Source organism: Pelmatolapia mariae, linkage group LG5, assembly GCF_036321145.2.
Source record: "Pelmatolapia mariae isolate MD_Pm_ZW linkage group LG5, Pm_UMD_F_2, whole genome shotgun sequence".
Taxonomy (NCBI): Eukaryota; Metazoa; Chordata; class Actinopteri; order Cichliformes; family Cichlidae; genus Pelmatolapia; species Pelmatolapia mariae.
In genome coordinates, this window is record NC_086231.1 from 37,717,092 (window position 1) to 38,293,807 (window position 576,716).

Below are 576,716 nucleotides of genomic sequence, written 5' to 3' on the forward strand. Positions count from 1 at the left end.
GATAGTAATTTGGGGGTTTTAAGAGTAAGAAATTGAACCACACTTGGTGGTGTTTGTAGTTCAACTTGACCCGGTTTAAATTTCTTTTTTACTATGGATTTAATTTGTTGATATTCTAAAAATCTTTTCTTGTTGATCCCATATTGTGTAACTAGTCTGTCAAATGAAATAAATTCTGTTCCTTCTAGTATATGTTCTAAATATTTGATTCCTTTACCACTCCAATCTGAAAAGTTTATCATATTATTGTTTTGTAATATGTCAGGGTTGTTCCAGATAGGTGTACGTTTGCATGGGATTAATGAAGACTCTGTCAACTTCAGAAACTCCCACCATGCTGTCAGAGAAGAGCTGATGTTGATGCTTTTGAAGCATTCATGTCGTTGAATGTTTGAGCTGATAAATGGTAGATCTGAAATCTCTAGATTATTGCAAAGTGCTTGTTCTACATCTAGCCAAGGTTCATCTAAGAGGGTATGTTTTAGCCATCCTGAGATAAATTGGAGCCTGTTGGCTAAGAAGTAGTGCTGAAAGTTAGGTAGTTCTAATCCTCCTTTATCCTTGGTCTTTTGTAGTGTTTTTAAGCTTATACGTGGGGGCTTATTTTTCCAAAGGAATTTGGACATATATGAATCTAGAGATCTGAACCAATCTTGCGGCGGTTTAGTTGGGATCATTGAGAATAAATAATTTATTTTTGGTAAGACCATCATTTTTATAGCGGCAACCCTTCCCATGAGTGATATGGGTAGACATTTCCACCTAGCCAGATCGCCTTCTACTTTCTTTAAAAGTGGGATATAGTTTAATTTAGTTAGATCTGCAAGCTTGGGAGAAACATTAATACCTAAATATTTTATATTTCCCGATTGCAGTGGAGTAGAAGAGGAATTATGGAAGGAGCAATTAATCGGAAGGACTGTAGATTTTGACCAGTTAATTGAGTAATCTGATATTCTTGCAAAAGAGTTTATCAATTCAATCACCCCAGAGATATTGGTTTGTGAATTTTGGAGAAAGAGTAGCACATCATCCGCATAAAGGCTGATTTTATGTTCCACGTTCTTGCATTTTATGCCCTTAATTACTGAATTCTGTCTAATTGCTGCTGCTAGTGGTTCAATAAAAATTGCAAACAGTGAAGGGGAGAGTGGGCATCCCTGCCTGGTGCCCCTCAGGAGACAGAAGCTGGAGGATGTCTGGTCATTTGTTCTGACACAAGCTGTTGGGGAATTATATAATATTTTTAACCAGCTGATGAAAGAAGATCCAAAACCAAATTTGTGTAAAGTTGCAAATAGAAATTTCCAGTTAACTCTGTCAAACGCTTTTTCTGCATCTAAAGAAAATATTGTAGTTTCAAGGTTTTTCTCTGATTTTCCTAAATAGTCGATACAAGTGACATAATTTTCGAGTCATCATTAGAGTATAATTTGAATGCTACTGAACAACCTACCTTTTGCCCCCCCCCCCCCCCCCAACCGTCCCACCCGCCCCACCCTGCGCGTTCATGTGAGTGCATGTGCGTGTCCCCCTTTTTGTTTTGTTTTTATTGAGCATCAACAATGTAGTACAAAGACATACATATAGCAAGGCCACAATGCTCCTTTTTATATATTTACCCCACCCCAAGAATATATTGGACACTGATCCAGAGGGGGAAAAAATTAAAATAAATAAATGAATAAAGTGAATTTAAATGAGGTGCAAGGAAATTCACCATATTTGAAGATGTGCACTTAAAGAGGAATAGTTTGCACAAAATTAATCCCAATCACACAAAAAAAAGGATTTACGGCAGCTGTCAAGCATCTTTCAGGTGGGTATGGTTTTAATTTTCTCTAAATGTTTTAGCAATGTATCCCAAACAGCAAAGAATCTCTCCTTCGACCCCTTGAGTGCGTACTTTATCTTTTCCAACTGTATAAATTGTGTCAGGTCACTGAACCACAAAGCTGCTTTGGGTGACTTTTTTGACTTCCAATGCAACAATATCCTTCTGCGTGCAAGCAGTGTAGTGAAAGCGATTATGTTTTTATGACTCTTCCTTAATGTTCTATGTCCTCTATCTGTGACACCAAATATACCCATAGGTGCATTGGGTTGAAGCTCAACATTCAATGCTTCGGACAATGTTTTGAAAATTGTTGACCAGTAGGCTTTTAAAGTTGGACATGACCAAAACATATGTGTTAAATCTGCAGAGGGATTTCTACATCTCTCACAGCTTGCATCTATGTTTGGAAATATTTTGGCCAGTCTTGCCTTGGAGTAATGAATGCGGTGAAGAATCTTGAACTGTATGATGTTTAATTTGGCACAAAAAGTGCTGTTGTTTACTCTTAAAAGAGCGCTCTCCCAGGTCTCCTCCTCTAAGCCCACCCCCAGCTCATTCTCCCAGTCTGCTTTGATCTTTGGCATTGTTATTCTTAAAGGAGGCTTGAGATAAGGCCTTTAGGCTTAAATGTCAGGTTCAACAGATCATCTACAGCAGTAAATGGAGTTATATTTGGAAAGTCAGGGTTATGATGCTGAAGGAAGTGGCGAACTTGAAAGTATCTAAATAAGCTGGACCGAGGGAGGTCAAATTTGTGTGACAAATCCTGAAAACTTGCCAAGACACCGTCTATGTACGTGTCAGAAAAGTTATGGAGGCCTCGCCAAAGAGCAAATTCAGAGTCTAATCTGGCAGGAAGGAAAAGGTGATTATTGTGTATAGGGGTTAAATAGAGAAGATTTTCAAACCCAAAGTTCTTTCGAACCCATATTGAGCCCATATTTTGAGGGTGTTAATAACTATAAGACTGTTGGTGTGCTGCCGTGAGGAAATTGGAAGGCTGGAGGTGACCACGGCTCTAAGAGAGGTAGAGATGCAAGACGCCGCTTCAATTTGGCACCAGTCTTCATCAGGCGTATGGAGCCAGTATATGATTGTTTGAACATTTGAGGTCCAATAATAATGGCGAAAATTTGGAAGGGCTAAGCCGCCTAGGTTTTTAGGCTTCTGTAACAGATCCAGGCGTATTCTAGGTTTTTTCCCATCCCATATAAATGAGATCAGAGCTTTATCAATAGATTTAAAAAATAATTTTGGAAGGTAAAGTGGGATACACTGAAAAAGATAAAGAAACTTGGGGAGTATATTCATTTTTATACAATTTACCTTCCCTGCCAACGATAAATGAAGTGGCTTCCATTTCTTTAAGTCTGATTTGACCTTTTCAAGTAACGGACAGAAGTTGTCTTCATAGAGATTGTGCAAATCTCTTGTTATATTTATGCCTAGATATTTAAAGCCGTTTTTGGCTGTTTTGAGAGGTGTAGCACTGTTCTGTATTTGAAGAGCCAGATCATTAACAGGATAGCATTCGCTTTTACTGAAGTTCAGTTTGTACCCAGAGAAGGAGCCAAAGCTGCTTAAGGTGTGAATAATATTGGGGACACATGAAACAGGGTCAGATACGTAACAGATCATCTGCATAGAGGGACACTCTATGCTCTTTATCCGTCCGATGGATACCTGCAATTGATGGCAAGGTTTTGAGTGTAATAGAGAGGGGCTCTATGGCCAGGGCAAATAACAATGGGCTGATTGGACAGCCCTGACGGGTACCCCTTGTCAACTTAAAATAACGTGAACATTTACCACTTATGATTATAGAGGCTTTGGGTGATGTATATAAAAGTCTTATCCATGAAATAAAATTTGGGCCGTAACCAAATTTTTTTTAAACAAGCGAATAAATAACCCTATTCCACCCTATCAAATGCTTTCTCTGCATCCAGGATCCATGGACGACATTTAGGAGCCGACGGACATTCATAAATGAGTGACGCCTGGGATAAAGCCAGTTTGGTCAGCAGATATTATGTCGTGGATTGTGGTTTCTAGGTGTAGGGCAAGAGCCTTAGCCAAGATTTTTACATCACAGTTTATGAGTGAACCAGGCTCTGTGCTGTCTTTACCTGATTTCAGCAAGAGGAAAATAGATGCTTCAGTCATTGTCTGTGGAAGTGACCCACGAGACAAAGAATCATTAAAGACGTCAAGTAAAATTGTTGTTAGCTTGTCAGAATTTTTTTTTTTATAAAACTCAATGGGATACCCATCAGGGCCCGGTGCCTTGCCATTCTGCATCGCCTTTAATGCAGTACCTATTTCTACATGATTCAGTGGAAGTTCAGCTTCAGTCCTATGGGCTATTGTTACAAGAGGAACCTGAAGATTGTTAAAGAAATGCTGCATATCAGAGCAGTCACTTATAATCTCAGATGTATGAAGATTTGAATAAAACGTAGTGAAAGTTTCTTTAATTTCTTCAGGGTCAATTGTTAGCTCACCATCATCTTTTCGTATTTGTGTGATTTGTTGTGCGGCTGAGCAGCATTTAAGTTGATGTGCTAATAAACGTCCGGCTGCTCATATACATAACCTCGTGATTTTAACAGAAGACGTTCAGTTTTTTCGGTTGACATCAAATTGTATTGTGTTTGGAGATCTAGCTTCCTTTTATAAAGCTTAGGAGAAGGAGAAGCAGAGTACTGAGCATCTAACATAGAGATGGTTTTAATTAGTTCCTCTTGCCTAATTCGATTCATTTTGTTTTTTCTAGACGAGTATGAGATGATTTCTCCCCTGATTACGGCCTTTAATGTTTCACCTTCCCTCTTGTGGGAAACATTAATCTTTCTGGTTGAAAATTAGAAAGTCATCTATCTTTTTTTTTTTTATATATATCGTTTCACAGAAACCCTCATCTGCCAGGAGAATCCTGTCTAATTTCCAGGGTGGGTGTTCTGATTGGTAAAGAGGAAACCCAAGATCTAAAAGTACAGGGGCATGATCTGACTCTACAATGGTTAAATATTCAGTTTTCTTGACTAAGGGGAGAAGATTCTGGTCAATGAAGAAATAGTCTATTCTACTATATGAATGATGTACATTAGAGAAAAAAGAAAATGATTTACACTGTGGAAATAAAAACCGCCAGGGGCCATAAAAACGTATAATAACTTGGCTTTTTTGGACAGATTTGTAGGTTCACAGCTGGAATGGTCAAGTGCTACGTTCATCACACAGTTCAAGTCTCCACCAAAAATCAGCTGTTTTGAGTTCATATCTGGAATTAATGATATTATTTTGCTAATAAACTTATCATCATCCCAGTTCGGGGCATAAATATTTATCAGAACCACAGGCTTATGATATAGGAGTCCTGAAACCATCACATATCGCCCCTGCGGGTCTGAGATAACAGTGGATGTATTAAATTGAGTTCTTTTATGGATTAGTATGGCTGTTCCACATGTTTTTGAGTTGAGGCTCGAATGGAACGTTTTTCCTACCCATCCTTTTTTTAAGTCTGATGTGATCTTTTATCAACAGGTGGGTTTCCTGGAGAAATGCAATGTCACATTTTAGATACTTAAGATGATTAAATATCCTAGCTCTTTTGACAGGTCCATTCAAACCCTTCACATTCCAGCTAATGAATCGCACAGCAGCACCATGTTTAACTAAGGCAATTACAACATAAGAGTAACCAGCAAAAAAGATAAGCAATGAGCATATTTAAGTGCACGATTTGGAAAATTTCAACTCTTGTGTACATAAAGGTGAACAAACATTGCAAAGATCTGGTGGTGTCCCTTCCCTTACTCTTGTCCATAAACAAGGATGAAAACAAAACTAGAACTAAACCTATACTTGTTGCTCTCTTTTGAGGCAAGCTGCAGGTTAAACACTATTACTAAAAACTTCCAGGAACACATTTTTTTAACACTTCTATACAGGAAGGCTCCCAGTTCCTATGATAGAATATAATTACAGAAAGAAAGAAAAAAAAAAAAACACCATTATGATTAAGCAGTACAATTGCTCTTAAACAGCTGCATACACATATGAATAGAGTTCTCATACTCACAGTTGAAAGGCACCAACTTTAGTATAAATAAATTAATGAGATAACTCAGAATAATATTATTTAGGCCAACAGGAACGTCACTGAGTGTCTATACTTCAAGTCCGCGGACCGCAAGTTGACTTACTCATGTGCTTGGCAACATGTATTTTCATCGCTGGGTCACCAAGTTCAAACCGCGGGTTTGAACTTTCCAAACCCTTCGCACGCTGGCAAGGAATGCACGCCGCCGCCCATTCCTTCACCGATTTGCGAAGGCCCGGTCAAATAAACTTAGAGTTGACCAGTTTAACAGAGGCCCGGACCCCCGGATGAGAGAGAGCATGTACCGAGTCAAAAACTTGACGACGCCATGAAACGGTGGCCCTCTCCCACCAGGAGAGGGCCGCCGTCCTAGACGGGTCTGTCCTCCAGTATGAGGCCCGTCTGCTTGGATTTAACGGCGAGGATGTCTGGGTCACCGCTCTGATCGGCAGCCATGGCGGAGTAGTCTATGCCGAGAAAGACGGGAGAAACCAGCGCATGGGACAAACAGTCAGCCACATGATTGGACTTACCAGCCACGTGCTGAATGTCTGTGGTAAACTCAGAAATGGCTGCCAACTGGCGCTGCTTGCGTGCACTCCATGGATCAGAAACCTTGGACATCGCAAATGTCAAGGGTTTATGGTCCACGTATGCGGTAAAGTGACGACCCTCAAGAAAAAAACGGAAATGACGAGTCGCCAGGTGGAGAGCCAGTAGCTCCCTGTCAAAAATGCTGTAATTGCGCTCGCTGTCATGTACGGCTGAAACAGGCGAGCGGTTGCCAGACACCCGAGATTCGCTGTTCCAGCACCGCACCCACGCTATGTCCGATGCATCGGTGGTCAATGCGCTGACGGGGATGGGTGGGCCAGAAGGGCAGCATTAGCTAACGCCGACTTAGCATCAGAAAACGCTTGGATGCTTTCCAGAAACCAGTCAACGGCTTCTTACCTTTTAACGCCCCATAAAGGGGCTTCAGCACATGCGCCGCTCTGGGGAGAAAACAGTTGTAAAAATTCACCATCCCCAAAAATTCCTGCAGTGCCTTAACATTCGTGGGACCAATGTTCCCTCTAAGCTGCGCGCGTGCAATTGCGCACTGTTGGCACGGTCTCTGCGCAGAAAAAAACTGTGTTGGGCACACAAAAAAAATTCTAACCTGAATTGAAATTAAAGTAAATACGTTAACAATTCTGTTTTGCAGTGTGACTGGCTGCTCCCGTATGGGATTAGAACGATGCCACCTTACCCCATAGTCCAGCCAATCATGCGATTCACATTCGCATATACGCAGCTAATCAACGTGGTTGACAGGCTATGACAGCGTCCTTATGTGCCGACACCGGTGTTTTAGCTAGCAAAGCGGCGTGGCTGATATGGAGTGAAGCCAATGTGTACAACCATTGGAGACGTGAGCAGGACAGACGGAACAATTGAATGAAAAAGTCTTTTTAAATTGTGTTGATAGGCCAAGTAAAACCAGGGTTATGATAAAAATATCTGCAATGTTTGGTTTTCTTCCTGAATACTATCGTTGTTTATATTTACTGTGGGAAGAAACGGTAAAAACGGTGTTTTATAAGGAAAACGCTTGAAAGCGCTCTCCACCTGTGAACAAAGACGAAACCAAAACACCCCCCACCCTTTCCCATTGGTCGAAAAATGTACCATGTCGACCAATCAAAACATGGCATTTAGTTGTTAAGAAACGGGGAGAAAGTTTTAGGAGTGACGGCGGTTTTGAGATGTGAGAGATTTGCAACGTTTAGCACAAATCTTGTGTAGATAGTGTTTAATTTAGTCAGTTTTTTTGTTGTGTGTGTCTTGCTCATTTTGACAATATTTGTTGTTTGTGTAACATGGTACTAAAAATATAAAAACCATACACTACTTGGTTGAGACGTAATACTTTAACAACAAAAGTATAGATATAGGTTTGTTCCAGCTCGCCTCTCCCCTGCTCTGGCTCTAGCACCCTTTCTGCCAGAGCGATCGCGGCTGAGTCTGTCAGGATTCGTGTCGTGTGGAGGCGAGGAGTGACCCAAACGCAGGACCCGTGGATAGTGAAGAACTGAAGGTTTATTATGAAGCGTGGATGAACAGGGCAGGAACGAAAGGACTGACTGGCTGAAAGACTGAATGGCTGGCTGAACTGAACGCAGGAGGAAACGACAACGTAACATCAATGACACGACAGTGAACGAGTAGAAACAGAGGACTTATATACACGATGAGGATGATAATGAGAGACCGGTGAGTACACAGCTGAACATAAATAAATCAGCGACATTTGACCGTCCTGTTGCTCCCATTGAAATTTATATAGCCTATTTAAAATCTAAAACTTCACAACTGTTCAGGGATTCTAGGTCACTCAGACCCAGATCCCTGACGATTTTGACTTATTATATTATATCTGTATGTTCTGCACTGCTGCTGTTCCTGTGTTCCATGTTTGTGTATTGGCAGGTGTGTGTGGGTGCGGTAGAGCACCGCTTTCCCTTTCTACCTCTTTGAGGCAGAAAGTCTTTTTCCATGGCCTTTCCAAACTCCTCGCACACCCGAGTTTTCGCTTCAGCCACTGCCCGAGCCGCATTCCACTTGGCCTGTCAATACCTGTCAGCTGCCTCCGGAGTCCCACAGGCTAACCAAGCCTGATAGGACTCCTTCTTCAGCCTGGTGGCTCCCTTCACCTCTGGTGTCCACCATTTGGTTTGGGGATTGCCACCACGGCAGGCATCATAATCATGCCCCTCCAGGTCTTGCTGTCGTTACCCACGTGACCATTGAAGTCTCCCAGCAGGACAACAGAGTCTCCAGGTGGAGCACCTTCCAGCACCCCACCCAGGGACTCTAAGAAGGCTGGGTACTCTGAACTGCCACTCGGCGCATAAGCGCAGATGACAGTCAGGACCCTGCCCTAAGGCGCAGGGAACAAACCCTCTCATCCACCGGGAAGAACCCCAACAGTTCGAGGGGATATTAGCATACACACCCCAGCCCGCCGCCTCTCACCAGGGGCAACTCCAGACTGAGACAGAGTCCAGCCCCTCTCCAGGAGACTGGTTCCAGAGCCCAAGCCATGCGTAGACTATATCTAGCCGGTACCTCTCAACTCAGGCTCCTTCCCCACCAGAGAGGTGACATTCCATGTCCCAATTGCCAGTCTTGGCAGCCGGGGATCAGTCCGCCAGGGCCTCCACTCCTGGCCACCGCCCAGCACACAAGGTGTTGCACCTATGACAGTGAGACAGTTTTTCAAATTAAGATGCAACCTAAAACATTTGATTCAATTAGTAAATTCAATATATATCAGTTATCAAACTCACTTTTCAACCTGAATGATTTCTCATTGTTAACCTTTTAAGTGGCTTCATTTAAATACTCATTGTGGCAATTTGGGGAGGAGATTCAGATTAATCAGACTCACAGACCAGCAGAATTGGAAGTTTGACTTTTTTTTTCTTTTAAAAAAAAAAAATTAATGTTGATCAACACTGATCCGTACTAGTTTACCTGGCCTGTACTAATTTTAACTGGTAACATAAACTGATGGAGGCGGTGGTTCTCTGTGGTTCTCTGACGGGTGGTGGCAATACGACACAGACGCCTGTGTCAACTTGCCTGTGGGGGGTCACGTGACCTCGGGATGGGACTGTGGGCGGAGCTGACTGACACTGTCTCTATGTGCAGATCTACCGGGTGGAGAACCCCTTCGACTTTTACTCTAGAGCAGGGGTCTCAAACTCAAATGAGCCGTGGGCCACTGGCACTGTCATCTCATTGGACTTTAGTGTCCAAGTAGTACAAAAAGAACAAACACAAAAACACCAACTAATATTTCCTATTTTATTTGATTCCAAATATTGTGTACAAAGACAAAATTGCAAACATGAACGTTAAGAGAATTCATTATTCTCTTAACTTTTTAAAAAGCATTGTGTTTTATATGCTAAAGTTATTATTTATTTAGATTACTAAAAGCATTTTTTTTTTTCAGCTGGAATCAAAAGACCTGTCAGCCAGGAGGACAAGGAATGGGCAGTGGCATCCCTATCGAAATTTCAGCGTTTCACTGGGATGGGGTGGATTTTGAGTCCAGAATGCCCCCAGGTAATTTGATATATACTTTAACATGTGGTATAAATTGTACATGTATGTAAACTCTTGTAAACTACATACATCAGACTGTTTGCCTCCACTGTCCCCACTTTATTTTTTATATGTACCTCTTATTAAATTCCGTTCTTTTGAATTCTTTTGGCGACAGAGAAAGTTCAAAAAATAATCTTTATTTTACATTTCCGGAAACGGAGGCCTGAACACACAAGCTCAGGTCTGAATTCTTTGCCAGCTAAATCCGTATATATATTTCTGCACTACGTCACACCAACACACAGTTTCGATCAAAACAACTCCTTCAGTGTTACTAGTTCTGCTTTTCTGTCTGGTTTCCTGTGTTTTATTAATATGCCTCTGCACTAAACTTCCCCTTTCTTTACTTCCCCTTACTGAAGCCTCTGTTGCTAGGCGACCTGTAACCCTCTGACCTAGTTTTCCTCACAGACCTTACTACAAAAAACAATATAATCAGAAAATAAGCACTAAGAATATACATTTATTTCTTAACAGTCACCCCCTTTTTAACTCATTTTATGAGTCAATCTAATTAACTGACTCCCTCAATAACTACTGTACACTCAAAGCAGATATAATTAACTTTGTCCTAGTAAAAGGTCCTACATTACTTTTGTCAATCTGTGGAAACAGTCTCTATTGGTTAATCCGTTTCCTCTTCAAAATTTACTCCTGGTTAGGGAGCACTCAACTTTCAGCTCACTTAATTGTCCCTTCGCCTAGCTAGCATATCCGGCCTGAACACTGTTTGGGCAATGTACATAACATAGAAATCCTACAAGCTATTACTAAAGTCCCTCTCATTACTCACCCTATAACCTCTGTCTAACGAGCTTTTAATCTTCTTTACAATCTAAACAACAAATTTTTCTGGAACTGGGCGATTCTCTGCGCTCTACGCTTCTTTTGGGTTCCCCTTTCTGGTGGTCGGTTCCTGGATTCTCGCCAACCTCTCCGTGGTTTCGCTCTGGTTCTGGAATCTTCTCCTGTAAAGGATAGAAAACAAAACACCTCTCTCTGCTACGCCTCAATAATCTAATATGTTCATCAATTGTTCTCTTAACTTTTCAAAGTTAGTTTAATCTATCATGTTCTGGGCTCTATCATTTATATATAATCTTCAATATTATTTCTGTGTGTAAGCGACACTGTTGATTTTATTAAACACACCCAGGGTAAGATATACACCATCACCATATCAGCATAAATCTCCACTAGAAAGCACACTTCAAAATAGTTTGTCTATCAGGGTTTACGCCCCTTTTTGCATATAACATGCAAAAGTTACAGTTAGTGACAGTCACCACAGTTCTTTTTTGACAACCTTTAACACACTTAACGAGACATTTTCACCGTCTCTGCTCCAGGTGTTTCCTGTCATTACTCTCTTCACCCTTATCTCTGGAACATCTCAAGCACGTCTTTTACAAAACTGTTACTTTTGCAGGCACAAATGCAGTTACAAGCAAAATATGTCTCACCTCTGCCCTAGAAATAAGTCTACGTCACGTCTGTGTGTGTGTGTGTGTAAGGCATTGACCTTATTGCACTCTAAGTCACCTCTCACTATGTATCATCTGGACAGTCCCGCCAGATGAAGCTTATGACCCTCGAAAGACTGAATGCTTAACTCTTTTATGAGCACATTTTGCAATATGTATAAGAAAATGATTATAACCACTTATTCTAATAAAAGAGATCAAAGAGAAAACAAATATTTCCAATCAGTTAAGCAATTACTTATACGTAAATTTTACCGTACCAAACACTCAAAAAGTCATAAAATGATCATAAAACCCCTTATTTCCAATTAAACCTAAAATACCCCCTTTCGACACATCTTATGTGTCGAAGAATGAAAGACAATTGATTAGAGAGAGCAAACTGAAAATGCTTCACCACATCTTAGGAAATTGAAAGAAAAAGGTTAATCATATTATTTCTCAGAAGACCTCAGCAATTCTCCTCTCGAGTATATTTGCTCCGGGCCTGCAAGGAATAAAATCAGTTTAAGTATCATGTTAAATCTTTTGAACTCCTGGCTCCACCCAGAGCCTGCATCCTCGGAACTGCCTATAAACAAAACCTGTGTGCTAACATGAACTTCACATTTGAAACTCAGTTTTCTCCACTGTGATCCAATCTGTATTATAAGAAACAAAACTTAAAACAGAACAGTTATCAGTCACATAGAGACAGTGTTCAGTCAGCTACGCCCACAGTCGCATCCCGAGGTCACCTGACCCCCACAGGCGTCTGTGTCGTGCTGCCAGAGAACCACAGTGAACACAAGTTCAGGGAAGACACAAAGGATAACTGTTTGCCTTTCCTGGACTGCGCTGTGCGCATTGAAGACCATGGCAAACTCAACATTGAAGTTTACCGGAAGCCCACACACACAGACCAGTACCTCCTCTTTGACTCCCATCACCCTCTGGAACACAAACTTGGAGTAATTAGGACCCTACACCACCGAGCAGAACATGTTCCCTCTAAGCCTGAAGGGAAAAAGAAGGAACACACACACGTAAAGGAAGCACTCAAAACATGCGGTTATCCTAACTGGGCGTTTATAAAGTCAGCAAAGAGGCACAGAAAAGAAGATCAGACACCAGCGAGGGAGGATCAGAAAGACAGACGCAACAACGTTGTCATCCCCTATGTAGCCGGTGTATCAGAGAAACTCAGTTTTCTCCAAGCACGACATCCCAGTGTACTTCAGACCCAGCAACACACTCAGACAGAAACTGGTTCACCCCAAAGACAAAACTCCTAAACACAAACTGAACAACGTGGTGTATGCTGTACAGTGCAGCGAGGAATGCCCAGACCTCTACATCGGAGAGACCAAACAGCCACTTCACAAGCGCATGGCACAACATAGAAGAGCCACCTCCACGGGACAAGACTCAGCAGTTCATCTGCTTCTAAAGGACAAAGGTCACTCTTTCGAGAACGCCAATGTTCACTTTTTGGACAAAGAAGACAGATTGTTTAAAGGGGAGTGAAAGAAGCCATTTATGTCCACTGTGAGCGACCATCTTTGAACAGAGGCGGTGGCTTATAACACCAACTGTCTGCCATCTATAATCCAGTTTTGAGATCCCTTCCCAGACACCTTGACGCCCACTCACATCCTGGGCCATCTGACCTCAGGAAATCACATGATACACATGCTAGGTTTCACAATGAGCTCACCCGAAACCCTGGCTGATTGTGACCTACATCCATTTTCACACCTTGGCTCATGTGAGGATCATCAGGGGGTCCTTTGTCCCTCCCACTGGGTTTAAATCTGGGACTCTCCACCACTGACCCTTACAACTGAAGAAGCTTCTCGGATGAGAAGTCCATACGTTATTCTTTCCATGCTCCTCAGACTACGATGATATGGATGACTGGGAACCTTCACAAACAATAGATTACATATAGCTTATCTACAAATATACACACACACACACACACACACACTAAACATTAAAATATTCTGTACCTGGTACTTTCACACGAGGGGCCTAGAGAAACCTTTTCTTGGAGGCTGTTCATCGTCAGAGTTCATCTGAACTACGATGAACAACGAGCCAAGAATCAGACATCGCTGCCAGATTGCTTCCAACCATTTCCTTGACTGCACGGAAGTTTCTGTTTCCAACACAGAGAGACTTGGCACACAAAGTCATTTATACAGCCAGTACAAAGGACAGACCACACTAAAGGCTCTAATTGGTGTGGCTCCTAATGGTGTAGGAGCCACACCTACACCATGGTGGGGAGTACTGCAACATCTACAACCAGGTGACATGGTCATTGCAGATAAGGGCTTCACAATTCGGGACATCCTACCAGAAGGGGTCTCACTGAACATTCCGTCTTTCCTCACCAATGGACAGTTCACACAGGAGGAAGTGAACAACAACAGGAAGACTTGTGCAAGAGTACAACCCTAACCCCTTAAACTTTTCTCAACTTTGCATCACATCCCACATAAGTTAAAAAAAAATTAATAAGATCTTGAAAGCATGTGTGTGTCTTACAAATTTACAAACACCTATTCTCCGTGAAATTGAATGAATTATACCTGTGAGAGTTCAGAGGTAAAAGTACATGGTGTCATTTTCTAACTACTTGTGGACCAGAAAATACACATAAACATTGTTTAATGTGTATACATAAAACAATGTTTATGTTACATCATAAAAGCAACTTAGTTGCATAGTTTCAAAATGAGAATGGTCTCATTTGTGGTTCGTAAAATGTTTTATTTTACTTGTTTTCATTCCATTCCAGATTCCTGATTACTGCCTAGTTTTCTTGCTAAACATTTTCAATTAAAATGTAAGATAGAGGTTGCCCTGGATCTGATGCCTGTATTTGTGATTCTTTTTTAATACCAGGGAACCACTTGCCTCATTCAGCTGTAGGAAAAAGTCCTTACTTTCTGCAGCCTCCAATACAGTTTTGGTTCTGGCTGACCATGGGGATTTTACCTCAATGATGCACTCATTAGAGACAGTCCCATCTGGAGAACCACCAAGCAGGCCACTGTTAGATAAACAGTCCCTTCTCCTTGATAGTACAGTCAGTGTACAGCTGCTTGGCCTTTGGCTCATGAAGGATCCCCCAATCACATGCCTTTGGGGATGAAAATACAACTTAGTCATAAATGAATTCTTAGATGCACAGACCCTTTTTACTAACAACTTACTTTAGATCTTTCTGTCAGGTTGTACTGTCCAAGCAGAGTCTTAAATAAGGAAGGAGGGTATGAGCGCCGCTGGACTGCACTCAGGACCAAACCGAAGTTGCTGCCTGTGATTCTCTTCTTGCGATATGCTGACCTTTTATAAAGAAACACAAATTAAGAGACACAGTTGACTAAAATTTCTTACTGAACAATTAATTTTGGGGGTTCTGGTGACGTCACCCCACCAAATGGCAGCTTAACTGGTAGCTCTCTCTCATAATTAATTTTTTCACCCCGTAAAGAGTCAAATTTATTAAAAATCTTTCGACATACAGTAACGGTATACGCAGGGTGAACATGGGGAAAAGAGACAAGCAGAAAGGTTCGGCAGAGGAAAGTGCAAATGAATGGACTCCTGCAGCGGCGTCGCCACCTCGACACGAAGCTAATGCTATGACTAGTGCAGAGGAAGATTCAGCTCTAATCACGATACTGGAAGAAATACGGGACTTTCAAAGAGAGTTCCAAGATTTCAAGTCTGACCTGGTCAAAGTCAACAATGAGATAACCGAAGCAGAGACCCGTATCGTGAAATTTCAAAGACCGTGTGCAAAACACAGAACAGGTGATGCTAAAGATGCTAAAAATCATCAGCGAACAAGAAAATAAACTTGTAGACCAGGAAAGCCGGGCCCGGCGAAAGAATCTAAGGCTGTACAATGTACCCGAAGGAGCGGAGGGCTCCTCGATGCAAGCTTTTGTGGAAAAAATATTGAAGGAATGTCTCAATCTCCCCCAGGGCATGGCGCTTGGCATCGAGAGAGATCACATCGGGCCCTGGGAGCAGAATATTCTTTGACCAGGACTATGCCCCAGCCATCTTGCGGAAACGTAAGGACTATGCTGAATCTAAAAGGGCTTTGAAACAACAGAACATAAGATTTCAGACTCCCTATCCTGCTAAATTAAGGGTCTTCTACTATGATGGAACTGTGCTCTACTCGACTGCGGAGGAGGCGACAGCGGACATGCGAACCAGAGGATTTCAGATCGCTAAAGTCACACCGAAGGAAACCCTAACGGAGCAGCTGTCAAGTTCAGCGTGGGAGATGATGGGGATGTCGCAGCTGCGTGATTCGGAGGGGCACAGAGAAAGAACCATTCGTGAGCAGCTTCAGATTTTTAGGAGGTGCTCCCCCTCCACTACAGCAGACCAATGAGGATATACTACTCTGTCAAAGTGGGTGAGACTACAGATACCCTCCCCTTACTAGATGAATAGATTATCAGAGAGACAATGGAGAAAGGCACCAAAAAGGCGAAATCAGGGGCCCTTATCCTTTAGCAAGGAGAGGCTTCCCCCTGCTGGTGGGACTTACACAACATACATGCCAGGGTCTGATAGGAATGACCCCAACCTTGGAATCACGTTTTTTATCTTTCTGTTTTGTTTTGGGCAGTTATTTTTGTTCATTGTTCGGGCTCAGAGGGAGTTCACCAGTCAATAAGTTATTCAAGTTCTGATACTTTATTTTATGAAAAATGAGTGCCAAAGGGATAAATGTAAACAGACTTACAAATCCTATTAAGCAAAGCAGGATTCTAACTAAAATGAAGAAAGATCGAGCACAAATCGTATATTTACAAGAAACCCACTTGAATAATAATGAACATGAAAAACTCAAGAGAACATGTTCTCCTCATCATACAAATCTGGCCGCAGGCGAGGTGTGGTGATCCTAATTTCTAAAAAGGCATATAGTGGCGACGTCAACAAAAAACACATTTCCCTTTTGTATACATTTCTTACAAATAAGCTTTCTCACTCAACGGAATATGTGAAGCAGGGAGGAGTGTGTATAACAAAGGATAAATGGACTCAAATATGGGAACGACAATGGAAATGCACTTCCTCACGAAGATGGAAGGAATTTGGATGGAAAACTGTGATAAGGTTCTTTATCACCCCTTGCCAAAAGACTCATTATGACAGGATGTATGTTGGAGAAAATGTGGACACCAACGAGCACACCACGCTCACATAATGTGGGACTGCGCTTTGATCAGGACCTACTGGAAAAACATTCACGAAACACTACAAGAAATTTTCAACTGTACATTCCCTTTTTTCCGATGTATGGCACAGGAATGGTCTAAAAAAGATAAATGTTTACCAAGTGCCTTGCTAGTTGCAAGTAAAAAATGTATAACAAAGAAATGGCTACTACAAGATGTACCAACTTTATCATTGTGGTGGGAAATAACACTTGAGATTTATAGGATGGATGAGTTAACACCATATGTGAATAACAGAGAAAGTTGTTTTTTGTCGTGCTGGGGGAAGTGGATCACCAGTTGCTTTTTTGTTTGGTTTTCTGCAAATTGTGTTAACCAATTGCATTGTAGCATTGTAAACTGTAAAACTCAAAAATTAAAAAAAACAACAACAACAACAAAAAACAATTAATTTCAAAAAACAATTAATTTCAAAGCACTTTCTTACCACAATGTATTCTTCGTTTGCCCAACTTCCTCGTTCTGTTTCTTCTCTTCCTCAGACACAGCCAGTGATGCCAAGAGATAACTAGCCTTGTCTTCTGCTTGGGGAAATCCCAGGTTCCTCAGCACTCCATCAAATGTCTTGGCTGGTTCAGTCTAGATTTAAAGCAAAAGGATTTTAAAGGTTTTAATGGGACCAAGCAATTTTGACCACAGAGTAGACAAAGTCAGGTACAGAGTATATAAAATTCATATAAAAAATAAAGTGGGGACAGTGGAGGCAACCAGTCTGATGTATGTAGTTTACAAGAGTTTACATACATGTACAATTTATACCACATGTTAACGTAAATATCAAATTACCTGGTCTCAAAATCCACCCCATCACAGTAAAACGCTGAAATTTTGATAGGGATGCCACTGCCCATTCCTTGTCCTCCTGGGTGACAGGTCTTTTGATTCCAGCTGAAAAATAAAATAAAATAAAAAATGCTTTTAGTAATCTAAATAAATAATAATTTTAGCATAAAAAACACAATTGGATTCACGTCAGTCAGATTAGATGGGCAGCGTTTGTGAACAGCAGTTTTCAGATCTTGCCACAGATTCTGGATTGGATTTAGATCTGGACTTTGACTGGGCCATTCTAACACATGGATATGTTTTGTTTTAAACCATTCCATTGTTGCCCTGGCTTTATGTTTAGGGTCGTTGTCCTGCTGGAAGGTGAACCTCCGCCCCAGTCTCAAGTCTTTTGCAGACTCCAAGAGGTTTTCTTCCAAGATTGCCCTGTATTTGGCTCCATCCATCTTCCCATCAACTCTGACCAGCTTCCCTGTCCCTGCTGAAGAGAAGCACCTCCAGAGCATGATGCTGCCACCACCATATGTGACAGTGGGGATGGTGTGTTCAGAGTGATGTGCAGTGTTAGTTTTCTGCCACACATAGCGTTTTGCATTTTGGCCAAAAAGTTCCATTTTGGTCTCATCTGACCAGAGCACCTTCTTCCACATGTTTGCTGTGTCCCCCACATGGCTTGTGGCAAACTGCAAACGGGACTTCTTATGGTTTTCTGTTAACAATGGCTTTCTTCTTGCCACTCTTCCATAAAGGCCAACTTTGTGCAGTGCACAACGTTCTCCTGCTTATGATATCCTTCCATCTCGTATAGTTAAGGATTGCTTCAGCGTAATTGGACCCAGCATCCTATCACTAATGAATATATCCCTACTTGCAGGCTCTGTTCCTTTAGCCTTCAAACATGCTGTTGTCCAGCCCGTTCTTAAAAAAAGGAACCTTGATCATAACGATCTTGGGAACTATAGGCTGATCTCTAAGCTTCCATTCCTGTCCAAAATACTGGAGAGGATCGTTCTTTCACAACTCCAGCCGTATTTGGATGCGAATGCCATTTATGATCAATTTCAGTCTGCTTACAAACTCTATTATAGTACTGAAACGGCCTTGCTTCGAGTCCTCAACGATCTCCTTCTGATTGCTGACTCTGGACGCTCTTCAGTCTTGGTCCTTCTAGATCTATCCTCAGCCTTTGATATGGTAGATCATAACATCCTATTAGCGAGGCTTGAACACACAGTTGGCATTGGAGGTGCCGCCCTAGATTGGTTTAAGTCATACCTTTCTAATAGGTCCTTCTCGATCAATTTTGGCCCTTATTTCTCCTCTGCTGCACCTGTCTACTGCGGCGTGCCTCAAGGATCTGTCCTTGGCCCCCTGCTCTTCTCACTGTATATGCTCCCCTCAGGCGCAATCTTTGAGAAGTATAACATTGCACATCATTGTTATGCCGACGACATACAGATGTATTTCAAACTAACTGATGATCCCGCTATGTCTTTGTACGGCTTTCGCGAGTGCATGCGTGAGGTCAAAAATTGGCTCGCAGGTAACTCTCTTATTCTAAACGATAGGAAAACTGAAATTATCGTGTTTGACAGTAGAGTCCCCCGTGGCCAACTCCGTGATGCCCTCGGTTCCTTTAACAGTTTCCTCACCGACACTGTTAGTGACCTCTGATCCGCCCCCTTTTGTGAGTGTGGACGCTTCCTCTCTTTGCTCTTCAAATGCTTTGCTTCTTTTATTGATTTTTATTGATTTTTATGCTGATTTTTTCCCTTTTTTCTGTATGAGCCTACCTGCGAGAGCTTCTGGACACTTATAGATCATTAGGACTAAAGTGTTCTTAACAGAAACAGCAACATTTTTAGTTACCTTATCCTCAGCGCTCCGTGTGTCTGTGGCCTAGACACAGCTGAAGCCTGATTACAGCGTCTGGACTCCGAACAGCCTCAATAGCCTGGAAAGGTGCTAACTGCTAGGCTAACTAGGCTAACTAGCTAGGCTAACTAGCAACAAGATGCCTTCCCTCTCCACAGATGACTACCACAAACTCCTACAGAAGATTGCAGTACTGGAGACAAAAATTCATCGCTTAGAAGTAAATGTGGAGGTAAATGGACTGTGTGGAAATGAAACAACCTTGCCTTTGATTCAAAGCAATGGCGATGAGCAAGCTAGTACACAGCTAAGGAGCACAGATAACATGACCAAGAAAGTAGACTCTGTGCATTACTATAAATCATCAAGCGATAATCCCCCCTTGGACTGTCCTGGTGCAAAACCAAGACACAAATCATGTCTCCTAGAAGGGGGAGGACGTATCGCAGGCAGAACACAGCGAGCTGAAATCTCTGAAACCGACTGGCCTTCACTTCCTACGAGACAGAAGCTCTTCTACCCCTGTATACGGGAGGAAACAGGACTGGACAACCGTGAATAGAAAGGTTAACAACAAACCTCCAAAACAACTGAATGTGAAACTGCAGAACAGATTTGCTCCACTATCAAAGGACCCTGGATCTATATCGGACAACCATCCATCTAAAAGTAGCGAAGTAAGGTCTGAAAATCTGTTGAAAAGTAAAAGGCCACAGGGAAAGCTAAAGGCTAGGCCTGAAACCCTGATTGTGGGTGACTCTGCCGTAAAGGATGTACAAAGGCTGTGCGGTAAGAACACTAAAGTCCTCTGCTTTCCTAAGGATATGGTCAACAACCTGAAGGAGAGAATTCTTCAGATTGCAGAGGAGTATCCAACTGTGACAAATATTGTTCTGCATACAGGGTCAAACGATGTGTCCAAACAACAGTCGGAGGTTCTGAAACTGGATTATTAAATACTGTAAACTCTCTGAATGCAGCTGTATTCATCAGTGGACCTGTACCGCCCGTCAGAGGAGGAGACGAGAGATTCAGCAGATTGTTTGCACTGAATAAATGGCTCATATCAGCATGTACTGACCACTCAGTGCATTTTATCAACAACTTTAATATTTTCTGGGAACGCAGGCATCTGTTTAAAGCAAATGGATTTAATTTTAACAAGTCAGGGGTGAAACTGTTCACCTCCAACTTGTTTTATTCCATACGTCATCCATCTGTGCTTGGTGCCAAGGCTGAGATAAACGAGGAGTTATCTAATAAAGAGGAACAAACAGTACTCCAAGAACAAACAAAGCCCAGCAGAAACCTTGAGGAGGAGCTCCATCTGCCCCCACCCGGGAAGAGCCTCAGAAAGGAGAGACATCTGAGGCAAGAAGAGGGGTCCCTATTTGCCTCCAACTCTCTCAACAACACCAACGACCAGGACCAGGGACCACGACCTTCCCCAGTCCCCCAAACCCCTGACAGGCCATCACCCTCCTCCCCCTCCCTTTCTCCCTCCTCCCCACACCTGAAATTCACTGAGGAGATGATGGAGCGGGTCAATGCTGGGCTCAGATCTACCCCCCGGCCCAATCCCTTTTTGTCCCCCATTAACCCCCCACCAGAGCAGCCAAAGGTTCGCCATCGAGCCCCGCCCTCAACAGAGCAATCAAAGTTACACTGCCCAGCCTCGCCGCCCTTAGTTCCTCCTTACCACCTTCATGCTCTGTCTCCGCAGTCTGATGTGTGATGTGTGGAGGGTCCGGGCTGCGAGGATTATGACAGTGGTGACTTTTCCCAGGAGAAGCTGGGACCCTGTTTATTAGAAGGTTTCAAAATTTCTGTACTTTTAGGTGACAGAAGGAGACATGTGGCCTGGTCAAAACACAAAGAGCTGCACTCTAAAAGATCTTTAAATGTAGTAAACATACCTTGTGTGCCACAGACTGCTCCCAAACACGAGGGGGCAAATAATACCTCTAAAACACTTAAGTTGGCTTTATTAAACGTTAGATCTTTAGCTGGGAAAACATTTTTAATTAATGATTTAATCACTGAGCACAGCCTTGATTTTATGTTTTTAACTGAAACTTGGTTGGACCAAAGTAACAGTGGAGCTGTTCTCATCGAGACGACCCCTCCTAACTACAGTTTTATCAGTGAGGCCAGGGTGAGCAGGAGAGGAGGAGGGGTTGCTGTCTTATTTAATGAATCATTTTAATGTAAGCAGCTATCTCCTGGAAGTTTTCAGTCTTTTGAATATGTGGCGTTACAGCTGAAGGCCCCATCCAAAGTTGTGTTTCTTAATGTTTACAGGCCTCCCAAATACTGCACAGACTTTTTTAATGACCTCAGTGAACTGCTGTCTGTGATCTGTGTTGATTTCGACTGTGTAATTATTGTTGGGGATTTTAACATCCATGTGGACAACCCTCAGGACAAAGGGACTAAAGACCTGAGTAACACTCTGGGCAACTTTGGGCTGACTCAGAATGTAACAGAGGCCACACATAATAGAGGACACACTCTTGACCTACTGATCTCCAAGGGCCTGAGCATTTCAAAGGTTACTGTGTCTGATGTGGGCCTGTCTGATCATTACTGTGTTTTCTTTGAAAGTAAAATCTCAGCCCACACAAATATATCAACAGCAGTGATCACAAAACGGTGTATAACTGAACACAGTAGTGAGATCTTTAACCAGGTCTTCCCATTAACACCTGACCTGTCCAGAGGTTCAGTCAATGAGCTCGTCACTAGCTTCAATGCTAAAATGTTAAATGTAATGGACACTATTGTTCCCATTAAGGTGAAGGTTATCTCTGGAAGGAAAAAGTCTCCATGGAGAAACTCCACACTGGTGAAAAATGAAAAAAGAGAGTGTAGGAAAGCTGAGCGCAGATGGAGAAAAACAAACCTCCAGGTTCATTATGACATCTATAAAGAGAAACTTCACAATTATAATTTACAACTGAGGAGTGCAAGGAGGTCCTACTTCTCTGACATCATCACCAAAAACAGTCATAACGCTCGGGTCTTATTTTCTACAGTTGACAGGCTAACAAACCCTCCTGTGTCAGTGGCAGCTGAACTTCATTCGACCATGGCCTGCAATGACTTTGCCAAATTCTTCACAGAAAAAATCCAAAAGATTAGACAAGCAATTGGTACATCAACAGCAGATCCAGGATATGTACTGTGTCCACCGAAAAACTGTTTAAACACCATCAAACAGTTTCACCCTATTAACAACAAAGACCTGGAGGACATCTTAGGTCAACTGAACTCCTCCTCTTGCTGTTTAGATGTCCTGCCAACAAGTTTTTTCAAAAAGGTCTCAAAGACTTTGGAGTCAGACCTGTTACAGATCGTCAACTTTTCTTTAATATCAGGTGTGTTTCCAGAATCACTAAAAACTGCTGTAATTAAACCTATACTGAAAAAGGACAATCTTGACAAGACACAAATGAATAACTACAGGCCGATCTCAAACCTCCCATTTTTAAGTAAGATCATTGAAAAAGCAGTTTCTCAACAGCTCAATTACTTCTTAACACAGAATAACTGCTATGATGCCTTCCAGTCAGGTTTTAGACAGAACCACAGCACTGAAACCGCTCTGACCAAAGTGTTTAATGACATATGTCTGAATACAGACAGTGGAAAAATGTCAGTCTTAGTTTTACTGGATCTCAGTGCAGCATTTGATACAGTTGACCACAACATATTACTCAAACGACTGGAGAACTGGGCAGGTCTTTCAGGAACTGTACTAAACTGGTTCAAAACATACTTAGAAAACAGGAAATACTTTGTATCAATAGGTAACTTCACATCTGAGCAGACAAGTATCACATGTGGAGTTCCCCAGGTTCCATCTTGGGACCCCTTCTGTTTAACATCTACATGCTCCCACTGGCACAGATTATAAAGAACAACAAAATAAACTATCATAGCTACGCAGATGACACACAAATATATATCACAATGTCACCAGGAGACCGAGGCCCTGTACAGGCTCTTGGTAAATGCATTGAGGAAATTAATGACTGGTTGTGCCACAATTTTCTGCAGCTAAACAAAAACAAAACTGAAGTAATAGTCTTTGGTGCCAAAGAAAAACGATTACAGGTCACCAGAGAACTTCAATCTATACACCTAAAAACCACAAACCAGGCGAGAAATTTGGGTGTAGTGATGGATGCAGACCTAAACTTAGAAAAACACATTAAGACAATAACAAAATCGGCTTACTATCACCTCAAGAATATTTCAAGGATAAAAGATCTGATGTCTCAACAGGACCTGGAAAAACTAGTCCATGCATTCATCTTTAGCAGGCTTGATTACTGTAACAGCATCTTTACAGGTCTACCTAAAAAATCAGTCAGACAACTACAGCTCATTCAGAACTCTGCTGCTAGAGTCCTCACTAAGACCAAAAAAGTGGACCACATCAGTCCAGCTCTGAGGTCTTTACACTGGCTGCCTGTCCGTCAGAGGATAGACTTTAAAGTTCTGATGCTGGTTTATAAAGCTCTGAATGGTTTAGGACCAAAATACGTCAGTGACCTCCTGACCCAGTATGAACCTTCCAGATCCCTCAGGTCATCTGGATCCGGTTTTTTATCAGTTCCCAGAGTCAGAACCAAACACGGAGAAGCTGCATTCAGCTTTTATGCTCCATATATCTGGAACAAACTCCCAGAAAGCCTCAGATCAGCTGAAACACTCAGTTTATTTAAATCCAGGTTGAAGACTCACCTGTTCTCAGCTGCTTTTGAATAAAGCACCAAATCCACACTTTTAAGCTTAAATTTCAAAACTTACATTTTAACTACTGACTTTATCTACTGTTCTGATTTTATCTACTGTTCTGATTTTATCTACTGTTTTGATTTTTGATTTTAAATACTGTTTTGTTTGTTTGTTTGTTTGTTTGTTTGTTTGCTTGTCTTAATCAATTTTAAATCGTGCTTTTTATTTGTTTTTGTTTTTAATGTCTCTGTAAAGCACTTTGAATCACCTTGTTGTTGAATTGTGCTATATAAATAAACTTGCCTTGCCTTGCCTTGCCTATTTTTGGATAGCTCTTTTAAGTTCGACAAACAAGTGTCTTCTGTTGTTAAATCTTGCTTTCATCAATGGCGTCTTATTAGCAAGGCCAGACACTGTTCCGCATAGGGACCTTGGAAAGCTTATCCACGCCTTTGTGACATCTAGGTTGGGTTATTGCAACTCACTTTACTTCGGTCTTAACTCTACTCTCCTCCATAGACTCCAAATTGTTCAGAACGCAGCTGCTCGTCTCCTTACTGGTAGTGGGCGGCGTGTCTCTATTACCCCTGTCCTTGCTGATCTGCATTGGCTTCCCGTTAAGTACCGCATTCAATTCAAAATCCTGCTGCTTACCTTCCAAATTATTAACAATAGCGCCAAGCTACCTCATTGAGCTACTTAGATCATACACCCCTACTAGAGCATTAAGATCATCTTCCCAGTCACTCTTGGTACTGCCGAGATCTCGGCTGAAGACTAGAGGTGACCGCGCGTTTGCCTTGGCTGCACCCGATTTATGGAATAACCTCCCCATCGCTATACGCGAGTCTGATTCCATCCATTCCTTCAAATCTTATTTAGCCTCGCCTTTTCTACCAGTTAACGCTTGCTTGTTAGTTAGCTTAATGCTTATTCTTATCTTCGGCTTATTCTTAATTACTTTTAATCATTTTTAATTTTTTGATTGTTTTATCCTTTACACTTAGTTTTCTTTTACGCTTTTATATGCAATTCTTTTGCCTTTGTGTTTTAATGCCATTCAACCTGCTAGCACGTTTTGGTACCTTGCCATAGCCCTCATCCTTCCCTGTTACTTCATCCTACTCTCTAGCATGTTAAGCACTTTGGTACACCACTGGTTTTTAAATGTGCTATATAAATAAAGTTTGTTGTTGTTGTTGTTGTGCACGACTAATAGTTGTCCTATGGACAGATTCCCCCACCTGAGCTGTAGATCTCTGCAGCTCGTCCAGAGTCACCATGGGCCTCTTGGCTGCATTTCTGATCAGCGCTCTCCTTGTTCGGCCTGTGAGTTTAGGTGGACGGCCTTGTCTTGGTAGGTTTACAGTTGTGCCATACTCCTTCCATTTCTGAATGATGGCTTGAACAGTGCTCCGTGGGATGTTCAAGGCTTGGGAAATCTTTTTGTAGCCTAAGCCTGCTTTAAATTTCTCAATACCTTAATCTTCATGGTGTTGTTGCTCCCAATATTCTCTTATACAACCTCTGAGGCCGTCGCAGGGCAGTTGTGGAGCTGTTTTGCAAAGAAGAATGGGCAAGGATTTCAGTCTGTAGATGTGCAAAGCTGGTAGAGACATACCCTAAAAGACTGGCAGCTGTAATTGCAGCAAAAGGTGGTTCTACAAAGTATTGACTCAGGAGGCTGAATAATTACGCACACCCCACTTTGCAGTTATTTATTTGTAACAAATGTTTGGAATCATGTATGATTTTCGTTCCACTTCTCACGTGTACACCACTTTGTGTTGGTCTTTCACGTGGAATTCCAATAACATTGATTCATGTTTGTGGCTGTAATGTGACAAAATGTGGGAAAGTTCAAGGAGGCCGAATACTTTTGCAAGCCACTGTAGGTATCATGGTTGTATGTGAATGACAAAAGTAGTGAAAAAACAAGGAGGAAAAAATTGTCACCAGCCTTCACTCATAAACTGTTCCTGTTTGGGGGTTCCTCCTTCTAGTGATGTCAACACCAAAGCAGCTGCAACCGACTAACACCTCTACTGCTTAAATGACCAAACCAGTACCCCAGAAGATTGACTGACTTGATGCTATACGCTAATTAAAAGTGTTCCTTTAATCTTTTTGAGCAGTGCATAAACAATAAACCAATTATATACGCTTGTATTATAAAAACTATTGTTTATTAATGCATTTATTGACTACAGATGACCAAGAAACAGTTCTGTCTCTTTATATTCACCCATTCAAACTGACACTAAGCCCTTGTGGGACCTATATGAACTATCCAAAAGGTGCAGGAGTCATGTGTTGAACCATTTTGAATGCCTGCTAACTAGGTCTGGCTGTGACTCAGTGTAGGTCAGTGGTTGCCAAACTTTTTTTGCTAGGCCCCCCTTTGTTTTACAAGAAAAATGCCCCCCCCCCCGCCCCCAAACAAACTCATCCTCCAACCACACACACCCATATTTTGCTCAATTGCGGTTTATTTCACACCTCAAACATTTAGTAAACAATTAAGCAAATACAAGTAATCTGCAATAAATTACAGGTAGTAAGAAAATAAACTACTCTCTTTTACGCTGCGTCCACACCTACACGGGTATTTTTGAAAACGCAGCTGTTTCGTCCACACGTAAACGGTGTTTCGAATCACCGAAAACGGAGATTTTTTAAAACTCCTTTTTTGCGTTTACGTGTGGACGCGGAATACAGAGTTCGTCACGCAACATCAATGGTATGTGCCTTTTTTCACGTAACGCTGTGCGCCACGTTATTGTTTACATGAGATGAATTGCAGAATGACAGACAGAGACAAAATCTCTTCAGGTATTACACGCTTACAAACACACACGCAGTTACTGTCCCTCCATTTACAAAGGCAAAGGCATCACGGTGTGATTATTTTACATGTAGTTGTTTTTTTCCTGTGTAATAATATTCAACATTGCTATCAATACATTTTCAAAAAATTGCTCTCTGTGCAAAAATGGGTTCAAAAACATAAACAACTGTGGGATACTGTTTGTCCGTGATTTGAACAGGGGGAACAAAGTGTGGCAGGATCAGCCTGATATTATTTGTATCCCGCTGTAACTTTACTGTATAAAGAGCTAACATCTCCAAAATGTCAGGAGTAGTTAGTCATTACAAGAAGTGTTTGTGAACTAAAAAGCAAGAATGTGGGATACTGTTTGTCCGTGATTTGAACAGCCCAGCGCTGCTCCCGACAAAAGGAAAACCAATTCTGTAGGGAGACCTACCTTGGCACTTGTGCAGGTGAAACCAAAGGGAAGATATGCTTCACCATATTTTCTAGTCTTTGGCTTAGAATGAAGTTGGTTTGGAAACATATTCAGCTATGCTACATCTCCTGCTTTGCGTTTGTGTGGGCGCCCCGTGCTAGCAGTGTCCAAGCGTTTTTTTTTTTGGGGGGGGGGTTCCCCTTTTCATACCGTGCCACCCCTGCAATGGCTCTGCGCCCCCCGTAGGGTGCGGGCCCCACACTTTGGGAAGCTCTGGTGTAGGTCATCTACTAACTGGAAAGTTGGTAATTTAATCCCTGGCTGCTCCTACATGCGAAAGTATACTTGGCCAAGATACTGAACCACAATTTTCACTCTAGTATGGTCACTGGAGTGAAAATAGGGAAAAAAAGTGCTTGTGTGGATGAATGAATGAATGAATGAATGAATGAGCCATGTTGCATAAAGTTCTTTGAGTGCTCGAGTAGAGTAAAGAGTGCTACATAAGGACCAGCCCATTTACAACTGGATATCAACTAATTACTGTTCCAGTGTGTTTTCTCGTGAAACACATGATTTGTGATTAAATGTTTCTACAGCAGTGTATCCAACATGTATCTAATGATGTAAGATTTGGTTAAGCACAGAACTTTACTAACTTAGCCTTAAACCAGAGAAACAGCTAAAAGCACCCAAGGAAGAAGGAGAGTTCAGCTAACTAAATGAAGTTTACATCAAGTGAGTGGACCTTTATTTTGAACAAAGACTGTGTGTGTGTGTGTGTGTGTGTGTGTGTGTGTGTGTGTGTGTGTGTGTGTGTGTGTGTGTGTGTGTGTGTGTGTGTGTGCGCCCCTTCCCTAACTTGAAGGCTGATTGGCTGTTGTCAAGGAGATGACTGGACACGAGAGGAGAAGGTTCAACTCGAATAACAAAGTAACAGAAGAGAGGAGCACACCGCTAAACAGACAATCACACTCTTGCATGCTGCACTTTCTATTTTGGACAAATGTGACAAATTTATGTTAAAGTGACTCTGTTAACCTGTGAACTGACTGAACCCTACTCTGCTTTTCACGTTCGTATCCCAGTTTGGATAATGGAGAGCTGCAATCAGCGGGTGTTCACGCTGCTGCTCCTGCTGCGCTGCTTCATGAGTCTCTCCACCTCGTCCATCGACACCAGTAAGTTTTTAACACCCAGATACAACTGTGTGAAATACTCCACAAACTCAGCTAAAAGAGGCTGATTGCGTTAAGTGTGTGAGAGTCAAGGTAACAAAACAAAGGCATGTTATGACATGCAATCATTTTAAAATCTCTGTGTGTGTTTTTTTTCTTTAATTGCGTTAACAAGGTTTTTCCAAAAACACCAGCAACACATTTCAAATAAACCAGGCCAAGTTCATTTGTTAGTATTTCTACTAATTACTTCAAAAACATGAGAGGCTGAGACGTTCTAGTGCTTCAGTGTGTGCTCAGGCTGTACTGCTGTCCCTAAAGTAGAAATCACTGACTAGGCTCAGGAACACTGGCCCTGTATATCACACACGTTTTGCTTTCCACATAACTTCTTTTGAACTAAAGGTCTATGAAGACAGTGCCCAACAAAATTCGGCTTGTAATCACAAACAAGTGTCACAGTCCACCGTGTCCATTTCACAGTTTACCTCTCCAAAGCCTGAAACGTCCCGCATGCAGAAGTTGCATTACTAGAAGGGGGAGATAATATATTTATAATATATATAAGTCGGTAGTGAGTTAAACATGTATGGTGTACACTCCAGGGTCCTTCATCACTAGAAACGATTAAGCTAGGCTGCTAACATGTATTTGCTTGTAAATGTGTTCTGTGTCTTAATAAATTAATTATTGTACATGAAATATACCGATGGGAGCCAAATTCAAGAGCAAACCTAGACCAGACCTCTAAAGTAAGGAGATGTGGTGGCTGATGTTGTTATACCTAAGGGTTTGTCTTACTTATGCTCCCACCATATGAGACCAAATAATTTAATTGTGGGAGAAATTTAAGAGGTCAAAATGGGACATGACCAGTAGCGTGATGGAGAATGACCGAGCTAAGATCCTGTGGGACTTCCAGATACAGAAGAACTGGTTCTTATATAGCACTTTTCTACTCTATCTGAGCACTCTATACAACTCGTTCATTCATCCAATCACACAAGCTAAGCTGTTAAGTGCTCCCTATCTAACATTCACACTCGGAGAGCAACATGGGAACCACTAACCTTACAGTTAGTAGCTGACCTGCTCTACCACCTGAGCTACAGCCACCCCGGACAAAATGGTGGTGGCTAACCAACCAGATATAGTGGTGGTGGACCAACTGAAGAAGACGGCCGTAGTGATAGATGTAGCGATACTGAATGACGGCAACATCAGGAAGTAGTAACATGAGAAGCTGGAGAAATACCAAGGGCTCTAGAAGACGTGGAGGGTGAAGGTAACAGTGGTGGCAATCGGAGCGCTTGGTGCAGTGACTCCCAAGCAAGGCGAATGGCTCCAGCAGATCACAGGAACAACATCAACAACACTGTCGAAGACCCAAGCTTGCAGGATGAAAAACAAAAGCTTGATGCTGATGCTTTGGTGCCTGCTTCCTGAACTGACACTGGGAGCTGGTTCCACCACAGGTGATGGTCCTGGTTGAAGGTTCACTGAACTCGGAGTGCCTCCACACTCACCAGAACTCAGTCCAATAGAAAACTTTCAGATTTGGTGGAACGGGAGATTTTCATCATGGATGTGCAGCAAATCCATGATGTCATGTCATGGAACAGAATTCTGAGACATGTTTCCAGCATGTTGAACTAGCATATAGCATACACCCCCCTTAGCTGGCAAACAAAGCCCATAAAGAGGACCATCACCACCTGGCCCGAGGTCGCCCTCCCCCGATTGCAGGACTGCTTTGAACACACACAGTGGGATGCCTTCTACATCCGGGTGTTCCCAAACCAGAAACCCTGGATGACGAGCCAGGTCCATATGGTCCTCCAGGCTCGCGATACAGCCTTCAGGTCGGGTGACAGAGCATGGTACAGCACCACTCGAGCCAACCTAAGGAGGGGCATCAGGACCACCAAGGCAGAATACAAGAGGAGAATAGAGGAACATCTCGACGACCCCAGACAGGTGTGGCAGACCATTACCAACTACAAAGGATATTCTGTGACACCTGGGGACTCAGACGCAGGGCTAGCAGAGGAGCTGAACACATTTTTTGCCCGTTTTGAGTCTCAAACACAGCACCCAGCCACACCACCCCAACGACCACCACAACCCACACCAGCCTCTAGCAACCCCCCACTCACTCTCGAGGCACAGGATGTGAGGCGTGAACTCCAGGAAGTCTGCAGGTCCCGATGGAGTACCTGGGAAGGTCCTCAAAGCATGTGCCAAACAGCTAGCACAGGTCTTCACTGACATCTTCAGCCTGTCTATGGAACAAGCCGTCATCCCACCCTGCCTGAAATCTACCATAATCGTTCCCATCCCCAAAAAGTCACCCATAACCAGTCTCAATGACTCAATTCCGTCCAATTGCACTAACCCCTGTCATCACCAAGTGCTTTGAGAAACTGGTTCTGGGGCACATCAGAACCTGTCTCCCCCCACTCTGGACCCACACCAATTCACATACCGGACTAACAGATCCACTGAAGACGCCATAGCCATCGCACTCCACACAGCACTGAGCCACCTGGAACAACACGGGAGCGATGTCAGAATGCTCTTCATTGACTTCAGCTCTGCCTTTAACACAATAATACCGGACATTTTGATCACCAAGTCAGCCAACCTGGGGCTCCCACCACCCACCTACTCTTGGATAAAGGACTGCTTGGCCAACAGACCCCAGCGGGTGAAGCTGGGTTCTCACCTCTCTTCCCCTCACACTCTCAGCACCGTCTCTCCCCAGGGCTGTGTACTAAGCCCACTACTCTACTCCTTCTACACATCCGACTGCAGTCCCGCCCACCCAGAGAACATCATTGTCAAATTTGCTGATGACACAACAGTGATGGGGCTGATCACAGGGGGAAATGAGGCGGCTTACAGAGATGAGGTCCTGAAACTAGGAAAATGGTGTGCATCAAACAACCTGACACTTAATATCACCAAGACCAAGGAACTCATCCTGGACTTAAGGCGGAACAGAACTGCCTCTGCCCCCCTGCACATCAACGGAGAAAGTGTAGAGCGAGTGGAGTCCTTCAAATTCCTTGGCGTCCACATCTCTGCAGACCTCTCCTGGTCAACTAACACCACGGCGCTAGTCAAGATGGCCCAGCAGCGGCTACTCATCCTAAGGGTGCTTGCACAAAAAGTAATCTGCACTGAAATACCATCAGTTCTCTGCCTGTCCGTCTCTGTCATCCAGTACTGTACTGTGTATTTATATTTATATTAAGTGTATAGTTAAATTATTGTATAGTCTTTATAATGTGCTAATGTACGCGTGCACTTTTCTAGAGCTGTTTCTAATCTCGTTATACTATGTATAATGACAATAAAGGCTTTCAATTTAATTCAATGGTGTCGCTAACAAAGTGGCCAGTGAGTGTATTTCTGTTGTTTGTATGTGTTTTTGAGTGCTTGTACAGCTTAGGCACTGGACAAGCACTGTTGACTGGTTGTTGGTTGCTCCAGTCTGCAGGCCAAATATCCTCGAGCAAGTTACTAACCAGAAGTTGCTCTCCAAAGCATCCATCAGTGTATGAGTGTGTGTGAATATTACGTAGAGAGAAAAAGTGAATGTTGTCTAAAACACTGAGTGCTCTGGGAGAGTAGAAAGGGACTATATAAGAATGGGTCAAATTACCATTTTTAACCTCCAGGAACTCAGGAAAGCTGCCCAAGAAAAGAAACAATTACTAAACTACAAAAGTTATCAAATCAAATCTAAATATAACCTGTGAGCATTGTGAATAACCCCTCGTCTGTCAGCTCAACAACATAGACTTAATTTACAATACATTTTTGAGAGATGAATTGAATTTTCAACCTGCAAAATTCTTTAGTGAGGCCTCTGTACCTTCTGGTCACCCATGCTTTGGATGTTATCCTCTCCAGGTCTTGTATTTACTTAGGCCATGTGGAGGGGATGAGCTGTTTCCCACCAACAGGGGCTCATGTGCCTTAGGACATTCCCAGGAGTCAGTGCAGAATTATCAAGTTGCCACGGAAACAAAGCTAATAAACTTCAGGGGTGGTCATAAATTTCCTCATTATTTGGCCTGTGGCCCAGAGGGAAGGGGCCATGGGTGACAGTGTGGAGGCTGCCGGAGCCCATCTGTTACACTCCTGCTTTTAGATGAGTTGCTTCTTAGACGTTGGTCCCACGGTAGATTTAGCAGACCAGGTCTACACTGTTATGATATGTGTGTCCTCCGAGGATCTGCTCTTCAGATGTGGTTTAACTAACTCTGACCTATCAGGCTAAAATGGTCCTGTTCCTTGTCAGCCAGCTATTTTTCTGCCAAGGGTGTCGTTTTGACCTCCTTGGCATTTTAATAATTCTGTAACTCTGTTAAATTAAAACCACATTATGTTATTTTTCATGACTTTTGTTTAAATGGGCTTATTTAGCAAATATTGAATTTTTGGGTGTATGGGATCAAAAGGAAAAAAGTTATGACAACTTCTACCTAGAACCACCATTTAAACCTGTCCTGCATGAATTACGACACCCTCAATCAGGATTTTTTTTCTTAAATATTTTTATTCATCTTTAGGCATGAAAAAAGATTTTTGAGCTTAATTTTTTTTAATGTACTTTTCAAAGAGTTTTTTACATGTACACTTAGTCAGTCCACTGGCTGACCAGTGGGTGGCAGGGTATGGAGTGACACATCAGTGTGTAGTGATTTATGTGCAAGTATACCATCAACACTGACACAAATACAAGAAAACCACCTATAAATACCTGTCTACTGTAGTGAGCACTGTGTGTGAAAGGGTTAATGTAACACCAGACTGGTTAGCACACATTTTGTGCGCACATTTTGAGTTGAAGGTTGATAAAACATCCCGGAGCTAGCCAGAGATGACTGAAAAAATGGTAGCACCAGAGTTACTCTGCATAGACCCCATAAGGAAGAAAAAAACCAGAAAAGAAGAAGGAATTCAAATTTTAGTCAAGTGTAAACCAAAAAGCTGGTATGTTGGGTTGGTAATTGTGAACAAAATGGTATTCAGGTGGAAGCCTTCATCTCGTTTGCAAATCCATATCTGTGCTGATGTGCAAACGTTACTTTAATTTAAAAAAAAAAAAAAAAAGACACTACTGAATTCTTTTGGTTTGTAAGAACATTAAACCTAATTTAAAACTTAGACAATGAAGTCAGAGTTGCACAGTTTACAGAGAATGGGAAAGACAAAATATTCAGCAAGCTGAAATTTGTTGGCTGACGTTGCACGACAATAGCTTTAAGATGAAAGGAAGGCAACATAAACTCAAACAACCATAATGGTTCAAAATACTTTAAAATACTGTAAAAAACAAAAGCAACACAACCCAAAAACACAGAGTGTTCAGGTTTGCCCATTTTTAATAAAGAGAAATTGATCAAAAACGTAGTAACCTTTTAAAAAATCTGTAACAACCTTGCTTTGACTGTGTAATATGTGGGAAGTTAGTCTCATGTTTTTTTCTTCCCTGTCAGTGAATGTGGTAGATTTCTGTGGCCAGACAATCCAAGGTGACGGTATGATCATCAACTCACACCAGGAATCCAAGAAGTACTACTTTGTGATCATGGGGACTGATTGCCACCTGACAATGCAGGCCAGCTCTCCCAAAGACAAGGTCCAGTTCCATTTCCGCTTCTTCCTGGTTTACAGCTTGCTTAGAGTGGCCCCCCTGAGTCCTGCGCCTGTCTTGCCAGAGTCTCCGTCCCCCCACGGTTCTGCCCCTCTCAGCCCCAGATCGCAGTCTACCTCTGGTGAAAACTCAGAAGATCCGTGTCATGCCGGCTCTTACGTTCAGTTCTATGATGGTCGGGACAGAACCTCGCCTCCCTTGGGGCCTCCTCTTTGTGGGAAGAGCCCACCCCGACCAGTGCTGTCCACAGGAAACTACCTGACCCTGAGGCTGGTGACCAGGGGGACTCAGCCTCGAGTTGACTTTGTGGGGGACTTCACCTCCTTCAGACTGGGTAAGAAAAACACCGTAAAGGTTATAAAAGTGTGTTTGAAAGTCAGTCTTTAGCTAAGAAACAGGAGACCTTTAATCAAACACATACTTTAGGAAGGTTCTGCTTTGTTTTACTTGAAGGTCAGCTGAAGTTAAAAGCAAAAACCCACAGCGATGACAGAAGAAGCTTATAAGAAACTGGAATAACACGTCTTGTATTTTAATGTAACATTTTATTTTGCAGATACAAAATGTCACTGGAGATTTAACAGGATAGACAGATGCTGCATTATTTAAAGTCAGTGTTAATTTAATTTGAGAAGTAGCGCTGGGGGCTTTTGGCCTACTACTCCTTGCAGAAACTCTCTAAATCCTTTAGGTGTCTTTGCTGCAACTTGGCAACTCAAAACATGAGCTCTGTCCACAGATTTTCTATAGGACTGAGGTCTGGAGACTGGCTAGGTCACTCCTGCAACTTGTGCAGGGCTGCAGGGTTGTCGCTGACAGCTCTTTGATTTTGCCCAGAGTGGTGCTGAGGTTGGAATGGAAGAAATCGGTTCTGTGAGCAGGTGTGATTTCTTCTTTTTTTTTTTGCCTGTCCAGTTTGGTTCTTTAGCCATCAGAATTGATGTCTGAAAGCCAACAAAGACACCCAATGGATTTACTTTTCCAAGTGGATCATCACAGCCTTGCCGTTTTAGTCCATTTGATCAACCTTTGTTGTTGTTATTTATTTTATTTTATTTTCAGTTGTTACAGACGGGACAGACATGGCTGGGGGATAGGAAAGGAAGAAAGAAAGACGAAGGAACAGAAAAACAGAAGGGAAGAGGGACAGTGAGAAAGGAAACTTAAAAAGAAAAAAAATCTCCCAGATCACCTGTTGAGAGAAAAGAAAAAGAAAAAAAGAGAAAACAAGCAAAAAAAAAAGAGAGCAACATAATAAGTGTGAATAACAGTAAAAACTAAATATTAAATCTTATTGTGCAGCACGCAGGACCGACAGCACACAGTGTGCTTTGAGGTAGCAGCCAAGAAAGGTGTAGCTTGTCTGTGAACACCCGTGTGGATCAGTGCGCTTGTTTTCAAAAGGTTTCTCCATGTAACGGTCTGCTAGAGGGTGCAGGGAGCCATAGCCCCGTCCCCCAGGGCATGAAGCATGCATGGAGGAGATCCAGAGGTGCGAGAGCCCAAGGAGGACCATCTGAGGGGCAACCGTGCCACCCTCCTGGGAAGATCTGAGGAGAGCCCCAGACGAGGGGACTCCCAGCAGCCACAGAGCAGAAGCCAGAGGGGGCTGCAGTGGCATGCCCGCGGGCTCTGCCGGCAGCCAGCTGTGCCAGAGTGAACCGAGCCGCAGGCCCAGAGGCCGGAGGGCTCTCTAACCCCCAGAAGAGGCCCGACCAAGCCATGGGCGCCAGGACCCACCAAGCAGCCACCGGGAGTGAGCTGGTACATACATGAGCGCCCAGCCCCGGACACCACCTAGACCCAGGAGATGTAACCCTTTCCCCGGAGGTGGAGACAAGCATACCGCCCCAGGCTCTGCAGCAGCCGGGAGGCCCTGCATCACAGACCCCAATGGGACGGCCAACTCCTCCTCCCAGCCTCTGCGTCCCAATGGCTAACAGAGAACGGGGGTGTGTGAAGACCCCATACCTCCCTCCTCCCACTCATGTGTAGTGTTTCTGCGTGCTGTTCCCAAGTGCATTTAAAACACGGGAGAGCATGGTGCTGCTGCCAGAGAACAGCAGGTGTCAGCACGGCCCCTCTCGAGAACCCTCAATGTCTACATGCATTTAAAATCAAGAGGCGGCCACTGGAACCAGAGGTGAGGTTCAATACACAGACCGTCCCCCACCCCCAAGCCCCTTTATGTACGTGTTATGAGAGTGTGAGTAATGTGGATGTCTAGGTTGTGGAATAAAGTTGAGGCACAGGCGGCCAGAAGGGGACAGAGGGGACACAGCAGGTGTGATTTCTAGACATCAAGAGCTGAGATCAGGAGTAGCTGTAATTGATTTACTGATTTGTTCCTATGTATGTGCCATTGTAATGTATGGGCACAGCCAGTCTGTGGGCTGATATTTGGTGAAAAAAAAGAGAGAGACTGGTCAGTTCTGTTTAAAACATACAAATTCAACAGGGCATCAAAAAATATTCCCCCCAGTGCACACTGCTGAATAGTGCAAAAGTTCATATTTAAATTCTTAAACAGCAATGTAGATCGTATTCAGAGTAGTTGTAAAAGCAATGAGAAGTCTTTTGTTTTAATATTAGTTGTTGGCAGATCACTGGAAATAGACCAACGTTTACAGTACATGGCATTTTTTAGGATTTGCCAAGTTTTCCACTCAGGCCTTTTATATAAGTGCTGTTTTGTTTCTTTGGTGATATTTAATTTGACTGTATCTGCAGCTAGACTTAGTGAGTCTTTGTCAGCAATACGTGGAGGCTTTACATTTGCAGATTTCTGTTAGTCATATCTCAGGAAGGCCTGAAAGTAATTTCTTCAAATTTGGTAGATATATTCATTCTTGTCCCTACCACATCTTCCATTATAAAATGGACCAGAACCAGAACACAGGGCATCTTTCTTCAGGAGACAACACTTTGTTTTCTTGTCAAGCTGAGTTTGTTGTCGCTTGTTCAGGTGTTTATTGTGTCTTTCAGTTTCCACATAACACTGAGTAGAGATGTGAAAACAGATTATTTTGTTCAGTGTAAATTGGTGCTGTTTGTGGTAAAAGAACTTATTCAGTATGGTTTGAAGTTTGAAAAGGTTTTGTGTCTCACATTAGTTTTGTGTCATGCAGCAGACACGTAGATTTATATTTAAAAATAAATCATCTGTATACTTTTGTGCACTTGGCTTAATAATTTCATCTGCACGTTTTCAGTGGGAGAAACGTTTTGTCATCATCCAAGTGACTTCCTAAACGTAAAGAGCAGTGTGTGAGTGATACACTGTGGCTGTGGTTTCATGGTCAGAGTAAGGTTACACCAGGTGTAGCAGAGATACATGTGAATTTAGATGATGATGCTGAGATTCATTGACTGAATTCCACCATCATATCAACTTTATACCACCTAGAAAAACAGACAGCATAAACAGCGTGCTGTCAGTGTGGAGGATGGAAATCAGCCAGGACACCTCAGGAAACATCTGCTCACATCTGGTTGATTTAAGTTGTGTACATCCACAAAGCGCAGCAGGTCAGCTGATCACAGCTTGTACACTAAGAAAATCTACTGCAGCTCTTAGTAGAAATTATTGAGAGTTATGATTATTTTCCCCACACTGAGCCACTAAGACCAATTATAGGGTTCCACACCCGCTGAATCCACTTTAACCTCTGACTGTACCCATTTTCTGTTTTGTTTGGGGGGGGGGGGTTTCAGTTTCACAAAAATAGAAACATCCTAAAGAGGGTTCAAATGTCTTGATGTCTTAATCATCCAGGTGAGTAAATCCCAAAAAGTTGATTCTGTTCATCTGGACGTAGCATTTTCAGTGGGAGAAATGTTTGCTCATCATCAGGTGACTTCTTCAGTCTCAGCTGACTGCAGGTTTCAACCTTATAAACAGGACATTTGCATAATGACTGAAACCAGCCCACTGAAGGAACAATGGGCTCAGAGGTCAGTTCACTGATCATTAATATGCAAATTCTCATGACTATATATCAACAACCACTGATCAATGATCATTGAGTCATGATCAGTGACCATGGGAAACCTGGTCATTGATCCACTCTTTGGGGATGTACACGACTTAAATCAATGTGGAAATCAATTTATTGACTGGTGGAATTCAGTCAGTGAATCTTAGCATCATCAGCTCAATTCACATGAATCGCTGCTACACTTGATGTAACCTTACTCTGACCATGAAACTACAGCCACAGTGTGTCAGTCACACACTGTTCTTTATTTTAAACCCATCACACTACAACTAACTAACCTGCTTATCCTGCACTAGTCTGCAGAGGATTTTAATGCAGCCTTTGAATAACACACTTAGTTTGACTCAGTTTGTTTTGCAGCATGTTTCTCAATGTGATAAAACATAATGTCACATAGACACACCTAATATCTGATTAAAAACATGAGGACTTACATGGAAGCTTTAAATTCCCAGTCTATCAACCACCACTGAGCATCCTTCCCTTTAACCTCCTAGGACCTGGCGCCCACATATGTGGACGTCACATTTTGGGTTATTTAGACCAAAATACTCAATTTTGCTCTACAAGGGCATGATATCCACTTACGAGGACATTATACTACTACTGTTCAATCGAAATATTAAATGAATATCCTCATATGTGGCTCTCATTTTTTTAGGAACAAAAATTAGATAAAAAAAATCTGGTAATTCTTTGTTTTTACATTCATCGGGCCCCAATATGCCCAAATATCAAAGATAAATTAAAAATGCATGCTGTGGAAGAGTTCGGGTCTTAGGAGGTTAAATCTAAGCTCTCTTCTTCCTCTCCTGTCCTTCTGTCTTATCTTTCTCCATGACCAAAGACTATTACCATATGGCCAGAGGGTGCCTCTCAGCAGCTGCGGGACTGTTTTGACAGGACTAACTGGGATATCTTTGAACATCAGGAATTCAATTCAATTTTATTTATACAGCGCCAAATCACAACAACAGTCGCCTCAAGGCACTTTATACTGTAAGTTAGACCCTACAATAATACATACAAAGAATAACACAACAATCATATGACCGCCTATGAGCAAGCACTTTGGCGACAGTGGGAAGGAAAAACTCCCTTTTAACAGGAAGAAACCTCCAGCAGAACCAGGCTCAGGGAGGGGCGGGGCCATCTGCTGTGATTGGTTGGGGTGAGAGAAGGAAGACAGGATAAAGACATGCTGTGGAAGAGAGACAGAGATTAATAACAGGTATGATTCAATGCAGAGAGGTCTATTAACACATAGTGAGTGAAGAAGAAACACCCAGTGCATCATGGGAATCCCCCAGCAGCCTACACCTATTGCAGCATAACTAAGGGAGGATTCAGGGTCACCTGGTCCAGCCCTAACTATATGCTTTAGCAAAAAGGAAAGTTTGAAGCCTAATCTTGAAAGTAGAGATAGTGTCTGTCTCCTGAATCCAAACTGGAAGCTGGTTCCACAGAAGAGGGGCCTGAAAACTGAAGGCTCTGCTTCCCATTCTACTTTTAAATACTCTAGGAACAACAAGTAAGCCTGCAGTGTGAGAGCGAAGTGCTCTAATAGGGTGATATGGTACTACAAGGTCATTAAGATAAGATGGGGCCTGATTATTTAAGACCTTGTATGTGAGGAGCAGGATTCAGGATGTCAGGACTCTTGCTGCAGCATTTTGGATTAACTGAAGGATTTTCAGGGAGTTTTTAGGACTTCCTGATAATAACGAATTACAGTAGTCCAGCCTGGAAGTAATAAAGGCATGAACTAGTTTTTCAGCGTCACTCTGAGACAGGATATTTCTAACTTTAGAGATGTTGCGCAAATGGAAGAAAGCAGTCTTACATATTTGTTTAATATGTGCATTGAAGGACATGTCCTGGTCAAAAATGACTCCAAGGTTCCTCACAGTGTTACTGGAGGCCAAGGTAATGCCATCCAGAGTAAGAATCTGGTTAGATACCATATTTCTAAGATTTTCAGGGCCGAGTACAATAACCTCAGTTTGATCTGAATTAAGAAGCAGAAAGTTAGCGGCCATCCAGGTCTTTATGTCTTTAAGACATTCCTGCAGTTTAACTAATTGGTGTGTGTTATCTGGCTTCATGGACAGATAGAGCTGCGTATCATCTGCATAGCAGTGTAAATGTATGCTATGTCTTCTAATGATGCTGCCTAAGGGAAGCATGTATAATGTAAACAGAATTGGTCCTAGCACTGAACCCTGTGGAACTCCATAATTAACCTCAGTGTGTGAAGAGGACTCTCCATTTACATGCACAAATTGGAGTCTATTAGATAGATATGATACAAACCACTGCAGTGCAGTACCTGTAATACCTAAAGCGTGCTCTAATCGCTCTAATAGGATATTATGATCAACAGTATCGAACGCTGCACTGAGGTCTAGCAGGACAAGCACAGAGATGAGTCCACTGTCAGAGGCCATAAGAAGATCATTTGTAACCTTCACTAAAGCTGTTTCTGTGCTGTGATGAGCTCTGAAACCTGACTGAAACTCTTCAAATAAGCCATTCCTCTGCAGATGATCTGTTAGCTGTTTGACAACTACTCTTTCAAGGATGTTTGATATGAAAGGAAGGTTGGAGATTGGCCTATAATTAGCTAAGACTGCTGGGTCTAGAGATGGCTTTTTAAGTAAAGGTTTAACTACAGCCAGCTTGAAGGCCTGTGGTACATAGCTGATTATTAGAGATAGGTTGATCATATTTAAAGACCTGGAAATGTTCACAGACAGTTTTCTCTGCTACATAAAACACTGCACAGACACTGTTTCAGAAGACAAATGTATCCGGGCACATCCCAACCAAAAGCCCTGGATGACCCGGGAGGTCAGGGAGCTGCTGAAGGAGAGGAACATCGCGTTCAGGTCTGGCAACAGGGACCACTACACTGCAGCCCGATCCAAAATGAAGAGATGCATCAGAGAGGTGAAGGGGAACTATAGTAGGAGGATTGAGAACCATCTGGAGAGTAACAACAGTCAGCAGGTGTGGCAGGGTATCCATCATCTAACTAACTATAAGATCAACTTCGGAGCTGCTGAAGGTGACCTGGTGCTGGCGGAGGAGAAGAATATCTTCGTCGCCCGCTTTGAGGCCATGGTACCGGAGGTATTGGAGCCACAGCAGCAACACGCGGCCCACAGCAGCACCTGAGTGTTGGCCATCACACATCCTCAGCCCTGAGCCTCAGCACTGGCTCACCCCCATAACATCACACAGAGACTGCTGGTGTCCTTCTACAGAGCCACCAACAGACACAGACCTATTGCATATGCATCTGGTACACTAGCTGCACGGTGGATCACAGAAAAGCACTCCAAGGGATCATTAACACCACCCAAAGGATCACTAGCTGCCCTCTCCCCATGCTGGAAGATCTACACAATACCCACTGTCTTAAAAAAGCTGCTGGTACTAAAAAATGTCCATCACGCCACTCTTGAATCGATCTATGCGCTGACTGAAGCATGTATGTGGAAATGTATGTGAATGTGTGCTCATACTATTTTTATTAGCACTTTAAGTTTTTTATTTATTGATTTTATTGAATTTTATTGTTTTATTTATATTTTCATATTTTTATTTTTTATGCACTGATGGGGGACCATAATGTGGTTGTACCTGTGACAATGACAATAAAGACATTCTGATTCTGATCTTTGAGTGAAGTTAGCTCTCTTTCATTTCTCTCCCTGTCAAATACGGCAGCTGGACCTTTAGCTGCAACACATTGAGGCTACGTCCACACATCATTTTCTCTCCGTTTTGGCCTCCCGTCCACACTGAGACGGCGTTTTCCTCAAGGGAAAAACGCAACGTTTTGAAAACGCTCTCGAAAACGCACACATTTCAAAACGGAGCTGCCCCGGCGCAGTGTGGACACTCGAAAGCGCAGACTTTCTAAAACGATGACACATATTAGTCATGTGATGCAGTCATGTGACCACTTAAACAAAGATAGTGGAGTGCATTATACAGCAGTTGTTTTGAGCGCTCTCAATTTTGACAGCCCTAAAAAAGATTATTATCAGTTTGTACATGCTCCAGATAGCTTTTCTTCAAATTCTTTAATTCCCACTCGCTTTTGCGCATGCGCAGGACTGGACCGTAAGCGTTTTGGGCCGTTTCAATGTGGACGCACGACTCTGTGAAAATGACTGAAAACGCTAGTGTGGATGCGGAGCGTTTTCAGACGAAAACGCCGTTTTCAAATCTATCCAGGCTAGTGTGAACGTAGCCTGAGAGACAAACTGCACACACACAGTTTGTGTTTGTTGAGCTGATAGAAACACTGTGTTTGAAATTACCTCACACTTAAAAAATATTACTCTCTTTATGTTCGCTCCTCTTCTGTAGGGCTAGCTAGATGCTGAAGTACCACAGCTTACAGACAGTTGCAGTCATTCTAGTGCTGTGGCATAAACCAAACAAAGAATTTTAAAAACGTCACACTTTTAACCCCTGAATTTGGCAAAATTCTAATCGGTTTGATGTTTGATGCATTCAACTCAAATCCATCAAACCAAAAGTAACAAGCCTGTCAGGGAGTAAAAGTAAAAAGTAGTCAGGAAATAAACTACTCAAGTAAAGTACAGATACCTGTTCTTAGGTACAGTAAGGAAGTATTTGTACTTCGTACTTCCCACCTCTGACCATACCTACCATACCATGTGCTATTTTCTGTACAAGGTAGAAATCCATTGCATGCACTGAATGTGTGTGTCAGTATTCAGTGGCAGTAGTCTACACACTACCAAAGTAATCCCTCTTTTTCACTGTCTTTGTTGTCTTCTTCTTCCTTCAGGTTTTAATCAATCAGATTGCAGCAATGAGCCTTACTTCACTTGCAGGAATGGAAAGTGCATCCCTCTGAGTTTGGTGTGTGATGAAAAAGGCATTGATAACTGTGGGGATGGAAGTGACCTGGAGGAAAACCTCACCACAGGCTGCAAAGGTCAGTTAGGCTGATACTTACTTAATTAGGAAATTTGAGGATTTTGGAATACTGTAAACAGTTTAAGAAATGTATTGTAAAGTCTACCAGTGAAGCACCATTTGTAATATTTAATAGCTGACCCAAATCTGTCCTTCTTCAGGAGGTCAAATTTTACCTCCTGAACCTTCACCAGCAATAGCAACCCCTCCTCATCCCTTTCTGAGTCCACCCACTGTGCCCTTCCTGACACGTATGAACTGTGGTGCGCCGATTGGTCCTCCCAGTCCTGAGTCGGTAGCAGGTACGTAAACTTGCACAAAGACAGTGCTTACACCCTGCAGTCAGTTGGCTGCTAAATAACAAAATTCAGTTGCACTCAAGAGTAGTCCGATAAAATTTCTTCAGTCATTGTTTCACAGAAGATCATTATCAGATGTGATGTTGCCAGTAGGGGTGACTGTGGAGGTGTCAGACTGTTTCAAAGCCTCGTTACAATTCTGGCACAATTGCTTTAAATGTTGCAGTGTTTTACAAAGCCTCGCTTTGCCCATCACTGCAGATCTCTATCTAGAGGAGCAGACTACTTGCTTTCAGTGGTCAGAATTTCATTTATGTGCTTAATTTATTGTGGAGAAGTAAGTTATAGCAAATATCTACAGAGCAACATAATCATAGTCAAAGTGACCATTCAGTTGAAATAGTGGAGGGTTTTTTTTTAATATATTTTGGCCCTTTGTTCATATTCAGATATACTTTTAAGGAACTCTCTGCAGCAGGAACATAAAGAGAGGCTCTGAAGTGCTGATGGATGGTCAGGCAATCTGTGGTTTATGACTTTTTGTCACCGTTTGTTTGGTAGAGGACTCAATCGCAGGACTCAGAAGCATAGGGAGAAGATGAAGGGTTTATTTGTGATATTGCACCAGGTGAAGATATATACATATATACAGTGGGATAAGAAAACACGGGGCTCCAGGGAGTCCAAGGGTGAGGGAAAGGTCTGAGGCAGGCACCCACATTAGTTCTTCTTTACTCCGTCCGTGACTCACTCCAAAACGCTCACCGTCACTCACACACATCCACAGAGTTCAAAGCGACAGGGGAGACAGGCAGGGGATCCAGGAAGCCTGTACACAGGGGAAAATACGTCAGGGAGAAACTCTGAGAAATCTCAAGGAAAAGATGCTCAAGTGGCTGGGCTACACTGACGCTATTTAGTACAACGATCCAGCGAGGAAGTAGTCTCCTGTCATCTTAAGTAGTCTGCCAGGGTAATCACTCACAATGAGAAGTAGGATTAGCATGAATGAGCAACAGGTGTGCGTTGAAGGTGGGTGCAGAGGTGGGGGAGCAAGGTCCAGCTCTGCCCTGGTGGGAGAGGCGAAGGCAAAAAAACACACCACACATTCTCCGGATCCTGAGAATCATGACACTTTTTTTATGAATGGATGCTCAGTGGTCAGGACATTTCCAAGTCCATGGACCCTGTTGGGTATTACTGTATTGTTGACTATTGTTTTTTTGTGAGATGAATGAATGTACTTTTTCACTGTTGGTGTTTATTTTATTATGACTGTCATTTCCGATACAAATAACTATACTTTGTTTTAACTCTAGACTCTCCTGCCTCTTTGTCCCTGTTGGTTCTCTACATCATCATGGGCATGGTGACAGGTGGCATAGTGCTCTGCTGGTGCTTCTGGTCACCTGGCTGCTTCATGTGGCGAGTTAGCGCCTGTCGCTTCTTACCCTGCTGCAACTCAGCCTGTGCTTCATGCCAGTTATGCACTCACAGCTGTATCCGCAATAAGGAGCACCGACCGGGAAAAGTCACTCCACACACACATGCCAGTGGCACACCGATGGGGAGCGCGGTGGTTACTACAGCAGGTGTGTAAAGCAGCAGGACTGTCCAGCAGGTCATGTTTGGTACACAGAGATATGGCATGGACATGACTCATGAAGGCTGTGTGGCGATGTGTGAGACTCTGGCATGGACAGATCTGATGGAGTCGATTAAATGCAAAAACTGTGGTTTGTGTTTTAAATGTAATTACACAGGTGGTGTCGTTTATGTTACTATGAGAAGATAAAGCAGGATAGAATTTATATCTGCAATTTAGTATGAAAGTATGTGATCAGTGTTTAGTCATATACATGCTATTTTCACTCTGTCTTTGAAGTAACTGTTTAGTCATGCTGTGAAAATATACCACGTGTCCACAAAGTGTGCTGAGGTCATATACTGAAGAAACAGCAGTGGAGTGGCCCACCTGGTGACAACAGCTGTTTGTCCCTTTGAAAAATTCACTTTTCACTCTCCATGCTGACATACTGTGGGGGGACAATAACTAATCCATCCCCTGATAAATGTGTAATGTTTCTCAGTTCCAAAGAAATGAACAGTCTCTAATAAAATCCAGAAAACCACATAACAAACGTTATAAATTGATTTGGATTTCATTAAGTGAAATTCGTGGTGAACCTGTCCAATGCAGCCAGAATACTGGTTCCCACAGATTGGCTGTGTGCCCATGTACCACACAGATCCTAATCAGTCAATGAACTAATCAATCAGAGACTGCTAATCTCTACTCATTATTTGTATAAAGCACTTCTGTCTGCAGAACCAGTTCCTTCATTCCAACCTATCGACTACAAAGGATAAGACCAAATAGCTGATAAAGGATGTCAGGGACACGATTGTAGACCTGCACAAGGCTGGAATGGCCTATAAAACCATCAGCAAGTACTAAGTCCTGTTTTTCTTGGGAATCAAATAAGGAAAATTGTGTTTGTTAAGTTAGTTCTTTGATGTAACAATGCTTCTTGGCAATTAATCTAATAACTCTAAAAGGCTATATGTATGATGCCACATTTTTAAGGAAACAGCATTTGTATTTGTGTTGTCTCTTTATTTTGAACATGTTAAAATAGTATAACAACAACAACAGAGAAAAAAAGACAAACAAACAAACAAAGCAAAACAATAATAATTATAAATAACTGACATGTTTAAAAAGCAGCTGGAAGAAGTGTAAGCTTATTTAATCCCACCCCCTCTCCCTCCTTTAGTAACTAATAGGCTACACCTTTTCTCCCTGTCCATTGTAAATTCTTCCTTACAATTTGTTACATGTATTTGCTTTTATAACTGCAGTAACACGTCAAAAGGCTGTTACATTTATCATTGCAGTGCGGACCGATCTGTCCACCCACGGTTTCTGGTTCGGGAATGTGGTGACTCTCGCAGTGGGGATAATCTCCTCCGCTAGCATATTGACGAAGCATAAACTCGTCGATGTCGACTGCGCATGCTCTGAACATGTCCCAGTCTATGTCGTTGAGTGCGTCCTGTAGCGTAGCTTCTGATTGGGCAGACCAACGTTTCACCTCCCTCGTGGTTACTTCTTCCCTCCGTATGTTTTGTTTATACTGGGGAATGAGGAAGATGGCATTCCTCATTCCCCAGTATAAACAAAACGTTCCAGTGCAAATGCCCCTGACAGTGAAGGGCAGTCACGGCAGGCCTCCAGCAGCTCTATGACACTGGAGAATCCCCCATTATATGGAAGTTGAACTTCATTTTGGAGATGGTTCTAGGGATCATTCCAAATAATGCTGCAACTTGGTTTTGTGGAACACCAGCTTGAACTTGTCCAATGGCAGGGCCCTATCCAGTCAAAGATGGGACAGACGGACAGACACCAGCGGACCACTTTAGCAGGGTTCATGTTCGAATGCTGCAGGCATCAATCAGGCACCTGACTGTCAGCACCTGTGATACCAGCAGCTCAAAACAAGGCTCAATAGCAGAATAGGTTGTTTGGGATTGACAGGGAAGATTTGTAAGTTTTGCATGAGTGTGACCCACATACTCAACTCTGCTGCTACTCAAACCATGAATGCAATTTCATTACAAATGTGGCACCTTTTAAAGGAAAAGGGGCTTTTCCCAGGTTTATTGTAAATAAGCATTGTTCAAACAAAAAATCTGTGTTCCATAGTAGTCTTAGACTAGGATGGCTAATTTGCTGGTCAGTCCATTGGTCCATACTTTGGTCCTAAATGCATTATCTCAAGAATTATTTATGGTTTCCCAAAGAAGATTGGTGTAGATGAAAGTGACTGACTGGTTGATCTATCAGCACACATCAGCTTCACAGATGTCTCCCTGGATGGATATACTGGATTATATTTGTGCATTCATCAATAATTTGGTGATCATCTCAATATCACAAGATAAAAACTATAGTGTGATTGTCATGCCACTTAGCATATACTAGCGTGGTAATATCTGCAGAGGCTCTCTTAAACAGATGAATTTAACAAACTCAATTGAAGCAGAACACTAAAAGTAAAACTAGGAATGTGGGCTCTGGTATCAGGGCAGTCTTCATTCAGTGACAAAGGTGCACTCTATGGCTGTTCAGTTTTATTCTGTGTTCTGCTGTGTTTTCTGCATTATGTAATAGACACAGCTAGCGGCACAGCTAGTATAACAAGGTAAGCAGTTTGTAAATATTTAACTTGTACTTGTTCTGCTTTTTCTGTACGTTTGCAAATGTTTTTACTTAATCACAAACTATGATTAAGTGACCCTGACCAGATGATGTTTTGGCCTTTCTCTCTCTGACTTGCTTGTTTACCTTCGTCTGTATGTTTAAAACATTATATAAAGTAGAGGTTAGAAGGACTTTGTTTGGTCTAAAACTTAAAGGCAAGAATTTATTATTCTTTTGCTAATAAAAGATGTTGTTCATTTACCTGTTACTACCACACACCAAATCCAGTCGTTGGTACTTCCTGGCTTGTGTAGCCACTAGGTAACAAAAGCTCAACACTGCCCCCTGGTGCTTTGTCTCTAGGGGCCACCGTAAATATACTTTTATTTATTCACTCCACATAAAATGTAATAAATAAATCATATAATACAAAAACCAACTATTCACATTTCAACTTTTAACTATTTAAATTTTCAGCTTTTTCCTTTTAAACAAATTTAAAGTGAAACAACACAAAACACTGCAAACCACAACACAATTAAATATAAATTAAAATATGAAAAAGAAGATGCACATTCTCTGTCATATGGGCCTGCATGAATAAACTTTCTGAATCCTTTATCATCTGCAACTGAAAATAGTTGTGGATGATTACTATACCTTTCTAATGTGACGTTGTTGTCCCTGCCTCTCTTTCTCTCTCTCTCCCTCCCGCTCTGTTCCTGTGCTACTGCGAGTGTAACTACCGCCCCTCCCCCCTCTGCCCAGTGCAAAGCACAAGGCTCGCGTGCGGAGTGAAGCGGAAAAAAAGTGCGAGAGAGAGAGAGAGAGAGAGAGAAAAAAAAAATAACACGGCTCCCAATAAGGAGCCGGCTCGCGTCGTTCACTTCAAAGATCCGGCTCTAAGAGCCGTTTCGTTCGCGACCGACACATCACTAGCTCTCAGTGATGCCGCAGTGATCGTTTGACTTTGGGACCTGAAGCAGAGTTTGGGCCCAGTACATGGCTAATGGCGTCAGACTTAAAGACCGGATTGCAGCATAACTAAGGGAGGATCTAAAACATTTTCTAGAATGATTCCTAGATTTTACCCCCCCACCACCACCACCACCAAGACCATTACCCCTCTGAGTCACGGGACAGGAAATCAGCAATGACGTTCTTATGTCCGGGTCCATACTGGACCTAGAAACAAAAAGGCTGGAGAGATAAATACCATCTTGTTATCCTGGCATTAGTGTCTTTCATATTGTGAATCCATTGCAAAGCACAATGATCAGTCTCAAGAACAAACTCATTTCCAATACCTCAAGAATAATATCTTGAGGTATCTAGAGCCCATTTAATCGCCAATGCCTCCTTTTCAATGGTCGAATACCTAATTTCTCTTGGAAAAAGTTTCCGACTGGTGTACTGGACAGGCAACTGCCGCCCTTCCTCTCCTTGCAGTAAAACAGCTCCCAGACCCACCTCAGAGGCATCTGTTTGTACTGTAAAGGGAAGGTTAAAATCTAGACACTCCAAAACAGGTTTCTGACACAAACAGTCTTTCAAATCATTAAATGCATTCTCAGCATCTTTCGTCCACCTGATCTTTGTAGGACTAGATTTTCATGTCATGTCAGTCAATAAAGCTGCTCTTGATGAAAAATTCATGATTGGAATTTGAATTGGAATTAGTCAATGTTACCAACCCACTAACCCCAAAAATGATCTCAACCTTTTCTTTGTGTTTGGTAAGGGTGCTGCAGCAACTGCATCCACTTTTCCCACCTGAAGGCGAATGCCTCCACCCCCTATTACATAACCCAGGTACTGCACCTCGGGCTTAGAGATGTGACATTTCTTGGCATTTATGACAAGTCCAGCATTTGTGATGCGTCGAAACACATCAGCAAGATGTTTATCTTCCCATGTACCACTGAAAACAACAATGTCATCAATGTATGCAGCTGCATATTGTTCTGCACCCCTCAATACTCGATCCACCAACCTTTGGAATGTAGCTGGTGCTCCATGCAAACCAAAGGGCATCACTGTGAACCTAAACAGTCCACTTGGCACTCTGAATGTTGTTAACTTTTGATGAGTCTGTCAAGGGAACCTGCCAATAACAGAGGTCAAGGTTTGCAGAAATTTAGCATTTCCCAAACCATCAATTAGTTCATCAACCCTCGGCATTGGATAAGGATCAAAAGCAGACACAGAATTTAACTTAGAAAAGTTTACACAAAATCTAAGCTTAGGATCATCTTTCTTTGGTACAAGCACAACAGGGCTACACCACTCACTGTGCGAAGGCTCAATGATTCCTGCAGCCAGCATCTCCTCCAGCTCACTTTTCAACTCAGACAATAGCTTAGCTGGGATACAGCAAGTGGTATCTCTACTTGGCTGTTGGTCTGGAGAATGCAAAGTGATTTTGTGTTCAATGAGGTGTGTGCGACCTTTGGTCATAAGTGATTGCACCTCCTGACATCTTGCCAGAGACAAATGGGAAGTCTGGAAACACAGTTTTGACAGCTGAAGAAGGGAAGTACTGCTCCTGAGGTTCTTCCTCATCCACAACTGTACATGCCCACATAGATGTTGAGTCCTGTGGCTGGTCAGTCCACTCTTTCAAAAGATTGACATGGAACACTTGATGATTCTTTCGACGGTCTGGCAAATGAAGCTCATATGTGACTGGGCCTGTCGTTGTGATTTCATATGGTCCCTGCCACTTTGCAAGACGACTGCTCTCAGAAGTTGGCAACAGTAGAAGAACTTTCTGTCCCTCACAGAAAACTCTTCTTCTTGACACTTTATCATATCTTTGTTTCTGCTGTTGTTGTGCATGGGCCAGGTTGTTATTAGCAAGTTGTTCAAAATGTTCCAGCTTGTCTCTCATTTTGAGGACATGAGAGTTCACTAAACCTCTGCTCTGACATCAAACCCTCCCAAGCTTCTTTCAGAACATCCATTGGGCCTCTGACAGGATGCCCATAAAGTAGCTGGAATGGTGAAAATCCAGTAGAACTCTGTGGAACCTCTCGGTAGGCAAATAACAAAAATGGGAGCCATTGGTCATTCACAAACCTCCTGAGCATTGATTTCAAGGTCTTGTTAAATCGCTCCACAAGGCCATTGGTCTGTGGGTGATAGGGACTGGTCTTAACACCCTGCATCCCTAACAAACTGTATACTTCTTTGAGCATCTTAGAAGTGAAACTGGTACCCTGATCTGTGATAATTTATTTTGGGATACCTACTCTGGAAAACAACTGAATCAGGCAGTTAATAATCTGACGGGCCTTTATTTTCTTCAGGGGGAAGGCTTCAGGATATTTTGTGGCATAGTCACAAACTACAAGCATGTACTTATGACCTGCTGTACTCTGTTCTAGTGGGCCAACAATGTTCATGGCAATGCGTGAAAAGAGTATATCAGTGATAGGCATACTGTTTAGCAGTGCCCTATCTGCTTTCCTGCCTGGAGCTGTTAACTGGCACTGTGGGCAAGCTTTACAGTATTGTACCGTATCACTGAACTGTTGGGGCCAGTAAAATCTAGGAATCATTCTAGAAAATGTTTTAGATTGTCCCAAGTGTCCTGCCCAGGGAATGGAATGACTCATTTTCAAAATGGTAGATCTCAAACTCTGGGGGATCACCAACTGGTCACCAATCTTGCTACAGTGATACAACAAATCTCCCTTAACCACAAACACTTCCTGCCTTCCCTCAACTTTAGTTGGCTCTGGAACACATTTAGAGAACAATGGCTCAAGTGTTAGACCCTCTTTATGTAGCCTAGCGACCTCACTAGTACTAGGGAGAGCCTCGGACTTTAAAGGATCTAAAATGTGTTCAGCTACTCTTGTTCCCTTCACCTTTTCATGTCTTCTCTGTCTCTTGCTCTTTTTTGGTTTAGAACGAGTACTAGACTAGTCCAACGGCGCATCCTCATTTGCAAAAGATAATTTATCCCAACCCGAAGCATTAACCTGTTGCTCCTTAGCTTTTGACCTTGTGACCGTGAACAAACTTTCAACGGCTTCAGCCTGACAGGAATGCTTGGCTATTAGCTCTGTGAGTATTGGGAGATCACGGCCCAACACCACTTGATAAGGCAAAGTTTGCAGCACTCCCACTGTAAGAGTGTAACGCTGGCCTTCAGCTTCAACTGCAACCTCAGTAATTGGGTACGATACATTATCGCCATGAATACAGCACACATCCACTGTTGCTCCTGAAAAAAATCACATCCCTAGGAAGACTGTCTTGTCTAACCAGAGAACGATTACTTCCTGAATCTAACAGAGCTACACAGAGTTTATCTTCAACGAGTACCCCGATTGATGGCTCATATTGCTGACATTCAAATTCCTTTTTATGACTCTCACTGACTTCAGTTTGTCTAGCAGAGCACATGTAATTTTTCCTAACAGACATCTTTGTACACTGATGGCCTATTTGACCAAACAAATGACATGCTTTATTGGTTTTATTTTTTTCTCTCAGATCTGGCAGGATCTGAGTTATACCAGTTCTGTCTTGTGTGCTTAACTTTCAAATCAGTGCCACCACCCAACTTGTTCAATGGCTTGTTTGAAATTAACTTAGCTTGTGTGAAGTCTTTGATGGTCAACGAGCTGCTAAGAAAGCTTCAGCCAGTTCTGCTGCTTCTTTGGGTTACGTTCCTTAACCCATGTCCGAAGATCAGGATTCAGAACCTTGAGAAACTGTTCCATGATGATGGCGCCTCCAATTTGATCCTTCGTCCTTGTTTCAGGATTCATCCACTTGATGTACAACTCCTTTAGACAGACCTGCAGCTCTCCTGGGGTTTCCTCTTCTCCAAAAGTACAAAAATGAAACCTCATTCGATAGGTGACAACACTTATTTCATACTTCTGCAAGACAGCACACTTTTGCATAGTCCATAGTGTCATCAATATCCATAGCTACATAGCCGGAACGAGCTTTACCAGTTAGCAGTGGTGCTAGGTGAAGAGTCCACTCATCTCGCGGCCACTGGCAAGCATAAGCAATTCTTTCTAAGGTGATTAAATAATGTTCAATGTCCTCACCTTCATTGTAAGGTTGCATTTTTGGCCCCTTCCACCCTGAATGTCTCACCAGTGTTGAAAACTGTGCCTCACTGGGTTGATGTACTGGCTCCAAGTCAAGCCTATTTGGTTCTTGTGTGCTGGGAGAAGGTTCTGGAGTAGGTCCTCTCGAAGAAGCCGATGTAGATGCTTGAACTTCCAGCAACTGACGCTCTTGGTTGCCCTGCTGCACCTGCTGTTGAAGCTGGGCAAACTGATGCTGGATTTGCCTCCATCTATCCTCCTGGCGCTCGTTTTGTTGCTCCAGTTTAGCATCGCGTTCAGCCTTCATCTGCTTAAATAGTCCACTCACCCCTGGACTATTCCATTAGGCAGGTGAGACAAACATTTCAATACTGTTACGGCCCTAGCAGGGCCTCGTCCTGAAGTTGCCTCTGTGGGCGTGTCCTACCAGCTCTCCTGCCTTAGGTGCCACCTTTTTCTTTTGTACAGCTGCCTTCCATCAGCAATTAAAGGTATTTAAGGCCAGAGAAAGATGAGATCTGGTGCCAGAGAGCCATGTTGGTGCTAGTGAGCTGTATTTTGTGATTGCTTGCGCCTGCTCGGTGGATAGGAGTGTGTTTGGTTACTAATCTCTTTTTGACTTACTTTTCAGTTTACTGACCGACGCTTGAGTTTTGTTTTGTTTCTTTAAATGGTGATAGCGGCTTGTCCGTTTCTTTTAGCTGAGTTATTAATATAAACTTTAATGAAACTCTTTAATTTAACCATTTTGCCTCTCTGTCTCCTTTTTCCGACCCGGACACTTTTTGTTACTTCCCTCTCACTGCCTGGACCCTTTTAGGGGAACGTAACAAGTGGGAGCTCGTCCGGGATCTGAAAAGGGGGTTTGAAATGAGTGGTGTTTGGGTTTTTTTGCTTTTATGTAACAGTAGTGTTGAAAAGTAAAAATACAACTTCCCAGATAAGTTAGGTGAGTGTCCAGCTGAGCTTTTTAAGTTCTTCCTTCGGGCACTCTTTTGTTATTTTTGCCTTTCTTGTTTTCAGAGTAATCCTGTGCGAGGATAAGTTCCCTGTTGGGGGTAGGCAATTCAGGTCTCCGGTCGCTGAAGTTTGGTGTGCTTAGGAACTGGGTAAGTCGTGTTTGTTTAAGGTCAGTTGGTCAAGAAGAGTAAGTGGTTCAGTGACCATTATTTGTTGGCTAGCCTGTGAGAGAGTTGGCACAGGTGTGTGGTGGTTTTCTTGAGGCTGAAATGGCATTCAAGTTGAATCAGCTGGAGCTGGCGAGCGCTGGACCTACAGCTGTTGGTGAACAGGTGTCCAGAGGCTCGTTTGTAAGTAATGACATCCACCTAGTTCCATTTTTCTGTGAATCCAGTGTTCAAAGCTTTTTCAGTGTGTTTGAAAGCATAGCAATTGCATTTTCAGGGTCACCTGGTCCAGCCCTAACTATATGCTTTAGCAAAAAGGAAAGTTTGAAGCCTAATCTTAAAAGTAGAGATAGTGTCTGTCTCCTGAATCCAAACTGGAAGCTGGTTCCACAGAAGAGGGGCCTGAAAACTGAAGGCTCTGCCTCCCATTCTACTTTTAAATACTCTAGGAACAACAAGTAAGCCTGCAGTGTGAGAGCGAAGTGCTCTAATAGGGTGATATGGTACTACAAGGTCATTAAGATAAGATGGGGCCTGATTATTTAAGACCTTGTATGTGAGGAGCAGGATTTTGAATTCAATTCTGGATTTAACAGGAAGCCAATGAAGGGAAGCCAATACAGGAGAAATCTGCTCTCTCTTTCTAGTCCCTGTCAGGACTCTTGCTGCAGCATTTTGGATCAACTGAAGGATTTTCAGGGAGTTTTTAGGACTTCCTGATAATAATGAATTACAGTAGTCCAGCCTGGAAGTAACAAATGCATGAACTAGTTTTTCAGCGTCACTCTGAGACAGGATATTTCTAATTTTAGAGATGTTGCACAAATGGAAGAAAGCAGTCTTACATATTTGTTTAATATGTGCATTGAAGGACATGTCCTGGTCAAAAATGACTCCAAGGTTCCTCACAGTGTTACTGGAGGCCAAGGTAATGCCATCCAGAGTAAGAATCTGGTTAGATACCATATTTCTAAGATTTTCAGGGCCGAGTACAATAACCTCAGTTTGATCTGAATTAAGAAGCAGAAAGTTAGCGGCCATCCAGGTCTTTATGTCTTTAAGACATTCCTGCAGTTTAACTCATTGGTGTGTGTTATCTGGCTTAATGCTGTGAAGATGTATGCTTCTAATGATGCTGCCTAAGGGAAGCATGTATAATGTAAATAGAATTGGTCCTAGCACTGAACCCTGTGGAACTCCATAATGGACCTCAGTGTGTGAAGAGGACTCTCCATTTACATGTACAAATTGGAGTCTATTAGATAGATATGATACAAACCACTGCAGTGCAGTACCTGTAATACCTACAGCATGTTCTAATCGCTCTAATAGGATATTATGGTCGACAGTATCAAACGCTGCACTGAGGTCTAGCAGGACAAGCACAGAGATGAGTCCAATGTCACAGGCCATAAGAAGATCATTTGTAACCTTCACTAAAGCTGTTTCTGTGCTGTGATGAGCTCTGAAACCTGACTGAAACTCTTCAAATAAGCCATTCCTCTGCAGATGATCTGTTAGCTGTTTGACAACTACTCTTTCAAGGATGTTTGATATGAAAGGAAGGTTGGAGATTGGCCTATAATTAGCTAAGACAGCTGGGTCTAGAGATGCTTTTTAAGTAAAGGTTTAACTACAGCCAGCTTGAAGGCCTGTGGTACATAGCCGATTGTTAGAGATAGGTTGATCATATTTAAGATTGAAGCATTAATTAATGGCAGGACTTCTTTGAGCAGTTTTGTAGGAATGGGGTCTAAAAGACACGTTGATGGTTTGGAGGAAGTAATTACTGAAGTTGACTCAGAAAAATCAATTGGAGAAAAAGAGTCTAAATGAATATCAATGGTACTGAAAGTAGCTGTAGATAATATTACATCTGGCAGGGCTCTAGACTAACTTTTTGCCATTGCAACCAGCACAAAAGTTAGGCGCACCCAAATTTTTCAACCGCATCGCTTAACACCGCAGTTTTACATGTGCACTTTTAAGGGGGGAAAATTGCTGTCTATACAGACAATATTGATTTGTAAATGATTAACTAACAATCTTGTCAACACAAAGTTCTTTATTGGAGCACATTTCTACAAGAAAGATAAGTTACTGAAAAAGTGCTTGTGCTTAAAGTGCTTTGGCACTCTTTGGCAATATTGTAGACAATGTTAAACTTAACCATCACATCGGCTCCTCTGACGACCTGTTTGCTGCTGAAAGGCAGTGAGGAGAGGGGACACTTGGGCAGTGCATTTATTGCAGCATATAATGTGTTTTCTGGATATACTGTGCTTTTTCAGCGTTCAGAGGTTGATGGCTCCGTGTCAGAGCTGGCTATGAATTTCAGACGGATCAGGCCTTAACTTAACAAAAAAGTTATCAATCGTTCTTTTCATCTTTTCTTATTACCCACAGCTACATCCACTTTGTCGGGCCTAGGCTGCTCACTAGGGCTGGGTATCATCACTGATTTCTATAATCCATTCGATTCCGATTCACGAAGTCCCGATTTGATTCAATTTTGCCTCAGGCAGTCAGAAATATTATAATTCTGATCATTTATCAGTACTGATACATGTGAGACTTTATCAGAGGTGTGAGCATCACAGCAGATGCCTTTGTGTCAAAGTAACTGAGATAAAACACAGAACATGAAGGACTTTTTCCTGGCCTGGATTTTTATAGCAGATAACCTTAAAATTATTCTGCAATTTTGCATAATTTTAAAAAAGTTTACATTTCTTCAGCATATTCTTGTCCAAGGTCATTTAAGTAAAAAAAAAAAAAAAGACAGCGGCTGACAGCGCTGTAAACAACGGCAGATGAATAATGCAAAAATTGAGATCTGAGATGGGAAACTGTTCTTGAAGTACACACACACAGAAAGAGAGAGAGAGCTCTGCATGAAGTGTGATTTTATCGTGGTGGAAGCAAAACAGCAAAAGTAAGAGAAGATTAATGATGACATTTATCAAATGTGAAGTGTAGTTTGGATCTTCTTTTGCTGCTGGTTCAGTGAATTTTGGTTGGAGAGAGATGAAACCTGCAGCTCAGAATCAAGCGCAAAAAAGATGTAAAGACAGCACGGACCCACCGATGCATCAGAATCAGTGAGCTATCGGCTTTCAGCCCCAACGGCGTGTCCGTGTACGGGCCGTCGGGTGAGAAAGCAGAGACAGAGAAAGCTGATTCTGATGCGTCGGGTCTGTGTTTACGTCTTTGTGTGGAATCCGTTTACCTGCTCTCATTTACTGTTTGGTGGTTGTTGAAATAGTTTTTGAGCTTTATCGCTTTATTCAAGCTACTCAACTCTCTCTATCCACCTGCACTTTCAACTGGTCCACGGCCAATCAGAGAGGTCCCGCCCCTGACTATCTCTGATTGGTTTAGACCACGATAGGGGCATAATGTGTGTCTGTTGTTGACCACACGGAGACTTTCAGAGATGCGGAGACTTTTTTTTTTTTTTACTCAAACAGTTGGTCGCACCTAGGATTTTTTTTAGTCGCACCATTGAAAAATTTGGTTGCGTTTGCGACCAAATCAGTTGCACTCTAGAGCCCTGATCTGTGAGATGATGATGATGATTATTATTATTATCATTATTATTATTATTATTATTATTTCTTCCTGTTAAAAGGGAGTTTTTCCTTCCCACTGTCGCCAAAGTGCTTGCTCATAGGGGGTCATATGATTGTTGGGTGTTTTCTCTGCCTTACAATATAAAGCGCCTTGAGGTGACTGTTGTTGTGATTTGGTGCTGTATAAATAAAACTGAACAGTTTTATATTAAGTCATACATTTTTCAAGTCAGATATTCTCTGAGAATAGTGGCTCCAGTGTGACACTTTCACCCCCATCCTGCACCACACAAACATACACATGCACCCACACACTCCAAGGTCAGACTCTGTACAGGCTTTCAGTGTTTATAAGACTAAAAGTGCTTCATTATTAGGAATCAGAGAAAGCTCTGTTTTAGCCCACTGATCATTTTAATCACATAAGGCTGGATATTAAGACCTTTTACCTAGGGGTGGGTTTTGATTATCGATTTATCAATCGATTCTAGCTTGGATAACGTAAAATCGATTCATTAAAATCCTGAATCGATTTTTAAATATACATTTATTTTGCCCGAAACGCCAGAATCTCAGGTTAAACCTCACAAATTTTCAACAACCACCAAACAGCTAAAACAGTAAATGAGAGCAGGTACACGGATTCTGCACAGAGGTGTAAACACAAAGCGCGGACCCGCCGACGGATCAGAATCAGTGAGATGTCGCCTTTCTCACCCGACGGCACGGACACGGTCAGGGCTGAAAGCCGACAGCTCGCTGATCCTGATCCGTCGGCGCGTCCGTGCTTTGTGTTTCCGTCGTTTTTGCGCTGATTCTGAAGCTTCAGGTTTTATCTCTCTCCAAACAATATTGACTGAACCAGCAGCGAAAGAAGATCCGAACTACGCTTCACATAAACATCGTCATGAATTCACTCTTAGTTTTGCTGTTTTGCTTCCACCAAGATAAAAATCACACTTCATGCACAGCTCTCTCTCCCTTTCTCTCTCTCTCTGTACTTCAAGAACAGTTTCCCGTCTAAAAATCTGTGTTCTGCATTATTCGCTTGCTTGTTACGCACAAGTCTACAGTTGTTTACAGCGCTGTCGGCCGCTGTTTTTTTTCCTTTTACTTACTTCCGAAAAGAAAGCCTCATTTCTGCCGTTCAATAGGTTACTGAACAAATTTAAACTTTTCAAAATTATGCAAAATTGAAAAACTCTTAGCTGTGGCTCTAATAAAACCTCTGTAACTTTGCTCTGCTTCGCTTCAGCAGCATCAGGTAATGTTCATATGTTGATTAATGACTTTCTTTCATTTTTGATCTACTGCAGAATATTTTTAAGGTTATCTGCTATAAAATCCCAGGCAAGGAAAGTCGCCTTCATGCTTTTCTGTGTTTTATCCTCAGTTACTTTGACACAAAAGCGCCTGCTCACACTTTTGATAAAGTCTTGCAAGTGTCAGCTTTCTTTTTGTAGATGTAAAAATATGGAAATGTACTGATGTGCAGTGTTGGGCAAGTTACTTTGAAAAAGTAATTAATTATAGTTACTAGTTACTTCTTCAAAAAAGTAACTGAGTTAGTAATTGAGTTACAGGATTCTAAAAGTAATTAATTACTTGAAAAGTAACTTTTTGCTTTACTTTAAAAAAAATGTTTAATCCTCTGGGGTCCAGAGTATAATTGGCCATTTTTAACTACTTTTGAATTGCACCTCTATATTTCACCTTTAAAACTATTTACTTTGCCGTGTTTGGTATCATTCTTTTCAGCACAACCTCACATGTCTTCCTCAGTCAAACAGCAGCAGTCATGCGATTGTTTTGCCCCCTTAGCTCCAGGTGTTGTGGGAAAAAGTGATCGTCGGGCAGAAAGTGATTGCCGTCCGCGGGAGCGTGCGCAGCTGCTTAGAGCTGTAGCGCCCAGATTACTTACAGCTACTTCCGTGCAACTGATATAAAATGCGGTAAACTGAAGACAGCTTCAACTGTCTGTTTGTTGAAAAATAGTAACGGACCGCATTTTCTTGTTAGTAACGGTAACGGCGTTGTAACGATAGGAATAGTAATTAGTTAGATTACTCGTTACTGAAAAAAGTAACGCCGTTATTCCCATCACTGCTGATATGTGATCAGAATTACAATACTTCTTTTTTTTTTTTTTTTTTTTTCGCCTGTCCCGTTTGGCTCTTTTGCCATCAGAATTATTGTCTAAAGACAAAGAAAGATGCCCAACGGATTTACTTTACCAAATGGACCATCCCAGCCTTGCCATATTGGTCTATTTGATTCACCTTTTATTGTTTATTTTATTTTATTTTCACTTGTTAAATACGGGACAGACATGACTGGGGAAAAGAAAAGGGAGAAAGAAAGAGGGAAAGAAAAACAGCGGGGAAGAGGGACGGTGAAAAAGGGCAAAAAACAAAAACCAACAAAACAAACAGACAAAAAATACATATATCGATCACCTGGATCACCTGTTGAGAAAGAACAAAGAGAAAACAAGCAAAAGAAAAAGAGCAACATAATAAACAACATCATCGTGATGATCTATGGGAATATAACAGTAAATACTAAATATTGAATATTATTGTGCAGCACGTAAGATCGACAGCGCACAGTGTGCTTTGAGGTAGGAGCCAAAAAGGGTGTAGTTTGTGTGTGTGATCACCTGTGTGTACACCTGTGAGCATGAGCGCGCTTGTATTTAAAAGGTTCCTTCATGTAATGATCTGCTAGAGGGTGTGGGGGGCCACAGCCCCGTCCTCCAGGGCATGAAGCAGGTATGGAGGAGATCCAGGCTCCAGACATCCAGAGGCCCCCAGAACACAAGAGACCAAGGAAGACCAACAGAGGGGCAGCCGCGCCACTATCCCAGAAAGAGCTGAGGAGAGTCCCAGATGAGGGGTCACTCAGCAGCCGCGGAGCAGAAGCCAGGGGGGGTTGCAGTGACGTGCCCGTGAGCTCCGCCAGCAGCCAGCTGTGCCTGAGTGACCAAGCCCCAGGCCGAGAGGCCGAGGGCACCCCACCCCCGAAGGAGCCCGAGCGAGCCCCAGGCTCCAGGCCCCGATAAGCAGCCACCAAGGAGTGAGCCGGTGGGTACCTGGACGCCCATCCCCGGACACCAAGAACCACCAGGTCTGCCACTGGCATGGGGAGTGGTGGGGGGAGATAGGCCTCCAAACCTTGGAGGGCCTGAGATGTCCCCAGAGAGGTGGCGTCTGATACCCAACCTGACATATAGACACAGACATACAGGCACACACAGATACAAACATCCATTCCCACCCTCATGCTCTCATATGCAATTACTCAACACTCACCCAACGTGGAGACAGACATAAAGAGACACTGTACACACAATCACACTCCCCAAGCATACCCTTGCCCCTGGAGGGGGAAACTGCACCCAGACCCAGGTGGTGTTACCCTTTTCCCTGCGGTGGGGAGAAGCAGACCGCCCCGACTCGGCAGCAGCAGGGAGGCCCCACATTCCAGACATCAGTCGGACGGCCAACTCCTCCTCCCAGCAGGCCGCAGAGAACGGGGGTGTGAGAAGACTCCAAACCTCCCTCCACCCGCTCATATGTAGTGTTGATGCATGTGTGTTCTAAGGTGCATTTAAAACCCAGGATGGCATGGAGCTACCTGCCAGAGAGCAGCAGGTAAGCGCATAGCCCCTCCTGCTAGCCCTCAATGTCTACATGTATTTAAAATTGAGAGGTGGGCAACGACGCCAGGGGTGAGGTTGTACACCCTGATGGTCATCTGGATGACGTGTAGTGTGCCCACCCCCAAGGTCCTATATGTATGTGTTATGAGAGTGTGAGTAATGTGAATGTCTAAGTTGTGAGATAAAATTGAGGCAGAGGCAGCCAGAAGGGAACAGAGGGGGGGGGGGGATGCCTCCCCTGCACCCTGGTGACACACCTTTACCCCAAGGCCCTGCATGTGTGGGTGATTGTGGTGGAGCGGGAAGAGGGAGGCAGCTGGAGATGGGGAGGGAAGGAAGGGAGGGGCAAGTGGCCCATCCCTGGGGCCAGCTCCCCCACTGACTCCAGTAGGCACCCCCATACTCTGCAACTCACCAGGGCAAGGGGGCCCAGGCCCATCCGGACCGGGGCCCAGTTCAGCAGCGCCGCCCGGCCCCACAGAGCCCGGGACAGCCCACCCGAATTACAATATTTCTGACTGTTTTGATCAGGGTCAGCGTAGGGGTCTCGCCCCTGAGATCACAGTCAGGCCAAGTGGCTCTTCAGCTCCAGCTGGTGAAATTGGCTCATAACTTACCTGCTGGAACTGCTCAGCCTCTGTCTTTGGCTTTGTTTTCTGCATCTGCAGTGCTGGGCCAGTCTGGCTGGTTTCCCCTGGTTCAGCTTGGTTTTGTGTCAATCCAGATTTGATCAGGCGACAAAAATTATTTCTTCATAATATTATTAAATCCACAGTTTTCCAACATCTTTCTTCTACCTTGAAAAAAACCCCACAGCTTCACACATTTTTCTCACAGTTTTTCTCTGGATTGGGTCTCTGGAGGTCCTCCTGTATGAAAGAATAACAGCCACTCCTGTCCTTTTTCTCCGCAGTCATCCTGTGTGATGACTTGTAGGTCCAGCTCGTTCCCTCTGGCTCCGAGAAGGCGAGTTGAGCTGCCCCCCCGAGAAGGCCCCCCTCCCTCTAGAAGCCATCCCTACACATGACACTTCTGGTTGCAGTATTTTGTCATCTTGAGTCGCTGATCTCCTAAAGCTTCTTGTCGGCACCTTAACAGTCAGGATGAGTGATCAGCTAATCAGACCACTTAAACGTGGTCAGTTCTCCTTTTCTGTGTACATTTTGTTAGGAATAAAGTGATTAAATGAAGCCGTTTTCTGTTATTTTTATATACACTTTGCAGTTGTCCTCATTAAGAGTTGGCACTCTGTGTAATAAAGGTCAAAAGCATAAATTCAGCGCTACGATTGAATCGAATTATTGAGACTGACATGTTGCAGCTGCAAACATGCTTACACATCATAACTAGTTAAAGTCAGGGAGTCTGAACAGAATGTCCTAGACTTGGATAATAAGTAGAAACAACAGGCTGTGACTTGCTAGCTGATATTAACAGAGCAAGGTTAGGGAGCGAGGAGTTTTTCTTTCCCTGTCTGTTTCAGAGCAGAAGTGAGACGAGGTGAAGCGCAGGAGAAGATCCAGTCAGGGATGGCAGGACCGCTGCGTCGTTTCCCAGGAGAAGATGGTCGTAATAATACCTGTTTTTGTTGTGGTATAACACTGTATTGCCCGCTTACAGGGTCATCCTTTTTATGAAGCAGACTGTTGGTTCACATGGAGGTCCAGCACTGTAACTTGTAATTTCAGCTGCTGAAGCAAATCTTTTAAAAGGTAGTCGTTCTCCTGTATTTCTTTAAAGAAAGAAAATGAACACAAACAATTTCCCTTCATCTGCCTCCAGCAGTTGGTGGTGTGAGAGGCAACATCACCTCCTGGGCTCGTTACCTCAAACTGCTGCTCAAACTGAGGCTCTCTTGTCTTCTCAGCCACACGTTATTCCACAGCAGTGGTTTTATCTCAGTTTGACACCTTTTTCTTGGATGTAGTTGATTTCCACTGCTTTTTTTATGTCTTTCTTCTCAAAGGGTCTCTGGGACTGAGCTTCATGGGTGTTAAAAGTTAATTAGCAAAGGCCTACACATACCCAGGAAGACTAAGATCTTCAAACTCCAAGCACAGTCCTTCTCCAAACACATCTGGTACCCAATGTTGATCCTCAGGATTACAGACTCCTGGGTCACAGTCCAAACACGCTGGTGGCCAAATGCTGATCTGCAGGGCCACAAAAGGAAAGGTTATTTTATTATGTTAGGGAAACATATAAAAGCTATTTGCACTAAAAAAAAAAAGAATAATAGTTAGACTTTTAACTTTACTGTTCCACAAAAGCTTTAAAAGTGAATATATCTCTGTGGTGGGATGGTGGATGCTGCCCTAGACTCAGTGGTGCTCTGGGCGTTGTCATTGCGGACCCTACACACCCCTGTGGCAGGGTGGGGGAAATGAGCCCTACTGTTCGGCAGTGGGGTGCTTGCATTGTTTTTGTGTATGCATGTGTGTCTCTGTGCGTCATTAGTGGGTGGGTATGTGTGAGTGAGCAAGCCTTTCATCTTTCCTGGGCTCATCTGGGGCCTCCCTTCTTCTCCTGCTGGGATGGGCACACAGATGCATGGCCTTAGGTCTGCAGATGGCCCGATTCTTCTGGATCCTTCTCTCTCTGCCTCTGGCTCCTGGGGAGCATTATTGCAGCTTCCCACCCTCATTTTTTCCACTGTCTCTCTTACACACACACACAAACACCACAAGGAGATTGTTGATTTATACACCTGTGCAGCACAGGTACTTAAGCCGGCTGAGACGTGCTTCTAGCAGGGACCTGGCAACAACGACTCAGTTGGCTCTTCTTAACACAACGTCGCTGGTGAATAAAACCTTCATCCTAAACGATCTTTTTCTCACCTTGTGGTTGGATTCTTTGTTCCTGATGGAAACCTGGATTCGCCCTGGTGAGTCCTTTTCCTTCTCTGAATTTCTTCCCCCGGATTGTATTTTCTTCATCTCATCGAGATCCTCAGGGAGGGGTGGTGGCCTAGCCTCGGTTTTTAAAAATAATTTTAAAGTCCGACATCTCCCACCTTTTCTAGCTTCGAAGTACAATTATTGGAGCTGGCTGGCCCCCCTATGACTCTTTGTGCTGTAATCTACCGACCACCAAAATATAATAAGTCTTTTATCTGTGAATTTGCCGACCATTTAGGTTCTTTTTTCTGAAATTATGATCGGGTTCTTATTTCTGGCGAACATACATATTTGTTGTAAAGATGACTTATTGGCCAAGGATTTCCTTGCCCTAACCGATTCTTTTAACCTTACACAGTGGGTGAGTGAACCGACACATTTAAAGGGCCACTCGTTGGACTTGGTCTTTTCATATAGTCTGGATATATGTATCAAGAGCATTGATAATGTTGGCATCTCTGTCCATTTTTTGGTTATGTTCGATGCTGAGTTAAATGCAAAGGTGGGAGATCAGAATCAGAATCAGAATCAGAATCGTGTTTATTGGCCAAGTATATGTGCAGACAAATACAAGGAATTTGGTTCCGGTAGATGGTGGCTCTCAAGCACAGCAATGTAAAAACACACACACACACACACACACACACACACACACACACACACACACACACACACACACACACACACACACACACCTATATGTACATTACGCATGCATACACATACATACACAAAGCTGTGTGAACCAACTATAAATAACTAAACTTATGTACATAAAATACAGAAATGAAATGAGGTGGAATGAATACTACAGAATGTACATAAGGTGCAGTTGCAGTCTGGCAGTGGGAAGCAGTGTGACAGGTCAACTGTTTAGGAGGGAGATGGCGAGGGGAAAGAAAGTGTTCCTGTGTCGGGTGGTCTTGGTTTGCAGGCTTCTGTACCGTCTGCCAGAGGGCAGCAGGTCAAAAAGTCTGTGTCCAGGGTGTGAGGGGTCTGTGACGATTTTCCCTGCCCGTTTCCTGGTTCTTGAGAGGTACAGATCCTGGATGGAGGGCAGGGGGGCACCGATGATCCTTTCTGCTGCCCGTACAGTCCGCTGCAGTCTGCTCCTGTCCTGTTTAGTGGCTGCACCATACCAGACTGTGATGGAGGAGCACAGGACAGACTCAATGACTGCAGTGTAGAACTGGATCAGCAGCTCCTGTGGAAGACTGTACTTCCCCAGTTGTCTCAGGAAGTACATCCTCTGCTGGGTCTTTTTGAGGATGGAGTTGATGTTGGTCTCCCACTTCAGGTCCTGGGAGATGGTGGTACCCAGGAACTTGAAGATCTCCACAGTCGACACAGGGCTGTCTGATATGATGAGGGGGGGCAGAGTTGGGGGGTGTCTCCTGAAGTCCACTGTCATCTCTACAGTTTTAAGAGTGTTCAGCTCCAGATTGTGCTGACTGCACCAGAGTACCAGCCGCTCAACTTCCTGCCGGTATGCAGACTCATCACCATCCTGAATGAGGCCAATGACGGTGGTGTCATCTGCAAACTTTAGGAGTTTAACAGCCGAGTTCTTGGAGGTGCAGTCATTAGTGTAGAGGGAGAACAGTAGTGGTGAGAGGACACATCCTTGAGGGGCACCAGTACTGAGGGACCGAGTTTCAGAGGTGATCTCCCCCAGCCTCACTTGTTGCTTTCTGTCTGTCAGGAAGCTGGTGATCCACTGACAGGTAGCTGGAGACACGCTGAGCTGGGAGAGTTTGGAAGAGAGAAGTTCAGGCACGATGGTGTTAAAAGCCGAACTAAAGTCCACAAACAGGATCCTGGCATAAGTTCCCGGGCGGTCGAGGTGTTGCAGGATGTAATGCAGCCCCATATTCACTGCATCATCCACCGACCTGTTTGCCCGGTAGGCAAACTGCAGAGGGTCCAGCTGGTGGCCTGTAATGTCCTTCAGATGGGCTAACACCAGTCGTTCGAAGGATTTCATGACCACAGACGTCAAGGCGACAGGTCTGTAGTCATTCAGTCCTGTGATGGTAGGTTTCTTGGGAACAGGGATGATGGTGGAGCGTTTGAAGCAGGATGGAACTTCACACAGCTCCAGGGATCTGTTGAAGATGTGAGTGAAGATGGGAGCCAGCTGTTCAGCACAGGTCTTGAGGCAGGAGGGTGAAACACCGTCTGGTCCGGGGGCTTTCCTGGGCTTCTGTTTCTGAAATAGTCGGCTCACATCCTCAGTGTGTATTCTGAGTTCCAGGGAGGAGGAAAGGGGGGTGGGAGGTGTGATGGAGGTCGTTGAGTCTGGATTGGAGAGGGTGGTGGCGGTCGTTGAGTCTGAAATGGGAAGGGTGGTGGTGGTCGTTGGGTCTGGATTGGGGAGGGTGGGGGTTGTCGTTGAGACTGGATTGGGGAGGGGGAGGGTGAAGGGGGGAGAAGTGGAAGGTGTGTTGGGGGTCATTGTCTGAAGCAGTGTCTCTGGGGAGGGGAGGATGAGGCGTGGGAGTCTGTCCGTCTCAAACCTGCAGTAGAATGTATTTAGCTCGTTGGCCAGGTCTTTGTTTGCTTCAACAGTGGGTGGGGGGCGTCTGTAGCTGGTGATTTCCTGCAGGCCCCTCCACACTGACGCAGGGTCGTTGGCTGAGAGCCGTTCTTCCAGCTTCTGAGAGTAGACCCTTTTAGCTGCTTTGATCTCCTTGGTCAGTGTGTTCCTGGCTTGCTTGTACAGGGCCCTGTCACCACTTCTGTAGGCGTCCTCCTTGGCCTTACGAAGATTTTGGAGTTTAGGAGTGAACCATGGTTTATTGTTGTTGTATGTGCAAAAGGTCTTTGTTGGCACACACACGTCTTCACAAAAACTGATGTATGATGTCACAGTGTCCGTGAGCTCATCCAGGTTATCAGATGCAGCTTCAAAAACAGTCCAATCAGTGCAGTCAAAACAGTCCTGTAGTTCCTGCTTTGCTGCGTTAGTCCACTTCTTCACAGTTTTGACTACAGGTTTGGCACGTTTGAGTTTTTGCCTATAAACTGGAATAAGATGGACCATGCAGTGATCAGAATGTCCCAAAGCTGCCCGGGGCACAGAGCGATAGGCATCTTTTAGAGTGGTGTAGCAGTGATCCAGTATGATGTTGTCCCTGGTGGGGCAGTCTATATGCTGTCTGTATTTAGGGAGTTCGTGGTTGAGGTTTGCTCTGTTAAAATCCCCAAGGATAATTGTAAAGGAGTCCGGGAATTTCCTCTCCAGGGTGGTGATCTGGTCAGCCAGCTCGCACAGTGCGTTGTTCGCGTTGGCCTGAGGAGGGATGTAAACTCCGACCAGCATGAAGGAAGAAAACTCCCGCGGTGAATAAAACGGTTTACAATTGATGAAAAGACTTTCCAAGTGTGGGCTGCAGTGTTTCTGTAACACTGTGACATCAGTACACCAACCTTCATTAATGTAGAAGCAGACTCCACCACCCTTTGTTTTCCCTGAGAGCTCCGTTTCGCGGTCCGCCCGGTGAAGTTGGAAGCCCGGCAGATTTAAGACAGCGTCTGGGACACGCTCACTGAGCCAGGTTTCAGTGAAGCAGAGGGCAGCAGAGCGTGCAAAGTCCTTGTTAGTCCGGTTTAAGAGCAGTAATTCGTCGACTTTGTTTGGAAGAGAGCGGAGATTCGCGAGATGTCGGACTTTAAAATTATTTTTAAAAACCGAGGCTAGGCCACCACCCCTCCCTGAGGATCTCGATGAGATGAAGAAAATACAATCCGGGGGAAGAAATTCAGAGAAGGAAAAGGACTCACCAGGGCGAATCCAGGTTTCCATCAGGAACAAAGAATCCAACCACAAGGTGAGAAAAAGATCATTTAGGATGAAGGTTTTATTCACCAGCGACGTTGTGTTAAGAAGAGCCAACCGAGTCGTTGTTGCCAGGTCCCTGCTAGAAGCACGTCTCAGCCGGCTTAAGTACCTGTGCTGCACAGACTTCTGCGGGCCCTCGTGGCCCTGTACGTATAATTAATTCTGAGACTGTGGCTTTTTAAACTCTGCCTTATTTGAGCCTGATAGCACAGACACTAAATGTTATACACCCCCCTTGGTTAATGATGTTGTTAATTCTATGTTATCCACATGGTCCTCTATTCTGGACACAGTGGCCCCTGTAAAGATGAAACTTCCCAGATCTTCTTCTCAACCTTGGTTCAATGACTCTGTGCGGGCCTTACGACGTGCCTGACGTCAGTCTGAGAGGAAGTGGAAAAAAAGACAAGCTTCAGGTATCCCTTGACACTCTACGTAGGAGCCGCTCAATTTACCAGGACTCTGTTAAGACTAAGCTAAGTCGGCTTTCCTGTTGGATAATATTGTGACTAATAGCTACAACCCTCAAATCCTGTTCAAAATCTTTAACTCTGTGATCAATCCTTGTCCTGGAATGTCGGATTTGGCCTCCCCAGCTCTCTGTGAGCAATTTTTCAATCATTTTACAAGAAAAAATTTCTCTTAAGGCTTCACTTTTACACCCCTCTGTGGAGAATCCTCTTCCTACTTTAGGATGTCTGTCGACTTTTTATCAGTTTGAGCCAATTTCTCTCTCCACCCTCAAGAGATTAATTGAACAGCTGAGAAGTTTGAATTCTGTACATGACATTCTCCCTTCCCGCATTATTAAGGATGGTTTTGATGTAATTGGGCCTTATATTCTATCTTTGACGAACCTATCATTACTAGTGGGCTGTGTCCCAACTGCCTTTAAACGCGCGACTGTGCAACCTGTTCTAAAAAAAAGCAGCCTTGACCAGAATGATCCTGCAAACTATAGACCCATCTCCAAATTCACATTCTTATCTGAAGTACTAGAGAAAATTGTCTTTTTGCAAATACAGGCCTACTTAAATACAAATAATATTAGTGACAAATTTCAGTCTGGCTTTAAACCACGCCACAGTACTGAAACGGCTCTGCTGAGGGTCTTCAACGATCTTCTTTTAATTGCTGACTCAGGTCGCCCCGCTGTTTTCATTTTATTGGACTTGTCCTCAGCTTTCGATATGGTAGACCATGATATTCTTTTAAGGAGGCTAGAACATGCTGTAGGCATTAAGGGTTTTGCCATTAACTGGTTTAAATCCTACCTCTTGGATAGATCTTTTTCTGTGATGATGGGATGTTACTCGTCCACCGTGGCCCCTCTTTGTTGTGGTGTGCCCCAGGGGTCTGTTCTGGGCCCTTTGTTATTTTCTTTGTACATGGGCTCTGGGCTCTATTTTTGATAATTATAAAATCTCTTACCACTGTTATGCTGATGACATTCAAATTTACTTTCAATTGAGTGATGATCTGTCATCTTCACTGACTAGGAAGGAGAATTGGCCGACAGTAAGTCGACAGTAAGACCCTATTTTGAATGAAAACAAAGCTGAGATTGTGGTGTTTGATAGGCATATCCCTCGGGACCAGTTAGCCATTCTATTTGGCCCCCTTACCAGCTTCCTCTCTGACACTGTAAGCAATCTCGGTGTTTTCCTGGACAGTTCATTTAAGCTTGATAAACAAGTGTCCTCAGTAGTCAAATCTGGCTTTTACCAATTGCGCCAAATCTCTAAAGCCAAACATTTTATACAAATCAATGACCTGGAAAAACTTATCCATGTTTTTGTGTCTATCTTCTTTATTGATTAGCAATCAAATATCTCAGTGAATACAGTAATCTGGAAGAACTGTGACTTCCAGATTACTAAAATTCCCTTTACTTTGGCCTTCAATCCGTCCACCTTCATAGACTTCAGCTTGTTCACAATGCTGCGTCTCGTCTCCTAACTGGAACTGGAAAATTTGCTTCCATTACTCCAGTTCTTGTTGACTTACATTGGCTACCCACCAAATATCGTATTGTTTTTAAAATCTTGTAGCTTACTTTTAAAATTATTGTGGTGTGAATGAGACACGGCGGGTCCAGGGATCATCGTTTTGAGCCATCTTTATTTTTACATTCGTCCCACCACCACAACAACCCTCTCAACCCTGCTTCCCCGTGATTTAACACCGCGGGCGTGATCTGCAGGTGCATCCGCACGGCACTACAGACCACGCCCCACCACAATTATAAATAACACTGAGCCTAGCTATCTTGCTGACTTTCTTAGCTTGTATACTCCTAGTCGAGCCTTAAGGTCATCTGGTCAATTACTCTTGGTCCACCCCAGGTCCCGCCTGAAGACCAGGGGCAATCGTGCTTTTGTCTCAGCTGCACCGAACCTCTGGAAAAGTCTTCCTGTTACTATTCGTGCCTCATACTCTATTCCATCTTTCAAAACAGGGCTGGAAACATACTTATTTCATTTGGCATTCCCCACTAGCTAGTGCCCTTATTTCATCTATTTTACCTTTTTATTTTAAACATGCTGAGGTAACTCCTCTGTTAAAAAAACAGAATCTTGATCCTAGCTCTGCTAGTAATTACCGACCTATTTCAAAATTGCCATTTTTAAGTAAATTACTTGAAAAAATTGCTGAAAATCAGTTCAGGTCTCTGTTATGTAAATTACACATTCTTGACCCTTTTCAGTCTGGCTTTCAAAAGCAGCACTCTACAGAGACCGCTCTCTTAAAAGTCTATAATGATCTGTTAATGGCATCTGATGCAGGGAGTTGTTCTGTGATCATTTTGCTTGATCTTAGCGCTGCCTTTCAATTCAATTCAATTCAATTTTATTTATATAGCGCCAAATCACAACAAAAGTCGCCTCAAGGCGCTTTATATTGTACAGTAGATAGCACAATATTAAATACAGAGAAAAACCCAACAATCATATCATATGACCCCCTATGAGCAAGCACTTTGGCGACAGTGGGAAGGAAAAACTCCCTTTTAACAGGAAGAAACCTCCGGCAGAACCAGGATCAGGGAGGGGCGGCCATCTGCTGCGACCGGTTGGGGTGAAAGAAGGAAAACAGGATAAAGACATGCTGTGGAAGAGAGACAGAGATTAATAACAGATATGATTCAATGCAGAGAGGTCTATTAACACATAGTGAGTGAGAAGGTGACTGGAAAGGAAAAAATCGATGCATCATGGGAATCCCCGGCAGCCTACGTCTATTGCAGCATAACTAAGGGAGGATTCAGGGTCACCTGGTCCAGCCCTAACTATATGCTTTAGCAAAAAGGAAAGTTTGAAGCCTAATCTTAAAAGTAGAGATAGTGTCTGTCTCCTGAATCCAAACTGGAAGCTGGTTCCACAGAAGAGGGGCCTGAAAACTGAAGGCTCTGCCTCCCATTCTACTTTTAAATACTCTAGGAACAACAAGTAAGCCTGCAGTGTGAGAGCGAAGTGCTCTAATAGGGTGATATGGTACTACAAGGTCATTAAGATAAGATGGGGCCTGATTATTTAAGACCTTGTATGTGAGGAGCAGGATTTTGAATTCAATTCTGGATTTAACAGGAAGCCAATGAAGGGAAGCCAAAACAGGAGAAATATGCTCTCTCTTCCTAGTCCCTGTCAGGACTCTTGCTGCAGCATTTTGGATTAGCTGAAGACTTTTCAGCGAGTTTTTAGGACATCCTGATAATAATGAATTACAGTAGTCCAGCCTGGAAGTAATGAAGGCATGAACTAGTTTTTCAGCGTCACTCTGAGACAGGATATTTCTAATTTTAGAGATGTTGCGCAAATGGAAGAAAGCAGTCTTACATATTTGTTTAATATGTGCCTTGAAGGACATGTCCTGGTCAAAAATGACTCCAAGGTTCCTCACAGTGTTACTGGAGGCCAAGGTAATGCCATCCAGAGTAAGAATCTGGTTAGATACCATATTTCTAAGATTTTCAGGGCCGAGTACAATAACCTCAGTTTGATCTGAATTAAGAAGCAGAAAGTTAGCGGCCATCCAGGTCTTTATGTCTTTAAGACATTCCTGCAGTTTAACTAATTGGTGTGTGTTACCTGGCTTCATGGATAGATAGAGCTGCGTATCATCTGCATAGCAGTGAAAATTTATGCTATGTCTTCTAATGATGCTGCCTAGGGGAAGCATGTATAATGTAAACAGAATTGGTCCTAGCACTGAACCGTGAGGAATACTATAATGGACCTTAGTGTGTGAAGAGGACTCTTCATTTACTACAACAAATTGGAGTCTATTAGATAGATATGATAGAAACCACTGCAGTGCAGTACCTGTAATACCTACAGCATGTTCCAATCGCTCTAATAGGATATTATGATCAACAGTATCGAACGCTGCACTGAGGTCTAGCAGGACAAGCACAGAGATGAGTCCACTGTCAGAGGCCATAAGAAGATCATTTGTAACCTTCACTAAAGCTGTTTCTGTGCTGTGATGAGCTCTGAAACCTGACTGAAACTCTTCAAATAAGCCATTCCTCTGCAGATGATCTGTTAGCTGTTTGACTCTTTCAAGGATGTTTGATATGAAAGGAAGGTTGGAGATTGGCCTATAATTAGCTAAGACTGCTGGGTCTAGAGATTGCTTTTTAAGTAAGGGTTTAACTACAGCCACCTTGAAGGCCTGTGGTACATAGCCAATTATTAGAGATAGGTTGATTATATTTAAGATTGAAGAATTAATTAATGGCAGGACTTCTTTAAGCAGTGTTGTAGGAATGGGGTCTAAAAGACACGTTGATGGTTTGGAGGAATTAATTATTGAAGTTAACTCAGAAAGATCGATTGGAGAAAAAGAGTCTAACTTAACATCAATGGTACTGAAAGTAGCTGTAGATAATATTACATCTGTGGGATGATTATTGGTAATTTTTTCTCTAATGATAAAAATTTTATTTGTGAAGAAGTTCATGAAGTCATTACTAGTTAACGTTAAAGGGATTGTTGGCTCAACAGAGCTCTGACTTTTTGTCAGCCTGGCTACAGTGCTGAAGAGAAACCTGGGGTTGTTCTTATTTTCTTCAATCAGTGACGAATAGTAAGATGTTCTGGCTTTGCGGAGGGCTTTCTTATAAAGCAGCAAACTATTTTTCCAGGCTAAATGATGATCCTCTAAATTTGTGACACGCCATTTCCTCTCCAGCTTACGAGTTATCTGCTTTAGGCTACGTGTTTGAGAATTATACCACGGAGTCAGGTACTTCGGATTTGAGGCCTTAGTTTTCACCGGAGCTACAGTATCCAGAGTCGTATGTAGTGAGGAGGTAAAATTATTAACAAGATAATCGACCTCTGTTGGAGTAGCGTTCAGATAGCTGCTCTGCTCTGTGTTGGTACAGGGCATTGAAGATGATAACAGTGGGTGGATTATATTCTTAAACTTAGTTACAGCACTTTCAGAAAGACATCTACTTTGATAAAGTCTACTCTCCACTGCTGTGTAATCAATCATTGTAAATGTAAATGTTATCAGGAAATGATCAGACAGCAGAGGGTTTTCAGGAAACACTGTTAAATGTTCAGTTTCTATGCCATATGTTAAAACAAGATCTAGAGTGTGGTTAAAGTGGTGGGTGGGTTCTTTTACATTTTGAGAGAAGCCAATTGAGTCTAATAACAGATTAAATGCAATGTTGAGGCTGTCATTTTTAGCATCTACATGGATGTTAAAATCACCCACAATAATTATTTTATCAGAGCTGAGCACTAAATCAGATAAAAAGTCTGAGAAATCAGAGAGAAACTCTGTGTAAGGCCCAGGTGGACGATAGATGATAACAAGTAAGACTGGTTTCTGAGTTTTACAGCTGGGTTGGACAAGGCTAAGCATCAGGCTTTCAAATGAATTAAAAGTCTGTCTTGGTCTTTCGTTAATTAATAGACTGGTGTGAAAAATTGCTGCCACACCGCCCCCTCGGCCTGTGCTTCGAGGTTTCTGGTAGTTAGAATGACTCGGGGGTGTTGATTCATTTAAACTAACATAATCATCCTGCTGCAACCAGGTTTCTGTAAGGCAGAGTAAATCGATTTGTTGATCAATTATTAAGTCATGTACTAACAGAGACTTGGAGGAGAGAGACCTAATATTTAATAATCCACATTTCACTGTTTTACTCTTTGGTTCAGATGTGGATACTGTATTGTTCTTTCTTTATGATTTTTTATGTTTAAGTTTTTTATTGCTGGTTTTTGGTTTGTTTTTTGTCTTTTTGGGAGCTGACACAGTCTCAATGGAGATGGGTTTTTGGGGGGGTAGCAGGAGGAGAGAAGCTGCAGAGAGGCGTGTAAGACTGCAACTCTGCTTCCTGGTCCCAACTCTGGATAGTCATATTTTGGGGGGTTTAATAAATTGGTCCATATTTCTAGAAATGAGAGCTGCTCCATCCAAAGTGGGATGGATGCCGTCTCTCCTAACAAGACCAGGTTTCCTCCAGAAGGTTTGCCAATTATCTATGAAGCCCACATCGTTTCTGGGACACCACTCAGACAGCCAGCAATTTAAGGAGAACATGCGGCTAAACATGTCACTCCTGGTCTGATTGGTGAGGGGACCAGAGAAAACTACAGAGTCCGACATTGTTTTGGCAAAGTTACACACCGATTTAATATTGATTTTAGTGACCTCCGATTGGCGTAACCGGGTGTCATTACTGCCGACGTGAATTATGATCTTACTGTATTTACGTTTACCCTTAGCCAGCAGTTTTAAATTTCCTTCAATGTCGCCTGCTCTGGCCCCTGGAAGACAATTGACTATGGTTGCCGGTGTCTCTAGCTTCACATGTCTGAGAACAGAATCACCAATTACCAGAGTTTGACCCCCGGTGGGTGTGTCGCCGAGTGGGGAAAAACGGTTAGACACATGAACAGGTTGGTGGTGTACCTGGGGCTTCTGTTTAAGACTATGCTTCCTCCTCACCGTCACCCAACCGCCCTCGTTCCCCAGCTGCTTGGGGTCTGCCGGGGAACAGCTAGCGGGGCCTACGCTATCGTCGGCTGCACCAGCTACAGGGGCCTGGCTAGCTACGGGTGAATGAAGGGTGCGAAGCCGAGTCTCCAATTCAGTAATCCTGGCCTCCAGAGCTGCAAATATGCTACATTTGTTACAGGTATCATTACTGCTAAAGGAGGCCGAGGAGTAACTAAACATCTGACACAATGAGCAGGAAAGTGCAACAGGGACAGGTGAAGTAGCCATGGTGCTAACGAGTCGGCTACGAGCTAGGCTAAGCTAGCGAAACAGTAAAGAGACAGTGAGTGAATACTTTGGCTATAAATTAGGTAGTGAGCACACAGAAAGGGTGATTCAGATGAAGCAGGTTAAGATTATACTATGAAAAAGGGATGTATCAAAAGATTTCAATTAAATTGCTAAGCAGAAAAGCTACTCAGAAACACCACTGTGTTTGAGCAGGAACAGGAAGTGATACTCTACCACAAAGCGAGCGAAACACCAAGTGACAGCGCCACCCACAGACGCATGACACCATCAACCACAAAATCCTACTTAACAGGCTCAAGGTTTTAGCTGGTGTATCTGGCTCTGCCCTAGACTGGTTTTCTTCCTATTTATCAGACAGGACCTTTTCTGTTAGGACTGACAGGTTCACCTCTAACACTGCTGCCCTGACCTGTGGGGTCCCACAGGGTTCAGTTTTAGGTCCATTACTATTTTCTTTTTATATGCTTCCTTTAGCTGGTATCATTCAATCTTTTAGCGACCTGTCTTATCATTTTTATGCTGATGACATTCAGCTCCATATGTCCTGTAAGCCTGATCAGCTGGATAGGCTGTCCACCTTAGTCCAGTGCTTAACCCAGGTTTCTGATTGGCTTTCAAGCAACTACCTCGTTCTAAATACTAACAAGACTGAGACCATGATCATAGCTCCTCCTGAGCTACATTCTAAAATCAGTCAGGTTCTTGCCTCTTTCTGTCCATCTGTCAAGTCAACTATTCGAAATCTCGGAGTAATATTTGACTCTTCTCTGGGCCTCGACTCTCATGTAAAATCTTTGTCTCGTTCCTGTTTCTATCATTTAAGAAACTGCGACATATGGTTTCCTCAGCTGAACTGGAAAAACTCATTCATGCATTTGTGTCATCACGCTTAGATTACTGTAATTCCCTGTTTACTAGCTTAGATAAATCATCTCTCTCTCGCCTCCAGGCGATACAAAACGCAGCAGCCAGACTACTAACTCGTTCTACCAAACGTGTTCACATCACTCCCATCTTATATTCTTTACATTGGCTCCCAATAGAGTTTAGAATTCGCTTTAAAATTCTTGTTTTAACATACAGAGCACTAAATGGCCCCAGATTATTTATCCAAGCTTCTTATAAAATACACTGCTGCTCGTCATCTCCGCTCACAGACTCAGAGTCTCTTAGTTGTTCCCCGTACACGACTGAAGACAAAAGGGGGCGGAGCCTTTCAGTCTGTTGCACCAAGGCTGTGGAATAGTTTACCACTACAATTACGTTTGCTTGACTCTGTGGATTCTTTTAAAAAACAGTTAAAAACTTTTCTGTTCAAACAAGCCTTTTGTTGATCTACATATTTTATATTTTTTACATTATTTAATTTGATCTTTTACATTGTGTATAATGTCTATTGATTTCATTGTTTATTTTAATATTTGTGTAGAGCGCTTTGTGACTGCCTGTCTGTGAAAAGCGCTTAATAAATAAAGTTTACTTACTTACTTACTTTATATTTTAACCTTCATACTACATTTTAACTTTTTACTGCATTATTGCTGATTCCTCTAGATATTATTTTATATTTATGAATCGACTCTCTCTTACCCGTGGCCCAACATCTATTTTATTTAGCCCATACTCCTGGTTTAATTAGTGCTTCCCATCTGTTAGTATTAGTACTAGTGTTTGTTTTTTGTACTTTGTTAAAATTTTATAACAACGTCTTATTGGATTATTGTGAAGCACTTTGGTATACCTTTGGTTTTAAACGTGCTATATAAATAAAATGATATTGTATTGTATTGTAAATCTATTAGTCGCAACCAGCCAACCCACCACATTACGTCATGTTCCAGTTCATCATATGTACAGAAGATGGCGCCTAAACATGTTTTTAAAACTCTAAGCACCGTTTTTTTCTTAAATCCAGCTTGACAGACAGAGTTACATCTGTGTCTGTTTTTGAGAGCAGGGCTCAATGGTGTAAACTTCATGCTTGCCTCTCCCGGCCGGTCACGTTAAGGAGCTCAAATTCCCAGTCCAGTCTCTCTCAGCCAGTTTATTTCAGCAGCCCAGTCATGCATGTTAATCGTCTCCTGTGCTATTTAATCCCATATGACCAAATCAACTGCAGGATTCTAGCAAAAAAGGTCACATTTAACCCTTGTAAGCTCGCAGCGTTGCAGCAACACATCCAAAGTTAGGAAATTCAAAGTTTGTTTTCTCATACTTTGCTCTGTAATCAGAAGGTGATGCTCATAGTTTCAGCGCAGTCACGTTCTGAGTAACCAGCCTAAAATGGTGAAACAGGCTCAAGCCTTTTGTATTCAGACCTCACAGATATTCACTAATAATGAAATCTAGCTACAGTTATAAAAGTCATCCTCTCGTCTGCAGAGTGATCTTCCACACCAAAGCATTAACTGCATGCCCTTATCTCACTTCTTCCCTTAAACTCAGGTTTTTCACTCATCTTAACCTGTAACTTTGTCCTCTCAGATGAGAAATCAATTTGTGCACATGCTGTGAAGTTTCTGAGCACTTTAGGCATCCTAGATAATCAAATGCTGCTTCTGGCTCCCAATCCATTAAACATTAACTGCCTCCCCCGCTTGGCCATCTCAGTCTCTTGTCGTAGTAGTTTTACCTTCTTCAGTCATGTGCATTACTTTAGACTTTTCATCCTGTGCAACTTCTACTACCTTCTGTCATTTAAGGTCACTGTCACTTAGGAAGCTTTATCACACCTGCTCAATATTTTAAATGGTATATCCTGTTCCATGTTTTCATTATTCTTCTGTTGTAGTCCATCGTCAGGGGTTGGGTGTTACTATTCCTATTGTTAAAAGTTAGCAGGTTTAGCCCCGTTTCTGCCGTTTCCTGTTCTCCCTATATTTCATGCCTGTTGGCAGCGTGGGTCACAGGCCCAGTACCATGACAGAATCAGGAGTGCTGTTAGTGGAAAGACAAACAGGTTCTTCTTTGACTAACAGTGGGTGTAAAGACACGAGTGTGTTTATGAAACCACAGCACTGTTTTTAGGAGGCACAGTGAATGCACACACTTACATATAACAGTGTTAGCTCATATAAATAAACTGTAACATAGAACTGCCTTAGGATGAATAAAAATAGAAAGCCGAGGTTTCTCTTCTTTAATCCGGTCTGGCAGCGTTTACCATCAGATTTATGATCTGAATGAACTGTTGTGCCAAACAACAGTTCATTCTCTAAGATCAGCGTTACAAATTCTCTATTGGCTCCTCTTGTTCAGGGTTTATCTGTTTGTGTCATTTCTGTTATTAAGTTTTAGGTGCTATAAGAGAGTACAAATAGAAATGCACACATCCCCTGGTGCGATTAATGCACAATCACCAACTGCACCTGTAAGAAGGACAAACATACAGCACCTGGAACACAAAAGTTCAAAAATGCACAGGTACATAAATCAACAGTCTTCTTGTGGGTTATGTGAGTGTGAGAGAGAGTGTCTGTGTGTTTTTGTCACAAAATGTACTTGAAAATGAGTGGGGGAAGCTCCAATAATGCCCCCCAGAAGCCAGAAGAACAAAGAGAAGGATGCGGGAGAACCAGGCGATCCGCAACCCCCAACAGTGCTGAAGAGCTAAGGCCACATATCTCTGCAATATCTGCATGCCAGTGCAACAGGAGAAGGAGGGAGGCCCTCGACGGAGCGACCGCTGCCAAGGGCTGAGAGGACCACAGGCGACAGGCAGCTGGACCCGCTAAAGGGATGTCTGTCTCAAGTCACTCCATTCAAGAAAACTGTGTGCAAAAATACCCTCACCTTTTTGATAAACATATCTGGGGAAAAAGAGGAGTTTAACTGCAGTTCCCAAAGACACTGTCATGAACCAGCTATGAAGCAGGCATGCCTGCAACACAAAACATGCTTTACTGTTGGAAGGAAAAATAGTACACAACTAAACTTGAACAAACTCAACCCTAAACACAGCGACAATGGACAGAGGGCTTAAATACACAAGGAGAAGAAGAGAAAAAAAAAAAAAAAAGGGAGGCACAGCTGAGGCTAATCAGACACAACGAGACAAAGGAAGCAAAGACGAGGTACCTTCAAAGTAAGACAGGAAGCGACACGCACTGTGACAATAGAACACAGAACACGCAGACATGAATTCAGTTAATCCAAAATGCTGCAGCAAGAGTCCTGACAGGGACTAGAAAGAGAGAGCAGATTTCTCCTGTATTGGCTTCCCTTCATTGGCTTCCTGTTAAATCCAGAATTCAAAATCCTGCTCCTCACATACTTTTGATGTTAGTTAGCTTCAGTCCCATGATAGATTTATTCCATTTTTACCTGCAGGAGCTGCCTTGCAAATAAAGATCTTATGTTCGCTAGGTTATTTCTTAGTTTCTTGGCAGCCTGTAATGCTTTTATCATCTATGACAGACAGACTCTCCTGGACATTCGTCAAAACTTGCAATCCGGACCTTCAGGAACCGACTTTTGTAAATGATGGTTACACACCTTAGCTACCCGGGCAGAAGAAATGCTGGAGAAAAAGGGGGGAAAGAGCCGGGATTCTGGCTGAGAAACAGACAACGTTGCACCCCGCTTCCCAGCATTCTTCAAACAAAAGTCCAGTCTCTGGAAAACAAGCTGGATGAACTAAGGGCCAGGATAACTTTCCAAAGGAACATTAAGAACTGCAACATCTGTGTTTTCACAGAGACATGGCTGGACCCTTCCGTCCCTGACGCAGCCATTGTCCCTGAGGAGCTCTCCATTCACCGCCAGGACAGAACAAAGGACTCGGGTAAATGTAGGGGAGGTGGCGTGTGCGTAATGACCAACAAACTGTGTGTACTGATGTACACACAGTTTTGTGGGGGTGCTCTCCTGATCTTGAACACCTTATGATCAGATGCAGACCCTTTTATCTGCCCAGGGAGTTTACAGCGGTATTCTGGGTGCCCCCCAGGGATGTGTGCTCAGCCCCCTGCTGTACACCCTGTTCACCCACGACTGTACAGCAACACACAGCTCCAACACCATCATCAAACTTGCAGATGACACCACCATCATCGGCTGCATTTGTGGTGGAGATGAGACGGCATGCAGGGCAGAGGTGAGAGCCCTGACATCATGGTGCCGCGACAACAACCTGCTGCTCAAAGTCAGCAAAACCAAGGAGCTCATCGTGGACTACAAGAGACTGCAGAGAGGAGCCCACACCCCCATCCACATCGAAGGAGCAGAGGTGGAGAGAGTCAGCTGCTTCAGATTCCTGGGCATCAACATCAGCGAGGATCTGAGCTGGTCACACCATGTTGGTGTCATCACAAAAGCAGCAAGACAGCAGCCTTCTCTTTCTGCGGTGCCTGAGAAGATTCGGCATGAACCCCAGAATATTCAAACTTCTATCGATGCACCATTCAAAGTATTGTGACTGAGGTTTACCCGCTCTGGGGTTTTTTATACTTAAGTCTGTTATATTTACGGTGCACAATAAATAAATAGGTTTTCTCATAAACGCTCTCTACAGTGAGGCCTTAGCCTCACCTTCGGGGGTCTGAAGGTGAGGGAAGGTCCGGGGCAGCACACACACGCTCCTCTTCTACTCAGTCCATGACTCACTCAGATAGTCCAATCCAGAATGCTCATGCTCACTCACACACAGCCACAGGAATCCAGACAGACGGGCAGAATCCATAAGGCCTGTACACAGAGGTAAAACAACGTTAGGAGGAAGCTCTAGGAAATCACAACAGATACTTCAAAGGCTAGGCTACACTGACGCTAGGTAGTGTGACGATCCAGTGAGGAAGCAGCACCTCCTGCCATCTTAAGTAGTCTGCCAAGAATAATACATGTGATGAGAAGCCAGAGCAACATCAGTGTGAATGAGCCACAGGTGTGCAGTGAGGGCGGGCTCAGAGGTGGGGAAGCAAAGTCCAGTTCCGCCCTGGTGGGAGAGGCGAAGACAAGAACACACCACAACCTCTCCAGATCCTGAGAACCATGACAATTCCCCCTGGCAGTGACTGGTCCTTATATAGGCAGATTTTGAAATTAGCAACAACAAGGTGTCAGGGAACTTTTATCTGTGGTGGTGACTTCAATGTCACATTAAATGCTAAACTAGACTCTTTAAACGGAAAAGGTGAAGCAAGAAACATTGGAAGAAGGATGGTACATTTTATGGACGATTAAGGACTAGTTGATGTGTGGAGAGATTTCCATCCAGTTGATAGAAAGTACACCCTAGACTAGACTATATTTTTATGTTTACGAATGCTCTTTTTAAAATTAAAAGCTGTGAAATAGGTCCCTGTACCATTTCAGATCATAATCCGGTTAATGGTGATATCTGCCTGAACAGCAAAAACAGATCTACCTTATGAACACAAATATTCTAAATTATCGAGATACTAAAGAAATAGAGATTTATTTAGACCATAATGAAAATGAGGACGTATCTCCTGGAATATAATGGGACGCAGTGAAGGCAGCGATCAGAGGGCAAATAATTAGTACACCTTACCTAAAAAAATCAAGTTGGGAAAACTTTTTATATAAGGTGCTTAAGGATTTTGGTTTGGATAAATCTATGATTGACACTATTTCAGGTTTATACAATAAACCAAGAGCTAAAATCAAACTCAATGGAGACCTCACCCAACCATTTATATTGGAGTGTAGGACGCGACAGGGCTGCTGCATTTCACCACTGCTCTTTGAATTGTTTACAGAACCATTAAGCCAATGATCAGGCAGAGACAGGATATAACTGGAGAAAGAACGGCAGGAGGGGAACAGAAGTTAGCACTGTTCTCGGACGACCTACTATTAACTATATCCTATCCCACACAGGCACTCCCTAAAATCATGGAAATGCTATCAGTGTTTGGCTCTGTTTCAGGATACAAGGTTAATGTAAACAAAACGCAGGTACTATCTCTAAACTATGATCCACCAGTCGAAATTAAGAATCGCTATAACTGGAAATGGGATGCAAATAGTAATATATCATGACTTGACCAAAATGTCCGATGCCAAATATGATCCTCTGAACGAATCCATAAAATCTGATATACAAAGATGGAACAGCATTCCTTTTCTGGACCTACACTCTAGGATTGAATGTATTAGATGCTGAATCGGTAAGGACTTTGTTTCAGTCCGATTCCCACACCACAAAAACAATTTGTGGAGTGGGATAAAATGCTGTCAAAATACATTTGGAAAGGGGAAAAGCCACAGTTAAATATAAAACTGTACAACTAAATAAGGGAGGTCGTGGACTTGCTTGTCTACGAGAGTATTACTGTGCAGCTCAGTGAAGACCAGTGATATGTCTCTGTTGTCTAGATTACACTGTGGGATGGAAAGATGTTGAAGGAACAACTGTTAAAGGAATATCAGTCACAGCTTTAATATCGGACAAAGAACAAAATACACATGGCAGATGAACCCATATTACAAGTAATGATATCTGCTAGGAATGAAGCAATAAAAATTTGTGTTTTGGGAAATGCCTCTAAAGTCTTAACATGATGCGCATATAATTCAGACTTTACCCTGAATCAGTGCGATAGTAGATTCAAGAACTGGATTTCAAAAGGCCTAACTTATTCATTTGTCCACAAGGGGGCATTTTAAAGCTTTGAACCATAAGGAGAAAACATGATTTAGGCTCAGACAATTGTTTCAGATATCTACACAGGTCAGAGATTATTTTAATCAAAACTTAAAAGTCAATCTAAATGATTTACAATTCGTGGAAACATTTTTATCATTAACTAAATCTGGAGCACAAAGTAAAATAATTTCTAGATTGTACAACAGCACCCTGGGGTGTAAAAACAACAGGACTGTCTATATTAAAGTGAAGTGGGATAAAGAAGGTAATCTGACAATTACACAGGAGTGTTGGGGCCACATATGAGAGATACAGTGAGCCACAACTGGGTCAAATGTCTGGCATGAATTTTGCTGGAAAAGCATCATGAGATTCTTCATCCCCCCTGCTTAGAAAAGGTGTCGGGGAACTGCTGATACCTGTTGGAGATGTCGGGGAGATGGTGCTAACCATTTCCGTATCTTTTGGGCTGGCTGTAGCTCAGGAGGTAGAGCAGGTCAGCTGCTAACTGGAAGGTTGGGGGTTCGATCCCTCGCTCCCCCAGTTTGCATGTCAGATATCCTTGGGCAAGATACTAACCCCAACTTGCTCGCTGATGCATCCATCAGTGAATGTGTATGAATGACAGTGAGAAAGTACAGATAACAGTGCTTGTGTGATTGGGTGAACGCAGCACGTTGTATCGAGCGCTTTGAGTACTGCAGGAGAATAGAAAAGCGCTATATGAGAAGCAGGCCTTTTACTTTTGGGACTGCCAAGTTAGTCGCCAATATTGGTCTCTAGTTCATGAACAACTACAAAATGTTTTTTCATTTGTTTTGTCTTTAACGTTTGAGACCATATTTCTGTGTAAATTGAACTCTAATGATAAAAGACTTTTGTATATCGTTTTGGCCACGAGTAAAAACGCCCTCACAAGGATATGGCTCAAGCCTGAACCACCAACGACTGAACACTGGACATATTCTGTACAGGAGATCTATACAATGGAAAAATTGTCATTCTTTCTTAAAGTGCAGAAAGAATGACAGAATATGGTATAAATGGACAGAATATGTTAAGGCTGTGAGGTGTGATTTTCTATGAACCATACCACTTTTTATGTTGATGCACTGATACCCATGTCAGTAATGTGACGCTAACTTGGCTGCCCTGCTACCCCCTACCCAAGTTTCTACGGGGTTTTCCTTGTTTGTTTGATTTCTTTCTTTTTTTATTATTATTATTAATACACTATCACTTCAACTAATGCTACTTAAATGCTCCTTGGACAGGTTTTTGCACAAACTGTAAATACCAACAATTGTCTTAAATTATCTAAATATTTAATACTTTAGTATATTGTTTTTTCTTTATTAATTATTATTATTACTATTATTTTCCTGTTATTTTCCTCTTAATATAACTGCACACTCTCTATATGCTCATGTAAAGCTGAGGAGCACGAGCCAAAGAATTTCATCATGGGTAAATGTGGCTACACTGTTTATCTGTACATGACAAGAAAACATGAAAACCTGCGATGCACCATCAGTGCTAACAACAACAACAACACTAATAATAATATGCAGTACGATTAAAATAACTGCTGCATGTGTACTTTTAATGCACCAGTTGATGTATGCTGATTAACCCGAGGAAGATATTGGCATGGTGCTGGGTCGCTGACCCAGCGTTTTGTGTTTGGCATTATAGTTATTATTATTATCTGATTTGATGTTTCATTTCCTCATGGTTATCTTTATTAGTATGTAGGTTTCATTCTCAGGGTTTCCAGTTCTAAGGTTTGTTTCCTGTGTCGTCCCCCCGGTGCTTTGTTCGTGTCCCTGAGTTTGTGTTTGTGAATTTCCTGTTTTACTTTGAAGGTCTGTGTCTGTTATCATTGTGTTATGCTTGTATCTTCCTGTCGTCTTGTGAGTCAGCTGTGCTTCCCTCCTGTGTGTCATTACCTGATTACCTTGTGTGTGTGTATATAGTGGGTGTCGGTCTGTGTTCTTTGTCGGCTCGTCTGAGTTTGATGGTGTTTTGTTCTTGGTTCTGCGGTGCTCTGCTCTTCATCCCGTTTCATTATAAGTTCAGGTTTGCTCATTAGTTTCCCAGTATAGGATCTGATAGCTTCTCGTTCCTCATTCCCTGTTTTGCCACTTTGGTCACTTGTAAATAAACACTCACTCGCACCACATCTGGGGCACATAATTCAGTTGGCACTTTATGGTTCTTACACTTGTTTGTGAATCTCTGTGAAATATTCATTCATATTCATATTTTATTTTGAAGGAGCTTCAGTATATTTAAGTTAAACTATCCTGTGGCTCCAGCTGCTCAGTGTGTCTTTCCTCCATAATTTCCTGTGACAAACTTAGACTCTGCTCCTAAATACATTTCAGACGTTAAATAAGAACACTGTGTTTCTCTGTGGTTTGTCTGTTGTGACGATCACTGACACTTTGAGTCATTTTTCTGCTTTGAAGCTTCGACTTGTTGAAGGCGTGAGGTATTTTCATTTTTATTTAAACATGCCTTATAAGGCAAAAATAGTCACTTTATACGAGGTCACACAAAATACTTAGCTAATGAGTATTTGCTTGAAATACTCATTAGTTAAATGAGTATTTCAAGCATATAAAAGCTTATAAAATAAGTATTTATAAAACTTATTTTATAAGTATTTATAAAATAAGTTTTATAACATATTAAGGAAGCACTTATATTACTGGTGTTTAGGAGTGTGCCAATATTTTGATCATTCTGAGCCTCTGAACACCTGTGGTGTCAGTGTTGCCTGTTTAATGTAAATACGTTTTATTACAGTATTGTTAATCAAAGGTCGGCACGCCATCTCGTTACACTGAAGTGTACGGGCACTAAATGTGTTAGATGCCACCACAAGAACAGCTCAAACATCAAAAAAAGTGTCGTGCAGTTTACATCACAGTGTCAGTTACACTGCTTCTTGCCACATGTAGCTCATTTTGGAAATGCCCTTATGGGCCTTGTGGGTAGTCCTCCGCTCCAGACTGACATTGTTGTCTGGATTGGAGGACTTGTTGAAACGTCTTGCTGTAACTAAGGCTGGGATTGATGTAGATATAAAACCTTCTGGTTACCAACAAAAGAACCATAGCAACTGTCCAGGCATGACGACGCTTGTCTGAAGTGTGCGTCTGTGATTTGTCAGAAAACACACCCTGCAGTTAGCATTAGTCAGTGTGTCTGAGGCTATGAAGAAAAGCACACGGTGTATGTTCACCTGGCCTCAGGCTATTGTTTCTTTCTACACAGTGATGATTCACAGGACAGAGCACATAGCAGTTAACACACAGCCATGCAAACGCTGCTTAGGATGGTAACCCTACTGCACGACCCAGGCTGCTCAGCTTTGAACTGTCAGGCTACACAGAGGAGAACTGACCGAATGACTGCAAGCTGCCATGTCCATGTCCATACCCTGTCCTGGTACTTTAGTCATCATCACCCTTCACTCAAGCCTACATGTTTACAGCCAGACATGAGAACTAAACACAAAGTAGCAGAGGACACTGAATTAACTTGTAAATATTTAATTAAATTAATTAAAAACCAAACTGAAATGCAGGTAATGGAGTCTGAACAATGATTCGTTTTAATATTTCATCCTATCAGCTCCAATAGCTGCACAAACTTTACAAACAAAGAATGCATTTGCTACTTTTAGCTTTCACCTGAAGTCAGTTTTATTTATTACTTGATAATTAATAAATATTAATTATTATTATTATTAATGTATAAATTAAATGAAAATGAGTAATGACTACTTTCATTGAGTGTGTGTCTGGCTCTGTGAGTGTGTGCTGATTCATGAGTGGAGGGAGTGGTGGTGCAGGGCGTGACTCTGACACACGCTGTATCACACTATCCAGGTGAGAAACAGTTTTTAAGGCAGCAACACGAAGCAGTGCACGACTTTACACAGCAGAGCTGAACTCCCGAGCACAGCTGTCTTCTGTATTTGTTTGCCGACAGCTGCTCCTATTTCTTCTGGAGGTTTTCACAGGAGGAACACAACATGAGAATACTTTTACTACTGGCTGGTGAGATTTCCCATTTTCACTGCTGCTTTATTGCTTTATTTCCTGTTCACTGAGTTTGTGACGTTAGTTTCAGTTTTGTACGCCACATGTTAGCATTCCTAAACACCCTGAAATAGAAAGCCTTCAGCTTTTTTATTTACTAACTAAAGAGGTGGAAGTAAGCTGTAGCAGTGAAATATGTGATGTTAGACATGTTGGTATCTGTCATGAAATCCTGTAAGAAGATACAAACACAGCCTATAACTACTGTGTAGAGCTGCAGTACATCTTTAAGAATAACCAGGTTAATGTGGAGATGCATTTATAATTTTACCTATTCTAAGTAAACCTTCCCATATGGAAAAGAAATAGTAAAAACTTATATGATTTACTCATGAAAGTGGCCACTTTCTCATTACTTTCATACATTGTTTTAGTAAGTATCCAAAACATACAAGTTTCATTTATATAATTTTTCAAGGGATCTTATATCTGTTTTCACTCTTGTATGCTTTTCATACAAGTTTCACACAAGACAGATACAAACTTTATAAGATTTATATATATCTGTTCCATATGGGTTAATCAAACATCAATGTGCTTCATGTACGTGGTTTCATCTGACCAGTACACAGCTGTGGGTTGTTTTGTCCCTTAGAACGACGGCCTTTGGCCTGAAAATAGACAGTACGATAGCTGCAGACCAACATCTCTGTTACTGCTTCAAACGCAGCGTGACACTCATTTAACAGTTTTATTGTAGGTTACTCAGTATTTTAGATGTATTTTGAACAGCAGTTAATAATAAAGAAAGAAGTTTTTGAGAGCCTCAGAAAGCTTAGAGTTAGGTGTGTTGTATTCATATCTGTACACATTCTGCCCTCCTCCTAACAGCCTCAGCCATACTGTCACACGCCCAAAATGACTGCTCATGGGGGGCATGCTACCCACCCACAGATGACTTGCTCCTTGGCAGGGCTCACCAACTTCAGGCTTCATCTACCTGTGGCCTCACTGGCTCAGAGGTCTTCTGTACCCCGTACCAACAGGTAAGAGCGTGCTTTCCTGTGTGAGCGAATGGAAAGTTTGTGCCACTACTTATATCACCCTTTAACAAACAAGTGAGAACTTCCAGGCATATCTCTGCAGCTAAAGGATACTCCAGTTTAAGAGAGTTTCAGGTAAAATATCCAAAAATTCAGCTTTAGTTTTTGATTTAGAGAAAACAAAAATTGCAAAGAAGAAGCAGCAGCTTCAATTCAACAATGTCATATGTGACATTATCGGATTGACAGAACAAAAGTGGAAAATACAAAATCACTCAGAGTGTCTCTGGCTTCCAGAAAACAGGCACAGAGGCAGGGAACAGAAATGTACACAAACTAAACCAGTGCAAACCAGAACTGCTGACTGATAGAAGAGGTGACAGACAGGAGGACAAATGAGATTCATGTGCAACCCGTGAGGGCAGGGAAAGACAATAGCAACTGATCAAAAAACACAAAAACAGGAAGTAAAACCAAGTGAAACACATAAACTAAGAAGAAAAGAAAAGACAACACAGAGCGTGGGGATAAGGCAGCACAGGACACTGGCACTACAAACACAGAAAATATATACAAATAAACATAGAGACTTAGGATGCCATTGTGTTGATGTTACCTTCATAGATCACAGTATGGGCAATGTTGGATTAGCCTCAGGGAGTTAATAACTGTCTTAGGCGTGGTCCTCTGTTCATCCATTTAAATGTATCCTTGTACTTCAGCGCTCACACAAAGACGCACACATGACGATGAAAGCCTTCGGCGTCATCAGAGAAAACAAGTCCGATCTAGCCAGGAATGCCGCTTTACTGCTGGAGGTGTCAGATTTTGTATCTAATGAAAAAGAGCTGCAGAAAAAGTGTCGAAGCTGAAGGTACTTGAAGTAAGCAAAACTCTGCTCACTAACTGCTGAGAAGAAGCAAATACAGAATAAACAAGTCCCCAAATCTAGCCCAAGTAGACAAGGTGTTATCTAATGAAGGATGAGAAAAGCTATGGTTTGTGAAAAGGCCCGGCAGAGGGTGGACAGGAGGCCACGATCGTGTTCTTTGTGTAAGTCAAGGTGGAAGAGTGAAGAGGTGAGCACAGTGTGGCATTCAAAGACAGCGTATGAGCCGAATTCGCTTCCATAAGCAGCCATCATAGAGGGAACTCTTCATATCCAACTCAATAACTCAGGCTCCTCATATTTGTTGCCCCAAAATACAAGAGATTAGGTAACCCTGGGCCTCTGTAAGGCTCAGCGGCACAGCCTTAGGAGGCTTCTTGTTCCAAATAACATCCTAAATAAGACTGCCTACCTCTAGAAAAAAAGCGAGAAGAAGCAAGATCAGGATGAATTTAAACACATATGAAAAGCATGGAAACACATTCATTTAGGTAGTGCTGATCCCAGAGGGAACTGAAAAGATTAGAAGAGACCAACGTTCAAAGACATATTTAACTATACATATTTACAAGAGCCATCTTTGCATCATAAACGTGCCCCCAGACAATTATAAAGCTGCCAGCAGAGTCCGAGGCTGTTTTAATGTGAATTAAGGGAATATTTCTATGAATAGGGGCAGCAACATCTTTAAATTTGCTGGAAAAGGATGAAAGACACTTCCCAACCCATCTTAGCGATACTGTCTATTTCTCCAAGACAGGTTTCCTGCAAATAAATGATATGTGCATGAAGTACTAACACTCACATTCCTGCTCCCATGTGTCCATCTTAAGTTTGCCAGTGAACATCTAAATGATGCTGTAGTCAGATGAAACCAAACCCAAAAACTTTGCCATCAACTCAAGTTGTGCTAAGAAAAACCCACCATGTCCACAGTCGAGCATAGAGGTGGAAACATGCGTTGGGGCTGTTTTTATGCTAATGGTAGAGAACAATGTCACTGCATTGAGGGCCGATGGATGGGGCCATGCATGTACCCAAAAATCTTGAATGTTCAGCCAGGTCACTGGAGATGAGGTCGTGGATGAGTCCTCCAGTGACAATGACCCAAAGCATCTGACCAAGGACACTAACAAGTGGCTAAGGAAGAAGAACATTATGGTTATTGTAATATAAGGACCCAGTACACTCAGCATTGCAGATTAGTGAATGTTTATTAGCACGGTGCTTTCCAGCCTTCTCCTGACTGCTTGCACTGCACTCTGTTCGCTCTCCTCCCTCTGTCCTCCCAGCGTGCTGCTTAAATAGAGAAGGCAGCATTAGAGTGCTGACTGCCAGCTGTGTCAGCCAGTCTCCCCTGGCACCGCCCCCTGAACCCACGGTCCCATGGCCCGGCCAATCTCCAGACCTCAAGTCTATATAAAATCTTTAGAGGGAGTTGAACCTTCATTTGCCAATCAGCAGCCAAGCCGCCTCTAAAGAAAAGCTTCAGAGAGTTTCTGTAAAGGGACACCATCCCTCCTGAGATGTGTTAATAAATACTGACTGCTGAAATCAGTGGTGCGAGCTGTCAGTGAGAAAATGTTCAGATGACTGAAAATTTAATTCAATATAGTAAATAAACTGTGTTGTGTTTTACTAAGCTTTTAATGGGGCAAAGGTTCAGTGCTAGAACTATTAGAAATTCACTGTTACCTGATCAGTGACCCAGCTTATGTGGCACAGCAGAGGATTCAGAGGCCAGTCACTGGTCTTGAGTTCAGGGTCAGCTCATTGGCACACTGTCCTTCCATCACACATTACACTGAATCTCTCGTGGGAAAACAAAAGGTTTGATTTATGTCTTTGTGTTTTTATTCTTTCAGAGGAAGATGAAATGTTGTCCGTGTGACTCCAAGAACCCAAACAGTCAGCTGGCCCACACTGTCCAGGATGTTGTGTCCACCTCAGGGCCAGACAGATGGTGGCAGTCTAAGAAAGGTGGGGGATGAAAGCAAGCAGTCATACAGAAGGACTAATGCATAATACAACTAATACACTATACTGACAAAAGTACTAATCTGCCTTCACATGCGTGTGAACTTGAGTGTTGACCCATTCTTAATAAATAGGCCCATCAAGATCCTCTGCACCAACCTAGCTCGTTCATGTCTTTATGAGCAGTCATGATGGCAAAGGAACGGGCATCCCCGAAGTGTTCTCTCAAAGTTGGGAGCATTGCCAGACGCAGAAGCGTGATTTGTCACTCCAGAGAACTCTTCTCTGAAGCATCCAGTGGTTTCGTGCTTGACACCACTGCATCCAACACTTTCTGTGGTGCTCAGTGATGTCAGGCTTGGATGCAACTGCTCAGCCATGGAAACCGTTCCATTAAGCTCTCTATGCTCTCTTGAGCTAATGTGAAGACTACGTGAAGTTTGGAGGTCTGTAGCAATTGACTCTGCAGCAATTTGGCAACTCTGTGCACTATACTCCTCATGATTCACTTACCCCGCTCTGTGATTTTACGTGGTCTACACTGAGCAGTAATATAAGAGAAACTTTGACACAAACTCAACCACAAACAGTTGAGTGTGGAAAGGAAATTTCATGTGTGGACTTGTTCTACAAGTAGCATACATCCCAGTTAGGGCTGGGTATCGTCACTGATTTCTAGAATCGATTCGTTTCCAATTCACAAGGTCCCTAATCGATTCGATCCACGATTCGATTCGATTCGATTCAATTAAATTCGATTTGAATCTGGGAAATTTTGACAGTCAGAAATATTATAATTCAGATCAGTACATTTACATATTTTTGTATCTATAAAAAGGAAGCTGACACACGCAAGACTTTATCAAAGGTGTGAGCGTCACAGCAGATGCCTTTGTGTCAAAGTAGCTGAAGATAAAACACAGAAAAACATGAAGGTGGTTTTCCTGGCCTGGGATTTTATAAAAATATTCTGCAGTACATCAAAAACAAAAGAAAACCATTAATCAACATATGAACGTTACCTCTGACGTTACAGCGGTTTTATTAGAGACACGGCTAAGCGTTTTGCATTTTGCATAATTTTAAAAAGTTTAAATTTGTTCAGTATTGAACGGCAGAAATGAGGTTTTCTTTTCGGAAGTAAGTAAAAGGGAAAAAAAGCGCGGTCAACAGCGCTGTAAACAACAGTAGACTTGTGCGTAACAAGCAAGCGAATAATGCAGAAAACAGATTTTTAGACGGGAAACTGTTCTTGAAGTACAGAGAGAGAGAGAGAGAGAGAGAGAGAGAGCTGTGCATGACGTGTGATTTTATCGTGGTGGAAGCAAAACAGTAAAAGTCAGAGTGAATCCATGACGATGTTTATGTGAAGCGTAGTTTGGATCTTCTTTTGCTGCTGGTTCGGTCAATATTGTTCGGAGAGAGATCAAACTAACAGCTTTAGAATCAGCGCAAAAAGGACGTGAACACAAAGCGCGGACCCGCCGAAACATCAGAATCAGCGAGCTGTCGGCTTTCAGCCCCGACCGTGTCCGTGCAGTTGTTGTGCCAAAAAGTGATTGTCTGCCAAAAAGTGATTGTCTGCCAGAAAGTGATTGCCGTCCGCGGGAGCGCGCGCAGCCGCTTAAAGCTGCAGCGCCCGTCGGGTGAGAAAGGCGACATCTCACTGATTCTGATCCGCGGGTCCGGCACTGTGTGTTTACGTCTTTGTGCAGAATCCGTGTACCTGCTCTCATTTACTGTCTTAGCTGTTTGGTGGTTGTTGAAATTTTGTGAGGTTTAACCTGAGATTCTGGCGTTTCGGGCAAAATAAATTTATATTAAAAAATCGATTCAGGATTTTAATGAATCGATTTCACATTATCCAAGCCAGAATCGATTTTAATCGATGAATCGATTATTAAAACCCACCCCTAATCCCAGTATCATGCTGGAATTCACTGAGCTCCTGAACGCAACCCATTAATTCACAAATGTTTGTAGAGTGATCTCCATTACTAAGGGCTTGATTGCATCTTGATTGCCACTCCCATGACCAACATGCACCTTGTGGCCATCGAAGTGATTGTAACACTTGAATATCAGCTGGCTGTACTTGGCTGTTGCTCAGGAGATAGAGCCATCTACTAACTGCTTGCAATCAGGAGACAGCCCCCCTCTCTATTTTTAAGATTAGGCTTAAACCTTTCCTTTTTTTTGTTTTCACAAAGTTAGGGTTGGATCAGGTGACCCTGAGCCTTCACTCTGAATCTCCAGAGCATTTCTTCTTCACTCAACTCATTTCACTTACTATGTGTTTTTAGACCACTTTGCAGTTAATCATTAGATAACAGTGCATTCTCCTACAGTGTGTTTTTTGTCCTACCTCCTTCTGTTTAAACTCAGTCGGTCATGGCCGGTTGTTAACTCCCTTTTAACAGTTTCTTTCTGTTTAAAGGGAGTTTTTTCTTTCCACTGTTACCATGTGTTTGCTCATAGGGGGTCATTTGGCGCTATAGAGTGAAAGTGCATTATATTTGAATTGAAAACTATGTCTCCTATTAGCAAGAAATAAGGAACGTCAAGTTCAGTCATGAAGCCTATTGTAGTTGCTATTGACTGGCAGGGCCCATGATCCCTATACAGGACCCAAAACACTTCCAGGCATTCCAGTTCATACCCTGTCAAGTGCCCACCCGTCTCCACCTCTCCTCCCTGGATATCCACTCACATAAGATCCACCAATATTTAGCCACACCCTATCATCCAGTAACATAGTGTACGCTGTTAAGTGCCAGGAGGATTGCCAGGATTTATACATCGGGGAAACCAAACAACCTCTGGCTAAGAGGATGGCACAACACAGAAGAGCCACCTCGTCAGGCCAGGACTCTGCAGTCTATTTACACCTACAGGCCAGTGGACACTCTTTCAATGATGAGGATGTACACATCCTGGACAGGGAGGAACGCTGGTTTGAGGGCGGAGTCAAGGAGGACATTTACGTGAAAAGGGAAAGACCATCTCTGAATCGAGGAGGGGGCCTAAGGGTACATCTGTCACCATCTTACAATGCTGTGATTGCAGCCATTCCCCAACTCTCTGTGAATGGGACTCATGGTTAATGGACTGGTTATTATATAGCGTTTTTCTACTTCATCTAAACACTCAAAGCACTTTACACAACTTGCTTCATTCACCCTGTTTTTTATGCTCTTTCTGGGTAAGTATCTATCTAACATTTACATGCTCTGATGGATGCATCGGAGGGTTAAAATCTTGCCCAAGGATATTTGGCATGCAGACTGGAACAGACTGGGATCGAACCACCAAACTTCCAGTTGAGTAGGTGACTTGCTCTACCTCCTGAGCTAAGGGCTCTATGAATGGTACGGCATATTAATGATAATGAAACTGATCTCACAGCCCATTGTCACTCACTGGTGCTGGTTTCTGTCATTATGCAAATGTACTGTTTATAAGGGTGGGAAACCTGCAGTCAGCTCAAACTGAAGAAGTCCCCTGGATGAGTTACAAAACGTTACTCGACCTGAAAACACTACGTCCAGATGAACAGAATCAACTTTTTTGGAACTCCCTTACCTGGATGATTGAGCATAAAAGGACAAAAAGAGGTGAAAGAAGGTGGGCAGGAAGATGATTGGACTAGAGTAATTATGACAGTATTGGGACTGACAGTGTGGGAAAGCGGTAGTGATGTAGAGAACAGCCGGAGACGACTGATTACAGATCTTTGTTATTGAGCTTACACATGAGCTTCATTACTGCTCTGCTTTCTGTTCCTGCAGAGACGAGTCCAGTTACTCTTCAGCTCAACCTCAACAATCTGTTCCAGCTTGACAATCTGATGCTCAGCTTCAAGGTATGACACAGTCTGTCCTTTCTAGCTTAATGAATGTTCTATGCATCCATATGATTTGACTCAGAAACTTTTTGTAGAGTGTATGCTACTTTGCTTTATTTTGCTGGGGATTTTTCTCTGCAGGGTCCTCGTCCCAGTGCCTTGGTCATAGAGAGGACACTGGACAACGGCAAAACATGGCAGCCCACCCTCTACATGGCAACAAACTGTCAAAAAGCATTTCCCAGCGTACCCACAAGAGTTCCTCTTGCCATGGACCAGACATACTGCTACACACTGCCCCCTACAGACACAAATCCATATAAAGATCACACAGTAAGGGAGAAATTGCTGTTGCTCCGGAATAATTATTTCACCTTCATTTTTGCCAAATGATGATGTTTCCTCTTCGTTTCTTTTTTATACATTTACATATAAGTACATCCTTAAATACATCATTTAGTCCTGAAACAGAACCGAAAAAATTCTGTTTCTTATTTTTATTTTTATTCATTTATATTTAAAGTGTATAGATCTTATTTTTATATTTGATTCATCCTTTATAAATAGACAAATACATAGCATACCAGACTGTTTCTGAGTGGGAATGCATCAACAAAAGGTTTCTAATAAATGTAATGCAGTATTGCAACAATGTAAGATATTCTATGTGTGTACAGAATTAATATATATGCATTTCACTTCCCCAGATTGAGTACAGTCCTTTACGTCAATACGCTTACGTCGCTGCTCCCAAAAGCCAAAAGATTGAAGGTGAGTTTTATAACATCCTTAACAGTTCCATGGATCAACACTGGCCTTTGCATCCAGTTTAAGTGTGTAGTTCAGTGACTCATAACTATTTTGTCTACAGATGTGTCTGGGTTAACAGGGCTGAGGGTGAGATTCACAGAGCTGGGTGATGTGCCTCATCTGCCAGGCAGGAGCCTCAGTAGGTTTTACGCCCTGAAAGAGATGAAGGTGATGGGCAGCTGTATGTGCCATGGACATGCTAACCGATGTCTGCCACAAGGATACAGCAGTAACCTTGTGCCCAGTACTATACAGGTCTGTATGCAGGGCATTTTACCCTTTCATGGTCCCAGGTAGTCATTCGAAAGGTTTACAGTAAGCAAATAAAGTCAGATCACTTTATTTGTTGATTTAATACAGAAGTCCTGCTGTAAGCTCCTAATGGTTACTCTGTGTTATGTCAGGATGCCATTGTGTTGTATGATAGAAGCAGGTTCTTTTGCACAGTGAGGATCATCAGCAACACAGCTACAAAACACACATCAACCAAAATTATTATAGTGGAAAGCCTCTAAAACAATTTTAATATTACAGAGACGTTCTTGCTTTAACTGGATGTACGTTCCTAACTATTCACTGTGTCACTGGAAATTCATCCATCCATCCACTTCCTCGACCAGCTATCCAGCTCAGGGAAAACCTGACATCCATCAGCACGTCTGCAGGGAAAATAAAAAAATGACGCCACACTTTTGGAGACCTTATTTCCTTCTTTTGGTTTTCCTTGGTGTGGTTTTTCATATGTAATGTGGAGATTGTTTCCCCCGTGGACACGCTGACGGATGTGAGGATTCCTGATCGTACTTTGGCTTGTGGTGATGTGTGCATGTAGTGATCATTTAAGTATTCGGGTGTGCTTGTGAAAATAGACTTTTATCGCCATCAGCTTATTCCTAGCGTGACGACATAGTGTTGGTCCAGTTTGTTGATCTGCTCATTGATCTTGGCAGGTGAACGCACAGTGTGACTGCCAGCATAACACAGCAGGTGTGAACTGTGAGCGCTGTGCTGATCTCTACAATGATTTGCCCTGGAGACCTGCAGAGGAAGGCAACACTCATGCCTGCAAACGTAGGACCTGCTACAGACTCTTTAATCTAAACTCTGTGTGTGTGTGTGTGTGTGTGTGTGTGTGTGTGTGTGCGTGTGCGTGCGTGCGTGTGTTTAAATTTTGTGTGACATAAATTATTTCAAAGGATCAAAATATCCGAGTTCCCGTCAGGGGAGCAGAGGTCTAAACAGAGAAACCTGGAGCTCTTTCTCCCTGGCCACGGCCACATCCTCCCGCTCGATGTAATCTCTCTTGTAATCTCTAGCTGTAATAATTTGTGAGATGTATTTAAAGGTAAATAATAAGAATATGTGCGTACTGGCTCACCACAGACCAAAGCCCAGCTTATGAAAAAGTATAGATAAGGTTATTAATCCCTAAATTTCTTCATTTTAATTATCTGGGTATATTATCCCACCCTTTTGTCTTGTCCTCAGGTTGTGAGTGTAACAACCACGCACAGCGCTGCCGGTTTGATTGGGCGGTGTATGAGGCCAGTGGACAGAGGAGTGGAGGTGTGTGTGAAAATTGTATGCACCACACCACAGGGCCAAAGTGTGACCAGTGCGCTCCAGGATACCAGCCAAACCCCCGCAGTCGAATGGATCGTCCTGATGCCTGCATACGTAAGTGAAATCCCTCCTAACATCTCTGTGTACCACGTTTCTGACTGCAGAGGTCACACTGAGCGTTTGTGGATAAACCGTGTTGATGTATTTGGCGCCAGGCTGTATCTGCAGTGCCGAGGGGACAGTGAACGGCGGCCGCTGTGATGACAGCACAGGATCCTGTCAATGCAAAGTGAATGTAGAGGGTCCCCGCTGTGACCGCTGCAAGACAGGATACTACGGTCTGAGTTCCTCCAACCCTCAGGGCTGCACTAGTGAGTCACCTAACACCTACACATCGAAGCTTAGCTTGGTACTGCACCTCAGTAAACATGGAACTCTTTTCTTTTATTGTTATACTTTTACTGAAACTAATTAAAAGCCTGTAAAATATATTAATTTTCACTGATGTTCATATAGTACTTTATATCAATACTGTAAGAATACAGATGTTAATATTAGTATCATTTAATGTAATGTTTGAAGCATGCAGATCTCCATCAGACTCTGCTCTTTTCTAGAGTGTTCCTGTTCTCCACACGGCTCCCTCTCAGATGTCTGTGATCCGTCGACTGGCCAGTGTCTCTGTCGTCCCCACTTCCACGGCATTACCTGCAACGTGTGTGTGAAAGGCTACTGGAAGCCAAACATGTCAGAAACCTGCAAACCCTGCGGCTGTGATGCCACCAGATCAACCACTGATTCCTGTGATCAGGTATGACCCAAAGGCCTTTCGGTGAGATCCATCAGCTGCTGTAATGCTGGAGCCTAAGACATAAGATGTGTGTATCCAGCTGTTTCCATCCAGAGCAGTCAAAAGTGTGTTTGTTTTTAAAGCATTTACAATATAGTTATTAATTGAATTAAAGATTCATTAAATGGTAAATGGCCTGTATTTGTATAGCGCTTTACTTAGTCCCTAAGGACCCCAAAGTGCTTTACACTACATTCAGTCATTCACACACACATTCACACACTGGTGATGGCAAGCTACATTGTAGCCACAGCCGCCCTGGGGCGCACTGACAGAGGCGAAAGGTAAATTTATTAATGATCCTCAAATGTCGTCTACAACTGTTTGTTTATGTAGCTAAAAAGTGAATTTTCCCAGTCCTGGATGACCGAGAGCCTACAAAGACTAACCATGTTATGTTTATCTTCACTTTGAATTCACTCCTGAAAATTACAGTTGAAAAGTTGTTTACACCTGGTGTGACTTACTGGTGTTGGTATGAGACATGATCGTAGCGAGGATGCAAATATTCTGTCTTTGTATCATCATCACAGATTATATCGAGTTCATTTGTCTTCTCTGGAAAATAATGAAATGATCTTGTTTTTGTTCAGCTGACTGGTCAGTGTCAGTGCAGATCAGGCTTTGGAGGCCGAACATGTACAGAATGCCCTGATAACACGTACGGAGACCCCCTGAAAGGCTGCCAGCGTAAGTCCACCACTCGTTCTGGAGTTTTCTTTCAGTTCAGTATCATTTATATAGTGCCAGATCACAACAAGGGTAATGGTAAAATATTGTAAGGTAGAGAGAAAACTCTACCTCCTCCCAGCATGGATTAGCATGCTGGGAAGCATGCTAATCCATGCACACTTTGAAATTCAGCATGGACTGCTGAATTTCAAAGTGTGTTCACTTACAAAGATGTGAACAGCCTGTCATTTTTATGGTAGTTGTTGACTTTCAATGATTTCTTTGAACAGTTCTTTTTCCAAGATGAAATGATTGCACAGTATACATCTTTAATAACTTAAAAATAAGTTCGTTCTCAGATCCATGTATGGTCAAAATGATACAAACAGGCTGATAGATATATTTACATACATTCACTCGTATCTTTTAATATGTGGTGCTGGCAGTGTTTTACTTGACAAGGCCAGGACTTAGTTAGTGATCATGAACTGACCAAGAACAAGAGGAAAGTCTCAGGAATTCAGTGAAGACATAATAAGGAGAGTTATAGATCTGCACAACTTGGGGAGGTCTGCTGGACTTATTTCTAAACAACTGCAGATTACATGAGGGGAAATTAGGATGTTCAGTAATAATCCAGGAACCACCAAGCCTCAAGCCTGCTGCCAACTGGAAGCTGCTGGTACACTGTCATCACTGTCCACAGCAAAGCCACTGAAGTTCTCACTGAAGATGGACTCGAGTTTAACTGGCATTCCCACACGGTTGCCCACACGGCTGCCCACACGGTTCAGCCAAATGCCTTCTGGTAAAAAGGTGTTTGGTCAAATGAGACAAAGATTGAGCTTGTGACTGGTTACAATGACATATGTTTGGAGGGGTGAGACGCTCAAACCAAAGAACACTGAACCAACTGTCATCATACTCTGGGGCTACTTCACTGTCAGTGGTATTGTTAGATTGTACAAAGTAGATAAAAGTCTAAAAGGTATTCAAATTCACCTCAAATCAATAGAACGGTTGAATCTTGGACACGACTTGGTGTTACAGCAGGACAATGAAACACAATCGATCCACCCGAGAAAAAAGAAGAGTTCAAAGAAATCATTAAAAGCCCAAATTTAAAAAGAATTTGATGTAAGCCCTGTGAGCATGGCTGAATGTCTACAACATTTCCATTTTGAAAAACGCTTTGTAACCGATCTGTATGACCATCCTCTGTCTTAGCCTGTGACTGTGATGCCGATGGAACCCTCCCAGGAGTTTGTGACAAGCAGTCGGGAGTCTGTTTGTGCCGACCGGGCGTCTCTGGAGCTCGCTGCGACTCCTGCAGTCGTGACCGCTGCGACTCCTTCCCTGACTGTGAGATGTGTCCCTCCTGCTTCTTCAGCCTAAACGCTCAGCAAAAGAATCTCAGCTTGGTCCTGTTGAGACTTGCTTCCAGATTACCGTCTCAGTCTGGAGGCGGCGCTGACTTTGGGCCCCGCATCAGTGACCTGGAGGCCACTTTGAAATTCATCCAGAACTCCATGTCCTTCTCACCCACCACTGATACACGTGATGCTCTTTCTGAGCTGAAGAAGCTCAGGTGGGAAACTGCTGAAGAACTTAATTCTAGGTTTAACAAATACGAATCACCCTTAAATTCAATCACCTTACACTGTTTTTTCATTGATAATATCATCTCCAGGTACCAGGTTGATAATGACCTTTCACCCCTGACAAAAACTCCTGGTCTGGACTCTGAGCTGGACAAACTGCAGGACCTGCTGGAAAGCTTCACGCTGGTGTACAATGCCAAGAAAGATGCCATAGAGAACTCTGCCAGTCCCAACAATATAGGTCAGAAAAGACTAAGCATTCACTGCAATTCTACAGATGTGACTGATGACTATTTTTGTATCACAACAGCGTGAAATCCACTCATGTAGACTTTTCCTGTCTTTGCAGGGGCATTTAACACCATCAGAAACGCCAACGATAACTCGACAGATGCCACCAAAAAAGTTGAGGCCGGGAAAAATACCATAAAGGAATCAACTGATGTCCGAGAAAAAACTGAGGACATTCAGAGCAAAGTACAGCCGGCCAACACCAGAGATCTGGACAAACTGAACAACAGCATGGCCTCCCAACCCAACCTCACTCCTGTTGCCAAACAAGTAACTAGCAGGACTGATCTTGCTTTATGTTTCAGAAAAAAAACTTCTTGATCTACTGTTTAGCTGACTTGCAGCATATGAGTAAAACTGAAAGATTATTATCTTAAATAAGCATCCATATGCATATGTGTCATATTTCTCAGTGTGAGCATAATCCAGGCCGTTAATCATAATCTTTCTTGTTTGTCCTGAGATGGAGTGCATGGAAAGTTCATTTTCTATCATTCAGACTAGTAATCATCATTGCCCTCCACCTCTAACTCTGTTTTTCAGGTGTGTGGCAGTGTTCACTCCGAGCCCTGCACACCTCTCCAGTGTGAAATTGGAGATTTGTGCACACCAGGGGGAGACGCACCCTGTGAAAAGGGGGGAAAGTGTGTGGGTGCTCTGCCTCTGAGCAAGAAGGCAGACGCTGATGCCAAGGATGTGAGGGAAGGACTCGACAAGCTCTCTGGGAGGATCACAGATGCTGCAGAGAAGGTAGACTCTTATAGCTACATACAAATAATGAGTTTTATTATTCACACAAGTCATTCTTAATCTGTTTACACATCTCAAGTAGTTATTCAATTTCAATGTGTGCACAGCTGCAGAAAACACAGGAGATAACCAATCAGGTGAGGCAGTCTACAGAGAAGCTGTCCAGTAAGCTGCAGCAGGCCAGAGATGAACTCGAAGACGACCTGAATGAGACACGCAGCGTTGTGAAAGAGCTCAAAGACTTCCTGTCAGGTACGACTGTTTTAGGACTGTTGGATGAGTGAAACCACTTTGAGATGGAGGGTGAAACTTCTTTGGGTGTAACAGAAGGTGATGCTGAGATCACCCCTTTAAACACCACCACAGTGTAAACTCCAGCTCCAGTACTAAACTCTAGCTTTTCCTGTTTTGGTGTCCAGACCCATCCGCTAACCTGACCCATGTCCAGGAGGTGAGCGACTGGATCCTGAACGCCAAGCTGCCCCCCAGATTGGCAGGGCTTAAAGGGAAGCTGCAGGAGCTGAAGGAGCTGACAGCCAATCTACCAGACAGCACAGCGGTGCTGAAGGAAGCTGAGCCACAGTTAGATGCAGCCAAGAAACTGCTACAGGATGCTCAGGATGCCAGGTTGATGCTCGCACTTCACTGTCAAACTGATGAATAAGATGCTCCTTTTTTTAAAGAATGATCAGCTTTGCTCCCACTGTTTGTACAGACCGAGCGAGAGACCGAACACATGCTTGTACAGCTATACCACGTGAATTTCCCTAATGCAGAATTAATAAAGTCTATGTCTTCATGAATATGAGTATTAGTGCCTTACGTTTAATCAGAGATTAGTTTTTCCAGACTGTTTTAATCCAGTCCTTATTTTTTGTCGTTTTTACCCATCAGTCCTTCAAACTAATGGTTTCTGTGGTTGCAGGGACACAGCACTGGGTGTGAAGGCTGATGTTGATGGGCTGCTGGCAGGCTTCAGCTCAGTGAGCCCTTCCCTTGCTGAGCTGGAAGACAAATTGCAAGACAAAATCGATGTCATAGAGACCTTGAATGATAACCTTACTAAGGTAGAAAGCGCAGATGAAACAATGGTCTATTTATTACAATAAAAACTGCTTATAGGCTGAGTTTGGATGGGTTTTCTTCATACAGGCCAAAGACCAGCTGGTGCCAGCAGAGAAGGCACTGGACGATGTAGCAATACTGATAAAGCCAATGAAACCCCAGCTGGATGAGCTGAGAGACCTGCTGCAGGATGGAGGTCAGCAGGCTGAAGATGCACGGGAAAATGCAGAAAAAGCTGATAAAGAAGCAGCTGCTGGAAATCAGGTAAAAGATCTGCTGTAGCTGCTTTAGACTGACAGACGAGCATCGACTTTAATAAGGCAGAGAGAACAAGAACCCAGTGTACGCTTCTATTTGCATTTCTCAGTCATCTGTAAACGTGAATATAAATGAATATAATGAGTGTCAGCACACTTGTAAGCTCATAGTGTGTTTTTGCAGTGCAGTCAGCTGTAAATGCGCTGAGTTGCAGACTGCTTCTGGGCTTTGTGGGTCGTCGTTCTTCATGCGGCTGAATAAAATCGTGGATATCTTCGGTAACAGATCGTCGCTAACATTTAATGAAAACGTTTTCTTCTCAGTATTTGTTTATATTTTTAAAATTACAAATTTAAATAAAAGTGAAGAATTCACATTTCAGGTAGGCCAAATTAAACTGTAGCTAGGTTTATTTAGCTCCTATTTACACTATATTGGCAAAAGTATTTCCTCACCCGTCCAGGTCATTGAATTCAGGTCTTCCAATTACTTCTATGGCCACATGTGTATAAAATGAAGCATCACATATGCAGACTGCTTCTACCAACAATTCTGAAGGAACGGGTCGCTTTAAGAGGCTGAGTGAACTCCAGCGTGTTACTGGGATACGATGTCACCTGTGCAACCAGTCCAGATGTGAAATGTCCTCACTGCTAAATATTCCAAATGTTAGTGGTATTTAAAAAATGGAAGCGACTGACAGGAACTCAACCATGAAGAAGTAGGCCATGTACAATCACAGAGTGAGGTCAGCAGAGGCTGAAGCACATAGTTCATCACTACAGGACTCCAAACGTCATGTGACCGTGAGATTAGCTCATGAACAGTCCACAGAGAGTTTCACAGACTGGGTTTCTATGGCTGAGCAACTGCAGCCTACACTGACATCACCCAGCACAATGCAAAGCGTTGGATGCAGTGGTGTCAAGCACGAGGCTACAAAGGCTCTAAAGCAGGGTTTGGTGACTGCCAGAGGAATTCTGTGCCAAGTGTAAAGTTTGGTTTGGGGGGAATTATGGTGTACCATTATTTTTCAGGAGTTGTGTTCAGCCCCTTAATTCTAGTGGAAGGACTTCTTCCTGCTTCAGCGTGCCAATGCATTTGGGACTATTTTGGGAGATGGTCTGTGCACCAGAGCTCAAAGCAAGGTCCATAAACACAAGCATGAGTGAGTTTGGTGCAGAAGGAGTAAAACTCAGACTATGAGTTTTCTTGTGCAACTTCAGTGTTTGACCTCACTTATGTGCTTCTGGAAGAATGGTCAGCATTCCCATAAACACACTCCTGAACCTTGTGGAAAGTCTTCCTATAAGCCTTGAAGCAAAGGTTTGGCAACATCATATTAAACGCTATGGATTAAGAATAAGAAGGCCACAACTGAGTGCCATATTATGTGTGTACTTGTAGGACCTGTTGACTTTGGAGAAGCACCTTGACCGTCTCAAAGAGGAAGACATTCCCAGGACAGATGGCGAGACGGAGCCAGCGGGGGATCGACTGAACAAACTGCAGCAGGATGCTGGAGCTCTGGCTAACATAACCAAAAACATGCTGCAGTCTCTAGACGGTAATTCAACCAACATTTCCACTAAAAGAAAAAAATTCACTCAATGCATCCTCAGTTCATCTGAGAAAGTAGGACATTTAGTCACAAAGCATAAAGTGTTGATTGTGAGGTTAGTAAGTAGCTACTTCACTAGCATGTAAACGTAGGTGATTTGGGGAGCATGAAAGTTTTCATATCAACAGTTCAGTTTGAATTTTTACAGGTAACTTTGTTGTTGCGTGCTCCTACCGTGAGCTAACCCCTGCTGATCTAATATTTTGCTTCTGTGGACATTCTGTGTGGCGCTCTCTAATGACTAAATATATCAGAAATACAGTTCTACGGTCCTGACACAGACGGTGTGTCCCACTCCCTGTAATGCTCCTTGTGTTTGTTTTCTTCTAGGAAAAGCCGACTCCATCCAAAGACTGCAGGACGAGATAGTTCAGAAATCAACAAAGCTTGAACAGCTCGATGTCGATCTTAAAACACTTCTGACACAACTCCGTAAGAAAGCTGACGATCTCAGTGCCTGCCAGGGCTGAGTTCACATGTGCAGTTAGTATGTAACTGTAATATAACACTGTCTGAGGAATTACAACCATTTTTATACATACTCTCTATTTTAAAGACTCAAAAGTAATTGGACAGTTGACTGACAGGCAGTTTCATGGCTGCACGCGACATGTTGCTCATTAAAAAGCTGAAAGATTTGATCCCAAATGATAAATTTATATTTAGTGGCTGTTCACAAGAACTATGAGCTCCGAGATAAGTAAGTAGAGGCATTAAAAATCTAAATAAATCAGACAGACAGATTAGAAACAATAAAACCAGCTCACAAATTAAAAATTTTGTGAGTTTATGTTTTAGACAATGTAATTACTGCACAGGTGAATAACAGCATGAAAGACTCTGATTATCTGAAATACCCAGTGGTGGTGTACAGATGCAGTATTCATAGGTATAAGTATGAATATGCAGTATAACAACTGTCACTGTACCTTCTACTGCTCTTTCTGATGTCGTCGTGCTTAGAGACCAAATTTACTTCAGCGTGTGCAGGTTACTCAGACCTGCGCTGTACCAGCTGCCTTTGAATGAGAAACATACGACAAGCTTTAATGAAAATGAATTTCAGCATCATGAACACCAAAGCTGATGTTTTTGGTCCTATTTGAATGTAACCTTACCCTGTATTTGTGCCAGTCACATCTCTCGTGGTTTCATATTGCTGCCTGTATATTTATCACTAATCTGCAATCTGTTTCAACAAAGTTTCATGTTCACAGCAACACTGCATTACTGCATTTTTCCAAAGTGGATAAAGGCTGAATGTTCCCTCTTTACTGATTGTTCATGCATAACAAACAGGAACACAACAGGTTTAGTGAGAAAATGGTTGTTTTAAATGGCTGTATTTAATTGTTTCTTTAATTTAAAAAACTGTATTTCACTACATTTGTGGAATAAAATCTATTCTTTATATCAACTTGTGTCATTTTATGAGTTCAGTTTTGGGAAACATCAGAATAACGTGTACGACATGTACGTGTAACATTGTAGTGACAAAGGCTCATCATCATCATCATCAGTACTGCAGTATCAGTGAATTCAACTCAAAATGCAATTTAAGCTCATTAAAAAATGCCATCCATCGTAACTGAGAAGCGACAGTAGACAAAATCATTAACATAATACAGACTGGAAGAAAAACACTGAGTGTCTTAATCATAACAGTAAAACTCACAAATCAGATCACCTGAACTCTACTTATCTAACTAAGCTACTATGAGCTAATGCTGAGTGTGTTCTCTTTGGTGAGGAGAGGTTGGAGGAAGGATGAGCACAGTCAGGCCTGAAGATGCTCCTTGTTGGAATTGATATTTTTATATTGTCATTTATGCTTAGAAACATATAATCATCTGTATGCTGATAAAAATCATATCCTTATAGGTCTGATAAGATTCTGTGTGCACTTGTGTACCATGAGATGAGAGGAAGCAGCCTCGACCTTGTAATTTCCATCATAGCTTTAGGAACTAGATTGTTCTGTTTCTTAAAAGTGCAAGACTCCACACCTTTAAATGTTCGTCTGAGACATGACCTGTTGCAAGTTACTGTTCTTATCATTTAGCGAGACACTTACTTTGCTTTTCTGCATACCTCATACACACAGTTTAAGTTCATTGAAAGGTCGTAGGTCTATGTATGGTATAGCTGGAAACACACACACACACACGCAGAATCCAGACACTGATGTTGTTCAGAGATGCCTGCTTAAGAATGTCACGTGTATTTGTAATTGCATATTCATGAATGATTGCTTGCTGACAATAAAAGAGCTGTAGCGAAGGAATCAGTCGAAGTGAGCTGAGTTCAGGTGAAGGAATCTTTTCCTCAACTTTGGCTGACTTCCCTCGTGAGCCACAAACACGGAGAGCGCCTTCTTGCCTTGTTTTGTCGTGCAGTTATTGGTCTTGTGTTCCAGCGGGGTTTGTACTTTAATAAACCCAACACTCCTCATCCCCATGATGATGATCACTGGACAGGAAAGCAGCTGGGCATTCAGTGAAGGACGATGTCAATCGAAATCTTCTGAACGAACCGTCTAACACGGCGACGCGATGACGAGCCACAAATGTCCAAATCAGTTCACAGGTTGGACTCTGTTCCCCTCTACTGTCTCTGCACTGAGAACATCTCACCTCACGTCTGCTCCTCTCACACAACACCACACGGACCCTTTCTCCCTCCTCTCTACTGGACGTCACATCGTCCAATCACATTATTGACACCTCATCATCCTCTGCTGATCACATGATTTAACACAAAGTTTAAACTTGAACTTTAAAATCACTTCATTAAAACTTATTTAACACAGAAATACCATCACATGTGGATATGATTCATTTCATGTTTTATTCAGTTTATGTAATTCTGCTTTAATTAGATTAGCACATTCTCACATGATGTGCATTGTAACATAATCCCTTTACTCCAAACACAGAGGAATACTTTATTTTACCTTTTAAAACTCTGTTTGTTCATTTATTTAAAACAACTTCTTTTTATTAAATCATACAAAGTATAAGTCAGACATTCTCTGAGCTGTGTCGTCTTCCACACACACACAGGTCACGCTCTGTGAGGATGATATTTTCTGATCCATTATATAAACTCAAAACTTACACCTGTGCATGATCAGCATTAAGACCAGTTAACTATCAGCAAGGTCGCATATGAATCGTGGTTCTGTGTTCAATAACCTTTCATTTAAAACCAAGTATAATGATGGTGTGGCGACAGAGTTATCTTCTCACACTCCTGGAGTCACCTGCTAGTCTACCAAGGTTAAAGCTGGATCCTGTACACACACAAAGAAGAGTCATTTTTACTACTCCTTTTTATTTTATTTGTATATTGACTTATATCAACGTATATTTGATGAATAATGAAAATGCTTTATTATTAAAATGGGGAAACACTCTGTAGCACTCTGATCAGTGTTCACATAAGGCTGGATATTAAGACCTTTGTTCTCAACTGTGGGCTTGACAGTGTCTCGACCTCGCGTCACCTGACACTGCCCAAACGCTTACCCAAAGCTTGCACCCAGACGTTGTGGGCAGGTAGCCAGACTTGCTTGTTTGGTACCTCCCACCTAAATATTTTTGCTGATCAAGCACATCCCTCTAAAGCATTGGTAGACAGCTGTGGTCTCTGGACACTGTAGACACTGCTCAGGAACAACTCAGGAAATACCCGGGAGACGTGCCAGACACCACAGGACACCGCCAAAGTTCCTTGTCGGTGCCCTGATGGGTCAGAGCTGTTACGGCAGCAAGAAGAGGCCTGCACAATATTAGAGAGGGGGTTTGGGTGTTATGGCTGTTAAGTACAGCTGACATTTAAACGTGGATACACACGAGGCCATTTACCTGCATCTCGTCATCAGATCACATGATGCAGCACACACCAGACTGAAGCGGCTGGTCCTTCCTCGGAGCCACTGCATCGAGGCTGCAACACACTCAGGATTTATTCAAAGCCAACTAATGGATGGCAAATTATATAAAGCATCACTCTGGAGGTCTTAATAATCAGTTTACCAATCTAAGCATCATTTGAAACAAAGATGTAGTACAGTTTGGAAAAGCCTAAAACAGTATGTTAGCTCCTTACTCTGGCCATCTAATTCTAGTTATTTCTCTTTATCTGATACATCAGACAGCAGCTGGAAGGGGTCAGCAGTTTAATTACCTCTGAGACTGAAGAAAGAGAGCGTCGTTCTCTGAATGGAAGGTATGAACTTGTCTGGACTCATCAGTGCTGAGAGGACTTCCTGGTTCACTTTGATTGGCTCTCAGTGAAGGACACAGTCCTGTCTCCAGGTCACAGTCACTCCAGGAGAGAAGACTGGCAGACTGGACAGGGTTTCCATTGGGGTCAAGGGGGTCTGCCTGATCTTGGCAGCTTCTCACAGGCTCCAAGTCGTTCTGGGAGGAGGACTCTGGTTTGATGTTCGGTATGGAGAGGGCGGGTGTGGGGGGCACGCTGTGGGACAACTGCATTTTCTTCATGTGCTGGATTACAGAGGCTGCATTGAAGGCTTGCTGTTGGAGATCCACAGACAAAGTGAGCAGTCACTACTGGTGCAGCCTGCATCTAGTATAGAAAAACTCCTGCTGGAATTATGCCAGAACATATATTCATATATCCATTATTTCAGAAACTTTACTAGGTCTGTACGTCTATAGAGGTGGAACAGGTACCCAGTGCAAGTTTGTTTAGACATATTGTTTTTCTTTCCTCATACTGCATAAGTCATTTGTTTTAGTATTCCTCTATCCTCTTTAATTTGAACTACTTATTGATAGAATTATATTGAATTCTTCATAATTCCTCAATATTGTCTATTAAAATGTCTTAATGGGATCCTTGTAGCAGATGTTTTGTGGATTAACATGTTTGTGTTAATACACGTGAATGGCAGTTGAAGGGGATTCTCTATCAACAGGAAAAGCAGTAAAGCAGTCGTCCAATGGGCTGCACTGGAGTCTCTGCTGGGCCAATTCTGGGCCCCCAGCCTGGTGTTTGACACCCATGGCGTATGTAGTCACAGTTGTAACCTTTCCAATCATTAGCCATTACCTTCCATTTGGATGTGGCAAAGTTTCTCTCCAACTGTTCACACACAGACTGATAAATGTCCTGGTCTCTAGCTGTGTCTCCAACAATCCTGCGAGGGTAACATGAGCAGACGTAAAGTTCGGTTCTTGGGTATTTGGACAATGTTGCGTCTGTACACCATCATTAGTCTTTGTTCCACATTCTCCGAGGCTCAAAAGTAGTAAGACAAACAAACATAAGGTCTGTCTTTTGTCTTTCAGGCTTTTGTCTTGCATAGCTGGCCATAACTTTCCTTCTTTTTAAGAATGATTGTTGATTTGGCCAATCATACAGTTTTTGCTGTCTCCCTTATTTTGGTTTTTCATCCTGCTGACAACCTCCTTGCCTCCTTCAGTGAACCTCGACACCAAATAGTTGAAGACTTGGAATGAACCCCAGATATTAGACCAGATCAGTTTCTTTGAATAATGAGGTCTCACGTGTCCACGAGGCTGCTTCTATATCAACTAACCAATTACTTTTGAGTCTCTCAGAAAAAGACTGTAATTCATAAACAGTTGATACTTTTGTTCAGTCTTCAGTCACATGTTGATTATGTGGTTTAAAATGTGTAATCATTGTCCAAAACATTATGACATTTAAGAGGCGAAGCACTAACCAGGGGTGCCTGAGTGCCTGTTCAGTGGTGAAGCGTTTAGTGGGGTTTTTCTCCATCATGTTCTTGATGAACTCTTTGGCTGTTGACACATAATATGGACAGAGTTCAGTTCAGCGTACAGTAGCATGATTTCTCTATGTTACACACAGTTTTATTAAAGCTCTTGAAAATGCATCTAAACCCTTCATTAGGAACAACTGCATATCAAGAAAACGTGGAGGATGCTGGGTGGTGCCAAACACGGCTGCTGATTGATTGGACTCTCACAACAAGATTATCTAGAGTTCACACAGAAGGTTGACTTGTAGAAAAGCAGCAGTGTCCTGGATGAAAGTGCCTTGTCGTTGATGAGCGATCAGAGCAGATGCTAAAACCGAGCCCTGGAAAGGCCCGGCTACGTCTGCAGCCTGTCCGCAGCTCGCACACAAAACATTTCACTGCATGTTGCACTCTGCATGATTGTGTATGTGACAAATAAAGCTTGTTTGTTTGATGCAAATTCTATGAGTTCAAGATGGAGTTTTTCAAAGAGGAAGAGCCTAGGATCAGCAATGCTGTGTTTGTTCACAAAGGTAAGGCCACCACAGCTGGAACAATTACTGTTCTGGTCCCTGAGAGCAGGAGTTGAGAGTTTTTGGATCTTCAGGTTTAGTATTTTGGACAGATCTTGCTGTTCTGTACCAGCTGATGTTTGCTTGCTCGTGTTACTCCGCTGTGGCTTTTTTTGGGTGGAGTACTCCTGCCTCCCTGCGTCTCCGTGTCTGGTCTGTTTGGATTTCTATCTTCCCAGTCATGTCAGCGTATCTGTCTGCTTTCTCACTGTTCCTTTTAGATGTTCATAAAACTTGACCTCTGACCTTGACCTTCATTGCAAGGTCACTGAGATTCAAACTGGTCCAAGATTTTTAGTAGATACACCTGTGGTATCAGTTTGAAGCTCCTAAGTTGCTTCATTATCGAGTTATTGCACAAACCTGGGTGTCTACACTTGATGATAATACCCCATCAGCCTTTTACAGCTGAGGGGCGAAAATGACAAGAAAGTCTGGTTCCTTGGAGGTCAAATATAAAGAAATGAGGTGGATCAAGATTTGCACTGTTCTCATACTGACATCTGTATGATGGATCAGTGTCAGGCTAATGTTCCTGGGAAGCTGTGATTTTAGATCATCCATGTGATTTTTGCCAGGTTTTGTGAAGAAACGTGGAACTTAGTCTGTACAGTCACATGAATAGTTCCCTCTTTAAATGATAGTGAAACAGTGTAACCTGGTGTAATGTAAGTGTGTTAGAAACAGGACTGGTTGGTCGTATTTCTTGTGGTTTATCTGACCCAGTCTCAGCTGTTTACATCGAGTACAAATGAAGGAAAGAGGAGGGTCAACACTGAAAACTGTGGTGTGTAGCTGTTAGCATACCTGATTCGGAGATGTCATCCCAGAAGGGCGAATGAAAGGCGTACTCAGCTCTCATGATCTTTGAAAACAAACGCGTCTCATTTTCTTCAAAGAATGGAGGGTAGCCACAGAGCCTGCAGCACACACACAGCCTTTCAGATACCGCAGATTTGGATCAACTCTGGATTACTTTAGCAACCATCGTCATGCTTATATGATATTTGTGCCCTGACGCTGGTTTCATCAATTTGCTGGGTTTCCTCAGCTACTGTAGTAAACGGGCAGAGCAGTCAAAGCCTTTCACCGCACCACAAACACATTCACAGAAATGTTGGGAAGCAGTGTGAAACAAACTGATTTACACAGCAGGACACATTTTACTGTTGGGTCTCAAATCAACCTTCTGCTCAACCATCTCTGATTTGTATAAAAATGTTAAAAATAGAAAATATGAACATTTATAGTGAGGGCTGTGAAATTTCAGCTTCATATATCAAACACTTTTTTTCTTTTTATGGACTATCGACACGGAGCTGTGAAGCAGTGTTTGAACATAAATATCTCAAAGACTATTAAATATAAAAGTACTTTCACTTTTCACTAAACTTTCTTTCCATCAAAATCAATCAGGAGCTGTAATTTGAGACAGATACATTAAATGTCTGAGTACTGGCTACTGAAAATATGAAAACAGTCCAGGATTCCTGTAAAGTTCATGTGAGCACACATTAATAAAACATGACTCCAAATGCAACTAATGAGGATTTCTGAATGGTATATAGTTATACCATAAAATATCTTGATGCATGCTCAATCATCCAGCTGACTGCAGCTTTCAATCCTATAAACAGTACATTTGCATAATGACTGAAACCAGCCCACTGAAGGAACAATGGGCTGGGAGGTCAGTTCCTTAATCTTAATTATGCAAATTCTCATGACCATTGATCAGTCATTATGCAGATGTCCTGTTTATAAGATTGAAACCTGCAGTCAGCTGAGACTGAAGAAGTCACTTGGATGAGTGACGAAACGTTTCTCTACACTACGTTTCGCTACGTCCAGATGAACAGAATCAACTTTTAGAGACCATAAAATATAAATATATATAAATATACAATCCTTTAAAATAAAGCATATAAAATACTTTTCGACACGAAATTCTCATCACAAAAAGGTAGAAAGTTTTCATTGAACATTTTCATTGAACTTTCATGCTGAATTAAGCAGAAATATTTATGCAAACTGGAAAAGTTCAAAAACTGGCTGATTTGAGATGGAATGGAAAACATATTAGCAGACATTGAATATGATGGCAGCAACATTTCTCACTTAAACTTGATAGAGGGCCACAAAAGAAAAGTGAAAACAACAACAGTGCAATATATCCTCAAACGATTCCAGGAAACTGGAGAAATCTGTGTGCGTAATTAAAAACAGGCATCATTCTGTCGTGCAGGCCACTGTATGTGACCTGTTGAACCACGCCATAAACTAAAGCTCTCTGTGAACATGATCAGGAAATGCAGCTGCCATCTTTGTACCAAAGCTCAGAGAAGAGCGACGTGTGTTCCCCTCCACACAACACTTTCTCCAGGCTCTGCACAGACAAAGACCCACGACAGCAGCTACGTTCACGTACGAGATGAGTACAACATTCCTTTCCCCAAATCCAAACAACTCTCTCCTCAGCTTCCAGACATTATGAACTGCTGATAAAAAGTGTGGATGCTGCACAGCGGTAAACATGGCCCCTCCCAACCTTTCGGTACCTATTGCTGCCACCAAATTCAAAATGAGCTGATGTTTTTCTAAAATTAGTAAATTGTCTCATTTTAAACATTTGATCGATTTTCTATGATGTATTGATGCTTTTAAAGCAAAGATCATTTGATCCCGTCTTTGATGAATTGATGAGCTTTACAGATCCTTCTGGTCTTATTTATATTTCACACAACATTGTTGGGCTTTGGAACACACAGCTTTGTGTTCAGTGACGTGCCCAACCTTCCAGCTCGTGGCTACTGCTGGAGCCACAGTTACTACAGTGGAAGTAAATACTGCAGTATTTGGTGACTCTAATATTGTATTGTACAAGTATTCATGTACTTCTGACTTTTGGAATATGAATAAAATAAATAACTGATGAATGTTCACAGTTCTCCATAAATGATCAGTGAATATTCATAACATGTATACAGTTAGCCATGTTGTTATGAACGTGCATGCCTGTACTTACAGAATATAAGTGATAACTCCAATTGACCAGCAATCCACCGCTTTGCTGTAGGGTTTCTGGGCCAAAACCTCCGGAGCTGCAGAAAGCAGGACAAATAACGTACCATATAAGCACCATTATAAACAACAGACTGTTTCCACTCCAGAAAAAGTCACACTAAAGCTAATATGTTAAAGCTAAGTTAATATATGGTTCAAAACTAAAGGCAAAAAGTTGCCTTTAGTTTTAAATAATAATAAGATCAAGACCAAAGTTCCTTCCTGCTGCTCCGCCTGGTCGTTACTTTCATAATAAATCAAAATGAGCCCTCCAGTTCATGCTGTCACTGCCCACATGAGCACTGAAGCCTCTCAGCAGGACGATGGAGCACCCCACCCAGTGACTCCTGGGAGGTTAGGTACTGTCATTCAGCACAGACACAAAAACTGTCTGATTTATGAAAACTGATTTTTTTTTCTTGCTCCAGTGTAATAAGATTTTGACCAGAGTAATTGTTTGTGGTATTAAGATGTAGTACAGTAAAATGGTGCTTTCCCACAGCAACAATATAAATGGTCTATCACTGCAGAGGGACAAACAGTAAGTATGTCAATCTATCATTTTTAACTATATCACACATTACATATGCAGAGAAATGGTGAACTCACCAACATATCCTGGTGTTCCACAGGCTGTAGACATCACACCGTGCTCCAGCGTCTTAGACAGACCAAAGTCACTGACCATAATCTTTGCATTCTCATCTGTATTATAGTACAGCAGGTTTTCAGGCTGAGAGAACAGAAAAAGCAAGACATAAAATAAAGAAATGTACCTAAATGTTCAAATACACTCATTAAACTCTGTTAAAGTCATTTTACCAAACGTGTCAACATCTGTGGCTTTCATTTTCCTACTGGGAGCATGTTTATGTCTTTGTTATGGTGGATCTTTTGTGTCTTACCTTCAGATCCCTATGCACAATGCTGTTTTCATGCAGGTAGCTGACAGCCTGCAGCACCTGTTTGATCACTTTGCTGGCATCCTTCTCAGTATAAACACCTTTGTCTAAAATGCGATCAAACAGCTCCCCACCTGATACCCTGCACAAAACAGAAGAAGAGTTATCAGCGTTTATGTCTGGCAATCAGGTCTTCTGAACGTCTGCAGGACGGTAGACTAAGGACGACCACGGTCCACCTTTGAGAAATTCATCAAATGATATAATAACCTAAAATGTTGTTACGCTGTGCAAAGTAGCATTTAGGAAATGTGCCTACTGTCAGGTTTGTCCTTACCATCATCTGTGTGTTGGTGAATCAGAGTCATCTGAAATCAGCACACTTGTGCTCACTAACTGCATACAGTACTGCCATTTCCCCAGTTCTCTGTTTAACAAACTTGGGTAAAACGACAGGAGAGAAACTTGCACCGCTAAGGCCAAAGTAGGAGACAATAAAGAAACAATAGTCTCCAAGGAGGAAGCCAGAAACCCCCAACCTTTCTGAAATGTACAAGGAGATACTCTGGCAGTTACTGAAAACATATCCATACTCTCCACTGTCCATCGGAGAGTGTTTTGTCATTTCTTTCTTGATTCTGGGTTCGTGTTTGTGACAATCTTTTGTGGCTTTCTGGCTCTCTTTGTATATTAGTATGACTGATAGTTTCCCTTAGCATCTATTATATCCTCTGCAGTCTGATTATTTTCTAGGTCATCTTCTTGGTTGTTAGTTCCTGTCATATGTTTTACTTTTTACTAATAGCCTCCAAGAATCCCAGGGTAGTGGAGCGGCTGATCCATGGGACCTGCTGTAGTTACTGCCACCATACATCCTCCCACGGCTTCTGCCCTGGACTCTGGACCTTGGCAGCCTGCCTCGCTTAACCTCAAAGGTCATCATGTTTTACTGCTACTGCCTAATTGCTCCTCACCACCCAACTCCCCATAGCTACAGCTCTTGATCCCTACTTGCCTGTGAGTCATCCGACCCAGCTCTTTCCACTTCCACACCTCTGCTACCACCTGTGTGCTGTCTGACAAAACAGGTTCTCAGCAGTGGAGGAAAGACTGTGGAGCAGTCATCTGACAAGTTTTTGGGGTATATTTGTATCTCAGCCATCCACACCTGGATGTCCTCTAAGACATGTTTCAAAGAGAGTAAGCCTGAATTTTCTGTTCTAGAGTCCACATGTTCAAAGACTGCTTTTCCCCCTAGCTTGTGCAAACCGAGCTGGCTGAATGCCCAACACACACACAGAAACCGGTGCGTCCAGCACTGTTACAACCCCAGTCTGCAGTGGGACCTGTCTGCTTTGCTGAGAGATCCAGAATGCCTCAAGGGTCCATGGATCCCCCTGTGTCTGTGCCTGAGCTTGAGTGCCCTGAATCCATGGTTCCTGCTCCACCAGTGTCTGTGGATCCCTCACCACCCAAACCCAGACCTGAGTGGTCCCGTCACTTTCCTTGCCAGTGCCAGGCCTGGTCCCCTGCAAGCCACTGAAGACATCCCGTCTCCTTCGCCTCTCCTTTTGCTGCTGGTGATGCGGCCAGCCCCCTGTTCATGAGTGGATGACTGGTCCACTTCAGGAGATATTTTTTGAGGCTCATTAGTGCAGAGTGACCTCAGGCACCTCTCATGGAACCATGTCTACATTCAGAAGTCCTCCATACTGAGACATTAAACATGAAGAGGACAGAATGAAAGACAGAGAGGGGGGCTGAGGGAAAATATGTGCATTATAATTATACTATTAACATTACCAGCAGCAGCAGCAGCAGCAAGCAATAGATTGTGAAGTACTACGTAGCTGAATTCTGTGTATGCATATTCCCATTTTCACATCCATTACATACATGTGCACATAGGGATTATCTATAATGATCTAATAGAAGATTTTCCACTGTAACACGTTCAGGTTATGTTTTTGACTCCAGGATTTGGAGGATGGCTCTTTCTGCAATAGTTCGGGCTGTGAAGAGAACATTAGCAGTAGAGTTTTTTACTTTAGTGTTGACATGTCTCCTGGGATGAACATTGTGAGGAGACGTGGTAATCTAGTATGTGATGAATCATCTGTAACTTGGATCCAAAAGTGTCTGACTGGAGTGCAGGGGCAGATAGCATGTATGAAGTTAATATTACATATTTCACATCAGAATTTGCACAGACAGAGAGGTCATGTTCCAGATGTGATACAGGTATTAATGTAGTTGCACACAGTTGTGTAAATGTTGGGTTTTCTTTGGACTGGATTTAGCAGTTTTTACTGCCGCCACCTGGTCCTGCTCTGCCAGAGGTCTTCACAATGTCTGGTCCTGTCCCACTAGAGGTCTCTGCACTGTCTGGGCAGGCTCCACCCTGAGGTCATCTCTTACCTTCAGGTCCTGCTCTGCCCAGGTCAGAGGTCACCGTGTGGCCGTCTGGCCCTGCTCTGCCAGTACCAGGGCACCTCCGTCTGTGTCGGCCTCCAGCCAAGGCACCCGAGGGTCCCTGTCTCTGCCGCCTTCGTCAGCCTCCAGTTCTGTCCTCCGAGGGTCTCCGCTACCATCACCAGCCTCCAGCCAAGTCATCTGAGGGTCCCTGCCTCCACCCATGCCTGCCACGCAGGGTCCTACATCTGCTCTGCTTTTGTCGCTCAGACTTGGTAGTCGGCCATGACAACAGAAACCTTCTAGGTGCTCCACGTTCCATGTTTAGTCGGCCTTCTCCTCATGTCTGTTTCTGTCCTGTCCCAGCATTTTAGTGTTTGTCTCTGTGTTTATTGTACTTCCTGTTTTATTTTGACAGTCTCTTGTCCAGTGTTCACTTTTGCTTCTCCTGTCCTGTTAGTCTGTATTAGTTCCAGCTGTGCTCCCACCTGTTGCCCATCCTCTCGTTATCCTGCGTGCATTCATGTCCTTAGTCTCCGTCTACTCGTTGTTGCGTTGTCCTCGCTCATGCTGCGTATTCTGCAGTTCTGTGGTTCACCTGTAGGTGCTAGATTCCACATTTCTATGTTTTCCTGTTCCTTAGCTCAAAGTTTTCTTTTCTTGTGTGTTTATGAGTTTCCTTAGCTCAGCAATAAAGCTGAGTAATTCCTTTGATTTTTCCAAGACGTGAAGCTTAATGTTTTATTGTTGATGATGAAGTCTGAGGAGGCTGAAGCTGTAGAGCTGACATATGCAATGAAAGCAGTGTTTGTTGATAGCTGGGCTGATAAAGTGCACGTCTCACTTTGTAACCACAGTGAATTGGACTGAGGGTAAACAATGTGTTTTAAGGTGTTTGACTCTATGTTCAGTGCTTGTAGACCTCCTTGAGATTTGGGGTTTTGTAAAGTGTAAAGTTGAATGCACAGTGTCACAGTGGTTAGCAGTGCCTCGCAGCAACGAGGTCCTGGGTACAAATCCTTTCTGTGTGCACTTTTCTCCCCATGTCTGCGTGGATCCTCTCCACATACTCCAGCTTCCTTCAACATGCAGTTAGTGAGCTCAGGTTAATTACTGATTCTAAACTGGCTGTAGGTGTGAGTGTGAAGATGTCTGTCTCTGTTTGTTAGCCCTGTGATAGACCCATGACTTGTCCAGCATGTACCCAGCCCTGTGGTGGCTGAGACAGTCTCCAGCACAACTGGGATTGTTGAGATAAGATCATTGATTTTATGAAAGCCATTTTAACTGTTGCCATCCATCCACAGAGTGACATGCAGAGGCTGATCCAGCAGTTTAAATCATCTTTTCCTGACTTATGCAGCAGAATAAACTTAAGGCTGAACAACTCTATCAGCTTGGAGGAAACACGGATTTCTAAATATTTAAAGTTTCTTGTGTAAAGATAGTAAAAGGTCTGCTACAACCAATGGTCCCTCTAAGCTGCGCACATGCGCAATTGCGCACTGCTGGCACGGTCTCTGCGCACAGAAAATCTGTGTTGCGCACAAAAAAAAATCTAACCTGATTTGAAATTAAAATTAATACTTTAACAATTCTGTTTTGCAGTGTTAGTCAGTAAGTGACTGGCTGCTCCTGTATGGGATTAGAACGATGCCACCTTATCCCATAGTCCAGCCAATGATGCGATTCACATTCGTATTTACGCAGCTAATCAACGTCGTTGACAGGCTATGACAGCGTCCTTATGTGCCGACACCGGTGTTTTAGCTAGCAAAGCGGCGTGGCTGATGTGGAGTGAAGCCACGTTAACGACAACGTGTACAACCATTGGAGATGTGAGCAGCACAGACGGAACAATTGACGGAAAAAGTGTGGACTTTATACCAGTTTTTAAATTGTGTTGATAGGCCACGTAAAACCAGAGTTGTGATAAAAATATGCAATGTTTGGTTTTCTTCCTGAATACTATCGTTGTTTATATTTACTGCGGGAAGAAACGGTAAAAACGGCGTTTTATAAGGAAAAAGGCTCGAAAGCGCTCTCCGCCTGTGAGCAAAAACAAACTCCTCCCACCTTTCCTATTCGTCCAAAAAAGTACCATGTCGACCAATCAAAAAATGATATGGCAACATGACATCTAGTTGTTACGAAACTGGGGGAAGTTTTAGGAGTGACAGCGTGTTTTGAGATGTGAGAGATTTGCGACGTTTAGCACAAATCTTGTGTAGTTAGTGTGTAGTTAGTGTGTAGTGTAGTCAATAGTTTTGTTGTGTGTGTCAGAACAATGAGGCGACTGCTGAATGTTACAGGTGTTACAGGAGTGATACATCTCCTGTTGTCAGGCCTGCAGGTATCAGGCTGTTGTTCTCCTTTATCTCATAGTGGACAGAAATTATTTTTTGGAGTGGCACAAATAATTTGTGTGGCATCAAATCTGATGCAGAACAGCTGATTGTTCTGTAAATAGTTTGAAATGTTTATTTAAAAATGCCTTGGCTGCATTAAAAAAAATAGCTGCAAAAAAACTTTGTTTGCCAAACTCAGTTACTTTTTTAAAGAAGTAACTATATAATTAATTGCCCAACATTGGTCATTATATGCTGTATTTTGCAGACAGAGAGCTACAGACTCTCTCCCAGACCACAGACTCATAATGCAAGTCAGAGCTTTTTTTAAAAAGAAAGAAAGTTGTGTTTTCAAAATTGGAGTTCAAGTTATTTTTACTTCCAATAGTGTTAACATACTACACAGGTCATGAACAAGATTTTTTTTTTACATTTTCATTGTAAGTGGGCTAAAGCAGTTAATTAAAAGTAGTCTAACATAAATGTAAATGCTGTAATTTGATTATCTTAATAAACCATGTAACTTGGATGGATTCGATGCTGGCGTGACCACATTGCACACGTCTGATGTCGCTCACAGTGGTCCAAGGGATCGCTCAGGGAGTTTGTGTGTTCGCTCAGACACGTGAAAAATTAGAGGGAACATTGGCTACAACCCCCTCATCCATACAAGGTGGTAAAATATTGGATTTGGACCAGTTTATTGACGAGTCGTGGCAGCAAAGAATGGGGGTCCCTAAGGAGTAACAGCACATCATTAAGGAGAACTGGATGTTCTGTATTAAACTGCCAGCTGAAGACATCTCAGTCTTATAGCAGCCGTAGTGGTTCTGTGAACAATGCAAATAGAAATGGAAAGAGAAGAATGTGGATATTTGATGACACCAAGAAATGATGCCAGTAATTTTTCAATGATCGTACAATATGTTTGTAAAATATAAAGATTAAAGCCGACCTTATTTGTTTTTGATTTGTAATGTAACAGCTTGGTGTATTCTGGAAAACAGTCAATAATGAGCAAAGAATGGTAATAATACAACAGTTATTTGTCAGATGGTTCAATAAACTCTCCATTTAAAAAGAATCATTTTAGTCTTTAAGGGGTTAAAGGCTTGATGGCATGAAGGAACGATACACAGCTATATTAGTTTTTACCAATATTATTTATTCAATTTGAACAATAATTCAGCCTAATTTTAGCAAAAAAGGCTGAATTGTTACTATTCTGTACACACTGTATACTCGCATTGTTAATGTAAGATTATACTGCAGTAATATGAGACATATTACCAATTGTCAGTGTTGCATTATTTCAAGGTAAATATTAATAGAAAATCAGCTAAACAGTTCCACTTACAGCTGCATGACCAGGTAGTAGTGTGTTCGACTCTCGTAGAAATCCTCCAGTCCCACCACATTGTCGTGCTTTATCCTGAAATAGTAAGAAACAGGAGGATAACTCGTTCTTATTCTCTTTAACCTTTGACATGTTAGGCAGCAGAACTAGACTTTATTTATTACACATTTGAATAAGTGTGTGTGTGTGTGTGTGTGTGTGTGTGTGTGTGTGTGTGTGTGTGTGTGTGTGTGTGTGTGTGTGTGTGTTTGTTACCTCCTCAGCACATTTATTTCATTTTCTAGGTTGCTATGGGCGAGATGTTTTTTCTTCAGACATTTCAGAGCATACATTTTCCCAGTTTTCTTCTCTCTCACCATGAAAACCTCTGAAAATGAGCCCCTGTACAAAAACATCAAAGAGGATTAATGGCAAATGCTAGAAACAACTTTATTCTTGGTTAACAGTTTTATTTTGTTTGTTCTTACAATCCTCTCAGAGATCTACAGAAACATCTTCCCAGGGCGATGGATCCAACAGTACTACAGACCACTGGAACAAGCAGGGACTAGCTGCTCAAACATAAGCTCTACCAGTTCTTTATTACCTCATTTGAAAGCATTTATACTAGGGTTTAAAATTCAAAGGTGTGAAAGAAATACTAAGTTTAATTAGGACAGTGGCAAGCACATCGTCCAAGACCAAAATCTTTTGATCATATAATTTCATAGAAAGCGATTCAGATGAGAACTAATGGACACAGTGGAGGAATGATCTACTGCACAGGTGTCCAACCCCAGGCCTCGAGGGCCGGTGTCCTGCAGGTTTTAGATGTGTCCTTGATCCAACACAGCCGATTTAAGTGGCTAAATGACCTCAACATGTCTGTAAGACACCAGAGGCCTGGTAATGAACTAATCATGTGATTCAGGTGTGCTGACCCAGGGTGAGATCTGCAGGACACCGGCCCTCCAGGCCTGGAGTTGCCCACCCCTGATCTACTGTAAAGTAAATACCATCTGGTGGTATGTTTGAGAAACTAACATTAAAGCAACAATTACCTCTTTACGTTCACACTGATGCCAACTCCCCACCACCACCAGACTGAACTTTAACAGCAGCAAAGTTCTGGTTTCAAACCGTTCCTGTGTTTCCTGTGTGGTTTTTATCCTGGTTCCACCATCCAAACACATGTTTGTTAGATTATCTGCTGATTCTAAATCAGCTGTCGCTATGGCTATGAGATAAACACTGTTTAATGTGTGTGTGTGTATTAATGAATAAACATGTCTCATAAAACACGGTGCTTTGAATGATGACTAAGGCTAGAAGAATAATGTATAAACACCACTTCATTTGACTTTGTGTACAACAAATCTGCTCTACAGTTTCCTGAGGAACAGCACGTGTTGACCTGCACACAGACGCCGACACCTGTTCATAACACCTGCCTTTAATTACATTCAGCACATCCATTCACAAGTGTAGGCAGCCAGACACTTAATCCTGTAATGAAGCAGTGCTAGGATGTTCTCAGACTGACGTCTCACACACACACACACACACACACAGGAGCCTTACTCATGCACTCTGTGATGGGTTTATTAACTCGCTATTAACAGCTCCTAACGTTAATTTAATACGTTGCTGCTCTTCACTGATTTATTGAAGCCAGTATCTCCCAGGTTAGCAGCCAAAACACTTTTAACCAGTATGAGAAACCTTTACAACCAGCTGTCTTGTATCCATTTATAACTTTTCCATTCGGGTTTGTCAACGAAGTAACCATTTCAGAGCGTGGAAACAGTAGCCTCAGCCTAACCAGTAAATACTGGGGATATGGAAAGCATTCTGCCTGCTTCCTGCACTGAGGCAGCGCTGTCAGAGCTTACAACTATCCACCAGTTGCCCTCACATCACATGAAGGTGATACAGAGATGTGGCCTATGTGGAACAAGGTGAAAACACTGTCTTCACTCTATGCACACCAAATCTGGGAGTGGGTGACACAATTATCTGCATTCTGCAGAGAGCATACTCCCATCTGGATAGTAACAGCTGCACAGCAAGGATCACCTTCTTTCATTTCCCATAACATCATCCAGCCTCTGGTACTACGACAGAAGCAACAGGAAATGTTAGCAAACCCATTCACTTTTATTGCCACCACCAGTATGTGACACTGGTGGTGGCACAACGGGCTCCACAGGGGACTGTACAGTCTAATACAACGGTGGGACACGCCCCCTACAGATGTTTGAATGAGTCACCAGTTGGATGTATTAGTGACAGACAGGAGGAGGAGCACAGAGCAGTAATTGCTGACGATAGTGAGTTTAAAAAGCTATAGAGTAACATCCCAGGAAGTTCCTTCAGTGTGTCTGGATACAGCTCGGTCACAACTACCCGCAATGTCCAACAGTGAGCCATAAGATCAGCTCCATGATCATTAATGTGAACGTTGTTGTGTATTATTCACAGAGAACTGTGGAACTGTGGCACATTATAGCGCTGTTCTGGTCCTAATGATGACCAAAGTTACATTTCATTTACTGCATACATATTCAACACTTTATCAACCTTACAGACAATTTGAAATTACCAGTAAATCTAACATGCTCACCTTTGTACCAGAAGGAAGCCCACACAGGTGTGTGGAACATACACACTCCACACATAAAGGCCACAGCCAATCAGAATGTCCCAACCCAGAAGCTGCATATCTAACAGTACAATAGTAACAGGTTCACACATGCACTGCAGCCCTGAGCATGACTGGGATGTACCTGAGAGAGGTTAATGAAAGCAAATGCATCCTGTCTCCTGTCAGCTCCACGGCTCAGCCTGTTTCCACTGGTGACATCAGACCAGTTCCTACATCATCATTCTCTGTTCATATGTGTTTATGTGGAAAACTAACTTTGGATTTATTAGCTCCTGCTACTAAACAACAATATAGAACTTTTTCAACTGAGAAGGAAGTGAAAATATCGTCATTCACATAGATTACTGATTGGCAGAGCTAGCTCGAAATTTCAAGTTAATAAGCAGAAATTTTGAGAAAGATAACTCAAAATTTCGAGTTATGGATGCTTTTTTTGTGGCAGAAACGGGCTTCCATAGACTGGGGTGCCTGCAGCTCAGCAGATAGAGCGGGTCTTCTGCTGGGCAAGATACTTTGAATGTGTGAGAATGTTAGCTAGAAAGCTAGTTAGCTAGAAACACAGAAGCAGAGCTTGTGTGAATGTTGCATAAAGTGCTTTGAGTGCTCCGGGAGGCTTAGAGGTATCCTCACACAGAACCATGACCATGAGTGAAAAGTACTCACGAGCCCATCTTCCCCTTGAAGTCAAACACGTCCTTGATGTTACTGGTGCTTTTCTTCCAGCTGCAAACAATCTCCTTCTGGCCCATCTTAGCCGTAGTTTCCTGAACAACCACAAATCACATCAGTTATTCATGCTGACAGTGGAAACGTTTACTTATACATTACACCACGCAACACATGTGAAAGTGCTGCTGAGCCAAAGTTTGCAGCATTCCAGTTTACTCCAGTGTCTACATATAACTAAGTGATTGTAGTTACTGTGTGCACTGATGCACTGTGCCTCAGTAGACAGAGTCAGGTTTGAGTCGATATGATGCTGAAATAAATCATTACAGTAAGTGAGGTTTCAGTTATCCAGCTATACAAAGGAAAAATACCAAACGTCTGCGTTTTCATTTGATGCACTGTGGAGACACTGATAGCATCAAAGCACATGAAACCTATGTGTATAATTAAAAGGACAGTTCTTGTGTGTCCCTGTGTCCTCTGTGTGTGTCCTTGTGTCCCTCTGTCCTCTGTGTGTGTGTCCTTGTGTCTCTGTCTTCTGTGTCTCTGTCCTCTGTGTGTGTCCTTGAGTCTCTGTCCTCTGTGTGTGTCCTTGTGTCTCTCTGTCCTCTGTGTGTCCTTGTGTCCCTCTGTCCTCTGTGTATGTCCTTGTGTCCCTCTGTCCTCTGTGTGTGTCCTTGAGTCTCTGTCCTCTGTGTGTGTCCTTGTGTCTCTCTGTCCTCTTTGTGTCCTTGCATCCCTCTGTCCTCTGTGTGTGTCCTTGAGTCTCTGTCCTCTGTGTGTGTGTCCTTGCGTCCCTCTGTCCTCTGTGTGTGTCCTTGTGTCTCTCTGTCCTCTGTGTGTCCTTGCATCCCTCTGTCCTCTGTGTGTGTCCTTGTGTCTCTGTCCTCTGTGTGTGTCCTTGCGTCCCTCTGTGTGTGTCCTTGTGTCCCTCTGTCCTCTGTGTGTGTCCTTGTGTCTCTGTCCTCTGTGTGTGTCCTTGTGTCCCTCTGTGTGTGTCCTTGAGTCTCTGTCTTCTGTGTCTCTGTCCTCTGTGTGTGTCCTTGAGTCTCTGTCCTCTGTGTGTGTGCTTGTGTCCCTCTGTCCTCTGTGTGTGTCCTTGTGTCCCTCTGTCCTCTGTGTGTGTCCTTGTGTCTCTGTCCTCTGTGTGTGTGTCCTTGCGTCCCTCTGTCCTCTGTGTGTGTCCTTGTGTCCCTCTGTCCTCTGTGTGTGTCCTTGTGTCTCTGTCCTCTGTGTCTCTGTCCTCTGTGTGTGTCCTTGAGTCTCTGTCCTCTGTGTGTGTGTCCTTGTGCCCCTTTGTCCTCTGTGTGTGTCCTTGAGTCTCTGTCCTCTGTGTGTGTCCTTGTGTCCCTCTGTCCTCTGTGTGTGTCCTCTGTGTCTCTGTCCTCTGTGTGTGTCCTTGTGTCTCTGTCCTCTGTGTGTGTGTCCTTGTGTCCCTCTGTCCTCTGTGTGTGTCCTTGTGTCTCTGTCCTCTGTGTGTGTGTCCTTGCGTCCCTCTGTCATCTGTGTGTGTCCTTGTGTCCCTCTGTCCTCTGTGTGTGTCCTTGTGTCTCTGTCCTCTGTGTCTCTGTCCTCTGTGTGTGTCCTTGAGTCTCTGTCCTCTGTGTGTGTGTCCTTGTGTCCCTCTGTCCTCTGTGTGTGTCCTTGTGTCCCTCTGTCCTCTGTGTGTGTGTCCTTGTGCCCCTTTGTCCTCTGTGTGTGTCCTTGAGTCTCTGTCCTCTGTGTGTGTCCTTGTGTCCCTCTGTCCTCTGTGTGTGTCCTTGTGTCTCTGTCCTCTGTGTGTGTGTCCTTGTGTCCCTCTGTCCTCTATGTGTGTCCTTGTGTCCCTCTGTCCTCTGTGTGTGTCCTTGTGTCTCTGTCCTCTGTGTGTGTGTCCTTGCGTCCCTCTGTCCTCTGTGTGTGTCCTTGTGTCCCTCTGTCCTCTGTGTGTGTCCTTGTGTCTCTGTCCTCTGTGTCCCTCCCTTGTGTCTCGTTTCCCCTCCTTGTGTCCCACCCCGTCTCCCTATGTCTGCGTGTTCCACGTCTCTTGTTGTCACAGTCTACATCTTGTGTGTTCAGGTTTTTCTTCCCCTGTGGCGTCATGTTCATGTGTGTCAGCTGTGTTTCCCGTCTGTGTATTTGGGTCCTGTGTCTCCCTCTGTTCATCATCTGTCTCAACTGTTCTTGTATTTTCTAGTGTTCCTGGTTTCCGTGTATTTAGTTTTCCAAGTTTAGGATCTTGTGATTAGTTTCTCATTTAGTTGGTTTTCATGTTTGGTTAATGTTTTGTTTTCGGCCATAATAAAAGGCACGCTTTTAGTTCCAATCTACTTCTGTTTCCACGTTTTGTTCGTCTGCCTTTGGGTCCACTCCTGTCCACTCCACACCGTCTGTCAGTGATGTGTATCTGTCAGTCCTTCTCTGCTTTGTATTACCTGCAGCAAATTTTGTTTAAGACACTCAGGTGTATGTCCTGTGTCATTCTTCCAGGTGTGTTTCTGTTATTTTGTGTTTAAAGGTTTATTTCAATATGTTGTTTATTTTTTTTTTGAAATAGTACATTGGTAAGATTGACTAGTTCTTGTCTAACTGAGAAGTGTTGTAATTTTATTGTTAGCATGTAAATATGCACATTTAAACAATCCGCTGGACATCTACTCCATTTTCAGAGAGTGGTAAGAAAAGTTCATTTCTTAGCCTGGGGATGGGGGTATACATAAAGTTTATACACATCTGATGCTTTGGAGAATACAGGACTGAACCCTAAGCCTACCTAGTCCTTCACAACCCTTAAGATGTCACCCCAGTTCCCCCTTGTTACATAAACAGTTGCATGTCCAAGCCTGAGCTCACTTCTCACTGGCAAAGCCCATTTCTACTTATCAGGGCCACAGGATTCAAAAAGGCAGAGGATTAGAGCGATAAATACCTGTGCTTACTTAATCTCCCCGTCCACCCTGCCTTCTGTACTCCTGCCATATCCCCTGACAAACGCTGCTTGTTTTATTATGTGGACTTGAAACTGAGCTTCCTTGAATATTGGCAGTGCATACTAAAAGTCATATGTTAAATTATGACATGTGTATATTTCATTAGTTTTATTGTGTGGAACATTTGATAACATACAATAACTTAACATTACACATTTTCTGCTACACAAAAGTATAAGTGCTAATTATCTATGCTGGAGACAAGAGTGTTTTATTAAATGTAAAGTTACATTTGTTTTCCTATTTACAGTATAATTCTTATGTCCAGCTATTAAACGATTTGTAAACAGAGAGAGAGAATAACTGAGATGAACGCTTACCTTAATCACAGACGTGAAATAAACGGAGCATTTGCCAGAGGACCTGTGCACAGTCGGTTGAGGTATCCCAGTGGTGACCCGACTGTTTCTGGTGGCTCCTCCTCTTCTTGAGCAGGGGCGGGGCCTCCCCATTCATCTCTTCCACAGTGCTGCATTCACAGAGCCATGGGGCTTACGTTACAGCGCCAGGATTGAGAAGATGATGAGACTGCATGATTAAAGTGATAGTTCCAAATGAATGAAACTGCTGCATTCAGAAAAATCACACTTTACCTGTTTTATTTTATTCAGTACAGCACATGAATGCAGGGAGGGAAGTTCTCCCAGCCTTCCCTCCCCTCAGGTTAAGAGTTTGGGTGTCATACTTGATAATACTCTCTCATTCCAGTCTCACATTAATTTCATAACCCGGTCTGCATACTTCCACTTACGTAATATTAACCGACTCCGTCCCTTCCTTACTCCCCATGCAGCTGCCATCCTTGTCCATAGTCTTATTACGTCCCACATTGATTACTGCAATTCCCTCTTATTTGGTCTCCCTAAAAGGTCCCTTCATAAACTCCAACTTCTCCAAAACTCTGCAGCTCGGGTCATAACTCGTACTCTGTCAAGAGCTCATATTACAACAGTTCTTCAGCAGCTTCACTGGTTGCCCATAGAAGGATAAACTTTAAAATCTTACTTCTCACGTACAAGTGTATCCATAAATCTGCTCCTTCCTGTTTGTGTGACCTGCTCCATATCACCACTGTTTCCTGCCCTCTCCGATCCTCATCTGCTATTCATCTTACTGTTCCTTCTGCTCGTCTCATCACTGTGGGGAACAGAGCCTTCAGTCGCTCTGCTCCTCGGCTCTGGAACTCTCTTCCTCCAGCCATAAGAAATATTGACTCTCTTCCCGCATTTAAGTCACAGCTCAAAACACATCTGTTCAAACTGGCTTATTTGCTTTAGTGCTGATTTTATCTGTTGTCAAGTTCTGTTTTGCAATTTTAACTTATTTTATGTATTTTATGGCTATTGCTCCTTTTATTAATGTTGTTCTTTTGTAAGGTGACCTTGGGTTTTGAAAGGTGCCCTCAAATAAAATGTATTATTATTATTATTATTATTATTATTATTACTATTATTATTTCATAAAACAAATGTTTTCAAAAATCGTAGCAGTTTGAAATAATAGCCAAATATGTGTGTTTTGTGTAAATGTCTGGTTATTTACCCCAGTTTCTTATTTCCAGTTTCTTCATTCATCCACTGCTTATCAGGGTCACGACGGCCTATCCCAGCTGTCATGGAGCAAGAGGCAGGCTCCACCCACAGCAGGGCGCTAATCTGTCACAGAGCTAACTCATAGAGACAGACAGACATTTACCCTCACATTTATATCTACAGCCATGCATGCAACTGGGCTGTGGAAGGAAGCCAGAATACACAGTGGGAACACACACACACACACACAAGCCCGTTCAGCTATCTTAGTGAGGACCTTCATTGATGTAATGGTTTCCCTAGCCCCTTACCCTAACCCTGACCGTTAAAAATGAATGCCTAACCCTGACCCTAATCCTAACCATGACCTAATTGTAACCCTGACACTAAAACCACATTTTGAGCCTCAAAAAGGTCTTCAAGCTTGTGAGGACCGGTGAGTGTGTCCTCACATAATTTATATATACATGGGTTCAGAATGTAACCAGGGCTTGAATGAGACCTAACCAACACTAACACACATTGCACTTGTTGTGTTTCATGTTTGTCCTTTAGTTTGTTACATGTCTGTATATTCTGACATGACAAAGGTCTACCCACACATCTGGAGATTTGCACACAATTCCCCCTCTCCACGTATGTTTCAGCTGTGTCAACATCTCAGCTCTGCTGGGTCATGGTTACTTCAGCAGTGAGAGATGCAGCTCAACACAATGTTTCTCAGAGGCAGGATATTGATAGCACAGATAAGCAGATTATGTATGTGTGAATAGCTAATGCAAAGAGCTGCCCAGTAAGCTATTTTACTGCATTATTATAGTTATCCTAATTAGATGAATATTCACAGAGACAACATACAAGAGAAGGCATAAACAAAAACAACTTAACACAAGAGACTGCTGCTGTTACACAGTGTTGTGGTTTAAGTTAACAGGCCAGGTCCAAAGAGATCACTGTGACCAGCCAAGTCTCCGGAAAATAGCATCGCTATTCCTCGAAGATCCCTAGGAGGACTCTAAGTGTCATTAATATGGAAGCTCTTTTCTGGCCTTATTAACCAAACTGCACGTATGAAGCACTATTGATACTAAATTATCCTTTGCAAATCCGCAGTTCACTGTGATTGGTCAGATGTTGCCAATGCCACGCCCATCACGACTAAGAACCATTAACCAGCTTCGTGTTCCTGACTACTGATGTTAGGGTGAGCCAATCAAATGACAGTAAGAAACCCTGGCTTTGTAGCACAGGCCCAGGTCACCTGAACACCGTCTGTACACAAAGAAAAATCCTGTTCACTACTTTGTTACTGTCAAGAGAATTTTCAGATATTTGTAAATCTGGTTGTGAGTTTTCCCTAAATCACCGTCTACGGTGTAGACAACAAAAGATGTTTGTTTGGTTTACATTCGCCTTCTTTATCTGTGCTCATGTTCTACATAACTGATTCATAACAGGGGTAATTAGACAGAGGTACAGTTTATATCAGATCAGATCACTTTTATTGTCACATCACATTACTGGTACACTGGTGCAGCACATGTCAGTGAGATTCTTGTGTGCAAGCTTCACAAACAACAGCGGTGTCCAAAATATAAGAACCATAAAAAAATAAATACATAAATACATAAATAAAATATAAGAAATATAAAAAAATAAATATGCATTGAATGGCATGAATGTATGTACAAATAAAAAGAATGTATGCACATATATACATACACATGTTTATATGTGTGTATATACATAAGTATAACATATACAGAAAGTCAGCAGATGAATATTGTGCAAAAATGGCATTTATGTATAATATGGAGTGAAGTGTTCAGTGTTCAGCAGTCTGGTGGCCTCAGTCTGCTGGTCTGGGAGTGGATCCTGCAGGAAGTAGTGTGAACAGTGTGTGACTGGATGATCCTCCCTGCTTTCCTCAGGCTTCCTGTAGATGTCCTGGAGGGAGGGAAGCTCACCTCCAGTTATCCTTTTGGAACACAGCACCATATACTAATATCACTTTATTAGATTAATACAGCACAAGGTTCAGTTTTGCACAGAAATAGTTGCTAGAAACGCCCTACTTTTTTGACTATTTTTCAGAACCTGCACTTTCAGTTTTACTTGAGTAAAAAAGTTAAATCAATACTTTTACCAGAATGTTTTAATAAGCATCTTACCTCCTACTGAAGTACACGTCTCTTTTTTGGCCACCTCTAACACACACAGACACACATGTATCCCACATTAACCCCTGGCTAAATAACATCAGTGCCAAACACATATCGCAGGCTTGACAGGCTTCAGTCTAACTATATTTACAGCGTGTTTCCATCCGACTGGCTTTTCCATTACATTCAGACAGACAGCAAGAAATTTCAGAATTACAGTAACTGAGCAGTAAACACCGTGTCGACATCACAGGCAGCAGCTTTTTGAAGTGAAACTCATAACTGACGCTTTCCCTTCATTTGTGCAGAGAGCAGGCCCATCTGCCGGTGTCCGCGTGTCCCCTCCTCCTCCTCCGAAGAGTAGCTACGTCACATTTTGACGTCGTGTTGATTTTGAGCGGAGAAGTAATTTATTTATAAACTGACGCAAGGGCGCTAAATCTAAAATAAACCGTGAATAAAATGTGAAAATACATAAATACTTTTGGTGAAGCAGCTGCACGTATGAAAGGTTCGAGAAATTTGACCTTAACACAATAAACTTGCTACATTAGCGTTAGAGAGCGTTAAATAGAAAGTACAAGGAAAATGACTTGCTAGCACAGCCGGTCGGGCTACATTTTAGCTAGCTAGCTAGCTAACCGTAGTAAGTGTTGTTTTTCTGGCGTTACCCTGCAAATACTGTTTGTGGTAGTTTGTCGTCTTTTATTAACCTTTCCGTTGTTACGTTGTGGACTCATTTACTTACAACTATGTTCAACAGGGTTATGAGAGAACGCTAGCATTAGCTGGCTACCTGGAGGTTGCTCAAGAAACAAGACACGGCCAGCGATAACTCCGGCTAGCCGACAGTTTTAGCATTCCTGTTTCTACTTTAGTTAACTTGAGTCTTTTGGGGTTTTTTCGTGTCATATGTGTGGCAGAGGTTAACGTTACTCTATAGAATTATGGCGCCTCGCGTACAGCTGGAGAAAGCGGCTTGGCGTTGGGTGGAAACTGTGAAACCAGAAGAAATCAGGCAGGAGCATATAGAGCTAGCATATCGAATCAACCTCCCGGCCTGCAAAAGAGGTGCCTGCAGGTACAGTATCAACATTTCTAAACAATGTTAGTTGTGATAGCGCATGTTAGTGAAAATACCCCATTTGTTGAACTACATTATATTCAGATTAGTTAAAGGCTTAATGGTCGGCTGTTCCCTCGCTTGCGGACAAGCATCAAGTCTGTGGAGCAGTTTTATAGACTGTAGGAAAGCTAATGAAGACCCACTCTCGAATTTGACATTGCACAACTTAGCTCAGCCTAGCACACAGACACTTTGCTAGTGTCTTGTTACGGTCCGCACTGTTTGCTATGGTTGCGCTACAAAAACCATTATTGATCTCACCCCGTGGCCCCTACCTGGATACAAATGTGTGGGTGGCTGTGTTTGTCAACTGTGCGTTGTTTAAGAGCAATGTAGCCAAAGTGTGAAACAGTAAAGTTAATAATGTTAATTTGCTTTTCCAGGAGGAACTGCAAAGGGAATCCCAACTGCCTGGTTGGTATTGGTGAACAGGCATGGCTTGGAGAAATTGATGAAAGTGCTTTTCACAGTATCGATGACCCAAATTCAGAACGTCGAGAAAAGGTACTGCAAATGATTTTCTCACATGGCTTTTTTTTGGGCTGCCTTGCTTGATGATTGACAGTCCAAGTACTGGCCACATGTAGAAACAGTATATGTAAAGATACAGGTTATTTCTCTCTCTCTGCCCCTTTCTAGAACACATTTGTTGGGTTGACCAACCTTGGTGCAACATGTTACGTCAACACATTTCTGCAAGTATGGTTCCACAACCTGGAGCTGCGTAGGAGTCTCTATCAGTGCCAAAATTCAAGAGCAGAGGAACATGACACTGAGTCTGGTATAAGTCAAAACTAAATCCTGGGCTCCTTCTTTGTTTTTATTTGTTTTCCAAGTAAACTCGGCAGGTTTTAGCCAGATTTGGAAAGGTGTTGTTGCTTGTTGTACATATAAATAACGTACTACACACGTCGGTATGCAGTAGTTGGCACTTGTTCTTGTGCTTTCATAGATTCCTACTGATACTGGTGGCTGTAGCTCAGGTGGTAGAGCAGGCAGGTCACCTACTAACTGGAAGGTTGGTGGTTCGATCGATCCCAGTCTGTTCCAGTCTGCATGCCAAATATCCTTGGGCGAGATACTACCCCCATGTTGTTCTCCGATGCATCCATCAGAGTATTAATGCTGTGCGAATGTTAGTTAGAAAGCACTTAGTAACCTATTAGGAAAAAGTGCTTGTGTGATTGGGTGAATGAACAAGTGTAAAGCACTTTGAGTGCTCGGAGTAGAAAAATGCTGTATAAGAACCAGTCCATTTCCCATACTGGTTTTTACCCAAAGTACAAACACAGGGTTGATTGGTAGATTCTAAATTGGATGTGTGTGTGATGCAAAAGTGTCCAGAATCAAGCTGTTTGTGAATGTATGAGTAAATGTTCTCTGGTGTGTGGACGGCCCTTGGGCGAGATACTGAACCCTGAGTTGCCCCAGTTGCACCTCGCGGTGTGAGTGTGTGACAAAAAGACTGATCATTACATACACCATCACTTCGTGGAACAACCAAAACGGAGTAGAATACAGTCGAGTAGGTACTAGAAGAAAAGAGGCATCTCACTCACATTCACTCTGATGGATGCATTGGAGAGCAGCTCGGGGTTTTTGGCATGCACACAGCAAAATTCAAACTTTCTGGTGTGAAATGTGAAAGGCCCAATGCTCTGCTGGACTAGTACTCATTTCTACTGTTTTGAATGTATTTTCAAGTAACTGACATAATTTGCTTAAAGCAAAAGTTAACTTTTTATGTTAGCTACTGTGACAGCGCATATACAGTATACTGTGAAGGCTTATCCTCTGTCTATTTCAGATTACGAGCCCCAGTCCATCTGTGAGCATCTACAGTATCTGTTCGCTCTCCTGCAGAATAGCAACAGAAAGTACATCGACCCTTCAGGGCTAGTGAAAGCACTTGGTCTGGACACAGGACAGCAACAGGTACATTCAGTCCCATTTATCTATGCGTCCAAGGAGCCAGGCATCTAGCTTTGTCAAAATGATCTCACAATATCTTTTGAGACAATCTGAAGTTCTTTGTTGCACGCTGCTTTTGTTTCAGTCCAGTCTTTGTACCTGAACATTTTCAAAGGAATGTTTGTTAAGCCACTAAACACTGATCTGTGAATCACTCGAGCATTAAAAAGCACATATACCTCACAGGATGAATCACTGTTCTGTCTACACATAACGGAAACTTGGCAAAACTGTATTTTTAACCACTTTGTTACTAGAAGCCACCGTTTGTTCCCATAAGAGGCATGTACAAATTACATTATAATAGAATAATAGCAACACTTAGCAGTAAATCAGGAAGAAAAAACCCAGATATAGTCAATTAAATATTTTGCTGTATTTTATGTTTTTAGTTGTTTGGGGTTTTTTTAGGTTTTTTTGTTTTCAAGGTAAGTCACCTCGAGAACTGTGGGCTGTATTACAAAGTCAGTTCAACCAGTGTGCGACCTGGATTCACTCCCTAACACTGCCAAACTGGATAAACAGTCAAATGAAGCTAGTTATCAGCTAGTTAACTGAAGGTTTCCCCTGTGTGTGGCGTTGACATCATGTGACCAATCTAAAACAGCTACTTCATGGGTCATTGGAGGCTTCCTCCACAGAAAATGTGCCACCTACATTTTCAGAGAACCGAGGTCACAAAATACAATACTGTTGCAACAGAGCACGTGCAATTAATGCTGCAGAAAGTGGCTGTTCTGTTGATTTAGCAGACAAAATGGTAAAATAAACATTTTAATTCCAGTGAACTATTTCATGGCCGAGTGTGCATTTTGGTGCTGCTGTTTGTTTCTAAGGTCATGGCTGCACATCTGGGCTCCAAACTTTAAACTGGATCCATTCAAACATTAAAGCGCACTGTTCCATAGATGTGGCCATCGCGTTAGTTTGTTGCAGGTCAAAGTGAAATGAATTTTACTCGTTGAACATTCTTAGTGGGTGTTCTGTGTTCCAGTAGCTGCAGTTCTAGCAGTGTAAAAACGACGCGCAGCCGATTACAAACACGTATACAAATGACACTCAGAGAAAATTTGCCTAAGAGTTGAGAATGTGTTGAAGAATAAAGGTGCTCATAGCAAATATTGGCTTTCAAGCTTGTTAGGAATGTACACACACTCTGCTTTTTGTCCTACTGACTTCAGAGCCTTTATTTTCAGGATGCCCAGGAGTTCTCGAAGCTGTTCCTGTCTCTGCTGGAGGACACACTGTCCAAACAGAAGAACCCGAACCTGCGGGACGTCATTCAGCAGCAGTTCTGTGGACAGTTCTCCTACGTTACTGTGTAAGGCTTCTTATTACTTACACTTGTTTTAACCAAGTACTGCTTTGTGTGGATTTGTTTTTCACATGTGACATACTATTAACACGTGTAAATGCTCATTGACTCCTCAGAGCCCTGCTGTCAAAACCTGACGTAGATGGAGCTCTGTCTGTGAAGCTGAAGCTCTAAGTGCTTAACGTTTGGAGAACATGTTCTTAGAACATGTTTAGTGTCAGTACAGAACATTACATCACGTTACATTGGTTGGTAGGTTGCATACACATTAGTTTATGTTAGCTAGCTAATAACAGAAACTCAGTATATATAGTATATAAGCATTTCATACACTTCTTTGCTGAAGATTAAGTTTTCCATCAGTCTATATCCCTGCTAAACCTTACAGAACTGTAGTTTGAACCCCAACTGTGAGTGAGTTGTTGGGCCTTGGCTCATAAGAACGGGATACAGTGGCTTTTCTGACTTTGAAACAAAACTATACAGTGATTTGGACACAGGACATTTGTGTGTCAGGCTGGTTCCTGTCAGAATGCAGTAATAAGGAAGACAGGAAGGTTTCCTGTTCCACACAGATGTGCTGCTTGTTTATGTTTACAGTTCTTGGGAAATAGTTCTTTATGTTATGTTTTTGCCGTTTGCTACATAGGAGGGGTTTCACAGGTGTGGCTTAGTGTGTGTGCATATTTATTTAATATTAGAGTTAGCATTTGGACTGCAACATGAATCATTCAAAGGTGCTCAGCAGTTTTATGGTTTTGGTTTGAAGAAGAATGGGATGTATTTAAAAAAAACTGGTAAAAGCTGAAAAACTTCAGGACTTTTTCCCCCCAAACTTTAAAACATTCATTGCAAAAATGACCCAGCTGACATTTTTGAGAGTGCATAAAGCAGAGAGGTGGAAATGCTGTTGTTTTGGCTGTTCATCAGGTGTAACCAGTGTGGACGATCATCTGCTCTTCCATCACGGTTTTACGAGCTAGAGCTGAACATCCAGGGCCACAAGAGCCTCACGGAGTGTGTCACCGAGTTCTTAAAGGTATCTGTCATTCAGCTACACTCAGTTTGTAGGTGACATTATTGCATTAGTTTATTTAAAATCAAAATCAGTCACATGTTAGCAAATATTAGATCTGTCCAGTTTGAATTTAATTGCCTTTTAAATGTTCTGACTTTATTTTCCTTGCACCCCACTTTGCAGGAGGAGAAGCTGGATGGGGAAAACCGCTACTTCTGTGAGACGTGTCAGAGTAAGCAGAATGCCACCCGAAGGATCAAGCTGCACAGCCTTCCTCCAACCCTCAACCTGCAGCTCATGCGCTTTGTCTTCGATAGGTCAGTCGTCACTCTGTATTTCTCTGATCTTTAATTTTTATGGTGGTTTCATTTAAATGGGGGCAGGATGTCAACTAAATAATAATATTACATAAAAGTAATCAATTGATTTGGATGTCATTGAGTGAATTAAGTACTTAATCTCCTATAACCCAGCTAGAATGGAAGGCAGCAAAGAAGTGGCTAAAGAGAAGCACGGCCAGCCTAAATAACTCAGTCCTATAGACGATCTGTGATCTGAAGCTTTGAGTTGATAAGGGGCAGCCAAGAAACCTAAAGGATTTAGAGTTTCTATAAAGAGAAGGCTGAGGAAAATGTTTGTGTGCTGCTCACTCATTTTGGATCACAACAAATGAAAACTTAAGTTTTGTAGATCCTGATCACATTATGCTTTAAAAAGTAGGACTGTCCATGAAATGCTGAACACAGTTTCACAGGCCGGCCCACTCTTCCATGTTACATCTGTTTTGTGTTTTAAACCAAGATGGCACTCACTCATCTTGAGACTTCAGAGTCGAATGGATGATGCTGGAGTAGCTGTGTTCACCTTTTATACTGTCTAAACTAAAATACATAGCAGTATTAAAATGTAATCTTTTTTTTAAAATCTCTTAAAGTTACTTTTTTAAGGAAACTAGGTGGAATTAATTAATTAAACTATTTATGTCATTGGTTTCTTCTGCCTTGAGGTCAGAGGATTTACTGACATGTGTTTTCTCCTCCAGACAAACAGGCCACAAGAAGAAGCTCAACTCTTTCATCAGCTTTCCAGAGCAGTTGGACATGGGGCCTTTCCTAGAAGAAAAGCAAGGTATGAGCAGTATCTCTGTGTGCCACAGAAAGTAGCCACACCGATTCAACAGTTTCCACTGGCTTGTGGCAGCTATACAACAGGAATGTGGTCCAGCTTATACATAAACAACTGTGTCTTGAGTGATTCAGTTACACGTTGACTAGGGGTGCAACGATACTCGTATCGATATTGAACCGTTCGATACAGTGCTTTCGGTTCGATACGCATGTGTATCAAACAATACAAAATTTTTAATTTATTTTATCAACTTTTCTTCTGACAATGCTGTCTGTGTTGAGAGCTCAGTGGATCTGCGTTTGACTACTCCGCCTAGGCTGCACTGTCGAGCGCAGATCCACTGAGTGCAGCGCAAGCTAGCGAGACAGAAGCTAAGCTCGTTGCAACATGGCAACTTGAACCTCCCCCACCCTCATTCAGATCTGGCCTTTGGAACTATTTTGGTTTTCATGTGAAGTATGACCCTGAAGGTAAGCGCATGATGGACAAAAGTAAAACAGTATGTCGGATGTGCCACACAATGCTCAATTACATGGGTGGGAACTACTGCGTTAGCGCAGTTTGCTCGTTAAGGTGTTGACGCCGTCCAGCCCCACGCACGGGGCGATCCGCGGTAGCTCGTTAACGGAGATTTGCCGTGTTGTGGCATTAACGTCATTTCAGATTAACGCTGACAGCACTAGTGGGAACACAATGAATATGACTGCACATTTACTCCGACATCATCCTAGTGCGAAGACAAGTGGAAGCAGACAAAAACAACAAGCACGCATGCTACAAACTTTACCCGAGTCATTTAGACAGCCGTTAGCACATGATTCTCCTTATAGGGACCTGATATGTTTAATATGCTGCTGAGAGTATACCCCAGAAGAAGCGTATAGTATAGCTTTTATTTTGGAAAGAGCCATTTCCCTGTAATAAACTCTCATTTCCAAAGATGAGGGATTTCTCCATCAGATATTTATTTTTTTATTACTTTGTCGTTTCAGCAACATTAAATTTAAAAACTGTACTTTTGAGTTAAAATATATATTTATAATTTTAATAAATGACAAATTAAAAAAGCATGAACATTTTTTTTGTATCGAAAAATATCGAACCGTGACACCAAAGTATCGAACCGAACCGTGAATTTTGTGTATCGTTGCACCCCTAACGTTGACAGCTACATTAGTTCACACCTAGTTATAGCATAGATCAAATGTGGATTGCACCTATGTATTTGAGGTACCTAAATAAATAAATCATCTGTTGTCTGCCAGTTGTTGCACTTTAACAAAGTGACATGTGAAAAAGTTCACTTGCAGCCTGTCTCTAAAGTGGCCCCAGACACATTATGCATGTAGACACTGGTAAACTAAAGGGGCCCAGCACAGACCATCTCTGAATCTGGTCTGAGTGATTACATCTCCTGTATGGTTGAGGAGTGTCTTACTACCCAGTAACATGAGTTATAATGTTATGTCTGTCTGTCTCTCCAGATGAGAAGTGTGTCTATGAACTGAGCGCAGTGCTGATTCATCGGGGAATCAGTGCCTACTCCGGCCACTACATTGCCCACGTGAAAGATGCTCGTACTGGCGACTGGTACAAATTCAACGATGAGGAAATTGAAAAGATGGAAGGCAAAAAGCTACAGCTTGGTATTGAGGAGGACATTGGTAAGTAGCATGGAAATGGGGACACTTCAGTAGTACCTTTGTGAAATCCCCATGTAACGTTATTGTTGCCAAATATTATTTCTAATGTATAATGTTCTTCCATTCATCCATTTTCTTCTGCTTATCTGGGTCTGGGCAGAGAAGCCCAGACCTAACCACCTTCTCCAGCTTGTCTGGGGGAGCACCATGGCATTCCTCGGTAAGCTGGAGAGATTATATCTCTCCAGCTGGAGAGATTTGTCCACATAGGGTTAGGCTTAGAGTTATATATGTTGGACTGGTTCCCAGTGGGTCGACTGCCCTTTGTCAAAGATTTTTTTCATAATGGCCTCTGGCTCGCACTGGAGCGGCTCACAGCCGAGTATGAAGCGGCGGGAATGAGAATCAGCACCTCCAAGACTGATGGAGGCTCCTCAAAAGGGTGGAGTGCCCACTCTGTGTCAGAGATGAGCTGCTGCCCCAAGTGGAGGAGTTTAAGTATCGCGTGGTCTTGTTCACAAGTACAGGGAGAGAGGAGAGGGAGATAGACAGACGGATTGGTGCTGGATTGGTGCGGAGAGATTATATCTCTCCAGCGTGTCCTGGATCTGCCCTGTGGTCTCCTCCCAGTGGGACATGTCTGAAACACCTCACCCAGGAGGCATCGTTTTGGTGTGGAGCAGTAGCTGCTCTACTCTGAGCCCTTTTGGATGGCCAAACTCCTGAGTCTGTCCCTAAGGGCCAGGCACCCTTCAGAGGAAGCTCATTTCTGCTTTTTGTATCCACAGTCTTGTTCTTTCCGTCACTACCCACAGCTCATGACCATAGGTGAGGGTAGGGACATAGATCGACCTTTTACACTCAGCTCTCTCTTTATTATGACGAACCAGTACAGCATCTGCATCACTGCAGCTGCAGCACCAATCCGTCTGTCTATCTCCCTCTCCTCTCTCCCTGTACTTGTGAACAAGACCACGCGATACTTAAACTCCTCCACTTGGGGCAGCAGCTCATCTCTGACACAGAGTGGGCACTCCACCCTTTTGAGGAGCCTCCATCAGTCTTGGAGGTGCTGATTCTCATTCCCGCCGCTTCACACTCGGCTGTGAGCCGCTCCAGTGCGAGCCAGAGGCCATTATGAAAAAAATCTTTGACAAAGGGCAGTCGACCCACTGGGAACCAGTCCAACATATATAACTCTAAGCCTAACCCTATGTGGACAAAGCTCTTGGAATAGTTGTATAAGGATCAATTGGTTCGAAGCAACAGGCCAGACACTCTGTGCTCCAGAAGCACCTCTCACAGGACACTCCGAGGGACAGGGCTGAAAGCCTTCTCCAAATCCACAAAACACGTACACTGGTTGGCCAAATTCCCATGCACCCTCAAGTATCCTCGAGAGGGAGAAGAGCTGGTCCAGTGTAGGATTGGGCGATTGGACAAATATATCGACTATCGACGATAGGCTGAGCCCATCGGCAATTGTTTTCACAAAGGCAATTTATTTATTTATTTGCCCATGAATAAGTTTGCTAACAGTGATGGAGCTAATAGAAACAGTCAACAGAAAAAAAATAATAGCACTGTTTTAACAGCATCCTCCTCAGAGTGCGCCCAAATGCTTGTTGCTGCAGAAGCTGGTGATAGCCTAGCATACTCAGCCGGATGGTGGACACGTACATGCTCATGCAAGTTGGTCGTGTTTGAGTCCTTTGCTCGCACTATACGTCTGCAAAAGTGGCACACAGCTTTGGTTATGTCCTCTTTCATCCCAAATGGGCAACTTAATATATATATTTTTTAGTGCTGTTAGCGTTAATGTGACTAACGCAATTAACAGTTAACCCAACCCATCTGGAGCGCAGACTGAGTCAGAATCCCTGAAATGTCTCTGTCAGCGCATTTCGGGCAGTTTGTCCAAAGTTTGTTCATTCTGCGCTCCAGATGGGTTGAGCGCGTTAAAAATTTTAATCATGATGACGGCATTAACGCTGACAGCCCTAATTTTGGAGGGAAATTAGTTTGTCCATGTTTGGACTTCTGTGTTGTAAACGCTCAAATCAGTCCGTGCATGATTACATTGCTCCGCCCTTCAAAAGGTCTGCACATGCGTGGATGTATCGCTCATCATCGATTATTGGACTGACGATTGTCGGTTGGAAAATTTTTACATATCGCCCCACTCTAGTCCAGTGATCTGTGACCAGGAAGATAACAGAACCTCGGATGCTCCTGTGTCTGAGGTTCAGCTAAGGGAGGGAGTCTTCTTTCCAGCATCCTGGCATAGACTTTCACGGGGAGGCTGAGGAGAATGATCCCCCCTATAGTTGAAGCTTCTGGTCCCCCTTCTTAAAGATGGGAACCACCACCCAGGTCTGCCAATCCAAATGTACCGCCCCTTGTTTCCACGCAACATTGTAGAGTTGTGGCAGACAAGACAGTCCTATAACATCCAGCGCCTTAAGGAGCTCAGGGTGAACCTCATCCACCCACCGAGGAGTTGTTTAACAGTGACCTCGCCCCCGGAGATAGTCAAATCGTCCCTCTCGTCCCCAGACTCTGCTTCCACTACAGAAGACATGTCAGTTGGATTAAAGAGCTCCTCGATGTATTCCTTCCATTGCCCAACAATATCCTCAGTTGAAGCCAGCAGAGCTCCACCCACTCTATACACAATGTGGGTTGAGCACCACTCCTGAGTCACCTGATGGTTTCCCAGAAACTCTTCAAGGCAGTCAAAGTTTTTTTCCATGCCCTCTGCACCACCCAGTGCCACTGCGCCCAGCCGGGCCCATGGCACTGGCCTTCGGGTACCCCAGGCCTGGCTTCAGGGCGGGGGCCCAGACAGAGTCAGCTGTTCCCTAGATTTGTCACTTATAGGGGTGTATAATGTTCTTTACTATAAAAATGTAAACACAAGGTTTCCTAATAACAGTGGACCAGCTTTTTTGTTTGTTTGTTTGTTTGTTTTGCAAATGTGTTGTCAATTTTACCACCTGAGGGATGTATACACTTTCTTATAGTTGTTTTTCTTCTTTACTCCACTTGTTTCCTAGCTGAGACGGTAAAATCCCAGACAAAAAAACCAAAGTGCAGTAAAGGCTATCACTGCTCCAGAAATGCATACATGCTGGTGTATAAGGTCCAGCAGGAGGAAAGCTCAGGTCCTTTCAGGACTAATGTGGAGGTGCCAGGTGTGTCGATTTTGAATTGATTTTGCATGACCTCTACAATTGGTGAAAACAAATGGAGACCTCTGTGTGATGCATGTCTGATTGTCTTTTCTCTTTTCTGACCAACAGCCTTTCTTCAGAGGTTGGTAGACCAAGACAACCGTAAGTTTGAGGAATGGTGCAGTGAGATGACTGACATGAGAAAACAGAGTGTGGATAAGGGCAAGGCTAAGCATGAAGAGGTGAAGGAGCTCTACAAGCTTTTACCCGCAAGAGACGGTCGGTAAAATCATGCCTTAATCATCCACAGTCCACTTAACAGAAACACTTAGAGTGTGCACATGTTTGTTACTCTCAGTTCAAAGTATTCTTACATGCACACAGTGTGCTGTTTCCCAAATGTAAACTCTACTTCGTCAGGCTGTTGAGGTATATTATTGGCTCCTCGAGCATCTTCATCTTCCGAAACAACACGATGGATTCACAAAAAACCATACCACCTTTAGTCTCTGGTGCCACTGTTGGACATATTCCAGCTCTACTGTGTTAGACTGCAGCTGTCAGTATTAGTCTTTATGTTCTGTCTATTGCCTAGAAGGTCAACAAAGAAACTCAAGCAGGTGGAGAACTTGTGCTGTGCTGCTAAACAAGGTTTGCTATTGATAGCTGCAGTCCAAGGCAGTGGAACTGCCTGATTATTTTTGCATTCTTGTTACACAGTGCATGTGACATGTGTGAATAATTATTTATGTCACACATTTTATGCGTACACGCACACACACAAACACGGCCATGTCAGGCCACGAATAGGATGTGATTTGTTGATCTCACAGTCATTAGTACAACAGATTCCCTCCCTGTACTGTTAAGGCACACATGCCTTGGGATATAGCAATGGGTGGTCCGGACATTGGCATGCTTTATGCGATGGAGCCAATGCAGCGGGCTGTGATCCAAACAGAGTGTGAAAGGGTGGCCCGGGAGGTAATAATAGAGTCAACCACCCACCAGATTGCCAGGCACTCCTTTTCAGCCGTGCTGTCCCAGGGTTCCTACTCTGACAGCTTCCGGCTGGTTTAACCGGGCGGTCCCACCCCCTCCCCACCCTCAGGAGCAAAACTGCCTACGGCACTCTATTTGAGGTGTCAGTCTGCAGAATAAAAGGGAAGGAAAAGTTAGGAGTGTGGAGCAGGGGCTTCTCACAGAGAGCCTTCTTCCCCTGCACGAATGCCACCTGGCACCGCTCTGTCCACTGGACCAGATCTGTGGCATCCTTTCAGGTGAGACTGGGGGCTGGTCTGGTCCGTGAAGTTCAGCACAAACCAGCAGTAGTAATCAGCCAGGAACCGTCTCACCTCTTTTTAGGTCTTGTGACATGGTCAGGATGCGACAGTTGTTGTTTTCGCACCTGTGGGTACAACTGCACACCTCCCAAGTGGTTACCCCAGATACTGTACCTCCTTCCATTCAACTTCAAAACTTCTTCGGGTTGCTGGTGAGCCCCGCCTGCCTCAGGGACTCCGGGACCGTGGGCACCCGCTGTACATGCTCCCCCCAGGTGTCACTATGGATGTTAATGTCATTCGCATAGGCGGAATATGCAGCGAGCGGTCCATGAGACGTTGGAAGAAGCCTGGCCTCCAAACAAGCCGAATGGAAGTGTGACAAACTGGCCCAGGAACTTGTTGACCCGGGGCATGGGATAAGCATGTGACTCTTCTATCACTCCTATCTTCAGCATTTCAGTTAATTCCTTCTGAACAATTTATGTGTTATGTTCAGGCAGCCTGTAGGGTTATGAACGCACCTTCACACCAGGGCACGTTACAGAATAGTGCTCTATGAAATTGGTATATCTGGGCATGGGGGAGAATATATCTGCAAAACACTGTTGCAATGAAAAACACATCCGCTCTCTGGTCATCACAATGGAGGGAGGAGGTAATGGTGGAAATTGGCATCTCCGGCTCCAGCTCGTCTCTCTCTTTCACCAGGCTCACCAGAGAAATAGTTTCAGCCACTCTCCATGCTTGAAGGAGGTTGAGTTGATATACTTGTGTATACTTCCCCTGTCCGACTGCACCAACTCATAGTCAACTCGTCACACGGCGAGCAACTTTGAGGTCGAAGAAGGGAGTAATAGAGTACTTGGTCTTTCATTCATTCTTAGCTGGGCTTGGACCTTCCTCCCACTTTTCTTTAATTAGTTACAACACTGTAGCTTCCTGATGAACAGCAACTCAAAGGGAAAAAGTTCCGTGGAGGCCTGGGGCACCTCCTGCACTGCAAACAACAGAGGGCCTAACCACTGATTCCAATTGCGTTCATCCTCGTGAATGAACTTCATGGATTCTAAAGTCTTATTCAGACGCTCCACCAGCCCATTGGTCTGAGAGTGGTAGACGTTGGCCCAAACAGATTTAATGCCTAGTAATTCATACAGCTCTGTTAGTGAGCAGGGAACGATATGCCCTGCTCACTCAGTAGCTCTTTAAGGGGGCTGACTCAGGAGATGACCTGAAACATCGCCTACGCCACACTTTTTGCAGAAATTATGCCCAGCAGCATTGCTTTGGGATATCGCATCACATAATCCACTGGAACTAATGCGATATCCATGTGCACTCCGTTGAAATGGCCCCATGAGGTCCATGCCATTGCGCTCACACAATGCACCCATTACACCCAGTGCACCCATTACCACTCTGTTATTTGGTAATGGGTGCAAAGGCGCTTTCGAAATGATCGGCTGGTTCACCAGCTAAGACTCAGACCAGGGCGCACCATCGGTGCACGTTCCTACGAATGCCCGGCTAATAAAATTGAGACATTGTTCGCTCCAGAGTTGTGTCATATCCCGTATGCCCCATTTGTCCTCACAGACAAAGGGAGGGTTTTGGAGGGCTGGCAAAACAGAACATCTCCCCCACCTTCATCCCTGGGCACTGTTGACGAACGTCTCCTGGTCGCCCGCACCTCCGACATTCCTGCCCCGATGTACGTGCAGCTCCCAGTGAGTGGGGTCCAGTGTCTGTAGCCGCTGAGACCAATAAAGAAACAGCAGAGAGAGAAGGGGTATTCTGTGCAGGCAGTGGTGACCACAGTGGTGTTATCTCCCGGAGCCACCTCCTTGGCACCGGATCCTGACAATGTCCTGCCACCTGTTGTGGCTCTCTAACCGATTCTCTCGCCCGTTACCACGATGTTCCAGTTGGCTGGTCGACATCAGTGGACGCACTCCAATGTGTCTGCCAGGAGCCCCTCCACGAACTGCTCAAGCACAGTCCAACTGCCTAGCTTGCCAAGTCGTGCAGCCACCTGGAGTAGGCCTGTTCCTCCGCCCACATTAGCGCCTTCCGGAAGCATCAGTGGTGGTCCTCTGGGAAGAGCCACAGCCAATACACTATTGCCCATTGGACGTCTTAGAAGCTGACTTTCGCCGCTGCGGATAGGCTGAGAGCCAAGGCCTGGGCTTTCCCAAAAGCAGTGACAGCGGCCGCAGGACCCACTCCACCCCGGGCCACTAACACACCTCCACTGTGACTCGACAAACCTCCAAGAACGCCTGGGGGTCACCCCCCTCCCTGATCCAGTAGAGAGTCCCACCGGAGCCAGGGGGAGCAGCAGCGGTGCCAGTAAGGAGGCAGACCAAGCAGCTAGCCTCTGCAGAAACTGCGTCCAGGATTCAGCCTGGTCTTGCAGCTTCTCCATTTGCATTTGCCACACCACCACTTGCTCTTGCTGCAACGTTGCTAGTTCCACCACCGTCTGCACCAGTAATAGGACTGGGTGTGCAGGCTGTGTTCCCACATGCCTGCCTGGGTTTTGGCACCACTGAGACACATGTGTTCTGGGACCCCAGCATCACACACATACAGTCAGGTTTACAGGCCATTTATTTGCAAAGGTGATCTCTGGTGAGCTTTCACAACTTTCCAGCTGCACCGGTGCCAGCCTGCCTTCCCTGGCACTGTCCCTCTGAACCTGTCGGTTTTTGGTTTTGTTTTTTTTACAAAACTGAAAGAGTAGTTAACACATGTATGTCTGGGATAAGGTACAGGGAACCTGTTGTTACCAGAAGCCTGAATCTTTCTCCTTATGGTTGTGTTCCTCTGCTTTCTCTGTGTACAGGCGAGCCGTATGAGTTTATCCCCCTTGACTGGCTTAAGAAGTGGCTTGATGACTCCACTGCCACTAAAGAAATTGACAGCTCCCGCTTCTTGTGTTCTCATGACAAACTTCACCCAGACAAAGTGGGAGACACCAGGAAGGTTTCCATGCAAGCTGCACAACTCCTGTATGAACGCTACGGTGGAGGGCCTAGACTGAATGGTTAGACTTTTCAAATCATGAGCTTCTGCACCCGTCATAGTTTCATTTCTTCAAGTTACACATCCATCACTGTCATATTTAACCATGTCAGACTAATGAAAAAGTGAACTAAGAGTTTCAAATTATACTCAAAATGACAAAATGATCTTGTTTCAGCACAAACTGTGTCATTGCAACACATTTACCACTGGTAAGGATGACTAGTGCAGACAGCTGTCAGATTCACTTGTTCACTTTGAAATAAGGTTTATTAAATGTGTTTAAACAGTTTTTGATAGGGTGTGCCTGAGAATGCAGCAAACCGATAACATTTGTTCAAAAAAGTTTGTTATTGCAGAGAGGTCAGTAACCTCACGCGTATACTAGAATATGAAAATACTACAGATTACCTCTGTCTATATTGTATGTTCTGTACAACAGTGTAGGTCACTTTGTGTGTTTGTTTAGAGTCGTCTTTGTGCAGAGAGTGTGTTAGCCAACGGTGCAGAGTGCTTCGGCTGAAGAACCAGCTCAGTGAAGATTACAAGGAAATCTCAAACTTGGTGAAGCGCACGTTCAGGTAAGCACGCTCTGGCTAAGTGTAGGTTGGCGAATCAATGTCTTGACTTAAGTCCATATAAAAGTATATTTTATTGCACTGTGTATCAGTGGTGCAGGTTTCTGGGTAGGCAAAGCATCTCTGCGGAGCTGGAGGCAACTGGCTTTGGAACAGCTGGAGGAGGATGAACATGAAACCACACACAACAACAGCCAGACCAATGGACAGGGACCACACACCAACAACAGTAAAGGTTCTAATAATCCTCACAATTGTATTTTTTCTTCTGTGTCCTCCACTTCCATTATTGTGTTTTTGTACCTGTCAGCCAAACTGAAAATAATAGACATTTACTGTGTTTCATTCACTCATCATTTGCAGATTTGCTGCACATAATATTCCTCATATTAATTATATAATAAGTATTGATTTTGACCTGATTCTGATGCTTGTCCTGTTTTTATTTTGACCTTCCCTAAAGAGACCTCCCCAGGATTGTTTAGGCATTCTGTAAATGGGCTTTTATTTGCTTGTTCATAAAATGTATCTTTTTCAAATGACCAGAAAAGCCAATAAAATTCATAGATTTTTGTTCACAACTGTAGACAGATTCTTGAATATACTCAAAGGCCATTTTATTAGGTACATCTGTTCAGCTGCTCGTTGACACAAATGTGTAATCAGCCAATTCCTTGGCAGACACTCGTGGATTTAGCCATGTAGACGTGGCCAAGACAACCTGCTGAAGTGCAAACCAAACATCAGACTGAGGGAGAAAGATGAATTTATTTTGAGCATGACATGTGCACAGGGGCAAGCCACGCTGTTCTGAGTATTTCAGAAAAAGAGAAGCTTTTATTGTAACCAGCGAAGTGTCCAGTGACTATGTGTGTGCACCAGTCGTGCTTTACATGTGCAGCCATGTTTGGCATCTGCGACCATGGTTTTGGATATGAACATTACCTGTTTGTTTGCAGAGTTCAGCTCAGAGCTGTCAGAGTGCACTGAGGATGAGATGAAGACTTTTAATGAAGATATCGTCTGCAGTCACGGTATTTGCCACCATCAGCAGTAATTATTAGATATGCAGATGTTTTAAACACTTTAAAAACAAAACAACGTTCGCTGTTATGGCTGTGCTAACATCCACAATATAATTCTTATGTACCTACTGTGTAGGTGGTCTGAGTATTCTGGAAACTGAACGGAAGTTGGTGTCGCCTGAAGTTTGGACCAAGTTTCGGGAATACTTCCCCAAAGCCCCAGAATTCACCCAGGACCAAGAGGCCTGTCAGCAGTGCCTGGTTAGTGCACAGTAGTGCATCACACTGATCCCCTGTGTCGGCACTACAGCTACATTATCTTTGAAATATATTTTCTTTAAGCCTGCATCACAATTTGTCAGACACAGTTCATGTTGTGTAGATTGATGGTTCATTAACCTCCTCAGACCCAAACTCTTCCACAGCATTTTTAATTTGATATTTGGGCTGATTGGGACCTGATCAATGTAAAAACAAAGAATTGCCTGATTTTTGTTTCTAAAAAAAATAAGAGCCACATATGAGGATATTCGTTTAAAATTTCGATAGAACAGTAGCAGTATAATGCCCTCGTAAGTGGATATCAGGCCCTTGTAGAGCAAAATTGAGTATTTTAGTCTAAATAACCCAAAATGTGACGTCCACGTATGTGGCCAGGTCCTAGAAGGTGAAACATGAACATTTGTTTACAGTAAATGAAATGGTTTGGTGTTACTAATCCACACAGCTCGAGATGAAACTGGGATTGATGTGACCCTTAAATTAAAATCAGCTGGACAGCCTTCATGATTAATGCATAGAAATATTGATGGTTTCCACCAGTGTACTGGTATTCTATATTCAATACGGCAGCATGGTTGCACAGTGGTTCGTACTGTTGCCAGTTCCACCATCAGACTAGAGTCTTTCTTTGTGGAGTTTGCCGGTTCTCCCCGTGTCTCTGTGGGTTCTCTCCAGGTACTCCGGCTTCCTCCCACAGTCCAAAGACGTGGAGTTAGTGGGATAGGTTAAGTGGTAACTCTAAATGTGAGTGCGAGTGGTTGCCTGTCTCTGGGTGTTAGCCCTGCGACAGACTGGTGACCTGTCCAAGGTGTACCCTGCCTCTCACCCTAGGACAGCTGGGACAGGCTCCCCAACAGCCCCCTGGAAGAGAATGGATGGATATATTCAATACATATGATATAGTGATATTGAAAAATTAATATTTTGTCCCTCTGATGATAACTACAGCTGACAAACTTTCGTCTTTTAATATTGAGCTACAAATGAATAGAGCTGGGTATCACGTTCAATTTCTAGATTTGATCCATTTTGACTCAGTCAGTCAGAAATATCATCATTCTGATCATTTATCAGTACAGATCCATATTTTTATATCTATGTATAAACCAAAGCTGACACTGTGAGAGCGTCACAGCAGGCGCCTTTGTGTCAAAGTACTGAGGATAAAACACAGAAACAGGAAGCAGATTTGCCTGTTCTGGCCTTTTATTGCAGATAACCTTAAAAATATTCTGCATTCGATCAAAAACTGAAGAAAACCAGGAATCAGCACCTGAACATTAGCTGATGCTGCTGAAGAGAAGCAAAGTTACAGAGGTTTGATTACAGACACGGTAGGGCTGCCACAAACGATTATTTTGATAGTCGACTAGTCACCGATTATTTTTGCGATTAGTCGACTAATCAGGTCATGCATCCATTGGACGTAAAATGTACAGCTTATTGCACCAGCATGCATCTGCTCTTATATAACTATCATTAGCTTACAGCTTTAAGTGTTTCAGGTATGTGCTAACTAAAAATAAAGACAAGATGATAGTTTATTAAATTTTAATGAAATTTGCAGATTGTTTAGGTGAAGTTTAATAAACTCAGCCGTCTGCTCCTTGCTATCTAAAATGTAACAGGACACCGGAGTATATTCTCCAGCATCTCACACTTCTGATAATCAGTTGTCTGCTTGATGTTTATTCAGCTGTGTAAAAACTATAACTTTAATCTCAGCCAAACCGATTTACTCAGGAACAAATAAAATACTAAAAAAAGCCAAACAATAACATTTTTAAGTTATCTAAGTGACTTATATAGAGATTGACAGACCACGTGACTTTCGCGCATTGCATGCTGGGAGGTGATGGCAAAACATTCAAAGTACCGCATTAAATGCAAGCATTTGCAGCACCGCAAAACGTTTATTCTCCGGATCCAATACCGTCTTGCTTTTTCTTTCCTCACCAAAAAGGGAATGTACAAAACGAAGGAGAACAATGCCGGTCCGTACAAAGACAGACTGATGAAAAGGCAAAGAAAAGATACGAGGAAAAAAATCAAAGGAGTGAAAGGGTCAGACCCTTACGAGCACACAGAGTGGACAAAAGACGTTAGCGTGCTGCCCAACTTTCACCACGCTCATATTTATAATTATACGGTTCTTGGAGTGAGTGCATACACATACACAAGCCCGGGTACAGTTTACCGACGGATGGGTACAGGACCTTGAAATGCACCGTGTAGAACGAAAGACCATCGTACAAACAAAGGTAAGTTTACCAGTCTCACAAATCGTCTTCATAAATACACATTCGTTAACCGTTTATTAATAGGACCTTTGAGCTCACGGTAATTAATTTGTAGTGGAAATAATTTCTGGTACGCATTACAGAAATGTAACAGTGACAATAATTATGTGTGCCTATGCCAAGAGGCACACATATTACTATTCGTCGGATTTATTATGTGTGCCTATGCCAAGAGGCACACATATTACTATTCGTCGGATTTATTATGTGTGCCTATGCCAAGAGGCACACATATTACTATTCGTCGGATTTATTATTATTATTATTATGTGTGCCTATGCCAAGAGGCACACATATTACTATTCGTCGGATTTATTATTATTATTATTCTTCAGTTTCCGCCTGAAATTTTGCAGCGAATCTCGCCTCGCAGTTTTGAGACAAGATTCATATATGTTACCTCATTTTGTGCGGCTGGATCAGGAATGGTGTGCTATGACTTTTGGTGTTTATGACTATTATAGTTTTTTAAATATTAATATTTTAGTGAAAATTTTCCCGCGCTTCTCTGCCAAACAGTTTTGACAATAGGGTTACATATGTTAGATCATTTTGTGCGGCTGGAGCTGGACTAGTATGGTATACACTTTTGGTGTTTATGACTTTTATAGTTTTTTAAATATTAATATTTTAGTGCAAATTTAGAAAGATTCTTCTTTTGGCGCCATAGAAACAGACTTCATTTGTGGTGTGTTGGCTCCATCTTTTGGTCCCACTGATACAAATTTCAAACTTCATTTGTGGTGTGTTGGCTCTCTCTAGTGGTATGCCGGGAGTAGTACGGCCTGTCTACCCTTATTTGGATTACCGTAATGATGACAATATCAACGGTGCGCACAGCGTCGCTGCTTTCAGGAGCCATTGGAATTTTTAAGGTTGCGCAAATCATTCAAAAGTTACGGTAATGCTTGGTGGAAAACTCAATATCCCACAATTCATAGCACGCCTCTGCCGAGTCAAACAATGGCGGCCATCACTTAGTTTTTATTTGCCTCTTAATACTGTTTCTAGGTCACAAAATAAACTTTTAAGATATTTTCAGGCGAGAATATAGGTGTGTAAACTTCAAATATCTGCTCGTTTTGTCAAAACATCCCATATTAGCGACAATGTTCTGACGATGTCGTTTCTGCTTGAGGCTAGCTGGCTAGTGTGGCTAGCGCGGCTTTGCTAACAAGCTACAGCCGGCCTGGATGACAGTGAGAGCGGCTTACTCTGGTTTCACACCCGGTCCTTCGTAAAGTCTCGTGGTCACAGCTGGACTTATTTTAAATAAATAAATGATTTATTTATTTATTCATTTTAGTAACGGTATAAACAGTGAAAGGTGGTGGATTGGCCAGATGTAAACTTCAAATATCTGCTTGTGTTACCAAGACATCCCATATTAGCTCTGATGGTTTCGGTGCCTGCAAAGAGCTAGACAGCTAGCTAGCTAACTGGCTGTCTTTTTGACTCAGGGTCATAGCTGGACTTATTTTTCGTTTTTATGAGCTGATGAGGGTTTTTTTTTAGTAACGGTACAAACAGTGAAAGGCGGTGGATTGTCCAGATGCTGGTCGATGTGGAAAAAATAACTGAGTTGTTTGGTGGTCGCTGACACGGAGCTACAACCGAGGGCAGCTATCCACCGGTGTGTGTCAGACAGAGCATGCAGGGAACGAGACATAAGAGGCGGCGAGGCGACCGCCGATCGACCGGTGGTAGATCGTGGATCAGGGAAACCGAAGGCAGGAGAAGCAGGCGGCTGCCGGTCAGAGCGTGAGGTGAACTGAATTTCAGGTAAGAAGTTATGAACTGCACTCTATTTGGGTCAGATATAAACCGAGTTTAGGTGTAGTTTATTTTCGTTGTGCTGACTTTTTACAATCAGTTATAATAACTCGTACTGCGTGCTAGCTAGCACGACGGAGTTTCTATACAGCTGTGTGCGCGCTAAGTTACTGATGTTGAACTTTATGACAGCCTCCCCTGTCATTCTCTCGCCTGTTCAAACTTCAGTCATGAAACTGATCAATGATCGGCTTTTCTCTCTTGTTTGTTTATTGCGCTAAACAACAGCAGCACGTTTAAGCTTGATCAGCTGTTGTTAGAATTCATTTGATTTTAATTTCTAGTATCAGCTGATGTTTGCTGGAGCCACAGCTGTAGAAGCGGCTGGTGGAAACCAGGAGATGACCTTACCGAATCATTAGAGCTGAACTGGTGATGGAGAAACAGGTTTACCTTTTTTTTAGGTGACATGAATGAGTTGAAGGGAAGTTATGAACTATTTCTGAGAGAAATAAACACCAAGCTCCTTTTTTATTTAGCTGACAGCTGGTAACTGTGCAGGGGCGGATCTAGCAAAGCTTTTGCCAGGGGGCCAGGTAGGGCATCTTACAACTAAAGTTTGTATAATAATACACAAGATTGGCTGTAGACCATTGTTAATCATTCAGAACACTGTGTAAAAATAACAAAAAACAAAAAGTGAATGCAAAAGTGCATAAATATTTATTTTACGTGATTGATGTGTGTGGCGGGGCGTGGTCTGCAGTGCCGCTGCAGGGGAGGTGGACCCACCTGAGCGGCATCTGCAATCACGCCTCTCTGGCGTAGTCTGTGCTCTCTCGGCTGTTTTTTGGGTGTGTGTCAGGCTGTGAGTTGAAAAGCTACAGCCGGCTGTGTGGGTACACCAACTATGTGTGAAAAGTGGTCCATAACGTAATGCTTCAAAGCGTGTTCATGCAAACATTGTCGGGTCTGCCGTGGTACAATGGGACTTCTGCTCATGAAACTATGTGCACAGCGTCTGCAAATCGGGGCTGTACAAAGTCACTTCATCTTTACCCAAAATTGTAAGCTGTCATCTGTGAGGCGCGAGCGGTGTTTGTTTTTACCATAGTTCATGGTGGAGAATGGCTGCTCTGCTGAGTTTTGCTCTCTGTAGCTGTATGAATGGCAAACTACACTGTTTACCAGCGGCATAGGCACACTTAAAATTTCTTCTGAAATTTTCGCTTTCTAGTTATTATTATTATTATTCTTCAGTTTCCGCCTGAAATTTTGCAGCGAATCTCGCCTCGCAGTTTTGAGACAAGCTTCATATATGTTACCTCATTTTGTGCGGCTGGATCAGGAATGGTGTGCTATGACTTTTGGTGTTTATGACTATTATAGTTTTTTAAATATTAATATTTTAGTGAAAATTTTCCCGCGCTTCTCTGCCAAACAGTTTTGACAATAGGGTTACATATGTTAGATCATTTTGTGCGGCTGGAGCTGGACTAGTATGGTATACACTTTTGGTGTTTATGACTTTTATAGTTTTTTAAATATTAATATTTTAGTGCAAATTTAGAAAGATTCTTCTTTTGGCGCCATAGAAACAGACTTCATTTGTGGTGTGTTGGCTCCATCTTTTGGTCCCACTGATACAAATTTCAAACTTCATTTGTGGTGTGTTGGCTCTCTCTAGTGGTATGCCGGGAGTAGTGCGGCCTGTCTACCCTTATTTGGATTACCGTAATGATGACAATATCAACGGTGCGCACAGCGTCGCTGCTTTCAGGAGCCATTGGAATTTTTAAGGTTGCGCAAATCATTCAAAAGTTACGGTAATGCTTGGTGGAAAACTCAATATCCCACAATTCATAGCACGCCTCTGCCGAGTCAAACAATGGCGGCCATCACTTAGTTTTTATTTTCCTCTTAATACTGTTTCTAGGTCACAAAATAAACTTTTAAGATATTTTCAGGCGAGAATATAGGTGCGTAAACTTCAAATATCTGCTCATTTTGTCAAAACATCCCATATTAGCGACAATGTTCTGACGATGTCGTTTCTGCTTGAGGCTAGCTGGCTAGTGTGGCTAGCGCGGCTTTGCTAACAAGCTACAGCCGGCCTGGATGACAGTGAGAGCGGCTTACTCTGGTTTCACACCCGGTCCTTCGTAAAGTCTCGTGGTCACAGCTGGACTTATTTTAAATAAATAAATGATTTATTTATTTATTCATTTTAGTAACGGTATAAACAGTGAAAGGTGGTGGATTGGCCAGATGTAAACTTCAAATATGTGCTCGTGTTACCAAGACATCCCATATTAGCTCTGATGGTTTCGGTGCCTGCAAAGAGCTAGACAGCTAGCTAGCTAACTGGCTGTCTTTTTGACTCAGGGTCATAGCTGGACTTATTTTTCGTTTTTATGAGCCGATGAGGGTTTTTTTTTAGTAACGGTACAAACAGTGAAAGGCGGTGGATTGTCCAGATGCTGGTCGATGTGGAAAAAATAACTGAGTTGTTTGGTGGTCGCTGACGCGGAGCTACAACCGAGGGCAGCTATCCACCGGTGTGTGTCAGACAGAGCATGCAGGGAACGAGGCGGCGAGGCGACCGCCGATCAACCGGTGGTAGATCGTGGATCAGGGAAACCGAAGGCAGGAGAAGCACGCGGCTGCCGGTCAGAGCGTGAGGTGAACTGAATTTCAGGTAAGAAGTTATGAACTGCACTCTATTTGGGTCAGATATAAACCGAGTTTAGGTGTAGTTTGGTGGAAACCAGGAGATGACCTTACCGAATCATCAGAGCTGAACTGGTGATGGAGAAACAGGTTTACCTTTTTTTTAGGTGACATGAATGAGTTGAAGGGAAGTTATGAACTGTTTCTGAGAGAAATAAACACCAAGCTCCTTTTTTATTTAGCTGACAGCTGGTAACTGTGCAGGGGCGGATCTAGCAAAGCTTTTGCCAGGGGGCCAGGTAGGGCATCTTACAACCAAAGTTTGTATAATAATACACAAGATTGGCTGTAGACCATTGTTAATCATTCAGAACACTGTGTAAAAATAACAAAAAACAAAAAGTGAATGCAAAAGTGCATAAATATTTATTTTACGTGATTGATGTGTGTGGCGGGGCGTGGTCTGCAGTGCCGCTGCAGGGGAGGTGGACCCACCTGAGCGGCATCTGCAATCACGCCTCTCTGGCGTAGTCTGTGCTCTCTCGGCTGTTTTTTGGGTGTGTGTCAGGCTGTGAGTTGAAAAGCTACAGCCGGCTGTGTGGGTACACCAACCATGTGTGAAAAGTGGTCCATAACGTAATGCTTCAAAGCGTGTTCATGCAAACATTGTCGGGTCTGCCGTGGTACAATGGGACTTCTGCTCATGAAACTATGTGCACAGCGTCTGCAAATTGGGGCTGTACAAAGTCACTTCATCTTTACCCAAAATTGTAAGCTGTCATCTGTGAGGTGCGAGCGGTGTTTGTTTTTACCATAGTTCATGGTGGAGAATGGCTGCTCTGCTGAGTTTTGCTCTCTGTAGCTGTATGAATGGCAAACTACACTGTTTACCAGCGGCATAGGCACACTTAAAATTTCTTCTGAAATTTTCGCTTTCTAGTTATTATGTGTGCCTATGCCAAGAGGCACACATATTACTATTCGTCGGATTTATTATTATTATTATTCTTCAGTTTCCGCCTGAAATTTTGCAGCGAATCTCGCCTCGCAGTTTTGACACAAGCTTCATATATGTTACCTCATTTTGTGCGGCTGGATCAGGAATGGTGTGCTATGACTTTTGGTGTTTATGACTATTATAGTTTTTTAAATATTAATATTTTAGTGAAAATTTTCCCGCGCTTCTCTGCCAAACAGTTTTGACAATAGGGTTACATATGTTAGATCATTTTGTGCGGCTGGAGCTGGACTAGTATGGTATACACTTTTGGTGTTTATGACTTTTATAGTTTTTTAAATATTAATATTTTAGTGCAAATTTAGAAAGATTCTTCTTTTGGCGCCATAGAAACAGACTTCATTTGTGGTGTGTTGGCTCCATCTTTTGGTCCCACTGATACAAATTTCAAACTTCATTTGTGGTGTGTTGGCTCTCTCTAGTGGTATGCCGGGAGTAGTACGGCCTGTCTACCCTTATTTGGATTACCGTAATGATGACAATATCAACGGTGCGCACAGCGTCGCTGCTTTCAGGAGCCATTGGAATTTTTAAGGTTGCGCAAATCATTCAATAGTTACGGTAATCCTTGGTGGAAAACTCAATATCCCACAATTCATAGCACGCCTCTGCCGAGTCAAACAATGGCGGCCATCACTTAGTTTTTATTTTCCTCTTAATACTGTTTCTAGGTCACAAAATAAACTTTTAAGATATTTTCAGGCGAGAATATAGGTGCGTAAACTTCAAATATCTGCTCATTTTGTCAAAACATCCCATATTAGCGACAATGTTCTGACGATGTCGTTTCTGCTTGAGGCTAGCTGGCTAGTGTGGCTAGCGCGGCTTTGCTAACAAGCTACAGCCGGCCTGGATGACAGTGAGAGCGGCTTACTCTGGTTTCACACCCGGTCCTTCGTAAAGTCTCGTGGTCACAGCTGGACTTATTTTAAATAAATAAATGATTTATTTATTTATTCATTTTAGTAACGGTATAAACAGTGAAAGGTGGTGGATTGGCCAGATGTAAACTTCAAATATGTGCTCGTGTTACCAAGACATCCCATATTAGCTCTGATGGTTTCGGTGCCTGCAAAGAGCTAGACAGCTAGCTAGCTAACTGGCTGTCTTTTTGACTCAGGGTCATAGCTGGACTTATTTTTCGTTTTTATGAGCCGATGAGGGGTTTTTTTTAGTAACGGTACAAACAGTGAAAGGCGGTGGATTGTCCAGATGCTGGTCGATGTGGAAAAAATAACTGAGTTGTTTGGTGGTCGCTGACGCGGAGCTACAACCGAGGGCAGCTATCCACCGGTGTGTGTCAGACAGAGCATGCAGGGAACGAGGCGGCGAGGCGACCGCCGATCAACCGGTGGTAGATCGTGGATCAGGGAAACCGAAGGCAGGAGAAGCACGCGGCTGCCGGTCAGAGCGTGAGGTGAACTGAATTTCAGGTAAGAAGTTATGAACTGCACTCTATTTGGGTCAGATATAAACCGAGTTTAGGTGTAGTTTGGTGGAAACCAGGAGATGACCTTACCGAATCATCAGAGCTGAACTGGTGATGGAGAAACAGGTTTACCTTTTTTTTAGGTGACATGAATGAGTTGAAGGGAAGTTATGAACTGTTTCTGAGAGAAATAAACACCAAGCTCCTTTTTTATTTAGCTGACAGCTGGTAACTGTGCAGGGGCGGATCTAGCAAAGCTTTTGCCAGGGGGCCAGGTAGGGCATCTTACAACCAAAGTTTGTATAATAATACACAAGATTGGCTGTAGACCATTGTTAATCATTCAGAACACTGTGTAAAAATAACAAAAAACAAAAAGTGAATGCAAAAGTGCATAAATATTTATTTTACGTGATTGATGTGTGTGGCGGGGCGTGGTCTGCAGTGCCGCTGCAGGGGAGGTGGACCCACCTGAGCGGCATCTGCAATCACGCCTCTCTGGCGTAGTCTGTGCTCTCTCGGCTGTTTTTTGGGTGTGTGTCAGGCTGTGAGTTGAAAAGCTACAGCCGGCTGTGTGGGTACACCAACCATGTGTGAAAAGTGGTCCATAACGTAATGCTTCAAAGCGTGTTCATGCAAACATTGTCGGGTCTGCCGTGGTACAATGGGACTTCTGCTCATGAAACTATGTGCACAGCGTCTGCAAATTGGGGCTGTACAAAGTCACTTCATCTTTACCCAAAATTGTAAGCTGTCATCTGTGAGGTGCGAGCGGTGTTTGTTTTTACCATAGTTCATGGTGGAGAATGGCTGCTCTGCTGAGTTTTGCTCTCTGTAGCTGTATGAATGGCAAACTACACTGTTTACCAGCGGCATAGGCACACTTAAAATTTCTTCTGAAATTTTCGCTTTCTAGTTATTATTATTATTATTCTTCAGTTTCCGCCTGAAATTTTGCAGCGAATCTCGCCTCGCAGTTTTGAGACAAGCTTCATATATGTTACCTCATTTTGTGCGGCTGGATCAGGAATGGTGTGCTATGACTTTTGGTGTTTATGACTATTATAGTTTTTTAAATATTAATATTTTAGTGAAAATTTTCCCGCGCTTCTCTGCCAAACAGTTTTGACAATAGGGTTACATATGTTAGATCATTTTGTGCGGCTGGAGCTGGACTAGTATGGTATACACTTTTGGTGTTTATGACTTTTATAGTTTTTTAAATATTAATATTTTAGTGCAAATTTAGAAAGATTCTTCTTTTGGCGCCATAGAAACAGACTTCATTTGTGGTGTGTTGGCTCCATCTTTTGGTCCCACTGATACAAATTTCAAACTTCATTTGTGGTGTGTTGGCTCTCTCTAGTGGTATGCCGGGAGTAGTACGGCCTGTCTACCCTTATTTGGATTACCGTAATGATGACAATATCAACGGTGTGCACAGCGTCGCTGCTTTCAGGAGCCATTGGAATTTTTAAGGTTGCGCAAATCATTCAAAAGTTACGGTAATGCTTGGTGGAAAACTCAATATCCCACAATTCATAGCACGCCTCTGCCGAGTCAAACAATGGCGGCCATCACTTAGTTTTTATTTTCCTCTTAATACTGTTTCTAGGTCACAAAATAAACTTTTAAGATATTTTCAGGCGAGAATATAGGTGTGTAAACTTCAAATATCTGCTCATTTTGTCAAAACATCCCATATTAGCGACAATGTTCTGACGATGTCGTTTCTGCTTGAGGCTAGCTGGCTAGTGTGGCTAGCGCGGCTTTGCTAACAAGCTACAGCCGGCCTGGATGACAGTGAGAGCGGCTTACTCTGGTTTCACACCCGGTCCTTCGTAAAGTCTCGTGGTCACAGCTGGACTTATTTTTCGTTTAAATGGACCGATGATTTATTTATTTATTCATTTTAGTAACGGTATAAACAGTGAAAGGTGGTGGATTGGCCAGATGTAAACTTCAAATATCTGCTCGTGTTACCAAGACATCCCATATTAGCTCTGATGGTTTCGGTGCCTGCAAAGAGCTAGACAGCTAGCTAGCTAACTGGCTGTCTTTTTGACTCAGGGTCATAGCTGGACTTATTTTTCGTTTTTATGAGCTGATGAGGGTTTTTTTTTAGTAACGGTACAAACAGTGAAAGGCGGTGGATTGTCCAGATGCTGGTCGATGTGGAAAAAATAACTGAGTTGTTTGGTGGTCGCTGACACGGAGCTACAACCGAGGGCAGCTATCCACCGGTGTGTGTCAGACAGAGCATGCAGGGAACGAGACATAAGAGGCGGCGAGGCGACCGCCGATCGACCGGTGGTAGATCGTGGATCAGGGAAACCGAAGGCAGGAGAAGCAGGCGGCTGCCGGTCAGAGCGTGAGGTGAACTGAATTTCAGGTAAGAAGTTATGAACTGCACTCTATTTGGGTCAGATATAAACCGAGTTTAGGTGTAGTTTATTTTCGTTGTGCTGACTTTTTACAATCAGTTATAATAACTCGTACTGCGTGCTAGCTAGCACGACGGAGTTTCTATACAGCTGTGTGCGCGCTAAGTTACTGATGTTGAACTTTATGACAGCCTCCCCTGTCATTCTCTCGCCTGTTCAAACTTCAGTCATGAAACTGATCAATGATCGGCTTTTCTCTCTTGTTTGTTTATTGCGCTAAACAACAGCAGCACGTTTAAGCTTGATCAGCTGTTGTTAGAATTCATTTGATTTTAATTTCTAGTATCAGCTGATGTTTGCTGGAGCCACAGCTGTAGAAGCGGCTGGTGGAAACCAGGAGATGACCTTACTGAATCATCAGAGCTGAACTGGTGATGGAGAAACAGGTTTACCTTTTTTTTAGGTGACATGAAAGAGTTGAAGGGAAGTTATGAACTATTTCTGAGAGAAATAAACACCAAGCTCCTTTTTTATTTAGCTGACAGCTGGTAACTGTGCAGGGGCGGATCTAGCAAAGCTTTTGCCAGGGGGCCAGGTAGGGCATCTTACAACTAAAGTTTGTATAATAATACACAAGATTGGCTGTAGACCATTGTTAATCATTCAGAACACTGTGTAAAAATAACAAAAAACAAAAAGTGAATGCAAAAGTGCATAAATATTTATTTTACGTGATTGATGTGTGTGGCGGGGCGTGGTCTGCAGTGCCGCTGCAGGGGAGGTGGACCCACCTGAGCGGCATCTGCAATCACGCCTCTCTGGCGTAGTCTGTGCTCTCTCGGCTGTTTTTTGGGTGTGTGTCAGGCTGTGAGTTGAAAAGCTACAGCCGGCTGTGTGGGTACACCAACTATGTGTGAAAAGTGGTCCATAACGTAATGCTTCAAAGCGTGTTCATGCAAACATTGTCGGGTCTGCCGTGGTACAATGGGACTTCTGCTCATGAAACTATGTGCACAGCGTCTGCAAATCGGGGCTGTACAAAGTCACTTCATCTTTACCCAAAATTGTAAGCTGTCATCTGTGAGGCGCGAGCGGTGTTTGTTTTTACCATAGTTCATGGTGGAGAATGGCTGCTCTGCTGAGTTTTGCTCTCTGTAGCTGTATGAATGGCAAACTACACTGTTTACCAGCGGCATAGGCACACTTAAAATTTCTTCTGAAATTTTCGCTTTCTAGTATTGTATGTTGTAATCGCACTGGACAATTAGTGATACAAAACAACTGTTTTATCCTGTGAATAAAAGTATATGTTTTTGTCAATGTACCATGGTAATAACAGAAGCGAAACGCAATATTGTGTCAGGACAATTCACTATTTATGCACAATAAACAAAGGAGCATAGCGCGACAATTTCTGTTCAGCGCCAGACTTGTAACCTATATCACCAATTATGTTAAGAAAAATGACGTATTAACTACTACAAAACACTGACCTTTGTGGAAATGCTTGGAGCAGACTAACATGTGAGCTGGAGTGTTCTGGGACGTTATATTTGGTATATCCAGGCCATCCGTCAGCTCTTACTTTGGAAACATCGCTTAAAACATTTCTCTTCAACGACGTAATCCGATAAAAACAAACGATCTCTTTACCCGTCAGCTTCCCGTGGCTGTCATGCGACCGGCTATTGCAGTTAATAATACAACAGCTTCTTGCCATTTTTTGTGTTTCTTTTTATCGCTGTGTAACTGATTTCAATTGAAAGCCTGTGTGCGCTAGTACCTCTTGCCACAAGTTCCCAGAATCCTTTGCGGTTTTACCCCTGAATGACGTCACATTTTCAATCTCTATATCACTTTTAACCTGAGTAGCGAAAGACGGCGGTGGGTTTGAAAACGATTTGCCGGGAGTCCTGTGTTCTCACGGGCTCTAGTGAGCCTTGCCCCCGGCTAGCTATCGAGCTAGTGGGTAACAGACGTCTCCGAAAACGTCGGAGCGCTTTTGAAAATATGTGGTGTCTTGATAAACTAAGCAGATATTTGAGGTTCACACAGCTACATTCTCGCCTGAAAATATGTTAAACGTTTATTTTGTGACCCAGAAAGAATAATAAGAGTAATATTAAAACTAACTAGCTGCCGCCATTGTTGGAAACTGAGCTGGGCTGCGCTATGAATTCTGGGATAGAGCTACTTCTTCTTCTTCGGGGTTTAACGGCAGCTGGCATCCTTGTACATGCAGTGCTGCCATCTTCTGTTTCAGTCCGTTATTACACTCTTAAATCCTACTACTTATTCCTGCGGCTTTTGTGGTCTTACAAAGCTTCAAACGACGCGTCGACTATTAAATCAGTCGTCGACGATTTTGATAGTCGACGTAATCGTGACTAGTCGACTAATCGTGGCAGCCCTAAGACACGGGTAAGTGTCTTGCAATTTGTGATAATTTGAAAAAGTTTAAATTTCTTCGGTATTGAACAACAGAAATGAGGCTTTACTGTCAGAGGTCATTTTTGAAAAGAAAAAAGAAAGACGGCGGCCGACAGCGCTGAACACAACGGCAGACTGGTGTGTAATAAGCAAGCGAATAATGCAGAAAACAGAGAGTTGATGGGAAACTGGTCTCTGAGCACAGAGAGAGAGCTGTGCAGGAAGTGTGATTTTATCAGGGTGGAAACAAAACAGGCAAAGTCAGAGTCATGATGATGTTTGTGTAACGTGAAGCGTAGTTTGGCTCTTCTGTTGCTGCTGGTTCAGCCAGTCTCGGTCAGAGTGATGGAACCTGCAGCGTCAGCTGTCGGCTTTCAGCCCGACGCCGTGTCTGTGTGCGATCCACGCTCTGTGTTTGCGTCTTTGTGTGGAACTCGTGTACCTGCTCTCATTTACTGTTTCAGCTGTTTGGAGGTTGTTGAAATAGTTTTGTGAGCTTTAAGCTGAGATTCTGGCAAAATACATCTATATTTAATGAATCGATATCACTTTATTCAAACTCAAATACATATTTAAACCCACCCCTACAAATGAACATGGACCTCTGCACCATTACCAGGCGGTGGTAGTTGGTAGATGTGAGGAACTGAAACATTTGTTTTCTCCTTGCAGACGATGGAGCAGGAGGAAAAGGACAATGAGGCAGTCAGTAAGATGATGGCCCTAGACCAGAAGAACCAACTGCTCAACCTCTTCCATGAGAAAAATCGACCAGTGCTCACCAAATGGCCTCAGGTAAGCCGAGCACCGCGTACTCAACACCAAACCCTCTTCATATCAGTAATACTGCTTGAATGATGATGACAGAAGGTAAATACAGACATTGTTTTCTGCTTTGTGTACCCAGGGCACAGATGTGCTTTATATAGTTCCTCTGTTTTTTGTGGATGAGTGGAGAAAATTTATCAGGTATGTTTGTTTTGACAGTAAAGTGATTATATGATGATACAGTTTGACTGTATGCACCATTCAGAACTGATTTTGAATCCTTGCCATTCTCCAGTTTCACTTTTACTTCTGTTTTTGTCTCTTCTGTGTGTTTTACACAGGAGACCTACAAAATCCTCCCCCGTGTCCAATGTTAGCAACACGTTGCTGCTCTGTCCACACGGAGGCTTCATGTTCACCTACGACTCGCTGATTAACGGAGAGGCACAACAGTGAGTTCTGCCTACATGTCTCAAAGTTATCCTGTGTCTTACTTTTAAATTTGGGTGTGTGTCGTTCTTACAGAGGTGTTCGTTATATTACCATCCCTGTAAAATGTTTTAAAATCCCAACAGTATATTCATGGCCAAAGCATGTTGTGGTTTTTCTGTTTGGAAACGTCCATGAGCTCCACACGATGAGCATTTTGATTGGCAGTCGAGATCAAAGAAGTTGCAGATTGTTTCTGCAGGATGGCCAATTAAAAGTCAGCATGCAGTTAACGAATCATAATGTTTGATTAATGGCTCAGGCCTTACCCTGCTGCCATTCTTCAGCTGTTGGGCAGCCAGAACAGTCAGTCTGGAGCTCATGATGTTTGTTTTTCATGGTGTGCTGATATTGAGATTTAAATTTATAATCTGAATACGTACTTCCTGGCCACATTATTTTATAGAAGAGAAGGTCTAACTTTAGGCCTACAAGGTCTTGACAGGGAGTACAGGCTTGTGCAGAGTATGCTTTGCAAAAGTGAAACCGAAAGCAGAGTCTGAGTGCAAGTATTTTGAGCAGGTTATTTTATTATGCATTTATATCTTTGATTAAGCTTTGATTAAGTTTTTAAGTTTTAAGAGTTAAGCAGTCTCGTTTATATTTTGAGTAACATCATTTGAGTGTGACATTTAGTCTAGAAATTACACATATAGGTTCAGTTGTTTACGTGCTGGCCTTCTGTCTAGTGGAAAGGTTACAAGGTCTAGCTGGGGAACTGAGAGGTGAAACAAAGTGCAAGCAGAGGCTGACACATACACACACACACATCGTAGATAGACTCAGTTATATAGGTAAAAGTTAATCTTATGTTTTGCTTGCAACTGCAAAATTGTGCGTGCATATGTGACTGTTTGATGAAGAAGCAGGTGCAGGATGTTCCAGAGACAAGCGACAGCGAAGGCGAGCTGAGGGGAAGCACCTGGATGGAGACGAGACGATGTTCTTTTTAAACTATGTTAAAAGTCATTGTGGTTTTGGTTTCTGCCTGGCAACAGAAAGGGGGGCTGTACTGTTTCACCCCTATAAATATTGGGTTCTGAATATTGTAAGAGAGTTCAACACTGAATCTGTACAGTGTTGGCTCCACGCTGCGTGTATTCATTAAAATGTCGTCTAATTGCACCCGGCCGGATCAGTGGTCGTTATTTTGGTCTACCTCCTCAATTTATGAACCCTTAACATTTGGGGGCTTCGTCCGGTGAGAGGGGAATTTTGGAGGTGTAGACGGAGAGATCCGGGGTCCGTGGTGATTAGACGGGCAGACGCTAATCAGTAGTGAAAGTGAGGAGGCATTCCCCGGGGCATTTAAAGGTAAGACACTGCCTGTTGAAATATATTTCCAAAAGGTGTCACATTGGGCATGTCAAATTAAAGCCTAATCACTGAAATTACTGGTGAATGTCTGTTTTGATTTTGGTGAAAATCTCATGGAAACTGAAGTTGAAGTAATGATAAAGAAATGAAAGTGATAGAGTGACAGTACTGAGTTAAAGAGAATAAAGGAAAAGGAAAAGAGTTAAAGTGAGTTCGAGTCTCACGTAGAAAGTAGGGAATTTGGTCATTTTTGTGGGTTCGAGTCCCCTATGTCCACAAGGATAGGTCTGCCTGAATCTTACTCCTGATTTGGAGTGTAGAGTGTTGGTTCAAATTATTCTAAATTTGTCTAGGACGACAGCGGCGTCTGTTAAGAAGCGCATTTTCTCGGAGGCAACGCTCCCTCCTGGATAAAGGCGTTTATCCTTGACCTATCGGCGAATAGGGTTAGTACGGCCGACAGCCGGGAAGGACTGGGGAATCTTCAAAATTGCTAGGAGTTCGAGTCTCCTATCTGCGCTTGTTTGGCTACTGGTAAATTAAGTTAGGGTTAGAAATCTGGACAGAGCAGTTCGAGTCTGGCCTGGTGAATTGGTCGCAAAAAAGCAGAGGCTTTATCGGTTGGACCGTTAGGATAAATTTATCTAAATTAGGTAGGAACTACAAGGCCTAAAATCTGTGCAGTTGTAATTATAAGACGTCTCTGTAATATAAACTATGAGATCTTTGTCTGAGAGGAGTCTCTGTGTCAGCAGTGCACTGCCGGATGTGCACTGATGGTGTGTGTGTGAGAATGCAAATGAGGAGCGGTGACGCGCAGAGAGGGTGGTTTCAGTTTAGAGTGTGATTGAGCTTTATAACTATTGTTTGAAAATGGCTAAAAGCCTGTGACTGAGATGCTGGTTTTGCTCACTAGAATTGTATAAATAAAGTGTGAATTGATTACTGTAGATGTATAGGAGTTGACTGACTTTGGATAGATATATATCTAGATTGAGTGCATTGTACAGTACCTAAGACCAATATATTATTTTAAAGTAGTAACCTATCTTGAGCCACAAATGCTGGTGTGTTTTATTTTTTCAGTTATGTGTGTGCTGTGAGAATGATTAGAGGTTTAAATTGTTTTTCTTTGACTTGCTTTTATGATTATGAAAAGCATGTCTAAAATACTCCTAGGAGAGGGTATTTTGAGTGATTTTAACTGTGTGAATGATGTAAGTATTTGAGGGACTGTGCGTGATTTGTATAAAATAAGTAAATAGGTAATAATAACACTCAGGAGGTTGATAGTAGAGTGAGTGAAAAAGTGGAAGTTTGAGAGAAAAGGCAGTGTGTGTGAGACGATTCATGATGTCTGAAAGAGGTTAGAATATTTAAAAGTGTGCAGGAAATAAAGGTGTATTTTAGATTAAGATTTAGTAGAATTAAAGAGGGTCTGTAGATAGGGCTGTTCGATATAACGATATATATCGGATGACGATAGAAAAACGTCTATCGTTTCATTTTACGCTATCGTTTGTTTCGTGGTGTCGCAAAATAAACTGTTTATGGCAATATTTTTTCATCATTTTGATGGTCACTGTAGTGGCTATATTAATTTCTTAAAGTTCTCTCTTTCTCTTATATTTAATATAACCACACTACGGACGGACAAGCGCTTGTTTTTTATGCGTTTTCGTTAGCAACAACGACGGTAAAACCACGGCGTGTCCGTTTGTTTATTTTCCACATAAACCTTTCACAATAAAGCTCAAGATCCTGTTGAGGCTTTTCAAAATAAAACGAGTCACGTGAAAGATGCAGAGTATTTACGGATGAGAAGCAAAAAAGAGCCGCCAGGTGCTAAAAAATAAACCTTAGACTCAAACGTTAGAACAGACTTTTCTCCGCAGCATGCTGTGTAATAAATACTTACAAAGAAAACAGTGGCCGTTACAACTTATGTCTAAAAATGTATAGTTCCATGCATCAGCTAAAACACTCGACTCCAGGTACACGACGCCCAGCTGGAAACACTTCACGCAAGTTGAGCTGCCCGAGATTCACAGAATTTACAGGAAATGTTACATTTTTGCAATTTATATCGTTATATCGACGATAGATTTCTTAATATCGGGATATGAGATTTTTGTCATATCGCACAGCCCTATCTGTAGACTATAAATACGATGAAAAACAAAAGAGTTAGATTAGTCTGAAGAAACAGGAAATATGGCTCTGTGTGCCTGTGTGTGTGTAACCGGGGCTGCATGCCCATAAAAGGAACGGAGTGTGTGAAGAGAGAACCCAGAGAGAGAGACGAGTTAAACTCTGGGTGGAGAAAGCACAGAAGAGAAAAGAAATGAAAAGGATATTAATTGTATGCTTTAGTGTGTTAATACAGGTGGAGGTCTTTAAACCTGGAACCCTGAGTACAGCAGCAAAAGCATAGATCAACACAATTGGGAAAACAGGCCAGTTTTTTGGCTAAAATTTATAGCTTGACCTGTCACTTTGTCCTTTGAAGCTCAAAGGACAGTTAATCTCCTGATGAAGACCGATAGAACATCGTGGATCAACAGCAGACAAAAGGAACCGAACCATTAACACTGACGACACCAGCATTAGCATGTAAGATATTCACCTGATGACAACATGTACTGTGAATTACAGGCTGGGCAGTTGAACAGTGGGATAAAGAACTGTGGAAAAGCATTGGGCATTGAGTGTCATGTTTGCCATGCTTGAAGTAATTTTGGAAGAGAAGACTGAAAAGATGACGGGAGAAGAACAAGAGAGCAAATGAAAAGAAGATTGACTGACGACTCCAGAAGCAGAATGGAGGAAACCCCGTGATAAAGTATGCAGGGGGAAACTGGAGGCTGGTCAAGAGCAGTGTGACTGGACTGGGGGGCACTGAGTCGAAGGCACTGAACGTGAAGAATACTGAAACATCAAAACAGAGAAGAAACAGACTGTGTTTGTTGGAGCTTTGAAGGCCGGACAGGACACTGTGAAGAGAGGGACCGGTGTCAGGTGAAGCAGGACAAGTTTGACTGCGAGTATATAGGATATGATTGGGTTGAAATTGAAGGTTGGACTTATGATGGTTTAGGGAGGTCCACCACATCACAACAAACAGGTAAATAATAGAAAAGGTAAAAATAATGAAAGTAAATAACTGACAACTATATTAATGAATAGAAATCACACATGCACAAATTGTTACATGTGAAAGTATTTTTGGAGAGGAGCGGAAGTGAGATAGTTGGATACAGAACTCAGAGGAAAGATGCATGAAATACACGGGATTATATAGTAAGATGCAATGAAGAAACAGCTTACACTTAGTGTATATTGACATGAATACATACAAATGCAAGGAAGAACACAATGAGGGCACGCAATGAAGAAACAGCTTACACTGCATTTACATGACCCCATAACGCAAGGAAGAACACGCTTACATACATGACATAAGTTGGTATTTCTGACCAGAGAGAGAGAAATGGGTCGTTTAGGTACCCGTGATAATAATGAACATGTCTCAGTTTTGTTATTTTCAGGAGCAAAGCAGACCTGGACCAATTCTCCACAGCAGCGGTCGGAAGAAATTATAGGTTAACATCAATGGATATGTTAAGGCAAGTTTCTGGTTGAATTGTTCACAGCATGATGTGTCCAGGAACCTGAAAGCAAGCCCTAACTCCTGGCTGAAGACCAGGAGGGCTGTTATTTAAGGTGGGAAATCGAAAAGTTTGGGCTAGTAATTCGGGGAAGGAGAAAACTGACTGTTTAACTGGAGAATTGTGAAGGAGTCTGAAATACTGCAAAGCAACATATGCAAAACCATACATACAAACAGAAAATGCATTAATCTTAAGAAGACAAAGACAAGCTCGTGAAGATTAATGCAAAGATAGTGATTAAACTTGGCTAAAGGACACAAACATATGCAATTTAATCAGCTTGCTAATTGTATGAGTGATAGAATGGTGTGAAAGTTTAATAAAATGGATTTACAGCTTGAAGTTAACTCAAAGGAATCTGTATGACAAGGGAGTGAGCGAAGACACTTCCTGTGTGCGTGTGTGTCGGAGGCTTTCAGTTCAGGAAACAGAGCGGTGACGGTGGAGGATCATTTGGTGAAATATATAAGGGTAAAGTAACAGGATAATTGATTACGGTGGTCAGGTCTGTTCAGAGGGGCAGATTTGGACAGGAAATTTATAATTTAGTGATGATACGTTGTTGTAAAGGGGACTATTGTTGTGTGGAAAACGGTGCAGCTTTTGACGGGGTTTTCGGTGTGTTGAACGGGTGACATTTGGGATTGGTTAAGATTTGTGAGGTTGCTGTTTTTATTTTAATAGAAGGAGTTTTAATAAACATGGACATGTCGAAAAGGGCCCATAGTTTTTGTAGTAGTGCACTTAGAAAAAACCTGTCAGGTGATTTTGTTTTGTACTTTGATGAGCTAATAAGCAGCTCTCTTTTTCTCATTTTTTGTTCTGAAGCAGGCCTGGAAGAGGGTGAGCAGCGCTGACAAAATTCTCGGGAGAACAAAATATAAGGTGGGCTTCTCCGGATTATAATTGGCTGAGGAGAGGGCTACTTCTGGAGACCTGATTGGTTGTGAGTCTCTGTCTAAAAGGATTGTAGCGATTCAATCCAGACAAAAGCATAAAGGACTATTTTCCTAAAAAGGAAAACGAAATAAAACAAATGATTGAGCTCATTTTGCTGATGTGGAGTATCTGATTATTTGAAGGCTCGATATCAGCAAACATCATGTGTGAAAGCATGTGAGTGAATGTGAGTGACTGGACCAAGGTGGGGGTGAATAGATGTGGACAACCAATTTACCATGCCAGGAAGAGAAATGGGATGCTTTGTTTTGCTTTTGTCATAAGCAAGACAAGGGGGAGACTTAATTGTGGGGATGCTGATTTTTGAGTTGTTTGGAGAAAATTTCTGTTTTACTGACTGGGGGTAGATTATGTTAATACATTATAGAATGCTGAATGCGAAAAGGGAAACATTTTTGATATAACTCATGTTACCATTAACGGAAGAAACACGTTTCATATTTTGCTGCTATTTCTGCTGCTATTTTTTATAATCTATTTGTTTGATGATTGTGCTGTTTTGGGGTTTCTTTCTTATAACACAGATTGGATCATAAAGGGGGAGAGTTGGTTATGAAATGTAAAGTACAGGTTTTTGTTTCCAGGAAGTTCCAAGGATCCAGACTTTGCATGGAGCAAGGAGTTTGAGAAGATTTGACATGATGATTAAATTGATTTTATTCCTTAAACACAGGTTTTCAGGGTCGGAGCCGAATACTTGAGAGGAAGATTGCACATTGCTGAGGGGCTTGGAGAGATGATATGACTAACCTTTTTTCCCTTTAATTTCTTAAGCCTGGGTGATGCATTTTGAGTTTTATTTGGACACACATGTGAAGTCCAAATAAAAAGGGGGATTTAATTTGAAATGGGTTTTAGGATGAGTTTATAATTATGGGGTTTTTTGTGATAATTTAGATATGGTAAAACTGAGGCAGGAATTGTTATTTTCACGTCTAAGTTAAAGGAGTAAAATGAACTGAATTCTGTTCAGAAGATAAAGGGTGTCCATAAGAAGTTGTACACCAAATTTAAAGGGAAACTGTGGGAATAAAAGATATGCTTAGATAATTTGGGAAAACTAGTGAAGATTTTAGGAGTAGAAAATGTTTGAATTCTTTTCATTTTTAGGATAAGTGGTTATAATCCAGGCTTACACATACAGATACTACATAGATTTATTGCTAGGGTAGAGGACAGAGCGTATTAAGAGAGTGTTAAAAGTGTCGCTGACTCAAATGAATAATATTGGAGATTATATATGTAGAAATGATTTTTTCTTACACATTGCGATCGTGCTCATTAACAGAGTTGATGTTCGGTCCAGTTAAGGTCATAAGCTTCGACGAGCGCGATGTCTCAGTCGATATATTGCGGGGGACTTGGAGCAACAGAAGGATAAACAGCATTCACGCTTACAAACACACATGATTTAAACATAGGTGAGGCCAAGCGCCTGGAATTCCTTTAGCTTTTATCTGAATTTGAGTGGGCCCACTAACAAGTGACAGAAAAGAGGAACTGAATAGGAGTTTGCTTGTAACTAAACTGGGTGACATGTAAAATATTGAGATAACACATGCAGCCCCACATGAGTCTTATTATATGAATGCAGTTACAGAATAACAAATGCTTGTTGAAGTGACCAAGTTTTTTGCCTTAATACAGAAGTAAAGAGGAGAAAGCTTAGATATTATGGTTAAGTCTGATAAAGTATAAATTAGAGGGCACCATTACATTAAGAGCCGCAAAATGAAATAAAATGTTATACCAAGAACCGAAATAACACAGGAAATGTGAGTTTAAAATGAAGTTAGGGTTAACATATAGAACTTGTTTTTAGGGAGCTTTTAGCTAGGATGAGTCATTAAGTATATGCTTACACTCAGTTGATTAAAGTGGTTGTTTTTTCTTCAATCCTTTAGTAGAATAAGTGTTTATGATGATTTTCTTGTGAAAGGTGATTTTAGATGAGAGTTACATGCAGCTGCGACAGTACAGGATGTTGATGATCAGATAAGGGGAGCAGCAGGAAATAGATGCGGGGGCGTGAAAGCAGTGCTTTAAGACTGTTAGAATGTTGTAGATTACAATAAGTGATGTTTGAGACTATATATGAACAAAAGTCAGGAAGAGTTTAAAGTAGGATTGAAAGAAAACTAAACTGGGTGAAAAGGGGGTGAAGGAAGTAGATTTAGGACCGGTCACAGCTTATTTGTTTGATTTATTTGTTGTGGATAGAAGTAATTATGACAAAATAATAAGGGAACATTGAAAACATACAACCCTTTGAGGGGACAGATAGGGTGAAAACTAGGAATTGTGTTGTGTTTCTAGGGAAACACAAAAAGGGGGAATTATTGAGATTTAAATTTATAATCTGAATACGTACTTCCTGGCCACATTATTTTATAGAAGAGAAGGTCTAACTTTAGGCCTACAAGGTCTTGACAGGGAGTACAGGCTTGTGCAGAGTATGCTTTGCAAAAGTGAAACCGAAAGCAGAGTCTGAGTGCAAGTATTTTGAGCAGGTTATTTTATTATGCATTTATATCTTTGATTAAGCTTTGATTAAGTTTTTAAGTTTTAAGAGTTAAGCAGTCTCGTTTATATTTTGAGTAACATCATTTGAGTGTGACATTTAGTCTAGAAATTACACACATAGTTTCAGTTGTGCTGGCCTTCTGTCTGGTGGAAAGGTTACAAGGTCTAGCTGGGGAACTGAGAGGTGAAACAAAGTGCAAGCAGAGGCTGACACATACACACACACACATCGTAGATAGACTCAGTTATATAGGTAAAAGTTAATCTTATGTTTTGCTTGCAACTGCAAAATTGTGCGTGCATATGTGACTGTTTGATGAAGAAGCAGGTGCAGGATGTTCCAGAGACAAGCGACAGCGAAGGCGAGCTGAGGGGAAGCACCTGGATGGAGACGAGACGATGTTCTTTTTAAACTATGTTAAAAGTCATTGTGGTTTTGGTTTCTGCCTGGCAACAGAAAGGGGGGCTGTACTGTTTCACCCCTATAAATATTGGGTTCTGAATATTGTAAGAGAGTTCAACACTGAATCTGTACAGTGTTGGCTCCACGCTGCGTGTATTCATTAAAATGTCGTCTAATTGCACCCGGCCGGATCAGTGGTCATTATTTTGGTCTACCTCCTCAATTTCTGAACCCTTAACACTGACAAAAATGATTTTGTTGGTTGTTTCGCACAGTGTAGCTCTGCTGTGGCCAAGCGAATGGGATGTGATCAGCAGACTCTTCATCGTGGACCAGCCAATCTCCATCCACTGCTTGAAACGAACTACACCGAGTGGCTCCACCACCCAGTACACCACTCAACCTGGTAAAAGTCCAAAGTCGGGTTAAGTATGTCGAGAAGAGGGTCGAGCAAATTGAAGAGAAGAATTAAATTCCACTGTAATTTTTATAATGATCATAATATAGAGTTGTGGGTACTGCATGTGGACAAACATCTGAGGTTTTCACAAACTGTGGATACGTTACTCCAGACGCCCGATCTTTATCCAAGTTATCACATGATGTTTTATTAGGTCACAAGAACGTGCATGAAAATGAGATGATTGAGGTGGTTTCATGTACAGAGTACACCTCACACCTGGTTCATTCCACAGCACCTTAAATAAGGCAGGAACAGTTTAACCAGCTCATTCAGCTAAAGGACCAATGAGCACTCGTGGTTGTCTGTCTGTCCAGGAATCACGACTCACACACTATTGGTCAGATTTTAGTGAACTGCTAACGGGTCTTCACCCAAACTGTGCTGAAGGTCACATTGGTTGGTTCGTAGGCACAGTTCACCTGTGAGCCCGATCAGATACTTCATCGGTGATGCTCTGGTTTTTGTCCTTGATTTATTTCAAATGGATGTGTTTATGTGTCCAGATCTATGTTGGGAATGCAGAGAGAGCTTCCTTTTCCAGCAGCAGAGGGACCTCAGAGAGTATACCCAAGCCACCATCTATATACGCAAAGTTATTGAAGACAAAAGAGTAAAGACATTTTTACCTCAAACGGTGACATTTTTCACAGCTGCTGCGCTGACTGTGTCTAACAGCCTCTCCTGTCACATTTATTTAACTGTGCGTAGATGATAAAGGAGGCTGCACCAGAGCTGAGTGTCAGCAGCTCTGAAGCAGAGGAGGAGAAGGAAGAACATCCCAAACTGGATGGTGAGAAAGACCCCGACTTCAGCCAGGTAAGCACACAAGCACCACGCGTTTGCAAGAGAAAGGTCTCAGTGATTACATTCAGCGGCAGGACGTCTTGGCTCAACAATGAGCGATGTCGTCAAAGCTGTCAGCAGAGAAAGTGCACAAGGCTACATCAGGTTCTCTGCATTAACACAACTGAGAAATATGAATGAACCCAGACAAAAATATCTCATTATAGTGCAAGTCTGATAAGCAGCTACAAGAAATGTCTGAGTAATGATGATGCTGCTAGTAAATCTAGGAGTTTGTTTTTACAGTCACTTCTGCCTGTGACGACTCTAAAACCTCACGTGACCTTGAAAAAACCCATTTAGTTTGTTAGTCCTTTACTAGCAGCACACACAAATATCCCCGAGTCTTTGATGGTTTTGGGGGGTTTTCCCCTAAGACTTGTATCTTGGACTAAAATCCATTATCTGTTGCAAATGAAGACTTTGTTTCTTTCAGTCACAGGACGGTGCAAAACGGCTGAAGTTGAGTGACAGCAGTGTGTCCACAGCTGCTGCTGGTGTTGTGACCAACGTGGCCAAACCAGGTGGAATCAGGAGGAGCACCCGACACAGGAAACTCCGTGGAGAGAAAGCGCTCATCGTTTCAGCTAATCAGACTCTGAAAGAGCTGAAAATACAAGTGAGGAATTCAGATTATTGAACACAAAGTAGTGAGTGGGCCAGTTTGACCAGACTAAATCCACTGTGCCTGTCATTGTCCAGATCATGCACGCCTTCTCTGTGGCTCCATTTGACCAAAATCTCTTCATTGATGGAAAAAGTCTGACAGATGACTCAGCCACACTGGGTAGCCTGGGAATCATCCCGGAGAGCATCATCTGTCTGAAGGTACACATCACAGTTTCCTCATCCTGACACAACAATCGCTAGAACGATAATCTGACGTCTACAGTGGATCCCATACATTTTCCTTTTCCTCCAAATATATTCTGTTGTTTGGCTGCAGGCTGATGAGCCAATAGCAGATTACGCTGCGATGGATGATGTCTATCAAGGTAAGTAGGCCTGTGTTTGCTTCCACTACAGCTGGATTAAAAGAAGGACTGCTTTCTTAAATTGGCTGTTCTTCTTTGTTCACAGTGAGAATGCCTGAAGAGGGATTTAAAGGTGAGCATGCTTCCTTTTCACTTGTTTTACTTCAAACATAATAATGGTGTGTCACAGTGTAGGGCGCAGAGCCACTGCAGCTGGGATATGGAGCAGGTGAAGGAAAAAAAAGTGAAATACTGGTTAGTTGGAATGACACCAGTAAACTCTTTCTTACTAACAAGCCCAAATATTGGAAATAGGAACCACATGTGGGCTGTCCCAAGTTCGTTGTGTCTGAAACAGGCTGTATATGCAGTATAAAGGAATCAGCCTTCAGATCTGAAATCTGCCCTCTTTCTAATAGCTGGAGGAGAGCCACAGGTAGTGCTGGCTGTAGGTCAGGGGTGGGCAACTCCAGGCCTGGAGGGCCAGTGTCCTGCAGGTTTAAGGTCTCACTCTGGGTCAGCACACCTGAATCACATGATTAGTTCATTGACACATCTAAAACCTGCAGGACACCGGCCCTCCAGGCCTGGAGTTGGACACCCCTGCACTGACTGGATCCCTGGCTGCTCCAGTCTGCATGCCAAAGTATCCTTGGATACTGAACCAGCTGATTGGAGTATGAATGTGTGTGAATACATAAGCGCTGCTGCTGCAGAGCCGCCTGCATGTATAACGAGAGACGACATGTTTGTTTTCTAATGATGAGCGCTGTTACAATCACAGAGGAGCTTAACGCAGGGACAGGCCTACCCGCGTCAGCAACTTGGTAGCCAGTGTCCATGTTTTTCCCAGTCCCATCCACAAGTTGGCAGCAGCAGAAAGCATAAAGTCAAATCTAATGAGCTTGGAAAGCTTGTTGAAGACTTCTTGGATGAGATCTTAAAAACATCTTTGAGAAACTTAAAGAAGTCCAGACGCTTTTCTCTCCAAGCTCCTTAGACTATGATGACCTGGACGACTGAGATCCTTCACAGACATAAACTCAAGGACTCACAAACAGCTGGTGTTAGGGCTCTGCAATATGACCAAACTCTCATATAAGACATTTCATCCTGATAACCACATATATAATAATAATAGATTGGCTTTATATAGCGCTTTTCAAGGCACCCAAAGCGCTTTTACAATTCCACTATTCATTCACTCTCACATTCACACACTGGTGGAGGCAGGTACAGTTGTAGCCACAGCTGCCCTGGGGCAGTCTGACAGAAGCGAGGCTGCCATATCGCGCCAACACCAGTAGGCGGTAGGGTAAAGTGTCTTGCCCAAGGACACAACGACCAGGACAGAGAGCCCGGGGATCGAACCGGCGACCTTCCGGTTACAGATGCGCTTCCCAAACCCCTGAGCCACGGTCGCCCTATATATCTCAAAATAGTGCTTTTACTGTAAACTCGACCTGTGTGAAGTGTTTTCAGCTGGGCGTCGTGTACCTGGGGTCGAGTGTGTTGGCCCACGCATGAAGCTATACATTTTTAGATGTAAGTTGTTTCTTTGTGAGTACTTTTTACAGAGCGTGCTGCGGGGAAAAGCCTGTTCTAATGTTTGAGTCTAAGGTTTATTTGGAGCACCTGACGGCTCTTTTTCGTACTCTGTCACGTGATTCTTGTGTGGGTGGTAGAAGAGAAAGAAATATTGCCATAAACTGTGTATTTTGCGACACCACGAAACAAACCATAGTGTATATTATGAAACGATAGATGTTTTCATCCGACATAGTTCATCATATCACTCGTCATACAGACCTGTGACACAGTGTTTGTATTTCATTCTAATCACTGTGACCTCCTCTAGGCACCGGGCTGCTCGGGCACTGAGGACAGCTGTTTGTAGCTGTGCTTGAACTGGAACGATGACGGATGGAAATTTTAAAAAAGCTTGAATATGTTGTGTCCATATAAATAAGCTCTTTAATTTGTTCTGTACTTTGTTTTTCTACATTTTGAGTAGGCTTTCTTTGATAAAACTGTGACTATCTTGCAAAGTTTCTCTACATGAGGTTGTCTGGCCTTTGATATGAACGTTTGTAAAGAAACCAGGTTGGAGACGCTGCACTCTGAGACCTGGCTTCAGTTCAGATCTACTGTGGGTCAAGAAAATGTTTTATTTTTGAATCTTTTAAATTATGACAGAAGACAAATTGAAGATGATGCTCTTTCTTTCTGTTATGTGTAAGCTTATCTTGTAACTGCAGAGTTTTCAGGTTTGTCAGAAGAATGCACTAGTTACTGTTAATTATTGCAAATATACTGGCTCATAAATCTTAGAACATGTATTACCTCCACACAGTCATTTTATATATACATATATAAATATATATGTATGTGTATATAAGCATATGTGTGTGTTTGTACACACACACTCGATGTGGCATTTGCAGTTACATAGCTACAAAGTATGTAAATCATACGCTGGAGAGAATGAAATGGTGAGAAACAAATGTAAGCAGTGACACGTTGTCTTCTTTTCACTGTTATTTCTTATAAACAATAAAGTTATTTTCAAAGCACCCTGCCTTCACATCATCATTTTGTCTTCATTCGTGGCCTGACACCTCTGTGAGCCCTATCAGTTCATGGGATACTTACTGATCAGTGTTCACTAACAGCAAATGAATGAACTTGCTCCAGGTTGCAGCAGCAGGTCATCTGCGTTCACATCATCCTGTTCTGAGCATCGTCTTTTGTTACCTGGCTGAACTGCATCCATGTAGTCATCCTCTGTGGTCTTCCTCTCCTCCTGCCTGGCAGCAGTTCATGTATAAACCATGCCAGCCGCGCCTCTGTCTCCAAACTCCCACCTGTGCTGTCCCTTTGTAGTGAGTAATGAAGATATCAAACATTTCACGCCCTCTAGCTCCGCCTCTTGTTGTCAGTGCTGCGTCTCCAGCCCAAACATCGGAGCGGCTCTCGCTACCATCTTGTAAATCTTCCCTCTCAGATATTACACCAACACCTCCACCCTACCTGCACTTTCACCTCTCTTGTGCACTGTGCTGCGTTGGGCTTTTGACACCAGGAATTTAAACTTGCCCACATTCACCACTTCCACTTGTTACAGTTTCACCTTTCCACCCGCCTCTTGTTCTTTTACCCATTTTCATTGCTCTTTCCTCCAGAGCATACCTCTCAAGTCTCACTGTAGCTCAGTGTTGTCTGCGGGTATCACAGTCCATACAGACTTCATCTGTTAGTCCCACCCCCACCTTACACCCATCTGTTGCACCACCCTCACTTTTCTGTGCTTCCTAACTTCCTCACACAGCATCACAGGTCTTGCCTCAGCTCTATTGTATATTTTCTGTAGATCCACTGAGAGACGGTGCAGCAGCTTTTTGTTTTCTTGATACTTCTGCATCAATAGAAAGCAAATATCACATCTGTAGTGCTCAGTATGAAATCATCAGACTGTGCTGCATGCTGATTATCAGATCTCTTCATAGCATACCTTGCAGTGGTGTGGCACAGCTGCTTATTGGATGGAATCATACATGGTCTCAGTAGTTGAAACCTGCACCGTTATTTTTCCTGTCAAAATGTTCTTGTTATCTCAATTCTAGTGAAGCACTGAAATAATGAGTTCTTGAACTTGGGCCTAAGATAACTGACGGATTCTTTGTTAAACTGTGGATCAGTTGTCCTAGTTATGCGTTGGTTTGCATTGAGTGCTCTCTCTCTGAAACATCCCACAAATGCAGTGAACTGAGAGTAAATCATAGAAATGTTCAAAGCAACAGTCGCTGTTTGAGAACAGTTGGTTATAAATAAGGTCACTGTGGTGAATGAGCCTCTTCCTGACATCTAAACCAGCGGTCCCCAGCCTTTTTTGCTCCACGGACGGTTTCATGTCAGACAGTATTTTCACGGCCCGGCCTTTAACGTGTGGCGGATAAATACAACAAAATAAAATGATACGACCAAGAGAACAACGGTGGTATTTTGTAAATATAATAGTAAACGGGAATTCACTGTGTATCTTTATTAGCAGCGTCCTCCTGAAACGCGCCAACAACACAGAGAGTAACGTCCTCCTCTCTGCCCCTTAATGCTCTCTGGTCGCTATGGTAACGCGTACATATTTCTTTCAAAATAAGACGCACAGCTACAACACGGGAAAGACCCAGGGGAACCGAGTTAATGATAAACCCCCTGAAAACCATACATTTCACACCCGAGCTTCAGCTCTCGCGGCCCGGTACCAAACGACTCACGGACCGGTACCGGTCCAGTGCCCGGGGGTTGGGGACGGCTGATTTAAACCGAACATCCGCTGTATTACGAATATATAACAGATTCTTGTTCCAGGCAAAAGCTTTTATGTATTTGTCGTTAATAATTTTGCGAGAATATGTTTGACACGAGCCCACACCGGGACGTCCCTGGACAGAGTCCCGCTGCGGCTGTTCTGCATCAGTACTCGGTCATACTGTGGAATGATTACACGACGGATCGACTGGACGGTTTATAACAAACCAGATTTAAAGCAAACCGCTCGCTGTGATGAGACTTCTTCAACCGGAAGTGTCCCAATTTGTTCACGTACCGCGCGTCGCCATTTTCAAAACAGTTGAGCTTTATTGCGCACAGCAGAATTGTTCAGCAGAGAAGTTTAAATAAAGACTCGGATTGAATAATTCAAGGTACAGCCCTTAGTGAACGCTGGGTGATCGTCTGGGGTTTATTATACTGGGAGCGCTCCTGTATCCGAGCGTGCGTCACTAATATTACAGGAACTAGTTACCTTCTCTGGATTACATTAGCAACCTTAGCTAAGGCTACAGCTAGTTACATTCTGGTGAATACAGGTTTAAGAAGACTGTGAACTTTAGTCGCTGATAAGACGTAGAGCAGTTGTTTGATGACACAGTAAAGACACCACGCGTTACCGTGTCCGTCATCACGTGGTGCTTTTAATACACTAGATGATGTTTTAATAAAAAACATTAGCTTTTTACACACTAGTCATATAAGCTGTGCAGCTCTGTGGGGGTTTTCTCATCCCCAGCATGCTGCCGCTGCGCAGAGTGAGTACGGTATAAACGTAGTTTTGGTGAAAAGTACCAGTGATGAGTTCCGATAATGCTGCAGGCCTGACTGTGTGTTTGAACATGAAATGATTAGAGCTGTGCTTGGTGCAGTCGCCCTGAAACCTCCAACATGATGGAGCTACCCAACTACAGCAGCCAGCTGATGCAGCAGCTGTGGGCCTTGAGGAAGGAGGACCACTTCTGCGACTGCACCATCATGGTGGGAGAGGGTCGTCATCGCGCACATAAACTGGTGCTGGCTGCCTCCAGCATGCTTTTCAGGTAGACCGTGATGACAGGTGACTCTTCTACAGTCGCATATTTGGACCTTATAGTCGTTCATCTGAATAATCTCAGCGGAGCTCATGTTGGCTCCTGTGGAAGAATGATGAGTCAAATTCAAGTCATGAAGTTTTAGTTTAGTTTTTTGTCAGCTGGACAAAAATATTGGATTTTTTAAAAATTTATTTATTGAGGAACATGAAATATAATACGTGAGTAAAGTTTATGAGCAGGTGTTACAGATGTGCTCTTTTTGTTTGCTCCCGTCATACTTTAATATTAATCCCAGCACGGTGTACAGGTGGCTGCTGCAGTCACTGTTCACTTTTATTAAACAGGAGCTTAAAAACAGAACGGTGCTGTCTCCGTCAGGTCTCTCCTGGATGGCTCCGACACCATCTCCATCGACACAGCTGTGGTTTCCTCGCAGGAGTTTGGCTGCCTCCTGGACATGGTCTACACTGGTAAACTGCCTCCAGGCAAGCACAACGTCAGTCGCATAGTCACCGCTGCAGACAGCCTGCAGATGTATGACGTGGCTGTTGGCTTTAAGCAAGTCCTCACCAGCCTGGTAAACCAGAAGCCCCCAGTATCAGTGAGCTCTGCTGTGCCACACCTCACCGTGACCAACAAAGCCCCGAATATGAACCCTGAAGGCTCAGCCTCGCCCAGCAAGCACAACCTGACTTCAGACGAGGCGGAGGTGACGGAAGAGCTGAAAAAAGAATCGTTTGAGCATGACAGCGATGACGCAGACGAGCCAGCGATTAAAAGGGCCCGCGTGGAGCTCCCTGACACATCAGGTCATTCTTATGTTTAAACCCGTAGTTTGGGGAATTTAATAGTGTGAGTTAATTTAGGAATAATTCAAATCACACCTTTACTGGAAATAGAGTCTAAAACAGGCGTGGGCAACTCCAGGCCTCGAGGGCCGGTGTCCTGCAGGGTTTAGATGTGTCCCTGATCCAACACAGCTGATTTAAACGGCTAAATCACCACCTCAGCATGTCCTGAAGTTCTCCAGAATCCTGGTAATGAACTCATCATGTGATTCAGGTGTGTTGACCCAGGATGAGATCTTAAACCTGCAGGACACCGCCTCTCGAGGCCTGGAGTTGCACACCCCTGGTCTAAAATATTCTCCCTACAATAAATAAGACAACAACTAGACTTTATTTTCTGTCCACAGGGCCCGAAGACATCAAATCCTCAGAAGGTGCCGACACGTCGGCAGCCAGGCTGTCCAGCGAGTCCGGTCTCCTCGCCAACATGTCGTCTGTTGTGGAACTGCTGAGCCAAGCAGCAGAGAGCCTGACAGAAAGGGAAAGACAGGTACAACAGGGGGCCCTGGTTCTTCTACAGTGTGAACTCCATTTAATACCAGCTTCCCTTAGATCACGGCTCGGCTACCTTTAACACCCAAAGAGCCATTTGGACCCGGTTTCATAAAAAACCCACCGAGCTGCAAACACTGACATCTAAAATGAAGATAACACTGTAAATACTGTTCTTTGACCTTTATGCTTTGTATAAACAACGACATACAAGGTGTGTTGCTATGAAACCCATGAAGTGCTACAGAGAAAACTACATTTTGTTTATGTACTAAACACATTTTGAACTCTTAAAATAATAACAAAAAACAAACACAATAAAAAGCTGAAGTGAAATGATCCACGTAGCAAACATAAACTGTCATATCGCCTCTGAGCTTTCTGAGCGCGCAGCCTCGACCTGAGTTTAAAAAATACATTGGAAACAAATCACTGTGTCACTAAACAATGAAAAATAAATATTTGCATCATCATAAATATTAATCTTACCTGGTTAATGGGACGTGCGCTCCTGAACCAAATCGATACTGTATGAAGTTCACGCTGTCGTCCGTGAGGCGTAGAGAGCAGCTGCTCACGTACGTCTGTGGAACTGAAGATCCACATGTTCATGTGTCGGGATGCCATTCCATGTTTCAGTTATTCCGGTCTCAGCATCACTCCAGTTATTCTCAACCACAGTGGCCTCCTGAGGTGAAGTGTGACGCAAAATAATCAAATATAATTTTATTTTAATATTTCAAGATCACAGTAATCTTCCAGTTTAGAAGTCCAATTTTAAAAAAGAACTAAGACTAATAAAACACACTTCAATTAAATACTATTAATTAATTAATTTAATGTAATTTATTGTCCCAAGCCCCACGTGGCTGCAGAGCCGCGGGTGAGAACCCCTCCCTTACCTTGTAGTTGTATCATGTGCACGTTGTTTAACATGTTTGTATGTTGTAGACTTTGAGCCCTGAACAGCAGCTCTGCAGGCTGTCCTCCTTTGTTGGACTCTGCTGCTTCACTGATGCTGAGTCAGGAATCACTCAAACATGAACCAAAGCACTGAACTCCAGGGATGAAGCACAGCTGTGGCTGCACATAGCAGACAACAGCAATAAAAGTCTATCTTTGGGTGCTGGAGGCAAAAGCACATATTTGTTCCCATTTCGCTGACCGCACCACCTCATGGTCGGCGTACTGTGAGCAGACAACTCATTCGGAGCTAAACCTGTCCTGTGATGACTCGGTGTGGGACATGCTAGTCTGACTTCATTAGTGCGGCTCCTTTAATGTGGGGTGGCTGTAGCTCGAGGGCGCCATCTACTGACTGGAAGGTTGCTGCTGCTCCACAATTTCATTTTGTTTGCACTTTGTGCTCTTTCAGGTTGTGTGTCAGTGCTGTGAGGAGGCTGATCCCAGCTCCGTGTCGGAGAAGCTGATGAGTAAAGTGAAAGAGGGTCAGATCGGAGAGGAGGGGCTTATCAAGCTGCTACGCACCGTCAAGCAGAAAGCTTCATCCTCCTGTCCCACACAGCTGCTCCCTCTGCTGGAGGAGCTGGAGAGGAGCATACGGCAGCCCGATGGCAGCCAAACTGGAGGTAAAGACGAGCACTGGGAGTAACATGAAAGAGAATGTGTCAGTGTAGGTCTGTCTTCATTAAGGACAGCTTGGTATTTATATACATTTCTGTGTCCGTCCAGCAAACTGACAGGATGTGATGTAGTGTGATAGGAAGCTTTTTTTAGTGGATGTCTTCTACGTATTTTGAGTCTGTTGTCCATGTTTGCAGCTGACTCAGAGCAGAAGAACAGAAGTGAAGATCGTGTCCAGGAAGAAGTGGAAGATGAAAACGGTGACGAGGTGGAGAACAAGGAGGAGCAGAAAGATGCAGCTGTAGCAACAGAGTGTTCCCCTCCCTGCTCCTCTCCTCCCTCCTGCCACTCCAAACCTTACTGCTGTCACTGGTGTAAGAAGAGTTTTGATTACAAGTGTCGAATGCTAGCCCACATGAAGCGCTGCTCCATGTCCCAGGAGTGTGAGCAGCAGTGTCCCGAGTGTCCCGAGAAGCTGTCTAAGCGGGCCCTGCAGCGCCACCGGGTCGAGGCTCACCGCAGCGCCGCGCGGGTCAAGAAGAAGGTGGCCTGTGACCTCTGCGGCCGCACCTTCGCCCACCCGTCAGGTAAAGTCGCGTGACATTAAAGCTTTACTGAACAGGCAAGATTATTGATGTGATCAGTGTCTGTGCCCAACTCTGCACTGGAGCAAACAGCGTGCTAAATCCACCGCACAGCTGTTCTCAGGCTGAGATGTGAGGGCTTTATCCACAGTGCCAGTGTTGGTGTTTGATAATGATCAGAGCAGGAGCCATCGATGAAATACTGACTTGTTTCTTATTATGGCTTCTGGTTTCAGCATTTACTATACAGAAGCGTCAGAAACAGTAAAACTACCTGAATTATCAGGTAAATATGAATGTAGGTGAATTACCAGCAGACTGCTTTGAAAACAAGGGGCTGCTGGTTTAATTCCAGAGATGGAAGCTACAAGCTGTGAGCCAGCACTGCTAAGTGCTGCACCGCTGTGCTTTTGTTTCTTTTGTTGAGTGGAGTATAACTTTGTGTTGTGCTGCTTTACATTTGATGTTGGTTTTAGACTACAGTCTGTACATTGGGAAATCTCAAAAGGACCTGAAACAGGTCATTTCACCAGCAAACAAACCTTCTAAGGCAGGAACGCCGTACCTGACAGATGTGTGGTTTCCCCGCTGTGCACTCGACTCTGGTCAACACAGCTGCAGTGCGTACAGCGTAGGCAGCAAACATGTCTGCTGCTGTGTGCAAAAGGAGAAGATCACATCTGTCATAAATGACATGTACAAGCACTTTGATGTTTCCCTGGTATGACAATGCAACATGAACTCTGAGCTCAGTTTGGGGCCAACTCGTGTGTGCACTTTACAGTACAGCGATCGTTTCACTTTGTTCCATTTAATGAGTGTTTCTCATTTCTTAGGTATGATTTACCACAAGCGCACTGAGCACTTTGAAGAGAAGCCGTTTGCTTGTGATGAATGCGGCGCCAAGTTTGGTGCAAACTCATCTCTGAAGAATCACATGAGGCTGCACACAGGGGAGAAACCCTACCACTGCAAACACTGTGACATGAGTTTCAGCGTGGCTGCTGCACTTGCATACCACACCAAAAAGAGACACTCTGAGGGTAAGACACACGCACACATGCGCACACACACACACACACACACACACCTGTGGGGTTGTGTGATATAGAAATGGTGATATGTGTCTTTCACGTGTAACATCTTGTCACTGATACAAGAACAAAACAAAGATTCATCATCCAGGACAAACCAGAGAGATAAAGTCTTGAGACTTCAAACCCACAGAGTTATGATGATGATGTTATTGATAGGTGACACACCTATCACCAAGGAAACCAAGGGGAGAAGGAGAGAGGAAGGAGGGATCACCCAATCTGTTTAAACAAAGCATGGAGGTTGAAAAGCTCCGTTTGCTTGGCTGTGATATCCACCTTAGTGGTGTCAGTGTGAAGCTGTAGAGTCCCGGGCATCATCACAGTGTACCAGTATGGTTCATTTGTTCCAGTTCAGTGTTCATGAATGTTGAGGTGACTGTTGTAGTGGGCAGGGCTGTGGTCATTACTTTTAGGTCTGTGTTTATTAAAGACAGTGGGCGACCACTTCAGGGTTGGACTGGGTTTTAGAAGAAGAGTGTTAATGGGAGAGAGAACTCAAAGAGCAGCTTTAACCCTAAAGCCTTTTCCAAAAAACATGAATCAAGGCTGATCTGGATCCAAGGACCTGTACTACACAGCTCGTTTCCTTTATCTGGATTCACCCGGACATGTCCATCAGGTTCTGTAAACCAACCCGGGGTTTCCCCTTCACGTCCACATGAAGGTGTGCTAAAAGATCACGTGTCACAGATCACGTGATTCTTCTTCCACAGAAGAACCTGCAACAGGAACATTATCAACTGGTGATTCAAATCTATAAGGAACATAGAAATATAACAGTAAACTACAAGGTCATATAATTATCACAGCTGCTGGTGACATTAAAAAGTGATGCTGATGCTGGAGGTTTGTGTTGTTAGAGAACAGCAGAAAACAAGGATACGCTTGGTGAGACTTCAGACAGCGTAAAGGAAGATTGCATTGCTGGAGAACCAAGTTGCTGAGTTGCAGCAACACTTTTGAATGAATGACATCAGAGAGTCATTGGACTAAAAATGAAACTGCATTCATATCCCGGCAGTGACGATGATGAACTGAAAGAAACTGACTCTACAGAGCAACAGGCAATGTTAATGAGACTAAAGGAAACGCAGGACTTCAAGCTCCCACTGGAGACACTGGTTCCCAGACAGTGGGAGGATGTCACTGCCTTCAAAGATGAAGCTGAAGGATCACATTTCAGATGAATCTTGGATTGATTTTTGGAAATTTGTTGAATAAAGTTTAATATTTTTAAAAGTTAGAAATAAGAAAAACACCAGCACACATGACAAAAGAAGAGGAATCTAGTGGTGGTTGAATAGGAACATGGAACGCTTCATCGGCATTCACACTACCTGGAAAAAGCATTTCCCAGCAAAAACACAGGCTGAACATTTGAAGACTTTGCTGAAATGCTTTCAGATATTTGGTGAATTTGATGAATGAGCTTAATTGTATAAGATTACCCAAATATCAGCCAGCTGAAGTGTAAAAAGCAGCAGTAGTGAAAAATGTGCTAAATAAAGCCGACAAAGTACCTAAACTGAGCTTTATTTGGTGAAATGTCCAAAACATAAAAAGCAGAAGGTGCTGCCGTTCATCCAAAGGAAGAAACGCTGAGCGAGAGAGAAAGCTGAGCAGCAGCTTCTCATTGGTGGCAGTTACACAAACACGCAGGAGGCTCGTGTGTGGTTATTACCTGACGCTATGTCCTTCATACAGTCGTTGGTCTGAGTCTGCTGAATCCACCAATCAGGAGCTTGTATCTGCTTCCTTAGGCCCTTGTTATGCACACGTGTGGCGTGATGATTTTCGCATCACGTCCTGTGTCGTGGTGGCGCGTCGGCCGAGGCGCACGACCTGCCGATGTGCGTCGCAGCCGCGTTGAAGACACGAGCGTACGATGTTTTTTTTAAAAGCAGCATTTCAATAATAATCCTGCAGAGAAGCTGAGAGACACACAGACACACACAGGTTTGTGCGACTCAGCTCGAGTCTGTGGACAACAAAACACAACAGCACAGCCAAACTGGGCGGTTTCCAGTTTGGCTGTGCTGGTGTGTATTTTTTTACCCACCTTTAAGGCCTTTGGGTATCGCTGCATCTGTGTGATGACGGCGCGGCGGTGAGCCAATCACAGGGTATCCTGGCTCCTCCAGGCTGTTTGCTGTGCAACACCCAGAAACCAACAGGATGCACTTATTCATGATTAACAATCATGATGCAGTATTTCTATCATGCATCATGTACAGACAACATTTGTGTGCTTCTTTGATGTGATTTGATTTTCCAGGGAAGATGTACGTGTGCCAGTACTGCAAGGCTGTCTTTGCCCAGTCCATAGAGCTGACACGTCACGTGCGGACGCACACGGGAGACCGGCCCTACGTATGCCGAGAGTGTGGCAAAGGCTACAGCCAGGCCAGCGGACTCACTGTGCACCTGCACACCTTCCACCGTAAGAACAGTTTGCTTTTTATTCTGAGTAAAGTTTGAAAAAGTAAACAACCTAAAAAATATCTGCATTTACATACTGGCTTCTTTTAAATATGAAGGATTGGCACTGATGAACCGTAAATGAAGCTGTTTTTGGGGTGGGGGGCACTTTTCATTTAACAGCCATGTTGTCAAAGCAGCGGCTTCAGGCCAACGCGGATCAATAATAAAACTTTATTTGAGGTGAGAGACTGCACCTGTGCGTCCCAGCTGAACGCTGCCCTGTGAATATTACTGACACGTCAGACGTATGCTGTTGTCGTGTCTTCAGTCTCGCAGACGGCCTTTCAGGTCCTGCCAGTGGCTCACATCTCACCAGTGGGTCTGTTTTTTGGTACACAGCAGTAACAGTGTCATATGTACAAATCGTGAATAGTGTGAAACCCAGTAGAAGCGTGGATCATGTGGATCAGATCAAATCACCTTCATCATCACACTGCAGCCGTGTTTCCCCACCTGATGGAGCCACGGCACATAGGTGCGCTGTGGCTCCATCAGGTGGGGATACACTGGTCTAGCTGGAGCCCGACTTAAACTTGTGCCAGTTATCAGAACACATCATGAAGAGGTTGCACCAAGGTTCAGTTTCCTTTCCTTACTGGGAGCAATGGGATTCTTCAGGGAATACACCAAACATTTCCGTAGCTTGTGTGTGCTGGTCACTTGTAGTAAGCAGCGAGGGCTTCATCAGTATGTAACACAGCCACACAGGTGGTGGCACAGGTTTCAGTGACTGTGTGTTTGCTGCTCTGTGTCAGACCTGTCAGAGCCCCACGACTGTCAGAAGTGCTGTCTCAGCTTCTCGTCGCTGGACGAGCATCGGCAGCACATCCAGGAGTTTCACCCGAAGGAGTTCCACAAGTGTCCCACCTGCAGTAAGCTGTTCACCAGCGCCGCCCTCCTGGACAAACACAAGCCCACGCACACTGGGACAAAACCCTTCAGCTGTGACCTCTGCAACAAGTCATACCAGGTACAGTTGGATATAGCCACTGTGATGGCTCCACCTTTGTAGTCTAGCTGTGTCACCAGATGACAACACACTGCACTGAACACTGTGAAACGCTGTTATATGGAGCACTGGTGGGAGACGTGCACTGGTGGGAGCACTGGTGGACGACGTGCAGTGACACTCAGTTCGCTTTGATAACGTTCCATCATGCGTTCTTTTTATCATGTGGTTCAGACATAAATGCCGAGAGTGGCGCCTGTACTGGAACGTCACAGCTGGGTGAAGAGTGACGAGCACGGCGTTAACCTGAAACATGTTTGAGCCAGAGTAGATCAGCTAAACATATAAACATATATAAATGTGTGCAACAAAACTGGAGCACAAACGTACTGCGTGACCTGTGTCAATTCAATTCAACAGTGCCAAATCACCACATCAGTCGCCTCAAGGCGCTTTATATTGTAAGGTAGACCCTACAATAACACACAATAATGTCACACAGCAAACAACAAATATTTCCAGGTCCAGTGAATTAAAGGCAGAGGTAGCAGCTACTTCCTGTGTTGGCCTGTCAATCGATGCATGGCTTCACCAACAGTGTGTGTTACCGTGCGTGTTACCGTGCGTGTTACCGTGTGTGTTACCGTGCGTGTTACCGTGCGTGTTACCGTGTGTGTTACCGTGCGTGTTACCGTGCGTGTTACCGTGCGTGTTACCGTGCGTGTTACCGTGCGTGTTACCGTGCGTGTTACCGTGCGTGTTACCGTGCGTGTTACCGTGCGTGTTACCGTGTGTGGCTGAGGATGGACTCAGGAAGTGCAGTGTGTTGGATTCATGTTTCAGCTGTGGAGGCCTCTTAGACCCACACAGTACAGTATTGGGCAACTTGTGACTGCACAACTAAACACACACATTCATGTGTCATCTGTCTTCACATGTATTCACACATATACATATATTCTACAGAGTCTTTGACATCTTTCAACCTTTCTTTTGCCATAGCAACTGTCAGGACTGTGGTACCATAACAGGACTAACCACCCCGATGTGTTTGCCAACCACACCCGGCAGCTCAAGAACCTGGTCCAGTGTGATGTCTGCTTCAAGTTCTTCCCTAGTTCTGTCAGTTTGGCCAAACACCAGGCTGCTGAGCACCAAGGTGAGCACCGGCCCCACACTGATATACTGAGTCCTGCAACAGAGCCGGTCCTGGAGCAGATGGGTGCACTGTCCTCCACTGGAGCTCCAACAAAAACAGGATCTGTCTGTAATTCAAAGACGTAATAATAATATTAATAATAATAATAATAATAATCTGTGTTTACAAAAGATTACAGAGATTACACTGTACAGCTGTCAAACAGCAGAGGGCATTACACTTATTCTTTTCTTCACCTGCTGTCCACCGTACTCACCATTCATTTTCAGATGTCATGTAAAAAACACAAATATTACTAAAACATTTATTATTTCATTTGTCTTTAAAATCTTAGGCCTCCTGTTGCAGTGTTCTCTGTGATCGTCTGTGTGCAGACTGACCTGCCTCTGGCCCTGTGTCAGTTTGTACAACTTTATTTATACAGCGCCAAATAACAACAACAGTCGCCTCGAGGCGCTTTATATTGTAAGGTACAATAATAGATACAGAGAAAAGCCCAACAATCATATGACCCCCTATGAGCAAGCACTTTGGCGACAGTGGGAAGGAAAAACTCCCTTTTAACAGGAAGAAACCTCCAGCAGAACCAGGCTCAGGGAGGGGCGGGGCCATGTGCTGTGATTGGTTGGGGTGAGAGAAGGAAGACAGGATAAAGACATGCTGTGGAAGAGAGACAGAGATTAATAACAAGGATGATTCAGACAGCTGGGGTGGGCTTTTCCACGTACGATGGTTAAAATGATCATAACCATCGAGTATAAGTTGCCATGGCAATATTAAGCTGTCTGCATGCAATGTGAGTTATTTTTCTCCCACACTCTGTGAATGCATCATTTATTCCCCCCTCCCAACCGGAACATTTTCTCAGTTTTTCCACTACAAATGCAGTGTTTTAAACTGTGCATGTGAACGTCTCCCCACAGAACAGGATAAATCCACCAGCTGTGACACCTGTGACTGTTCCACGCATAGACTCTTGTTTCTGTACCTTGAGGTCATCACATGTTATAAGCACAAAGAGCACCTTTGTTATTTCAGTAGTTTTGTTTCATGAATCCTTGCTGTGATCTTTAGTTTGTTAAAGCTCAGTGTTGCCCACAGAGACCGTCACAGTACAGTCACTGTGAAAAACCTCTGTGTGCACCTGCTGGTTAAAACAACACACTTCAGTTCATATAATGGTGTGGTCGAGTGAATGAGTGTACCACTGCAATGTTGGGCCCTGTATGGTTGAATAAACACTTGTTTGTGGAGGTTCATCAAACTTATGGTGTACTGTGATATGGCCAAAGAAATATTGTGATATCAGTCTCGCCCAGGCCTGGGCTCCAGTCCCCTGTGACCTGGATAAGTGGATGGTTGGGATTTCTTGTTGTGTTAGATCTTAGAGAGGCAGTTCGTGGTTTAATGAATCACAGCAGCAGCTCCTGTGCTGTTTTCACTGACCCTGAGTGTCTGTCCTGCAGGCTCTGTGGCTGTGCTGGGTGGAGATGAGGACATGCAGGAGAACGTCTGCACGCAGCATATCAGCAGTGAGGCATTCAGGTGCTCCCTCTGCTCCACGCTCTGCTCCTCTCAGCTTAAGCTGCAGGAGCACCTGCTCTCCTGCCATGTGGAGACACGGCAGGAGCAGGAGAGCCGGGAGGAAGAGCAGGCCTCCACCTCCTACACGGTAATAAGCACATCACACAGAAGTACAGATGAAGATGAAATAATAATAATGTCCGGCAGGTGACACTTTCCCGGCCGACAGCATGTGGAGTGAAGTGTTTCCTGTATTTGTCGAGCCTAGTCTTTGAGGCTCGTCAGGATGATGATAGAGTGCAGTTTGTTCAGCTCAGGTGCATCCTGGGAGAATTTGCAGCATTTATATTTCAAACCAAGCTGAATCAGCGTATCTGACCAACCACATCACTGCATTTGGCTCAAGTGAGATGGAAATAGTCAAATAATGGTGTTTTACCTCAGACACACAGCGAGGCGCTGCTCTGGGCCCATGATGTCACTGCCTCCTCAGGTGTGGTCCCAACACGACATCCTGTATGTATGTATGTAAGCAGCCGTGATGCAGCTGAAACTCCTCCCTGCATGCAACAGGAGTCTGTTGCTCTTCCTGTGTAGAAACATGAGGTCCATCTGTGAGGACGAAGTTTCTGCAGTAAAGAGTTGACTGATTGATCCATGTGTGCGCTGAAGTTTGTCTGGCTGATGAACTGATGACCCAAACATGCAGAGTCACACTGCTCCACTGTGCTGTGTATTTAGGTTTCTAATATTAATAACAACAGTAACACAAAACTGTGATTTGTTACAATTTTCCATTCACTTCATGTGTTTACTGCACATTGTAACCAGAATGTGCATCAGCCCAGTGAAAGTGTTCACTTGCTACCCCAGAGTAGAGTCAGCTGCAGCCTAATAACAGTGAAACTGGGCTGAATGCTTATTAATGAGAGTGCAGCAGTGCTTCAAACCAGGACAGCAATAAGAACACAGCAGGGAGTCAGAGCCTTTCCTGGGTGTGTGTGTGAGACGAGCGCTGGAAACAGTTTAACCTTTACAAAACGTTCCATGTACACTATCTCTGTCTGATCCCACAGGTGATACCAGCCAATCCAACAGGGAGCAGACAGGAAGGGGCGGAGTCTGAGGGGCCAAGGCAGCAGGGGGTTGGTCAGCAGGTGTTTCTAGCTCTGGCAGAAGGGCGAGAGGTGAAATCATCAGCAGAGCTGGTGGAGGTGAACATGTATGACCTTCTGAACAACTCTGTGGCCTTCATCTGCGAGGACAAACCAGCAGGCTGCGACTCTTAGCTGACTCTTTGGTTCCCATCATCACAAACACGCGTGCAGGAAACATCACCAACACTGGCTGCTGAGCTCGTCTGTGTCCCACAGTCCCAGCTAATGACAGCCCGACATTTTCAGTCTGCTCACGATTTACTGACACACTCAGTGCAGGCATAGGAGGTTTGTGTTGTTTTAAAGTCAGCGCTGCATAAAGACATGAGCAGTGATGTTCCCTGCTCTGTGGCTCTCAGCACTGCATACACAGGTTTGCATTGTCCCTTAAACATTGGGAACATTTGTTAGACGCTGACTCCACACGGGGGACTAAATCACTAAACCGTGTAAGTTTATGGTCGCTGTGGACTGGTACCTGTGAACGCTAATAAACATGAAATACCCGACGCTGCTCTGTGGGATGTTTCCTGCTGCTGTAATAATAAAACGACTGCATTTAAGATTTCTCACATCAAATAGTTCACATTTGTTTATCCTGTTCAACGGTCAGCATTAGATCACAAACGATCGTTAATTGCAAATAAAGAGAGATGTGGCTTTATTACAGATGTGGTCCCTTATTTATTACAGGTTCACAGAAGGAAACAGCTGACAAGGATCAGATAAATATAAACATCCACTGTGGTCAGCTCATAAACAGCAACCCTGAGACAAATCCACGCCCAGCTAGTTATCCTCAGGACAGTCCAACGACGCCAGACTTCTCACCCGCTCTTTGAGCTCGAAAGAAATAAAATCCATGTTTTAGGATAGACTGTGCTGGGAAAAGATCATCTCTAGACTAGATGTGATATTTGGTTTGTCCTTCACTGAAACTGGAGTTCTCACTAATAGAAGACGAGTCTGTATTTGACAGATTGTGTTGTTGTATCAGATACAGTAAGAAAGACCTGCCTGCTGTCTGAATCACTCCAATGAGCTTATGTTCTAAAGAAATTACTTTATATTTGCATAAGCCAGTAGCTAACATGGATGAAGAATGTGGAAGCAGACGTCTTCCTCCCCTCACCCAGATGCCCCGCCCCTCCCTCAGCCTTGTCTGCATTGTTTCTTCCTGTTAAAGGGAGTTTTTCCTTCCCACTGTCACCAAAGCGCTTGCATATAGCGACTGAAAATGTGACGTCATTTCCGGGGTAAAACCGCAAAGGATTCTGGAAACGAGTGGCAAGCGGTACTAGCGCACGCAGGCTTTCACATGAAAACAATCACACAGCGATAAAAAGAAACACAAAGAACAGCAAGAAGCTGTTGTATTATTAACTGCAATAGCCGGTCGCATGACAGCCACGGGAAGCCGACGGGTAAAGTGATCGGTTTTTATCGGATTACGTCGTGGAAGAGAAATTGTTTAAGCCGTGTTTCTGAAGTAACAAAGAGCTGACGGATGGCCTGGATTGCAGCCATTCGAAGACCAAATAAAACGTTTGAGAACACTCCAGCTCACATGTTAGTCTGCTCCAAGCATTTCCACAAAGGTCAGTGTTCTGTTGTAGTTATTACGTAATTTATCATAACATAATTGTTGATGTAGGTTACAAATAAGTCTTATATTGATTTGAATTTAATTCGTCGCGCCATGCTGCTTTGTTCACTGTGGCTTTGCGGGCTAATGTTTGTTGTGTTTTGTAGGAAAACCAGCCTACAAAATGCTGGAATGTGATCCAGACTGGGCACCTCTATCAGCCTGGGTCAGACCGAGTTTAAAGCTGCTACCACAGCGAGATTTGATCGGTGAAGAGAGAGCGAGATCAAAACAGCCACGAAGAGTCCCGCATATATGTGCCCAAGTGTTGTATTGAAGCAATCAAGTGATGAATAACTGTTTTCCACTATGTTGTTTTGAGATCATGGGGGGTCACATGATTGTTGGGTTTTCTCTGTATTATTGTGGGGTCTTTACTTTAAAATATAAAGCGCCTTTTAGGCAACTGTTTCTGTGATTTGGTGCTGTACAAAGTTGAACTGTATATCCAGTTAACATGTTTAAATAGTTTACATTCATCATCTGGATTATTGCGTCTTGAAATATCACAATCTGCTTTTCTAGAAAGCTGAAGATCAACCTTTCTGTGAACTCAGCTGACAGTCTGCCCTGGATCCACCAACAGGGTTTGATGATGGTTGACGTTAGAACAGCTTCTAGTGTAGGACACACTATCAGCCACTTCCATGATCCAGCCTGGGGCAGAGCAGATTGGACAGTGTCGGGTTTTTTCTTGTGCATCAAATCAAATCAGCCTTGTGAATCTGTGGAGAAGTCCACAGGGTTACAATTTGAAAACGTTTTGGTAGACCTTTTGTGTCACAATGTAGCACCTATAAGAAGTCAAAAGGCAAAAAATATCATGAAACAATATCAGAATTTTCAGGTTGGTGTATAACCTGGTGTAGCTCCATGTTCTCACACAGTCAACAGTAAATGCTTCATCAGGCTGCACAAACTCCACAGCCGCAGACACACAAAACCAGTTCAGGTGTGTCCACCAGCTCCACCTGTGGGACTCGACAGTAGTCGGCAGCCATACTTAAAGACTAACACCAACCATGTTTCACACTGCAGTTCTTCTACAGGCCACTAGATGGCAGCTACTTGTAGCACTCGAGGTATGAATAAAAGGAAAAAGAACCTCTCCCAGAAGCCACGCCCTAAAATGCCTTATTTCAGTTGTCCCGTAGTTTAATACAAATATAGCTCACCACACCACAGCTGCTAGCTTGCTTGCTAACAGTGATAACTGGTAAAGACATTTCACTCAGTGATAAATTCCACCCTTGCAAGGGTGCAAGTTAAAGAAGACTCTTTATTTCTTCATTATTCCCTTTGGATGTCTCTGCCATCTGCTGCTAGTTCCTAGCTGGTCAGCTTCTTGCGGGGTAGATAGGCATTAGTGATCTGGCTCATCACCACCAAGGCAGGGAATAGAGGCAGGATGAGGAAGGCCCACCACGCCACCCCCTTCACCGTGGCCTGGAACCAGTCAGTGAACATGGCAGACATCACTGTCACTGTGGAAAACAGGTAGACCACCAGGCCGCAGGTGGCATGGTACAGCTTCAGTCTGGACGAGGGGCAGGAGAGACGCAGCAGCTTGGGGAAAATCACAGCGATGCCGCAGGCCGTTTGGAGCACGGTGGCGGTCAGCGTACATATGCCCAGCAGGCTGTGCCAGGAGGCCAGGTGTGGGAGCTCTGACACATTCCTGCTGGCCACAATGAACCAAAGTCCAGTGGCTGCAGCGATCAGGACCAGAGCCTGACAGAACCAGTGGAGACGGACTTTACTCTTCCATGATTTGAAGCAGAAGGGAGATCCCTCTGCTGAGAACAGCAGGATACCTTCGGTCATGCACAGGCAGTACTGCAGTGAGAGGAAACACAGATGTTAGTAAAGGGGCTTATTTGGTGTTTTAGTGGTGATACAGATCCAGTCATGAAAACTCAACAAGCGATTAATGAGATGTAGAGTTGTGGGAATTTATTCTAATGATCTAAACTCCTGTTGGGTAGTTTTCTGTCTAATGCACATCAAGCTTTTCCCAGTTGATTCAAGGAGACAAAGTGTGTGCTGTGTACATGAGTGACATCTAATGTGATTGTGAATCAGAAACTGTAATACAGCAACGCACAGTATCAGCATATTATGGGATGGGCCTGTGAGTGGATGATTACTCATCATTTGGCTACAGACAGATGTAGCAGGATAATTAATGACGTCTATATTCTCAGACATATGGACAATAACCCAAAGCACTATCCAGTCACCTGACCACAACCTGTTCAGCTACAGGAGACTAAACTCGATTTTCATAATAACTGCATATGTTGAATTAACATTCAGATGCGTTATTATGGCTGCCAGTCTCTGATGAGACACTGTGACTGAGTCTAATGTTAAGCACTGAGAGAACAGCATACTCTAGCACAGTGTGTAACACTAGACCATACCATCATTTATTTATATAGCACTTTAAAAACAACACATGGCCGACCAGCAGACATATAAAAAGTACAATAAGAGTAATAAATAGTTATTCTATAGTTTTTAACCTGGATTCAAAGACCACAGCTGATGTAGACTCCCTAATGTGAAGAGGAAGATCATCCCAAAGCTTCGGGGCCACAGTAGAGAGCGCTCGGTCTCTAAGGTTCAGCCATGATGTAGGGACTGAGAGCAACAGCTGCTCAGCTGAGCGAATGAGGGGGGACATGGGGCCAATATACAGGCGCCGGACCATTTGAGGATTTTAAAAACCAAGAATTTAAAAACCCTTTAAAGTAGATTCTAAGTACCGGAGTAATATGCTCAAATGTTCTTTTACCAGTTAAAAACTGTGCAGTTGACAGAGTGACATGGCCAACCCCTATTAAAAGGGAGCTGCAGTAATCCAAGCGTGAGGTTATAAAAGCATGGATGACAGTTTCCAAGTCACGCCTGGAAAGAAAAAGCTTAACCTTCGACAGACGCATGAGGTGCCAGAATGAAGACTTTACCACCTCGTTTGCGTGGCCATCAAAACTAAGCGCAGAGTCAATTTTTACCCCAAGATTAGTAACCGAGCTCGTCAGGTGACGGTCAGAGCAGCAAAGTAACCGTTCCATTTTACGTTCATTAAAACTTAAAAAATTTAGAGCCATCCATGAGTTAGCATCGCTAAGACGATCAAGGAGGAGTCCAGTCGAGGAGCTATCAGAGTGACTGAAAGGCAGATAAAGCTGGCTATTGTCAGCATTTTTTAAAATTTCTTGTTTTTGCACCCAGTGGCAGGAGATACAATGGAAACAGTAGTGGCCCAAGAATAGATCCCTGTGGTACGCCCGATGGCAGAGGGGCCACAGAAAAAATCTTATCCCCGAAAGTGCCAAGGTGGAAATTCCCACACAATGCTGTAGTCGAGAGATCAGCAGTCAGAGCCACCAAAACAAGCAATACATGTTTACCACAGTCCGCTGCTAACAAAATGTCATGCATAACCTTTGTGAGAGCCGTCTCTGTGCTGTGAAACGGCTTAAAGCCGGACTGAGGAGCTTCTGGAATCATTCAGGTGATCCATCAGCTGAGTGTGAACAATCCTTTCCAGGATCTTACGCAGACTTTCTTTATCACTGCATCAGATATATTGTATATATCACCCATCTCTAAGCGTTCTTTTCTGAGTGTTAACATGCCCTCCTGCCAATCCCTCAAATCTATTATTTACAGTGGAAAGTTGACAGAGACTTGAGGAATGTAGTGGGCTGAAAGCTAGCAGGAAAAGAAGAGACCTATTTTTGAGAATACATCTCCATCCATTATTTGAAATATCCCCTTAAGCAGCTTAGAAAGCCATGTGAGTGAAGAGCCACAGCTGACCATTTACTCCAGCGTGTCATTACAAAGGAAAGATATGGCCATCGGCTGTGAGCGGCTGTGGGTGAGAGGAGTGAGACGAGTGTCTGTGTTTGTGTGAGGACTGTAAACTTACAGCGACAGACATACACATGGGATGCCAAGAGAACAGACCTGGAGAGACAAACGCAGATTAATGACACAATCATCAGCTGACCATGTGCTGCAGCTTCAACAGCAGCAAACTGTCTGACCGTACAATAATCAGGAAAACTTACCCACTCAAGGACACGGACTGTGATGCAATAGCTCAAACACTGGCTCTAATCTGCACTTGTTTACATGTTTATCATCAGAAATTGAGTCATTTTGTTTACTGGAAGAAAATCATGATAATAATATTTATTTTACTACTACATTAATCAGTAAAGAAGCCCACACAGCTCTGTGATCAGTCACACGAATGACTAAATCAGAACACAAATAACCAAAATCAGTTCCTTATATTTGGCAGGTTTAAAACACTCGTATGCAACACTTACTGGTTCCGGGTCTGGACAGCAGGGAGAGGACGAGCGTCAGGCCCAGGCCGGTGACATGAGTCGCTATCACCGCCACTCTCCGCAGCCACACGTACAGCCAGAAGTCCCGCATACCCAGGCCCTCTCCCACCGGGCTGTACTCCACGTCTGACCGCATGCTGCTTACAGCCTCTCTGGCTACCTGCTCCAGCGTCCGGCGGGAATACAAGGTGTGCTGGAGAGGACCGACGAGGAGCCCGTGCTGTCGGGCTGCACGAGCTCCATAGTCGCGCGGTTACAGCATCAGAGTCGGTGCTTTGCCCAGGCTCGTGTGTGCGCACGGCATCCTTTCTACGAAATTCATCGTGTTAAGGCCATTTCCGCCTGAGGACGCAAACAGAGCGGGCGGTGTGTAGAAAGTCTGCACACAGTCACTGAGCTGCCACACCGACGCTGGTGGCGTTGCTTCTGCTTCCTGCTTCGACCTTCTCTCGAAGAAACTACGCAGAGTGAGCTGACCCGACTTGTATTTCCTGATTCTCGTGTCAGCCGCTGCAACTACAAACGATAGTCCAGCCAAGCGCAGGGAGAAATACTAAGAACCGTGCATAGGCACAAAACAGCGTTAACTGAGCGAATTTTAAACTCACTACATGTACACAACATGTAGATAGGTGAAAATGATTATTGTAGACTCATCAATTATTAATGCACATTGTTGCAGATCATGTACACCCTGTCTCAGCAGGATAATGCAACACGTGTCCAGGACTGGTTTGAGCTGCTGAATCTCCACATTCCCCATTTCACAATCCAAACAAGTCCTCACAAATGTCGGGCCTTAAAGAATCTGTTGCTAACATCTTGGTTCCCGATACCACAGCACCTTCAGGGGTCAGGGACGTTTTTGCAGCAAAGGGGTAACTAACATAACATTATGCCTAATTGGTGTAAATGGAGGCAAGGACATTACATCTTATATGCATGTATGTTAAATATGATCTCTGTTCCACAGGCCTGTCAAGGTAGCAGTAATTAGACCGTTAAAAAGTCATCAGTTTACCGTGTTAGCTAATTATAGGCCAATCTGTCTTGTATCCCAAAAAGTCTTGAAACAGCTGATCATCTGCAGGTTTCAGACGCTATCACAGTTATGATCTTCTTTGGGCTTTGAGAGCAGACACATCTCTGCTAGACCTCAGTGCAGCGTTCAGTTACCCATAATACTTTTTATAGAGTAATGTGCTGTAGGTATTACAGGTACTGCACTGCAGTGGTTTGTATCATATCTATCTAATAGACTCCAATTTGTACATGTAAATGGAGAGTCCTCTTCACACACTGAGGTTAATTATGGAGTTCCACAGGGTTCAGTGCTAGGACCAATTCTGTTTACATTATACATGCTTCCCTTAGCATAGCATAGCATCTTTATTTATAACGCACTTTACATCCAACAATGTTGGCCAAAGTACTACAAATATAAAACAAAGAGAAAACAGTTTAAATTATATATAAAATGTCTTAAAATAAAAATATATATATAATTAATAAAAAACATATTAAGAGAGATCAACAGGTCCTGCTGTGCTGAAAGCCAAGGTACATAGATATGTTTTAAGATGTGATTTAAAAACAGATAAGGTCTAACATGTAAAGGCAACTCATTCCACACTTTTGGTGTTGCCACAGCAAACGCCCGATCCCCTCTGAGCTTACGATTAGTCCTGGGCACGCTCAGGAGGAGCTGGTCAGCCAACCTGAGGGGCCCGAGGCCAGGCATGTCCAAAGTCCGGCCCGTGTTCAAATTTCCACTGGCCCGCAGCCTCTGTCACTGATTTTTTTTAGAAGAGTGGACAATGAAATGAACATGAATGAACCTCCAGAGCCTTAAGGACCAAACAAGAGAAACAGATTTGTTTGCTGCTGCTTGTTCCACCGTAGATGACATGAAGCTACCGTGGAATAAAGTCACTGGGGTTATTATGGATGGCGCACCTGCTGTGGCTGGGGAGAGAAATGGATTAACAACCCTAGTCTTTAACAAAGTCAGCAAAGAAGGAGGTAAAGCTATAAAACTCCACTGTATTATTCACCTACAAGGACTCTCTGCTAAACATTTGAAATACGACCATGTTCTGAAACCAGTGATAAAGGCTATTAATGATATTCGCTCCAAAGCCCTGTGCCACCGCCAGTTTCAACAGTTTGTACTCAACATCCAGGCTGAATACAGAGATGTTGTGTATCACAATGACGTGACATGGCTCAGTCGGGGGTCTGCACTGCAGCGCTTCTACTCTCTTAGGGAGGAAATCAGACAATTCTTGGAATAACACAACATGTGAACACGCTGAACAGGAGCCTTCAGGGGTGAAATGCAGTGGTAAGACAACTGTATTCACACATCAAAGCCTTTGGGACCAAACTGCTACTTTTCCAAAGACATCTGTCACAAATGCAGCCCAATACCACACATTTCCCATCACTACAGGAAATAATGACCAGTTACAGACCAATATTAGTGCGCAATGAGGAGGTATGCAGCAGACTTCTATGGCTGAGGAGGTTCAACAGCGCTTTTGGGATTTTGCAGCTATTGAAAAAGGAGATCACGCCTTTTTCCTCTCCCTCTTCCGTGGACCCTGATGATGCTCCTGACCATCTGCAGCCGGAGCTCATTGAGCTGCAGTGTGACACCAAGTATCGCCGTCGGCACCAACAGCTTTTACCGCCAGCTGGATAAAGGCGTGTTCCAAGAGATTCGAACGTTTGCTAAGAAAATACTGAGCTTGTTTGGCTCACATATTTGTGCGAGAAGACATTCTCCATCATGAACATGAACAAGAACCGCGTGAGAATGAGATTAAGCGACTCTCACTTGCGTGACATTTTGCACATCAGAACCACTGTTCTTGAGCCAGCCCTGGGCTTTACAAGGTCTCAGTATCACCCTTCACATTAGTGCACGCAGGTCGTTTGTTTAGTTTGTAAGTCTTTTTTCCTTGTTGTCCTTGTTTTTTCAGTTGACTATCAAACTGGGTCTCCCAAACCCTGCAAATTAAATAATAAAATCCGATTCGGCCCAGCAGCCCGTTTTTCAATTTCATATTTTTGATCTGAGTTTAAAATTGAAATAAAAAACACATCCATTTTTGTTTTTGAGATCTGATTCAAAATCAAATAACTTACTGTAGTTTTTTTTTATTTTTGATGGTCAATTAAAAAAGTAAAGAATGAGCGATGTACGGATTTACATGGCCCACAGTGTTTTGTACTTTTGAATAAGTTAACTCTTAATGTTATTATCCTGTTTACACGTTTTGAATTTAGAGGTTTAATTTTTCTTCATTTTGTTTTTCAAATACATTATTTTGGTAAAAACGTTTAATAATTCATAATAATATATGTGTGAAAAAAGGAAAATGATAAAGTCGTTCATTTGCATTTAATGTTAATGGTTCCAAATATTTCAGGCTGAATGGTCGGCCCACACACATTCTCAACTTCCCAAATCTGGTCCTCTTTGCAAAAAGTTTGGACCCTGCCTTAGGCAGCATCATTAGAAGACATAGCATACACTTTCACTGCTATGCTGATGACACCCAGCTCTATCTGTCCATGAAGCCAGGTAACACACACCAATTAGTTAAACTGCAGGAATGTCTTAAAGACATAAAGACCTGGATGGCCGATAACTTTCTGCTTCTTAATTCAGATCAAACTGAGGTTATTGTACTCAGCCCTGAAAATCTTAGAAATATGGTATCTAACCAGATTCTTACTCTGGATGGCATTACCTTGGCCTGTGACCAAGAGATGTCCTTCAGTGCGCAAAATGCAAATGCACAAAAAAAAATCTAAAATTATAAACATATTGTCTCAGAGTAATGCTGAAAAACTAGTTTGTGCATTTATTAGATGTAGCTTGGACTGCAGTAATTTGATATTAGACGATCCTAAAAATGTCCCGTTTCCTTTATTTGTTCCAACATGCTGCAGCCAGAGTCCTGACAGGTACCCGAGACAGTCTGCCTGTTGATCCAGACTCAGATTCTGCTCCTCATATACAATCTTAATCTAAAAGACTTCATAGTACCATATCAGCCCAATAGCTGTCAGACTTTTAAGATGATCAAGTATGTAGTTAAGGCTGGATCAGGTGACCCTGAATCTGCTGAGTGTGTCTTCACTCACTGTGTTAACCTCTTTGCATTTAATCTTTTAAGGCCTGGCCATCTTCCACCGTGTCCCCTCACTCCCTACCAGTGGTGACGGCTGCCCCTCCTCAGCCTGGTTCTGTCAGAGGGTCATTGTTGGGGTTTCCCTCTATTACAGCAGTCTTTAATAACATAAAGCAGCTTGAGGCAGCTGTGGGGATAAATAGGTGTTAATGCAGTCACATCATCTAGTTTCTAATTGTAAAACGTGCACCACTGAATTCAGCCCAACATTCAAACTGGACCATGAGAGCACATTTCCAAAGTGATAAAGAAGTGACAGAAACCAAGTGAAAATGACATTTTTAATCAATTTTTATAAACCAACATTTAATTTAGCAGCATAACCAGATGGTCGTGAGGTATTTCTAAATCCATATGCTCTGAACTTCCTCCCACCCTCCTTCACTCACCCACACTTACACACCCAGCTGCGATCCACACTACATTGACACTGCACATACAAACAAGCGGTCACATTCACACCTGAGCGTATGCTCCACAGACAGAAGGCACACACAGACACACACAGTCCTGTTGGCTCAGTCCTGGACTGAGCAGAGCTGGCTCCCTCATCGTGGCTTGTAAGGCAGGCACACTTAATGGTGCAGTTTTGGCTGTAGGACAAAAGAAAATTAGTAAATTATTACTTTTGTTTAGACAGCTGCTCTTTGCATTCACTTCATCATAAACTCATGAACAAAGATCCATGTTTCACACAGAGCCAGTTTAAGACCGAGTCAGCCTGTGGAGTATTTCACCAGCTCCTCGGAGCGTGGCGGGAATTTCTGTCCACCGCTGCTGGGCGTCACTGATCGTCATGGAAACAGCTCTCGGTTGAGTAATAGTCATTTTTAATACCTTGCAGCAGACCTGTGTTAGTCTAGTCCAAGACTATGTCGCTGACAACAAAGATTCTGAGAAGTATGACCTGACTTATCTATGGCACTTTGTAATTACCCAGAGGGCAGCAGCTGCACCTTCAACAAGTAAACTGCTGCGTCTATGCAGAAACATGATTCCTCTATATGCACTGTGAGGCACTGAGCTGGTTGCATGGTAAAAACTGTCTGACTGGCAGCATCCTTTCAGCTGTACAGAGGCAGTCTCATCAGCTACACCAGTGAACAAAGGTGACGAGCTGTGAGGTAGCTGCACAGGCAGAGGCACCCTCACTAACGCAGTCATACAAGCAGAAACACAACAGAAACCACTCCGTTCACAAAAGAGGTTCAAGGGTTACTCCTAGTCGCCTTTGCAGGGGCCAAGTGTGGACTGGAACTGCTCAGTACACCCATTTTCCCTCGTCCAAACCTACCTTCTGTGTGCCCAGTTTCTTCTCCACACCCCCAGAAAGCGTCCCGCTTTTATTGTCTTTCCAGGGGTAGAAGTTTGAGCGCGGAGACGAAGTGGCAGAGCTGGAAGAAGAGGAGGAAGTCAGGCAGTGGGCTGAAGGCTTAGAGGAGGGAGCGTTATCCTCCGTACGACCCCCTTTGCGTTTCTTCACCGTTCCCATTTGGTGCTCAAAGACCCTCCCACTGCCCTGCCCGTGCAGCCCTGAGTCTCCCACGCAAGCACGGCTGTGGGAATTGGTGGTGGGAGAAGGGTCTCCCAGAGGAGGGTGTGTCCGTCTGTAAGTCCAAATAGCCTTTGTGGTCGGTGACTGGGCGTCTGTGGGGGAAGGCTGGGGGTGGGGTTTGCTGCTGGGGGAGAGCGTGCCATTGGTCTGTCCGTGTGCGTGCGCTTTGGAAGATAAAGACGACGTGTTGGAAGGCGGGCGGCCCCTGTCCTGGAGGACGATGCAGTTCCTGTCGGGACCCGAGTGCTCTCCTTCCTGGGATGGGACTTTGCGCTTGCGGAGAACAGCGGCTGCAGCGACTTGCTCTCGCAGCTTCATCATTTGCTTGCTGGGACGTCCGACTGGATTCTTGGGTCGCCCGGGACTGGTGTAGCGCGTCGCCGCAGGCGCGCCGTGACTACCGGCGATGATGCTGCTGCTATTGCTCCCGTAGTTCTCTAACTGCGTGGATGTCGGGGGCCTCCCCGGCCCTCGACTGGAAGATGATGAGGATGACGCCGTTTTGAGGGAGGAGCTAATATGACTTCCTGTGCGAACCTTAGAATGTGATGAAGAGGAGGACATGATGGTGGGAGACACGGCTGTGATGGTCTTGGCTGAAGGAGGAGGAGACTGAAGGTCTGCAGCTTGAGGTATTTTCCTGGACAGAGGGAAAAAAGAACAGATGAGCCCACCGACAGTTTGACCTGCAGGTGTCTGACAGCACAGCCATGTTTACAGTGGCCACACCCCCGCCTCACCCTCACTCAGTCACCCTGCCACGTGGAACATAAAGCCCAGACAGCAGTCTGGAGCTGGTTGCACTGTGAGGTCATCTTCTGATGGGGCGTTGAACCAAACAACCCAGGGTGCACCTCTGTGCCAGCCTTGTTTGTGCTGCTGTAACATGTAACCACTGAATGTTCCTGCACTTCCCCAGTATATCAGAAGGCGCCCTGTGCTGCGTGTAGACACATGTTGTTAGCAGGAAACTGCTGCCATACGACACAGTTTGTCAGGACCTGCTCAAGCTCAGACCGAGCATCTGATGGAGGAAGAACGTTAAACGTGGCGTTGTTAATGCCGCACATGTCGCTCTGAGTAGCCTGAACGATTCACACTGATGTGACGTTATGGAGTGTTTTTAATGCCACAGCCTACCTGTATTGTTGCCGACTGCATCCATCCTTTTATCAACACAGTGCATCCATTTTCTAATGGATGCTTCCAGCAGGACAGTGTCTCAAACATCTCACACATTTCCTCATAAGCTGTGTCAGGAACAAAATGATGCTACATTGTTTGATAATATTTGGGTTTTTTACAGTGAATCAAAGCAGCTCCAGCTCTGTTTCCATGCTGGTGTTCATGCCTGACAGTATCAGGGCATGCTCCCAGATCCATGGATGTGCATCCCCACATCAGCACTGACTGACAACCAAACCTGTCGTGCTGAACTAGGTTACAGTCAGCATCTCCATGTCTGTCACAGTCAGGGTGAACTGCTCTGTCTAAAGCACAGAATATAATGTCAGAGACATTCACACCAGTGGCCTGCTGCAGATCGTCCTGCGGGGCTCTGGCAGTGCTCAGAGTTCCCACACAAAGGAGCAGACACCAGTCTTGATGTGGGTTAAGGACCTTCTGCAGCATCTGTCCATCTCCTGGAGACTCCTGCATGCTGTTGAGGCTGTGCAGGGAGAGGCAGCAAACCACCTGAAAAGGGCACACAGCCTGGAGGACTACCTGTGCAGCCTGTGCAGGGTGCAGTCAGGGTGCTCCCAGTACTGACACTGACCCCAGCTAAATGCAAAACCAGCGGGGAGAAACAAAGTGTCCGTGGGTTGTTTCATTGTTGCACCAAAGCTGCTGACAGTAGTAAACACACATATATTCACATGAAGCTCTGTTCACAGGGACGTCTTACTTCCAAAGATGGGCGCTGATGTGCTGTTCCAGCATGCTGCTGAAGGCAGACCTCAGGTGGTGTAGTCTCCTGTCAAAGGTGTAGATGCCCTGACCCAACACATGGCTTCCGAATGAGCACACCTTTAAAAAAACAAAAATACACCTTTAAACATCGAGCGCGGCTCTGGGTTTACAACGTGCAGTGTTGTATTTAGGCCATGTGCCAGAGGCTGTGCAGATATGATGCTGTCTGTCTGAGGCACGTTTACATTCAACTAAACTCTGTTTGTTTGGGAACTTCACAAAATTATTTTAGTTGCTTTTCACACGTCTACTTTTGTATTTGTATCTATTTAAGCACGATGCTGTTTGATTCAGTCTTTCAGACTGCTGAGCACACCAGCTCAGGAAGAGTACGATTCTAACACTGCAGGACCATGAAGTTCCCAAAGTAGAAGAAAAAGCATCGTGCTAACTCTGTGCTTTATCCACACACACAGGCTGTGATGATGAGACCTGTGTGCGCTGTGGGTGTGCTATGTGTCTGCTGTGTGTGTGCTATGTGTCTGCTGTGTGTGCGCTGTGTGTGTGCTGTGTGTGCGCTGTGTGTGCGCTGTGTGTGCGCTGTGTGTCTGCTGTGTGTCTGCTGTGTGTCTGCTGCGTGTGTGCTGCACTGGACTCTGTTACTTGGGGACAGCACATCCATGATACAACATGGACGTCCTTGTATGTAAAGTGTCAGCCTAACGTGATCAGAGGTGTGGTTGGGGTCTGGTGCTGAGCCCCAGTAAGGACCTCTCACCGCCACTGGTCTGGGATGTGCAGCAGAAGATGGAAACTCAGCTCGCTCGTCGTTTCCTTCTGCCTCGCTTTCATCGCTCGAGATTCGTCCGTGGACCAGAGGTGAGGGGACTCTGGGATTACCCTCATCCGACCGCTGGCTCTCCTCCTCCGGGGCACTCTCTACCACAGCCGCAGACCAACTAGAAAACACACACAGGACCATCCAGATCCAGTTACACCCTCAGCAGTACATCACCACATCAGCTCATTCCCTATACTTGATGCACACGCTGTACTGAGCCGGGAACTGGTGGACTCATCTGAGAAGACTTTAAACTTGCTCTGTTTGGGGATTATGTAACAGAACTAACACCCAGGTGTTAGTTCTGTTACATGCTGGACTAATGATCTGCTGTGTTTAACCAGCAGCTCATCAGTCCAGCATGTCTATGTTACAGCAGCAGCTGTTAGCTGCTTGATAAAACAGTTTTCCCAGCATGTTTTCCAGCAGCTGACTACACATGAATCCTGCAAGCCAAACCATGTTTGAGCCGCTATAATCAGTAAAAAGATGATTATTTATCTCTAGAAGAGTCCTAACTTCTTCTATAAGCATCCTTAGCTTCAGCATTCTTCACAACCTGAAGGCAGGGAGGGTGACCAAAGGTCTCCTGCAGTGTGGAGTACCAGCTTGCTCCCTGGGGGCCTCTGGGCTGAGGGACTGTCCCGTGGAGGAGCCTCCCTCCAGGGCTTGGCTCCCTTTCTCTCGAACCCTGGTCTTGAGTTCTGCCACTAGCTGGTCAAAGTTCTTGCTGCGGCCCACCACCTTCCTCCTCTGGTGGATGGAGTGAATCTGAGGGAAGGACAGATCAGATTGTGTGTTTGCTGTGGATCTGAGCAGGCTTGTGTGACTGGGACTGACTGTGGGAGTTTCAATAACAGGAGGACAGTATAACAGTACTTTTGGCAGATGACATCATGCCCCACCTATAGAGTCCACATTAAACTCCTCCCACAGTCGAGGACATTTTCATCTTAATATCACAGCAGAAGTTGTCCCCCATTAATGAAACGCCTGTACGAACCCCCCAGTTTTCCAGGACAGCTGCAGTCATGGCTGAAATGATTGTTCCCAGTAGAAGCACCATTTCTCCCAGAGAGCTGTTTTGGTGAACACCTTTACTTCCTGTATGTGCAGTGGATCAACACTAAAGACTTGACAGCGTTTCACACACAACTCAGAAGAATAACTGCAGTCAGTCACTTCTATCATCAACAGCCTGTTGCACGTCTGGACTGCGATTGTCGACCGCTCTTCTTTTGCAAACTGCTCTCTGCGATCTGAAGGGCGCCTCCTCCCAGCAGCAGTTCTGACACGTCTCCACGCGTGATCAGTGGGATTCAGATTAGCGTGTCGTCTTCACACAAACAGAGGCGTGTTGGGGTCCTCGTCCTGCTGGAACACCCATGACCTCTGACCCAGCTCTCTCACACTGACCCTACACTGGTAGATCTCATGATGACTCGCACACCATCAGGCCAGAGGCAGCAACCTGCACCATGTCTGACTGTAGCTACTGTGTCGTCTCCTTCGTAGGCCTCACTCTGTGTTCTGATGGTCTCATGTGTCCACAGCACGCTCTCCCAGCAGGATTTAGGCTTCCTCACGTGCACTGTGGTAAACTCCAGGGTGGCTTTTTTCTGTCCCAGCAGTGGGGCGGTCCTGGCTGTCCTGCCTTTCGTTTCCTTCAGATGTCGATGGACAGTTCGAGCGGACACCTTTGCGCCCCGAGTCTGCAGAACAGCTTGGAGTTGTTCCTTCACTGCAGTCTTCTCTTCTGTCCACGTGCAGGGAGCTCAGCTACAGCGTGTTGTGACCACAGACAGGCTACACACAGGTCGAGTGAACCTCTCTCCAGTGTAATTGGCTTCAGGTGTGACTGACGTATGACCGGCACCTGTTTCTTCCCACAGGTGAGTCCAAACGAGCTCTGTGCCAGGTTTGAGCCGTGTGTGAATCACTGTCAGAGTGTGTTGTGTTGATGCACTGCACATGAGGGAAAGCAAACACGTGTACCAAAACACCTGTGATTGTAACAGTTTCCCATCTGTCCTCTGCACTGCCAGTTCCAATCCTGCATTGTTACTCTATAATGTGACGTTTCAGCCACACCTATGGTGACATTTGTAAAGAACACAGGAGATGTTTCAGGAAATATTATGAAGAATATGCTTTATTGGTGCTTCCAGAGCTCAACACGAGATGGAAAGACACCGAGTTTGGGACAGACTGGACCTCACACCAGTTTGAAAGTGGGAGAGCTGTGGTGAAGACCACGATGGGAATCTCCACTGTGGAAAACACTGTCAAATATTTGGTATCACATTGTTGAGGAGATCGATCCAGAGTGGAAAATACCTCGGACAACAAAAAGGACTCACGGCTGTGCAGGATAACTTCAATGACAGAATGACATCTGACACTCCTACAAAGGGAGCTGACACACACAAATATGACACACAGGTGTACACAAACGTTCAGTGATAACAGCGTGATGAGTGAGAGTGAGGGGAGCAGCTGAACCATGGCTGCCCTCTCACTGGGTCACAACCTGACAGCACACCTGACCCTGTACTTACCCACACTGAAGCACTAACATGGGACAGCACGTGTGTGTGTGTGTGTGTTGCTTACATTGCATGTCAGGAGGCGGGTGCACACTTTCTTCCTGTCGGGGTCAAGGACGCCACAGTGTTTGTCCAAGTCGCACTTCCTCTCTGAGGACACACAGAAGCCACGTGAGCCACGGTGTGACAGCACAAGCTCACGTCTCTGTTGTCCACATGTGTGGACACTGTTTCATTCTATTTGAAAGCAAACGGCCGTCTGCGCAGCTGCAGCGCGGCTGCACTCTGCACTTGGCAGGCTGATCCTTCATGATGCATCACAGCGCGTCACGCTGTGTGTCAGCAGACACCGGCTGCAGATTCAAACAGAACAATGACAACGCACAGACACGTGAATGCAGCGTTCCAGAATAGCTCGGAGTGACGCTCGACTTGTTTTAACAGTGCCGCCATCTTGGATCGCTACCTCGGGCCACATTGGTCGGCTCGGACCTTCCGAGTGGGAAAGGGAGCATTCCACAAAAACCTTTAAAACTTGGCATCGACTTCCGACTTATTCGGGAACGCACCACACTTCCACTGACATCTACTTTATCTATTGCCTGCACGTCTGAACTTGTACTCACTGGAGGCCACTTTGTTGTAGGGTCTGGGGATGCGGTGGCGTGTGGCAGCTGAGGTTTGAGTGGAATCCTTTCTCACCGTGGGGTGCCTGTCACTGGGTGAAGATCTACCAGGCGGAGTAGCTCCGTGTGGCCAAGGGGGATCTCTGAGAGACGGAGGTGGGGAGCTCATGGGAGGCTCGAGAGGTGGTGGCTGCTTGAATACCGAAGAGTCAAAGTGACTGCTGTGGGACTTCTCCAGTGGGGAGTGTCTTGGTGACAAGAGAAGAAGTTCACAGTTTGTCATCAATGAAAAACAACCATGTATAAATAAGAGGGCTCTATTGTGCTCATTCACACGTTTCAGTCCTGCGCTCTACATTAGCTGTGCTCTCTCAGATCATGTGTTCATTTCTTTCTAACACAGCTCTGTGCTGATTGGTTGCAAACACAAGGTTTGGATAGAAAGGTGAGTGAGGCTTTTGTACTGAGCTGTAAGCTCGAGACTCAGTGATTAATAACTTTAATATGATAATCCACCACGCTTCACCAGGTATGACAGGAAATCAGGAACAGAAGAAGATGCCCACTTTCATGCCGGCTTCTCTCCAAACACCAATCATTTCCTACAAGCTGGAACGATGTAACGGGTACTGCCACGAGCAGCTTACAGCGTAGCACACATCAGGACACGCCAAAGGGCTTCAACTCACCAAAACTCAAAAATAAAAAAGTCGAAAAAAATGTGTATTTTAGAGAAAACTCGAGTGGCGATGAGCTGAGACAGATTCTACCACAGACAAGTCCGACCTCATTTCTGGGTGCAGCCCTGTCTGTAGTCCCCAGACTCAAGCAAGCAAAAACAGCCAACACCGTTTCATCCCTAATAAAATGTTTAGCTTGGCTGTTATAACAGGTGTTATTATACAGTTATTATACAGTCAGCATCCATGGAGGATTCATGGAGTTAGCAGGAAGCTATGGTGCAAGCTTCCATCTAAACATGATGCACCAGAACATACGGTTCTGCTATTACCTAATCAAAGATTATGACTGTGGCGTCACTGGAGCTTAAGCTAGCTACAGAGCTATGGCTAATAACGTAAACAGCCTCACGTTTAAAGGTTAGTCATTAATGTGCTGCTGTGTGGTTTGGATGACTCGCTACAAAGAGAGGCCAACACTCACTGTTTTTAGGGGCCTATTTGTTATTTCAATTAGATATAAGAACACATTTTAAAAAGCCAGAGGATTTAGAGACGAGCAAAATCATCGCACGTCCAATCCAAGCTAGCCACTGCACTCTGAACAACTGACATCATCTATTATTACTTTAATCAAGCTCGGACATTTTGACTGGACTGTGTTCTTACCGCACTCCATCCTTGGAAGTCTTCGAGTATCTGTACTGTGGTGGTGTGACGGGTGAAGGTGGAGCCGCCCGGAGCTGCCCGACTCCCTGGTTTCGACCCTCCCACGAAGCAGCGTTGGTCCCGTGAGGAGGAGAGGGGCCGTGATGGCTTCTCTGTTGGGGTTGCGGTGCTGGGGTGGGAGAGCGTAAGCGGGCGTACAGCTTGGTCACAGGCCCGTGTCTCCGCTCGCAGTGCTTTTCAAAGGCCTGTGGCTTCACAACCTGCCCGCAATGGCTGCAAACCACCAGGTAGAAGTCATCATGGCCCGGGTAGAGGCCAAAGATGGACATGTCTTGAAGAAGAGCGGAGAACACAGAAAGACGTACTCTCACTTAGAGGAACCTACGGTTTCAAACATCCTAAACCTGGACGTGCAGATCAGGCATGCTTCTTGCGACTGACATGCTCGTAGCCTGCTGTGCTGCTGGATCTGCTTCTACTGTGTAGCCTGTTCCATGGAGGAGCTGTAAGTCGGGGCTTACTTACCCGAGTAAGTATTTGCAGACTCAGTTGAATGTGATGATATTTTCAGGCTTTGTTTTACTCACTACCAAGGTATGGGTGTATCGAATAGACTCGACGTATCGCGGGTTTTTCCACCTACAATGGGTAAAGTGGCTTTATGGTAACCATTGAGTACAGGTTGCCGTGGAAATATTAAGCTGTCTGCATGTAACCCATGCTGCAGATGCATGTCGTTTGGATTTCACGAGGAGGATGTCAAACAAAATGCAGTCTTTGCAAAACATGCCGTGAAACTATCGCTGCAAAATGTAGCAGCACCACAAATTTATTCCACCAGCTGAAAAATGACGAGTGTTTGAAACCCTGCATGTGAACGTCTCCCCACACACCAAACAGTAAACCAGCTGTGACTCCTGTGACTCTCGTTTCTGTCATTTAAGGTCGGCACAGTTTTCATGTGTTATAGGCACAAAGAGCACCTTGTGGTGCTGTTAGCATCTTTCACTTGGTGCGATATCCTAAATACTTCTAAACTACTAAAGCTGAGTCCTCCCTCTCGCTGACGCGTCCTCTGAATGTGCACAGCATCATGGTGCACACATGCTGAACACAGAGCGCTGTGGGGAGCAGGTATACTCTTACATCATCTCCAAAAACAGGCCGAGCGTGTTTATTGAAATGATGTGACATCAGAGCTCTGTATCACTGTGCTCGTGAACACAGCTCCTCTTTTCCAGCTTGTGTTTGTCAGTGAAAGACTCCCGTGTGTCTACTGAAGGCATCATGAGTGGAGCCGTGTCTTAGAGAAAACAGCATGAACGTATTAGCAGAATTATAAGTCAGTAAAGACATTCTAGTGGCTGATAGCCATCCACTTCTTCCCCTGCTGCTTGTCACAAATAAACTCCCCGGAGTTCAAAATGCTGTTTTTTTCCTTTCTGGGTCAAACAGTGTGTATGTATGTGCAAGTCAATATCCCGCCCCAGGAGCAAGCGTACAGGTATACAGGATGATCACACGACTGGGGACCAGAATGCATCCGCCGCTCTGACCAGTGACCGGCCAGTCAGCCTCATGGTGGTCTTAATAACAAGCTGGCTGTTTTCATGCATCCGCAGCACAGCGGCACAAACACATATTCACACACAGCCACACGCCAACATGTCGGTGTGGAGGCTAATAACTGTGAGTAAAAGTGTGACAAACAAACATTATCATGTTCACCAGGCTGGACGTGGACACTTTATAGAAGCTAACGCTATCCAGCCCTCGATCAAAGCAATTAGACAATGATGGAGGAGTGTCGATGAAAGGCTCAGCCTGTCGTCGGTAAACACGTCCAGTCGCCCAACCTTAGTGTGCACTTTGTTACAAACACAAACCTTTATGAGAAATTCATTGACATAAAAATCGGATTGTAAATGATGGCATAAACGGGTGAGGTTCCCTGATGTGTACCATGAGCAGGAGCTTGGTGCTAGCTGGAACCACAGGCCAGTCAGGCTGGCCTTGATGGAAACGCTGCAAAGCTTCATTTAGAACGATGAAGCTGGCGTGCATGTGCCAAACACTCACGCTCCTCTACGTGCCAAACACGCTCCAACACACCGTCGTCACAGACTCGTGTTACAATGCACAGCATTACAAAGCATGTGGCTGTTTATAAGCTGTTAATATAACTACAAAAGAAAAATAGAAATTTAAGCCTATTTCCAACAAAAGTTGTGTTCACAATAAGCGATCTGAAACTCAGTGAGCTCTGTGAAGACTCTTCATTGTTAAACTTTTGGCTTGACGAAACATTCTGAGTCTGGCCAAAGTTTTTTTAACCAAACCTCCACAGCAGATTCAAACTAAGAACAGTGGGGACTTCAGATCAGCCTTGTTTGGATCTTATGGCCGTGTGATCCTCACATGCACTGTCAGGTACTCCTGAGTTATGGTGTCATGTACATACACACAGAACAGCATCCAGCTTGTGTATTTGCAAAGGTGTGTTTCTTAGAAAAGCTGAGATCCATAAGTATGAGGCATGTGTCCTCATGTTTCCAACCTGCACAGCCGGCTGCTTACTGTGGTGCACACTTACCCTCTTTACTGAGTGACATTGCCTCTGCAGCCTTTTTGCCATTCTTATTGCAGTCATCCACATCAGGCCCTGAAACACATGTTCAAGACAGCCACTGTCAGCTGTGATGTTGGCCACAGTATCATCATTAGTAATGCTCATCTTACATCACACATAGCCCATATTAATAAGCTGTGTTATGTAATGGACCCATTTACAGATCAACCGTTTCTTCAGGAATTACTCGTAGTCCAAGTATACGATCAGCAGGGAGTAGCTAATGGCACTGGGTGGTGGGGGAGACTATCTGACAGTTAATGGGCAGAGCAGCACTGGAGAAACGCCAAACAGTGAGTGAGCGCACAGAGTTAAAGCTAGCAAGAACACTGTGGGCAGAAGCCACATATATGTGGAATCGTATGGCGAGTCCACGAGTATCATTGTTTAGGAAACGAAGGAAGCGAAGTGGGAACGACACACAAAATGTTTCCTTCTATCACAGGATGGGCCAGCGGTGCAAAAGCGTCAGACTCCTCCTCCGTCACCGGCGTCTGCTCTGAATCCGGCTGCTGCTAGCGTTAGCATGCTAATGCTAACTACCTCGTCGCCACCGGCTAGTCGGGCTCGCATGGTAGCTTGTATCCTCGCTTTCCACGGCCAGCCATCCACACTAGCCTCCTTCCGCTCTGATGTCAGCCAGCCCTGCCGGTTTTCTCCACACGAATGGTCTCCCCTAAACGCTGCAGACCGTTTTATGACCACACAGGTGAAAACCACGCTACAATGACTGTGTCCTTACAATTATAATTTTTGTAACCTAGTGAGACCAACATGTTACCCACCCAGCACTAGGACCCGGTAGGGTCTTTGTTTGGGTAACATGTTTAGCTCTGTCCTGCGTTTCCGCGAAAATAAACACTGCTGCTTCCGTTAAATGGCTCCGTACCGATCAGTGTTTGTGTCAGGGTGTTTCCTTACCATCCGCCGGCGTCATGCCCGCCCAATCGGCCCAGGCAGTCCAGCTTTGACCCACGAAATCATCGAGGCTAGGAACCCGCCGATCCAGAGCAGCCATTACTTTTACTGCGCGTTCACGAACCGCCATCATCACTGCGCGGCAAGCAGCTTACGTCATCTCGCGTTCTCGACAGGAAAGGAACTTCCTGCGTGCGCGTGCTGGGGACACCCACACAAACAGAGGCAGAAGGCTTGGCTCTAGTCTAAGAGCTGTCCTACTTTTGTACCGTGGAAATGACAGAATGTTCTAAACACAGCACACGCGTGGACGTAGCATGGTTGAATGCGCAGTGAAAACAGAATGACATGTAAGAAACATCACAGTTTTCACACGATCCGCTGCCGCCTGTCTTCACACCTTGTCGCATGTGGTGAGGCACATGATCAATAGTTGGTCCACGACCCTGTTAAGGGACAGAGGCCATCTTTATGGTACGGCCCACCCACTTTGTCCCCTCTGCATATCAGACTAGTACTCCTCTATAATGTACCAAACAGCCTGGTTAAAGAGTCCCACAGCTCCACACCTGCACAGGTACATTATCCTCTGAGCTTCCTCCGTTCATGCTTCTTCCACCTGCTCGTTGGAGGATGCACACTGACATTCAACATCACTCCTTTAATTTCCAGCTCCACAGTCATGATCCTGTCTGACACTTACCTCCACCAGACTATTTTAGATACTCTTCCTACTCCATTTCACTTCCTATCCAAACCATGATAGAACAGTTTGAACTTTGCTTGCTCTCCTGCATACACAGTATATCTGCCTTCTTTCCTTCTGTCTCTCCATCATATCAGCCGGCTCTCTCCCTGTAACAGTCCCTCACTGCCACACGCCTGCCTTTCCTTCTCTCTTGTTGCCTCTTCTTCTGTCTTCATCTAAGAGTAGCACATTTCTACTGGCACCCTGCTGCCCAACAGCACCTGAGGCGATCATTGTTAACCAATCTAGTAAAGCCCAGCACAAACAGCAGGGCCTAGTTCAACGTTCTTTATCGTACACTCACACGGGATAATGTTTGCCAGGAGGTGGCACAGATCAGTGAAAGGATGTGGTCTTGGCAAAGGAGAAGAAGGGAATGAGCCCAGGCAGCGTTTCCAGTAATCCACGTGGATATTGCACCAGTGAAAAGGGAGCATTGGAGGGTGAGCAGGCAGGCGAGTGCAGAGTTAACCAGCGTCCTGTGGAGGTGAATATGACAGGCTGAAAGCACTCCTATCACTGTAAAATATAACTTGTTGTTTCAACTTAAAAATATCAGGTACAGGGCTGCCTTAAAATTTTAAGTCAAGAAATAGAGTTTGTTCTTATAACACAACCAATTGTTATCTTAATGAAAAATCACATGTTGTTTAAACTTTTGTCTTAGTTTAGTTGGCTGAGATTTGTTAGTCAGTTCAACTCCTTTAATTGTCATTTTTACTTGGGAAAATTCTTTCAGCTAAATTAAAATAATCTATTGTTTAAACTCTTGTCCTAGTTCAGTTGACTTGGGTTTTTTAGTTAATTCAAATACTTTAGTAGTTCTTTTAACTTAGGAATCTATTTTAGCTTAACTAACATAATCTGTTAGCTAAGTTGATTTAAGTTTATTAATTAACTGAGCTCCTTAAGGTAGCTGAGTGAACTTGTAAATCAGTTTCATTTTAATTATCAGAGTTGATTGACTGGATGTAAAGAAAAATGTGTATTAAACATCTTAAGTTTTGTTTTTTAGCTTTCTAACATCCATTTCAGCAAAACTACCTGTTAGGTTTATCTTAGATCTCAGGTTTAAATATCTACATTACTTTAAATAAATTTTCTGTTGTTTACAGAAAAAAAATAAAAACCCACAGATTCCATTAAAGTGTATCTGATCATTTCATACAGAAAGTTTGTTTTAAGAACATGACAAGACAATTACTCATGAGCACCCAACATTCACCATTTATTGTGCCATCTTAGTCATCTGAGAAACAGAAAAATCAGTGGCGTAGCTCATCAGGCTCACAATCCATCAAAACTCAAAGGCTGCTCCCTGTGAAACAATAAATTTGAACTTGGTCTTGAGCCCAGTTTGGGTGAAGATTAAATTCTGACCAATACTCTAGGAGCAGTAGTGATTCTTGTGAAGTAACAACATAAAGTCTGCATTAATGTAATGTATCAACGGGACACTTGCTATTTTAGAAAAGTTATTCTTTACATTTACAAAATTTTTTAACTTCATTGTGCTCAGTCACACCTGTTAGCATAAAACTTGAAATATTAAAATAGTACAAAACCTTTGATAAGTGACAGTAAAGATCAGTTTATAACAACTAAGACATCAAACTTGTATTTGTCTTTGTTTACAATTGCAACAAATTCCACAGAACCAATATCTCTGAAAATGAGTGCATGCTTCTGAAACATTTGATAATATGGATATTTCAGAAACATTAGTTTGAGTCTGCTCAATTGCAAAACAAAGGAAACACTACTGACTTGCATGAGATAAGCATGTGCAGAGTCCACCATTATATTGTTGTTCACATAAGTTTCTTAAACCATGAACAAATGAGTCATTGTCTAATCTGGAATGTAAAGTGTAGTCATTTAGTGACATACAAAAGTGAGAATGAGAACTTGCAAGAATAAAAAAACAAACAGTAAAATAAAAACTGTCCTTAACACTAAGGATCATACAATTACAGTTCTGCATGGCTTTCTGCAAGAGTCTGTTTCTTAGACCATGCACTAGTGAGATGCACTGACTTCCACCAATGTTCATTAGGATGTTCTGAATGACTTCAAAGATGCCCTTAAGTTCCTTTGGATAGTCTATGTTGAGGGCAAAAAGAAGGCCCATCAGCATGGAAATGGCACTTGAGACATCCCTCAGATTAGACAGGATTACTGCTGCCTCAAGGACAACCAACACATCGATGTCTTCTTCTTTCACCATCGCAATGCCAACTTTCATCCTCTTAGAAAACGTGTCTTCAATACCTGTCGGCTATAAAAGGGTTCAAAGACAAAAAATAAAATAAAATTACACAATTACAATTACACAATATCCCTTGTGCTTAAGAATTCATGTCTTTCCAAAGAAGAGCCATACTGATGCTTTGGATGATGGTGATTGGCTTTGGGTAACACTTATTAGTTGTTAAAGTTTTTTCAGAATGAGATATGCACCCCCATGTTACAAATCCATTTCTTGCTTTAAACAAAGACCATGTTCATAAATAACTGAGCATGTCTTCAATTGCAGAATTCAAACAAAATTTTCAATTTAAATGGTAAATGGCCTGTATTTGTATTAGAGATGGCACGATACCACTTTTTTATGTCCGATACCGATACCGATATCATAAATTTGGATATCTGCCGATACCGATATTAATCCGATATAGTGTGTTTTTTAATCAATAAAACTGTTTTTTTTTTAATATCTTGCTGCATTTTGTATAAGTTCATACTCAAGTTTAAATAAACAACAACACTAAAGCTATTCTGTTATACCTGTGTGTAAAAAATACACTGCACCCAAAATATTTCATAGTTCAGCAATACTGATCAATCTAATAAACTTAAACCTACTCCATCCTTACTATTCTGGTATTTTAAAGAGTACTTAGCAGAAATATTAAGCAACCTAACTAATAGGGTTGCAAACTCCCAGCAAAAAAAAAAAATAGGGAACCACCCCCCACCCTCCACCTCATGATGCTTAATCGACATAATCAACTTTAATTTGATGCAGTGTGAAAAAAATGCACAGAAATAAATTATTTTTCAAGAATAATTAAATATATTCAACATCTTTCTTCTACAGAATTGCAGACTGCACAGATGGTACTTTCCCAAAGGAAAAAGTACTATAGCTTACTAGGGTATATTAGACTTAACAGTTACTATATACAGTAATGGACTTCTATACATTTTACATCAGATTAAAACTTTGGGTGTAAGATTCAGATAATTATTTATTGAAAGCTAGACATTTTAAATGAGAATAAGAAAGAAAAGTATGTCTTTGTGCCCCCTTTTCCCTGTTAATGCCCTATCGGCCCCCCTGGCTAAACTTTGCTAGATCCGCCCCTGCACAGTTACCAGCCGTCAGCTGCGTAGAAAAGGATCCTGGTGTAGAAAGTAATATTAAATACATTCTAACAACAGCTTATCAAGGTTAAACGTGCTGCTGTTGTTCAGCCGCTGGTTTCCTCTTTCTGGTGCAAAGTGGGCCAAAAACAAAGAAGAGAGACGGACTCGCGACAGAAAAGCCGATCAGCTGATCATTAAGCAGTTTCACGATTGAAGTAGCAGCAAGAGAGGGAGAGAGAAGAGGCTCCATATATCGGTTGTTAAGCTTAACGTAGGTACGCTTTACCAACATTCAGAGATGAACTTACACACTTGCTTTACTTCTCTCTGGGATAACTTCCTCAGAGATGAAATGCTGGATTGCTAGCGAGGCTACAAATAAACACAGCCGCTCTATCACGTGAGCACACTGCTTCGACGTGCTACGGTTACAAGCCGAGTTACGTCGTGTCACAAGTTTTGTGAGGTGCTTTTTTGATATTTAATGGATCGGATTACATTTTTTATTTCTCGCCGATATCCGATCCAGTAATTTAGGTCAGTATCGGACCGATACCGATACGTAATATCTGATCGGTCCATCTCTAATTTGTATAGCGCTTTACTAGTCCCCTAAGGACTCCAAAGCACTTACACATTCAGTCATTCACACACACGGGTGGATGACTGAATCGTGGCTCAAGAGTTGACAGTTCGTCTTATAATCGGAAGGTTGCCGGTTCGAGCCCCGGCTCCGACAGTTTCAGTCGTTGTGTCCTTGGGCAAGACACTTCACCCGTTGCCTACTGGTAGTGGTCAGAGGGCCCGGTGGTGCCAGTGTCCGGCAGCCTCGCCTCTGTCAGTGCGCCCCAGGGCGGCTGTGGCTACAATGTAGCTTGCCATCATCAGTGTGTGTGAATTTAAATCTACTTATGCTAAATATTGGCTGTTCTCTAAACCAAATCTGGCTGAGAATACATGAAATGTGCAAACTGCAGCTACACTACAGGATCAGATTATGGCTCCATAGACAATGCTTCTTTAATCAGTTTATTGATTAAAGTTTATTTTTTCCCCCTATATTAACAGCACGAAAAAAGAGCATATAGACATGGCTGAACAGGTTGCATAATTGGCACTGAATATCAACATCCACCTTTACCCAGCTGCCCAATGACTCTGGGCCAGTAACCTTTAATTGCTTACCCAGTCTACACAGTCTCTTTTCCAGGGTCCAGGACATTTCACGAAAGTATCGCCCCCCACAGCTGTAGCAGCCACTGCAGCCCCTTAAATATCCTAATATCTCTGCCATTACAATATACAATGTGAGAAATCAAACGTAAAGCTGAAGTGAACAGTACAGCAGCGAAATGTCAAAGACCCTGGTGAAGACATGAATAAACACACGACACTAATAATATCAATGCTAGCTTGCCAGTTAGTTTCTCTGAAACCCAGACCAAATCCAGTGTCAAAGATCTTGTAATAATACATTTGGTGAGGAAAAAGTACACATGTTATCATGTGGCATCCATTGTTTCATAGATGCCAAATGTTTAATTTAAAATCCACTGTGGTGCTGTCATTATTAAATTTACTAAAAGAAACAATGCTAACCTTCACAGTCTTGAAAGTGTGTGAGGGATCTTCCTTTAGAAAATGAGGTCCTCTGTCCTCTTCCTTTGTGTAGGGCTCTGGTCAAAGAAGTCAAAAAGAAAACAAAAACACTTTTTAAACAGTGTTTATGAAGCATGTAGACAGCTCCAAATTCACAGCTTTTTGATACATAATTCCATCAATATATGATTATCATTGAAAATTTTGAATCAGGCTTATCAGGACATTCAAGTAGAATATGATATCCAACCTACCACCAATATACACAGATTCTGTAAAAGTTACCACACTAAATGTCCGGTTGTGAAATATGATGACAGACTTTACTTATCAGCTTTCTTTCAATGAGTTCATCAGTTGAACTGGATAACCTAAAACTTAAACAAAGGAGAACATTTCGCAGTTGAACACTTACATCATCATCGAAGCATTTTATGGGCCTAGTCAGCCCTCCTATGCCGCTCTTGATTTTGTACAGCTCCACGAAACTCTCCATAATGGTCAAGCACAGCAAAAAGGAACCCTTTCAGGTCAACAGATGTAAGACGGGCAAATTCTGCTTCAACCTGAGCAATAGAAGAAGAGGGGTGGGGAGTACAGGCAGAATTAAAAAAAGATTCTTTGAGACCCAAATTTAAGCAAACGGTCATCTGAGGCCCATTAGAGAAAACACAAACACACAAAAGCAAACAAACAAAAAGATGCACTTTACCTGCCGTTCAGCAAACAAGGAAGTTCAGAGAACAATAAGCTCTGTCTTGAAATCTTTTAAAGTAGAATGATTGTGAAAATGACTTATGTGATGTAAAACTTTAGTAAACGTGCGATTAAAAGAACACTGAGTAAAAGGACAAGTAACAATTTCCTTTTTCCTCAGATGTTTACCTTGATGAGCAATACTGTTTTAGTCCAGCTGCCTCATTAAAGTTATACAACAGGCAACAGCCAGCAAGTCCATTACATACTCCCTTTTTAGATCTGAAATACTGTGCAGATTCTGTGTATATGTAGTGGACAGCAATTTACCCAAAAGAGCGCAAAGTTTGCAAGTCCACCTCATTTAAATGACAAAGTCAGATGTGATCATCTAGACCTGTGAAAATAAATTAATGACAAACTTGCAGTTATGGATGTTATTACAACCACAAGAACCTAAACAGTCTGCTCCATTGCTTTTGTTAATGAATCATTTGTTGGTAACACGTCTGAATATTTAGTTTATGCCACCTGCATGCGATCATCAATAGTGCCATATTACTTCTTAAGAAGTACCCTGACACTACAATCTTTATATCATTTGTTCTACAGAGCTATTAAGTTACAATATAATCTGAGGTGTTTCCAGTATGACAAAATGCACAAATTGTGACTTACCATTTGACTCCACTGACAAAAATAAATCCCCAGCATCAAGTTTGGCTTCACAGACCTAAAATAAGTAAAATAAAAATATATGTTATAATTATATTGTTTTCGCCATTTATTCATGTTTGCTAATTTTCTGACATATAAACAATGTTAGTTTTGTTACAATACAGAGAATGCAGTTTAATTAAAAGGTAAATTATGCAAAACAAAAAAACTTCTGCAGTATACCATGCCAAAAATCAGTGTCTCTGATGCCAATTATTTTATCACTACAGCTCTTTTAGTATGGAAACTCACACAATCTAGTCATACTGATCACAAGAGTTCAAAAATAAGTTAAAATGGTGAGCTGTTGTTAAGCATAAAGCATTTCAGGGTAACAAATAACTGCACAATATAATTAAAGCAAAAAATAAACACACTGGAGGACTATCTGATAAAAACTAATATAATGCTGGTTTGTAGACCATATTTTGTCTCTGTCCTCAGTGCACTCTTGCAGCTTAGCATGCAGCAGTTAATAACAACTTAAGTGATTACATAGAGGTAAACAGATGACAACAAGCATCGGAGTCCTGCCAAAAAGGTCTTTTTGAACCCAGCCAGTTATTGGAAATATTGCCAAAATGAACTTCCACCAAAATACAACAGCCTGTGAACTTGAAAGAAATTTACAAGTACAGAGACAATATGAAATAAGCTTTACTAATTAGCTGAGTTAGCTTGCTAATATCGCAACAGTGGTTGAGTGCACAACCTTAAAGCTAGCGGCACAATACTTGTGATTTGGTCAGCGCTACATTAAACCCATAAAAAAGGCCATATGTCAGTTTATTAGGTCAAGTTTGGTCATGACACACAAGCTGGACCTTGTCGGCTAAAGTTACATTAGCTAAAGCAAACATTTCGCTAAAAGAGAAAAACACACATCATGCCATAAATTCAAAACATGTTCCAACTTTTGTAGCTCTCTTTCCTTATAGTTATAACCAATGTTACTCACCTTGAAAGCATATTCCAAAGAAGACGATTAGAAAACATCCAAGTAAAGTGAGCATGTCCTTAACCGCCAATTCCCCATGATGCACCTCGATAGCAGTCACGTGGGACAGTTTTGAATCCTGCTGTGCTCAACTTCCCCACATTGTCAAGTTCACATAAGTTGCTGATTTAGCTGGACATGAGTTTTCAAGTTAGCTTTTTTTGGTGTAATTGGGACGTTTTTAACTTGTAATTCTATGTTATAACAACAACTTCAGTCATCTATCGTCAAACTGATATAGAATAATATGTTGAAATAACAAACAGCTAGAATTACATTTTACAGTGTATAACCAGCAAAGGCACACACAAGAACCAGGAATGTTGTTAGTTCACAAAGGGACTTTTACCAAAGGACCAGCCTGTTTAGTTAGTTAGCTTTGTTGATAACACGCTGACGGTGATCTTTCCTATTGTAAGTCAAACCGTGTAGTCAGGTGAGCACAGTAGTCCACTCCAGCTTTGTCCATCGGAGACAGCGAGCCAAGGTAAAGCCACACCTTGCAGCTGATGTCTGTGAATGTGTTATTCATGTGTTCATTACTTGCAGACTGGACTGCTGCAGTTCTCTGTACTTTGGTTTGGACCAGGCCTCTCTTCATCGTCTCCAGTTGGTCCAAATGCAGCTGCTGACGGGCACTAAGGAGCCTGTAACCCCAGCGTTGGCCTCTCTACCCAGGCTCCCTGTTCCTGTCTAATTTAAAATCGTACTTTTTGTTTTTAAATCAGTTAACAGCGAGCCCCTTCTCACCTGTCTGAGTTGTGTATTTATGCTCCAGAAACAACCATAAGCTAATGTTAACGAATCCACAGACTAAAGTGTGGTGGAGACCAATGTTCCCTCTAATGTTTCATGTGTCTGAGCGAACACACAAACTCCCTGAGCGACCCCTTGGACCACTGTGAGCAACAGCAGACGTGTGCACTGTGGTCACGCCAGCATCCAATCCATCCAAGTTACATGTTTATTAAAGTAATCAAATTACAGCATTTACACTTATGTTAGACTACTTTTAATTAACTGCTTTAGCCCACTTACAATGAAAATGTAAATAAATCTTGTTCATGACCTGTGTAGTATGTTAACACTATTGGAAGTAAAAATAACTTGAACTCCAATTTTGAAAACACAACTTTCTTTTCTTCTTTTTCTTTCTTTTATAAAGCTCTGACTTGTATTATGAGTCTGAGTCTGTGGTCTGGGAGAGAGTCCTGTAACTCTGTCTGCAAAATACAGTATATAATGACCAATGTTGGGCAATTAGTTACTTCTTCAAAAAAGTTACTGAGTTTTGCAAACAAAGTTTTTTGCAGCTGTTTACCTAAAAATGCAGCCAAGGCGTTTTCTAAACAAACATTTCAAACTATTTACAGAACAATCAGCTGTTCTGCATCAAATCTGATGCCACACAAATTATTTGTGCCACTCCAAAAAATAATTTCTGTCCACTATGAGATAAAGGAGACCAACAGCCTGATACCTGCAGGCCTGACAACAGGAGATGTATCACTCCTGTAACACCTGTAACATTCAGCAGTCGCCTCATTGTTCTGACACACACAACAAAACTATTGACTACACTACACACTAACTACACACTAACTACACACTAATTACACAAGATTTGTGCTAAACGTCGCAAATCTCTCACATCTCAAAACACCGCCGTCACTCCTAAAACTTCCCCCTTCCTAAACAACTAAATGCCATGTTGCCATATCATTTTTTGATTGGTCGACATGGTACATTTTTCGACCAATGGAAAAGGGCGGGGTGTTTTGGTGTTGTTTTTGCTCACAGGTGGAGAGCGCTTTTGAGCGTTTTCCTTATAAAACGCCGTTTTTACCGTTTCTTCCCGCAGTAAATATAAACAACGATAGTATTCAGGAAGAAAACCAAACATTGCAGATATTTTATCACAACTCTGGTTTTACGTGGCCTATCAACACAATTTAAAAACTGGTATAAAGTCCACACTTTTCCCGTCAGTTGTTCCGTCTGTGCTGCTCACATCTCCAATGGTTGTACACGTTGTCATTAACGTGGCTTCACTCCACATCAGCCACGCCGCTTTGCTAGCTAAAACACCGGTGTCGGCACATAAGGACGCTGTCATAGCCTGTCAACGACGTTGATTAGCTGCGTAAATACGAATGTGAATCGCATCACTGGCTGGACTATGGGATAAGGTGGCATCGTTCTAATCCCATACGGGAGCAGCCAGTCACTTACTAACACTGCAAAACAGAATTGTTAACGTATTAATTTTAATTTCAGGTTAGATTTTCTGTGCGCAGAGAGCGTGCCAGCAGCCTTCTCTGTGGGAGGTCCACACTCTGCAACAGTCTGCCTGTTAATATCAGATCTGCACAAACACTCGAACGTTTGAAATCATCACTAACGACACATTTTTATGGTCTGGCTTTCAGCACGTGTTGACATAAACATTTCGGTTTTAACAGCCTTAGTTGTTGTTGTTTTTATTGACTTATGTTTCTATATTTTACTGCATCATTGTTGTGCATTTCTTTTATTATAGTGGCATTTTACATTGACAAGCACGTTGTGCAGCATGGCCTGTTGTGCTATACACTTGACCTTGAAGGTGTGAGTGGCAGCACTGGTCCATCTGTACTGCAGGTGGTCCAGCTGGGAGTGCAGACAGCTTCTGCTGTGCTCGTCCAACACTCAGAGGAGTCTAATAACACAGAGCTGGCAGACTACAACTATAATAAGATTCTGGACCCTTCTAGGGTCTACACTGAAAGTTCAAAGTGGTCTTCAGAGAATGGTATGAGTCCTCCTGTGCATCTCCACCGTTTCTGTCCCTGCCCTTTGTTTTCCCCGTCTCTCCGTCTCTGGTGACCTACTTTACAGAAACAGGATCCTCCTGGGAGCTCAGATTCTCCTGGACACACCTGAATCAATCAAGCACCTGCATCATCTGACAATCAGCTGTCTGCCATTTAAGCTGTGCCAGTGCCATCTTCTATGCTGTTGCATGCTGGGACAGCAGGTTAAGAGTTGTGCATGAACTGATGCACAAGACCAGAAGCGTAGTGGGGACAGAGCTGGACTCCCCTAGGGTGGTGTCTGAGAGGCGGATGTTGTCCAAGATAAAGACAATGCTGGACAATACCTCCCACCCACTCCATGACGTGCTGGCCAGTCACAGGAGCACACTCAGTGGGGGACTGAGATTACCCATGATGCACCACTGAACGACACAGGAAATCATGCCTGCCCGTGGATATCTCTGCACAACTCCTCCATTGAATGCACTGTAAACGCTGATAATGACGCCCTCTAATACCTGCACATCCTCTGCAGAGGAAATAAAGTACAGTTTGATAAGAGGGGCACCTCAACGCCAGCATACATACTTAGCACTGTAATATACTGGGATGTTTACTGTTCTTACTGTGACAGCATGATTTCCTCTGGGATTAATAAAGAGTGGAGCTTCTGCAGCAGCACAGGCTGCTTGGAGGATCTTTTAATAGAACTTACAGGTGGCGTCAACACCTGAAATACAAACGTGGATACGAACAGACAACATCATGAAGCACTGGGAAGCCCTGAACTCACTGAAGCACAAACCAGGGGATGAGCAAAGATGTGCTAAAATATGAGTAGCCAAAGCAGGCAGAAGTACCTACGCTTATATCCACCTGCTGACAAACACTTTGACGACCTTTGAGCCAACTGTAGTCTGCAAAAAAAGCTTTTTGTTGTTTGTGAAAGAATCATTTGAAAGACAGGATGTTTCTAATCTTAGACATACTGCAAAAATGTAACAAAGCAGTCCTATATAGTGCTTTAATATGCACGCTGAACTACTCTGAGGTTCCTTACAGTGTTACAGGCTAGTGCTGGTCATTGCACACTGTCACTAACACAGTACAGTGCTTAGAAACACTGTGCCAAGGCCTGGTTTGTCTAGATGAGCGGGGCACGTGATCAGTGATGTGATGGTGCATCACTGCATCTGTACCTGATTCAATGGTTTAAGGAAGTGAATCATGGGTCATATCTTTGGTGAACCAGTCTGTGACATACTGGGAGTCATGGAAGCAGCGGACGTTCTGCCTGTTCCTAAATCAAAAACACTAATGTGTTATTGTTTCAGCAGTGCATGAGCAACTCTAGCCCTAGGTCCCAAACATACATATAAGTTATAATAATCATGCGCCTGTACATAAGCACAGGGAGGCCTCACAGCACAGGCACACTCCCAACCTATTAAAAGAGTGTGTGATTCATTATTATATATTTTTATTCATTATGTTTACAAATGGCCAGAAGTCAGAAGCAGAGAGCGCTGCACATGTTTATTCATCAAACAGACACAAGCAGCAGCTCAGCATCAGGGAGAAATGCTGTCACACGTTACAGAGAAGCTGTCAGTGTAGCTCTGAGTGCAGAGCTGATGAAGGAGTTTGTTTCAAGCTTAGATTCAACCTGCTCTTCAGATTCTGTCCATCAGATGGCGCCAAACAGGACTGTGCTGAGTAATCAACCTTTTTACATGAAAGCCTGATTTGACCATCACTGCTGGAGGCCAGAGTGAGCATCTGACAGGTACCATGTTTCTAAGATTCGCAGGGCCGAGTCCAAAAACCTCAGTTTGATCTGAATTTAGAAGCAGAAAGTTAGAGTCCATCCAGGTCTGCCTGACTGGTGTGTTATCTGACCTCACAGGTATATAAAGCTGGGTATCATCTGCACAGGAATGAAACCGTACGCTACGCCTTCAAACGTGCAGCGTGCTGCTCAGCACTGTTCCAGCTTGACTCCACCACCCACCAAGGCCAGTGTGTGTGGACTTCATGTTCTCACTGTGTTTGTGTGGGTTATTACCAGGTACTGCACCTTCCTTCCACAGTCAGGTGGAGTTAGTGGGGTTAGGTTGCAAATGTCTTCTGTCTCTGTGTGTTAACCCTGCGTCATATTTGCAATCAGTCCATGGGCCTCTCGCCCTGTGGTAGCTCAGAGGCTTCACCCTCCATGACCCAGATAAGAAGAAGAGGAAGAGGATGAATGAATGGATGTCTCTGAGTGAGCTGATGCTGCCACAGGGAACAAGAACTGGTCCCAGCAGTGCACCTCAGTGTGTGACCAGGACTCCCATTGTCAGGAATAATAATAGGATATTATGGTGGACAGTATGGAACGCTGCACTGAGGTCTAGCAGGACAAGCACAGAGATGAGTCCACTGTCAGAGGCCATAAGAAGATCATTTGTAACCTTCACTAAAGCTGTTTCTGTGCTGTGATGAGCTCTGAAACCTGACTGAAACTCTTCAAATAAGCAGATGATCTGTTAGCTGTTTGACAGCTACTCTTCCCACACTGTTTGATATGAAAGGATGTTTTAATGAAATAAGTTAATAAGATATGTGGTTCCAGTGTTTCACTAACATGAGCTCACCCCAATGATACGAATGAATGAGACAGAACATGTTTCAGTCACGGCTTTTTCTCCTTTTGCACAAACACAAATTCCAGCATCAACAACACAAACAGTCTAATCAGTGCGCTCTAATGACACTGCTGCTGCACAATGAAACGGGGGAAAAATCAGAGTCAAACAGAAATAATGTTACTAGTGTTACATGGAGACATTTAAAGTACAGTGTACTATAATAGTACTGCAATCAAACAGGAAGTAAACACAGTGTGTCCTGAAAAGCTCCTGGAGTCAGTGTGTAACCAGCCTGTAGTGACACAAGCCTTCACAATCTGAAGACACGTTAAAAACATACAAGTGTTTCAAACACAGCAGACTGTAGTGTGACTGTTAGAGTCAAGCAGCATGCCAACAGGAGATGGAGTGCTGAAGCTCCAGAGCCAGAACAAATGTTGTGACCTCTGGGCCACGACTGCTCTTTGAGGGCCCTGCTGGGAGCTCCCACCTGTGAATGTGAGCTGAGGGTTTGACACGTTAAAGGAACAGAGCTGAAGGGGGGCTGCTAAAGACCAGTGTGTCACTGGGGGGATTTCTCTACATCAGTGTGGGACATCAAGCTTTTCTTTAAGGGTGCATGGCTGTGCTGGGGGACCCTAACTACATGATTAGGGTCCCGGGGCTCCGCCTTCCTCCATGGTGGCGGGTGGGGCAGGAACCTTGTGGAACGGAGTCTCCTTGTAAATGAACCAGCAGTTACCTGCCCACAGGATCAGGTTCAAAAAGCCAAAAATCTGCAGAAACACATGAAAACACAAGTGATGACATTAAAATGTAAAACATGACAAAAAGCAGACAGAAAAATAATTCTGCCACATTTCAAAAGAGCCGTGAGCTAAACTGTTACCTTAAATCAAAGATGACTGAGTGCTGCGCTGGCCTCAGTACATCTCAGTAACTACGTCTTCAACGAATCCATTCACACAATATTTAAAGAAAACGTGTCATTGTTTGGACTCACAGTTAACTTCTGCTGCATCCTAGTCCTATACAGAGGTCCAACTGTACTTTAAATACTTTTAAACATAACAGATGAAATACGTCTTTACTTGAGTAAGTGAAAAAGTGCAGGCTCAAAGTAAAAAAGTCCAAAGTAGCTTGTTTGAGGACGTTTCTATCAGCAAAGCCAGCTGAACCTTTATATTAATATAGTAAAGTGAGATCAGTGCATGGGAATAGAACCTGTTTCAGTTTTACTGATAGTGAACGGACTGAAGTGTCACGTAGAACAAAGGAAAACAGGGAGTCTGCTTCCTGTAGCCCACATGTAGAAGCTGACTTTACATTTAAACCTCAACAGTAATATGAGGGGGGGGGCTGTGATCAGCTGATCCTGCTGCTCTGAGGTTTACTGATCTTTGTCAATGTACACAACTTTATTTAAACAAAGACGCAAACACATGTTTCAGGAGTTATCCTGCTTGGCTGAGCTGACAGCACAGCAGCTGATATGAAGCTGGATCATGAGCATCATGTCTGCATACTCTGTGCTGCCCTGTATGTAACCCAGCTACAGCCAGCACAGCTTTACTGTGGGAAGCTTTATATCCTACAAACTATTTCAATAACAGAACGGCTGCAGCATGTTTCTCATATACAGATGTGACCTTTAGCAGCTGCATGGTTTCCTGTTCTCAGTTATCTCATTCACCTCCGAGTGTTTAGCAGACGCACCGCAGGCATCAAACGTCGCTTCGTTCTGAGTTAGTTCAGTCACAAGCTGCCATGCTTTCCCACCCGCTGATGACATCAGCCTTTTACAGCTGGGGCCAAACAAACAAACAAACAAACATGAGGACTTCTCCGGTGTAGGACTGAGCAGTCCTCACCTTTAGATACAACCTCTCTTCTTCCTGTTCTGTCCCATCTGTCTGAGCTTTTCCATCTCTGAGTGAACTTCACACAGTTTGTGCGTTTGCTGTTAATTGTTGAACATATTAAAGTTATATTTGATATGACCAGCCACGTAAAAACAAGTTGCTGCCTTTCTACGCTATCACGTTCTGCAGGGCTGGCTCGATGAAGCGCCACGAACACAACTTATGATTCCTCTCGTTGTACACGATCACACCACTGGGACTGCCTGTGTGTTACTGTTTAGGCTCACTGGGAAACTGGTGAACACTCCCTGTTCTACAAGCTCTTCCAGCTGATATCAAACTGAACGAGGTAGTGAGGACTGTGTGCACAGCTGTTCACACAGTCACTATGAATGAAAGTCAGAGGTCCCTGGAGATCCTGAGGCATCAGTCCCTCACGACAGGTTCATGACACCTGAACAACAAAACTCTCAGGTGAGCTCAAAGGAGCACTGAGCCCTAAACTGGGCAATGAGGATGTCATTATTAACATAACAGCAGCAGCATGCTGTGGTCTTCTTTAAACAGCTGGAGGACCCGTGGTGTCAGAGAGAATGAGCTCTGAGCCTCAGGCTCTTCCAAGTCTGGATACACAGAGACAGCACAGTACTGGGATCCATTCAGGTGTGTCTGGATATCAGCCTGAAACACCATCTCACCGTGGCACAGTCGCTTTCTCCTCACACAGGTTTAAGCAAGTACTGAAGGGTACAAACAGCTGTGTAACCTCAGTTACTCCAGTAACTCTGTCATCTTAAAAACATCCGGGATGGTTTGGGCCACGGCTCTGTAGTGCTCAGCTTGTGTTTAATGTGGAGCCACAGTGTGAGTCCAGACACACTGACACAGTGAATGCAGCACGAGTTTCTCTAGTGTCCAAAACAGCAGCACCTTTTACTGGAAGTGCCATAAGAGGCTGTACCTGGTGGGAGGAGTCTGTTCCAGAAGCTTCAACGTGAAGACCAGCTGCCTTTTTTTAAACAGAAAAATCTACAGTAAAGTTAAAGGATTTCTTATATAGCACGTTTCTACTCTAGCTGAACAACCATTCATCTGTTCACACCAGCACGTTTCTCACATTAACACTGCAGCCACGAGGAAGCATCGCAGAGCAACAGGAGGTTAAGATATTAGGCTCGCAGGCCGGAGGAGCCGAGGATAACTCGCTCTATCCGGAGCTACAGCCGCCCCAACACGACAGCGCATGGATGCAGGTGACCGGCAGCCTGCTGAAGAACAAAGACTGACTGCCTACTGCAGTGGTGAGTCTGCTGAGGGTCACACACTGACAGAAACACCAACACAAGACCTGACAAAGTCTACGTCATCCAGACGCAGTACGGTCCTGTCCTCCTGAGGCACGCTGCCCCTCCCCCATCTCTTTGTTTTCTCATATTTGTCACACATTCAGAGTTCAGTTTATTTAACACATTTTAACATCAAACCCGAGAACTGAAGGTCAGTCAGGCTGTAAAACTGCTAAAACTTTGAATGTGTCCCCGAGTGCAGTCGCAGAAACCATGAAGCACCACGATGAAACTGTCTGACATGAGGACGCCCCAGGAAAGGAAGACCAGCAGTTCCCTCTGCTGCTGAGGATACATTCATCCCAGTCACCAGCCTCAGAAATCACAAGTTAACAGCAGCTCAGATCAGAGCCCAGATAGATGCCACACAGAGCTCCAGTAGCAGACACATCTCTACATGTTCAGAGGAGACTGTGTGAATCAGGCCTTTATGGTCAAACAGCTGCTGAGAAACACGACTAAGGAAAAGCAACAAGAAGAGATTTGCTTGGTTGATGGACATTAGACCAGAGGACACCTGTGTTTGGTCTGATGAGTCCACAGCTGAGATCTTTGGTTCCACCTGCCGTGTCTTTGTGCAGAAAAGGTGCACGATGGTCTCTACATGCATGGTTCCCACTAGGGCTGTTCGATATAACGACATATATCAGATGACGATATAAAAACATCTATCGTTTCATTTTACGCTAACGTTTGTTTCGTGGTGTCGTAAAATAAACTGTTTACAGCAATATTTGTTCATGGTTTTGATGGTCACTGTAGCGGCTATATTCATTTCTTAAAGTTCTCTTTTTTGCTTATATTTAATATAACCACACTACGGACGGACAAGCGCCTGTTTTTATGCGTTGTCCTTAGCAACAACGATGGTAAAACCATCGCGTGTCCGCTGTTTTATTTTCTACATAAACCTTTCACAATAAAGCTCAAGATCCTGTTGAGACTTTTCAAAATAAACTGAATCACGTGAAAGAGTACGCAGAGTGTTTACGGATGAGAAGCAACAAAGAGCCGTCAGGTGCTAAAAAATAACCCTTAGACTCAAACCTTAGAACAGGCTTTTCCCCGCAGCACGCCGTGTAATAAATACAAAGAAAAGCTGTTACAACTTATGACTAAAAATGTATCGTTTCATGCATCAGTTAAAACACTCGACTCCAGGTACACGACGCCCAGCTGGAAACACTTCACGCAAGTTGAGCTGCCCGAGATTCACAGAATTTACAGAAAATGTTACATTTTTGTGATTTATATCGTTGTCAGGACGATAGATGTCTTATATCAGGATATGAGATTTTGGTCATATCGCACAGCCCTAGTTCCCACTGTGGAGCATGGAGGAGGTGGTGTGATGGTGTCGCTGGTGACACTGTTGGGGATTTATTCCAAACTGAAGGCAGACTGACTCAGCGTGGCTACCACAGCATCCTGCAGCCACATGCCAGGACAGCACAATGACCCCAAACACACCTCCAGGCTGTGTGAGGGCTGTTTGACCAAGAAGGAGAGTGATGGAGGCCTGGCCTCCACCCACTGAGATGGTTTGGGATGAGATGGATCCAGCAGGTGCTCAGCATCTCTGGGAACTCCTTCCAGACTGTTGGAAAACCATGTCAGGTGACGACCTCATGAAGCTCATGGAGAGAGAGCCAAGAGTGAGCAAAGCAGGAATCAAAGCAGAGGGCGGCTGTTACGAAGAATCTAACATAGAAAACGTGTTTTGATGCCTTCAGTGAGAATCTACAATGTAAACAGTCATTAAAATAAAGGAAAACCTTTGACTGGTAGGGTATCATTTAAAGAGAAATTAAGACAAATATTACATGTACATACTAGAAATTACAATTACTGCCTGTTTACTTATTGAAAAAGAGAAAAAAAAAACAACAAATAGTGAATGTTATTTTAAGAATATGTTTTACAGTTAACTACACTACTGCAACAAACTGTGGCTGGCTCTGTTTTAACTCCAGATGGCAGTATTTGTCCTCAAACAACAGTGTTCTCAGACAAAGATTACACCGCTCTGCAAATACAGCTGCATGGCATATTTTAGTAAACCTGACCACATGCAATTTTTTCCTGGTTTCAGTAAAAGTCTATAAGAGATCAGTCAAAAAGCTTGGTTTTTGGCTGCAGACCTGTGCTATCAGTACAGTTATAACATAAAGACAATATTATAGACGTTAGGTATGCTGAGAATAAAGCTAGCTTTGGTGGCAGCCTTCTTCACAGGGATCGTAGCTCTGTGTGTCTGGACATCCATCCTGGTTTAACTTCCAAGGAATCTGCACCTCTCCCCAGGATGGCACTGGGAATCTTTCCCTTGTTAGCCCAATGTGTAGACAGTTACACTGTCGTATGACCGAAAGCATTTTACATTCATAGCCTTGTCTGAAAAACTACAGGACAGAATACAGCAGATCAAAACAAGGTCTCATACTGACATACGAGTGACTGTACTCATCCCGTCTCTAACACAAGCCTGCTTTATATTTCTGTCATCCACCTGCATCCAGTCAGTCAGATCTCCCTGACAATGAGCATCCAGTGAAGGCAGAGTCAGTGTGAAGCACAACAGATCCCAACAGGCCACACACAGCACACTTTCACCAGTGAGACTCCTCATTCTGTCAGTGTGAAGATGAAACTGTAAGGAAAACGTTCATTTCTATAGTGCAAACTCAGAAACGTTTCATGACTTTGTGGAGTATGAATAAGGGACGGCTTCATCAGTAAACAAGCTGTAAAACGTATGAAAACAGCTAAAAGTCCAAAGTTTCTGCTCGTTTGTGGTTCAGCCCGTTCAGACACTGATTGTGCTGATTGGCTGCACAGTGTGCCCATCAAAACAAAGTCCTGCCCCTGCCTGCATGGATTCTCAGCAGGGCTAAAGAGTCGGCTCCCACATGCTGACGGGCCATTAATAACTGACATAGGGAATTATACCTTTGTACAAGTTTGACAGGCCTGCTACAGGTCAGTGCAATGAGCTGGTGACAGCAGTGGTTCCAACACTTAACTATATAACTGGCAAAAATATTTGCTTGTCTGCTTTCACATGCATCTTTAATCCATAGGTTGAATATGATATCGGCCCACCATCTGCAGCTCTTCTGGGAAGGCTGTGCACGAGGTTTACAAACGTGTTTATGGGAAACTTTGACAATTCTTCCAGAAGTGAACTTGTGAGGTCAGACAACACAGTCTCTGCTCAAACTCATCCCAAAGGTCATCAGGACTGAGGTCAGGCTCTTTCACATTAAGCTCGCTCATCTTTATAGACCTTGCTTTGTGCACTAGTGTGCGGTCAGGTTGGAACAGGATGATGCCATAACCCAACCTTTTCCCACAGTGTTGGGAACATGGAATTGTCCAAAATGTCTGGGTATGCTGAAGCATAAAGCATTATTCTTTCTCACGTCTACCAAACCCAGGCTCATCCGTTGGACTGCCAGATGGACCAATGTGATGTGTGGCTCCAGAGAACACGTCTCCACTGCTCTAAAGTCTGGTGGTGACATGCTTTACACCACTGCATCCAACACTTTGCATTGCATTTGGTTATGTAAGACTTGGGTGCAGCTGCTCAGCCATGACAGCCAAATCCATGAAGCTCTCTATACACTGATCTGGAGCTAGTCTGCAGGCCACATGAAGCTCGGTGGCATCTGCTGACCCTGCACTGTGATTTTACCTGACCTACCACTTTGTGGCTAAGCTGATTGGTTCCCAATCACGTCCACTTTATTATAATACCACTAACAGCTGACGGTAGCAGGGAATTTTCACAGCTGGATTTGTTGCACAGGTGGCATCGTATCACACACCAAGCTCCTGAGAGCGAGCATCTCTTCCCCTGTTTGAAGAATCAGACTGCATGCTGCAAGAATCAGGCCATGTTTTAATACAACATGGCCGAAGGTGTAACACCTTCGTTCAGTGATCTGGAAAGAGATGGTTGAATACTTTTGGCATGTACAAAGATACTGGGTCAACTACACAGTACACCTACAGGAACTCTGTGGCCATGGCAAAAGTTCAAGTACTACATTTATTTACATTTTGAGGATGTTTCTACCAGCTGTGTTTGTGCAAAGCTAACTAAACATTGTGCTATGTTAATATAATCAAATTACTTTATTTCAGTCTAAATTTGATTTTAATTAATGCACTCAATGTGAACCAGTTACAGCAGGTAAACAAGTACGAGCCCATTCGACCCACACAAAGACACACCCTCACTATACGCCGCCTCTGTGCGGCGTCCTGCCCCACCAGCTGATCTAACTCATCAGCAGGTGGTCATCAGCTGATAGCTCAGCCCATCTCTGCACTCCAGTGTCCAGAACGTAAATCTGATGATGCCGTTATAAATCTGGGGTGTCCTGGAGCCGTGTGCACTTAAGGACCGCCTTATGGTCAAACATGGTGTTTGTTATGGACAAACTGCAGTTTGCACATTAGTCCAGTAACAGAACACCGCTCTGGTTCAGGTCAGGCTGGCCGTTCCTCCCAGTCACACCCCAAAGGTCTAACTGTCGTTGCCCACATGAGTGTTGAAGTCTACCAGTAGGACGACAGAGTCCCTGGGTGGAGCACCTTCAAGCACCCCACCCTGGGACTCTAAGAAAGCTGGGTACTCTGAGATGTCGTCCGACGCATTTTTGTTATCATCGAATTAGATATTTTATGTGGGGGTGCATCCCTGATCTTAACGCTAAACCTAAAAATCATAGTTTCTATTTTTATTCTATTTTTTGAAGCAACCAAAATCTAAACATCTGATCTCCCAGTTTGTCAAAGACTGTGCTGGTTAATGCAGCCCTCTCACAGGGGCCTGAGCCAGTGCTGAGCCTCTCCAGGTATAGGCTCATTCAGTTTAAGGCTCTGCATAGACTCCATCACTCTAAGACAAAACTCAATGAGACCTTTGGTAAAGTCTATGTGATAAATGTGGTATTATATGCATCTTTGAGTGGTTTTTCAAACAGTTTGTTAGGAACATCCAACTAAACTGTAACCTGGCCTGTTTGTTCAGGACTGTGTCATGCACAGTCCACGTGCACAGTCCACGTGCACAGTCCACGGTCACTTTTGGTTTCATTCCCTCGTCTTTGTATAACATCTGTCTACCCAGAGTTTCTTGCTTCATTGTGTTTTCTGTCTGTTCATTCTTCCTGTGTATAAACGTTAAATGAATTATAAAAAGCATCAGTGACTGGACCTGCTCCACTAGGCTGTAACAAACCATCTAAAGGTCTGAATGGGCTTCAGCCTCCTACTCAGAGCGCCTTACAAAATCCAAACTGGAAAAACTTTGTTGTTCCACAGATCTATGGTACTGTAAGAGTCACAATCTAAAGCTGGTCTTTGTTCAGTAGTATTTTTTTCTAAAACTAACATCGTGTTCAATAACACAAACAAGCATCAGTCCCCTTACAAAGACCAGTCTTCAAATGAATACAGCACCCGCATATTTGTAGAAAAATACGAGCTATGTTGAGAGTTACATTTGTGACTGTTGAGAATGAGTTCATGAGCTGTGGGAACTCTGTAGTGGACAGGACTTACAGTTATTCAGTACACCATGCATCCTACTGCACCAGCAACCATTTATTTAACAAACAGCTTGTTGCACATATGTTTCAGACATATTTTTGCTTCATATTCTTACAAGAACATGCTGATTTCATCTGCTTTCTACATGTTTGCCGTAAACGTAGCCCTATCACTGATATTATCAATGTAAGCCTTTGTAAGCAACACTTACACAGTTTAGCCAAACTTACCACAGAGGCGTTGAGCCTGCCCATGGAAGGAAACTCTCCTGCTGTACAGCTGGTGCACAACTGCACGAGGCGGTTGGGGTCAGTGGCATATTTAACGTCGGTCAGGCCTTTGCCCCAGGCCGAGGAGGACACGAGCCAGAGGAAGGCAAAGGCAGCGGTCAGCAGCAGGTCCTATCAAACACAAGTGTGCATGTATAGTTTTCAATGACATTGAACTGAATGAAAGTTTGGTTTCTGCCCTGATCTGTGATGTGGAGTTACATTTGCAGATTATAGGATGTGACCATTTTTACTTAAGCAGCATAAAGGAGACAAAGCTTTCTCCGATGCTTACACCCATAAGCCACAAGATTAAACCCACTCTAAGACGAAGCCAGTAACACTGGTCGTCTTGTTACTATGCAGTGTTTGCTGCAAACTTTCCGTCTTGTATCTATATGTATGTTGTAGCACCCACATACTCACTGCTCTACAAAATGTGTACTCACTATGACGGGACCGCGGCTGGTCTGCAGGTAGACGGTCCAGTAGCCCAGGTAGACTATGAGTGTGGCGGTGCAATAAAGGAAGGCAAACACACCAACACACACAAAGAACTGTGCTGAAGAGGAGAAGTCGCCCTGCAGATAGGTCTCAGTGCACAAAGAGCCGTTACACAGTGGTGGACAATACGGTTTCATTGCCAACCTGAGGAAATTGGAGAGGAAGAAGGCACATTCACCCGCTGCTCCGAACACATCTGGTTTTATTATTTGACTTCAGAGAACACAGCTCCTCACCTGAGTTACTCTTCTATCCAAGGAATGCAAGAGGAAAGAAAGGATTCATCAAAAGAGACTCAGAGTAAGCCTTCAGCAACATTACACAGTTTACAGGGACTGGAATTTGGAAACTGACACTTTCTTACAAGGACTTTGTCATCTGTCCAACATCTGTAAGTGTGGTCCCTCTTGTTCTTTTTAAATAAGGAAACAAATGGAAACGCTCCTGATGTGATATGCTACATTGTGCCAATAGTCCTCCACTGTGTCTGCTTGGGATGAACAGGCTAAGAAATGAAAGCTCTTTATTGAAATGAATAATAGATTAAACAGCATAGAGAATGCAGCATGTTTAGGTGGAAGCTAGCGAGCTAACTTCCTGCTAACTTCTAACTCTGTTAAATGTAATAAATCCTGTTTTCATGAAAGCCTGGATGTTAAACTTAATTGTTACACCTGGTAAAGCAGCAACACTGATCATTTTATTAAAGATGAAAGAATTTAGACAGTTTGTAACTCTCAGTGATGCTGCAGTGTTCGTTTGACTTTGAGACCTGAAGAGGGCGGAGTTTAGGACCCAGATTACTCTGCGAGGCTCCTGACTACGGTAGCCGTAATGCTCCGACAATCCATCAGGCGGTGCGGCTTCGTAGCTTAGCAAAGTCGTACTTAAACATTTATTGACAGGTTTTTGAGCGCCGTGTACGACATGAAATCGGTTTGAGGTCAGTAAGCACAACCAGAATTCATACATAAGAAGCACTGTCAATTTTTGAGACACTTAAAGGATTTTATAGTGCGGAAAATACGATATACAGCTGTCCCTCGTTTATTGTGGGAGTTACGTTCTAAAAATAACCCGCGATAGGTGAAATCCACGAAGTAGCCTGCTTTATTTTTTACAATGATTATAGATGTTTTAAGGCTGTAAAACCCCTCACTACACACTTTATATACTTTTCTCAGACAGGCACGAACATTTTCACACTTTTCTCTCTTGTTTAAACTCTCAAAGTTCAAACCTTCGTAGAAAAATAAGTCCAGTGTTATAGAATGAAACCAAAGGCACCCGCAGGAGTCTTTGACGGTTCAAAATGTTTCATCGACATTATTGTTTGCTGGGGAGAAAACGTACAAACATACAGTACAGCACTTCAGAGTCACACTGCTAGCATCAAAGATTTACGTCTGATAAGCTGAACGCATCCTGTGCTGTACAGGAGACACGGCACGAGACTGATTGACAAGGGTCTACAGCCAATCAGGACACAGAACACAATAAGCTGTAAACCCCCCCCAAAAAAACAGCATGCAAAAAAAAAAGAAAAAAAAAAAAAAAAAAAAAAGCGAAACAGCGAAAGGTGAACCACGTTATAGCGAGGGACCGCTGTACAGAAGAAAAGAATATATCGTGATATATATCGTTATGGCACATGCTTCAAATTCTACCACGGTTTGGACTTTAGGCCATATCGCTACTATGAACCTATAAACCTATAAAAATACAGTTAAAAGCTGAAAACTTATGCGCCCTGTCACATTTTCCAAAGCAGTCCACAGTGCCTCACTGAAGTCTTTGCTGGCCTGACTCTGACCTGCGGGCCTCATGTTTCACATCCCTGGTTATGATCATCTGAAAATTCAGTTAAAAACACAGGAAAATAATCGTTTCATTCCCTGCTGAATGGGCAGCCTGGGAGGTAACAGAGGTGGAGTCATTGCCAGACCCTGCACCCACTCTGACAGGCTCCAGCTGATGTAAATGACAGAGTGGTCCACCTCCCTTACCTGCTGGGACAAAATGGCCCCCAGGCTCTGTTCAAGGTGTCCGTCTGCAGAATGAATGGGAGGGAAGCAGGGCTTCCCCACAGAGGCCCTTCTTTGCCGGCACAAACGCTGCCTGGCACTGCTCCGTCCACTAGACCAGATCTGGGCTACCCAGGGCTCGCAAAATCACTAGCCCGACGTCTAGCAATTTTTCCAGTCGGGCTACCAAAATCCATTTCCGCCCTGCCCGTCGGGCTATCATAGGAAGGGAAGATTTGTCAATGCATTTGCATTCTTTCGCAAATGTAGCTGAGTAATTATGTCATCAGCATCGATGAGCCACTGTCAATATGTGACACATTGAAATCGCGTTTGAATTTGCGCTTGTTTTTTGCTTTCACTTTCACTTTGCGATCGCGCGAACTGTGTATAGAGAGCAGCAGCACTGATTGGTAAGTCACAGATTAATTGCGCACCAGTTCCTCTGGCATCGTCTTATCAATCGTTAGCTTACTATCAAACATGACAAGTGAAATCTCCTGCAGCAAGCTTAAACATGCGATAGAGGTTGATTGCGCAGAGAATTGCTGATCGTTATGTAAGTACGTGTGTAAAAGCAGATGGATTTACGCAGGTATTTTAGTTCTGCAGAGCCAAACAAGACAGGTCAGGATGAAGAAGGGGCAGCCAAAGAAAAGCCTACCACAAAACGGAAAAGTTATGACAAATCAGACTATGAGGAAAAAGGAAAGCACAGCTTTTTTGGTTTCATGGACAAAAGAATTTATGTGGCTGGAATATGACGAGCTAAATAACATAATGTTCTGCCGGGTGTGTTGTGAGTTTCCCTCGATTTCTGAGTCGACAAGCGCCTTTGTTACTGGGACCAGTCATTTTAAGAAAGACCCCATCAGAACCCATGAGAAATGCAAGAAATGCATTATTGCTCAGTCTGCAGTATCTTTCCCAGAACAAATACCAATTGCAAAATACATACTAAAAATAAACCAAGCATAACAAGAAGTCCTGAAAAAGCTGTTTAGAACAGCGTGCTATGTTGCAAAGAGTGAACTACCATTGGCAAAATTTAGCAGTCTTTGCAAACTTCAAAAAGCAAATGTCCTAGATCTTGGTTCCACTTACCTCTTACCCGTGATTTCAGTGGAAATTTCAAATTCAGGATTCATGTTCTACACAGTTCTTACAAGTTCATAGAAATTTCTGTTCAATTAGAACCCGGTATTTGAGTTGATGATTGTAATTTGTTGTTGTAATTTGTGTTTTAAATATTTTTAGACTGATGTTTTGTTTCCTTTACAATATTATACTTTAATGTATAATATTGTAAAGGAAACAAAACATCAATCAAAAAATTGTCCTCTTTTTTTTTTTTTTTTAATTCGGGCTACTTAAATTTATTTTGGGCTACCAAAAACTGACGAGTGCCTGCCCGAAGGGCTACCAGGGATTTTGAAATTTTGCGAGCCCTGCCACTCTTTTGGTCAGGTCTGCAAAGTTCAGCACAAACTGGTGGTAGTAACCAGCGAGCCCGAAAGAACCGTGTCACCTCTTTTTCGGCCTTGGCATGCTGGCAGGATATGATGGCTGCTGTTTTATCCATCTGCAGGTGCTCCTGCGTGGCCACGTGGCACTGCACAGTGGCTGGGGCTCTGAAAAAGCCAAACACATGTGACGAACCAAGCTGCACGGAGTGGAGAAGGACGCTTTTCCCTTAGATTCTGGAGACACGGCAATCTGCCAGCAGCCATGGATAAACCCAGTGTGCTGAAAAACAGTGCAGTGCCCAACCTGGGGCATAGGACACTGATCCTTCATGTACCCTGCAGTAGTCAACACTTTCTTCACTACAAGGACTATGTAGTGAAGAAAGGTGATGTGCGACTCGTCTATTACTTCCATCTTCAGCATTTCAGCTATTTCTTTCTGCACCATCTTTCTTTTGTGTTCAGGTAACTGACAGGGTCATGAACGCACTGTCACGCCAGGGTGCGTAACAAAAGGGTGCTCTATGAGGTACGGCCACGCAGAGGGGAGAACACAGCTGTGTGACATGGAGGGAGGGAGGGGAGCCCCGACTCTCACAGTCCTTCACCAGGCTCCCCAGAAACGCAGTTTCAGCCTCTCTCCATCCTTTAAGGAGGTTGATGTGATACACCTGTGTGGCTCCTCCCCTGTCTGACTGTACCACTCCACAGTCAACATCACCCACTCGGACAGGTCATGAACACATCCCCACACACTGCCCCAGCAGGTTAGGAAACCCTGGCCAATCTGTTCCCAGTATTAAGGATGTGTCAGGCGGGAGCTAACCACAGCCTTTACTCTATGCATTTCGCCCTTGTTCTTTATTTGTAGCAGCATTATGGGATATTTGTCATGACCTCCACCCAGTCTGCAGTGGTGAAGTGCCTCGGAGCCACCTCCTCAGAGCTGGAACCAGCCGGCTCCCAGCCCATCATTGTGGCTGCATCAGCACCTCCCCTGGCTGACAGGTAATGTTCTGCCAGGTAGAGCTGGGCGATATGACCCAAAATTCATATCTCGATATTTTTTAGCTGGATGGCGATATACGATATATATCTCGATATTTTTTTTAAGCCATAAGGTAAGAACAAAAAGAGTTCTTAGTCAAAGCTGTGTCCCAGATGTCACACAGCCACTTTTATTAACATACAGCGTAGATGTACATGAAGAAATTACTCAAAAATAAATTATCAGCATTTATTAAATAATAATGCTCCATAAATAAAAGAAACACAATGTTGTTTTTGTGCATAACAAAAAGCTCACAACTGTGCAGTCAAAATGTAAACTAAAAGACGCTGAGCATAATAACAAAGAGACAGATTTCACAGCTGCTCTGCTCCCAGGTTCTACTGCGTGACTGACAGCCTGGAGTTTGAAATCCTCTTTGTAACCATGTCTCTGAACAGGTGCCATTTATGGTTCTTATACACACACAATACGGTAATATTACGTTGAAGCACAGTACGTATCACTCCGCGAGGCTCCTCGGTAGCCGTATTACTCCGACAATCCATCAAGTGGTGCGGCTCCGTAGCTTACCAAAGTCGTACTAAAACATTTTTTGACAGATTGCTGAGCGCCCTGTACCACATAAAAACGGTTCGCGGTCAGTAAGCACAACCAGAATTCATACATAAGGTGCACTGTCGTTTTTTGACAAAATCGCGCTCGTTAGAGCGGTTAGCTCGCTAACACGTTGACGCCATCCAGCCCCACGCACGGGGCGATCCGCGGTAACTCGTTAACGGAGATTTGCCGTGTCCATCTTGTCGTTGCCTGCAGGTGAAGCTATGGGGGAGGAGGGGGAGTTGTGTTCAGTGAAGGAGAGGCGAGGCCGAGTAACGCAGCGTAGAGACAAAAATGGACGAAAGAGAGGCAAACTTGCGGCTCCACAAGTATAATTATAACGTAACATAGACTATATCGATATAAACGATATTGTCACATCTCATATCTCGTATGAAAATATATCGATATTTTTAAAAAACTCGATATATCGCCCAGCTCTACTGCCAGGGTCACAGCAGTGATCTGTGGCAGTGGACCCACCAGTGGTATGTGCAGAAAGCCCCGTGACAAATAGAGTCACAAACAATATTGCCATGGAAACGCTAGCAATTGTCCACCGGTGCAAGGCCTAAGCGGTCCACTCCCGCCCGGTGGACATCTAGCTGGGTAAGCTGAGCGCCACCAGCTGGGCATTGAAGGACAGCAGCAGGAGCAGGCTCAGTGCCCACTTCCCTTTAAGCCAACGGCACGCCTCTGGCCTGGTCTAAAAGACCTCCAGGAAGGCCTGCGGTACAGGCTGCAAGGCCAGATACAGAGGGGTGAACCAAGTGTTGCATCCTTCACAGAGCTGCTGCAGCGGGCATGAAGCAGAGATGAAGGAGCAGCGCAGGAGGTAATAACCCAGGGAGTCAACCATGTGCCTGATTACAAATTCAGCAGGTGATCAAATAATTATTTGCCCCATGATGACTCTAACATCTGTCCTTTATTGCTGTCACAAAAGCATTTCCATTTGTTCCCATTTCATTCTGATCACACTGGTATAGAATTACAGTCCTAATGTTACTTGTGCCTGAACATGTCTGTGCCTAATAGATCACTACTAGAATAAAAGTAGCACACTCTTCTGCTTTCTACAGCCTAACTGGAACATGCACTTTATTATTATGTAACTGTATTATTGAGAGAAGTGATGCCTCAAAAGTGTTACGAATGCGTACGATGACCTACAAACATAAACAAAGATATAAACACGATTTATGAAGTTCAGCGTCATGAATCCAACATTTTTAAACATCTTTCTGTGCAAACAAGCATGTAAAACTACACAGAGCATCCCTGTCACTTACAAAACCTTCATGCATGTGCACCAATCCCCCTGATATGCACAGATCACACTACATGCATGTCTGGTTTTCTCAATAAACAGGACGTCTCGTCGCCCCTCTGTTATAAAACATAGATTTAACAATTAACTACACCAACTTCATATATGGTTTAAATAAACTGCTACTACAAAAACTGATCAACTATTGTGAAGTTTTCAGGATTAGTCATTAACCTCCTCAGACCCGAACTCTTCCACAGCATTTTTCATTTCTCTTTGCTATTTGTGCTGATTGGGACCTGATGAATGTAAAAACACAGAATTACCTGATTTTTGTTTGTGAGGAAAATGAAATGCACATGTGAGGACATTCATTTTAATAGGACAGTGGCAGTATAACGTCTCGTAAGTGGATATCAGGCCTTTGTAGAGCAAAATTCAGTATTTTGGTCTAGACAACCCAAAATATGATGTCCACATATGTGGACGCCAGGTCCGAGGAGGTTAAGGTCATTAAGGTCATTGGTAGAAAGTCCCAGGGCTTAAATCTGGGACTCTCCACCACTCACTCTTAGAGCTGAAGAAGCTTCTCAGGTGAGAGCTGACACGTCCTGAAGAAACTTAAAGAAGTCCACATGCTTTTAAGACTAACATCAGAGTTCGCCTGCTACTACCAGAGAATGGCTAACATCACAGTGTTATTCCACATTACCTGGATTATATCTATATTCAAAATATGCAGAGATTAGCATATACTGACTCCAGAAGATGATCTGCAGTGATGTACAACCATCTGCAGCTGTGCACTGACTGACTTTTTCCAGCAGGTTATATTTAGAAGGAGAAATGTCTGTTTTATTTAAAACAAAACAAAAATAAGGCAGGAATAGAGAGGAAGCTGTTTTACAGTTGGTGGACAGTCATGGATCTTTGTGAAGCTGGTACCGGTAATTTGTCTGGAAACCCCCAATGTGATCTGTGCGTATCAGGGCACATGTGTTTAAGGTTTTGTAAGTGAGCAGCAGGGTGGTTGGAGTAGTTTTAGACATTAGTGTGGACACAAAAGTTAGAAAATGACCCAGTTCATCAAGCTGAACTGTAATTACCATTTATTCAGGTTTAGATGGACACATTAGTAAAAGAGCTGTACCTGTGGTCACTCTGTGTCTGTGTAAGTCCTCAAACACATCTGTAAATCAGAGTTTATGCTTGTGGATCATATCGTACCATTCATTACACTAATGAGGTAAAGGTGTTGACTGGAACTATCAGGACACTGCATCAAACTAGACTGGGAGAGTGCCAGTGCTCTTCAGTACCTGAACGGGTAGGCAAAGTACGCCTCTACAGGTTGGTCTGCTTCTGGACAGCTGACTGTGAAGTGGGTTGTCCCAGTGTAACCTCCGATGGTGGCAAAGGCAAAGATTGAAAAGACCTGTTGAAGGCAGAAAAACGGGCATAAAGATGCGTCAGGCGGGAGCTAACCACAGGCAAAGCAGGCATACACAGGGGGAGGCATTCATTTGAAACACAGGAAATTCAATCTGGTTCAATAAGGATACATGGGAGGAGACATCAGCCAAAGTCAATATTTATTCATAAAACTTATTTTCATAGCACTATATGTGTTGTTAAGGAGCAGCTGAGGATGGTCCCTGAGGACACAGGGATGGATGCAAATCTTCCTCCAAGTTTAACACGACCCACTGAGTTAAACCATTGACTGTAGAAAACATGGACGACGCGACAGCTCCCCAAAAATGAAGCCAAAACGTCTATATCGCCCCCCATGTTAGCGGATGGGACTGGGGTCAGACTAAAGTAAATTTATTCTCCTTAGATAATTTTTTTCCAAAGATTCTTTCTTTTGTTATCAATAGTTCTCATCATGCTGATTGATGTCCAAGGGGTCTCCTTTCCCATAAGTTTGATTCTAATTCCTACCGCGGTGATGTTAAATTGGGGTGAAACGTCATCATAGCAGCTTTGACTGGCAGCTGCAGTCACAGAGAAACTTGCGTATCTCTGTTCGGGAATAGCAGATAGAGCGTAGGCTCTGAGAGGAGGACCAGCGTTTACGCTACGAAAACACAACCGAGTGTTTTAACCTGACAGCCTGAGGTGTTCTTCAGTAAACTGGACTACCCGACAGAAGGACCCGAGGCCCCGCTGCACTTTTTCGGTAAGTTAAACGTGTTTGTAAGCTAATCCGTAACTACCGTCCTTAGCTCGGTCCTGAGACCTAGCAAGCTAAAATGAGCACTCGGCTGTCAGGGTTCGTTTAGCTAATCTGTGCAGGTGAATGAATTTACTAAAGAAATCAAGAGAAGCGCTCCGGGCTGCTCAGTCACTAATTACTGTTACTGTACTTTTATTACAAGTATTATACTGTAAAAGCAACAGGCTGCACCCTGCTGCAGCTCCTGTGCAATTCAATTCAATTTTATTTATATAGCGCCAAATCACAACAAAAGTCGCCTCAAGGCGCTTTATATTGTACAGTAGATAGCACAATATTAAATACAGAGAAAAACCCAACAATCATATCATATGACCCCCTATGAGCAAGCACTTTGGCGACAGTGGGAAGGAAAAACTCCCTTTTAACAGGAAGAAACCTCCGGCAGAACCAGGCTCAGGGAGGGGCGGGGCCATCTGCTGGTGAAAGAAGGAAAACAGGATAAAGACATGCTGTGGAAGAGAGACAGAGATTAATAACAGATATGATTCGATGCAGAGAGGTCTATTAACACATAGTGAGTGAGAAGGTGACTGGAAAGGAAAAACTCGATGCATCATGGGAATCCCCGGCAGCCTACGTCTATTGCAGCATAACTAAGGGAGGATTCAGGGTCACCTGGTCCAGCCCTAACTATATGCTTTAGCAAAAAGGAAAGTTTGAAGCCTAATCTTGAAAGTAGAGATAGTGTCTGTCTCCCGAATCCAAACTGGAAGCTGGTTCCACAGAAGAGGGGCCTGAAAACTGAAGGCTCTGCCTCCCATTCTACTTTTAAATACCCTAGGGACAACAAGTAGGCCTGCAGAGCGAGAGCGAAGTGCTCTAATAGGGTGATATGGTACTACAAGGTCATTAAGATAAGATGGGGCCAGATTATTTAAGACCTTGTAAGTGAGGAGCAGGATTTTGAATTCAATTCTGGATTTAACAGGAAGCCAATGAAGGGAAGCCAAAACAGGAGAAATCTGCTCTCTCTTTCTAGTCCCTGTCAGGACTCTTGCTGCAGCATTTTGGATTAACTGAAGGCTTTTCAGGGAGTTTTTAGGACATCCTGATAATAAAGAATTACAGTAGTCCAGCCTGGAAGTAATGAAGGCATGAACTAGTTTTTCAGCATCACTCTGAGACAGGATATTTCTAATTTTAGAGATGTTGCGCAAATGGAAGGAAGCAGTCTTACATATTTGTTTAATATGTGCGTTGAAGGACATGTCCTGGTCAAAAATGACTCCAAGGTTCCTCACAGTGTTACTGGAGGCCAAGGTAATGCCATCCAGAGTAAGAATCTGGTTAGATACCATATTTCTAAGATTTTCAGGGCCGAGTACAATAACCTCAGTTTGATCTGAATTAAGAAGCAGAAAGTTATCGGCCATCCAGGTCTTTATGTCTTTAAGACATTCCTGCAGTTTAACTAATTGGTGTGTGTTACCTGGCTTCATGGACAGATAGAGCTGCGTATCATCTGCATAGCAGGGAAAATTTATGCTATGTCTTCTAATGATGCTGCCTAGGGGAAGCATGTATAATGTAAACAGAATTGGTCCTAGCACTGAACCCTGAGGAACACCATAATAGATCTTAGTGTGTGAAGAGGACTCTTCATTTACTTGAACAAATTGGAGTCTATTAGATAGATATGATACAAACCACTGCAGTGCAGTACCTGTAATACCTACAGCATGTTCCAATCGCTCTAATAGGATATTATGATCAACAGTATCGAACGCTGCACTGAGGTCTAGCAGGACAAGCACAGAGATGAGTCCACTGTCAGAGGCCATAAGAAGATCATTTGTAACCTTCACTAAAGCTGTTTCTGTGCTGAGCTCTGAAACCTGACTGAAACTCTTCAAATAAGCCATTCCTCTGCAGATGATCTGTTAGCTGTTTGACAACTACTCTTTCAAGGATGTTTGATATGAAAGGAAGGTTGGATATTGGCCTATAATTAGCTAAGACAGCTGGGTCTAGAGATTGCTTTTTAAGTAAGGGTTTAACTACACCCAGCTTGAAGGCCTGTGGTACATAGCCAATTATTAGAGATAGGTTGATTATATTTAAGATCGAAGCATTAATTAATGGCAGGACTTCTTTAAGCAGTGTTGTAGGAATGGGGTCTAAAAGACACGTTGATGGTTTGGAGGAAGTAATTATTGAAGTTAACTCAGAAAGATCGATTGGAGAAAAAGAGTCTAACTTAACATCAATGGTACTAAAAGTAGCTGCAGATAATATTACATCTGTGGGATGATTATTGGTAATTTTTTCTCTAATGATTAAAATTTTATTTGTGAAGAAGTTCATGAAGTCATTACTAGTTAACGTTAAAGGGATTGTTGGCTCAACAGAGCTCTGACTTTTTGTCAGCCTGGCTACAGTGCTGAAGAGAAACCTGGGGTTGTTCTTATTTTCTTCAATCAGTGACGAATAGTAAGATGTTCTGGCTTTGCGGAGGGCTTTCTTATAAAGCAGCAAACTATTTCTCCAGGCTAAATGATGATCCTCTAAATTTGTGACACGCCATTTCCTCTCCAGCTTACGAGTTATCTGCTTTAGGCTACGTGTTTGAGAATTATACCACAGAGTCAGGGACTTCGGATTTGAGGCCTTAGTTTTCACAGGAGCTACAGTATCCAGAGTCGTATGTAGTGAGGAGGTAAAATTATTAACAAGATAATCGACCTCTGTTGGAGTAGCGTTCAGGTAGCTGCTCTGCTCTGTGTTGGTACAGGGCATTGAAGATGATAACAGTGGGTGGATTATATTCTTAAACTTAGTTACAGCACTTTCAGAAAGACATCTACTTTGATAAAGTCTACTCTCCACTGCTGTGTAATCAATTATTGTAAATGTAAATGTTATCAGGAAATGATCAGACAGCAGAGGGTTTTCAGGAAACACTGTTAAATGTTCAGTTTCTATGCCATATGTTAAAACAAGATCTAGAGTGTGATTAAAGTGGTGGGTGGGTTCTTTTACATTTTGACAGAAGCCAATTGAGTCTAATAACAGATTAAATGCAATGTTGAGGCTGTCATTTTTAGCATCTACATGGATGTTAAAATCACCCACAATAATTATTTTATCTGAGCTGAGCACTAAATCAGATAAAAAGTCTGAGAAATCAGAGAGAAACTCTGTGTAAGGCCCAGGTGGACGATAGATGATAACAAGTAAGACTGGTTTCTGAGTTTTACAGCTGGGGTGGACAAGGCTAAGCATCAGGCTTTCAAATGAATTAAAAGTCTGTCTTGGTCTTTCGTTAATTAATAGACTGGTGTGAAAAATTGCTGCCACACCGCCCCCTCGGCCTGTGCTTCGAGGTTTCTGGTAGTTAGAATGACTCGGGGGTGTTGATTCATTTAAACTAACATAATCATCCTGCTGCAACCAGGTTTCTGTAAGGCAGAGTAAATCGATTTGTTGGTCAATTATTAAGTCATGTACTAACAGAGACTTGGAGGAGAGAGACCTAATATTTAATAATCCACATTTCACTGTTTTACTCTTTGGTTCAGATGTGGATACTGTATTGTTCTTTCTTTTTGATTTTTTATGTTTAAGTTTTTTATTGCTGGTTTTTGGTTTGTTTTTTGTCTTTTTGGGAGCTGGAGATGGGTTTTTGGGGGGGTAGCAGGAGGAGAGAAGCTGCAGAGAGGCGTGTAAGACTGCAACTCTGCTTCCTGGTCCCAACTCTGGATAGTCATATCTTGGGGGGTTTAATAAATTGGTCCATATTTCTAGAAATGAGAGCTGCTCCATCCAAAGTGGGATGGATGCCGTCTCTCCTAACAAGACCAGGTTTCCTCCAGAAGGTTTGCCAATTATCTATGAAGCCCACATCGTTTCTGGGACACCACTCAGACAGCCAGCAATTTAAGGAGAACATGCGGCTAAACATGTCACTCCTGGTCTGATTGGTGAGGGGACCAGAGAAAACTACAGAGTCCGACATTGTTTTGGCAAAGTTACACACCGATTCAATATTGATTTTAGTGACCTCCGATTGGCGTAACCGGGTGTCATTACTGCCGACGTGAATTATGATCTTACTGTATTTACGTTTACCCTTAGCCAGCAGTTTTAAATTTCCTTCAATGTCGCCTGCTCTGGCCCCTGGAAGACAATTGACTATGGTTGCCGGTGTCTCTAGCTTCACATGTCTGAGAACAGAATCACCAATTACCAGAGTTTGACCCCCGGCGGGTGTGTCGCCGAGTGGGGAAAAACGGTTAGACACATGAACAGGTTGGTGGTGTACCTGGGGCTTCTGTTTAAGACTATGCTTCCTCCTCACCGTCACCCAACCGCCCTCGTTCCCCAGCTGCTTGGGGTCTGCCGGGGGAGAGCTAGCGGGGCCTACGCTATCGTCGGCTGCACCAGCTACAGGGGCCTGGCTAGCTACGGGTGAATGAAGGGTGCGAAGCCGAGTCTCCAATTCAGTAATCCTGGCCTCCAGAGCTGCAAATATGCTACATTTGTTACAGGTATCATTACTGCTAAAGGAGGCCGAGGAGTAACTAAACATCTGACACAATGAGCAGGAAAGTGCAACAGGGACAGGTGAAGTAGCCATGGTGCTAACGAGTCGGCTACGAGCTAAGCTAGCGAAACAGTAAAGAGACAGTGAGTGAATACTTTGGCTATAAATTAGGTAGTGAGCACACAGAAAGGGTGATTCAGATGAAGCAGGTTAAGATTATACTATGAAAAAGGGATGTATCAAAAGATTTCAATTAAATTGCTAAGCAGAAAAGCTACTCAGAAACACCACTGTGTTTGAGCAGGAACAGGAAGTGATACTCTACCACAAAGCGAGCGAAACACCAAGTGACAGCGCCACCCCTACAGAGCACTTGTAGGGGTGACTAGTTGGCACATATTTAATATGCAGAGCTGAATATTAAATATGTGCAAACAACAGCATTTTTTCAGTCTCTTGCCACATCTGTAAAGACAGTAACAGCTTTTTTAAAAGCTTGTACTTCAGTAACTCCTCATTAATCAGTGTGAGGACAGAATAATCAGCTTTATTTCAATTTTGAGGGATAAAATTTATATCTGAGTTTGATGATTCTGTTCTCTTTGTGATTACAGGAGCTGCCCTCAGATTCAGACCTCAGCACCACCCAGTGACAGCAGACAGATCATCCAACATGTTCACATGTTAACTGCAAAATGAACTGATGAAAACAGTGCAAAGGTTAAAGTACCACACGTGCTGTAGTGAAAGCTGCAGCTTTATTGATAAAGTTAAAGACAAAAAAACAAAAGGATTAATCACTCATGTAACTGTGTCACTATATATCAGCATTAACAGGACCTCAGTTTGGTGTTTCACAAAGCTGCTGATCTCAGACCTGCACAGCTTCCGTTTTAAACACTTGATGTACTCAGCTGCATGAAGAGCACATGAGATTTTCTCTGACACAATTAAATAAAATCTGATGAAGGTCAAAGGTCGTCACTTGTATGTTGAACTACAAACTTGTCATCTGGAATTCTTTCACTGTTTTTTGCAGATAGTGTGTTATTTACCATAAAGTAATTCAGAGTTATTCATACCAGAGTAACCAGAGAGGATCATATATTTTTAAATATATAACTACAGGACTGAATATAATATTTTTATGTAAAAGTCTGGAGCCTCTGGGGAGTATCCGAGTATTTATAACATTACACAAACCAAAGGTCTCCATCACAGTGTTCATGAAATGCTGGGTTTATCCATCTCCTGGGGCGGGCCTACAGAGGAGTGCTGAAGATTTCCCTGTGAGGGAGCTGCTGGTGAAGATCATGAGTCCTGCTTGATCAATGCGATGAGCTTCAGTCTTCCTGGTGTTTCTTAAATGAAGCCTCTTTCAGCGGGTCAACAGAACTTCTGGCACAGGACAGCTGTGATGAAAGAAAGGGAAGAAGTTTCTCCAAACCTCTGGACCCAGAAACCCAGCTTAGTCCTGATGGTCTGCCTCACTAGTTTCTCTCCAGGGTGAATGTAGCTGTTGATATAATATGGACTCTATTATTAAATGAAAAGAACAAATTAGACTACACTACTGAAACCTGCTGCTGTTTTTAAAGTTTCCATGTTACCAGGCTGTAGAGGGCTCTGAAGATTTAAACAGTTTTAGATCCATTACACTCACAGTCTTAAATGTTAAAATCTCAAAGGACAGCATGATATTTCTGATATTAACAGTAACTCTGGGCCTCTGTGGAGTGTGCAGATGATCTCATCGCTGTCTAAAAATGGATAAAAAAACATAAGAAGTGCTGAATCCTTCAATAACACAGACTATTAGAGTAACAGGTGTGTAGCATCGCTAACTAGCTAGCAACAAGCCTCCAACACAGTGCGTATGCTAGCGGCTAATCTAGCAAACGAATTAACAACAGAGTGATTTTAGAACTATAAGATGATAAGCTGTGTGTCTTTTTTTATAACAGTGACATGGTTGTATTTACCTTAATTAGACGAGTCGTCAGTCGCGGTAAACCAGCAAAAAAACTCGAGCAGCCGGGCTACATAAAAAGTGTAGGGGGGCGTGTTTGCGGTCACGTCCAGCGGGTGTGTGGGCGGGAGCGTTACACAGTCGCTCCACCTCAAGTCACTACTGCGCAGACTCTGGCTCCAAATTTGCAAGATGGCAGCCTCCACAAGCGGGGTATTTTGGCTTCATTTTTGCACAATGGTAGGAGGCGGAGTCGCGTCGTCCATGTTTTCTACAGTCAATGAGTTAAACCATCTCATGATTTTCTCACAGCCTTCTGCGTCTCCTCCTACTCCTTCCTGGCTAAAGTATGGTACAATATTATTACTTTTATTGTATAATATATTTTGCTAAACAATATTTCTATAGTAACAATTTGCTGTTAATGACACGTGCTGGAGGAATATTTAGGAGAAAGTAGCAGTACTGCACTATGAAAACATCTCTACTCATTAAACTGTGTTACTGTCAAATCTGACTATGCTGAAAAAGTTCCAACAGCATTATATGGATCAATATTACCACCATGGATGTTTGAGACTCACTGTACTAACTTCCTGTCTCCTGTAAATACATCCTGTTCTCTGACAGTTTGTAATGAGCTCCAGAAAAACAAACCCGGGAGCAGCGTATGACCTGATTCTGATGGTAAATATTTACAGCAGGATTCAGAATATGAATCACATTTGAAGGTGGCGTATTAGCTAGGGATGGAAATCGATAAGAATTTAGCGATCCATTATCGATATCACTTATCGATTCTCACTGGCTCCACTCTGAGAGTCAGCGCCATCAAAGACATTACATCCATGCAAAGTAACTACACATGTTGGAGGTGTTTCCTGTCTTTGTTGTGATCACTGTGGGGTCATTACTCACAGGAAGTACTGCACATGTTACACAGAACACTGGTCTTAAAGTGATGCAGCACATTAATTACTCTCAGGAGAAAGACATTTGCTATACGAGTCGTTACTTTCATGTTATTGTGTAAAATGAACAGCACCGTCTCATAATCAGCAGAGGAGCTTACGGACGACAGTCCCACACACCAACACAAATCCCTACCCTAACGAGGACACACACTCTTAGTATTTATAAATGAACACAAAGCCCAAAACACAAATCAAAGACAACAACCATCAGAACAAGAGACTTTCCAGTGGTCCGCCTGCATCTGTCCCATCAAACACTGGAGAAGTCTGGTCCAGTGGATGGAGCAATGCCAAGCAGCGTTGATGCAGGTGAAGAAGCCTCTCTGTGGGGCACGCCTGCTCCACCCTCCTGGAGGCTGGCCAGCCCAAGTCAGGGGATGGGGGTATTTGGCAGGGTGTGGTTTGTGGCTCCGCTGCAGAGGAGGGGTCGAGTAGCGGGTTCAGGGGCAGGGAAGACTGGCTTGCACAGCTGATAGCCATCACACTAACCACTAGTGGAGTTTAGTAGCAACGATCTAGACATGATCCACAGTGCTGCTATTCATTTACAGCATCAACAGATTTTCACAGACACTGGGACTGTTCTGCTACGACACGGACTACAGACTGGGTACCAACACTCATTTCTACAACTGATTCAATTCTGATTCACAGAGTCCCGACTCTGTGAATATATATATATATATGTTATACTGCAGCAGCAGTGAGTGCTCTGTAACATCATGGCATCAAGAATACGGGACACTTAGACTTATTTTAATTCTAATCTGACTAGTTGGCAGAATGTAACAGAATACAATGCCACAAGATATTACTAAAATACATCATTCTTCCTACTATTTCTAATGTTACTTTTCACTATGTTACAGAGATTTGGGCCTTTTTGTTCATGAACCTTACAATCTAAACTTTATCAACATTGTTCAAATTCTTACATGAAGCACTATATGTTTAGTTTCATACTAGGGCTGGGCCATATCATACAGTTCACGGTAACACCGGTACAATGTTAGGCAACGATAAGAAAATGAAATATGGCGATAGAATATGGGTAACACGCGCATGCGCAGTGCCTTTGTTTTCATACGCACATGGCTGAAAAAGCATGGCGGCGACGGAGAATGAGAAGGGGGAAAGCGGATCGTTGAGTGAAACGGATGAGAACTGGTTTGTAAAAATGCTGCAACTTCAGTGGTGTGGAACTGGTTTAGCTTTCTTCCATCAGATACACAACAAAGCACTTTTTTTTGTAGAACATGCAAGCGGCCGTTGTTATTGCCGTATTTGTCGGACTAAGGTGCTCGTAAATCTGGGAGTAATCTGGGTCCTAAACTCCGTCTGCTTCAGGTCCCAGAGTCAAACGAACACTGCGGCATCACTGAGAGTTAAAAACTGTCTAAATTCTTTCATCTTTAATAAAATGATCAGCGTTGCTGCTTTACCAGGTGTAACTATGAAGTTTAACATCCAGGCATCCATGAAAACAGGATTTATTACATTTAACAGTGTTAGAAGTTAGCAGGAAGTTAGCAGGAAGTTAGCTCGCTAGCTTCCACCTAAACATGATATAGCATGTTCTGAATGAGAGATTTCTGAAAGAAATTCAAACGTACAGCTCTGCTATCACTTCCAACATAAATGAAGACAGAAAACTAAACAGCAGTGACGTTTGTAGGGTTACTGAAGTTGGGCTAGCTGGTATATAATGATGTGCTACGTGATCGTTAGCGACACAGCTATGTTAGCATAACATAAACGGTGAAGCTGCAGGATGAACGCTAACACTTTTCCACTCGATAAAAGTTAACGTGAGGGTTCCTGATGGTTAGAGACAAATGCAATCACATGGCAGGATGCTGTAAACGGACCAAACTTCAGTCAGGAGAACAACTGAGATAATCCATCCCAATACCAGGTTAGTCATTAATATACTGCAACAACATGGGAATAGAGCAGCTGTGATAGAATACAGCATTAATGAATCAATGGTACAGAAGTGGAGGAAGCAAGAAGAATGAGTTGAATAAAGTTTAATTTATCTGACTCCTTTGTTTCACTTAATGTGCCTTATAATCCCGTGCAAAATACATATTTGGCTTTTTTATTTGGCACACTGCAGTTTAATGTTGCAAAGCACCTCTTTTTAACTTCAGTGGATATTATACATGGTTATGCTCAGGATATGTCAGCCCATTTCTACTGGAAATGCCTTTTGGTTAAACTCTCAGCAAGGAATTTGCATTTGCACTGTTAAATTTTTATATAGCTTTAATGCACATAAAAAACAGCTGCTTAAGTGAAAATAAATGGATGGGTTTTCTTTGCGCTAGTAAAGTTGTGGAGTTGTATTTTGTCTCGCATCAATTAAGCATCAATTATATCGTTAGTTATATTATTATTGCAAATTTTCAAATATATATCGTGATAAATATTTTGGGCCATATCGCCCTGCTCTATTTCATACCCTACATCAAGATATGTTCAAATGCAGCTTTGCACTGAAATAATAGTGATCCCACAGGCAGGTTCACTGACTCTTACCCGTGCTACATTACCTATTAAACTGTAACACCTTATGATATAAACACTCGTCCTGCTTCCAGTACATCCTTCCTCCAATGACACGATTTCCTTTATCAGTCAAATCACTGAGATCCACTTCAGCACAACAGCTGCAAAGAACAGCTGCAACACAGGAGCAGAGCCTTGAAATGAACGGCCCTCTGTGCTGCAGTACAGACACCGAGTTAAACGCCACAACCACAGACGCAGGAATTTAGCAGCCATTAGGCTGGCTGAGGATTTTCAGGAATGAGTTTCATCTTTCAGGTGTATCAGGTTCTCCACTACATTTCTCAGCTCATCTCAGCCTTGCTTGACCCGCCCCAAATAAAGCCTCGGGGGCAGACCCCTGTCCACACTTCACTTTAAACAAAATCCTACATTCGTATGTAGCATATCGAGGAGATATATGTCAAAGGTCACCTAAAATCAGACCCTGCAGGTCACGCTAGCAAAAACAGCCCGAACACTGGCTCTCTGACAAACTCACGTTCATGTTTACAAGGTGTGGCATAAACAGCAGTCTGACATTCAGTGGTGTCACTGTAACATCTTCCATGCAGAGGAATGCAGCTCCAAGGCCCACTCAGTGCCATGAACAGCACTCAGCCCGCTGTGTAGAAAGCAGAGATGTTCCAGGACTCGTTTCTTACTCGACTAACCACCACACTGAAACTAAAAACACTCAGATATTCAGTTAAATTAGAGAACAGTTTACTGTTACAGCACTATGTGACCTGCTCTACCACCTGAGCTACAGCCACCACTTCCCATTTTGGTCCCAGCTGCTGTCTTGAGTGTAGAACAAGGCTCAAAGGTAAATTACTGAAACATTTGAAGACTAATAAAAAGCAAAAACAAATGAAAACCCTCAAAGCTAAGTAGACCGTGCAGCTTCAGACACCGTGGAGTGAAGGCACAGTTCTGCTTTCTTTGCCATCTATCTGTCACCCTAAACCTGCGCCCCTCCATCCCTGTCACTTGTCCAAATTGACTCCTGTGGCCGTCAACTTCTTCTTAATGACAATTTCAGCAGGTCGTAAACGAACATTTGGACTATCAGAACAAGCTAGTGTTAGCGGATGTTACACTAATTCCTCTCCACCAACATCCTTTTTATGCTTTTGATCATCGCGGGGGACACTCACTCTACTTTCTCACCCACACTGCCAAACAAGTGAATAGTTGAATGTAGGACTGGGCGATATACCGAGTTTTTAAATATATCGATATATTTTTATACGAGATATGAGATGTGACAATATCGTTTATGTCGACATATTATAATGTAACATAGACTTATACTTATGGAGCTGCAAGTTTGCCTCTCTTTCGTCCACTTGTGTCTCTACGCTGCGTTACTCCGCCTCGCCTCTCCTTCACTGAACACAACTCCCCCTCCCCCATCGCTTCACCTGCAGGCAACAGGACGGACACGGCAGCTATCAAAGAGGAGCTGCTCGGTAAAAAGAAAACATTTGGAGATTACTATTTTAGTGCTGCAGCGTGACGTTAACGCCATAACTGCATTAACGGGGCAAATCTCTGTTAACGAGTTACCGCGGATCGCCCCGTGCGTGGGCTGGACGGCGTTAACGAGCTAACCGGGCTAACGCGTTGACGCCTAAAATCCTTTCATTTTTTCAAAAATCGACAGCGCGCCTTTTGTATGAATTCTGGTTGTGCTCACTGACCGCGAACCTATTTTATGTGGTACACGGCGCTCAGAAACCTTTCAAACAATGTTTTGGTACGACTTTGGTAAGCTACGGAGCTGCACTGCTTGATACGTACTCTGCTTCAACGTAACATTACCGTACTGTGTGTGTATAAGGACCACAGATGGCACCTGTTCAGCGATGGTTACAAAGAGGATTTCAAACTCCAGGCTGTCAGTCACGCAGTAGAACCTGGGAGCAGAGCAGCTGTGAAATCTGTCTTTGTTATTATGCTCAGCGTCTGTTAGTTTACATTTTGACTGCACAATTGTGAGCTTTTTGTTATGCACAAAAACAACATTGTTTTATTTTATTTATGGAGCATTATTATTTAATAAATGCTGATAATTCTGAGTAATTATTTCTTGTACATCTGCGCTGTATGTTAATAAAAGTGCCTGTGTGAGATTTGGGACACAGCTTTGACTAAGAACTCTCTTTGTTCTTACTTTATGGCTTTAAAAAATATCGAGATATATATCGTTTATCGCCATGCAGCTAAAGATCGAGATATGAATTTTGGGTCATATCGCCCAGTCCTAGTTGAATGTAATCTAATGTAGAGAACGAGGTCAGTGGGCCCTGCCGTTATCTTTACTGGCTAACTGACGCATTGCTAACCGGGCTGACCCCTCGGCCAAACCCCTGCAGCTCAAAAACTCGGAGCTCAACTGTTTCCCACCAGGCTGCCCCTTTATTATTCTTACTATTATTAAGTATAAAGAAACCTTTGCTTTGAAATGTCCTCAGTGAAGGAGGAATTTAAATCACCTGTGACGGCCTTGCAGCTAACAGTGGACTCACGTGGCTCCACTATAAAGGACCCAGAGCCTGTAGTGATGAGCCGGCTGTTGCTAACAGTGTGGTGAACACGCTAAGGGGCGGGGTTATTAGTTGTTCAATCTAATTGGTACAGGGTTATTTGATGCCCCATGCTGGTACATTTTGGTGTCCTAAACGTTATGCAGCCATTCTTCACTGTTGTTGAGAAACGCCATAAATGTGTTAATCTAGGTTCATCTTTTATTAACACTATTAGAATGACATTGCAGATACAAGTGGCTGAAAGGCGGAGTGGGCTCTGCGTTAGCAGCAGGGTGAGGAGTTGAGTCATTTGGGGGGACTGAGAATAGGGCTGCTACTCCTCCACATGGAAAGGACACGGCTAAGGCTGACAGCAGCCGTCCCATGTTACATGGAAGCAAAGACTGAAAGTGGCCGTGGGATGTACCAGAACACATTCATTTCACGGCTTCTGTAACACTTTTCAGACTGAAAGTATAAATATATTTGAGATATTTTATAAAAAGCTTTTTTCACAAGCCAACACAAATATAGATGGTGAGTAAAAGTCTGAGCCACAGGCCTGAGGCTGGTTCGCTTTGACACTGAACCAGATCTACTCATGAACATTTCCCCCATCGTGACGTCTGGTTTTCAGCAGTGAAAGAGAAGGCAAAGCTCAGAGCGCGCACACAGGACTGCTTTAAAGCCTCACAGACACACATGCACAACAACTCAGAAACATGAACACACACCAACTCCTCCTCATCCAGGACATAAAACAGTGTCAGAACTCTTTTTGTTAGCTGTTAATGTCAGAAAGCCAAGGACAGAGTAACAGTGATTTACATTTAACAAGGAGGATGTGGGACAAAGCGTGGCAACACCACCAAGTTCTTCCGCTACAAAAGAAGAGTGTCTTAAACTCTGCATATGAACGTCTCCCCACACACCAAAGAACACGTTAAATACCCGTCCTCCCCGTCTTCGCTCGGGCGGAGAAAACCCTCAGAACCTACGGCCGATAGGTCGGACACCCACATCGGTACCACTGAAGTCTTGTTAATGCTCGATCGCTAGCAAACACTAATCTTCTTCACTAACGGGGACCTGGATCTAATGCTTGTGAGGGAAACCTGGCAGAGAGCCGGTGAGTCCAGCTGTTTTATTCAGCTTTTACCTTCTGACTGTGAATATCTTAACGTGCTGAGGATGACTGCGCGTGGTGGTGGAGTGGCGGCTGTTTTTAGGAAGAAGCTCCCCTGCAAGCATCCCTGCCCGACACTCGGTGCAGCTGTGTACAGACCTCCATAATATCCCAAGGATTTGATTCAAGACTTTTCAAACTTTTTAGCTGGTCTCGTACCAAGCTTTGATAAATCTGAATTGTTGGAGATTTTAATATTCATGTGTGTTGTCCCTCCAGTCCGCTGGCCAGAGACTTTATCAGTCTGATAAGACTCCTTCAGTCGTGCTCAGTTTGTGTCGGGGCCCTAAACAGGCTCATACGGTGGATCTTGTGCTGTCTCTACGGTTACCGGTCCTAAACATGAAAATACGTGATGCTGTTTTTCTGTTGTATTTGATATATTTTTATTTCACCGCCATTTTACTCCTCTTATTCCAACACATCGTTGTAGTGTGTTTAACCCATCTGCAACACAACAATTTTCTATTGCTTTTAAAAAAGTTTTAAGATCTCCCCTCGACTTTGGTACAGATGACATCTAATTTTTATAATAAATGCAAAACTGTCCTTGATGAGGTTGCTCCTCTACAAACTATGAGTGTGAAACCACAATGGGACCCGTGGATAAATGACACCACTCGTTCAGCCAGACGAGAGAGCAGGAAGGCTGAACACAAGTGGAAAGACGACGTCGTTTCTCATCCTGAGCGCCCATCTGTAAAAGCAGAAAAGTCCATGTTTTTTCTGATGTTGTTGAGTTCCAACAATCCTCTGGGTCTCTTTTCAATGATTGACTCTGCTCTGAATATTTCCCCAGCTTAATAGTTAGTTCAGTTTGTTATCAATAAGATAAAACAGCTTCGATCGGCCTGCCCTCACATGACCTTTCTAAAATATTCACCAGCTGTTTTTGATCAGTTTGAGCCTGTGTGGTTTGATCAGGTGGAGGAACTATGTAATGGCATGAAGACGTCATCTTGTCCAAATGATGTTGTTCCAACAAATCTTTTAAAAAAGATTTATACTATACTATATTTAAAAAACCTAATCTCGATTCCTCGGTCCTCTCAGATTTCAGGCCTATCTCAGAGCTTCCCTTCCTCTCAAAGATTTGGGAAAAGATTGTGTTTGTTCAGCTGCAATCTTTTGTAAATGGACACGATGTTCTTGAGAGGTTTCAGTCTGGTCTTAAGGCTCTTCACAGCACTGACACTGCACTTTTAAAAGTTCTTAGCGATCAAAGGCAGCGGTCAGGTTTTGAATCTGACCGCTGCCTTTGATGCTGTTGACCACAGCATCTTGATCTCACGACTGCAGCATCAAGGGTTTCCCATTGGAGTGGTTCATACCCGTCTGACAGGACTTTCTCTGTGAACTTTGGAGATTTTATCTCAGCTCCCCTTACTTGTGGCGTTCCTCAGGAATGTATACTGGGGCCAATGTTATTCTCTACCTATATGCTGCCTCTAGGTCTAATTTTCAGTAATAATAATAATAATAATAATAATGGATTGCATTTATATAGCGCTTTTCGGGGCCCTCAAAGCGCTGTACAATTCCACTATTCATTCACTCTCACATTCACACACTGGTGGAGGCAAGCTACAGTTGTAGCCACAGCTGCCCTGGGGCAGACTGACAGAAGCGAGGCTGCCATATCGCGCCATCGGCCCCTCTGGCCAACACCAGTAGGTGGTACGTGAAGTGTCTTGCCCAAGGACACATAGACCGAGACTGTCCGAGCCGGGGCTTGAACCGGCAACCTTCCAGTTACAAGACGAACTGCCAACTCTTTGAGCCACAATCGCCCCGTAAATATAACATTTGTTTCCATTCATACGCCGATGACACTCAGATCTACCTCCAACTAAAGAGAAGCTGTCCTGCCCCACTTGAACCCTTACCTCATTGTCTCAGTGAAGTTAAAGTCTGGATGGCCTCTAACTTTCTTAACTTTAATGAGAACAAAACCAAAGTGATCATTTTTGGACCAAGTGGTAATCCCAGCACCTCTTATTTGAACCTACACAGCTTTGAGCCTTTTATTAAGTCGCATGCCAAAAATTTGGGGGTTATATTTGGCAATAATCTCACCTTTGAAAAGCAGATTAGCTCAGTTGTTTTTCAAACTGAGGCTTTTATCTAATGTCAGGTCATTTTTATCTTTTAAAAACTTTGAAGGAGCGATCTATGCTTTTATTACATCCCAGCTGGACTATTGTAACTCCTTATATGCTAGAGTTAGTCGGACTTGCCTTACAAGACTGCAGTCGGCCCAAAATGCTGCAGCTCGTCATCTGACACAAACTAAAAGACGTGAACAGTGCAACTTTAGACACTACATGGTTGAATAAACACTTGTTTTTGAAGGTTATTCGAACTTATCGCGATATATATTGTGTACTGTGATATAGCCAAAGAAATATCGTGATATTAGATTTCTTTTCTCATATCGCCCAGCCCTACTCTGAACCTCTCCTGAATGACTGAACTCCTCTTATCACAGAATACATCCACCTTTCCAACAAAGGCTTGGATCTTAGATGTCCAGTAGTGTTAACAATAAGATTCTTAGTTACTGTGCATACTAGAGCTGGGCGATATGACCCAAAATTCATATCTCGATATTTTTTAGCTGGATGGCGATATACGATATATATCTCGATATTTTTTTTAAGCCATAAGGTAAGAACAAAAAGAGTTCTTAGTCAAAGCTGTGTCCCAGATGTCACACAGACACTTTTATTAACATACAGCGTAGATGTACATGAAGAAATTACTCAAAAATAAATTATCAGCATTTATTAAATAATAATGCTCCATAAATAAAAGAAACACAATGTTGTTTTTGTGCATAACAAAAAGCTCACAACTGTGCAGTCAAAATGTAAACTAACAGACGCTGAGCATAATAACAAAGAGACAGATTTCACAGCTGCTCTGTTCCCAACTTCTACTGCGTGACTGACAGCCTGGAGTTTGAAATCCTCTTTGTAACCATGTCTCTTAACAGGTGCCATTTATGGTTCTTATACACACACAATACGGTAATATTACGTTGAAGCACAGTACGTATCACTCCGCGAGGCTCCTCGGTAGCCGTAATGCTCCGACAATCCATCAAGCGGTGCGGCTCCGTAGCTTACCAAAGTCGTACTAAAACATGTTTTGACAGATTGCTGAGCGCCGTGTACCACATAAAAACGGTTCGCGGTCAGTAAGCACAACCAGAATTCATACATAAGGCGCACTGTTGATTTTTGAGAAAATGAAAAGATTTTAGGTCATGCAGCCCCTGTGGGCTGCATGTCGTTAGCGCGGTTAGCTCGTTAGCGTGGTTAGCTCACTAACACGTTGACGCCGTCCAGCCCCACCATGGGGCGATCCACGGTAACTCGTTAATGGAGATTTGCCGTGTTCATCTTGTCGTTGCCTGCAGGTGAAGCTATGGGGGAGGAGGGGGAGTTGTGTTCAGTGAAGGAGAGGCGAGGCCGAGTAACGCAGCGTAGAGACAAAAATGGACGAAAGAGAGGCAAACTTGCGGCTCCACAAGTATAATTATAACGTAACATATACTATATCGATATAAACGATATTGTCACATCTCATATCTCGTATGAAAATATATCGATATTTTTAAAAAAAACTCGATATATCGCCCAGCTCTAGTGCATACACTTTCTGTGAACATGCCATGCTGTCTCATGGTGCTGCTCTTTATAAACAGGGCTGCACATAAGTGGTCCGCAGGTGCGCATGCGCTGTCAAAATAAAAAACGTGCACCAGATAAGAAGTTGCAACGCGCATTTGCGTACATTAGATTTTCTGGAGGAGGACAGACATTTGTTTAGAACTCTTAAACATGTTGAAGAAGCAAGCTCCTTTAAGCAATTACTTTGGTGTTCCTCCACCTCCAAAGAAATGTCAGAAGGAGTCTGAACCGCAAAAGAAGCACGTATTCTCGGAGAAGTGGTTGCAGGAGGTGAGCTGGCTTCAAACAAATGCTGAACGCACAGAGATGTGGTGCAGAATATGCTGTGAAAATCCCACTCTAGCAGACAAAAACAGTGCCTTTTATATAGAAACTAAAAACAGCGCATGCACACCTGCGGACCACTTATGTGCACCCCTGTTTATAACCACTCTGTGATGCTGGGGGGTCAGCAGGGTTAGGTTTAGTTTGGATGGACAGCCACAGTGTCACTATGACCTACATCACTCTGTAACTGTACTGTGCTGTGATTCTAAACAAATAAATCGTGTCTTTTTAAGACAATGATCCACAGATGATGTAATTATTGTCCGATTCTATAAACATATCAGGTGTAATTGTAGATAGGGCTGTTCGATATAACGACATATATCAGATGACGATATAAAAACGTCTATCGTTTCATTTTACGCTATCGTTTGTTTCATGGTGTCGTAAAATAAACTGTTTACAGCAATATTTGTTCATGGTTTTGATGGTCACTGTAGCGGCTATATTCATTTCTTAAAGTTCTCTTTTTCGCTTATATTTAATATAACCACACTACGGACGGACAAGCGCCTGTTTTTACGCGTTGTCCTTAGCAACAACGACGGTAAAACCATCGCGTGTCCGCTGTTTTATTTTCCACTAAACCTTTCACAATAAAGCTCAAGATCCTGTTGAGACTTTTCAAAATAAACTGAATCACGTGAAAGAGTACGCAGAGTGTTTACGGATGAGAAGCAACAAAGAGCCGTCAGGTGCTAAAAAATAACCCTTAGACTCAAACCTTAGAACAGGCTTTTCCCCGCAGCACGCCGTGTAATAAATACAAAGAAAAGCTGTTACAACTTATGACTAAAAATGTATCGTTTCATGCATCGGTTAAAACACTCGACTCCAGGTACACGACGCCCAGCTGGAAACACTTCACGCAAGTCGAGCTGCCCGAGATTCACAGAATTTACAGAAAATGTTACATTTTTGTGATTTATATCGTTATCGGGACGATAGATGTCTTATATCGGGATATGAGATTTTGGTCATATCGCACAACCCTAATAACAAATGAGAAAATAGCACAAATAACTGTCCTCTGTGTTAACTTCAAAGAGTTCACACTGGTGTTGACTGTCTGCCTTAAATATGTAAAACAAATGCAATTACAAACCAACTACACAGCGTCAGCTCTGAACACAGCACAAACAGCCAAATCTCTGCTAGCTGTACCTCAGGAGGTAGGGCAGGTAAACCACTAACTGCAAGGTTGATGGTTTGATTCCCAGTGGCTCCAGTGCCAGCTCTGAATGCCAAAGCTTGCTGGGTGAGATACTTAACCTCAAGTTTTCCTCCAATGCACAAATTTACTATTCAAATGTTAGACAGCACATGTACGAATGGGTGTACGAGGCTTTGTTTCTCTTCTTCCAGGCTGTTTTTCATCTTTCAGATTAGAACATCTGGCAAGCAAATAACTCAAAATATTGTCAATAATAAATACAATACTGTGGAAATGTCTGGGCTTTTGTGTCAAGCTGTTAGAAAAAAAAAAGGGTTTATAGATATAATTTAAGTTTGGTTATTTGCTCATTTGTTGCCTGTAGACATAATACTGCTTGTGCTTGAATGATTCACAGGTCAGTGTTAAACAGCTGTAACAAACCAACAAAGAAACAAAACAAACCCATTTATAAATGGTCAGGTATGAGAGAGCTGCTGCTCCAGACCATTTTAAAACACGTCTGTCTTCCTGCAAGCAAAAGATCAACAAACCAGGGTGGCTCAACACTTTTGCACGGTGGATAATTCTGCTGGCTCTTTGTTTATATTTCACTAAGTTCACAGTCGTGTTGAAACAAACCTTACTGTGCATTCAAATGGAACAGACTGACACACTTTCACCTTGATTTCCTGACAGGAAAAATCAGCAGATACATCCGACCTTATAGTCATTTAAACAAGTCCGCGCGTGGATTTGGTGGTGCTCTAAATACACAGAGCACCACCATATGTGCAGGCGCACAGGCGGGGTCAATCCTAATGTGTTTCTTTTCTTCATATTCAGTCTATTCAAAATCAAAGGGCAGTTTCACGGACTCAAACACAAGTGAGATTTACAGCTTGTTCCAACACAAGCCAAGCAGCTGCCACTCCACATCAAACTCACCCCACGGTTCAACAACATCAGGTACCAGCCGCACTGGGAGTGCCACAGTGGGATTTCCCAGTCCTACACATAATCAGGTTTTATGGTGTGATAAAAGCTGACACCCTGTTCTAGGTTAACATGAGGAAAATGAGTAAGGTCAGTGTTATAAAACGTAACGTCGACAAAACAGACACAGAAGAAGTTTAAAGTTCTTCATTAGTTATTCAAGCTGTCTTCTTGAATACATGTACCAGTTGTATTACTGGTACCAGTTTTATTACTGGTACCAGGTACATGGATAAATGGACTCCTAGGAGACATCCCAGCGAATATTCGACACTTCACGCTGATTGGGATACATAACGTACAAAGACATGTTTGTGACAGTGCTTACCCATTCGAGGACACGAATAAATCCCAAAGGTTCCTTCAGCGGTCCAAGGCCCAGAGAAAATCCAGCCATCGCTTTCTGTGCACCAAAGACACGCAACCAGGTATAAACGAAAAGCACCTCTACAAACGGCGATACGTGTTGGTCACCTTGCAGCTAACTGACCCTGCCCTGGTTAAAGCAGCTGCATGCTAACGCTAGCTCACGTCAACTTAAGCACTTTAAAAAACTCACAAACCTGAACAGTGTCCATCGAAGTGTGTAAAAACTAGCAGTTAGTGTCCCGGGACTACTTTTGTCAGTTTGCATGGAAAGCTAACTTCAAGTTGCTCCGTCTGCTTTCTGCCAACGACATAGGAGCTAACAGCAGGGGGCAGTCTCAACTGTGCACGGACTAGTGATGCGCGAGTCATGAACGAATCGTTCAATACTCGAGAATCACTTCACATGAATCATGATTCACAAGCTCAACTGACTCACTGACTCATCCCTGTTGCTGTTAGCAAACTAATTTCATTAGTAGAAATATATCTAGCTTATAATTAAAATTGTGTGGAAAAAAACAACATCCAGTTTCTTAACAAAAACATTTCTGCTCTGAACTGGAAGAAAAAACCCTGAGTAGAAGCTCACATCAAGACAATAGCTCCTCAGTTCACAGTAGCATCGCTCTGCTAACATGCTAACAGCACATTTAAGTTACTCACCCCCTCCTTTCCTGTGCTGAATCGTAGCATAAACGAATCACTTGCTGTGTCCAAATTCATGGGCTGCATCCTCCTGAGCACGCATTTGTAGACCGATTACGTCACAGCGACGCGCCGAAGGCTGTCCAAATTCGTAGACTCCTCCAAATGCAGCCGACAAATGCGTCCTCCTTTTCCCCGAATTTGAAGGATGGGTCGGGTGTGTCATTCGTGGCCCACCATATCCCAGAATTCATAGCGCGGCCCAGCCAAACTGCAGTTTCCGGCAATGGCGGCCGCTACTAAGTTTTAAAATTACTGTTATTAATCCTTCTGGGTCACAAAATAAACTTTTAACATATTTTCAGGCGAGAATGTGGGTGTGTAAACTTGAAATATCTGCTCGGTTTATCAAGATATCGCATATTTGCATAAGTGCGCCGACGTTTTCGGAGACGTCTGATACCCACCAGCTCGATAGCTAGCCGATAGCTCGAGGGTCACTGAAGCCGCCGAGAACGGCACAACTCCCGGCACATCATTTTCAGATCACCGCCGACTTTCGCTACACGGGTTAAACGTAATATATAAGTCACTTAGACAACCTAAAAATGTTATTGTTTGGCTTTTTTCAGTGTTTTATTTGTTCGTGAGTAAATCGGTTTGGCTGAGATTAAAGTTATTAGATTAGATAAAATAAAACTTTATTAATCCCCCGGGTGGGTTCCTCCTTGGTTTTTACACCACTGAATAAACGTCAAACAGAAAACTGATTAAACAGAAGTATGAGACGGTCGAGAATTTACCCCAGTGTCCTGTTATATTTTAAATAGCAAGGAGCAGACTGCCGAGTTTATTAAACTCCACCGAGACATCGGTGACGTTAATCAGAAGGCTAGACCGTCCAATTTCACGGCCGTTTACTTCCGGCCTACCTGACCTTCTGAGGACCCGGCCCACGTAGACCGCGAAGGCCGAGTCCTCAGGAGGATGCAGCCCATGAATTTGGACACTGTCCCCGTTTCTCAATATGCGTACTTGTGCGTACTTGCGTTCTCGTGTACTCGTGATACGTCATCATTCGGAGACCAAGTACTGTTCCAATTCGAAGTACGCATCAAGCCGAGAACGCGAAAAAGTCCCGGATGTGTTCTCGCTCCGCCCGTTTTATCGAGCATGCATCGGTGGTGACTTGTGTGGACTTGGTACAGCTAAATATCCCAGAATGCATTTCGTCCAAAACTCAACAGCGGACTCCCGGCACATCGTTTGCAACCCCCCCCCCCCGCTCGCGGTCTTCTCACTACTCAGGTTAAAGAAACCCCAGCAGCTGTCTATAGTATTGAGTGTCCACTAAAATAAAAATAGAAGCGTTCCAACATCTCACCTGCTTGTTTTTATTAAGGTATGTACAGGTATGTACATGTACACTATTATTATTAATAGAGGTTTCACTACTGAGGTTAAAAATGATATATAAGTCACATAGATCACTTCTAAATGTTAATGTTTGGTTTATTTCAGTGTTTTATTTGTTCCTGAGTAAACCGGTTTGGCTGTGATTAAAGTTAAGCTTCATAACATGTTACTCACAGTTAAATTAAGAGGGGACGGCAGTAGAAACTCCGGACCTGTGACATCATCACGTACGCTGGTGTTCCAATTGTACAAATCGCGAGTCCGTGCTCGCGTTCTCGGCGAGTCTGTACTCCCGTGCGTTCTCGGCGAGTACGTACTGGCCGAGAACGCGAGTACGTACTCGCGTACTTGAGAATTGAGAAACGGCCAGCTACTCACTCACCCCCTCCCTCCTCGCTCACAGCTTCTTCTTCTTCTTCTTGGTTGGCAACCAATGTTAAGGAGCATTACCGCCCCCTGGCACACAGCTCAGTGGACATTTAGATGAGAAAATATATATTTGACACATCTGAGGAAAATACTAATAAAATAAAATAAAAATAAATGTTCCCTTTAGAAATCTTTTTTTTTGCTCTTTTCTGCTCTATAAAACTAGTTGTTTTTCTTTTTCAATCACTCATCTTAGCAGTAGGATTTACATGAAAAGAGAAACAAATTAAGTTTGAGTGAAAATGTATATTTTTTGCACTCTCTGGGCAACTGACTCAGTGACTCAAATGACTCAAACCCGATTCACTTTGGTGAGTGACTCATTCAAACTCGATTCAGTAAAAAGAATCGAATTTACCATCACTAGCACGGACCCTACTGTCAAACCCACCAAAGTAATATACAAAGCACTTCCGGTTTTTACTTTTCAAAATAAAAAGCACACGTTTGAAATCACAAAGCGATGACTAATTTTTCTTTCAGTGTGATTATTAGTTAGCGTTTCTGATGTTGGAGGGAGCTTATGGTAATGCGAATTCTGCACAATGCAGTGTAATTTTGACAGTATTTAAAATAAGTTGTGTGGATCACAACATAGCCGCGATAGTAGTTTGCACCCTAACTAACCAGATTTGGCCCATCTAAATAGTTCATAATTACTCACGGTTCTTATTTATTTATTTCTACCCCAGATTGTGATTAACTAAGGGTTACCATAGCAGAATGAATGTCTTTGCTGACATAGCCCCTAGAGAGTGTATAACAGTCTTGCTGTAGACGTGGTAGAAGTTTTCGAATGTCCGATCTTTCCTTGCGACTTGAACACAGCACACAGGCCACCCCCTCGTATTTGTGTTCCACCGTCGCCATTTTGCTTGAGTCAGAGAGCAGTTCTGGTTTTCTTCGAGCAGACTCGGGTTTTTCTCGCTATATTCTACAAGTTTTCAAATATCTTTTTAAATTTTAAACTGGTAATTGAACACTACATACACTGTTTACATCATATGTATGCAGTTACATTAAAACGTTATAACACGAACGTGAATACCACGGTAATAAACGACCGTCTGAACGCTTAGCTAACGATAAGGTCGCTAACCGTCCAAGGTTTCGGTAGGCCTCTGTTATGTACACGAGCTAAAAAGTGCTCATCTATTAATCGTAATAATTTAAGAGTTCACATTTTTAAACTAGAGACTAGTTAGCCAGGTTAACTATAAAGTCAAGTCATTTTCCGACTGGGAGTCACGTAGTTCATTAGCTTTGAGACACTTTTTGTAATTCAACAGTAAGTATGTGAATGTTTTCTTGGCTGTCTTGCTCTTTAAATTTATATTTTCGTCGAGTTTGAGATTCGTTATTGTTATCTGAGTGTTTCAGTTTAATTGCTGTTTGTGTCCTAATTAAGATGACGATCATAATTAAGGCCAGTTGTCACTGGCAGGCTGAGGCTTCCGTGTGTAGAGTGAAGCCTCCCAAAAACGACACTTGTAGATTTTCCTGCATGAGACACTTGAAGTGTAAAAGTATGTCAGTGTGTCCGATCGTCGAGCACACTTGTTTCATGTTGCTGTGTGAAATGTGTTTGTCCTGTTTGTCTTTCAATAACCACTGTTCAGTTCCCCGGGGAGTGTTTCTGATGTATTTGTAGGTTTAAACCCATCCTCTTGGCCCTCTTTGGGAATCCCTGGATATGGATAATTTGCCCCCAGTTGATTGGCAGAAGATTTTTTTTCTCCAGCATTTGGTAATCAAGACGTGAAAGTCCTGCACGGTTTTTCCTCCCAACCTCCAGCATTCAAATGTCACAAAATGTGTAAAATGCCAACAAGCCCAAGAAGAAGCTGAGGATTTTTTCCCACCAACCACCCCACCTTTCTCAACTTTTTTCCCACATCACTTAGTTTCTTCTATTTTTTCTTGTTCATGCTGTTTATGTCCCCCTACTTATTTATTTCAGTAGCCACACCAAATAGTATCAATGATGATTTACAAGAAATCCCCAAAGGACTTTATTGCATCAGCATCAGTATTGTTTAGCGGTTTGGCAGAGATCAGGATGTCTCAGAAATGGGATGTCGTAGGAAGACTAATGTCTTTGGGAGACCCACCCCACTTTTCCTCTTATCTCATGGATCAAGTGTTCCTTCAGGATTTCCTTACTACTGTGGAGACTCCGTACCAGCTGTGCACTCAAGAGGCAGACCACTTCTCTACTACCTCAGGTAACTCACATGAGTACAGGTCAGCTTTACAGATTACTCTCACTGCAGTATTTTTGCCTTTTCTACAAATTTGTCAAATTGTTGTTTTAAGTTTTCTTGTTGTTTGACTTGAAATCTAGTTGGTGATGTACAGAGTCAGAACGTTTACAAATTGGTCAAATATCTTTGACCCTAAGTATCTTTATTTGGATTTTTAGTGCTGCTAAACTTGGTAGCGGTCCTCGGTGACCTTAGCAGTGCTTAATTTAATTCATTGTTTTGTACAAAGCGCCAAATCACAACAACAGTCACCTCAAGGCACTTTCTATTGTAAAGTAAAGAATACAATCATATGAGCAAGCGCTTTGGCAAGAGTGGGAAGGACAAACTTCCTTTAAACAGGAAGAAACCTCCAGCAGAACCAGGCTGAGGGAGGGGCTGACAAAGACCCTCTGTGGAAGTGCTGGGTGAACGTTGGGAGTTGGTGCTTTATAAATAAAATGAACTGAATTAAAAATTGAGTGAAGAAGAAACACTCATTGTGTCATGGGGAGCACCCAGCAGCATAACTAAGGGAGGATTCAGGGTCACCTGGTCCAGCCCTAACTATATGCTTTAGCAAAAAGGAAAGTTTGAAGCCTAATCTTGAAAGTAGAGATAGTGTCTGTCTCCTGAATCCAAACTGGAAGCTGGTTCCACAGAAGAGGGGCCTGAAAACTGAAGGCTCTGCCTCCCATTCTACTTTTAAATACTCTAGGAACAACAAGTAAGCCTGCAGTGTGAGAGCGAAGTGCTCTAATAGGGTGATATGGTACTACAAGGTCATTAAGATAAGATGGGGCCTGATTATTTAAGACCTTGTATGTGAGGAGCAGGATTTTGAATTCTGGATTTAACAGGAAGCCAATGAAGGGAAGCCAATACAGGAGAAATCTGCTCTCTCTTTCTAGTCCCTGTCAGGACTCTTGCTGCAGCATTTTGGATTAACTGAAGGCTTTTCAGGGAGTTTTTAGGACATCCTGATAATAATGAATTACAGTCGTCCAGCCTGGAAGTAATAAATGCATGAACTAGTTTTTCAGCGTCACTCTGAGACAGGATATTTCTAACTTTAGAGATGTTGCACAAATGGAAGAAAGCAGTCCTACATATGTGTTGAATACATATACAGGGACATATTGTGGTTATTGTCGTGCACCAGGAGGATCCCAGGACCCACTGCAGCAGCGTAGGGCACCAGTGGTGGACCTGGAGGTCAGTGGCAAATGTCAACCCTCAGGCCACCCTCATGAAGTCCATTTCTGATTGTTTGATCAGAGACCTTCACATCAGCGGCCTGCTGGAGGTCATTTTGTAGCTCTGGCTGTACTCAGACTACTGCTGCAGCTGTCAATTGTTTTAGTAATCGATTAATTTATCGATTATTCAATCGAGTAATCGGATACAATTACAGTGCTGGCTGCGGTGAAGAAATGCCAGCATATCAGCATTCTGAGGTTCGCCCTGTGCTTTGATGCAACGTGTTTGCGCTGCTGAAAACAAGACGGTATGATGGTGTAGAATTAATATAAATAGTAATTGATTGTCCAGCCTAACGACCCTCAGGTCAGCGAGTTTGACTAACAACAACAACAACAACAACAAACAAACTTTATTTATATAGCACATTTAAAAACCAGTGGTGTACCAAAGTGCTTAACATGCTAGAGAGTAGGATGAAGTAACAGGGAAGGATGAGGGCTATGGCAAGGTACCAAAACGTGCTAGCAGGTTGAATGGCATTAAAACACAAAGGCAAAAGAATTGCATATAAAAGCGTAAAAGAAAACTAAGTGTAAAGGATAAAACAATCAAAAAATTAAAAATGATTAAAAGTAATTAAGAGTAAGCCGAAGATAAGAATAAGCATTAAGCTAACTAACAAGCAAGCGTTAACTGGTAGAAAAGGCGAGGCTAAATAAGATTTGAAGGAATGGATGGAATCAGACTCGCGTATAGCGATGGGGAGGTTATTCCATAAATCGGGTGCAGCCAAGGCAAACGCGCGGTCACCTCTAGTCTTCAGCCGAGATCTCGGCAGTACCAAGAGTGACTGGGAAGATGATCTTAATGCTCTAGTAGGGGTGTATGATCTAAGTAGCTCAATGAGGTAGCTTGGCGCTATATTGTTAATAATTTGGAAGGTAAGCAGCAGGATTTTGAATTGAATGCGGTACTTAACGGGAAGCCAATGCAGATCAGCAAGGACAGGGGTAATAGAGACACGCCGCCCACTACCAGTAAGGAGACGAGCAGCTGCGTTCTGAACAATTTGGAGTCTATGGAGGAGAGTAGAGTTAAGACCGAAGTAAAGTGAGTTGCAATAACCCAACCTAGATGTCACAAAGGCGTGGATAAGCTTTCCAAGGTCCCTATGCGGAACAGTGTCTGGCCTTGCTAATAAGACGCCATTGATGAAAGCAAGATTTAACAACAGAAGACACTTGTTTGTCGAACTTAAAAGAGCTATCCAAAAATACACCCAGGTCACTAACAGTGTCGGTGAGGAAACTGTTAAAGGAACCGAGGGCATCACGGAGTTGACTAATATTAATGCAGGACCAGCGCTGCTGTTTGGTCCTCACGGTGTGTGTGTGTGTGTGTGTGCGTGCTTCCACATTAAACTATGCCATTGTCATCACTGCTGCTGTTGTGTATCAGTGTGTGGAGCCTTTTCATCCACAGCTGCTCGAGAATGTATTGCAGTTATGGGTGAAACGCTCACACATTGGCTCATTACACAGCTCTGTGTTAAACAAAGTATCCAAGTAATGTCTGTTTTTGTTTTGTTTGTTTACAAAAACCAAAGCATTTGTAGACATTTGGGCAACACAGCATCCCTGTGTTGTTCCTGGTACACACTGACACTGAGCGTTTAAATATTCCCTTTTAGGGCTGTGCGATATGACCAAAATCTCATATCCCGAGATAAGACATCTATCGTCTGACAACGATATAAATCACAAACATGTAACATTTTCTGTAAATTCTGTGAATCTCGGGCAGCTCGACTTGCGTGAAGTGTTTCCAGCTGGGCGTCGTGTACCTGGAGTCGAGTGTTTTAACCGATGCATGAAACGATACATTTTTAGACATAAGTTGTAATGGCCGCCGTTTTCTTTGTATTTATTACACGGCGTGCTGCGGGGAAAAGCCTGTTCTAACGTTTGAGTCTAAGGTTTATTTTTTAGCACCTGACGGTTCTTTGTTGCTTCTCATCCATAAACACTCTGCATCTTTCACGTGATTCAGTTTATTTTGAAAAGTCTCAACAGGATCTTGAGCTTTATTGTGAAAGGTTTATGTGGAAAATAAAAAAGCGGACACGCGATGGTTTTACCGTCGTTGTTGCTAACGACAACGCATAAAAACAGGCGCTTGTCCGTCCGTAGTGTGGTTATATTAAATATAAGAGAAAGAGAACTTTAAGAAATGAATATAGCCACTACAGTGACCATCAACACCATGAACAAATATTGCTGTAAACAGTTTATTTTGCGACACCACGAAACAAACGATAGCGTAAAATGAAACGATAGATGTTTTTATATTGAACAGCCCTATTCCCTTGAAAAACATCCAGAGGTGTTGGTTTGGTTTGAAATGTGATGTCTGGTTTCTGTGCTCTGTGTTGTCAGGGAGGTTCCTGTCGGCCCATAAGAGAACCAGCTGCTGGGTTTAGAGGTCGTTCCTTTTCATCACCACCGCGTAAAACAGCTTTACTATGACCAGCCATGGAGACGACTGCTACTTCTTTTACTATTCTACCTGCAGCAAAGTAAACAAGCCTGCTACATGCACACATTGGGTTAGAAGGTGTTGGTGACCAGAAAGAAGAGTCCAAGCTTACTGTTTGTCTGTGCAGGGAGACAGTTGTCCGTTCAGACACTGCGAGGCAGCTATGGGCAACGAGACCACCTGCAGCCTCTGGCAGGAAGGACGCTGCTTTCGTGCTGTCTGCAAGTTTCGCCACATGAAAATAACGGTAAGCAAAATGTAAATGGAAGAAAGCTGAAGTCATCTCCTTCAGGCTTTGCCCAGTCGAGGCTGTGTGTGTCTTGAATGGCCATTAATGAAGAGTAAAAAAACCCACGCCTCCCTGTAAACCAGGATCTCCACTCCTGACTCCTTCTTTCAGATTTCTACAATGTGAAGTGCTGTTCAGAAACACAAGGCTGGTTAAAACGGTGGCACGTTCCCTCTCATTCAGTTCTTAGCTACATAGTCCAGAGTGGTGTTACAAAGCACAGTGTGGTTTGTGTTAGGAGGAGCCATTTATGACAAGAGGGAGGCTAGACTAAACTCTGAGCCTCCTCTGAGAGTGAGGAGCGTTTCTCCTCATGCATGTTGTTTCAGATGGACACCACATAATGTTTACATGTTCTTCATCAAAACAGAAAAATCGAAAGGAGATCGCATGCTACTGGGAGAAGCAGCCAGCAGGCTGCCAGAAGCCACACTGTGCCTTCTACCATGAAAAGCCTCGCTACATAGAGGGTGTCTTTGTCCAGCCTGATAAAAGTGAGTTTAAACACACACAGACATTTTACATCCACTACAGCAAGATGCTGCTGACTAGAGCAGGGCGATATGACCGAAAATATTTAGCACCAGATGCATTTGAAAATTTGCGATAACGATATAATTGACACTAGACAAAACACTTTACAACTCCACAGCTTTATTAGTGCAAAAAAACCCCATCAATGTATTTTCACTTAAACAAGCAGCTGTTTTTTATGTGCATTAAAGTTATATAAAAATGTAACAGTGCAAATGCAAATTCCTTGCTGACAGTTTAACCAAAAGGCATTTCCAGTGGAAACTGGCCGACATATCCTCAGCATAACCATGTATAATATCCATAAAACTTAAAAAGAGGTTATACACACACAATACGGTAATATTATGTTGAAGCACAGTACGTATCACTCCGCGAGGCTCCTGCCTACGATAGCCGTAATGCTCCGACAATCCATCCAGCGGTGCGGCTTCGTAGCTTAGCAAAGTCGTACTGAAACATTTGACATTCGAGCGCCGTGTAGCACATAAAATCGTTTGGAGGTCAGTAAACACAACCAGAGTTCATACATAAGGCACACGGGATTATAAGGGGCACTGTCGATTTTCAGAAAAATCAAAGGATTGATTTTAAGTGTGCCGTATTTTCCAAACAACACGGTAATAACGACGGCCCGCTAGCATGCTCTACCAAAAATAGTGCTTTGTTGTGTATCTGATGGACGAAAGCTAAACCAGTTCCACACCACTGAAGTTGCAGCATTTTTACAAACCAATTCTGGTTCATCCGTTTCATTCAACGATCCGCTTTCGCCCTTCTCGTTCTCCGTTGCCGCCATGCTTTTTCCTCCATGTGCGTATGAAAACAAAGGCACTGCGCATGCGTGTTCTCATACCATGTATGATATGGCCCAGCCCTACTAATGACCATGGCTGTTACCGTCCCAGACGGAAAGAAGGAGGAGGAACAGCACCACGAGGAACAGACTGTCCCGGCAGCCACAGTCAACCCTCAGCTCAGAAGTGTCAAGACTGAAACTCAGGAGCCGGTACCGAGCCCCACCCATCCACCAGTCGTGATTAATCCAGCAGACGATGATGAGGATGAGGACGGTGAGCTGAATCTGACTTTAAAAAACATGTATTTCTGCAATGAAGTTAATATTTTTTTGATTCTCATCACGGATGTCTTTCAGACCAGTTCTCAGAAGAGGGAGAGGAGGGAAAGGGTGGCCCTTCTCCTAGAAAGCTGCCCAAATCAGGTGCGAGACAGCAGAGAGACACAAGCTCACACCCTACATCGTATCTCGGTTTGTGAGTTAACCACATCTCATAAAATCTTTTGTCTTCACAGACGATTCACTGAACTTTGGAGTGAGCACGTTGGAGGAGATCCGGCTAAGGAAAGCCCTTAAGGCCAGCATGAAGAGGGCCGGTTACCCCCTCCAGACTACCGAAACATCCACCAGTGTGGAGAAAGAAAACATTCAGACGTTATTTCGACCAGATGTGTTTGACTCAAGAGATGGTAAAAAGTGTGGACTTTGTGGACTTTGTCTTGCAGGTCCCAGCTGTGTATGACGTTGCTTGTTCTGATCCTCCAAATGTGTTCAAATCGTGACCAGCTGCGTTTTTCCAGTCTGCTGTGTAACTTTGGTGGCGCTGTCCTCCTGTTTGCTGCTGCTGAGGCAGATCTACTTTAAACTAGGGCTGAACGATTATGGAAAATAATCTAATTGCGATTTTTTGCCCCAATATTGCGATGCGATTATTTTTTAAGGTCTTTGTCTTCTGTATTATTAAACAAAGACAAGCAATACATCATATAGTATGGCCAATACTATATTACATTAATTTTAAACTGTTCTTTCCTGGAAGACAGACCTCTGTTATGATGACATGAGGTGATGCATGAATTGATGACTGACATTTTTATTTAACTTCTTCAATCACAACAGTATATTTGAACATACACAATAGTTTATTTTTAGCTTACAAACATCTGAGCATAAAGTGCTGACAAGGAACCCTGGTGTAAACATTAAAATGAAAGTCAGTACAATGTGCAGATTGCAGAAATATACATAAAAAAATCAGTGGCTTTACCACACTCAGTTTTTCGACATCTGTGAACTACTAGACAGTCATTAAATTAAAAAATAATATTAAATAAATAAAACTAATAAATAAAAAATACACACATCTTACTGATCTCTGCAGTCAGTAACATTACACATAAAGTGCAAACATAATAGCAATTGTATAAACACACACACAAACACGCCTTTAAATTAAAACTGGCTGAACATCTTGATTATCTGCAGTAAGTAACAGCAACACAGCACAAACTAAAGTGCACAATGAGTATGGCTCAGCTAGCCATAATCATCCTAGCTCACAGGTTTTTTGCTAGGAAGACCAGCATATCTACTTTTGCTGGCTTTAAGGATGAGCGAGTGCAGGTCACTATATTCCCTCCAGTGCTGAACAGACGCTCTGAGGGGGCACTTGTGGCTGGCACACACAGATATTTGCGGGCCATCTTGCACAGTCGTGGAAAGTGAATGTTGTGCACCTTCCACCAGGCTAAGGGATCATCCTCTCCGTCAATGACAGGGGTCAACAGGTAACTATTCAACTCTGCCTCCACGACATCTTCAAGTGGCAGAGGCAAAGCTGAAGAGGCCGCACTGGTTTTAAAAAGACTACCAAGAGTCTTCTTTGCCTTTCCCCCAGAGGCCTGTGCACTTGGAGAATTTTGAGCAGTTTCAGTGCGAGACCTCTTCTCCTGCCAGATGGGAAGAGAGACATTAGTTTTGCAGTTAGCTTATATATAAATATTATGTGTTTGTGGAAATATAATTTTCAAGGATTTACCTGATTATGTGTACGTCTAGCCGATTCCACCATTTCTGTCTTCAGTCGGGCCTTAATGGCAGGAAGGTTGTCTGCGCTGATGTATTGCGTTTTGAACCTAGGGTCCATGAACGACGCAACATCCAAAAGCTCCTGGGTGTTGAGGTCACTATACTTGTCGTTGAGGTATGCCAGGACCTTGGTTTTAATTGATCTAGTCAGATCAGTGTCCTCAGCATCTTCAGCCAAGACTGATGTTGCCAGAAGATGGAGAACTGGCTTGAGGTAGGAGATGCTCACATACTCTTCTCCAGAAAGAGCATCAGTAAATTCGGAGAGAGGATGCAGTGCCTTATGAATGGACTCCAACACTTCAGCATCCTGCCAGGTTGGGATGAGGGAGCGTGCATGTCGGTCACCTGTCAATACCTGCGATATGGCTTTCATCTGTTCCAGCACTCTGGCAATCATTTTCTCTTTGGACCCCCATCTTGTAGGGCACTCAGTAATGAGAGAGTGCTCAGGAAGCTTAAGCTCCTTCTGTGCCTCAGTGAGTGCTGCCTTTTTCTTCCAACTGTGCGAGAAGTGCCCCACCAACTTCTTGCACAGCCCAATTGCTCTTGATACTCTACCATCTTTGATTGCATTTTCTGGAGGGAAAAAAAATAAAGTAAAAAGTAAAATTAGTGTTAATCATACAATTGCAGTTATGATGCAAGGTTTCACCATTTCTCTCTCTCTCAAATTCAAAGTTGCTTTATTAGCATGACTATGGGAACAGTGTTGCCAAAGCTATTGTTACATACATCATGACATACAAGAACATAAGACCATAAGACAAAAACAAAAAAGAAAATACATAAGAAGAGGTGGGTACATCAGTGTGGGGTTGACATAACATATCTAGAATTAACAGCAGTAAAGAACAAGATAAATAATAGTGTGGTGTGTTTGTGGGAGAGAGTGATACACAGGCTCGCGCATACATGCATGCACACGCACACTCTCTCTCTCTCTCTCTCTCACGGCAGTAACTTACCAATAGCAAGATGTAATCTGTGTCCGAAACACTGGAGCCTGGTCCATTCGTTCAGCTGTGCTGCTTTCACCATATTTGACGCGTTGTCCGTCGTTATGCAGACAAGGTTGTCTTCAGGGAGATCCCAACACGCAAGCCCCTCTCTCAGGCCAGCAGCAATGTTTTCCCCTGTGTGGTCTTCGGGGAAGTAGGCCGTTTGTAGGCTGCGAGCTTCGAGGTGGAGGTCTTCGGTAATGTAATGCACCGTCAGACTTTGATAGGGCTCTGCTGTACGGCTTGACCACATGTCTGTTGTCGCCGCAAAAAACTCAACAGCCTTTAACTCCGCTGCAACCCTCCGCCTACATTGCATATGTAGCTCGGGTATTGCAGTCTGACTGAAATACGTGCGGGAGGGCATTCTGTACCTCTTATCCAGTGTAGTTACCAAATTATTGAACCCAGGCTTGGTCACCGTATTGACGGGCATCATGTCTTTCACGATGGAGTGGGTTACTGCTTTGGTGATTTCCACGTGCCGTTTTGAAGTGCGTTCATATGGCGTAACACCTTCAAACAGTTCGGTCAGTGATCCTTGCCGAGTAACGTTACTAGGTTTATTCTGCACACTACTAGATTTTTTTAGCCATACATCTATCATACTCTGTTTTGTGCTGAGTCTTAAGGTGCTGGTACAAATTCGTAGTGTTTCCCCGAGATGTAGAAACTCTACCAAGACAGGTTTTACACAGTACCTGACTCTGTGCGACATCATCTCTTTTAAACCCAAAATATTCCCACACGGCTGATGTGCAGTTCCTCTTTGGTACTAGCATCCCCGCAGGCTCTGGTTCTGTTGAACCTGAGGCCATTGTGTAGGCTACAGCTTTGCTTGCTAGTTCACTCTCGGTAGACTGTTTCAAAACTTTGCTCCCCGTGTCACGTGACCAGAGTGCAGCCTCTGTGGTTAGACAATCTCGTTTGATCATATCACATGTTTTACTCGCGCATGTCACGTAAACAGAGTATAATCGCAGCCTTTGCGGTTAGAAAATTGCACTTGATCATGTCGCGATATTATCGCAAATGCGATATATCGTTCAGCCCTACTTTAAACTTCAACATGTTCTGTGTTCAGAGACGCTCTTGTGTTTTAACTCTAATCTCTCTGGTGTTTTTAGAGCCTGGGGGAGCCAGAGTTAGTGTGACTAAAAGACTTGGGAGAAAGATTGACAGCACTGGTAAACTTGCTCTCTTGCTGCAGTTGTCAGATACTATTGTGAGTAATAATGTAGAGATTAAAAGCTCATTGCTTGTCCTTGATGTAGATCTAAGAAGTGCAGAAGATGTCCCCCTGAAAAGGAGTCTGGCTAAGCGTTTGGGTAGGGTCGTGGATGTGGACCAACCATTTCTGCCCCCTCACAAAGGTCAGTGCTATAAGAGCTCCAGCTGTGGCCTCTGACTCATTATGCTGCCCTTCACACTGAAGCCTCGTCTGTCTTCTGTTTCTTCAGCTCTCAAACCTGTAAAGGAAAGACTTGGATTGCTTTGTGATCCTGTTGCACCCACTCAACCAGGTAAGCAGTCTGATATGAGCTACACTCAGATTGATTGTGGAATAATATAAATCATAGCCATGCGCTAGAACGTGTTGTCATGGTTGCAGCTGAGAGCAGTGCGGTGTCACAGAAGGTTCCTGAGCTTATCCACATAAAGACTCTGGAGGAGATCAAACAGGAGAAGGCGGTGAGGTCCCAGCCCGAGAACCAGAAAAACACCAGAGCCACAGAAGTCACCGAGAGCAAAGCCAACAGTGGAGCAAAGCGAGCCATCGCCATGAACGACACTTCCATCTACAATGTCAAAACATTTTCTGAGATTCTTCACGACAAGAAGAAAAGACAAGAGGAGGAACTGGAACAGAAGCCCCGCCCTGAGGTCAATCACACAGCAGAGAGAGATCAGGGCAAGAGCCAGGAGGAGGCCCACACAGCTGGGCCTGAGGTCACAAACGTGGGCCGGATTAAAGTAAAGACCCTGGAAGAAATCCGCATGGAGAAGGCAGCAAGGAGTCAGCTCAAGCAGGCAGTGGACGCTGAAAACAGGAAGAGGTCTTCTACTGAGGAGAGCGGTGCCAAGAAGCCCCGCCTGCTGCACATTAAGAAACTGGCCCCCCAAAGTAAGGCTGCTTTTTTGCATATTACATCTGTGCTATTACAGGAAGTGCATGCACATCTGTTACACTGTTTCAATGTCTTTCTGATGGCATTTGGTTTTGACTGGTTGGTAACACTTGGGGGGACATTCTATTAATATGAACTTTTGGTAAGACTGTATAACACAGGCCGTGACAAAGACCATAATTCCCCTGAGTGGATGAATAGATGTTCTGTTATTCATTTCTTCTATTTTGCGTGTCTCCTTTGCTGTAAAATGGCTGGAAATTAGGCGAGATTAAGCCGCTCCATAAGGGTGTTTTTATGCTTACCACGTGCCCCTGACGCCGCATGCTGCAAATGAAGTATCATTTTCTCACAAAACACAAACGACCGAGCCATCACACCGTGTACCCAAGCAAACCACACGTTTTCTAAAAGCCGATAGATCTCACAGAGTCCACAGTGTCTGCAGGTTTCGTCACATCCCAACCAAAATTCACTGAACCAGTCAAAGAAGACCACAAATATGCATGCACGACTGATAAACAGTAACATCATAAATCAGACCTACCTTTGCTGTCGCTTCCAAACAGACGTCCATCTGAGACTGCAGCTGGTTTCCTCTTAACTCCCACAATGCCTCAGATCTGTTTTCTGCCAAAAACCACAGTTTTCTGCCCAGTTACAGACATTTGATTGGATGAGGGTCATAAATTGTTTACACAGAGATTGTAGACCATATAGTAAAGTGTTGCTGGATTGTTTTGTTTTCTCCTAACATGGTTTTGAAACACTAACATGAACCTTATGTTGAACTTAGCTAGCAGCATCGCAGCAGAGAAGACAAACAAGCCACACAGAAGTCCATCTCCTGAATCCCAGGTACTGTCTGCAAACCAGGAGAGAAGGCTTTCTGTGTGTTTATTCAGTGTTATTTTCTTTGTCATCAGGCAGGCTGTTGGCAATGCTAATTTTCTCTCTTTGTAGACCAGTAACAATATCAAGGTGAAGACCTTTGAGGAGATCATGCGGGAGAAACGCCTTCGAAAGCAGGAAATGTTGGAACAAGGCAAAGTGGGAGAACCTGAAACGGAGCCTTCTCAGAATCAGAATGCCAGCAGTACCCTCAAAAGGAAGGCTCCTTCATCACCGCGCTCCTCCTCGCCTTCCTCCAAAACTCCACGTGCCGGTTCCACCGAAAGAGTTCCTGTTCGCAAGCTGATTACTCTCAGGTCAACGGCTGCATCACCTGGAAACGGTGTGGCCGCTCCGGAAACAACAGCTGCTGTTGTTACTGTGCAGAGCTCTTCACCACAGCAGGCTGGGACAAAGTCCAGCTCCAGGGTCGCTCCAGACAAAAAGACGTCCACTGCACTGTCACCACTCAAGCAGCCTCGTGTGACAGGAGCCTCTACTGCTGAGGAAACAATGGACACGAATCAGGAGTCCCCAGAGCACACTGCAGATACTAAAGGTACTGTCACACATCTTTCTATTGTAAGCCAAGTGCTCCCAGAGCACTCAAAGCACTTTATCTATGCACAGGTGCTTTCTCTCTAACATTCACACATTCACACTCCGGTGGATGCATCAGAGAGCACCATGGGGTGAGCATCTTGCCCAAGGATACTTGGCTTGCAGCCTGGAGCAGCCAGGGATCGTTTTAATCAATCATTTTAATGGAGAGGGGCAGAATATCAACCAGGAATCCAGAAAAGAAAACGCATTACATAAAAGCTATACATTGGTATGGTGTAGTTAAACTGTACCATAATGGATGTAACTCACACCCACAAAGTCCCCCTGAGTACTCTGGGAGAGTAGAGAAGTGCTGTATAAGAATCAGTCCATGACCGTTTACAGAGCCGTGTTTACTTTGCCAGTGGACATTTAAACCATGCAGAGAAGGCTTGTGGTCGCTGACACCAAAATCAAGTCCTTTATCATCAGTTTGACTCACGGTGTTTGAAGGAGCACCATCCCACAGTCAAGCAACTGTGACTCCACTGCATGGAGTGGGCCATGCATGGTAACGTCTTGGACAGCAACCTGCTTCCCTCTGCCAGAACAGCTAAGACGAGCCAGTGTTTGGTCCTTTATCTGTGGGAGGAACTGAAACTTTGAGTGGCCAAGCAAGAAAAAACCCCTCCTGAGAGTTTCTTAAACCCGGTGACCACCTAAAAGAAATGTCTTACAGTTGTACCTGCCAACAAGGATTAAACACAAATTAGAAGCTGTTCATTTCTTTGTAAGTGAGCAAACATACAAATTTAGCAGGGGGTCAAATAGTCCTTTCCCCGCACTGTAAGCTGACCTTAAACTGACCCAACCAGGAGGTGCATGCTAAGTTTGAGCCAAACAGTTTCCCAGTGCTTGTAGTTTGTAGTGACACACTGTGGTTCGCTCTGATAGTTCTTATGTGAAAAGAAACAAAAGCATGTGAATTCTAACCAGAGTGACCAAACTACGGTGTGAGGCAGGATCTGAAAGTCTCTGCAGACTAAAGCATTTGATCGGCATTACTTTGTACTTACAGAGAGACCGAAACTGAATGTGAAACCATCTGTGATGAAGCCTGCAGTGCTGGTTAAGCCTGGCCAGAGGAGGCGGGGAGCAGAACAGTCTGCTGTAGTTGCTGTTAAACCTCTAAACAGCCCTTCTGCACTGAATGAGGAGCCACGAAACAGTGACAGACATGTAAGGGTGCATGTGTTCAGTGTGATGCACTTCATATTTAATTTCTATTGTGATAATCCTGTATAGAGAAATGCAGATGAAGGAGGAGGGACTAATTACTCGTGTGCTGTGAATTTGTTTTGCCTCGTCAGACTCTCCCATCCACCGGCGTGGATGCTCCGCGGAGCTCTGCTGTGCCCCACAGTCACGTCACCCAGCTGGAGTCTGCCTCCAGCTCTAGCCCAACAGGAGAGGAGCTTCAGACTGTCCCTGTCTTCAAACAGAGTCTAGGCCCAGAAAGCAGTCTGCCCATCAGTGGTGCTACCACCAGAGATTCCTGCACGGTGCCCCAAAGGTAAACAAGAGTCCAAACAGAAAAACAGATAAGAGTTAGTGTGCTGCTGGCTCAGGGGCTCGAGGAAGCTGCCCCCCAGCTGAGTGCTCATTGGTTTCATTCCCAGTCTGGCTTTGGGGAAAGAACAATAAAAGTACCAAGTGGCAGTAGAAAATAAAATATTTATGTTCGGTAGGGCTGCACAATTAATCGTTAGAAAATCGCAATCTCAATTCTAAGCAAAAAATTTGTGATTCTCATTTTATGCAAAATCGTGCAGCCCTAATGTTCGGTATGCACTTTATTAGAAACACACAGTCATTACTGTGATAGGCCCTGTTTTGCCTGCTGGTTCTTGGTGGTAGAGACTGAACACGGTGCTGGAAACATTCCTCAGAGATGTTGGTCCACACTGATGTGACGCTTTGCCCCATTGTTGACTGCACATCAAATGTGCTATGTTGGATTGTGATCTAGTAACTATGGAAGCCCTTTGACTACAGTACACTTACTATCAGGTTTGGGAAACCAGTCTGAGCTTGTCTGAGCTTGTCTGAGCTTTATGGTTGCTGCTGGGACCACCGTTACCTTCACCCTCCACACCTGCTCCAGCTCTTCTCTGAGCTCTTGGTATTTCTCCAGCTTCTCGTGTTCCTTCTTCCCGATGTTGCTGTCATTCGCTACATCGATCACTACGGCCATCTTCTTCTGTTTGTCTACCACCACTATGTCCGGTTGGTTAGCCACCACCATTTTGTCCGTCTGTATCTGGAAGTGCCACAGGATCTTAGCCCGGTCATTCTCCACCACCCTTGGGGGGGCGTCTCCCATTTTGACCTCAGGACTTCCAGGTTATACTCCGCACAGATGTTTCTGTATACTATGCCGGCCACTTGGTTATGGCGTTCCATGTATGCCCTGCCTGCTAGCATCTTGCACCCTGCTGCTATGTGCTGGATTGTCTCAGGGGCATCTTTACACAGCCTGGGGTCTTGCCTGGTGTGATAGACCCCAGCCTCTATGGATCTGTGCTCAGAGCTTGTTCCTGTGCTGCCTTTCAGCCACTTCCTCTGTCTGCCGGTGGTACATAGCGTGCAGAGTCCTGTCCTTCCATGACTGTTCTTCTCCTCGCTCCTCTTCTTTCTTGGGTTTCTGCTCAGTGAGGTATTCACTAAGCGTGCGGTCTGTGCTAGCCGTCTCCTGATGTACTCATGGATGTTTGTTGTTTCATCCTGGGTCAAAAATGATCCTATTTTTCAGATTGGCTGCTCTCGTACTCAATGCACCTTCAGTTGTATTAGGGGCTTGGTACCCAATCTTGGGTTTTTGTTCAGTTGCTGCAAGCTCCATGGCAACCCCGTGAGCCACGGGTGTCAGCTGTACGAGTGTCTGACCTGTTGTTTTTGTAGTGGCTCCCTGAGATTTATTTGTGTCTCTGCTCTTGGTGAAGAGGTTCCTCGCTGAGAGCATGTCAGTTTTTCTCTGTTGAGTTTGTGTGAAATTGGTCATGTGTCATATTTTCTATTCAAAGCACTTTATACAACTTGGCTCATTCACACAAGCATGTTTTTTCTAACATTCACACACACGTAAACTCCAGTGGATGCAGCTTGGGGTTAGTATCTTGACGGAGGGTATTTGGCATGCCGACTAGAGCAGCCAGGGACCGAACCACCAAGCTTCCAGTTAGTAGCTGACCTGCTCTTCCTCCTGAGGTGGTCAGAACACCAGAAATCTCCTGATTCTGGTCTGTGGCTGATTGCTCGGTCATTTCTAGCTGTCTGCAGCTATAATCCCAGTGTGAATAGATCAGGATTGAAGTTTTTTTTACAGGAATGTAGCATTTCAGTAACAAAGTAAGTAACAAGGCTTTCTGTCATTCAGCTCAGTACAGAAGACACCCTCTCAGCCCAGATCAAGGAGGCTCAGCACTGCAGCATCCCGGGCTGCCTCCACCTCGAGCGCTGCTGCCTCCACCTCTGCCATGGATGACTTCGAGGAGCTGATCAATGAGTTTACTGACGACCACCTTGATGATGATGTGGACCCCAGTATCGGAGAGGACGACCTGCTGCAAGAGCTTTCTGAAATGATTGACAGCTGAGAGGACAGCAGTCGGCCCCTGTGTCTCTCTGGGTTGTGTGACTTAGCTCCATGGTAGATGTTGGGCTGTTTAGATGTATTTCGTTCTTAGAATAACTTTTTTTAACCTATGAGTCCATATGTTGCTCTTTACATTTTCATCATCTTCTCTCAAAGACAGTCTTCTATAATTTCCTCTTCAGGTGAATATTTGATGATGGAGGAATTACTCTGCAGGGCCTCAGTCCTCTTCATCATGTGTGTTTATGATCCCACTCCAACAAAAGCTGTTGTGTTAGAGATGCGCTTAGGTTTGTGTGGATGCTGTTCATTTAGAGAGAAGTTATATCTGTATACTGTGTATGCAACAGAACTATGCGTTTGTTCTGTGAGTGGATGAGCCTGTTCCCACATTGTGACAGTGATGAAAGAGATCAGTTTGATTTCAGCGAGGACTGTGTCACAGAACCTACGATGATCACCGTTTAAATTAATTTATTGGAAAGGCGTGTGTGCAGTCATTCACATGTGATCGAGTCTATCCCCTGCCTGTGACTGTACTCACTTTATATGTTTTATTAATGTGTGTGTTTCTTTCATCACTTATGTTTAGTAATGGACGTCCTTTTAACCTAGAACAGTTGGTGTCAGTGTGTAAGAACTCTCGTTTGTTATTTATGAACAGCTCAGGGACTGTTTCACAGGTTTCTATGTTCTTTATACAATGAAAAAGGAAACGGGGGGGACTTTGATTTTAGCAGTACTGCCTACAGATGATTTTTTGTTTGGTCTGTTAGTAGATCAGCTTACTTTGTCTCTGTCCTGACCCTCTCACACAGGCTGACTATTCAGAGTGACTTGTACATTTACTGTGTAAATAAAAATTATTTTGAATTAATTCGAATTCTTGTTTGTTATTTACTATTATTTACTATTCATTTACACACATACACATATCTGTGTGTGTGTGTGTATATATATATATACACACACATATGCATGTATATACATATACATGCATATGTGTGTGTATATATATATACACACACATATGCATGTATATGTATATGTATATGTGTGTGTGTGTGTATATATATATATATATATATATATATATATATATATATATATATATATATATATATATATATATATATATATATATATATATATATATATATATATATACATACATGCATATGTGTGCTTGTATATGTATATATATATATATATATATATATATATATATATATATATATATATATATCTCCCTGTTGGAGCTCAGTTTGGGGGGAGTTCTTTTTTCTACTCGTCTTTCCCCATGTTGTGCATTTTTCCATTTTTCAGTTCCGGGTCGCTGCTCGTGCGTACCTAGCCTGACCTGTCTCCCCAATGTGATGTTTGTGTATTGTATGTACGGTCAGCAAGGTCAGTCTCTTAATTGCTCCTTGGGGATAAATAAAGTCTTCTGAAATCTGAATCTGAATATATATATATGTCAGTTTGCGTTCTTACCATGTTGGAGCTATTGTGACCAGGTAATTTCCACTGGGTTAAAAAAGGATTTGGATTGTGATGTGTCAAAGTCAGACTCGGTTCATCATTAGCCAGCTTCAGAAGGCAAACCAGAAATTTTAATAAAGATTTTACAAACAATCTACAAAATAAATATGATGGGATTGATAAATTCATATGGATACCAGCACGCACGTTATGGTGTTATTGGTAATGAGGTGGCAGATAGAATTGCAAAGCAGGCTGTTAACGGAGATCAAGAGGTTTTAAATATCAGTGCTAGCAAAGCTAAAATGAAGAGCATGGTAAAAGAGAAAATGATAGCAAAAGTGGTGGAAGGGGGAGAGGACAGGGAGATGGTTTTATTCTATTCAAAGGGAAACAGGGAACATGAGAAGCACGGGGAGGACCAGGAGAGAGGAGACAATCATATCTCAATTCAGATTTGGACACATTCATTACAGGGAAACATGAAACAGGGAGATGTAGTCGCTGTGGAATAACTGAAACCATTTAACATGTTCTGTTGTTGCACTGTCAAAATTATCAGGAAGAAAGAAGTCAACTGATTGAAAACCTGTAGAAAAAAAGATGAAACTAGATAGAAAGGATTTATTGCAAAGGAACTCCAGATGTGAACGTTTTATGGCTTTATTTCAGTTTCTAAGACTAATTTGTATGCAGAGACAGGACGATATGGTAGATTTTTTTGATAATTAATTAATTAACTTTTGATTATTTGGTATGAGCGAATTCTGGTCCACCCTCCAAGCCAGTTGGTGGCGGTAGTACACCACATTGTTGTTTGCCCACTGCCAAAAAAACGTCGAAGAAGAAGAAGAAGAAGCCGTGTCAATGGCCCCTCCAGGCAGCAGGTGGCGTCACACAGCTCGCAGAAGCCGGTGTGTCTTAGCTTCCGTCGGAGAGGATGTAAACAGAAGGACACCGAGTCTTCAGAGAAAGCGGTTGAAAACATGACCAAGCTGGAGCTCCTCAACGTGTTTCTAAACGACAGGCTCACGGCGGCGGCCGAAGACATTTTTCGCGCCGTAAAAGACACGGTGGTGGAGTACCAGAGTGAAATCCTGCGCTCCAAGGAGGAGAACGAGCGACTCAAACGGCTCCTGAATGTGGCCGTCCAGCGGCTACTGCTGCAGTCAGGTGAAGAGCATCGGCTCACGGCGCTCACTGGTAAAAACCAGCCCAAGTGTCACTCAGTGTCCCAGCGGTAGCTCCCACATAGAGCTATGTGGGAGCTACCGCTGGGACACACAGGTGTGCTAGCACAGACACACGAATGCAGTTTGCCCTTTTGGGTTTGGAAACAACACTGTTGGTAGTTTAACCTGTAAAAATCAACTAAACCCAGGCTGATGACTAGAAACATGACGTCAGAGAGTTTCCTGAGGAGCCAGTTTCAAACAGCCAGATCCAGACACGGGCTGGACTGGGACCGACACGTGATCGCTAACCGTCGCTGTTTTCGCTAGTCGGTACCAGACGTACTAGTCGTTTAACCTAATTGTTAAGATTTTAACTGATGCCCAGTGCCGGTGTCGTAGGAAGGGTAGGTTTCCCCTGCGTCGGGAGCGCGCACTGGGCAGGGAGAGCGGGTCGAGTTGACTCCGCCTCCTTTCTAACCACCTTGACGTGGAAACAGTGACTTTAGTGAAAGATGAGTGTCGGTACAGTAGCGACCAGTTTGTGGACGGGATTATTTCAACAAACCGAGGACGTTGTGTGTAATGAGACCATAGTCACGTCTGTGTGAACTCGACTCACATCAATTAACAATACCGCGTTCACAAGTTTTACTCTGGTTGTTGCAGATCGCCAAAGGTTTGTGTGCTGGAAACCAAAACACCCACTGTTCAGTTTGTCCTTGTGAAACACGTTTCTGTAGATAGACCTCCAGGCACCAGGGAGACACACTCTAACTGCTTTGGCACAATCGGTGTGTGTCCAGTCAACATGTGTAGGGTGTATCTGTTAGACACCCATACACTGACCCTTACACTGACCCTAACTGTATATCAGTAAAAAGACAAATTTCTGTTTACAGCAGCATCCATCGCCTCAGAGTGTAAGAGTGTGTGTCTTTGCACTACATCAGCATTAATCCCAGTACTGTGCTTTGCTGTGATAAATACGGCATGACTTAAACCGTTCATGCTCAACAACCTACGATATGGCTGAACTGCAGCGACTCAGCAAAGAAAGGCTGTGAAACACTCAGGGTCACACATCCATTAGTTTATTAGAGCCAGCTCGGCTTGGATAGCTTTTCCCCTTTAAAACAAGACAGTGTTTATATTTACTTATTAAAGTTCAATAAGGGGAGATCACTTGGAAGAACTGAACATGATTCACTGAGATGGAGAAATGAATGATTAGACTCTGATCATGGTCATGGCAGATAGGATGTAGGACAGGACGCAGTGGTAGTGAAGATGAAGAATGAGGCTGATGAGGAGGAGGAGGGTTGTCTGAAAGGCAGAATGACAGAGAGCACAGATTTAAAGCATGCAAAGCGGAGGCTGATTGGCTCAAAGAATGCGGGCGAGAAGATGATTGGACTAGAGCAAGAGTATTGAGCGTGGGTAGTGATGCAAAGAACAGAGGAGAAGCAGAACGAAGCAGGTAGATGAGTGTTTCCAGGTGCTCCTCAGTGATGCAGAAGGTTACACATTTGGTTTGATGATCTGAAACATGTGACGCGTGTTTAAAGCAAATGAGGAAGGAGGGAAATACATGCTGTATTTGCCTCCTTCCTCATTTGCTTTTACTTACAGTCAGTGTTCAGCGTGTTTCCAGCTTCAGCCATCTTCACATGTGCAGATTTGTGCATCCACTACAGCGCCACTGTGAATCGTAGTGTTCACTGACCGTGCATAAATCCACCCAGCATGACTGTGATGTCTGTCACCTTTCAGAACCCCACTCTGTCCAGGCCCAGGAAGACGGTCAGCTCTGTGCGTCTGAGTGTGGAAGGAGTGCAGGGCTGCTGTCACACGTCAAAGATGAACAAAGAAACGCTCAAAGTCACTGCTCGCACCAGGTAAGCAACTCTGAGGAAGGAAACTGCAGGAGCGTTGAGCCGCTGAGGTTAAATCCTCCACCTGCCCAAACCGCCTCCCTGCCTCCGCTTACATCCCCAGAGGTGAAGACTGAGACGGACAGGGAGGACTGCAGGAAACAGCAGTGTTGTAACAGCCTGCCAGCGGCCGCTAACGCAGCTCAGAGTGATTCTCGTGCCACCGCTGCAAAGACACACAGGACTGTGAGAAATGAGCAGCAGGTGAAGGGGCTGCTGCGCTCAAACGGAAAGCAAAGTGCTCACATACTGCAGATTAAAAATGTAAAGTCCCTGAAGGCGTCGTCATCGCGCCCCCATCATCCGAGCCAGAGCATCCAGAGGTGGCACAGCTGCAATGAGTGCGGGAAGGGCTTCAACTTTGCCTGCCAGCTGGAGGTCCACATGCGCTGGCACACCAAAGAGAAGCCATACAGCTGTGCGGTGTGCCGGAAGAGCTTCACCACCGTAAGCATGTTGAAGAGGCACCACCGCATCCACACCGGAGAGAAGCCCTTCCGCTGCCACGTCTGCGGGAAATGCTTCAACCAGTCAGCTCATCTTAACACCCACTTCAGGCTTCACACCAGAGAGAGGGCCGGCTGGAGCCGAGCGCCACACTGCAAGTTGTCCCAGTAGGAACCCGCTTCATGTGTAAACACCAAAAACTGTTTCTTCTAGTGGTGTACAGTGGTGGTGTGTGCTTGTGTCTTGTTGTGCAATAAACATGACAACTGCAGATCCGGTGATGTGTGCTGGTGTTAATGAGTGTAGTTGTAGCTACACAGACAGGCGAGGCTGGACATTAAAGATGGGAGAGTAAACCATGTCTCCTTTGTTTTTTCTTTCAATGCTGGACTTTTGTATCTTTGTAGTATTGTGAGAATTAGCCATGCTGTTGTTAAGGCCACAGACCGTTCCTGTGGATGTTACCCAAACATGGTTCATAATGCTTTGTTTCCTTCTCTGCTCTTTCTGTGGAAGGCTCAGTGTGGCAATCTGTGAGAACATCACGTCCTACTGGAACACGCACACCTCACCACCAGTCCAATCATTACTTTCAACACTGTCATTAAAATGACATCCAGTTTAAATTCTTCGTTTCTCCATCTTTATGCTCCAGTTTGAAAACGTCTCTGATTTCATTTGAAGTTGTAAATATTAAATACAGCTTGTCGATCGTCAGGATCCAGGGCCTGGGCTGGCTCTCTGATTAAATGCTCCTGAGCTCAGATCTCATGAGTATGGCCCACCATGGGATGTTCAGTTCAGATGGAGGTGAAGTGGGAGTGGTGCCTCTCCCAGCTCTAAGTGCTCAGAATCGTCCACCCTGCTGATCTCTGACAAAAACCGACCGGAGCAGCCTGGGAGGCTGGCCTCCATCAGCCAGGTTTGTTACAGCAGCTCCCTTCATGACCAGTGCACATGAAAGCGTATGAAGGCTCGTGTGCATCGTGGAGCCCCGCCCTCTGATGTAACTGTGAAGCTGGCTTCAACAAATCAGTTTTAAACACGGTTCATCTTCTGTCAGTACAGAACATGACGTCAGCAGGCTGGGTGGCTGTGGCCAGTACTTTTACATTAGCTCATGTTGACAGAAGCAATAAGACTAAGAGTCACTTTTGTTCTCCCACAATGAGTTTATGAGTCAGCCTACTCTCACTCTCTTTAGCAGTCGGCTGTAATGCTCAGCTCTGTAAAGCACTTTATGAATAAGAACAGTGTGGAGGAGAGCCTGTCCACCAGACTGATTTCTCCTGGTCTGTCAGCTGATATGTGGCTCATTGTCCTTACTGTCCAGTTTTATTAGTTTTTTGTTTTCTTTTGTTACCTGTAGTTGTAAAAACCTGACATTTCTGCAGTGCAAAGTGAAGAACAGAAGCTTCAAAGTCCAAAGTTTGAGCTTGTTTGTGGCTTCAAGCACACTCAGACACTGAGCCATGGCTCTGTGCTACATGCACACATTTCTGCATCTCTGGCATTCAAACACACTTTATATACACTTCATGTCATGTCACATTCAATGCTGAACTGTACATCGAGTCTTTTTAAAGGAGGCAGTTTGTGTTGCTGTGATGGATTTGCTGGACAAGTTTGAAACTGTTTGTCCTCCACAGTGGAAAATGACTTTACCCAGCTCCCCGTCTCTCCGTGGACCTGGACCACTACACTCGCTGTCTTCAGAACGTCTGCCCCCCTTTCTTCTTTCACATAATGGTATGATCCCAGTCTGTCTTTGCATGTGATTGACTGCCTGGTGTGCCCATCGAAACAAAGTCCCGCCCCTGCCTGCATGGATGCTCAGCAGGGGTGAAGGTTCGGCTCACACATACTCACACATACCCCACTGTGTAAGCTGTCCATGGACCAGCTGCTCCCAGCAGTGACCGAGCTTTGTCAGCTCTCAGGTCGCTTTGTATTTATGTAGCACCAAATCACCACAGTCACCTCACTGCACCTTATACTGTAAGGTAATGACCCTACAATAAGATGCGCAAGCACTTTGGCGACAGTGGGGAGGAAAAACTCCCTTTTAACAGGAAGAAACCTCCAGCAGAACCAGGCTCAGGGAGGGGCGGGGCCATCTGCTGTGATTGGTTGGGGTGAGAGAAGGAAGACAGGATAAAGACATGCTGTGGAAGAGAGACAGAGATTAATAACGAGTATGATTCAATGAAGAGTGGTCTATTAACACATAGTGAGTGAAGAAGAAACACCCAGTGCATCATGGGAGTCCCCCAGCAGCCTACACCTATTGCAGCATAACTAAGGGAGGATTCAGGGTCACCTGGTCCAGCCCTAACTATATGCTTTAGCAAAAAGGAAAGTTTGAAGCCTAATCTTAAAAGTAGAGATAGTGTCTGTCTCCTGAATCCAAACTGGAAGCTGGTTCCACAGAAGAGGGGCCTGAAAACTGAAGGCTCTGCCTCCCATTCTACTTTTAAATACTCTAGGAACAACAAGTAAGCCTGCAGTGTGAGAGCGAAGTGCTCTAATAGGGTGATATGGTACTACAAGGTCATTAAGATAAGATGGGGCCTGATTATTTAAGACCTTGTATGTGAGGAGCAGGAGTTTGCTGACTGCAGCCAGAAGGTGGCAGTAATGTGAAGGATGTATGCAAACACAAACATTGGGCTGTAATAAATGTCAAAACTACTACACTGCAGTATTAAATACTATTAAATATGTGCAATGGGATGTAAAAATATAAACAACTAAACTGATCACAGCAGAATATGAAATACTGTGTAAACTAAACTGTAAAAAGAGTGCGTCTTTATATTGTTGTACACTGAGGGCCATGGCAGCATTACAGTTTCAAATTCCTGTGTATGACTCTACATATGACAGTGAAGCTGACTTTGAGTCCAGGGTGAGGAGATGCTCTGCATGTATTACAGAACCAGTGGCGCCTGACTGGCTCCACCACGTCTTCATGAGAGCTGGAAGTGCCCTTGTTTGCAGGTGACGGTGTCACGAGCAGTGTTGGGCAAGTTACTTTGAAAAAGTAATTCAATTATAGTTACTAGTTACTTCTTCAAAAAAGTAACTGAGTTAGTAACTGAGTTACAATATCCTAAAAGTAATTAATTACTTGAAAAGTAACTATTGCATACTTTAAAAAAACGTTTAACACTCTGGGGTCCAGGGTATAATTGGCCATTTTTAACTACTTTTGATTTTCCCTCCACATTTTACCTTTAAAACTATTTGCTTTGCCTTGTTTGGTATCATTGTTTTCAGCACAACCTCACGTGCCTGAATTTACAGTCATGTTTTCATTTTGACATACTGTATTAACACAATTGATCTAAAATCAGACAAAAAACATAAAATCAGAGTAGAAAAAGTTATATTCTTTACTGTAACAACCACAAACATCTTTAATGAATGATATTTCATAACTTTAAATGCAACTATAAATTGTCAATTTTAAAATCATACGCACAAGTTTTGCAAACAACAAAGTTATTTGCATCCATTTACCTTTTACCCTTTTTTAAAAATAACCATTTCAAACTATTTACAGAACAATCAGCTGTTCTTCAATAAGATGCCACAAATTATTTGTGCCACTCCAAAAAAATAATTTCTGTCCACTATAAAGGAGGACATCACAGCCTGATACCTGCAGGTCTGACAGCAGCAGGTGTATCACTCCTGTTTCTACCTGGAGACAGCAGTCGCCTCATTGTTCTGACACAAAACACAAAACTATCCACAACACTACACACTAACTACACAAGACAACACATTAACTACACACTCCAAACACGCTAAACGTCACAAATCTCTCACATCTCAAAACTCGCTCTCTCTCTCTTTCTGCTCTCTCTCTCTCTCTCGCTCTCTCTTTTTCTGCTCTCTCTCTCTCTCTCGCTCTCTCTTTTTCTGCTCTCTCTCTCTCTCTCGCTCTCTCTTTTTCTGCTCTCTCTCTCTCGCTCTCTCTTTTTCTGCTCTCTCTCTCTCTCTCTCTCGCTCTCTCTTTTTCTGCTCTCTCTCTCTCGCCGTCACTCCTAAAACTTCCCGTTTTGTTTTGTTTTTTGCTCATAAGCAGAGAGTGCTTGCTAGCGCTAACGTGGCGAAACTATTGAGGAAAAAACGCCGCGTATAACTTGTTTATCATGACTCTGGTTTTACGTGGCCTATCAACACAATTTAAAACTGGTATATATCACCACTCTTTAAGTGGTCATGTGATTGGCTTACCACGACTACTTTATTCTTCCTCAGTCAAACAGCAGCACTCATGCGATTGTTTTGCCCCCTCAGCTCCAGGTGTTGTGCCAGACAGTGATCGTGATTGCCGTCCGCGGGAGCGCGCAGCTGCTTAAAGCTGTAGCGTCCAGATTACTTACAGCTACTTCCTGCAGCTGATACAAGATGCGGTAAACTGAAGACAGCTTCAACCGTCTGTTTGTTGAAAAATAGTAACGGACCGCGTTTCCTTGTTAGTAACTGTAACGGCGTTGTAACGATAGGAATAGTAATTAGTTAGATTACTCGTTACTGAAAAAAGTAATGCCGTTAGTAACGCCGTTACTTGTAACGCCGTTATTCCCATCACTGGTCACGAGTATAGCACAGTATGGTATTTCCTATAAATCGAGGCACCTTCTGTTCCCATCACTCTGATTTTCTTCTAAGAACGTTCCTCATCGTTAGCTTCACACTGTATGTCAGAGTTCACTGGTATGGTTTCCTCTTTGTTTGCTGTTGGCATCAGTCCTGGTTTTGGTTTTGCTTGAACACCCAGAATGCACTGCAGTTCCTATGCAGAGCCCATAAAACTGTGTATCCATTTACTTTTTTAGCGTCTACAAATACAACACAACGTGTCAGACTTCCTAAAGAGTTTGTGCAGTGCTGAACCTTGAGTCATGTGTAGAGGCTGGAATAAATGATATGAATGATGTAATGTATGTGGAGGCCAGCTCTACAGGTCAGCTGGTTCAGTGTCATTGGTTTGGTCCTTGTAACAGCTCCCTGACTAATTGTTGCCAGCACAGTACAATCACGTATTGTATGGATATGTACTCATTAAGATGCTGCGTTTTATGGGCTCGTATTCCTGCAGCTGCTAGGATCAGTGTCCACCTCAAGGTTCAGTGTTTCTCACTTTCTCTGACACTGAATAAACTTGCAGGTACATGCTCACTGACTCACAAGTTTAGTTCCACAATGATTTACATACAAAAACAAATAAAACCAATATTTCTTTGCTTATGGAGTTCCAGGCACTTTTGTGCTCTCATCATATGTGAACAATGATGCACAGCTTTGTTTGAAAGTGCTCATGATGGTTGTTTTAAGTCTGCCCAGCTTACATGTGTTAATGTTGTCTTAACATGGACTCAGTGTTGCGGCACTAAAGCGACGCCCTTACACATTTTTTTTTTTATTATAACCTTTATTTAACCAGGAAAAATAATCCCATTGAGATTAAGAACCTCTTTTTCAAGGGAGTCCTGGCCAAGAGGCGACAACACGTTAAAAATTACAAAGTTACATACATATTGTAAAATAACAATTACATTTTAAACAACAATTTTCTCTGGCTCTCTCAATCTAGACTTAAAGGCATTTAATGAAATAAGATCTGCTATCTTCCAATCTTTTTGCATCGTGTTCCATGTGGATGGGGCAGCATAAATAAAAGCCCTCTTTCCCAGTTCAGTTCTGGCAAATGGAACATTAAGCAACAAAAGATCGCTTGAACGCAAGCTATAGGAAACAGTGCTTTTCCGTGTGAGCAGATCACAAATGTAAGTGGGCATTTGACCAAGCAGGGCCTTATAAATAAAGATGCACCAGTGAGCAAATCTCCTGGAGGACAACGAAGGCCACACATATTCTAAGTGTCAGTGTTAGTCACTCAGTTATGGATCCTGTCACTAGTTAGCTAACATAAACTACAGTGTGTTAGCCACCCAGGCTGCTGACGTCCGTACTGACAGAAGATGAAGGTGTTGAAGCTTCACAGTTACATCAGAGAGCAGGCTCCGTGATGTACATCAGCCCTCATACATCTGCGTGCTGTCATCCAGCCCACTAAAGAGCTGCTGATTCTTACAGGTCTACTGTATCCCATTTGACCTTTGACCTCTCCTTCAAGCTCAATAGATTGATTTGAAGGCCAAAGTGACAGCACTGCTATACAGCCTTACTTAAAGCCGTGCTTCTTACTGCTGTGGTGTGTAGAGATGTTGTATGGGGATTGTAAATCTGACGTTTTATTATAATTCTGTGTGTCCATTATAGTAAAAGCTTATAAAAGGTTTTTCTTTGACTACCCTACAAACTGTCAAAGTAGAACAAAGCCAACACAGTAAACGTGCCTAGTTAACAGGTTTGCGCTGCTGGCTGCTTCTTTTTGTTTGAACCCTGTCACAAAAATCAAACCTCTCTTATCTTTTGGCTGAATTCTCCCTCTTTTCTTTGTCCTCCAGCTCCACCACCTGCCCATCAGCTCCATGTGCACACATCTGCACACCCGGATGCTCGCTAGCAGACCCGAGAGAGCACAGGCAAGGAGGGAGGAGGTGCGGAGACCACAACAGAGAGGGAGCGAGCCGGAGGAGAGCCCTGCACTGCATTAACGAGAAAGAGCACAGAGGAGGAGGTGGATAGTTTTCTGATGCGAGCTGACGGTGCCCGGTGGTGGAGCGGAGAGTGGAGCGGCTGACAATCGCAGGTAAGCGGACCGTTTGTACTTTCTACCGTGATGGAGGCTCTATGATGGGCATAGTCGTGGCTCCCATAGCGCTGACGCATCGGGTGGTGTCCTGGTTCCGGCCGCACTGGATCCCGAGGAGAACCGATGATGTGAAAAATGCTGCAGCCTGAGCCACGTCCCAGGGGCTCGGAGCGCAGTTTACACGTAATTTGCACCGTTTACCGGCCACTCGGTGCGCCAGATACCCCCCCCCAGCCCACCGCGCTTCTCTCTGCGCATTTTCTGGATGATGCTGCGGTTTTGTGGGATTTTTGCTGCTCTGCGCAAATTGCAAATAAAGATAATTAGTCTGCGGAGCTGACCGACCCAGCCTGGCTGTGTGCATCTGCAGAGGCCTTTGTGTGATGTGGGAGAGGAGGTGTCATTGCAGAGGACGACCGAACGAGGACATTTAAAGGGCTTCAACTTAGGCCCCAGGTCTGCAGCCTGTGCACACAGCGAGTCAGGTATGGCCGTGAGCGCCGGAACTACATCAGAGCACATCTGAAAGCCGATTTATAGGAGTTTGTGTGGTGTTACCCAACACAGCACCTATCAAACATGTTCGTCCACTCAGAAGAAACTTAGCTGTGTCTTATAGAGCATTGGTAATCCTGTTCCAGCTGTGTGAGGAGTCATCAGCAGTGCGCTCATGCTGACCACAGTGTCCGCGCCTCTGTCCTAACAGTGTTAACAGGCTAGCAGCTAACAGTGTATCAATGATAATCATTGATTATTATGTCTCATATGACGTAACTAGCTGTGGTGGATGTTGATCAGCCCAGTGTATGGTTTGTATATAAACCTTCTGTATTAAGGTTACAGTACTGAGGACATGCAGCAGTAGGTTCATGTGGATGCTAAAGAACAACAGTGATTGTACAGCTTTGTTCTTCTCTAATGTGTGATCTTTGGAGCCTGTGACCTACATACATGCAGCATGTCTTCCTGTTGTGTGCCTGTCATATTCCTGGTGTTCCTATACTGGATAGCGGCTGTGATCTGTGTGTTTTGCTGCCACAGAATAGCTGTATGGATGTATTGACTTGTAATGAGAGCCTAATGCACCTACCCTGTGTTTGTGTAGTTTCCAGCCGAGTAATAAATGATGTATAAGTCCTCTAATACATTCAAAAGAGTCAGAGTTAATCTGCTTGTAGTTCCTTTTTCCCACTAGAGGGCATCTGAAGCACAGACTGTCCCATGGTCAACGCATAAGCACATAATCAGGTTTTAAGATTAACAGTAATGAGCTTTAACAACAGCAAACCTTTGTCTTTATGAAAGCTTCACATTTTAAGGACAAGAACCAAATTCAGCTGAGTTTCCACACCTCATGTAGCCACAGGGGGCCACAGCCAGTGTACCTGGCACTCCCAGGTCACATAGATGAGGAAGGCCACCTGACTGAACACCTTTGTCAAATCAAACATCATAAAGAATAAGATGTACATGAAGGATGAGCCCAGGCGCCTACGGTGCGCTTCACTGCTGTCAGGCAGAGATAAAGGAAGAGGAGAGGAGGGAGCATGTGAGGAGGCAGGGCAGGAGTGATTGTAATAATTATAGTGTTCAGATCAGCTGTATGTTCACATACATCCTCACTTACATGAGCCTGTGTAGATGTTACATTCTCTGTTCTGTTGTTCAGCTTTCACAGGAAGTGAGGAGTTGGGCTCCTGTGTTTGTAAAAGTCATTTCAGAGTTGATGTGAGCTGTCGACACCGCCGCTGAAGTTTGATCCAATAATTGTCTCTGGAGTCGACACCTTCACACAGCAGAGGAAAGGCTGATAAAATAAGATCAGAGAGATTCAAATGTTAACGACTCTCCATTGGATGACATGTCCTCTCAGGTCACAGGCTTTGATCGGACCTCGGACTGACCCACCTTCAGTCCTCATTATTACCCCAGCACAGAGTTCCCCTCTGTCCACACTGTGCTGCATGCGGGGGCTCTGGATCGATGTCTACCACAGCGTGTCAGGGCAGTCAGCTTTGTTTGGTGCTTTTCTGCTGGGTGGGGTTCTGCACACTCAGGACATAGACGTGTTCCTTTACTTAGTGAATCGATGCGCTGGTATCAGTAGGCTAACTAACTTTCTCACGAACACTATAATCACATATAAGACCCTCTAATCGCCTGAGAGCACACACTTGGGTTAAAGAGATGCTTCACTGTGGTTTGCCATGTCCAAACACACTCAGCTGCTGTATCTGTCTGAGAGCTCGCCTGCAGAGTCCCAAACACGATGATAGCTCACACTTTAACACTTTAACGTGTTCTTTTCTGAAAACATGTTTGCTTTTGTACTTAGAATAGAGGTAACTTTAGGAGCAATGCCCATCTGGCCAGCTGCTGAATGTATATTTGATCATTGAAGTTGCTTCCTGACATTGGCCAACAATCCCAGGCCTATAATGGCTCTGACCAGTTTACCCAGCACAGCTTCACACTGTAGTTTCTGTCCTCAGGCACTGGGGTATGCTGGTTCTAGACCAAGCCAGTGCACACTGCTAACATATGACATACTGGACAACTGAATCACATGAGAAAAGAGAGCAGGTAGATTCCTCCTTAATGTGAAGGTTCTGCTAATGTCACAGTCTGAGTACCTCCAACCATCTGAAGGTTGAACAAGAGGTTTGAAGCACAGCCTGTTCTTTCAAGGGTGGTGACACCAAACACATGAGAAAACATTCTGATGTTATTCTTCCAAGAGTTTAGAAAATGCTGTGTTACAGTAAGAAAAGGTGAAAATACTGCATCAGTAAAACATCCAACAATAATGTAGATGTGCTGATAGAATATAAGACAAAACACAGAAAGGTAGAGATGACTCAAAGGAGATGGATTCAGTATGAAAGCAAATAAAAAAGCCCTAAAAATGAAATAAAACTAGAAAAAGTTGCATTTCCTGCGAAAATGCAGTGTGAATGCCGTGTAGTGGAATCTGAAAACAGCAGAAGAAGGAGAACTATCCGCTGAAAACACTGTGTAGAAGCTCAACTCTTTGCTGAAAACTGTTGTATTTGAAAGGGTACACTAAGCAGTGTTAAGAAAGCAGATTACATGCAAGCAGGGAAGATGTCCAGCAATTGTCACATGTAGGATTCAAACCTTTTGCCACCGGATCTCACAGCGGCTGCTCATCCCACTGAGCCAAAACAGTTCTGATCTCAAACAAAGATATGATGAGAGAAAAAATGTGCACTGTGCAGAAGAAGCTAAATTGTGCTGAAAAGAGCTGAAAATGCTGAATGTTCAGCAAAAAAGAGATAAGGAACCTGAAAATTGTGCTGAAAAAGGTGAAAAAGCTGAAAATTGTGTTGAAAAGAGTTAAAACAGTTGAACTGTTTACTGAAGAAAATGTTGCCATAAGCGGGATTCGAACCCGGCCCTCCTGCTCTGAGAACGGCTGCTCATCTCACTGAGCTAAAACATGGCTCAGCCCGGCAAGCAAAACTGGTGATCGCACTGATAATGTGGTCCCTGTCAGCAAAATGGGCCAAAAAATGGCATAAAAAGCTTAATATCCGAAAAAGTATAAAGGTTATGAGCACCAAAAGATATAGCATACATCAGCAGAAGGAGCAGAACAGTTTAAAGTTTGAATGGTGAAAATCGGCTGAAAACTGAGGGAGTAGTTAACCAGCAAAGGTCTGAGCAACTAGAATAATAAGGTAGAAGAAAGAATAAAGAGAAACAGGATCACTATAGTGTGAATGCCTCACACAATAACATAAAACAGAATGACCGGTTTAATTCACTTCAGTTGACTGTGTATACCAACAGCTCACTATAACAGCTGACTTACAGCACTTCATAGATGTGTCCCTGATCCAACACAGCTGATTTAAATGACCTCCTCAACATGTCTTGCAGTTCTCCAGAGGCCTGTTAATGAACTCATCATGTGATTCAGGTGTGTTGACCCAGGGTGAGATCTCAAACCTGCAGGACACCGGCCCTCCAGGCCTGGAGTTGGACACCCCTGCCCCACAACATTAAAACTCCATCAGTCACTAATGATGCAGCAGTGATATAACAACATAAAGAGCAGCCTGATAATAATGATTTACAGTAACCCAGTCGAGTAATGAATAGAGTCGCTTTCAGCATAAATATTGCACATGTGCTTAATGTGCACGTTGAAGGAAGTATGCTGGTGTTACTGGAAGACAAGGTCTTAGATGGTCTGTGTTTAATCAGTCGTAAGAACTTAAATTCTTCTCCTGTTTGTGACACTCTGGTTAATCAGCATGACAACGTTTCATACTCTGAACACAGACAAAGGGGTAATAATATATATGATCCTGTAAGAGAAACCTCAGCTGTGGTTACATGATGCTGCAGTTCATGTGTTTAGTCAGCAGATGGCAGTGGTGTCATATACAGTAAATGTGTCCTTATGATCTTACAGATACATAGATGTATTATAGAAGCTGTTTCACTGTAACAGATCAGATGTAGTGGCAGGAAACGAACCGATTCTTTTGTGAGCTTCAGTAATAAAAGCTGAGGTAACTCTAGAATATGTAGCAGCAGACTGTGTGGCTGTGATCTGCTCTGTTGGCTGCCCTCCAGTATAAATGGAGCAGCCAGTGCAGATGGGGCACAGCCAGGCCAAGTGGATTGTGGGTAAGATGGTGCCCAGTGATTAAGGAAGCCTGCTGGCATCAGTACGATCACCTGGCACGGGGTGTCTGTTGTTCAGGTGTATACATGCTCACCTGGCATGGGATTTAGTATGAATGCTGACTGTAATATTTTAGCTGGCATATAATGGTTTCTGGACTCCATGCCACCAGCCACACACATAATGCAGTTATGTCTTGATGCATGCTCAATCATCCAGGTAAGTCAATCCCAAAAGTTGATTCTGTTCATCTGGATGTTTTCAGCAGGAGAAACGTTTTGTCACTCATCCAGGTGACTTCTTCAACATGCAAATTCTCATGACCACTGATCAATGGCCATGAGTACCATTCAACAACGGGCTGTGAGGTCAGGAGGAACGCTGGTTTGAGGGCGGAGTCAAGGAGGCCATTTACGTGAAAAGGGAAAGACCATCTCTGAATGGAGGAGGGGGCCTAAGGGTACATCTGTCACCATCTTACAATGCTGTGATTGCAGCCATTCCCCAACTCTCTGTGAATGGTACTCATGGCCATTGATCAGTGGGCTTTGGTCAGTGATTGTTGGTGATCAATGGCCATGAGAATTTGCATAATTAAGATTAAGGAACTGACCTCCAGACCTCCTTCAGTCAGCTGAGACTGAAGAAGTCACCTGGATGAGTGACGAAACGTTTCTCCCACTGAAAACATCCAGATGAACAGAATCAACTTTTGGAGATAATGCAGTTCTATAGTGAGACATTAGTGCATACTTTGATTCCTTTCTTTTGTCCTATGCTTACAAAGTGACGTCTCCTCTGTGCCTGTTGGCATCCATCCAAGCGTTGATGCTTCAGTCAGGCCTGCTTAGAAAGTGAAACTGGAGCTACCAGCTAATGTAAGCAACAATGCAACCTTGGTTAGCTCCATCACTCTGGAACGAGAGAGCACGCTTATCCCTGATCCCCGGTATCATTGCAACAGCACCAGAACTGGATCATAGAGCAGTGAAGAAGGTGGACTGGTTTCTGTTGTTAAATGGGGAATAGATGGCTGCAGACTGCAAACTGGCAGTGAGTGGGAAATGTGTCTTACTGAAACCTCTGAGCACTTTGCTATGCTGTAGTTTCATGTCAACAAACACCCGTGACAAGCTAATACTACACAAATACCTGTAAAGCAGACGCGAACTGTCCCAATGACAGCAGACAGAACCTGCCAATGTAAGAAGTGTCTCTCTGAAACATCAGGAAGAAGATGTCAGCCCTAATAGTTCTATGTATATATATGATGTTTGTAATGTAACGGTGGGTGTGACCCTTATTAAAGCACAGGACACAGCATGTGGAGAACACAGGTGATAACAACCATCAACACTAAAACAGAGTACAACAGAACAACTCTACTTAAATACATTTACACAAAACTCTGAGCAATAAATTGATAGTAGTGAAAAATAAAGAATGTGAGACACAGTGCTGCATGGGTCAGAGCTTTAATGAGCAGGTGTGAAATGTTAAATTAATATTCCCTGCAGTTGATTTTGTTGCCTCCAGAAGATAACTGTCAGTTATTAAATAAACAGGGAGCATTGTTTAAACTCACTCTGAAACTGTGAGATTATGGGAGGAGTTACAGTTAAAGTTCATTGGATGAAGGTGAAGGAACAGTGCAGCTCCTTCATCACCTCCTGTAATAAAGAACTTTGAGCTCAGAGTGATCGCTGACACAGACTGTAACAATAAGTACACCCACATGTCAAATGTAGTCAAATGTTAATCCTTTGGTAGACATGAACATGTTTCTGGATATTCGACCACTCTCCATGGCAGAATGCGTTTAAACTGGTTGGTTTCTTGGCATTTAAGTGTAGTCTGCACACGTCCACTGAGGCTGGGGCTTTGGGGAGGCCACGGTCTGTTAGCCTGCTCTGTCCATTCTGACCAGCTTTGATTTTCTGCTTTTCACACACAGGTGGCTTTGATAGCTTTGTAAGTGCAGCGATCCTCCCAAGTTTACCTCGTTCACTTTGTCTGTTACTGACAACGGTTTGATCTGAAACATTTGTGACAGATGTGCAGAAAGGAACAAACAAACTGTGTGTGAGTGTGTCTGTGTGTGTGTCTGTGTGTGTGCTGTGTGTGTGTGTGTCTGAGTGTGTGTGTGTGTCTGAGTGTGTGTGTGTCTGTCTGAGTGTGTGTGTGTCTGTGTGTGTGTGTCTGTCTGTGTGTCTGTGTGTGTCTGTGTGTGTCTGTCTGTCTGTCTGTCTGTCTGAGTGTGTGTGTGTCTGTCTGTGTGTGTCTGTGTGTCTGAGTGTGTGTCTGTCTGTGTGAGTGTGTGCTGTGTGTGTGTCTGAGTGTGTGTCTGTCTGTGTGTCTGTGTGTGTGTGTGTGTCTGTTTGTGTGTGTGTGTGTGTGTGTTGTTTCCTTGTATTGTAAGTCCATGGTCTCTCTGACCGTCACTCTGCTTCAGGCTCTATTTACAGAAGCTGCTGTTTTCCCAGAGGGCAGGAGGAGAGAGAGAGAGGAACGACATGATGGATATAAGACAGACTGAAAGGAGACAGAGGTGCTGAACAAGAGTGAAAGATGAACATAGAAAAGGGAAAGTTTACAGGTGTTTGGAGCAAAAGCACAGGCTGCCAGGAGTTAAAATAGAGGATGGATAAAAGGCCTGGGTCTCCACTGAGACCACTGACTGGATGAAGAGAAAACAGGAACAGGGAGGAGAGTGCCTGATATGTTTCCACTGCTCATGCTGGTGGATGCTGTTTAAACTTATGCTGCATTGAAGAGAATTGAGAGATTGTGCTTATAGTGTAAAACCAGTGGTTTGACCTACACATGGCATGTTTGATGTGGTTGCTTCAGGTCACGAGCTGCTCCTTTCTTTCTCAAGACTAAAATCAAGAATTCATATCATCTTTTTTGTCTTCTGGTTTTTAAATGCTGGAAAAGCATTTGTATGTTTCTTCAGTGACCACATGAGCCACAAACACAAAACTGGATCCACAAACAGGCAGCAGCTGAAGGCAGCTGTAGGAAAGCTGAGTAGAGGAAATGCAGCTCTCTGTGAGTTCTGACTGCAAAAGTATTCAGTCTGTTTTTACATCATGCTTTGATTTAAAATCCTGTGTGGTCGGGTACAGAGGCTAATGGTGAAAATGTTGTGATTGTTTAAATATCTGTGGACGCAGCTCAATTACAGGGTCATCGTGAGGAGTGCACACAGCCTGGCGTTAGTGCAGGGGGAGACAAAGACGGCAGCTGTAGGGAAACACTGTCTCTATCACCTCAGATGAATGTGCACTGTATGAAAATTAGATCAGGATGTAGCCTCTGTAGCATTGCCATGCAGCATTACAACATGGCAGCATGCACTGGCATCAAGGCCAAACGTGACACATGGCCTCTTCAGCTGTGACAAGAACTGCACTTTCCTGTGATGCATATCCAGATAACTTAAAGAAACCTCTGAATAAGTTTGAGCTCTTTGTCTGCATGTGGTGGACAGGTGTGTGTGGAGTGATGAGAGAGGACGTGTCCATATGCCGGCTAGTCAGAGGTCTGGAGCTGAAGACAAAAGGCTCGCTGTTGCAGCATCATGACATTTGACTGTGCACTGTGTTGTTGTCAGATGAGGCAGACAGACTCACCAAGACTGTCATTAAGAGCTCTGCAGGGCCCACAGAGCCCTGTGCAGGTACACAGGTGCTAATGTTCACACTGACATTCCCCTTCACTAAATCACTCCATATAAACCATCATGTGTAATACTCTGACTGCCATTTTTCGTATTTTGTACTTCATAGTCCACGTGTGCCTGTGACAGTACTTTCCTGATTCATTTGGTGCAGTGTTGCACGTGTTACAGGGAAAATGAACATCAGCATTTCTAAACCACTGTAGTCTGTAAAGGTTTTTTATCTTAGTGCCTTGAGGTGGCTGTTGTTGTCATTGCTGTATAAATAAAACTGAATTCAATTTAATACAGGAAGTTGATTTTGGCTCCCTGATGAAAAAGCCTTGGTCCCTGATAATGGACCAAGTAGATAAAGGAGGCGATGCAGGTGAGGGGACTCAGCCAGTACTACCTTTGAATCATCCAGCTGTCGGACCCTGTGATGAAGACCTGAGTATTCCTGCAGCTCAAACCTGGTCACTCCCACCTGTCAACAGCAGCTGTCCTCTAGATCGTGGCACTTGTTATTTCTGGATGATTTTAGTACCCTGGACAGCTCCAAGGAAACATTATTGTATTATGCTGGGATAGCCTGTTAGAGCTGTTTGCACTGTAAAGAACAATACTCTGATTTTTACCTTTACTGTTTAACAAACAGTTAAAAAGTGAATGTCCACAACTTAATGGTAGGAAATGTTATTAAAGCAGTTTAACAGGAGCAGAATCAAACAGTAAAACTCACAAATCAGATCACCTGAACTCTACTTATCTAACTAAGCTACTGTGAGCTAATGCTGAGTGTGTTCTCTTTGGTGAGGAGAGGTTGGAGGAAGGATGAGCACAGTCAGGCCTGAAGATGCTCTTCATCCCCATGATGATGATCACTGGACAGGAAAGCAGCTGGGCATTCAGTGAAGGACGATGTCAACCGAAATCCTTCTGAATGAACCGTCTAACACGGCGACGCGATGACGAGCCACAAATGTCCAAATCAGTTCACAGGTTCAGGGGCGGATCTAGAAGGGTGGCATGGGGTGGCAAGTGCCCCCCTAAAATGATCTCTTGCCACCCCAAGCGTCACCCTAGTTTTGCATATGACAGTGTTGTTTATTAAAATAAGATAGCATTAACACTTTGAGTGTAGTTACAGTTAACAGTGAATATAAATGTGAAAACTGAATATATTGCATAGTGTTCCCCCCCTCCACCATTAACAAATGGTTCAGCCCATAGCTGGACCGGCTTTTTTCTTGTTTTCAGTAGCAAGCCATGCTGATGACTGTGCACTGGTTGGTTGTTACACTCTGGAAATGAAATGAAGGTGGGTGTTATTAACCCTCTGGGGTCCACGGACACGCTGCACCTCCAAATCACATGACAACTAGAGATGGCACGATATCACTTTTTTATGTCCGATACCGATATCATAAATTTGGATATCTGCCGATACCGATATTAATCCGATATAGTGTGTTTTTTAATCAATAAAACTGTTTTTTTTAATATCTTGCTGCATTTTGTATAAGTTCATACTCAAGTTTAAATAAACAACAACACTAAAGCTATTCTGTTATACCTGTATGTAAAAAATACACTGCACCCAAAATATTTCATAGTTCAGCAATACTGATCAATCTAATAAACTTAAACCTACTCCATCCTTACTATTCTGGTATTTTAAAGAGTACTTAGCAGAAATATTAAGCAACCTAACTAATAGGGTTGCAAACTCCCAGCAAAAAAAAAATAGGGAACCACCCCCCACCCTCCACCTCATGATGCTTAATCGACGTAATCAACTTTAATTTGATGCAGTGTGAAAAAAATGCACAGAAATAAATTATTTTTCAAGAATAATTAAATATATTCAACATCTTTCTTCTACAGAATTGCAGACTGCACAGATGGTACTTTCCCAAAGGAAAAAGTACTATAGCTTACTAGGGTATATTAGACTTAACAGTTACTATATACAGTAATGGACTTCTATACATTTTACATCAGATTAAAACTTTGGGTGTAAGATTCAGATAATTATTTATTAAAAGCTAGACATTTTAAATGAGAATAAGAAAGAAAAGTATGTCTTTGTGCCCCCTTTTCCCTGTTCATGCCCTATCGGCCCCCCTGGCTAAACTTTGCTAGATCCGCCCCTGCACAGTTACCAGCCGTCAGCTGCGTAGAAAAGGATCCTGGTGTAGAAAGTAATATTAAATAAATTCTAACAACAGCTTATCAAGGTTAAACGTGCTGCTGTTGTTCAGCCGCTGGTTTCCTCTTTCTGGTGCAAAGTGGGCCAAAAACAAAGAAGAGAGACGGACTCGCGACAGAAAAGCCGATCAGCTGATCATTAAGCAGTTTCACGATTGAAGTAGCAGCAAGAGAGGGAGAGAGAAGAGGCTCCATATATCGGTTGTTAAGCTTAACGTAGGTACGCTTTACAAACATTCAGAGATGAACTTACACACTTGCTTTACTTCTCTCTGGGATAACTTCCTCGGAGATGAAATGCTGGATTGCTAGCGAGGCTACAAATAAACACAGCCGCTCTATCACGTGAGCACACTGCTTCGACGTGCTACGGTTACAAGCCGAGTTACGCCGTGTCGCAAGTTTTGTGAGGTGCTTTTTTGATATTTAACCCTTTGACTGCCTCACCAAGAAAAATACAATGAAAAAATTATTTGTCCATATTTTCTATTCCTTTAGGTCAATAATGATCACAATCAAAAAAAAAAATTCATACACACCTTATAGTTTTTTAAATATTACCCTCTACCAAACGGTTGAGATGTCTCTCTATGGTACAACTACATAAAGTTCTACAGACATAACTAGTAGAAAAAAGTAAAGGTTATACTCATTTTGCAAAACAATAACTACCCAAATTTGTATCTGACCCACTTCATTGTGGTAGTAAAACATCAAACATTGTTGGATTCCATTTCAACAGTGGCCATTATAATAACAAACCACAAAATGTATAAAACACAAAAATATTGTAAATTTGATCAAAAACTTGATCTGCAATTACCGAAAATTCATAAACATACATATTCACTTTTGACCTGTTGTTAACATAAACTTTTTACTGTAGTGTTGGAACAGCACTAACATTTTTTATTTTATTTTCCAGAAAATTCTGGTGGTATATTATATACCATTACCATTTTGCACTGGAAAAATTTGAGAACACACTGAAACAGTTCTGGCTCTTTTCTTTTGCCGTTCATGCAACTTCACCAATACCCCTTGATGATTAGATCTTCTGGTGGTACACTGCAAAGCATTCCTGACTGGCATTCAAGCACAAGAAAACATTGCATTTTTGGCATTTCCATCTTGAGACGCCCTTTGGACAGTAATTGCATCGGCCTCGCTTGTCACAGTGAAGTGGCCAATGCCCAAAGCAGTCATATCGCACATCTGGCTGTGGTTGTGAGGGTCTTGGGGTGTATCGTTTCTTTGGTGGTGGTGGAGAGCTGGATGATGGTCGGCCAACTTTGGATGCTGGCTTGTTGACTTGTTTCAAGCTATGCGCAACTGCCAGGCGGAATCTTTTGAGTGTGATTGGTTTCTGGTTTAGTTGTCCACATTCCCTCTTGTAGACCAGCCAGGAATTTGCAATGGACAGATCAAGCATGTAACCAAAGAGTAACAGGTACCATCTTTTAGACTTGACTGGGGTCTTGTACAGGTGTACCAGCATGTCAGAGAGATCTATCCCTCCCATATGCTCATTGTATGCAGGGATGAGTGATGGGCATGGGATCATAACTTTCGCCTTGGACTCTTTGCTCCAGCGTTTGACAGTTGAAAGTGGCATGATCCCAGAAGCATTACTTAGCAGGTTCACACATTTGTTGTCAAACCATTTAACTGAGATCACACCTTCAGCAGACCTGTAGTCAAAAGCTCCACGCCCTCTCTTCATCAGCTCTTTGTCTGTCATCAAAGTGGCTCCACCTGTGCGATTTGGTCGAACAGTGCCAATGCACTTGACACCCAATGAGGTGTCTAGGTGCTGGACATTTATTATGCCCTCAACATACAAGAGCAGCTTGAATCACTGGAACATTAGCAATGACCCACTGAAGCTGCCACAGATGTCGTCTGCGTGGTCAAGGACCACTACCTACCAAGAACTTCTGGGACCCCAGTAAGAACTACCAAGCTTCTTCAGGTTCATATCAAGGACCAGCAGAAGCACCTCAAGAATCAGGATGGTCTCTTTATCATTCCGGTACTCCTTGGTGGTTCCTGTTTTCTCTTATCAAGATTTCTCATCAAGGGCCTCCTTCTAACATACAGAACCTCCTCAAGGACCTGCCACAGGACTCCCTAAATCTTCTCAAAGACCTGTGGTCCCTTCTCAAAAACTGTCACAACTTGTCAGACCTCCTTGAGGATTACTTGGACCCCGTAAAGACTGTTTAAGCCTTCCTAGAAGAATTGCATCTTCTTTTTCAGAGCCAGTGAAAACCCTGCAAGCCTTATATCGAATCTCTAATGTTTTAGAACTTCAAGCATTCATTAAACTTCATTAAATTATTTATATTCAATAGTAAATAGTCAATTTCATATGTTAAAACAACAGTTCTAAACATTAGCTAAGTTTTGCTACTCTTACCATCAATTGACAAATCAACCGTTTGGTTGAGCATGTTTTTAAAAAAATATTATGGATTTATTACAGCTATTTTCTGGTATCAAATGACATAATCATGTTCAGTAAAGACTCTGACATGTTTATACTGCAGAAAAATGTACTTACCTTTAAAACTTTTAGCCAAAACAGTCCATGTGTCCAGAGTGATTTTTTGCTTTCTGATTTCCTGGTTGGAGGGTGGCAGATGAGGCCTGCCATATCCTGACACAGTGCCATCTAGTGTTTTTTTTTAGGATAACATAACTCAACCAAGTGGTAGAGATGGCTCAATAAGGTTGAGTTAAGCTAAGTACTCCAGTTCATTATATATAGTCTCTCAAAATATGCTAAACCAAATGGTTGAGCAGGCAGTCAAAGGGTTAATGGATCGGATTACATTTTTTAATTTCTCGCCGATATCCGATCCAGTAATTTAGGTCAGTATCGGACCGATACCGATACGTAATATCGGATCGGTCCATCTCTAATGACAACGTGTGCATAAGCTGACATAACAACAAGCTGCAGCCACGCTGAGTCTCTGTTTCAGCCCATATTTAAAGGTCGGACTTTAAAGTAGAAACCAGTTTTTAAAATACAGGCCAGTAAATCCAGAGTCATGATAAAAAAATATATAAGCCATACTTTTTTCTAAATACTGTCGTCGTCACGGTTTTTTTGTGTGTGTGTTTTTGAAGCGTTTTCTAAGGACAGTGCGAAAACGGTAACAAAAGAAAAACCCCACCTCTTTCCTATCAGTGGAAAAATGTACCATGCCAACCAATTAAACAAAAAAGTCAACACGTGGGATTTGGCTGTTTAGGGAGAGGGGAACGTTTTGGGAGTGACGGCAGACAGAACGAGCAAGAGAGAGAGAGAGAGTTTTTAGATGTGGGAGATTTGTGACGTTTAGTGTGGAGTGTATAGTTAGCGTGTAGTTAGTGTGTTGTGTTGTCTTGTATAGTTAGTGTGTTGTATTGTCTTGTATAGTTAGTGTGTTGTGTTGTCTTGTGTAGTTAGTGTGTTGTATTGTGTTGTGTAGTTAGTGTGTTGTGTTGTCTTGTATAGTTAGTGTGTTGTGTTGTGTAGTTAGTGTGTTGTGTTGTCTTGTATAGTTAGTGTGTTGTGTTGTGTAGTTAGTGTGTTGTGTTGTCTTGTATAGTTGGTGTGTTGTGTTGTCTTGTGTAGTTAGTGTGTTGTATTGTGTTGTGTAGTTAGTGTGTTGTGTTGTCTTGTATAGTTAGTGTGTTGTGTTGTGTAGTTAGTGTGTTGTGTTGTCTTGTATAGTTAGTGTGTTGTGTTGTGTTGTGTAGTTAGTGTGTTGTGTTGTCTTGTATAGTTGGTGTGTTGTGTTGTGTTGTGTAGTTAGTGTGTTGTATTGTCTTGTGTAGTTGGTGTGTTGTGTTGTGTTGTGTAGTTAGTGTGTTGTGTTGTGTAGTTAGTGTGTTGTGTTGTCTTGTATAGTTAGTGTGTTGTGTTGTGTTGTGTAGTTAGTGTGTTGTGTTGTCTTGTATAGTTGGTGTGTTGTCTTGTGTAGTTAGTGTGTTGTATTGTCTTGTATAGTTGGTGTGTTGTGTTGTCTTGTGTAGTTAGTGTGTTGTATTGTCTTGTATAGTTGGTGTGTTGTGTTGTCTTGTATAGTTAGTGTGTTGTGTTGTGTTGTGTTGTGTAGTTAGTGTGTTGTATTGTCTTGTGTAGTTGGTGTGTTGTGTTGTCTTGTGTAGTTAGTGTGTTGTGTTGTCTTGTGTAGTTAGTGTGTTGTATTGTCTTGTATAGTTGGTGTGTTGTGTTGTCTTGTATAGTTAGTGTGTTGTGTTGTGTAGTTAGTGTGTTGTATTGTCTTGTGTAGTTGGTGTGTTGTGTTGTGTTGTGTAGTTAGTGTGTTGTGTTGTCTTGTGTAGTTAGTGTGTTGTATTGTCTTGTATAGTTGGTGTGTTGTGTTGTCTTGTATAGTTAGTGTGTTGTGTTGTGTAGTTAGTGTGTTGTATTGTCTTGTGTAGTTGGTGTGTTGTGTTGTGTTGTGTAGTTAGTGTGTTGTGTTGTGTAGTTAGTGTGTTGTGTTGTCTTGTATAGTTAGTGTGTTGTGTTGTGTTGTGTAGTTAGTGTGTTGTGTTGTCTTGTATAGTTGGTGTGTTGTGTTGTCTTGTGTAGTTAGTGTGTTGTGTTGTCTTGTGTAGTTAGTGTGTTGTATTGTCTTGTATAGTTGGTGTGTTGTGTTGTGTTGTGTAGTTAGTGTGTTGTATTGTCTTGTATAGTTGGTGTGTTGTGTTGTCTTGTGTAGTTAGTGTGTTGTGTTGTCTTGTGTAGTTAGTGTGTTGTATTGTCTTGTATAGTTGGTGTGTTGTCTTGTGTAGTTAGTGTGTTGTATTGTCTTGTATAGTTGGTGTGTTGTGTTGTCTTGTGTAGTTAGTGTGTTGTATTGTCTTGTATAGTTGGTGTGTTGTGTTGTCTTGTATAGTTGGTGTGTTGTCTTGTGTAGTTAGTGTGTTGTATTGTCTTGTATAGTTGGTGTGTTGTGTTGTCTTGTGTAGTTAGTGTGTTGTATTGTCTTGTGTAGTTGGTGTGTTGTGTTGTCTTGTGTAGTTAGTGTGTTGTGTTGTCTTGTGTAGTTAGTGTGTTGTATTGTCTTGTATAGTTGGTGTGTTGTGTTGTCTTGTATAGTTAGTGTGTTGTGTTGTGTAGTTAGTGTGTTGTATTGTCTTGTGTAGTTGGTGTGTTGTGTTGTGTAGTTAGTGTGTTGTGTTGTGTTGTGTAGTTAGTGTGTTGTATTGTCTTGTATAGTTGGTGTGTTGTGTTGTGTTGTGTAGTTAGTGTGTTGTATTGTCTTGTATAGTTGGTGTGTTGTGTTGTCTTGTGTAGTTAGTGTGTTGTATTGTCTTGTATAGTTAGTGTGTTGTGTTGTCTTGTGTAGTTAGTGTGTTGTATTGTCTTGTATAGTTGGTGTGTTGTGTTGTGTTGTGTAGTTAGTGTGTTGTATTGTCTTGTATAGTTGGTGTGTTGTGTTGTCTTGTGTAGTTAGTGTGTTGTATTGTCTTGTATAGTTAGTGTGTTGTGTTGTCTTGTATAGTAAGTGTGTTGTGTTGTCTTGTGTAGTTAGTGTGTTGTATTGTCTTGTATAGTTGGTGTGTTGTGTTGTCTTGTGTAGTTAGTGTGTTGTATTGTCTTGTATAGTTGGTGTGTTGTGTTGTGTTGTGTAGTTAGTGTGTTGTATTGTCTTGTATAGTTGGTGTGTTGTGTTGTCTTGTGTAGTTGGTGTGTTGTGTTGTGTTGTGTAGTTAGTGTGTTGTGTTGTCTTGTGTAGTTAGTGTGTTGTATTGTCTTGTATAGTTGGTGTGTTGTGTTGTCTTGTGTAGTTAGTGTGTTGTATTGTCTTGTATAGTTAGTGTGTTGTGTTGTCTTGTATAGTAAGTGTGTTGTGTTGTCTTGTGTAGTTAGTGTGTTGTATTGTCTTGTATAGTTGGTGTGTTGTGTTGTCTTGTGTAGTTAGTGTGTTGTATTGTCTTGTATAGTTGGTGTGTTGTGTTGTCTTGTGTAGTTGGTGTGTTGTGTTGTGTTGTGTAGTTAGTGTGTTGTGTTGTCTTGTGTAGTTAGTGTGTTGTATTGTCTTGTATAGTTGGTGTGTTGTGTTGTCTTGTGTAGTTAGTGTGTTGTATTGTCTTGTATAGTTAGTGTGTTGTGTTGTCTTGTGTAGTTAGTGTGTTGTGTTGTCTTGTGTAGTTAGTGTGTTGTATTGTCTTGTATAGTTGGTGTGTTGTGTTGTGTTGTGTAGTTAGTGTGTTGTATTGTCTTGTATAGTTGGTGTGTTGTGTTGTCTTGTGTAGTTAGTGTGTTGTATTGTCTTGTATAGTTAGTGTGTTGTGTTGTCTTGTATAGTAAGTGTGTTGTGTTGTCTTGTGTAGTTAGTGTGTTGTATTGTCTTGTATAGTTGGTGTGTTGTGTTGTCTTGTGTAGTTAGTGTGTTGTATTGTCTTGTATAGTTGGTGTGTTGTGTTGTCTTGTGTAGTTAGTGTGTTGTATTGTCTTGTATAGTTGGTGTGTTGTGTTGTCTTGTGTAGTTAGTGTGTTGTGTAGTCGTTGTTTTGCTTTGTGTGTCAGTGAGGGCACTGATGAATGTCACAAAGGCACACTGCAGTGTAAACACTGTCTGCAGGTAGAAACCCAGCGCAGTGATCCACCTGCTGCTGTCAGGCTGCAGCTTCCTCCCTGTGCTGCTCTCTTCTGTCTTTCTGTGGACCAACAATGTTTTTTACTGACACACATCATTTGTGAGGCATCTTACTGCGAGACCTGATTGTTCTCTCACTTTAGTTTTAGTAATATTTTTAAATGGTTGTACAAAATAAAAAAACAGCAGGTGTACTGGCTGCATTTTTAGATAAATAGTTGTATTTGTTTACACAATGTGTGCATAAGTTTATACAATTTATATTTGCATTTCAAGTTATAAAAATAATTTACTCTGTGTGTTTTTTTTACAGTAAAAAAAACTACTACTAGGATTGTTAGAGTGAATTGTTAAATGTTTGTCATTTTTATGCTTACCATCCATTTCTACATTGTTTAACTGTGGGATGAAAGCAATTCCACAGTCCCCCTCCCCAGATTCTTGAGTTTTTGGGTGAGGGGCTGTAGGTTTGATTACAGACACATCCTATCTGGAAGGTCTGTTTGATGTAAGCTTCCTGCCCAGCAGGAGGTCTCTCACACACACACACACACACACACACGCACACACACACACACACACACACATATATATATACATACAGTGCCTCGTCTTTGTAACCAAGGGGGGTTAAGAGGGGAGGTACGTGTTGTAAACTATTGTGTGAACTGTAACAGTTTGTCAATAAATAGCTGCGAGGGAAGCTGCTCTTTGAAGGACTTTGGGCTGGAGACAGGTTAGGAGCGTGAGCTCCAAGAGCTGGTTCTTGACCAAAGGCCTCCCTTGCGCAAGTAAAAACGATCGATCGCTGTTGCCTTGTTTTCCTTTCATGGGAATAAGTCCTGGATACAGCGGGGTCTGAGTTTAGACCCAACAAGGATGTTTAGTTTTTTGTGTGATTTCAGATCAGTTGTGTTACAGTATGTCAATGAAAAAACAACTAAATTCAGACATGTGAGGTTGAGCTGAAAAGAATGAAACCAAACAAGGCAGGAAGAAATAAAATGAACCAATTTGAAGGTGAAATACAAACGTAAACTAAAGAGGAGTCAAAAATGAGCAGTTGTATTTTGGACCTCGGAGGGTTAATCCAACAATCAATCAATCAATCAATCAATCTTTATTTATAAAGCACTTTTCATACAAAAAAATGTAGCACAAAGTGCTTTACAACAAATCATGAAAAATTAGGTGTAAATGTTTGTTCATGACAGTGCAGATTTCTGACATTTTGTGTAATTTAAGCATTTAACAATCTGATGATTTTCTAACAAAAAACAGTGAAACTCAAGTTAGACTTGTGTTTGTAAATGAAGCGCCCCATGTTGTGTAGCTTTCTGGATTTTATATTTATCAGGCTACATATTTATTTATTATACAGGCTATACAGTACATAACATCAAAGCTCACATGTTTTATGTAACTAAAGTGTTTCATTATGTGGGCTACAGACAATAATTAAGTTATAGACTATATTTGTATGAAAAACGTGTATACTTACTGCATTTGAATCATTTTAAGCACATGTAACCACCTGCGTATGTGTGTGAGAAAAAAGGCTTTGGTTTTGCCACCCTAAGAAGATTTCTCTAGATCCGCCCCTGCACAGGTTGGACTCTGTTCCCCTCTACTGTCTCTGCACTGTGAACATCTCACCTCACATCTGCTCCTCTCACACAACACCACACGGACCCTTTCTCCCTCCTCTCTACTGGACGTCACATCATCACATTTTGGCCGTCCAATCAAGTTGTTGACATTTAATCATCTGATGTCCACCCACACTTTTTCTTTCTCTCTGTCTGACTTACAAAATAATATACAGGGTGGGCCATTTATATGGATACACCGTAATAACATGGGAATGTTTGGTGATATTAAAGTCCTGTGTGTGGCACATTAGTATATGTGGGGGGGCAAACTCCTCAAGATGGGTGGTGACCATGGTGGCCATTTAGAAGTCGGCCATCTTGGATGCAACTTTTGTTTTTTCAATAGGAAGAGGGCCATGTGACACATCAAACTTATTGGTAATGTCACAAGAAAAACAATGGTGTGCTTGGTTTCAACGTAACTTTATTCTTTCATGAGTTATTTACAAGTTTCTCTTTGTTCACAGCCATTGACATGAAGAGGTTAACACGTGAGGAGCGGATCGAAATCGTGTTGATATCTGGTGAACGCAGTAACCAGGTCATTGCAGCAGATTTCAATGCAAGACACCCTACGAGACCACCCATCTCCCATGCTACAGTTAGCAAACTGCTTGCTAAGTTTCGTGAAACTGGTTCAGTGTCGGATTTGCCAAAATGTGGACGCAAGAAAACTGTCACTGATGAAGAAACATCAGTGGCTGTCCTAGCTTCATTCAGCAAGAGCCAGTGATGAGGCAAACTTTTATGTGAATGGTGAAGTTAACAAACAAAACCACCGCTATTGGTCTGACACTAACCCACATTGTATGGATCCCTCCAAGACTGTTGGAACAACAAAAGTGATGGTTTGGTGTGGTATATGGGGTACAACGATAGTGGGTCCATTCTTCATCAATGGAAACCTCAAGGCCACTGGATATTTGAAATTGCTACATGATGATGTGTTTCCCTCTTTGTGCACTGAAGCTGGCACGTTCCCTGAGTTTTTCCAGCAAGATGGTGCACCACCACATTATGGGTGCCAGGTCCGAGCATTCCTAGATGAACAGTTTCCTGGAAAGTGGATTGGTCGTCGTGGGCCAGTTGAATGGCCCCCAAGGTCTCCCGATCTGACCCCCTTAGACTTTTATCTTTGGGGTCATCTGAAGGCAATTGTCTATGGTGTGAAGATACGAGATGTGCAGCACCTGAAACTACGGATACTGGATGCCTGTGCTGGCATTTCTCCTGCGGTGTTGCTATCAGTGTGTGAAGAGTGGGAGAAGAGGGTTGCATTGACAATCCAACACAATGGGCAGCACATTGAACACATTTTATAAGTGGTCAGAAACTTGTAAATAACTCATGAAAGAATAAAGTTACGTTGAAACCAAGCACACCATTGTTTTTCTTGTGACATTACCAATAAGTTTGATGTGTCACATGACCCTCTTCCTATTGAAAAAACAAAAGTTGTATCCAAGATGGCCGACTTCTAAATGGCCACCATGGTCACCACCCATCTTGAGGAGTTTGCCCCCTCACATATACTAATGTGCCACAAACAGGACTTTAATATCACCAACCATTCCCATGTTATTACGGTGTATCCATATAAATGACCCACACTGTATAATTGACTTCATGTTTCATTCAGTTTATGTAATTCCGCTTTAATTAGATTAGTCTTTAGCACATTCTTACATGATGTGCACTGTAACATAATCCCTTTACTCCAAATACAGAGGAATACTTTATTTTACCTTTTAAAACTCTGTTTGTTCATTAGCATTTATATATTTGTATTTATTTTAAGTAGTAATGAATAATGAAATAAAAGTTAAAGTAGTAATGAAATAAAAATACTTTGTTACTGTATTTAAGTACAATTTTCTGGTATCTGTCCTTTATTTAAGTATCTTTTTCCTTCATTTGAACAAAAATAAACAGTAATACATCCTTTTGGTGTATCGATCACATACAAAGAGATGAAAGAAGCAAAACCATATAATGGTTTATAGTTTGTGTATAATTTATAGTGTAAAGTGTGAGCTTGGGTTGGTGTTTTTTTACTTTTGACAGACGATCATAAGCTGAGTAGGTGCCAGGTAATTTCAAACGCAGCGTTTCTATCAGCTCAACAAACACAAACTGTGAGTGTGCAGTTTGTCTCTCAGTGTGTTGCAGCTGAAGGTCCAGCTGCTGTATTTGACAGGGAGAGGAAAGAAAGAGAGCTACGTTCACTCAGAGATGGAGAAAGATAAGAAAGAAGGACAGGAGAGGAAGGAGAGAGCTTAGATTTAAAGGAAGGATGCTCAGTGGGGTTTGATAGACTGGGAATTTAAAGCTAAGTCTAAGCTAAGTGTACACAGGTGAGTGTGTGGGGAAGAGAAAGTAGAGTGGGACTGGTGCACAGCAGTTGTGTTCAGAGTTATGTCACGTCACGTGTAAGCTGGTATAAAGATGGCATGAACAGTGGACTGTGAGTATCGAGCATGGAAGTCAGCCAGGTCTGCTTCCATCTTATTTCATACAGCTGTGTAAATCCACTGAGAGCAGCAGAGCCCAGCGCAGCAGCAACAGCACAGGTCAGCTGATCACAGCCCATACACTAAGACAATCTGCTGGACCGGTCAGTAGAAATCATTGTTAGCTGTAATTCTTTTCCCTTGAGCCACTACAGTCAACTTTAGGGTCATCCACCTGAACCTAAACCACTGACTGTGTTTTCTGTTTATGTGTGGAGTCACCCTCTACAACTTAGGCAGCAAAAATGGAGCTATCAAAAAAACAAACATTATTTTCCTCTGCTTATGTTCTACATAACTGATTCAAGCTGAGTACATTCATTAGAATTCAAATTAAGACTGAAATAATGTTTCCTTTCCTGTGTACTCGTATATTTTTATCATATTAATAAGTTAGCTTTGCACAAAAATACCTAGCAGTGGGCGCCGTTTTGGCTAGCAGTGGGCGCCGTTTTGGCTAGCAGTGGGCGACCATAAGCTGTAGTTGAATCCAAACTTTTACTGAGTATTTTTAACACTAGAGTCTGTACGTCTACTTAAGACGATTGTATAGAAACAGTTCTTTGTATGTAAAGTAGGATTGTGATATTTTCTTTACTTACTCTGAACTGGGGTTAGCTTTAACATGCTAAGTGTGTCCAGTGTTGGTTGTTGAGCTGATTTATTGTTCGGTTTGCTGTGCTGTGCTAACACTATATGATGGTGGTGACAATATGTCTCATTTTTGTTGTATTTCCAGAGTATTGTACTGTCATCCAGCACTCCCTGTGGCTCGAATGTGTCATCGCTTTTGTTCCATCTTTGTTGATTTTATCTACTCCTGCTGACCTGTGTGTGCGTGTGCGTGCGTGTGTTTGCTTGTGTCACAATTGGGGACTTCTATCAGCTCACACACCAGTCAATTGGGGACACCTCTCCCTTTGGGGACCAAAACCACCGTCCCCAATTAGATTTACCTCTAACAGCGTTCAGCATGCTCTAAAACATATTTTAATCCAAAAATCTCACCTGTCCCCAAAAGTGACATTTTTTAGATTTTTTGTGTATGTGTATGACATTGCCCCCAAAATTTTTCGTAATCTGTGTATAACTCTATGTTGCCCCTAGTGGAAGTGTGTGAAATTGCAAACATTTCCACTGTCCCCAAAAGTGACATTTCTTGGATTTTTTTGTGTGTATTACACTATAATAATACAAGGGTTAGGGAGAGGTAAGATTTCTTTTAATATACTGATCTTTGTTGAAAATCTTATTCAACATTCTTTTGTATGAATGGTTTTATATAAACAAACATTTGTTCTCTTGACTAAATAATAGAAATCAGTAGACTATTTGTTAGAAAGTAGATTATATTTTCAAAGGGTAAAGAAGACACTAGAAAATACAAAAGAGTCATATTTCATGTAATTATGATATAAATAGTTTTAATATTTTTTAAAGAATTATTTGGCATGATGTGAAGCAGATGCATGAAATAATGGAGCACTTTAGGTTCATATTTGCTTTCTGAACTGCAGCTTGACATAAATTACTCTAAATTCTTGATACTTGTATTGCAACATATATAAGATGTTTCTTGAATTTCTGTTGAATGGTGCAGGGATCCAAAATTTGGTGAAACAGCTGAGCTAAATTTAAATTTCAATGTTAATACCTTTTAGGCAGTATGTAAAATACTGCCTAAAAAGCATAAAAAGTCACAAGCATATGGCATAAAACTTAATTCTCACCAAAGTCTCTTTAAGAGCTGATCAAAAACTGTGTAAGACTATGGTCATTAGATATGGATCATGACAGAAAAAAAATATATATCCTGGATACAAGCAGGAAAGATTAGCTTCTGTAGCGTGGTTGGACTGGGCCTTAGAGATATGTGCAGAGCTTGACTCAAGTCAAATTCAAAGTCAGCTTTATTGTGAAAACCCATATGTACAGATGATACACAGGAATTTTAAATTGTAATGCTCCCACAGTCTACAGTGTACAGTGAACAACTTAAAGATAAAAACAAAACAAAAGTCCTATGTACAACATAATACGGGTGATCGTGGCTCAAGAGTTGGGAGTTCGCCTTGTAATCGGAAGGTTGCCGGTTTGAGCCCCGGCTTGGACAGTCTCGGTCGTTGTGTCCTTGGGCAAGACACTTCACCCGTTGCCTACTGGTGGTGGTCAGAGGGCCCGGTGGCGCCAGTGTCCGGCAGCCTCGCCTCTATCAGTGCGCCCCAGGGTGGCTGTGGCTACAATGTAGCTTGCCATCACCAGTGTGTGAATGTGTGTGTGAATGGGTGGATGACTGGATATGTAAAAGCGCTTTGGGGTCCTTAGGGACTAGTAAAGCGCTATACAAATACAGGCCATTTTACCAGGCCATAATACAATAAACACTAGTGTCATACAACCAGAGTGCTTTTGGGAAAGAGTTCGTGTGCAAGTGGGGGTGGGGCAGTCAGTCAAAGGGCGATGTTTAGAGTTTTGTATGTCTGTCGGGTGGGGGGGGATCAGAGGAAAGAGATGAATGCAGGTCTGGAGTTTGTGTGTGTGAGAGTGAAGAGGGACAGAGCAGGGACAGCCTAAAGGTAGGGGAGGTGAGGTAAGACCTCTATGTCACCATAGGCCTTGATCGCAGCCATGGAGGTGTGTGCCGGGAAGCAGCAGCATGTAGAGCAGCTTTAAAGGTATGAAAAGTGATTAAAACTTTTTTAGTTTCTTATACCTATATCATAAGGTTTCTGCTGAAAAGTTTCAGCATTTTCTGTTTGAATGTAAGAAAGTTATTAATTAATAAATTCTAATACTGGTTTGCTAGATGTGCCCTTGATAATTTGGAAAAAAAAAAAAAGACTTTAGCTAATTAGCTCGAAAAAACTAGCCACGTATAAATTACACATTCAGAGCTGTCTTGGATTAAAAATCAAGGCATGTTTGGATGAACCAAAGTTTCAATATTTTAGGGGATTTCATTTTTTTATGCTTTTATGATTCTAAAATAAAAAAGGATGTTTATTAGCATCCTTAAGTTTTTCATGTGCAAGCTAACAATGAGGATTATCTTGTTAATTAAGAGAGGCTAATGAAACGGAAAAAATAAATAAGCTTCATAAAAAGGAATATTATGTTATTTGTTTAATTTATTTATTTATTATTCTGAAACAAAGAAACATAAATAAGCTGCAGGATTTTGAATGTCCCCATTTAGGTTAAAGTGGAGTGTATTTGTGTTAGAAACGTCCCCAAAAGTCATAAGAATATGGCATACTAATGACTATAGTTGGATATGGTTTTGTATTTTTTAAAAAAAAATGGTATCATGTCCCTATTTTCTGTATAAATCTACCCATGAAATCGGAGAACAATTTATCAATGATTCCCACACTCAAGTAAGGGTTATGTTGTAAAATCCTTCATTATGTCTAAGATTTGAAAATATGGAAACAAATACCAATCAGAATGAGGACTAAGATAAAGCAATCCATCCCCCAAATCATTACCTCAACATATGCATATGTTTAATAATCAGAGTTCATTGTGTTTACCCCCATTTAGGTTAAAGCGGAGTGTATTTGTGTTAGAAACGTCCCCAAAAGTCATAAGTATATGGCATACTAATGACTATAGTTGGATATGTTTTGGGATTTTTTTTTCTAAAAATAGTAACATTTCCCTTTTTCAGTATAAATCTATCCATGAAGTCTGTAAACAACTTATCAATGATCCCCACACTCAAGCAAGGGTTATGTTAGAAAAAAAACCACCCTTCATTATGTCTAAGATTTAAAAATACGGAACAAATACCAATCAGAATGAGGACTAAGATAAAGCAATCCATCCGAAAAGTAGTTACACATACCTTAACATATGCAGATGTTTAATAATCCGAGTTCATTGTATTTACCAGTTCCCTAAGGAAAGTTTCCCATTGAATGTGCCCATTTAGGTTAAAGCGGAGTGTATTCGTGTTAGAAACGTCCCCAAAAGTCATAAGTATATGGCATTCTAAGGACTATAGTTGGATATGTTTTTGTATTGTTTTTTAAAAATAGTGTCATGTCCCTTTTTCAGTATAACTCCATACATGAAGTTTGAGAACAATTTATCAGTGATCACCCCACTCAAGTAAGAGTTATGTTGTACAATCCTTCATTATGTCTAAGATTTGGAAATATGAAACAAATACCAATCAGAATGAGGATTAAGAGAAAGAAATCCATCGCCAAAATCATTACACATACCTTAACATATGCATGTTTCATAATCAGAGTTCGTTGTATTTACCAGTTCCTTAAGGAAAGTTTCCCATTGAATGTCCCCATTTAGGTTAAAGAGGAGTGTATTTGTGTTAGAAACGTCCCCAAAAGTCATAAGAGTCAGGTGTGCCAATAACTATAGTTGGATATGTTTTTGCAATTTTTAAATGGAGGTATATTTCTGTATTTAGTATTAATCTACCTTTGAGATCAGTTAATGGTTAATGGTCACTGATCGTTAATGACCATCAGTGAATGATCACTGTACTCTGGTACTATACCAATTCAATTTCATTTATGTATATCCTTTTGATTGTCCTCATTCAGGTTAACGCAGTGCATTTTTGTTAGAAATGAAGTCATAAGAGTCATCTTTTTTTGGCAGTTTTCAATTGTCTCTTGTCTATTTGTTATTCATGTTAAATCTACTCGTAACATCAGTGAAAACTAAAATTAAGAAATCCATTCTAAAATCGTACAGCTTGTCTTATCACTCACAGATCTTTAATACTGTACTTATTGGTGCCCTGAGGTAAAGGATATTTTGATTGGTTCTAATGTAGGTTAAAGCAGTGTGTTTATTAATAATATAATAATAATAAAATTAAATCTTTTATGATAGGTTTGCTTCAAAGTTTGGATAGTTTCTGCAAATCAAATGAACCCTTAGTAATTGTGTACAAATGATCTGTGTTAACAATTCATAGTTGAAATTAGAAATTTCTTTTTTCGTTTAAATGGAATATAAAAACTAGGTTAACTGTCTAATGTTTGCCTATTTAACTTATGTTTATCTACTCAAGACTAACCAAGCTGAAGCAGCATCATGAGAAATGCCTGAAACGTTAAAAAAAAAAGAAAAAAAAAGATCTGCAAAATCCGGATTCCTCAAGGAATGAGATGAGTGTCTTCTTTCAGGTATGGAGGCAACAAAAACACAATAGAATAAGAAAACGGATCAAGATGAAGACAGGGGACCAGGGACTTCTTCCCAGTGAACATATTTGGAAGCAAAGTTCTTGCCTTACAATTTGCTGGTAACAAACACTCAATAGTACAGATGATTTTTTTTCCCCAAGTTTCTCTGCATTAATGATGTGCATGTATACTCCCAAAACAACACAGTAGTAATAAATGCAGTCAAAAATGTAAATTGTTCTTTGGCCGAGACAATGGACATAGTTTTGATTTCTTCAAGATAAATAGAGACCTTAATTATTGTTTAGATTATTGTTAGATTGGGTAGTTAACCTTACATTGTACTTTGAAGGACTTGCCTTTAAGGGAAGTAATATCCCCAAAACTGACATAAAATAACTTGTGTATGTGTGTATTGCTGAAGACCCCAAAGGGAAGTAAGTGTTAGGATGCCTGGGTCGTTGACCCATGGTTTTGAGTTTAGAAATGATAAATAATATAATAGTCTTTGGTTTCTTTGTTAGTTCTGTCTTTTTGTTTTTGTCTCTGTGTAATCCTTAGTTGCCGTCTCCCCTGTCTGCTATATCCACTCAGTGTCTGTCTGCCCTGGTCCCATGTCTCTCTGTTGTAGTGCCTGCCTGTGACTTTGTGTCTGTAAGTTCAGTCTGTGTTATGTTTCCTGTTTTACTTTGAAAGTCCGTGTCTGATGTTAATGTATCTGGTTTTGCTTCCCCTGTTTCGTTAGGCCTGATTTGCCCCAGCTGTGTTTCCCTCCTGTTACTCATTCCCTGATTGCTCCCTCTGTGTGTTTAAGCCCTGTGTTTCTTTGTGTCTGTGTCGCGATCTACCCTCATCTTGCTGTGTGTTCTGTCCGTTTGCCAGTGTAAGTTTATTTTGTATTCCTTGATTTGTTACTTTTTGAGTTTAGCATTAAAGCTGTATTTGAGTTCACGTTTTGCCTCCGAGTGTCTGCACTTTGGGTCCTCCTACTACCATTCCTGCCTGCACACAGCCTACACATGACAGCAAGGTCCCCAAAACTGACATAAAATAGTTTGTTTATCTGTGTATCGCTGAAGACCCCAAAGGGGACATTAAACATTCCCAGTCCCCAATGGGAAGGTAAAAATACTGTCTGGACAAATGTTGCTTAAAATGAAAATCTCAAGTGATTATTTTTATTTCTGTGGTCTTGGAGGAGTAAAACTCAGTTGCCGGCTTGCTTCTAAACCATACAGAAAGTGGTGTCCCCAAAGGGTGGGAGTTAAGATATGCGACCCCAAATGGGACTTAAGCGGGTGTGCGCGTGTGCGTGAGTGTGTGCGTGTGATCGTGCTGTTTGTGACTGTGTAGGAAAACAGATGATTGATGCAGTGAAAGAGAAGCAGACCAAGGAAAACGGTGAGCGGGAGGCAGGAAACAGAAAACTGGGGAAAAGGAAGCATTGTAATCAACACATCAACATTTTCTTTCTGCAGTGATCAAACATGGCTCTGATTCTTCTTATCTGGAGTCTGAAGGTGCAGCCATGAATTTAAATAACACATCTACACTCTGTGTATCTATGGCAGGTTTTGACAGCTGGGGATTGGACCAGCAGGGCTTCCACCCATGACCCAAACCAGTGAGTGCAAGATTCCCTTTGTAGTGCTAACAGATTTATTCCACAGCAGGTATGGCTGCCACAATTTATTTTCCTGTCAATATTTAGTTGGAATATTATGTCGAGTGACATTTGCTTCCCTTGATGAAATTATTATCATAATCTTCACTTTGTTATCTTTATCACTGTGTATAGTTTTGTTGCCACATAGAGTTAAGGTCAGGGGCTTAATTTGGTCTCTTCCACTGTGGGGTCAGGTCTGAGTGAAACCTCTGGCACACTAAGTGTGCCTCTGTTTTACATTAATGCCAACTGTCAGTGTCTGGATTCAGTGCAAGTCTTGTTGCATATATTAGGGCCAAGTGTAACATAGCCTCTATGTGTCTCCATTGGTACTCTACAGTACTCATACAAAATGCACACAATACAAATATACTCCCAGTACAATACCCACAGTGCATCTCCAACACATTCTGAGATGCTGTGTTCAATGCAGTGAATTGAAAAAGCCATACAGCACAATGTAGAGAAAAGTTAGCAGAGACTTCATTGTGTGTCCAGTTGACAGCGACTGCTGCGGTATGCTCCATCTGTAACAATGGTACTGAGTGGATGTGAAAGACAGTCTTAGATCATCTCCTCAGCACCAAAACCTTTAACAAGTGTGCGCGATTTTTAAAGGTTTTTTCTTTTTTAAATAAAAACTTACTTTTTGTGCAGAGCTTGTGAAAAGCTACTCAGCAGTCTCTAGATGCTTTATCAAAAAACTTTCCTCTTTGCTAAAGCATATAGTTAGGGCTGGATCAGGTGACCCTGAATCTTCCCTTTGTTACACTACAATGGATCTATGCTGCTGGGGGATTCCCACCACTCTACATTTAATTATTAGAAATGTCTCTTTTCCGCAGCATGTCTTTATCCCGTCCCCTCCACCTGGTCGCAGCAGATGGCCCCGCCCCTCCCTGAGATTTATGGATACACTTGTATGAGAGAAGCGAGATTTTAAAGTTTATCCTGGCTTCTATGGACAACCAGTGAAGCTGCTGAAGAACTGTTGTAATATGAGCTCTTGACAGAGTACGAAGAATTTTGAAGAAGTTGGAGTTTATGAAGGGACCTTTTAGACCAAATAGCATTGCATAATCCACGAGAACTAATGCAAAGTGATATCCACGCCAACGCGCTTGAACAGGACCTCCATTAATTTGGGGGGGGGGGTTCCAAAACGTTCGTCTGCCACTTGGTCTGTATCTGCAGCTCCTCCAGTTGCTTCCTATGCACCGCTGCCTGCTCCTTGTGCATCCCTACCAGCTCAGTCGTCATCTGAGCCGGCGCCTCTACTGACTGTGAGGATCGGGACTCCGCTGCTCAAATATAAATTCTGCTAGTTTGTCACTATTGTTTCCTTTCACCACCTCAGCAGATGGGTTGTAGCGCCCCCCTCATACACACAGACACACACTTTATATCTCTCTCTGTCTCTGGGTCTCTGTCTCTTTTGATACTTGCACTGCCCCTGTGATCTACATCTCCTCCCATTGCCTGGGGGGCTTTCTCCCCATTGTTTCTATTGTTTGGCTGTGAAAATGGGTTAAGAAAGGCAGCGGTAATGGACAGAAGGCCCACGACTGTGAGAGAAGGGATGAGTGACTGACAAATCAAGATGGGGAAGTAGTTGTTGGATTGTGAATACAAGACAGAACATGAAGAAATCATGGGGGAGGGTGGTGATTTGAGAAACAGAAAATCCCAGCCATGGCGACCATGAGCCAGTGTCCAAACACGGATAAGGAGGACAGTTCAGGAAATTCAGAGGATTAGAAAGGAGGATGCAAGGATGAAGAGGACAGACAATGGAAAGGCAGTTGGTCCAGCTGTCATACAGTGCTGGTAAAAAGTATTTGCCCTTCCTAATTTCTTACTTTTGGTTTATTTATTTATTTGTCACATGTTTTTGTCACATGTGGTTTTTAAATGATGATTTAATTAAGGAAAAAAAAAAATCCCTGACTCTGTGAAAACACTGAGGTTTGCTACATAAACACTTTTACTTTAGTTTCAGGTTCAGTTTAGTGACCCTGGCTGCCCAAAATTAGTTATGTTAATGTTCCTAATTCTTTGTTTTGTTCATAGACACTGATGAAATGAAGGAAGAAAAAACAGAGAAAGGGAAGATGAATGTAGGTAGAGTGGAGAGCAGAGGGTCACCCATCTGCTCCTGTGAGCCCACCAGTTATTCTCTGGACCTTATTATCTCAGTGCGCTAAATTAGACTAGCCCAGGCCATCCAATAATTCCATTGCACTAGGGCAAGCTGAGAGTGTACAGCCAATAACCTCAAAGGTCATACTCACTGAGAGAGATGAGGACTCAGCGTTGCATCTGGTTGAATGATGATTGGCCTGTCAGAACACACGAATGTGCTAAAATAAATAAATGATGGATGGGCAGAGCTTTCCTGGCACAAGGCTTTGGTCATCAGTTGTTTCATAAAGTTCATGGATGTGATACTAAAGGTCACTGCTCCCTACTTTTTACATTTAAAGATGTGCTTTTTACATACGCGTGTATCAGATTACCAGTGATCCTGATCTGTAGGTTTTAATAGCCTTTGCATGCACACGTAAAACTGTGAATTACATTTAAACTCAGCTCAGTGTATTTACATATGAATCTTAATATGGAAACAAGAAGACTATGAAGGGAAATATATTGCAAAATGTGAGAGCTTGTAAAATAACCCACGATTTTTGGGCTGTAGAAAATACAAATATTCCAGATACAGCTATAATGTTGTGAACTTACAGGCAATATTTATCTCGGGCCTTTCTCAGGTCCATCTCTGTTATTAAAGAAACATCCCTGTAGGGCCAGCTGCTGTTCCAGGGAGCCTGCAGCCAAGTGCAGATCAACTAACAGCTGTTGTCCATTGTGTGCAGACAGTATTTAAAAAGCTTCCGTCTCAGAGCTTCAGTGATTTCTCCTGCTCTTTTACAGCTTTATTAAATGGACTGATTCTTATATAGTGCTTTTCTACTCTCCTGGAGCACTCAAAGCACTCTATACAACATGCCACATTCACCCAATCACTCACAAGCACTTTATCTATACTTAATGCTGTCTAACTACATTCACACTCCGATGGATGCATCGGAGAGCAACTTGGGGATAGGGATGGGTACCGGTATCCGGTGCCATAATGGCACCGGTTCTGACATAAACGGTAGTAACCAGACTGAAAAGCAGCGCACATTTCGGTGCTTTTTTTCCTGAGATGTCATACACTTTGGATTCTAGCCAATCATTTTACCTTTCCAAGGATAGTAGGCGGGCCCAGGTACGTACGTTCTTTTAGAGCAGAGCTACAGATTAAAAATGCCCAAGGCGAAGCGGTCAAAAGTCTGGCTGTACTTCACAGCAAAAGATGCAAACTCAGCAGCCTGCAACAAGTGCTTTAAGGTGATGCTGTGCAAAGGAGGTAACACCTCGATTCTGATGAAACACCTGGCGATGCATAGCGGTTTTTTAAAAGCCGAGAAGTGCACCGTATTTGATAGCTTGCTGCGAGACCTCACACCGAGCACATCTACTGCGGGTGTGGTGCCTGTTATCGGACCCGGAGTTAGCAACATCCCCCAAGAACCTGAAGAGGAGAGTCCTGGCCCCTAGCCCTGCCAGTGTAGCAGAAATGATGACGGATGATGATGGCGGCAGCAGCCGTTCTTCTCTGGGTCAGTAGCTTAATGTTGTTCGTGTGTAATTTACGTTGAGTAGGCTAACCACGTTATTAAATTAATGTATGTAAGGTGAACTAGCAAACACCGTCGTAGTTACATGCGGCTGTCTTCTTGTTTGATGGCAGATACTCCGTTCACCCTGGCCAAAAAGGCTAAAATGACCAAAGAAAAAGTGGGAAACAGCTAAACATGAGAGGTTTTTGGACAAAGTTTGTGTTCTCCATTCTTTAAGCACCGGTTTGAGCACCGTTTCAAAAGTACTGGTTTGGCACCGAATAAAACCTGAACGATACCCATCCCTACTTGGGGTTAGTATCTTGCCCAAGGATACTTGACATGCAGACTGGAGGAGCCAGGGATCGAACCACCAACCTTCTGATCAGGAGGTGACCTGCTCTACCTCCTGAGCTACAGCCACCCCTTAAACTTTATTAAGTTTTGAAATATTTCAGAAACAAACATCCAGTCATCTCCAGAGTCACAGACGACCACAGTGAAGTGGAGTGAGTGACAGGGTTGGCCAGAACAAATGCAGAGATGAGCATCTTTCTGTCAGAAGCCTCCTTGGTGTTAGTTGCGTCCTGGGTCTTAGGCTCTGCTGTGTGACTTCCACCTATTGGTTAGTCTTGTGAGCGTTCTGAGGGAAGCAGAGACTCTCAGCGGCGACTCACGTAGGTGATGATCCAGCCTAATATACACTGAGAGCTGATCGAAGGACACAGGTAAATCTTTAGCAGCATGGGGCTTTAAAAGCAAATAAAAGAATGTTAAAATGAATCCTAAAAGAAATGGGCAGCCAGTGAAGTAGAGCTAAAACAGGGGAAATGTGCCAAAAGACGAGCTGCAGCATTTTGCACCCTCTGTAGATGAGTAATGTATGAAGCACTGAATCCTATATAAAGTGCATTACAGAGGGCACCGAGGGGACGCCAGGAGTAGTCTGTGCTGCTGTAGGAAAAGGCGGGGCTTAACCTCTGAGTTCTGATTGGTGGACACAATGGTTGACCCACACACTAAATGAGAATTAGTGATGGCACACACTCTCACAGTGATTGAAACATGGAGAGGTCTGCACAGAAACAGGTTCATCAGAGGCCAAGCACGTTACCTGACACAACGAGTGTCTGCTTCCCCTCAGGGTGCTTTGTATTATAAAGGTAAAGACCCTACAGTGTAAATATTAAATAAAACGTAGTCATACACTCTCCATACACAGTCAGTTTCACAATAAATGTGTTTTCACGTACCTAGTTTCTGTTATTGTACATGATTTAAGTCATTTGTAAACTATGTGTTATGTTACTTTTGTGTTACTCCCAAAATCTGTTTACCTGCTCGTCTATTGTTAGGTGGTCATGGATATCCAGAACACGCACACTAAAAGTGAATGATTAGTGAATTCAGGCCACTATAAATAATAGTAATTACCACTAATAAGTCATAGCTGAAGTTGTTGGAGGGTCTGGTTGGTTACTATTTCATTTGAGTTAAATTCATTCACATTCACAGTCCATGCTTTCCTTCTTTTGGTTTCTGTGGTTGAATCATGCGGGTTGTTCTCAGTGTCGGGTACTTTGGAAACTGTGTAGAATATTTTTATATAAGCTTCAGTACTGTGTGTGGAACTGCAGCTGGACCCATGACTTAATCAGAGAATGGACAAAGGAAAAGTGTTTACAGCTGTCATGGTTCGGATTTTGAGGAAAGGACAAACGACTGGAGGTCCCAGTAGATGTCAAAATAGTGATTTTATTAAACACATATATATGTGGGGAAGATGAGCATCATCACACTCCCAGAGCCGATCTCCCCAGAACAACAGATGAACAGTTGTATTTATAACAGTTGATGACAAGCATTATGCGTCAAAGCAGTTGGATTTACTGGAAATCTAAGTATCAATTCTCGTAATCTAAGAACACTCCAGTACATCGGACCTTGGAAACCCTTTACTCCCTACTCCAGATGTTCTCTGTTATTGCTAAACGGTCACGTACACTGGACAAGTCACGTAGCAGTTTTGAGCAAAACAAGTTGAGAAACTGTGTGTGTATGTGTGCAGGCCCCATTATGTGTCTTGTGTGTCTTGGCCTCAATGAACCTCTTCCGAGTCACCTGTTGCCGGGCAGATTCCCCTGCAGCAGATTACTGGGCCCACAGATCTCTATGCTCCATGCTGTGATGTTATGATATGTGATGTGTTGTATTGTAAGCAGATATGGAATCATCTTAACTTTAGCTTAACTTTCTCACTTCCCCATAACTTCAAACCCTCAATTAACAACTCTCTAATAAGCAATATGGATAACATGAATACAGTTAAACCTGCAATGAAGGATCATCATGTGATTATGACAACACCTGAAATACAGACTTTAATGTGACATCAACAGCTTCAAAAAATGTGTCAATGAAATGATAACTAATGCAACATGAATAGTAACCGCAAAATAATTTCCTAATCTCCACACAGCCTACAGTAATAACCCCAACAATCACATGACCCCCTATGAGCGAGTGCTTTGGTGACAGTGGGAAGGAAAAACTCCCTTTTAACAGGAAGAAACCTCCAGCAGAACCAGGCTCAGGGAGGGGCGGGGCCATCTGCTGCGACCGGTTGTGATCGGAGGCATGCTAGACAGCTAATAATGAACATGCAAACTAAGAGCAGGCAGGTTTTCTCCTGATCTAAAACAGCATTAATATAACGTTAGTCAGAACCTCTACATGAATAATGCAGATTACGGCACATGGATGGACATGCTACTAAAAGTTTGTTGACTATTCAGTATAGTGCTGCACAGCTCTAAGATCACTCCAGTCCTTACTGCATTTTTCCAATTTCATATTGATACTTCTTCTATAGCCAAGCCTTTTGCTAACGTCCTTAAAAACACTTTCAAATAATCTATTGAATTTTCTTGCGGTAATCTATAATTAGGTGTATCGTGGGCCGTTTGCACTGTAAATATTAATCAGTGTAATTAAGTAGGGATGGCAGAAAATTGTAGATTGATTGTGTCACGGGCACAGGAAGGACTAGCGCAGACTGAAATCACAAGAGTAGGTAGTTTATTTTCCACAGTCACCAAGTGCAATATCTACAAGTGCAGGGAAACGGGTCCAGGGGGTTCCAAGGGTCACGAGGGCACTTTTAGGGAAAACACCAACACAGATACTCCTCCTCCCAGGGATTCTTCGCCCAGCTCGCACCACACCGACTCACCCAACTCTTGCAGGTGCGGGAGCCAGGGGCGGGAGTCCACAGTGAACTCTGCCCCGGTGGTGCGCAGAGTGTGAGAGGGAAGAGAGGAGGGACAATAGAGGCAAAAACACTTGTAGCCAGACTGGGCCAGCTGGGAAGGCACAGGGCCATGACAGATCGCACTCTCATCCTCAGGAAGTCCCATGTGAACAACTATGAACGCGCTTCCTTGGGTGTTGAGAAAAGGTCTCAGTCACTGTTCCGCTTCGTACCGTCTCAGCTACGAGCCTAGTTTTGAGTACAGTGGCTCATACATGGCTTTTAACCTACATTAACTCATGGCCCATGAGTGATATTCCAGTGACAGAGACACTGAGAGGGTCGGACAACTGATCTCACCTGCTGCAGCTGATGTTTAAGTCTGTGTTTCAGCAGGGACCCACCAAATGCATTAAAGATGCTGCAAGCAGTACGATAAATCACACCCACCTGTTCACCTGACTAACAAACCACCAAAGTGTCTCAGCTCTTAATTCCTGGAGCAACATGCTTGGACTCTTTCAAGGGGCTGTGATTTATTTCATACTATGTAAACTGCCATGATCATTGATAAATGGCCATGAGTACCTTTAACAAAGAGTTGATTAAAGCCCATAATAGAAGAAGCTGGTTTGACCCAGATCTCCTATGAAAATGAATATAAAAACACGAGGTTCTTATTCCAGAGTGTTTTGATGGCATCCATTTCTTTGCCCACTGCTTGCTAAGGAGAGTGAGATACAGCCATGCAGTACATGCCTGAATTCTTCTCAGATGTGTAGACAAGTTAATCAATTTCAGTGTTCATGCTCCTGTGGGTCTGTGTGGCATTTGAAGTCAACAGAGTGTAAAAAGTGAATGCCACGGTCAGCATTACAGGGGAGAGGAAATTAAACCATACGATGTAACCTTCAAACCACACACACGCACATGCACGCACACACACACACACACACACGCACACACACGCACACACACACAGCTATATTCTGTGCTGTGTATTACTAACATACAGGAAACAGGAGATGGCGTATTGTCTACCAACTGGGTGACTTGTGGATTATCCCTGGCACCCACTACTGAAGTGTCTTTGAGCAAGATACTGAACCACACATTGGCCCCAGTCCATCCATCAGAGTGAGTGGCAGTGATTGCAGTCAAAACACAGAGTAAAGCACTGAATGTGAATGTGTGATTGTGGTGTGTGTTATAGAGTGCTTTGTGTGCTCAGTAAAGCATCGTTGACCAACAGGAAAGTAAACCATTGTTCTTTGATTTTAGTCCTCTGGTGACCATGGTTCACTCAGTTCAATTCAGTTTTATGTATATATCACCAAATCACAACAACAGGTGCTGCATGGTGCTTTATATTTTAAGGTTAGGACTCTACAATAATACAGAGAAATCCCCCAAAATCACACATCCGAGTATGAGCAAGCACTTTGGCGACAGTGGGGAGGAAAAACTCCCTTTTAACAGGAAGAAACCTCCGGCAGAACCAGACTCAGGGAGGGGCGGGGCCATCTGCTGTGATTGGTTGGGGTGAGAGAAGGAAGACAGGATAAAGACATGCTGTGGAAGAGAGACAGAGATTAATAACAGATATGATTCAGTGCAGAGAGGTCTGTTAACACATAGTGAGTGAAGAAGAAACACCCAGTGCATCATGGGAATCCCCCAGCAGCCTATGTCTATTGCAGCATAACTAAGGGAGGATTCAGGGTCACCTGGTCCAGCCCTAACTATATGCTTTAGCAAAAAGGAAAGTTTTAAGCCTAATCTTGAAAGTAGAGATAGTGTCTGTCTCCTGAATCCAAACTGGAAGCTGGTTCCACAGAAGAGGGGCCTGAAAACTGAAGGCTCTGCCTCCCATTCTACTTTTAAATACTCTAGGAACAACAAGTAAGCCTGCAGTGTGAGAGCGAAGTGCTCTAATAGGGTGATATGGTACTACAAGGTCATTAAGATAAGATGGGGCCTGATTATTTAAGACCTTGTATGTGAGGAGCAGGATTTTGAATTCTGGATTTAACAGGGAGCCAATGAAGAGAAGCCAATACAGGAGAAATCTGCTCTCTCTCTTCCTAGTCCCTGTCAGGACTCTTGCTGTAACATTTTGGATTAACTGAAGGCTTTTCAGGGAGTTTTTAGGACATCCTGATAATAACGAATTACAGTAGTCCAGCCTGGAAGTAATAAATGCATGAACTAGTTTTTCAGCGTCACTCTGAGACAGGATATTTCTAATTTTAGAGATGTTGCACAAATGGAAGAAAGCAGTCTTACATGTTTGTTTAATATGTGCATTGAAGGACATGTCCTGGTCAAAAATGACTCCAAGGTTCCTCACAGTGTTACTGGAGGCCAAGGTAATGCCATCCAGAGTAAGAATCTGCTTAGATACCATATTTCTAAGATTTTCAGGGCCGAGTACAATAACCTCAGTTTGATCTGAATTAAGAAGCAGAAAGTTAGCGGCCATCCAGGTCTTTATGTCTTTAAGACATTCCTGCAGTTTAACTCATTGGTGTGTGTTATCTGGCTTCATGGACAGATAGAGCTGGGTGTCATCTGCATAGCAGTGTAAATGTATGCTATGTCTTCTAATGATACTGCCTAAGGGAAGCATGTATAATGTAAACAGAATTGGTCCTAGCACTGAACCCTGTGGAACTCCATAATTAACCTCAGTGTGTGAAGAGGACTCTCCATTTACATGCACAAATTGGAGTTTATTAGACAGATATGATACAAACCACTGCAGTGCAGTACCTGTAATACCTACAGCATGTTCCAATCGCTCTAATAGGATATTATGGTCAACAGTATCGAACGCTGCACTAAGGTCTAGCAGGACAAGCACAGAGATGAGTCCACTGTCAGAGGGCTGTAAGGAACAAGAAACTTGTAAGTGTGATAAATATGCAAATAACATAAAAATGCAGATACTTTTTCAGAGTTGTACAACACAAATACAAGGAGAATTACCATGTATTCAAAAACAGCACAAACAAAGAATGAACTTGTGATATGCTTGATTTTGTTTTTTTACAACAATTATTCATCTACATGCAGCTGCATGGTGTGGAATCTGAGCGTACCCATGCAGTAGGCACATGTTATTAAGCACATTGTGTTTAAATTGTGGTCAACGTTTTGGTCGTTTGAAGAAATTAAAGTGGTACTAAAGGACAGACAAGTTTGCAGAAATACAACTCAAGCCGAGACAAATCCATATGTACCTTTGCACATTCATGTGTAAACCTGTGTAAGACTGAAATTGTTATTGATTAGCACAGATGCTTAACATGGCCTCTGAGCTACAGATGGTCAGTTAGGTCGTTTTCCCTGTGTTTGTGTTGTCTCAGCATGTCATTAGACATGCAGGAACCTCGTACATATGTGTGTGTGTATATGAGACTCCTAAGGGTACTGCTGACCAGCTGCTACCAGAAACTATTGTCTCAAATGACAGGACCTTATATGGCTGTGTGTGTTTGAACATGATGAAGACATTTTAAACGTATGTTTGTTGTACTCACACTGTATACAAACGTGGCTTTTTCACATGCGTGAGTGGAATTCTTCCTTTCAGCTAACCAGCACCTCTCTGCACGTCTGTGTGTATAAAGAGGCAAGTGGGGCGAAGGCTTAAAGGCTGAATGAGTAATCCATGCCTCTGCTTGGCCCTCCTGGCCCCACCAACTCATTAACTGAAAAAAACAAAACGACTGCACCTCCTGTTGCTGGAGACAAAGACGTTTGGGACTGAAGTGTGCGTGTGTGTGTTTAAGAGGGAGGGGGGCAGCCTCTTCTTTTCTCAAGGAGGTGGTGAGGAGCATTAGAGTGTTAACAATAGGGCTGCTGTGTGGCAGCCTTTATTTGACTTGACAATCAGTGAAGACGTGTTTAAGACAAACAGCACTGATGCCATGGCCTGCTGTCACTTAGTCTGGTCTGCTGTGTGCTCAGTTATCCCCCTGCCCCCTCACCTTTCCTTTCTCTGGACTTTCATGACTTTCTGTTAACTGCCAACACTCATATTTTTCACCTTTTCTGTTTGCTGCTGCTGCTGCTGCTGCTGGGATCTACTGAAAACGCACAAGAATACAAAAAAATAAACATGTTAAAGCAATGAAAGAGTCGTGTGGCAAGCAGAGAATGGACCCAGATGCAGGACTTGGCACACAGAATGAAATTGCAAACCAAACATTATTACTTGGCTACAGACAAATATAATAAAGCAATTTTGTTGTTAATTTTGTACGCTAGATGAGTTGTGTGTCATAAATCACTTAGAGCTTAGAATTAGTTTACCTTTAAGTCTGAGGCTCCATAAATGTTAAAGAGGTAAGCATTTCTCAGTTACAGTGAACAGATAGAATAAACTGTAGAAAACTAAACAGGAGAAAGAAGAGAAATAACAATTTTAACATAAACCAGTGACACATTGATCAACCTTAGTGATTATGGCCGAAACACCCGATGAATCCAAGGTCCACTACTGACGATGTGTCCCAAATTTTAATAATTTAGATCAGATCTCTAATCCCTAAACCTAACCAAGGGAAAATGGCAGATTAGCCTGGGTAAAAGACCGAAAGTTGAGGCACACAACGATGTGTGCCGCTGGTAAAGTTTCTGGGCTGCTTTTCCTCATAACAGCCATCCCTCAAGATTCTCTCCATTTAAAGCAATGCATTATCAGGGACTGTAACATCGAGTCCTTTTACTGAATCACAGGTAAAGAAAGAAAACATGAACAACATGTAGAAATGCTGCTGCTTTAAGATGGATGGCAGAAAGCTGTCCTCTTGTCCGACCACTCAAAATGTTAAATTCTTTCTTCGTGTCCCGTCTCGACTGATAAGAAAGGCCAGGCTCTGTGTAGCCTTGCACACAGACGCTCCTTTCCAGCATCCTGGCATAGACGGAGAAGTGTGATGTAGTTGGAGCACACTGTTACAAACTGCCTCAAAGTAGGTGACAAGAAGGGAGTTCACACAAGAAGTTTAAGTATAAAATTATTTGTATATTTAATTTAAAATAATATACAAACATTAAATATTTTATATTTAAGTTTGTTTTAATATATAAATTAATTTTCTTGTATATAACATAATATTTTTAATCCAAAATAAACATAGCCTAACCAAGATGTAAAGGTCACCAGTAGGCTGATGTCAGGTAGAGTGGAAGAGAGAGACAGAGCAGTTCACCTGTGCCAGCTTTTATAGCCTGGAAGACACAGGTGACCTGCATTAGCTGACGATCCTCCCATACCAGCCAAACAGCAGGCCGTGGCTGAACCACCACCTTGGTCTGCCAGAGGTACTGCCCCAGACAGCCCAGAGCCTTCAGGAACTCAGGGCAAACCCCATCCACCCCAGGGGCCCTGCCACCAAGGAGTTGGTTAGCTACTTGGTGACCCCCCCCCCCCCCAGTAATGCATGAGTCGTCCCCCTTGTCCCCAGTTGTCCCTAGACTCTGCTTCCTCTATGGAAGGAGTGTCAGTGACAATAAGGAGGTCATCATGTACTTCCACCACCCGACAATATCCTCAGTTGAAGTCAGCAACACTACACCTGCAGTGTACAATGATAGAGCACTCCTTTACCCTCCTGAGTCACCTGATGGGTTGCCAGACTCACTTTGAGGCAGTCTGAAAGTCTTTTTCCACGGCCTAAATCATCTTCTCCCACATCTCAGAAGTCCCACAGGCTAACCAAGTCTGATAGGACTCAGTCATCGGACTGATGGCTCCCTTCAACTCTGGTGCCCACCAGCTGGTTCAAGCATTACCACCACAACAGGAACCAACCACCTTGCGGCCATAGCTCAGTGCAGCAGCCTCAGCAATGGAGGCGCTGGTCCATTTGCACTCAATGACCCCAGTCTCCCTTGGAATGCTGTCGAAGCGCTGCCGGAGGTGAGAGCTGAAGATCTCATGGACCTGGGCCTCTACGCGTTCCCAGCACACCCTTATTGTATGTTTAGGTGAGCCATATCTGTCCAGCGTCCAGGTCAGGCAGGCTGCTCCTCCTAATCCCAGCCCTTCACTGTCATTGCCCACATGAGCTGCCAGTCTCGTGACCCGGAGGCACATGGAACAAACCCTCTCGTCCACCAGGAGAAACCCCAACACACGGCCAGCAAGCTGAGGGGATACCAGGGGGTACTCCTTCCCCACCAGAGGTGACGTTCCATGTCCCCATTGCAGCTGTCTGCTGTTTTCTTTCAGATGAAAGTTTCTCTGCATTGTTTAAACATTGAAAACATTACTTTGTTTACCATTGTTGTTTGTTATGTTGTTTCCTGACCTCTGTTGCTCATGAGGGTCGTTTGATTGTTGGGGTTTTCTCTCTGTTATTATACTGTCTTTGACTTTTAATGTAAAACACCTCGAGGTGACTACTGTTGTGATCAAAATAAAATTGGATTGTATTGATAATTCCTGTGCTGCAATGCTAGAAGAGACACATGAACCATTTCAGTGTGATTCATTTCAGCAGGACACACTTGTATCTGGTTATTATATGAAGAAAATAAGACTGAAAGCTGACAGAGCTCATTGAAGAGGCCTGATGTTACTAAAACAGAATGCAATGATTTGGAACTTTTATCTGTTATTCGCAGAACACAGAAAAAATAGTAATGTTTAAACTGAGACAAATATTGGGAAGTTGGGACACAGCCATGTTTACCACTGTGTAGACTCCTTTTAACAACAATCTAGAAATGTCTGGGAACTGATGACAGAAGGTGGAGGAATGTTATCTTCATATAGATGCTGGGTCTTCATTGAAAGACGTGCTGTGGAAGAGAGCCAAAGCAAAGCGGCACACTGGAGCCACTAATCTCAGAGAATGTCTGACTTACAAAATGTATGTTAATATAAGACTGTTCAGTTTTATTTATACAGCACCAAATCACAACAACAGTCGCCTCAAGGTGCTTTATATTGTAAGGTAGACTCTACAATAATACATACAGAGAAAACCCAACAATCATATGACCCCCTATGAGCAAGCACCACCCAGCTTCCCATTGGTCGATGACCTGCTCTACCTCTTGTGTTACACACCAAAGAGCAGCGACCACACGGAGCTCAGGCTCTCTGGCTCTACAGCTCCACATTCTCCTCACCCATACAGGGTGGCCTGCTGGGGCTGTAACACTTTCTTCTAATAAAATATGTTTGTGGGATTTTCAAATCATCGGGGCTGGGGTGGACTCCTTTGTGACGTGGTGCGAGCAGAATCACCTGCAGGCCAGCGTGACAAAGACCAAAGAATTGATTGTGGACTTTAGGAGGACCAGGAAACCTCCGACTCCTGTTTGGATCCAGGGGCTGTGGAGGACACCACAGAGTACAGTCAGATGATAAACTGGACTGGGTACTGAGGCAGCTGAGGTCTTAAACATCTGTCGCACGGTGCTCAGGGCTTTCTACCAGTCTGTTGTACAGTAATAGATTGTATTATTTAATTACTGTCCTCAGAGTCCAGAGATGAGTCTGCTGATTCTGATCATATTCTGCTATTACATTCACATCATGCCAGGGTTGTTGAACTGGAGCTGTAAACTATACTTTCGGGCTCTTTTCACCTTTTTATGATAAAAAAAATAAAACCTACAACATTTATAAAGCGCTTTGTTTAATCAGGACCTTTTTTTGTCAAATATCAGTAACAGACATGAAAACTGATGAAGAGTAGCTTTTGTATGCATCATGAAGGAGAGAGATGTTCTTTAATAAAAAAAATAACCCTGGTACATTTCATTGATAACAGAGAGAGGTAGAGATATTCTATATATTATATAACCAGCAGATAATTGCCATTTGCAGTCCCTTGGCAGGTACACATTAACCGATACTGTCACAGTGTAAAGTGGACGTGTGCTCTCCCTGACTCACATACAGCTAATAACCTGGTTCCACGTGCTGAGTGTTGCAACTAATTACAAACATATCTCTGCACACCAGTGAGTATCTGTGCAGGAAACATTTCCATGATGAACATTCAGAGAGAGGCAGGTTGTTAGTGAGGGCCAGCAGACAACTGAGAAGGCTGAGGATGAGGGGGGGATCCAGTGAAGACAAAAGAGGCTGGATGGAGAGCGGGCAGGCAGCTGAGTAACAGGTACGTCCTTGTTTCCACAAAGACTCACTGTGACTGCAAACAAAAATCCTGGGTGAGTTCTAACTCGACCATAGTGTAGAACGGGAGAGAGAACAACAAGCAAACTTCAGCCAAGTAACTGTAGATGTGGAAACAGGATTACTGAACAAAGAGCAAAAGGTGGGTGAGCCAGTCTACTACCATGGTTGGGCTGCAGGTTCATGAGTGCCCAGGAAACAGGCCAATCACAATACAACAGAATGTGCCCAGAGGGCGTGTGCATGTAGCACAGAGCCACGGCTCAGTGTCTGAATGAGCCTCACAGGCCTGAGTGTGCTTGAAGCTTTTTATGATTCTGAACCACAAACACGCACAAGCAGAAACGTGCTGGACTTTTATTCATATGTTTGACTTTGCTGGACCCAGCTGGGTCCTGGAGGTGATGACTGCTCTAATATGTTGCTGTGTATTCTGGACTTAGCCTTGGCCCACATTACCAGGAGTCCTTCGCTGTCTGTTATGAGTCCCAGTCCTTGACGGGGAGTGTTGGTTATCAAACATGCTTCTGCTTGCTGTTGACTCTCTCTGAGGCACACTTCCTGTTACAGGGGGGTCACAGCCCATTTTTATTGATACCGGCTCACATACTGGATCTGCTGACATGCTGAGAGAGTGTGTGTGTTGATGGGAGCTCCCAGTTTCAGCTTCCCTGGTGTATACAGGGAGAGGACAAGCATAGATGCACAAACACAAGAATCATTTAACAAGTGTTTTTTTTAAAATTTGCAAGCCTCCAACCAGCAGTTTGTAATGAGTCATGCAACAGAGTGTATGTGTGTGTACTCTCTCTGTGCCCAGGGTGAGATCTGTCCTGACAGCACACAGTTAGGTGTGTGTGTAGAGTCATTAAAGCACTGCCCTCACCGTGGCACAGAGTGACAGGAGTCTGGTTGTGTTCAGCTCCTCAGTCACCATCAGGTCTGCTTTTCTCAGCATAGGAGCTGAGAGTTTGTGATTGGATGTTTTTGCTAAAAGCATCAGAAACAGCTCGAGGCTGGTTGGCTGCTTAAGAAGCAGCGATGGGGGAAATGATGCTCTGCTGTTCTCAGGGCATCTGTTTAATGATATGCGAGGGTCATGTCACAGCCAGCAGCAGTCTGGATGGGAGCTCATTGATTTTTCTGGGGGTGTGGCAGCAGACAGGCGAGGGCTGAAAATAGAGGCTGAGGTCAGGAGGCCACACACACACACACACACACACACACACACACACACACACACACACACACACACACACACACACACACACACACACACACACACACAGCCCTCAGGTCAGTTTAAACTCTGTTGGAGGGTGGGGGATTTGGGGTCTTCTTCTCTTTTGTCCAACCCTCCTCCTCCTCCTCTGCACTGTGTGCTCTGTGGTGCTCGCTCTCATCATTAGGTACAGCACCACTGTCACAGTGTTCTTCTTCTCATGTTCCAAGCTTACATATTAGATTCAGTGGTTTTCTTGTTTTGCTTTAACATTAGCTGGAGTTGTGGATATTTGCTAACTATAACGTTAACTATATTTAAAGTGAATAAATATTCACAAACACTTGCCGACTTTCTAAATGCTACTGCTCTGGATAACTGTTTTTGTCATGTAATTGGATTACACCTTAAGACCTGGCCATGTTGGGTGTCCCACCCTGAGGCACACAAAGCTCGTGACTAGGGCTGGGTATCGTCACTGATTTCTAGAATCGATTCGATTTGATTCGATTTGAATCGGGGAAATTTTGCCTGAGTCAGAAATATTATAATTTTGATCACGTATCAGCACATTTCCATATTTTTATATCTATAAAAAGAAAACTGACACTTGCAAGACTTTATCAAAGGTGTGAGCATCACAGCAGATGCCTTTGTGTCAAAGTAACTGAGGATAAAACACAGAAACATGAAGCAGATTTTCCTGGCCTTGGATTTTATACAAATATTCTGCAGTAGATCAAAAATGAAAGAAAACCATTAATCAACATATGAACATTAGCTGATGCTGCTGAAGTGAAGCAGAGCAAAGTTACAGAGGTTTGATTACAGACACAGCTAAGAGTTTTGCAACTTTGCATAATTTTGAAAAGTTTAAATTTGATTTGGGAAACTGTTGTTGAAGTACAGAGAGAGAGAGAGCTGTGCATGTAGTCTGATTTTTATCTTGGTGGAAGGAAAACAGCAAACTTTTTTTTGGATATAACTTGTACGTATCTTATTTGTGCAGATAATTATGTTATGGTGTGTTACATCCATTCCCTGTGTAGGTACCTCTTAAGTCTAGTTGATCTTCTTCTCTTGTCTTAAAAGAATCTGAATGTAAAAACTTACATCCTGCCGATGGAGAGATGCCAAACTGGTAACAGTGACAATAAAGATCTGTTCCATTCATGGGCCCTGATCACCACATTATGTAACACGGTGCGACGACAGGGACCTTTGTGAGCTGCTGGAAGCTGGGGGTAAAGTGAACTAGCTTTAGTGAAATCGCTGTGATTACATCAGAATATGAAACGAGGAAACTGTTGAGTGCACAGCTGAAAGCTGGGCGGGGTTTTGTGTCTCTGTGCAGCAGACAGGCTCACAGAGACAAACACAACAGTGGGCTGCTCGCCCACTGCCTGTACAAATGTAGGTGGATTTTCACTTGTTAATTATCTCACGAGTCACTGTGATTTGGACCACAGAGAGTTGCTGCTTTAGTTTGCTCTGTCCTGCCTACTGAGAAACCTGACACCGGCTCATTTGCATACTAACAGTGATTGGATGTTGAGCCGGGGGGCGGGATCTCTGCCGAGTGCTGTGTGAGCCTGCGCACAAACAGAGTGAGCGAGAGGTGAAACCATCTCATTTGTGCCTTTTCCAGTGGATTTTTCAGCCACTGTAGTAAATCCTGTCCATGTTCAGTTTGTGGGTAATCGTTATTTTCTTTCTCAACTTCTAAAAGTTTGATTTACGGGGGCCCCTGCCCCCAGTGTAGAGCGGCCCCGCTTCCAGCTGTGCTTCATCAAATTATATCAAATCATTATATCAAATTCAGATAAGCCTGAACTAACTGAGGGGGCTTCCTCGGCTGTACTACATGCACAGACAAGTGTGTGTGTGTGTGTGTGTGTGTGTGTGAGAAACTCATTAATAATGTATGAGGTGGGCTGGGAATGAGAGGGGGCGGTGACAGATGGGGAATCAGTGTGTAACACAGAGAGAAAGCCTGAGGAACAGTGAGCCTCACAGAGAATGAGAGAACGGGACAGAATGAGATGGGTAGAGTTCAGCATCTCCCCCATTTTTTATACTGGCATCTTTTATCTTTGTGGCCTTACTCTGTATTTGCCTGACAGTTGCTTCGTCTTTGTTTTCTCTCTTTTTTCCCTTTGGATGCTAAAGGATTGATGGAGATGGAGAGACAGCATAGTCACCGAGCACTGCTGTACACCTGGACAAAAGAGCTGCACTGACAGAGGTACTCGTGTTTGTACTGGTTCTGTGTGTTTGTGCAGGCGAGATAAACCAAGTTAGACAGTTTGATCTTTTTATTCAAAGGTCAGAATATCACAGTGATAATAACCACAGCAGCATGACACTCAGAATCTGTCACATCATGTGGATAAATGGCAGATATTTAATCACCAACTTTCCACAAAGACAAGTCTTTGTTGAGCCTTGTACTGCAATGCTACTATTTCAAAAGAAACTGTGTGTATGACACTAGTGGATGAACTGTTATTGTAAATGCTTCAAAGGTTACAATTTTTGTCAATAACTCCATATTTTGGAGTCTGCTCTCACCTCACATTAATCAGCCTAGTATCACCCTTAAAACAGAAACCTGTGTAAGATATGAAGCTTGCACCCTGTGTGAACGAATGTTGTAGGAATTCTTTCTTGTTCCATGGGAAGAGGCTCGGGTAAGCCTGGTGCTCAGTGTGAACGGTGCTGATTGTGAGCTGTAGCTTGATTGATTGATTGATTGATTGATATACTTTTATTAGTCCCACAAGGGGAAATTTCATGTTAAGATGTGATCATTTTAAATTGTTTGATACAGTAATGTCTGATATTTTTAAAATTTTTGTCCACAAAAGTGTTATCTGCCTTTTGTTTTTAAATGCCTTTATATTTGTTGTTTCAATGATGATTCAGACTGCTGACGGTGAAATGAGGACACAGTTACACACACACACCTTTGTTTTTACTAATTAGTTAGGACATTGAATTGACATAATACTTTCCCTAGACCCTTACCCTGAACCTAACCATCACCTAACTGGAACACGACCCCTAAAGCCACATTTTTATCTGCAAAAGTGACTGTTGGTCCCTACAAGTATAGTAGCATGCCAATTTTTGGTCGTCACACACACACGCACGCACGCGCACACATGCACACACACACGCACACACACACGCACACACACACAGCTATATTCTGTGCTGTGTATTACTAACATACAGGAAACAGGAGATGGTGTATTGTCTACCAACTGGGTGACTTGTGGATTATCCCTGGCACCCACTACTGAAGTGTCTTTGAGCAAGATACTGAACCACACATTGGCCCCAGTCCATCCATCAGAGTGAGTGGCAGTGATTGCAGTCAAAACACAGAGTAAAGCACTGAATGTGAATGTGTGATTGTGGTGTGTGTTATAGAGTGCTTTGTGTGCTCAGTAAAGCATCGTTGACCAACAGGAAAGTAAACCATTGTTCTTTGATTTTAGTCCTCTGGTGACCATGGTTCACTCAGTTCAATTCAGTTTTATGTATATATCACCAAATCACAACAACAGGTGCTGCATGGTGCTTTATATTTTAAGGTTAGGACTCTACAATAATACAGAGAAATCCCCCAAAATCACACATCCGAGTATGAGCAAGCACTTTGGCGACAGTGGGGAGGAAAAACTCCCTTTTAACAGGAAGAAACCTCCGGCAGAACCAGACTCAGGGAGGGGCGGGGCCATCTGCTGTGACTGTATCTAAAGTATCTGCGTTTTTATGTTATTTGCATATTTATCACACTTGCATGTTTCTTGTTCCTTACAGCCCTCTGACAGTGGACTCATCTCTGTGCTTGTCCTGCTAGACCTCAGTGCAGCGTTCGATACTGTCGACCATAATATCCTATTAGCGCGATTAGAACACGCTGTAGGTATTACAGGTACTGCACTGCAGTGGTTTGGAACATATCTATCTAATAGACTCCAATTTGTGCATGTAAATGGAGAGTCCTCTTCACACACTGAGGTTAATTATGGAGTTCCACAGGGTTCAGTGCTAGGACCAATTCTGTTTACATTATACATGCTTCCCTTAGGCAGTATCATTAGAAGACATAGCATACATTTACACTGCTATGCTGATGACACCCAGCTCTATCTGTCCATGAAGCCAGATAACACACACCAATGAGTTAAACTGCAGGAATGTCTTAAAGACATAAAGACCTGGATGGCCGCTAACTTTCTGCTTCTTAATTCAGATCAAACTGAGGTTATTGTACTCGGCCCTGAAAATCTTAGAAATATGGTATCTAAGCAGATTCTTACTCTGGATGGCATTACCTTGGCCTCCAGTAACACTGTGAGGAACCTTGGAGTCATTTTTGACCAGGACATGTCCTTCAATGCACATATTAAACAAATATGTAAGACTGCTTTCTTCCATTTGTGCAACATCTCTAAAGTTAGAAATATCCTGTCTCAGAGTGACGCTGAAAAACTAGTTCATGCATTTATTACTTCCAGGCTGGACTACTGTAATTCATTATTATCAGGAAGTCCTAAAAACTCCCTGAAAAGCCTTCAGCTGATCCAAAATGTTACAGCAAGAGTCCTGACAGGGACTAGAAAGAGAGAGCAGATTTCTCCTGTATTGGCTTCCCTTCATTGGCTTCCTGTTAAATCCAGAATTCAAACTCCTGCTCCTCACATACAAGGTCTTAAATAATCAGGCCCCATCTTATCTTAATGACCTTGTAGTACCATATCACCCTATTAGAGCACTTGGCTCTCACACTGCAGGCTTACTTGTTGTTCCTAGAGTATTTAAAAGTAGAATGGGAGGCAGAGCCTTCAGTTTTCAGGCCCCTCTTCTGTGGAACCAGCTTCCAGTTTGGATTCGGGAGACAGACACTATCTCTACTTTTAAGATTAGGCTTCAAACTTTCCTTTTTGCTAAAGCATATAGTTAGGGCTGGACCAGGTGACCCTGAATCCTCCCTTAGTTATGCTGCAATAGACATAGGCTGCTGGGGGATTCCCATGATGCACTGGGTGTTTCTTCTTCACTCACCTTTTTTTCACTCATTAGGTGTTAATACACATTTCTGCATTCAGTTAATAGTAATTATTAATCTCTGGCTCTCTCCCCTCACCCTGACCAGTCACAGCAGATGGCCCCGCCCCTCCCTTATCCTGGTTGTGCTGGAGTTTTCTTCCTGTTAAAAGGGAGTTTTTCCTTCCCACTGGCGCTTGCTGTGATTGTTGGGGTTTTCTTTTTTTCTTTATATTATGGTTGAGTCTTGACCTTACAATATAAAGCACTTTGAGGGAACTCTTGTAGTGATTTGGTATTGTATAAATAAAAGGGAATTCAGTTGAACTGAAGACTGAATAATAATGTTCTTGCAGTTTACTATGGTAAACAATCACATGTAATTGCAGCCAAACATTGATACCAAGTAGAAATGATGCTTTAAAAAGTGAAGTTGCACAGTCGACTCCACACTGCTACAGTTAGCAGTTATTTCCACACGGTCTCTACTCGATCATCTTCCACTAATGTGAGCAGGAACAACTCGTCAAGACATTTTGTATAAATAAATCACATGAGAACATTTATATGATGTGGGATGCTATCTTAATACTATTATGTCACTACAAAAATGTGTCATATAATGATCATGTCAATGGTCTTCAGTGTTGGTTTTGAGAAAAAAAAAATTCAAACCATCAGGTAAGAGTTGGCTAACCGACTCTGTGTCTAAAAATCACAGTTCTTAATGAACTAAACAGCAACAGCATTAAAAATACAGTTGATTAGTTCAACAAATGAATTGTTGGGAGGGTAAGGCTAGGGCCATGAGTGAGAGACATCGGGTGTCTGCTGTGTTTGTCTTATTACAATCAGGTATTTTGTCATTTCAAGCAAAACAAAGCAGATGTTCATAAAGCAACGTCACACACTTACTGCTGATGAGAGCATCGACCACATTACACAGTCTAAAGCAGCCGTCCCCACCCCCGGGCCACGGACCGGTACCGGGCCGCGAGAGTTGAGGCTCGGGTGTGAAATTTATGGTTTTCAGGGGGTTTATCGTTAACTTGGTTTCCCTGGGTCTTTTCCCCTGTGTTATGAATAACGTTCTTTTCTTTGGTACTGGGCGGCAAAGAAAAAATAAATCAAGTCATCGTGCCCTACTACACCCAGGTGTGACCGTCTCGTTGCAGAGAAACAAGCACAGGGCTCTCATCGATTTAGCATTGTGGTGAAGTATATATTTTCATGTACTTTATATTTGTTTTGTAGTTGTGCGTCTTATTTTGTTACCCTCAGTGTTGTTGGTGCATTTCAGGAGGACGCTGCTAATAAAGAGACAGTGAATTCATGTTTACAAAAAAAAAAAAAAAATTATATAATATATATATATATATATATATATATATATATTTACAAAATACCACCGTTGTTCTCTTGGTTGTATCATTTTATTTTGTTGTATTTATCCGCCACACTTTAAAGGCCGGTCCGTGAAAATATTGTCTGACATTAAACTGGTCTGTGGAGCAAAAAAGGTTGGGGACTGCTGGTTTAAAGAGAACACATCAGACCATAACTGCTGTGAATAAAGCACATCTTAGTAAATATATTTAAGTACAACCCAACAAACACACACATGCTGGACGATGACGTGATGTGCACACAAGACAACAGTCAATATTTTTCTGATCATCTGTGGCAGACAGACTAGTGTGTGTGTGTGTGTGTGTGTTGAGGGATGCAGGGGATGGACAGTGTGTGGGCGTGGCAGAAAAGCAAACGCACACAGGCGCACACACAAACTCAGGCGCACACATAAACACATACAGTACTTCCTTTGTTCGGGAGCATTGTTGAAGAAGAGGTTAGTGCACCCAGAGAGGAGAAAGGAGAGAAAGTCTAATGGACAATGACGGGCCTTTCACTGCAAATATTTGGTCTCATGCTAACCACCACCCATCCCCCCTCGCACTCTCTCTCTCTTTCTCCACCCCCTCCTTTCATGGCCAAAGGGACAAGATCAGAACAAATTGTCACTGTGTGATCAGGACTCCAAAGAACAATGCTCAAAGACATGCGTCACGTACAAATCGTGCTCTTAATGGGATGCAGAGAAACGTGTGTCTGCTTTCAGTTTACTACTGTAGGTTCTTGTTGTGTGTACATCACAAGTTACAGGCTTCTCAGGGACCCAGAGGGCCTGTGTGACAAATGAAGCTGCCTTTGACCTCGTCCTGTCACAACAGGTAGCTCCAGGTGTTTTCATTTGGCAGATTTTACACCACGTGCTCTGATGCACTCCAAAACTGGATTTGTATCTCCAGCTGAAACCACTCAATTATGGAGCCACTGTCAGAAATCGACGATTACACAAGCTGTGATTAAACACAGAGGGCTGTAGTTTGTCTTTACTAATCGTCACTAACAGTATCAGTCAGAACTGGAACCATATTACCATATTCATACTCTCTGGCTGTGCTTCTCCGTGCTGGATCAGTTTAGTCCTGGCATACAGCTAAATCTGCTAGTTACATGTACAGGTGTGTGTAGACAGTAGGGCTGTATAAGTACTCATCAGCAAAAAAAACTATATCTGTGTCTTTGTACTGGTGTAGCTCATCTGAACGTAATGGTACGAGTCATACACCAGCTTTATGTCTATGAAAAACAACACACACACACGGTTTGTCGTTATCAGTAGCATTAGCACAGCTAGCTGTTCCTCCATAGTACAGCTGGTATACTCACTTGTTCACTAAAACACTGCGTGCTGTATACTTGCAGTGTATCTGGAAGAGGAGCTGAAAAATGTTTCAGTAACCAGGAGCTGTTGGCTACACACTGCAGCAAGTACTGCACTCATGCTAACACCATGTCAACCCCTCCCTCCAGCTCTAATGGTTCACCCCACTGACGGTGAGTAATCAGGGAATTCCCATCAGGTGAACATCATTAGTCCGTAATCATGTGTGCACTCCATCTGGCCTTCAGGAAGTTGACCTTAAAAAGAGACAGTGGTTAGTGGACTTCAGAATAAAAGCATAACAAAACCAAAACTTCCTATCAGACATTGTGAGTGTGTGCTTCACCTTAGTGAGGAGAAGCTTCACAATGTCCCAGCATTCTGTTAGCAGAGGGTATAGTATATAATGCATTGTATTATATAGTGATAATTTATATGATCTATGTATTTATTACATAAAACATATAAAGTGTTTGGAAATGTGATGACGTCAGTATCATCCCCCCCCCCCCCCCCCCCCCCCCCCCCCCCCCCTACATCTCTTAGCACTGTAACAACACACAACCTGTTTTTGTGGGTCACCTCACAACATGACCACATGAAAGGCACGTCGTCCATCTGCACTCTCCACATCCCCCCCTGCTGTTAGTTAGGACAGGTGATGATGTGCTAGAAAACCTCTTCAGTGAGGGTTTAATGCAAAGGTGACCCAGGGGGGCCTGGGGCTGCAGGGCTGCACCTATAGCATTAACTCATTTCTGCTCAGTATTATCTGTTTCTAAACTGCTACTGGTAAGAGTAGATGTCATACTTAGACAATGAAAAGATAAAGTAAGTGTAGTAAAATCATTATTTAATCAGCAGAAATCATTCTGAACCAAATCTGCATGTTTTTGCCAAAAACGTAGAACTCCTATGTTGCTCGTAGTTTAATTACGTGCATCTGCATCAGTCTTTGGTTTAGCGTGAGCTGGCATCTATCGGAGCTAGCTAACTGTTCGCTTGCACACAAATCTAACCTTGCAAATAAAAACTAGGAAGCCTAATAAGGGGAGTTTATCAGAGAGTGTTTGGAGGCTGAAATGTGACAAACTGCTTGATGTATACTTGCACATATTTGCATATATACTTGAATGCAGAAAACTGCTAGAAAACAGGTCAGGCATAGCAGAGGCGTAGGTTGTGATGCAGCAGCTGGAGCAGTGCCCCAGGGCCCAAACTGACCCTGCCTCCACATTAATCAGCATGCTTACATATTCAGTGCATTAGGTTCAAGTTGCTAACCTTGTTCATGCAGTACACATTTTCTTTAACTATTGAATAAGACAAAGATGTGATGGGTGAGTCATTTGGATTTCTGTAATAAAATATTATTACCACTTATATGTTGAAAATATGCAGTCCCAGTGTAGTGTGGTTGTGATATATGTACATGCTGTGTGAGGACCTGTGGCTTCCTTTGTATGTCGCAGGTTTATAGACTTTAGTGAGGCTGACTCAGTGCTGGGCTTGTAGCTTCATAGTTGGTGTGAGCATTCCCCTGGCCTGTGGCTGTGGGTGCTGGCCAAGGTGCTGATTAGAAGCTAGAACGATGCTATTGGTATTACTGATTACTTGTATATCGTGTTATTTTGAGTGTGTGTGCTTTGTCTGCAGCTCCAACAACCCCACAGTATTTTATAATCACATACACACATGTGGGCACATCTTACTAACTCACCATGGTCACCGCAGTGCCAGAGGAAGGTTGGCTGTTAGAGGCCAGCTCTCACACACACACATTTAACCCCATTTTGCTGGAGGAAAAAACACAAATGGAGGGAGGGGGACCTGTGGAAATTAAATTTGGTAATGGTGTAATTATGCCAGAGAAATGACAACTGTATGCATGTCCATGTGTCTGTGTGAGGCTGCAGAGCAGATCAGACATAGCAGAATGGCTTTATTAGCCACAGTGACCTCCAGGCAGATGGGGCCATGCTGGCAAATTAGGCCTGGTGGACATGTTCACAGAGCAGCACACACACCGCTCCGTTTTTACTCTGACCTTCAGATACTGGCTTTTTTTTACTGCTCTTTATTTGTTATTGTCTAGTTTTATCTCAGTGAATGCTCTAACACATGCAATCACCACACACAGTGTTGGGAAGGTTACTTTTAAAATGTATTCCACTACAGATTACAGATTACATGACCCCAAAATGTATTTAGTAACGTATTCTGTTACGTTACTCAATGAGAGTAACGTATTCTGAATACTTTGGATTACTTAATATATTATCATGTAGAGCTGGGCGATATAAGATTTTTTCATATCACGATATGTTTTTTTCATTTCAGGCGATAACGATATATATCACGATATAAGCCAAATAACTATATTTGTAAGATTCAAATGTGCCGTTGCTCACAAGTAAAATGTGAAATAATCACCAGCTTGTCTTGATTTTAATATTTATTTCCCATAATAAGTTCAACAGGGTAGATGTACTTAAGGAACATGAGACTTCAGTTTCAGATAAATAAAGGCAAATATTGCAAACTACACAAAAGGCAGCCGCTAAAGCGTTTAAGTTTCAAAATAGAACAAACAAAACAGACTACTAAATTGTCAATTCCACTTAGAAACAAAATATTAATTCTAAAAATAAATATTAGTTCGTTTTACAGAAGAACAGACAAAATTGACTAACTTTTGTCAATATCAAATAAACTGAGAACTAAAAGGAAATTTTCAATCTCTCCTTGTTGTATAGCTTTCTGAACTTTCTGAATCCTTTATCATCTGCAACTGAAAATAGTTGTGGATGATTACTATACCTTTCTAATGTGACGTTGTTGTCCCTGGCTCTCTTTCTCTCTCTCTCCCTCCTCTCTGTTCCTGTGCTACTGCGAGTGTAACTACCGCCCCTCCCCCCTCTTCCCAGCGCAAAGCACAAGGCTCGCGTGCGGAGTGAAGCGGAAAAAAAAGTGTGAGAGAGAGGGTGAGAGAAAGAAAGAAAAAAAAAAACCCACGGCTCGCGATAAGGAGCCGGCTCGCGTCGTTCACGTCAAAGATTCTGCTCTAAGAGCCATTTCGTTTGCGACCGACACGGCGGCTGGCTGCTTCCCAAACAACTACACATGTGTGGCTTGGCACTTCGGCTCTGCGCTACTTAATTTGGATTGGCTGTTCTTCTTTTCTTTTCTTTTTTTTAAGAGAGCAAGAGAGAGACGAGGTCTATCGCAATAGTTTAATTTTTCTATCGAGAAAAAGTTATTTCGCAATACATATCGTTATCGTTCTATCGCCCAGCTCTATTATCATGCTTTTTACAGCTACATGAATGTACTATTGCTGTGTGATTTATTACTATTACTGAAGGTTACTCACCATACCAATACCAAGTAGATGTTTAAATCTTAATATAAATGAGTAACAGTAGGTGGACATTAGGTAAGGCTGCACTTTTTGCAGCGATCTCGTATAGAAAACTATTCCACGCGTATATAAAACAGGTCCGCGGCTCTGAACCGTAGTAAAGGGACCTCTGGCTAATACGTCAGGTTCATGTCGGGCTCGTAGCTGAAAACTAGCTTTACTTTGTTGTCTGGGTCAACTTTGCTAGCGAGAGACAGAGAGAGGCGTTGAAAGGCTGCTCCAACGGAACTTATTGTCTCGGAGGAAAACACGAACACAGTGTACAGTCGAGTCTTAATAGCTTACTTACAACTGGGCTCGTCAGGCACTCTTTTTGGCTGCAGTGGTTATTATTATATTTACATGCTTCCAGCTCCCGTTTCTGCTCGGTGACAGCTCGTACTTTTCCTTTTTCTCCCTCCCTCGCTCACAGACACATAACGGGTATGGTAGTCCATTCTCCCTGCAGCACGGACTACACTGCCCATCAGGCTACATGCTTTAGGGCGATGCCTGTAACACTCTGCCTGTTGCCTTCATATTAAATCATTTGTAAAAATATTTCTTCACATCATAATGAGACGCGAGATTGAGACACAGGCATTAGAGCCTCTTAATGCGTGTTTTGTTTGGGTTTCCACCGGTGTGGAATTACCAAAAATAGAGAGGGCATCGCCTAACATATGAAACAGTTAAAGACCGCCGTGTAATCCATTTATTTCAACAAAGTAACTGTATTCTGATTACCACCTTTTTAAACGGTAACTGTAACGGAATACAGTTACTCATATTTTATATTTTGAATACGTAACGGTGGTACATGTACTCTGTTACTCCCCAACACTGACCACACATAATGTAAAACATGGACAGTCCAGTGTTGAGATGAACATGCACATGCTGATTGGCTGCTGATGTTACTTGTTAAGCATTCATACCACAGGTAGTCCTCTAATGTAGAACATGGTGAGATTTACAAACCAGGATTTATTCTGTTATTTTTGATTCAGTTGGACCCAAATGTGACATCGCCTTCTTATCTTCATGTACTTTGAGACACAAGCATGGAAAGCAGAAGCCATACATGCCCAATGCCCCCACTCTCACACTTTATTCATGCAGTTCTGCTCCCCCCCCCCCCCCCCCCCCCCACACACACACACACACACACACACACACACACACAGATAACAGCACACACATCTCCAGCTTCACACTCCCGCAGGGGCTGATTTTCCCGTTCACCTCCTCCTCATCGTCATCCCTTCTTACCCTCACCACCCCACCACTCTCATCCTTTGTTCCTACTCCCTACCTCCTTCATTCCTCCTTCCTCTGGTGGGACTGTTGCTAAGGAGCCCTGGTGACCAGACAGCTTTCTCATTGGACAAAAAGAAGAGAGAAAAAAAGGAAGTTCAAAAGGCAGATGAGAGGGGGAAAGGGGGTAGTGTTTTCTTTGTATAGGTGGTGTGTGTGTGTGTGTGTGAGTGCAAAGTGAGATCCAGATGTGGTAATGAGGTGACAAAAAGACCTGCTGCAACGCTTCATGGAGACGTGGAGGAAAAGATAGAAACATGGATTAATGGATAGAGGGAACAATGATAGGGAACACTGTAAAAGAGTCAGAAAGATGCAGAGAGATCGTCTAAAGAACAAAAGTACGACTGTACAAAGGCAGATAGAGGTAGAGTTAACTGACAACATGATGGGGATGGTGATTGTTGATGTGGAGTGATATATAAGAGTGAGGCAGAGAGCACACTTTCATTTATTCTGGCTGGCACAAAGAAACATTATGTCTGGACACACACAGATGTTTCTGTGACTGCAGGTGTGAAGCACTGACGGCTCATTTCCTGTTCTTAAAATAGGACTCATTCTAATCTTGGAGCCAACCCTCATGCTTTAAAGGAGTACATCTGTGTCCCACAGACACTTGTTCAGAGCATTTGTGGTATTTAGACCCGCGTGTCACACAGGCGCAGCAGGAGCCCCATGTTTCCCTCCATGATGTCATTTAAAGCACTAAGCCTGTTTGTCGCTAAGCTGAAGATAATTTCTTACATGTAGATCATATGAAGAGGTTCTTATGGTCTACATATAATAAATGAAGTACTGTGGAGAACTGGGCATTGCATGGGTGTACTTATGTACTGCAGAACAAAGCACCAGTGAGGAAGTCTCATTCCCATAACAAGCTTTACTGGAACCAGGTACATGTGACTGCTTTGTTGCATGAAGGATTTTATGGTTTCAAATAAAAGTAATCACAAATAAGTTATTGTGTCTGCCCCTTCATGTCTGCAGTGCACAAACACATATCTGAGCAGTGGATGGTCATCAGAATAACGGCTGCTGGTTAATCTGTGGTGTAGTTTAAGGTTTATATTACATATATATGTTATACAAATGTCATGAATAATTTCTATGATGGCATAAACCGACCAAAGTGACTTTGATGTGGCTGTCAGCTGCAGTATTTCAGATGGAGGCTGAATGATGAGTAAAGTATTGTAGAAACATGTTAAACAAAGAAGGCGTCGCTGCAGACGGCTCCAACATTCACACAGAGGTAGACTGGCTTTATCCCAGTCGTCCCATTGATGGCTCGATAGGCTCCAAATGCACAAGGAAACAGTGGATTTGGGCTGCATGCAGTGCCTGATTCACCTGTGTCACATTCACCCTGGGGCACCGTTGGAGGCTTGAAGGTCTTCTGTCCACATGTTAGCGTCACTCAGGCAACACACTGAACCTCAGCCTGCGATGTTGCTTCCTGTTCCATGTCTCAGTTTATTTCAATACAAAATAATGAAGCCATTTATTATTTATGCAGTCAGAATATTCATTTTCTTTCAGCATAAGACACACATCAGTGGTTCAGCTATCTTTATGTTAGACAGCCCCTCACTAATGAAAGGTTAAAGGCATTGTTGGCTAAACTATAAAAGCAAACCAGCTTCTGCTGATGTGAAATAAAAATCAGCTAAGAGATGACAAGGAGACCAAAGTTCAGGGAAATAAACTGTTGTTTAAACCTTTGAGAAATGGAGTGAGGTGGTTCTAAAAGCAGAAAAGAAGTGGAAGTGTCCTCTGAGCCTCCTCAGGATGGTCTCGCACTTTTCAGTCACCTGGCATGTTGCAGCATTTCCAGGACACACGTGTTGTTTCTGCATCACTTCTTTGTTTTCTCACACCACATCTTCTTTGTCTGTTGTTGCTTTTCATGGGTCCCGTCTCTATCTCTAACACCCCCACCCTCACTGTCTGCCTCCATCATATCTGTGGGTGTGATCGCTGATCTGCCTCTTTTATTTCCTGGTCTTGCAGTGTACGAGCCAGCTTAGGCTTACAGTTTGGGGAGAGGTTGACACCATGGCTTCTTGCTGGTTGTTCTGCTTATTTCAGTCTTGTGTGTTTTTCTAACACATTGTACTGTTGTTGATAAGGGCAGCCTGTCAGCATCAGGAAAAACATAGTGCAGGTTTGTTTTACACTGATATAGAGTTCAGACCATGTTCTGATTTCACACTAAACTAAAAGAAGTGCACTTAAGAATGTACCATTAGAGACACAACACTGTGTCACTGGGCTTCCTTTGCCCATCACTCATTTGTAGTAGTGATGTGCGAATCATGAAGGAATCGTTCAATACTCGAGAATCACTTTACTGACTCATGAATCATGATTCACAAGCTCAACTGACTCACTGACTCATCCCTGTTGCTGTTAGCAAACTAATTTCATTAGTAGAAATATATCTAGCTTATAATTAAAATTGTGTGGAAAAAAACAACATCCAGTTTCTTAACAAAAACATTTCTGCTCTGAACTGGAAGAAAAAACCCTGAGTAGAAGCTCACATCAAGACAATAGCTCCTCAGTTCACAGTAGCATCGCTCTGCTAACATGCTAACAGCACATTTAAGTTACTCACCCCCTCCCTTCCTGTGCTGAATCGTAGCATGAACGAATCACTCACTCTATAGCTGTGTCCCAAAACGTCGGCTGCATCCTCCGGAGGCCGCATTTGAAGGCCGATTACGTCACAGCCAGGCGACGAAGGCTGTCCCAATTCGTCGACTCCTTCAAATGCAGCTGACAAATGCGTCCTTCATTTCCCCGAATTTGAAGGATGGGTCGGGTGTGTCCTTCGTGGCCCACCATATCCCAGAATTCATAGTGCGGCCCAGCCAATTTCAGTTTCCAACAATGGCGGCCGCTACTAAGTTTTAAAATTACTCTAATTAATCTTTCTGGGTCACTGAGGATGCAGCCGACGTTTTGGGACACAGCTACTCACCCCCTCCCTCCTCGCTCACAGCTTCTTCTTCTTCTTCTTGGTTGGCAACCAGTGTTAAGGAGCATTACCGCCCCCTGGCACACAGCTCAGTGGACATTTAGATGAGAAAATATATATTTGACACATTTGAGGAAAATACTAATAAAATAAAATAAAAATAAATGTTCCCTTTAAAAATCTTTTTTTTGCTCTTTTTTGCTCTATAAAACTAGTTGTTTTTCTTTTTCAATCACTCATCTTAGCAGTAGGATTTACATGAAAAGAGAAACAGATTAAGTTTGAGTGAAAATGTAAATTTTTTGCACTCTCTGGGCAACTGACTCAGTGACTCAAAAAACCCGATTCACTTTGGTGAGTGACTCATTCAAACTCGATTCAGTAAAAAGAATCGAATTTACCATCACTCATTTGTACCCATGTGACACCTCACACAGGCTGACTGTGAACATTGTTTAGTCCAAAGCTGTCTTTAAAAAAGTGCAAAATCAGTAACAGATAAATGTAAAATCCCATCACAGGGATGTGATGGGGAGTTGGAGGCCAATCCAATAATGAGGTGTTTTTAGCTCAGGAGCTACAGCGGGCTATCTGCTAAGGTTGGTGGTTCAACCCCTGGCTGCTCTAGATATCCTTGGGCATGACACTAAGCTCTCCGATGCATGAATGTGTGTGCCTAAGAAAGCACTTAAAAAAAATGCTTGTGTGAATGGGTGAATGATGCAGCGGTGTAAATGCTTTGAGCGCTCAGGTTGAGCAGACACGTGCTACAGAAGAACCAGTCCAGTTTCCTTTGAGGGTCCATCTGACACAAAGAGGTGGAGCTAGCTGCTGTGGCGACCCCTTCACAATAAAAATTATTATTATTATTCCAACACTTGAGTGGCAGTGGTGCCTGGTCTGAGCACAGAAGACTGATTGCACCTTCAAACATACACATACACATGTGACCTTTACTTGCCTGGCACATATATGTATCCTAATGATGGTCGACATGGTTCACATGGTAATTAGACTCTGAATAAAAGCTTCCAGTCTCTTTCTGTGCAGCACAATCACAGCCACACTGATTATCATTATTATTTTAATGCTGAGGTTCTGATCCCGACTGCCCGCTGTTATGGCGCTGTCATTAAACACAGCACTGCTGCTGGTGTCTCCTTACACCGTTAAAAGGGTCCGTGGTGTGACAGGTTACGCCCCCCGTGTTAACATGTTATTGGCTGGGAGTGAGGATGCACTAACCCCATGTGACCTGGCCTATATTCAGTCTAGTTTTATTCACATAGCACCCAATCATCCAGGTGCTTTATAGTCTAAGGTAAGGAGCCCACAGTAACACATGAGCGAGCGCTCAGAGCCAGCATCCATTTGAAACAGCCGCAGTGAGGGGACACGGGACAGAACAAAAGGCACTTCTCTACATAAAACTGGTGTCATCACATAATAATGACATCACAGCAGCAGCAGCAGCACTGCTGAGATTAGCCTGGCTGTTAAAGACACAGCTGATGCTGCTGCAGCTCTCTGTACCTGCAGGCAAAGGCCTTATTCAGGCACAAGTGTGTAGTGTTTGTGTACATGTGTGCACACACTACTCAGTCTATCACTGCTGGTCCCTACTGACTCATACACAGTCTAGCACTCGCAGCACTGCTCTAAAAAGGTGTGTGTTTCTGTTGTGTGTCTGCACATGCATGTTTCCTCCCTCCCCCACCGTGCTGTTTACCCCGTGACCTCTGAACTCTATACCCTCCCCGTCCAGTGATGCCATTATATGACAGTGACATCGTTTCTAATCTACGACCTGATCTCATTTCAAAGTTGCAGCCTGTAAGGCCTCAGCTGAGAACTGAGACATGCTGGGCTCATGGTTTGTGCAGTAACATGCAAAGTAGCACGAATGAGTTCAGACGATGATTTTCAGCTTTTTATTGATTATTCTTCACTGTGTTGCGTCACCAGCTTTCCCCACACTGTTTCCAAAGCAGTCTGATGTTTGTGTTGTTTCCTAACTGCTACTGAAAACCAATGAATGGATTTCATAACCTCCCCAAAAACCATAAATAATAATTGAACCAAGTCCAGAAATGGCACAGCTTTGTCTCCTAGATTATTTAATACTGTCTCACTCTCCCCACACTTCTACGACGCCTGCTGAGTAACCCGTCATCTTTGTGTCAGAGTGTGATGATTTACAAATAGATCCTGAAGGCGAGTGAGTGTCCATCAGTTCATGCACTGGAGCTGAAGCACATTTGCAGCAGTGCAATGATCCCAAACGCACCAGCAAGTCCGCCTCTGAATGGCCAGAGAAACCAACATGGAGGTTTTGCAGTGACCTAGATCTCCTCAGTAGATTGACATGCTTTGGCATGACTTTAAACAGGCTGTTCATGCTTAAACACTCTTCAGTGCGGCTGAATTAAAACAATTCTCTAAAGATGAGCGGGCCAAACTTGCTCATGCGAGAGGCTCATTGCCCGTTAATGGGCAAAATGCTTCATTCACATTGTTGCTAAGTGTGTCAGGACTTCAGCACAGAGCAGAGTATTCATCGTCTCAGAGCAGACCTACTCTGCTACTCCACCTTTTCTGAAATCTGTTTCCTCTTTGACTGTGTGTGAGGTCAGTAAGAGTGGATGTCAGTAGTATGGACGGTGTAAGCATCATTCACCCACTCACACACATCCTGATGGCTCAGGTTCAACCTGGAGGCCAGTATCTTCCCAGGAATGCTTTAACATGCAGACTGGGGTAGCTGGGAATCAAACCACCGACCTTCCGATTGGCCGACGCCCTGCCCTACCTCTTGAGCTGCCCACAGGCACGCTCGCAGAACTATAAACAGTCTCGACGGGACTTTTTGTATTGCGATAGCGAGTGAAAACACAATTTGTCCTTCCACATTAGACTCAGCTGTAACTCTACATTAACAGATATACAAGAAGAATCATCGCGTTCAAAAGGCTGTATTTGATTAAAACAATGGATGTAGAAGCTTGTAAACAACGTTTCACGTCTTACAGTTTGAAGTGTGCCTCGCTGAAGAGTGAACTCTCTGCTAAACAAAGCTGTGTCTGCAGAGCCAGCCATGCTCAGTGAACACAACCTGCAGGAAAGTGCAGGAAATGAGGACGCAGTCTGGACGGGGTGTCGAGGGCGAACGTGTGGTTGCCAGGGGATAGGAGCTGTGGGTTGGAAAATGACCTAGTTTTAACCGAAAGGGAACATGGAAACAAAGAGGAGTGGGAGAGGGGAGAAGGCAGAGTGGGGCTGCAGCTGGAAGACCAGCAAATTCACTGGTTTGATTTCAGACAAACACAAAAAGCACAACAGCAGCACTGCAGAGGGGCTACAGTCACTCATTACAGCTGTAGCTTTGTCTGTGTGTGTGTGCGTGCACACTCCTGTATGTTGAGTTTGTAGCAACAGTCTGTGAAATGCTGAACTGTGAACCCCACGCTGCTTGTTGTTGATTTCAATAAGAGACAGGAGGGCTGTGTGGAACACACCCACAGTGTCCACAGTGAACCCAGGGCAAACCTTCACAGGGAAGCTGTTGGTGATGGCTGGCTAATCGATCTGATTGGAGTATAAAATGTGATTTAACAGCAAATAACACTGTTCTCAGTTCTCAGGATGTTTCAAGCTTAATGATGAAGTGTCTGATTGTAAGGTGTGCAGAGCGTCCATCTCCTCCAATCCACCGAGGACAATAATATGAGGTCTGTTACTTGTTGTAGTAGAGTTTGCCTTGCTGTTGGCTAATCTTTAGGCTGATAATGTTGCTGTTGAATAAAAAGATGAGAACGTGTACGTCAGAACTCGTAGACACGTTCTCCTCGAGCAGGACATCAGGCCTTTTGTTCTTAGCTCACGTTCCTCCCCACACGTTAAATATGTGGCGTACTGTAGTTGGTGGGGATCTTATACACCTGCAGCCTGTACTGGATCAACTCTTTGCTCACCTGTTGATGTTTCAGTCTGCTCTGCATCATAATGTACAAACCATCCCAGCTCACAGGAAGCTAAGAAGCTGATCTTACTGTGGAAAATATTGGCGACATATTAAATGGCAATTTTCACTTTATTACAGGCAATGGTGAGTTTCCCCATTCCTCTACCCCACAGCTCACACATGTACATGATCTATCTCACCTCACAAAGCCTGCTCTGGATCCTTTTCTGCTTCCATGTAGATCACTGGCCACAAACAGCCACTCTGATCTTAACTGGGACTAAAATGATAAGAAATAAATGTGTGAAATATAGAAAGTTGTGGTCGCTCACTGCTAGGGATGGGTATCGTTTAGGTTTTATCCGATACCGGTACCAAACCGGTACTTTTGAAACGGTGCCGGTGCTTAAACGGTGCTCAAACCGGTGCTTAAAGAATGGAGAACACAAAATTGGTCCAAAAACCTCTCATGTTCAGCTGTTTTTTGTAAAAAGATAACAATGTTAGCCTTTTCTGCAGCTATAGGGCATATATGGTATCACTCTTGGCTGGAAGCAGTGCTTAAACAATGGAAAAAACACAAAATTGGTCCAAAAACCTCTCATGTTTAACTGTTTTCCACTTTTTCTTTTGGTCATTTTAGCCTTTTTGGCCAGGGTGAAGGGAGTATCTGCCATCAAACAAGAAGACAGCCGCATGTAACTACGACGGTGTTTGCTAGTTCACCTTACGTGCATTAATGTAATAACATGGTTAGCCTACTCAACATAAATTACACACGAACAACATTAAGCTACTCACGCAGAGAAGAACGGCTGCTGCTGCCATCATCATCCTCATCATTTCTGCTACACTGGCAGGGCTAGGGGCCAGGACTCTCCTCTTCGGGTTCTTAGGGGATGATGCTAACTCCAGGTCCGATAACAGGCACCACACCCGCAGTAGATGTGCACGGTGTGAGCTCTTGCAGCAAGCTATCAAATACGGTGCATTTCTCGGCTTTAAAAAAAACGCTATGCGTCGCCAGGTGTTTCATCGGATTCGAGGAGTTACCTCCTTTGACAGTATCACAGTATCACCTTAAAGCACTTGTTGCAGGCTGCTGAGTTTGCATCTTTTGCTGTGAAGTACAGCCAGACTTTTCACCGCTTCGTCTTGGGCATTTTTAATCTGTAGCTCTGCTCTAAAAGAACGTACGTACCTGGGCCCGCCTACTATCCTCGGAAACGTAAAATGATTGGCTAGAATTGGCTCAGGAAAAAAAAAAGCACCGAAATGTGCGCTGCTTTTCGGTCTGGTTACTACCGTTTATGTCAGAACCGGTGCCATCATGGTACCGGACACCGGTACCCATCCCTACTCACTGCCCAGACTCTTCACTTTAGCCTGCTTATGCTTTCTTTCTGTAACTGTGGTCGTAAAAAACAGAAACTTTGATGTCATTTAACTGTTTATTGTTTAATGACTGTGTGGAGTATGAACGGCCATGATGGAGGTTTTCATCAGTAAAACAGTTCAAAGTTTGAGCTTGTTTGTGGCTTCAAGCACACTCAGACACTGAGCCATGGCTCTGTGCTACATGCACACATTTCTGCATCTCTGGCATTCAAACACACTTTATATACACTTCATGTCATGTCACATTCAATGCTGAACTGTACATCGAGTCTTTTTAAAGGAGGCAGTTTGTGTTGCTGTGATGGATTTGCTGGACAAGTTTGAAACTGTTTGTCCTCCACAGTGGAAAATGACTTTACCCAGCTCCCCGTCTCTCTGTGGACCTGGACCACTACACTCGCTGTCTTCTCTGCAGCTCCACTGGTCTCTGTGTGCCACCCTGCTACCAGCAGCTATTAAGAAATGGCCTGTATTTGTATAGCGCTTTTCTAGTCCCTAAGGACCCCAAAGCGCTTTACACAACCAGTCATCCACCCATTCACACACTGGTGATGGCAAGCTACATTGTAGCCACAGCCACCCTGGGGCGCACTGACAGAGGCGAGGCTGCCGGACACTGGCGCCACCGGGCCCTCTGACCACCACCAGTAAGCAACGGGTGAAGTGTCTTGCCCAAGGACACAACGACCGAGACTGTCCGAGCCAGGGCTCGAACCGGCAACCTTCCGATTACAAGGCGAACTCCCAACTCTTGAGCCACGATCGCCCCTGGAAAACTGATTTCCAGTTTCAGCTGTGCAAGCCTTCATTTCTTCCACTGTGGTGGAAACAGTTGTGCTTCAACATTAGCAGAATAATGACATATTGACACAATCACTAATGCATAAATAATAATGATTCTTTTAAATTCAAAGTGTAGTCTGTGAGTGCGTGTGTGAAACACAGAAGTGTAATCTCAGCTTACCACAGAGTCCACCAGTCAGACCATGTGTAACAGTGTGTGTTGTTGTGTACTGTACATCGGTTTCATACAAAGAGACAAAGAAAGAAGGAAAAGAACATCCTGGAGTCCCAAAGGCAGCAGCTGGTGTACAGATGAGCTCTCTGAAAGCACAAACACACACACAAAAACCCCACAAAGTCCTCAGGCATACAACGGTGTGTGAGTGTGCACATGCTGTTAGGGTAGGTACAATATCTGACCGGCTGAATAAATCAGTTTTCCTCCCCAACAACTGTGTCTCTATTTGGGGAAAATCCATCGAAACATGAGTGGTTTTGTGTGCTGGGAGGCTTCTCCATGCTTCTGCATTAGCTGTGTGTGTAAACTGATAAACTATACAAAGTGCATTAATCTGTGTTCTCTCTGTTTCTCACCAGGCCTGTAGAGTGCTTCTAACACAGTGAGTGGACGAGGAAGCTGTCCGCATACGTGAACGTGAGTCACTGATTGTCTCTTTGTTACTGGTACTCACTGGTGGACCACACGAGTCCCAGTGTGACAGGTTAGTCTTGATGCATGTCAGAGGTTACTGTAGCTGCATTCATGTAAAATTCCAAATATCGCTCTTTGGTGTATAATTTAGAGCTTAGATAACTGAGATCAGCAGAGTGCAGAGTGCACAGGCAGGATGGAGTCTGTGGTGACCTGTGATAGAATGAAGAGCAGCAAAAGTGAAAGGAAGATGACAGGCAGCCGTGTCATGATAGCACATTACAATGAGCAGATGCTGAGCTGCTGGTGGCAGAGCTGAAGATGTTAACATCTTTGGGAGTAAACAGGATGGAAACCATTCAAAAGAATGTGTTTGGAGGAAGACACACAGAGGGTGGATGTGACAGGTGGAGGATGGGTTGCTATGGCAACACATATTTGTAATTTTAGGATGATGTAGAAATGTATGCTCCACATTTAATGCACATTATATAAGGAGTACATACTGTATATGTGGTGTATAAATATCTAGTTACATGTGTCACCTTCAAATACACTGTAATACTTGTTAGATGGACTCCACTACAAAAGAAGGAGAAGTCATGCTCTCTCTTTTCCTCAGTCCAGCGGTTCCCAAACTTGTTTTACAAAACAATTCCCACCAAGCAGTGGGAAGCTGCACTGAGACTAAGATTTTTGTCCCTGCTGTCTTCAGTTAATAGCTTCTGATGTCACACGGCCCTCGCGGCCCACAGGTGTGGCTCGTGGTTCGTTGGCTCCTTGGCCCATGGTTAGGAATCACTGTTTTAGAGTAGTAAACACATGCAGTGTTTCATGTCTACTTTAAAATTAGAGTGTGTAAAGTTTTCACTGTAGATTGCAGATCACAGTGAGCTGGCTTCTCTTTTCTTCCCAGGTCAGTTTAATCTTAGCTACAGTGGCTGCTATAGGACTGACATGGTTCAGTCAGCCAGCAGAGATCAGACACATCTGACCCATAATGGCTGCAGCATTTCAACATATTCAGTTCAAATCAATTCAGTTTGATTTGTTTTGGTGCCAAATCAGTAGGACGGTCGCCTTGATCGCTTCATGTTGTCAATTTACAGTCAGTTACATGTTACATGTTTACTTCCAAAACTCTGGCCATCACTCATCTGTAGTGCGAGACTCTGGACCACATCCACACATTTTCCCTGTCTGTGTAGTGAGCAGCATCAAGCTCTATTTAGGCTGTAAAACTTTATGAAAGGAGTCCAACCTGAGTGGATGAATGAGTACAGCTCATCTGTGATAGATGGTTGTTGAAGACATGCTGACTCTTGTGGTAAGCTCTCCTGTTTCCTTCTGTTAGCTACTGTCAGTCTGAGGAAGCGAGACACTGTTTGTCTATTAATTGAACAAACAGGGGCATCAGTCACATGTGGAAGAACCACACACAGCCTCAGCATCAGCATAAAAATTTGTGCAACCCACAAACACGTTTCTTACAAACATGGCACCATTTACGGCAAATACACTTTCCTACAGGAAAGGATTTGATAATAAACTAAGAAATAATTGACCAAACACAAATTTCCATTCTGAGTTTATAAAGGAACTATATTACACACCATCCTCGTAGCTGCTGCTTAGGCCTGTACTTATATAAAAGTAGTAACACTACAGTCTAAGTAAAAATAAACTTTTACTGAAGTAAAAGTACAAACGTTTTACATTACATATACTTCAAAGTCTGTGCAGTTGTTTTTATTCTTTCAAGTTTACAGCACAGCTAAACAACGATCAGGTGGTTTTTATTATAATCTAATTCTGCTTAATAGAATCACTGAATACATTCAAAATCACTATCAGAGAGTTGATTTGTGCTATACTATAATACTAAGTACAGTAGTACAGTGGTATAGTTGCTGTACACCAGTGGATGCACTGTTTTATCACTTGCTTAACTTTGGTACTGAAAAAACTGGAGACTGTCCTGTTTTGAAGCGCTCCCATCCAGTCATGGTACATCCCACATCCCGACCCACACTTCCTGATCCTGATTCCTATACGGTACGGTAAGACTAATGGACAGGAGTGCGTTTTACATTTTGTACATTTTTCTCGGGGATGCCTCGACCTCCAAGCTGTCAGGAGCCAGTGGATGATTCAAGATTCAGCTTCGAGTGTAAATCTGCGACAGTGCTCCCAAAGCAGACACTCTGGCTTCTACGATGGCTTCTCTGTGCTGCTGAGTTATTGAATTCACATGTGAGGTATTTGGCAAATATTCCTGCACATATTAAATAAAATGATTTGCTTGTGGTTATGTTTTTTCATGTCTAAGGCTTTCGACATGAACATAATTACATCTGTTAACATCTGGCTTACATCGCCCAAGGTCTTTAAGGTCAACGAGCTAGCTGCATCAGTGGCTAATGCTAAGTCACAGGTTATGCGCCCAGAGATTCTAGTAATGAGGAATGTAGGGGATTGCAATTGCAAAAAAAGTAATTAGATTACTTACTTTCCTGTAAGCACACTGGGTTACTGCGTTACTAAACCGTGATTGTGTTTGTGAGAGTGTCGCATGACAGTGAGTACGACCATGCAGCGTGTAAAGCGTGGAAGGACTCACATTATGTAAAAAGTGATAAAAACATTAGTGTCCGCTGTACACTCTGCAAATAAAACTTCAAATCTGAGCGAGCAGCGAGCACGCTGTCACGGGAACGTGACATTCACAGAGAAACCCGCGGATCCCCCCACTGACATGACCACTGTGGGCAAACCTCCACCCGCCCCACTCCTGCTAAACAGGTGTCAATAGATTTAAGAGTGACAGGACTCAGAGCTGCTGAGCCTTTGATTTGATTTATTTTCTGCTGTGTTTTACTTGCATCTATTTGAAAGAGTGTAAACACAAAACATGATTTTATGTTATACGCTGGAATATGCAGAACATAGCTTTAAATGTCAAAAGATTTCTTCAAGTCAAAGATTGTTGCATATAATTTTATTTTTGCTTGATGCAATGTGCATAAAATTAAAAGATTAAAACTAATAAAACAAGTTTTAAAAAGAGGCTTTTCCATTTGATTCAGTTTTATATGATGGAGAATGCAGAAAAATAGAATTGGGCTGAAAGGCCTGTTGCTTTTTTAAGAGGCTAACTCTACGCTTGAAGCCACTGAGGTGTTTGCTAATGGGCGTGACGCGATGTCAGTGGTATGCATGAATTAATTAAACAGTCCAATAACTCCAGCAGTACTTATCTTGTCCTTTTGGTCTTTATTCCAACATCATTTTAACATAACAGCGCCGCGTTCACAAACTGTTTGCCTTCTTATGATTAACAACACACCTGACGCTGATTACGTGCGTCTACCTTAAATACCTTACATAAACCTACCCTACAGAAAACTGAAAAAGGTGACCTCTGGTGGCAACATAAGGTATTAACCCAAAAATGGCTCCTACACCCCGGCCCCTAATTACAATGGCTATCAGACATGGCAATTCTAATCACAAAGAAAATAAGGAGCCACTAATGCAGTCGACTTTAGACATATACACATAAAGAAACACATAAATAAAGTAAACAGAGCATTTAAATACACTTTTACACCTAAGTCTCATGTAACAGGTAGATCGTACAAGTCCATTTTTGTCGTGAATGGTTTCCAGGACTCTTCCAAGTGGCCAGGAACCACGTGGTGCAGAGGAATCCATTATAACAACTATATCTCCAGGTTTTAGATTCTTCTTCTTTTGGTTCCATTTTTGTCTCTCCTGTAACAAAGGCGACTATTCACGTATCCATCGTTTCCAAAGATCTGAGATGTACTGAGCCTGTTTCTATCTTCTCTTCAGATACATATCCTGAGGGTCAAATCAGGAGGATGTGATTTGGTGTAAGTGGCTCTGGGGCTTTTGGATCATCAGAAAGCTTTGTGATGGGTCTGCCATTTAAATTTGCTTCAGTTTCACACTGAACTGTATTTAATCCATCGTCGTCCAACTGTTGTTGCTGAAGAACGGATCTCAGAATCTTTCTGACCATACGGATTATCCATTCCCAAATTCCACCATGATGTGATGCTCCAGGCGGATTAAAACTCCGTTTTATTCCAATGTGTTGCAAAACAGCTTCAATTTGGGTATGTTTCAGCGATTTAAGAGCCTCCCTTAACTCTCTGTCTGCTCCAACAAAATTGGTTCTATTGTCCGATTGGATGTGAGCGACTTGACCTCTCCGACTCACAAAAGGGCGCAAAGCATTATGCAGGCATCTGTGCTTGGAGAGTTAGCCACTTCCAAGTGCACCGCTTGGCTGGCTAAACAGGTGAAAATGACTCCATAACGTTTAGCTGTACCTCGTCCTCTTTTCACTTCAATAGGTCTGAAATAATCAACTCCGACGTTGGTGAATGGTGGGTTATCTGGCAAAATTCTTTCCTTGGGTAAATCTGCCATCTTTTGCTCCAAGGCCTTTTCATGATATTTTCTGCAAAAATGACATTCTACAGTATTTTCTCCTTAGTGTGGGTAAGGTGTGGTTGCGACCACTATGACCAAGCTGTTGATGAATGTGCTTTAGGATGAGACTTGCTACATGTTGATCCTTTGCAAGAACAAAGGGATGCTTCATTTCTTCCGGCAAGGAGCCCTTTGTCAGTCGCCCCCCAACTCTTAAGAGGCCTTCATCATCAACATAAGGATCTAATCTGTAATCTTGAGCTTGCCGGCTCATGGAACCTTTCCCACTTGACAACGTAAGAATCTCCTCTCCAAATCTTTGCTGCTGGAAAATCTGATAACGGCAAGCTCCGCTTCCAGAAGATCTTTTGAGGATAGACCATACAGTTGCATTTTCTTCACTTTCTCCTTTGTAGTACCTCTACAAATTTGATTATTTGAGTTAGGTTCCGGTCTTCTTTTCTTATCTCTCATTGAAGGAAGGATTGCCTTCAGTCTAAGGAACCAAGCAACAGTAACCTTGAGCCTTCTCCAGTCTGAGAAGTACGCTATCAATTGACATGTAGCATCAAGCAAGTCTTTTACTTGAGTAACATTCTCTGTGGCCTCACCTTTGACTTCAGGGTCCTCTGGTTCTAAGGAGCATCCATTAGATTGGTCGGTCAATCACTTTCTGGCTTCTGCAGAAAGCTTGGTCCTTCAATCCAGCGGCTGCTATGAGCAATGTTCCCAGCCTTCAGCCCTCTTGTAGCATCATCTGCTGGATTTTTCTTTGAGCTTACATATCTCCATTGTGATTGTTTAGTTGCAGTTGCAATGAATGAGACTCTGTTTGCCACAAAGGTAAGGAAACGTTTATCCTCATTCATTATGTATTTGAGTACAGATGTACTATCTGTCCAAAATACAGATTGCTTGAGTTTCATTCTCAACTGAGCCCTTAACATGAGATCCACTCGGACGGCAACTACAGCAGCTGCAAGTTCCAGACGTGGAATGTTGACAGGTTTTAGAGGTGTAACCCTTGCCTTGCCCATCAAGAATGCTACATCAATCAATCAATCAATCAATCAATCAATCAATCAATCAATCAATCAATCAATCAATCAATCAATCTTTATTTATAAAGCACTTTTCATACAAAAAATGTAGCACAAAGTGCTTTACATGGTTAAAAGCAGCCCACCCCACCCCACCCTCCCAGTCACTCCCCGCACTCTCATTAACATAAATGATCCCCCCCCCCCCCCCCCCCCCACACACACACACTTAAAGAGTAAAATTGGGCTGGGCACACATGAGCCAAGTGAGGAAACACTATCACAGGGAGCCGTCTGCACCGGGAGCCGGTCACAGACCGCAGCCTCCAGGCTGGGCACACAGCAAGAGGGAGGCAAAGAAGCCCCCCAGCCAGGCTGAGAAGACCCACAGAGCCCCAGCAGCCACGGTCGATCACAGCCCCGGTGCAGAGAGCCCCCTCCGAGGAAACACTGGAGATATGACCTAATAAGAATAAATACAGGATAAAGAGATAAAATAAATAAGAATGTGATACAATATAAATATAAATATAAATAGAGTAAGAAGATAAAAAATGAATAAGAATAAAATCAATAAATATTAGGTAAAACCTAAATTAATAATATAAATAGAATAACAGGATAGAATAAATAAGCATAAAATAAATAAACATTAGGTGAAAGCTAAATTAAAAAGGTGGGTCTTGAGCCTGTTCTTAAAAACATGAACGTTCTCTGCGGCCCTGAGCTCCTCCGGCAGGCTGTTCCACAGTCGAGGACCATACCACTGAAAAGCTGCCTCTTCGTGAGTATGTGTCCTGACTTTAGGGACAATCAAAAGGCCAGTACCAGAGGACCTCAGGGTCCGCGAGGGTTCATATGGTAAAAGCAAATCTGAGAAATAAGAAGGCCCAAGACCATTAAGACATTTAAAAACCAATAAAAGAACTTTAAAATCGATCCTGAAACACACGGGGAGCCAATGCAGCGACTCTAAAACCGGTGTAATGTGTGTAACGAGCTGCAGAGTTTTGTAAAAGTTGTAACGGTGAAATATTTGAGGCGACTTTTGTTGTGATTTGGCGCTATATAAATAAAATTGAATTGAATTGAATTGAATATTCTTTTTGGGGAGACCAGAGAGCAGGGCATTACAGTAATCAATGCGACTGGTAATAAAAGCATGCATCAACATCTCCGTGTTGGCCCGAGAGAGAATAGGGCGGACTCTGGCTATATTTTTTAGATGATAAAATCCAATTTTGGTTACATGTTTAATATGTGGGATAAAACCAAGCTCAGAGTCGAAAATAACACCCAGGTTTTTCACTTGTAGTGAAGGGCATAGTGAAAATGCCTGTAATTTAGACAAGAGTTTCTCTCTCTGAGCCTCAGGACCGATGATTAAAACTTCAGTTTTGTCCTGGTTAAGCTGTAAAAAGTTTTCTGCCATCCAAGATCTTATATCTAGAATACAGTTAAAAAGGGCATCCATTGGTCTGGTGTCATCAGGAGACACGGAGATGTACAGCTGAGTGTCATCAGCGTAACTGTGGAAGTTCACTCCATGCCTCCTGATGACACCGCCAAGAGGGAGCATATACAAATTAAAAAGTACAGGGCCTAAAACCGACCCTTGAGGCACACCACATGTCATTTTATGGATCTTAGAGGAGCATGTATCCATACACACCATAAAAGTTCTGTCTGAGAGATAGGAAGTGAACCAGTTGTGTACAGCACCAGAGAGGCCCACCATGTGTTTCAATCTGTTTAAAAGTATAGTGTGGTCTACTGTATCAAAGGCTGCGCTTAGATCCAGTAGCACCAGGACTGAGAGCTTCTGGGAGTCCCAGTTACATCTAAGATCATTTAAAACCTTTAGGAGAGCGGTCTCTGTGCTGTGGTTCACCCTAAATCCAGACTGAAATATCTCCAGGATCTGTTTATCATTCAGAAAGTCATTAATCTGAGTAAAAACAAGTTTTTCTAAAATTTTACTTAAAAATGGTAAGTTGGATACAGGTCTGTAGTTATTAAAATCATTACAATCCAAATTGCTCTTCTTCAGAAGGGGCCTCACCACCGCCGTTTTAAAGGCAGCAGGGAAGACACCCAACTGAAGAGAGCAATTCATCATGTATAAAAGCTCAGCTTCAAAAAATCCATAAAGTGTTTTAAAAAGTGGAGAGGGGATTGGATCTAAAAGACATGTGGTGGGTCTCACTGTGGAGAAAACTTTCTTAAGGTTCTCAGCATTAACCAGGACAAAGCTGTCCAGTGTCTCCTCAGGAACAATCGAGCCCTCAGATGTGTTTAAAATCATATCACGAGAAGATAAAATATCACATCTGATGGTGTTGATTTTTCCCCTGAAGTGGTCTGCAAACTGCTCACAGAGCGAGTCTGTGGGGCTTCTTTGGGAGCTGTTAAAATCAGGGTTAAATAAATGATCTATGGTGGAGAAGAGGACCTTGGGATTATTTTTGTTATTACTGATTATTTTGGAGAAGTATGAATTTCTTGAATTCCTTAGTGTATTATTGTACATTTTAAGTTGCTTGCAAAGTATTTGATGGTTGATTTCATTTTTATTTTTCCTTTCTGCTGCCCTGCAATTTCTTTTGAGTGTTTTGACTTCTTCGTTTCTCCAGGGTGATACACGTTTTACGTTAATCTTTTTGGTGGTGAGTGGAGCAACGGAGTCAAGGCTTTTCTTCAGTTTGCTGTTAAAATGATTAAAAATAAAATCACAGGGTGCAGGTAGAATCACAGGGGGGCATTCGTCTAAAACCCTGGTAAAATTTGCAGCCACTTCAGAGGTTAGATAGCGCCTCCTCACAGTTCGCACCGAGGTCTCCCGCTGAATAAAACCGGTGATGTTAAAAAACACACAGTAGTGGTCAGAGACAGCCAAGTCAACAGCAGAGGACACACTGGTGGACAGCCCATGGGTGATGACCAGGTCCAGAGTGTGTCCTCTGTTGTGAGTCGGCTGCGTGACGTGCTGGGTAAAATCCATACAATGAAGAATGTTTAAGAATTCTTTTGATGCAGGGTCAGACGGATTATCTATGTGCAGGTTAAAATCACCGGTTAAAATTATCATGTTATATTTTGAGTGTATGTTTGTTAAAAATTCTGAGAATTCCTTGATAAAAGTAGCACTGTCTTTAGGTGGTCTATAAATTGTGACAGATAAAACTGGAGGGCTGATAAAAACAATAGCGTGGAATTCGAAAGTGGTAAAATGATCAAATAAAATTTGTTTGGTGGTGAGTGTGTTGTTGGTTAAAGATGCAGTCCCACCACCTCTCTTACCACTTCTAATAGAAAAAGAGAAATTAAAATTTGGTGGGGAGGCCTCAGTGAGAACAACTGGTGCATCCGAACCCAGCCATGTTTCAGTTAAAAATAAACAATCAAGTTTATTATCTAAAATTAAATCATTAATAATAAAAGACTTGTTCAACAGAGAGCGGACATTTAAAAGTGCCATACTGATCGAGACTGGTGGATTTTTGACAGAGTTCAATGAATGCTGACATTTTTGAAGAGGCCGGAGGTTATTAATGTTTTTGGAGTTACTGGATTTATGATAATTCTGTTGCTCTCTGTTTGTGATTATGACGGGTATTGTGTTGACTGTGGGAGAGAGAGGTCCGAGTCCAGAGTTTTGTGTATTACTGTTAAAAGTGGAACAAATATAGGAGCTGGGACCAGGGGGACATCAGTCAGTGGCGGACAGATCAGCAGGTAATGTCGGTTTGGGGTAGTGACAGGGCCGTGTGCCGGAGTGCTGTAGGCCAAATACCAAATTGGCGGACAGCAAACGGCGTCCCCAGGCGTTGAGGTGGAGCCCGTCTGCCCCAAAAAGATGCCTCCTCTCCCAGAAGGCATCAAAATTGTTAGTAAAACCCACACCGTGGGAGATACAGGCGGAGGAAAGCCAGGTGTTAAGGCTGAGCAGCCGGCTGAAACGGCCTATCCCTCTGCCGCAGGTGGGGGTGGGCCCGGAGATAAAAGCGCTCACCTGCAACTGACCAAGGAGGCTGAAGAGTTGGAGGAAGTCCAGCTTCAGCAGCTCAGATTGCTGTTTGGGGATGTCATTGGTGCCGATGTGGATGATGAGCCGGCTGGCCTGTGGGTGGAATCTGGATGGATTTCCTACTGTCTTGCATGCGCAGATATGAAACAGTCCCATATCCAGATTCACCGGCATCTGAAAAATGGTGTAGCTGTGCATGTGTGAAAGGGTCCAAACTCTCTTGGTTGTATACACCTTTTAACCTTGAAATGAGAAAGCATTTGCAAATCACTGAGCCAACTTTTCCACTTTTGCAACATGTTTTGGGGTATTGGTTCATCCCATCCCAATTTCCTTGTGGAAAGATCCTGCTGCATTCTTTTGGCAGGCAGCAAGACTGGTGCAAGAAATCCCAGTGGATCGTAAATAGAGCCTGATATTGACAACATTCCACATCCAGTACAGGATTTTTGAGGAACGTGGTAAATGGACTGATTCTTATATAGCGCTTTTCTACTCTCGGAGTACTCAAAGCACTCTATACAACATGCCACATTCACACAAGCACTTCTAAACACAAGTGCAAACTAATCTACATTCACACACATTCATACTCCAATGGATGCATCGGAGGGCAACTTGGGGTTAATATCTTGCCCAAGGATATTTGACATGCAGACTGGGGAAGCCAATGATTGAACCACCAACCTTCCAATCAGTAGCTGATCTGCTCTACCACCTGAGCCACAGCTACCCCCAAGCATCCATTTTAAAGTTGAATCTATCAGTTTCCACACACACTGCAAGCCCAGAGCTCTTTCTACGGGAAGTTTGTCTCTATCAAGATTTAATTCTTTTCTTTGCAACAGGGTGCGATTGTTACTGACCCACTTGGTCAGTGTAAATCCTCCCCTTTGACAAAGTGCTGAAAGATCTTTGACCAAATCAACAGCATCTAAGGTGGAGGCCCTGCTCTTCAAACAGTCGTCCACATAGAAGTTCTCTTTTACTGCTTCACATGTCTTGTCTAGGAATTCAGTTTGATTGTCCTCAGCTGTTTTTCTCAAAGCGAAACTGGCACAGCTCGGGGAAGATACTGCACCGAACAGATGAACATTCATGCGAAACTCAGTTATGTCCTTTGTTGTCTTTATGTCACCCATAAATGCGACTGGATCCTGTCGAAATCTAAGCAAAACCCCAAGCGCTTGTTTAATGATGTCCCCTGGAATGATGCCCCACAGTCAAATACAATTCTTATAGATCCTTCCTGGGATGGTAGACAGCGTGATGAGGAATGTACCACTTCTTTCCATTTTCACAAGCCATTTGCTCTGAAGGTATTTGCTCTGCATATCCGTTACTTATCATCTCGTCCATGAAGCTTTTATATTCTTTATGCAACTGTTCATCGTTAAGAAGTTTTCGTTTTAGACTTTGCAATCTTTGTTTCACTATGGAGAAATTGTTTGGCATCTTTATGCTATCCTTTTTAAAAGGTAACTTCAATCAGTGGTGTCCATCTTCCATTGTTGCAGATTCTTCCATGATCTTCATGGACTTGAGGTCCTCTCTTGACAAACCCTTTTCCTCTATAACCTTTTCATTAAAATCATATTTTAAAGTGATAAATCAAAAGCTCCTGGTACCATTGGTTTGGTCCCTTGCATACAGTGTTTAGTGTGTTAAATGCTAAATGCTGTTTATCACATATAAACTGCATTCACATATAAGACCTGCAAACCACAGTGCTTTAACGATTCCTCTACAATATTAAGATAAGAGGAATAATTCCCCAGTCCAATGAAATGGGGGCTCAAATGATCTTAAATCCAAAACAACCCTTAAAACACAAAATAAAGTTGGTAATAAGATAATGTTCAGATGATCCCTTTCCTCATTATTATGTCTGAACACTTTTCTAAACTCCTCCACATTCTGTTTTGTGAACCAACAGCGTGGGCCCTCCTGTGATAAGGCTGAGCCCAGCGCTCATGCTTGGGTTTGTTTCTGGGCTGCACTCTCTAGGGACGCACACAGGGACTCAGCTGTGAATGTAGGCCAGGCCAACAAACAGCTCTTCATGCCAGAATGGGTCTATGCAGCTACACACTCAGCCCCCCCCCCCCCCCCCCCCCCACACACACACACGTGTCTGTTGTACATATACTGTCAGTCTACTACACTGTCTTCATCTAATGTGTCTCTCTTTGTCTGCCTGCTCACAGGTTATCAGCACGGCTGTCAGGACAGAGTCTAGCCAACGTTGAGGGGGCAAACAGCCAATCGGAGGGACAGAGATGTTGTGGCAGGACAAGCATGCAGCCCTGACTTTCATGTCATTACTGCTGCTACTGTGGCAGGAAGCAGCACCCATTGAAGTCCCAGAAGACCGTAAGTCACCTAAAGCTGCATCAAAACTATATAGATGCTACTGTAGCTCCACACTACAGTTTTCTAACAGTGTGATGTTTTGTGGCTGTGGCTACAACGTAGCTTGCCATCACCAGTGTGTGAATGTGTGTGTGGATGGGTGGATGACTGGATATGTAAAGCGCTTTGGGGTCCTTAGGGACTAGTAAAGCGCTATATAAATACAGGCCATTTACCATTTACCATTGAGGGCCCTGGCTTCAGCTCACCGTTTAACCCTTTAAGCATATACTTCTGACACAACGTGACACCGAACAAATAAGCTCTGCTACTCCCCTTATTTGAAAAGGGGAGATCATTTTTCAACTTAATGCAAGTGTGGCGAGCAGTGGAAGTGAATCATGCAGTTATTGTGAATGTAGGGTACACATCTGATAGTGTTCCTACTATATACTCTACCCACATGAGCATGTTTGAGGAAATCTATGTCAGGTTGTTTTAGTTTATTCTTTGGGTGAAAAGTGAAAACATCCTTTGAGAGTAGGGTGGAGCTTTTGGGAGATACTTGGAAATGATTGACAACAGCAGCCTCACTGACACCAAAATCATTTGCATCCAAGTTTAAAATAGTTTTCAGGACGTTCCAGTGTATCCATCTCAGTATACTAATTACTGTGAGAAATGACGGACTTCTGAGTCCAGCGAGCGCGTTTTTGTACTAAGAGTCTACAAACTAAATAAATGATTCTTATTGTACTCTGCACATAACACAATCTTCTGTATATTTCCTTTGGTAAAGTGCTGTAATAGTATGTTGTCTCTCTGTCCCACACTGCGTGTCCTTTCCTGGCATGTGAACTCACTACAGGTAAGTCTTTATCCACCGTTCCTCTATTTGATTTCACTAGCGTTCCCACTCCTAGGTTTTTTTTTTTAAACAGTTAATATAGTACATACTTACACACGCAAGCTATAACAGTGGTTCTCTACTGGCCATGAAGACACATCAGTTCTGCTGGACAGTGGGTTCACATCTCTTGCTGTGACTGGACAAAAGTAAAGCTGTTCTACTTTTGGCTGCTCCCTTTGTAAAGAGTCGCCCTGCAGGTTTGATGCAACCTGAAAAGCATCTGTGCATCATCTTGGGACTGAACTGGAGATCTTTGGCCTGTTATGCAAATGTGTAAACCACTATACCCAGTAATGCACTTGTGAGATCTAAAAAGAGGAAAAAGTACTTTCAAGATAAAAATAGTGTCTGTGAAGATATGTATAGATCTTATCTATAAGTCTTGAAATGTGTATATAAAAAACCCAAGAAATTAGCACCTTCATATGGAGCCTCCTATTAACACTTCCTCGAGCTTCCACCTTTTGGTGAAAGTATATGCTGTGCACTTATTTGATAACCTTGTGCTTGGCATGTGGACCTGACTCCAAAGCTTTATATGGAGACGGATTGTCTGCAGGAAACCAAAGCAGTCCTTTCTCAGAATGATCTAACCCAGCCATGTCTGCTACCTGAGGGCCCTTTACTGAGAACACCTGCTTCCATACTACAGATAAATGTACCCACGTGATCGTTCCTTGAAATGATTGGCTCTGCTCGTGCTTGTCTTGCTGGGTTAGCTCAACATAGCAAAGCTACAGTGACATACTTGACAGAGCTGGTTGTAGACAGTCACACCTACATGGAGTACTTCATGAATTTTTACCACTGTTAAATATTGTTGTTGACCCACTTAAAATGAGCTTAGTGGGCCAGTTGGGAACCACTGAGCTGTGTATGATAACAGCTGTAACATAGTACAATATTAATGTGTATTTGTCTCTAATATGATTAACAATCACAACTTGTGCATCTTATTCTGTTTCTCCTTGGCGTTACTTTGGACTAACAGCAAAGATCCAGCAAGACTGTAAGTGTAACATGTTTTTGTCCCCACGTTCAGTACAGAGCAAACCTGTTGTCCTTCACTCAGAGGGTCATATATGGTTGTTTTAACAAAGCCAGTGGCATTTGTTAAAAAAGGTCCAAACTGTAATATTAAAACAGCGCTGTGACTCCATCAACACCGTCATGAATCCTCACAAACGACCACTTAAGACCAGATTTGAATGCACTGGAGGATCATCATTATTTTTAAGTGCAAAGTTAAAACTCAAGAATACAATAAACATATTTTAACCTCATACACAGTCTAACCCTGACCAAGCAGTTGCAAGTGAAAGCAAAAGTATGCACTTAGTAAGCCAAAGCACGTGCATTAAAAACATAAGAGCCTTCGATGTCACTCCTGTGCTTCTATATTACAGTCTGGGTCTTTCTGACATGTCATTGACTTTGATAAAAGTAAAATTGGGAAACATTCTGCTGATGACCTGACTTTGTAGGACATGCACATTTGTGATGCAGCATGTGAAAAAGTGAGCCAAGCACAAATGCAATCAAGGACATCTCAACTTTCTTTTATTTCCAGTCTCTTTTTCCATCTCAGCAAATATCTCTCAAACTTAGAAAAATGGAATTTATTGAACAGTTTCTTATAAACAATGCTCTATTTAGTCCCAGGTCGTCCTTGTGGAGCCCCCCTCACATAACATTTCCATACTAAACTCAACAGTCTAGTATAAATGTACTAGAGTTTTCATCAGACGTTGATTTATGGGCCTGCTACAAGTGACTGTTTGTCTGTTTGCATTATTACTAAAGCACAGTAATAATAGAAAGTGTTCAACATCTTAAACATTCATAGAAAGTATCAAATACCATACCATGATGGCTCTTTACAAATATAATGCTGTATTTTCTTCCAGTGGATGTGATTAGGTGGTGAACTTCTACCAAAGCTAGTGTCTTGTTTCTCTCTCCCAGTGAAGCAGCCCCCAACTATCATGAAACAGTCAGTAAAGAACTACATTGTGGACCCCAGAGATAACATCATCATTGAGTGTGAGGCCAAGGGCAACCCAGTGCCAACGTAAGCTCACACACACACTCCCAACATGAGTCATGGTAAAAACAAAGCATCCATAAAGAACAACGAATGACACAGTGGAATTACTTGTTTGTACAAATTAAGCCAAAATGCAGATGTATTGTGTGAAAAACATTGAGGTTTTTGTATATAACTTAATAAGTTTGTCACATCATTATGGAAGCAACAGGAAGATTTTGGCACATCTTCCTGTTGCTGTGTTGCAACATTGTTGAGTGTTGTCACAGCTTTGTAGGCATTCATCTCCCAGCTGTGTCGACGTGCAGCCACACTGTTCCACTTCGCTTGATGGATCTTGACTGGGCCATTGCAACACCTTCATTCTTTTCAGCTGCTCTGGGATCATTTCATTTTGCTTGAGTCCAGTTTTGGCCAAGTTTAGGCTGTCAGACCTCAAAACCATAAAGACCATAGACTTTCTATAGGTTTGAGCTCTGGAGACTGGCGAGGCCACCATTTACCATGAATTATACGATATTTTCCATTTGTGAATCATTGCACCAAAAGCTGCCACCGTGTCACCAAGCTTCTTGCTGATGTCCATTCCAGTCTTATGTGGGTCTGCAGTCTTGTGACATGCTTTGACAGCTCTTCGTCCTTGCCCATGGTGATGGAGAGGTTGGAATGGAAGAAAATGCTTCTGTGGACAGGTGTGCTTTATACACATAATGAGATTGGATGAGGAGGTTTTGTCATTGATTGACTGATTACAGTCTGTGTGCCACTGAGCCAGTCTGTGGGAACCAGAATTCTGGCTGGTTTGTAGGGGATCTATACTTGTTTCGCTCAGTGACATCCACTTCAATATATAACCTTTATGTAATGTTCTTTTTCTGGATTTCTGGTTGATATTCTGTCTCTCTCCATTAAAATTGCACTACCATAAAAATGAGAGCTTGTTCATTTCTGTATCAGTGAGCAAACTTACAAATGACAAATGTTTTACCTTTACCGTCTTTACTGTCATAGAACAAGAACAATATTTTATGTAAGCATTCTACTTTTTTACTCCTGCTACTTTAATACTGTTTATTCTCTGGTCCAGCTGATGGTGGCCAGCTGAAGCGGTGACTCAGGAGCAACATCAAAACAAGGGCCACCGGGAACAGTTATGGACAAAAGGCTTTTATATGGACACATGTGCACTTTGTATGTTGCAACAGGGAGGAAACGGAAGTCTGGGAACTGCACAGGTCTAGGGAAGCAGGCTAAAGGGGACAGACATAAGTTAGTCCAGGTGATTTTTTGCAGAGGATTTCAAAAAGGATTTCCCCACGAGGGAAGAAGCTGTTGAAGGGTAAGCAGGCAGGTAAGTTGTAGAGGTGAGTATAATAATCTAGCAGAGACTGGGCTGCAAAGCTGCTTCATTTATACTGCAGCTGATGAGGCTGACAAGGGAGTGGAGAGGCTCCGAGCACCACCCAAAGGGTTGTACAAGACCTCAACCTTTCCTAGGCTCAGAGAGTTAAAAACATACACAGTCCATTGGCAGACTATGGCAATCCTCCCTACTCAAAGGCCATCTACAGGCCGCGTACCGGACTCCACCACCTGAGACCCGTTGAAGTCTGTGATGAGGGAACCACGGATGAGGAACCTTCTCAGGTTCCTACCCTTCCAGTTGACGAGGTCGGTCAGAGAAGACATCAAGGGCTTATAGTCTCATCCAGAGACCAGCTGACCTCATCAACCTCTGCAGTCCTTTCTTTTCAGCCACTGTACAGCCGGCATACAACACAGTAATGGCAGAATAGAATGGTAAAAGTTCACCAGCACCGACTGATTCCTCCTTAAACCCTCGAAAAAGTGCAGCTGCTGCTGGGCCATCTCCACAACAGGTGTTGAAAGAACCTCAGAGATGTGAGTTCTTAAAAAGTTTGGGTCAAGGAAAAGCCAGAAGAGAGCATTGGAGTAAATTATGGGAACCACAAGATACAGACGTTTGGATCAATAAAGCCATCCATAGTTTTAGAAATATTAATCTGTTTACTCTGCTAAGCACCGAGGCTCATACACAACTGAGCTGTCACATTGGTTTACAGTGTTTGTATACCTTTCTCTGTCCCTCTGTTGCTCTGGAGCATTTGATGTCTCTTTCTCATATTGTTCTCACACACGGGGATGAGGCTGAAAGGAATAGCTAACACCAAGTCACAGCCTCACACACACACACACACACACACACACAGTCTGGTTTGCTATCCTCGTGGGGACATCCCATTGACATAATGCTTTCCCTAGCCCCTTACCCTAACCCTAACCATTAAAAATGAATGCCTAACCCTAACCCTTACCCTAAACCTAACCATAACCTAATTGTAACCCTGACAGTAAAACTGCATTTTGAGTGTGAAAATTGCTTTCAACCCCGAGGGGACCTGGATTTTGGTCCCCACGGTGCAGAAAGTCCCCACCAGGATAGTAAAAGTCAGATTTTGGTCCCCACCAGGATAGTACGAACCCGTACACACACACACACACACACACACACACACACACACACACACACACACACACACACACACACACACACACACACACTCTCCTGGTTACCAGCTGTTACTTGCTGAAAAACGACGGGAAGCTTTGCTTGTAAATCCCCACGCCTCACTAAAACTAGAGCTGACTTATGTAAGAATATTCGGTGTTCCTCACTAACCAACCACACGGATTAAAGTATTACTAAACGCACGTGTAGACTGTGTGGTGGATATTTGTACTGCCTTCATATAACAGTTGAGTAATATACAGTCATGTGAAAAAGAAAATACATCCTACATACCCTACATTAATTGTAGGGTTTTGTTTATTAGGACTGAATCAGGTCCTTAGAAGATACTAAAACAAACGACATGTTTGAATGGATGAAGATGCTTCTCCTGGTAGATTTTCCAAAGAAACCATGCTTGGTTAGTCTTTATCAAACTGTACTGTGATGAACTTTGAACGTACTAAGATGGAGTTCTTGCAGTTTCTCTGAGCGTTGTGTGACCTCAGTGTGACCTTGGTTGGTATGTATATCCTGGGAGGCTTGATTTCCATTTGTGCATGATCACTCTCACTGTTGAATGAGGGACTTTTATTTGTTCTGGAAATCGTGTTGTGTCCATGTTGGGCAGCACCAGTTGCATCACTAAGATTATTTCTGTGGTCTTTCCTTTTTAGCGTACCAGAAAACTGCCAAACATCGGCTGGTGGTCACAGTGTATATGTCACGTACTGGTTTCTTCTGAACAGTTAGTCGAGCGCATTGATCAGCAGTGCCTTATGTCACCTGGTAACAAGCAGAGAACTTTGGCATTTTCTGCTTGTTAAACAATGAAAAGATCATTATCATAGTGGTAGTGTGTCCTTAGTGTCTGATGTGTTTAATATAAACCTATCAGCCGTACACTCACAGAAATGATATTGTCATTTACCTTTTCTGAAAGGAAAAGATTTTGTTCTTAACATCACTTATTTCTACAAATGTGACTTACTGGGATTTCATTTGGGCTTCCAGTCTGAGAAGAAAAGAAAACCTTAGTTTGCAATGGTGTGGTGAAATTGTACTTTTTTACAAACACACTACAAAATAGACTAGACAGAGGTAGTTAAAAACAAACAAAATGTATACACATACAAGCTATTATACTACAACACTGGGTAAAGAAATTGTACAGTGCAGTCCTGAGTTGACAAACAGGAGAAAATGCTGAGTATTTAAAACTGGCAGAGGTAGAAAAGTCAACGTGAAGCAAAGTGCAACATTTAGCATCGACATGAAGCATGTGAATATGTGCGTGTAACACTGCAGCGACAAATACAGGCTCATCATCATCATCATCATCATGTCGTCTCCACTGAAATTTCAGCTCAAAAGCAAAACATACGTCTAAACAATCAGACACTTTCAGAGAAAGACAAACATAAAAATAATGTAAAACACAAACAAAAAATCTAATTTGAGTTTGATTTTTTTCCTTTTATTATTTGGAGAGCTGCTGTTTATTTGTGGTTATATTTTGCCCGGTGTTTCCTGCCTGCATTTTCTTCAGTCAGTGTGGTTACACATAGATACTGTCTGCTCTTGGAAAACAAGGTTATAAGAGATATAATTCTTTGATTTCTTCAATTGAATCTTAGGTTTTCATGGCGAAGAAATGGGAAGTTTTTCAATATTGGGAAAGATCCCAGGGTGACGATGCGAAAACGCTCGGGAACCCTGGAGATCGGCTTCCGCAGCGGAGGTCGGCCAGAGGACTACGAGGGAGAATACCAGTGTTTTGCCACCAATGACTTTGGAGTGTCTCTGTCCAACAAAATCCTGCTCCGGGTCTCCAGTAAGATCACAGAACACACTAATTACTATTTACATGTTATTCATTCATTTGTGATATGCAGAACGCACCCTTTGAAACATTGGAGTAATAAGTGCATGCATGGATGGATGACAGATATCTATCTGCACCAACAGCTCAGTGCTAATTGTATTTCTTATATTTTCAACTAATAGCTGAATCCTGTTGTTCATATTTCCCCCAATCCTCCAGAGGCTCCTCTGTGGCCTAAGGAGGTGCTGGAGCCAGTATCTGTGACTGAAGGCTCCCCACTGGTTCTACCTTGCAACCCCCCACCAGGTCTGCCTCCTCCGTTCACCTTCTGGATGGACAGCAGTGAGTTTCAAACTCCCCAAATCACTGAACCCACTTCTTTTTCGTAGTATGTGGTATCTGTTTCCTCGCTGTTAGAGAGACACTTGTAGGAATCAGAACCCAGACTGTGCTGTGGACTGACAGGCTTCACCTATCAGTCGTTCATTCTTAGGGATAACCTGATTGCTTTGTTAAAGTTCTTTAGCACAGCTACCTTGATGTATGAGGTGACTCCTGTGTCCTAAATAAAGTGATGTCTTTCTGATTCCCGGCGCCTCGTGCTGCTCTGGTCCTTAGGCTGCGTCTGCACAAGTTCATGTCACTGCTAGCTGACAGAGCAGGCCTCATGTCCAGCCATTAGCTGTTTTACAGCCAGAGGCAAGAAGCTATTTAGTTGAACAATACCAATTTTTATTCAGTCCAGTCTATAATTCTGTATGTAAAACTGAAACTGAAATATAGACTGGACATTTGTCCTGCTTGAAAAATGACATTGCTGTAAATGGCTGTTAACCTGAACTGACCTGTTCACCGTAAAGCTTGTGACACAAACACAGGAAGCCAGAGCAGTTTGTCGTACAGCCCAGACACACCGATGCATCATTAGGATTGCTGGCCCAGCTGCTGATTGGTCCTGGGGCTCTGTGTTAACAGTCAGATGGGTTATGTCACCCATCGCACACTTACAATGGGGGATGCCTTGACATCTGTGTGGGTGTACTGGAGGATTGTCTGTAGTGACTGTAGAATAACACATCAGCATCCCACATAGCAGACAGGTCTGGCCCGATTATGGTTTGGTGTATGTGGCCCAGACTCATAGGAAACAGGACTGGCCTGGATCCAGCATCAAGCTGGCACTTCTGACTGACTGGTGTCATGGCGGGGTGTATGTCAACCAGATGTGGGCCAGGTCTGGCAATGATGGCACTATTTATGTTCCTACTTTCCTATTTTAGTTAGGACACTCAAATGCCATGTTGCATTACTATACTGCTATGGTAGCCAATGTTTCAAATGCAGGTTTGACAGGTTTATGAGTGTACACTTTATTCAAAACCTAGTGAGGGTTTACTCAGGTTTATCACTGGGTGGCTGCAGCTCAGGAGGTAGAGCAGGTCATCTACTGATCAAAAGGTTAGTGGTTCGATCCCTGGCTCCTCCAGTCTGCATGTCAAGAGTGTGAATGTGTATGAATGTAGTCTAAGGAGCTTGGAAAGAAAAGCGTCTGGACTTCTTTGAGTTGCTTGAAGACGTTTCACCTCTCATCTGAGAAGCTTCTTCAGTTCTAAGGGTCAAATGGTGGAGAGTCCCAGATTTATATGAATTTGTATGAATGTAGTTTGGAAGTAGTCAGTTTAGATAAAGTGTGTGAATGTGGCATGTTGTATAGAGCACTGATCTGGGAGAATAGAAAAGCACTATATAAGAATCGCTCCATTTACTGTGTGGTGAACAGAGTTCTGTCATGTTACTTTTGCTCTATTATGCACATGTTGTTATTACATGGCTTGATTAAGGCACACATTAAGCTGACATCTGGGGCCAGAGTTGAAACTGTTCTGGGCCAGCACAGGACCAGCAGTGTGTCTGCAACTGGCCATGTGCTGGCCCATGTGTGGGCCACCTCTGGCAAACCTGATCTGGGCCACCAAAGGGCCGTCATTCTTTGCAGTATGTGGGCCATGTGTAAGCACGTTGTGTGGGCCAGATCTGGGCCATACCAATTTTGCTTCAGCTGATGTTGATTTGAGTTATATGTGAAAATAGAAGCAACAAACTGTCTCCAGTAGCCCTGAAGAGATTGTTACTTCTGCGTTTGTAGGTTGACATTTTGGCTTTTCCAGAGATCACTTATGTGTCATGGTAATACTTCAAGCAGCTATATATGGATGACACAACAAAAGATTATAATGCCAAGCAGAGTCCATGCAACAACAAAAATGTTGGGTGCAAATATTGGACCTAACAAAAAATTGTTGGAAAGATAACTTTGTCACATGTCAGGACGCTTTTAAGGAGTGACATCATTGTGTTTTAACTGAATTGGAAGTTTAAAAGACATCAAAATGTTGGATAACCATCTGTTGCACTCAGTCTAGTTGAGAAATTTAGTCGACCTCTAGATCAAACATAGACATACTTGTGGCAAATATAGAAGTGGTCTGTATTTGTTTTATTAGTCCCAGCTGCTCGGATGACATGGCCCCTCTTTGCATTCTTTCACTGCAAGAGGAAATCTTGCATAGGTATTAAAAAATGGAAGGAAGGCACTTTGACTCAACCAGATCTAAAAATAAAGACATATCTTTTTAATGACCTGGAAGGACCACTTTACAGCCAAAAACCTGTTTTACATCTTTTCAGTTACACGCTGAGCTGCCCAGATCCAATCTAGCATTGAACGTCATTGAACTTGCAGCTGATATATGAAATCCTAAACTTGTCGATGTGGTTTCATTCCTTCTCTCTTATTCTTCATTTCTGTCTGTTCTTGTGACCTTGAGATATGAGTCCAATCCCTCAGGATAAACGAGTGTCCATGGGTCTTAATGGAGACCTCTACTTCTCCAATGTTTTGGCCCAAGATGCAAACACAGACTACAGCTGCAAAGCTCGCTTTCTGTTCACACACACCATCCAGGAGAAGAACCCATACAAACTCAAAGTTCAGACCAGTAAGTGTGCAACACACACACACACACACACACACACACACACACACACACACACACACACTCACACTCACACACACACACACACACACACACACACACTTACACACACACACACAAACTAATTACGAGTTAGATCCTGAAGCAGTCAGTTGCCAAAGTGATTATTGCTGTTGTGTCATTAGAGCTGCTGTTTCCTGCTAAACTCTTATCTGCTTTGTCTGTTTTGAACACATACACTACTTTAACCCAAGTAGAGTAAGACCCCATCTATCTATCTAGAGAAGATGTTATGACATGACATGCACGAAACCATAACCTTTGTGATGATTTCCTAATGCTGCCTCTGAAAGACCAGATTGTGAAATGGTGGCTCGTTCTTCCAACAACTTGTTTGAACATTGAACATTGTTACACTGAACATTGTTACACTGAACATTGTTACACTGAACATTGTTACATTGAACATTGTTACACTGAACATTGTTACACTGAACATTGTTACATTGAACATTGTTACATTGAACATTGTTACACTGAACATTGTTACACTGAACATTGTTACATTGAACATTGTTACACTGAACATTGTTACACTGAACATTGTTACATTGAACATTGTTACATTGAACATTGTTACATTGAACATTGTTGTCAGGTTGTGTGAAAGTGTTTTCATGCAGATTGATGTGCCACTGTGTGTGCCTCTTGTTTCTAGAGGAGCCATACAATGACACATCTTACAATGCCTCTGAGCCCCACGGTGGTGAGTTTCCTCTTCCTGTCAGGACAGCTCGGTTTCCTGTTCACCTCCTAAGGGTGTAACATGGTGCTAACCTTCTGACTCACTGAAGCTCAGTCTAACCTCCTAACTGCTCTTTACATGTGTAGAAGTGGGTTAGTTTCATACTGAATGATACGTTTGGGTTGCTTTATTGTGTTTCTCTTAATGTTGGCTGTTTTTTAACTATTTTAATAATGATGTAAAGACAATAACAAGCAACAACGTAACTACCTATAGCTAAAGCAAATAACACCTATTATCCCATAGTGCTGAATGCCAAAATCTAGGATATAGATTTTGAGCTAGATTTTAGTTGGTTGTTGTAGTCAGTGTATCGACTGTAAGAGAAATATGAAGCTTAAAGATATTGGTGACTACGAAGACCCACATGGATCAGAAACATAGAGGGTTGTATGACTGAGAGGAAGGCCAAACTGTGATGTGGCAGTATAGAGCACAATGCGTAGCAGCTTGAACATGACAATACTTACACGATCTGCTTCTAACACTTCAGTAGTATGTACCATAGAAATAGAAGGTGGCAATAGAGGCTCAGTGAGCAGATCTTCCCTGTGTCTGATTTTGTGCCCACCTCCTGTGTTCCTTGCAGTTTGTCACTCATTTAGTCAAAAATAGATATGATGCATATATTTAGTGAAGTGGAGGGGGAAGCTGCTTGTAAAATACACTGCTGCACATTGAGCATGGTTAACAATGTATGCATTTCTTCAGTACTTGACAATGACTGTGTCTGAAATTTGAGAATGGAATGCTTTGATTGGCCAGTGGCAGCCCAGTGTCTGGGTGGCTTTAGATGGACGGGTTGCTGATTGCCTCAGTTTCAAATCCACTAATGTAAACAAGAGACAGTTTTTAAACTAAGTTTGTAATTAATCACTTTTGAAAGACTTTCTCACCTGGAGAGTAGATAGGTGCTGGAATATGGTGGCAGTGTGTTCTTAGTAATGGTACATGGGATGCTCTCCATAGCCAGAAACAGCAATGAAGGTAATGACCAATAGACTGAAAACTCACACTCCTGAGATGGGAACATTGGAGCTGGTAACTGAGGAATGCTTTGAGAAAGACCTGTGGCTGTGGAGATCTTTGAGTTCCATTAGTTGTGAGTTTCAGGTGGGCCGACTGTTCGGTACCACACAGCTCCCGGTTTGGCCCTTTGACTCTGTCTAAGCATGGAAACCAGAAATGAAGTAAGGCTGCAGAATTCCTTTAAAAGGTCAAAGGTGTGGTGGGCAGGCTGTTCTATCAGGACTTTAGGTGAGTTTAGACTGGCGAGTGGTAAGACAACCTTACTGAACCTCCTGATGAACCATCGATAAATTCCCCCAAAATGCCACAGCTGCTTCTGAGTTGTGTGACTTGCCTTCACCTGCCCTTTCTCAGTGATGAACACCTGAAAGAACACTGACTGAACTTTTTTCTTCTGTACAGTATAGTTTCTACTCTAATAGTCTTCAGAGTACCAGAGTACCAAACATGACTATAGTGGTTTGAAAACATGAGAATATCATCCAAGTAGACAAAGATGAAGCAATTAAGGAAGTCCCAAAGCACATTATTTACCAAGGCCTGGAAGACAACCAGAGCATTGGTAAGTCCAAGTGGTGTGACAGGGTAGATGCCCCAGGTGAGTATAGAAGGTGGCCTTCCACTCGTCGCAATGGGATCGTAGATGTTTCGGAAAAGATTGTGGCTCTTTGCAGAAGACGTTAAAAGGGAGAAGACAACAGATGTAAAGGTTGTTTGTTTTTAACAGTTCAAACCTCTAAAGTTAATGCAAGAAATCCAGCTCCCAGGGAATAGGACGAGGGTGGGATGATGTCAGCAGCTAATGAGTGGTGGGTGTATTTTTCCATTGGCTCGTGTTCTGATTTGGTGAGACTGTATAGGCAGCTTATGGGCAGAGATCGGGCACCAGGTAAGGATGTCAATAACACAATTGTATGGTTGCTGGGAGGCAGCGAGAGCCAATCGTGATGTTGAGTCAGGATGGAAGACAAATGTGGACCCTCTAAACCGATTTGTAAGACAACAGTTTCTCCTGGAGGAAACATAGACTGCAGACCAAGGTCATCACAACTCTTGCAGCCAAATGCAGGACACTGAAGTAAAAGTTTAACAGGTACAGAAGAAAAACACGTAATATAAGTAATACAAAGAAGTATTTTCTGAATGGAGTTGGCAGAGGGACAGGCAGATAATTCACTAAGATGAAAATTCAGGTGGATTTCCTGAATTTTCCATGGATGTCCTTAGGGCTGTTCGATATAACAATATATATTGGATGAGGATATAAAAACGTCTATTGTTTCATTTTACGCTATCGTTTGTTTTGTGGTGTCGCAAAATAAAGAGTTTACAGCAATATTTGTTCATGGTGTTGATGGTCACTGTAGTGGTTATATTCATTTCTTAAAGTTCTCTCTTTCTCTTATTTTTAATATAACCACACTACCGATGGACAAGCGCCTGTATTTATGCGTTGTCGTTAGCAACAACGACGGTAAAACCATTGCGTGTCCCCTTTTTCATTTTCCACATAAACCTTTCACAATAAAGCTCAAGATCCCATTGAGACTTTTCAAAATAAACTTACCCACGTGAAAGAGTACGCAGAGTGTTTACGGATGAGAAGCAAAAAAGAGCCGTCAAGTGTTAAAAAATAAACCTTAGACTCAAACGTTAAAACAGGCTTTTCCCCGCAGCACGCTGTGTAATAAATACTCACAAAGGAAACGGCGGCCGTTACAACTTAGGTCTAAAAATGTATCGTTTCACGCATCGGTTAAAACACTCGACTCCAGGTACATGACGCCCAGCTGGAAACACTTCACGCAAGTCGAGCTGCCCGAGATTCACAGAATTTACAGAAAATGTTACATTTTTGTAATTTATATCATTATCGGACGATAAATGTCTTACATCGGGATATGAGATTTTGGTCATACCGCACAGCCCTAGATGTCCTGTTAACTTGGACTAAGAGGACATCCAAGTTAGTCCAGGGTAGGCAAAATATAACAGAGTAACCCGTGGTACATGTGGAAGCCACAGTAAGTACAACCAGAAAGCGAAAATTTCAGAAGAAATTTTAAGTGTGCCTATGCCGCTGCTAATCAGTGTAGTTTGCCATTCATATGGCTACAGAGAGCAAAACTCAGCAGAGCAGCCATTCTCCACCATGAACTATGGTAAAAACAAACACCGCTCACGCCTCACAGATGACAGCTTACAGTTTTGTGTAAAGATGAAGTGACTTTGTACAGCCCCGATTTGCAGACGCTGTGCACACAGGTTCATGAGCAGAAGTCCCATTGTACCACGGCAGACCCGACAATGTTTGCATGAACACGCTTTGAAGCATTACGTTATGGACCACTTTTCACACATGGTTGGTGTACCCACACAGCCGGCTGTAGCTTTTCAACTCACAGCCCGACACACACCCAAAAAACAGCCGAGAGAGCACAGACTTTACGCCCGTGGGTCCACCTCCCCTGCAGCGGCACTGCAGACCACGCCCCGCCACACACATCAAACACGTAAAATAAATATTTATGCACTTTTGCATTCACTTTTTGTTTTTGTTATTTTTACACAGTGTTCTGAATGATGAACAATGGTCTACAGCCAATCTTGTGTATTATTATACAAACTTTGGTCGTAAGATTCAGATAACTATTTAATAAAAGCTAAATATTTTATATGAGAGTAAGAAAGAAAAGTATTTCTTTGTGCCCCCCTTTCCCTGTTAATGCCCTACCTGGCCCCCTGGCAAAAGCTTTGCTAGATCCGCCCCTGCACAGTTACCAGCTGTCAGCTACAAAGGATCCTGGTGTTATTTGTCTCTCAGAAACAGTTCATAACTTCCCTTCAACTCATTCATGTCATCTAAAAGGTAAACCTGTTTCTCCATCACCAGTTCAGCTCTGATGATTCAGTAAGGACATCTCCTGGTTTGGACCAGCCGTTTTTACAGCTGTGGCTCCAGCAAACATCAGCTGATACTAGAAATTAAAATCAAATGAATTCTAACAACAGCTGATCAACCTTAAACGTGCTGCTGTTGTTTAGCGTGATAAACAAACAAGAGAGAAGAGCCGATCATTGATCAGTTTCATGATTGAAGTTGCAACGAATGACAGGGGAGGCTGCGTAACACCAGAATAAATCCAGCTTTATGTCTTCTTCCGTTCTACCTGAAGTACGGGACAAACTGTGTTCCTTTTCAGCTCAATACGAAACGCGTAATATTTTCTCTGAATGCGGGACAATTCCGTTTGTACGGAACGGTTGGCAACTCTACGAACTAACCCTTATGAATAAAATAAAGTTCAACATCAGTAACTTAGCGCGCACACAGCTGTATAGAAACTCCGTCATGCTAGCTAGCATGCAGTACGAGTTATTGTAACTGATTGTAAAAAGTCAGCACAACGAAAATAAACTACACCTAAACTCGGTTTATATCTGACCCAGATAGAGTGCAGTTCATAACTTCTTACCTGAAATTCAGTTAACCTGACGCTCCGACCGGCAGCCGCCTTGGGTCTGCTTCCCCTGCCTTCGGTTTCCCTGATCCATGGCTGCCATCTGTTTGAGCTCCGCGTTAGCCACCACCGGTCGATCGGCGGCCGCCTCACCGCCTCGTATGTCTCTTTTTCCCGCATGTCCTTTCTGTCATACACCGGTGGCTAGCTGCCCTTTGTTGGAGCTCCGCGTTAGCCACCACCAAACAACTCAGTTATTTTTCCCACATCGACCAGCATCTGGACAACCACCTTTCACTGTTTATACCGTTACTAAAATGAATAAATGAATCATCGGCCTATAAAAACGGAACATAAGTCCAGCTGTGACTCCGAGTCTGTGCGAGTATTTGCGAGAGACCGGGAGGTGAAACGAGAGAGAGAGTTGCCCTCGCTGTCGCTTTTCAGCCAAGCTAGACGCTAGCTAGCTAGCTAGCTAGCCTGCTAGCTGCCATGCGGCACCGACGTCGTCAAACCACTGTTGCTAATATGGGACGTCTTGATAAAACGAGCAGATATTTGAAGTTTACACAGCTACATTCTCGCCTGAAAATATCTTAAAAGTTTATTTTGTGACCTAGAAACACTAATACAAGCAATATATCGAACGAAGAGGTGGCCGCCATTGTTTGAGGTGTACGGCAGAGGTGTGCTATGAATTGTGGGATATGGAGTTTTCCACCATGTCATGGGCCAAAATTTGCACTAAAATATTAATATTTAAAAAAGTATAAAAGTCATAAACACCAAAAGTCATAGCACACCATTCCAGATCCAGCCGCACAAAATGATATAACATATGTGAAGCTTGTCTCAAAACTGTGGGGTGAGTTACGCGACGCAATTTTAGGCGGAAAAAGGAGAATAATAAGCAGCATAAATCTGACGAATAGTAATAAGTGTGCCTCGTGGCATAGGCACACTTAATGAGCTGGCATCAACTGAGGGATTTCTACAGCCTTAAGTAACAGGAAGGGAATGACCAGCTGCACACAGCTGTGTTATTGTAAGAGGAAGAGAGGGAGACAGACAATGGTGCGTTCACACAGCTGGACTCCCAAATGGTGGTAGAAATGATGCCATCCTTTTTGGGCAGATAGTCGTAATGTGTGTGAGATGGAGGAACATGATCCTTTATTTTTCTTGTTGAAGTATGTAAAGTATTTGACCATGTGTTATCAACATTTTTGTAAACAATTATGAATATCTAGTTATGGAATATAGAAGATGTTTGACTGCACATTACTGTCTGGGACACCTAACATAGTGTGTGCTGGCAGCAGAGTCATTATTAAAGGATCACATATAAACATAGAGCAACACACAAACTACCCTTAATTCAAGTAGAGCGTACACAGAGAATCTCTGTATTAATTATGCAGACAGTACTGTGAAAGAACAGGATTTGGGAAGATGGGATATGTCCCCGAGGGATGAAGGAACAGACTTTAATCACATGATGAATATTGAGTGTGGTATCAGTTATGCTTGTGTTATAGCAGCAGTGACTAAACATGCACTCAGAGGTGTCTGAGGCTGGTCCTGCCACCATCATCAGCTCAGCGATGGGTGCCCGGGTCTGGATTTGTCTCATTCTCAGCAGCTCCTGTGTAGACGCTCACAGCTTTAATCCATTATAGATCTGCATCGCAAAGTCGGCTGCAGCCAAATTAGTTTCACATAAGCCTCGGGGCTGCATCTATTTGCTGGATTCTACAGCTGGGATTGGATCAAAGCTTTTTAGTCTAAACTGGTTACCTAAATGATTTAGAAGAGAAAAAATACATGAAAGGTAAAAATGTTCAATACATTATATGTGGGATGATCATTTATTTTTGCTTCAAAGGTGCTAACATAATATCCAATGCCATCATGTATGCCCTTATGTGTAGTTTCACGTGAAGCCAAAAACACTCTGGAATCAAAGTGTGAATAAAAGGCTACAAACCAAAATAAAGTGTGGCTAAGTTTGATTCAAGCTTTTAATGGCCGGCTTTGCCATCCGTGTTCCCTTGGTTAACTTAAACGAACATCATTGTTTTCTTTTCTTAATCCAATTATTTTATTTATTTCAAAATAAGCCAGAGAGTGTTGGACCTGTTTACAGGTCACTGTGACCTCAGTGACTGCACAGAGCCTGCCAGGATTCACAATAACAGTCCTAGGTTGATTCAAAAAAAGAGGCTGTTTAATGGAGAAAGTGAGTCATGCTGCAGAGATAAATGAATGTTTTGTTTGTGCGTATTAATCCGTCCTCGTGTCTTCAGACCGTAAAGCAGCAGAGTCCACGCCGACCTTCCTCTCACCATCAGGAAGTGAGAGCTCCAAAATGGTGCTGCGAGACGAGCAGCTGCTGCTGGAGTGTATCGCTGCTGGACTGTGAGTGCACTGTCACACGCACACGTACTGCGAAATGATAAGATTAATACTGCCGTTTGTCTGAAAAGTGAACAGTGGCACATGAACCTGAATTTTGAGGCCAAAGTCTTGTCTTTCTCCTCCAGTCCAACACCCATCATCAAGTGGTTTAAGAAAGGTGGGGAGCTGCCAGGGCAGAAGGTCAAGTTTGAGAACTTCAACAAGACCCTGAAGATTGTTAGTGTGTCAGAGGAGGATGCTGGCGAGTATGTATGCATGGCCAACAATCATTTAGGCACCATACGCCACTCCATCTTTGTTCAAGTTAAAGGTGAGTAGGCTGTATTGGCTCTGTGTTTCTTGAATGTATAACTGGTGCTAACATGTTGGCCTTGTGCCCAAAAGCGGCTCCTTACTGGTTACACAAGCCATCAGACCAGGTGCTAGCCCCAGAAGAGAATGGACGCCTGGTATGCCGGGCCAACGGCAACCCTAAACCTCGCATTGAGTGGCTTGTCAATGGGCAGCCTATAGAGAGTATGGTTCTTTTTAATTATTGTTACAGAATACCAGCCTTATTTTTGATGAATTAACTGGAGCAGAATTGTAATGTACTCACTATAAATGCTCCATAAACATCAGTATATACGACAGCTACCAACAGTCTTTTCTTTGTCTTCCTGTCTGGATCATCTAACCCTCCTCCGCCCGACTGCAGGCTCTCCCACCAACCCAAACAGACAGGTGCTCGGAGACACCATCATGTTTCACTCTGTGCAGATTGGAAGCAGCGCCGTGTACCAGTGTAATGCCTCCAACGAGCATGGCTATTTGTTAGCCAACGCCTTTGTCAACGTTCTTGGTGAGACACAGAAGTGGGAGCTTGATTTCAACATGGAAACAGAGCAGTGAGGCTATTAGCTCTGCACATCCAGAGTGTGCTGTAGCTCACTGGGTTCAGGACTGGTTTTAAAAACCTTTTTTAAACCTTATCCAGAAGTGACCATAGTGGTTACACTGCCAGGTAAAAGTTTGTTTTGTTCTTTATAGATTTTAATCAGCACTTTATCATCAAAGTTCTTGTGACTGGAGCAGGCAGCACTTTGTGCAGGAGGACAGATGATGACCAGTGTGGTGATATGTTATTGTTGACCATGTTGGTGAGCAGGCTGCTGACCTTTGTTCATGTAAACACTATTAATTTAACCTCCTAAATAACTTTAACATGAGGTTAGTTGGTTAATCTTCAAATTAGTGTTTGGAAAAAACACCTGTGTTGTGTTGCTTGTTACTACTATTTATAATGATATAATCATTGCTGTGTCGCCAGATTTAACATGTAACCTTAGAAGTTACCTAGAAATGTGGTGACCCCTGCTGATCGAGTCCTTAATTTAGTTTGCCAGGACATAGACAGTGTTATTCTTCACCTTTATCTGGTTTTGGGGTAAGAGTCATAGTCTCCACCTCGACTGGATGGCAACGTTCTCATTTTCTATCATGAAGTACCGCTGATAGTCAGTAGCTGGTACTTTTATTTGCACCTTGAAAAAAGGTGAAATATACTCCTACATATTATTGAGGAAGTTTAAATGTTGCTCCTAATGATTCCTCACGAGCCCATTTCCTCCTGCACTTTTTATCTTGACATAGCAAGAAAAATGAGTCAGGATAGATTACCTAATTATTGCAAAAAAAAAAAAAAAAGTAAATCTTGCAATTAATACATGTATTACAAAGTAATACATGTATTATTGTCAGCCTACGTCTCTGACCTGTCTTCCCAATGTGATGTTTGTGCAATGTATGTATGGTTGGAAGGGTTAGTGTGCATGCATCAACCAGCATGCAGCCTGCTGTAGCCCATATTTGCCTTAGGGATTAATGAAGTATTCTGATTCTGAGAGACAACAGGAAATTGTCTGTCTTTAGTCTAAAGATAACTGCATTCAAAAACAACAGAGCACATGATCAGTTACACCTCTCTAATCTTCTGCCCAGGTTTAGCTGGTAAAAGCAAAATGACTCTGTAAACATACTGAGAGTTATAGGAATGAGTGCTTGTTGAGAAGGAGCCAGCTAACTTTCACACTGGATGGTTGTTGGTTTATGGATACCTTATTATACACTGCATGCACAGGGTTAGAAAAAAAGTATTGAGTTTTTCTAAAATAACCATAATTGTGTCTGTTTGATTAAATGCTTGTAAGTGTGTGTAAGGGATAAAGCCTGGTGAAGATGTACTGTAATCCTTTTTCCTGTAGACCTGCCCCCGAGGATGCTGGGCCCCAAAAACCAGCTAATAAAAGTCATTAAGAACAACCGCACCTTCCTAGACTGCCCCTTCTTTGGTTCCCCTTTACCGGAGCTACGCTGGTGAGCAGCTAAAGCTTTTTGGTCCTTTTACAGGAAAATGACAGCCAGAGTCAGCAGCAGTATGTTCAGCTGTTAACCATGTGTATGTGTTTTTATTATGTGTAGGTTTAAGAACGGACAGGGCAGCGGGCTGGACGGAGGCCAGTACCGTGTTTACATTAATGGTACCCTGGAGATAAAGCGGGCCCGAGCAGAGGACGAGGGAACCTACACCTGTGTGGCCAGCAGCATCTTGGGAAAAGCTGAAAACCAAGTGCGCCTGGAGGTCAAAGGTTAGATGTTAAAAATGAAAAATGAATTCATGAATGACATCAGATGTGCTTGAGCAGGTCTGTGCCTGTTCTGAATGATTTCCTTTCACTGTGCCAAGCAGCCTGCACTCTGGGACTTTGTGCAGATCTCGTGTGCCTTTTATTAAACGTTAAACTGTGACAGAGTGACAAAGAGGACGCAAACATGCAGAACATCTTAAATCAACATTTGTTTCAGTTGAACTTGTTTTATCCAAGCCTGTCTCCAGTGAGCCAAAGCATTAGAGCCAACAATGGAAATAACACCTCACCTTTATTACATGTCAGGGTGCATTAGTAAGACTGTTGAAGCTGTTTGTAGTCCTGTCTGCGTCACATGTTACACTTTTCTTAGACCAGAGGAGAAGGGCAGAGGGTGGTGGGATGGTTGGACATACAAAGCACCTGACTTTGCTGTTGGTTGTCGATTTGTTTTGCATGCTAACTGTACTGTGGATTTTTACACAAAGAGATTGCATTTTTATGCAAATACACTCACCATGATTCAATTTTCTTGCACATTTTCTGTATCTAAATCTTTGCAGCTTATCTCATATTGAACAGAGATGGAAAGAATAGGTTTTGGTAAATTAGTCTTGTTTTGGATGAGACTGTGGCACCTGACCATGCATCTCCACACAGTATTATCTACCACTTGTATTATTGGATGCGTCTAAAATCTTCATGTAGTGTATTGCTCTTCATCTTAATTGTGACCCAGAGCCGACTCGCATCATTCAGGCCCCCGAGCACCAGTCAGCCATCAGGGGCTCCACAGCTCGCTTCACTTGTAGGGTGACGTCTGACCCCAGCCTTCCTGTCAGTGTGGCCTGGATGAAGGATGACAAGCCTCTTTACTTGGGATGGAGGTAAAGACCCCTGCGTTTGCTCTTTTTTAACAACCTGTGCTGTCCTGTCACCCTCTTTGTCTCTGCTTCAAGCCTGACTAAACATGGTTGTGGGAAAAGTTGTTTATTTGCTCTGAATCTAACAACAAAGTTTCATAATTTAGTGAAGGGTATTGAACCCAGTTCTTTTTATTCTTCTCCTGGACAGAAAAGACGCAGACTCAGAGTGGTCAAAGTATTTATAATCATTTTATTCAATCATTACTTTCCGGAAAGGGGATGTGCACGCTCCTAAGCATCGGCAGATCTGAAGCATTAAGCCGGATGCGTACAATATAGTCTGTTATTTTGGCGCTCACACGTCACACACAGTTTCGATCAAAACAACTTCTTTACCTCTGGCCTTACTTGATGTGTGTGTGTGTGTTGCTGGTAGAGTGATTACGTGCGCTGCCCTCTGCCTAGTTCTGCTTTTTCTGTCTGCATCTGTTTCCTGTTCTTAATATACTGCCTCTGCAGCTCTGCACAAGACTTCCTGTTCTGCACAGCTCCAGTCTGGCTGAGCAACTGGTTTGTGAGTCAAAGCTGGCCTGTTATTAAAATACATAAACAAAATAATCAGAAAATAAGCACTAAGAAAACATATAAATTCCTTAACAAGGGTTAAGTGAATTAGCATCAGCTGTTGGCCTGGGTGTGGTTTGCAGTGCTGTGATTGGTGTGCTTCATCTCTACAGTGTGTGTCAATAAAGGATCAGTCTCTCTTTCTAGTGGTTTCAATGGGTCCATTAAATTACAAATGCTGTACTGGGACATTGGGGAGTACCCCCACCCATATCACTCCAACCTACCCACTGTTTCTTTCCCAGTAGCTATGTATAAAGCATTTGTAGTGAAGGGTAAAGGTTCAGCCAGGGTCCATGAGTCAGCGGGTTTGTTTCAAACAGCCTTCTCCCCCACTGTCAGCCAGGAGACTCTACGCCCCAAACACTTGAGCTAGGCTGAGTGTGTAGCTGCAGGTGAGTTTAAAACATGACTGAGAAACAGAATCTCAACTTAGATGCTGTTCTGTTGCTAGAGATGCTAAGCAGGCCAAGACCAACGTTATATATGATGATGGTTTATAGACTAACAAAAGTACATGGACTTGGGAAATGGTTTAAAATAAGCCCTCCCTCTGATTGAGCTACCACTCATTTCTCCTGAGGAGCAGCTGGCTATACTCAGAGGTGGGAGGTAATGAAGTACAAATACTTTGTTACTGTAGTCTACTGGAGTAGTTATTTTTCTGGCAACTTATATAAATAAAATAACTATAATAGTGCAGTGTGCATATGACCTAATGATATATCAGTGGTTACTTCAGAGTGTTTATCAGAGTGACGTAGCTGAGACAGTCATCCATGTGCACAACACAGAGCGGGTGATGGCAGCTCCTGTTGAACTTTCTGAGCTGCCACAGGAAGAACCTCATCTGGGCCTTGTTCTGCACATGGTGGATCACGTCAGGTTCCTTAGGATCCACCTTTTTATGATGTGAAGTGATCCTCACATACAGACTATTGTTGAGGATGGCGAGAGGGCGGAGCATCGGGTAGTTTCTCCAAAGTCCACTGGCATCTCCACAGTCTGTACCAGTGGACCAGCTGATCGACTCATCATCATTCTGGATCAGACCGATAATGGTGGTGTCATCAGCAGTGTTGGACAAGTTACTTTGAAAAAGTAAATAATTATAGTTACTAGTTACTTCTTCAAAAAAGTAACTGAGTTAGTAACTGAGTTACAAGATTCTAAAAGTAATTAATTACTAGTAATTAAATGACTATTGCGTTACTTTAAAAAAAAAAAAGTTTAACCCTCTGGGGTCCAGGGTATAATTGGCCATTTTTCACTACTTTTGATTTTCCCTCCACATTTTACCTTTAAAACTATTTGCTTTGCCTTGTTTGGTATCATTGTTTTCAGCACAACCTCACGTGTCTGAATTTACAGTTATGTTTTCATTTTGACATACTGTATTAACACAATTGATCTAAAATCAGACAAAAAACATAAAACCCGAGTAGAAAAAGTTATATGTTCACTGTAACAACCACAAACATGTTTATTGAATGATATTTCATAACTTTAAATGCAAATATAAATTGTCAATTTTAAAATCATACGCACAAGTTTTGCAAACAAAGTTATTTGCAGCCATTTACCTTTTACCCTTTTTTAAAATAACCATTTCAAACTATTTACAGAACAATCAGCTGTTCTTCAATAAGATGCCACACTAATTATTTGTGCCACTGCAAATATTTCTGTCCACTATAAAGGAGGACATCACAGCCTGATACCTGCAGGTCTGACAGCAGCAGGTGTATCACTCCTGTTTCTACCTGGAGACAGCAGTCGCCTCATTGTTCTGACACACAACACAAAACTATCCACAACACTACACACTAACTACACAAGACAACACATTAACTACACACTCCAAACACGCTAAACGTCACAAATCTCTCACATCTCAAAACCCGTGCTCTCTCTCTCTCTCTCTCGCTCGCTCGCCGTCACTCCTAAAACTTCCCCCTCTCCCTAAACCACCAAATGTCATGTTGCCATATCATTTTTTGATTGGTCGACATGGTGCATTTTTCCACCAACATGGACGGGCTGTTTTTTGTTTTGTTTTATTATTTTTTGCTCATAAGCAGAGAGGTCTCGCTGCGCTGTCCTTAGACAGTAAACATGAAACTATTGAGAAAAACACGCGTATATATTGTTTATCATGACTCTGGTTTTACGTGGCCTATCAACACAATTTATAAACTGGTATATATCACCTTGTTGCTTTGTCATCTTAAAGTGGTCATGTGATTGGCTTACCACGACTACTTTATTCATTATTATACATTATTGAATGTAATTGTGGCAGGGTGTGGTCGGCAGTGCCGCTGCAGGGGAGGCGAATGCACCTTCACGGCATCATAGTCACGCCTCGCCAGCTTAAGATTGGTGTAGGGACCTGTTGTTGCTGTTGTTGTTGGTGTGTGGCTGGCAGCAGGGAAGCTGCTGCATCCGAGTTGTAATAAAGAGAATGTTCAAGAGTGGTGAAACGTGGTCGTGTCTCTTTCCTGCCACAGTAATTTCTCCTTATTTTCTGTGCTCATGTTCTACATAACTGATTCAAGTTAAGTACATTCATTAGAATTAAAATGGAGAAATAAAGTTTATATTGCCATAGGATTTTATAATATCAATTGAAGAACATTAGATTTATCTCCCTTAAGGAACTCTTGAATTATTATTTTGCAGTAGCGGTGTCTCTCTTTCAGCTACCTGGTGCGTGCAGCAGACTCAGTTTCAGATACAGGTCAGGAATTGTGAAAACAGCTTGAGACTGTCACAAACCAGGCTGCCCAGGCTCCAGGGGAGCCACGCCAAAATGAGGTCTTACAGAGCACACAGGGCCGAGGTGTCACTGAGTGGAAATGTGAGTCTTCTTTGGTTTGGTTTGTGCTTTGCTATCAGTGTACTTACTTTACTGAATTTTGTACAGTAAAGTTACTTGTTGTGATATAGGACCATCTGTGTCGTGGGGGTAACAGTACTTTTGCTTTGTGTGGCAGTAATCCTTGCATGACAACCAGTGTTGGGGAGTAACAGAGTACATGTACCACCGTTACATATTCAAAATAGAAAATATGAGTAACTGTATTCCGTTACAGTTACCATTTAAAAAGGTGGTAATCAGAATACAGTTACTTTGTTGAAATAAAGGGATTACACGGCGGTCTTTTCCTGTTTCATATGTTAGACCAGTGGTTCCCAAACTTTTTTTTGCTGGGCCCCCCTTTGTTTACAAGAAAAATGTTCGCGCCCACATCCTCCAACCACACACACCCATATTTTGCTCCATTGCGGTTTATTTCACACCTCAAACATTTAGTAAACAATTAAGCAAATACAAGTAATCTGCAATAAATTACAGGTAGTAATAAAATACACTACTAACTCTTTCACGCTACGTCCACACCTACAAGGGGATTTTTGGAAACGCAGCTGTTTCGTCCACACGTAAACGGCGTTTCGAATCACCGAACACGGAGACTTTTTAAAACTCAGTTTTTGCGTTTACGTGTGGACGAGGAATACAGAGATCGTCACGCAACGTCAAAGGTATGTGCCTTTTTTCACGTCACGCTGTGCGCCACGTTATTGTTTACATGAGATGAATTGCAGAATGGCAGATAGAGACGAAATACTGTTAATCTGACTATCTGCAGGTTTTACACGCTTTCACACACACACGCAGTTACTGTCCCTCCATTTAGAAAGGCAGAGGCGTCACGGTGTGATTATTTTACATGTAGTTGTTTTTTTCATGTGTAATAATATTCAACATTGCTATCAATACATTTTTCAAAAAATGCCTCTCTGTGCAAAATGGGTTTAAAAACATAAACAGCTGTGGGATACTGTTTGTCCGTGATTCGAAGAGCCCAGCGCTGCTCCCGATGAAGGGAAAACCAATTCTGCAGGGAGACCTACCTCAGCACTTGTGCAGGTGAAGCCAAAGGGAAGATATGCTTCACCATATTTTCTAGTCTTTGGCTTAGAATGAAGTTGGTTTGGAAACATATTCAGCGATGCTTCATCTCCTGCTTTGCGTTTCTGTGGCCGCCCCGTGCTAGCAGTGTCCAAGCGTTTTGTTTCCCCCCCCTTCATGCCGCGCCCCCCCTGCAATGGCTCTGCGCCCCCCCTAGGGGGCGGGCCCCACACTTTGGGAAGGTCTGTGTTAGACTATGCCAGACCACGTGACCTTCGCGCATTGCATGCCGGGAACCCGTGGCAAAACAATCCAAGTACTGCATCAAACTCAAGCATTTGCAGCACCGCAAAACGTTCATTCTCCCGTTCCAATACCTTCTTGGTTTTTCTTTGCCCCCCAAAAAAGGAATGTACAAAACGAAGGAGAATAATGCCGGACCGTACAAAGACAGACTCGAGGAAAAGGCAAAGAAAAGATATGAGGCTGTCATGCAACCAGCATGTTAATAATACAACAGCTTCTTGCCATTTTTTGTGTTTCTTTTTATCGCTGTGTAACTGATTTCAATTGAAAGCCTGCGTGCGCTAGTACCTCTTGCCACGGGTTCCCAGAATCCTTTGCGGTTTTACCCCTGAATGACGTCACATTTTCAATCTCTATTTTTGGTTTCCATGCCGGTGGAAACCCAAACAAAACACGCATTAAGAGGCTCTAATGCCTGTGTCTCAATCTCACGTCTCATAATGACGTGAAGAAATATTTTTAAAATGATTTAATATGAAGGCAATAGGCAGAGTGTTACAGGCATCGCCCTAAAGCATGTAGCCTGATGGGCAGTGTAGTCCGTGCTGCAGGGAGAATGGACTCGTTATGTGTCTGTGAGCGAGGGAGGGAGAAAAAGGAAAAGTACGAGCTGTCACGGAGCAGAAACGGGAGCTGGAAGCATGTAAATATAATAATAACCACTGCAGCCAAGAAGAGTGCCTGACGAGCCCAGTTGTAAGTAAGCTATTAAGAGTCGACTGTACACTGTGTTCGTGTTTTCTCCGAAACAATAAGTTCCGTTGGAGCAGCCTTTCAACGCCTCTCTCTGTCTCTCGCTAGCAAACTTGACCCAGACAACAAAGTAAAGCTAGTTTTCAGCTGACGATTCAGGCCTGTCTCCTTCTGTTCAGGATTTGGCTAGATGTTGTGAAAAGTCTGAAATGATCCACTTAAGTTGTCTTCTGCGGTCTTTTTGTATTGCTGAGCTGGCCAGAGCATCCTTTTTTGTTTGAAAGAATATGTCACATGATCTAAACTACTTCCTGTTTGTCTGACAGGATTTCTATCCAGCCTAACAGTAGCTTTCTTCACTTGTATCCACGTTTCTTTGCTACCCAATTAAAGTTCAACACTTGACTTCACTTGGAATAAAGAAGCTTCGCCTGGCCATGAAACTGCCTGACACTCCAATTAGTGTTGAGTCTCTGAAAATGAGAGACTGTTTAAAAAGTCTGTATATCCTAAACTGCTGATGCGGCACTTTTGTCAAACCCTTTGAATTGAAGCTGAAAGTCTTCAGTCACATCTGGATTATCTGATTTAAAATCCAACAATGTTCAATGGATTGTATTGGGACTGTTTTTAAACCTAAACCCACAAAAGTAAATGTATGGACCCAAATGGTTTGTATGCTGGCTACTTTGATGCCAGTACAAATTCTACCTTTTAGAAGCTGTCAGCATACAGGCAGTTCATATGAACAGGAATCTGAATACTCTTCTTCCAGAAATGCGTTTCTTTGGTTTTTGTATGAATATGAATAAAGACTACCTCCAGTGCTGTTACTACACGTGTGACAGTCCTTTCTGTATTTGTCTCCTAGGTTGAAGAAGGATGATGAGTCTCTGTCCATCCCCAATGTGAACGAGGGTGACGAGGGGACGTATACCTGCACTGCTAAATCTGAGATAGACCAGCTCTCAGCCTCTGCTCGCCTCACTGTATTAGGTACACTCACATACAGACTGGACACTGTGTTGTTTCATTAGTTCATTACTCTGAGCGTATTCTTAAAATATGTAATTTTCTCTTACATTTACACTTACCATCATCATCATCAGCATGCACATGTGCTCAGTGCTTATTTAGGTACACCTGTTCAACTTCCTGTTACTACAAATATGCAATCAGCCAGTCACATGACAGCAATTAGTTTCAATTCAATTTTATTTATACAGCGCCGAACCACAACAACAGTCACCTTTATGTAGTAAGGCAGACCTACAATGATACATACAGAGGAAACCCAACAATCACATGACCCCCTGTGAACACGCTGTGAACACGCTGTGAACACGCTGTGAACACGCTGTGAACACGCTGTGAACACGCTGTGGATTTAGGCAGAAGATGGCTAAAACATGTAAAGCACTGGATTCAGCTGCTGAAGACGTGTGCATACATACTGCATATGTAACTGCATTTGGTGAAAGACCTGTTACTTTAGACTTTCATGGTCATGTTACCTCAGATCATTGTGATGGCTCTGATGCTTCCCTGCTCCTGGATGAAACAGGACCAGTCAGACTGCACTTTGATGGTATCAGGATATGACAAAGAGCTTTAGCACATTTCAAGGCTTCAGTTTTATGCACGGTGCTGTGTATTAGCTGAAAACAGTCATTGTGCGAAGCAGATATTTACAGTGAATGTGTAAAAACGAAACAAATCACTCTAATGTGAGAGTCATACAGCATTTTGTAGTAGAGCTGGGCGATAGAACGATAACGATATGTATTGCGAAATAACTTTTACTCGATAGAAAAATTAAACTATTGCGATAGACCTCATCTCTCTTGTCCTCTTAAAAAAAAAAAGAACAGCCAATCCAAATTAAGTAGCGCAGAGCCGAACCAATCACAGCCGCAGCGTCACGTCACGTGACTTGTTACGTACAGCACAAGTGCCAAGGCGCACATGTGTATTTGTTTTTGCAGCCGGGCTGCCCGGGTAATGGAGGAAATGAGTTTGCCGACTAGAGAAAAATCAACCGAGAGCGTGAGCGAAGGTTACCGAAGAAAAAAACAATGATGGTTCCAATTCCGGAGAGCTTGTCGAATGGAAGGGCCATAGAAGTTCCGTAGTGTGAAGGTATTTCGGCTATTTCAAGTCTGACAAAAAACAGAGTAGCGCGCACTGTAAACTGTGCCGAAAGCAAGTCTGGAAATACAATAAACCGGTGCATGCTCAATCTCTGACTGAAAGCGCTAATTCGTCATTCGGCTTTTGTCAGACTAAAGTCACTGTTAAAACTGTTTGAAAAGCTAAGCTATACAACAAGGAGAGATTGAGAATTTCCTTTTAGTTCTCAGTTTATTTGATATTGACAAAAGTTAGTCAATTTTGTCTGTTCTTCTGTAAACAAACTAAGATTTATTTTTAGAATTAATATTTTGTTTCTAAGTGGAATTGACAATTTAGTAGTCTGTTTTGTTTGTTCTATTTTGAAACTTAAACGCTTTAGCGGCTGCCTTTTGTGTGGTTTGCAATATTTGCCTTTATTTATCTGAAACTGAAGTCTCATGTTCCTCAAGTACATCTACCCTGTTGAACTTATTATGGGAAATAAATATTTAAATCAAAACAAGCTGCTGATTATTTCATATTTTACTTGTGAGCAACGGCACATTTAAATCTTACAAATATAGTTATTTGGCTTATATCGTGATATATATCGTTATCGCCTGAAATGAAAAAAACATATCGTGATATGAAAAAATCTTATATCACCCAGCTCTATTTTGTAGTTTAGCAGTAGTATGTGAGACACTGAAAGACGTACAGCAGTACTTCAAAACTGCTCATATATCCAGTGGCATGCTTCTACACAGACTGGTTTAGTCTTTGGGACTGGTTGGAGAACAGCATCGATTTGACTGAGCTGTTTGAGGTTGTTCCTAAAAACACAACAAAGACAGACTGCACACATTTATTATTCAGAGTCTATATTTAGTCCATCATCAAACACGTCATCTTTCAACAACACGCTTCAAGTGTTTGTGAGCAAAGAACACCAACTGCTTTCAAATGCCACACTATCACAGACTGTAGCTTTGAGCTGTGGCCGCTGGATGGCACCTCTCCTGTTCGGCCTGTAGGGTGCGGCATTCATGAGTGTAGCCATGGTACCACAGGACAGTCTGCTGCTTTACCTGAGCCTCAGTGAGCTGAGTGTTTACCTTTATCTGTGTGTGTGCGTGTGCGTGTGTGTGTGTGCGTGCGTGCGTGCGTGCGTGCGTGCGTGTGTGGTAGACCTTTAATGATATATAAATAATAGCAGGCATTCTTTAATCCACATGTGGTCGTCAGTGTGAGCATTTTTATTTGTAAAACCAGTGATTACGTGATTGTCTACAACTGTGTAACTGACCTTATTACTATGTGTGCTAAATGCATTCTTAATCCCTTGCTGTTGATTGGCTTGTAGACTAACCTGCAGACTCTAACCTTTATACCCACTTCCTGCTCCCTGACCCTGTCCCACAGAGGTGGCCACTCTCAACCCCTCAGTCTCTAGTGCCTTGCTTCCAGGTAACACACAGCTCAGTTGGAAGTTTTATATTATCTACTGTTTGTCTCTGTCCTGTTTTTAATTTGTTTTTTAAAACTAGTGTCTCTTTGTCTTACTCTTTGTATGAACCCTTTATGATGAGAGTGTTATGTGTCTGTGCTGAGAGGAGACTCTCTGCACTGCTCCCGATGAGTCATTTGTTTTATATAAAAAAAAGTCTTTATACAACACAAGTGGAAGTGGTTCTCCAACATGTCTACAAATGCATGCATGTTTTTGTGTGTCTGACACAAGCAAAGCCGTGTCTTGTCTTTCTTCAGCCCGTCCAGACCCCCCCATGGATCTGGATTTGTCCGACCCAGCAGCACGCAGCGTTCGCCTCACCTGGATCCCTGGAAAAGACCACAGGAGCCCCATCACAGGTAAGTAGGCACACATGAACCTGGATCCTGACAGGATTGTGTTATTTTCTCAAAAATGGACTAAATTGATCCTGATGGGGAGACTGTGTAAGCAAAAGTAGCCTAGTTAGTTTCAGGTCTCCACAGTTGAGACTTGATTCTGAATGGATGCTAAACTCAAAATCCCATTACTGAAGAATTTGGTTAAATTATAATCCATGTGGGATACTGAAATCTGTATTTATGGAAAAGGTTGTAAGATGTATACTGGACCTTTGAACAAGCTGAAGTGGACAAATGGATGGGACACGGCGTGCTTCCAGAACACATGGACTCACAGACTTGCAGCAGGTTTTACTGCTTTGTTTTTTCTCATTACAGTTCTGTCTCTCCTCAGAGTTCTTGGTCCAGTTTGAAGAGGACCGCTGGGAGCCGGGTAGGTGGCAGAACTTGTCATCTTACCCTGGAGACCTCAACTCTGTCATCCTGCAGCTCGCTCCCTTTGTCAACTACCAGTTCAGGGTCATCGCCATCAACTCAGTAGGTCAGAGCGATCCCAGCCGCCCCTCGCCCCGGTACAAGACAACTGGAGCTGGTAAGGAGCATCGCATGCAATCATCTGACCTCTGATGTTTCAATTGGTCAGTCTTTTTAGTTTACATGTACTCAAATTAGGTACAATATGTAACGTGCTGTTTTGGAAACGTATGTTCACTAAAGGTTTACAGTTACAGCTGAATAAGTGTGAAGGTTTGCTGACTCTGTTTAATGTCAGTGCACTCTGTTATGTTGAAACAAGCACCAGATGCCATTCCCAAAGGCCTACGGGGTTGGGGGTCCAGAAAGGACAATATGGAGATCACCTGGGAGGTAAGATGTGCACATCTCGTATGGGAAATGAATCAGTAAGACAGTGTAGTCTGCACTGAGAGCATGTTAACAGTATAATGAAACTGAAAGTCACCTGAATGCAGATGTGTAATCAGGTGACCATGACAAACGTTTTAGGCTGGTGGTTAGCACTGTTAGCTGAAAGCACCAAGTCCTGTGTGCAAAGGTCCAGCTAGGACCTGTTTGTGTGGTGGCACATGTTCTCTGCAGTGTTAAATAGAATCTTTATGCATTGTGTTACTAGCAGAATGAAAAATGCCAAAGATAACAGTATGCCAGACATAAAACAGTATTTTTGCTTCAACAAGTTGATTCCCAAATAGATATTAGCTGAAAATGTGGCAAATCTTGGCGTGATGTGCAGTGTGTCTATTTCACAAAACTGGACAAAAGAGTAAAAGCAGCAGGCCCCAAACACTATTTACAGCAGAAACACGATTTGAAAAAATGTAGTATTGCGCTGACACAGGACCAAACAGATGGATCTGGACCTTATGTTGATCAATCTAGGATTTGCATAAGCCTCATTAGAAATGGTCTCAGTGTAAGAGCTCAGTTTTTCAGCACAACAATGATCCTAAATACAGGGAACTTTGAATGCTCAGGCGGAGTAGAAAAGCACTATACAAGAACCATTTACAGCCAATGTGTGGACCTGGATAGAAAGAGATCCACAGTGGAACACCTTCAGTCATGCATGTGCCTGAAGGTGGACCTCAACATTATTGAATTTTTATGGGCTCATCTTGACAGAGAATCAAACCAAAGGGAGCTCACATCCAAAGAAGAGCTTTGCAGTGTCCTTCAAGAAGCCTGAAGAGCTAAAGAAAGCTTGCCTGAGAGAGTTGAACAGTAAAGGTGGTCATAACAAATATTGTCTTTCCAGCTTGTTAGACTTGCACAAACCAGTCTTAATTCTGACAGCAAATTTGGATTTAGTTTCAGTCTTTTTAGTTTAAGTCATAATTAGGGATCTAACTTGTTTTAGGCGACTAAATATTATAAGATTGCTGAAGTGAATTCAGTTAACTAAAAGTTTGTTTTTGCCGGGGCGCCATATAGTTTACAAGATGTTGTATTTTCCTTCTCATCAAATATGGAATGAGTCTTCTCTCACCTTCTGAGATCAAATTGTGTGAATCAAATTTTTCTGCCCAAGGAGAGCACTTCCAAAGTCGTCCCGCTCGCTACACAAGCTGATTCATTCTGATTGGATCTAATCTCTCCTGTCATCTGATTTTTATTGGTCAACAAAAGTGTCAAAATATTTCATCATAATTTTCATCTTCTTTTTGTTAACAAAAATGATTAGCCAACAAACTTAACACTGGTTCAAACTCTGTCTTTTTGCCTTATTTAATGTATTTGCATGGATGTTTCACAGTTTTAAAATGAATCTGTCTGCACAACTTTCTCACATTTCCTTGCATCAAGATAAAACTTTCCCCATAAAACATTGCTTCATCTAACAGCGTTCATTTTTGTTGACCAAAAACAAGGTGATAAATAAATCAAAAATAATGCACAGAAATATGATGAAATGTATCAACATGTTCACAAATAAACACGACATGTTGTGGAATAAAGGCAGGATGAGCTTGGAAGTGTCCAATCAGAATTTATCCCCTTGCACAGTAAGGTTAGACGCAAAACTTCCAATGTCTAAGTAAATGTATATAACCACCAAACAGTTATAACATGTAATTATCATTTGATAAGTATAACTCATCGTTTGTCCTACCAATATGTGTAAATTCAGGCTCATCTCTATGTTGACCTTTCTAGCCTCTCCTTGATCTGGAAAGAAATGGTCCAAACCTGCACTACATTGTGTGGTGGAGACGAAAAGACGTTGAAGAGGAGTGGAATAATGTGACCACAGTGGGGACCAAACATGTGGTCCACAATACAGAAATCTATGTGCCTTATGAGATCAAAATCCAGGCCAGGAATGAGTTTGGAGCAGGACCAGAGTCTAACCTGGTCATTGGATACTCTGGAGAAGACAGTAAGTAAATCCTGACTACGAAGCAGCTTTTCATTTATGAGAGGAACCCATGTGGAGGCTGAGGAAAAGTGAAAACCAAATTGAGAATTTGTTTTGAAAATACTGCTGACTGTTCACACATATTGTGTCCACTTGGATGTGTTCAGAGCCCACTGATGCTCCCACTGACCTGCGGGTATCAAAGGTTGACAGCACCAAAGTTATCATCCACTGGAGCCCTGTGGACCTGAACTCCGTCCAGGGAGAGTTCAAGGAGTATAGAGTAAGACTGCCTTTGGTTTTTCTAATGAGAACAAACTGCAGAGTTGGTGCATGACGCGTCATTTCACGTCCTCATTTTAGGTTTGACAGCGTTTTAGTAGGTAAAGGTGAAAGCTTGGACATGAACTGAGCTGCGGTTTGGGGAAGGCCTCGAAGGGGACTGGCGACGGCTCCCGGGCCTGGCAGATCCCTGTGCACTAATTAGAAGTGAAGAAGTTAAAGAATGGAGGGTGGGACACGTAAACGAGAACGACAGCTTGCAGAACTGGGAGAACCTATATAGATAATTTCCAATTATCTTTCATGATCAATTTTGGATAATTTCTCTTGTGTAATGTCCTCCAATCTCCTGTACGTCTTGGCTATTAACACCTTTCTTCCCATTCTGCTTCCCAGTTATACTACTGGCGTGAGTCTAGTCAGGTTCCAGGTCTGGTGGTCAGTAAGGAGAAGAAGGTCAAAGGTTTCTATAGCACTACGGTCAAACCATCTGGCATGCTCAGTGACCTGGCGCCCTACTCGAACTACAAGATGTTCATGGTTGTGGCCAACAATCACTTTGAGAGTCAACCCAGCAACACTGTGGAATTTACCACCAAAGAAGGAGGTGAGGATGCTGTCCACCCAACCTAAAAATAACACATTTATACAGGGGGAAATAATTCTTTGATCGTGTGCTGAATTTATAAGGTCATCTTCCAAATAAATGAACAGTCTAAGATTTGATGGTCCCATCCATTGGCCCCTCAGTGTACCCAGAAAAACACCTCTGTGCTTGACTATAGCTTGGTGTTCTTTTAGATGTTCACTCCAACAGGCTCGTACATGTGTCTTCTTGAGCAAGGGGACCTGGTGGGTGTTCCAAGAAAACCCATTAATGCCATAATGGGTTGAAGTTCAGTTCATGTTCTGCTGTTCAGTATTGAATAGCAGAAATTAGGCTTTCTTGTCAGATGTCATTTTTGGGAGAAAAACAAGACAGTGTCTGACAGCACTGTAAGAAACGATAGAGTGGTAATAAGTGTGTAATAAGAAACAAATAAGGCAGAAAATAGAGATTTATGATGGGAAGCTGCTCTCAAAGCACACCCAGAGACAGAGCTGTGCAGGAAGTCCAATTTTATCGTGGTGGAAGCAAGACAGCAAAGGTAAGACAAAATCAGCTGTTCAGAATTTTGGTCGCAGACTTATGAAACCTGACGCTCGGAAACTGTGAGATGTCTGCTTTCAGCAAAAGACGGCATGTCCATGTACGTCCCGAGGGAGATCCGCGCTTTGTGTTTACATCTTTTTGCAGAATCTGTTTAGCTGCTCTCTAATCGTTTGCTTTTTTAGCTCTTTGGTGGTTGTTGAAATGGTTCTGTGAGCTTTTAGCTGAGATTTTTGACGTGTCTGTGGACATCACACGTCTATATTTAAGTAACAAATCTGGCAGTACATCCTGTTAAACCAGATGTTCTCCCTCTCATCCCGGGTACTGGAGGCATTGGGGTTCAACAGGTTAACTGTTCATTGTTTAATGACTGTGTGGAGTATGAACGGCCATAATGGAGGTTTTCATCAGTAAAACAGTCCAAAGTTTGAGCTTGTTTGTGGTTCAGAATCATAAATGGCTTCAAGCACACTCAGACACTGAGCCATGGCTCTGTGCTACATGCACACATTTCTGCATCTCTGGCATTCAAACACACTTTATATACACTTCATGTTATGTCACATTCAATGCTGAACTGTACATCGAGTCTGTAAATGATCTCGTATGTTTGGCATTCCTGTTTTACGGTGTAGTGTGGTACCAATGATCTTCTTGGTGATTGTGGTTCCATCTGTCCTCAAATTCAGATTTAGAGCATTTGATAGTCAGTTTATATTTCTTCTCTTTCCGAACAGTCACACCAACAGTTCTCGGCTTCTCACCCAGCTTCTCACTGATGGTCTTGGAGCCCATTCCACTCTTGTGTAGGTCTAAAACCTTGCAGCCTGCGTCCTTTGACAGCTTTTTGGTCTTTCCCATTGTGGTGGAGAGGCTGGAATAAAAGAAATTTCTGTGGACAGTTGTGCTTCTTACAGATAACAAGCTCAGATCAGGAATTTCTTTGATTAAGTAAATCATGTTTGTAATCTGGCCACATGGGAACACAAGCAATCAGAATTCTGGCAGGATCGTTGGGGATCAGATTCTTATTACACTCAGTGACATGGTCGATCGTCTCTCTCCATTAAAATGAAACTACCATCAAAATTAGAGCCTTCATTTCTTTGAAAGTAAGCAAACATACAAATTCAGCACTGGATCGAATAATTACTTCACCATTGCATGTGATGTAGAGGTATCATATTATTGTGGCCCAGAGGTAGCTCTCTGATAGTCTTATATGTCATTTTTATAAAGACATTTTGTGTAGACTCAAAAAGTTAAAGGCTGGAACATCAGGTGGAGTAGAAAGGAATAAAAAAGTAGTTGTCAACGTTGCACCTTACACTGGCCCAGTACGACACTGAGCTGGTATGAACTCACCTTGTGTCAGAACTTGAACATTGTGTTCCATGATGCTGACTAAGCATGTAAGCTTTAAGACACACAACACACACTGCAGTTTGTCTTGGTGCAGTCCAAACATGTGTCTAAACTGCATGTAGCTACTATATTGCACACTGTTTTTTCTCTTTTGTTGTGATTGTAGTTCCAGACGCTCCAAGGTTCTTCAAGATTAATCGCAGAAGTTGGGACACGATCCACTTGGAATGGGCTAAACCTCTGGAGCCCAATGGCATCCTGACTGGATACCAGCTCAAGTACCAAACAGGTGAACTCATCTTATTTGTCAAACTCATGTGCAATATGTAAAATATGGCTGTATTGTCACTCTGTCATTCCCTAAACCTGTATTCTTTCTAAAGGCCAGCAGGCGTGGACTCCTCAGCGTCACTCTGTTTATCACTTAATTTAAACCTTAGTAAACGTTTTCCTAATGACTTGGAGGTTTTGAGTTTTAAATCTTGTTCAATACATTGTCCTGTCCATTTTGTAAATTATGGGCCCATTTAGAGTCAAGCTAGAAAACTGATTCAGAATAATTTCATCTCATAAAACAGCAGCTTGCCAAGTTTGTTATCTTTTATTATCTGAGTTAGAAAACACAGCCAAGATGTGGATGTCCAAAATGCCAACGCTTTTATTGATGGTTGAAATCATCATCAGCTGTTCAGCTCTTGAATGTAGACTTGTGAGTTTTTACAGGCCTTTAACGTTTAGTGCTTTGCTTTGTAGTGTTAGTATTGGGACCACATAGGTCTACAAGAGAGATGCATTAAGGGAGCAGCGTGATTGGTCAATTGGGCTTAAACTGAAATTGTAACACGTTACCAGTTTGTTAGTGACAATAAAGGTTGAAAGTTAGGCCTCTGTCTGCAGAAAGCACAGCTGTGCTACATAGAACCAATGTCCAATCAGGATGTACCTCTGACGAATCAGCTTTATTGACCATTATGGTGATGATATAGTAGAAAAAACCAGTGTGACTGTACAGAAATGTACAAGAAATTCATGAAACTGATACTGCTTTGGATACAAGATGATGATGATTGCAGCGTTCAAATGATCAATGAAGCTGAATGACAGTGTGTGTGTGTGTGTGTGTGTGTGTGCGTGTGTGTGTGTGTGTGTGTGTGTGTGTGTGTGTGTGTGTGTGTAGTCAATGGTTCCAAGGTGGGTCCTTTCCAGCTGGAGACGTTCTTTCCTAATGTGACAGAGTTTTTCCTTCGCGTGCCGGACCGTTCCTCCCGCTACAAGTTCTTCCTGTCAGCACTGACTCAGGTGGGAAAGGGGGAGGACTATGCTGAGGAGTCTCCACACTTCACTAATGAAGGTGAGGCTGTGATATGCTTATAAAACACTACGTATTTGTTTGCCTAAGGAAGGAAATTCAGAATTCACTAAATATATGAGTTGGAATAATTACTTTAACACATCATTAATGTCACAGTTCAGAGTTTACAGAACATCTGCTCGATTACTGACAAAGCAAGAGCATGTGTGCCTGACTGTACTCATGTTTGTACAAGCTCTTTCATAACTGCACTGTTCAGTGTTAATTGTTCAAAAGCCCAGAAAACCTTCACCTTTAACTTCAGTCCTGATAGCTGCCAGGACTGCGACACAACTCTGAGGGACTGTAGTGACGTCTCTGTGTCTCTGTACTCCCCCACAGTGGATTTAGACTAACACAAACCAGATTTGATTGAGGGTTTAACAGAAGTATTTTATTAGCTGTTTAGGAATCGCAGACATTTTTAATTAACTAGTAACTACCAAAGATATGTGAATGCACAGCTCAGAATGGTTCCCAACGAATCTGCTTATTCCTCTAGTGTGAGTGAAGTTCTTTACCTGATGTTTTAGGACATTACTGAACCTAAAAACTCTGTATCTGGGACATGCTTTCAGACATGTATGCCTTCACTGGGACTTCAAATGGTAAATGGCCTGTATTTGCATAGTGCTTTACTTAGTTCCTAAGGACCCCAAAGCGCTTTACACATTCAGTCACACACACATTCACACACTGGTGATGGCAAGTTACATTGTAGCCACAGCTGCTCTGGGGCGCACTGACAGAGGCGAGGCTGCCGGACACTGGCGCCACCGGGCCCTCTGACCACCACCAGTAGGCAACGGGTGAAGTGTCTTGCCCAAGGACACAACGACCGAGACTGTCCAAGCCGGGGCTCGAACCGGCAACCTTCCGTGTGTGTGTGTGTGTGTGTGTGAGAGAGAGAGAGATGAACAGACAAAGACAGAAAATAAAAAGTAATAAACAGTGTGTGAGATTAGCTGGAGAAGGAGCTGTGATCATTATTATTATGGTTACATTTTAGCCACTTGCTCAGAGACTTGAAGATGTTGCCTTTCAAACATGGGCTGAGCTCTTTCTGGGTACCTCCTACTGCAGACTACCAGTCCAATACCAGTGCTAAATAATTAGGAGGAGGAGGAGACTGGGAATCATTCTTTGTGTGTAAGGAACGAACAATTTGACCCTCAGTCAACAGCTTCAAGATGACTGTAGTAACAATTATATAAGTATTATTTATCTCACTGACCAGTTAAGCCACTGCTGTCCTCTATGATTTCCAGCTCATTTCTTCTTCTGCACCTCCTCACGTGTGTGTTGCATCCAGTGGCAGTGAGATCATATTAATTGAGCAACATGTTACCTCAACCACATGTAGAAACAAACCTGTGGACACTTTGAAGTGCACCTCTGAAGCAACCTTCTTGCTGCCATGTCTGTCTGTCTTACAACTCTCATGTTTTCATTCTCTGTTTTTATTGGCAGAAAACTTTACTGACACGACAGATCTAGGTAAAGGGGATCAAGAAGTGCAGCATGTCTGTCACCTTCTCCCCAACCCCAGCCTATCCATCCACACACTAACAGCAGTGCAGTCCACCTCCATCACCCTATTCTCTTATCAGTTCTGCTGCAGGGTGAGGTGCAAAGCAGTGTTAATGAAAATTAGACTTAAACATCATCCTAGAAATGGATGAGATTTGAAACTAAACTTTTTGATTATCCAAAACGTAGGTTTAAGACGTCACAATGAAAAGTGATTTCCTGTTAGACTGAACTGCTGTTCGTGCTGCTCGTCTGCCTCTCCTGCATCTCAGCATTGTTGTCTGAGAGTAAAGCTGCTCTCGGGGATTGAATACGCTCGCTTCCCACTTAATGTTTCTGGGATTCACACATTCAGCTGCTGGACTTTTCCCCCATGTTCTGCGAGATCAGTACATACTCTCTTGTAGTCTTCCTTTGGGCAGTGTGTATATCTGCTGACCTTTAAATCCAATCCCTGATGGCATGCCTCCAGTATACAATCTCACTGCATTGCTGCATTTTTCTGTGTGCTGTGGAACACAAGTTCACCTTGTGCTGGAGCTAATGACTTCTCACACCCTGTCACTGGATACAGTGTCATGATGACACTGCTGTTTCTGGGGAATAAGGGTGAAGATGGAGGTGTGTGACAGGTGTGTGTTGGGCAGGACAGACGAACACCATCAGCAGTTGGCATTGCTGCCTTGACTATTCCTCAGAAGTCATGTCGCTCTGTCATCTTCATCCATTGCTTTTATTCTCTGGATGAATAGCATGCTCCGGAGATTACAGGTAATGTAAAGAAGCTTGTGGCTGAGCCGGCCCACCTCACATGCTGATATTGCACTAACGGCTGTTTGAGGGCATGCCTGGATTCGATCCCGGTGATAAAAGCATGCTGGGGGGGTTGGTGCTTGGGTGGGAGCATCAGTAGTGGGGCCCTTCACTGGCTGGATACAATCTCAAGTTGAAGGTACAGTAGATTTCTTTCAAGTGAAATTAACCTGAGGTGTGTGTGATCTCCACAAGGAGTCTCCAAACTGTCAAAAGCTGAAGAAGAAATCAGTGAAACTGCTGGACTGCTTATATGAAAATGTTCTATACCAGAGCCACTATAACACCTTCTGCTAATGCCTACTTTAAGAAGTATAAACATCTTGTACGTATTATGTTTAATCATGTTTCTGTGATCTACAATGGGCCTCTTGGGGAGAGTTCACACACATGCCTTATTGTTCGATGGTAAACGCAGTGACTGTGCAGCCGTATACTGCCTTACTGATGTCATGACAGAACAAATAACAATTATACTTGAGTTAATCAAACCACTTGTTATAATTCTATCACCAGTGCTGATAGTTTTTCTTTGTGGTGTCTGCAAGAAAAGCTTTTCACAAAGCAATCCAAGCTGTTTCCCAACTTTCCCTCAAATGGGTGAAACATGTATCTTTGATCAGGTCTAATGAACCATGTATGGGTAGATTTAGAGTTAGTAGTGAATAAAACGCAGACATATTATAGTTCAGAAAGGAGAAAAAAGGGATGTACTGACTGAGCTCTTTCCATGCCCAGTCTGTGGGTATCGGCCACCACGGCGTGTCAGTCTAATACCAGTGTTAGATTATGGAAGTGTGATCCTCACCGTCAGGAAGAGACTGGGAATCAGTCTTTATGTGTAAGAAGTTATCAGTAAAACAGTTTTACATTTGAGCCTCATTCTGTTAAAAACAAAATGACATAAAATTACATTCAAGTTTATAAATGTACCAAAAAATATACAATAAATATACATTCTAATAAATACCAATTCATTAGAATAGCGATTTATATTACAAATAAATATCAACAGGTTCAAGATGACTACAGTGAAAAAATACAAATGATATAATATTATTTATCTAATTTATTATTAATTTATCTGAGTCGATGAGACACGAGGATCACAGGGAGGAACAAGACCTAAGAACTAGAAATCAGGAAATACTAAAGATAACTTAGGGAGCTAGAAAGACTACTCCATTAGAAACCCTGAATCAAAGAGCATAAACACTGGGTCACCAGTCCCAGGTAACCTAACACTTTGGACCAAACACAACACGAGACAACATTCCTGATGACAGAAGAATAACGTGCATGGATCCTTGGAATGAGATGCTCTCAAATGAGGACTCTGATCCTGCAGGGAATTCCTCGAGTGTTTCTGCTCAGGGATTCTTTGACTTCTCATGCATATGCATATGCATGCGTGTGCGTATGCATGTGTGTGCGAGTAAGCATGTGTGTGTGCGTCATTGTTCATCGTTGTGTTTGACATTCCTGCTACCTTGTCTTTAACCCTCTGCTCTCTCCTCCTCTTTTGTAGTCGAGCTTACCGACTCCTTTGTGGCTTCTGGTTTCACTCCTACTCCTTTTGGTTCTCCTTCTCCTACTACCATTGCTCCTACAACCATTAGTACCTCAACTACTCCCACTCCTACAACTACGACTTCAACCACTACTATTGCCACCACTTCTACCACTGAGGCAACCACTACCATCCTTCCAATGCTGTTCACCACCAAGCGTATTGACCAGAATGTGTTGGGTACTTGCTGTTGTACCATTCTAGTTTTACTGTCTTTCTACCATTTGAATTGAACTGTCTTCTCCTACCTGAACAGTAAACTACATCAGGGTTTCCTTCCGATACGCTGTGCTGTACCTGCTGCACAAAAAGTGGGGAAATGCTACAAAATACAGCAAATATCCTCCTGGTCAAGGAGTGAGAACCTAAACTTTTATTTCACAGAACATGATGGCTTTGAGTTTCAGTAGTGTCAACATTGGGTTTGATTAGTACTTGGACACCAGCAGTGTTAGGACTGAAGTAATTGCTAACTCAGAAGTAAACATTAAAATTCATTCATTCATGAACTTTAAAAAACTATGCAGATATATTTGGGTGGGGGGGAGTGAATATAGTTTAATGCTGTTAGTTTGATTTGGAGCAAAGCATGGAGTCTATTTTGTTGTAGGAAGACTTGTGCAAGGCTAGCAGTCTGCACGGGTCCAAACAGAGCCCTGTGTGTGGTTGTTGTAACTGTGCCCTCTCTGCCTCTTGCTTCCAACTTTGAACCCTTTGTCCCTTACCCTACCCCCCACCTACCCTACCTTGTGTAGTGGCCTCTGGGCGAGAGATCTGGAATTTGACGGTGGAGCCTAACAGTAACTACGCTAAAGTCAGCTGGACGCACAACTTCCCGGCCAGCAGCAGCGATTTTGTACTAGAGTTCACTCTGGACAGTAAGAAATCAGACCAAGCTCAAACTGAGCTACTGAGATATAAACTGTGAACTAAATGTTCTGACTACACAGTAGATCTACAAGGATAGTGAAGCAATACAGGAGCTTCAAGGTGCAGAGTGTAGGAGCTGAACAGGTAAAACCACATTTTATCACACCGTTTGTACATTACGGGAATACAGTACACTACAGCCTGGTGGCAAGGAGGAGACCGGATCCAGTTTGGAAGTTCTCATAAGCATCTTCAAACCGAACATTAGAATGAAATAAATAGATGTAGTCAACATAAAAGTCTGTCTGATACTGTGTGTGCAAGCTTGAGGTGCTGTCAGATGGTTCAAATTGACTTCCTTTTTGCTTTTTATAAGTGCATTCTTTTGCTAACAATTCACACATAATTCAGCTTGAAAGACCTAACAATATATAATTTAGCTGCAGTAACACAATCTATAGTTAGATGTTAATGTGACTGGATGAGAGGGAAACATCTGGATGTGCAGTAGCAGTCTTGAAAATGTTTTCCAGATCAGCATAATATTGATTTTAGTCACAACAGAAATGGTACATCCTAATGTAATTACATTCAGAAGAAAGACTGACATTTTGTTCCATATACGTCGCAGTTACACATTAACTGAGAGCCGTTTTTAGGCAGCATCTGCAAAATTATGAAGCAAGTCATGAAAAGTAATGAAACAATCAGAGAAAATGGAAAGGAAAAGCTTTTTCTAATATGTGTCATCAATACAATAAACAACAATAATAACTGTTATTAAGAAAAAAGCTTCAACAGCAGCAATGCTATAGCTCTGTTGCTCTTTGTTTTATTATCTCCCTTTAATTAAGGAGTCGATATTTGCACCCTAAGGTTGACGTGTTGGTTTGTACTTTCAGAAAAGAAAGCAAACGCATCACTCTCTGTTTCCCTCTCACTCTTCGGTTTTGCCTGTTTGAGTGCACCATGTGCATGGATCTATGAGTTCTGTTGCCTTTCTTTGAGTTGCTTTTGTTGGCCCGGCGCTGGGATGGGCTGCTTTCTTTGAACTGCTGTTTCAGTGTGTCCTTGTTGCTCACCAAGGCTGCCATACTCACCTGCTTGGTATGAAGTGCTGTGTACTCTGGCTTTTAATCATCCCGCCTTTTCACAGAGCTTGGATAGCAAAATCGGGCAGCTCTGCTCAGACATCTCAGTTACTGCTGTTTACTTCAGCCCAGTCTATAAACTCTGGAGCAGAGAAAGGATGGAAATGTGTTTGTGTACTTGTGCTGAGATTTTAATTATTAATGTCTGAGTGTGAGAAAAGGAAGTGATTGGTCTGATGGTATCCACTTCTCTCACCCATCCCTGCACTGTCAGGCTGTAAGGGTGTGAGATTTAGACTTTTCTTTCATACAGACTCTTGATCAGTGGTAGGTCATGTTTGAGGACACAGTGTATGTAACCCTGATAAGATAAACCACAGCAGGGCGGGAGATCTGTCCAGCCAGGGTATGTTTGTTTTTAGGTTGACTGAGACAAAGGAGACGGTTCTTCTCTCAGTTTTAAGACAACAGGGATATTACATTGTTTCAAAAAACACAAGTGATATAAATAAATCTTAACCAAATCACAACATTTGTCATTTTTGTAAAATCTTCATCATTGAAGTTTTAAATTAAACTGCATCAGCAGCAACATCTGTAGTATGAAAGGGCAATGACAGTCTTTGTGAGTGTGTGGAAAGAAGGATGACAGTACTTTGATGTCCTCAAGGCGGGCTCTCTTATTATTATTATGCTGATGATGATGATTATGTCCTGTTATTATCCAGGGCAGATAAAATAGTGCTCTACACATGTCCTCTTTTACAAATCACTAAATACAAGATGGACTCAATTCTCTTCAGATCTCTTCCAACCTATTGTAGAGTAAGATGAACTCGTGTAAAGTAGTAAAGCTGTTTATAATGTGTGTTTATTGATTTTATTAAGACTCTTTCAAAAGAGTCCACATTTTTTTTCGTGTATTAAGGTTTTTTTGTTTGTTTCCAATTGAGAATTAGCTAGCTACTGGAGCTAACCAGTGCTAACTACAACCCAACAGTAATCAGGAAGTACCAGGGCTGGACTGGGACAAAATATCGGCCCGGGCATTTTGACTAGAGACCGGCCCCGGGTATTATAGGAAAAGCCACGAAGCCTTTGAATGAAAACAGACGCTGTTGTGACAGTGATGTACACTGTCTTGTTGGTATATGTATGATTTCTATACATTTTACGTCAGATAAAAACTTTGGCTGTAAGATTCAGATAATTATTTAATAAAAGCTAGATATTTTAAATGAGAATAAGAAAGAAAAGTATTTCTTTGTGCCCCCCTTTCCCTGTTAATGCCCTACCTGGCCCCCTGGCCTCCTTTGCTAGACCCGCCCCTGCACAGTTACCAGCTGTCAGCTACACAAAAAAGGATCCTGGTGTTATTTGTCTCTCAGAAACAGTTCATAACTTCCCTTCAACTCACTCATATCAACCCTCCGCTGGTTTCCTCTTTCTGGCGCAAAGTCGGCGATAAACAAACCTGAGAGACGGGACTTGCATCAGAAAAGCCGATCAGCTGATCATTGATCAGTTTCATGATTGAAGTAGCAACAGGAGAGGGAGGGGGAGAGAATGAGAGGAGAAGAGACAGCTGTGCAGCGTAACGACAGCTTTGTGTCTTTTTCATTGTAGCTGAAGTACGGGACAAACTGTGTTCCTTTCCAGCTCAATACGAAACGCGTAATATTTTCTCTGAATAAGGGACGATTTTTACGGGACGGTTGGCAACTCTACTAACTAACCTTATGAATAAAATAAACTATCAGTAACATCACAGCACCCACCCAGCTGTATAGAAACTCCGTCATGCTAGCTAGTACGCAGTACGAGTTATTGTAACTGACTGTAAAAAGTCAGCACAACGAAAATAAACTAAACTTGGTTTATATCTGACCCAGATAGACTGCAGGTCATAACTTCTTACCTGAAGTTCAGTTCACCTGACACTCTGACCAGCCCCACCTCGGGTCTCTCCTGTGCTGCTGTTGTACTCTACTTTATACTGTTACAAAAAAACCCCCAAAGAAACAAAAAACCAAACGGCCCATAAGCCCCCCACAGGATTTTTAATTCATTGAAGAAATTGTATTGATACTATCTCTAATCAATACAAAATACAAAATACAGGTCAGGGCTGCCTCAGGGCAAAGTCTGTGCATAGACTGTCATTACGACATGACTCATTACGACAGGAGTGCATTATTGATGCTGGCGGGTTAGGGCTACCGAGAAGGCCCCACTACATGTCGCTATAGGTCACGAACACATCCCAACACACTGCCCGAACAGGTTATTAACCCTGGCCAACCTGTCCCCAGAATTAAGGGATGTGTCCGGCGGAGCTAGCCACAAAAACTGCCACAAACTGCCTTTTTATGTTTGATTGTTATATTTATTAAAAAAAAAAGAATGAGGAGAATATATTGTTTAGGAAAAGGATTGGGTTACACTTTGATTTTTTTACACCTGCTTGAAAACAATATGTGGCACTAGCATGAAACATAAATACAGCTTAAATACACTGTTTTCAAATAGTCCTGACTGTCGTGAGGATAATTATTTAGCCACGTACACAAAAGAAAGACATGACAGATGGATATCATTTTACAAATGACAAAAAGCCACATTGTACAGGTACGGCAGGCTTATGCTCCGCCCAGGAGTCACTGTAGATGATGATGTCATCCAGATAGGTTGACAGTGTCTGTGGTTAAGATGTGTAGATGATAAAGATCCAAAGTATTTTTTAAAATAAGCCTTGGCCTTTCTCATAGCACTTCACTGACTTTTGTAAAACAGCATGTTCTTTGTGTGTCTGTGTTTTCTTTGGCTGGTTTGAGGACTGGTGTAGCATGGCTTGGTAATCACTCATGTTGGATGACTTTCACTTTGTGAAAGTGTGGCTAACAGCATGATGCATGATGTCACTTCATGCTGCCTCTTCAGAGTGTCTCATAGCTTGGGCATGACAGACGTGTTTCTGCTGAAAACATGCAGGCTGTCGTCACTGCTTTCTGCCTTGACCTTAGAGATAGGAGGGGGTCTGGTGTCTAACTGAGACGAGCAATGTTTTGCCACCTGACATAGATTTAACTCAAAGTGCTTACATTTTAAAATCATGTTTAGTAGCATCTTCTCTCAGTATGGAGCTTTATGTCACTGGGTTGGTTGTTTGGTTGCCGTCAATAGACTTACTGTTAGCTGACTAGTAACAGAACCAATAACCTGGGGAAAAACAGGGACAATAAAATTCAAAAGCAGTTTAAGGGGGTCACTTTTGTTCTGCACCTAGCTGCAACAATGAGTTTTAAATCAAGCCTATACTGTCCACTTTCACTTTATCACTTAAGCCAGGGGTGGGCAATCTCAGTCCACGAGGGCCGGTGTCCCTGCAGGTTTTAGATCTCACCTTGGGTCAACACACCTGAATCACATGATTAGTTCGTTAGAACTTTAGGACATGTTGAGGAGCTAATTTAGCCATTTAAATCAGCTGCGTTGGTTCGAGGACACATCTAAAACCTGCAGGGACACCGGCCCTCGTGGACTGAGATTGCCCACCCCTGACTTAAGCAGGCAGTGGTTCTTTGTTGTTTGGCTAGCTGCACTGACATGGGAAAATCCGCCTGCATTGTTCGGGCTACAAAGTACTTTTTAAATGAAGACTGTTTGGATGAGAGTCTGTTTGAATCACCAGACCAACTAGCTGGAGTCCAATACTGCAGCCTTTCCTCGACAGGCCGGGTGCAACGAGCCGCACAATTAGCTAGCAAAGAAAGTGTTCGCAAAATATGATATAATATATGCGCTATTTTATATAATAAAATATTCTCTTTTTTTCCCAAGCACAAGCAAACAGTTCACTGTGTTTCTTATTAAAACACGATCAAAAATCCTGACCTTCATGAGCATGGTCGAAGAAGAAAAAGTCTCTGTGTTAAAGTCTCCTTCGCCCTCATGTAGGTGAAGGAGTCATCCAGAAGTCTCGGGGAAATATGCCGACGAGAGAAGAGAACTGCTACATAATGTAACTGGACATACAACACCTTGTGGACAAAGTTTCTAGTTTAGATGTTATACTTTTTTGTTGAGGTACCTTAAGAAGTTAATAGAGACAATATAGTTCATCATTTCTTTAAATATACATTATAAATATATCTAGTTAGTATACCGATCCACACTTGCTTCCAGTGATCACTGGCTGAAAAGTGATTTCCAGAATTTTTCAAAGAATGATTTCTGGAAATTAAACTTTTATGAAAGAATATCAAGTAATTTACAGCCAAAAAGAACATTCCCATTATAAAGTAGCTGCTGCAATCACTTTTTGCCAAAGTGACTTTTATTCAGGTAAAAAGTGTTGTTGACATTAAAAGTGTCTTCTTTCAAGAGAGATCGAGGGTATCAGAAGTTGAAACAAATGTAATATCGCAGTTGTATAAACTTACCTGATAATCTTGATCATGCTTTCCTGTGAAACAACGATGCAGACAAACCCTGCAGAAGTCTGCTTATGTCCCACGGAGTTATTGGTTTTGTTGCTAGTTTGTGAACATAAACTAATGTAGAGTAAATCTATTGATGGTAACCAACACCAACGTTCTGTACTGACAGAAGATGGTGCTGAACATGTTTTAAAACATGCTTTTTAGCCTATTGTATTCCAGAAGTGGTTTTGCTTGACAGACAGTGGTCCTTGTGCCTCACTACTCCACTACTAGCAATGATCAGGATTCTGCAGGAAACTTGACCTTGAAGAAAAAAAGTAGTCACAGGGCCATAAAACAGTAAAATTAATCAGAACATATTGTCTGAACTGGCCAGGCATACATCACTGTACTGTTTAATCCATATGTTTTACTAATTTAAAGAGATGAATGAATCTTTATGGCCACTGTGGTTAGCATTGCTATCAGCCTCAGTTCAGTACAGCCACCCTGCTATCAGACAGCAGCAGTCTCCCTGTAAAGCATTGTGATGCTGCAGACTGTTGTATGCACGCTTTTAGAGTGGAGCAAAGGCCACACCCCTGGAGTGTGATTGGCCTTTTTATTGTGTTTCCAAGGTAACAAGACGAAGAAAGATGTAAAGAGTCAACAGCCCCCCATTAATGTGGTGGATCTCATCCCAGGCGTCGTGTATCACCTGAGAGTTTACTCCCATCTATTCAACAGTGTCAGCAGCAAATCTGTCACCTTTAAGACCAAAGCAGGTGAGACCACACCTGGCCGTGTGGAACAAGGATTGGAGCCAGCTGGGCTCCTCTAGGTATTTGACACAAGTAATATCTACACAGACTAAGTCACCGCAGGCTGGGTTGTCACGGTTTGTTTAATTGATATCTGTCTTGTTTTTCCCAGCAGTAAACCTTTCTACATTTGAACTGCCTCAGATTTAGAGGGGTTGTCTTTAGAAATGGAATCTACACGACAAGAAGTTAGTTTAGATCGTGTGCTTACGTCTGGTAGTTCACGGGCCCTGTGTTTTTAACCAACTAAAAAGTTAGTTCGACTTTAAAGAGATATATTTATTGCTTCTGTCTTGTGTGTGTGTGTACATATATCTGTATATATATATATATACAGATATATATTACTGGTCAAAAGTTTTAGAACACCACTATTTTAATGCCTCATTGCACTCTGAAAAAAAACTCTGGCACTTATGTTTTGGGTGGTTGATGGGGCAGCAGAGTGCTGTGGTAGCTGTTTTGGTTCAGGGAGCCTCTCACTGTGTACAAGTCACCGACCCTGGATCCACCAAAACAGTCCCTTCAGTAGTCCAACGTTGGTGTTTCATGGCCCAGACAAGCCTCTTTGTCTTATTCTGACGTCTGGCTTTCTTTCTGCAGCTCATCCTGTCAAACCTGCAGCTCGAAGTTTTCTCTTCACAGTTGAAACTGAGACTTTCTTACTACGACCACTATGAAGCTGCTTGAAGCTGTTGTCCTGTGAGTCACCTATATCACAGCTGTTAACTCTCAGAAACTTGTGTCTGATTCAGTCGTGTCTTTGGGTCTGCAGACCTCTTCCTGTCAGTTTGTTTCTGAGTCTTTAGATGCTGAAGGAAACTGGACTCACTCACACCTTGACTTTCTTTGCAGTTTCTCTGTAGGACAGACCGACATTTATAAGTGTTATGATGTTCTGTCTCTCTTCCATTGTTAATTGTGTTTTTCTCACCATGTACTGTTCAGCTGATGCTCACGAGGGTACATCAGTGTGTTCCAGCACTGCTTTGTGCATACAGAGGGGGAAGTAATCCAGAAAACAGCTGTAGGAATTAGTAGCAGCAGCTTTCAAGGCTTGATCAGCCTCCATTGCTGCAGAACAGATTTAAATTGTTAACCCATGTTGTCCCTGAAAAAGGCCTTTTCGTATGTGTACATTAGTTTTCAGTTTGGGGTAACCTTTGTTTTTAACCACTTCCCTTTGTACCATTTCCATCTATTCATTGGACTTGAATGACTTGAACTGCAATAAATTACTGGAAAAATCAGGGTGTTCCAAAACTTTTGACCAGTACGGTATCCTTCTGGTAATTTGAATTAATTGTGAATTAAGACTAATGACTAAAACAAAACTGGCAGCTCAAGTCCTAAATATGGGACATGAACATGAAGCTGGGATAAATCAAGCCGCAAACACCTGTAAAAATGACTGATCTTGGTAGGCTGTTGGGTACAGTTTGTCAACAAGCAGCAGAGAATTTCCTATTGCACACTTACACAGTAACGTCGGTGGCAGCTGTGAAACAAAGTGTCCCTGATTTGTTGAAAAAAAAAGTAAATTTTTCAGATTAAATCACACAGTGTGTGAATTTTTAGGCAATCACCTTGGCATGGACAGGATCATGTTCACTGCATCATCCTCATTGTTTTTGGGGAAATGGTGACATATTGGTTCTGAGCTGTTGACGTCTGCTGAGCGCTCTGGGATGCACATGGGTTAGGGTCAGGGGGTTAACCCTAACCCTCTTCAGATAAATACTAACTCTCCTTGCGTTCTTCTCTCTTGTCCCCTGTCTTGTCTTGTGTGTCTCTCTGATATGACTCCAGCCTACATAGACCAGGTAGACATAGCCACGCAGGGCTGGTTCATTGGATTGATGTGCGCCATCGCCCTTATCATCCTAATCCTCCTCATCGTCTGTTTCATCAAGCGGAGTCGTGGAGGGAAGTACCCAGGTAAGGTTCCCACAGCATTCTCATGCAAGTCTATTCTTTTGAGTGAAATCATGCAGACAGTGGGAAGAAGTGATTATTGAATTTGTGGCGCCACACAGAGACTGAATATTCTTTAATGCCGAGAGGAAGAATATGTCAGGAATGTCGCAGTTCATCCAGGTAGTTTCCTTTTAGAAGATTAATGGTCTCAATGGTCTTAAAAGCAGTAAGTATTTTAGCCAGTGCTGTTATATGTGGCTACAGCTTACCTCAAGGACATAGGTAGATCCAGCCGGGGCCCAGTTAGTTACTGATTCCATCTCCCACGCCTTATGCCATTACACGTCTGGATGGAAGGATGTTGTTGAGGTTTCATCGGCAGAGTATTTTCTGTAGAGAGCATCTGGGTTCAAGAACCAGGTCTGTGTATTGTAGTGAAATGAAACCTTCAAAAAACAACAAGCAGTGAGCCTGAAAGGAATCTTGACTTTGAGTGAATGTAAGCTAGTTTTACTTTGCTGTGTTTGTACTAGCACCCTAGCAGAGGTCTGTTCTTGTAACTCCTCTGGTGACCAGGTGGTGGCACGTTGGACGATGCATCTCATGCAAACATTCAACGTGTTGAAAGTGCACTTGTTTCCTGAGGGGCCACTAAACTACCACCTTGACTTTTTCCATCTGTCCACTGAATTTAAGGAATGCCAGTGCAGTGTGAAACTGTCTGCTTTGACATACAGTCTGTTTTCCCAGGACTGTGGATGGGCGAGAGTCATTTGGGCTGGGCCTTGTGTTTCTGTGCTGGTGCCTCCGAACACAAAGGGATTTCTGAGTAATACAAACAGACACGTGTGTGTAGAAAATAAGAGAACAATACCTGATTGATTTTTTTTGCTGTGGATTGTAAATATGTGCTCTTCATTGGCTTAAAGTGTAAATAAATAAATCCTGTTTTATTGAAGCAGCTATGACATAGAACGGAGAGAATGAGAGGAAGAACAGACTGCTGCTACACCGACTTATCAAAGGGCGAGTGGCACACTGCGCTGTGAATTCATCAGGCGGCTGTTTACCTTTCTTTTTTAAAGAAAGGAAAGCACACTAGTCTTTTATTTAAAGATTTGTTTTGATAAGTGAAAATAAAACTGGGCAGTCACGGTGGGTGGTTTCAGACGGGGTCTCTGGACAAGATAACACGAGGTGACTGAAGTCGTCTTCATAGATGTCTTTCAGCACAGTATGGAGGAAGAGCGGGCTAAGAGTGAGTCCGAAGGACATAACCAGAGTGTTAAAGTCAGTTTTCCATTCGTTTCTCGCTCTGACAAAGTGATGATGATAAAGATGATTCCTTAGATCTACTTTTGGGAAGACGGCTGCCCCGCCTAGAGGTTCAAGTACTGAGCTTTACAGAACTTATTTGTTTTAAGCAGTTTATGAAAGGAACAACAAAAAACCTTTGGAAACAGGAGGAAATGAAGAGGGGTGAATATCTGCTGTGAGGGATTTGTAGATTTATCTTTGCACAGCTTGTTGTTCTTAGCAGCCTGTGTAGCCTGCTGGATAGAAAAGCTCCAATAAGAGAGGGCTCAGAGTCACAGACTGCAAACAGGCAGCCTGAGCCCTGACTCCAGCCTGAGCCTGACTCCAGCCTGAGCCTGACTCCAGCCTGAGCCTGACTCCAGCCTGAGCCTGACTCCAGCCTGAGCCCTGACTCCAGCCTGAGCCCTGACTCCAGCCTGAGCCTGACTCCAGCCTGAGCCTGACTCCAGCCTGAGCCTGACTCCAGCCTGAGCCTGACTCCAGCCTGAGCCTGACTCCAGCCTGAGCCTGACTCCAGCTGATCAGTCAGTACAGGGAGGAAAGCCAGCTGCTGTGTGCATGAACAAGACTAATGAAAACAGAAATGACAAATATGATGAAAATTCAGAATTAGAAATCAGGGTTTAGAAGTTTTACAGCATTTAGCTGGGTTGCTGTTTTGTGTATTATAACGTAATGGTCATGAATCACTTAAATTAGAGTATTGTTAATGTTTTACAGTTTTTGTAATGTCCAGGTGGTGGCTACATGAGCTGTTTCACAAAGGCTCTGGGTAGGTGCTGACTCAGTGATAAACTAATACTTATAACAGACCAGTGACCAATAAAAGAGACTGACAAGCCTTCAGTCAGGCATGTGTAACTAAAACTAAACGTTTTCAGCAAGTTTTTAACAAATCTGACCAACTCACAAAGCTACTGAAGAGGATCAGGGCCACTGGGAAAAAGAAAGAAAGCTTTTCCTTTTTCCCAGTGGCCCTGATCCTCTCTGTACAAACCCAACACAATGCAACTGCTACTAAAACAGGCTTGAGTGTCCCTTCACATAAATGCACTGTGTTCCAAATGCATGTTTCACTAGGCCTGGAAAAATATCACTAAATGACTTGAACACATTTGAATTCTTTTTTAATTGGCAGCAACTGAACGAAGCCTTTGAGTGAGCTGCTTCACCCTGTGTTTTTGCACAGCGGTGGACAGACAGGACATAGCCTACACTCGTTATTCATACACTCAGTACACAGTACACAGTGTAAACTTAGTATGTGACAACTGAAAACAACTAAATCAACAGATGGGGACTAACTAAATGACTGTATTTTCAACATAAAGCCCTGAAAATCTGTCTGGTTTCTGTTGAATCTAACAGCTTCAGCCTAACACCTTTGTTCTCGTTCTCGGCAGTGCGAGATAAAAAAGATCTCCCCTTGGACGCGGTGGATCAAAAAGACCAGGATGGATCCTTTGATTACCAGTAAGTATAAATAGCTTGTTCTGCATTACTATTCCTGTTATACACTCATGTAAAGGTCATCAGCAGTTATCAGTCACCGTGGTCTGCAGCCCCTTTAGTAATGAGTCTGTATATGTACCAACGTCACATAGCCCGAGTTTAAAGTTTAAGCAATAATTCACTAAAGAACTGAACCAGAAACACTGCACTATAAAACCACAGAGCACTACTGCTTAGAGGAAAATGAAACGTTTGTCAATATTTGGATCGAAATGGCAGCTGTTTCCAGCTTCTTTAATTATTATTATTTCTGTAAAACAATCAGCTCGATGTTGGTGCCAGTTTTCTAAAGGACGTGTACACGGGCTTCAGTCTGAGTACACCTACAGCTGTGCTCTGTGGTGAACAGCATGAACAGGGGTTAGCTCCGTGTTAGCTCCTTTCTCTTGAGGCTCCTCCTGCTCTGTGACTGATTAAAGTGAAGCGTGATCTGTACATACACTGTCTTCTTTAGCTGGTCACTATTCTAACAACATACATGTGAATAACTTGTAAACACAAGTTGGTGTTCAGGCCACGTCTGGCACATTTTTCTTGTACATTCTCCTTGCTGGTAGTTGGTTAGAATAGAATAGAATAGAATAATCCTTTAATTGTCCCACAAGGGGAAATTTGGGTGTAAGTGTAGCTAGTTATGAATAAAACTTCTGGAAGTACAGTAAAGCCATCCCACACACAGTCTGTTGCTCTTCGAGTGTGCGTACCGTGCACATTCAGACTGGTCTGAGCAGAGTTAGACGACCTCCTGACCCAGCTAAACCTTTTATCTTGTTTTGAAGACGTCCGTGTTTCTCCAAGCTTTCTATCATTTTCCACAAAGGCTCTGAATAGACATAAGTGCGTACACAAATATATTCAAACTTGATACAATGTACTATGTAAAGGCTTCTATGTAATGTCAAGGATATGTGGTAAGTTGCATCTTTTGCTCCTTCCAGGTTCCACTGAGCTCTGTGGCCTCATTCTTCTTCATGACCAATGAACCTGTCTCTTAATTTGCCAACAGTCCCTTTAGACTAAAGACGTTTTAAGTTTAACCTGCTTTCTAAATCTGAAGTGGACGTGTTCTAACTGAGCTGTGTGAGAGTGGCATCTTAACTTTCATCACCACAACTTTAGCATCAGAATTTCATTTGTGACCCTGGGTCCTAAATGGGTCCATTAAATCACACAAATGGGTCCCACATAACGTTCACTCTACTGAGCTTTTGCTTAAAATTGTACTTAAAATGACAGCTGCTATGTTTTTTGACTCACGCTGTGTGGACTCTGTTCAGGGTAACTTTAAAAGAGGTGCAATGAGTGTTTGACCCCAGCATGCTGTGCTTAATAATGTGTGTTTCATCCTCCTCCAGAACCTGTGTTTTCTCTTAATGAACAACGGCACTCTTAAACTCAGGGTCCAGCCCATTCAGCTGTGTGTGTTTTTACACTAACCCATGCATGCACAATGTGGAACTTGTCTTCTTTCCTTCCTCCCTTCCTTGCTTCCTTCCTTCCTGCCGTCTTATGTGGTTCCTCACATCTTGTCCCTCTCTCTCCCCCAATGCTGAAATGGGTCATCTGTCCCTGACAGGAACGAGAACGAGAACAGGTACTTTGGTTTTCAGCAAAGTCTTTTGGCCTGAGCATGTAGGGGTAAGCAGCGTGAGGGTGGGGGTAAGAACAGGGTAAGGTGTAGCATGTTTGGAGACTTGACAACACGCCTGCATTGTTGGCTTTTGGGTCAGCCTGCAAAGAGGGTGCAGTTTAAGTCCATGATGTGAGCAGTAACACTCCATCTGGATTGCTTTGCATTTAATGTAATATTTAGGAAAAAATGGAAACAGAATTTGTATTTGCTCCGTCAGTTATGACCAGCTGTTCTTGCCCAGATACACCAAAACACAACAAAGCTCTGATTCTAGCGGTATCTCGATTTTTAGTAGAAATAAAGTAAAAAATAATGGAATGCAGATTTTCCTCTCTGCAAGAGGAACCTGTCCTTTGTCCCAAACGTGTCCTGGTATTGTCCTCACAGTTTTTAAAAAGAACAGTGCTGCCTGTTAGCAGCAGTAGCTGCAGAGCAGTGCTTCCTCCTTGCAGCCCGGTCACCACATTTCCTCACATAGCCAGAAATTAGCCGAGGCGAGAGAGGCCTTTAATGCTACCAGGGCTTCTTTGTGACAGTCCACATGCTCACACACTCTTGGAGTGTGTACTTTGTTGGTTGACTTCCTTTGTTAGGTGTGTTGCTGTGCCACACAGGAAGTGGTTCACAGCTTTGTAACTAGAGACCAGAGTCAGTGGTTAAGCTGCTGCAGTGTTCGTTCCAAGCTAAACGTTTCGCCGCTCCATGGTGACCGATTGAGAAGGTTACCTAGGCAACAAGAACTAAGCGTCCACTACAAAGCAAGACACAGCAAACGACTTTTGATTTTGCACACGGCGTATCTGCCTGTGGATTGGTGGATTTGAGGCTCTTTTGGTTTCTTATCTTTGCCCAGCATGATAATCAGGGAATGAGAGCGTACTTTATTAGTTTAAAACACTCTTGACTAGCCACATTGAACTACACTCATTCATTTGATCTACCTTACATTCATGACTGATTTAGAATCGCCAGCTAACCTAAGATGTGTTTCTCTGGACTGTGGGAACAAGCCAGGAATGCAGGCACAAGGATAACATGCACAGTTTGATATCCTTCTCAGTATAAGGCAACAGATCCAAGCACTCCACCACTTCATTCATGTCTTTATCATGCAAAGAGCAACATTTAAAACAGCCTTCTCTTTAAATAAAAAGATGCCAACTCACAGCTAAGTAAATAAGAAGTTCTCTTTTAAGTTTACTGCTAATCTACAAGGTTTGTATACTTCCAGCCCTCACAGACCAAATCTCAATGTTCACTGACAAAACATTTATATAAAATATAAAGAACATTTAATTTGGTTGCATGTATTTATATTTCAGGATTTATGTGAATACTTGTTAAATACATAAAAGGTTAGGATTGTCCGTTTTAAACAAACTATCATCTTTTTCGTAAATCGAACCAGATGGTTTCAGTGCCTAAACCTAACCAGTGAAAGTGAAAGTAGCCTACATGAAATGTTTCATTTGATTAAAAACAAATGCTGAACTGGACGATGTGGCACCCGCTTTACACTCGAAAAATCGCCCCAGTAAAATTTCCATTAACAGGAATTGAGACCAAAACCATTTTTGAACCTGGCTGGAAGCATGTTCGTTTCTGCTGTCATGAAGTTGGGCTGGCTTTTGGAGTGGCGGTTCTCACAGAGGTGGGAAGTACCGAAGTACAAACACTTCCTTAGAATACTCAAGTAACTATGGTTTACTTGAGTATTTATTTTTCTGACTTTTTGTTTAACACAAATCGCTGCACTTTGTAGTCCTGTAATTTAGTAAAATAGGCTTGCTGTGTAAGCATTAAGACTTTTGATGGAAAGTTTTCTTTCCATCTCTTTAAACCCTAACCCCTACCCTAACCCGCCTTTAAACATCAAACTACTCTAAGCCTAAATGAACGTACAGATAGTCGTATTGGTTTGTCCATTACCAGTGCTCATCGCAAAGACACCAAAACATGATCGATGCATAATTTAGGCATGGAGGGAACATCAAAGAACTATGTTGTTACTTTTTTCTTTGCTTGTGTTCTACACTGCAGACTTTCATTCATTCATTTGTTCCTCTGAAGAGAAGAGGCTTCCTAATCAACCACCACTGACACCTAAGGACGTGTCGGTTTCCCTTCAGCCAACAAATATTACTGTCATGTCATTATTTAGTTTGAAGGTCTAAGGCTTCACCAGAAACTGTGCCAAAGATTACTGTGGATGACACAGCTGTCACTGTGCCAGTGGATACTTCACTCGGTATACATTCATGTTTGATCTGTTCAGCAGGACACATTTACTTGTCAGGATCAAAAATACTTATATAATCATCTTCTACCATCTTTTCCTCCTCGGCTCAGAAAGTGTTGCTTTTTTCCTTCCTGCTTCTTCATTTTTTATTTTATTTTTTGGCCTTGAATTTGCTTTGGTCATGTTTTTTCTTTCATTTTTTTGGCTTGTTTTTGTTTGCTAAAATGTATCCACACATATATACACATATACATATATATACATATATATTGCAAATGTCCTTTGGCATGAAGCATGGCAGTTCTGAGAAGCTACAGCGTAGATTGTGTCCTCTGAGGGTGAGCGTCTGAACACACACAAAAGGAGATAAGAACATCTTACCTTTGCATCCTTCAAATGCACTCATTTGTCATGCTACTGGTATAATGTGGGATAACAAGGTTAATGCTAGCATACAGCTGTGTATAACTATGCATGAAATTCTCCTGCCTGTTAAAATCTGTTAGGAGACATATCCATCAGAGATGAAATCAAGCATGCAGTACAGATAGCTGCCCAGATTTCATTTTTAAATATGGCTACTTCAGCATGCACAATCAAGTGTCATAGTTGTTACTTAATTAAAAAGAACATGTTTGTTTATTTGGGTTTTCAAATTATTTCTGAGAAGATGCTGCCTGGATTATTGTCTGCTGGTGTGTGTGTGTGTGTGTGTGTGTGTGTGTGTGTGTGTGTGTGTGTGAGACCAGAGCTCATTATCTGAGGCCTGCACTACGAAGCTTGTTTGGGGTTTATCCAGCTAACTTCAGGGTTAACCTTGGCTTTTCAGTACTACATAAGTAGTCTGCTACTCCCTGCTCTGTATTACACAGCCTGCTGCAAAGCAGAGATGCTACTGATGAAGACATTCTCCTGAACACTGTGCCACCATTCCTGCAGATTCCCTCACACAGCAGATAGTGCTGAGCCTTTTTCTTTTTCAGCTGCAAACAATTTTACAAAAATGTTATTGTTGTGTAAGCATTAATAGGCTGTATGATCCTACAGGAGGCCTATTGTAGGATCATACATCTTCAACCAGCCCTCATTTCTTTACATTTTGCTTCCACTAGATTTTCTTCCACTGGTCTTAAGTTTTAAAACATCACCTAGTTGACAACCAGTGTTCTGTACATGTAAGAGATAAAGAACCAATATGAAATCCTGTCTTTATTTTAAAGTTAAGTTTAATATATTTATTTATTTATTTATTTAGAGCCTGTTTTTCCCCATTTCTTTTTACTGAGTCTAGAAAAAATACATCAGAGAGCAACCTGGGGTTGGTATGTTGCAACATTTGACATGCAGACTGGAGCAACCAGGGATTAAACCACTAACCCTCCCCATTAGTTGATGACCTGCTCTCCCTCGAGCCACAACCAGGAGGTAACTTTTCTAATAAACCATTGTTAAGGAAAGGAAATGAGGAGAAAAGGCGGAGATATGCCAGATTACATAAGACCTGGACTGAAAATCAGTAGCAGCAGGTTTCCGAGCCTAATTTCATTAATATGTATGGACGAAGTCAAGAGAGATGTGCAGCAGTGAGCATCTACAGGTGTCTGTGAAACATGCAAGAGGCTCTGTCACAGTGTAGGGCTGTATTTCAGCCAGTGGTGATGGGGCTCTTCCCAGAAGTGATGGAATTATGAACACAGAAAAGTACTTTCAGATTTTAATCAACTATGCAGTAACATCTGGAATCTGATTGGCAACAGCTTCATTTTTCAGCATAATAAACCCAAAGACACGGCCACTGCAGTAAAAGCATAGCTGGATAGAAGACACTGTGGAAGAGTATCAGCGATGGACTAGTCTCTCCTGGACTTCAGCATGAATTGTGTAGAGTGGGATCATCTCAACAGAACCAAAGGCAGATAAAGGAGCACTGTCCACTGTCCTTCAAGAAGCCTGGAAAACCATCCCTGAGGACGACTAAACACTACAAGACTAACAACTAAGGACTACAGAAGGCTTACCTAACAGAGTTCAGGCTGTGCTGAACAATGGAAGCAGTCATTGACTAGAGTTTGTTTGTACCAACTCTGTTTTCCCTGTAATTGTGTACTTTTCAGTCATCTTTCCATGTTTCAATAAACTGCTACACCTATTTACCATTTTTCCCAGCAAAGTGTAAAGAAATGGGGGCAGCTCAGGACCTTTGCACAGTCCTGTGCTTGTACTTGCTGAGCTTCTTTAAAAACTGCTCCTACATTTGAGTTTTGTTTCTATATTTCACTTGTTCTTAGACTGTGAAACAGCATTGGAGCTGAAAGAACAATTCAGTTCAGTTTTATTTATATAGCACCAAATCACCACAACAGTCAAGTCAAGGCCCTTTAGGTGCTAAGACCGTACAGTGAGACAACGCCCCCCTGTGACGATCGTGGGAAGGAAAAACTCTATTTTAACAGGAAGAAACTTCAAGCAGAGCCTCAGGGAGGGCGTGGGGGTGAGGACGGGGGGACAGGACGAAAGACACATTGTGGAAGAGACCAAGAGATTAATAATAACTAATGATTAAATGCAGTAGAGGTGTATAAACACATACTGCAGCATAACTAAGGGAGGATTCAGGGTCACCTGGTCCAGCCCTAACTATATGCTTTAGCAAAAAGGAAAGTTTGAAGCCTAATCTTGAAAGTAGAGATAGTGTCTGTCTCCTGAATCCAAACTGGAAGCTGGTTCCACAGAAGAGGGGCCTGAAAACTGAAGGCTCTGCCTCCCATTCTACTTTTAAATACTCTAGGAACAACAAGTAAGTCTGCAGTGTGAGAGCGAAGTGCTCTAATAGGGTGATATGGTACTACAAGGTCATTAAGATAAGATGGGGCCTGATTATTTAAGATGTGAAGAGAAGATCTTCTCAAAGCTCTCACACATGGATTTGGTGTATGCTGGCTTCGTTCTACATGCCTCTAGTGACGGACTTGTTGAAGGCAAGCTTAAAGAGCATTAGTTAATGAAGATGAATAATTTAGTCCTGGTGCAAATATGGGGTAAGGTTTTTTTTAAGAGGTGCATATAAGTTAGCAAATGGGTTGAATCAATACTCCCATTGATACAGTTGGCAGCTTAAGAACTCGAAGGATTGCTGTACTGTCAGACCTTTAGGGAACAATTGCAAACTACATCGATAACTTCAGATAATAGCAGTGTGCTGCATGTGTGCGCTATATTTTCTAAAACAGACCCGGTCTAAATTTAGGAGGAAACGATATAGAGCCAACTTATCTGCCAAAAATAAAGAAAAACATCAAAAAACATTAATCATACAAAAAATATGTTTTTTCCAAATCATTTGACAAAGACAAGCTGCCTCTTCTTTACCTGTAATCCCCTACATCTTTACTTTCCCCTTATAGTGTGTTACAGGGTCCTGAAGCTAAACAGGTCCACCTGATGCTGTAGTGAGAGCTTGGAACCGTTTGAACTTCTAACATTGCTGTTTCATTACCCCTGCAGCAGCGACGAGGACAACAAGCCTCTGCAGGGCAGCCAGACTTCACTGGATGGCAACGTAAAGGAAAGTGACGACAGCCTGGTGGACTACGGCGAGGGAGGAGACGGGCAGTTCAACGAAGACGGTTCTTTCATCGGCCAATACACAGTGAAGAAGGACAAGGACGAGACGGAGGGCAACGAGAGCTCCGAGGCCACTTCGCCTGTGAATGCCATCTACTCGCTGGCATAGCGGCTCAACAGTGCACACGGGGAACTTGGACGCAGCCTCTGATTTGTTATGATAGAACCAGACACATATACCAACACACATGATTCTATGAGTATATGAAACACATTACACACAGTGAAAGCAGCAGTGGCACCAGTCTGGAGACTGTCTAGGCTCTCCTCTGCAGGTAACGTGGAGAAAGATGCGACCACAAGCCTTTAATTTATTTTTCCAGTTCTAACAATGTGGTCCATGGACACATCTGGAGAAAGTGGACAATGCTCGTTTTCCTTTGCGCTCTGCCTGCCCTTTACCCACACAGACTTGAAGTGTGCCTTCGGGAGGCATCAAACATTCTTTAGAGATTTTTTGGTTTGTGACTCAGCTCTGCTTCCCGACGACCTCCCCCGTGCCCGGCATACCTCTGCGTAACCAAGTAAAGTAGTCACAGAGGTTAAATATACATACACACTCTGGCCACATCCTGTAACATATCAGCTTCTAACCATAGGATGCCGGCAGATATGTTTATCATATTGATATTTAGGCAATGAAAGATTTTAGTTTTTCCACAGCTGATAGAGGAGTCCGTGAAACTTAACGAATGCTGTATAAAGTCCTGGCACACATTTTAGTGCCCTGCAAATCTATGCACTATCACCTCCTTCATACCATTTTTGGTTCCATCTGGTTAGTAAAAGTACACATTGTGGGCTTCTTTTTAGCAGATTCAGTCTCAAGGTGGTTTGCCTTGAACTTTGTTGCAGGCATGCATCTGTTCCCTCTTATCCTGTGTTGCAGTTGTTCAAAATGCTTTTCCTGGGAAAAGCTGTTTCATGCTTTGTGCTCAGTTACAGTATGTGGTTAATTAAACCCAACGTTGTTCTGAAGCATGGTAATAAACTTAGTGCGAGAGAAATGTGATAGGTTTGCTCGAGAAACACCAGCGCACTAAAAAACCAGTGAATTCCCTAAATTAGCATGTGGGCTTGTGCTACATTCATGTCTAGCTGACAGGGTTCGAGGGCAATGATTCCCACACTAATATGGGAATCATTGCCATCATGTCGTTGAAATGTGGGGAAAACTGCAAAAGGAAGAAGTTTGAATTCAGTGTCTCCTGCCGTGAACGTAATCGTGAAAGACACTGGAAATGTTTAAGTCCAGTCTGCTATCCAAAGACAGTTTAGTCTGTGAACTCGAGGAGTTATGGATCAAGTTATTGGATGACCTCATCAAAGCACAAGATGAATGGTCAGTCACAGTCCTGGATCAATATTCTTCTAATATTGCAGGACAACAGACAAACCTTCTTTGCATCTGTGAGGCTCCTCTTTGTTAAAGAGTTACATCCAGTCAGGTAAACTGGCAGTTTTGAAAGTGTGTTTTATAACCAGGCCAAATGTATGGTGGTCACACAGGGACATATTTCAACTGAAAGAAAATATTCTTCTACCCCTCTTTAGCACTTCAAGAAGATGTGTCAGGTTAGCATCTTCGTTTTGTCTCCTGGGTCATGAATGTAGCACCAGAAGTCATGGTCCATAAGCCGTGTCCACACTAGACTTTGTGCGTTCAGCTTCACTCAGGCTGTGCAGACATTAGTACCACACACTGTATACAATGACCTCCAGTACTCACTGTTATTGGAACAGCCACACGTGTTGATCTGAAAGAGTCCACATAGATACCTTCAATTATTTTTACTTTATTGCCTTGAGGTGCTTTATATTGCAAGGTACAACATCGGCGAGCGAAGCCCAACAATCACATGATGTAGATAAGGTACATCCCAATCAGTGAGGTAAGTGCACTGCACTGTTTAGCCTGACCCCACCTGCACAGAGGGACCCCGGCCTCTTTGGTTCTTTGAATCTTTATGAACTTGATCAGTTTCTTATCGCTCCAAAAAGACATAATTACAAAACACTGTTACGTGATACAAATGATTTAAAGAATAAAATGTACAATTCACAGCCACAAATGAAAGTTATCCGCTTCATTTGACATTTTTGAGGTTCACCAAACAGTTGCTGGCACTCATGCTGTAGTTACTGAAGCTACTATTAAACCCCTGAGTGCTACATCAAACAGACTGACATTTGGAATATTTATTTGGTATTTATTACATGATGTGGATAGCATTAATATATTAGTTCTTAATTTAATTCACTTCATTTTTATGTACAACTGAGCCAAACTACCGATGGCTACAGAATAAAATTATTGTTCATCACGAGAGGCATCAACACACAACTGTATGTTCGAGATATTTTTCTAGCAGCTACGTTTTCTGCTGTAACCGATACACAAAAATATATCTGTCAAAGACGTCTCCATCCTTATACTCATGTTGTATTACTGTTACTCTGTGTTGTTGTTCAGACTTAAGTAGCATAACCTTTCCATCATTCTGAGAATGAATTGATGTGTATTCATTATTGCAGATTATTTGGTATTTATTTTGTACATCAGAGTCCTGAAAGAAAATCCTACCTTTGTAAATATTGAAGACTTGACCCCCACCCGCCCAATGAGAGTCACAAACCTGCATCCACCAAGCAGCTGTAGTGGTGCAGTCTGCCAGTCTGTCATGCACCTTTGTTATGTAGCTTTGATTAATCTTTGCACTCTGAGGAGGAATCTTCCCTTTGCATTGACGTTGTCATATATGGACTGTGGCAAGCCTTCTCAGGTGTGCTGATGGCTTGGTGTGTGTGTTGTGAAAGAGAAATATGTTCTATTGTGTACAAAGTAACAGCTCCTGCAGCGTACTACCTGAGTTACACAAACTACTAAAAGACCTGAGAACATGAATTTCCTGAGGTCCCCTCCTTGTCTCGGATAGAGGCTGGATACACAGGCATGACATTTCTCATTACAGGGGTCAACAACTTTGACCCCTGTAATGTATTCCACTTTGTTTGTTGGTCTTTGTTCCCCATTACAACTCTTCTCAGGTGCTCTTTGTCAACTTGTAAATCTACATATCCACAAAAACCTTGGTAAGAAGTCTTAAACTGGGGAAAATCATTCATTTTCTGAACTTCCTCTTTCTTAATGTGTCCTAGTGTGAGACTGCCAATAAACTGTAGCCCCAAACCTGACATGTGTTTCAAACAATCCACAGCAAACAGGTACAATGTGACATAAGACCACCAGACCACATCAAAATAAAACTTCCAGATCATTCCCGGCCTATAATCCTCAGCTGATAAACTGCAGAATGAAAAGGTTTTACTAGTTTTATCTCATTCTCTGTAACAAAGAGCATAGGGATATTTTTTATGATGATATATAATCAACACTAAGCGTTTGGTAAAACTAACATTTAAATGCCGTGTTTTCTTCTGTCTAGAATTCGTTGACAGCTCTCTCTCGAGCACTGTACAGATGAACCTTTGGCAGTGTTAATACAATGGCATTAGTAGCAAGTAAACACAGGTGAGCACAGGTGAGCTACTCTATAATCTTACCTTCAAAATGTTCTAAATTCACTGCAGGACTTGAAGTGAAAACGTATGTTCTTCTGTTCTTCAGAGTTGGACGAGCTGCCTTATTTCCTCGGCAACTTCGCCTGCTAATGGTTGCAGTCTTGTATAAGAGGCAAGCCTGTTTGATCTGTTAAAGCAAACTCAATACTTCATGTGTACACTAAAGGACACGTGAAGGACACTAAAGGAGTAAAACTCCTCAATCATTTCATGCAATGGGAAACCCTTTAATCTTCTCAGTGCTTTCATTGTGAGATGTTTGCATGCATACTGTATGCAAAAATACTGAATGAGACTAGACAACAGCAGAGCGAGGTGGTTCAGCATCCACATCTATTGGAGATAAAGTATCTGAATTTCAGGAGTGGGACCATGCCTCCAAACACACTCCTTCTGGTTCTTTTCTACATATGACCCCCCCATTTCTATAAGCTGTTCCCTCTGGTTTTCATGCCCCACCCTCACTCCTCTTTTCACTTCTTCACTTCTCATCAGTACACAGGGATCTGCCATGGAAACAGGGCATGTATTTTTGAACTTTGATGGGAATAGGGGAATATTTTTGTTCTTTTAATAATTTACCTTGAGTGTTTTTGCCAGGCTGTCTCTATCCCCATCTGTGCTACATCCAAGTGTTGCAATGCTACAGTTATCCTTCTTGTGATGTAGCACTATGCCACTTGAAATCGATTGAAGTTACCTCCTTAGCAGGGCGCCAGGTTAAAAACAATTGTAGAGGATTTTCATGAAACACATGCTTATTTGCTTCCTACAGTGGGTTTAGAAGTTGACCCAGATCACCTGTTGCTAAAGTCTGCAGAAGAGAAGGCCACTTTATTTATGATAGACCTTGTGACTCCAAAGTGAAATTTGAGTTTGAGCATCTCTAAAACAGAGCCCAGTAGTTTCCTTGTCATTGATGATCTTATATTTCTCACTCCTTTCAAGACAAACCTCTTGCTTGACAGTACGTCCCAGTCATCTGTCCTCTCTCCTGAATGTTAAAGCAGTGTCCTCTGAGTTTTAATCAGCAGAATGATTCATCCCATGCTGCACCAACTATAATGTGTTGACTAGCAGGACGCTGCTTGTGAAACTGACACAGACAGTGAGACAGAGCACTGGAAGAGCAATATTTGGTTGAAGAACAGGTCTGAATTTTATCACTGGAACTGGAAGTCTTTGCTAAAAATCATCACACACACCACTCCTTACTCGCTCTGCTGCTGCCCATCCACCAACCTCCACTGGTGGACCACAGCAGGGAGGCTGGCAACATAAAGAAACAAAGGTATACAAAGCTTTGTGTGTGTCTACACATCAGTTTATGGTGCACAAAGACCAAGCTTCTTTTTCTTCACTCTTCACATTATCGTAGCTCACCTTAAATTGGGGATGAAAATAGTCAATGTGCAGTTTTACAGCCTTTGCTTTTCCTTCAGTTTAAAATGCTGCAAAGTGTCAGAACTTACTGGTGCACATTTCCAGCTGGATTTTTCACAACTGCGTCATATTGGCATCTTCTTGTTTTTACCATGTGTATCAGAGCAGCGTGTTAACACCTTGCTTCTACATGCAGCATAACAGCTTTTGTAAGGTACATCTACTCTACAGGAAATGGCTTAAATATATTCACCATGTATGCGTGTATGATGACATGTTGCAACTTCTGCTAGTGCGCCTTCTTTATAGTAAAGCTATCTCCTTTTCTCTACCTCCTGACTGTTGGTTGTCATCCTTGTTTCTGTACTTGTGTGCAGCATAGATTTAAAGCAGTAGACTTTCCTATGGAAGAATTGATTATTTCATCCTAATTCATTATATTAATAGTAGAAAACACCACATGTTTCTACTGATACATCACCCAAAATCTTTGTCTTCATTTAAAGGCTCCCTCTAGGAGAGCTGGTGATTACCAAGCTAGCTCCTCTAGCGGCCTCTTAAGGCTGGCTCTAAAACAAGTCTCAAGTTAAACTGACCAATGTCTCAGAAATAAAAGTGCATCATTACAAACTGTTACAAAACAAAAACTATTTTTACTGCATTGCACTTTATGTTTAGTTCTCCCTTTATAAAAGCTGAAAAAGGCTTAAAGTTAGGAACATTTTGACGTGTGCAGTAACAGCCCTGTTCCACTAGTACCGACTTGGTTTCCATCAGGTGGTCATAACTTTTCTAGGATCTACTCGGCCGGGCTCCGAGTCATCTGAGGTGAACTGTGACATCAGCAGACTGCAATGAGTCATGAGAGCATCTCCTTCACTAAAATCAAAAGCTTCAAAAAAAAAAAAAATTTTTTGAAAGCAGACAATGACAGAAATAAAAACCCTAAAACACACCGTCTGACAAAAAGCCATTCACCATACATCAGGTATACCATTGCGTTGACGTCCTCCATTGTTGTGGTGTTCCTGTCACAGGACTTTCAGCTGTGGTTGCCACAATGACCCCACACACATCAATTGTTTCTAGATTGTAATGGAAAATGTGTGAAACAGAACTGAGTCAAGTCGAGCAGCGTGTTGGTAGGTACCAGTGGAAAAGGGCTGTAAGTGATGGTGGTCTTTTAAGCCTGACATCTACCAGATTGTTACTTTCTGAACCGGGCCTCTCTTTGGCTTTTGGAATAGTATCATTTAGAGTAAAGATCATTTTAGATGTTTGTGCTTCAGCTTTCATGAGTGATTTTTTATTATTAGTCTGTTAGGTGATGCATACAGTATATGGAAGGAACTTGGCAGACTGGTTTTCTACCGTGACCTCATTACTTAACACTGCACCATCTCACCAGTTATGGTCATTGTAGGGTCTAAAAGAGATGATACTGGACACAATTTCAAAGATGAAACTTCCTGAAACCAGTGGGTGACATCATGGCTACATTCATATATTCCACTAATTTACAACAGTCATCTCAAGATGCTTTATGTTGCAAGGTTAAAACCCTGCAACATTAGTAAGAAACTCAAGCAATCACACGGCACCTTGTGAGAAAGCACTTGGTGATAGGAGAATCTCCAAAAGTTGATTCTGTTCATCTGGATGTTTTCAGTGGGAAAAACATCTCGTCATCATCAGGTGACTTCTTCAGTCTCAGCTGACTGCAGGTTTCAATCTTATAAACAGTACATTTGCATAATGACTGAAACCAGCCCACTGAAGGAACAATGGGCTGGGAGGTCAGTTCAACTGTTGGAGATTTACTTACCTGGATGATTGAGCATGCATCAAGACGTGATAGGAGAATATTCCCTTTTAATGGGAAGAAACCTCCAGCAGATCCAGACTCACGGAGGGGCAGCCAGCAGGTGCCAGCTGGGGGTGAGGAGAAAAGAGAAGAGACGAAGGGCAAACTATGGGAGAGAGTCACAGACGTTAACAGTTACAGTAGTGACACATATAAACACAAACTGCTCCAATCATGGATCATCCCAATTTATTCCCCATTGTAATCAGTGACTTTCCTTAAGCAATGTCACTCCACTCATTTTATCACTATGAGCTCAATAGTGGTCAGATAATGAGCCCAAGACTAAACTATTCTATAATCACTGCCCATTATATTTTCTCATGTCACTTGTCTGTCTGTGCTGAATCCTTTACAAGCACTCTTAAAGAGAAACATTAGCAGTAGCATCCTAGGTCAGGCCTAGGTCATCCAGAGTCCAGAGGTGCTGTAAAAAGGTCATAAAGTTAACACTCTGCTGTAAAAAGAAGTAACACTGGTTTCAAACACAGTTTGTCTCACACTGTATTCACATTTTCCCAATAACACAGTGTAATTGCATCACCAACATATAGCCTGTAACACAGTTTCCTTCACACAAAAACCCAGTAATCCTGTGGTAGAAAAACATTAACCAATCGTGTGTCCTGCTGTAAATCACATGATCAAATCACATGATTAACCCTCTTCTGTAGAAAAAGTAATGTAAATGTTAGCGCTGCACAGGTGTATACACACTTTCTCACAGTGACCTCTGCATTATCAGTAATACAAGGTCACGAATAACGCACCGCTGGTAAATTCACAGACACCCAGAAAAATGACAGCTAAAAAGGTTACATTTACAAAGTTCACATAGTCATGTTACTCAAAGGTTCCCCCTCTGGTCTCCTGCTGCTCCTGCAACAAAAGACACACACACAGATACATCCACCCCTTTGTCACATCTGGGTGGGGGTTAACCTTGCATAGTCAAGATCAAGTTAGTCAACTCTTGACAGCTTTTACCAGTCCAGTCAGTTCCCTATTTTAATTTCACTCATTCATTCATTCATTCATTGCTGATAGTAGAATCTCTCGTCGCATTTCATTTCTACCCTCAGCAATATGACGCCATTTCAAAAAGAAAAAGAATTTAGACTGGATTACCTCGCTGAATCCTTTTAGACAGGGACTCGCTTTCTGATTGTCCCAATAAGTGACTTTCTCCTGAGCCCATTTTAATGTGGAGAAACTCACTTTGCAACTGTTCCCGACAACATGTTGTGTAGTTCTTTCTGTTCAAATTGTTCAGATCTGCTTAAATGACAGAGATTATCAAACAAAACTTTCAGTGCACTGTGAAAGTAACAAAAAGAAAAAGGAAAAAAGAAAAGAAAAAAACATGACACGTGTTCTTCGTCTCAGGAGGGTAAATCATACCAAACCTAATTGGCAGGCTCAACTTTGTAACAAAAGACAAATCATCAGCCAGATTAATCTCAAACATTCATCCATCAGCCGCACACCTCGCAACACAACACACAACATAACCCTGCTGTCTTATCACATAATGAGTCTCTTCTCATGTAACCAAATGTGTGCCATGTTAAAACTTCTTCACACACCAGAAACAAAACTCAGCTCACTCATGCAAGACCCTAGTGATGTGTCGTTCGCGAACGAAACGGCTCTTAGAGCGACGCGAGCCGGCTCCTTATTGGGAGCTGTGGGTTTTTTCCCCCCCCCTTTCTCACACCCTCTCTCTCTCTCTCTCTCTCTCGCACTTTTTTCCGCTTCACTCCGCACGCGAGCCTTGTGCTTTGCGCTGGGCAGAGGGGGGAGGGGCGGTAGTTACACTCACAGTAGCACAGGAACAGAGCGGGAGGGAGAGAGAGAGAAAGAGAGGCAGGGACAACAACGTCACATTAGCAAGGTATAGTAATCATCCACAACTATTTTCAGTTGCAGATGATAAAGGATTCAGAAAGTTTATTCATGCAGGCCCATATGACAGAGAATATGCATCTTCTTTTTGTTTTCATATTTTAATTTATATTTAATTGTGTTGTGGTTTGCAGTGTTTTGTGTTGTTTCACTTTAAATTTGTTTAAAAGGAAAAAGCTGAAAATTTAAATAGTTAAAAGTTAAAATGTGAATAGTTGGTTTTTGTATTATATGATTTATTTATTACATTTTATGTGGAGTGAATAAATAAAAGTATATTTATGGTGGCCCCTAGAGACAAAGCACGTACAAACTTCAAAACACGTAAAAACTTCAAAACACGTAAAAACTCCAAAAAACGTAAAAACTCAGAAGCACGTACAAAACACAACAGAAGTGCTCCAGGATGCTAGGGGGCAGTGTTGAGCTTTTGTTACCTAGTGGCTACACAAGCCAGGAAGTACCAACAACTGGATTTGGTGTGTGGTAGTAACAGGTAAATGAACATTTTTTTAATTATTTGAATATATATGAGTGCTTGTGTATAAATACACAAACCATACACATATGCTTTCAATTGTGTAATTTAAGTGATCTAGGTAGCTCTGTTTGGAAGTTCAGTTAACTCTAGGAATGTGTTTTGGAGTTTGTACGTGCTTTGTCTCTAGGGGCCACCGTATATATTTATATATAAACATATATAAATAAAACCACGTTTTTACTTTAATAATTCCTTTTGTGCATAATTTTATATTGTTGTTGATAATAAATTGATTAAAGCAACAAAACAACCTGAAGAGCTGGCTCTTTTCAGTGAGCCGAGCCGAAAGAGCCGGTTCTCTAAAAAGAGCCGGAAATCCCATCACTACAAGACCCCTCATCAGCATTCTGTTTTCCCCCCTCTATAATGCAATCATCTTTCCTACTATAATATTAGTCCACTAGTCTCTGTATCACTTTCATCTTACTAGTGACTTGGACAAGATGACAAACAGAATCGCATGCTTAAGCTGCTGTCTGGTCTTCATGAGTTTCATTGTATGTGTATATAGGTGTTAGTAGGGTTAATACATTTTCTGTTTGTGTGTGTTTTTGTGTACCTTTCTCATTTTGTGGTCCAGACTCCTTTTCAATTTTCCCCCTTAAAGCAGTCATTTTCCTCTTTCCCAGGATTGCTAACCCAAATTTCATTTCCCACACCAAATAACAACCTTCCTCTGTGTTCTCACCTGCTTCCTCCCACTTTGCAGTCCAATGGCCGTCAGTTCTCTTCAGCTTTGTCCTGTGTTTTCCACTGTCTCATCTTGCCATTTCACTCCAAACGTGGCAAATGTCACTCAGACAGTCTCCTCAAAAGTCCTCTTCACACACAGTGAAGTTGCAGCTTGCTGGAAACGCATCTCCATTCAGTCAGGTGATGGGTTTTCTCTTCTTCTCTAATGCTATTTGCACACTGCTGCTGCTGCTTGCTGGGTCTTTTCTGCTCAGGACTCTGCTGTTGTCTCTTGGGCTGCTGTCAACTGTTGATATTCATGCCTGTGCTTCTGGAACTGCACTCCTTGTCTTCAGGCAGAGGTTAGCTTCCGTGGAGCTTGCTTTTCAGGATGAGGAACACATAGGAGTTAAGCTGTAAACACAATTCAGCCAAAAGCTCGGCCTGAGTGTTTCCTAATGGTGTTTAACCTATAATTTTCCTCCAACTGCTGCATGTGGAAAATTGATCCAGGTCTGCTTCTCACCTGTAACACACTGAGACATTTTCATTATTCTCATCACTGCTTAAACAACACACATCTCTCTCTCTCTGGTTCTGAACTCTCCTTTCTTAAAAACAGAAAGTGAGATTGTAGTTGTTTCAGGCTGAGAAACACCAAACACTCTTCATATTATTGTTGCTTGTTTTCATCAACAACACAACTATTTTCTTTCTTTTGTGTCCACTGGGGTAGTTGGTGACCTGCAGAATCACCTCTTCCCCAGTTGGAGACAATTCTCACACACACTTTCACACTCCTCTGGGGCGCACACACACAGTGACGATAGGCACATTCACACTCACTGTTCCATCTGCTTTGTGCACAAATTCATTTCTTTCTTCAATGATCTACATACTATGTGCTGCCCAGTGAATACGTTTCAAAGTATTTCATCCCCTTTCAAGGCAGACTTACTCAGTTTATTCCCCATTACAAAACAACTTTCAGCCACACACACAGAAACCACGTTTGGTCCGCACTCACTCACACACGCACGTTCACACACATACAGAATAGGCCTATTGCTTGTGTCTACACGCACAGCTAGCGCGCTCTGTTGAAAGCTCTCAAACGCCCCATATGGCGGAGAATTCAACCATCGGACACTCTCCTAATGCCCCAAATGGCGGAGATTCCGAACTCTCCTCACGGCGGAGTCACAAATGGCGGAGAAGCCTGCGTCTCTCTCACACGGCTGGCGCGCTCCCGGACCCGCGTTTCATGCACAGTCATGTAGCCGCTCTCTATTGTTTTAGGTCCGCGTGCACTCGCGCCACCAGCACTCCCCCCCATTCTACTTCCGGCTTGAGTGAACGCTGGTGCGCCTGGCTGCCGCTACTCACCGGTACATTTTCGATTATTTGGATTCAGATTTGAATGAACAGGGATATTCACACTCAGGACCAGATCAATCTCTGCCAGGGATTGATTTGCAATGCTTGTCCTCAACATCTGCTATTTCAGCTGAATGTGCTGTTCTGACGTCTTCTTCTCAGTGAGCTGCACTAGCCTAACTGTTTGACCGACCGTCAGGGCGACCGTAGCTCAGGGGGTTGGGAAGAGCATCTGTAACCGGAAGGTCGCCGGTTCGATCCCCGGGCTCTCTGTCCTGGTCGTTGTGTCCTTGGGCAAGACCCTACCGCCGTGTTGGCCAGAGGGGCCGATGGCGCGATATGGCAGCCTCGCTTCTGTCAGTCTGCCCCAGGGCAGCTGTGGCTACAACTGTAGCTGCCTCCACCAGTGTGTGAATGTGAGAGTGAACGAATAGTGGCATTGTAAATTGCTTTGGGTGCCTTGAAAAGCGCTATATAAATCCAATCCATTATTATTTGAGCTATTTTAGCCTACCTGTTCATTGCTCCGGCCGGCTCGGCTCCTTTTCCTCCACATAACCGAAGATGTGGGCCAAGATGTTCCTGAGCTGGTCGGCACTATTCTGGATTCTCCTGATGCTCGTCTACCATCCTACGGCTGGACTGCTCCGCTATACAGCCGCTGAGCTCCTGCGCCTTCGCGGGCAGCTGTCGCTCCCGTCGCTGGCGGAGCTCCACTACCACCCGGACATCACTTTCCAGCCTCGCCGGAGATACATCCATCACGGGTCCCGCAGGATTTTCCATAACTCCAATGGAACTAAATCGTTTTGGTCTGCTACTCGCCGCCCTCGCAGGAACCCTGATCGGGCTGTCAACCACCAATCTCTAGCCCACCTGCCCAGAGCGCCCACTGCGATTAGCAAAAAAGAAAATACTCCACTCAACTTCGGTCTTCTAAACATCCGTTCACTGACAAATAAAGGACCTCTCATCCAAGACCTCCTATCTGACTGTAACTTTGACCTTTTCTGCTTAACTGAAACCTGGCAACAACCTGATGACTTTTCTCAGCTAAACGAATCTACTCCTCTGGGGTTTGTTTACTTTTCTAAACCCCGCTGCTCAGGTCGGGGGGGTGGTCTCGCAATCATCTTTCGTAAATTTTGACACCTTTAGTTCTCTAGAGGTCCTTGCATGTGAGCTGACTGGACCCATTCCCACCATCATAGCTACTGTATACCACCCCCCCAAACCCTGTCTTTCTCAGTGACTTTGCTAATCTACTAACCCATCTTTCATCTCTCTCCCCAAATGTTATCTTGGTGGGAGATTTCAACATTCATATGGATAATAATGACCTTCTGCTCACCAGAGACTTTTCCTCCTGTCTCGAGGGCTTTGGATTTAAACAATTTATCGACTTTCCCACTCACTCTAAAGGACACACCCTGGACTTGGTCTGCTGTTCTGGTCTTACTCCCTCAAATCTTTCTGCTACTGACCACTTCCTCCTTTCATTTAACCTCACTCTCTGCTGCGCTTCTACCAAGCCAACCCGTCTCATCTCCTTCCGCAACATCAAGAACATTGATATGGACATTCTCACTACCAGATTGGACAATGTTCAGATTCCGGACTTCTATTCTACTCCTGATGATTTGTTGTTATATTATAATAATTGTCTACGCACTGTCCTTGATTCTCTGGCTCCTGTAAAAACTCACTCTGTTTCCTTCGCTCGCTCTGCTCCCTGGTTTACCTCTGACCTCCGAGCTTTGAACGCCAAAGCTCGGCAGCTAGAGCGTAAATATAAGAAATCTATCACGGTTCTGGGTCAGTTTCGACCCAGTATTTTGAGTTCTGATGTTTGGTTTATTTTTGAATGATTGTTGTGGTTTTGGGTGCTATGAGTATTATTATTATTATTATTATTATTAGAGTTCCATGTTTCTGTTTATTCGTATTTCAGGATTTGTGTCTCATGTTTAGCATTTAGGTTCCATGTGTTATATTCAGTCTGTCTCTCAGTGGTGAGTCTGCGTCCTTGTGTAGTGTTTTCTTGTTTCCTGTTTTATTGTGAAAGTCTGCGTCTCATGTGAGTGTGTTCAGTTTTACCTCCCTTGTCTCGTCTCGTTAATTACTCCCAGCTGTGTCCACCACCTGTGTGTAATCTCCCTGTGTTTCTCTGAGTGTATTTAAGTCGTGTCTTCTGTCATTGTAGTCGCTGGTCCGTCTGTGTATCTACCATGTTCCTTTCGTGTGTTCTCCCTACTGTCACCATCATATACCATCTTCTATCTTCCTTCATGTTCAGGTTCGTGTTTTGGTTCATGTTCAAGTAGTTAGTTGTTGCCAGTATAGTTTAGTTCTTTCTCCATTTGCCGTTGGTCCATTTTTATTTTTGTGTTCAATAAACCACCTTCACACCTTCACTACTGCCTGTGATTGGATCCTCCTTTATTATTTCCACACGGCTCATCTCACTCGCCGTGACAAAATCTGGTTTAACGGTTGATTCAGAAATCTATAAATACCATGTACTTCAGTATAAAGACTCCATCAACAAGGCCAAACAAAGCTTCTACTCTGGTATTATCAGTTCTTATGAGGGTAATGTAAGGACTCTGTTTTCACTTCTCAACAAACGAATTCAACCCCCCAACGCTTTACCACCACACTTCTATTCCTCTGAAACCTGCAACTCCTTGATGCTGTTCTGGGGCCCGTTCTTCGTACCTCGCTTACTACATCCAAGATCAAATCACCGCGCTAACCTTGAGCTCGCTAATCCGGTTCTCCGAACACACCTGTTGTTGACGATTAGTATAGCTGGATGAAGTAATCTGAGATCACTGGGTGGCTTAAAAGGGGCTACGCATCGATAGTAGAAACATTGATCGGCAACCCTGTGATTGGTCGGCGAAGATGTCGAAGGAGCGCGCTCAGTATTTTACGGCAGCAGACCAAGAACTCTTGATTGAGGGATTTCAGGAGTTTCAGAGTCTAATTAAAACGCAAGGGAACACTGCAAAGGCTGCAAAAGCAAGGAGAGAGGGCTGGCAGAAAGTTGCTGACAAATTAAACTCGTAAGTAATTTATTATATTACATTATATCATGTGATATTATATTATACCACATTATATTATATTACACCATATCCTCTGTCACATTAGAGCCACAACAGGACCCACTAGAACATGGGAACAAGTAAAAGTGAAATATAAGAATATTCTACAGAATGGTAATATTTATCACTTATATTGCTTTTAGTCTCTTGAAAAGAGACCCTGAAATAATCTGTTTGTTTGTTTATAACAGCAACCAAGAAAAGGGCAGAGCAAATAAAGACAGGTGGTGGTCCTGCACCCCCTCGTCACACCCCGGCTTTTTGTACCGTGACATTTATTGACATTGTGGAGTTTTTTGTGTGTAGTTTTACATAACACTCCATCACTTTTACTTGTTCCCATGCGAGGGGTGACTGAAGCATGCACAGTAAGTTGGGAAATATATATATATCTATATATCTAGAGAGAGAGAGAGAGAGAGAGAGAGAAAGAAAGAAAATAATACCCTCACAGGAATATCGATATCTCTCTATGAGCACACTGTCGCGCTGAGCTAAAGGATCCTGTCTATCCCGCAATATACGCTGAATTCTGAAAACCCTTCTTATCAATCTTGCACCTTCCGCAATGGGTTGCTCGCGTACAAACGGACAGGACATGGCTGCGACAGACTTCCCAAATCCACCTTCGCTTTTATAGCCGTGGTCTCTCATCTTGATTACACGAAGTCATTTACTATTACTACTCTAAAATATGAATTACATCTGACATAATCTACTACATGACATAGAATGATTAATAGTACATTTCCCTTTTTTTCGGAAATGACCTGTATGTATCTGTATGAAATCAATAAAAGAATGCTGCATTATATTTAGTTACATTGATAATATTTATTTATGGTAAAACAGTGGCGAAATATCGCTGTTGCTTTCATATAACTGCAGCGGACATACCTGAGTGGCCGCGATCTAATCCTGTTTACATAAAGTAAACCTGCTCGGGAGCAGGTTTACGCTTACGGATCTGTTGCTATGACAGCAAGTCCCAGATGAGCTTCGGAGAACCGAACGATCCAAGATCACGCGAAATCGTCAACATTCAAATCCGGCTAACTTACTTAGCGAGGTACGAAGAACGGGCCCCTGGACTACGAAAATCAATAACATCCACCAGCAACTCAGATCAAATGTTGTGTCTACGCCCTCTCCAGAACCTTTTCTCCTTTTTGAGCCATTTTCCACTTTTCATCTTCCTGATTTATCCGATATTTCTGAGTTCATATGTAAATCAAAGCCTGCCACATGTCATCTTGACCCCATGCCCACAGGGCTTGTGAAATCCTGCCTCTCTTCTTTACTCCCACTCATCTCTGCTATCATTCGTTAACGAAGCAAGACGAACAGCTCAACCAGTTTTTCACATGCTAGCAAGGGGAACCGGATGGCAGCAGTCCTCTGCCATCGGTGTCAAGCGAGTCCAAAGAACCAGCTTCCCCTGCAGCCTTTTATTTCTGTGACACACAGTTTACACAAACACCCATTGTAAAAAAACCCCTATGGTGCATCATGAACCCTAAGGCATTGTGTGTGTGTGTGTGTGTGTGTGTGTGTGTGTGTGTGTGTGTGTGTGTGTGTGTGTGTGTGCGTGTGTGTGTGTGTGCGTGCGTGTGTGCGTGCATGCTTGTGCACGTGAGTGTGTGTGTTTGTTTTTGGGGGTGTGTTTGTGTGACCTCCTGCTCACCAAAAGGGTCATAAAGGCAGGAAGTTTACTAAACAAGAAAACAGAACCATCACCTAGGATGTGCCTATAATAAAACACTACAGCCTCCCCCACCATTCAACAGGCTGGGGAGGGGGTCAGAAACAAAGGAATGTCTTTGATCATACAGTTTGAACCAAGACTTACAAATTTAACTAACACAATGACAACATTTAACAATTTCAACCTAACAATGAGTACTGAAGAAACACTTGGTAAACCATGGAAGCCCCACAGCTGCCTATTGCAGAAGGTTTTAAGCATAATCTCGACCCTGGAGATAGTGTCTGTCTCCTGAATACAAACTGGGAGCTGCTTTAATAGTAGAGAGGCCTGAGAGTTGAAGGCTCTGCCTCCCATTCTGCTTTTGAAAACAGCCCGCAGTCTCTGAATGAAGTGATCTGTTTGGATAATAAGGTACTGTGAGGCCTTTAAAAATTTTAACAGGATGCCAATTGTTGGATTTATCTAGGCACAAACCCCGCTGGAACACGAGCCCAACTAACTGCACGACAAAACAAGCCAAGACAGAGCTCTTTGTCTTTGTGGCTCGCGAGGGAAGTCAGTCAAAGTTGAGGAAAAGATTCCTTCACCTGAACTCAGCTCACTTCGACTGATTCCTTCACTACAGCCCTTTTTATTGTCAGCAAGCAATCATTCATGAATATGCAATTACAAATACACGTGACATTCTTAAGCAGGCATCTCTGAACAACATCAGTGTCTGTATTCTGTGTGTGTGTGTGTGTGTGCTTCCAGCCATACTATACATAGACACACGACCTTTCAATGAACTTAAACTGTATGCAGACAAGCAGAAGTAAGCGTCTTGCTAAACTATAAGAACAGGAACCTGCAATAGGTCATGTCTCAAATACATATTTAAAGGTGTGACCTCTCGAACCTTTAAGAAACGGAACAGTCTGGTTCCTAAAGCTATAATAGAATTATAATGTCGAGGCTGCTTCCTCTCATCTCATGGTACACAAGTGCACGCAGAATCTTATCGGACCTAATAAGGATATGATTTTTATCAGCATACAAATGAATATATATATTTCTAAGCATAAATGATTATATGTTTCTAAGCACAAATTCTAAATTCTTGTTTAAAACAATTACGAGTACTGTTTCTCCTGATGCTCCTTGTGCACCTCAGCTGGATCCATGTCTTCCTAACAGTTATAGGCCAATATCCAAATTACCTTTTATATCGAAGATTTTAGAAAAAGTAGTAGTAGAACAACTTAACTACTTCCTGGATAAAAATGCAGTTATGGACACTTTCCAGTCTGGTTTTCGTAAATTGCATTCCACTGAAACGGCCTTACTTAGAGTATCTAGTGATATGTTGATGGCAGCAGATTCTGGAGAGCACACAGTTCTGGTCCTGTTAGATCTCAGCTCTGCTTTTGATGCTGTAGATCACAGTATCAACAACTTGTTTGGGATTACTGGTGTTGTTTTAAAATGGTTTATATCATATTTGTGTGAGAGATCTTTTACTGTTTGCATGAATCATGTTACATCAGAATCAACAGTTTTGCCATGTGGGGTACCTCAGGGATCTGTCCTGGGTCCAATTCTCTTTCTACATTATGCATTCCCCCTAGGCCAAATTATTAAGTGCTATAAAAATATCTCCTATCATCTCTATGCTGATGACATCCAACTGTACTGTTCCTTCAAACTGTCTGAGTTTTATAAATTGTCTAATTTAAGTAATTGCCTGACAGAAATCAACCAATGGTTAAATGACAATTTCCTCCAACTAAACTCTGATAAAACAGAAACTCTAATTACTGCTCCAGACCACATGGTCCCAGAAATCAGGCAGCATATCAGCTTCTTAGACCCTTCTGTTAAATCGAGCCTCAGAAACCTCGGTCTCATATTTGACAGCTCGAGGTCACTCAAGCAGCTGATCCGAAACTGTTTTTATCATTTACTGAATATTTCAAAACTCAGACAAATGGTGTCAAAGCCTGAACTTGAGATGATTATTCATGCTTTTATTTCTTCTCGTTTAGACTACTGTAACGGCTTTTTTACTTGTTTTAACAAATCAGCCTTAAATCGTCTTCAGACTGTGCAGAATGCTGCAGCACGACTCTTAACAGGCACCAAGAGAAGATCTCATATCACTCCAGTTTTAGCCTCCCTTCACTGGTTGCCTGTAAGTTTTAGATTTCATTTTAAAATTTTAGTTTTAGCCTTTAGGGCCCTACATGGTCAAGCTTCCCAATATTTATCTGACCTTCTGAAACCACATTCATCTTCTCGAGCTTTAAGGTCATTAGATTAGAGACTGCTGGTGGTACCGCGCACTCGTTTTAAAACTCGAGGTGATCGGGCCTTTCAGACTGTGGCACCACGGCTGTGGAGTTCTCTCCCACTGTCTCTACGCTGCACGGACTCCACTGATTCTTTTAAAAAACAGCTGAAGACATTTTTATTTAGAAAAGCATTTTATTAATTTCCTCTTATGTTGTTTTTATTGTTTTATTGTTTTACATTGCCATTTACTGTTACATTGTTTTATATTTCCATTTCTTGTGTTGTAAAGCACTTTGTGATTTTTTATCTGTGAAAAGCACTATATAAATAAATTTTACTTACTTACAAATGACAATATAAAAACATCAATTCCAACATTCCCTCCTCTTTGTCATTTTGCAAAGCCTTTCAGTGTTATATGGCATCAGCATCGCGCCACTTGTATTTTAACATTTTCAGCGCATGCATCATTTTAAACACGTTTCGGCCATGCCATCCACGTCACCTTGCTGCAACAGAATATAGTTAGTAAAGGTGTTAGCAATCATTTTTTTTATCATTGATCTCAGACAGGGTAATATGCAAGCTGTGAACAAACAGAACAAAATCAGTAGTACAAGAACAGGAGTCAAGACTTTCAAGAATGTATGCCACAGTGGTCCAGACATCAACCAGGCTGTCCAGCCTTGTGGCGCGTCTCCTCCTGGTGTGTGTTCTGCCACATATCTCTGCAGAGCGGTTACGTTCTGCAGTGCTTCATAAATGTCTCCTCCGGTTGTATACCCGGTCAGGTATAAACGTGCAACATGTCTCTCCAATGAGCTAACATACACTTTTTGATATGCTGTTATCAGGTCCAATGTCAGTCGGTTCTGCAGTACCATTGTCCGTATGGCTTTCTGCTCCTTTGCTAGGGCTGTCCCAAGGGTTTTGGTCAGATTTATGTGTCTCAGTAGGGCGTATCGGTTGATCTCCACGTGATCACGCACCTCTGTGACTCCGACATTTGGGACTAGGCTTTGGAAGAATTTAGCTCCAGCGCTCCAGCTGCGGAATTCTTGTGGCATTCCGGTATCCACCGTCAGCCCGAATGCGTTTGGTGAGGCCACATTTATCTCGCGTTTATTCTGGTTTCTTGGGTGGTTTTCCAGCCTATCCATGAAGAATATGTGGTCTGACAGTTTAACCAGGGCGCACAGCCCGCCCCATCCTGCTGGGAGTGAGAGAAAAGCTTTGTGTCCGCACAGGAAGTACCAGTCGGCTAGGACTCGTGTTCCCTTCGGGGTCTGGGGGCCATGAATGAGCATCTGGTTAAGTTTTGTCGGTTGTCCTTAAGTGGGAACTGCCATGAGGTATTCCAAGATTTTCCTAGCGTTGTACTGTAAGAATAGGTACAGTTACATAGTCGTCCTGGTAGCCGTCCTACATTCGTTGAACCGTTTCCAGCGAGACAAACGGGAAAGGTTGTGTCTTTGAGGTGATTCAGTAGCACTAGATTGGGTAGTGGCTCCTGGACCTGTGGCCAACCCAGCAGGTCATCATTCGAGACCCATTTCTGCGTTGTGCAATTTTTCCAGCCTTGGATTGTGGAGCCATACACGACCATATTTAGTGGGGTCGAGAAGTTGGTCTTGTCCCACCGCGTCAGTGTTCTTCCTGTAAATCCAGGGTGTGTGGCCATTAGTTACTTTGTTACTTTTTAAAACATGATTTATCCCCTAAATAGGTGATAAAGCAATAGATCTCTCAGCCCAATTCTACTTTTTCTGCATAATCCATCATATAAAATGTAATCAAATGAAAAAGTCTCTTTTTAAAACTTGTTTTATTAGTTTTAATCTTTTAACTTTATGCATCAAGCAAACATTAAATTATATGCAACATTCTCTGACTGGAAGAAATTTAAACCTATTTTCTGCACATTCCAGCACATAAAATAAAATAGTTTGTGTTTACACTCACTCTTTCAAATAGATGCACGTAAAACACAGCAGAAAATAAATAAAATCAAAGACTCAGCGGTCCTGTTGCTCTATTTTCACCTGTATAGCAGGAGTGGGGCAGGCGGAGGTTTGCCCTGGTGCAGGTGTGCCGCAGCGGTCAGTGGAAGGATACGGCAGTTTCTCTGTGAATGTCACATTCCCGTGGCAGCATACTCGGTGCTTGCTCGGAAGTTTAGGGGTTTTTTTCGCTGTAAAAAGAAGTTTTCTTCCCACACAGTGAGCAGCGGATGCTAATGTTTTTGTCACTTTTTACAGAATCAAACTCAAAGTAAGGTCAGTACTTCCAGGCTTTAAACGCTGCACGGCCATACTCTCTCCCGCACTCGATATATTATCCATTGTTGATCTGCACACAGCTGTTGCCACGAACGTCGCACTCGCTTACGTCACTGTCATGAGACACTCTCGCAAAAAAAAAAATCACGGTTTTAGTAATGCAGTAACGCAGCGTGCTTACGGGAAAGTAACAGTAATCTAATTAACAAGTAACCCGTTACTGCCCATCTCTGGTTATATGCAACACACAACAGCCCACACAGGCCCCAGATTAAGTATCTACACACACTGACTTGGTGAGCTCAGGTAGAACACATAACATGTTTCTAGCATCCCTCACAGCACTGCCTGTTACTGTAATCACCATTAAAAGCATTGCACCCAAGTAAACTTTGTAGCTGCTCCCATGCACCGCTGTTTGTCGTACACAGTGAAAGGCAAATAAAAATGTACATATACCAATAAAACTGAGCCACTGATGTGGGGATGTTAGACTGCACACTGCATTATTATTAACGTATTAACACCTACACCATCATAATGTCTTGAGAGAGACTTTGTGTCAAAAAAAGATTTATGGTGTTGTGTTACTTTACTGCTCCAATGAAACATGAAGAGCTTATTTTAAAGTACAGTTTTTGCTACTCTGTGATCTTGGGATGTCCTCTTAATATTCGAGCCATTTCTAGGGACAATAATATTTATGTTAGATTCTGTTTTAATTGAAGATTATGTATTGGAATTTCAGGAGCAGGGCCACGCCTCCAAACATGCAAGCTGTTCATTCTCGTTTACGTGCAAACAGGGTCCATTCTCGGCGAATACCTTTAAACACAGCTTATCTCTCAGGAGTAACATGATTTTACTCATCTTTCCATTCGCTACAATCGCCCTCTCGTCTGTCAGCGAATCAGATGAACAACTACTCAAGCTTCTGCGTTCATTGCTTTTTCTCCAGCAATCCAAGAAACACACAGAACGTCACAGCGGTGCTTTTGAGAGAATGAATGCTGATGCCGACGGACGTCAGCCCCGAATCCAGGAGCCACGCTGTACCCACGCTTCCAAGCAAATCGCAGCTCCAACAGCAAAAGCTACAGTGTACTTTGTAGCTCCACCCACCTGCCAGCGCCAGGTAGCAGGGAAAAGTTCAGCTCTGTGCTCCTTCTTCCTAACACCATTTAATGCAAGCTGGAAATCTGTCGCTAGCTCCATGCAATACTGTTTCTCCATCACCGTGATGTTTTCCATCCCTCTTTTGGCTAAATTTTCAAGCAAGTTTTCACTGGGACGCCAGGTTATTCAGCAGCAAGCTTCCTACCACTGAACTGTCAGTTTCTCAGCGAAAACCAAAAAAAAGGCACAGAGTTGCCAGTTCTCCTTCCCTCCGTAGCAAAATGCAGTATGCTTCGGCACCGATTTGCCAGGTTCCCAGCCTCTCATCCCTCCTCTGCTAAACTCTGCAGCATACGTCGGCACCAGGTTGCCAGGTTCTCAGCCACACATTCCTCCTCTGCTAAACTCCGCAGCAAACGTTGCACCGAGTTACCAGGTTCCCAGCCACTCTTCCCTCCTTCGCAAAATTCTGCAGGAAACCTCGGTACAGAGTTGCCAGGTTCCCAGCCTCTCATCCCTCCTCTGCTAAACTCTGCAGCAAACGTCGGCACCGGGTTACCAGGTTCCTTTATCCCTCATTCGCAAAAGCAACAGCAAGCTTTTCTACCACCGGGTTGCCAGTTTCTCAGCACAGACAAAATAAATAAATAAAGAATAAAGAAGGCACTGGGTTGCCAGGTTTTCCTTCATCCCCCATTTGCAATGCAGCATCTAGCTTCCCTACTACTGAACTGCCAGTTTCTCTGCATCTATCATTGCAAGCAGCGGGAAACCCTTCTAGCACTGGGGTGTCAGGTTCTTGCTATATCTGCCATTTGCAAACTGCAGCGATAAGCTTCTTAGCCCTGAGTTGCCAGTTCCTGTCCATCCATCATTGGAAAAGCAGTGGAGAATCCTTCAAGTTGGTTCCTTCTATATCCATCATTCGTAATCACAGCAGCAAGCTTCTTCCAACATGTTGCCAGTTTCTCTGCATCCATCATTGCAAAGCAGCGGTAAACCTCTTTGGCACCAAGATGCCAGGTTCTCTCTTTATCCCTCATTTGCAAATGCAGCAGCAAGCTTCTATCAACAAGTTGCCAGTCTCTCTACATTTACATCACAAAAGCAGCAGTGATACCTAGCACTGGGACACTAGGCTCCCTGTTTCCGTCATTTGCAATTGCAGCAGCAAGCTTTCGGCACCGGGATGCTTGGTTCTCATTCCTTGTTCGTCTTCTGCAAAATGCAGCAGCGTGCTTATGACTTCGAGATTCACAGTTCTTTTTTTTAATCCCTCATTCACGAAAGCAGCAATGTGCTCTCTACCATCGAGTTGCCAGTTTCTCTGCATTTGTCACCGCAAATAGCAGCAATAAATCGTTCTAGCCCCAGATACCAAGTTCTCGTCTCTCATTCACAAAACGGCCAGTTTCTCTGCATGGGGAAAAAAAATGCCACTGGGTTGCCAGGTTTTCCTTTATCCCTCATTTACAAAAGCAGCAGCAAGCCTTCTACCAATGCAAGGATGCTAGGTCCTTCCCTCATATCCAATCGCAGCAGTAAGCTTTTCTATGAACGAGTCACCAGTTTCCCTTTCCCGTATCCCCCATTGGTAATATGTAGCAGCATGCTTTTGGCACCGGGATGCCAGGTTCTCTTCCTCTATCCCTCCTATGCAAAAACAGTAGCAAGCTTTGGCACCGGGATGCCAGCTTCTCTTGCTCTATCCCTCCTTTGCAAATGCAATAGCAAGCTTGGCACTGAGATGCCTGGTTCTTCTTTATCCCTCCTTCACAAACGCAGCAGCAAAATTTCTTATATAGAGTTGCCAGTTTCTCTGCATTTATCACAGCAAAAGCAGCAGTGTATCCTTCTACCACTGGGATGCCAGCTTCTACGCCTCTAGCCTTCATATGCTAAGCAGCAGATATCCCTTTCGGCACCAAAATGCCAGCTTCTCTGTCTTTGCAAATGCAGAAAAATCTCTTTGCACCGAGATGCCATGCTCCTTTCTCTAGGCAGCTCACCCTTCCGGTACTGGATTGGCAGTTATCCTAGACATTATCCTAAACTGGACTAACAAAGGGCCATGAGTCCAACATGAAACTTACCTTACATAAGGTAAGGCTGAAGTTCATTGCTAATTTTAATCAAAAACTTATACTTATATTTATACTGAACATGCAAACATCTGCTGATGAAAATGTGTTGATTTATTGGTCTGTTATGAAGCAATTGCTATTTCTAATGTGTTTTTATCACTTTCTGATGTTTTATTAATTAAACAATACATGTATTAATTGTTGTGTTATCTATAGATATAGTATTTACATATATTTATTTATATTATAGTAAAAATATTTAATTATTACTAGTTAAATGACTAATATGTGACATGTATTAGTAGTGATGTGGTGTTGAGGGTTAAAATGCCTTTTTGTCTTTTGGTATATTACGAAATGGCAATAAACCATTAATATATGTCTATGCTGTGCTCGTATTTATTTTACCCTACTCAAATTCAATTTATGGTACATTTTATTTTGAAAGATTTAAAATGGTTCTTTAAAGAACGATTTTAAAAAAGTTTCTTTGAAAAACCATTAAAGGTGCCCCAAAGAACCATTTCTTGATGGGTCTTTGGGGCACCTTTAAAGGTTCTTCAATGAACCACTGAAAGAAATGGTTCTTCAAAGAACCGTTGTTTGAAAGGTTCTTTGTAGCACAAAAAAGGTTCTTCTATGTCATCAGTCTAAAGAACCACTTTTGGTTCCAGTTGGCACCTTTATTTTTCTGAGTGTAGTGGTCATTTTGACACAGCTGCTGATGTAGAGCAGTTGTGGAGTCGTGTCGTTCTAATGTATGACAGATCCTATGATCAGAGATGGATAGATTCATTTAGCTTCTGCCCATGCGCCCGGCCAAAACACCGTCTGCCTTGGGATTCAAGGACCTTGAAAAAGGCTTCTTCCCACACACGTTTAACACAAGGGCTAACGGATTCCATGTAGGCCCTTATCCTGACTCTTCTTTTTATGGGTATGATAAAATGAGTGAAAGTGAAAAGGAGAGATTTATGGCCTGGTACAAGCCTTTGATTTGCAGGCAGAAATGCCTAAGTACTGCATTAATGATGTCGTGGTATTGAGAAAGGCATGTAAATGGAGTGCATGCAGATTGATCTATTTTCGCACGCCACACTCACATCACACTGCATGGGGATTTTCAAAACCTTGTTTCTTCCAAAAGACACCCTGGCGTTGACCAGAAGAAGACATTTTCAGATGTGTCTCCTGAATGGCTCCAATACAAAGCCCACAGACAAAACATTGTTATCACACACGCTCTCAGAGGTGGCGAACAAGAGGTAGGACTGTATTTTGTGGATGGATTTGACGCTTCCAGCAGAACTGCATATGAATTTTTGGGGTGTTTCTATCATGGCTGTCTTTGCTTCTCTCTATAGGGGAAGACAGAAGCTCATCAATGTCAAAATGCTGAACAGAGGGAGCTGGAGCTGCATCAACATTGTCATTTCCATCAAAACGGACACTAGGGGATGGTAGAAGGTCATCGGATGGCAAAATCTCAAAATGCCCAGTAGAGTCCTCCAAATATCTCCCAATGTGGCAACATAGATAAAGAGAACGCTGGTGTATAAGGTGCTTCTGAATTCTGAATACTTTTTTTTCCCCCTCAACAGGTTCTTCATCAATCAGCCTATTATTGCTTCCGATATCTGCTTTTTGAAAAACTTCCAAAGGCCCTTTTAAGAGCCACGTCAGTCTGTTTGTATCTGTTCTTACTGCTGTCCCTATTGGTCTGTCTCTCTGTTTCTGCCTCTCTGTTGGTCTGTCTCTCTGTTTCTGCCTCTCTGTTGGTCTCTGTCTTGTATGATTATTCTGTTTGTCTTTGTTTGTTTATTTTTCTGCTTACTGCCATGAGTGACTCTGAAACTCAAGATCCTTTGAGGGTCCTAGATAATCTGACTGATCAGCAGGAACAAACTGATGAGCTTCAACACCTTGATGACATGTTTGGTGAGCTGAAGGAAGAGGAAGCTCCAGTACCAGTGAAACCACCTGAACCAACAGCAAAGTGGAAAAAAGAGACAAAGATGGAAATAAACTCTATGCGAGGCAAAGATCAACCAGGAGTCACTTAAATAAGGGTCAGCACTGTTTCATGCAAGATAATTTAAAGATATAGATTGTACAGACACAAATACATAAATTTAACTATTAATAAAATGAAATATTTCTACAGAGAAACAGTTAAGTCATTTGTTTGTTTTGACACAAAAGCACATTAAATTAACCACAGAATTAGCTCATAAAACTGAATACTCCCCTAGCAAGTATGGCATTCATTACGTTATGTTAGTGCAGTAACAAAATGTGGCTGACAGTTACCTCGTCACGAGGATTTGGGTAAAAAATATTGGTACTGGGCGGCACAGTGGCACAGCAAAACATTTCCTGATTTCAATTCCACCATCAGACCAGGGTCTTTGTGTGCAGACTTTGCATGTTCTCCCCTTGTTTCTGTGCATCCTCGCAGGTTACCTGGTTTACTCCTACAGGCCTAAGACGTGGAGTTAGGTTAACTGGTGATTCTAAATTGTGTCTGTGTTATACATGTGGATTTGATTTGTGTTTTTGATATACTGTTGATGTTTTATACAGCTGGTCACAGTCAGAAGACCAGTGCTACCACTAATAACCATTACTGTGTGGTGGCCTTGGCTCCAGAGACTGTTGGTATGTACTTCACTGTGTCTTCACTAGATCAAAGCTGTCACGTCCGCTGTGGCAGACGTGTGAAGGTAGAAAATTGGGACCCAAGATGCAGGCAGCTGAGATGCAAGTGAGTTTATCCATAAGGTGGTGATACAAACAGAAACGGCGAAGGTGTGGACGGAAACTAAGCAAAACCTAAACTGGAAAAACTAACAAAACACAGAACTGAAACCTGAAACGGAGACGCAGGGAAAAACACTGACGAACCAGCAACGCACACAAGAAAACACAGGGCTTAAATACACCACAGGCCAATCAGGGAATGGGAGACAGGAGGAAGACACAGCTGGAAGAACTGAGACTGAGGGAAGACCTCAAACCTTCAAAATAAAACAGGAAACTCAACACCTATGCACAGACACAGACTAAGAGACACTTTACATCGAAGGAACACAGGAAAAGATAAGAAGGTGAAAACCTGGCCAGCAGGAGCCAGCTCTGCTCTTCAGGACTGCTTCGAGAGCACTGACTGGAACATGTTTAGGGAGGCTGCAACTTACGGCGACTTCACTGACTTGGAGGAGTACACGTCATCAGTGTCCAACTACATCAACAAGTGCACCGATGATGTCACTGTCTCCAAGACCATCATCTCACGATCCAACCAGAAACCGTGGATTACTGCGGAAGTGCGTGCACTTCTGAGGACCCGAGACTCTGCCTTCAAAGCGGGAGATAAGGTGGCGCTTAGAAGAGCTAGGGCCGAACTTTCTCGGGCCATCAGAGAGGCGAAGCGTGCACACGCCCAGAGAATCCACAGCCACTTCAAGGACAGCGGCGACACACGGCGCATGTGGCAGGGCTTACAAGCCATCACTAACTACAGGACGACATCACCTGCCTGTGATGGTGACGGCTCCCTCCCAGATGCGCTGAACAACGTCTACGCTCGGTTCGACAGGCAGAACGACGTGGCGGCGAAGAAGACCACCCCTCCTCCGAACGACCAGGTGCTGTGTCTCACTACAGCTGAGGTGAGGAAAACTCTACGCAGAGTCAACCCACGTAAAGCTGCTGGACCAGACAACATCCCAGGCAGAGTGCTCAGAGAATGTGCTGAACAGCTGGCAGATGTTCTCACCGACATCTTCAACATCTCTCTGAGCAGTGCCGTCGTTCCCACGTGCTTCAAGGCCACCACCATCGTCCCCGTGCCCAAGAAGTCTTCTGTGTCCGGTCTCAACGACTACCGTCCTGTTGCACTTACACCCACCATCATGAAGTGCTTCGAGCGGCTCGTCATGAGACACATCAAGACCCTGCTGCCCCCCTCACTGGACCCACTGCAATTTGCGTACCGCCATAACCGCACAACGGACGACGCCATCTCCACTGCACTCCATCTTGCCCTCACACACTTGGACAAGAAGGACACACACGTTCGAATGCTGTACATAGATTTCAGCTCAGCATTCAACACGATCATCCCCCAACAACTGATCGGAAAGCTGAGCCTGTTGGGCCTGAACACCTCCCTCTGCAATTGGATCCTGGACTTTCTGACCGGAAGGCTTCAGTCAGTACGGATCGGGAACTGCACCTCCAGCACCACCACACTGAGCACTGGGGCCCCACAAGGCTGTGTGCTCAGTCCTCTGCTGTTCACACTGCTGACTCATGACTGTGTAGCAACACACAGTTCAAATCACATCATTAAGTTCGCTGATGACACGACCGTGGTGGGTCTCATTAGCAAGAACGACGAGTCAGCGTACAGAGAGGAAGTGCAGAGGCTAACGGACTGGTGTAAAGACAACAACCTGTCTCTGAATGTTGACAAGACAAAAGAGATGGTTGTTGACTTTAGGAGGACACGAGGCGACCATTCACCGCTGAGCATCAACGGCTCCTCTGTGGAGATCGTCGACAGCACCAAATTCCTGGGCGTCCACCTGGAGAAGGACCTCGGCTGGTCCCTCAACACCAGCTCCCTGCACAAGAAAGCCCAACAGCGTCTCTTCTTTCTGAGAAGACTGAGAAAGGCCCAGCTTCCACCACCGATCCTGACCACCTTCTATAGAGGAACTATCGAGAGCATCCTGAGCGGCTGCATCCCTGTCTGGTTTGGGAACTGTGCCATATTGGACCGCAAGACCCTACAGCGGATAGTGGGAACAGCAGAGAAGATCATCGGGGTCTCTCTCCCCTCTATTGAGGACATCTACACCACACGCTGCATTCGCAAAGCCACCAGCATTGTGGCTGATTGGACACACCCTTCTCACACACTTTTCACACTCCTGCCATCTGGAAAAAGGTACCGAAGCATTCGGGCACACACATCCAGACTGTGCAACAGCTTTTTTCCACAAGCCATCCGTCTCCTCAACAAAAAGGGACTGGACTGATAAACACACACACACACACACACACACACACACACACACACACACACACACACACACACACACACACACAAACAGTATCACTCAGCTTAACTCAACTACCTCAAAGCATTGAGACTGGACTAACTAATCAACACAAGCGCAAACACACTGACCTACACCACCAAACTATCGTACACACCAACCTGTAAATGCTCTTTTGCACAATATGATTACTGGATTTTTTTGCACTAACTTCTTTACTTCCTAATTTTTGCTGCTACATTAAGAAATGTTTACTGTTCCTGCACTACCTACCTACCAAGTTTTTTTTTTTCCTTAGATAGTTAGATAGTTAGTTTTTGTTAATTTATGTTGTAATTTATGTTAGGTCAGTCTGTCTTGTCTCTGCTAGCCAGCTAACTAGGCCTCTTAGTTAACAGAAAAACACTAAACTAGCTAACTAAGAGGCCTAGTTAGCTGGCTAGCAGAGACAAGACAGACTGACCTAACATAAATTACAACATAAATTAACAGAAAAACACTAAACTAGCTAATTTATGTTGTAAATTTATGTTGCATGTAGCACCTTGGTCCTGGAGGAACGTTGTTTCGTTTCACTGTGTACTAACTGTATATGGTTGAAGTGACAATAAAACCAACTTGACTTGACTTTACTGTTTACACATTTTCCTTAAGCTCTCTCTCATTTTTATTTCAATGTTGATGCTATGTCACTCAGCTTCCTCAGCTCTCCAGTATACTGTCAGCTGTTAAGTGTTTTTATTGTTTCCATTAAGGCTCAGTTGGTTCTACCATATCTTAGTCACATTTCAATGTTTTACTTCCTAGTGTTTTACTTCGTCCGACAGGGACAGACACGATTTGTTAACCGAGCTAGGCCGTCCGGCCCGAGGTTCCCAGAGCTCCACGCTGCCTCCGGCAACCACCCATACCGGCGCGTCTTGTCCGCCATCAGACACTTGAAAGCCGCGGCGCCTGATCTTGCGAGCCAGACACGGTGAGTCTCTCTACGTTCTCATAATTTTAAATTTTTTAAACTATCGTTTTTATTTACCATAACTTACTTTTTTCTTTTTACCCTCTAATTGTCAGGTTTAGGCATTAAACACCTCAGGGCGTTCAAGACTGCGAGCACCAGGACCAGCAGAAGCAGGACAAAGAAAGCGCAACTGACAGCAGCTTGTTTCTCTGGCTCTTCGAGCAGTATGTCTCATTGTTGAATTAATGTCCTTGATGAAATAAGAAATAAATAAGCTCTTTGGTTTTCTTAAACATTCTCCTTTTACATTCTTCTGCGTGAATAATGGATAATGACCCATTTTTCACACTAAACCTAGCTCTAGCTATGTTAAACCCAAATATCGATCAGTCTCAAATACACTTTCACAAAGCAGTGAGCACCCTGCTGCGATTAATGATAATGATCCTTTAGAATTGCCCAATTTAGCCTTTGCCCGATTAGCACATAGTGAAAGTCTTTCGCAAAATAGCTTTCCAAGTTTGGGTGTTGAGCCTGGGGAAATCCAAATAGAGTGAAACGCTGCTCATTCTCAAGGCTGCCTATCACAAAACATTTCTTCTGACCCGTTCTTTGCTCTTAACCACGCTTTAGCTGCTTTGGCACAAAGACAGGACGAGGTTCAAATACCCCTAGAGCTGTTAAGCCAGATAAATAGGTTAAATGAAAACCGTTTGAATGACTCTCATAACCAACAATCGCCCGACTTTTCCCAAAACAATATACAATTACCCGCAAATGAACCAGTCCAAGACAGCCCTGCAGACCATCATCGCGATCATTCGTTTCAACATGGCGGTAATCCAGAACAGAGTTGCGCCAGCAATTCAACACAGCCCTCTATAGTTGTCAGAAATAAATTTAATAACGTTGAAATTAGACAAATTTTGAATTTCCCGCCTCCAGATATCAAGGCATAATGGGTAGTGCCCGTGAAATAACAAACAGGGTTTTCTCCCATGCACGTCCAGGCGATGTTGTACAGTTAGAGCTGAGAGGGGATCAGTTACAAAACAATGTTTCAGTCATTTTACGTGATAATCACGATTTGTCTGAATTTGAAAATTTATTCTTGAGAACCGTACAATCAAACTGGTCGGTAATGTGTGACGAATCGCTTGAGCTCACAGCTCAGATTGTTAGACCACCCTCTGGCAGTGGAAAGAGACTGCTTAGACAGATCCTTAACAATGAAATCGTTAAAAAGAAAAGGCGTTTTTTGTACATGGTCCATAACCCTACAAATAATTTATGTTTTGCAATCTAAGTCTGGCCCACCTTCTGCACTCGGATTTTAATGATATCCAGGCTGAAACCTTAGCTAGAGAAATTCAGCAAAAAGCAGGTCTAAAGCATCAAACGCCTGTCGGCTTTAATCAAATAATTACATTTGAAAACCCCCTCCGCAGTGTAAAATTATTGTATTTTATAGTATAATCGCAATCTTTGTAAATTTCAAACGAGTACACGAACTAGCGAAAAAACTGTTTATTTTTATTCGAAAACCATTACTACACTGCAAAAAATTTAAAAGGGCACAAACTATGTATGCGATTATTGTTACACAGGATATAACCATATCTTATTCCATTTCTGCCCTGCTCGCTGCTCGGTCTGTATGCAGCCTGGCTGTAACCAGCATGTCTGTAGGACTCCCATTTGTTTCAACAACCATAAAAAGCTTGTTCAGAGGCGTGAAAGACTCGCAAGCAACTGTCAAATTTACAAAAAATGTGTGAAGTGTTCGTTACTTTATTGTCTAGCAGCAAACGGCAAACCACACAAGTGTGAAAGGAGCAAATGTCGAAACTGTCGTCAGGAAAAATCTAGTGATCAGGAAACACATCAGTGATATATGCAGGTTTTAGAAGGCGAGACAAAACATAACAACAAGTTGATTCTCTATGATTTTGAAACATTTGTAAACCATCATGGTGAACACACCACATGGTAAATGCTGGAGCTCACAAGGCGAGGATGGCGCTGAAAAGTTTCTTGCACATTTTAGACGACCTTTCTTTAAGGGTTCTATCTTTATCGCTCATAATGCCAAGGGTTTCGATGCTTACATTATTCTCAGGGTTATGGTTAAGCAAGGTTTAAAACCATACTTAATCATGCAAGGATCGAAAGTGATCAGCTTTACAGAGCCAGACTTTAATCAGCGTTATATGGACTTGTCCTGCTTTCTTCCCATGCCTCTCTCGGCAATCCCGAAAGCAATGGGCTTTTCTGATAGCGTTAAGGGTCTTTTTCCTCACTCATTCAGCTCGAAACAAAACATGACTTATGTAGGCTCTTATCCTCCCCCCTCCACATATACTCTTGAGCGCATGACTACGAATGGGAGGAAAGAATTTTACAAATGGTATGATTCGGTCAGTTCCAGCACCTTCGATTTCATGAAAGAGGCCCTTTTGTATTGTGAAAACGATGTTGAAATTCTAGCTCGGGGTTGCACATTGTTCAGAAACGGTTTTATTGAAGAGACAGGAGTCGATCCTTTTAGCCGTAATACCCTTGCCAGCGCGTGCCTAAAAGCTTATTTAACAAACTTTATGCCGGCGAATTCTTTAGCAATACCGTGCCCTGCAAATTATCGTAATCAGGTCAAATCATTTTCCTCATCCTCAGTTCAGTGACTCAAGCATGGCTCTTACACACAAGGCGTTTTTATCAGACACGTGTTACGTGTTTTTCAAATCAGGCAGCTCTCAACCCCCTGCTAGGTGCTTCTTTTTCGGACATTAACATGGCCACTCAAGACAGGCTCGCTAGATTGAGAGGTGAGCATAATGTGCAGCTTGTGATAATTTGGGAGGATGAATGGATGGAGTTAAAACGTACTGATGAGAGTGTAATCAGCTTTGTCAAACGTTACGATCCACCCGAGCCTTTAAATCTCGCTACACTCTCTTCGGTGGTTGCACAAGGCCAGCACGGCTGCGCTGCAATGCTGGGCCTGGTGAAAACATTTGTTATGTGGATGTTACCTCTTTGTATCCTTTGTAAATAGCATGTGTCGGTACCCCTTAGGTCATCCTCAAATAATCTTTCGAAATTTTCAGGACACAAAAAACTACTTTGGGTTTATCAAGGCAGTTGTATACCCGCCCAGGGGTCTTTATTTTCCTGTCTTACCTTATAAAACCCAATCAGGCAAGCTTGTGTTTACGCTCTGCCACACTTGCACTGACATGAACAACCAGGAGCAGGCGTGTAACCATAGCAACGAGGAGAGAGCTCTCCGAGGCGTGTGGACCACTCCTGAATTTAACCTTGGCTTAGAAAAAGGCTATAGAATAGCTAAAATCATCGAGGTATGGCACTTTGAGAGACAGTAATACTATATTCACTCAATATGTACATCATTTCCAGCGCAAAAAACTAGAAGCTTCAGGCTATCCATCACACTTTTTAAGTGAAGAGGATAAGAGGCTTTACATCACTGACTACCAGGCTAAACAAGGCATCACTTAGACCCTTAAAGTTAATTATCTCTCCTGTTTTTGTTCAATTAAAAACAAACAAACAACGCATTTACATTTAACATAAGTGACAATCATTAAAAGCTTTCAGAGAGCATGAAGTTTGGTTAAAATTGCTAGCTTTACATGATCAAACGCATATAAATCGTTTTACAACACACGAGACCATGGCATCATTTTTCTTTTGATTAGACCCATATAAAGCAAGTACATCATCATAAGTCTTTCCACGCGATCTCTGGGCTAAAAAAGATATACAGTGCTGACCGCATACTGTAGACAGCATGGCTTGCAGCTGCCTTTGATGGAAAGATACTCGATCAGCATGCTTTTTCAAAAAGGTTACAAAATGGATAATCCGGTGGGAATCCGAACGAATCATAAAAACTTGCACCTCCATCTTCATCTAATTAAATCGCCAGCCAATGAGTTCAAGGTTTATTCCTTGGATCTGTATTTATGATCAGATATTCCGGCCGTTTAAATGAGCGTTTGAGCAGCAGCAGTAACTCGTCTGAGGCCCAAACCCCACAGAATCTGTCACCGACCAGCAGCCTCACGATACTCTTCAACTGATGATTGTTCATGATTGGAGAAAACAAACCTATCAGTAATAATCAACCAAAACTTGTCTTTTTGAATTGATCTCGAGAATTGAATCGTAATAAGCATAAACGATCAGCGTCGTTGTGTGAGGCAGCGGGACTATGAAGCGCATTTCAAGTCTCAAGTTGCCATTTATTATTGGTGACAATGCTTGGCTGTCATCTGAAGGATTCAAATTGAACACAAACAGAGTATATCCTTGTTCAAACTCCTGTCTGTCTATGCACAAGGACAGATCTTTCACAGACTGATTGTCAGTGAGATTGGGTTGAAAAGCTTTGGCTGGTATCTGTTTACTCTCATGACACAAAGCCAAAAACTCTAAATTGTTATGCTGGAAATTGGAAGGGCATAAATCATATCTCCCTGTAAAAGCGTGGTTTACCATGCCTATGACAAGATATCTGGGCAGTGAACCCACAAACAGGTTCTCATGATGTGATATCCGGGAATTCTCCTGTATGGAAAATGTTTTTACATTAATCTGCGACATCAGATATAAGGCATTCACATGCATGAGAGCTGCTGCGTGACCTACACGCACTGCGGGGGATACCGTGACTTTTCTAATAAACATTGAAGCTCCCAGAATATTCAGACAGTAATTGGCATTTTGAGGCGCCATGAGGCTAAATGCATCGCTGGCCCGGGTGAGCTTAACTCTTAAATCCACATTATTGAGCAAAAATCTTTCACAGAAAAAAACATGTCAGAGTGCAAAGGACCCAAAACACAAAACTCTCTTGAACGCTCGCTATACGCGGCTCTTCTGACTAAGCCTCTGTTAGGCTCGTTATTGACAACATGAGAGTCATGGATGCCTTTGAAAAAAAGACCAGCACTAAATTGAGTTTTCAGACTTTCTTCCAGGTAATTTAAATAAGTCTCGATGATGGCCCTATACGGGTAAGGAGAACTGGCTTGAGAAATCAACCTGTCACCCAGAGTCACATCACATTGTGAGAAAATGGTATTTAAAGGGTAATTTATAATTCCGACATGAGGGTCGGCAGTGATATCAGTGCCATCTGTGTTTGTTATTTTCAGCCTTAAACTAAACACTGTGTCATTTAAATCCAGGTAATGCAACCCGTTTCCAGGCACGTAAAAATCCAGAAGTCCCCCATCTGTCATTGCTGATACTGGTAACATTTCTGAATAACATTTGTCTTCAATTGAAAACTGAGTCAACGGTGCTATAAACAGATCCAATTTGCTTAAGGTACACTCGCTCGATCGTTCGTGAACTATAGACATTCTTGGTTTTTCTTAGTTAGAAAATATCTTGCTTAGACTTGCTCCTATACGTCTCGCGGTTTTAACCATTTGTCTCTTTTTGACACTTTTTTTTGGCTTTTTAAACTCTGTCACTCTTTGACCAGGCGGGCGTTTTAAGGGCCTACACGAGATCATGCTTAACCCTGAGTCCTCTTGACCTCCTGCTGTGTCTGCGTGATTGAACCTCCTGACAGCTGTAGTCAGCACGTCTGAGGCTATGTTCAGCGGTCTTCAAATGAGGTTTTGCACCGCTCACACCCCACTTCATGAATGAAGTGACAAATCTGAACAATTTTGAGAAAATAGATGCTATGCCGTGTCCGTAAATTACGGGTGCACACGAAAACCCGGGGAGACCGTTACCGGCTAGGGATTCGTAATATTTTATGAATCTATTATTATCCATGTTCTTATGAATTAGGACAGATCCTTGACAGGCCAGAAATGTAGCTTGACTATCATTTTACCGTAGCTATCAGAGCTGCCCCAGAGCTATCCCTGGGGCAGGGATAGCTCAGTAGGTAGAGTGGTGGCCCCATGATCGGAAGGTCGGGGGTTCGATTCCCCTGAACAGCTACCCTGAGGTACCCCTGAGCAAGGTACCGTCCCTACACACTGCTCCCCGGGCGCCCAATGGCTGCCCACTGCTTCACTGAGTGAATGGGTTAAATGCAGAGAGGAATTTCCCCACGGGGCTCAATAAAGTACACTTTCTTTCTTTCTTAAAAAGGGTAGAGTACACGGTTTCAATCTGATCCCTTTTGATTTCAATATGAATATTCTCGATATGGTTCCGAGCAAGGGGTATGTAATCTGGTTGGATACAGGGCAAACTTGCGCTCGGATCTTAACCAGACCCCTGGTGTGACACCAAGCATATATGCAAGGGGTGGGAAAAATTTGAATACATATCTGGTGGGGTATATCATCTCAAAGTTTTTCAGAATTGGGTTATATTTCAGATAAATATTGGACTCGATACGCCTAAGGCAGGCCTCAAGCTCTGATCTCAAGATGTTAGGATCTTGATAAAAACCAGCACATATTTTTGTCTCAACGACATCATCGGGCTTCTGCTCTGCATCATTCTTTTTCCTCCATTCAAAATAAGCCTTATCATTCAGAAGATTGAACCATGTATAGGGATAGGAAATTTCAGTGAGAGCCACCTCCCAGGCCCCATTGAGATGGAGATGGTGGGCAAGATCCACACGGAAACTGCTACTGGTGTTATTTTTAAATACACCAGTAGTTCGAGGGTAGCATTACGTAAAAGCCGTGCGAACTCACAGTCATGCTGATACCGTTACCAGTGTGAAATGAGGTCCAGGTTTTTTTATTTTAGGTTTTGATAGCTGGATTAAAGCCAGTGAGCTTAAAACTTTTCAGGCCAGTTCTGCCATTTGACAAGGAAATACATTTGCCCCCTCTGATTACGTTTTGAGAGAATTTTCTCTATATGATACAGCTTACCCTAAACCAGATTGATTTTCTGCAGCTCATGATTGTAAAAACTACCGATAATTGGTTCCCCATTGTAATCTTTGATTTTATAAACAGGAGGATCCCTAGGTATGCATTGGTCTATAGTAAATATTTCATCCATGAAAGTCTGCTCATAGCCTTTATCAAACACACCTCTAACTTTAGACAGTCTCCCTTTTTAAATTTCATGAGCTTATTTCTGCAACGAGGTGGACGATAGATGATAACAAGTAAGACTGGTTTCTGAGTTTCACAGCTGGGGTGGACAAGGCTAAGCATCAGGCTTTCAAATGAATTAAAAGTGTCACGGCTAGATGGTCCTCACCGGTCACCTTGCCAATTTTTGTGTTTGTGTGTTCTTTGTGGAATTCTCCTCTCCATCCTGTGCATGTGTGTTTGTATGCTGGAACATGTACTTCCGGAAGCCGTGGCACAGAACGGCAGCTGACCCGGGGGGAGTATCCTGAGCTGAAATCATCGCACCTGTGCTTAATCATTTCGCCGGCTGCTACTAATCCGAAGCAGACCTATTTAACGGTGTGGTTGGGTCACAACCAACGCTGGAACGTTGAGCTAAACCGGGTAGCGTAGTCGCGATTAGCATATCTAGTTTGTGAAGGAGAAGAGAACGTTTTCGTTACCGTGTGTGTGTGTTTCTCATCTGCCTCCAGGATCCAGGGATCGGAGGAGGAGCGGGCACAAGGAGTAGTTTTGGATTATCACTCCACTGTCACCACGGGGAGAAGTCACCGTATCACTGCACTGCCCTTTTGGATACAGACTCGAACTGTTGCCTTATTTTCTCACTGTGAATAAATTCACTGTCACTCTGCAAGGAGTCTCGCACCTGAGTCCTTTAACCCAATTCACATTGACAAAAAGTCTGTCTTGGTCTTTGGTTGATTAATAGGCTGGTGTGAAAAATTGCTGCAACACCGCCGGCAAACATGAATATATTCGACAGAAGATCCATGAAGTTGGAAGACTTCTACTGATCCTACGCAAGAAATATGTAATATACAACCTTGAGGATGCCATCAGACCTGCAAATTTTCATAAACTTATCCAAGCTGTCAAGGAGGTATCTGGGTTTGATGAAGACAGGCTCTCCTATAAAACTCCAAGTCTTGCTCTAAAGCTGGGTCACTCATTGCACAAGATATGTGACATCATACAGTGTAGGGCTCTGATGGCAGAAGACAATGAGCTGGAAAAGTCAACCCAAACTTTCAAAAAACTGTACACATCAAAATGGTCTGAGCTTATCTCTCACAGAGCGTTAACAACATTGAGTGACAAGCACTTTAACAAGCCATCCACACTCCCTTTCACTGAGGATGTGCAGCGTCTTCACCAATATCCTGAAAAGACGGGAAATTCAGCATCAGAAGTTGAAAAATAATCCATCACCACAAGCCTTTGGAGAACTTTGGAGAATAACTGTGTCAAAAATGATTTTGTTCAATCGAAAAAGAGGAGGAGAGGTTTCAAAGATGCAGCTGGAAGCCTTTCTTCAGAAGGACACAACTGCACTACATAAGAATGTTGCAGTCGGTCTCTCTAAGTTTAAGCAAAAACTGTGTGCACATTTCAGTCGTGTTGAAATTAAGGGTAAAAGAGGCCGAAAGGTTGCTGTACTGTTATGACCAGACATGGCTGAAGCCCTAACACAGCTCATAAGCAGAAGACCCCTTCCTCTTTGCAAGAACTGTTTGACTCCTTACAGAGGACAGGACTGTCTCGGGATTTATGCAAATGACTGTGCTGCACAAAGCCCTGAACTCCTTAGGTCAACACAGCTACGCAAACATGTTGCAACTTTGTCACCGGTCCTGAACCTAAAAAAATCAAGTTGCTGACTTTCTGGGCCATAATATCCGTGTCCACAGTGAATATTACAGACTTCCAGAGGCTACAACCCAGCTGGCAAAAATACCAAAACTACTACATGCCATGGAGAAAGGGACCCTTGGAAATCTCCAAGGCAAAACATTGGAAGAGATTCAATTTGAAGGTATTTCTAAGTAGTAGTAAGAGGAGGGATATTAAACGAGTGATTTATGATCTAGGAAGTAATAAAAGTTTATGGTAGTCATAAAAATATGTTATTAATAAAATTACCTTAAATTGCCTTGATTGAGAACTGCCTTATGGGTTTACTTTGCTGTTTTGAGCCTCATTGCAACACTGAAGTGCAGAATAGCCTGCGGGAAACGAGCTCGCAACAAGCGCGAACAAGGGATCAACACACCCAGACGTATCCATCCTTCAAACAAGAAGAGCAACAGCAGCCTTTAAATCTGGTGAAAAAAATCATTGCATACAGCCAATGGGAGACACGGAGCACACCATTCTTCCGCTGGTACTGTAGAGCGAACCGTCAGATTGCCCAAGAGGCTTTTACCGATGAATTTGTTTTGGACTTTTCCAACAGCCACTCTGGTGTTTTCGACACCATACTGTGAATTCCCACCCAGGGCTGGTTGAAAATGGTGGGCGAGAAGGGTGCAAAATTCGTAGAAGTTAAACTGAGCCAGAATTCAAAAATTGCATCGCTCAGTTTTCTCCAGACCATTCAACAGTGTTTGCAGAGGAGAGCTTCGGAGCCCCTGCTGCTGCTGCTGCTGCTGCTGGTGACGCGTGGTTCGAGCCTTCCACTGAGACTATGCCACCACAGAGCCCGCTGGCACATGTGGTCACACCGCCTCCCGCGACCCCACCACCAGATCCAGCGACCCCGCCACTGTTATCCCCTCAAGGCTGAAACTCACCCAGCTCTCTCTCGGTTGGCAATCCCCAGAACCCCAGCGAGTCTTTAGGGTCCGACGCCTCGCTTAAGCCCAAGGAGTTCTGGGCTTTAGGGGATCCCGTCCTCCCCTCTTTTCCGCGAGCCTGGAGAGAATCATCAGCCGACTTTGACCGAGGAGCATGAGGCGAAAAGTCTACTCCCGACGGCTGTTTTGGAACTCACTAAACTAACGGTAAAATACCTAATTGATGTCCGAGGCTGTGAGGTGTACCATCCTTCGCAGAGACGACATTCTTGTATTTTCCCATTAGATAAATATTACTTTTTCCTGCCACTATGATGTACTCTGTAATAGATTCTGGAATGGACACTTCACCAACACGTTATTACAAATTCTCCGGCTAGAAGGGTTCACACTAGTGATGGTGAATTTGATTCTTTTTACTGAATCGAGTTTGAATGAGTCACTCACCAAAATGAATCGGGTTTGAGTCATTTGAGTCACTGAGTCAGTTGTCCAGAGAGTGCAAAAAATTTACATTTTCACTCCAACTTAATTTGTTTCTCTTTTCATGTAAATCCTACTGCTGAGTGATTGAAAAAGAAAAACAACTATTTTTATAGAGCAAAAAAATTAAGATTTCTAAAGGGAACATTTATTTTATTAGTATTTTCCTCGAATGTGTCAAATATATATTATCTCATCTAAATGTCCACTGAGCTGTGAGCCAGGGGCGGTAATGCACCTTAACGTTGGTTGCCAGAAGAAGGAAGGAAGGAAAGAAGGAGAAGAAGAAGACGAAGAAGAAGAAGATGAAGATGAAGAAGAAGAAGACGAAGAAGAAGAAGAAGGCGGCTATGATTCAGCACAGGAGGGAGGGGGTGAGTAACTTAAATGTGCTGTTAGCATGTTAGCTGAGCGATGCTACTGCATTTGGTGCATTGGTCGGGGGTTGAGGGGGAGAGAGTTGGAGGTTGAGACCGAGAGGGTCCGAGGTGCTCAAACGGGCAGACACGAGTCAGTGGTCGAAGTGAGTGGACATAAGCCAGCTTATTCAAAGGTAAGGCACTACCTGTTGAATTATTTCCAAAATGTGCCAGATTGGACATGAGAAATTAAAGTCTACTCACTGACATTACTGGTAAAGGTCTGTTTTGATTTTGGTGAAAATCTCATGAGAATGGAAGTTGAAGTAATGATAATGAAGTATAAATGACAGTACTGAGTAAAGAGAATAAAGGAAAGAAATAAAAAAAGCAGTTGGACTGCTAAGTGAATTTAGTGTGATAGGTAATTGGTGAAGTGTTTGTGACAGTAAAGTCTCAATTGAATATAAAGCCGGGCTTGGACACCAATGTGGTTGGTTTTGTGGTTTTGTGCGGTGTCTTCAAAGTAATTAAATTTCTGTAGAACGGAATTCAGGGAATTCTAAGAAGTGCATTGTTCGGAGGTGACGCTCCAAATTTCCTGGCGACGGTCAGGATTTTCCTTGGGAAGGGATAGTCCGATTGGCAATCGTGGGCAACTGAGGACGGCCCAAAATAGCTACCGACTAGGTCAGTTTACCGTCCGGGGCGGTGGTTTGCACTTTTTTGGTCAGTAGAAACCGGGTTTCGGGCGTGTAACTTTAACTTAAAACTTCGGGGAAGCCTGGGATGTGAAATGCCCCAAAATAGAGCTTTTCGGCAGGGGTTGAGTTGGTTGACGCTTTTAAATTGTGTTAGGGCATTAGATATGTGACCACGGTCCGGGGCCGAGACTGGTTAATTGATCGCAAAAAACTTGGAGTTTATCCCTTGGAGGGTTAATTTAAATTTGTCAAAATTCTGTAGGTTGTGCGACTTTAGGCCTTGTAAATATTGTTCATTGTGAGACGTCTTTGTAATATACTATGACAATTTTTATGTGAAATACGTCTGTCAGTACTACTGCAGCCTGTAGGTTATTTTAAGACTGTGTGTGTCTGTGTCTATGTAAATGAGATGCCTGTGACATTCTTAGATTAAGACTTCCTGTTTACTAATGACTGACTGCAGTGACTGCGCTCTACGACAACTTCTATTTCTCTTTTCAAGGTAGAAATGCTGTTTCTGTTTGCTATATGTGTATGATTCCTGTTGACCATGATACGTATATTATGAAAATTGTATAGTAGCAGTCCGGTATTTCGCTCATAATTTGTATAATACGTAACCCTTTCTAAACTTGAGTAGAAGTGTGTTTTACTAAATACCCCACAATATATTATTTGTATTTTACATGGAGGAAGTACACCATATGACTGGCTTCACTTTCAGTCTTGCGCTGCGTCCAGTAACTGACGGACAGTCAGTGCAGGTGGAAACCGAGGTGTGTGTTTGCTGTGAAACAGAGGAAGCAGATTATGATTATCGTATAACTGTGTACTTAACTGAAGTAGAATTCCCTATTTTATTGAATGAGTGAAAAGTGGGAGGTTGAGAGAAGAGGCAGTGTGTGTGAGACGATTATGAAAGTATTGGGTGAATGATGTCACAAAAACTGACAAATGCAAAAAACTTGGAATATTTAAAAGTGTGCATGAAATAAGGGTGTATTGTTTTTAGACCAAGACTTAGTAAACTAAAGAGGGTTTGTAGACTGTAAATATGAAAAAACAAGTGTTTGATTAATTTGTAGAAACAGGAAAGAGAAACAGGAAATACTGTGCTGCTGTGTGTGTGAGAGGAAGGTGTGTGAGTGACTGATGATGTCAGGGGAGCACCCAGAGAAATAGACAGACCTTAAAATTCTAAGAAGATGAAGCGAATGCATGTTTTAAGAAAAGTAATAAAGTAATAAAATTATATTAATTACAGGTTTTAGAAAAGAGACAGACCGAGAGAAATAAATACATGAACTAACAATTACATTAATGAAGTGAAAACGCACGTACACAAACTGTTACATGTGAAATTATTGTTGGAAAGTTTAATACACACATGAAATAAAGAAAGCAGTTTACACTCCTTTAATTTCCAGAACCAGTGTGTCCCCCAGACCTGATAACACCCTTGCCCAGTTGGCCCCCGTATCAGGCGAGCATGGAAGGCTGGACAGCCCATGACGGGTAAGATCCCACCTCGAAACCCTGGGACAACCTAAGGCAAGGCGCAGTCACGATTGCTTGAACCTAAGTCCCGGAGTGACCTTGGAGTCACTGGAGGAGACGGGACTTCAATGGGTAAAGCCGCTGGGTACAGGCGAAGGGGAAATGCCACTAACAATGACCAGTGATGAGCCAGAGAGAGAAAACACACCCTGTCAAAATGAGTTTGAAACACTGCAAAAGAAACATTTACAAGATCACAAAGATCACAAAGAAACATTTATAAAAATCACACATACAAACAGAAAATGCACTAACCTTACAGAGATAAGCTCATGAAGATTACTGCATAGATAGTGATTAAAACCTGGCTAAGAACACAAACATATGTAATTAGATGAGCTTGCTAATTTCATGAGTGTTAAAATAGTGTGAATGTTGAAGAAAATACACTTAAAACACACTTGGATAAAATAGAGTTGTGGAATAACTCAAACGAAGCTGTATGACAAGGGAGTGAGTTATGGAAAAAACAAAACAAAAAACAAACAAAAGAGAAGTGATTAAAGTAGTTTAAAAGGGTGACTTAGGAGTGCTCTTGCACTGATGGATCAAAGTAAGTGATTAGTATAGAAAGAAAATGAAAATAATTGAATAATGTGATAAGGTTTAAACATGTATTTCTCTTGTTAAGTTAACTTGTTGAAATATGACTCAGTATGCAAATTAGTTCGAGAGCTCGTGTGAGTGATGACAGAGGAGCTTGCTGTGTGTGTGTGATTGAGGCCTTCAAGGAGAAGTAGACAGTTCAGAGGTGCAAATTTGATTAAGAGGTTTATAAATTAGTGTTGACACATTGTTATAACGTGTTTATATCTTAGGCTGAATCTGAGTATGGTAAAGTGCTTAAAGGGGGATATTGTTGTGTACAAAACGGTGCAGCTTTTGACGAGGTTTTTAGTGTGTTGAACGGGTGAAATTTAAGATTGTTGAAGATTTTTGAGGTTGTTTTATTTTTAATAGAGGGAGTTTTAATAAACATGGACATGTTTAAGGGTGGTTTGTAACAGTGCACTTAGAAAGAAAAAACCTGTCAGGTGATTTTGTTTTGTACTTTGATGAGCTAATACTCAGCTCTCTTTTTTCTCATTTTTGTTCTAAGCAGGCCTGCAAAAGAATGAATAACGGCGCTGACAAAAGTCTCAGGAGAACAAAACTAAGGTGACCTTTTCCAGATTACAATGGGCGAAGGAAAGAGGCCACGTGGGGGATCTGATCAGATTGTGAGTCCCTGTCTAAAAGGATTGCAGCGAGCCAATCCAGTCCCAAAAATATAAAGAACTATTTTACTAGAAACAAGTAAAAAGAAAATAAATGATTATATAAATACACTGAGTTTGCTGAAAGTGGGAAATCTGATTATTTGTGTGGAAGTCTACCAACACCCGATGTTAATGCGTGTGAGTGAATGTGTGGGAATGGACAGGTGGATGGACGGACCAGGCAGACCATAGGTTGGACCGACTGGACACTGACAAAAGACTGGACTAAGGTTGGACACATGACTGATAACTGTTCTGTTTTAAGTTTTCTTTTATAACACAGGTTGGATCATAAGTGGGGAAACTGAGTATGAAATGTGAAGTTCTGGTTAACACACAGGTTTTTGTTTCTAGGATGTTTCAAGGATGCAGGCTGTGGATGGAGCCAAGAAAAGATTTGACATGATGATTAATTTGATTTCATTCCTTAAACACAGGTTTGAAGGTCCGGAGCATGTATACCTAATATGATATGATTAACCTTTTCTTTTAATTCCCTAACATGAGTGAAGGATTTTGAGTTTGTAACACATGAGATGTGTCACAAAAAGGGGGGAGTTACAGGACTTAAGGTTTAATTTGAAATGGGTTTTAGGATTACTTGATGACGTTTGGGGTTTTGATAATTTAGGTATGGTAAAACTGAGGCAGAAAGTGTTATTTTCAGGTTATTTTTGATTTCTAGAATAAGAGGTTATAATTTAGGCGTGCACATACAGATATGTAAAAGGAAAATTGTATATATGTGATTAGCTACATGAAATGTGCTCTTTTAGGGTTACTAAGTAAATGTCTACGTGACCTTTACCTAATAACTTTTGTGATGATAAACTTATTTACCAACTAGCAGCTCCCTCTCTTCTAGAACATACAGGCTTAGAAAAGGGGAACCTCAGCTCTGAGTTCTGAGAATAACTCTGGTATCTTTGTAAGTTGGTAGAGTTTGTAATTAAATGTGGGCTTGAAAAGAGGAAGCAAAGTTGGTACAGGACGTGCTTGAGATGATCAGATGAGAGAAGGGGAAGGTCAGGAATAGTTTAAAGTCTCTTGAGAAATTAAATTGGGTGAAAGGGGGGTGTAGCAAGTAGATTCAGGGCAGCTCACAGCCCGGCGTAAACGCAAGGTGCTGTCACACAGCTTAAGTTATTTGTTTGATTTATTTTATGACAAAATAATAAGTAAACATTGAAAACATACAACCCGTTGAGGAGACAGATAGGGTTGGCCAATCGAAAGGTTTTGTTTGTTTAGCATGATATCTTTTGTTATATTTTAGCGTTTAACATGGAAGATGCCTCTCTGGAGCTTCTCTCCTGATGCTACCCCACCAAAAGACGCTTATCCATAGAGACTATGTCAGCTCCCAAACAGACAACAACAAACCAAGACTAGCAATAAACAATCTAAACATAAATAATAACAAATAAAGAACAATACAGAATCCAAATTTGAACCGAAGAATAAAATAGTGAAATGTGGATTATTAAATATTAAGTATCTCTCTTCAAAAGTCTCTGTTAGCTGACTCCAAGCGGTCGCAGCAGATGGCTGCCCGTACCTGAGCATGGTTCTGCTGGAGGTTTCTTCCTGTTAAAAGGGAGCTTTTCCTTCACACTGTTGCCAAAGTGCTTGCTCAAATAGGGGGTCACAAGATTGTTGGGTTTTTCTCTGTGTCTATGAAGCGCCTTGAGGCAATTTTTGTTGTGATTTGGTGCTATATAAATAATGTGTATCTGCTCATTATCTTGTTTTATGTACCTTAATAATGAAGGCTGGCTTGTAGAGCAAGGCCACCTTTGACTCACAAACAAGTGCTCAGCCAGACTGAAAAACAGGAAGTTTTAGTGCACAAGGCATATTAATAGATATAGACACAAAAAGAGGAACTCCCCATATAAACAACATTCAAAACTGTGTGAAGTATAAAGTACCGAAATAACACTATATAAGTCACAGCTGATGATTCTAATGTTAGAGAGCTCTTGCAACTGGCGTCTGAGCTGTGCAGAGGTCTCTCACCCCCGGAAGATGATTAAATAAAAAGCTCCAAATCTGACATTTACACATGAAGGAATCAACATGGCAGATTTAATGGGATTAGGAGGACCTCATGATTGTACTAAGAAAGCAGAACTTGAAGGGAAAGTCAGGGAAGATTTAAAAGCAGGACCTGTTGGGATTTGGGATTTAGAGATTCTTTTATTGCTATCATATAATCTGCCTTATGATGACTGCATTAATAACAGGTTGTACAGTATTATTTTAATAGTATTGAATATGTTTGTCATAACAGTGATGTCTCTATTTACAGGTTGAGTTCATTTTATACACAATGCATAACTGTGCTTGTTTAGAGTTGATGTTCCGTCCAAAAGGGTTTTAAGCTTCACGGGTGAGAGTGTCCAGGTGATACATGTTGAGGGAAGATGAGAACATAGCAGGTTAATTGCATGCACGCTTACAAACACACATGATTTAAATATAGGCCAGGCCAAAGGCCTGGACTTTATGTAGCTAAATTTACAGCTCCTAACTTCCAGGAATGGCGTGGAGTGTAATGAATGAATGCAAAATATGCTTACAGACACAAACATGACAGGGGTTTATTTTACAGGGTAAAGGTGGAACACATGTTGCTTTGTTTCTGCTTAGCAACTACTGAGGTAAAAGGTGTTAAAGATAAATATGCAATAAGTGAACAGGAAACGTGTGAGGGTGAGACGGGTGAAACAAAATGTTGTAGATAATGGAAACTTGTCTAACTGGCATTAACAGTAAGTTTTGCATGTTAGGTATATGCTTGAAGCCAAAAGAGGCGTAAATCCTGATAGAAAATTTTGAAGTGTGCTTTCTAGCGGAGATTTAGGCTGACAGGGGGATGGTGTGTATTTTACTCGGGTTGTGTTTAAGAAAACTAAAAGCGTTGCTCACACACATAAAGAGTATTGAGATTAAGTAAAGTTAATATAATGGATAGAGCCCAGAACATGATATTGTGAACCAACTTTGAATAATGACAGGAACCTTAGATGAACACAGTAGGTTAGTAAGGTGTAGTAGAGAGAGGCTGTTTGTTTTTTATCCCTTACAGGAGAAGATTTCCACTAGAGAGGGACCCAGAAAAGGAGCAGGGACCACTTAAGCATGAAGTGTTTTCAAGTGGGAGCTGGTGTTTTATTACTGGACCACCTAGAGGACATGAGGTGGTTGTCTGATTTGCTGAGTCAGAGGACGGCTAGAGAGGGTCAGAGCGAAGGCAGTGGACCTGGGAATGGTGGTTTCGGGGCCCATGATGCCATTAATGGATGTAGAGGTGACAGAGTGGGTCGAGGAGTGACACAAGGAAATGGTGTGGTGATGTCTCTGGGAGAGACATCAAGAGAGGGAATTGTAGAATTAAAGAGATTATTTTACTGCTACTGTTCAAGACCATCATCTTATCGTTGCATTAATTATCATTTCATCAAAGCATTTATTGAAGCTGTCGGCATTATGTTATAATTTGTATTACAGGGGTTATCATAATCAAATATTAACATGTTTATGACAGGTGCAGTTATAACCACTTTAAATCGTTGAGTTAAATCTATCATCTTAAAAGCTTATATGCTGAGTATATTGTTACAGTAAAATAGTCTGAGCAAAGGCCTGAATGTATTCAGCTTCTTGTGGCATTTGAGTTTGCCTAGTTACACGTGACACAAGGAGGACAAGTCCATGGGGACCTCAAAGGCCTGAGATCATCACCATATTTGGATGGATGCCAGAAAGGGGAACTTCTGTGTCTGCAGTTAATTCTTAAAATACATGAATGTTCTCTACATGCAAATTATGTGCTTGTAAACGCATGAGGGGGCGTCATAATACCCTGATGTTATAAAAGCAATCTGAAGTGTATTTTTGGGTGGGGATTTACGACTGATGGTTTCCAGTGTACGTCTCCCCACGCTGCGTGTATTCATTAAAATCAATTGTTTGACCGACCTCTTCTGGACCATCATTGTTTTACTCTCATCCTCAATTTCGAACTCGTAACAGAACCGAGGAGCTATTGTCTTGATGTGAGCTTCTACTCAGGGTTTTTTCTTCCAGTTCAGAGCAGAAATGTTTTTGTTAAGAAACTGGATGTTGTTTTTTTCCACACAATTTTAATTATAACCTAGATATATTTCTACTAATGAAATTAGTTTGCTAACAGCAACAGGGATGAGTCAGTGAGTCAGTTGGGCTTGTGAATCATGATTCATGAGTCAGCAAAGTGATTCGCGAGTATTGAACGATTCCTTCATGATTCGCACATCACTAGTTCACACCACCCCCGGCTCAAGTCAGAGGCGTTGCTCAGGCTTATTTGTATGACCTCAGAGACTCCCACAACATCGGGAGGTGGAAGAAATAGAGGCCAGCGAGGTCACTAAAAACAAACATACATAAAGTCCTGGAGGAAAAATACAACTTGTGGCTAGGGGAGTAATGGGTTATTTTTTAAATTTCTTTGATATTTTCTTTCTAAAAAACTAGAAAGTTTTTTTTAGTTTTAGTTCAATGAAAATCTAATGATTAGTTTGCATCAAATAAAACTTTCTTGTAAAACTTTTACAAGAATAAATGTAATGTAAGTAAGTATGTATATAGGTAGGTAGGGTAAAGTAAGTAAGTAAAACCCGTTACCTGAATAAGTAACCAGGTTCATCCTGAAATAAAACCATAGTTAAACATAACTTTGATGATCACACATGGGTGAGCAACTTTTATTAAATCAAGCTTATTATAACCCATCTCATCCTGGTAGTTTTGGCGGCGTGGAAAAATTGGTTAGAAGCGTGCAAGATGAAACTGGTACAAAGATTAACATGCGAACAGCTCGAGGCTTCCTGTCAGGGGAAGACGCTTATACCTTGCACAGACCGGCCCGATTACGCTTTCAGAGAAATCAAACAAAACAGGTGTTAAAGTCACTAAGGGTTTTGACTCTGTTTTAAAAGACGTATGGTATAAATCATTTTGCTACAGGCAGCGATCTAAAAGCCTCAGCCTGTGAAAGGTTTAATAACTCTTAAATGTATGGATATTTCACCGCTGTAAATACTTACTATAGACCAATGCATACCTAGGGATCCTCCTGTTTATAAAATCAAAGATTACAATGGGGAACCAATTATTGGTAGTTTTTACAATCACGAGCTGCAGAAAATCAATCTGGTTCAGGGTAAGCTGTATCATATAGAGAAAATTCTGTCAAAACGTAAACAGAGGGGGCAAATGTATTTTCTTGTCAAATGGCAGAACTGGCCTGAAAAGTTTGATAGCTGGATTAAAGCCAGTGAGTTTAAAAACCTAAAATAAAAAAACCTGGACCTCATTTCACGCTGGTATCAGCATGACTGTCAATTCGCAAGGCTTTTACGTAATGCTACCTTCAAACTAATGGTGTATTTAAAAATAACACCAGTAGCCGAAAAAAAGTGTCAAAAAGAGACAAATGGTTAAAACCGCGAGACGTATAGGAGCAAGTCTAAGCAAGATATTTTCTAACTAAGAAAAACCAAGAATGTCTATAGTTCACGAACGATCGAGCGAGTGTACCTTAAGCAAATTGGATCTGTTTATAGCACCGTTGACTCAGTTTTCAATTGAAGACAAATGTTATTCAGAAATGTTACCAGTATCAGCAATGACAGATGGGGGACTTCTGGATTTTTACGTGCCTGGAAACGGGTTGCATTACCTGGATTTAAATGACACAGTGTTTAGTTTAAGGCTGAAAATAACAAACACAGATGGCACTGATATCACTGCCGACCCTCATGTCGGAATTATAAATTACCCTTTAAATACCATTTTCTCACAATGTGATGTGACTCTGGGTGACAGGTTGATTTCTCAAGCCAGTTCTCCTTACCCGTATAGGGCCATCATCGAGACATATTTAGAGTTTATGAAGGGACCCTTTTAGGGAGACCAAACAAGTAGTGATGTTCGATTCGTGAACGAATCGTTCAATACTCGAGAATCACTTTACTGACTCGTGAATCATGATTCACAAGCGCAACTGACTCACTGACTCATCCCTGTTGCTGTTAGCAAACTAATTCCATTAGTAGAAATATATCTAGCTTATAATTAAAATTGTGGGGAAATAAACAATAGCCAGTTTATTAACAAAAACATTTCTGCTCTGAACTGGAAGAAAAAACCCTGAGTAGAAGCTCACATTAAGACAATAGCTCCTCAGTTCACAGTAGCATCGCTCAGCTAGCATGCTAACAGCACATTTGAGGTACTCACCCCCTCCCTTGCTGTGCTGAATCATAGCATAAGCAAATCACTAAGGACTCACTAACCCCCTTCCTCCTGGCTCACAGCTCAAACGAGTTGAACGAATCACTGAATCACTGACTCACCCTCTCCCTCCTGGCTCACAGCTTCTTCTTCGTGGTTGGCAACCAATGTTAAGGCACTTTACCGCCCCCTACCTCACAGCTCAGTGGACATTTAGATGAGAAAATTCATATTTGACACATTTAAGGAAAATACAAATAAAATAAAAATTAATAAATGTTCCCTTTAGAATTTTTTTGTTCTTTTTTGCTCTAAAGAAAATAGTTGTTTTCTTTTACAATCATTCATCTTAGCAGTAGGATTTACATTAAAAGAGAAACAAATTAAGTTTGAGTGAAAATATACATTTTTGCACTCTCTGGTCAACTGACTCAGTGACTCAAATGACTCAAGAAACCCGATTCACTTTGGTGAGTGACTCATTAAAACTCGATTCGGTAAAAAGAATCGAATTTACCATCACTACAAACAAGAGGGAATAGTGTTACACCCCTGAAAACAGGGGGAAAAGAATCACGAGAGTGATTATGACTTGCGTCTCTCATGCAGTCGTTTATTGCAGTGAAAATGAACAGAAATGTTTCACATTCTGTACTGCTTAATGTCACATGGTGGAAGACAAACACTAAATAAACCAAAATACTAAAGTGCTTATTATATATGCCAGAACATGTTTCCTCATAAAATTGTTGACAATAGTGGCGTTTTTAGCTCCTGTCGTTATCTTAATGGCCATTACACAGTACAAAACTGAGGCTCAAAACCGCCATGTACATGTGCACAAAACTGTAATATAATGCTTCTAAAGCTTACAGAACAATGAAGGGTTACCTCTTAAATATCTTAACAGTGTACAAATTGGAAATATATCAACTTTTAAACACTTTTACCTGAAAACAGGGGGAAAAGAATCACGAGAGAGTGATTATGACTTGCGTCTCTCATGCAGTCGTTTATTGCAGTGAGGAGAACGCAGTGAGAGACACTACTAATCGATCCCAGAAAAGGCTTATGTGAGGGCACATGCATATAACTTGTGGAAAACTGTCATGTCTGAATAAGCCAAGAGGAAGTGACATATTGAGGAGAGTGTGCACGCGCTGTTGGGAGCGAGCGGGTGTGCGGTTTCAATCGCGCGCGCGTGCCATGTAAGTGGAAGACACCAGGAAAGCCCCGCGGTCAGAACGAACCCGAACGAAGAGTAACCGGGAGGTTAGTGGGGCAACTGACAGGATCGCCGTGAGTTTATGAGGAGTTTCCCTCCGTGAGCGGAATCCGACTCCGGTTACAGCGGACTTCCGGCGCTGGGGGTGTAGTGTCGACGGAGTTAGCGTGAGCAGGGGAGCTAAGTGAGAGCTAAGGCTAGCTGCCCTTCCCCCTTAACTCACCCCCGTTTCCCATCGCTATAGGCAGAGTTTGACTGTAGAGCACGTATAGAAAGCGAGGCAGCACGGCCGGCTGCCTGGCAAAGGGCTAGCGTGTTTCCGGGAGGGGAGTTGGACGGCTTCGCTTCACACTGCCCGGGAACTGCCGGAGCTCCGATGCATTCTGCGGACCCGACGTTTAGGATCCCAGGAGTCAGCGGTGTTTGGACTACCCTGCCACTCAGACGACATTCCGGTCGTTCACCCTGCTCCAGCTGGCTGTATGTGAGAACATCGCTCTTTTCTAACCCGTTGGTTCCTCACGTCCCGTTTCTCGGGAGACAAAAGTACAGTTTCTGTGTTCTTTGGTTTTTTTTGTGAACCCGAGACTGGTTGTTCTGCTCCGGCTGTGGGATTTCTGGGCAGCCTAACAGACTGGAACTCTGGTTCACGACAGCTACCCCTAGAACTGTTTATTGGTTCCACATACCAGGGACAATTCACTGGATCGGACTGTAAAGACTGGAACTATTTTCTTTGTGTTTTGGACATTGCAAGTAATGTGACGAAGCTGTGTTAACCAGTCTAGATAAGAGAATTTCTATGTTAACCTTAATCGTTCTGCTGTATTGTGATCTTCGCGCCCTTTTCCTGTGGCTAGTGTGGTTTGGGAGGGGTCGAGAACTCACAACATTGGGTCACAACAGCCTGTTTGATTTATTTCTTTTATTTTTTTGGTCTTGGGGAGTTTCCTTGCTGCCGCCCTTTGCTCTCCAGGGCCCTGTTAACATTGATAATCAGTCTTGGTTCATGAGGGCCATCCAAACAAACACGTTGTTTAAAAAGTCATTGTTGTATGCTTCTGTCCAACCCAGGTTGCCTTGGAGTAGGGGCACCCGAGTTGTCTGGTTAGGTACAGAAAAACGGAGGCAAGCGGAGCTGTGTTAATATTCAACAGTACAGTGCACGCCAGGCAGTCGTTGTTTCGCAGGTTTGGGCCCCGGAGCCCTTCTCCTGTGCCTGTAGCAGCCAGACAGCTAAAACCATTCTTACAGAAGTATCAGGGTCAACTGTACTGGGGGGGGGGGTGTCACGGACTCAGATCCCACCACCCTTTAGTCGTTCAGGGCAGCCTGTGCGCCTCTTCACCCCTACATAGCTGGGCTAGTAGCCCCTTACACTTACTAGCTGATCAGTGACGTATAGATTGCAGTTCTCTTAAATAACATGAAAGCCATTAATATAACATGAAAAATAATAACCTCTTAACCATTTTCTTACCATATTTACATTATTTTTGTCCTCATATCAGCTGATATGAATTAGTATTAACTGAACAGTTTTATATCCAGTAGTCCTTCAACCTGTCACAATTGCAGTAATCAATCCGGGACGTAATAAGACTATGGACAAGGATGGCAGCAGCATGGGGAGTAAGGAAAGGACCAAGTCGGTTAATATTACGTAAGTGGAAGTATGCAGACCGGGTTATGTATGTATTAATGTGAGACTGGAATGAAAGAGTATTATCAAGTATGACACCCAAACTCTTACCCTGAGGGGAGGCTGGGAGAATTTTCAACGTCAATTGAAAAACTGTGGAATTTGGTTAAGATAGAGGCCGTGCCAACAAGTAAAACTTACGTTTTATTACTGTTACGTTTAAGAGAACTGGAGGAGAACCATGATCTAATCTCAATAAGACGGTTTGAGAGGGAGGTAGGTGGGAGGGATGAATTGTGTTTATGTAGAGCTGAGTGTCGTCGACACAACAGGGAAAATTTATATTATATTTTTCGGAATATATGACCAAGAGGGAGCATGTAGATAACGAATAAAAGAGGCCCTAATACTGAACCCTGGGGCACACCAGCAGAAACAGGATAGTGACTTGAAGAGTGGGATTTTCCGGTCTGAGAGATATGAGGTGAACCAGGCGAGGTGGGTGTGACTGATGCCAATGGATGCTAACCAGTTCAGGAGGATATTGTGAGATAGAAACTTCATTAGCTTAAAAATGATAAGGTCCTGTAAGATTTATTTTTTTCTTTTGTTTCTGTGTTGGGTATTCCTTTTACTGTATTTTAATGTATTTGATTAAGCCTTAATTTACCTTTCCTCCTCCTCCTCGCTTCCTTTATCCAGTGTCATGCTCATGGAGGTTTTCTCACAAATGCCATCAAACCTCGGCCTCCTCCTGCTATGTCCCCCACAGACGACCGCTTTAAAACAGCTCCCAAATTTCGGCTCAGTTTTCTTTAGGGAAGCATTTGTTTCAGAGCTTAAGTCCTGTTTGCTGCTCTGTGTCTGACCCAAAGTGCAGAGGAGCGTGATTAATTTATCCTGATGGCCTTACAGTTGGAGTAAATAAATGATAATTAATCTGAAGGTGGTCAGTCCTCCAGGTCCTGGCAGTCTAATCTCCTTATTGGAGGAGCTGGTACTGGTGCAAGGAATGGCTGGACCTCAGCAGCCTGTTGAGCACATTAATTGGCCTGGCAGCATCAACGTTTCCAAGCTGGCAAACCGATTCAGTCCTTGATTCACAACTCAGTCCCCAAAAACAGTCTTGGAACAGGCAGTCACAAAACACTATGAACACAAAGTGCTGGGTCGGGTCACCCAGAACCATCGTCGAGTTCCCCATTTGGTCTGGCTTTGTGGTAATTAAGTGCAAACAAAACTCCCAGCCCCTTCCCCCCCATTACCAGTTCATTAAGATATTGTATTTAACACAGAGGACATTCATGAAATAAATTGAATCTTTAATAAAAAGGAACATGCCAACTCCAAACCAAATTAGTTCCACAAAGATGGTATTGTGGTCACACAGCACTTTACACTGAAGAAAGACTGCACTTTAGAGATTTACTTTCTGGTTTTCACTCGACATAAAACATGTCAGGAATGAATCCACTGTCACAGTGAACCTTTAGAGTCCACTGAGAGTCAAACAACATTTAAAGTTCAGAGTACCAAAGAATGCCTTTGACCCTGAGAGGAAAACCTCCATGTGCAGCGCAGCAGCAGCACTAAAAGAGATGCTTTTAGGTTAGCAGCCATTTTATAGAATTTGGCCACACCCACTCCAGGTGAAACCAACCAACTCAGATGAATCTTTTAACCTCAACCAGTGACTGAGGATACACATGTGTAATCTGTGGAAACATTTTCACCTGGTATGAATAAAGGACACAAACCTCTGCTGGAATGATGAAGGAAGGAAGTACAAATGATTCTTTGTCTTTATCATTTGTGGTTACTAAATAGTAGATCACACAAAATCTAATCACATGTGTAAGGAGAGCAAGTGAAATGCACAAACTAAGAAATGAAAAAAAAAAAATGGAAAAGAGAAGCTGTTTATACCATATCCAGGAGAGGACACAGAGGCTGAATGTAATCCAGTCTGTGAGTTTATAATGAACGTGCTTGTTGCAGCTGTTCAGTAACAGGTCAAAGATTGTCCTTGTCCTATTTTGGATTAGAGACGTCACGTGACATTTATTTATATAGGCTGAATTATTTATCATTAAAGTTACAAATACATTGGAGAAAAACAGACTGATAAAATGACCAAACATTTGAGAGTAATTACTGAAATTGACAAGATCTGTGTACAGATGGCTGCTCCAGCAGAATTGAAACCTGTAGTTTGTTACACCCCAGCCCAGGGATAACCGGCGTGCAACATAAGGAAAATAAAAATAAGGAGAATTGCCCCCACACTCCCTGCTCTCAAGGAAGACGAACTAAAAGGACAACTGCCACGGATTTCACAACAGCCAGTCAATTTATTAAGTCCCAAAAGGTAGCGGGCGTCAGGGTGAGCATGCGCTCAATGACATACGGACCGGAAAACTTTGCCTGCAGGGGAGAACCAAAGACAGGCAAGAAAACCAACACGCGATCACCTGACTGGAACATCCGTGCTACAGACTTTTTATCAAAATTGGTTTTCATTCTGACCTGAGCCTTTGCTAGCGCATCACGAGCAAAATTGCAGGCATTATGCAGCCTCTCTCTAAACGAACTAACATAGTCCAGAATGTTTTCTCTTGGACGATGCCTATCTGAGAGAAATTTCTCTTTCAAAAGACGTAGAGGACCACGCACAGTGTGATAAAATGGTAAAATGGTAAATGGCCTGTATTTGTATAGCGCTTTTCCAGTCCCTAAGGACCCCAAAGCGCTTTACACAACCAGTCATCCACCCATTCATGCACACATTCACACACTGGTGATGGCAAGCTACATTGTAGCCACAGCCACCCTGGGGCGCACTGACAGAGGTGAGGCTGCCGGACACTGGCGCCACCGGGCCCTCTGACCACCACCAGTAGGCAACAGGTGAAGTGTCTTGCCCAAGGACACAACGACCGAAACTGTCCGAGCCGGGGCTCGAACCGGCAACCTTCCAATTACAAGGCGAACTCCCAACTCTTGAGCCACGATCGCCAAAGTGTGGCCAAAAACTAAATCAGCTGGACTGAACCCCAAAGACTCCTGGCATGTCTCCCTGACGGTGAACAACAGTAGTGGCAACCCCTCATCCCACTCACGGCTTGACTCAGTGCAAAATTTGCGAAGCATGTTTTTCAGAGTATGGTGGAACCTTTCTAATGCACCTTGACTCTCTGGGTGATACGCACTGGAAGTGTGATGGGTGACACCGAGCTCTGTCATGACCTGGGCAAAAATTCTAGACATAAAATTTGTGCCCTGATCTGTTTGGATGCGTTTAGGCAGTCCAAAGGTAGAAAAGAACTTAACAAGTGCTTTCACAATCCCACGGGTTTTTAATGAGCGCAACGGAAAGGCCTCAGGATAACGGGTGGCAGTACACATCATGGTGAGGAGGTATTGGTTTGGTAAGACGCAGATTTCCCACACTTAGGCTCTGTCACATAAGCCCAACAAGATGACAAGCTTTCATCATTTTTCTGGGCTTCTATAAGCTTGTTTTTATCTACTGAGAGTGTCATAGCTTTCTCATCAGGCTGAAGCTCTACTGACACAGGGGTACTTTCACAGTCGGGTGGCAAGCTTGTTGGATCTGAATCACTTAGGAAAGAGTTGCTAAGATCCACAAACTCTCCATATTTGCGTGCCTGTGCACGCGTCACAGCACACACAGGAAACAAAGAATCACAGTTTGCTGCGGCAACATCAGAGGCACTTGTGTCTGCTATTGGTGTTTCGACTACCTCGGGCAAAGGGAAAACTTTGCATCCAGCTAAATCATTCCCGAGAATGATGTCAATGCCCTTAACTGGCAACTGAGGTCGCACCCCAAGTTTAACTTCCCCTGATACGAACTGTGACGACAGCTGCACAGAGTGCAATGGCACACGCATAACCCCCATTTCAACTCCCCACGCTAACACGTCGGCGCCACAATACGATTGAGCAGAAAAAGGTAACACACCCTCACAAATGAGTGACTGTTTTGCCCCAGTGTCACGCAGAATGTTAACAGCAACTTTCTTCTCTCCTCCCACCAAAGAAGCAAAACCTTTTGACACGAACGGTTTGAACTCGTCATCTATCCTGTCCTTTTCAGTTTTAAGTACAGTCTCCCCTTCTAAAGCATAAGGTTTGGTTTGCAGAAAGCTGATTGGGGAAGGAGATTTAGTCTTCCTGGACTGTTCCTTTCTCTTAAGAATGGGACAGGCAGCAATGAGGTGTCCTTGCTCATGGCAATAGTAGCACTCTCTATTTTCAGTGGTTGCGGATGTGATACTGCGGGTGTTCTTTGGAGACCAGGTTTTTGGACTGACTGAATTTGGTGTGCTGTGAACAGGAGATGAAAACACACTTTTGTGTGTCAACGCAAACTCATCGGCCTGTACAGCAGCAGTAGCAAGAGTTGCAACCTTTTGTTCATTTAAGTAGGTTACTATCTCTGGGAGTTGACTTTTGAACTCCTCCAACAACATCAGCTCACGCAAATCATCCAAGGTTTTTACCTTGGTAGCGTAACACCATTTATCAAACAGAGTTTTCTTTTCCCTGGCAAACTCTACATAAGTCTGGGTGGCAGTTTTTCTAAGACCTCTAAATTTTTGCCTGTAAGCTTCTGGGACAAGCTCGTATGCACGCAGGACAGCAGCCTTCACCATTTCATAATCCAAACTGTCCTCCAATGAAAGAGCTGTGCACACCTCCTGAGCTTTCCCCACCAATTTGCACTGGAGTACAGTCTTTGGCCAGTGTAGTGCACCTGCAATGCGCTCAAACACGGTGAAATACGAATCTACCTCAGTCTCTCTAAAAGCTGGGACTAATTTGATGTGCCTACTTACATCAAAGCTGTCCTCTGACTGCAGGGATGGTGACTGCGGGGCTGACGGAGGTGTAGGAGGACTGGCAGATACAGCGGCTCCCCTCTCTATCTCCAGAGCCCTAACCTTTAAGTGCATGGCATCCACCTCCAACTGCTGCTTCTGTAACTCAACCTCCTTTATGCGCAGTGTTAACTGCAGCTCTTCCGCAGAAGGGCCAGTTTGAGGAGGGAGATCTTTCAGTGGGGCAGGAATGCCAGCAACAGCTCCCACATCAACTCCCTCTGCAGGAGCTGGCTCACCAAACAACCCCCTTTCATGCAGCTTAACACACAGGAGCTCTTTCAGCTCTTTCTTCTTCACATTCAACGGCACAGGCACATCAAAAAAGTTTGCAATGAGCACCAAATCATCCTTCTTACACCTTTCCAACTTCCCCTTAGTTGGACTCATGGTGAACTCCTCTAATTTAAACTCCATACTAACACACCTACTACAAACACCCTTCCCCCCACACAAGAAAAAAACTGCCAACCAGAAAAACAGGGTCAACAAAGGACACTGGTAACTCACCGGTGACGACGACGACGACTCCAAAAAATAAAGAACGAACGAGCCCACGCTCCAAGCCAACCCAAACGAGACGAAAAAAAGGAATGGACGAGCCCAGCCCAGGGATAACCGGCGTGCAACATAAGGAAAATAAAAATAAGGAGAATTGCCCCCACACTCCCTGCTCTCAAGGAAGACGAACCAAAAAGACAACTGCCACGGATTTCACAACAGCCAGTCAGTTTATTAAGTCCCAAAAGGTAGCGGGCGTCAGGGTGAGCATGGCCAAAACAACAAACAAAAACTCTAGAAATGAAACGCAGCTGGCTTACCTTCACAGAAAACCCCAAAAGAAAATTACAGGTGTCTTACCTGCCTCCTTAACCAAAAACAGGAGAAAAGGTTCCCAAAGAAAAATGGCTTCTCATCCCTACAGCTACCGAGTAAAAAAGAATATCGACAACTATTTACATCTACAGTTGTGGTCAAAAGTTTACATACACTTGTAAAGAATATAATATAATGACTCTACCGAGTGTCCCATTATTTCTAAAACTCTGATTTTTCTCTGATAGAGTGATTGGAACAGATACTTCTTTGTCACAAAAAACATCCATGAAGTTTGGTTCTTTTATGACTTTATTATGGGTTAACAGAAAAAAGTGATCACATCTGTTCCTTTACCACTTTTGATGTGTGTTTGGGGTCATTGTCCTGTTGGAACACCCAACTGCGCCCAAGACCCAACCTTCGTGCTGATGATTTTAGGTTATGTTGAAGAATGTGAAGGTAATCCTCCTTCTTCATTATCCCATTTACTCTCTGTAAAGCACCAGTTCCATTGGCAGCAAAACAGCCCCACAGCATAATACTCCCACCACCATGCTTGATTGTAGGCATGGTGTTCTTGGGGTTAAAGGCCTCACCTTTTCTCCTCCAAACATATTGCTGGGCATTGTGGCCAAAAAGTTCGATTTTTGTTTCGTCTGACCACAGAACTTTCCTCCAGAAGGTCTTATCTTTGTCCATGTGATCAGCAGCAAACTTCAGTCGAGCCTTAAGGTGCCGCTTTTGGAGCAAGGGCTTCCTTCTTGCACGGCAGCCTCTCAGTCCATGGAGATGCAAAACACGTTTGACTGTGGACAATGACACCTGTGTTCCAGCAGCTTCTAATTCTTGGCAGATCTGCTTTTTGGTGATTCTTGGTTGACTCTTTACCCTCCTGACCAATTTTCTCTCAGCAGCAGGTGATAGCTTGTGTTTTCTTCCTTATCTTGGCAGTGACGAAACAGTGCCATGCACTTTATACTTACAAACAATTGCTTGCACTGTTGCTCTTGGGACATGCAGCTGCTTTGAAATGGCCCCAAGTGACTTTCCTGACTTGTTCAAGTCAATAATTCGCTTTTTCAGATCCATGCTGAGCTCCTTTGACTTTCCCATTGTAGCGTTTGTGGGCGTTTGTATCCAATGAGCCCTATTTAACTGGCCTAAGAGAAGTCACCAGCTGTAGTCACTCATAATCACTCACAAGAAGTTAAGAGGCCATGCTATGAAGCTCAGTTCACTGACAACTTTCTAAGTCACCAAAATTGCTAATTCATGTTGCTGTATGTATATTTTTGACCCAGCAAATGTGATCACTTTTTTCTGTTAATCCATAATAAAGTCATAAAAGAACCAAACTTCATGGATGTTTTTTGTGACAAAGAAGTATCTGTTCCAATCACTCTATCAGAGAAAAATCAGAGTTTTAGAAATAATGGGACACTCGGTAGAGCCATTATATTATATTCTTTACAAGTGTATGTAAACTTTTGACCACAACTGTATATACAACAAAAGCTTCCAGAATACAAATTCACACGCAGCCACATGCACAGTTCGTTGGGAACAGGAAGTAGGCGGGGGGGCGTGCCAGTTGAGAAGGGTCCTCATTTATAGCCGGCCTCTCCCAGTCCTCCACCAATGGTCAGCCTCCACCTGGAACTCACATAGCAGCAATAACACAGGACACAAACTATGCCACCCTCTGGTGCGGCAGACAAAAAACACAGTACAAAAATATCCATAACACTGAATCATAACAAGTTCAATCCTCACTGTCCAGAAACTTGGAGCTCCAGGAGGAGTCCAGGAGACTTTGAAATCCTCTGGGAGGGAATTTAGTTCCAGCGGGTGAGGCTGATGATTTTGCTTGTAGTTTTCAGTGACGGGAATAACGGCGTTATAAATAACGCCATGTAAAACCAGAGTCATGATAAACAATATATACGCGTGTTTTTTCCTCAATAGTTTCGTCACGTTTACTGTCTAACTACAGTGCAGCAAGCACTCTCTGCTTATGACCAAGAAAACAAACAAAAAACAGCCCGTTCATGTTGGTGGAAAAATGCACCATGTTGACCAATCAAAAAATGATATGGCAACATGACATTTAGTTGTTTAGGAAGAGGGGGAAGTTTTAGGAGGGATGGCGAGAGACAGAGAGAGAGAGTGAGAGCATGGGTTTTGAGAGGTGAGAGATTTTTGAAGCTTAGCGTGTTCAGAGCGTGTAGTTGTGCATAGAATTTTAAAATTGACAATTTATATTTGCATTTAAAAGTTATGACATATGATTCATTAAACTTGTTTGTGGTTGTTACATAATAAATAACTTTTTCCACTCAGATTTTATGTTTTTTGTCTGATTTTAGATCAATTGTGTTAATACAGTATGTATGAAAACATAACTGTAAATTCAGACACGTGAGGTTGTGCTGAAAAGGATGATACCAAACAAGACAAAGTAAATAGTTTTTAAAGGTAAAATGTAGAGGGGAAATTAAAAGTAGTCAAAAACCGTCAATTATACCCTGGACCCCAGAGGGTTACACGTTTTTTTAAGGTAACACAATAGTTACTTTTCTTAGTAATTAATTACTTTAGAATCTTGTCACTCAGTAACTAACTCAGCTACTTTTTTTTGAAGAAGTAGTAACTATAATTAATTACTTTTTCAAAGTAACTTGCCCAACACTGGTTGTTTTGCTTAGGGTTTGTGGGTTTGAATGCTCATAGGAATTATTAATTATCACTCCAAGAAATTTATTTTTGTACACTCTTTCAATTTCAGTTCCATTAACCCTAATTTTAGCCACATTTTTCATTTGTCTCATGCCCAAAATAATACATTTTGTTTTGTTTATATTTGACGATAACTTATTTATATCAAACAATTTTTTTTCAGTATATTTCCGCTGTAGTGAGAAGCTGTGCTAGGTTTTTACCTGAGCGATACAGAGTGGGATCATCAGCAAACAAAACACATTTGAACAGTTTGGAAACATTTCATATATCATTTATATGTAATATGAATAATTTAGGTCCCAGCACAGAGCCCTGAGAAACGCCACAAGTTACCTTCAACTGATTAAATTTTACATTATTGATTTCGACATATTGATATCTGTCTCCAAAGGTTGAATCTGTTCATCTGGATGTAGCGTTTTGTGGGAGAAACGTTTCGTCATCATCAGGTGACTTCTTCAGTCTCAGCTGACTGCAGGTTTCAATCTTATAAACATTACATTTGCATAATGACTGAAACCAGCCCACTGAAGGAACAATGGGCTGGGAGTCTCAGTCAGCTGAGACTGAAGAAGTCAAGACGTTGATATCTATCATCCAGCTTACTTTTCATCCACCTGTGTGCTATCTCTCTTATACCATATCTCTCTAGTTTATTCATTAATATAGAATGATCAGTTGTATCAAACGCCTTTCTTAAGTCTATAAAACACCAACAGTATATTCCTTATTATCTATTGCAGTAGATATCCCTTCTACAAGTTCTATCACTGCCATCGAAGTGGACCTTTTTGCTCTAAAGCCATATTGATTATCACTTAGGAGATTATGTTTCTCAATATATTTATCATATATATGATATTGGTCTGTGATTGGTAAATTAACATCTCTCTCTGTTTTTATGGATGGAATAACTTTTGCTATTTTAATTTTGGAGGGAAACATACCATTTCGACAGGACAGATTACAAATGCATGTGAGTGACTGCACTACATATTCTATAATACTTTTAACTAATATGGTAAATGGTAAATGGACTGGTTCTTATATAGTGCTTTTCTACTCTTCTGAGCACTCAAAGCGCTGTACACAACTTGTGCATTCACCCATTCACACCCATTCGCACAAGCACATTTTCTTAGTGCTTTCTAACTAACATTCACACACATTCATACTCCGATGGATGCATCGGAGAGCAATTTGGGCTTAGTATCTTGCCCAAGGATGCATGCAGACTAGGGGAAGCCAGAAACCACCAACCTTCCAATCAGTAGATGACCTGCTGTACCGCCTGAGCTACAGCCACCCCAACGGATCGACAATATCATGTCAATCCCAAAACAATCAGTGGACTTTTTATTTTAAAGTGTTTTCAAAATGTCAGGTATTTCTCTGTGACCTGCAGCACCAATACTATTGAATAATCTCCATGTTTCTTGTGTGTTACTCCTGCTTTGCTCCAGTAATGTGTGGTAATATTCGTTCTTACTTGTTCTTATAATATTTACATTCCCTGAGTAGGTATCTTTAAACTTGTGTCTATTTTTTTCTTCTTCTCCTGTCCTAAAACAATCTGAATGTAAGTCAACGTGCTGCCAACGGAGAGATGTCAAACTGTGTTTCATTGTTTTTGTACCAGTGACAATAAAGATCTATTCTATTTACTAATCTATTTTTATATGACTTATAAAGTTCTCCCTGTCTCTGCCCCACCCTTTCACTCCTTTGAATACATCGCAGTACAGCTCCTTGGATCTACTCCCACCATTATCGGCCACCTATTACAAATAAGGAATTTTTAAATGACTTTGCTGCTCTTCTGGTGACTCCAATATCCATATGGAAAATGATAAAATCCCTCTTTCCAGAGATTTTCCTTCTTGTCTGAAAAGTTTTGGGCTTCTACAATACATAAAATTTTCTACTCATTCTAAAGGTCATATCTTAGATTTGGTCTGCTGTTCTGGCATTACCCCCACTCACTGTAAAGCCCATTTGTTTCCCCCAATCTGATCATATGTTTATTTCTTTTAGTGTAAATACAAAAGCCTCCAAAACCTGTACTCCTCCTGACATCACATTTAGGAAACTTAGTAGTAATAACCCTGCTGAGCTTTCATCTGGTATTTATGACCTTCCATGTATTCACAGCTCCTCATCCCCTGATGAACTTGTTTCCAATTAGAAACAATAATTATTTTATCTGAGCTGAGTTTGGTTTCTTCTCCCTTCAACTGCAGTGTGGAAAATGCTTCAAGTTCAGATGGAACTCACTGACCTGCAGTCTGACACACTTCTGGCAGAGCACTTCAGCTCAGTCTCACTGCGGGACTTTTATTCCTCCCTTTAAAGGAGAGAACTTTCCACACCTGAGGAGTCGTGCTCAGAGGATTGTAGTCCTCTTTGGATCTACCTATGTATGTGAACATTCTCGGTGATGAAGTTCAGCAAATCCAAACACAGATCCTCCGTCACTCATGACTACCTCTCAGGTGTTCTTCACATAGCCACCTCAGACAATCAGCCAAATTTCAATGCCGTTGTTTAAACCCAGAACAGGCTGGATTATTCTCACTGAAAAGGAGGAAAACATGACAGTCATTGTATTCTTGCATTTCTATAAACTTCTTGTTTGTTGATTTAAACAAGTTAAAATTAAATCACTGATTCAGTGGTTGTTTTTGTTTTATTTGATCTATGCACCACAATTTCACATAGCATAGCTCGATATAAATATTTACAGAATTTTAATTTAGTGAATTTTACAATGGAAGAAAGTTGAGCAGACTTAGGCTGGAGTTGTCGTTGATGTAGCCCTCTGACACAACTCGGGTTTCTCATGTGGCCCCTTGTAAAAATTAATTGCCCACCCCTGTTGTAAGGTGACCTTGGGTTTTAGAAAGGTGCCCACAAATAAAATGTATTATTGCTATTATTATTACTTTATTTCAGCATCTTTTGTCCTCTGTTTTATAAATCTCTGATATAAATTATTTTTCGTTTCACATGCATCCTCTATCTCCTTTGTGATCCATGGCTTATTTCCAGTGATTTTCACTAAAGGACAATGTTTCTTATTATAGTGAGGATATAGTTGACAAGAATGCATTATACTGTATACTTTGGTTTTCTGAACAAGAAGGAACAAAGCTAAAGCTCCTTTGTGGTATACTCTTACTGTTCTTTTGTGGTAGCACATTTTACTATGTGGAGAAGTTTGAGATGTAGTTAGTTATAGTATTTCACTGAGTGTCACTCACTGACTGTATGTTCTCAGCTGATGTAATAATTTAACCCCCCGACCTTCCAAGCGCGAGCATTCAAACCCACAAACCCAAAGCAAAACTACAAAGTAACCACAAATGATAAAGACAAAGAATCATTTGTACTTCCTTCCTTCATCATTCCAGCAGAGGTTTGTGTCCTTTATTCATACCAGGTGAAAATGTTTCCACAGATTACACATGTGCATCCTCAGTCACTGGTTGAGGTTAAAAGATTCATCTGAGTTGGTTGGTTTCACCTGGAGTGGGTGTGGCCAAATTCTATAAAATGGCTGCTAACCTAAAAGCATCTCTTTTAGTGCTGCTGCTGCGCTGCACATGGAGGTTTTCTCTCAGGGTCAAAGGCATTCTTTGGTACTCTGAACTTTAAATGTTGTTTGACTCTCAGTGGACTCTAAAGGTTCACTGTGACAGTGGATTCATTCCTGACATGTTTTATGTCGAGTGAAAACCAGAAAGTAAATCTCTAAAGTGCAGTCTTTCTTCAGTGTAAAGTGCTGTGTGACCACAATACCATCTTTGTGGAACTAATTTGGTTTGGAGTTGGCATGTTCCTTTTTATTAAAGATTCAATTTATTTCATGAATGTCCTCTGTGTTAAATACAATATCTTAATGAACTGGTAATGGGGGGGAAGGGGCTGGGAGTTTTGTTTGCACTTAATTACCACAAAGCCAGACCAAATGGGGAACACGACGATGGTTCTGGGTGACCCGACCCAGCACTTTGTGTTCATAGTGTTTTGTGACTGCCTGTTCCAAGACTGTTTTTGGGGACTGAGTTGTGAATCAAGGACTGAATCGGTTTGCCAGCTTGGAAACGTTGATGCTGCCAGGCCAATTAATGTGCTCAACAGGCTGCTGAGGTCCAGCCATTCCTTGCACCAGTACCAGCTCCTCCAATAAGGAGATTAGACTGCCAGGATCTGGAGGACTGACCACCTTCAGATTAATTATCATTTATTTACTCCAACTGTAAGGCCATCAGGATAAATTAATCACGCTCCTCTGCACTTTGGGTCAGACACAGAGCAGCAAACAGGACTTAAGCTCTGAAACAAATGCTTCCCTAAAGAAAACTGAGCTGAAATTTGGGAGCTGTTTTAAAGCGGTCGTCTGTGAGGGACATAGCATGAGGAGGCTGAGGTTTGATGGCATTTGTGAGAAAACCTCCATGAGCATGACACTGGATAAAGGAAGACAACAATGGCTACGTTTTGATATATTTATATTATACATGTAGGGCAAATTGTTTGGGGAGGAAATGCAGAGAAATTTGTATGGAAAAAAATTTAAACTGCTCTTGTGGAAAAAAGCCATAAAATAAACAAAGCTGTAAAACATGGCTTATTTAATAAAATTCCAAAGTCTTGTGACCCGTACAAAGTTTAAATGATGCTTCTGTGACAAAGTTTAGCGGAGCAGTCGGCCTCCAAAGTGGCCTGGGCTTAGGGTGCCCCCCCCCCCCCCCCCCCAACTCACTCACATTCAAATGAATAGGGGAAAAATTCCAAAGGGTGGGACGAATTGCTAGCAAAAGTCATAGCACACTATTCCCGATTGAGCCTGTCAAAATGATATAACGTGGGAATTGTCTCAAAGCTGCAAGGCTTTTTGTTTTGTTTTGTTTTTTAGTGCCCTTTCTCACCGTCCCTTTCTTCCTTGTTTTCCTAGCCCCCAGTCATGTCTGCAACAACTGAAAGTAAAAGAAATGAATAATAAAGGTCAATCAAATGGACCAATATGGCAATGCCGCGATGATCCACTTGGCAAAGTAAATCCGTCGGGAATCTTTCCTGGCCTTCAGACAGTAATGCTGATGGCTAAAAAAACCAAATGGGACATAAACCAAGTGCTCAGCCAGACTGAAAACAGGAAGTTTAGTGCAGAGACATATTAATAAATACAGGAAACCAGACAGAAAAGCGGAACTAGTAACATATAAGGAGTTGTTTATATCGAAACTATGTGTGACGTGTAAAGTACCAAAATAACACCTATATGAGACACATTTTTAGCTTCTAATGTTAGAGATTCTGCAACTGGCTTTGGGCTGTGCAGGGCTCTCTCTTCCGGAAGATGATTGAATAAAGAATTATAAGTGTTTTGACCACTCTGAGTCGGGTTTTCTCTGTTCTATCATGGGGATCAAAGAACCGGGTTTGTCGGGTTGTCCAGCTGATGATTGTCTATCATCTGGGTCATGGCACCAAATGGAAGTACGTGGACTTCACGGGTTCTTTTGATAGTAGAGATCAAACGGAGAGAACTTCACACTCTTTATTTTCCAAGCATTGAGTGAACAGATATATCTGGAGACGAAGCAACTAAGAGGTCTCTATGGGCGAGGTCCGGCTAAACAAAGGAATGCACCCATCTATAAAGAGTTGTGGGAGCTGCCCTCTGTGACACAACTCCAAGTACCTTTCTCTCTCTCTCTCTCCATCTCTATGGTAACACCACTGTCTCCCCATCTTATCTCACTGACCTTGATCTACTCCCCTTTCTATGCAAGCTGCTCACATTCTTTGACTACACACACGACGGCCTGAAACTAAAGCAGTCGTAAACATAATTAATACACAAGTCAACAGAAGAACTTCAATTTAAACAGATTAATTATCATTAGCTTTGTTTATTTATAAGGAATGAAGTAATGGAAACGACAAACACTGCCCTTCCCCCAAAAGAACAGGACACACTGTTGCTTCCAAACAACTTTATTACAGGTTTGAAGTTTCACCTTTCACACACAAGTCTGACTGGTCTGCTCCCATTGGTCAGCTTCCACCCCAGGTATCCACCTTGGTGAAAGCAGACTTTAAATACTTTCAAAATCATTTTCATATTGATCGCATTAAACCTAATTTGACGGGAGAAGAAACAAAAGCTCTAAAAGAACTAAGAGAAAACAAACAAATTACTATAAAACCAGCGGACAAAGGAAGTGCTGTAGTCATCCTAGATACAAATCATTTATTTTTCTGTAGCCCTCCTGCAGATATTGGTTTCTTTAATTTTAAATCTATTTAGAGACATTGTTTCATATTGATACATTTCTTTTGATATAGAACATTAATTATTCACTCCACAACAGACAAACTATTTGCTGGGCTCCCCTGAGCTAAGGGGAAGGCTGTTTTACATGTTGGCTAAGATCCATAAAGACCATGCAAAGTGGAGTGTCCCATTCCAGGTGCCTCCTGGGATTCCCATTCTCTGACTGTCCTTTTCAGCCACCTTTCTCACTCAACATGTGTTAATAAACCTCTCTACTGAATGACACTTGTTATTAATCTGTCTCTGTGAGAGTCAAACTTCATACACAGCTGAGTATTTAGATTATTTCTTAAATCCCTTTTCCACAATACATGACAGCTATATTAAAGATACCTATGACTTTGTGGAAAAGGTGAAACAAAGAGAGGTGCCTGCTGAATCCTTTCTTTTCTCTACTGACATTGATAGTCTCTATGCCAACATTGAATTAATTCCCTCCTTAATATCAATCAGGAGGATTTTCCAAAAGTGTCCGGACAAGAAATGGCCAGACAAAGAACTATTGCAATTGTTAGAAATTAATAAGATAACATAAGATAAGACTTTATTGATCCCAGCAGGTACAGACAGCAGAAGAAAAATACAAATACGAATAAAATACAAACATCTTACGAGAAACAACTTTGATTTGTAAATAGAAGTCCTCATCGAACTCAAAGGGACTGCCATGGCAAGAAATTTGCTCCTGTGTCACGGGGTGGAATGGACAAGTTTAACTTTCTTTTTTTTTTTTTTTTTTTTCTCATCTTACATGGGTTGAGACTCTGCCCTTCCCTGATTACCAACTTGGCACACCTGGGAGGTCACAGAGGCCAATAAGAAACCCTGACAGGACAAGAGAAAGCAAGCAGAGATGGCGAGGTAGCTGGTGGTCGGTGGCTGCCGCAGAGGGCGGCATGAAAGCCAAGTTGTAGGCGGCCTGGCGAGGTGCGCGGTGAGAGGTGACAGCTGGCGGTGATTGCAGAGAGTGCTCAGAGACGCAGAGGAGATGGCGTTGGTGCGGTGTGGCACGACGATACGACAGCCAGTGCTCAGAGAGGCAGAGGGAGCTGTGTTGGTGCAAGAGACACAGGACGGCCATGGACGCTGCAGGATTTCTTTGCCCCGCTCTGATTTTTAGTGGTGTGGTGGACGCCACTGGACTTTTAGTGTTTTTATGTTTTACTGTGTTTTTAATTGTACATTCTCCCTGGCCAGGGTTGTTTTAACTGTTTTTAAATCTTTTTTTGTACAATAAACTGTATGTTAATACCAGAGCTTTATGTTGTTCTATTCCCTTGGCTGCTCCACTGCTCTGTCCGTTTTTTGAAGGGTTCCCCTTCCTAAAGTAAAACCTGGTCACATTCTTACACCTGCATATGCCAACATATTCATGGCTGAATGGGGAAACTGCTGCCCTGGAAAAATGTGCAAAAAAACGATTGTATTATTACAGGTCCCTTGACTATATCGGGGGGATATGGCAACACTTGCAACAGGATTTTGAAGTGTTTTTAACTACTCTGAATGACCATAATGCCTCAGTTAAACTTAAATCCACAATTAACAAAACCACAATTGATTTCTTGGATACAACCACTTTTAAAGGCTCACATTTTGCAAAAAGCCACAGATTGGATGTAAAGGTGTTCTTCCAACCCACAGAAACACATGCTCTATTATTTAAAACAAGTTTTCACCCCAAACATATGTTTGCTGGTTGCATATTCTATGCAATCTTAATGATTGGAATTTGATTAGTCCAGCAGACTGATTTCAGAGCAGCCACCAAAATCCTATTCTCAGCACTCTCCACTAGAGGGTGCTGTCGGTCTTTTTCTTTAAAGAAAGTGTTTGCATTCCTTCTTACAGACCAGATGTACTGATGTTTCTCCTCTTCTTCTGGTGGTTATTACATATGCTCCAATGACATGCAAAATGGTCAGAGTAATTAAGGATCATTTTCACAAACTTGTTCAGGAAACCCAAATGTTACAAGATTATAAGGTCATTACAGCCTTCAGAAGAAACAGGAACATGAGGGATTTCCTCATTAAAGCAAAAATGTCACCGATCTCTGAACCTAAACTTAGATCAGGGGCAATTTCTTTCAGCACCACAAATGGCTGTGCAGTTTCTCTAACAATAATGTTTTCATTATTATTTCACATTATGTTAATAATGTTGAGAAAACAAGCAAAAAAGAGCAAGATAATAAACACAACACCATTGCATGAATCTAGCTCAGTGTAAATAACAGTAAAAACTAAATATTGAATGTTATTGTGCAGCACGCAAGATCGACAGCACACAATGTGCTTTGAGGTAGCAGCCAAGAAAGGTGTAGCTTGTCTGTTAACACCCGTGTGGATCAGCAGGCTTGTATTCAAAAGGTTTCTCCATGTAACGATCTGCTAGGGGGTGTGGGGAGTCATAGCCCCATCCCCCAGGGCATAAAGCATGCATGGAGGAGATCCAGGCCCCAGACATCCAGAGGTGCGAGAGCCCAAGGAGGACCATCTGAGGGGCAACCGTGCCACCCTCCTGGGAAGAGCTGAGGAGAGCCCCAGATGAGGGGTCACCCTGCACCCACAGAGCAGAAGCCAGAGGGGGCTGAAGTGAGATGCCTGTGGGCTCTGCCGGCAGCCAGCTGTGCCAGAGTGAACCGAGTCGCAGGCCCAGAGGCCAGAGGGCCCCCAACCTGCTGGAAGGGGCCTGACCAAGCCACGGGCGCCAGGACCCGCCAAGCAGCCACCGGGAGTGAGCCAGTACATACCTGAGCACCCAGCCCCGGACACCAAGAACCACCAACGTCTGAGGGCATCAGCCACCGGCAGGGAGTGTGGTGAGGGGAGGTAGGCCTCAGTACTTTGGAGGGCCTGAGATGTTCCCAGAGAGGTGGAGTCTAAGACCCGACCTGACATATAGACACAGACAAACAGGCGCACACAGACACCCCTCCCTCCCCTGCACCCGCATGCATGTTCACATTTTGCAATAGGAAGGGATATTGATTCATCTATTTTAGAGTGTTCTGTATATTTTAGACAATAATTTGGGGGTTTTAAGAGTAAGAAATTGTACCACACTTGGTGGTGTTTGTAGTTCAACTTGACCTGGTTTAAATTTCTTTTTTACTGTGGATTTAATTTGTTGATATTCTAAAAATCTTTTCTTTGTTGATCTCATATTGTATAACTAGTCTGTCAAACGAAATAAAGTCTGTTCTTTCTAATATATGTTCCAAATATTTAATTCCTTTACAACTCCAGTCTGGGAAGTTAATCATATCATTGTTCTGTAGTATGTCAGGGTTATTCCAGATAGGTGTGTGTTTGCATGGGATTAATGAAGACATTGTTACAAACTCCCACCATGCTGTCAGAGAAGAGCTGATGTTGATGCTTTAAAGCATTCATGTCGTTTGATGTTTGAGCTGATAAATGGTCTGAAATCTCTAGATTATTGCATAGTGCCTGTTCTACATATAGCCAAGGTTAGTCTAACAGAGCGTGTTTGAACCATCCTGAGATGAACTGAAGCCTGTTGGCTAAGAAGTAGTGCTGAAAGTTAGGTAGCTCTAGTCCTCCTTTATCCTTGGTCCTCTGATACACTGAGTTTATCTTTCCAAAGGAATTTAGACATATATGAATCCAGAGATCTGAACCAGTCTGGTGATGGTTTACTCAGGATCATTGAAAATAATTTATTTTTGGCAAGACCATCATTTTTATAGCGGCAACCCTTCCCATGAGTGATATGGGTAGACATTTCCACCTAGCCAGATCGCCTTCTGCTTTCTTAAAAAGTGGGATGTGGTTTAATTTAGTTAAATCTGCAAGCTTAGGAGAGACATTAATACCTAAATATTGAGTATTCCCAGATTGCAGTCGGGTAGAAGAAGACTTACGGAAGGAGCAATTAATCGGAAAAACTGCAGATTTTGACCTTTGTTTTTTTTTTTTTTTTTTTTTTTTTGAATGATCTGAAACTCTTGAGAAAGAGCTTTTTTTTTTTTTTTTTTTTTTTTTCTTTTTTTTTTTTTTTTTTTTTAAAACCTGTCCCGTTTGGTTCTTTTGCCATCAGAATTATTGTCTAAAGGCGAAGAAAGATGCCCAACGGATTTACTTTACCAAATGGACCATCCCAGCCTTGCCGTAATGGTCCATTTGATTTACCTTTTATTGTTTATTTTATTTTATTTTATTTTATTTTTTTTACTTGCTAGATACGGGACAGGGGAAAAGAAAAGGGAGACAGAAAGAGGGGGGGCAAAACAAAAAAAAAAAACAGCGGAGAAGAGGGACGGGGATAAAGGGCAAAAAACAAAAACCAACAAAATAAGCAGACAAAAAATACATATATCGATCACCTGGATCACCTGTTGAGAAAGAAAAAAGAAAACAAGCAGAAGAAAACGAGAGTAATAGAATAAACAACATCACAATGATATATGGGAATATAACACTAAATACTTAATATTAAACATTATTGTGCAGCACGTAAGATCGACAGCGCACAGTGTGCTTTGAGGTAGGAGCCAAAAAGGGTGTAGTTTGTGTGTGTGATCACCTGTGTGTACACCTGTGAGCATGAGCGCGCTTGTATTTAAAAGGTTCCTTAATGTAATGATCTGCTAGAGGGTGTGGGGGGCCACAGTCCCATCCTCCAGGGCATGAAGCAGGTATGGAGGAGATCAAAACTCCAGACATCCAGAGGCCCCCAGAACACAAGAGACCAAGGAAGACCAACAGAGGGGCAGCCGCGCCACTGTCCCAGAAAGAGCTGAGGAGAGTCCCAGATGAGGGATCACTCAGCAGGCGCGGAGCAGAAGCCAGGGGGGGTTGCAGTGACGTGCCCGTGACCTCCGCCGGCAGCCAGCTGTGCCTGAGTGACCGAGCCCCAGGCCGAGAGGCCGAGGGCACCCCACCCCCGAAGTGGCCCGAGCGAGCCCCAGGTTCCAGGCCCCGATAAGCAGCCACCAAGGAGTGAGCCGGTGTGTACCCGGACGCCCACCCCCGGACACAAAGAACCACCAACGCATCGATGTCTGAGGGCGTCTGCTACCGGCAGGGGAAGTGGTGGGGGGAGATAGGCCTCCAAACCTTGGAGGGCCTGAGATGTCCCCAGAGAGGTGGCGTCTGATACCCAACCTGACATATAGACACAGACATACAGGCACACTCAAATACAAACATCCATTCCCACCCTCATGCTCTCATAGGCAATTACTCCACACTCAACCAACGTGGAGACAGACATAAAGAGACGCTGTACACACAATCACACTCCCCAAGCGTACTCTAAGAACCGGGTCTAGGTACCCTTGCCCCTGGAGGGGGAAACTGCACCCAGACCCAGGTGGTGTTACCCTTTTCCCTGCAGTGGGGAGAAGCAGACTGCCCCGACTCCGCAGCAGCAGGGAGGCCCCACACACCAGACCCCAGTCGGACGGCCAACTCCTCCTCCTAGCCCCCCCGCTCCAGCAGGCCGCAGAGACCGGGGGTGTGAGAAAACTCCAAACCTCCCTCTACCCGCTCATATGTAGTGTTGATGTATATGTGTTCTAAGGTGCAATTAAAACCCAGGAGGGCATGGAGCTACCTGCCAGAGAGCAGCAGGTAAGCGCATAGCCCCTCCTGATAGCCCTCAATGTCTACGTGTATTTAAAATTGAGAGGTGGGCAACGACGCCAGGGGTGAGGTGTACACCCTGATGGTAATTTGGAGTCCGTGTTGTGAGCCCACCCCCAAGATCCTATATGTATGTGTTATGAGAGTGTGAGTAATGTGAATGTCTAAGTTGTGAGATAAAATTGAGGCAGAGGCAGCCAGAAGGGGACAGAGGGGGGGGGGGATGCCTCCTCTGCACCCTGGTGACACACCCCTACACCCCTACCCCAAGGCCCTGCATGTGTGGGTGATTGTGGTGGAGCGGGAAGAGGGAGGTAGCTGGAGATGGGGAGGGAAGAAAGGGAGGGGCAAGTGACCCCTCCCTGGGGCCAGCTCCCCCGCTGACCCCAGTAGGCACCCCCATGCTCCGCAACCCGCCAGGGAAAGGGGGCCCAGGCCCATCCGGACCAGGGCCCAGTGCAGCAGCGCCGCCCGGCCCCACAGAGCCCGGGACAGCCCACCCGACCCCACTACAGAGAAAACTGCACCCACCCCATCATCCACTCATCTTCCAGACTACACAAGACAATAGACGCCCAGGCTGAGATCTTCCTCCACCTCTCCTATATCTCCCCCTCCTGCAGAGAGAATTCCTGAGGAGAGGAAAGCTCCTGCAAGATGTGACAACCTCCCCCACCAGTTGAAGAGTCCCCCAGGTGGCTCGATGCACTGGCGGCGCCCTGCGCCAGGACTGGGCCCCCATATACCCACCCGCCCACAACCCCAGCAACACACCAACCAGGACCCGAGCCCCCGAGGCCCGGCCAGGGCCCCAGCCCAGAGACGGAGCGCCCCCAGAACCTCACGCCCGTCCCGGACCCACCCAGGGGCAGCCAGGCTACCAGGTCAGTAACCCACGTCCGTCAGCACAGACCCTCCCCTAGCCCCGCTGCACGCAGCCACGAGGAAACCGTCACCTAAGAGCCAACAGAGCCCCTAATTGGCCATGACCGCTACCCCGGGTTGAGCCCCCCAAGGAAGATGCTCCTGGGGAACCCCCCGACGCCCTAAGCCTGTCCCTACCCCCACACCAATCACAACAGTGAAGGTGGGACCAAACTATGACCCCCCACCCCCACTAGGTGATGGAGCTGATCAAAGGAGCCCAGAGCAATTGATCTGATGTGGTGGCAGAGGCTGTATCAAGACTAATGTAATCTAATAGATAATTTCTATACTGGTTAGAATTAAGATTATTTTTATTTTTCCAGTTCATGAGGACTGTTTTCTTGGCTATGCAAGGGGCAGTGAAAACCATGTGGGCTATCTTCTTTTCTGAAGTGACATTATCTAAGCTGCCCAACAAACACACTAAAGGAGAAGTTGGAATGTTACATTTCAGACACTTCGATAAGTCTTCACATATCTCACGCCAAAACTTCTGAACTGGTGGACAGAACCAAAGAGCGTGGATATAATTGTCCGGTGAATTGGTTTGGCAGTGTGAGCAGTTGTTGGTAGACGTAAAGCCCATCTTGAACATCCGATGACCTGTATAGTGCACTCTATGTAGTATTTTGTATTGAATTAATTGAAGACTGGGATTTCTAATTAGATGAAAGGTTTTTAAGCAAATCTGAGACCAGAAGTTTTGGTCTAAGTTAACTGATAAATCCGCTTCCCATTTTGCAATAGGAAGTGATATTGATTCATCTATTTTAGAAAGCATTCTGTATATTTTGGATAGTAATTTGGGGGTTTTAAGAGTAAGAAATTGAACCACACTTGGTGGTGTTTGTAGTTCAACTTGACCCGGTTTAAATTTCTTTTTTACTATGGATTTAATTTGTTGATATTCTAAAAATCTTTTCTTGTTGATCCCGTATTGTGTAACTAGTCTGTCAAATGAAATAAATTCTGTTCCTTCTAGTATATGTTCTAAATATTTGATTCCTTTACCACTCCAATCTGAAAAGTTTATCATATTATTGTTTTGTAATATGTCAGGGTTGTTCCAGATAGGTGTACGTTTGCATGGGATTAATGAAGACTCTGTCAACTTCAGAAACTCCCACCATGCTGTCAGAGAGGAGCTAATGTTGACGCTTTTGAAGCATTCATGTCGTTGAATGTTTGAGCTGATAAATGGTAGATCTGAAATCTCTAGATTATTGCAAAGTGCTTGTTCTACATCTAGCCAAGGTTCATCTAAGAGGGTATGTTTTAGCCATCCTGAGATAAATTGGAGCCTGTTGGCTAAGAAGTAGTGCTGAAAGTTAGGTAGTTCTAATCCTCCTTTATCCTTGGTCTTTTGTAGTGTTTTTAAGCTTATACGTGGGGGCTTATTTTTCCAAAGGAATTTGGACATATATGAATCTAGAGATCTGAACCAATCTTGTGGCGGTTTAGTTGGGATCATTGAGAATAAATAATTTATTTTTGGTAAGACCATCATTTTTATAGCGGCAACCCTTCCCATGAGTGATATGGGTAGACATTTCCACCTAGCCAGATCGCCTTCTACTTTCTTTAAAAGTGGGATATAGTTTAATTTAGTTAGATCTGCAAGCTTGGGAGAAACAATACCTAAATATTTTATATTTCCCGATTGCAGTGGAGTAGAAGAGGAATTATGGAAGGAGCAATTAATCGGAAGGACTGTAGATTTTGACCAGTTAATTGAGTAATCTGATATTCTTGCAAAAGAGTTTATCAATTCAATCACCCCAGAGATATTGGTTTGTGAATTTTGGAGAAAGAGTAGCACATCATCCGCATAAAGGCTGATTTTATGTTCCACGTTCTTGCATTTTATGTCCTTAATTACTGAATTCTGTCTAATTGCTGCTGCTAGTGGTTCAATAAAAATTGCAAACAGTGAAGGGGAGAGTGGGCATCCCTGCCTGGTGCCCCTCAGGAGACAGAAGCTGGAGGATGTCTGGTCATTTGTTGAAAGAAGATCCAAAACCAAATTTGTGTAAAGTTGCAAATAGAAATTTCCAGTTAACTCTGTCAAACGCTTTTTCTGCATCTAAAGAAAATATTGTAGTTTCAAGGTTTTTACTGTATGAGTAGTCTATCAAATTAAGTAATCTACGTGTATTTGTTGATGAGTGCCTACCTTTTATGAAACCAGTTTGGTCAGGATGAATTAAGAGGGGGGTTATTTTCTCTAGTCTCTTCGAGAGAGCTTTGCAGATTATTTTAAGGTCTACATTTATAAGGGATATTGGACGATAGCTTGAGGGATATACAGGGTCTTTGCCTGGTTTTAGCAGGAGATTAATGTTTGCAGAATTCATATTTGATGGGAGTCTGCCATTTTCTTTGATTTCCAACAGCGTTCTGTAAAAAATTGGGGCTAAAATCGTCCAGAATTCTTTGTAGAATTCTGCAGGAAAGCCGTCTGGACCTGGAGCCTTATTATTGGGCATACTTATCAGGGCTTCCTGGAGTTCACCTGGTGTCGGTGGCGAATCCAATGCCATTGCTTGAGAGTCTAATAATTTTGGGAGAGTTATGTTGTCTAAAAACTGATCAATTTCCTTTTTAGATGGGTTTATTTGTGGTGAATACAACGTTTTATAGAAATCCCTGAAGATGTTGTTTATTTGTTTCGGGTCATATACTGAGTCTTGAACAGCACATAGAGTTGTTTTTTCTTTATTTATTTTTAGCTGGTTTGCTAGAAATTGACCGGATTTATTACCATGTTCATAATTTTGTAAGCGTAGTCTTTGTACTAAGAATTTTGTTTTTTTATCAATTATCTCATTTAATTCTAGTTTTGTTTTGCGTATTTTGTTCAATGTTTCCTGATCTTGGTCGGACGCATAGGCTTCTTCTAGTGATTTGATGGTTTTTTCTAATTCCTGGATATTTTTGTTTTCTTTTTTCTTTTTATGTGATGAGAAAGAAATTATTTTACCTCTCATCACAGCTTTCCCTGCTTCCCATAGAACGGAAGCTGATGTTCCGGGAGTGTCATTAAAGTCTAAATATGAAGTCCACTCTTTTTTAAAATATTTAATAAAGTCTTCATCTTTAAGCAGTGATGTATTAAATCTCCAGTCTTTACTAGGCGTAGTATTATTCTTGTGCATTAGTGTTAAAGATACAGGAGCATGATCGCTGACAGCTATAGGGTGAATCTCAGTGTCTGAAATGTCCCTCAGCAGTGAGCTGCTGACCAAAAAATAATCCAGACGAGAGTAGGAGTGATGGACATGTGAGAAAAAAGTATATTCCTTACTGGTGGGGTGAAGGGAGCGCCATGCATCGCAAAGACCAAAGTCGCTCATATACTGTTTGATTATATTTATGGACTGCCAATTACGCTGAGTTCCTGCTGTATTGAGCCTATCCATTTCTTCATTTAGTCCAAGGTTGAGGTCGCCTCCAAGAACAAGTGTGCCATCTAAGTGTTCAGAGAGTGCACTGAAAAAACCGTGAAAGAATGAGGGATCATCAACATTTGGACCATATACATAGCTTTTTATCAAGTATAGATAGTTTAATGATTAAGAATCTGCCCTCTGGATCTATAACTGTATTGAGTACTTGAAATTAATTTTTTTATGGATTAAAATTGCTACTCCCCTTTGTCTAGAATTATAACAAGCTGAGAACACATTAGGAAACTCAGGTGTTTTAAGTTCATTCGAACCTCTAAGAGGTCTGTGGGTCTCTTGTAAAAGGACAACATCTGCCTGTAGTTTTTTGAGTTGGTTAAATATTTTTAACCTCTTTTCTCTGGAGCCAGCTCCATTTACATTCCATGTAACGAATCTTAGTGCACCCATAGATGTCTGTGTATAACTAGGGGTGTGCGCTGTGTGTGTCGCTTAGACAGGTGGAGAGAATACATCACTTGTTCATAAATAAAGAGAGGGAGAGAGAGAAAAAATGTGTGGCGAGATGCTCCCTGAGTCTGACTATGTGTGTGCATATTTACTAATATGAGTACGCTTGGTTTAAGTGTGTGTATCCTATACGACTGTGTGCGCTGTCTGATGTAAATGTGCTGCCGTTGAGCGCATGGCTGTGCGTGATCGTGCTGTGCGTATGTGTCCAAATAAAGGATGTTGTTTGTGGATGAGTGTGGAAGCAGGTGATCGAAGCAGTGAAAGAAAGAAAAAAATAAAGAAACCAAGGACAAGGGTGAGCAGCATAAAAACAAGAGGGGGAAAAAAGAGAACAAAAAACGAGAAGAAAAAAAAAAAATCCGGAAACATTCCGATCAAACCATTGACGGAGAGTGACGGTGTTAATTCTGCTATGAAATCACACCTAAGATGTGATTTGATACTAGTAAGTTAAACAGATGTTAATGCAAGTTAGTGTGAGTGGGTGGGGAAAGGGTGTAGCGGATTCTTATCTGGTGTGAAGTTAATACAGCCACGGAGTGATGTCGGGGTCGCGGTGGAGCTGTCCGTCCACGTACAGCCGGTCCACAGCGATGACAGCGCGGGAGCCCTTCTGGATAAAGCTGCGTCGGATTGGGAAGAGGACCCTGCGTCGTTCCAGGATCTCTTTGGGGAACTGGTCGTTCACGCTGAAGTCCGTTCCTTTTAATTCCCTGCCGCGGCTTTTCACCTGTTCCTTTTGTTTGTAGTGGCCGAATTTGGCCACGATAGGACGTGGTCTCCCGGCCGCAGCCCGAATGGGGCCGAGGCGATGCACCCTATCAAAGACGATGTTCTTCACCGTGTCCTCCGGCAGCTTCAGGTGGGTTTTGATGAAGCTTTTTACCGTGGTCTCCGCGTCCTCTCCAGCGGCTTCTGGAATACCAGAGAAAGAGTTTATCAACGCAATTACCTCAGAGATTGTTTTGAGTTTTAGAGAAAAAGCAACACATTCGCATAAAGACTGATCTTGTGTTCTTGCATCATATTGCCTCTGTAGGCTGTCTAATTGCTACTGCTTAGTGGTTCTGCTAGTGGACAGAAGCTGGAGGATGTTTGGCTAAAAATATTATATAATGTGTCAGAACAAACGACCAGTTTATGAGTTTCCAAAACAAAATTTGTGTCAAGTTGCAAATAACAATTTCCAGTTAACTCTGTCAAATGCTTTTTCTGCATCTAGAGACAATACTGTTGTTTCAATGTTTTTACTGTATGAATAGTCTATTAAATAATCTACATGTATTTGTTGATGAGTGCCTGCTTTTATGAAACCAGTTTGGTCAGGATGAATTAAAAGGGGGGTTATCTCCTCTAATCTCTATGAGAGAGCTTTGCAGATTATTTTGAGGTCTGCATTAAGGGATATTGGACGATAGCTTGAGGGATACAGAGTCTTTCCATGGTTTTAGCAAGAGACTAATATTTACAGAATTCATATTTGGTGATAGTCTGCCATTTTCCCTGAATTCCTGCAACATCCTGTGGGATACTGCTGCCAGAATTGTCCAGAGTTATTTGTAGACTTCTGCAGGATAGCCGTCTGGACCTGGAGCCTTATTATTGGGCATACTTATCAGGGCTTCCTGGAGTTCACCTGGTGTCAGTGGGGACTCCAGTGCCATTGCTTGACTGTCTAGTCATTTTGGAAGAGTTACGTTGTCAAGAAACTGATTAATTTCATTTTTAGTTCATTCTTTCAGGGTCATATGTTATGTTCCCAGATAATCTTTAACAGCACATTTAACACATTTTTTTTTTTTTTTTTTAACTGGTTAGCTAGAAATCCACCGGATTTATTACTGTGTTCAAAATTTTGCAAGCAAAGTCTTTGTTCTAAAAACTGTTTTTTTTTTTCTTTCTTTCGTTTTTTAAATTAATGATTTCATTTAATTCTAGCTTTGTTTTGCATATTTCGTTCAGTATTTCCTGATCTTGGTGGGACATGTAGGCTTCTTCTAAGGATTTGATGATTTTTTTTTTTCTAGTTCCTGAATATTTTTGTTTTCTTTTTTTTGTGATGTGGTGAAATTATTTTACGTCTCATCACAGCTTTACCTGCTTCCCACAGACCAGATGCTGAAGGAAGGTCATTATAGTTTAAATATGGAGTCCACTCTTTTTATAAATATTTAATAAAGTCTTCATCTTTGAGCAGTGATGTGTTAAATCTCCAGGTTTTACTTGGTGTAGTATTCTTCTTGTGTATTAGTGTTAAAGATACAGGAGCATGATCGCTGACAGCTATAGGGTGAATCTCAGTGTCTGAAATATCACTCAGCAGTGAGCTGCTGACTAGGAAATAATCCAGACGAGAGTAGGAGTGATGAACATGTGAGAAGAAAGAAAATTCCTTACTGGTGGGGTGAAGGGAGCGCCATGCATCGCAGAGCCCAACGTCGCTCATATACTGTTTGATTATCAGAATCAGAATACTTTATTGATCCCTAGGGGAAATTATTTTTCGTTACAGTGCTCCATTATAAACAAACATTAACAGAGACAGACAATACACTAACTAAGAATAGCACAATATATACAGGCATATAAATACATAAAAGTCACTATTAATAAATAGCTGAAAAAGAACATGTGCAAGAAGGGTGTAGCTGTTGCAGTAAACAGTGTGTTAAGTGGATGAGTTGTACAGGGAGATGGCCACAGGCAGGAATGATTTCCTGTGTCGTTCAGTGGTGCTTTTCGGTACTCTGTCTCTCACTGAACGTGCTCCTGTGACTGACCAGCATGTCATGGAGTGGGTGGGAGGTGTTATCCAACATTGTCTTTATCTTGGACAACATCTGCCTCTCCGACACCACCTTGAGGGAGTCCAGCTCCATCCCCACAACATTACTGGCCTTACGAATCAGTTTATCGAGTCTGTTGGTATCTGCGACCCTCAGCCTGCTCCCCCAGCATGCAACAGCATAGAGGATTGCACTGGCCACAACAGACTGGTAGAAAATCCTGAGCATTTTCTGGCAGATGTTGAAGGACCTCAGTTGCCTCAAAAAATAGAGACGACTCTGGCCCTTTCTGTAAAGTGCTGTGGTGTTTTTAGCCCAGTCCAGTTTATTGTCAATGTGTACTCCAAGGTATTTATAGTCCTCCACAATGTCAACACTGACCCCCTGGATTGAAACAGGGGTCAAGTGTTTCCTGGTCTTCCTGAAGTCCACAATAAATTCCTTGGTCTTTGCCACGTTGAGCTGCAGATGATTCTGCTCACACCACGTGACAAAGGAGTCGACCACAGCCCGGTACTCCGTCACATCATCCCTGCTGATGCATCCATCCACCGCGGAGTCATCAGAAAACTTCTGAAGATGGCAGGTCTCTGTGCAGTGGCTGAAGTCTGTGGTGTAGAGGGTGAAGAGGAAGGGGGAGAGGACAGTCCCCTGTGGTGCCCCTGTGTTGCTGATTACCTTGTCAGACACACACTGTGGGAGACGTACATATTGTGGTCTTCCTGTCAGGTAATCAACAATCCAGGACACCAGAGAAGCATCCACCTGCATCGCTGCTAACTTATCACCCAGGAGGGTCGGCCTGATGGTGTTGAAAGCACTGGAAAAGTAAAAAAAACATGACCCTCACAGTGCTCACTGGCTGGTCCAGATGGGTGTAGACACGATTTAGCAGGTAGATGATGGCGTCCTCAGTTCCGAGACGAGGCTGATAAGCAAATTGAAGGGGATCCAGATGTGGTCTGACAATGGGTCGCAGCTGGTCCAGGATGAGCCTTTCCAGGGTCTTCATGATGTGGGAGGTCAGTGCCACGGGCCTGTAATCCTGGGGGCCACTGGGACGTGGCGTCTTTGGAATAGGGACGAGGCATGATGTCTTCCACATCACTGGTACCCTCTGCAGACTCAAACTCAGCATAAACAGTTTATGAAAGACTCCACACAGCTGGGGGGCACAGGCCTTGAGGACGCGGGGACTCACTCTGTCTGGTCCAGCAGACTTGCATGAGTGAAGTCTCCTTATTTGCATCTCAACCTGGTATTGAGTGAAGGTGATGGGTGGGGGAGGGGTGTCAGGAATCTCACAGGAGGCAACAGCGCCATGTGAAGAGAGAGGCTGGCACAGGTGAGGTTGTGGGGGTGTGAGCAGACACTGTGGTGTCGAATCTATTGAAAAACAGATTCAACTCGTTAGCTCCGTTCTCACCTCCCTCAGCTCCCCTGCTGTTGGTTGGCCTGAATCCAGTGATGGTCTTCATGCCCCTCCACACCTCTCTCATGCTGTTCTGCTGGAGTTTCCACTCCAGCTTCCTCCTGTAATTGTCCTTAGTCTCTCTGATCTTGTCCTTTAGTAACACCTGGACCCTTCTCACCTCCTCTTTATTGCCCCCTCTGAAAGCCCTCTTCTTGTCGTTGAGGAGGGCTTTAATGTCCTTAGTCACCCACGGCTTGTTATTTGGGTAACAATGAACAGTCTGAGCTGGAACAATGGAGTCGGTGCAGAAAGTTATGTAGTCTGTGATACACTCAGTAAGCCCATTGATGTCCTCGGCGTGAGGCTCACAGAGTGTTTCCCAGTCGGTCACCTCGAAACAGCCCTGTAGTTCCACTAAGGCCTCCTCTGACCACCTCCTAACGCTCCTCGTGGTCACAGGTTCCCTCCTCACAATTGGCACATAGCGTGGGGTGAGGTGAATCAGGTTATGATCTGACCTACCAAGTGGGGGGAGGGAGGAGGAGCTGTATGCATCCTTGACATTAGCATACAGTAGGTCTAGAATTTTCTCTCCCCTGGTGGGACAGGCCACATATTGTCTGAATGTTGGTAGTGTATTGTCCAGTGATACATGGTTGAAGTCACCCGAGATCACAATAAAGGCACTCGGGTGCTGAGTCTGTAACCGGGCTATGGCAGAGTGGATAGTGTCACATGCAGCTGTGGGGTTAGCAGAGGGAGGAACATAAACAGCCCCCAAGATGACGTGAGAGAATTCCCTGGGTAAATAATACGGCCTGAGTCCAACAGCACACAGTTCAATGTCCAGGCAACAAATCCTTTCTTTGATTGTTATGTTGGCAGGGTTACACCACCGGTTGTTAACTAAAACAGCAAGCCCACCTCCTTTCCGCTTACCGCTAGCGATGCTGTCCCTGTCCGCCCGAACAGTGTGGAAGCCTTCCACGGAAGCATTCTCATCGGGAATGTCCTGATTCAGTGAAACACATCAGGCTACACTCTCGGTATTCCCTCTGACTCCGTACCAGTGCTGAGAGCTCGTCGATTTTATTTGATAACGATCGCACATTTCCCATTACGATAGACGGCAGACACGGTTTATACCTCCTCCTCGCTTCGAGCCTCCGCTGTCTCACCGTCTCCTTCTTCTCTTCTGTCCTTGACCTCTGCATCCCCGATGTGTTTTCCTCCAAATTTCAGCTGGTACTTCTGCGGGCCTGGCCAGCGAGCCGGCCGGCATCAGGGCGATTAGCTGATCTCTGGAGTAAACAGTCCGTGCGTGTAGGAGATGTGCCGCGGTCCCATTCCTTGATAAAAGTAACAGTTCCACGGCCACCAGAAGAACAAAAACTCTCTCAATCCACATGATTGAGTGAAAGATAATAAACGGATGAAAATACAAGTCAGAAAAAAAAGAATAGGTAAGAAAACAGAGCTAAACTAAGAGAAAAAGCAGGAGCGACTGTAACAGGCTGCATGCTGGTTGGCACATGCGCACTTATATTATATTTCTGGACTGTCAATTACGCTGAGTTCCTGTTTGTATTGAGCCTATCCATTTCTTCATTCAGTCCCAAGTTGAGGTCGCCCCCGAGAACGAGTGTGCAATCTAGGTGTTCAGAGAGTGCACTGATAAAACAGTGGAAGAATGAGGGGTCATCAACATTTGGATCAGATACACTTACAATACATAGCTTTTTATCAAGTATAGATAGTTTAATGATTAGGAATCTACCCTCTGGATCTATAACTGTGTGTTGAGTACTGTGAAATTAATATTTTTTATGTACTAAATTGCCACCCCCCTTTGTCTAGAGTAGGCTGAGAACACATTAGGGAACTCAGGTGTTTTAAGTTCGTTTATTGGTGTGACATACATTACTAAGACTAACATCTCGGTTTTTTCTAACCCTTCTCTTGTTGCTGATTTAAAAACATGCAATGTTCCAAGACAGCTTAAAAACACCAAAAACAGTTTAAAATACAGTTCTATATCAAAACAAATTATTCATAGTTCATGTTACCCGAATGATCATCCTTACAGGCGTGTAAAGAAAACCTGGAACAGGCTAAAACTCACGAACATTCGGTTGTTTCAGTTCAACAAACAGAAGCTCGAAAAGTGGAGGAGGAGGAGGTTTGTTGCAGGAGCAGCATCTCTCCCATTCACACAGCAGCCTGCTTTCTTCTTTCAAGCATATGTCTGCCCGGTCTGAGGAGGACCTCTTTGGGTCCAAACGTTGCCCCGGGCACACTACTGATTGTTTTTTGTTTTTTTTTAACTTTTAAAAAATGATTTTTTTTAAAAAAAATCATTACATTCATACATTTTTATCAATACCCAAATTAATAAACAACAGAACAACAAGTTTATTACTAAATAGCAAAGGCTTCATCACTGAAAAACAAACAAATAAAATAATTAAAATCACTCTTTCAGATCAGGACCTAGGCTGGACCGCGGTGCGGTACCTGAGACGGCGTCTCGTTTCCGGTGGCCAGAATTTTTGATTTGCTTTGGTATTTTTATGATTTAACACAATAATTGGCTTATAAAAATAAATACTACACTAAGTAGTTTAAAATTCTATAAAACATTGGATCCCAATTTGAAAATGAGTTAAATTATTAACCCTCTGGGGTCGACGCATGCGCCGGTGCGTCAAAAATCACATGAAGAATTTAAGATGACACAGCAACAAGATGCAGCCACCCAGTCTACATTTCAACTTTGGTTGAAAGTGCAGACGTAAAATTATACACCAGTTTTTAAATTGTGTCGATAGGCCACCTAAAACCAGAGTTATGATAAAAAATACACGCAATGTTTTTTTTCTGAAGAAAACAGTGATCTTTACAGCGGGAAGAAACGGTGAAAACTGCGTTTTCTAAAGACAGCGCTAGCAAACACTCTCTGCTTGCGAGTGAAAAAAGAAAAAACATGCCTTCCCTATTGGTGTTTAAGTGTACCATGCCAGCCAATCAAAAAATGATATGGCAACATGTGGCACTTGGTTGTTTAGGACGAGGGGGAAGTTAGGGCCGTTTCTCAATTCTCAAGTACGCGAGTACGAACTCGCGTTCTCGGCGAGTACGTACTGGCCGAGAACGCACGGGAGTACGGACTCGCCGAGAACGCGAGCACGGACTCGTGATTTGTACAATTGGAACACCAGCGTACGTGATGATGTCACAGGTCCGGAGTTTTTACTTCCGTCCCCTCTTAATTTAACTGTGAGTAACATGTTATGAAGCTTAACTTTAATCACAGCCAAACCGGTTTACTCAGGGACAAATAAAACACTGAAATAAACCAAACATTAACATTTAGAAGTGATCTAAGTGACTTGTATATCATTGTTAACCTCAGTAGTGAAACCTCTATTAATAAAAATAGTGTACATGTACATACGTGTACATACCTTAATAAAAACAAGCAGGTGCGATGTTAGAACGCTTTTATTTTTATTTTAGTGGACATTTAATACAATAGACAGCTGCTGGGGTTTGTTTAACCTGAGTAGCGAAAAGACCGCGGGGGGGGGGGTTGAAAATGATGTGCCGGGAGTCCGCTGTTCTGGACGAAATGCATTCTGGGATATTTAGCTGTACCAAGTCACCACCGATGCATGCTCGATAAAACGGGCGGAGCGAGAACACATCCGGGACTTTTTCGCGTTCTCGGCTTGATGCGTACTTCGAATTGGAACAGTACTTGGTCTCCGACTGATGACGTATCATGAGTACACGAGAACGCAAGTACGCACAAGTACGCATATTGAGAAACGCCCTAGGAGTGACACCGGCGAAAGAAAGCGAGCGAAAGAGAGAGAGAGCGAGTTTTCATATGTGAGACATTAGTGACGTTTAGCGTGTTTGGAGGCTGTAGTTATTCTGTAGTGTAGTCAGGGGGCGATCGTGGCTCAAGAGTTGGGAGTTCGCCTTGTAATCGGAAGGTTGCCGGTTCGAGCCCTGGCTCGGACAGTCTCAGTCGTTGTGTCCTTGGGCAAGACACTTCACCCGTTGCCTACTGGTGGTGGTCAGAGGGCCCGGTGGCGCCAGTGTCCGGCAGCCTCGCCTCTGTCAGTGCGCCCCAGAGCAGCAACAAACTATTTTTTTGGAGTGGCACAAATAATTTGTGTGCCTTCTTATTTGATGCGGCACATCTGATTGTTCTGTAGTTTTAAATGGTTATATAAAAAACGCCTGAGGCCTTGGCTGCATTTTTAGGTAAATAGTACCATATAACTTTGTACATTTCTAAAAATTATTCACAAGTTTTGCAAACAACAATTTCTATTTGCATTTCAAATTATGAAAATGATTCATTAAACATGTTTGTGGTTTTTACAGTAAAAAATATAACTTTTTTTCTACCTGGATTTTACACTTTTTTGTTTGAATTTAGATCAATTGTGCTAATATAGTCTGCCAAAATGGAAAAAATAACTCAGATTTCAGATATTTGAGGTGCTGAAAATAATGATACCAAACAAGGCAAGAAAACAGTTTTTAAAGGTGAAAAATAGAGGTAAAATCAAAAGTAGTCAAAAATGGCCAATTATACCCTGGACCCCAGAGGGTTAATATTAAAACAAATTGATTGTAATAACATGGATATAATTCATTTGGTATTGAAATGTATTAAGATTAATTTAATAGGGTTTAAAAATATTAATTGTGACTTTAAAAGGGTTAAAAGTTGTGTATATTGAAAACCAAAGAGAAATTTAACAAACACAAGTTAAAAAGACACTTGAAAATGTAAAAATACGAATGGCCAGTATAAAAGTTTAAAACAAATTTATTTTGAAAAAATTAAAACTAGCCATGGAGGATGGCTGGACGTGGTGCAGTATACCGACGCAATTTTTGGGAAAACATGAAATATTCCTGGTTTCTCATTAAAAAAACATTATCTTAAAAACCTTTAAAACCTACAATTTCACATTAAAACCACAAAACATTTCCTTAAAAATACAATCTTTTATTAATTTAAAACACATTTTGGTTAAAAACCTACAAATCCAAATTTTAAACCATAAATCAATTACTTAAAAAATACATTTTTCCTAAAATTTTAAATATATACTTTTCTTAAAAACATATATTTGTCTTAACGTCCTTAAATGTCTGCAATTTCATTACAAAAGAAAACCACACATTCATTCTAATGGTAAAAATCACAACACAGACTAAATTGGAAGAAGTCACGTAAAAACCCCGAGCCTTGAAAAGGCTGCACAGCAGAGAGCTGCTCATTCCCAACCTGACTTGTGAAGGGATAACATCTCTGTGTGTTCACTTACAGCTTTGCTTTACCGTGCCTCAGCCTGAGGAAGACCTATTCTGGGTCGAAACGTCTCCATACAGCCACACATATTTTTCAATAAACAATCGATTTGGCCTTTCTGTAATTTTATTTAATTTCATTTTCATGTAAAACCCAATTTTAAAAAAACTGTTAATGTCTTTATTTTCTTTGAGTTAATATTTATTTAAGATAAAAACTTATCAAGTTAATTTAAATCACCTCCATCCATTCGCTTCCGCTTATCCTTTTTCAGGGTCGCTGGAGCCTATCCTGGCTGTCATAGGGCGAGAAGCGGGGTACACCCTGGACAGGTCTCAGGGCTAACACACAGAGACAGACAACCATTCGCACTCACATTCGCAACTATGGGCAATTTAGATCAGTCAATTAACCTATCCCCACAAACTGCACGTCTTTGGGCGGTGGGAGGAAGCCGGAGTACCCGGGGAGAACCCACTCAAACACATGGAGAACATGCAAACTCCACACAGAAAGACCCCGGCCTGATGGTGGAACTGAACTCAGGACCTTCTTGCTGTGAGGAAACATTGTTCACTACCGTGCTGCCCCAAAATTACCTCCATCCAACTTTAAATGGTTATATGGACTCATGACTGGACACTGGTGCATTATGGCAGACGCAGTGGACAATCCAGGGTCCACCCCTCTGAGGGGTGCACCACCCAGCTCCAATTGGAGAAGGGGCCCAAACCTTCATCCTAGCCTAGCCTAGCTATTGTGTTCATGACGCCCAGCAGAGTGAAAACAAAGCCCCATCAGCTTTTCATGGTGGAGGAGTAAAAACCTGTTCCTCCTGACAGAGCAGCAGGCCTCCATGCTGCTCAGTTTACTTTATGTTCCTTTAACCACTGGAAACTGTGCCGACTTGTCTAAATTACAAGCTTGTCTATCTGCAGTTAGGAGCTGGTTATCTGATTATTTCCTGCTTCTTAATACTGATAAGACAGATTTGATGGTCATTGGACCACAAAAATTTCAGTCCCAAAATTTCTCCTTGAAAATTGATGACTATGTCATAAACTGCAGGGACAAGGTGAAGAACTTGGGCATGTGGTTCAACACGGGGCTCTCCTTCCAGTCTCATGTAAAAGAGACAACAAGGATTGCCTTTTATCGGAACATTGCTAAAACTGAACGAGTTTTGTCACTGGACACTATGGAAGCCTGTTTCCGCCACAACCCCCCCCAAAAAAAACAAGTATCCATAACTCAAAATTTCGACTTATGTTTCTCCAAATTTCGAGTTAATAAGTCGAAATTTCTTGTCACTTTCTTGTTACCCGGAAGCATATGGCGCAGAGTAACGCGCACTCAAAACCTCTCTCAACACATTGGCGCTTTCGTGAGTACGTTTGCTGATAGTAACGCCATGTGATTCAGCTAATAACACAAGGATTTCATCATTTTTGAAGCCACGCTGAAAATGCTGATGGCAGCGCGCACAGACGCAGCGGCCCGGAGCTCCTACATTTTTGCACTTTTGGTGGCACTGTGTATCATTTCACACAGTCTGGGTTTACTTCAGTACAACAGAGATGATCTACTACAACTATTACAACTAAGCCGTGGAGATCTTCAACTAACATCCAAGTATCTCATCCCCCCGGAGATCGTCAAGCAACCCCCGGGGCTACCCGTAACAGCGAGCCGCAGGAGGAGACGCTGCGAGCGGAGGCAGAAGAGAGGCAGGCGGGGAGGCCTGTGGGCACGGCTAAAGGCTAGTCTGTTCAAACCACCACTCCCGACCATATTCCTCTCCAATGCTCGCTCAATTCGTTACAAACTGGATGAAATACGACTGCAGATTGCCACTCGACGGACTTTCAACAACTGTTCGTGCATGATCTTCACTGAAACCTGGCTGGACAGCGCCATTCCCGACGCGGCTATTGAGCTAGCAGGCCGCACCGCCTACCGAGCCGACAGGTCTGCGGACTCTGGTAAGAAGACCGGCGGGGGGCTGTGCATCTATATCAACAACCTTTGGTGCACGAACGTCACGGTAACGGACAGACTGTGCAGTACAGAGGCAGAACTGTTGGTGTTAAAGTGCCGTCCATTCTATCTCCCTCGGGAATTTTCTGCCGTTTACATCTGCGCTGTTTACATTCCACCAGATGCTAATGCTAAGTTAGCGTTAGCACAATTGAGCAGCAGCATCAATAACAGCCTGGTAGCACACCCGGACAGTGTCTTTATTGTGGCTGGGGATTTTAACCACACGGACCTGAAATCTGTACTTCACAATTTCCACCGAAATGTGAAGTGTGCTACCAGAGGAGATAGAACTTTGGACCAGGTGTACACCAACATGGCTAACGCATACAGAGCCCAGGCCTATCCCCACCTGGGTCTGTCAGACCATCTCTCTCTTCTGCTACACCCAATATACACACCAAAGATCAAGAGCACTGGGATTACAACCAAAACCGTGAGAACATGGCTGCAGGATGCTATTCCGATGCTCCAGGACTGTTTCTACCGCACAGACTGGGAAGTATTCAAGGAACAGGACACTGACAATCGTGTCGCATTGGACAGTTACACCTCCACTGTCTTGGACTACATCTGTTTCTGTGTGGACAATGTAACAACCTGGAAGCGACTCCGTGTGTTCCCTAATAATCCACCCTGGATGACACACGGAGTTCAACAACTTATCCGAACGAGGAACAACGCTTTCCATTCCGGGGACCTGGAGGCATACAGTGCTGCCAGGGCTAACCTGAGAAGAGGCATCAAGACTGCCAAGCAGCAGCACAGGAGGCGCATCGAGGCCAGGTTTGAGAACATCACAAACCCAAGACAGGTCTGGGAGGGCATCAGGGCTATTACGGACTACAAGAGAACACCACCACCCTCAGCCGACAGTCCTACTCTGGCTGAGGACCTAAACCTCTTTTATGCCCGTTTTGATAGGGATAACACCGACCCTGTCCTGCCCCCACTCCCCTCAACCGACCCTGTTCCAGTCCTGAGCGCTCATGAGCTGAGGCGGGTGTTCCGCAGCATTAACACCAGGAAGGCGGCCGGACCAGATGGAGTGCTGGGCCGGGTGCTAAAGGACTGTGCTGCGGACCTGGCGGACGTCTTCACCTCTATATATAACACCTCGCTGTCCTGTTCACTGGTACCGTCCTGTTTCAAAGCAGCAACCATCGTTCCCATCCCCAAACAGTCAAATGTCACATGTCTGAACGATTTCAGACCTGTGGCACTCACCCCCATTCCCGCCAAATGCCTGGAGAGACTGGTCATTAAACACATCAGAGCTGCCCTTCCACCACCTCTGGACCCGCACCAGTTTGCATACAGGGAGAACCGGTCAACTGAGGACGCGATCGCCACAGTGCTGCATACACTACTGGAGCACCTGGAGCACAAGAACACCTATGCACGGCTCCTCTTTGTAGACTACAGCTCGGCTTTTAATACCATCCGGCCATACAAACTCCGTCCCAAACTCCATCAACTGGGACTGAATTCCTCCCTGTGCAACTGGATTGTGGACTTCCTCACTAACCGTAGACAGAGCGTCAGAGTGGGTAAGAACACCTCTTCCACCCTTGTGGTCAACACCGGTGCCCCTCAGGGGTGTGTTCTGAGCCCTCTGCTATACACTCTCTTCACTCATGACTGTATTTCCTCCTGCGCGTCTAATCTCATTGTTAAGTTTGCCGACGACACCACAGTGCTCGGACTCATATCCAACAACGATGAGACAAACTACAGGACAGAGGTGCAACAACTAGAGTCATGGTGCCGCGACAATAACTTGGTCTTAAACACCAAAAAGACCAAGGAGATTATTGTAGATTTCCGGAGGAAAGGTCACAACAACTACCTGCCTCTCTTCATTGGCAGTGAGGCGGTGGAGAGGGTGAGCAGTTTTAAATTCTTGGGGGTAACTGTGACTGAGGACTTGTCCTGGGGCAACCACATCACCTCAGCTGTACGGAAGGCCCAACAGCGCCTCTACTACCTGAGGAGACTGCGGAGCGCACACATTCCCAGACCTCTGATGTTGAACTTCTACAACTGTGCCATCAGCAGCGTTCTGACGTACGGACTTTTAGTGTGGTTCCCCAGCTGCACCAAGGCCGACCAGCAAGCACTCCAGCGGGTGGTGAAAGAAGCTGGCAGAATTATTGGAACGATTCTGCCAGAGATTAGCAACATCTTCCCCACTCGCTGTCTGAGGAGGGTGCACAGTATCCTGCGGGACCAACATCACCCTGCGCACCACCTTTTCCACCTGCTGCCCTCAGGGAGAAGATACAGGTCCATACAGGCCAGAACGTCCAGATTGGCCAACAGCCTGTATCCACAGGCTGTGAGGCTCCTGAACAATGCCCCCCCCCCCCTCCCCCTCTCTGCCCCCCCCCCCCCCCTCTCACGGACATTAACCATATCCAACTTATTAATAGCAGTGAACTGGTCTGAAAAATAGACATTTATCATATCTCACAGTACAATAATTGAACGGGTTGCACTGTTGCACTTTGTCATATTTCTCAGGTCTTTGTCTGAATGTCCCATGACATTACCTGTCATATTCTCATGTTTTTGCTAAGGATCGTCTCATTGCACTGAAGTCACACTGGGTTAAATAGTCACACTTGGGTCTAAGGGGAATTTAGTATTTATTATTATTTGTTGTAGAAGCTCCAAACACAATTTCATTGTTCTTGACAATGACAATAAATAAATACTTGACTTGATACTTGACTTGAATACTCAGCAATCTGTGCATTTATTTATTTATTTATTTATAAAGCACATTTAATAACAACAGGGAGTTGACCAAAGTGCTGTACAAAATAACAATTAAACAATGACATTAACAACAACAACAGGTAAGAAAATTAAAAGAAAATTAGGATAAAAGAATTAATAACTCTCATACAGTTTCGAAAGCCAGAGTAAAAAAATATGTTTTAAGATGCGATTTAAAAAGAGTAACAGTTGGGGCCTTTCTAATGTGGAGAGGTAGATCATTCCACATTTTCGGTGCCACAACTGCAAATGCCCGATCTCCTCTATGAACCATCCTAGACTTATGTAAGGTAAGGAGTAGATGATCACTTGATCGAAGGGCTCTAGAGGGCGTATACAGCTGCACAAGGTCAGACAAATAGTCCGGTGCCTGGCCATTTAGCACTTTATAAGTTAAAAGTAAGATTTTGAATTTAATTCTAAAACGCACTGGAAGCCAATGAAGGCAAGCAAGCACCGGAGTAATATGTTGGTGTTTCTTCACACGAGTCAAAAGGCGAGCTGCAGTACAAGTTGGAGCCGGGCCAAGCTGGACTGACTGACACCCACATATAGTGAACTGCAGTAATCCAGTTGAGATAAAACAAACGCATGAATTGCTCGTTCCATTCATGACTGGATGTAATACTCGTAGCTTAGCTGTAGCATTTGTACCTGAGGGCTTCAGGTTCCGGGTAACAAGGAAATGACATCATTCACGTAGATTACTAATTGGCAGCGCTAATTCGAAATTTCGAGTTTCTTTTCTCAAAATTTTTAGTTAATAAGTCGAACTTTTGAGAAAATAACTTGAAATTTCGAGTTATGGATCCGTTTTTTTCTGTAGTGGCGGAAACAGGCTTCCATAGGACACTGCAGAGGTTCTTGTCCATGCATTTGTGACTTGATGCATTGATTATTGAAACGCTGTTTCTGTTTGTGTCACCAGATTTAACAAACAATGTCAAACATATGAAACTGAATTTTGGATAAATGTGCAAATATATTCTTTTTGTATTTTTTATTGTTGAATAATTATTTTGTAGAACAAACCAAATCTATTTAGCAATGTAATGCAATGTAATGTAACTTGTTTGCTAAATACTAAATTAATATAATTTTAGTCTAGAACTATAGCAGGTGTAACCCATATCAACTACACCCTGTCACATGACCCACGTCAGCTGATTTGAGGTCCCTCTCCTGATTGGCTCCTTCCACGTCGCGGCAACTCTGAAAACCGGCTGTGGAGGGATACTTCCGGGTTCGACTCCTGCTGTGGCTGTAAGCTTATTGCATATAGAACGGCGTTGGAAAACAAAGCGTTTCTCCCCTAAATTCGTCTGTAAAATTGTATCACCTCAGCGGTAAGTGTCCTTAACATCTACCACTAACAACCTTTTAGTTGTCAGTAACCAGTCGATCGTGTTCACAATTTAAAAATGACTTTGTTCGGCGGCGTTCCCACCGCGAGCAGAACTCCGGTTCAACAACCGCTGTTTTTGAACACTTTTATTTACTTAAGCACTTTAATGGGCTTACTTTGAAACAAAGTGCAATTGAATGATTGTTGTTATGTGTTGCCTTGAATTCGGCTATGCTGTCTGTTAGACAGTTGTTTTTCTTTATTGTTGTTTTTGTATTTGTTTGTAGCGAACGCTGCTGGAATGTATAGATTAAGCTACGTAGCCATGATGATTGCTAATTTAACTGTTGTACATTTGTTGATGATAATGATGATGATTCATGATTTGCATTGTTACATAGACTTGCAGAAAAATGTATTTGTTTACCGGTAAACTGAATTGATTTTGATTTACTAATGGACATTTTTCTGGCCTACAGGTCAGGTTTTTTTTTCCCCCTTTTGAATTGATCTTCTTCATATTGAAGTGGCGAGCAGGTAGGACCATTCTTTGTTCTTTTCCCCCACTTTGCCGTCTTCGGATTACAGACATATTTCCCCACTATGAAGCTGGACCCTAAGGAGGAATTCCTTAAAAAGTGAACTCTAAAAAAAAAGAAACTTTAACAAAGGACCAAAAGGACTCTTAACAAAAAGGACTCTTGCACAGAAAAAATCACATTGATTTATTATTTAATTGTGGGCATTTATTTATGTTGTGTGTTGTATTAATTATTTTGTTCCATTTCCCCTTTCCCCCATTTATTCAATATATTTTTTGGTACAAGATATTACAGTCTTTGGTCTCGTCATTCACACCATCTAGGCTCCATAAAGAACCATTTCTTCTGCGCGTCAGTCAGTAAACTCACCCATTGCAATAAAACTAGCTCTTAAATAACTTTGCGTTACACAGGCTTGATTCATACAAACACACAGCTCTAAAACTTGAATTGTAGGATGCACAATATTGATCATGTGATTATTGTGGACAATTGAATATCTACTGAACCATTCCATTTATTTATTTTTTAAAATTACACAACCTCAAAATGTGAAAAAAGTTTTTAAGAGAATAAATAATGAAAGCTCAAAGTGTGTTTGCGTGAATCCTGCCTTAGTGTGGGGTGTCAGTAAGTACATGAGTATAGAACAGGTGTAACAGTGGTTTTCCATGGGTCAGACATGTAAAGTGTGTTTGAAAATGAACCTGTGGTTGTCAGAGCGTGGTTAAGAAGGCCCTGGAGAGGGCATTGAGGTCACACAGCTGACTTGAGTGTTGATCAAAGTCGAACCATAACATTCAAGAGGAAAACTTCGAGACATGTTGGAATCAGCTGTGTTGGATCAAGGACACATCTAAAACCTGCAGGATGTGGTTTTAGATCCAACCTTGAGGCTTGGAGTTCCCCACCCCTGCTGTAATACATGAAGTACTGTTAGATAAATCCCTGGCCTTATTAATAAAATGTGAGTGCCTGGTTTAATTGATATCATATCCACCCAGAAATGCTGACTTCATCATTTTGCCTTTTCATAATTATTTGAAATCATTGAAACAGCAAGAATGTTCAAGTGAATATTGAAGTGAATGGGTTCTTCTGTACCTTAGAAGAAGCCATTGATGGAACCAACGGGTTAGAAAAGAGCGATGTTCTCACATACAGCCAGCTGGAGCAGGGTGAACGACCGGAACGTCGTCTGAGTGGCAGGGTAGTCCAAACACCGCTGACTCCTGGGATCCTAAACGTCGGGTCCGCAGAATGTATCGGAGCTCCGGCAGTTCCCGGGCAGTGTGAAGCGAAGCCGTCCAACTCCCCTCCCGGAAACACGCTAGCCCTTTGCCAGGCAGCCGGCCGTGCTGCCTCGCTTTCTATACGTGCTCTACAGTCAAACTCTGCCTATAGCGATGGGAAACGGGGGTGAGTTAAGGGGGAAGGGCAGCTAGCCTTAGCTCTCACTTAGCTCCCCTGCTCACGCTAACTCCGTCGACACTACACCCCAGCGCCGCGCCCAGAAGTCCGCTGTAACCGGAGTCGGATTCCGCTCACGGAGGGAAACTCCTCATAAACTCACGGCGATCCTGTCAGTTGCCCCACTAACCTCCCGGTTACTCTTCGTTCGGGTTCGTTCTGACCGCGGGGCTTTCCTGGTGTCTTCCACTTACATGGCACGCGCGCGCGATTGAAACCGCACACCCGCTCGCTCCCAACAGCGCGTGCACACTCTCCTCAATATGTCACTTCCTCTTGGCTTATTCAGACAGGCCGCTAAAGGCCGTACATGACAGTTTTCCACAAGTTATATGCATGTGCCCTCACATAAGCCTTTTCTGGGATCGATTAGTAGTGTCTCTCACTGCGTTCTCCTCACTGCAATAAACGACTGCATGAGAGACGCAAGTCATAATCACTCTCGTGATTCTTTTCCCCCTGTTTTCAGGTAAAAGTGTTTAAAAGTTGATATATTTCCAATTTGTACACTGTTAAGATATTTAAGAGGTAACCCTTCATTGTTCTGTAAGCTTTAGAAGCATTATATTACAGTTTTGTGCACATGTACATGGCGGTGTTGAGCCTCAGTTCTGTACTGTGTAATGGCCATTAAGATAACGACAGGAGCTAAAAACGCCACTATTGTCAACAATTTTATGAGGAAACATGTTCTGGCATATATAATAAGCACTTTAGTATTTTGGTTTATTATTTAGTGTTTGTCTTCCACCATGTGACATTAAGCAGTACAGAATGTGAAACATTTCTGTTCATTTTCACTGCAATAAACGACTGCATGAGAGACGCAAGTCATAATCACTCTCGTGATTCTTTTCCCCCTGTTTTCAGGGGTGTAACACTATTCCCTCTTGTTTGGTCTCCCTAAAAGGGTCCCTTCATAAACTCTAAATATGTCTCGATGATGGCCCTATACGGGTAAGGAGAACTGGCTTGAGAAATCAACCTGTCACCCAGAGTCACATCACATTGTGAGAAAATGGTATTTAAAGGGTAATTTATAATTCCGACATGAGGGGTCGGCAGTGATATCAGTGCCATCTGTGTTTGTTATTTTCAGCCTTAAACTAAACACTGTGTCATTTAAATCCAGGTAATGCAACCCGTTTCCAGGCACGTAAAAATCCAGAAGTCCCCTATCTGTCATTGCTGATACTGGTAACATTTCTGAATAACATTTGTCTTCAATTGAAAACTGAGTCAACGGTGCTATAAACAGATCCAATTTGCTTAAGGTACACTCGCTCGATCGTTCGTGAACTATAGACATTCTTGGTTTTTCTTAGTTAGAAAATATCTTGCTTAGACTTGCTCCTATACGTCTCGCGGTTTTAACCATTTGTCTCTTTTTGACACTTTTTTTCGGCTACTGGTGTTATTTTTAAATACACCATTAGTTTGAAGGTAGCATTACGTAAAAGCCTTGCGAACTGACAGTCATGCTGATACCAGCGTGAAATGAGGTCCAGGTTTTTTTATTTTAGGTTTTTAAGCTCACTGGCTTTAATCCAGCTATCAAACTTTTCAGGCCAGTTCTGCCATTTGACAAGGAAATACATTTGCCCCCTCTGTTTACGTTTTGACAGAATTTTCTCTATATGATACAGCTTACCCTGAACCAGATTGATTTTCTGCAGCTCATGATTGTAAAAACTACCAATAATTGGTTCCCCATTGTAATCTTTGATTTTATAAACAGGAGGATCCCTAGGTATGCATTGGTCTATAGTAAGTATTTACAGCGGTGAAATATCCATACATTTAAGAGTTATTAAACCTTTCACAGGCTGAGGCTTTTAGATCGCTGCCTGTAGCAAAATGATTTATACCATACGTCTTTTAAAACAGAGTCAAAACCCTTAGTGACTTTAACACCTGTTTTGTTTGATTTCTCTGAAAGCGTAATCGGGCCGGTCTGTGCAAGGTATAAGCGTCTTCCCCTGACAGGAAGTCTCGAGCTGTTCGCATGTTAATCTTTGTACCAGTTTCATCTTGCACGCTTCTAACCAATTTTTCCACGCCGCCAAAACTACCAGGATGAGATGGGTTATAATAAGCTTGTTTTAATAAAAGTTGCTCACCCATGTGTGATCATCAAAGTTATGTTTAACTATGGTTTTATTTCAGGATGAACCTGGTTACTTATTCAGGTAACGGGTTTTACTTACTTACTTTACCCTACCTACCTATATACATACTTACTTACATTACATTTATTCTTGTAAAAGTTTTACAAGAAAGTTTTATTTGATGCAAACTAATCATTAGATTTTCATTGAACTAAAACTAAAAAAAACTTTCTAGTTTTTTAGAAAGAAAATATCAAAGAAATTTAAAAAATAACCCATTACTCCCCTAGCCACAAGTTGTATTTTTCCTCCAGGACTTTATGTATGTTTGTTTTTAGTGACCTCGCTGGCCTCTATTTCTTCCACCTCCCGATGTTGTGGGAGTCTCTGAGGTCATACAAATAAGCCTGAGCAACGCCTCTGACTTGAGCCGGGGGTGGTGTGAACTAGTGATGTGCGAATCATGAAGGAATCGTTCAATACTCGCGAATCACTTTGCTGACTCATGAATCATGATTCACAAGCCCAACTGACTCACTGACTCATCCCTGTTGCTGTTAGCAAACTAATTTCATTAGTAGAAATATATCTAGGTTATAATTAAAATTGTGTGGAAAAAAACAACATCCAGTTTCTTAACAAAAACATTTCTGCTCTGAACTGGAAGAAAAAACCCTGAGTAGAAGCTCACATCAAGACAATAGCTCCTCGGTTCTGTTACGAGTTCGAAATTGAGGATGAGAGTAAAACAATGATGGTCCAGAAGAGGTCGGTCAAACAATTGATTTTAATGAATACACGCAGCGTGGGGAGACGTACACTGGAAACCATCAGTCGTAAATCCCCACCCAAAAATACACTTCAGATTGCTTTTATAACATCAGGGTATTATGACGCCCCCTCATGCGTTTACAAGCACATAATTTGCATGTAGAGAACATTCATGTATTTTAAGAATTAACTGCAGACACAGAAGTTCCCCTTTCTGGCATCCATCCAAATATGGTGATGATCTCAGGCCTTTGAGGTCCCCATGGACTTGTCCTCCTTGTGTCACCTGTAACTAGGCAAACTCAAATGCCACAAGAAGCTGAATACATTCAGGCCTTTGCTCAGACTATTTTACTGTAACAATATCCTCAGCATATAAGCTTTTAAGATGATAGATTTAACTCAACGATTTAAAGTGGTTATAACTGCACCTGTCATAAACATGTTAATATTTGATTATGATAACCCCTGTAATACAAATTATAACATAATGCCGACAGCTTCAATAAATGCTTTGATGAAATGATAATTAATGCAACGATAAGATGATGGTCTTGAACAGTAGCAGTAAAATAATCTCTTTAATTCTACAATTCCCTCTCTTGATGTCTCTCCCAGAGACATCACCACACCATTTCCTTGTGTCACTCCTCGACCCACTCTGTCACCTCTAGATCCATTAATGGCATCATGGGCCCCGAAACCACCATTCCCAGGTCCACTGCCTTCGCTCTGACCCTCTCTAGCCGTCCTCTGACTCAGCAAATCAGACAACCACCTCATGTCCTCTAGGTGGTCCAGTAATAAAACACCAGCTCCCACTTGAAAACACTTCATGCTTAAGTGGTCCCTGCTCCTTTTCTGGGTCCCTCTCTAGTGGAAATCTTCTCCTGTAAGGGATAAAAAACAAACAGCCTCTCTCTACTACACCTTACTAACCTACTGTGTTCATCTAAGGTTCCTGTCATTATTCAAAGTTGGTTCACAATATCATGTTCTGGGCTCTATCCATTATATTAACTTTACTTAATCTCAATACTCTTTATGTGTGTGAGCAACGCTTTTAGTTTTCTTAAACACAACCCGAGTAAAATACACACCATCCCCCTGTCAGCCTAAATCTCCGCTAGAAAGCACACTTCAAAATTTTCTATCAGGATTTACGTCTCTTTTGGCTTCAAGCATATACCTAACATGCAAAACTTACTGTTAATGCCAGTTAGACAAGTTTCCATTATCTACAACATTTTGTTTCACCCGTCTCACCCTCACACGTTTCCTGTTCACTTATTGCATATTTATCTTTAACACCTTTTACCTCAGTAGTTGCTAAGCAGAAACAAAGCAACATGTGTTCCACCTTTACCCTGTAAAATAAACCCCTGTCATGTTTGTGTCTGTAAGCATATTTTGCATTCATTCATTACACTCCACGCCATTCCTGGAAGTTAGGAGCTGTAAATTTAGCTACATAAAGTCCAGGCCTTTGGCCTGGCCTATATTTAAATCATGTGTGTTTGTAAGCGTGCATGCAATTAACCTGCTATGTTCTCATCTTCCCTCAACATGTATCACCTGGACACTCTCACCAGTGAAGCTTAAAACCCTTTTGGACGGAACATCAACTCTAAACAAGCACAGTTATGCATTGTGTATAAAATGAACTCAACCTGTAAATAGAGACATCACTGTTATGACAAACATATTCAATACTATTAAAATAATACTGTACAACCTGTTATTAATGCAGTCATCATAAGGCAGATTATATGATAGCAATAAAAGAATCTCTAAATCCCAATCCCAACAGGTCCTGCTTTTAAATCTTCCCTGACTTTCCCTTCAAGTTCTGCTTTCTTAGTACAATCATGAGGTCCTCCTAATCCCATTAAATCTGCCATGTTGATTCCTTCATGTGTAAATGTCAGATTTGGAGCTTTTTATTTAATCATCTTCCGGGGGTGAGAGACCTCTGCACAGCTCAGACGCCAGTTGCAAGAGCTCTCTAACATTAGAATCATCAGCTGTGACTTATATAGTGTTATTTCGGTACTTTATACTTCACACAGTTTTGAACGTTGTTTATATGGGGAGTTCCTCTTTTTGTGTCTATATCTATTAATATGCCTTGTGCACTAAAACTTCCTGTTTTTCAGTCTGGCTGAGCACTTGTTTGTGAGTCAAAGGTGGCCTTGCTCTACAAGCCAGCCTTCATTATTAAGGTACATAAAACAAGATAATGAGCAGATACACATTATTTATATAGCACCAAATCACAACAAAAATTGCCTCAAGGCGCTTCATAGACACAGAGAAAAACCCAACAATCTTGTGACCCCCTATCTGAGCAAGCACTTTGGCAACAGTGTGAAGGAAAAGCTCCCTTTTAACAGGAAGAAACCTCCAGCAGAACCATGCTCAGGTACGGGCAGCCATCTGCTGCGACCGCTTGGCGTCAGCTAACAGAGACTTTTGAAGAGAGATACTTAATATTTAATAATCCACATTTCACTATTTTATTCTTCGGTTCAAATTTGGATTCTGTATTGTTCTTTATTTGTTATTATTTATGTTTAGATTGTTTATTGCTAGTCTTGGTTTGTTGTTGTCTGTTTGGGAGCTGACATAGTCTCTATGGATAAGCGTCTTTTGGTGGGGTAGCATCAGGAGAGAAGCTCCAGAGAGGCATCTTCCATGTTAAACGCTAAAATATAACAAAAGATATCATGCTAAACAAACAAAACCTTTCGATTGGCCAACCCTATCTGTCTCCTCAACGGGTTGTATGTTTTCAATGTTTACTTATTATTTTGTCATAAAATAAATCAAACAAATAACTTAAGCTGTGTGACAGCACCTTGCGTTTACGCCGGGCTGTGAGCTGCCCTGAATCTACTTGCTACACCCCCCTTTCACCCAATTTAATTTCTCAAGAGACTTTAAACTATTCCTGACCTTCCCCTTCTCTCATCTGATCATCTCAAGCACGTCCTGTACCAACTTTGCTTCCTCTTTTCAAGCCCACATTTAATTACAAACTCTACCAACTTACAAAGATACCAGAGTTATTCTCAGAACTCAGAGCTGAGGTTCCCCTTTTCTAAGCCTGTATGTTCTAGAAGAGAGGGAGCTGCTAGTTGGTAAACAAGTTTATCATCACAAAAGTTATTAGGTAAAGGTCACGTAGACATTTACTTAGTAACCCTAAAAGAGCACATTTCATGTAGCTAATCACATATATACAATTTTCCTTTTACATATCTGTATGTGCACGCCTAAATTATAACCTCTTATTCTAGAAATCAAAAATAACCTGAAAATAACACTTTCTGCCTCAGTTTTACCATACCTAAATTATCAAAACCCCAAACGTCATCAAGTAATCCTAAAACCCATTTCAAATTAAACCTTAAGTCCTGTAACTCCCCCCTTTTTGTGACACATCTCATGTGTTACAAACTCAAAATCCTTCACTCATGTTAGGGAATTAAAAGAAAAGGTTAATCATATCATATTAGGTATACATGCTCCGGACCTTCAAACCTGTGTTTAAGGAATGAAATCAAATTAATCATCATGTCAAATCTTTTCTTGGCTCCATCCACAGCCTGCATCCTTGAAACATCCTAGAAACAAAAACCTGTGTGTTAACCAGAACTTCACATTTCATACTCAGTTTCTCCACTTATGATCCAACCTGTGTTATAAAAGAAAACTTAAAACAGAACAGTTATCAGTCATGTGTCCAACCTTAGTCCAGTCTTTTGTCAGTGTCCAGTCGGTCCAACCTATGGTCTGCCTGGTCCGTCCATCCACCTGTCCATTCCCACACATTCACTCACACGCATTAACATCGGGTGTTGGTAGACTTCCACACAAATAATCAGATTTCCCACTTTCAGCAAACTCAGTGTATTTATATAATCATTTATTTTCTTTTTACTTGTTTCTAGTAAAATAGTTCTTTATATTTTTGGGACTGGATTGGCTCGCTGCAATCCTTTTAGACAGGGACTCACAATCTGATCAGATCCCCCACGTGGCCTCTTTCCTTCGCCCATTGTAATCTGGAAAAGGTCACCTTAGTTTTGTTCTCCTGAGACTTTTGTCAGCGCCGTTATTCATTCTTTTGCAGGCCTGCTTAGAACAAAAATGAGAGAAAAAAGAGAGCTGAGTATTAGCTCATCAAAGTACAAAACAAAATCACCTGACAGGTTTTTTCTTTCTAAGTGCACTGTTACAAACCACCCTTAAACATGTCCATGTTTATTAAAACTCCCTCTATTAAAAATAAAACAACCTCAAAAATCTTCAACAATCTTAAATTTCACCCGTTCAACACACTAAAAACCTCGTCAAAAGCTGCACCGTTTTGTACACAACAATATCCCCCTTTAAGCACTTTACCATACTCAGATTCAGCCTAAGATATAAACACGTTATAACAATGTGTCAACACTAATTTATAAACCTCTTAATCAAATTTGCACCTCTGAACTGTCTACTTCTCCTTGAAGGCCTCAATCACACACACACAGCAAGCTCCTCTGTCATCACTCACACGAGCTCTCGAACTAATTTGCATACTGAGTCATATTTCAACAAGTTAACTTAACAAGAGAAATACATGTTTAAACCTTATCACATTATTCAATTATTTTCATTTTCTTTCTATACTAATCACTTACTTTGATCCATCAGTGCAAGAGCACTCCTAAGTCACCCTTTTAAACTACTTTAATCACTTCTCTTTTGTTTGTTTTTTGTTTTGTTTTTTCCATAACTCACTCCCTTGTCATACAGCTTCGTTTGAGTTATTCCACAACTCTATTTTATCCAAGTGTGTTTTAAGTGTATTTTCTTCAACATTCACACTATTTTAACACTCATGAAATTAGCAAGCTCATCTAATTACATATGTTTGTGTTCTTAGCCAGGTTTTAATCACTATCTATGCAGTAATCTTCATGAGCTTATCTCTGTAAGGTTAGTGCATTTTCTGTTTGTATGTGTGATTTTTATAAATGTTTCTTTGTGATCTTTGTGATCTTGTAAATGTTTCTTTTGCAGTGTTTCAAACTCATTTTGACAGGGTGTGTTTTCTCTCTCTGGCTCATCACTGGTCATTGTTAGTGGCATTTCCCCTTCGCCTGTACCCAGCGGCTTTACCCATTGAAGTCCCGTCTCCTCCAGTGACTCCAAGGTCACTCCGGGACTTAGGTTCAAGCAATCGTGACTGCGCCTTGCCTTAGGTTGTCCCAGGGTTTCGAGGTGGGATCTTACCCGTCATGGGCTGTCCAGCCTTCCATGCTCGCCTGATACGGGGGCCAACTGGGCAAGGGTGTTATCAGGTCTGGGGGACACACTGGTTCTGGAAATTAAAGGAGTGTAAACTGCTTTCTTTATTTCATGTGTGTATTAAACTTTCCAACAATAATTTCACATGTAACAGTTTGTGTACGTGCGTTTTCACTTCATTAATGTAATTGTTAGTTCATGTATTTATTTCTCTCGGTCTGTCTCTTTTCTAAAACCTGTAATTAATATAATTTTATTACTTTATTACTTTTCTTAAAACATGCATTCGCTTCATCTTCTTAGAATTTTAAGGTCTGTCTATTTCTCTGGGTGCTCCCCTGACATCATCAGTCACTCACACACCTTCCTCTCACACACACAGCAGCACAGTATTTCCTGTTTCTCTTTCCTGTTTCTACAAATTAATCAAACACTTGTTTTTTCATATTTACAGTCTACAAACCCTCTTTAGTTTACTAAGTCTTGGTCTAAAAACAATACACCCTTATTTCATGCACACTTTTAAATATTCCAAGTTTTTTGCATTTGTCAGTTTTTGTGACATCATTCACCCAATACTTTCATAATCGTCTCACACACACTGCCTCTTCTCTCAACCTCCCACTTTTCACTCATTCAATAAAATAGGGAATTCTACTTCAGTTAAGTACACAGTTATACGATAATCATAATCTGCTTCCTCTGTTTCACAGCAAACACACACCTCGGTTTCCACCTGCACTGACTGTCCGTCAGTTACTGGACGCAGCGCAAGACTGAAAGTGAAGCCAGTCATATGGTGTACTTCCTCCATGTAAAATACAAATAATATATTGTGGGGTATTTAGTAAAACACACTTCTACTCAAGTTTAGAAAGGGTTACGTATTATACAAATTATGAGCGAAATACCGGACTGCTACTATACAATTTTCATAATATACGTATCATGGTCAACAGGAATCATACACATATAGCAAACAGAAACAGCATTTCTACCTTGAAAAGAGAAATAGAAGTTGTCGTAGAGCGCAGTCACTGCAGTCAGTCATTAGTAAACAGGAAGTCTTAATCTAAGAATGTCACAGGCATCTCATTTACATAGACACAGACACACACAGTCTTAAAATAACCTACAGGCTGCAGTAGTACTGACAGACGTATTTCACATAAAAATTGTCATAGTATATTACAAAGACGTCTCACAATGAACAATATTTACAAGGCCTAAAGTCGCACAACCTACAGAATTTTGACAAATTTAAATTAACCCTCCAAGGGATAAACTCCAAGTTTTTTGCGATCAATTAACCAGTCTCGGCCCCGGACCGTGGTCACATATCTAATGCCCTAACACAATTTAAAAGCGTCAACCAACTCAACCCCTGCCGAAAAGCTCTATTTTGGGGCATTTCACATCCCAGGCTTCCCCGAAGTTTTAAGTTAAAGTTACACGCCCGAAACCCGGTTTCTACTGACCAAAAAAGTGCAAACCACCGCCCCGGACGGTAAACTGACCTAGTCGGTAGCTATTTTGGGCCGTCCTCAGTTGCCCACGATTGCCAATCGGACTATCCCTTCCCAAGGAAAATCCTGACCGTCGCCAGGAAATTTGGAGCGTCACCTCCGAACAATGCACTTCTTAGAATTCCCTGAATTCCGTTCTGCAGAAATTTAATTACTTTGAAGACACCGCACAAAACCACAAAACCAACCACATTGGTGTCCAAGCCCGGCTTTATATTCAATTGAGACTTTACTGTCACAAACACTTCACCAATTACCTATCACACTAAATTCACTTAGCAGTCCAACTGCTTTTTTTATTTCTTTCCTTTATTCTCTTTACTCAGTACTGTCATTTATACTTCATTATCATTACTTCAACTTCCATTCTCATGAGATTTTCACCAAAATCAAAACAGACCTTTACCAGTAATGTCAGTGAGTAGACTTTAATTTCTCATGTCCAATCTGGCACATTTTGGAAATAATTCAACAGGTAGTGCCTTACCTTTGAATAAGCCGGCTTATGTCCACTCACTTCGACCACTAACTCGTGTCTGCCCGTTTGAGCACCTCGGACCCTCTCGGTCTCAACCTCCAACTCTCTCCCCCTCAACCCCCGGCCAATGCACCAAATGCAGTAGCATCGCTCAGCTAACATGCTAACAGCACATTTAAGTTACTCACCCCCTCCCTCCTGTGCTGAATCATAGCCGCCTTCTTCTTCTTCTTCGTCTTCTTCTTCTTCATCTTCATCTTCTTCTTCTTCTTCTTCGTCTTCTTCTTCTCCTTCTTTCCTTCCTTCCTTCTTCTGGCAACCAACGTTAAGGTGCATTACCGCCCCTGGCTCACAGCTCAGTGGACATTTAGATGAGAAAATATATATTTGACACATTCGAGGAAAATACTAATAAAATAAATGTTCCCTTTAGAAATCTTAATTTTTTTGCTCTATAAAAATAGTTGTTTTTCTTTTTCAATCACTCAGCAGTAGGATTTACATGAAAAGAGAAACAAATTAAGTTGGAGTGAAAATGTAAATTTTTTGCACTCTCTGGAAAACTGACTCAGTGACTCAAATGACTCAAACCCGATTCATTTTGGTGAGTGACTCATTCAAACTCGATTCAGTAAAAAGAATCAAATTCACCATCACTAGTGTGAACCCTTCTAGCCGGAGAATTTGTAATAACGTGTTGGTGAAGTGTCCATTCCAGAATCTATTACAGAGTACATCATAGTGGCGGGAAAAAGTAATATTTATCTAATGGGAAAATACAAGAATGTCGTCTCTGCGAAGGATGGTACACCTCACAGCCTCGGACATCAATTAGGTATTTTACCGTTAGTTTAGTGAGTTCCAAAACAGCCGTCGGGAGTAGACTTTTCGCCTCATGCTCCTCGGTCAAAGTCGGCTGATGATTCTCTCCAGGCTCGCGGAAAAGAGGGGAGGACGGGATCCCCTAAAGCCCAGAACTCCTTGGGCTTAAGCGAGGCGTCGGACCCTAAAGACTCGCTGGGGTTCTGGGGATTGCCAACCGAGAGAGAGCTGGGTGAGTTTCAGCCTTGAGGGGATAACAGTGGCGGGGTCGCTGGATCTGGTGGTGGGGTCGCGGGAGGCGGTGTGACCACATGTGCCAGCGGGCTCTGTGGTGGCATAGTCTCAGTGGAAGGCTCGAACCACGCGTCAGCAGCAGCAGCAGCAGCAGGGGCTCCGAAGCTCTCCTCTGCAAACACTGTTGAATGGTCTGGAGAAAACTGAGCGATGCAATTTTTGAATTCTGGCTCAGTTTAACTTCTACGAATTTTGCACCCTTCTCGCCCACCATTTTCAACCAGCCCTGGGTGGGAATTCACAGTATGGTGTCGAAAACACCAGAGTGGCTGTTGGAAAAGTCCAAAACAAATTCATCGGTAAAAGCCTCTTGGGCAATCTGACGGTTCGCTCTACAGTACCAGCGGAAGAATGGTGTGCTCCGTGTCTCCCATTGGCTGTATGCAATGATTTTTTTCACCAGATTTAAAGGCTGCTGTTGCTCTTCTTGTTTGAAGGATGGATACGTCTGGGTGTGTTGATCCCTTGTTCGCGCTTGTTGCAAGCTCGTTTCCCGCAGGCTATTCTGCACTTCAGTGTTGCAATGAGGCTCAAAACAGCAAAGTAAACCCATAAGGCAGTTCTCAATCAAGGCAATTTAAGGTAATTTTATTAATAACATATTTTTATGACTACCATAAACTTTTATTACTTCCTAGATCATAAATCACTCGTTTAATATCCCTCCTCTTACTACTACTTAGAAATACCTTCAAATTGAATCTCTTCCAATGTTTTGCCTTGGAGATTTCCAAGGGTCCCTTTCTCCATGGCATGTAGTAGTTTTGGTATTTTTGCCAGCTGGGTTGTAGCCTCTGGAAGTCTGTAATATTCACTGTGGACACGGATATTATGGCCCAGAAAGTCAGCAACTTGATTTTTTTAGGTTCAGGACCGGTGACAAAGTTGCAACATGTTTGCGTAGCTGTGTTGACCTAAGGAGTTCAGGGCTTTGTGCAGCACAGTCATTTGCATAAATCCCGAGACAGTCCTGTCCTCTGTAAGGAGTCAAACAGTTCTTGCAAAGAGGAAGGGGTCTTCTGCTTATGAGCTGTGTTAGGGCTTCAGCCATGTCTGGTCATAACAGTACAGCAACCTTTCGGCCTCTTTTACCCTTAATTTCAACACGACTGAAATGTGCACACAGTTTTTGCTTAAACTTAGAGAGACCGACTGCAACATTCTTATGTAGTGCAGTTGTGTCCTTCTGAAGAAAGGCTTCCAGCTGCATCTTTGAAACCTCTCCTCCTCTTTTTCGATTGAACAAAATCATTTTTGACACAGTTATTCTCCAAAGTTCTCCAAAGGCTTGTGGTGATGGATTATTTTTCAACTTCTGATGCTGAATTTCCCGTCTTTTCAGGATATTGGTGAAGACGCTGCACATCCTCAGTGAAAGGGAGTGTGGATGGCTTGTTAAAGTGCTTGTCACTCAATGTTGTTAACGCTCTGTGAGAGATAAGCTCAGACCATTTTGATGTGTACAGTTTTTTGAAAGTTTGGGTTGACTTTTCCAGCTCATTGTCTTCTGCCATCAGAGCCCTACACTGTATGATGTCACATATCTTGTGCAATGAGTGACCCAGCTTTAGAGCAAGACTTGGAGTTTTATAGGAGAGCCTGTCTTCATCAAACCCAGATACCTCCTTGACAGCTTGGATAAGTTTATGAAAATTTGCAGGTCTGATGGCATCCTCAAGGTTGTATATTACATATTTCTTGCGTAGGATCAGTAGAAGTCTTCCAACTTCATGGATCTTCTGTCGAATATATTCATGTTTGCCGGCGGTGTTGCAGCAATTTTTCACACCAGCCTATTAATCAACCAAAGACCAAGACAGACTTTTTGTCAATGTGAATTGGGTTAAAGGACTCAGGTGCGAGACTCCTTGCAGAGTGACAGTGAATTTATTCACAGTGAGAAAATAAGGCAACAGTTCGAGTCTGTATCCAAAAGGGCAGTGCAGTGATACGGTGACTTCTCCCCGTGGTGACAGTGGAGTGATAATCCAAAACTACTCCTTGTGCCCGCTCCTCCTCCGATCCCTGGATCCTGGAGGCAGATGAGAAACACACACACACGGTAACGAAAACGTTCTCTTCTCCTTCACAAACTAGATATGCTAATCGCGACTACGCTACCCGGTTTAGCTCAACGTTCCAGCGTTGGTTGTGACCCAACCACACCGTTAAATAGGTCTGCTTCGGATTAGTAGCAGCCGGCGAAATGATTAAGCACAGGTGCGATGATTTCAGCTCAGGATACTCCCCCCGGGTCAGCTGCCGTTCTGTGCCACGGCTTCCGGAAGTACATGTTCCAGCATACAAACACACATGCACAGGATGGAGAGGAGAATTCCACAAAGAACACACAAACACAAAAATTGGCAAGGTGACCGGTGAGGACCATCTAGCCGTGACACTTTTAATTCATTTGAAAGCCTGATGCTTAGCCTTGTCCACCCCAGCTGTGAAACTCAGAAACCAGTCTTACTTGTTATCATCTATCGTCCACCTCGTTGCAGAAATAAGCTCATGAAATTTAAAAAGGGAGACTGTCTAAAGTTAGAGGTGTGTTTGATAAAGGCTATGAGCAGACTTTCATGGATGAAATATTTACTATAGACCAATGCATACCTAGGGATCCTCCTGTTTATAAAATCAAAGATTACAATGGGGAACCAATTATCGGTAGTTTTTACAATCATGAGCTGCAGAAAATCAATCTGGTTTAGGGTAAGCTGTATCATATAGAGAAAATTCTCTCAAAACGTAATCAGAGGGGGCAAATGTATTTCCTTGTCAAATGGCAGAACTGGCCTGAAAAGTTTTAAGCTCACTGGCTTTAATCCAGCTATCAAAACCTAAAATAAAAAAACCTGGACCTCATTTCACACTGGTAACGGTATCAGCATGACTGTGAGTTCGCACGGCTTTTACGTAATGCTACCCTCGAACTACTGGTGTATTTAAAAATAACACCAGTAGCAGTTTCCGTGTGGATCTTGCCCACCATCTCCATCTCAATGGGGCCTGGGAGGTGGCTCTCACTGAAATTTCCTATCCCTATACATGGTTCAATCTTCCGAATGATAAGGCTTATTTTGAATGGAGGAAAAAGAATGATGCAGAGCAGAAGCCCGATGATGTCGTTGAGACAAAAATATGTGCTGGTTTTTATCAAGATCCTAACATCTTGAGATCAGAGCTTGAGGCCTGCCTTAGACGTATCGAGTCCAATATTTATCTGAAATATAACCCAATTCTGAAAAACTTTGAGATGATATACCCCACCAGATATGTATTCAAATTTTTCCCACCCCTTGCATATATGCTTGGTGTCACACCAGGGGTCTGGTTAAGATCCGAGCGCAAGTTTGCCCTGTATCCAACCAGATTACATACCCCTTGCTCGGAACCATATCGAGAATATTCATATTGAAATCAAAAGGGATCAGATTGAAACCGTGTACTCTACCCTTTTTAAGAAAGAAAGAAAGTGTACTTTATTGAGCCCCGTGGGGAAATTCCTCTCTGCATTTAACCCATTCACTCAGTGAAGCAGTGGGCAGCCATTGGGCGCCCGGGGAGCAGTGTGTAGGGACGGTACCTTGCTCAGGGGTACCTCAGGGTAGCTGTTCAGGGGAATCGAACCCCCGACCTTCCGATCATGGGGCCACCACTCTACCTACTGAGCTATCCCTGCCCCAGGGATAGCTCTGGGGCAGCTCTGATAGCTACGGTAAAATGATAGTCAAGCTACATTTCTGGCCTGTCAAGGATCTGTCCTAATTCATAAGAACATGGATAATAATAGATTCATAAAATATTACGAATCCCTAGCCGGTAACGGTCTCCCCGGGTTTTCGTGTGCACCCGTAATTTACGGACACGGCATAGCATCTATTTTCTCAAAATTGTTCAGATTTGTCACTTCATTCATGAAGTGGGGTGTGAGCGGTGCAAAACCTCATTTGAAGACCGCTGAACATAGCCTCAGACGTGCTGACTACAGCTGTCAGGAGGTTCAATCACGCAGACACAGCAGGAGGTCAAGAGGACTCAGGGTTAAGCATGATCTCGTGTAGGCCCTTAAAACGCCCGCCTGGTCAAAGAGTGACAGAGTTTAAAAAGCCAAAAAAAAGTGTCAAAAAGAGACAAATGGTTAAAACCGCGAGACGTATAGGAGCAAGTCTAAGCAAGATATTTTCTAACTAAGAAAAACCAAGAATGTCTATAGTTCACGAACGATCGAGCGAGTGTACCTTAAGCAAATTGGATCTGTTTATAGCACCGTTGACTCAGTTTTCAATTGAAGACAAATGTTATTCAGAAATGTTACCAGTATCAGCAATGACAGATGGGGGACTTCTGGATTTTTACGTGCCTGGAAACGGGTTGCATTACCTGGATTTAAATGACACAGTGTTTAGTTTAAGGCTGAAAATAACAAACACAGATGGCACTGATATCACTGCCGACCCTCATGTCGGAATTATAAATTACCCTTTAAATACCATTTTCTCACAATGTGATGTGACTCTGGGTGACAGGTTGATTTCTCAAGCCAGTTCTCCTTACCCGTATAGGGCCATCATCGAGACTTATTTAAATTACCTGGAAGAAAGTCTGAAAACTCAATTTAGTGCTGGTCTTTTTTTCAAAGGCATCCATGACTCTCATGTTGTCAATAACGAGCCTAACAGAGGCTTAGTCAGAAGAGCCGCGTATAGCGAGCGTTCAAGAGAGTTTTGTGTTTTGGGTCCTTTGCACTCTGACATGTTTTTTTCTGTGAAAGATTTTTGCTCAATAATGTGGATTTAAGAGTTAAGCTCACCCGGGCCAGCGATGCATTTAGCCTCATGGCGCCTCAAAATGCCAATTACTGTCTGAATATTCTGGGAGCTTCAATGTTTATTAGAAAAGTCACGGTATCCCCCGCAGTGCGTGTAGGTCACGCAGCAGCTCTCATGCATGTGAATGCCTTATATCTGATGTCGCAGATTAATGTAAAAACATTTTCCATACAGGAGAATTCCCGGATATCACATCATGAGAACCTGTTTGTGGGTTCACTGCCCAGATATCTTGTCATAGGCATGGTAAACCACGCTTTTACAGGGAGATATGATTTATGCCCTTCCAATTTCCAGCATAACAATTTAGAGTTTTTGGCTTTGTGTCATGAGAGTAAACAGATACCAGCCAAAGCTTTTCAACCCAATCTCACTGACAATCAGTCTGTGAAAGATCTGTCCTTGTGCATAGACAGACAGGAGTTTGAACAAGGATATACTCTGTTTGTGTTCAATTTGAATCCTTCAGATGACAGCCAAGCATTGTCACCAATAATAAATGGCAACTTGAGACTTGAAATGCGCTTCATAGTCCCGCTGCCTCACACAACGACGCTGATCGTTTATGCTTATTACGATTCAATTCTAGAGATCAATTCAAAAAGACAAGTTTTGGTTGATTATTACTGATAGGTTTGTTTTCTCCAATCATGAACAATCATCAGTTGAAGAGTATCGTGAGGCTGCTGGTCGGTGACAGATTCTGTGGGGTTTGGGCCTCAGACGAGTTACTGCTGCTGCTCAAACGCTCATTTAAACGGCCGGCATATCTGATCATAAATACAGATCCAAGGAATAAACCTTGAACTCATTGGCTGGCGATTTAATTATGTCACGGTCCCCGTGTCTCTCTGGTTGGCTCACGCTGGCTACAGGTTTTGTTGTTGTTCTTTTTTGTTTTTTGTTTTCTTTGTCTCTCCTCCTCTCTGCCTGGGTGGAGCTCGTTACGGGCTCTCGCTCTTGGCCCACGCACCTGTGTGATTGTCTCCACCTGCTGTTGATCTGGCTGATTTCCCCAGCTGCTATTTAAGGCAGTGGCACAGAGCAGCTCACCGCTGGAACGTTGAACCTCCTGAGTTCGTGCTCTCGGCATTATCAAAAGAAATCCCTGTATGTATTTTGCTGTGAAACTAACGTTGAATTCTGTGTGTAGATATCCTTCTTCTGGACCAAATCACGGGACCTGCCTGGGTGTGGCAGCGTGTGTGGAGTTTTGGAGCGAGTGCGGCTGAAGAGGAGTGCGTGTGTGCGGAGGAGCTGTGGCGGTGACTGTGTGGAAGAGGAAGCGTGTGTGTGGATTCCCCCCCCCCTTCTCTCCCTGGAGCCCTGGACCCCCCCTCCCAACTCACTGTACATGTATATAGCACTGAGGTGATCCCTGTTGTAAATAAATAACCTCCTTTTGTTCACAAAGAAAGAACTGTCTGCGCGTGAGTCCATCCAGTCGCCATGACAGAACGTTCCAGCCAGAATATGGACTCAGCAGACCAAGATCCAATCCAGCGAGCCCTTGCGTCACAGGAGGGGGTACTGGTCCGCCACGAGGCAATGTTCTCACACCTGCTAGGCCAGATTGCGTCTCTCACCCAGGCAGTGGCTCGGCTTACACCGCTGGAGGGAACACCCTCGGTGGCTCACCCCGCCCCGCAAGGAGCCGAAGCCCCAGCCATGGAGCCGGCTGCAGCTGAGGTAACCGCCCCCTCTGCTCTGGAACCAGGCACCACAGGTCTTCATCTACCTGCCCCTGAGCCCTTCTCTGGTGAGCTATCCAAGTGTGCAGGATTTTTGACACAATGCTCTTTGGTTTTCCGCCAACAGAGGCGTTTGTTTGAAGATGATGGAGCAAGAATTGCATTTTTTGTTCAGTTGTTACGTGACCGCGCGCTGCTGTGGGCTCAGGCAGCACTTAAAGCCAATCCAGACATAACCTATGCTGTTTTTCTTTCAAAATTTAAAAATGTTTTTGAGAAGGGATCCGGCGCTGAAGCAGCAGCTCATCGGTTGCTGAACCTGAAGCAGGGGAAGCGGAGTATGGCAGACTACTCCATTGACTTTCAGATTCTGGCCGAAGAGACTGGCTGGCGTGAGGATGCATTACGAAGTACCCTTCTAAATAATCTTTGTGAAGAGTTAAAGGATGAATTAACCATGCGGGAATTGCCCACCTCGCTAGATGCTTTAATGACTTTGTGTGTACAAGTAGATGGCCGCCTGCATGCACGACGGAGTTCCCGGCACTACAACCTTCATGAGCCTTCGGGGCAGCCCAAAATGACGCCCGGAGGAGCCCAGGCAGAGCTCCGTGGGCAAAGGGAGGAGTTGGATCAAGAGGAACCCATGCAATTGGGGCACTCCCGGGTCAATTCCACTGAGCGCCATCGCCGTTTGGTTTCTGGTGAGTGCTTGTTTTGTGGCAAGAAAGGCCATTTTGTGGCAACCTGCCCGTTGCGATCAAAAGGGCGCGCCCGCCAGTAAAGGTAGGAATACTGGTGGGCGAGCTCCCTCAAGATTCTCCTCCACGTCTTTTGCTGCCAGCCAAGATAACTAAGCAAACCATGACACACTCTCTCTCAGCTTTAATAGACTCTGGCGCCGAACAAAACCTCATTGACTCAAATCTCGCCAAACGTTTGAACTTGGTCTCTGAACCATTGCCACACCCTCTTCATGTTTCTGCTTTGTCGGGACAGCGCCTACCGGACATCACTCACGTTACAGAGCCAGTTACCCTCACGTTATCTGGAAATCATTCTGAAACGATCAGCCTTTTTGTGTTTCCGGCTCCACGCGCACCTTTGGTTTTGGGTCACCCCTGGTTACAACGCCACAATCCTCGCATAGATTGGAAGAGGGGGTGCGTGTCTGGGTGGGGGGAGGAGTGCCACATGAACTGTCTTAGATCAGCCCCTCCCCTCGCTTCCACTGTTGAACCGCCCCCAGCTTTGGAACCACCGGATCTCTCCTCTGTGCCTCCAGTTTATCATGACTTGGCCGAGGTTTTTTGCAAAGACAGAGCGAAGTCGTTACCTCCCCACCGGCCATACGACTGCGCAATTGAATTGCTTCCTGGGGCTCCGTTGCCTACGAGCCGCTTGTACAGCATCTCACAGCCTGAGCGGGAAGTAATGGAGACGTACATCTCAGACTCCTTGGCTGCTGGCATAATACGCCCTTCCTCGTCCCCAGTAGGGGCTGGGTTTTTCTTTGTTGAGAAAAAGGACAAATCGCTACGTCCTTGCATTGATTACCGGGGGCTGAACAAAATTACAGTCAAGAATAAATATCCTCTCCCGCTTCTCTCATCTGCATTCGAACTCCTTCAAGGGGCCACCATGTTCAGCAAACTGGACCTCCGAAATGCATATCACCTGGTCAGAATCCGAGACGGCGATGAGTGGAAAACCGCTTTTAACACACACCTCGGTCATTTCGAGTACCTGGTGATGCCATTCGGGCTGACCAACGCCCCAGCCATCTTCCAAGCGTTGGTTAACGATGTGCTCCGAGATTTCTTAGATCGTTTCGTTTTTGTCTATCTGGACGACATTCTGATTTTTTCTAAGTCTGAAACCGAGCATGTAACCCATGTAAAACAGGTCCTCCAGCGGCTGCTAGAGAACAGACTTTTTGTAAAAGGGGAGAAATGTGAATTTCACGTTCACACAGTGTCGTTCCTGGGTTACGTAATTGACCAGGGTAACCTCAAACCGGATCCGGCCAAGATCAAGGCTGTAGTGGAATGGCCGGAACCAACTGATCGCCGTAAGCTTCAGCAGTTCCTCGGCTTTGCAAATTTTTATCGCCGGTTCATTAGGGATTTCAGTAAAATCGCTCTGCCTTTGACCCGCTTAACCTCTCCTAAGGTCTCTTTTCAGTGGGATCAGGCGGCCCAAAAGGCCTTCACACAGCTCAAGGACCGATTCACCACTGCACCCATCCCGGCTCAGCCATTCATTGTATGGACAGACCACAAAAACCTGGCTTACCTACGAACAGCAAAACGTCTCAACGCTCGACAGGCTAGGTGGGCTCTTTTTTTCACCCGTTTTAACTTTTCAATCTCTTACAGACCAGGCTCGCGGAATGTGAAGCCGGACGCCCTATCGCGTCAGTTCTCAGTGCCTGAGGAGAGGCGGGACCCTGAGCCCATCCTGCCAGCAACTTGTGCCATTGGTGCAATAACATGGGACATTGAGTCGGCCATTCGAGAGGCTCAGCGGGCTGAACCAGACCCTGGAGGAGGACCAGCAGGGCGGCTCTTTGTTCCATCAGCCACTCGGTCTCAGGTACTGCATTGGGCTCACACTGCCCGCTTCACATGTCACCCAGGAGTACACAGAATGATCACCTTCCTTCAGCGCTATTTCTGGTGGCCCACGTTATCACGGGACGTTCGGGAGTACGTCTCTGCCTGTTCAACCTGCGCCCGCAGCAAGCTGGGACATCAACCTCCGGCCGGCTTGCTGCAACCTTTACCTACACCGTCTCGGCCGTGGTCCCATATCGCTGTGGATTTTGTTACCGGCCTCCCACAGTCAGCAGGTAACACCACTATAATGACTATTGTTGACCGCTTTTCGAAAGCTGCCCATTTTGTTGCACTCCCCAAGCTCCCGACGGCCCTGGAGACGGCTCGGCATCTCACGAATCATGTGTTCCGCCTCCATGGCATCCCGGAGGACGTGGTTTCGGATCGTGGGCCGCAATTCACCTCTCGTGTGTGGAAGGAGTTCTGCTCGGCGCTAGGAGCCAAGGTCAGTCTATCCTCTGGTTACCACCCACAGAGTAACGGACAAACTGAGCGCACCAACCAGGAGCTGGAGACCGCTCTGCGCTGCGTAGTTGCTTCCAACCAAACCATCTGGAGCGACCAACTGCCCTGGGTGGAATATGCCCACAATAGCCTGACGTCTTCAGCTACAGGGCAATCTCCGTTTGAGGCCTCCCTGGGGTATCAGCCTCCTCTGTTCCCTGCTCTGGAAGGTGAGCACTTTGTCCCTTCGGTCCAGTTTCACCTCCGTAGGTGTCGCCGGGTTTGGAGGGCCACCCGGGCGGCCTTGCTGCGCACAAAGGAACGCAACAAACTTCTGGCCGACCGGCGCCGCACTCCTGCTCCTGAGTACACCATCGGTCAAAAGGTTTGGTTGTCCACACGCTTCGTTCCTGTTCATACCGAATCAAAGAAACTCACCTCAACCTTCATCGGGCCGTTTGAAATTGCTGCTTTGATAAACCCGGTTTCTGTTCGCCTTAAGTTGCCGCGCAACATGAAGATACACAATGTCTTCCATGTGTCTCAGATTAAGCCGTGTCTCTCCAGTCCATTATGCCCTCCTTCCAGGCCCCCTCCGCCCGCCCGGGTCGTTGGTGGGCTTCCTGCCTACACGATCTCCCGCATCATGGACTCTCGCCGCCGCGGGAGGGGTCTTCAATATCTGGTGGATTGGGAGGGTTATGGCCTTGAGGAACGATGCTGGGTTCCCCGCTCGGCGGTGTTGGATCCCGGGATGCTTGCGGACTTTCATCGCCATCATCCAGATAAGCCTGGTGGGTCGCCAGGAGGCTCCCGTTAAGGGGGGGGTACTGTCACGGTCCCCGTGTCTCTCTGGTTGGCTCACGCTGGCTACAGGTTTTGTTGTTGTTCTTTTTTGTTTTTTGTTTTCTTTGTCTCTCCTCCTCTCTGCCTGGGTGGAGCTCGTTACGGGCTCTCGCTCTTGGCCCACGCACCTGTGTGATTGTCTCCACCTGCTGTTGATCTGGCTGATTTCCCCAGCTGCTATTTAAGGCAGTGGCACAGAGCAGCTCACCGCTGGAACGTTGAACCTCCTGAGTTCGTGCTCTCGGCATTATCAAAAGAAATCCCTGTATATATTTTGCTGTGAAACTAACGTTGAATTCTGTGTGTAGATATCCTTCTTCTGGACCAAATCACGGGACCTGCCTGGGTGTGGCAGCGTGTGTGGAGTTTTGGAGCGAGTGCGGCTGAAGAGGAGTGCGTGTGTGCGGAGGAGCTGTGGCGGTGACTGTGTGGAAGAGGAAGCGTGTGTGTGGATTCCCCCCCCCCTTCTCTCCCTGGAGCCCTGGACCCCCCCTCCCAACTCACTGTACATGTATATAGCACTGAGGTGATCCCTGTTGTAAATAAATAACCTCCTTTTGTTCACAAAGAAAGAACTGTCTGCGCGTGAGTCCATCCAGTCGCCATGACAAATTAGATGAAGATGGAGGTGCAAGTTTTTATGATTCGTTCGGATTCCCACCGGATTATCCATTTTGTAACCTTTTTGAAAAAGCATGCTGATCGAGTATCTTTCCATCAAAGGCAGCTGCAAGCCATGCTGTCTACAGTATGCGGTCAGCACTGTATATCCTTTTTAGCCCAGAGATCGCGTGGAAAGACTTATGATGATGTACTTGCTTTATATGGGTCTAATCAAAAGAAAAATGATGCCATGGTCTCGTGTGTTGTAAAACGATTTATATGCGTTTGATCATGTAAAGCTAGCAATTTTAACCAAACTTCATGCTCTCTGAAAGCTTTTAATGATTGTCACTTATGTTAAATGTAAATGCGTTGTTTGTTTTGTTTTTAATTGAACAAAAACAGGAGAGATAATTAACTTTAAGGGTCTAAGTGATGCCTTGTTTAGCCTGGTAGTCAGTGATGTAAAGCCTCTTATCCTCTTCACTTACAAAGTGTGATGGATAGCCTGAAGCTTCTAGTTTTTTGCGCTGGAAATGATGTACATATTGAGTGAATATAGTATTACTCTGTCTCTCAAAGTGCCATACCTCGATGATTTTAGCTATTCTATAGCCTTTTTCTAAGCCAAGGTTAAATTCAGGAGTGGTCCACACGCCTCGGAGAGCTCTCTCCTCGTTGCTATGGTTACACGCCTGCTCCTGGTTGTTCATGTCAGTGCAAGTGTGGCAGAGCGTAAACACAAGCTTGCCTGATTGGGTTTTATAAGGTAAGACAGGAAAATAAAGACCCCTGGGCGGGTATACAACTGCCTTGATAAACCCAAAGTAGTTTTTTGTGTCCTGAAAATTTCGAAAGATTATTTGAGGATGACCTAAGGGGTACCGACACATGCTATTTACAAAGGATACAAAGAGGTAACATCCACATAACAAATGTTTTCACCAGGCCCAGCATTGCAGCGCAGCCGTGCTGGCCTTGTGCAACCACCGAAGAGAGTGTAGCGAGATTTAAAGGCTCGGGTGGATCGTAACGTTTGACAAAGCTGATTACACTCTCATCAGTACGTTTTAACTCCATCCATTCATCCTCCCAAATTATCACAAGCTGCACATTATGCTCACCTCTCAATCTAGCGAGCCTGTCTTGAGTGGCCATGTTAATGTCCGAAAAAGAAGCACCTAGCAGGGGGTTGAGAGCTGCCTGATTTGAAAAACACGTAACACGTGTCTGATAAAAACGCCTTGTGTGTAAGAGCCATGCTTGAGTCACTGAACTGAGGATGAGGAAAATGATTTGACCTGATTACGATAATTTCCAGGGCACGGTATTGCTAAAGAATTCGCCGGCATAAAGTTTGTTAAATAAGCTTTTAGGCACGCGCTGGCAAGGGTATTACGGCTAAAAGGATCGACTCCTGTCTCTTCAATAAAACCGTTTCTGAACAATGTGCAACCCCGAGCTAGAATTTCAACATCGTTTTCACAATACAAAAGGGCCTCTTTCATGAAATCGAAGGTGCTGGAACTGACCGAATCATACCATTTGTAAAATTCTTTCCTCCCATTCGTAGTCATGCGCTCAAGAGTATATGTGGAGGGGGGAGGATAAGAGCCTACATAAGTCATGTTTTGTTTCGAGCTGAATGAGTGAGGAAAAAGACCCTTAACGCTATCAGAAAAGCCCATTGCTTTCGGGATTGCCGAGAGAGGCATGGGAAGAAAGCAGGACAAGTCCATATAACGCTGATTAAAGTCTGGCTCTGTAAAGCTGATCACTTTCGATCCTTGCATGATTAAGTATGGTTTTAAACCTTGCTTAACCATAACCCTGAGAATAATGTAAGCATCGAAACCCTTGGCATTATGAGCGATAAAGATAGAACCCTTAAAGAAAGGTCGTCTAAAATGTGCAAGAAACTTTTCAGCGCCATCCTCGCCTTGTGAGCTCCAGCATTTACCATGTGGTGTGTTCACCATGATGGTTTACAAATGTTTCAAAATCATAGAGAATCAACTTGTTGTTATGTTTTGTCTCGCCTTCTAAAACCTGCATATATCACTGATGTGTTTCCTGATCACTAGATTTTTCCTGACGACAGTTTCGACATTTGCTCCTTTCACACTTGTGTGGTTTGCCGTTTGCTGCTAGACAATAAAGTAACGAACACTTCACACATTTTTTGTAAATTTGACAGTTGCTTGCGAGTCTTTCACGCCTCTGAACAAGCTTTTTATGGTTGTTGAAACAAACGGGAGTCCTACAGACATGCTGGTTACAGCCAGGCTGCATACAGACCGAGCAGCGAGCAGGGCAGAAATGGAATAAGATATGGTTATATCCTGTGTAACAATAATCGCATACATAGTTTGTGCCCTTTTAAATTTTTTGCAGTGTAGTAATGGTTTTCGAATAAAAATAAACAGTTTTTTCGCTAGTTCGTGTACTCGTTTGAAATTTACAAAGATTGCGATTATACTATAAAATACAATAATTTTACACTGCGGAGGGGGTTTTCAAATGTAATTATTTGATTAAAGCCGACAGGCGTTTGATGCTTTAGACCTGCTTTTTGCTGAATTTCTCTAGCTAAGGTTTCAGCCTGGATATCATTAAAATCCGAGTGCAGAAGGTGGGCCAGACTTAGATTGCAAAACATAAATTATTTGTAGGGTTATGGACCATGTACAAAAAACGCCTTTTCTTTTTAACGATTTCATTGTTAAGGATCTGTCTAAGCAGTCTCTTTCCACTGCCAGAGGGTGGTCTAACAATCTGAGCTGTGAGCTCAAGCGATTCGTCACACATTACCGACCAGTTTGATTGTACGGTTCTCAAGAATAAATTTTCAAATTCAGACAAATCGTGATTATCACGTAAAATGACTGAAACATTGTTTTGTAACTGATCCCCTCTCAGCTCTAACTGTACAACATCGCCTGGACGTGCATGGGAGAAAACCCTGTTTGTTATTTCACGGGCACTACCCATTATGCCTTGATATCTGGAGGCGGGAAATTCAAAATTTGTCTAATTTCAACGTTATTAAATTTATTTCTGACAACTATAGAGGGCTGTGTTGAATTGCTGGCGCAACTCTGTTCTGGATTACCGCCATGTTGAAACAAATGATCGCGATGATGGTCTGCAGGGCTGTCTTGGACTGGTTCATTTGCGGGTAATTGTATATTGTTTTGGGAAAAGTCGGGCGATTGTTGGTTATGAGAGTCATTCAAACGGTTTTCATTTAACCTATTTATCTGGCTTAACAGCTCTAGGGGTATTTGAACCTCGTCCTGTCTTTGTGCCAAAGCAGCTAAAGCGTGGTTAAGAGCAAAGAACGGGTCAGAAGAAATGTTTTGTGATAGGCAGCCTTGAGAATGAGCAGCGTTTCACTCTATTTGGATTTCCCCAGGCTCAACACCCAAACTTGGAAAGCTATTTTGCGAAAGACTTTCACTATGTGCTAATCGGGCAAAGGCTAAATTGGGCAATTCTAAAGGATCATTATCATTAATCGCAGCAGGGTGCTCACTGCTTTGTGAAAGTGTATTTGAGACTGATCGATATTTGGGTTTAACATAGCTAGAGCTAGGTTTAGTGTGAAAAATGGGTCATTATCCATTATTCACGCAGAAGAATGTAAAAGGAGAATGTTTAAAAAAACCAAAGAGCTTATTTATTTCTTATTTCATCAAGGACATTAATTCAACAATGAGACATACTGCTCGAAGAGCCAGAGAAACAAGCTGCTGTCAGTTGCGCTTTCTTTGTCCTGCTTCTGCTGGTCCTGGTGCTCGCAGTCTTGAACGCCCTGAGGTGTTTAATGCCTAAACCTGACAATTAGAGGGTAAAAAGAAAAAAGTAAGTTATGGTAAATAAAAACGATAGTTTAAAAAATTTAAAATTATGAGAACGTAGAGAGACTCACCGTGTCTGGCTCGCAAGATCAGGCGCCGCGGCTTTCAAGTGTCTGATGGCGGACAAGACGCGCCGGTATGGGTGGTTGCCGGAGGCAGCGTGGAGCTCTGGGAACCTCGGGCCGGATGGCCTAGCTCGGTTAACAAATCGTGTCTGTCCCTGTCGGACGAATATTTTTCCCTGCGGGTTACTGGAATGTGGCTGTAGTGGATTGTTATGGTAGCGTGGAAATCAGAGTGCGAGGGAATAGATAATCATCCAAGTCTGAGATGTTTGAAAATGAAACACGGTTATTGTTATTGTGAACAATTAGCTGTTATTCTGGGAGATCAAGAATGAAAAACTTACTGATATCGCTGAGAGAAACTGGGCTAGAACAGAGCTGGCTTGTTTCAGAGTCTAAAAGAGAAAACAAGTAGTTTTAAAATACGCAAAACTAGTAAAATATCAAAGGAGCATAAGATAAGATGAACAAGACGAAATGAGTTACCCGAGTAGGCCATGATAGCTGGTGTAGAGATATGATATGTATGTACTTTAGCCCGTGTTAAAATCAAGCTTATATATATATTTTTTAAAGTGTATTGTGGGTGTTACAAAGAATTTGTGATCTTTTTTTGAAATGAAATGATTGACAGAAGGTCAAAGGAAAATGCAAAACAGGACAGGAAGATTAACACTTACCTATTGATATGCTCAGCCGGAGAGCGACGCCAGCTGTTGATCTGGCTGGAGACAGGAGTCTTGTGGGAGCTCGGTGCTAGTCTTACGCTCTGGCGAAGATCATAAAAATCAGACCTGCAGCCGATTGGCTATCTGGGGGACCGCAGGGACCGCCCATTTGATACGTGATTGGCAGCGGGCGAAGTTAGGCATGCCTCGGACACGGAGTTGGTCTCAAGTTTCGAAAAGAGGTAAGAATCATTCGGGAGCTGAGACGGGGCGAGTAAGACGGACAATTTAGGCTGTGCGCTGGATGTGAGAAGAGGGGTCCTGTGTAGAAAGACTAAGGTTTTTTAGGGAGATCCCTGTTGACACATAAGGTTTTGGGGATACAGGGGAGACCCTAGGAAGCTATCCTATGGGGCTTAGGAGTGGTGTGAGTTTGGATGAAGACCGAGGGTTTTTTCAGGAGAGGACTGTTAACTTGCCTAAGGTTTTGGGGATAGAGGGGAGATGCCGGGGGGGGGGGGGGGGGGGGGGGGGGGGGGGTTCAGGATCGTGAGAGTTTGTGACTCGGACTTTGATTCTGAATTTCCTAGTTCAGATTAAACAAATGCAAATACATTGAAATAAAGTTTTCCACGGGGGCATGCAGCCTCTATGTCTCGCCATACTGACTGTTACAACAGCACGAGTTTAACTAAGCACTTTACTATGGTTTAACACATTTTTCACACACACACAGGCCCGCACACAGGCGCCATTTCTTGGCTTAAAACTGAGAAAAACACCATGATATTTTTAATAATCACATAATTTTTTAATTATTGAAAATGAATGAGTTATGAAATATGGTAATTTTATTAATATGATAATTTTATTAATAATATATTTTTATGGCTACCATCTGTTTTATTACTTCCTAGGTCATAAATCACTCATTTTGACATAAGGGGTATAATATCCCTCCTAGGAATGTAAAAATGTTCCTCTCTTTTCCCGTTTCTGGGAGGCAGTGGAGAGTTAGAGGGTACAGAATGATCTGGCGGGGGATGCCAGATTAGGCACCCCCCTTCCGGCTCTCCTCTCTCCATTCTTGTCTCTTTTGTCTTACTTTTCTTTATCACCTTTTCTATTTCTTTAAAGAAGTGGGGCTCTTTAAGTAGAGGGAAGTATTAATTTCCAGTTGCAGTGAACTGATAGAAGAAAATAAACTGTAGAAAACTAAACAGAAAAAGTAGAAGAGAAATAACAATTTAACATAAACCAGTGACACACTCCGGGGCCTGATCGAGCCTGGCAGGGCCTCCTTGGATGAGGGTGTCTAGTGATAATGGCCGAAACACCCGAAGTGAAGTTGATGCACAGAACGATTTGTCCTGCTGATGAAGTTTACGGACCGCCTTTCCTCATAGCAGCCATCCCTCAAGGCCAGGGGTCTCAAACTGCAGGCCTCGAGGGCCGGTTTGATTCTAGTGCTTTTGTGGCGTCGGTTTATGTGCTTTATGTGTCACAATTAGCTAAATCTGATATTGTGTGGGCTGTAGTGTTTAAAGGATTGCATAATAAACAATTATTTTCGTTTTTAAAATAGATTTCTACTAAGTCTGCAGTCATAAAACAAAACTGTTTAATGTCTTTGTCATGGAAACATAAATGTCTCTAAATTTTAACTGTGGTGTGTCAGCACTAGCATTGCATCACCAATTCATTTAAATTAATGACTTCACTGAAATGTACACACTTTCCAGAGCATTCAGTTGTCAAGACTGGACCCTCTTGTGAGCCAGTTGTGTCCCCTGGGTCACAGACATGTCAGGTTTGAGATGTCAGGCTTAGAAATATAAAGTAAAAGAAGGTTTATACCTTTATGAGTGGTAGCAGTCATTCAACATTCATCGTCATTCATTTAGGATTGATTAAACAAAATGATGGCATCCATTAAAACACCATGAAAACATCAAACTAGTTATTTTTCAGCGTTGATTGTGTTCATTGGTAATCTATAAACAAACTACAGTGATACAGACAATTTCATCACATTTTGTGTGGATAAAATGATCCACTCCAACACTCTGTCGGCCTAGTAACCAGTGGATCAATTAAGACAGTACATTTGATAAAAATACATCGGTTTACGACTTGAACTGAATAAAAAAAGTTATTTGTCCAAAAGTTAATTTGTGGATGAGGGTTGTTGTGAGATAATCAGTTGAACTGCTTAATGTACTGTAGTATGATTATGTTAAACATAAGCACAAGTAATACTACTGCACTTAAATATTATTGATACTGTGATGAAATGGTACATACCATGAAATATACTTAACATGTACATAAAAATACTCAAGATGGAAAAATGTCACCTGACAAGCATACTTGAAATTTGCTTTGAAATCATATTTCAATACCTCTTGTAAATTCTATGAGCCAAAAATATAGTGCAGTAACTTGTCAAAGACATAAAAAGTACAATATCTCCCTCTGATACATACCTGTCTACTGTTCTGTATTACCACAGTGTAACAGGGTTCTTAAGCTCTAGGAATGACATTAAACATAAATGTGACAGCTGTCTTTGTAAAAACTGTATGCACTGATGGAAGTGGATAGAAGTTTGAAGACAAACTGCTATATTACAGATATTTATTACTGACTTTCATCAGAAAATTCAGAGTAACTGTAAAACTCATCATCTGAAGTATGATCAAAGTTAATGTTCTCTGCTCCTGACAAAACTTGCATATAACACTGTGCAGCTTGGTTTGGCCAGCTTTTGTTGCAGGTACAAAGGATAAGCAAAACTTTCAGCCCTGAACATATTTAAAGCACTGAGCAGCACTCCATGCCTACACACTGCAAGCTCCAGTCCCTCCTCATCCACCTTGCTGCTGGATCTTTGGGAGCTCTCTCTGGCTGCTGACCTCTCCCCTCCACAAACACCTCGTCTGGAGACCTAATATGCAGTAAACTGCTGGTGACAATGTCTTTTCACACTCTCTTCAGCAGAGGGTTAAAGGTTACCATAATTCTGTCTATGTAATTATAGTGTTCAATCTTACATGTCTGGATGTCCTGTGTATGTAGTCCACAAATCTTCCCACATCTTCATCCTTTGCTATGAAGACATCTTAAAGATGCCCTGTTCCTCAGCTCTGAACGAAATAGCAATACAGAATACTTTATGGTGTCATACAGTCCAAAGTTAGTTGTCGCACATTAGTCACATTTTCTGATACAAACGTTGCTACTACACATATTTTGCTGTACCTAGCTGCATTCTTGAAACGGTAATGCTTGCGGTTTCCATCCACTGAAATTGCAAGCATGTCTGGGGCACACGCATGACATGTGAAGGGATCCTCCTTTAAAATCTTGTCTGATTCATATCTCACGGCTTCTCACTCAAAAAAACCTTTCTGAAAGCTGTCTGCAGAGAACTTTCCCATCTGGTTTAAAATGAAAGACATCAACAGAAAACAAATATGCTGTAAGTGACTTTTAAATCCTGAATAACACAGAAGAACCATACTGTAAGGATGCATAAACTAAAATGCTCACACGGCAAGCATTTTTATAAATGCTTGGCAGGAAAGTCCTGGTGATGCCATCTTCTTCAAATGTGAAGAAGACATCTGTGGCATAGACAGTAGAAAAGTGAAAAACTCATGACTCCAGAGTAAAAGGTCTTCTTAATATCTCATACTATACTGCAATAACGCTTGTGAGGGTTTAGTTTTAGGTGAATTGTTTACAGATGGTTTTCAGTCAGGACAAAATGAAGTTCTTCTTACCATTCATTGTGACCACAGCAACAGCCTTTCCTGGTTTGATCCTCAAACATTCAGGTGGACAGCCGCAGATTCTGACTGGGCTCTCCACAGGTACAAGTCGTGCTAAAGAAGTTAACATGTATGTGTAACATATGAATTAAATGAGTTGTATTAACTAGGAAGTAAAACATTGAAATGTGAGTAAGATATGGTAGAACCAACTGAGCCTTAATGGAAACAATAAAAACACTTAACAGCTGACAGTATACTGGAGAGCTGAGGAAGCTGAGTGACATAGCATCAACATTGAAATAAAAATGAGAGAGAGCTTAAGGAAAATGTGTAAACAGTAAAGTCAAGTCAAGTTGGTTTTATTGTCACTTCAACCATATACAGTTAGTACACAGTGAAACGAAACAACGTTCCTCCAGGACCAAGGTGCTACATGCAACATAAATTAGCTACTTTAGTGTTTTTCTGTTAATTTATGTTGTAATTTATGTTAGGTCAGTCTGTCTTGTCTCTGCTAGCCAGCTAACTAGGCCTCTTAGTTAGCTAGTTTAGTGTTTTTCTGTTAACTAAGAGGCCTAGTTAGCTGGCTAGCAGAGACAAGACAGACTGACCTAACATTAATTACAACATAAATTAACAAAAACTAACTATCTAACTATCTAAGGAAAAAAAAAAAACTTGGTAGGTAGGTAGTGCAGGAACAGTAAACATTTCTTAATGTAGCAGCAAAAATTAGGAAGTAAAGAAGTTAGTGCAAAAAAATCCAGTAATCATATTGTGCAAAAGAGCATTTACAGGTTGGTGTGTACGATAGTTTGGTGGTGTAGGTCAGTGTGTTTGCGCTTGTGTTGATTAGTTAGTCCAGTCTCAATGCTTTGAGGTAGTTGAGTTAAGCTGAGTGATACTGTTTGTGTGTGTGTGTGTGTGTGTGTGTGTGTGTGTGTGTGTGTGTGTGTGTTTATCAGTCCAGTCCCTTTTTGTTGAGGAGACGGATGGCTTGTGGAAAAAAGCTGTTGCACAGTCTGGATGTGTGTGCCCGAATGCTTCGGTACCTTTTTCCAGATGGCAGGAGTGTGAAAAGTGTGTGAGAAGGGTGTGTCCAATCAGCCACAATGCTGGTGGCTTTGCGAATGCAGCGTGTGGTGTAGATGTCCTCAATAGAGGGGAGAGAGACCCCGATGATCTTCTCTGCTGTTCCCACTATCCGCTGTAGGGTCTTGCGGTCCAATATGGCACAGTTCCCAAACCAGACAGGGATGCAGCCGCTCAGGATGCTCTCGATAGTTCCTCTATAGAAGGTGGTCAGGATCGGTGGTGGAAGCTGGGCCTTTCTCAGTCTTCTCAGAAAGAAGAGACGCTGTTGGGCTTTCTTGTGCAGGGAGCTGGTGTTGAGGGACCAGCCGAGGTCCTTCTCCAGGTGGACGCCCAGGAATTTGGTGCTGTCGACGATCTCCACAGAGGAGCCGTTGATGCTCAGCGGTGAATGGTCGCCTCGTGTCCTCCTAAAGTCAACAACCATCTCTTTTGTCTTGTCAACATTCAGAGACAGGTTGTTGTCTTTACACCAGTCCGTTAGCCTCTGCACTTCCTCTCTGTACGCTGACTCGTCGTTCTTGCTAATGAGACCCACCACGGTCGTGTCATCAGCGAACTTAATGATGTGATTTGAACTGTGTGTTGCTACACAGTCATGAGTCAGCAGTGTGAACAGCAGAGGACTGAGCACACAGCCTTGTGGGGCCCCAGTGCTCAGTGTGGTGGTGCTGGAGGTGCAGTTCCCGATCCGTACTGACTGAAGCCTTCCGGTCAGAAAGTCCAGGATCCAATTGCAGAGGGAGGTGTTCAGGCCCAACAGGCTCAGCTTTCCGATCAGTTGTTGGGGGATGATCGTGTTGAATGCTGAGCTGAAATCTATGTACAGCATTCGAACGTGTGTGTCCTTCTTGTCCAAGTGTGTGAGGGCAAGATGGAGTGCAGTGGAGATGGCGTCGTCCGTTGTGCGGTTATGGCGGTACGCAAATTGCAGTGGGTCCAGTGAGGGGGGCAGCAGGGTCTTGATGTGTCTCATGACGAGCCGCTCGAAGCACTTCATGATGGTGGGTGTAAGTGCAACAGGACGGTAGTCGTTGAGACCGGACACAGAAGACTTCTTGGGCACGGGGACGATGGTGGTGGCCTTGAAGCACGTGGGAACGACGGCACTGCTCAGAGAGATGTTGAAGATGTCGGTGAGAACATCTGCCAGCTGTTCAGCACATTCTCTGAGCACTCTGCCTGGGATGTTGTCTGGTCCAGCAGCTTTACGTGGGTTGACTCTGCGTAGAGTTTTCCTCACCTCAGCTGTAGTGAGACACAGCACCTGGTCGTTCGGAGGAGGGGTGGTCTTCTTCGCCGCCACGTCGTTCTGCCTGTCGAACCGAGCGTAGACGTTGTTCAGCGCATCTGGGAGGGAGCCGTCACCATCACAGGCAGGTGATGTCGTCCTGTAGTTAGTGATGGCTTGTAAGCCCTGCCACATGCGCCGTGTGTCGCCGCTGTCCTTGAAGTGGCTGTGGATTCTCTGGGCGTGTGCACGCTTCGCCTCTCTGATGGCCCGAGAAAGTTCGGCCCTAGCTCTTCTAAGCGCCACCTTATCTCCCGCTTTGAAGGCAGAGTCTCGGGTCCTCAGAAGTGCACGCACTTCCGCAGTAATCCACGGTTTCTGGTTGGATCGTGAGATGATGGTCTTGGAGACAGTGACATCATCGGTGCACTTGTTGATGTAGTTGGACACTGATGACGTGTACTCCTCCAAGTCAGTGAAGTCGCCGTAAGTTGCAGCCTCCCTAAACATGTTCCAGTCAGTGCTCTCGAAGCAGTCCTGAAGAGCAGAGCTGGCTCCTGCTGGCCAGGTTTTCACCTTCTTATCTTTTCCTGTGTTCCTTCGATGTAAAGTGTCTCTTAGTCTGTGTCTGTGCATAGGTGTTGAGTTTCCTGTTTTATTTTGAAGGTTTGAGGTCTTCCCTCAGTCTCAGTTCTTCCAGCTGTGTCTTCCTCCTGTCTCCCATTCCCTGATTGGCCTGTGGTGTATTTAAGCCCTGTGTTTTCTTGTGTGCGTTGCTGGTTCGTCAGTGTTTTTCCCTGCGTCTCCGTTTCAGGTTTCAGTTCTGTGTTTTGTTAGTTTTTCCAGTTTAGGTTTTGCTTAGTTTCCGTCCACACCTTCGCCGTTTCTGTTTGTATCACCACCTTATGGATAAACTCACTTGCATCTCAGCTGCCTGCATCTTGGGTCCCAATTTTCTACCTTCACACGTCTGCCACAGCGGACGTGACAGCTTTGATCTAGTGAAGACACAGTGAAGTACATACCAACAGTCTCTGGAGCCAAGGCCACCACACAGTAATGGTTATTAGTGGTAGCACTGGTCTTCTGACTGTGACCAGCTGTATAAAACATCAACAGTATATCAAAAACACAAATCAAATCCACATGTATAACACAGACACAATTTAGAATCACCAGTTAACCTAACTCCACGTCTTAGGCCTGTAGGAGTAAACCAGGTAACCTGCGAGGATGCACAGAAACAAGGGGAGAACATGCAAAGTCTGCACACAAAGACCCTGGTCTGATGGTGGAATTGAAATCAGGAAATGTTTTGCTGTGCCACTGTGCCGCCCAGTACCAATATTTTTTACCCAAATCCTCGTGACGAGGTAACTGTCAGCCACATTTTGTTACTGCACTAACATAACGTAATGAATGCCATACTTGCTAGGGGAGTATTCAGTTTTATGAGCTAATTCTGTGGTTAATTTAATGTGCTTTTGTGTCAAAACAAACAAATGACTTAACTGTTTCTCTGTAGAAATATTTCATTTTATTAATAGTTAAATTTATGTATTTGTGTCTGTACAATCTATATCTTTAAATTATCTTGCATGAAACAGTGCTGACCCTTATTTAAGTGACTCCTGGTTGATCTTTGCCTCGCATAGAGTTTATTTCCATCTTTGTCTCTTTTTTCCACTTTGCTGTTGGTTCAGGTGGTTTCACTGGTACTGGAGCTTCCTCTTCCTTCAGCTCACCAAACATGTCATCAAGGTGTTGAAGCTCATCAGTTTGTTCCTGCTGATCAGTCAGATTATCTAGGACCCTCAAAGGATCTTGAGTTTCAGAGTCACTCATGGCAGTAAGCAGAAAAATAAACAAACAAAGACAAACAGAATAATCATACAAGACAGAGACCAACAGAGAGGCAGAAACAGAGAGACAGACCAATAGGGACAGCAGTAAGAACAGATACAAACAGACTGACGTGGCTCTTAAAAGGGCCTTTGGAAGTTTTTCAAAAAGCAGATATCGGAAGCAATAATAGGCTGATTGATGAAGAACCTGTTGAGGGGGAAAAAAAAGTATTCAGAATTCAGAAGCACCTTATACACCAGCGTTCTCTTTATCTATGTTGCCACATTGGGAGATATTTGGAGGACTCTACTGGGCATTTTGAGATTTTGCCATCCGATGACCTTCTACCATCCCCTAGTGTCCGTTTTGATGGAAATGACAATGTTGATGCAGCTCCAGCTCCCTCTGTTCAGCATTTTGACATTGATGAGCTTCTGTCTTCCCCTATAGAGAGAAGCAAAGACAGCCATGATAGAAACACCCCAAAAATTCATATGCAGTTCTGCTGGAAGCGTCAAATCCATCCACAAAATACAGTCCTACCTCTTGTTCGCCACCTCTGAGAGCGTGTGTGATAACAATGTTTTGTCTGTGGGCTTTGTATTGGAGCCATTCAGGAGACACATCTGAAAATGTCTTCTTCTGGTCAACGCCAGGGTGTCTTTTGGAAGAAACAAGGTTTTGAAAATCCCCATGCAGTGTGATGTGAGTGTGGCGTGCGAAAATAGATCAATCTGCATGCACTCCATTTACATGCCTTTCTCAATACCACGACATCATTAATGCAGTACTTAGGCATTTCTGCCTGCAAATCAAAGGCTTGTACCAGGCCATAAATCTCTCCTTTTCACTTTCACTCATTTTATCATACCCATAAAAAGAAGAGTCAGGATAAGGGCCTACATGGAATCCGTTAGCCCTTGTGTTAAACGTGTGTGGGAAGAAGCCTTTTTCAAGGTCCTTGAATCCCAAGGCAGACGGTGTTTTGGCCGGGCGCATGGGCAGAAGCTAAATGAATCTATCCATCTCTGATCATAGGATCTGTCATACATTAGAACGACACGACTCCACAACTGCTCTACATCAGCAGCTGTGTCAAAATGACCACTACACTCAGAAAAATAAAGGTGCCAACTGGAACCAAAAGTGGTTCTTTAGACTGATGACATAGAAGAACCTTTTTTGGTGCTACAAAGAACCTTTCAAACAACGGTTCTTTGAAGAACCATTTCTTTCAGTGGTTCATTGAAGAACCTTTAAAGGTGCCCCAAAGACCCATCAAGAAATGGTTCTTTGGGGCACCTTTAATGGTTTTTCAAAGAAACTTTTTTAAAATCGTTCTTTAAAGAACCATTTTAAATCTTTCAAAATAAAATGTACCATAAATTGAATTTGAGTAGGGTAAAATAAATACGAGCACAGCATAGACATATATTAATGGTTTATTGCCATTTCGTAATATACCAAAAGACAAAAAGGCATTTTAACCCTCAACACCACATCACTACTAATACATGTCACATATTAGTCATTTAACCAGTAATAATTAAATATTTTTACTATAATATAAATAAATATATGTAAATACTATATCTATAGATAACACAACAATTAATACATGTATTGTTTAATTAATAAAACATCAGAAAGTGATAAAAACACATTAGAAATAGCAATTGCTTCATAACAGACCAATAAATCAACACATTTTCATCAGCAGATGTTTGCATGTTCAGTATAAATATAAGTATAAGTTTTTGATTAAAATTAGCAATGAACTTCAGCCTTACCTTATGTAAGGTAAGTTTCATGTTGGACTCATGGCCCTTTGTTAGTCCAGTTTAGGATAATGTCTAGGATAACTGCCAATCCAGTACCGGAAGGGTGAGCTGCCTAGAGAAAGGAGCATGGCATCTCGGTGCAAAGAGATTTTTCTGCATTTGCAAAGACAGAGAAGCTGGCATTTTGGTGCCGAAAGGGATATCTGCTGCTTAGCATATGAAGGCTAGAGGCGTAGAAGCTGGCATCCCAGTGGTAGAAGGATACACTGCTGCTTTTGCTGTGATAAATGCAGAGAAACTGGCAACTCTATATAAGAAATTTTGCTGCTGCGTTTGTGAAGGAGGGATAAAGAAGAACCAGGCATCTCAGTGCCAAGCTTGCTATTGCATTTGCAAAGGAGGGATAGAGCAAGAGAAGCTGGCATCCCGGTGCCAAAGCTTGCTACTGTTTTTGCATAGGAGGGATAGAGGAAGAGAACCTGGCATCCCGGTGCCAAAAGCATGCTGCTACATATTACCAATGGGGGATACGGGAAAGGGAAACTGGTGACTCGTTCATAGAAAAGCTTACTGCTGCGATTGGATATGAGGGAAGGACCTAGCATCCTTGCATTGGTAGAAGGCTTGCTGCTGCTTTTGTAAATGAGGGATAAAGGAAAACCTGGCAACCCAGTGGCATTTTTTTTCCCCATGCAGAGAAACTGGCCGTTTTGTGAATGAGAGACGAGAACTTGGTATCTGGGGCTAGAACGATTTATTGCTGCTATTTGCGGTGACAAATGCAGAGAAACTGGCAACTCGATGGTAGAGAGCACATTGCTGCTTTCGTGAATGAGGGATTAAAAAAAAGAACTGTGAATCTCGAAGTCATAAGCACGCTGCTGCATTTTGCAGAAGACGAACAAGGAATGAGAACCAAGCATCCCGGTGCCGAAAGCTTGCTGCTGCAATTGCAAATGACGGAAACAGGGAGCCTAGTGTCCCAGTGCTAGGTATCACTGCTGCTTTTGTGATGTAAATGTAGAGAGACTGGCAACTTGTTGATAGAAGCTTGCTGCTGCATTTGCAAATGAGGGATAAAGAGAGAACCTGGCATCTTGGTGCCAAAGAGGTTTACCGCTGCTTTGCAATGATGGATGCAGAGAAACTGGCAACATGTTGGAAGAAGCTTGCTGCTGTGATTACGAATGATGGATATAGAAGGAACCAACTTGAAGGATTCTCCACTGCTTTTCCAATGATGGATGGACAGGAACTGGCAACTCAGGGCTAAGAAGCTTATCGCTGCAGTTTGCAAATGGCAGATATAGCAAGAACCTGACACCCCAGTGCTAGAAGGGTTTCCCGCTGCTTGCAATGATAGATGCAGAGAAACTGGCAGTTCAGTAGTAGGGAAGCTAGATGCTGCATTGCAAATGGGGGATGAAGGAAAACCTGGCAACCCAGTGCCTTCTTTATTCTTTATTTATTTATTTTGTCTGTGCTGAGAAACTGGCAACCCGGTGGTAGAAAAGCTTGCTGTTGCTTTTGCGAATGAGGGATAAAGGAACCTGGTAACCCGGTGCCGACGTTTGCTGCAGAGTTTAGCAGAGGAGGGATGAGAGGCTGGGAACCTGGCAACTCTGTACCGAGGTTTCCTGCAGAATTTTGCGAAGGAGGGAAGAGTGGCTGGGAACCTGGTAACTCGGTGCAACGTTTGCTGCGGAGTTTAGCAGAGGAGGAATGTGTGGCTGAGAACCTGGCAACCTGGTGCCGACGTATGCTGCAGAGTTTAGCAGAGGAGGGATGAGAGGCTGGGAACCTGGCAAATCGGTGCCGAAGCATACTGCATTTTGCTACGGAGGGAAGGAGAACTGGCAACTCTGTGCCTTTTTTTTGGTTTTCGCTGAGAAACTGACAGTTCAGTGGTAGGAAGCTTGCTGCTGAATAACCTGGCGTCCCAGTGAAAACTTGCTTGAAAATTTAGCCAAAAGAGGGATGGAAAACATCACGGTGATGGAGAAACAGTATTGCATGGAGCTAGCGACAGATTTCCAGCTTGCATTAAATGGTGTTAGGAAGAAGGAGCACAGAGCTGAACTTTTCCCTGCTACCTGGCGCTGGCAGGTGGGTGGAGCTACAAAGTACACTGTAGCTTTTGCTGTTGGAGCTGCGATTTGCTTGGAAGCGTGGGTACAGCGTGGCTCCTGGATTCGGGGCTGACGTCCGTCGGCATCAGCATTCATTCTCTCAAAAGCACCGCTGTGACGTTCTGTGTGTTTCTTGGATTGCTGGAGAAAAAGCAATGAACGCAGAAGCTTGAGTAGTTGTTCATCTGATTCGCTGACAGACGAGAGGGCGATTGTAGCGAATGGAAAGATGAGTAAAATCATGTTACTCCTGAGAGATAAGCTGTGTTTAAAGGTATTCGCCGAGAATGGACCCTGTTTGCACGTAAACGAGAATGAACAGCTTGCATGTTTGGAGGCGTGGCCCTGCTCCTGAAATTCCAATACATAATCTTCAATTAAAACAGAATCTAACATAAATATTATTGTCCCTAGAAATGGCTCGAATATTAAGAGGACATCCCAAGATCACAGAGTAGCAAAAACTGTACTTTAAAATAAGCTCTTCATGTTTCATTGGAGCAGTAAAGTAACACAACACCATAAATCTTTTTTTGACACAAAGTCTCTCTCAAGACATTATGATGGTGTAGGTGTTAATACGTTAATAATAATGCAGTGTGCAGTCTAACATCCCCACATCAGTGGCTCAGTTTTATTGGTATATGTACATTTTTATTTGCCTTTCACTGTGTACGACAAACAGCGGTGCATGGGAGCAGCTACAAAGTTTACTTGGGTGCAATGCTTTTAATGGTGATTACAGTAACAGGCAGTGCTGTGAGGGATGCTAGAAACATGTTATGTGTTCTACCTGAGCTCACCAAGTCAGTGTGTGTAGATACTTAATCTGGGGCCTGTGTGGGCTGTTGTGTGTTGCATATAACCAGAGATGGGCAGTAACGGGTTACTTGTTAATTAGATTACTGTTACTTTCCCGTAAGCACGCTGCGTTACTGCATTACTAAAACCGTGATTTTTTTTTTTTGCGAGAGTGTCTCATGACAGTGACGTAAGCGAGTGCGACGTTCGTGGCAACAGCTGTGTGCAGATCAACAATGGATAATATATCGAGTGCGGGAGAGAGTATGGCCGTGCAGCGTTTAAAGCCTGGAAGTACTGACCTTACTTTGAGTTTGATTCTGTAAAAAGTGACAAAAACATTAGCATCCGCTGCTCACTGTGTGGGAAGAAAACTTCTTTTTACAGCGAAAAAAACCCCTAAACTTCCGAGCAAGCACCGAGTATGCTGCCACGGGAATGTGACATTCACAGAGAAACTGCCGTATCCTTCCACTGACCGCTGCGGCACACCTGCACCAGGGCAAACCTCCGCCTGCCCCACTCCTGCTATACAGGTGAAAATAGAGCAACAGGACCGCTGAGTCTTTGATTTTATTTATTTTCTGCTGTGTTTTACGTGCATCTATTTGAAAGAGTGAGTGTAAACACAAACTATTTTATTTTATGTGCTGGAATGTGCAGAAAATAGGTTTAAATTTCTTCCAGTCAGAGAATGTTGCATATAATTTAATGTTTGCTTGATGCATAAAGTTAAAAGATTAAAACTAATAAAACAAGTTTTAAAAAGAGACTTTTTCATTTGATTACATTTTATATGATGGATTATGCAGAAAAAGTAGAATTGGGCTGAGAGATCTATTGCTTTATCACCTATTTAGGGGATAAATCATGTTTTAAAAAGTAACAAAGTAACTAATGGCCACACACCCTGGATTTACAGGAAGAACACTGACGCGGTGGGACAAGACCAACTTCTCGACCCCACTAAACATGGTCGTGTATGGCTCCACAATCCAAGGCTGGAAAAATTGCACAACGCAGAAATGGGTCTCGAATGATGACCTGCTGGGTTGGCCACAGGTCCAGGAGCCACTACCCAATCTAGTGCTACTGAATCACCTCAAAGACACAACCTTTCCCGTTTGTCTCGCTGGAAACGGTTCAACGAATGTAGGACGGCTACCAGGACGACTATGTAACTGTACCTATTCTTACAGTACAACGCTAGGAAAATCTTGGAATACCTCATGGCAGTTCCCACTTAAGGACAACCGACAAAACTTAACCAGATGCTCATTCATGGCCCCCAGACCCCGAAGGGAACACGAGTCCTAGCCGACTGGTACTTCCTGTGCGGACACAAAGCTTTTCTCTCACTCCCAGCAGGATGGGGCGGGCTGTGCGCCCTGGTTAAACTGTCAGACCACATATTCTTCATGGATAGGCTGGAAAACCACCCAAGAAACCAGAATAAACGCGAGATAAATGTGGCCTCACCAAACGCATTCGGGCTGACGGTGGATACCGGAATGCCACAAGAATTCCGCAGCTGGAGCGCTGGAGCTAAATTCTTCCAAAGCCTAGTCCCAAATGTCGGAGTCACAGAGGTGCGTGATCACGTGGAGATCAACCGATACGCCCTACTGAGACACATAAATCTGACCAAAACCCTTGGGACAGCCCTAGCAAAGGAGCAGAAAGCCATACGGACAATGGTACTGCAGAACCGACTGACATTGGACCTGATAACAGCATCACAAGGAGTGTGTAAGCTCATTGGAGAGACATGTTGCACGTTTATACCTGACCGGGTATACAACCGGAGGAGACATTTATGAAGCACTGCAGAACGTAACCGCTCTGCAGAGATATGTGGCAGAACACACACCAGGAGGAGACGCGCCACAAGGCTGGACAGCCTGGTTGATGTCTGGACCACTGTGGCATACATTCTTGAAAGTCTTGACTCCTGTTCTTGTACTACTGATTTTGTTCTGTTTGTTCACAGGTTGCATCTTACCCTGTCTGAGATCAATGATAAAAAAAATGATTGCTAACACCTTTACTAACTATATTCTGTTGCAGCAAGGTGACGTGGATGGCATGGCCGAAACGTGTTTAAAATGATGCATGCGCTGAAAATGTTAAAATACAAGTGGCGCGATGCTGATGCCATATAACACTGAAAGGCTTTGCAAAATGACAAAGAGGAGGGAATGTTGGAATTGATGTTTTTATATTGTCATTTGTAAGTAAGTAAAATTTATTTATATAGTGCTTTTCACAGATAAAAAATCACAAAGTGCTTTTCAACACAAGAAATGGAAATATAAAACAATGTAACAGTAAATGGCAATGTAAAACAATAAAACAATAAAAACAACATAAGAGGAAATTAATAAAATGCTTTTCTAAATAAAAATGTCTTCAGCTGTTTTTTAAAAGAATCAGTGGAGTCCGTGCAGCGTAGAGACAGTGGGAGAGAACTCCACAGCCGTGGTGCCACAGTCTGAAAGGCCCAATCACCTCGAGTTTTAAAACGAGTGCGCGGTACCACCAGCAGTCTCTAATCTAATGACCTTAAAGCTCGAGAAGATGAATGTGGTTTCAGAAGGTCAGATAAATATTGGGGAGCTTGACCA

At 42.9% G+C, this 576,716-nt stretch overlaps 13 protein-coding genes and 2 long non-coding RNA genes across 52 annotated transcripts; 6 read left to right on the forward strand and 9 right to left on the reverse strand.

The window, feature by feature from the left end:
* Positions 1–74,375: 74,375 nt before the first annotated feature.
* On the reverse strand, positions 74,376–75,200 carry LOC134627295 (uncharacterized; the record flags this gene model as incomplete). Its single annotated transcript, XM_063473252.1, has 1 exon — positions 74,376–75,200. A coding segment is annotated over one exon (825 nt), but the record flags the coding sequence as incomplete, so codon positions are not given.
* An 11,708-nt stretch (positions 75,201–86,908) lies between these two features.
* LOC134628182 (laminin subunit beta-3-like) lies at positions 86,909–104,619 on the forward strand. Its single transcript, XM_063474917.1, has 22 exons — positions 86,909–86,933; positions 87,807–87,961; positions 90,713–90,827; positions 94,613–94,686; positions 94,810–95,001; positions 95,376–95,439; positions 95,540–95,733; positions 96,429–96,549; positions 96,967–97,155; positions 97,257–97,412; positions 97,659–97,852; positions 98,485–98,581; positions 99,791–100,151; positions 100,254–100,405; positions 100,514–100,725; positions 100,999–101,205; positions 101,313–101,457; positions 101,625–101,832; positions 102,131–102,272; positions 102,358–102,534; positions 103,936–104,095; positions 104,480–104,619. The coding sequence occupies exons 1-22, from the start codon at positions 86,909–86,911 to the stop codon at positions 104,617–104,619; spliced, it is 3,480 nt and encodes a 1,159-aa protein (XP_063330987.1).
* Positions 104,620–106,977: 2,358 nt separating this feature from the next.
* Positions 106,978–127,307, reverse strand: LOC134628183 (calcium/calmodulin-dependent protein kinase type 1D-like). The gene is made up of 13 exons (XM_063474918.1): positions 127,161–127,307; positions 123,866–123,966; positions 120,814–120,939; positions 120,559–120,633; positions 114,445–114,583; positions 114,149–114,272; positions 113,502–113,577; positions 111,284–111,396; positions 109,866–109,944; positions 109,229–109,316; positions 108,338–108,690; positions 108,016–108,097; positions 106,978–107,929 (listed from the first exon to the last, which is right to left on the reverse strand). Exons 1-12 carry the CDS (start codon positions 127,290–127,292, stop codon positions 108,034–108,036), a joined length of 1,470 nt encoding a protein of 489 aa, XP_063330988.1. The 5' UTR covers positions 127,293–127,307; the 3' UTR covers positions 106,978–107,929; positions 108,016–108,033.
* Positions 127,308–130,950: 3,643 nt separating this feature from the next.
* usp48 (ubiquitin specific peptidase 48) lies at positions 130,951–177,085 on the forward strand. Of its 5 annotated transcripts, XM_063474956.1 has the most exons (28): positions 130,951–131,045; positions 131,458–131,615; positions 132,044–132,164; positions 132,300–132,441; positions 133,468–133,595; positions 134,828–134,952; positions 135,877–135,985; positions 136,148–136,281; positions 137,007–137,092; positions 138,577–138,756; positions 141,792–141,929; positions 142,038–142,187; positions 146,040–146,240; positions 146,688–146,799; positions 146,889–147,031; positions 147,756–147,830; positions 147,958–148,082; positions 162,780–162,902; positions 163,015–163,076; positions 163,217–163,327; positions 172,514–172,644; positions 173,205–173,311; positions 173,410–173,517; positions 173,981–174,163; positions 174,247–174,372; positions 174,491–174,539; positions 174,625–174,651; positions 176,377–177,085. In XM_063474956.1, exons 2-28 carry the CDS (start codon positions 131,482–131,484, stop codon positions 176,397–176,399), a joined length of 3,153 nt encoding a protein of 1,050 aa, XP_063331026.1. In that variant the 5' UTR covers positions 130,951–131,045; positions 131,458–131,481; the 3' UTR covers positions 176,400–177,085. The 5 variants fall into 5 exon arrangements, with proteins under 5 accessions (XP_063331026.1, XP_063331030.1, XP_063331025.1 ...); XM_063474955.1 differs by lacking the exon at positions 130,951–131,045 and having other exon boundaries at positions 131,056–131,615; XM_063474957.1 differs by lacking the exon at positions 130,951–131,045 and having other exon boundaries at positions 131,056–131,615; positions 146,889–147,025.
* Positions 177,086–179,132: 2,047 nt separating this feature from the next.
* On the forward strand, positions 179,133–191,902 carry zbtb40 (zinc finger and BTB domain containing 40). 2 transcript variants are annotated; one of them, XM_063474921.1, is made up of 12 exons: positions 179,133–179,221; positions 179,720–179,890; positions 180,263–180,693; positions 181,080–181,222; positions 182,600–182,813; positions 183,006–183,395; positions 184,229–184,435; positions 186,765–186,929; positions 187,726–187,940; positions 188,922–189,078; positions 190,545–190,750; positions 191,679–191,902. In XM_063474921.1, exons 2-12 carry the CDS (start codon positions 179,739–179,741, stop codon positions 191,889–191,891), a joined length of 2,493 nt encoding a protein of 830 aa, XP_063330991.1. In that variant the 5' UTR covers positions 179,133–179,221; positions 179,720–179,738; the 3' UTR covers positions 191,892–191,902. The 2 variants fall into 2 exon arrangements, with proteins under 2 accessions (XP_063330991.1, XP_063330990.1); XM_063474920.1 differs by having other exon boundaries at positions 179,140–179,890.
* Positions 181,098–182,584, reverse strand: LOC134628186 (uncharacterized). Its single transcript, XR_010093955.1, has 3 exons — positions 182,127–182,584; positions 181,714–181,912; positions 181,098–181,201 (listed from the first exon to the last, which is right to left on the reverse strand). It is a non-coding gene; the product is annotated as an uncharacterized LOC134628186 (long non-coding RNA).
* Positions 191,903–194,729: 2,827 nt separating the features above from the next.
* On the reverse strand, positions 194,730–201,017 carry LOC134628185 (probable transmembrane reductase CYB561D1). The gene is made up of 3 exons (XM_063474922.2): positions 197,751–201,017; positions 197,345–197,382; positions 194,730–195,240 (listed from the first exon to the last, which is right to left on the reverse strand). Exons 1-3 carry the CDS (start codon positions 197,905–197,907, stop codon positions 194,734–194,736), a joined length of 702 nt encoding a protein of 233 aa, XP_063330992.1. The 5' UTR covers positions 197,908–201,017; the 3' UTR covers positions 194,730–194,733.
* A 1,223-nt stretch (positions 201,018–202,240) lies between these two features.
* On the reverse strand, positions 202,241–215,583 carry atxn7l2a (ataxin 7-like 2a). 5 transcript variants are annotated; one of them, XM_063474926.1, is made up of 10 exons: positions 215,401–215,582; positions 213,395–213,463; positions 210,802–211,132; positions 209,453–209,700; positions 208,894–208,976; positions 206,840–207,051; positions 206,218–206,398; positions 205,435–205,556; positions 203,268–204,168; positions 202,241–202,566 (listed from the first exon to the last, which is right to left on the reverse strand). In XM_063474926.1, exons 1-10 carry the CDS (start codon positions 215,531–215,533, stop codon positions 202,549–202,551), a joined length of 2,298 nt encoding a protein of 765 aa, XP_063330996.1. In that variant the 5' UTR covers positions 215,534–215,582; the 3' UTR covers positions 202,241–202,548. The 5 variants fall into 5 exon arrangements, with proteins under 5 accessions (XP_063330996.1, XP_063330997.1, XP_063330994.1 ...); XM_063474927.1 differs by lacking the exon at positions 215,401–215,582 and adding an exon at positions 214,352–214,499; XM_063474924.1 differs by having other exon boundaries at positions 202,241–204,168; positions 215,401–215,583.
* A 1,764-nt stretch (positions 215,584–217,347) lies between these two features.
* LOC134628193 (uncharacterized) lies at positions 217,348–220,816 on the reverse strand. The gene is made up of 3 exons (XR_010093960.1): positions 220,480–220,816; positions 220,065–220,141; positions 217,348–217,374 (listed from the first exon to the last, which is right to left on the reverse strand). It is a non-coding gene; the product is annotated as an uncharacterized LOC134628193 (long non-coding RNA).
* A 5,970-nt stretch (positions 220,817–226,786) lies between these two features.
* Positions 226,787–266,627, reverse strand: sypl2a (synaptophysin-like 2a). The gene is made up of 6 exons (XM_063474965.1): positions 266,484–266,627; positions 266,249–266,323; positions 245,131–245,246; positions 237,388–237,586; positions 236,900–237,070; positions 226,787–228,675 (listed from the first exon to the last, which is right to left on the reverse strand). The coding sequence occupies exons 1-6, from the start codon at positions 266,496–266,498 to the stop codon at positions 228,550–228,552; spliced, it is 702 nt and encodes a 233-aa protein (XP_063331035.1). The 5' UTR covers positions 266,499–266,627; the 3' UTR covers positions 226,787–228,549.
* Positions 245,331–250,599, reverse strand: LOC135933064 (uncharacterized; the record flags this gene model as incomplete). The annotated part of the gene is made up of 2 exons (XM_065470946.1): positions 245,331–245,355; positions 249,767–250,599. Coding segments are annotated over 2 exons (858 nt in total), but the record flags the coding sequence as incomplete, so codon positions are not given.
* A 3,041-nt stretch (positions 266,628–269,668) lies between the features above and the next one.
* On the forward strand, positions 269,669–287,566 carry zc3h11a (zinc finger CCCH-type containing 11A). 3 transcript variants are annotated; one of them, XM_063474961.1, is made up of 17 exons: positions 269,669–269,750; positions 270,932–271,004; positions 274,661–274,800; positions 274,888–275,007; positions 275,420–275,543; positions 276,459–276,656; positions 276,740–276,805; positions 276,898–277,071; positions 280,599–280,658; positions 280,746–280,844; positions 280,932–280,994; positions 281,084–281,596; positions 282,397–282,458; positions 282,564–283,050; positions 284,113–284,273; positions 284,405–284,607; positions 286,471–287,566. In XM_063474961.1, the coding sequence occupies exons 3-17, from the start codon at positions 274,747–274,749 to the stop codon at positions 286,688–286,690; spliced, it is 2,604 nt and encodes an 867-aa protein (XP_063331031.1). In that variant the 5' UTR covers positions 269,669–269,750; positions 270,932–271,004; positions 274,661–274,746; the 3' UTR covers positions 286,691–287,566. The 3 variants fall into 3 exon arrangements, with proteins under 3 accessions (XP_063331031.1, XP_063331032.1, XP_063331033.1); XM_063474962.1 differs by lacking the exon at positions 269,669–269,750 and adding an exon at positions 269,757–270,067; XM_063474963.1 differs by lacking the exon at positions 269,669–269,750 and having other exon boundaries at positions 269,757–271,004; positions 276,492–276,656.
* LOC134628191 (E3 SUMO-protein ligase ZBED1-like) lies at positions 277,078–280,584 on the reverse strand. Its single transcript, XM_063474964.1, has 2 exons — positions 278,421–280,584; positions 277,078–278,331 (listed from the first exon to the last, which is right to left on the reverse strand). The coding sequence occupies exons 1-2, from the start codon at positions 278,868–278,870 to the stop codon at positions 277,939–277,941; spliced, it is 843 nt and encodes a 280-aa protein (XP_063331034.1). The 5' UTR covers positions 278,871–280,584; the 3' UTR covers positions 277,078–277,938.
* Positions 287,567–289,021: 1,455 nt separating the features above from the next.
* Positions 289,022–292,300, forward strand: LOC134627289 (zinc finger protein 250-like). The gene is made up of 2 exons (XM_063473248.1): positions 289,022–289,374; positions 291,117–292,300. Exons 1-2 carry the CDS (start codon positions 289,158–289,160, stop codon positions 291,893–291,895), a joined length of 996 nt encoding a protein of 331 aa, XP_063329318.1. The 5' UTR covers positions 289,022–289,157; the 3' UTR covers positions 291,896–292,300.
* Positions 292,301–298,287: 5,987 nt separating this feature from the next.
* Positions 298,288–443,735, forward strand: nfasca (neurofascin homolog (chicken) a). Of its 27 annotated transcripts, none has more exons than XM_063474932.1 (36): positions 298,288–298,454; positions 326,484–326,536; positions 345,049–345,124; positions 365,105–365,162; positions 376,895–377,060; positions 378,941–378,958; positions 379,915–380,020; positions 384,164–384,360; positions 384,571–384,693; positions 387,180–387,350; positions 388,066–388,113; positions 394,949–395,060; positions 395,186–395,370; positions 395,445–395,576; positions 395,758–395,901; positions 397,304–397,415; positions 397,521–397,687; positions 398,427–398,574; positions 404,964–405,088; positions 407,627–407,671; positions 407,972–408,073; positions 408,450–408,647; positions 408,852–408,922; positions 410,729–410,951; positions 411,098–411,213; positions 411,609–411,819; positions 413,897–414,019; positions 414,908–415,081; positions 416,552–416,578; positions 418,953–419,174; positions 419,750–419,872; positions 426,015–426,161; positions 428,007–428,135; positions 430,168–430,203; positions 430,835–430,904; positions 438,320–443,735. In XM_063474932.1, exons 5-36 carry the CDS (start codon positions 376,967–376,969, stop codon positions 438,546–438,548), a joined length of 4,128 nt encoding a protein of 1,375 aa, XP_063331002.1. In that variant the 5' UTR covers positions 298,288–298,454; positions 326,484–326,536; positions 345,049–345,124; positions 365,105–365,162; positions 376,895–376,966; the 3' UTR covers positions 438,549–443,735. The 27 variants fall into 27 exon arrangements, 23 of the variants coding, with proteins under 23 accessions (XP_063331002.1, XP_063331001.1, XP_063331004.1 ...); XR_010093956.1 differs by lacking the exons at positions 298,288–298,454; positions 326,484–326,536 and adding exons at positions 344,861–344,925; positions 431,882–432,537 and having other exon boundaries at positions 438,320–438,427; XR_010093957.1 differs by lacking the exons at positions 298,288–298,454; positions 326,484–326,536; positions 438,320–443,735 and adding exons at positions 344,861–344,925; positions 431,882–432,537; positions 436,586–437,305.
* Positions 443,736–576,716: the final 132,981 nt, after the last annotated feature.

Coding starts and splice junctions, on each gene's coding strand:
- LOC134628182 (XM_063474917.1), top strand. CDS start 86,909: ATGAGAATACTTTTACTACTGGCTG. Junction 87,962..90,712: donor TCTGTACCCCGTACCAACAG/GTAAGAGCGTGC, acceptor TTATTCTTTCAG/AGGAAGATGAAATGTTGTCC. Junction 102,273..102,357: donor TGAATGATAACCTTACTAAG/GTAGAAAGCGCA, acceptor TTCTTCATACAG/GCCAAAGACCAGCTGGTGCC.
- LOC134628183 (XM_063474918.1), bottom strand. CDS start 127,292: ATGGGGAGGCCCCGCCCCTGCTCAAGAAGAGGAGGAGCCACCAGAAAC. Junction 114,584..120,558: donor TACTACCTGGTCATGCAGCT/GTAAGTGGAACT, acceptor TGTTTTGTGCAG/GGTATCAGGTGGGGAGCTGT. Junction 114,273..114,444: donor TTGTGCATAGGGATCTGAAG/GTAAGACACAAA, acceptor CTGTTCTCTCAG/CCTGAAAACCTGCTGTACTA.
- usp48 (XM_063474956.1), top strand. CDS start 131,482: ATGGCGCCTCGCGTACAGCTGGAGAAAGCGGCTTGGCGTTGGGTGGAA. Junction 163,328..172,513: donor ATTAACGGAGAGGCACAACA/GTGAGTTCTGCC, acceptor TGTTTCGCACAG/TGTAGCTCTGCTGTGGCCAA. Junction 174,652..176,376: donor GCCTGAAGAGGGATTTAAAG/GTGAGCATGCTT, acceptor GACCTCCTCTAG/GCACCGGGCTGCTCGGGCAC.
- zbtb40 (XM_063474921.1), top strand. CDS start 179,739: ATGATGGAGCTACCCAACTACAGCAGCCAGCTGATGCAGCAGCTGTGG. Junction 179,891..180,262: donor GCCTCCAGCATGCTTTTCAG/GTAGACCGTGAT, acceptor TGTCTCCGTCAG/GTCTCTCCTGGATGGCTCCG. Junction 183,396..184,228: donor CACCTTCGCCCACCCGTCAG/GTAAAGTCGCGT, acceptor CTCATTTCTTAG/GTATGATTTACCACAAGCGC.
- LOC134628185 (XM_063474922.2), bottom strand. CDS start 197,907: ATGCGGTCAGACGTGGAGTACAGCCCGGTGGGAGAGGGCCTGGGTATG. Junction 197,383..197,750: donor GCTGTCCAGACCCGGAACCA/GTAAGTGTTGCA, acceptor TTGTCTCTCCAG/GTCTGTTCTCTTGGCATCCC. Junction 195,241..197,344: donor CCATGTGTATGTCTGTCGCT/GTAAGTTTACAG, acceptor CTCTCACTGCAG/TACTGCCTGTGCATGACCGA.
- atxn7l2a (XM_063474924.1), bottom strand. CDS start 215,533: ATGCTCCCTTTTCACTGGTGCAATATCCACGTGGATTACTGGAAACGC. Junction 213,464..215,400: donor CCTGGCAAACATTATCCCGT/GTGAGTGTACGA, acceptor CATGTGTTTCAG/GGCCTGATGTGGATGACTGC. Junction 211,133..213,394: donor AATGTCACTCAGTAAAGAGG/GTAAGTGTGCAC, acceptor CTCTTCTTCAAG/ACATGTCCATCTTTGGCCTC.
- sypl2a (XM_063474965.1), bottom strand. Junction 245,247..266,248: donor TTATTCGTGTCCTCGAATGG/GTAAGCACTGTC, acceptor TGCCTTCAACAG/GTCTTTTCAATCTTTGCCTT. Junction 237,071..237,387: donor CCAGCCGCGGTCCCGTCATA/GTGAGTACACAT, acceptor TGTGTTTGATAG/GACCTGCTGCTGACCGCTGC.
- zc3h11a (XM_063474961.1), top strand. CDS start 274,747: ATGACCAGCCATGGAGACGACTGCTACTTCTTTTACTATTCTACCTGC. Junction 275,544..276,458: donor CTTTGTCCAGCCTGATAAAA/GTGAGTTTAAAC, acceptor GATATGGCCCAG/CCCTACTAATGACCATGGCT. Junction 280,845..280,931: donor ATTTCTGCCCCCTCACAAAG/GTCAGTGCTATA, acceptor CTGTTTCTTCAG/CTCTCAAACCTGTAAAGGAA.
- LOC134628191 (XM_063474964.1), bottom strand. CDS start 278,870: ATGATTGCCAGAGTGCTGGAACAGATGAAAGCCATATCGCAGGTATTG. Junction 278,332..278,420: donor CTAGACGTACACATAATCAG/GTAAATCCTTGA, acceptor CCCATCTGGCAG/GAGAAGAGGTCTCGCACTGA.
- LOC134627289 (XM_063473248.1), top strand. CDS start 289,158: ATGACCAAGCTGGAGCTCCTCAACGTGTTTCTAAACGACAGGCTCACG. Junction 289,375..291,116: donor TCGGCTCACGGCGCTCACTG/GTAAAAACCAGC, acceptor GTCACCTTTCAG/AACCCCACTCTGTCCAGGCC.
- nfasca (XM_063474932.1), top strand. CDS start 376,967: ATGTTGTGGCAGGACAAGCATGCAGCCCTGACTTTCATGTCATTACTG. Junction 398,575..404,963: donor CCTCTTTACTTGGGATGGAG/GTAAAGACCCCT, acceptor TTTGTCTCCTAG/GTTGAAGAAGGATGATGAGT. Junction 430,204..430,834: donor CTGTTTCACAAAGGCTCTGG/GTAGGTGCTGAC, acceptor CGTTCTCGGCAG/TGCGAGATAAAAAAGATCTC.